This window comes from Podarcis filfolensis (genome assembly GCF_964270895.1).
Source record: "Podarcis filfolensis genome assembly, chromosome: 12".
Lineage (NCBI taxonomy): Eukaryota > Metazoa > Chordata > Lepidosauria > Squamata > Lacertidae > Podarcis > Podarcis filfolensis.
The window spans coordinates 34,061,350-34,629,637 of NC_139614.1; the positions used below are offsets into that span (position 1 = coordinate 34,061,350).

The following is a 568,288-nucleotide window of genomic DNA, read 5'->3' on the forward strand; positions in this document are numbered from 1 at the left end:
GTTAGATATTTGGCAGCAAATTGCAGACATTGTCAAACATAATACAAAATAGCACAATTAGGTTAATGGTACTGATAAGTACCCAAGACAAATTTCTGCAAGGAAAATGATGTGCTCTGGATATTATAAAACAGAGCCACAGACTACAGTGCCAGTTACATGATCATGAGACTGGGGTGCGGGTTACAAACCTCTAATAACGAACTGGAACAACTTGGTTTCAGCAGCATTTTACTGCTACTAAAGCACATGCTAGATCTTCCTAGACACATGACTCCTGCATAATAGTACATTTGTGTGCATTTGTAACCTTCAGTAATATGCCTTCTCTCCTGCAGTCCAAGAATTTCTAGCCATCTCCAACTGTTCTTTTTGGAGAAAATAACTGCAAGCCAAGAGCAGCTGAGACTATTAGCATAACACATGCTTCTAATAGTTATTTTGTATTTGCCAGAGTACAGCAACACTGATTTTTTTAAAAAATCTGCAAGTTACCATCTCACCTTTTCAAACAGTTCTGGCCTTTTGAAAAAATACTATTTGTAGTACAGTCCCTGGTCAACGAAAGGCTCCTTTTAATAGCACTTATTTCTACAGAATAGCTGCACAGATCGGCAAGGTTTTGCATTTGAGAAGATGCACATTTCTGCCTCTTCTGGTGGACTAAAGCAAGGACTGAGGAGAGGTTAATAGTGAATCAGGTTGCATTATAGCAATAGATGTCTGAATATTTTTGCTAGGGCAAAGTAGCCCATTTATTGAAAGGAAAAACAAGAAGATTGTTTACTCCCAAATTCATTAGAATATGCCTGAAGTGTGTGCGTTTTAAAATAAAAATTCTGTGCAACATCAGTGACACTTGGACCAAGGAATTTACGTGAAGAGCTCCATGCATGTGACGCTGCCTCTAACACTGAAGTGAACAGAGAAGCCTTGAAACACAGGAACATCAGGTGGAAGTGGGAGGAGATGAGAATATCAATGGGCACAATGTATCACTCTGAAGGCCACACAACACCTTTCCTTAACATTCTGAAAAACAGGGTAGCCTTAAGTATGACTTAAGTACAGTGGTACCTCGGGTTACATACGCTTCAGGTTACAGATTCCGCTAACCCAGAAATAGTACCTCGGGTTAAGAACTTTGCTTCAGGATGACAATAGAAATCGTGGTCCGGCAGCACAGCAGCAGGAGGCCCCGTTAGCTAAAGTGGTGCTTCAGGTTAAGAACAGTTCAGGTTAAGAACGGACCTCTGGAACGAATTAAGTACTTAACCCAAGGTACCACTGTATAATATACCATTACTCAATAGCCATAGAGTTACTCTATGACATTAAAAAATAACGAATAAATGTGACCAAATTGGGTAGGCAAGGAGGCAAAAATCACTAGTTCACTATTTGGGTAGATTTTTATTAAGCCCTGCTAGAGAATAAATAATGGACTATACTACTTGAATAACAGATGTTTTCATGCATGTAACACATACAATAGTGCTGGCTTATGTTTTTTGTTAGGACATGTTGAGAAGAGGTATTTGGCAATAATAACATGAACAGTTTCAAAAATCGCAGCACAAATTCTCTCTGCTGTTAAGGCTTTTTTATATTTCTTTTATACAATATCAAATATTATTATTATTATTATTCTATTCTTCTTAAATCTTGCTTTGACTTTCAGTGTGCCAAATATGTAAATTCTGGGAACAATACAACTGCCAATAAATAGCATTAATCATTTATAATTAGCCATTTTAAAAACAAAAAATACCCCACATCATTTTTTTTGCTGTTTGTGCAATGCCATGTAGATGAGTCTTAAGATTTCTAGAAGAGAGCAGCAGAAATTTAACTCATCTATACATATTCAGTGCAAATGCCAATCTAGTCCCAAAGTTGTGATACTGCAGTGTATGCCAAAACCCACCCAACAGCTGCCTTGAATAAGCCCTGAGAACTGGGTAAAAGCTACCATGCTCTTGCACAGCTCTCATCCATCCTTTTAAGTGGGGTGCATGTATGGAAATTTCCCGATGGGTTGTGCCCTAAGGCAGAATGATCCAAATAAAACATATGGCCAAACAAATGTGTAAACGGGTGAATACTATGATGATGTTTAAGACCAATTTCATCTAATATGCAGATACTGCACTACTATACCATTTCCCAGGTTATTTTTGGGCTGAACAAGGAGGCTTCTGGGTGAGAACTCACAATAACTGTACTACAATGGCCAAAGAGGAACTAGTTGGTATAATAGAAATCAATCCAATTGTTAAAAAAATTAAATAGTCTAATCAACACTGAAAAGTGTTTATTTACAGTTTCTCGGTGACACCAGTGTATAGCCACGCAATCAAAAGTATAGTTTGCTTGTGTGTTTTTTTAAATAAAGGCAGCTGCCTACCCAACCCTCATTCAAAATGTTGGATATTTATAAGTACATGGTCTTTTCTTAGCATCAATTTAACGAAGGGGATCGATCTGTGGTCCAGAGTAGTTCTATGTATGGCCATTTAGTCTGCAAACAGCGCTTGACTGGAGTATCATCAGTTTGTAACATTGGGTCTTCAAAGCCCATAATCACTGCTGTGCCTTCGACGTACATGACCTGTGAAAATGTAATTATCTTATTTAATCTCCTGTTCCAAAGAAATACCATGTTATTTTAAAGACCAAAACCAAGCCATTCTATTTTTAAAAGATCACTTCGAGAGCAAAGGTTCAAATCAATTTAAATCTTCTGCACCTTATTAAGAAGATGAAATGAAACACTCATAGAACTCTTATGTTTTTGTGCCGTACTACACGTTCACTATTAACCAGAAGCATACATGAAGAAAGGATATAAGAGGGACTCTAGAACCAGCTTGGTCTTTAGTTTGTTAGTCTCTTCTGGGGGGACGGAACATGGGGCCTTGAGGACAGGCTGTAGGGAAGGAAGAGACACCTAAACTCTTAGCCCTTGCGTCTGACTGAGCTTGCTCTGCTGCCAACATGCAGAGGCAGCATGTGGAATTCTCCACCTCCATTAATTTTGGAACGAGCAGGTGGGGAGTCTTTAAAAAAAACAAAACCAACACAGTTGTGCACATCTCAGGGATCCACCTAAATCTGCAGAAATCTCCCTGGGCCTGTTTTTTCACTCAGTGCGCCCACACAGGGAACACTACATAGTTTACAATATAAGATGGGGTGGGAACCATATCTCTAGGCACCTAAACTGAAATGGGAGAGAAAACCCTACAGCGATGGGCACAAAACAGATTATTCCATAAAATAAAAGCTAGTTCCGTAATAATTTATGTTTTAAATAAAGCAAAGCTGGAAAATTGTTTTAGTGATTAGTGCAACAACTGCCTAGTACTCTCCCCCAACTCTTTTCTTGACATTTTGAAGCACAGTTATTAAAAATTTCATGATAATTCTAAATTCGCTTATTTGGTGGAGAGAACTGGTGACAAAACGCTGACATTTCCAAATGCCTCCGTAATCATTTGCATTTCCGTAGTTTTCTATTTGTTCTTTTTTTTCTAAGAACATGTGTCACCAGCCAAATGGTAAGTGGTGGTTTTATCACACTGTGGACTGTCCACTTAGAAATAGGCTGAACCCAACTTATTTCCATGGGATATCTGCTATAACATGCAGCTGCCTAATTAGGTGTATGAGATGTCACTGCTGCCATACCTTTTCATTGTAATTAGATTGCTTCAATCCATTGTAGTGGTATACAGTGAATGATTCTTGAACCTTGGACTCCTAAGAGAACACACAAGACAGTTACTTTCAAGTCATAGGTTAATATCATTGAAGGTATTTGTTCCCTTTCTCCACTTTGAATGAAACAAGAAACTATAGTTAATGGGAGAGTTCCTGGTTTCTTTGCTGGCTTATGAAGGGAGGACTGAAGCAGCTGCATGAAGAGGCTGCATGCATGGATATATGGATCATTCCTAGCTTTACTTATTAAGCCAAGATACGATCATCCAAATGCAGCCATAATGTATATTAACTACAGAAAGGTGAATGCATCACTGACCCCCATTTGTTTAAAAATGCCCTATTGCAAGAATAGAAAGAAGGGGTTACATTACCTGTTCAGGGAAAAATTCTTGAAGAAAGGGACCTAGTAATATGATTCCTAGTCCTTCTGGATCTAATTTCGTTTTCATGAGATTTACACTAAGATAAGATGAACAACACAAAAATATCAGTGTGGTGCATTCATATTCTGGCATGACTAAGCTCTATGGTTCTACAACACTTTTAAATGCCAAAAACAATCAGGCTGTTGTATTTAGAATCCTAATAGCAATTGCAAAAGAATGGCATCTGGTTGCCAAATAAAAGAGTTATTTTTAAACCAAAGTAATCTTATTTAAAATCAATGTAGCAACAACAATTGACACACTACGCCTTATTAGGTAAAGCTTTCAGAAAAAGTACACTGTCTTAATTCCTTGGATTTTGTAGCAGCAGAAGAGAGTGAAGATAAGTCTTGAGCATTAACACACACATCGTCTTTCTAACTGTCCTGAGAAGACCCACCCTTGTTTTATCTATTTGACAGGCCACGATGAACAGAATTCAGCATGTAGAGATGGGGGATTTGTAGCCCTCTAGATGTTGCTAGACTACAGCTCCTGTCATCACTAACAACTGACCATTATGGCTGAGGCCAGTGAGAGCCCAACAGCACAGAGGGCTGCAAGTTCCCCATCCCTGCACTAAAATAGACTGAGGAACGAACGCTGTATTCACATAGTACATTTTACATTTATCTTTGATACAATGTTACATTCATGCTGAGAAGGAAATAACCAAGCATTTCTCCATTCATGTGAATGAAAATCTCTCTCTCTAAAACTAGTCTTGAATTTGTATGTAAGCACCTTGCTCCTTACAAGTACAGCTGATACGTATTGAATTAGTTGTGTGCGCTGTAGCAAAAAACAACAACCATTTAGGTGGAATTTCATCCTGGCAAAGGTTTTCTAAACAGTGTTCTAAAACAGCTGCCAATTTGCGCTTACTATTCAGGATCTGATACAAGGTCCAAAGCCTTCATTACATCTTCTAGAAGACTGTCTGGTATAAAACCATTATCTGAAAAAATAAGGAAATGTCATTAGCATGAACTAGCAGGTGTCCAAGAATTAAAAATATTTATATGGGCTGATTAATACTGCCTCTTCTGAAATGGGAAGTAATGTGCATCTCTCTAAATATAGATATGAAAAAGCAGACTTTGAAAATGCAATTTCTAATGATTTTCAGGGCATTGTAACTTGCAGTTGCAATTTTAACCAAGCATAGCAATGCATTTACTTTTAGAATGAGAGAACTGCATTCCTGCAAGAGAGCATATCAAACAATGCAAAGTTTCATTTAATGAGCCAAGCTATACCAGTGCCAAACACCATAAGAAATGAGAAAGCGTGAATATAACTCATGCAATTTATATTCTCTGTGGAGTAAAAGGGATAACTGATAGTATCTGAATGCTTTTAAAGCATTATTTTTACTGTCATTTCAAAACATATTGTGAACTTGTCAGAGAGTGCTTTTTTCTATCATCATGTCACAATGCATACTCTTCTATTGGTCACTAAGAGCAAGAATTTCTCTATTTTATGCCTACTTTAAATCATCCGATGGTCCTAATTTGGCACCTTAACATTTAAGAGTGAACTCATTTGCATTTGGTTACAAGTAAGCATACATAGGATCATACTACATATCTTACCTTCAGGGTCATACGTTTGAAAGACTCGTCTGGCTTGTTCTGAGGGAGCTTCAGGAGCAACGAGAGCTAAATCCTTAAGAGAGAATTCCACAAGATTAAATACATCACTGGAAAAATGATGAAAAGCAGTAAACACAAACAATGAAATGCAGAATGTCATCTTCATAAATGAAACATCTAGGAAAGTGAGGCATATGTTTGTTTGTTTGTTTGTTTGTTTGTTTGTTTTAGTACTAATAGAAATTGGTAATTAATAATCAACCCTAGTGAACAGTAGGACCAAGCCATAGTAGTAGTAAAAGATGTTGCAGTAAGTGAAAGGCCAAAATGGTTCACTTCAGACACAACAGCAAACAATAGTTAAGAAAGCTCTATTACAGTTTTAAATCATGTCCTAGTTGATAAATATAGTGACAAACAAAAATCACAAATCATAATTTGAAATAACTTTGCAGAAACATTGCTTGGCACAGTATCAATCGACCAACCATAATTGTGGCTGTTTCTCTACCATCAGGGCTGAATGCATGTACAGACTAGTGTGCTGAGTGGATAAGCAGTTCTAAAGCATGGCTTGCCATCTAGATCAGGGGTCAGCAAACTTTCAGCAGGGGGCCAGTCCACTGTCCCTCAGACCTTGTGGGGGGCCGGACTCTATCTATCTATCTATCTATCTATCTATCTATCTATCTATCTATCTATCTACGAATTCCTATGCCCCACAAATAACTCAGAGATGCATTTTAAATAAAAGCACACATTCTACTCATGTAGAAACACCAGGCAGGCCCCACAAATAACCCAGAGATGCATTTTAAATAAAAGGACACATTCTACTCATGTAAAAACACGCTGATTCCCGGACTGTCCGCGGGCCAGATTTAGAAGGCGATTGGGCCGCATCCAGCCCCCGGGCCTTAGTTTGCCTACCCATGATCTAGATTGTTATTAGTGCAAACTATGGTGTGACACTGAGTTACTGTATGTTTTCAGCACCAGAAACAGTGCATAAAGGGACTTCCTGGATTATACAAAACAATAAAGAAAGCAATGATTACATATATCACAAAGCAGTGCACACACCCACACATAAACAGTACTGCTATTTCAATTTTAGGCCTAGGGTCACTCAAATTAGAGTGCTTTGGATTTTTTTCAATCAAACAGTTCTCATGAGTTGAATGGTTAGCTGCTCCTTTTCTCCCAATTCCTTCCCCTTCCCCCTCCTTTTCTCTATTCCCACTGCCAAATTTCAGTAGTTGCTATAAGCATTACGATGGGCAAAGAGGGAAAGTATAATTATTTCTTCCCAATCCTAAACTGATAATTGAGATAGAGAAAGAAGCAGCAAAGGTCTGGGGATGGTAGCTACTCCAAGAAAACACTGGGGCAGGTCTAGGAAAGAAGTAGACCTGGCAGTGATCCTTGCTCTGTCAAAAGCAACAGCCTCAGTGATTTATGGGGTAAGCGGGTAGCTCAACAAAAAGGCTCTACCACACTTCCTTGTCTTATTATGGAGGCTGTTGCTGCAGATACAAGTGGAGCAGGCTGCTTCTGCAATCCTGTCTTATGCATGCTTAGTCTGCACCAAACCTGCTCCACACCCCAATCAAAAAGTACAGCTTTAGTTTTTGCAACATTTGTATTTTGTAAAAAGCAAGCAATTCATTCACTTTGGGCAGCAACACTTATTTAAAAAACAAAATATCCCAAAAATGAACTTCATCTGCCAAGCATTTACAACTTCTGCCAAACACAAGCACCCAGACCTTGCAAAACTGTTGTCTAACAACATCCCAACCCCCAAATCTTCCATAGAAGGAAATCCTGTCAGTAGTTTACCAAGCATTGTTCAAGTACACCATGTCCTAAAGGCAAAGAGGTTCATGTTTTACCCTTTGGACTTTGTAATATTCCTGCCCAAAACCATTTTGGTGTATTTTTAAATGCTATTCTGATAACACAAATTTATTTGAGAATCTCATGTTTACCCTTGGAGGCAAACACACACCGTTAGTACACTGTGAAAAAATCTCAGCCGCTTTTGTTCTCAAAAATCAAAAACAGCACATACAATCTCTGTAATAACTGCAGAGCTGATAAACATCATTTAAAAAAATACATCACTTTTTTTTTAAACTTTCTAAATACCATGGCTCTAAAAACAGTACATAGCTGTGGACAGACACTGTCATTAAACTAGCTAAAAGACAAGACATATTGAGCTTAAATACCCTAAGAAGGAACAATATGGGCATAGCACAGAGGTTTTTAACCTTTTGGGGTTCACCTCTCCCTTGACCAACTACATTCTTTCTGTGGCACACTGTGGGGCTCAGCAGCCCAGTTATGCTACCCCTTGCCTGCAGAGCAGCCTCTCACACTTTTTCAAATAGCCTCCTCTCCTTGGGAGTCCTCCAGGCAGCAGCTGCTGCCCGCCCCAAAGAGAGGTGCATTCACCTTATAGCCAGTGCTGCTGCAACAAACGGCTGTGCAAGCCTTTGGGAAGCAGAGACATGAGAGGGCATCAGAGGAAAGAGGGACAGAGGCCAGTGTTGCCTGCAGCACCCCTGACCATCATTCAAGGCACCCCAGGGTGCCACAGCACACTGGTTGTAAACCACTGGACTACCAGACTGCTTAAAATTCTTAAGATCCAGAACCATTTAGGACCAATGTCTGTCAGCTGCTCACTCTACCCTCACCACAGAGTCTTCCACCTACATCCTAAATTTGAATTAGGCAGGGATGGTAGAACAATTGTGACAGCAACATAGAATCATAGAATTGCAGAGCTGGAAGGAACCATGAGGGTCATCTAGTCCAACCCCTTTTGCCCAGTGTGGGGCTCATACCTACAACCCTGAAATTAAGAGTCTCATGCTCTACCGACTGAGCTGTACAGAGGTACAAGATACTGCACAAGTTGTAAGACTTTCCAAATCCAGCAGAGCTAATGCTATACCAGAGTCATCATGAGGCTGAAAAATTATATTTAAATTACAGCTTGCCTTCCAATAAAACTTAAGGCATGAAGATCACATCCACTGATTTTGCTTTAAGCAGGTCCTATTCCCAACAGGCAGGCTCCTAAACCATTTGACGCAATTTTAAAGCAGCAAATATTTTCGCAAATTATAGCATGTTTTCATTTTGTAAGAATTACTATTTCTTGTTTACTGGATTTTTTGGAGGACACAGCAACACAGCATTAATTTTATTATCAATTTGCTAAGTTCTTATTCTTCTTCTGTTGGCTTAAAGTAGGTTACAAATTTAAAACAACAATAACATGTAAAGATATTATGTCAGTAAATGCATACTTTTGCATTATAAAAGTTACCTCGTAACAGTATTTAACAATTACATTATGCTACACTCAAGGCACAGTAGCTCAAATTGGTTATACATGTATAATATATACTTCTTCAAATACACTAGTGACTTAAGACATCTTGACTATTAATTTAAAACTCATGCATTTATTTATGGGCTTAGCTCATGGTCATAAGATATCAGTGTTAGTGGTTTGCTAGATTGTCCTTGATTCAGCAAAGGTGAGACGTGTGAGGGTCATCATTCTTAACTGGGACTTATGCATGAAAAAGGATGCTGGATACATTCTGGGCAATATCCAAGTTGCTCAATCCCATAGTAGACCATGGAAATTAATATTACTTAAGTCCATTGATTTCATTGGATTGGACTCTGTTTACACCAAGTTTCAGAACAAAATCAAGGTATTTTTATTTGAAAGTATTTTGCCTGATGTGTAAACAGGGCTTCCAAAATTCATGACTTCCTCCTCCCAAAGTAGCACTGATCTAATCTAGTGCTAAAAAACAAGAGAAAGATTCAACAATTCTGGATGTATTGGTGGGTCTTGGCAGTAAGATTTAAAGAGTCTTTAGAATGGTCTTACACATCCTTCTTGTCAGGAACTGCTGTCTTAAGGAAAAATCAAAAGCATTCATATGTGTCTATACAAAGATCTTCATCTCCACACAAAGGAGACAATTAAGAGATTGCAAAACAAGCTTATCACAGCTTCAAAGAGGAGTATGAAATGGATTTGCAAGGGTATTAATTGCACTTGTAAAGAATGAAACTGAATGCTGTATCCAAGGTTATATGCAGTGTAGGTGGGCAGGCAGCAGCTGTCACATGCATTACTGTTTGTGCAATAATCAAACAGCTAACAGAAGACAAACTGATTTTAGTAAAGCTTTGTCATCCATGTAATTGTATCAGTGCCGACATTACTATTAGACGTATGTTAAGGTATTTAAACCTCAGCTGGAAAGCACGCAGCAGGCAACACAAATCCAAATTAAAGTCCAAAGACTAATGCTTCATTCACACTCAGGAGTACGGTGGGATCTGAACAGCTTTGTCAAGTATTTGCTACCAGTTGCTGCATCTTGTGCTGCATTAGAGGCTATACTGGACACCAACCAAGTTAATTTTTGAGATGGGTGGCAGAGCTACAGTGTGCACATGAAAAGAACACATAGTTCTTTGGATCCTAACCATATATACAGTAATGAATCTACAGAGACCAGAGAAGGACACAACCACCTCCATTTTCAAGTGGTAGAGTCTCAAAAAAAGAGTGTGTATCACAAGCCTTTTCTCTTTCTATAGATTGACCCTTATTTAAATAAGCTAAAAAATACAGGCTGGTCATAGATATGAAGTGGTATTCAGTAATTAGTTAATATACAATGCATTGCAATGTAATTCAAGAACTATGGGATATATGCCTAAACACCACAAATAAAACCCATTTTAGAACTGTGCTTTTGTTGGTTTTTTTTGCTCTTCAGTTAAAATGCTTCCAGGCACTGAATTATGTTAAAATAGAATGTGCCAATTTGTGTGTTTTTTTTTCCTGGGAGTGCCTTATGTCTCTTCTATGAAGTTGCATTTCTTACAAAAGAGAATTGGATTCTGCATAACTGATTTCAGCACATTTTTTTTTGCTAACTAACCTTGTCAGCATAGACTTTAAATATGGTAGTCCGAAAGATCACTGTTCATGGCTGAACGTAGACCATTAAAAGGTAATTGTATATACCTCTAGGTGGTAGAACAAATTATTTCCTTTAGGGTAGGGGAGGGGTCTATCAGCTTTTCTTCAAGATTTTAGCAGCAAAGTGTAAAATCACAGAAAAATGTTTTTTATGTTATGTAGGTATAGAACACTAAAGTGCTGAAATACAAATATTCAAAAAGTATGAGAAATCATGTTTTATAACTAAAGATATACTAATCTTTCTTCATATTACAGTCTCTTTAAAATTACAGGGTCAAGCAATGTAATCATTATCATCAAACACTGAAGTTAACCATTAGAATGTTTCTGTGCTGCCTTTGTTTTACCTCCAATTTTAACATGATATTACAGATTACTGCAACAAAGTACTATGAGCCAATAACAATGTACTTAGATCTTATTTAGTGTTGTCTGAAAACAACATGCCCATTATCAGCTTTGACTAAAAAATGTGCAACATCTCCAGTGCTAAAAAAATAATTAAAGTTTCTCTGGTCCTCTTGCAAGTTTGGGAGCACTCTGAGACAAGCGCACACACATCCTTCTTAGTCAGGCATAGGCAAACTCAGGCCCTCCAGAAGTTTGGGACTACAATTCCCATCATCCCTGAACACTGGTCCTGTTAGCTAGGGATGATGGGAATTGTAGTCCCAAACATCTGGAGGGTCGGAGTTTGCCTATGTCTGTTCTTAGTATTAATAAATATTCCAACTATTATCTTGAATTCCCTAGCTTCCACCTCCCCAAATACCCCTGTTCTTGGATGCTTTCCTACATAGTCATTTTTGAAAAATCCACACAGATCCTGCAGTTTCACACTTATCCAGAAGTTAGCTGTAACACAGAATTCATGCTGAATAACTCATCTAAGTCCAGAAAGCAGGAGGAAAATGTCATCCTTTCCATTCACCAAAGATCAGTGGAATGCAGCTGCAGCACACCCCATCCCTTGTTTTGATGAAGTTTCAGGATCAGTCAGAGAAAAATGTATTACTTCCACACTTGGTAAGACATAGATTGCAATGCTCAATACATAGCTTTGCACAAATAGCCATGTATGGTAATAGTTTTAGCCAAGCAGAAGGGTCTTTGGGACTTGATTTCTAACTACTCAGAAAAACTCAAGAAGATCCTGAAGATGAGTTGTTTTCAACCATAATACTGACTGAGTAGTTTGCTTAAGACAATCTCAGAAATCCAGTATGTTTTCATGTAACAGGTATGCCAATAAATTATTTTAAACCTTCGGTGCTGTGTAAGAAGAGTATACTGTAGAAAATATTTGAACTGTAGACTTAAAATAAGATGTATTTGACCTAGGGTGATGAAATGAAACAAAAGAAAGGAATCCTACCTTGGCAAAAAAGACTGTGAGATGAGTTTCACTGCCAAGTATCCAAATAGGGAATTTTGGGGACTTCAAATAGGAGCCAACCTAAAATGAAAAGGAAAAATATGTAGCAAGTCCATAACCTAACACCATACAACATTTTGTCCTTAAATACAGCAGTGTACGCTGGGCTAACAGTACTCTGCAACAGAATAGCTCTGCACCCCAAGAAAATAAAAAACAGACATGGTTTGGCGAATTAAACCATCTATGGCCTTTTAAACTGTGTGTGGGGTATTGTTATTGTTCGTTACTGTTGAATGTCTTTTTGTATTTTAAACTGCCCTGTGATCCTCCAATGAGGGGTGGTATAGGAATTTAACAAATAATAATGCTGCTGCTTATTTTCTATTCCAAAATCCAGGTCAGGTTTCCCCATATGTATGAAGGAGCTTGGTATGAAAGGACTAAAAGAGGAGACAGTTACAAAAACTGGTGAAAGCTAGCTATGTACAGTATTCATCACTGTGACTCCTGATTGTGTTTGGATCCTGCTTTGCCAGACAAAACTGCACGTTGCAAGGTTCACTCTACCATTCTAATAGCCATCATCATGAACACCACCATCTTGATTAATAATAACAACCAACACGAAACTGAACACTTTAAAAAAAATAAGTAAAACCAGAACTGGCCACTGTCAGAACAGGATGCTGGATTAGATGGGCCACTGACTGGATTCAGCAGACGACTCATATGTTCTTAATTATCAGGATGAATTCTGTATTATAATGAATGCTGTACTTGCATGGTAACCGCAAATACATGTGCAAAAACTAAATTTAGGGTTCCAAAGTTTTATTGGTTTTTTATGCATGAAATAAGAAAGTTTCAGAACTGAACAAGTGCATGAGTGATCCTCAGAGGGACAAATCAGTGTGGATGCTTCAGTAATGTATCAAATATATTGGGTGTAATTCCTGCACCTGCAGGATTCCTATAGCTCTGTTTTCCCATCTTCCCCTGCTTACAAGGGCCCATTAAGAGTGAATGGTATGCTCAGAGCAAACTATTAATGGTTTGAAACAAAATTTATACTGAGGCAAGAGGGAAAGCTGGTGCAAATGGATTTCTTAACTACGTAAATAACTTTTCATAGGCAAGGGGAGGTGAGAAAACAGGCATTCATTGATCCTATGATAATTCTTAGGTGGACTAGATTGTGCCTTTTAGATTCTTGTGACAGGAGAGGGAAGCGAAAGACAGACATAACTTGTAACTCTGAATAAGCTAAGTTTCTTCATTTCTTACTCATTAGCAAGACAGATGACTTTGCTGTTGCTAAAAAAAGGTGAGTCAAAAAAAGTTTTTAAACTTGAGATTTGAAAAATTTAGATGACATATGCTTCATCTGTGATTTCTCTTCAACAGTTAAAGGCTGAAGTTGAAATACCAAGTTTTCAAAGAAATTTCTTTCTGGAGTTAACACCAGCCATGCTTTTACCTAAGGAGCGATATCCAATTAAGTCATACTGAGACAAATACCTACAGAAATAAATTGACTTCAATTATTTCAATGGGTCTACTCTTAAGTCTGAATAACACAGCATATCACCCAATGACTATAAACTATCTTACCTTACAGTATCTTAGAGATTCCATAAGTGTCAAAAAACCAACAGTTGCTTGTTTATGTATTCCAAGTAGTTCTGAAGAGAAATAGAACTCTGTATTAGACTGCAAAATTTGAGTCATGCTACAGTTTCCTTCTTAAAACATGCCATGAAACTTTGGCCTACAATCATGTAACAGAGCACATAAAAACTAGGCAGAGAAATAAGGGTGCAATCCTATTACTAAAATCCTCTGACTGAATAGACCTTGGAAGTGACAAAACTACTGAATGACTCATGGAGAGCAAATCATGTTGATGGAATGAGATATCCACCCCCAGAATGATGGTGGAAGGCTAGAGACAGAGGCCAAAGCATGGTGGTGGCATTCTTGGCCCAAGCCCCATTACAAATTTTCAAGAGTAACTTATCATGGAAATCAAGTCATAACAACAGAACAAAAAACTGATAAACACATACAATATAATAATTCTTTCTCTCTTTTGTTTACAAGAAGCTTTTTGTTTTAAACAAAGCAAATGATGCCAAATATATGATAAACTCTTAAAAGCAAACAATGCTAAGAACTAGAACATCCTTCTCAATGGGCTTTTTCTTTCCATTGCCAACTTGTCCTCTGTGCAGAAAATTTTGAAGAAAATTGGCTTGTAAAAAGGCCACTCTAAGAAAAACTGAAAACACAGTTGGTGGACTACAAATTTATCTGAACTCAAGAGCATACTGTTAACATATCAGCAAACTCTGCCCCAAACCTGCCTGCTTAACTTGAGGCAAACTCCTCCTCTCCCCCAGTCCTTTTTGCATTCTGTAAGGGAGAGTTACAAAACATCTCAAGAAAGGTGCACACATGTTGCCTGGACCAGTGGTTCCCCAAACCTCCCCCTCCCACTATGAACCACTTGAAAATCAGTACTTTTGTTTATTATTATTATTATTTCTTTAATTGATTAATTAATCAAAATTGAGTGGGCTACTTTTTATGAAATAACAAATAAAATATAACCACCAAACTGAGTTATTCTAGTTCTTAATCTGTCAAAGGAATTAATAAGGAATACCTCAGAGAAATTTGTGTGTGGTTAAGATATAAGAATATTCTTTGAACAGGGAATAGGGAATGGAAATTGGCTATAGATCTGGGGAAATTACTCATTATCTCAAAATGGGGGTGGGGGATAAGAACAATAGAAAAGAAGAGGAAGTACCAACATTTAGTGTGTTGGCAGAAGAAATTGAGATGTTTTTGAGTAAAGAACTGAATGATGTTGAGGAATGAATGTGAACTCTTAAAGTTATTTTCTTAGAAAATAAAAAGGAGAGTAAACATGTACCTGGAATGCTCTCAGGGATATAATTTTAGAGACGGGTCAAACAGAAGCAGAAAAACAAGTTGGCAAGGAAAGGGTTAAGAATCACCCAAGAGTACTTTTTGTTTGTTTGTTTGTTTAAAAGAGTGGCCTTTGGGGCTTCATTGCAGACATTTGTGGGTAACATACAATTTGATTTTTAGCCACTTTTGCCCAAGGAATACATTAGTACCCAATCAGGTAAGTACTACAGACCCCATTTTTCAAAAGCCAAGCCATAAAAAAGGATATCTCTATGGTAGTTTTTGTTATGTGAATGATGCCATGAAACTCTGGGTGGGTTGCACAGACCTCCTGGGGTCTGCAGACCACCAGTTGGGAACCACTGCATTACTGTATTGTATCTAGGCTGTATCTGAACATTACAGAAAAAAGTCAGGATTATCAGCAACCGATTTTCTTCATTTTAATCTTGAAATTCTGGAAAGACGAAACAAACTACAGCTTCAAGTTTCCTCATCCTTTTTCAGTGATTCATTTATAACCAAATGGCTATATATGGCAATATACTAGGGACAAACACTCTGTGGGCAAACAGATCAGATTGGGTGGGGTGGGGGGAGTGACATGGGGATTAAATTAGTGAACATTTTACATGTATTTATTTTTCATTCTACTAGGAGCATAGTTCTAGATTCAAGGAAGAATTCTATCAAGTTTCTTATAAGCACATTGCCAAAGAGCTTGATTACATGAAACCACTACCAGCCTTCCTATTTCAAGATATAAATGCTTATTAAATGGGAGACAAAGGCACTGCATAGCTATCCCACAGTAAATACCTTGTGCAATGTCTTTCATAGCAACTAGATGATTTTGGAGAAGTTTACCCACATTCTAAACTCCTATTTTTCTTCCTTAGGACCTACTGCCATCTTGTGGTAAACTAAAGAGTACAAGTTTCCTTGTGCTGTACAGACGCTTCAGGTTACAGACGCCACTAACCCAGAAATAGTACCTCGGATTAAGAACTTTGCTTCAAGATGAGAACAGACATTGCGCGGCGGCGGCGGGGCGGCGGCAGGAGGCCCCAATAGCTAAAGTGGTACCTCAGGTTAAGAACAGTTTCAGGTTAAGAACAGACACCCAGAACGAATTAAGTTCTTAACCCAAGGTACCACTGTACACAGTACTGGCAATTAGCTAACATGGGCTAATGCGAACTCCTGACACCCCAGACTCCTTGAATAAATTTATTAAAGCCCAGAACTCAAATCTCACAGAACTTAGTGGGGAGGCAGTTTACCAAAAAAACAAATGACTAGAATTTTGCAGTCAAGTAGTATTTTAAAGTGGACTAACATGTCAATATTCATAAATAGACAAAAAGAAACACAAGCATTCGTATAAAGCCATAGCTTTAGTTTGTAAGAACTATATACAATTCAAATGCAAAACATTTAGTATATCTCTTGATGCTGCATCACAGCAAAGTCGTATCAAGTACAAACTTACTCATTCCTGAGCATTCCCTGTCTCCATCCCAGACGTTAGATACTGCATGCCCCGTCAACAGGAGGTTAATTAAGCTTTGGCTTAATATGAAGAAAACAAGCTTTTAGATTTGCAATTTGCATTCACATTTTCCTAAACAAATTAATTTTGATGGCACTACAACTTTTTTCTTGAGAAGCACATAGGGAGATAAAGCAAGCTACAACATGCACTTAACTTTTTTCAGAAGGTCTAGGTTCAATTTCAGTTCATCTGGTATAAAATCATACCTCTAACACAATGGGTGCTAACAATATGAGATGCTTCCAGATGAAATGATAAAAAACCACTGTCCCACATATTCACCATCAATTCCTTTGTAATTAATAATGGCTAAAACTGTGTTTCTAAAGTATGATTTGTTCAGAAAACAGGCAGTACTTTCCTTAAGGAAAGTATAGGACTAATCAGAGCTTACCTTCCATGACCATACACTGGATCTATTAATGGCTCAGTTGAATCTTCAATTTCATTTTTTATGTTTTCAATGCCCTAGAAAACAGGAACGCTTTCTGGTATATTTACTGGCATAGTGGCCACATCTTCCTGCTAAGAAATATTTTTTTTCTTTTAACAAATAACCAACCCTTAACATTTTGTCAACAAACCTAAATATTAGTATCAGGAAAAACTGAAGGGTTAGTTTGCCCTTCATTTTGACTAACTTGTTCCAACAAGATAAATGAATTGCCATTCAGGCTGTCACTGAACAAGCAAAGGATTAAACTGGGCATAGGACAGAGGGGTGCATGCAAGTCTTGGCCCCAGTGCTCCTAAGAGAAGCCAGCTGCTGTTTAAATCTTCGTAAAATGACCCCAAAAGTCTGAATGAGTTAAAAACCACACACACCATATTTTTCCGGGTACAGTATAAGACGCCCCCATGTATAAGACGCCCCCTATTTTTTTCAACCCAAAATTAAGAAATTAAGTTGTTTAGCTTTTTGGGGGGGATGGGGAAAGTCACTTCCGCCAATCGCTCACCCGCCTACCCACCACTGCCAATCGCTTGCCACAGCCACTGCCGATCGCACACCTCACCGCAGCCGCCAATTGTCTGCCCGCTCGCTGCTACCAACAGCCCACCTGCCCGCTTGCTGCAGCCGCCAATGGCCTGCCCGCCTCACCACGGCTGCCAATTGCTTGCCCAACTGCCACAGCCACAACCAATCGGCAGCAGGCCTTGCTGCAGCCACCAATCACCCGCCCAGTCGCCGCTGCCAATCTCCTGCTTGCTGCTGCCATTAATCGCACGTCCCCCCCTTTGCATTCACTATGCCAATTTTTTTTTAAAGTGAGACACTGCTGTCATAGACCCTGTGAGGTTGGGAGAGTGGGGTAGTGATTCTTCATTCTTTTGCTTAGTGTATGTGCAAAGTTTTTGTGTCAGCGTTGCGACGATAGTTTCTTAATTTTTCTGTTTTTCCCCCCACATGTTCTTGATTTAATTGCTTAGAAGCAGCTCCCACAACTCAAAAACCTGATAAGCCAGGGTTCCTACTTGCAGGGAGATTTCACAGTACATTCAGTCAAACAAGCTTAAAAATGCCCTTCAAACCTATGCACTGATCAAAACAAAGATCTAAAAAGCAGCTGGCTTGGGGACACCCCCCCACCCCAGATTAACAAGTGCCTATACAAAGCTCAAGGTTCTCCCACAGTGTAAAATTAACAGTTTACAGTATTAAAACATCTAATTATAGATTATGAAACCAAAATGGGAAGATCAGGCCAAACAACAGGAGGTTAATAAATACGCCTGCCTCATGCAGGCACACACATGGTACTGAAGGTGATGGGATGGAGGAAACAAACCCCTTTAATCCCCTTCCTTCCTTCCTTTTTTTTTTTTTTGGTTAGTTTAAGAAAACAAACATTTTTAAAAATAGAAACAAACCTTTGTCAGTATCACAGAATACAGAAAAAGCAACACTCCAAATTTGTTTGTCCAGACTGAATACTGATTCCAAACTGCTTCTTTGAAATCAGGAAAGCTTGTGAATGACTGCTTGCTGAAGATTAAAAAGAAAAGTCCATTAGACATGGTACTGGGCTTTGACAGAGTTCAATTTTGTATTTGTTAGCTGACTAGCAACATAACGTAAGGTGCAACTGAATGCTTAAGGCATGCAATAGTATCTGTGACCAATACATTTGCAACACAATTAGCAGCAACTGTCTTAATGGAGAAAAAATAATGGTTATAGCATGTACACAGTACAAGTAGTGTCAATATGGCAGCACGCGTCACAATTTTAGAAGCCTGGTTTTGATTTTTCACCTGAAAAGTTCTCATACGACAGTGAAAATTGGCAGATGTTAGATTTAGGTCATCACAACTTTAATGACTACTTAAAATTTTGTTCTTGTTGATAAGACACAATGGGCAGATAGTGGCATTTGCCCTTATAAACAAATATTCTCAAATAGCAAATGCCTAATTAAGCTAATAGCCCCATATTGAACTCAGTTCAGAAAGCTGTAAGTACAGATGACTGCATGCCTAATGCTGTGCTTACACAATGTTCCCTTCCATCACAAACCCCACACATTCAATTGGTGGTGTAAGTTCAGGTGCCCTTTCTTCACTCCTCCCTGGAGTCGAATTGTGCAGAGAGAATTCACTTAGATACCTCTCACAGCACAGGCCCATTGACATGTCCTCAAAGTGTGAATCACTGATTGGTGGGGATATGGGTCTGTCCATCTTTCATTCCCAACTTAGCTTTTGAGCATCTGGGAAGTGTAACCTGAGTTCACGTTAAGATAGATACTGCTGAATTGTGGTGACTGAGTAAGAAACTGGATTGCTTAAAACCATGCAGTATTTTCTAAATACATGTGGCTCTCAGGACAATTTTGTATTCAGGCCACTTGAAATGTTCAACCATGACTCTTCTAAGCTAATGCTGAAATTTTAAAATAAACGCCTGAATTAAAGCAGCAACAAAATCAAGTTAAAATTACAGATTTGGATAGTCACAGTTGTTTTGATCTTAAAGCAATAGCTTTCTTGAGCCTAATTATCTTTTAAACCTTGATGTTCAACTGCATTAAGTATGAGGCTTACACCTGAAAGAAGTTTTGTTTACTGGGGAACTACAAGATAGTGTATTTTAAGTGTTCCAACATGTTACTTACTGAATTAATGAATGAAATCGCTCAAAGCCAAGCTCTTCGACAGCCAAGGCAGCTATACACAAGAGACACTTTTCAGCACTACACATGGCAAAAAGTGACACAAGAAACACACAGCAAGCTAGAATACTTCCAAGTCTTTCATAATTTAACCCCAGCCCCCACCCTCTTTTGGACCAATTTCCACTTGTATAGTTACATGGCGCAAGCCAATTTAATGTAACCCAGTTAGGTCTCCACAATACAAGTACAAACAATTTAGCAATATTGAGTCTAGACTAGCAAACCATTAGTTCCAATAGCCTTGAAAACTTTCAAGTTTTGCATAAATTATGACAACCACGGCAGGAAGGTCACCAAGTGCAAGCAAAATGAACACACAATTCTGCTATTTGAGTAAATTTTCCACAAGAGCAAGCAAGTAGTTATACAGATAACTTCAGAGCAGAACCGGTGTTAAGACAGCTGTATTTTCATTCCATTTCTCTCAACACATTTTGCTTCAGATTAGAAAAATATATTTTAAGCAATGCTCTTTTTAAAGATAACTATCCCCTATTATTCTACTCAAGTACGTGTTAAGTAACCCAACAGTAGGAAAAAATACAGCATTTAGTGCCTTCCTAGGTTCAGACTTTATACCACCTTTCCCTCATCCTCTGTAATTAAATTAGAAGTGGGGTTTTTCCTTTACCCAACTGATGCCTTCCCAGTTCACTAATGTGTTACCAAGTATTAGTGAAATGGGTTCAGCATAACATCATACCTGCATGGGAACCACATATATGTTGCTTTGAGTGACGTGAGGCAGAATATAATATACAGTGGAACCTCAGGTTGCGGACGTAATCTGTGACAGAGGCACGTCCACAACCCGCAGCGTTCGCATCCTGAAGTGCCGCGTCTGCACAGGCACGATTTGGCGCTTCTGCACATGCGTGAAGCATGATTTAGCGCATGTGCAAGTGGCAAAACCTGGAAGTAACCCATTCTGGTACTTCCGGGTTTCCTGTGGTCCGCAACCCAAAAACACATAACCTGAAGTGGCCGTAACATGAGGTATGACTGTAATATAAAACTCAGCATCTAGGAAAACTAATGCAAAAACTAATGTTATCTGTATCACTGTTAATATGGAGTCCTAAGGAAAAGGTGATAGTGGCAGCTTCTGCAATTCTTATTACATGACAAGAATGACAAGCCCTCAAAATCAGACTAGCAGGATTCATCTTCCACGGAAGAAAACTTTGAAATGTACTAATTAACAATAGTGTCACTTTGGGAAGTGAAGAACACTGAAATTGTTACATACAACTTTAGTAACAAATGCCTATTCTGGGACATTCACCAGGCCTTACTGCAGTGGTTCCCAAACTTTCCCTTCCTCATGGAACACTTGAACGTTGCAGAGAATCTTGGCAGACCATTTAATTATTTTTCTGCCTGCTGTAGCAATTCATAATCTGCTGTGCTTAATGCTCTGATTTTAATTGTACTTTTACAGACATGCTGTAGACCACCTGAATGAAGCTCAGGGACCACCAGTGGTCTGTAGATCACTGTTTGGGAACCCCTGCCTCAGTGAAAAGTGTTCTAAAAGTAATTACTGCACCAATTAATTATTGCACCAATCACATCCAATAAAACCAATTAAATTATGAACACCACAACCTGAGGGACTTATGATATAAAGGTATTTCTGAACCTGTGAATTAGCACTATTACAGTCAATGAATGGCAAACAAATCATAGTTGTGCACAACATAAAGCAGATGAAACAAGTAGACTTTGCATTGGCAATCTGTGGACCAGTTACTGTTGCCAATTTCACTGACCCTGCTGAACTGAATGGAATGGTAAGAACAGTATGTCAAGAGATGGACTATGATTAGAGGAACACAAGTATTGTTGAGAGAAAAAGTCCTGTATAAAACAGGAAGGTTTGAATTAAGTTGCCTGATTCACTATTTAAGGAAGTATAAAATGGGAAATGGGAAGCTTTAATATAAAGTATCTGTACAAAAAACATGATTTACTAAAGTTCCAAGGGGTTGTTTTTTTGCAGCAAACAACACACTCCATAAAATGTATTAGGGCTCTATGGTTACTAGAAAAAGAATCTGTTATAGTTTAGTTTCATGAGAAGTGTGTAGACAAACAAGGGAAAGTTGCTGACTTTTCAGCTAACAGTTTTTTCCCATATCTGTTCTTTGGGGGATGAGGAAGAAACCAAAAGTCCTAAAAATTTATATAAAGATATTGCCCTGGGTCATAGTTTTTCAGCCACAGAAGACTCCAGTATGTATGCAGAGAAGCATGTGAATGGGAAGGTAAAAACTGCCAGTTTTCCCTTCCAGCAGCATCCCTTGTGCCCTTTGGGAGGCTGCCACCAGAAGGGGGAGCTGAAAAGGCCTTATGAGGAACACTTTTTGTGGTACTTTGCATATATTCCTAAATATACATGCTTTTCTTCCTACAATAAGTTGTAGCTTCAAAATTGGTATGCACTGAGGAAAATGAAATTTGAGTAAAAGTCAAATACGAAAAACATGCCTGACGGGCAAAATGCAGGCAGGTGATCTGGTGTTAGTGTAGAGAGGAAAGAGAGGAAGCAGAAAGTTACAGGTGTTTATTTTCCTTACAAACTAGCAGAAGGTATTCTGTATAGCAAGTTTCAATATTACATCCCATTTTATGAACTCAAGGCCAATTTCTACACTGCATTTTACAGTCGCTTTGTGCAACCAGGAACTCAAGTCAAATCCCTCCCTCGAATTTAATTCACTGTATGACAGGGACAGCAGTGTGAAAAAGAATACCAGGCTAAACCTTAAAAATGACAATCATCTTAAAAATACTATTCATACCTTTACAGTGTGTGTGTGTGTGTGTGTGTGAGTAAGAGTGGATGTTGAATGTTTGTCTATACATACAGGGCTCCACAACCTAAAGGGGAAGTGGGGCCACACTCTGGCCCCAACCCCAAAGCTGCATGCCTCCTCATCCCTGCCTTTCATGCAGGGCATCTGAAGGGAGCTACAATCACAACGGGGCATTATGTTTTCTTATTACTCCAGTTTTGTAAGACTATTGAATAAATGCTGGTTATTCAGTACTAGATATTACTTGTATCCTTATTCCAATAGGTCTTTTCTGTCCTATCCTGCCCTTTGCAGTCCCTGTGTGCCCGCCAAATAACTCCAGAGGGTTGGGAGACCCTCCAGAGCAGATGTGGATGTCCCATCACACCTACTGGTGAGACACTGGAACTTTCCTAAGATTTGAAGTGGGTTTCCATTACCTAAAGTCAAGACTGAGTACCGTCTGCTAGTGTTCTGACATAGTAAGCTGCGGCTTATCAAAACGGGAAGACAAAGCTTCCAAAGTGGAAAAGCAGCATGTGAGCAGAGTGGGAGGCAAAACTCATTCACATAATGCTAAGCTATGGTGTAGCATCACATATCTGAAAAAAGAAGGAGGTACATAGAGGCATACAGGACAATGTCCTGGCAACTGCTACTACTTAAAGGTCTAAAACTGATAAATGATGATATTATCAATCACTTCATAGTCACTTTCAGCAGCAGGCAAGCCAAAATGCATCCAAAAGAGACTTTTGGTTTTGGGTTTGGCTACCAAATGGTGGTATTCAGTACAATCCAAAGTACGGTGATGAGTCATAGTGAATAGAAATAATTTGGGACTGCCAGACAGCCTACTAGGTGGCAGAAGCAGCTTGCCATGACCACGGTACATGTTGGCAGTAGCGGTGACAACCTGCAAAGCCTCGTGGTGGCACCACAATCAGTGGCAACTTGCAAGACCTTGTAGTGGCAACGGGAGGGGGCAGCTGTAGCAGCGGCAGCCTGCAAGGCCTTGCGGTGGTGGCACAAACTGTGGTGGCTTGTGAAGCCTTGCAGCAGTGAGAGTAAGTGACTGCAGTAGCAGCGGCAGACTGTGAGGACTTGTGGCAGCGATGGGAGGCAGGGGCAGTAAGTGGTGGTGGCCTGCAAGAATGGGAGGTGGCAGCAGTAGCAAAAGTCCCTGTTGCGATGCGTTTTGACTTGCCTGCTGATGAAACTGAGTGTGTGATGATTGATAATATTGTCATTCATCTGCTTTAGACCTCTTTAGTAGTATCAGTTACTTGGACATTGTCCTGTTTGCCTATGTATAGTTCCATCCTTATTTCAGACATTGCGGATGATTCCAATGTTTAACTAGTGATGACACTGCAGTGTTTAGCTGATGATATTGTGAGGTTTAGCTGGTGATAACATTGCAGTGTTTAACTGGTGAGTTATTGCAATGTTGAAAACCAGTTATTGCCTAGCCCTTACACACATTTTGATTCACAATATATTGGTAGCTCAAATATTATGAAACAATGATCAAACTGGTTTTGGACGATATGTTGATGTATCACCCAGCCCTACTGTAAGGAGCAAGGGTAAGTCCCACTATGTGAGCAGATGCCCACCTGTGCAATGTGAGATGTCACCAAAAGTTCCCTATATTGAATAAGTGTGGGTTTGCTTGTTGGTTTTAAAAGCCAGACTCTTCGCATGTACTTAGAACCTGATAATGGATACTGAATACTTGTGTTACCGATATTTATTAAATATGTGCCCATTCTGTTGCAATTAAATCAGGAAAGAACAGAAAAGTACAAATCACGAGCTGCTGAAACTAAGCTGGTAAATGTCACACAATTATGCAAAAGTAGATACCAGTGATAGGAATGTGGTGTTCTCTTTTACTAAAAGGTACCCATAATAGCACTTTTCAGAATGTCATAGAATTATAGTGGTAGCATTCTCTTTTTTAAAGTAGCTTTTTAAATAAGAATATTTCAAAATGCAATGACGTGATGATAAAGTGTATTTATGTGAGGGGGGAGGTTCAATTTCTCCTTTTATTTTTATGACCCACATATGAATAAATTTACTTACTTAAGAGAAAATGTTTTGACAAGAATATCAGAACACTAATCACATGCAAGAGTCTTTAAATTATTTCTTGTCATAGCAACTCTCCTCTACTGACTGCCCATTGTGAATGACCTAATGATATCATATTAAATTGACTGCAGGTGGACCACACAAGGGTAGTAAGATAAATTTAACAGTGAAAAGTCATTTCCAAATCACTCACACTGGTCCTTCTCAATTAAATATATATTTAATAGAACTGACAATTGATCAGTCGATCAATCTTATGCTTAATAAATATTAAACTGATGAAAATTTGCATATGAATACTTCTGAAATTCTTAAGTTATGCACATGTCACATGAAGCAGATAGAGGAATGCCTCTTCAATATTATGCCTCACACCTACAGCATTTCTAAATTATTGTATCAGAAAAATATTGCTATACAGTCTGCTGCCTGATTCATTAGGGGCACCATTTTATTAAGTCAAAATGTGTTTATATAATCCAAATATTATAAACCTAATATTCAATAGCTAAGGGTTGCCTAGCACCATAAAATGGGATGCAACACTAGGCTTGAGTGTTTGTCAATGTCCTTAGATCGGGGTGGCTAACCTGTGACTCCTCAGATGTTGTTGAACTACAACTCCCCTCAGTCTGAGCCAACATGGCCAATTATCAGGAATGATGGGAATCAAGTTCAGTGACTTCAGGAGAGGGGATGCTGCACAGGTTAGCCTGCCCTGCCTTAGATCAATGGCACTTAAATGAGTCTGTATTGAGCTTAATTTTTGAAACTGAAGAGCAACTAGTGCCAGGATAAGAGATTTGGTATACAATAAAAAGCATTCTTAAAAACAAAATAAAGCTTGTTAACAAAACCAAAGCAGTGTTCAGAATCATATTACACAAGGCATATCTTACAAGGCTGGTCCTCTTGGTGGCTTGACTCAGCAGAACTCTCAGAAATACTAGCAGTTTCTTCAGCATTCCTTCCTCTTCGCCATGTTACCAAACAGTATGATTCTGAATTATCAGAGGAAGCCAGTTCCAAAATATCACTTAAGGTATGACAGAGGAGATTCTTCTGCTCTTCCTCTGAAATATTCAAAGTCAGAACAAACACAAATTTTGACAGTGAACTTGCATGAAAAACATCTGGCAATGTTCATACTATTCAGGGTTTTCCTTAAACCCTGGCAGCTTTAAGGAGGGCTAGGAGAAGGATTGGAACTGGTGGTTTCCAGGTCAAATCTATATCTTGCAGCTACCTAGACACCTAATCTACCAGTCCAATTTTTCTACTTAATTCAGCAGGGACAGAAGGATAAGAGTACGAAAATGGAACAAGGGAGGCATGATGCGGAGCAGAAAAGATCTGTTGACAATTCATGTTATGATCACAATACAAATGAGTTCAACCTTAAGAACCAGTTTTTCTTTGCATTTATAATTTGACAACTTTGGCAGTTCACTGTTTTTTCTAGGGGGGAAACTAAACATACACACAATTAATTTCTACTGAGCCTTAGAAAATCAAGGGTAATGGGCAAAGGTTCTTTATTCATCAGAGTTCCAAGTGCCTCCACTTATCCCAATTGAATACAATGATCAATGAGGATAAGTCCACCTTCTCCAGTCCTAAGATAAGAGAAACAAGTTCAGCAGAAACAGTAAGGCAAACTGTGTAGTAAGAATAAAGAATATACAGTGACATTTCTGCCACTTGCCTAATTTACATGACAATTCCATTTGAAGGATTTGGACTTTCTTGAGCCCCACTTAAATTCTGTAATGCTGAATTCTATATCCTCTATTTCAAAATCATCAGCAAATAATGCATTTGTACACTAATTGTAACATCAAATTACTGCAGAAGCATATTGCTAATAGCTCGTGAATAATAGTGAACTATAATTTAGCTTAGCACTGTGTAATTTGCTGGCAAGTACTATATCAAAACCCTCTTGTGGAGGTAGGTTTATGGTTACCTTGACATTGTCTCCAGGTAGATTTCTCACAAGTAAAAAGCTTCTTCAGAAGGAATGCCTTATATTAAAGATAACATTGACATATCAGATATGTATGATTTGTTCTTCAGTGGTGCAAAGTGTTCCATTTTCAATATCAGTTTAACTTCTTTTAAAAGAAATAAAATACATTCCTAGTTACAGAAGGCCTTTTTCCCTATGCAAATGTACAGTTTACTTTTTTGCTCACTATCACTAAATTATTTACATAGCTACGGGATTAGAAATTGCTTAACTATAACAGCATGATAAATTTTCTCATGCAATTATATCATTCTCTCAAATCTTACAAATGTTTGAAGCATTTGATGGCCAATTTAGAGGACTAGATATCTGCCCCTACCTAAAACATAAAATGAACTTTATCAAGAGTTAAGTGCTGCAGGAACTCACAGAACAGGTTAGTTCTCAGATCTATATCTGCAACTGATTTAAGTAGGCATGTTGATTTTATGTATTATATTAATGCTGCAGACAACAGTGGCTCAAAACAGCAGCACTGGTAGTGCTCAAGCTGTACTACTTCAACAGAGAATAATCACCTAAAGTAAACCCAACCAATATATATTTGTCATAGTGTTTACTTCAGGTTTTCACATAAGCCAAAGGACAGAAGGCAAAAATAGGTATGTTTCAAATTTACATAGTTTCCACAAGCTTCTATAGTATTACCTGAATGGGCGCAATCACAGCGCAAGGGCCTCCTTCAAATTGTTCTAATGCAGTTGATTCTGATTCACTAAATACAAACCCTAATAGGAGGAACCAAAATAATGGGTTAGTTGTTTCCAAAGAAAAATGTCCATTAATAGAACAGTCTTTCATACTTATTCCTTATCAGAGTCAAACTACTGAGTTTTACTTTCAATATTCTGTCTCTGCCTAATAAAACTCAAACAACCCTGCTCAGTTCTTTTAACGGTATCATTCATTGTACTGATGTTTTCAAGAAGCTGCATCAACCCCAGCCTAATTTTCGGAGTGGTAGTAGGTAATTATCATTTCCTAGTGTTTATATCCTTACTTATCCTACCTTCTGTTAGAAATGTGCAAATGTTATTCAGTCTGGCTTGGCAAAGGCCATCAAATCCTCATTCCAATACAAGTGCTGCAGTGACAGGCATACCTTTATTGTATCTATCTATCTATCTATCTATCTATCTATCTATCTATCTATCATCTATCATCTATATACATACACACACACACACACACACACATATACATATATTCATATATGTATCACTACATTTCTTCTTAAACCAGAACCTAAGCAGGTTCCAACATTGTAAAAGAAATCTTTTTCTTAATGTTTTAAGAAAAAGTCCTGGGGACAAAGTATAAATAAATGACTGGGGGTGGGGGAGTGGAAACCTACATGGTAATGTCCATATACTGGTGGGCGGGTGAGAGGGCACAGTCATGGTCTCATCAAATGACTACCTTCAACTGGGTTCAACAAATAATAAATTCCATCTGAACACAGATATCCTAACTCCCCAATGGTACATTCCAGCCACACACAAAAACTGTGCTCTGCAGTTTTGCTCAATTTTGTATTGAACTCCATGCACTTTCTAGGTCATATTCAATCTAGAGCAGTGTATTGCTTTGACACAAACGAGGTATTGGAGTGAACAGAGTGTACAAATATGTCGCTTTTGCTTAGCTTTTCCAGTAGCTAAATGGAACCATGAAACAAACCAAAAACAATGGATACAAGTTTCATCTGCCATTTCAATATAAGGGGTGAAGGGGGTATTTTTACAAGACACAAACATTTACAAGGATACTGTAGGAAATGGTAAACAAGTACAGTCCATCCCTGAAGCAGGTCAACATAAAAAGCAAGACTTGCATGTAATTCCAAGGACTCTGTGAACTTTTTAAAAAGCGTATTTAGGGGGAATATTTTGAATGTGAGTACTGAAGATTATAGTCACAAAACAATGTTAGAACAAACTTGCATTGAGCTCAGCAGCAGCTCTAAAATTGTTATATGATAGGACAGCAAAACAAGGCCAGGTTTTCTGACTTGACAATAACTGAAGCTTATATTAACACAAAGGCACTGTAAAGCTTGAAAGCTTCTATTCCAGTCCCAGCGAGTTGCTGGGGTGAAAGAGGGTGGGAAAAAGCTGCAACAGAACCAAAACCAGAAAAATCCAACTTAGAGGAGAAGGAAGTGAAGAATAAAATATATTAACCAAGTCAATAGAACAGATGGCAGCAGTCATCTATTTAACAGACACTGCAGCGTATACTGTATTTGTGACAGAGGTGTTTATCCTGTCTTACCAGAAATCTTCTAGCAGGTCACACAACTTTCTCATATATCACAAAACAATTTTTCCATCCTGTGCAAACACAGAAATTGCAGCTGACTATACCCCCAGTCACTCAAGTTCACACACTGTCTACATGAGTGAGTACACGAGAATGTGATTTATTATGTACAAAAAAGGACCAGGGTGGTGATCGAAATGTTTTTTATCCAACCTTTGCAAAAACAAAATTCTTCTTCAAATTAATTACTTAGCTGGGATTTCTTCAACTTACGTTTCTTTCTTATTGATCCTTCAATTATAGGCACAAATATTTTAAATTATAACAAAACAAGCTTGCACTTCTGACCAAATTATTTCAGTACAGCCAGTAATTACTAATTTAATAGCCTGAAATACTGCCAGTCAAAGTGAACCTTTTTTAAAAAAGAAGAAGAAAAGAGAAGGCCAAGACAACTTTATGATTCATCCCTTTTTTTTGGTCAACACATTTCAGAGATTTAGGATTGTTCATCCATGAGATTTCCTGTCCACTGTTGCCAGTATTTTTCTGAAGGCAACATGGAGCCCTAACATAACCCTAATCTGCTCATGAAAACAAATTCATTGATTAGCTCCTTAAAACAGACAACTGCCAGAACATACTACTTGCCCTTCCCTTTCTTATCAACATATCCAGCTGCCAGGTCGCTCAATCAAACAGACTTTAATATAAAAGCACTGACAGCAGCAGCCAAACTACAGAACCTAAGATAATAGCTTAACAATAACAAGTAACATAGTTACAAGCACATATAAGCTCCAAAATGTTAACTGAGCATGCACACACACAGAGAAATGCAATCAATGCAATACCCATTTATAACACTCCTCTCTATGTAAAACAGGAAAATAAATTTAAAAAGCTTTCGTGTGCATGCACACTTCTTCAGATATCTGGTATCAGAAGAAGTATGCATGCACACAAAAGCTTATACCTAGAAGAAACTTAGTTGCTCTCTAAGGTGCTACTGGACATTTTTTTAAAAAAAAAAAATTATTTCGACTGCTTCAGACCAACACGGCTGCCTACCTGAATGTAAAACAGGAAATAAAAGGAAAATAGCCGTTCCCAAGAGGGGACAACATAATGCGTGATTATTGTTTCAGCAGCCAACACACAAAGGAGAACAGTTGTAGAAAAATAAAGGACAAATCACATTGGTCTAGAATGCATATCACATTAAACCATAGTTTAAACAGGCTGTAGTGCTACTGCACACTGCTCAAAGTTCCCGTGGTGTTCTTCTCCTGCTCCTATTGCTCCACAGACAAAACAAGCCAGAGTCTGGCCTGTTATCTGAACCCAGGCTCATTGCTTGTTTCTTTCAAACCAACCATGAACAGAAATCAAGGTTTGTTCTTGGTTTATCCCTCGTGGTGTGGCTTGAGAAGAACAAACCACAAGCCCAGGTTTGAACAATATGACAAGCCAAATTTTGGCTTGTTTTGTTTGTGGTGCAGCAGGAAGATTGAAGGGGGACCACCTTAGGAACCTATCAGCAGCATATACCACCTCACTGCTCATTCACATTGAACCACAATCTATTTTTAATGTGATGTATGAAGTAGGCCACTGGAAGCAAAGAGGAGCATTTCTATAACACCAACACATTTTGAACATGGTCATAACCACAAATGCATATTTTATTGATGATGAAACATCAACTGTGGCCAGAACTGAACTGAGGAGAGCAATTAGCAGCAGCATTCTGCTGCAAGAAGCCAAACTTCCAACTAATCGTTCTTGTTCTCTTCCCTCAGTTACCTTTTATTGCAAAACAAATTATTTCATTAGAGTGGTTTGCCATGCATCTGAGATTCAAGTTGATGGAAATGATGGAATGGGCTAAGACAAGCTTCCTCAACCTCGACCCTCCAGATGTTTTAAGACTACAATTCCCATCATCCCTGGCCACTGGTCCTGCTAGCTAGGGGTCATGGGAGTTGTAGGCCAAAAACATCTGGAGGGCTGAGGGTGAGGAAGCCTGGGCTAAGATATTGTCAACCCAGAAACAATAACTTTAGGGGGTGCTTTTTTTTGTAGATCTACCAAGGAGTTAGTTACCTGGGTACAACATTTGGAATGGTGGAGACGATGTATACTGCAAAGACAAGAGTAACTACACATGTTACTGACCAATTAATTCATTTAACATGTTTACATTTCCATTTAACTTATCAGTGCTACATGAGCATATACTGGCTAGGTCGCACCAGTAGCTATTTTAAATGGGGTATAGGGCTGAATCATCTTGTGTTGTCCACAAAATTTAGCAATTTCCAATTACAGGGTGGCACTTCTAAAAAGACATTATAAAATATTGTCAAATGAAAAATACGGAGAAATTAAAATGAGGACCATATTAACTTTCTAGAAAGATTACATGGATGATTCCTAAATGCTGTTTGTTAGAGGGAGCTTTCGGTGCCATGCCCAAACACAGTAATTATTATTGGATAAATATTTGCGCTTCATTGTTTCTATTGCCAGTGCTGTAATAGGCAATTCAAAGCTTTTATTAACCTCTTGGGAATCAGTAGTATGGACACAATCCATAATTTTTTTCTACCAAGATCACAGCACATCAACTTTTAGGTTACAAAAAAAAATCTCCCAAAGCAAAACAGAAAAAACAGAATAACTTGTAAGGTTTTTATATTGATTATTCATGGACAAGCTGTTGATAGCAGTGTTTGCTATCAATGCAATCAATGCTGCATCATTATATGCATAGAGTAAGCCAAGTCAAGCTTAGAGGAAATGTTGAAACCTTTTTTTACATATTCCACAGCAATCTAGACTATAAATGTGAAATTTTACTAAAAGGATATCACATCCCAAGTCCATGCAGTACTTAGAAGAAAGCCTTGCTAACAAATCAAAAAGTATTTCAGATTCTTGGGCAAGAGCACCAATTTTCCAGCTCTGTGAAACCAGACCAAAAGCATAACATGCAGTACAACATGGCAGAAATTTATCAGAACTACTAATGGTTAGAATGACCATCTTAAAGAAACCCAGGACCCTTAACTTATACACATGACGGAATAGCACCAATGTTACCCAACCATGTAGGATAGTTATTACAAACAGCAATAAAACTGTGCTGAACATAGTAGCACTGTTTACAACACGGAGCTGGGAGAAAATTACTAGTTTGTCCTTGACCACAGGCAAAGGAGCAGCAGATGTATCTTGTCACCTACTGGGTTTAGAGCTGGGTGACATCAGCTTTTCAACATCATGGTGTATCGCCAGCCAAACATCGCAGTTTGGCGATATACCATGATGTTGAAAAAACAAGATGCATTGGCTTCTACCCACGAGACACCAGGTGAAACTGCCCCAGCTTTCACCTTGAGAGCTGAGGCAGTTTCACCCAGGCTCGCAGGCTAGGACAATGCAGTTTGTTTGTGCCGCTCAGCTGAGGGGAGGTTCCCCCCCCAGCTGAGACAGCCCCGGTGCTCTCACCACTCATGTGCCTCATGTACAAAGCATTGGGGCTCCTGTGAATGCCCGCTGTGGGGAGTGGCAAGCGAGCTCCCCTCAGCTGACCAGTTTCACAGAGCCCCCACCACGCTTGCAGAAGCCAATGCCGGGTTGGGGGTTCTTTTAACTGCTCAGCTGAGGCAAGGGCAGTTGCACACTCCTCAGTTGAGCAGTTTAAAGATGCAGAGGGAGGAACAAGCTGTACTGGTGCCTCACCAATACAGCTTGTTTCTCCCCCTCTATCGTATGAGGGCAGAGTGGGATGGCTGTTTCACTCAGATATAGGAACTCTTGACTCTCTCCAGCGGACGCTGCTAGCAGAGGGACTCAGGAGCAAAGGCGGTTTCAACAGCGATATACCGCTGAAACCGACATCACGGTCTGCTCCTCGTACCGGTCCTGGGCGATATATCACCCAGGCCTAACTGAGTGGCAAATACACCCTTTCCCAACAGTAAATATACCGAAGACTTTTACAGACAAAGAGAAAGGGTTTGCCAACCTTATGGTGCAAAAGATATCCCCAGCTCATACATAGATAGGGTGGGGGTGGGGAGGCAAATGACACATCTTAACAGCTATCATGATGACTGTGCCACCACTATATTTGGGTCCCTTCCTGCCCATTTCAAAACAGGGGAATAACAGGCAAAGGAAGATGTATCAAGGGGAGAGAATATAACTCGGCTCACTAGTTACAGTGCGAAAAAAGGGGGGGATACAGAAGAGCAAGAAGGGTGGAGATCCCTTATTCTCCCAAGTCACAAACCACCCACCTCTCTGCCATGATGCAGTTCAAGGCTGCGCCAGCTGGGAGCGCTTGTCATGCCAGACACTACCGACGGCATCACGCTTCCCACCAGCGCCTGACGAGGAAAGGGGGAGAAGGAAAGAGCACAGGGGTCCAAAGGCAAGGAGGAGGAGGGTGTGTGAAAGGGGAATGTGAAAGTGAATGAAGGCGCGAAGAGGGAAGGAGGGAGGATGGCGGGGGGGGGGGGAGGAGGAGGCCGGGACGTACCTTGTGCCCACCGGCAGAAGATGGTGTCGGCGAGGCCCTGCGTGCCGGGCTTCTTGCCCCACACCAGGTGGACGACCTCCTGCCCCAAGTCAGCCATGGCGGCGGCTCCCGGCGGCGGCGGAAAGGCGGCAGCGGCGGCGGCACAGGCGACGGAGGGGCGGCGGCCAACCTGCGTTCGCTGAACATGGGCAGGAGGCGGAGGAAGCGGCGGCGAAGCGGGCTCCTCACGAGGCGGCGGCTGCCGGGCCTGAAGGGGGAGAAGCGAGGGATGCTGAGAAAGGGGGACAGGGGCAGACGGAGGCCCAGCGCCGCCCGTTGAGGCGCTTCTCCCTCGACAGAGGGCCGCGCCTCCCTACCCCGGCTTCCCCTCAGAGGCCACGCCTGAGGAGGCCGCGCTTCCCCGCGAGGGGCCGCCTGGACCGACTCCCCCGTCGGGCGTCGCGGATGGTTATACTGACCGGCCTTTCTGCTCTTCCTCCTTCACTGCTGCGCGCGCGCGCCCGCCTGCCTCACCCGCTCCCTTCCTCAGGGCTCAGTAGTAATACTGAATGGCGGGGTTGGGCACTACCGGCAACCCCCATTGGAGCAGCTCCTTGACAAGCAAGCACCTCGTCGAATGGGAGGCGTCGAAGCGGGGCTCACTTTCTCCCCCGCCCATCCTGACTCGGGGAGTTAACAACACGGTCAGAAGCGGGGCGGGGAAGGGAAGGGAAGGGATGCACACAAACACGCTCGGCCGCACGCCAATCAACAACAGGACTGGCTGTGATTCGACTGAGCTGCGCGACAGGCATGTAGGCGGGCCAATCCACGGCGGGCGGGCGGGCGGGCGGGCGGAGCTGGAGGAAGGGCGAGATGCTCATTCATAGGGTGGGTACAAAGAAGGGTTCGTTTCAAAGTGGGAGAGTCCCGCCCGGCTCTCGCTTCCTGTATGAATGCTCTGTGCGCGAGTGTCTAGGTAAAAATGGGAAGAGTCGTCGTGCACGCGGGTTAGATTTCTATTTTTTTAGTTTTGGAGGTTTTAAAATATTGCAGAATAGAATTTAGAAAAGGAGGATGAAGAGCATATTAAGTCAACACAACCCATAATATACCAATTACGAAACAAAATTTTAAAAAATTCCTTCCAGTAGCACCTTAGAGACCAACTAAATTTGTTATTGGTATAAGCTTTCGTGTGCATGCACGAAAAAAGCTCGTTCAGTGCATGCACACGAAAGCTCGTACCAATAACAAACTTAGTTGGTCTCTAAGGTGCTACTGGAAGGAATTTTTAAATTTTGTTTCGACTATGGCAGACCAACACGGCTACCTACCTGTAACTATACCAGTTACGATCCAATAATGTAAAGAAAGAAAAAGCAATTGGGTGCACAAGTTCAATGCCGGTAGATCAGCTTTGGGGCCAAGTTCCCCACAGGAAGTTCTGAGCAAAGGAGTTTTTGACAGGTGGGTGGTACATAATGCATACCCTCCAACATTTCTTAGGTGAAAATAGGGACATCCTATTTATCATCATCAAGAGCAATTTTTATTATTTATCCATCTGACTGGGTTGCCCTGGCCACTTTTGGTTGCTTCTAACCTATATGAAAACATAATAAAACATTAAAAATTAAAAAGCGTCCCTATACAGGGCTGCCTTCAGATGTCTTCTAAAAGTTGCATACAGTCATACCTCAGGTTGCGAACGTGATCCATGCGGGAAGCATGTTCACAATTCGCAGCTTGAAGTGCTGCGCATGCGTGTGACGCGATTCAGTACTTCTGTGCATGCGTGTGATGTCATTTTGTGTTTCTGCGCATGCGTGAGCGCCGAAACCCAGAAATAACCCGTTCCAGTACTTCCGGGTTCGGCACGGTCCACTACTCGAAAACACGCAACCCGCGGCGTTCATAACCTGAGGTATGACTGTAGTTACTTAGCTCCTTGCCTCGGGTGTGGGGGTGGGTCGCATGATAGTCTAAATTGCTGTAAGTGAGCCATCAGGAGTCTCATTGTGCATTTCTCAGCATCTAATCCAGTTCAGCCCTAAGAATGAGGCCTTTCTTGAGCTTATGTAACATCCCTTTTTCTGCTTGATCGCCATTTGAGCACCAAAGTACTTGAAAGGGTATCACATGTGTGTGTGTTTGTAAAATAGTAGCGGAAAAGTGCCAGCAGTAGAAAACTGGGCCTGATGGAAAGAAAGAGAAATAGGAAACAATTTCCAGTGGGGTAACCATTTTCATCTGTAGCAACAAAAACACAGTTTGTGGCCCTTTTAAAAGACTAGCAAATTTATAATGGGAGAAGCTGTTATGAACTGGAGCCCACTTCATCAGATATATGACATGTTATCCAAGGTAGAGCAGTATACTTTTGACAGCAGAGGATTCTTAGCACTGACGTTGGAGGAAAATGAAATGCATAATAATAATACAGACTCTGATGATTATACGAAAAATCAAATCAATAGAGAGACCATTCACAAAGCAGCATTGAAGACAACACAAACATCCTGGTGTTGGCAACCTAATTAATACCTGCAGAGGTTGGGGGGGGGGGCTGTTCTTTTATCTCAGTTCAGGTCACAGGTGAAAAAACTGAACTTCTTGAGAAGTATAATTCAGCAGTTCCACACTGGAATTTCTCTTCAGTCATCGATAGTTCAAGTGTGACTACTGTAAGCTCAGTGGACCATATTTTCCCATTTATTGATAACTCAAGATATAGATACTGCTATTTCTTTTCTCAGCTGCCCTGAGGGGAATCATAGATAGAAATGATGAAAATTCACAAACTGTAGTAGACTACACACACGTAAATGGAGATGATGGAAAGTTCTACCAACGCAATTCATTCTTTCCCTTTAAAAAAAAAATCTGGCATGGAATTGGACAGGGGTAGGGAACCTCTGCCCGTCTAGGCCTCCTCATTTGGCCCACAAGACTATTACCCCCACCTGCCCCACACCTGATGGCGTATGTGGCATCAGGTGTGGGGCAGGTAGAGGTATATCTGATCCCTGCAAAAAAGCAGAATTAGCTTGTGGCAAATACTTGCACTTCTGTGCAACCTGCCTATGTTGTGGTAATGGATCAGACCCCATATTTGATACTCCTATTAATAATTTCCCTCAACCTAATGTAGCCCAGCTGAGCCTATTGCATGGGGAATGAAGGCATCATGTTTTCTATGAGATTCCCTCATCATGAGAGGCAACACAGGCCATATTCACACACTGATCTTCTGATTCCCTCACCTTCTATCTTAAAACAGCATGACTTTGTCTCCCATCATAAACCATAACACTTTTAAGCTTATTGTAAAGCCCTAAAACCTTGAATGGACTACATCTATTGCAAGCAATAAGCCACACTTACAACAAATCCATAAACTACATGTGTTTAAAAAATGCTAATTGCTCCCAATTAGGCAGGAAGGTTTGTTTTCACGGAGACAGCAATCTGCATCAGAATCTTTAACTGACAACTTTTAGCATGCCCAGTTGCACACCAGACATGTTTCCATGTCCAAAAGATTGAACGAATGTTATTCTAATAGTGGAATTTATTATTTTTCTTTTATGCATCCAGACATCCTGTAGAAAAACCATCCTGCTATAATTTACTGTAAGTTTGTTTTCCACTTGTAATTGTGGTAGTTAGCAATTAAGTTTAGGAATGGATTGTGGATTTATATTCTTCAAAGGAAAATTTAGTATAAATATTCCTTCTTTGGGGCATCTTGCCAGTCTTCTCTTGGAATGACTCACAACTAGCAACCAGGTAATTATGGATTAAGAATGCATAATTCGATACAGTGTCCCCTTACTTGCCCAACTCCACCGCCACAATCTAAAAAGCCCCACAGGCTGTAACTTTTTCCCATAGGGTAGTTGTTCTCCCCAATGATCATTCTGGTTGGCCTTTTCTGACAATATAGCTTCAAGAATGAGGACTGCTTGAGGTATGTGAGAGTAGCAACAGTGTTTTCCACTTAGTGCTTGGAACAGGGCCAACCCTACAACACCCTTCCATGAGGCAAGATGAGGGGACTGCCTCAGGCAGCAGAATCCACAGGGGCAGCAGATCCCAGTGTAGATCTTTATTCCCCCTGTGTTCCTGATGTTGATCTTCGCTTACCCCTTTTCCCTGATTGAGAGGGGGTGCCATAATGTCTCAAGCCATCCCTGGCTTGGAACTAGCCAGTGTCCTTTTTAAAAGCCCTTTAATTTTCAAAGCAATACTGCTTATCTAACACCAGGTGTCAATGCTGCTCTTCCAACTATCGGAGTTCCTGTGTAGGACCTATTTCATGAATATTCTCTGCACTTCCTCTGGCCTTTGATTTTGGTTTGGGTCCATTAGCTGCTGCTTTATATCAGTCAATATCTTATATGGCTGGTGCATCAAATACTCTACTGCATTTGCTCACGGTAGCTCTTCACTGCAGTCTTGCAGAACCCGGATAAGATTTTAAAATCAAGATTAACTCCGAGTTAATTAAATTGAAGCCACTTGAAGGAGAAGTGGGTTTCTACCTAGAATAGCTTGTCCTTAAAATGATGGCTTCTGTTTTCTCAAGTTTTGCTTCCTTTTTTGAAATAAGGGACACAGTCTATAAATTGCTGGCATAGCTCACTAGACTTTGAGTAACTCACTATCAGCGTAATCTATTTCAGAAGCTTACTGCTGAATCACCACTGTGAGTTCCTTAGAGGTAGTATTGGGGTAGCAGCTAGATTGTTGGACTAGCACCTGAGATTGTTGTTGTTTAGTCGTTTAGTCGTGTCCGACTCTTCGTGACCCCATGGACCAGAGCACGCCAGGCACTTCTGTCTTCCACTGCCTCCCACAGTTTGGTCAAACTCGGGCTGGTAGCTTCGAGAACACTGTCCAACCATCTCGTCCTCTGTCGTCCCCTTCTCCTTGTGCCCTTCATCTTTCCCAACATCAGGATCTTTTCCAGGGAGTCTTCTCTTCTCATGAGGTGGCCAAAGTATTGGAGCCTCAGCTTCACGATCTGTCCTTCCAGTGAGCACTCAGGGCTGATTTCCTTCAGAATGGAGAGGTTTGATCTTCTTGCAGTCCATGGGACTCTCAAGAGTCTCCTCCAGCACCATAATTCAAAAGCATCAATTCTTCGGTGATCAGCCTTCTTTATGGTCCAGCTCTCACTTCCATATATCACTACTGGGATACTATGGTTCTATAGGACATGAGATACTATGGTTCAAATCTCTTCTCAGCCATGAAGCATACTTGAGTGACCTTGGACCAGTCACTTACACTCAGCCTACCCTACGTCTCAGGGTGGTTGTAAGGATAAAATGGAAGAGGAAGAGAAGTATGTATGCCACCTTAAGCTCCTTGAAGGAGAGGTGGGATATAACTACAATCAATCAATCAATCAATCAGTAACATTGTATAAAAGCTACATAAACATCAGGTAGGACTTTCTGACAATTAGAGTCTGTTTGACAGTGGAACAGGCTCCCACAACAGGTGGAGGACTCTCCTTCCTTGGAGGTTGGATGGCCACCTATCATGTATGATCTGGTTGAGATTCCTGCCTTGCAGGGGGTTGGACTAGATGACCCAATGCAGTTGCTTCCAACCCTACAATTCTATATTTCTATGATTTGCATTTAATAATGACTTGCTCAGCCTGAGGTTCACATTCCCTCCTTGGCATATTTCTGGTTGTAGGCATGACCTATGGAAGAAGCAAGGCCTTCTTCTTGCTTAATACTTTGAACGCTTCCAGGTTGTATATATGCACAAATAAACCTATATCATAAAGACACCATGGTATCTGCTGTCTCTCATTCCGAAGGAAACACAAACTCTGGAATCTCTCACTGCTCAGTGACTGGGCTGGCATGCAACAATATGTACATAAGCAGGGGTTCTTGTAAACAGACGGTGGTGGCTTCGTGGAGGGATGCAGAGGGCCCAATCCATATATATAGTACACCAAGCCCAGGGTATTCTCTTGACAGCCCTGCTAGTTGTGAACATGTGTTTATTATTTGATTCAGCTCGAAAGTAGTTTCATGGTTGAGCCACCCTGATATTAATGGTTTGCAAACAGATTTAAAACAGCAACAACTTGCAGGCAATCTTAAATATGGATGTTGAGACAATAATGGGGGGGGGGGAGAGGAATATAATAAGCTTTCATAAAGCTTTTTTTTCTTTCATGTAGATAGCTTGTATACGGCAAGTCGAGTTCAGTATAGACAAAGAGGAAATAATTAATCTGGGAGCAAGAGACCAGCCCAGGAAATGTGTGCCAAATGGAGCAATCAGCCCATATATTGGCTAGGGAGAGCAGCGGGGAATTTATTGTGGAAAGATCTCAAGACCGATCAGGTCAGTGCATAGCTTCAGTGACAACCGAGGGTGAGCAATTTACTAGGTTGAATAACGGACCCACGCAGAATGCAAAAGCAAAAGAAATGGAACTTTGGTTAGAATGCAGAGGAATAACAGTCAGAAGTGTGTCCTGAGCTGTCCAAGGCTTTGTGCAGATATCCACAATTTTAGCTGGGAGCTAGAAATGCACTACCTAATATTTTGTGCCCAGAAATAAGAATCCTGCATTTACCCCCTCTACCATTCCCCATCGCATAACAAGAAAGGAAATTGCATTTGAAAATGATAAAAGGGAAGAGAAATTATCATGGGTGGGGAAGTAAGGTTTGTGCTGTCTTCAGCTTACTTTTGAAGTGGCTAAGAGGTGCTTGTGAGTCTCACCTCATTCATCCTACAAATATTACTCAGTTGTTTGCACTCCGCAGACTTCCCAGGTTCCCATGCTTCCTGCAAACTGCATTATGTCCTTGACAAACCAATTCCTGTAAATGCCGAAAGCGCGATTCTGCCTACCAGGTGCCTGGGTTGGGCATTGATTGTAAAACAACAACAACAACAACCCTTCACCCATTTAGAAGAAATAATTGCAGAAAGAGGTAAGGAGTAAATGGAAGATCTTCCCTTAAAAACAAAATCAGCCAGTGCACTGATCTCAGGCAATAGGTAGTCACCCTCCCCGGATTCCCACAATTTGATTAAAAGACAGGAGAAGATACGAAGCAAAAGTAAGTCTTCCCATAGAAGTTCTGCAGATCAGGAAGCTCAGGCATCTTGGGGAGCTAGAGAGCTATGGAGTAATGTTAAAATGGGAAGGGGAGGGGGGAAAGCACCACACACAGTGATTAAGTAAATTCAGTCCTGTTGTTGTTGTTTAGTCGTTTAGTCGTGTCTGACTCTTCGTGACCCCATGGACCAGAGCACGCCAGGCACTCCTGTCTTCCATTGCTTCCCGCAGTTTGGTCAAACTCCTGCTGGTAGCTTCGAGAACAATGTCCAACCCTCTCGTCCTCTGTCGTCCCCTTCTCCTTGTGCCCTCCATCTTTCCCAACATCAGGGTCTTTTCCAGGGAGTCTTCTCTTCTCATGAGGTGGCCAAAGTACTGTAGCCTCAGCTTCAGGATCTGTCCTTCCAGTGAGCACTCAGGGCTGATTTCCTTAAGAATGGATAGGTTTGATCCCACACCCACCAAAATCCCCGATAATGTATAAAGTATCTTGTGAAAGATCTCACATTTTTCCTGTAATCTTGGCAGCCTCCCCCTTTCTTGTCTGATGGCTTGTCTCACCTTGTGTCATGGTGATGGCTCAGCCATCACGTGTCTCTGTTCTTGGGTGGCATCTTTCTAAGCCCAGCTCCTGAGGAAGCTTGTTTGACTTCATATTTACTAACTTCAGGAATTATAGGGAGAACCCAGGAATTTTAAGGGATCCTTGCCCCCTGCAAACCCATAACACTATGAATAGCTGGGAGGACAGGAAGATGCAAAGAGCTAACCCATACACCATTCTTAATTATAGTAAGTTTATGACCTACTGGGGATATAAAACATCCTATTGATTTCTCCTGCAGCTTGTATTAGTGGTAATCATCTTTTATCTAGAGGGAATGGAAAGTAAAATGATTTATAGTTCTGTTTCTATGGAAGCTCCTGATTCTAATTGCCAACAGGCTTTTTTTTAAAATTGCTCTTACGCTAAATTCTGACAATGTATTTTAGCCCAGAGGCACATTTTGATGTTTGTACTCATTCTGAACTAGGCATTAAAATGCTGTCAGTGGATGGATATGCACCACAGATTGAAAACTACTTGATCTAGCACAATACTCATAATTTAGTAGGATCATGCAATCCTGTGTGCTGTTTCCTTGGAGGAAGTCCCATTGAACTCAGCATTGCTCGTTTCTGACTGCTGAGGTTCAGCTTGCAAAACACAGCGTGCTTTAGCAAAAGACCTTCAGCCGGCTGAAATTCAATCATTAGCTTCCAATCAGGAACATTCTCAAAGAAGTGCTGCCATTTAAGCTTCCAGCATGAAACTCAACAAGAAAAAATATCCAGCCTCATTTCCTGAATTGTTCCATAGTCATTCTGACACAATCAAACAGTAAAACTTGAAAGCTTTGTTATTACCTCATCCACTTGCTAGAGACAGGAGGGTCTGTCAATTGCCCTGGCAATGCAGCAGATGATGTCATTGCTCTAGCTTGGCGGGTGGTGGGATCCTAGAACTTCCCTCTTCTTCATTCTTCTATTACGTCAATGCACACAAGGGTGAGGAATAAGAGAAACATAGTTTCCTTAATGATGGGTATTCACCCACCTACCTTTTCATCAGCAGTGGATGAAGTCGTGGGGCAGATGCATTTACCTGGCCTCTTGGCAGGTGAGTCGCCGCTGGTTACTGAGAGGGGCAAGGTGGGTATGGTGCAAACGCACCAGCAGAACCAATCCAGTATTCCTGCCTATGCGTTTGCAGCATGCTGCCTTCTCTGCTGCCTCACCCTTCCCTTCCCTTGTAAGCAGTAGTGACTCATCTGCTGGGAGGTTAGGTAAGTGTCTCTCAGCCACCCCACTGTCCACTACTGCTTCTCATTATTCATTGTGGTGGGCATATCTGGTGTTATACAAGTGATAGTTACATTCTAATTCTATACCTCTGTGACAACAGGATGCTGGATTTGATGTGCCACTGGCCTGATTCAGCAGGATCTTTTTATCTTCTTAAATGTTTTTTTTTAAAAGGGGGGGGGGAGAGAGAGAAATAAAGAAATGCAGTCGTACCTTGGTTTTCGAACAGCTTAGTTCCCAAATGTTTTGGCTCCTGAACGTCGCAAACCTGGTAGTGACTGTTCCGGTTTGCAAACAATTTTTGGAAGCCAAACGTCCGACGGGGCTTCCGCAGCTTCTGATTGCCTGCAGGAGCTTCCTGCAGCCAATCAGAAGCCGCGATTTGGTTTTCAAACATTTTGGAAGTCAAACAGACTTCTGGAACGGATTCCGTTCAACTTCCAAGGTAAGACTGTCGTGACCCGCAGTGGAAAATCAGAAATATACGTTCTCACAAGTAACAGAGAAATATAAAACTTTTAAGTTGCCAAGTATGTCAAGAATTGTTGTGTGCAATCCTGACCTCATAGAATCAATTGGAACGTTGCCATTGATTTTGGTGGGAGGGAAAGCACTGTGTGTTCTGCCTCATCAGCATAATGACTGTGACAAAATCCATATTTATTTACATAGCCAATAACCGATAGTCAGTGGCAACAGGAAACAGTTTTGAAAGATACAAACTTATTAATGTTGCCAGGAAGTGAGAATCAACTGGTGCATGTTTCGTTTGTTCATTTATCTTCAGCTCTTTAAAAGAATCAAGTCATGTATGATATGGTTTACTTAACAAATACTGCATGAGCATTGTTAGAATTTGCTGACAAAACCCCCAGGTTATGCAACATGTGTGTAAGAACAAGCACATGCCTGCTTTCTCTAACCTCTGGATACTGTCAGATTCTAGCTTCCATCAGTCCAGGACCAACATAGTCAGTGGTCAGAGACGATGGGAGACAGCAGATCAGCACTGCTGCCTACATTTTGGACTGTCCTTGGCAATGGAAGCTGTCACTGTGAGTTTCTGCACTTCAGAATTTGCCAGTGCACCAGCACAAAACAGTGCTGACCCCAGCACAATAAGTGTACATTTGTCCTCTTGCGCTGATCTCACTGAAGAGCTGGTTCACACATGCAGCTGAATTTCTTACCCAGGAATGACCAGAATTTCAAGCCTGGATTCACATGGAGAAAGTAGGGTGTGGCACAAATCTTTCCCAGCTTTACTCAGCAATTGAAGCTAGGATCTTTTAAAAAATGCCATGCAGGTGCTGTACCCCTGAGAGCATGGGCCTCCCTTAATGTCACTGCCTGTATTTATTAGAATATATGCAATCAAAATGGAATAACGTGAAGCTGTCATAGGTGATCATGTAGCTGATTGGGATATTTGGTCTTGGAGGACTTTCAGCAAAGTGGGAGCAGATTGACAAAAGCTTTGTAGGTCAATATATAACTACTATGTACCCCAAGTTAACTTGCTTTTGGCCAAAGTATGTAACAGCAATGGTTTTGCCAGCTGTATCTATAATATATGCCATACAGAGGTTGCACGAGTGCAGTGGAACTTAGGAACATAGGAACCTGCCGTATGCTTAGTCAGATCATTGGTCCATTGAGCTCAGCATTGTCCAACATTGACAGGCAGCAAACCTCCAGAATTTGAGGCAGGGATTTCCCAGCCCTACCTGGGAAGTTTCATTACAACCCAAATGGTACATAAATCTTGTGAAATAAAAATAACTGAGTTGTGGCCATTCCCTTAGCAAGTGTGGTTACCCTCCAAAATTATGGGAGTGCCCAAGAGGTTGCTGCTGTGATTGTGTAGCATTGGAAGAGTTTGTTCATTACATTGCCTCAAAAGGAGTCGGGCCCAATCCTGGATTCTTTGCAGGAGCTTAGTGGTAGATTTTATTTATTTATTTTCTTGAATTTCTGTCCTGCCTTTCTTCTGTGGTGGAGCCCAAGGTGACACACACACACACACACACGGTTCCCAGTCACTGAAGAGACACAGATCTGCTTAGTTGCAGCAAGGTGGCCACCTCTTTTACCTTCACACCCTGAGATTTCTGAACCCAGCCTCTGCAATGCATTGTCAGGTGCAGTAGTGACCTTGAGCACTCCCATTGTTTTAAAAACGGTAATTTGGAAATGGGCTTTTGTTCGCTTAAGAATCATTCCATCACATGTTTCTGCCCACAAGAGGGCACTGTAGTTCTTAACATAGTGTGAGCATCAGAGCTGTTTAATTTGCTAAACCCGAGCAAGATTCTATGTGGAACAAGGGAACAAATAAGAATTTAAGTACCAGTGTGAGATGCTAGCTTACGCTAGTTGAACATGGTGATGTGCCAGAATTTGTCCTCTAATTTCTCAAAAGTTTTCTTCTGCAGCGAAAGAGGGTTCCATTATTCTGCTCCTTGCTTGGGGCTAGGCATGTATAAAAGCACAGTTTCCTATTCCTCCCTGAATTCAGTGCATATGGCCCTGTTTCTGTTCGACTGCAGGTCATCTTCTGCCACAAACTATGCTATTCATTTTGCTGTCCACCATGGGGAAATCATGTAACTTATTTAATTAATCACTGTCATTATGTTATTCCATCCCATTCATTTCAATGCAAAGGAAACACAACATAAATTTTTTTTGGGGGGGAGAGACACATAATCATTACATATCATTTACAAACTGAAAGCAACAGCAGTAACAAATATTGATTTCTGGATTCATTTGCTTTCTGGACATGGGATGAATAAGAAAACATAGGCAATTTCTGCTCCCATTTTCATTAAAATTATCCATACCCAGCGCACTTTAAAAATTCATATCATTTGGGGTGGGGTGAGCTTACCTTATCATTGTGAGGTGGCTGTAGCTCATGTGCACATTCCTTTCAATTAAGCATCTCTGCAGCCTCCTTAGCTGCCTCAACTTCCTGACCTGAAAAAGCTCCATGGGAGAAGTTAACTATTGACATCATCCCATGAGCTTTAACTGAAGCATGAGAATCAAAGGAGGTCCCTTATTGAGCCCCTACTGTGCAGTCACTGATTTTGTTTTTAATGAAAGTCCTAGTTTTTATCTTTCAAAAAACAAAACCAAAAAAACCCTCTCTCACTGATTTATTTAAAGAGGGGCATCCCAACCTTCCTGTTCTTACAGAAAGCCAAGGTAAGGGTGTCACTGAGGCTTTTTTAAGGAAACATCAGCATCCAGGGAGGCTGCACAGTGCAGAGCACTGGAGAGTCGATTTGCAGAATAAAGGAAAGGGCACCCACAAAGAGCCTTTGGCCACCTTGAAAGTAAGGTGAGCAGAACAGTAACCCTGAACCTTGTCCGTGAGAATTTCCCTGAAATGTTCTTTCCTCTTTCACCATTTTTGAATGTAATTTCCCATAAATTTACAGTGTGTGTGTGTGTGTGTGTGTGTGTGTGTGTGTGTGTGAGAGAGAGAGAGAGAGAGAGAGAGAGAGAGAGAGAGAGAGAGAGAAGGAGAAATATTCAGCACAGCATTTCTGGCTTTGAAAGACCTGGCTTTGAAAGTTTCAAACACTCAGCAGCTCAGCTATGCTTTTCCACAGCATCCCTGACTTTGAAAGAAGAGTCTTGCCAGGATTGAAAGTTTAGAATTCAAAAGCTTATATCTTATTAAAGATGACAAACCACAGAGCCCAATTTTAGTGTCTAGTGGACATGCCCAAATAAGTGCCGATTGAAAAGTCGCTGGTTGTGTTGGGATAAAGAACAATAACAATTGGGGTCCCTAGAAGCCAATGCAAGAGCAATTAGAAAATATAAAAATGGCATGGTATTATGCTCAATAAATATGTATAAACCATAAACTACAGAAATAAAAAATGAATAATACAAATCAGAAGATGACACACCAGTAGAAAAAAAAAATCATTTTGACTGCTCAGTCTTCTTCAATTTAGTCTGTTTCCTCAGTAGTCCTTCTCCTCAGTTTCCTCTCTCAGTAGGAGAGAGTGATAACCTTAAACTCTGGAAGAGGCATTCCAGTTCTTGTGCTTTTCTGGCAAATAAAGCTCGTCTCCCCCATGCAGCTGCTTTTACCTTGACAAATTATTTAACTGTAAGTACAACTTATTATTATATATCCAACACAGTATCTATCTATCTATCATCTATCTATCTATCTATCTATCTATCTATCTATCTATCTATCATCTATCTATCTATCTATCTATCTATCTATCTATCATCTATCTGTTGCACTTTCCCAATATGAACCATCCAATATTTCACTCAACTTCTGCACATAAACTTCTCCCAGAAAAAAAAAGACGGAATAAACACAACTTTCTGAAAACCTAATTTATAATGGCTATGATAATGCCTTCGAAGGTGATTAATTATCAGCAGATGTTACAGGTATGAAATTAACTCAAACTTGACATTGAATCCATTAGGACTTACAGAATTTAAAGGGAACATTCAATGAACTTCATGCTTATTGAATGTGGGTCTTGCCCTTTGAAATGAGACATCAAGAGACCACAAGGCTGTTTACAACACAAAATACAAAATACATAATACTGTATAACAGAAGTTGTTGGTTTTTGTTTTTTTAAAGACAACACCCCCACCATACTTTAAAAGGCCATAGACTGGTTAACATCTGAAGATACAGTGGTACCTTGGATTAAGAACTTAATTCATTCTGGAGGTCCATTCTTAACCTGAAACTGTTTTTAACCTGAGGTACCACTTTAGCTAATGGGGCCTCCAGCTGCCTCCGCCGCACAATTTCTGTTCTCATCCTGAGGTAAAGTTCTTAACCCGAGGTACTATTTCTGGGTTAGCAGAATCTGTAACCTGAAGTGTCTGTTACCTGAGGTACTATTGTATGTTACAAAGGTACCAAGCGAGCCTCCTTTGGGAAAGCATTTCACAAACAGTGAGCCACCACATATGAATCTGCTCTATGACAACAAAAGCATACAATTCTGCTGGAGTATGTTGATGTTCTAAAAAAATATGTAGCTAATGGGGCCTCCGTGGAATTAGTGTGAATCTTACTCTTGCGCTTGCTAATATTCATTCTTCAAGTTCTGCTGCTCTGCTCCATTTGTAAAACTACTGAGGACAAATATCCTACCATCCTTAGGATGAATAAGAATGGTAGGGAACTTACAGTTTAGGAAACCTATACTGAATAGTTTTACTAACTGTCAATCTATTAATGTAATATGTGGTATTTTGTATCCTTGCTTATTAATCTCTGTGGGACAAACTAGTAGAGCTTCAAGAACTCATATAGTGAGTATATGAGTAAGATCCGCAGTAATACCACGACAAAAGCAGCTGCGTGGGAAAAAACACCCCTTTATTTGCCAGAAAAGCACAGGAAGAACCAGCAGTTGAATGTTACTACTCTCTCCAAGGACAATGGAAAAAAACAGACTGAATTCAAAAAGACTGAGCTGACCAAACAGATTTTTGTCTACCAGGGTCCTGTCTTCTGATTTATATCATTTGTGTTTTTCTTTCTGCATTTGCATTGATGTAGTTTATAAATATTGAGTATAATGCTGTGCCATTTTTTATTTTCTGGGTCTCATAATTGTTTTTGCACTGGCTGTGTTGGGCTTACTGTGGAAACCGGGTTACGCGATAGGCAATATTGGAAAAAAACAAAAACTTGGGAGTTAGTGGCAATTAATACATATTCCGTTGTTTTTCTTGGGCTTTTGTTTCCTTTAAACCTATAATCTGTGAACTAGAAGGACCTCACCTAGTGTGGCCACAAATAAATTGGTGAGCCACAAGTGGGAGCTGCAATAAAATGTTGCAGAATGAAGTGCTGCTGCTCCAGGATTCCACTTCATTCCATGTCCCCACCCTGACTGGTTTTATTTCTCCCTCACCTCCAAGAGCTTAGTCCTCATCGAGCTATTTTGGGGGTTCACATCCCTCATCCCCTCCTTTTTAAAATCCTGTCCACCTTGAGGTTTCCCCAGGCTTCCGATACCTTCATCATGTCCAGTTTTGGCTTCATACAGGGCTAGTACCAGATTCCAGGGGCCCCTCAGCACAGTGCCATTGATGCCCCCTATCTCTAACACACACACACACACACACACGCACACACACACACACACACACACACACACTGCAGACCTCAGCCTCACCTCAGCAGGGAGTGGTGCCACAGCCAGTTTGGGTCAATGAAGGTTCACTCTGAGCCCCTGGGACACTAGGCCCGTATCTGACCTGGCCGGCTGCTGGCACCAGGCCTGGCTACATACACAATGGCACTCACAGACTGAACCTCATAAACAGAAGGAATGATGCCAGAATTCAGCTTGTGAAAGCCACCTGGGACTGTAACCTGCAATCCATCCGCTGCGATACATTTTAATCTTATGAACGTTTCAGTGACTCAAATGCTTTCTGATCTTTCAAGGACCAGTTGATCCAATAAAAGATACGGCGGCACCAATTCCACTTCGAAAAGGAGATTGGTTTGAGGACAGCCGAGAGAAATTTCATCCTAATATATATATTTTTCCCTCGAGAAAATTGTCGGCAAGTGAGATATAAGGTATATAGCAAAAGGGCCGGTATGCGCCACCCCGTGCTCCCAACTGCCAGAAGAGCTCTGCAAGTCTGTTATTATGACGATACAAAAGGAAGAGAGTGAATAGGTGATGCAGAGACATTATGGCAAAGCTTGTCCTGAGATGTCCTAGCCATTCTTTGGAGACTTGATGAGAAAGAGCCTGACATTCACATACTCCATTGGGTGACAGGAAATAGCTGGAGCTGAAATGCATTCTATTGAATAGCATGAGGCTCAATGGCAGTGAAGTGTATAGCAGCAGATATTGTTATTTTGACCTAAGGAGTCATACTATTCCGCCTTGAGTATAAAATAGAGAGGATGGGTCTGAACTGCAAACTCCTCTTCCTCTCTGAAATTAGAGGCAAGGAAGAATTCTTAACAGTGTATTAGCATACTCTGAACATAGATTTTAATGCTACTTCCCTGTAAACTCCAATTAAGATCTGGGCTGGGGGTGGGGAAACCTCCACATCTATCCTGTCTCTTCTAGCACAAAAATGTTCTTGCTAATACTGAGCATTGGTAGTGAGCGTCAACAGGAGTAGAACCCAAATGGGGCCACTGAGAAGAGGAGCCACCATGCTTGGATGATACCTGAGCATTCCAGAATGAGAGAGAGAGAGAGAGAGAGAGAGAGAGAGAGAGGGGACAAACATTCAGGGGGGCAGCCCTCTCCCCAGCAGCCCAACAGGGGTTGAGCATGCTCGTCACAGAACACTGACAATTAGTTGGAAAAGAAGACCAGGAGTTAGCCAGTGTGGTGTAGTGGTTAAGAGCAGTGGACTCGTAATCTGGTGAACTGAGTTCGTGTCTCCGCTCCTCCACATGCAGCTGCTGGGTGACCTTGGGCTAGTCACACTTCTCTGAAGTCTCTCAGCCCCACTCACCTCACAGAGTGTTTGTTGTGGGGGAGGAAGGGAAAAGGAGATTGTTAGCCGCTTTGAGACTCCTTCGGGTAGTGATAAAGCGGGATATCAAATCCAAACTCTTCTTCTTCTTCTTAGTGGGGAAATAGGATATTCTGCTTGGGGAGAAGGACTGGTTGGAATCCTAAACAGGAGGAGGAAGGGATGTCAGAGAATTCCAATGAAATGGGAGTGGAAATTGTCAATGTTTGCTTATTCATCCCATGTCTTGGATGAAAATCAATCCAGGGAATACGATCTGTATTCGCTGTGGCTGCTGCTTTCAGTCTGCAAATGATATGTAACTGATTACGTCTCTCTCTCCCCCCCTGCATTTGCATTTAATTTCCTTCGCATTCAAATGAATGGGGCGGAATAACATAATAGCAATGCATTCCATAATTAATTACATAAACTTTGTAAACTATGCCATTTTGCCACAGATTGAACAGTGTCCGTTTTTTGTTTTTTTTGGTGGCAGATGAGCGCCAGCAAAATGGAAGCAGTGGTACATGCAATGAACACAGAGTGGAAAGGAAAACTATGGCTCCTTACAACCCTTAGGATGGAGTACAGGATACGCTGCAATATTTTATTGCGGTTTTCATTTGTGCCATTCTAACAGTCCAATCCCAAAGATGGATTCATATGCCAAAGTGACTGACCAGGTCAAATACTTTGCATACAGAAGATTCTAAACTCAACCCTTGGCATCTCCAGCTAAAAGACAGTGATGGAAGAGACTTCTGCCTGAGACTCAGAAGGCAACTGCCAGCATATTATACTACTACTACTACTACTAATTTATTACTTAAAAGATGCCCATCCGACTGCGTTGCCCCAGCCACTCTGGGTGGCTTCCAGCAAAATATAAAAACGAGAACAAAACACCAGACTTTGAAAACTTCCCAATACAAGGCTGCCTTCAGATGTCTTCTAAAAGTCAGATAGTTGTTTATTTCCTTGACATCTGATGGGAGGGTTTTCCACAGGATGGGCGCCACCACCGAGAAGGCCCTCTGTCTGGTTCCTTGTAACTTCACTTCTCGCCAGAAGGCCCTCGGAGCTGAACCTCAGTGTCCGGGCTGAATGACGGGGGTGGAGACACTCCTTCAGGTCTACAGGGCCAAGGCCATTGTATACCATGCTGCTTGTTTTTAGGTCATGCTGTGATGAAATTTGGACACTGTGCATGATAAGCAGTTCCAGAGCAGCTCAGAAATAGCACTTAGACATTCTTTACCGACATATTACATGGTTACGTTCTACCTCCAGGGCCGGAGTCAGTATGCATTTGTAAACCCATTCCTGGGAATCACAAGCAGAGAGAGTGCTGTTGCACTGAGCTGCTTCTTGTGGGCTGTCTGTAGGCATCTGGTTGGCCACTGTGAGAACAAGCTCCTCAAATAGATAGGCTCTGGCCTGATCCTGCAGGACTCTTGCTACATTATTAGCTTAGATTAGAGTTATCCAATGTGGTGTCCTTCAGATATCTGTGCTCCCACCTTTCTAGCTGGCTGGGGCTAATGGGAATTGCCATCCACAGCATTGAGAGGGTACCACATTAGTACCTGACCCTGATTGAAAAAAGTAAATTTCTTTCATCATATCAATTAGCCTTGGTCCATATCCAAGAAGCTACAGTATAATGTTTGGGGCAGGATGCTAAACCTCTTTCATTTTAGATGTGATCAAAACAGTTTAACTTTCAAATTTATTGTTTGGGTAAGTTATCCCACTCCCACCCCATGCTTATACTTCTATATTTAATTTTATTCAGAAGTAAACAGTAGTTATAAAACATTATCGTCTCACTTGGGAACTAAGAAAACCAACAAAGCACAGAGCAAAGGCATTTAAATCACAACCCAGACACTCCATCATTGTCCAACTTTACATCCATTTAAAAGGGCATTATGTGCCATTTTCACCCTATAAACAAAGAAAGGATAAAAGATAAGAATTTATTGTTGCTAATAAAGAAAAGAGACAGTGGGGTGGAAAAAAGGGGTTGAAATAATTTAACAACTTTTTGCAGTTCAGCAGATATCACAAACATGGAACACCCCAAACTGTCCATTATACATTTTAATTCACAGCATAATATCTCTTCACTTTATATAGAAAGTCAAAACAATGTCATTAATTACGCTGTGATTTTTAGGATTTGCCTAAAATGCAAATCTTGAGTTTGCTAGAATGGTTTCTGTTTATATAGAAACAAGGGTAGCATGTGTTGCTGTTGTTTTAAAGAAACCCCTAAACTTTAAGAAACACAGCATATGTTTCTTGAATTTCAATCAAACTTGAAAGTTTCAAATGGCTTTTAGTTCATGACTTTTTCCTGCCATTTCTTGCTGTACGTGACAATAAAAACAACAATCACATAGGTGAGGATGGAGGAGGAATTCAATTCAGTTATCATTTAAAGGCAAACCCACCTAATCTGTACTTCCCCAAACAATATGAGAACCAAAACACAGTTGTCCTGTGAAATATCATACTTCTCCGAATTTTGCAATGCAGTTCTCCAGCCTATGTGTACAAAAATAAAAATACTGGGGGCAAAGTTTCCATTAAAAGAACATTATTAGTGAAAACAATATACAACAATGTAATTTTTTTTAGGAGAAATAGCTTTGCAAATATGTGTATGTTAGGCAAAATTGCATACGAACATGTATTTATTAGATGATATTTGCATGAAAATGTGTGAATCTTCATGGATACTATTTTTATAGTCACAACTTGATATGGAAATGTAGATTTGAAAACGAGGAACAGAAAGTTCACCCATCTAGACACAAAGGTTAAGATAGCCTTCCCCAACATGGTGCCCTCCAGATGTTTAGGACTACAACTCCCATCACATATTGGCTGAGGTTGATGGAAGTTGTAGTCCAGAACATCTGGTTGCTGAAAGTTAGGTTACAAAAAATAGGTTACTTGCCAAGGAAGTATGGGAATTGTAACTGTGTGAGGGGGATAGGCGTCTCCTGAGAACTTTTCAACACCCTTGACAAACTACAGCTCCCAGAATTCCTTGGGGAAAGCCATGCTTGTTTAAAGTGGCATGGTACTGCTTTAAATGGATGGTGCTGATGTGAACAAAGTGCCAATTCAATTTAAAACAAATAGCAGAACAGCAACACCTCAGAAATAAAAGGGTTTGTGGTATGGAGCAGCCACATGTGCCATCTTTTGTCCTCAAGAAACTGACCCCGAAAAGAAGTTTTTCGCTGCTTGGTGAGAGGGGTGCAAAACTCTACGCAGAGAGTTTCTGGTTTAGTTCCCTTCTGATGAAACCTGTCATTGATAAAAGAGAGTTCAAGCTTCACTAAACCAATTAAAATGTTTTTTGGCCTCAGGAGGTAAATAAAAACACATGATAGAACTAAAGCAGAGTGGAGAGTGGTAATCAGTACAGTAGTTCGGTATTGAACAATATTGAACACTGTAACAATAACACATAATAAATCACTTTGAAAGCTGCATTCGATATATTTTTTCCAAGGACGAACGAAGTATACTCGCGAGGATTGAAAGGAGGCCCTCTGTTGGCTTCATGATTTGTATTAGGAAGAAATGGCAATTTCTTTTTAAAAGGAAAACTTTCCCCTCTTGCACTGTACAACGTTCCTGCTATAGCAAGGGGAAGTGGGTAGATTGAGTTAAAAGCTTGTGCTTGACGTAGTACCTTTGAGCAACTGCACACATTACATGCCTAGGAGAACACCAAAACACTGTGATTGTGATAAACACATGAATTTATGAGCAGATACTTAAGGGATGTGTGACCAAACCTCTTGGCTGCAATTGTAGCTCCTTTGCTCTTGCCTTTGTGGCATAAGCAATCAAACGAGGAAGCTTCTAATTCAAGGATGATCCCCCTTGTGCTGGAGAAGGTGTTTGGAATATATATTTTTTCAAGCGTGGTGGGAATGCAGAATAGTAAATGTGGTTTGGTCTTAGTATTTGACACAATTTCATCAATAATGGGTCAACTCCTGTTGCTTGACCCTTCCCTTTCACTGTTATCACTGGAAAGTGACCTTAATTCCAAGAGGTAAGCATAAAAATATTGTCTTATTTTTGCTGGTGGCTCATATGGTCATTGCTCAACAAAGCAAATGATGTACAGCGCTACCTAAAGAGCCATGGTTCAATAATGTTTAGGATATAGCCCTGTCTGAACATCTTACACAACACAGATTAGTGGGGAGAGGTGAAGCACAGAAAGAACAGCTTGAGGAGATGTGGTTTTTATTTTTATTTTCCTTTATTAACAAGCACTCAGAATTCTCAGGCCCATGCAATACCCAAGTCCCACTTTGCAGGGGCTATGCTGATGCGTAATAGTCACACAAAACTAGTAATGATTCTGCTAAGATAATGTAATAAATTTGCTGTGCTCTGGTCTGACTTTGTGCTAAGTATTCTATAACCTGTATCTGTAACTAAATTCAACTGTGTATGGTTTCTTGAAGTTCTTTCATTTTGTTGTCTTGAAATCAATACAAAATTATTAAAGGGTAGGGAATGGCTTACTCTTTTTATGCAGAGAGCTGCATCGCTCTGTTGTAACACCTCCGAGCGCCACATGCTGGGGTGGGCCTGGGCAAAAGGTAGGTGTGGCCATACACAGTCTTAGGCATGTGTGTAGACACCGTCAGTTTATCCTGATTTGCTTACTTAAAGCTTACATGGTGGTTAGACTAAGTTCAGTCTTCGTTGCGCATAGTCAAGCAGTGGCGTAGCGTGGGTTGTCAGCACCCGGGGCAAGGCAAGTAATTTGCGCCCCCTAACCCGTGGATTTGCGCCCCCTAACCCTAACCCCCAGATGTTGCGCCTGGTGCGGCCGGCCCCCCCTGCACCCCCCACGCTACGCCACTGTAGTCAAGATTTGTTTGTGTGCTGGTTTTATGACAATGAACATTCATCCTGGATTGTTTACATGTCTTCCCATGAATTGCTCATTCATGCCACACTTTTCAGTACATTGCCCCACCACCTTCCTAACTTCAAAATGTGAGTGTGTTTAAGTGAATTTGTTGCGCTAGGGCAACAGAATACTTTAATCCAGCATTTCCCAATCTGATGGTCCTAATCTACAAGTGGGCTGCGAAGCCTGTACAGGTAGGTTGCAGACTTTAGAAATGAACTCAAAATAGCCTGTGATCAGATGAAGCAAAACTGAATAATTTTGTAAGTACTATAAATATTTCAACAATTCCACATTAGATAAACTTTTGCTTGGGTGCATCAAGTAATGGTTATAAAATAAGCAAACACAGTTGAAATGTGCTAAATCGATGGCTGTATTTATGGTACCTAAGGCCGAAATTCATGTGGGAATAAATTGATGGGTCACCATGCCAAATAAATTTTAACTTTTGGGTTGCCATACCCAATAGGTTGGGAACCACGGCTTTAATCCACTTTAACTGCAGAAACCTAAATCTCCAGTGTGCGCTTATTCCTTCCTGCAAAGTAGTGACAGTCTGGAGACATCCCATGATGATTTGAAGAGCAGAAAGGGTAATTTCCCCACCCAGCTCAACACTGTGATGTGCTGCCTGGTGCTGCCTTTGTTTTGTTTGTGGGGTCAAAAGAAAATGTGCCAGGCCACAACTTGTGGCTTGCCACACTATGCGCCAATTAACCATTTCATCCTTACTGGGAAACTATAGTTACCAGCTTTGGAACAAGTCATGATCTTAAGTCAACTTTAAACCATAAGCAGCAGTGAAAAAGAATTAGGAGAATTGCCTGAGAATTCCCAGTTCCACACACTCAGATCACAAATACCTTAGTGCCAGAGAGCAGAAACCACAGGGAAATTAGGGGGCGAGGAGGATGTAGCATGAGAACAAATCTTCATGGATTTAATATTATAGTAAAACTTGTTCAGGTTACTCTCTCAGAGATTTGGGAGTATGCAGGTCAGCTAAACTGTTATATAGCTTGCTCTTGAGCTGGACTTTGGATTGTGTGGAAAACTCCTATGGGAAATATGCTTGATTTGGTTTTAACTCCCAGAGGACAACAGTCTTCATCATGAGAAGAATCACAAGGCTCTATTAGCCTTTGCTGCTCAGCGCAAAAGCCCCAACACAACGTTTTCTCACCTTCCTAGAGGACTGTCAGAGGTCAAATGCAGGGAGTCCAATCTGGCGAGGTGTTGTGTGATGCTGTTTGCCACAGCACCTTCATTTGGGGAGATGATTCTGAGTAGCACGTTCTGTTTCTGCTTTGCCAGTCTTGCAACTCCATTGGAAATAAATAATTACACTGACACTTGAGGGGAAAATAACTTGAAAATGACCCACTGTTTGTTGCTGAGAGAAGCTTTTCACACCATAGTACATGAGGAACTGGAATTCATTCTGATTATAGGCCAAGAAAGGCTTGGTTGGTGTAAAAGACCCTCAACCAAGGGGTTTCATGTCTCCCTGAGAAAGAGTATGGGCAGTTTTAACTCTACCATTAGGCAGATTGGGGTGATCACCTCAGACAGCTACTTTTGGGTGTCACGAAAGGGCAACAAATGATTAAGGTATTATTGCTGCATTGAGAGCCAGTGTGGTGTAGGGGTTAAGAGCTGTAGTCACCTAATCTGGGGAACCGGGTTCGTGTCTCCGCTCCTCCACATGCAGCTGCTGGGTGACCTTGGGCCAGTCACACTTCTTTGAAGTCTCTCAGCCCCACTTACCTCACAGAGTGTTTGTTGTGGGGGAGGAAGGGAAAGGAGATTGTTAGCCGCTTTGAGACTCCTGAAGGGGAGTGAAAGGCGGGATATCAAATCCAAACTCTTCTTCTTCTTCTTCTTCTTCTTCTTCACTGCCACACAACTTTAGATGATATGATGTTGCATCCAATGCTAGTCCTACTCTGAGGAGACACATTGAAATTAATGAACCAAAGTTAGTCACATCCATCAGCTTCTAAAGGTCTACTTTGAGTAGAGCTAGCATTGGATGCAACTCATTAGTATTCTTTTATATGCCGCTTAAAGCTAAAATAGGAGTCAAAGTGATTTACAAGTATGAAACATATACAAACATCACTAAGCACCGCGACGGTAGGGAGGAGCCATTTGCTGCTCTGTTTTAGCGATAGGCAGTCTCGGGCCATCCCTGGAGATGTCTGGACTTCTTCTGCCAACCAAGTTTGTGGGCATAACCAAGCTGCAGAATTAAACTTTGTCTAAGGTAATTCCCCCTTCCCAGAAGATCCCTGGCAATCTGTGGTCGTGAGAATGGGGTGCTGACTGGGAATCTTTAGTGGAGATTAGACACTATTAAGTTCCCATAATTCTTTGGTGAAAGCCATGACAGTCAAGGTAGCGTAAAAGTCAATCTATGTTATTGCAGGGATAAGGGATTGGTTGCCGGAATGCTGCTCCCATCATCCTCCACCATTGGATACTGTGGAGTCCCACAGTATCTGGAGGACCACAGGTTTTCCATGCCTGTGTTATAGTATAGATAGGTCTTGAGCATGTTTTTGTGTTTGTGTGCTTTAACTAAAGATGCTACTGCTTAATTTGACCTCTAAATATAATATAATTTAATTTAATGTAAAACAAATCATCTCTATTTTGTCAGTGATCTCCAAACCCCAGCTGGCCATAAGTTCACTTTTGAGAACTTTTCATCCCATCACCAGTATCAACAGCCCAGAACCAAAATAAAACCTACCTGTAAGACTTTACAAAATCATCATCATCATCAGACAGGTTGCAAAAGAATGAAATGTTGAAGTACCTACTCAAGGATAAATTTGCTGTTTTTTTCTGTTTTTGTTTTCAAAGCACATTGTGGTAGAAGCTTTGGATGGCAGAAATGTAAAACATCCAATACTTAATATTATCTGCTTTATGCATGATGTGAATGGCTGTGCAACGCAGCTTTACTATTCCCAATTAATTGTGGAAAAATACTGCTTCCATTAGTAGCACAGTAAAAGGTAGCCCAGCACTAATGATAATAAATTGCAGCATTTTTAACAGAAATGGAACAGTTTTTTAAATTGCTTTTTGCCTTGCAGTATGAGTGTGGTTGAAAAATAATTTAACCCTCCATTCCTTTTTTGTGTGTCTTTATTTTACATGATGCCATTATACCTAGCCCATACAATGTCAGGTTAATAATAATGATATTGTAATATTAATGCAAGTAGGGGGGGGGAACTATACGTTTTGATGAATAATGGCCCTGTGTTTTTGGATCCCCTTGCCAAGTCATATTAAAATGACAAATAATTGCAATTGCTTTGCAGAGGAATGAAACAGGCTCTGTAGTCAAAAAGCGCATTAGGGACCAGGGGTGTCCATTTGTTATCCTTTGTCAGGAAAACATGGTCCTTAATGAAAGGGAATGAAGGGACACTGATTGAGGACAGTGACACTAAGCTTCTTTCTCAGCAAGAGCCCTGACGTGGGTATTAAGAAGCAGATTGAAAGGTTAAGGCACAACTTTGGAAACTCGAGAATCTGAAATAATACACCTCTTGTCGCTTGCCAAAACTGCCATTGAAAAAACAAAATAAAACCACAAGTTTGGGTGCCCTGATCACCAGAGGTCACAACGGACCAGAAAGCAGATGGCAGGTGCTGCAGAGAAATGCCCCTTGAAAAACAGAAACAAAATAGGGGTTGTTGTTTTTGTTTTTTAAGAAGCCTTGTTTCCATTTCCCTGCCGGTCTTCCTAAGTGCTTTTCCTCCCTTCGACTCATTCTCTCCCTCGCCACTGTTCCTGCAGCTAACAGCCTCAGCTGGGGCATTTTCCTGAGTATTAATGAGTATACTGGAGAGAGTCGATGGTCTGAGGTCCACTCCAGCCTTACGGAACGGAATCAGTCATTTGAAGAGCAGATCTTCAGCCGGTGCTGATTGCCGGTTGGTTGACTGGAGTCGACAGACACATGCCAATTTCTCAGCCCCCCAGGTGCTGGCTGGCCCCGCTGCTCCCCTCAGCCACTGCAGCTGAGCTCTCATTTGCTTTCACCTGGCAATAAGGACTCAGATCCTGGCTGCCCCGGGCAGTGACAAAGCTCCTCTCTTTCAAAGCTTTGCTTTTCCCTCTGCAGGGAACCCCAGCCCTATCTGAAACCAAAACGCCATGACCTGTGCAAAAGAGCTTTTTAAAAATGGCAGCAGATTCTGGGAGCACCTGGAAAAGATGGTGGGTCTCTATCTCCCTCTCTTCTCTAGTGTGACCTCTCTCTCCGGTGCCACCTGAGACCATAACTGCACATCTACCTGACTTTGTAACCCCTCCATTTCCCAGAGAGTCAGCAGATGGGCAATGTGCTCTGCCATCTCTGCTTCTCATAGATATATCAGCATGGGAAGTTGCCATATACCAGCTCGGCCTTTTTTTTTAACTGCTAGCTCACCGAAGTCTGCTCTGAACAGCGGGATCTCAGGCCATCACCTGCTACTGAACCCTTTTAACTGAATATGCCAGGGATTGAATGTGGGACTTTCTGCCGCTGGGGTAGGGTATCTTAGTCCTGGGGCTCCAAATCCAGCCCTCCGGGCTTCTCTGCCTGGCTCTCCTCAGGCCACACTCCTCACCGACCTTGCTTCATTTTCATTTCCCACAATGCCATGGGCCAATCCTACGTAAAGGAATTATGGGAAATGATCATGGTGGCTGTCTCCGCAGCCCATCTGGCAGTCTTCAGAAGTTTTGGACTACTATTCCCATCATCCCCAAGTAGCACAACCATGTTGGCTGGAGCAGATTGAAGTTGTAGTCCAAAACACCTGGAAGGCACCATGTTGGAGAAGGCTGATGTAGGGAATTGTAATGGATTGGGAAAACTGCTGCTTTAGTTAATATCTTAGTGAGACTTAAATCCCACGTCCCTCCACACAAACCTTCTGCTGAGGTTTTCTTGACAATGACAAGAGGGACAAATTGTTCATAGATCTTATGTGGCATCTCAGATACAGTATATTTTCAGTTCTGTAATTTTCATGTGCGGTGCTTGGACTGGTAGGAGGAAGAGACAGAATGCCAATATATTGGTGAATAATGGGCTTATTTTTCTTGTTCACAGTCTGATCTTTCTGGACTTTCATCCTCAGAACTCCTCATTCTCGTGAGACTGTAGTAGGTGACCCAGTGATGTGGACTGGAGTCTGTCTAAATGTGAAGGAATTCAGTGGGGGGGGGGAAATGTAACATTTAAAAGATAAGGGGGGTTCTTGAAAAACACTACTGTCTTGTGTAACCCATGATTATATGTTAATGAATATGTGTCGCATTTACGCTGTTTTCCAGTTGGGCAAAAACTCTGAACTGAAGGAAGACTTTGTATATGTGAAAATGAACATACAAAGACCCCAGCAGGATCAGGCTCATGACCCCTCTTGTCCAGCATCCTGTTCTCACAGTGGCTACTCAAATGCCTATGGGAAATACCCAAGCAGGACCTGAGTGCATGATTTCTAGCAACTGGCATTCTTATCTCCAGCTTTGGAGGTATAAAGGTAAAGAGACCCCTGACAATTAGGTCCAGTCGTGGCCGACTCTGGGGTTGCGGCGCTCATCTTGCTTTATTGGCCGAGGGAGCAGGCATACAGCTTCCAGGTCATGTGGCCAGCATGACTAAGCCACTTCTGGAGAACCATTTACCTTCCCGCCAGAGCGGTACCTATTTATCTACCTGCACTTTGACATGCTTTCGAACTGCTAGGTTGGCAGGAGCAAGGAACGAGCAATGGGAGCTCACCCTGTTGCGGGGATTCGAACTGCCGACCTTCTGATCAGCAAGTCCTAGGCTCTGTGGTTTAACCCACAGCGCCACCCGTGTCCCTTTCTTTGGAGGTATATCACATAGCCATTGTGGCTTTGGACCCCAGCCATGGCTAAGAGTGAGGAACAGTAGTCAGACACCAACAGGGCAGCTTCAAGGGGAGCTGGGCTCCCACATGATTGAGGACATCATAAAAGCAGCAGGTGACAGATTAGAAGCAAGCCTAATTTATTTATTTTTTAAATGTAAACCCCAAAGGCACCACAGCACTCTTTGAGGGTTTATCTACAGCAAATTTACACAGCTATCTCGGGCATTTTGAGCAGTAGCAAGTTTTCATTACACACACATCAGGTGATAATCTAGCAAGTCGTGGAATCGTCAAATTGTTGAGTTGGAAAGGGTCCCGGGGTCAACTAGTCCAGCCCCCTGCAATGCCAGAATCTCCACTTTGTTCCCTTCCCGGCAATTCTTTTACACAAAACAGATACAGAGACTGCAATGTGAAGAGTTTCACTTTGCCATCTGTCTCTACTTTTCCCTTCTTCTTTCCCCCTCCCCCCCTTCTCTTTCCTTTCTGCCCTTTCCTCTGCCTTAATTTAATAGGAAAACCAGTCACACAAGATGCCAGGCAGACAAATGTACTGAAGCCCTGTTAACATTTAATCTCTTTTTAGATAGATGCAAATATTGCTGTCAATGGTATCGGAGCCGGGTCCAGCAATCATTCAAGAAGCCTGCTCATCCATTTTCCAAGCCCGTACTCATTACAATCAGTCACTGAAAATTGCGATCCAGAATATTCGTTCTTGACGAAAACAATGGAATTAAGCCACCCAGCTTCAGAGAATTGCTTTCATATTCAAGCAGCACTACAGACATACAGACACCTCGCTGATGATTTTACTGCCCTGAAGAAAATATATTGCTCCTGCCAGAAACCAGTCTTTTGGTGCTTTGTCACTTACGAGTGATGATAAAATTCCAACAGAGAGACTTCTTTTTAATCTTACAGGTCATCGTTTGTACTCTGGACAGTCTTCCCTTTTGTCCTCATTTAGTCTAGATAAGGAGGAAATTCTTTTTAGTTGCCTCCAAACTTTGAAACCACACTCAAAAATCAAAGCCAGGTTTTGGGTGGAGCACACTTTAACAAAAGTCCTACCCACCCACCCACTTTTTTGCATGGGTAATCTTTTACATAATAGTTAGGACATTGCACTACCAGGTACACTTCTGATTGCTAGATAGAGCCATATAGTACTTGAAGTGAAATCTAATCCATGCAATACCTTGAGAAATACTATCTGCAGAATAATTATAGGCTCGTTCACACATTACACAGAACACAGGTACGAAAGAGTGGTTTGTGCTGGTGTTGTATGGATAGCTGTATGAGATTACATCTCAGCTCTTTGCATACACAGATTCTTCACTCCCTGAACACAACATGTGAATGCTTTTATCATTATCTAGTTTGGCTCACCATCAGTCAGGTATTGTGAAATTCTTACAGAAATCGCTCTCCTTTGTCTAATCTAGGAACACGGAGTTGCCAGAAGAAAATGACTACAATTGCTGCTGAATAAAACCACAATTTCCTCACAAATATCAAAGGAAAGGACTGTTGCAAAGAAGTAAACTTGAAGGGGTTATCGGCAGACGCACCAGTTTTAAGGTGCCCAGTCAGTATTGACCTTTCTGCTGCACAAACTGTATAATAATAATTTCCCAGGCCTTTCTCTCTTAGATACACTGCTAAAATATCCAAACTTTGCTAGCGTTTCCAATGCTTTTCTCATGCTCTTGGATGACTGCAACTCCCATCACCCCTAACTATTGGCTGTGTTGGCTGGAGTTGATGGGAGTTGGAGTCCAACAGCATGTGGAGGGCATCACCCTGGCCGCCCGTCCTCTAGCAACACACTAGGAAACAATCTAGGCTGGGGATATGCACAGGAAGAGGCGGGCCTTGTGCAGATGGGGACTGTCAGGTTTGAGGGGGTCCTGGCCAGTGTCCCTCTAGTGGCCCTCCTTCTCAGACAGTAATTCCTGGTGTGTTTATATGGCTGCAATGACAGTGCTGAACACTGAATGGGGTTTGTATGTGTGCATCTAACGACATTTACACTTCCCACAATGCCTCAGGAAGACACTAGGACCATGTCACCTGACTCTGCATGTCACCTGACTCAGGTGCTGGGCTTGGGGGAGGTGGTGGAACAGGAGGCCTGGGGACAGGCATTAACTGTGGGCAATACCAGGTGCTAAGCTGCTGGCAGCTGCCCAAGGATGCTAGGTAAGAACACTGCTACTGGCTCAAAGAACGTAAACAATTAATTTTAAAATAATCACAGTTGAGGCACAGAGCCTCTAACAGCAGTCAATAATATTATCAATAAACAAAAACAACAGGAGCCGTCCTTCCCATGCTGCCCCTTGAAGGCAGGGCCCCCCTCCTACAACTACAGCCATACCTCAGAAGTCGAACGCCTTGCAAGACGAACGTCTTGGCTCCCGAACGCCGCAAACATTTTTTGGAACTCGAACATCCATTGTGACTCCTGTGGCTTCCGATTAGCTGCAGGAACTTCCTGCAGCCAATCGGAAGCTGTGCCTTGGTTCCCGAACGTTTTGGAAGTCGAACGGACTTCCGGAACGGATTCCGTTCAGCTTCCGAGGTACGACTGTATTAACTCTTTGCTTTCCCAATACTGCTGGGTGCGCTTTACCACAACAGCTAACAACACCAGTAATGGAACATATCAGAAATTCAGTCTAAAAGCTAGACTGCATAAAACAGCAAGGTGAAACCCAATTTACAAACATAGCTGCACACATCTAACAATGCTGATGAACCCCAATTGATATCAATTGATACCAATAAAACTACCAGCAGAAGAGCTGCTGTATGATAGTGGCTTAAGAGACTGAACTCTGAATCAGGAAGTCCATGGTTCCAGTGTTGCCTCTGCTATAAGCCCACAAGGTTTAGACAAGTGGGCTTTGCAGGGGGTTGGACTAGGGTCCCCTCCAACTCTATGATTCTATTTCTCTCAGCCTCAGTCCCCCCACTATCCACAATATGGGGGCTAATAATGCTTACAAGGTGGTCGTAAGGATTACAGCTTAGACAAGGTATTATTTTATTTTTAGATCAAAAAACAGAGCAAAGTGTCACAGGCAAAGATCCTCCTGAAGGAAAAGGTCTCTGCCAGCTAGCGAAACTTCCTAAGGGAAAGGAGCAAGATGAGCTTCCTTTGGAACCCATGTCTAATCCCGACATGCAACAGGAACACTTATGCATATACCCCTTGCAAGGCGCCATCGAAATTCTTTTACGCATCCCGATGAACCACTTTGGATCGCCCTAGCTGCAAAAATCATCCCTAGCCAAAAGAAGCAGCAGTATGGCAGTGAAGCTTTGTACAAAACCCACCAGCTGTTCTGATTCAGTATGACTAAGGTGCACAATAGTCCTTTGATTCATATAATTGTCTGCCAGTGTGACCCCTATTTCAGTGTCATTTCAATAGAAAATGCAGTTACTGAGCAATGGGGGAAAGACTTAGCGACATCGTCACACTCATGAATAAGATGTCAGATTCTAAAGCGAGAGGCATTTAAAGGGAAGGATGATGCAAAGATGAGAAAAGGACTGTCGCATTGCTTAGCTCACAAGTGGGCAGAAGGCAGATCGGTATTTACTAGTAGATAGATCTCTGGGTGATTTGCAATAGATCAGCAAATATTTCTGACTCTTATTTCAGTTATTACAGAAATTTCTGTTTATTTCTGTTATTACAGAAATAACAAATTGACCTGTTTTCACTGAAATTAGACTCTGGAAATGAAGACAACCAGGAGCAAACTTTTCTGTGAATGCCCTGTGAGCATTTTCCACCCCATCCTGTATGCGGCGCTGTTTCTGTTCCATTGCAGCTCATTTTCTGCTAAAGATGACATTATTTGTCTCCTGTGTTTTGGTGAAATTATATAACACGTGTCATTTAGATAATTCTTTGTCACCTTTTAGCTTTAAGTGAGAATATCAAAAGACAAACTGCTTTGAGGTTTCCCCCCTGATAATCAAGCGGTGTAAAAATTTTATGAAATAATAAAAAAAAAAATCCCAAATACAATATTCTGCTATTTATAAATATATTTTTTTAAACAACAACAACGTTACTACCCAGCACCAATAATAATTATTATATTTTCCTGGGAATGCAGATGAAACAACCGTTTGTCAATGGTTCAAACGATTGCATATTTCCTTGGTGTTTATGTAGCCTATAACCTATGACACCTGCACTGCAATTCCATACATGTCTACTCAGAAGTAAGTCACATTGAGTTCAATGGGGCTTACATCCATGCAAGCTTAAATAGGATTGCAAGCTGTGTCTTTTCACCCCATTTCCTTATTCTGTGTGAAGATGTGTGGAAGCAAAGCAGAAAAGTGCCACAACACCATGAATTAATATTAATCCAGTTTAGAACTGTAATGTCTTGAGAAGGGGGAAGGGGAGATTATTCAAACCTCTGGGCTATATATAAAAGCTAATTATAATCTATAATGGTGTGCTGTCTTTGATCACTAGCAACACATCTGTTTGCTGTTAATTTACTTTTGCATCTCAGTTCCCAGTGTAGGAATAACTAAATTAAAACTTAATCCAAGGATGCATGGAGGTGAAAAATCTTTATTAGTCACAATACTATAGGTGTGTGTGTGTGTGTGAGAGAGAGAGAGAGAGATTTGCTTCTAACCTATAGTTCTGAGCCTCTATGTATTGACAAATGAATATGAGACATTTATTGGCTCTGTGGGACTCGCACGAAGGGCTTTGATTGGCTGGAACTCCTGCTTTGTTTGAAGGTTATGTGAAGACTTTGTCATTCACCGTCAGCAGGCTGACAAGCTCTGTCCTCTGAAAGGTTTGTCTGGGTTCTAGCAGACAAACACAAGACACACGGCATGTGATGTTCAATTATTTTGTCCCGTCACTCTCACTCATTAAAAGGCCTGCATGACCCACAGCTTTTGTCACTGGTCACTCAGGGTCACAGGATTGGCAAGAGTTTAATAATCAATAAATACTATGCGATTGCACGAATTGGAACATAGATCTCTGCAGTTCTGCCTCAAAACTAGGGCTTGCAAGATTCTGCAAATATGGAACAAAGGATAGGGTGTATTATTTAGTAAGGCATCCATTTCAGTTTCTCTCATTTTCCCAGTCTGGGGTTCAGTTTGCCCCATTTCTGTATCAGCTTGCAATTTTGTTTAAAAAGTCCTCATGAAAAATTGCAGCATTTTAGGGCACATTTGCAGTTTTACCTAATACACACACTTCTGTAAAATGTTAAAAGGCACGAAAAGCCATTGGTTGATAAGGGGGTAGGGAGGAATATGAAATCCTGGCCCTTCTATGAACAAATGCAGAAGATTACCTGATTTACGAGCATTTATAAAATTTCAAGGTGCCCAAGGCAGAAGACTCTGCAGGTAACAATGAGTATATATTTGATTATGGGCTTAGGGGGAGAGACACACAGAGAGAGAATGGTCCATCAAGTCTCAATCATTCTTTTAGAAACTGTCCTGAAAATAGACATTTTCCATTACTGGTAAATAGAGCTTGCACTGTGGAAAAAATAAGATTGCAATTCCTGGATGCAACAGGAAGTGACCCCTCTTCTAAATTCAAGTTTAAGGATAGTGTAGGGATTGCAAACATGGTACCCTCCTGGTTTTGGGAGGGTACAGCTCCTACCCACTCCACCCACTGTTGGACATGCTGTCTGGGGCTGAAGGGAGTTGTAGGCCAACAATATCCAGAGGGGAGCACATTGGCTATCACTTAGAATCATAGAAGGAACCACAAGGGTCATCTAGTCCAACCCTCTGCAATGCAGGAATCTTTTGCCCAGTGTGGGGCTCATACACACAGTTCTGAGATTAAGAGTCTTGTGCTCTACTGACTAAGCTATCTGAGCTGTATCTCTGATATCTCTGAGCTATATCTCTGATATAGTGGCATGTCCATAGCTTGGCATTCCATCCCAGTTGCAGCTTGCTTTTGCGCAGAGCTCAAACTTCGGCGTCTGTGGTGAGAGGTATACTTCATGGTTCTGCTTTTGAATGTTTGCCTTTTTCAGTTTTAAAAATGTCCAGTTTCAAGACTTGCTCAGTAATCAGCTTGCTTTTAACTATGCCTGCACCATGTTTCTGCACCAAGAAGTACCAATGATCTAGAACTATTTTAAACATTTGGGGCGCTAAACTGTTTTAGGGCTTATCCACACTTAATTTGCCATTTGCCCTGATTGAGCTTTAAAGAAATGTACATGTGTCCTCTCCACCCAAAAACTTTCTTTTTAAAAGGATCAATGTGTCTTTGAATTTGTAAGGTCACTTCCAGGTGACCAGTTTATTGAACATTCATCCTGATTTGTTACAGGGAGGTTAGATGCTGTTTCATCAAAGCAGGTATAAATCTCACATTTTCCCATGCATTTTCCCATGACTTTCTTTATAGAATCACCATATTTTTCTGTGTATAACACGCCCCTGTGTATAAGACACCCCTCTTTTTGGGGACTAAAAATTGAGAAAATGGGGGGAGATCGTCCCGTGTATAAGACAAGGCCAAATTTTTAGCATAACTTTTAAATAAAAAACCCTAGTCTTATACACAGAAAAATACGGTACTTTTGGGCGGGGGGGGGGGAGCTGGTTGTTCTACAAAAGCTCCAACGCAACTTCGATTGAATTTGCCAGTATTGGACCGAATCCTACCTGAACGTAGCAGAAGTAGTCTGGAAGTGTCCTAAGTTCTGAATTTCAGCTTTCCAGCTGCAGTGGGGAAAATATTGACAATTCCCAAATGTTCAGTTTTCATACTTTTTTATTTTTTTTTGGGGGGGGAGGGATCTTGGTTTTTAATAATATCCTGGCCGAGGCTGATGGGAGTTGTAGTCCACAACATCTGGAAGGCACCAGGTTGGCAAAGACTGCCATATGCCATCCTCCTATGAAAGCTGAAAGAATGTGGAATAAAAGAACTTAGCATAAGACACCCATGCAGTTAAGTGAATAGCAATCACCCGGCTGATGCTACCAGTTCAGACAATAATCCAATTTACACTGTGTAAATTGAGAAAGGAGTGCAAACACAAACTATGGAGAAGGAAATGGGTGTTTGTATGGGTGGCCCAGCCCTTAAAAGGTAAAGGTAAAGGACCCCTGACAGTTGAGTCCAGTCGCAAACGACTCTGGGGTTGCGGCGCTTATCTCGCTTTATTGGCTGAGGGAGCCAATGTTTGTCCACAGACAGTTTTTCCGGGTCATGTGGCCAGCATGACTAAGCCGCTTCTGGCGAAACCAGAGCAGTGCACGGAAATGTCGTTTTCCTTCCCACCGGAGCGGTCCCTATTTATCTACTTGCACTTTGAAGTGCTAGGTTGGCAGGAGCAGGGACCGAGCAACGGGAGCTCACCCCATCCCAGGGATTCAAACCGTCAACCTTCCGATCAGCAAGCCTAGGCTCAGTGGTTTAGACTACAGTGCCACCCACGTCCCATGGCCCAGCCCTTACTTCCAAATAAATATGTTAACAGTTAATTGAATTGAGCGTTTGATATATATACCTTGTCTTTACACAAAAGAATCATTTTGTGTGTCTAGGATTTGGCATGCCAGTTTTGTTCCCTAATAAACCCACATTCTCAGGAAAGAGATTAGGATCTGGACAAAGGCTGTTGGCATCACAGATGCCAGGCAAATGTCATTTTCCAGCTACATTTGAAAACCCAGTGCTCTGAAACTTCCCCCTGAGTGGAATTAATTTGCCAGAAAAAAATTAATTCACAGAGTTCAGCTCATGCAGTGGCCTAAAAAGAAAACAACTTCAGAGTTCTGCTATGGCTCATCATACTTGATGAAGGTAATGAAGGCAAAAGAAAGAAAGAAAGAAAGAAAGGGAGGGAGAGAAGGAAGGAAGGAGGGAAGGAGACAAAGTTAATAATTTTGCATATGTTGGGAGAATCATAGAATTGTAGAAGGGATCCTCAGGGTCATCTAGTCCAACCCACTTTAATACAGGAATCATAACTAATTGTAGATAGTAAGTTTCCTGTGCCTCCATTAATTGTCCATATGACATTCTTTTCTTAATCACTGCCTTCCCACCCATTTCTCTCCCCGAGTCTGGATTTTCTCATACATTCTCCTTTTCGAGGTATCCATGGACACAAAGGTGCCAACTCCCTGCAGCCCTAGGTGCCTGAGCACCCAAAAATTCCCCATGAAGGGGCTGGGCACCCACATATATCAGTGCCAGGACCATGCAAACTGCATGACACCCACGGCCAAGGGCACCCATGGTTGTGGGGCCAAGATGGCACTCCTGTGTGGGCATGAGAATATTTGGATTGAGGGAGGGGAATGTTTTATTTTAATAAAAAGGAACAAAAGATATCGTTGATTTTTAACAACATGAACGGCATGGGCATTAGGGAAGTTTTCTAGAAGGATTGTGAGATCTCTCCCACCCCAAACACTGGTAAGGAGGGAGGAGAAACCTGATATTGTTTGCATTTTAATGAAAAGCTACCTAATTCACATTTCTCAGCTCCATGGTAGGAGGCAATACAGTCATACCTTGGGTTGAAGTAGCTTCGGGTTAAGCATTTTCGGGTTATGCTCTGTGGCGACCCGGAAGTAACATAGCCCGTTACTTCTTGGTTTTGCCGCTCGTGCATGTGCATGCGCTCAAAATGACATCACATGCATGCGCGGAAGCGGTGAATCGCGACCCGCGCATGCACAGACGCGCAGGCGCGGGTTGCGTTCGCTTCAGGATGCGAATGGGGCTCCGGAACGGATCCCGTTCACATCCAGAGGCACCATTGTAATGGTTGCTCGAAACCACAGGTGGGGAAAGTGGAATTGAGTTCCAATCCTGCTTGCAGATTTCCCACAGGCATCCGTCTGGCCACTGTGAGAACAGGATGCTGGACTAGATGGGCCATTGGCCTGATCAAGCAGGCTGCTATCTTCTTCTGAACAAAACACAACTATTCTCTGAAATCTGCACTTCTCCAGTATCCCTTCCTTTTTCTTTCTTTCTTTTTTTTTTTTTTGCATTTCTCCACTTTTTTCCTCTCCAACCAGTTCTCAAAAAAACAAATGATTGGTACAGATTGCACATTTTGGGGAAAGTATGCATAAAAATTAATGTGTATTAGTGAAAATAACATTTAAAATGCATTATTTTAGAGGAAATTGCTTGCAAAAATGTCCACCGTGGTCAAAAGTGCATTCAAAAATATGTTTATTAGAATAAATTCATACTTAAAGTACTGGTGAATTTTTGTGAGGATTTTTTTACATAAAAAAAGAATTCACAAATTACTGCAAAAATGCGAAAAACTGGATTTATGATAGGAAAAGAGACAGAGAACATAGATTGGCAAATCCATCCATAGCTGCCAACTCTCTGGGGCCCTGGGTGCCCTAGCACCCGCAAAATTCCCCATGAAGGGGCCGGGCACCCACAAATTTCAGTGCCAGGGCCATGGACGCTGCATGGCACCCATGGCCAAGGGCACCCATGGTCTTGGGGCCAAGTTGGCACTCCTGACTCCATTCATCATTAACTGCTGGCCACCCTCCAAAACTCTTGCCACTTCTGCACAGACCTGTGTACAGTTTGGCATTGGTCTTCCACGGCTGCCCGCATGACATTGCTGAAGATTTATCTTGCTTTGCTAAAATGAGTCATTGGATTTATCTCTTTCAGTATCATAGGTCTTCATTCAGTCAAATAAACCATATTTTGATTACCACCCTGGAAAGATATAAATGCTAAATACTGTTTAACTTTATTTTACGAGATGGAAATATATATATTTTTTCCTTTTCTAGTGACCTTTTATTGTCTAGCGAATAAAAAAATAATTTACCAGGCAGAAATAACAGCCAGAGGAAGAGGCGATTTATGAGCATGCCAACTCCACTAAAACCAAAGGATAAACATAATGGTCTCAGAACAAAAATAGTGGATTATCTATTTCGGTAGAAAAACTCGGGGGTGGAAAACCTACATTGGCTCCCAAAATCAGAGGCTACCTCATTTCATTACTCTATAGGGGAAAGAGCATTCACCACTTCTCTCTGTATTTAAAACTCTTGCCTGCTAACCAGGAAAAAAATAACTGGATTAGTATGAATATACAGTACTTTAAACAACTGTATTGTAACTGTTCATGAAATGGGAGAGGAAGTGGAATCAGCAGCTACTTTGGGTCCTAGCATGTCACTAAAGATTGCTTTTGTAAGTTCAACTTTTTGCTTTGCTGAAGTATAAAAAGGCTTTTTGGAGGCTCAGATGAAACCCCCCCCCCCCATTCATTGAAAGAATGGGTTGTGGGTGTTGTGGGGGCAGAGGCTAGACTTACCCCTTCCCACCATGTGTTATGCCAGCATGTGAAAAGTATCTACAGACATAATATCAAAGTATTCACGCAGGACAGGACTGGGGAGCTCTCTAAATGGACAACAGTGGTACCTCGGGTTACATACGCTTCAGGTTACAGACGCTTCAGGTTACAGACTCCGCTAACCCAGAAATAGCATCTCGGGTTAAGAATTTTGCTTCAGGATGAGAACAGAAATTGTGCTCCGGCGGCGTGGCAGCAGCAGGAGGCCCCATTAGCTAAAGTGGTGCTTCAGGTTAAGAACAGTTTCAGGATAAGAACGGACCTCTGGAATGAATTAAGTACTTAACCCGAGGTACCACTGTACAACTCCCATAATCCCTAACAGTTGACCCTGCTGGCTAGAGATGATGGGAATTGCAGTTCAACAACATCTGGAGGGCCGAAGGTTCCCCAGCCCTTACATAGAGTTTCCATTCCTGCTCAGATGGAGGAACTGTTTATGTGTAGTGACCTTTCCACATGCTATCTGAATGTGCACATAGTGGATGGGCATGGCTACCAAATACATTGGCGGAGGGGGACGGGACACACAGCCAGCCCACAAGACTACACAACACTGCTAATGCAGTTCTTTCAAGATAGCATGATCTGAAATCTCCTTCTTGGAACTTACTGCTACAGAGTGGTGAACAGCATGCATTTTTCAGCAAAAAGGCCACATTGGGAGGTAGAAGTTCAAACTGCAGTAGCAGCAAAGGGTGCAAGCCCATCTACTGTGGACCGATCTTCACATCTTTGGCCAGACGGATCACCTAACGGTAGCTCCTCCATACCATATGGATTTTAGTTAGCCTTTATTCAGTCTGCAATTACGCTCAGTAGTAGGATATAGGTGCTGCAAGCTGTGATTTGGCGTCTAGCGCATTCATTCAAGCCGTGAAGTTTATGAATGCAAATGAGCTGAAGTCTTCTAACAGTTGTTCCTACTGGAGGTCACTTCTCTCAGGAAGAGAAGCGTGTGGCAACATTGTGAAGCGGCCCATAAATGGTGGAAAGAATGGATCAGAGCAGTTTCAGAGTGGTTCAGATAGATTATAACAATGATGATGCCTCTTTGACTTGGGCATAACCTGTAATAATAATAATAATAATAATAATAATAATAATAATAATAATAAATCTATATCCCACCCATCTGGCTGGGTTTTCCCAGCCACTCTGGGCAACATATAAACCACAACCAAACATCAAACATTAAAAAATAAGATATCCTATACAAGCAACAAACAAACCAATAAATCAATATAAAAAACCAATAACGATGATAATAACAATAATAAGTTTACAGCTATACCCAAATTAAAGTAACCACCAAGCCCAACTAAACATTTAACCAACACCAACCCGACAAAAATGAAACAGACGAGCCAAAATTAGAACCATTTAAAACATTTTAAAACATTTTAGCCAGTTGCCCCGGCCCAAGAGTTGTTCCAGCCCTGTTCCTCTGGTCTCCCAAGAGCCTCTTTTAGCTGTTCAGGGTGAGTGTGGCCAGGTGGGAATTGGCCTTGTAGCAGGGATCAGGTCTTCCTTCCAGCACTCAGGCAGCATCCTGTGGAGTCTTCCTTTTTGGTCAGAAAACATCTATATTAACTTTGCTTTGGAAAAATCATTCATATTTCTGGATGCTCATGCGCTTTTAAGTTATATCCCTGTGGTGCGGGGACTAACTGTTCGACAGGAAAATCATGCAAAGAGACTTACGATTCAAGGCTGGAAGGATAATGCCCACCATCCACAGTCTGAAGACCTTCCTGCACTTGAACGTATATGTTATCATCATCGATGTTTGCACGGAAGAGCTCCGTCGGCAGCATGGCCCAGGGAAATATTCCGGAGGCTGTTGAAGTTGCTCATCTCGACGCGAGTCTCTTTTCAAGTGCGCGCTGAAAATTCCAGTATAAATATTTATAAGTGTATGAATGCCTGATAGAATGTAGAGTTTAATTACATTCCATTATTTATAAGAAGCCATTTATTAATTTATTTAAAATGTACGTTTTAAATACAGCGCCCTGACGCTCAGCCCGTTTCAGATTTCACCGGCCATTCGACAGGGAACTTGAAAGGAAAGGAGCGTCGCTGGGATATTTAAGCGCTCGGCACAAATATTGTTTAATGAACGTGCGGAGATTTACCTAACGGCCTCTTTTTTGCAGCCTTGGTTCTAGATCGGGAGGGCGGGAGAGCGCCTTCCTTCCAAAGGGAGCTTTAGAGGGAAAGCAGTGGAAGGAAGCCAAAATCAAGCAGATCCAGGTGTGCAAATCTTTTGGATTGCTGATCGATTGCTCACAAGCTTTTCCCTGCCCTGTGATCACCCCAGAAGAATTACAGCCCAGACTTAGGCTGCATACACACCATACATTTAAAGCACATTCTACACCCAAATAATTCTGGGAGCTGTGGTTTGTTAAGTGTAGCTCCGTATGGGGTAAGCCATAGTTCCCAGGATTCTTGGAGGGATGTGTGTGTTATGTACTGAAGTTCTCACCCTGGGCCAGCAGGGGGATACTGTAGATAGTTATGCAAATAAGGGATCGAAAGTGATGTTCAGTGATTGGATAGTTTTAGAAAGTTGTTACAGTAACGTTGTACTGGAGCTCTATATAAGCAGGCTGACTGAACCCTTCAGTTCAGTTCAGTTCTGGCCTGTGAATAAACAAGAGCTGTTTGAAGAATTGCTGTGTTGTCTGATATGTTCACCCACAACTTAACAGTGTGTGTTTTAAATGTGTATGACACAGCCCTATTTATCTTAGTCCCCATCCACACCATACATTTAAAGTAGTATCATACCACTTTAAGCAGTCATGACATTCCCCCAAGAATTCTGGGAGATGTAGTTTGTTCAGGGTGCCAAGAGTTGTTAGGAGATCCCCCAATTCCACACCCAGAGCAATAATTCTCAGAGTGGTGTACCAACCACTCCCTCGTCACAGGGAATCCCTAATGGAATTTCAACACATTTTATTCTCCTGGAAACCCTTGCAAATTGGGACTCTTCTGCTGTTTGGGAGATAATTCCAAGAGTACTGATTGTACTGCATATGCAGATCAGTGCTAGAAGAAACATTTCCTTGACCTGCAGTCTAGAGAATACTTTTTCGTAGAGACAGAACAAAACTGCTGCCTTGGATTTGCAGCCATTGAATGTTGCTAGAAGTCTGCCGGTTTGCCAATGCAGTACAGACCTTATCACCAGCTGGGTGGCTGGTTAGCTATCAGAGTCCTTTCTTATTGATCTGCCTGAAATCTTTTCTCACTTTGCAGATGTGAGTGGCTTGAAGGAACGCTACCTGAAATGTTTAAGTTCCACATTCCTGAAGCCAGCTCTTAAGCTGAAGGTGGTTAGGCATCTCTAAGGTACTATCAGTCGGCCTGGTCATAAATCACCGAGCCTTGTTGTTTACTACTCTGACTGATCTCCAGAACTAGGATCAATGCAGCTCATTCCTCAGATCTGAAACAAGCACATATAAGAGAAGATGTCAGGAAAGACCGTTTTAAAAAGAAGGTCACGCCTAACCACGTCTCAGGCCTTAGAAATATTTCTTACAGCCCCCTTGGGGAAGATCACATTGTGTTGCTTGGAGAGCGACATTGTGCCAGCTGAGAAGACAAGAAGTCCAATCGTTTTGTGTTGCTGTTGTTATTTTAATGGCTCCTGTAGCACAAGGGTGAGGAAGTTTCTGCTGAGAGCCACATTCCCTTGGGGGCAATCTGTTGGAGGATGCAAGTCAGCAGTGGGCGGGGCCAGAACGAAGGTGGATGGGCCACTCCCTTTCACTTTCCATTTTTCCCCTTTGTCTCTTTCTCATTCTCCGTCTCTCCTGCCCCCTCTCTCCTTCCTCCTCCAAACCTGGTGGGCTGCTGAGAGAGGGGTAGATCACCAGTTGCAGAAAACCATGGGAGGGGAGAGTGCTCTTATGCAGGGAATTGTGTAATTCCCTGTCACTATTTCATTTCTCCACCCATTCTGGTTCCCCCTCTCTCATCCTTCTTTCCCTTTGGTCTCCCACACCCTAGTGTAAATTTACCAGGATTCAGCAAACCTTTTCAGCAGGGGGGTGGTCCACTGTCCCTCAGACCTTGTGGGGGGCCGGACTATATTTTGAAAAAGAAAATAAAAGATGAACGAATTCCTATGCCCCACAAATAACCCAGAGATGCATTTTAAATAAAAGTACATATTCTACTCATGTAAAAACATGCTGATTCCTGGACTGTCCGTGGGGCGGATTTAGAAGGCAATTGGGCCAGATCCAGTCCCCAGGCCTTAGTCTGCCTACCCATGATTTAGGCAGAGGTTATCCACCCCATCCATATTGCAAGACTCAGCCATGATTTCCCCTCCTTTGCACACTCACTTTGTATATAAATGGCTTGTGGGCTGGATTGAGACACTCCCCCTGAAGGTAACTGTACAGATGCACATGCTGAGATTTGTGTGACCTGCATATAGACGGTGTGTTTGTGTGTGTGAAGTGTTTTCTCTGATTTTGAGGGGTGAGAATGGCCCAAATGCTAAGCATTATATTTGATTCCAAATGAAGTCCAGATGGTATCCAAATACAGATGAAAACCTGCTTCTTGATGTCAGGAACCATAATGCAAAATGAGTAGCAAATAAACAACATTCCAAAACCCATAGCAGGTTTGATGGGTGCCCTTAAATCCCACTGCAGGACAGATAATAAGAGTGGTGGTTTGGTCCTTTCCCATCACAATATGAGAGAATGTATCTAGGGATCCAGAAGCACATGTTTGAAATCCTATACTTAGATGCCTTCCGGTTTTTTGTAGTACAAAACGTAGGCCCTCCCTCCTTGTATCAATAAGGATAATGAACCATTTTGAAAGGCAAAAGGGTTATAACTGTGGAAGCAAACACTACCTCTCTAGTGTGCATACCCAATGATGGTCGCCCGTCCCCGTCCCCCCCATCTCTTTAACAAAAGCTTCCAGGCAAGCAAAATTCCCACCAACTAATGCTGATTGCAGTCCTCTTTGAGAAGAAATAATGGAAAGGAATCAGCTGATGAAGGAAATGAATGGTGTCCAATTACAGCAAATGGTGATAAATAGAAACACATTGGAGTTGCTTACTCTCACACTAATGCAAACTGGTCGGTCTAATGCATATTTGTTTGTTTCTTTCTTTGTTTGTTTGTGCTCTCTCTCTCTCTCTAAATAGGGCAACTTGTTGTTCCAAATCCAATGTTAAAAATGATCAATTGGGAGGAGTACATCTGTCTGATCAGCAAGCAGATAGCAACGCTCAGTGGTGGTAAGGAGACAAATGCCAGCTCAGCTTAAACTGCTACCAATCTCTGCTTCTTCGCAAGCAGTGGCGTAGCGTGGGTTGTCAGCACCCGGGGCAAGTAATTTGCGCCCCCTAACCCGTGGATTTTAGCAGGGGGCAGAGAGCTGCGAGTGCGAGCGTGCCCCCCCAGATGTTGTGCCCGGTGCGGCCGGCCCCCCCTGCACCCCCACGCTACGCCACTGTTCGCAAGCTCTGTTTTGGGTGTTTATTTTACTCGCATGACTCTTAATTCTCACAAGGAAAGCAGGGGGGCACCCTCTCTGGCCCCCTTCACCGCATCAGTGTCCCATAAGTTGAAAAGTGGACGGCCTCCGCAGCAGGGAGACTCCCCTCCTCATGGATGTAGTGTGAATGGCCTGTCTCTTAAGGGACATGTCTGCTCTGTAATTCAAAGTGCCTGTGTGAGTGTCTGGTTGGAGGATGGGTGGCAGCTAACAGATTGAGGTTGAATCGTGACAAGACAGAAGTACTGTTTTGGGGGGACAGGAGGCAGGCAGGTATGGAGGACTTCCTGGTCCTGAATGGGGTAATTGTGCCCCTGAAGGACCAGATGCGCAGCCTGGGAGTCATTTTGGACTTGCAGCTGTCCATGGAGGCACAGGTCAATTCTGTGTCCAGGGCAGCTGTTTACCAGCTCCATCTGGTACGCAGGCTGAGACCCTATCTGCCTGCAGACTGTCTCGCCAGAGTGGTGCATGCTGTGCATGTGGGGCTACCTTTGAAGGTAACCCAAAAGCTACAACTAATCCAGAATGTGGCAGCTAGACTGGTGACTGGGAGTGGCCGCCGAGACCCTATAACACTGTTCCTGAAAGACCTACATTTGCTCCGAGTATGTTTCCAATCACAATTCAAAGTGTTGGTGCTGACCTTTAAAGCCCTAAACGGCCTCAGCCCAGTATACCTGAAGGAGCGTCTCCAACCCCATCACTCAGCCTGGACACTGAGGTCCAGCTCCAAGGGCCTTCTGGAGGTTCCCGCACTGTGAGAAGTAAAGTTACAGGGAACCAAGCAGAGGGCCTTCTCAATAGTGGCACCCACCCTGTGGAACGCCCTCCCACCAGATGTCAAAGAGAACAACAACTACCAGACTTTTAAGAGACATCTGAAGGCAGCCCTGTTTAGGGAAGCTTTTAATGTTTGACAGACTACTGTATTTTAATATTTTGTTGGAAGCCACCCAGAGTGGCTGGGGAAACCCAGCCAGATAGGTGGGTTATAAATAATAATAATAATAATAATAATAATAATAATAATAATAATAATGTCCTCTCCCATCTCTGGGTGTATGTACCTCCATAGCTTAGGGGGAATGAGTTCAACCCCTCGTCTTGCTTGGGTAGCAAGTCCAAGCTGCTAGGTTGAGTTGCTGTCCTGTTGACATAAACACAGCCTTTGACATTCTCCTGACTCCTGCAACTTCCTGGCATTAGGGCAGACCTAGTAGCCAGTAGTTTTCATGATTCTGTCCTGCTTTCAATGTTTCTTTTATTAAATAATGTTTTTTTCTGTTGCTGCACACCACTCTGATATGTAAATACCTTTATGTAAAGTGTGCAAATACTTCTATAAATAAATAAACAGAAGCCTCTGTGAGAGGCCAAATACTCATTTGGGAGAGAGGGGATCTCCTTTCTCGTCCACTTCCCTTCCTGCTCGTAATGCTGTTAATTGCACAGATTAATATCAGTTAATGCCTATGCCATAGTTTTAATGAAACTGAACAAAAAGCAAATAGATTCTCACGTGTATTTCCATTGTCTATACGGTAAACATTCTATGAGGGACAAACAATCTCATTGCCCATGTCTGCATTAGCTCTGTTGCAGCTGTGCAAGCATCTGTGGCTACACATGAAGGCGGCTGATGTCACTGCAGGAATGGATAACGCGACAATATCTGCTCTTCCCCGGTGGCGACAGGCAGCCTTTCCTTAGCATTTAAGTTTCCGGAGAGACGCCTCGTTATTTCAAATTGATGGAGAAGGAAAGGAATCTGAAAAGACACCAGATGAAGGTGGATTCTAGTGTTGTATTGGGGGGGGGAGCAGCTCAAGAACAAAACAGCTGGATTCTCCAGGTTGGAAGTATCCATATTTCTGCCTGTTCTTATACTGCGCTGCCTCATAATGAGTCACATCATGGGTCCATCTAGTTCCATATTCTCAACACTGATTGGTAGCACTTTCAGGTAAGGGGCATTGAACTTGGCACCTTCTGCATGAAAAGCAAGTGCTCTACAAAGGAGCTTTTACCCTCCCGCTCAATGGATGCCAAACCTTCAGGTGGTAGTTGTTGTTTTAGTTGGGTGAGTACAGTGAGCACAGTATCACCTCGTTCTCCCACAGGGAAGTGTTTCTATGACTGTTGTGAGCATCGTAAAAAGGTAAAAAGGGGTAAAGGACCCCTGGACGGTTAAGTCCAGTCAAAGGCGACTGTGGGGTTGCGGCGCTCATCTCAGCTTTCAGGCCGAGGGAGCTGGCGTTTGTACACAAACAGCTTTCTGGGTCGTGTGGCCAGCATGACTAAACCGCTTCTGGCACAACAGGATACTGTGATGGAAACCAGAGCACATGGAAATGCCATTTACCTCCCCGCCGCAGCGGCACCTATTTATCTACTTGCACCGCCATGCTTTCGAACTGCTAGCAAGTGTGGAAAATTAAGCTTCTTAAATGAGAAATGATACTTCTCAAAAATAACTTCCGATGTGAACAGGTTATATCCCACTAAGAAAAATATCTGACTGCATTATCTAAATGAAACACAGCTGGTTTTGCCCCATACCTGCAGTGTGGGGTAGGTAAGGATGAAGCCCAGTGAGTTTTGCAGGAACTGCCGGTCTGGTTTGACAAAGGGGGAAAGGGTCACCTGACATCATTGTGACATCAGGTGATTGACAGGACAATGACCCACCCACTCACCTCTCACACTTGGTATGTTGCAGGGTGGGAGAGATAAAGAGCCAGGTTGCTGAATGGATGCAGTTCCCCACTCCTGTGATAAGTAGACACCAGTCAGCATGGCTGTATTAAACTAGAAAAGAACAGCTTTGGACATTATTGCAGGAGTGCTGTCAGCTGATTGGGGCATCGTTCTTTCATTCTGCCAGCAGTGCTTCCTGTAACACCTAAAGGAAAATCCGAACTATTATTTATTCATCATAAACCCACTTTAATAACTAAATTATTAACCCAATTTATTTATAGACCAGCCTTCATTACAGGGTAATCCCAGGATGGTTTCCAATAAGTGTCTTAAACACAACAAAACACATGACTGCATAATGAAATGAAATGTTTAAGTGGGACAGTTACCAGCCCTCCACTCTTGCCCATCTCAGGCACTGTGTTGGTCTATAAAGGGAGTTGAGGGTCACCTAGAGGGGGGGAAGGCCTTAAGTGCTTCCCGCTTCCTGGTGCCACCCTCCCCTGTATTTGGAGCCTGGCGGGCCATGCGTGGAAGCTCTCAGACAATACTGTGCCACAGGCCTCTTGCTCTCTGTGAACTGCTTGCCACCTGTTTCCAATTCAAACTGCTGGTTTTGACCTATAAAGCCTTAAATAGCCCAGGGCCTCAGTACCTCTAGGGCTCTGTCTCTCCCCATATGAACCGACCTGGACTCTGAGATGGTCATCTGGGGTCCTTCTTTGAGTGCCCCCCTCCAGAGGACAGTGGTGGCTCACCAAGCATCGTCATTACATTCCCTATCAGAATAGGCTTTGTTTATGTTCCCAGGACGTCGATTGTATGAAGCATATCCTACTGCATTGTGGGCAATATGAGCAAGCAAGGGATCAACTGATCAAACCCTTACAGGCAAATTTGCCGGGAAAATCTGAAGCCTCCCATATTAAATATCTTTTGGAAGACAGGTCAAATGATATTACACTGGCCATGGCAAAGTTTCTTTTGGAGGTTATAAGAAACAAAGACCATTATGCCCTAGATAAAACAAAAAGATTGCCTTGGTTTCTTTCATCTGTCTGTCTGGTTATTTTAACTGTATCTAGTTTTGAAGCTGTTTTGTGGGTCTTTGGACCGCAATAAAGTTTTGATTTGATATTTTCAGGTGCCAGGCAAACAAAATTCCTTTTTAACCATGCTTTTAACTATCTACAGCTTTTTCCTGTGGGTGGGATGTTTTAATGTAGGGGTTTTTTAAAATGCAAGTTTTATTATGTTTGTTTTGGGGAGTTTTACTTAACATATTGTAAATCGCTTTGAACTGACATGGCAAGAAAGCACCTAATAAATTTAATAAGTAATAATAATAATAATAATAATAATAATAATAATAATAATAATATACATCAGTCTCAGGTTGCTCAGGGCTTTGTAAGTAAAAACATAAAATTGTGGCTGGCAACATATAGGCAGCCAGCCAGCACAGATCCCATAGAACAAATGTTAAATGGATGCATGCAGGAGCACCTCTCAGCAGCATTCTGCACCAGCTACAATTTCCAAACCAACTTCAAGGGAAGCCCCACGTAGACTGTATTACAGTAGTCAAGACATGAGGTTACCAGGGCATGAAGCACTGTGGCAAAGCTATTATGGTCCAGAATCAGGGCATATTCAACATCTGCGATCTGTGCCTTTCCTCCATGCTAAAAAGTTTTGCAAGCTGATTGCAGAAGCCACACATGCATTTCAGCGAAGGCACTTCAAATAATGTTTAAAGCCAAACATCTCTCTGTTTTTTAATCCAATCTGTCTCAGGTTGTCTCAACATACAATAGTGTCCAGAAAGTCATACAGGTGGATTGCAACAAGACCAAAAGGTGTGGGTTTGTGAATGTTTTGGAGAGGATTTTCTCCTTCCTAGTGCACAGCAAAAGTTTGCATTCAATTAGTTTGAGAGTATTTGCTTCTCAAAGCTAAAGTGTTCTGTTTTGCTGAGCTGGGTCATCAGTGGAGGAGCGTAACATCCATCTTGCGGCCTACTTGAGTCAGGTCTTTTAATTAATGACTTGGGAATCTGCTTTATCTTTTAAAAAGATAAAATCTAATTGTGGTTCAAATTAGACTGTCTAATGAACGTGACCACAAAGCAATCGATCAAAAGATATAGGGGGAACAGCGGTGACTACATTAAATAAGCCTCTTGTTTGTTTTGCATAAGTATCTAAGAGGATCATCACTAGGTATATTGATGCTTTCTTTAGTGGAATTTCAGCCAATTATATTCGTGTGCCTCCAAGACTTTTAAGCACACATTTAAAGAATTGCAAGAGCCAAATAAATGCATTGTTCACACACCTTTTTATATGTAGTGTAGGGAGAAAAATACTGAAGGCATGAACCAGCCAAAGTCAGGGCTTCTAAGAACTAAAGATGTCAAAGGGAGTGTTGATCACATTCTGAAGTCTGCCCTGTGGAAATCAGTGGGACTCAAAAATGCTCTGTGGTTCTAGGCATTTGTTTTTTCCTCAGAAAGTTGCCTCAGTTTCATTAAGAGCATAAATACCCCCTCACTCATACACACTTGAGGACTCATGTGGCAGCATTTACTCAAACACCCTCTGTCTGATTTTCCTTTTCATGATACAGTCCCCAAAACTTTAGCTTCCAAGGCCAAAGCAGACCAGATGTTGCTGTGCTTATGACCAGTTTTCTGGTTTCCCACAGGCCTCTGGTTGGTCACTGAGAGAAGAGGATATTGAATTCGATGGGCAATTGGCCTGATCCATATGTCTTATGTGAATGCATTTGTATATTTTTATTTCAAAACAAAACAGTAACTAGCTGTGATGGGAGGCATCAATGCAGATTGGGACTGCAGTACGGGGGGGAAAGGAATTAAGCCTTTTGGCTGTTCTGTTTTCCCAATCGACCCTCCCTCCCATAACCCCCTCAAGCTGCTATTTGCCCCAGGTAGAAAACTGCTGTGAGCACAAATTGCTGCTTCCCTTCTGGGCAAACAGCAGCTCAGTGATAGAGGGCGGCATTTTTCTGTCAGGAAAACTAAGAGAGAAAGGGTGAAGCCCCTTTGCATCCACTGCAGTACCATAGCAGCTATTCATTCTCTCTCTCTCTCTCTCTCTCTCTCTCTCTCTCTCTCTCTCTCTCTCTCTGTGTGTGTGTGTGTGTGTGTGTAAAATTAAAGGTAGGGAAATGCAGTCCTGCATTTCACTTCTCATCTAGTTCAACATTTCCTTGGTGGGCCTTAATGCACTTTCAGCTGTTTGTTTCTAGAATTGTTTAGTTTTATGCATGGTCCTGGCCCCAACCCCCAGCCAAGTTAAGCCTTTACTGACAAAGAAGCGCTTACAGGAGCACAGCTTCAATAGTGCTCTGGATACACACACATACAAGCTTTAGCCTCTAGGCCATGGGTAGGCAAACTAAGGCCCGGGGGCCGGATCTGGCCCAATCACCTTCTAAATCCGGCCCGCGGACGGCCAGGGAATCAACATGTTTTTACATGAGTAGAATGTGTGCTTTTATTTAAAATGCATTTGTGGGGCATAGGAATTTGTTCATTCTTTCCCCCCAAATATAGTCTGTCCCCCCACAAGGTCTGAGGGACAGTGGACAGGTCCCCTGCTGAAAAAGTTTGCTGACCTCTAGGCAGCTGTCCCCAGATTTGTGCCCTGAGGAGCAGTTGCAGCAACAGAGTTAACCACACACCCCAAGCTTATTACATTCATCTGATGGCGCACACATGTGCAACCTGAGGGTCTGCCCATGCAGAAGCTGTTGCTGCTCCTCCTTCTTCCAGGAGACAGCAGGGTCTACTGGCTCATCCCTTGCCTGAAGAGTCTCTTCCTCCTCAGCCATCTCCTGTGCACTTCCATCCATCTTGGGCTGCCCTGCCCCTTCCTCCTCTTGCTGTCCTGACTCCTGCCTTGCAGGTGTCACTAAACCCCATAGATCACTGGTCCACTCTCCTGCGTCGCTCTCCTGGCCCCCTGCCTCCTCACTCTTCAGAGCCCTCCCTCACATTCATGACCAGGGTCAGCAAACTTTTTCAGCAGGAGGCTGGTCCACTGTCCCTCAGACCTTGGTGGGGGGGTGGACTATATTTTGAAAAAAGATATGAGCGAATTCCTATGCCCCACAAATAACCCAGAGATGCATTTTAAATAAAAGGACACATTCTACTCATGTAAAGACATGCTGATTCCCGGACCGTCTGCGGGCCAGATTCAGAAGGTGATTGGGCCGGATCCGGCCCCCAGGCATTAGTTTGCCTACCCATGTTCATCATGATGATTTAAAAATAGCCTAATGGGAAGGAAAGTGGTGCTCTCTACTAGGCTGGGAATGAACTGTTTTATAGCATTTGTGCAAAGGGTGGACAAACCACGCAAAATCCCAAAAGTTCACAAAGCAGAAGTCGCCAAAGAAGCTGCGCCTTGTAGCTTTAAGGGAAGGCTGCATTCAACAGCTGCAATATTCAACAATGCAGACTATGGCACAAAGCTGTAAACGGTCCTGAAAAGGAATTTGCCAGTCTCAATTCCTAATGGCCGAGAAAGGAATTAACATCCCCAAACATGGCCCCCTTTCCCTTTAATGAGCAGGAGAGAATATGGGAATATGAGTGGATGTCAGAACGACAGACGGAGGCCAGGAATAACAGGCATTAGCAGACCAGGAAAGCAGAGATTTTGCTTTTCAGTAGTGTCAATCTGTAAAATATGAGATCTCAGAATAAAAGCATTGAATCAGCATAACAAGAAACAAAAGGGGAGGTGCTGTATGCGTCTGCGGGAGGGGGCACAGAGCAGAACAGCAGAAGCAGAAAAATGAATAAGTGCAATACATTGACAAATGGAGCTCACAGGAAGAAGAAATGCAGCTGTCACACTCAGGTTTGTTTCAGAAACTGAGGAAAATGACACTCATTTGTGCAAGTTGTCTGTTTCCTGGAAGGGGAAAAAAGACTGCAATGAGCTTGGTACTCTGCTTTCAAAATATCTTTTATTGGCATGCATAATAGGGCTCACCCTTTTCTCAACACTTTGTGGGGTGTTGATGGTGGTTCTGCATGCATTCCCTTGCAACAAACTGGTGAGAGAGGTCGGTGTCATTAGCCCCACATCGTAGATGGGAAGCCTGGAGAGGATTTGCCTAAGGCCACTGACTTGAGCCCATAATCCCGGAACCTCATAGAAACTAGACCACGCTCATAGCCACTGGGCTACTGAGAATGTCCATCTTCTTTGGACGCAAACCACCAGAGTCAAGTATAAGCAAGGAAGTTTTCCAGTTTGAGGGGGCCTTTGGCAAAATGCATTAGGTGGGCCCCCTCCTACATCAGTGGGTTCTCATGGGCTTACCTGGTGGTGACAAGAAGAAAAAGTGTTATGAATCAGTGGCAAGTGGCTAGAAGCCACCATTTAAATTTCCCATAATGCCCCTGGCAAAGTTGTGTCAGGGACATTGAGGGAAAATTAATGTGGTGGCTCCCACATTAAAAAGAGGGGCTCAAGGCAGGTGTCTGAGGATGCCACACATAGGAGCTAACTCCTAGGAGCCAATGTCCCTTCGGCCCCCATAAAATATTTGAGGGGGCTGGGTCCCCACAAAATTGATGGGCATTGCCATTCAAATAGTGTGTGTGTGCTGCGTCTTATGATTGATTATGCAGGGTGGGGCTTACCTGCCCCTCCCCCAATATTTTATTCAAGTTGGCACCCCTAATGCCACGTACTGGCACCTGAGTAGGAGGGAGGAGGGGGAAAAGCTTGGTTTGCCCCTGAATAATTCACACCAGTTACAGGATACCACTGTAATTTGCTTGCCACCCCCACTGCCTTCCAACCCAGCTGGCAGAGGCAGATTTAGGGGAGCCTGACTCGTTTGCCTGCAGTGGGTGTCAAGCCAAGACGGGCATTCTGCAGGGGGTGCTGCGACAGTGACAGACATGGAAGGTGGGAGGCAGGGGGCCACCAGATTTTGCCGTCCCACAGTGCACCTTCGAAATTTCAAAGCCCAAAGTCTGCCACTGTGGCTGGCATGAGTGGCAGGGCTGTGGATGTGGCGATAGCCCTGCTGCTCTCTTTATTTTTTTTTTTTAAGTAATATTTATTAAGAGTTTCAAGAATACAAAAAAAGAATACAAAAAAAAGAAAGAAAGAAAAAATGCATAAAAACCAATACAACAACACAACAACAAAAGAAAAAAAAGAATGCAAATCCCATATTACATATCTTTATCTTTCATTTACTTGTTTCTTTGACCTCCTCACACCTCCCTTTTTGTGTTCTAGCTTAATTAGTTGTTTCAGCAAATTCTTTCCATCTTTCTCGATTTTTATTAAATAATTTATCTTAACAATCTAACCTATTAATTAACTCAGCAGATCCTTTCCATCTTTCACCATATTCTGTTACTCAATTTGCCTTAATTTATTTAACCTTATCTTATCGTAAAATACCTTAGAACTTAAAACTTAATACTTATTTATACATAACTCCTTATATCATTTCTACTAAAGCCAGATAGTTTCATCCCAACATTTTCCCTAATATTCATTAATTTTACACTAATTCCCAAAATAAAATTTTTTCTTTATAAACTTTCTTCCAATTTTCATCCAATGTCCCTTCTTCCTGGTCTCGGGTTAAGTCAGTCCTTACTGTCCATTCCATCTAGTCCATCAACCTGGTAGTCTGATGTCCGAGGCTCTTAGATCTCTTCCATGCCCCTTCTGCAGATCTTCTTCTTCTTGTTTATACTTGCACTTTCCTTGTCTTTTGTTGGTCTCTTTCTTAATTTCTTTCCTTTCTCATTGAGGAGTAGGTCTCTGGGGGATTCCAGCCCATAATTATCTCCATCTCCCCTCATCAGACCAGCCCCTTCCCCACAGTCCCACTCCCCGCAGTCATCAGTATAATCCAAAAAATATTTAACAGCATATTTCAAAGTCCTTCCGAAGTTAAGAGCCTCCTCAGCTCCAGGCTCCCCTGGCCCACTCCAAATTCAATCTTCAAAAACTGTGGCTTATGCTCCTGCAGGGCCTTGGATCTCTCCATTTGTATTACTTGAGGTGCAACCGCAACCTCCTCCATTATCATCTGCCCTTGCACTTGCCCAATCGAACCAGTTTCCTGAGTTGGTCCCTGTATGATTTCTGGGTCAGGATTCCCTGTTTGTCCGCATTTACTGACTACAACAGTCATCAAATCCATCTTCTCATTCATCAAATTCACCTTCTCATGCAACTGCTCCAACAAAGCATTTGTCTTGCAAAGAGCAAGCACCAAAACTTCCTCCCAACACATTTTTATTCAAGGTCAAAAGACTGGTCCCACGATCTTAATCTCACAGCTGTAAAGTCCCCAAGTAGACTGCAGCAACAATTTAGCAAGCTCCCTCTAGAGGAGACAATTTCTATTTGTGTCCATCTTTTTTAAGCATATCCAACAAAGGAAAGTTACTTTCATTTTTCAAATATTTTGTTTCTTTAGAATGCAAAAGGCAACATTGGAATCAGTTTGTTTCTCTTTTTTAGCTATCTGTCAAAATGTTCCATTCACAGTCAATGAACGTCTCCAACAATTTCTGCCTCTGACACCCCGTTCCCAGGTTTGAGACGGTGGAAACTTGTCTCTCTTTACTCCCTCTCTTTCTCCTGCTTCCAAGGGGGTTTTAGTGGTTATAAATGAAGGAAATTTCGACCTTTACGAACGACTTTCCAGGCTATTAGCTTACAAGGTTTTTGCTTCAATCTATTTACAAAAAGCGGAAGGCGGACTTCCTGTTTTGAACCTTCCCGCTTTGGTGCCGAATTAGGGTGTTTCTTGATCCAATTTTCCGTTTCTACTCACGGGTACTTGTTTAGAATCCAATTGTCCACAGGAAAAAGTCAGCGCTCTCCGGCAATGGCTGTGCGGCTTCCCTCCGTGAAAGTAGCAGTCAGTTCGCAGCACCACGCCACTCACCCCTTCGCTCTGGAGCCCCCAAAATGGGGTTCCCCGCGAGTAGGGGGGCGCTCCTGGTGCCCTGCCGAACCCCACGTTCCCAGGCTTCCCCCACCTGGGATTTCTAGCGGGTCCCCACCTTCGCCGCGGCGGGAAGACCCAGTTTCCACGGAGCCAGTTCCTCCGGTCGGAGGAACTCTGCCATTCGCCGATGGCGCTAACCCGGAAGTCCACCTGCTGCTCTCTTTAAACCCGTTGTTGCCCATCCAGGGTTTGGACTGCAGTGTGAGAACCCATTAATCTGGTGACAGGCCTAATTAAAACCATCACAGAGAGCCTTTGGCAAATCTCTTCTATCAACCTAACTTACTTTCCAAGACTAAACAAAGATGTGCTGGTTGTGATACGATATGTGTCATTCGTAATTGCATCTCACCGTGTGTGTGTGTGTGTGTGTGTGTGTGATAAATTAATAGGAGGCTTGGGGTGATTTTCACAGGGATCACAGTACATGGGGGGATTTAACCCTTTCCTTCCCTGCCATGGTTCTCTATGCTCCGCCAAATGCCTCCCTCCACCTTTCGGCAAAGCTACTGTAGAAGGAAAGTTTCTATTTGGCACTAATGGAAGCTTTCATTGCCTCAGTGGCTAGTAGGAAATAGGAAGGGGAGTGATTTTCACTGGACCTGTGGGAAGGGGAAGAGTTAAACTGCCCCTCCCCACGTGTTGTGGTTCCAATGAAAATGATCCCCCGTTTGCCTATAATTACGGTAATTTAAATTTGAAAGGAAGCAGGCATAGTTGCTAATGAGAAACTTAACTTTATGTCTCATTTGCCCCAGACCAGCTGATAGTCAGACAGATTTGGGTCACAACACTTCTCATCCTCCATACTACACTGAGCATGTTGGGGGAATAGAAAATTGTGATATATATGTTTCTTTTTGCTTTATTTATATTTATATTTATATTTATATTTATATTTATATTTATATTTATATTTATATATTTGGGGCAGCTCCGGAATGTGTTTGCCTTCCTGCTATTCATGTATTACACAGCTCTGTGATTCACAACTGTTTCCTGGTTGTTTTGTATTCATTTCATGAAAATAATTGTTGAATTTTTTAAAATTTATTTTTAACCCAACGCCACTATGGCTCTGGAACAAATGATCAATGTCAAACAAATCACTTTGCTGACAAGAAAAGAGATATGGGGCAATATGAGCCTTTCAAATAGTTCAGTCAGGGGGATGTGAAGGATAAGATTAGGATCTAAAAGAGATTTGATCGCCATCATCTCAACAACAGGATGTTGACAGCTAGAATAAATAACTTCTCAGGAGCAACTTGTTAAAGTGGGTTTAAAAAAGGGACGTGTAATGATGTGGCCCACTCCAATACCTCCTCCCAATCAGATTATATTTTATTACTCAGCCGAACTGTACGGCATGATTCAGTTTGCGGTTAACTAAAGGAGGTCGCACGGCATAAGAAACTCATATCTCCTAGCAGCATCTTGGCAGAAATTGCAGAGGGAAGAGAAAGTGGCTGATGTCAGGCAAACACCAGAAGCTGCCTGATAGCTGCCAGGCTATTTGTCCACTGAGGCCCGATTTGTCTGCTCTGACTGCTGCTGGATTTTCAGTGTCTCCAATCTCCTCACCCACCCCACTACCTGGAGGGATTGGTCTACCTCTGACCTGTGCCAATTTCATGTGTGCCCTGATCCACGTCAATTTCACTTATGTTGATTTATAAATCCCTTCTGCCTCGTTTTGGCACCGAACAGCTTTTTTAAATATTTAAAAAATCCATACGAAAATGTATATTCAAATGTGCAAACACATATTTAAATAATATTTTATCTCACTGTCTGCATTTTATCTTAAAATATGTATTTTTCAACATTTTTGGGTTTGGGATTATTATTTTTATAGCTGTATTGAAAATTTGGAGATGTCAAAATCCACAGTGTAATTACGTTCTGTTATATGTATTGGTCCAGTGTGGTGTAGTGGTTAAGAGAGGTAGACTCATAATCTGGTGAACTGGGTTCAATTCCCTGCTCCTCCACATGCAGCTGCTGGGTGACCTTGGGCCAGTCACACTTCTCTGAAGTCTCTCAGCCCCACTCACCTCACAGAGTGTTTGTTGTGGGGGAGGAAGGGAAAGGAGATTGTTAGCCGCTTTGAGACTCCTTAGGGTAGTGATAAAGCGGGATATCAAATCCAAACTCTTCTTCTTCTTCCAGGAGACACAAATTAGGACAATTTAGTTAAAAACATGAACCAAACAAAATTCTCTTCCTTTGCTACACGGTCCCTTTGCACCCCAGGACTCCAGGGATTGAACCTGGAGCCTTCTGCATAAGAAGTATGTGCCCTACCATTGTGCAATAGTCTCTCTCCTTAAATTAAATAAATTTTTTAAATGAAGAGATGAAAGGGCCCTTTTAACACCCTTTCTAGAAAACAGCATTATCTTTGAAATTTAGCTAAGACACCTAATATCTTTGGTGCTATCCTTCATGGGCCTATTTTCATATGCCTGGCAATTAGTTTGCCACTGGGAATCTGAACTCCACAGAGGCCGTGTTAGCCACTTGTGCAAATGCTTTGGGACAATTTTATTCATGCCAAGGGGAATGTGCCATTCTGGGGTGGCATTAGGCTTATCTCACCTGGCTCAACTGGAATGTACATTCTTGAGTAAAGGACAATGCTTTATTGTCAGTGTGGTGTGGTAGTTAAGAGCGGTAGACTCGTAATCTGGTGAACCGGGTTCGCGTCTCCGCTTCTCCACATGCAGCTGCTGGGTGACCTTGGGCTAGTCACACTTCTCTGAAGTCTCTCAGCCCCACTCACCTCACAGAGTGTTTGCTGTTGGGGAGGAAGGGAAAAGAGAATGTTAGCCGCTCTGAGACTCCTTCGGGTAGTGATAAAATGGGGTATCAAATCCAAACTCTTCTTCTCTTCTTCTTCCTTCTTGAAGGTTCTCTACAGGCATCTTGTTGGCCACTGTGAGAACAGGATACTGGACTTCCGGAGGAGGAAATGGCAGATTGGCTGTCTTCCTGTTGGTTCTCCACTGATGGAAGATAATTGTGTGGTGACTGGTGGTAGTCAGAAAGAAGGTCTGGCTATCAAATCACTCTGGCTCATCTTTAAAGGTAAAGGTAAAGGTACCCCTGCCCGTACGGGCCAGTCGTGTCCGACTCTGGGGTTGCGCGCCCCTCTCGCTTAAGAGGCCGGGGGCCAGCGCTGTCTGAAGACACTTCCAGGTCACGTGGCCAGCGTGACAAGCTGCATCTGGCGAGCCAGCGCAACACACGGAAACGCCGTTTACCTTCCCGCTAGTAAGCGGTCCCTATTTATCTACTTGCACCTAGGGGTGCTTTCGAACTGCTAGGTTGGCAGGTGCTGGGACCGAGCAACGGGAGCGCACCCCGCCGCGGGGATTCGAACCGCCGACCTGACGATCGGCAAGTCCTACCCACAGCGGTGGCTCATCTTTAGGTTCTTACAAATTCTGGACTAGAGATGGACCTTTGGTCTGAACCAACAGGGCTCTCCTGTTGGTTGACACTTGTCTAGCCATCTCAGATTTTGAGTTTGCAGCGTTGCCTAGGTGGGGGGGGGCAGGGAAAGAACTTCTGTAATCCTGCCTTTTTTCCAAGTTGGCACTGTGTCCCAGCCAATTCAGAAGAGACCGCACAGTCCAGCAGCATTCAGAAAATAGCAATTAGACGGTCACCTAAAATGAATGAGTAACCGGTTCCCCAGCGGGAGTCATACACTGCTGTAATTATGAAGGAGACAGTAGGTGCACCAGGAGGCAACAGTGAGAAAAATAAATTAAAATTAGACCAGTTCACAATTGCTCTGTTCTCAGCAGACCAGCTTAGTGTGCCTGATTGGGATTTTAAGCAGCACGCTCTGAATTCCAGTGTTTTCTTCTTCTTTTAATAATTATTATTATTATTATTATTATTATTATTATTATTATTATTTTCTTTTTCCCCAAGGGGCAGCTCATGCTTCATCTTGGCTTTCCCTGAATGCATTATTCCTCCCAATAAGTGTTGACAGGTCTAGCCCTGTAACCATCTGCCTTGTGAAGTAATGAGACCAAATGAAATGGAGCCTGAGAAGAAATGGGGGGGGGGGGAATTAACATTCTTTCCTTAATCTATTAATAACTGAAAAGCGTTGATTTTGGTGACAGCCTGATACTTGATCGTGAAGCATATTGGTTAATTAGGAGAATCATAATGAAGGTTAGATGAAAATGTGTACATCCCTCCAGAAATATACATTTAAAAAAATAATAATGAAAGAAAATAAGCACAGTATGATTTATTCTCACAGGCGGGGGAAAAAAACCCTCTTCAACAGGAATGTATGAAAAATACTAATAAAAGAAAGCAAAATTTGTTTTTCAACGCATTTGTTGTTTTTTTACTGAGGAAAACACATCTGTACGGCTAAAATGAGGCTGCAGCTTAAAGTCTCTCACAAACGGAAGGATTCGCAAGCTCCCCTCAACAGTCTGAGGTGTTGCTTGGTGACAATGTCTTGCATAACAGGAGCCTGGCCATGAAAACATCTGAATTGCTTTTACTGTACTTTCCTTTTGGTGGTGATATGGTGTGAGGAAAATTCAGTGCCTCTCCCACATAGATCTATGACTGGCAGTACACTGCTCATTTTAAGGAATCTTTTTTTTTTTCTTCCCAAAGCCCAAGGTGGAGCTACTTAAGATAAAGCAAGCCGTCACAGCAGAAGATGCAGACTCATTGCTGGCAGTTGGAGTGCAGCAACATCTGGAGGGCCGCAAGTTTGAGGCCTCTCCAAGCCTTCATCTACCTTAACCTCACCCTCCCCTTCACCTTTGCTTCTGCTTTTACTGAGTCAACCTGCAATGCTATACCCACTCACCTGGGAGAAAGGATTGCGTTGTTAGTGACTTCTTTTGATCTCACAGTTTTGAGACTTGATCATTGCTTGATGCCATTTCCAGAGAGGGACCTGGACCTGAATTCCTGCCTCTGTCTGTGAACTCCCCTACCCACTGACCAGGATCCTTTTGATAGACAAATTTCAAGTCTCCTGAGAGCTACTTTTGTGATGGCTAAATTAATTAGCGAGCTCAACATTTAATTGTCAGATGTTTATCCTTCCTCTTACCAGTGCGTGGCATTTCCTGGCATCTGTCATAACTCATCGCTGTCACCAAGGAGACATTAATTTCACATATAGATGACCCATATTTAAGGAGGGAAGAGAAATTCAATGCAGTTCACATTTAAAGGCGAACCTACCCAACCTAATTTGCATCTTCCCAAACAGCACCCAGGCAGAAACGCTGCCATCCTTTGAAATTCACACGTCTCTGGATTCTTCTCCAACCAAGGATGGTACAGAAATGCACACATTAGGGTAAAAAGTGCATAAAAATGCGTGTCTTCATGAAAATAACAAAAGTGCATTTTCTTCAGGGAAGCCAAGCCTTAGGAAGAACGATTGAGGGACATGGGCATGTTTAGCCTGGATAAGTGGAGACTGAGTGGAGATAGGATAGCCGACTTCAAATATCTCAAGGGCTGTCACATGGACGAAGGGAGCAAGCTTGCTTTCTCCTGTTCTAGAGGGTAGAACTCAAACCAGTGGCTTCAAGTTACAAAAAAAGAGATTCTGATGTTACACCAGGAAGAACTTTCTGTCAGTAAGTCTTCTTTGACACTGGAACAGACTCCCTCAGGAGGCTGTGGACTTTTCTTCATCGGGGGTTTTTAAAGCAGAGGTTGGAGGGCCATCTGTCATGGATGCTTTAATTGAGATTCCTGCATTGCAGGGGGTTGGACTAGATGACCCTCAAGGTCCCTCCCAAATCTACAATTCTATGAGGCAATACAAAACCAGTTGTGTCCTCGCTGCTGGGGATTTCAGGTCTTCACTATGTATTTGGGCAAAAGCTTAGTGAAGGACATATATTACACAAGCTGTGAATGCATTGCATCAGATCAGAAATGAGTCCTGGGCCGCTTTTGATCCACAAGGTGGTGCCACTGTGATAAGCATTCCAGAGCAGAGCGAATGCAAGAGAAGGAGGAGGTTAAATGGCAGTATACTAATTACTAATGTTCAGGATCTGATAAATTATATATTCCTGTTTCAAAACAGTATTTCTGTGTTGTTAGTTTCTAATTGCTTGGGGGAAAGCTTTTCCTGCTGGATTCTGTTGGAAAACGACCCTTATCGTATATAGATTCCTATATACAGCACACACACCACAAAATCCTGAAGTAAAATTATTTGAAAAAAATTAAAAAATTTTTTTTAAATTGTCCAGTAGTACCCTAGAGAACAACTAAGTTAAGGTGCTACTGGACAATTTTTTATTTTTATTTTCGACCAACACGGATATCTACCTGAATCTAAAATTATTTGATTACAGTTACAGGCAGGTAGCCATGTTGGTCTGCCGTAGTTGAAACAAAATTTAAAAAATCCTTCCAGTAGCACCTTAGAGACCAACTAAGTTTGTTATTGGTATGAGCTTTTGTGTGCATGCACACTTCTTCAGATACATTGAAGCAGAAGTCACCAGACCCTTATATATAGTGAGAGGGTGGGGAGGGGTATTACTCAGAAGGGTGGTGGGAATGGGTGATTGGCTGATAGGCGTGGTAAACCTGTTGATGACTGTTAACGACTGCAATTGGTCTTACAGGAAAAAGCAAGGGGTGAGATGGCAAAAAAAAGCTTTATCATGTATAATGAGATAAGAATCCAATGTCTCTATTCAGACCAGGTCTCTCCATGGTTTTAAGTTTGGTAATAGGTTGCAATTTAGCAACTTCTCTTTCCAGTCTATTTCTGAAATTCTTTTGTAATAAGACAGCTACTTTGAGATCTTGTATAGAATGTCTTGGGAGATTGAAGTGTTCTCCTACTGGTTTCTCTGTCTTGTGATTCCTAATGTCAGGTTTATGTCCATTTATCCTTTGGCGTAGGGTTTGGCCTGTTTGTCCAATATAGAGAGCTGAAGGGCACTGTTGGCATTTGATGGCATACACGATGTTAGAAGATGAGCAATTAAATAGTCCTGAGATGGTATGTTTGATGTTGTTGGGGCCAGTAATGGTGTTGTCCGGGTGTATGTGGCAGGAAAGTTGGCATCTGGGTTTATTGCAGGCTCTGATACCAGTGTCCATGTTAAGTCTGGTGCAATGATGGGCGCGTGGCAGCGAGTGATCAAAAGTGCATAAGGGCCCATCAGTGGGATAGTGGGGGAGAGAGCATGGTGAGCCCCAAGGAAGGAAGGGGCCGAGAGCCGAGAGAGTGGCCTGAGAGGGGGCTGGACTTCCATTGAGGTCATGTCCCAATTTGCCTTACCAGGATGCTGGAGGTATGGCATGGCCACCTATGAGAAACTTCCTGGGAAGCCCATGGTGGAAGCCAGGGATGGGGAACCCATGGTCCTGCAGATGGACTCCAACTCCCATCAGCCTCAGTCAGTATAGCCAGTGGTCAGGAATGAGGGGAGCTGGAGTTCAGCATTACCTGGGGGTCCCCAACCCTGCCTTAAGCAATTGACTCATGGAGGAAAGGCAGGATGTAAACAGAACAAATAAAGTGTTCCATCTTCCTGGCATCGGTTTACACTTTCAGAGTTTGTCAATGTTGGTTTCCGTAGGCCCAGTCAAGGTTGAAGGGGTGAAGAGGGAAGCAGAAGGCAAACGCCTTCAGGGACGGAGGCTGCTTATTAGAACCAGAGTTTTAAGGAGCCTGAAATTTCCCCTTGGCAGGTGCAGGAATCACCTCTATCCTTTGCCTGTGCTGAGTTCCTTCACTTTTGTAATTAAAGCTTCATTTGAGGAGCCCCTGCTGTTTCCTTCTTCTCCCAGAAATGCTGACAGAGGCTTCTTAGGCAAACCATGACAATATTTCTAACACCTCTGCATTTGGTTTGGGTTGGTTTTTTTTAAGCAAGTGCCAACAAATAACAGCATCTACCTTTGCAGTTAAATTGCAACTCTGAAGAAAAAGGGGAAAGCAGGGAGTTCTTGGGCAGCCTTTTCTCTGTTTTGAAGGCTGCTTCAAAGTACAGTGGTACCTCGGGTTACAGACGCTTCAGGATACAGACTCCGCTAACCCAGAAATAGTACCTCGGGTTAAGAACTTTGCTTCAGGATGAGAACAGAAATCACGCGGCGGCAGTGCGGCAGCAGCAGGAGGCCCCATTAGCTAAAGTGGTACCTCAGGCTAAGAACAGTTTCTGGTTAAGAATGGACCTCCAGAACAAATTAAGTTCTTAACCCGAGGTACCACTGTACAGACTTTATAATGCAGGGAGTGGGGAACCTGTGGCCCCCAGAAACTGCTGAACTATGAACTCCTGTGGCCAAGGATGGTGGGAAATTGTAGTTCAGCAACTTCTGGATTGGCCAAAGGTCCCCCACACCTGACTTAAGGAGAGCAGCATCTCAATCCAGCCACCAACTATTTGTTTGCAGGCACAACTCAAAGTTCTGGCATTAACAATCCATCCTGGTGGTGCCCTCTAGACATTATTGAACTCCAACTCCCATCAGTCCCAGCCAGCATGACCAATAGGCAAGGATTGTGGGAGTTGTGGTCCAGCAACATCAGGTGCACACTTGGCTGGGAAAGGCTGTCTTAAGGATTGATACCCCCCCACACAGCATTTCTGCCCGCTGTCTAAGGTCCTATAGGAAGATGGAAGAGCAGCTGGGAGGAACAATGACAGGGCTCTCTCAGATTACGGAACACCTTCATACAAACATTAGAAGAACCTGCTAGATCAGACCAACGATCCATCTATTCCAGCATCCTGCTCACACAGTGGCCACCCAGATGCCTGCGGAAAGCCCTTGCACCACAAGAACACTCTCCTTCCATTACTGCCTCTGACTGTGGAGGCAGAGCATAGCCAACATGGCTAGCAGCCTTTGACAGCCTTATTCTCCATGAATTTGTCCAGTCCTCTTTTAAAGCCACCCAAGTTGGTGGCCATCACTGTTTCCTGTGGGAGTGAGTTCCATAGTCCTCTTCCGGCCCCACAACATGTGGTTGGCCCCATCTCTCCTGTCGTCTCCTTGTTGCCACTCATTAAACATCTTCCTTACTCATGGCAGGTTTTTATACGATGAGGCAGACAATGTTTTCATGAGCATTAGTTTCTTTAAACACCTGGCCCTGTCTCTTTTTGGGAAGAGGGCCAGACAGAGAGGTCTAGGGGGCCACATTTGACCTCTGGGTCTAAGGGTCCTTCTGGAATTGTAATGTTATAAATTATGTAAGATGCCTGGGGTGACATTTTTATGCTAGAATGGCAGAGTAGACATGTTTTACAAAATAAATAAAGATTTTTTTTAAATCTTATTTGGTTCTCAGTCGTGAAGAAAACAAATTGATTACATGGCTCTATTCAGAAGAAGAAGAAAGAAATTCCCCCACCTGCACTATATATTTAATGCAGCATTCCCTGGGAAGAAGGGTGGATTGTTAAACCAGAATGCATGAAGCCATCTCCCTTCTTCCCTGCTCATAGTGACATCCTTGGCCTCTTGGAGAACATAATTCTGTGGTGGAGCACCAGCTCTGAATGCAGAAGGGCCCAGGGCCAATCATCCCCAGGTAGGGCTGGGAAAGGCCTCGGTCTGAAGCCCTGGAGAGCTGCTGCCAATCAGAATAGACATTACTGAGCCAAATGGGCCAATGGGCTGGCTCAGTATAAGGCAGGCCTCTATGTTCCTACACACCCAGAATATGATCTTTTGGACTGAAGGGAAGGCAGACTGCTAGACATTGCCATGCCCTGCCTTTTAACTTAATCGCTCAGCACAAAGTGCTGACTGCAGGACAATTCTTCTCTTCTTACAGTAGAAATGATAGCGCTCCTGGTACCTATATCCCTAAATGGGAAGTTATGAGCTTTCGTGCCCGAGGGTCAGCAAATGCTGTGGGGTCAATTCCTGCATTTCTGATTTATGGTCCCTGCCGAGAGGGGTGCCTCCATAAAAATGGCTATTTATGCCCAGGCTCCTTGCATTTCACTCATGAATTATATAGGGCAATCCTAAGACTGGCACTTAAACTAAATGTATATCATAGTTATGATGTGAATTACATTTTAATTCTCCACTCTTGGTTTCTCCAAAATAATTCCAGAGGGCATGCAGAATGGTCACGTGGGTTTTAGTGCTCCCAATAGAATGTCAAAGAACAGGGTGTGGAGCCCATGTCTCCTCCGCAAGGGGCCTAGCTGTGTAGCAACGTATTGCTTTAGGTTTTATTAAATTAGAATGCTTTATCCAATTAGCACTGATCATGAAGGGGCCTCCTCATGCCATCGCTGTGGGAGAAGCAACCCACCACATGTGCAAATGCGGAACGGCATTTTGGCTTTATTTAAATGAAAAGCTGACTCGGGGGGCTGCAGTTTGGAGTGGCGGCAAGGAGAGCAGCTTAACCCTTTCCCTTGGTACCTTTTCAGTGCTTTAAAGCTTCCCCCCCTTTTATCTAGAATGATTTAGGGGATAAAGACAGTTTGGGGCAGCATTCTGAAAAGGAACACGGCTGATAGGGGAAGGGATGAGCAATTTGTCCCCCCCCTGAAATTTTTCCATTCAAAATTGAAACTTCCATAGTTATATTGTATTTTTATTTTGAGGGGAAACACACATTTCTTTGGCTTTGTAAAATGCATTTCATGGTCCCTGTACTACGCAACACCTTGCCTCTGAAATATATGCTAGTAACCATCGGTTGTTTCAGATCCTTTTGCCAGGCTTTCCTGGACACATAAGATCAGACCCTGCATATGTGTCTGAATGCTCCAAATTCATGTGTTTATTTGTTTTCATATCTTTTTATACCACTGTTTTGATGTTTCATTTTTGTTTTAATGATACTGTTTGTTGTTGTTTTTACATTGTACACCATTTAGAGACGTTAAAAATATTAAGCAGTTCTTTTTAAATGAAAGAAACTCGACTTTTTAAAAAAATGTTGCACATTGCGTAGCTGCAGACACAGCTGCATGACATTATATGAATTCATTATATGAAACCAGTGAAATAAAAACGCACCACCCCCCATATCGTGCTGCGTATTCAAGAGAAGTTTAAATTGACTTAAGAAAAGGGTGGACAAAGGCTACAAGTATTATTACAGTGTTCAGTGTTTAGTTGAAAGAGAGTGAAGACCACAAATCGTTCAGAAACAAGTCATGGCAGAAATAAGTCATACCAGAAACGTAAGTGATGAAGGGATACTATTTAGTTGCAAATGAACTCTTTGTCCACTATCCTTGCAACAGGAATGGAATGTTATATCGCCAGTGCTTGGCTACTAAAGCTATTATATCTTTGTATACAACTTTGTCCATAGTCTCAGGGTAAATTGACAACTCAGATTCAATGGTATTAGTTGTGTAAACCTCCTCAATGAGATCTCTTGGAATACTCTTTGCCAGAATGTATTCATCACTGGGCAGTTCCACCCCATGTGGCAAAAAGTACCTTCCATATTGTATGCCCTCCGACAGGTGTGAGGTTAGATATTATTTATTTGATGTTGTTTTACTCACTGTCAAATGTGTTCAGTATGGTCTCTCGAATATGGGCAAAGACTGTCTTTGACAGTGGTTTTTACCACATCAGCCTCCACTGAGTATCATACTTGATTTTTTACAGGTATGTCATCTTCCTACATGGTTTTCAAACCCATTAAGGAGCTGTTGGTTTCAGACAGTAACATTCTATATGATGTAAAACTCATGCTTTTTAAGGATCTCTCTCCCCCTTTTCAGAAGTACTCTCAAAATACATGAGATTTTAAAAGGCCTCTCCAGAGCGAGCAATTCTTGAACTCAGTGCCCAAATTGCTATTGCTTGGAACCAGGCCAAATAAATCTCCAATTTATATACATACATGCATAATTTTCATAGCTGTCAACTTACAGATTTGAAAATAAGGGACCAGCAGCCTTGAAAATAAGGGACCAGCAGCCAAAATAAGGGACCTGCAGCCTCACCTGTTCCAGGCACTCCAGTCTTCCTGTCCTCCTGCAGTCTGGTCAAACTCATGCTGGTAGCTTCGAGAACACTGTCCAACCAACTTTGTAACCAGAGGTTCAACTGAATAGAATCTGAATCACATGCACCACAAGGCCTATGCAGCCTCAACTTAAGATGGCTCCCCGGCCTGGCTTTGCACTGCAAAGTTTGCAGCAGCACGTGCAAAAAAACGGCGTCCAGCATTCTAAAACCCCCTCAGCTTGCATTAACTAGCCACACACAAGGCATGCAAACTCCACCCCCCCAGTCGTTCTTAGACTTCTTATTGGGTGAGCAACACAGCCAAGCAACACAGTTGGAGCCTCCCTCCTCCCTGGCCGGCAGGGAGGGAGGGAGAGGAGCTGCTTCCTTTGAAATTTAAGGGACATCATTTAAGGGACATTTAAGGGACATCCATCAATAAGGGACAGCAGCGGGACATGGCGCTGGAATAAGGGACTGTCCCTTCAAATAAGGGACACTTGACAGCTATGATAATTTTATTTGTATGCTGCCTTTCCATAGTTCAAACCACGCTCAGTAACATGAAAAAATACATAATGGCAACATAACAAAACTAGCCATAAACAATAAATAAAACATCAAAACATATACAACCAAATTGAACAATTTCCACACAAATCATAAGATAAAATAGGAATACAAAAAATATATCAATAACAGCAACACCCCCTGCCCCACATAACCCCCTAAACAATATCCCAGCAGCCTCAGCTTTTGTAGCTGGAGTCAGTCAGGGCCCTGCCCTCCCAGGCCTGGTGGGAAAGGCCAGGAATGCAGGGAGCAGGTCTTCCAGGTCTCACAGCCAAGATGGCTTCATTGGAGAGAGGGGAGGTGCCACCTGCTTTGAATTTAGCCACCAACTGCACCTGAGTTAGAGGAACTCCTTTTTCAAATACTGTAGATCAATAGGTCCATACAAACCCTCATTTGCCCATCCTTTATATTATTTGAAGTTATTCTCTTCTTGAGTGGGTGATACAGGAAGGGTAGTGATGGGGATTGTTTTGGTGATAAAGCTCTAGCCAACTTCTTCCATATTAGGACAGTAGTTTCATTAAAAAGAAAAAAAGGACTACCGACCTCTTTTAGACATTGCAGAGATATTTTCATAAAAGCAGGTGCTCTGTAATAATTGTGAGTGTGCTGTAGTTCAATAGTCATATAATCAATCTCTTTATTTAATAATAATAATAATAATAATAATAATAATAATAATAATAATTTATTTATACCCCGCGCATCTGGCTGGGTTTCCCCAGTGACTCTGGGTGGCTTCCAACAAAATATTAAAATACAGTAGTCTGTCAAATGTTAAAAGCTTGCCTAAACAGGGCTGTATGAGTTGTTTATTTATTTATTTTATTTAAACCATTTTTATACCGCTTAATATATATTTTAAAATCTCCAAGCATTGTACAAAAAACAACAGCAAAAAACTAGAGCAAAAATGACAAGCTTGTGACAAGTTCTGTTCCGGTTATACAAAGGAAAGTAGTGTTGGTGTTTCTTGCCATTTTGGTATTTCACCACATGATCAGAATATATGTACAAAATCTGCTTGAGCTTTCTTGCATCTCCAAGAGTTCATATTCACTTAATAAATTTTGCCTCATTTATATGCCACTGGTATACAAAACTGAAAACATTTTCTTTAAGGTTAACACTTATCAGCAAAGATGATATTGTTTTGAGCAACCAAGACCACACATCTTGTTCCATAGAAAAATTATCGCTTGCCAAATCTCTCTCTCTCTCCCCCCCCCCATTCCTTTTCAAAGTTGGTTGTAATTGACTTAATGTAGTCTCTGATGGTAGTAGATAAATTTTTCTTCCTTTTTTTTTAGTTTCAGTTAATCAGAAGAGTTTCAAAATGCTATCCATGTGGCAGTCCATATTTCAATCTTAATTGCTCAGCAATGTGACTTATTTGAAACTATTGGCGAAATGGGGGTTGCACTGAGTTGCACTAGTTGTATTACTGCTTGTTCCATAGAATCATAGAATTGCAGAGTTGGAAGGGACCCCAAGGGATGGAGAGAGAGGGAGGGAGAGAAAGAGCTATATTTGGAGCCTGTTTTTTATTATATTGGCACCACACTTTCAAAATTGATTTAGTTGATGATAAGCAATTAGAGTCCATACTATATGCTTTTGATTTAAATCACAGTAGCTCCCATAATTGTTTCTAGCACAATCCTCACTCCACTTTAATTAAAAGCTCACAATTGCTGCTCATAGTACCTTGCAATATCAGGAATTCCAGGACCTCCTTTACTAGTCATTTTTTAATGAAGGTTTTCATTAGCGGTTCCATGTGGCTTGCTTGCCCATATAAATTTCATAATTTTCTACTGGGGGTCTTTTCCCCCAGTGTGGTAGGAGCTTTTGCTGTGGACTGTCATAGCTAGGTATGCTGGGCATCCTATCAAGGCTCAATGTCTATGGATGCTCACTATATCTTGCTCAGTTTATTGGGCTGGGTATATTGAGCATCCGTTGAGCACCTTTTGCAGGAAGTCTGGAGGTGATGTAGTTTGTGTACTCCCCAGCAGGGGCTGAGCTCTCACATCCACCAGTGTGGCAGTCCATCCATCCATTCCCCAGAGAGAGTTAACATTTTCAAACCCACCTAAGAAAATTAACTCTTGTTGTTTGCCTGCTTTCACACGGTGCAAAAAGGAGGCTTTCTTTAGCAGCCCTGACTGTTAATTGGGGCCTGGTTTCGTGCTATTGGAAAGTACTTGTTTGCAGAGATGAGGACAAAGGGAAGGGAAGTAGAAACTAGGGAACTGTTGCTTGAAACAAGAGTGGTCCTTTTAATTAATAATAATGATTTTAAAAAGACAGGCTGCAGGCAGTCTTGCAAATGGCCATTCAAAGAGCATCAAGAGTTCACTCCATATTGCTCTTAATTACCATGCCATATGCTCTCGCTCTCTCTGAGTTTTCCCAGAATTAACACTGTCTTGTTGGGCAATTTCAAATCTGCTGTTGTTTCACACTACCTCAGTTTCTGAGTGGTGTGAGATTCTAGGGGGTTCCTGGCAGCTTACCCCAGGTTCCTGTTTCCTTTTGGAAATGAGGCACAATGGAGACTGTGGTGTCTTTATGATAAATGGTTTATTTACACAACATGAGCCTACGATGGAGGGGTTCACAGCATTAGCACCCGAAAAGGGGTCTTGTTTCTCCCATAGCCATGGCCTTGGAGATTTCAAACATTGCTCAGACTCTCCCTCCCTCATGCCGCTTTGCTTCTAGCTCACATCACTGCCACTTTCTGCTCTATAACTCTGGCTTTTTCTGCTGAGGGAGGGACTCCACCCATTTGTGCCTTGCACTAAGCCCTTTAATCCCCCATCACCTCACCAGGAAGCTAGTTTAGCTATTCCCAGATTTAGAAGGCTTGATTAGCTTTTAACACTTGCTGGATCCAGGGATTAGAAGGGTCTGGCATACATCTTAACACCCCAAACTCATAACAAGATGTAGTTTCTTCAGCACTGGAGCATTGCTGCCAATGGAGGTGATGAAATGTGTGTGTGTGGAGGGGGGTTCAAGCTAAACTTGTTCAAAAAATCTGATGGATATTTTCACACAACTTACTGTACTTCAGCATAAGATAAATATTTCTGCTTCTTAGGTCCTGCACAGCAAACCTGATTCTGAAAATGGAACATTTTCATGCACAAACGCAAATGTGCTGGAAGGCAATCAATTTTCTCGGCAAACTTTTGACCAGCTATTTATCTCCTTTGTGGGGTACCAGCCTGCCCTGCCAATTCACAGCATGTATACTGTACACCATGCACTTTCTTCACTGTCATAGATGCTTCTCTACTTTCTTTTTGCAGACAAAAATTAAATCATGAGAGTTAGCCATCGTTCTGAGGGCCAAACTCCACATGCAGCAGGGAGATCAAGAACTGGGAATCCAGTGGGTTGGAGGCACACTTGCCCTTCCATTTGCAGAAAGGATCAAGATCCAGCAGAAGCTGCCAGTGGGGGAAGAGGGGAGATATTTTGTGCAGATTCCCCATTCTCCCTCCCCTCCTGGAATAGGTTTTTGGGGGATTTATGGGTAAGGGAGAATGTACACAATTCACCTCTCTCCTTCCTCCAGCAGGAGAGTACTGCAGCCTGGATTCAATCCATATCCCCCTCCCCTTTTTTTTTTTTTTTTTTTAAAGCCAAAATGCGGAAACATGTTGGACTATGGTCCTGGTGCAGGTGGAGGGGGCTTAAGCCCCTTCCTCGCCAGTGGAAATCCCCTCCCCCCCTGTAGAGGAGGGGGAAGCATGTCAATTGCCTGTATGTTTTCCCTTCTGTGTTTCAAAGCAGCTGGGAAGGATGGGGAATCAAAGCAGGGGAAAGCAGAACTCTCCTCCCCGTAACATCATGGACCACATGGAAATCTCCCCCTTCATAGGTGGGTTATGGGAGAGACATTCCCTACAGGCAGTAGGGATGGGCAAAGGCATAATTTCCCATTCTGCCCTTCATCCATTGCACGCAGTGCTGTTTTTGTTGTGCTGCAGTTCGTCTTCTTCCAAAAGCAACATTATTCATTTCACTTTCTTCTGTGATGAAATTATGTAACTTAAGTAAATTATTTTGCCCTTATGTTATTCCACCCCATTTACTTCAATGCAACAGGAATACGATGCAAATGTGGGGGAATGTAATCAATTACCTATCATTGCAGACCGAAGGCATGAACAGTGAATACCAGTCATATTCATTGGATTGAATTCCATTCTGGACATAGGACAAATAAGCAAACATTGCCAATTTTCACTCTTATTTTCATTGAAATTGTTGGGCATCTCTAACTGGCAGATCCCCTTTTTCCAAAGAGAATTATGATAGCTTGCCACAGGTTCAGATGAACCTCCTAGCCAGACCTCCAGGATTTCTGCCCCTTTGGGAGGATTTCCAAACCCAACTGATGAGGACCCCTCACTAAAAATATTAAACCATAAAATATACTCCCCCCCCAAAGCCCAGTGTGCACAGAACTTAACAACTCCTTATGAAATAGCTTTAGCTCAGGAAGTTAGCAGAACAACTGTGCTGTCTAGCATGTGGGAGAGGATTTTAGTGAAAAAATCTGGACAGATTTCTTTCAGCTCAATTAAGCCAAATATCAAAGTATACTGAATTTTATTTTGGAAAGGCAGGGGAAGAGGGAGGGAGGCAAAGGGAACACAAAATAAATTGTGCACATAGTGAAACACAAATAAACTGAAAAATCCAGTCTAACTTAGCTAGTTACAGTTAACCTGCTTGCACAGAATATTGGGGTTTCAGAACATGTGCAGAGTTGCACACAGAAAAGATGGCTTGTGAGATTGGAAAGGCATCTTTGATTCCCCATTTGGATGGTTTCAAGAAGACAAAAGCCTCTCAATTCTATAGGACCCTGACACCAGTAAAAATCACCCTCTTAATGGAGATAGCATTTTGGACCAATTCTGAGAGCAGCTCCATCTCTGATGTAAGTGGTCTAGGTAGCCAATAAGAATTTATTTAGAGGTTGTTTCTACCCAGGGAACACTGCAGGGAAGTGCCCTCATTTCTGCTTAGGTCACAGCCCACAAATACAATTGTGTTCTGTAGCGCTGTTGCAGAAAAACCTTTCTAGAAAAAAAGATGGAAGCCTATAACAAACCCTATATTATGATGTGTAGACCACATTTGTCATTGCTATGGAACTTCTGAATAAGCATGTATCTGACGTGTATTAGAGTTGTAAGGAAGTCCGCTACTCATCTCAGAGCTACAATTAGCAGAAAGGTTTAGCAATCAATCCCTCTTCACAGGGAACTCTGGGAACTGCAGCTCCGTGAGGGGAATAGGGTCTCCTCACAGCTCTCAGCACTCTTAACAAACTGCTTCCTAGAATTCTTCGGGGGGAAGCACGACTCTTAAAGTGACATAATAGTGCTTCAACTGTCTGGGGTGGATGTGGTTGAGAATCATGCTATTTTCCTGAATATTCCTGCATGTGACTGAATCCCACCCGAAAATAGTGACACCCCCCCCCCACCTTGGCCCCCAACCTGCCCAACCTGCTGCTGATCCCATCAGACCACTTTAAAATATTATGTTTCATAACAGACTTGTGAGGAAATGGAGCTTACTTCTCTATAGCTATCCCCAGGAATGATAAATGTGCACCAGAGACAATGAACAAAGGACAAACAGTATCGGTCTTTTTGCAAACCAACATAATTGAGCTCTACAGGGCTGGTGGTATTTCACTGAAAGATGTTGGTGTCCAAATTGGTGGGAGAGAACAAATGAGCAGAGGAAAAGACAGTGGCAGCGGCAGAACCCCCCCCCCCTTCTTCAGTCCCCCCCCATGGGGCTACCAGGTTTGTTCTTGTCTTCTATCCTCCTAAGAAACATATGGAAAGACTGGGAGAAATCAGGGCACTCTTGGTAAACAAGAAAAGGGGCCCCCATATTTTTTAAAATTGGAAATTGCAGAAAAGAGTCCTTCATTTCATTGACAGCCTGATTTTGTTTTCTGCTATGCTTCTGCAGTATGAGAGCAAGGGAACGGAATAAGATAGTTTCTACCATCCAGGGATTTGGAACCTGCAGTCCTCTAGATATTGTTTGACTAAGCCTACAGTCACCCCATAGGAGCTGCAGTCCAATAACATCTGAGGGCCACCGGCTCCACCAGCCCAGCACTGCACCATGGGTTCCACGTTTGACGTTTGCTCCTGCTCTGGAAAACTGTGAAATGTTTATTTGGCAGCAGGCAGGACACGGGTGGCGCTGTGGGTTAAACCACAGAGCCTAGGACTTACCGATCAGAAGGTCGGCGGTTCGAATCCCCACGACAAGGTGAGCTCTCGTTGCTCAGTCCCTGCTCCTGCCCACCTAGCAGTTCGAAAGCACGTCAGAGTACAAGTAGATAAATAGGTACTACTCTGGTGGGAAGGTAAACAGCGTTTCCGTGCACTGCTCTGGTTCGCCAGAAGCAGCTTAGTTATGCTGGCCACATGACCCGGAAGCTGTACGCCGGCTTCCTCGGCCAATAAAGCGAGATGAGCACCGCAACCCCAGAGTCGGTCACGACTGGACCTAATGGTCAGGGGTCCCTTTACCTTTACCTATAGAGTACAGGAACAGGGACTTCAGAGGTGCTGGTGGTGTCATTTTATTTATCTATGTGGCAGTACTTAAGGACTGCTTTTCCAGTGGAACCCAGAAAAGCTGCAGCAGTGCTGGAAAACAGAGAAACCCAGAATTAGTAGGCAAGGAAGCTCCTTTACAGAGCAGGTTACTAAAGGAATTACATAATAGATCAGGGATGGGGAACCTATGGTCTTTCAGATGTTGCTGGACTTCTTAAACAGAGTTGATTTCTTACTAGCTATAGTTATGCAATCTGAATGTGCCTCCCTGAAACAGCAACAGTCTGGATGCACCTTGTGTTCTGTTTTGGGTATGTTTCCACCAGGTCAAGACCCCTTATCCAGATGCAGAATAAACTTTTTGTATACGCCACAGCTATTAATGCCTTGACCTCCCCCCGCTGCAAATCTGAAATGGTTAAAACATTAGGTTTTAACTTACGTTGCCTTGGGTTTACTTCTCACCCTGTTCCGAAATGTCAAACATTAACTGCAACTTCTCATGTATTCTGGAAGCAGTGCAGGGTGAGGTTAATTCCCAAGGTCAAAGCTTGGTGACTTTTCCCACCCTTTTAATTTTCCGTAGTCACGGCATCCTCATTTGAATGATCAGTTTCACCCAACAGCACTTTGCCTAGGAATTTCGAAAGAGTGGAGAGCATAAAGGAGTAATTAAAGCAGTCTGTTTCTCCAGCACGTTCTGTCTGTTTCTTCTTTTCATTATTAGATGTGATGACACATTTGCCTGTGTGGCTTCCTGCAGATGGCACAGAAATTTTGCGATCAACTGGTAAACCAACTGTCATCTCGGATCACAGCTTTTCATATTGTTTCCCCTGTGTAATGGGTCTTTCTTTAATGAAGGCGCCTGTAAATCACGCCCCCCCCCGCCCAGTTCTTCAAGTGATACTGTAACAGACGAATAAGCAAAGCTAGAAAAATCAAAGTTTATCACATTTAACCGGAAATATTCAGCACAACATGATACCCTGGGCTAGATGAGATGAGCAGAACGCTGTCTTTGGGGGAGAAAGCTCTCAGAGCAGGCAAGGGCCCAGGGCAGTCTCCAGACATTTTGAAGGTGACCAGCTGTCAGGAGCTGGAGTCAAGCGCAGGTCAGCAATAAAACAATAAAGCCTTCGATGGCAATGAAGTTAACTCTTTATTCAAAGAAACAAAACACTCGTCATTGTCCCACCACCAATCCCCTGGCTCTGAACCTTCTTCCCCCTATCCTCTACATCCAGCCAGTCCATTACATCACCCTCATTGTAGCAAGAGATTTGCACTGCCCACCCCAATTATCCCACAATGCGCCCCCTTCCACACAAACCAGAAGCAGTTGGTGGGACATGGTGGTAGCACATACCTGACCTCCTGTCACCAGTGTCGCTGCGGCTTACCAGGAGGGGTGAGATGGTGGGGAGATTAGCTGCACTGTAAGTAAGAACCCATCCTGTGTTCCTGCTGGCGTCCTTGCACCATGCTGACCTCGCGCCTCCACCTTCTCTCTCAGTGATGCCAGTGATGGGAGGTCAGGTAAGTGCAACTCTACTGACCATCACTGATACAAATACAGCCAAGCTGCAGTGAGAGTGACCATGCATCCTACTTTACAGAGGACAGTCCTCTGTATGAAAGGAGTCTTCTATTGGAAGGACTGTCCAGTCTGAATCCTGTTTACAGACAAAGAACTCTAAGTAGGGAGGGCAGCAGGGGCCTGGGAATGGCCTTCTGACAGCTCCTGTCCAGCAGACTCAGCAGGCATAAAGGTGTCTGGTCACAGTCTTCTCCACTATGGTGAGATGCATTATTTTCTATTCATAATTTCTAAATTTGCACCTATATGTACAGGAAGTGCAGACGTGAGCTAGCTCAAGCCTGATCCCCTCTTCTGCTCTCTTCCACCCTTCATGGCAGCAGTAACAGTGACCAGTGGTTAATCTACAAAGCCTTTGTCTCAAGCTTCTCCTTGAGAACTGGAACATGGAAGCTGCCTTAGACGGAGTAAGATCATTGGTCCATCTTGCCCAGTATTGTCAACTCTGGCAGCAGCTTTTGGGGGGTTCAGGCAAAGTTCTCTCTCAGTCCAGCCTGGAGATGTCGGGGATTGAACTTGGGACGTTCTGCTCACAAGGCAGATGCTCTACCACCGAGCTGTGACCCCTCACTGACTATGTACATAATTATGTAAGAGAAGCAAATTCCATCCATTCCTGATCAATGTCTGACCAGTCAGACATTTTCCTTGTTATTCCAAGAACAGAGTGGAGCTTGGCAAACTTGTTAAAGCAAGTGATTCATGCTGTGATATAATTCTCCTCCACTCCCCCACCTCTACAAATGATCCAGGGATAGACTCCGCGTTTGACAAATGTGTTTGATATTTAAAATGGCGCTCCCTCCACCCAAGCTGTGTTTCTGCCTTTTGTTTGCCAACTATTCTCCTCAGAAAACTGCACTTTGCAAATGATCGCCTAACACCAGCGACTCTGTTCAAGTCCATTAGCTTTCCTTGTGGCAAGGAGTGTCACCGGTCTGTTGCGTTTGATCCCTCACTATTTAAATGTTTGTTAAAACACAGGGTGTGATAGGCCTCAGTAAGAGTTGCCAGGATCTCCCTGTAATAGCTTGAATCCCTGGCATTCTTGGGAATGAGAATCAGTATACAGAATAAGCTTAATAATATATAGTGTGGATCTACCCTCAGGGATGTGGGTGGCATGGTAGTCTAAACCACCGAGCCTCTTGGGCTTGCCGATTGTAAGATCGGCAGTTCAAATCTGTGTGACAGGGTGAGCTCCTGTTTCTTTGTACCAGCTCCTGCCAACCTAATAATAATAATAAAAATAATAATTTATTATTTATACCCCGCACATCTGACTGGGCTTCCCCAGCCACTCTGGATGGCTTCCAACAAAATATTAAAATACAGTAATGCATCAAACATTAAAAGCTTCCCTAAACAGTTCCCTAGCAGTTCGAAAGCACACCAGTGCAAGTAGATAAATAGGTATCACTGTGGCAGGAAGGAAAATGGTGTTTCCATGTACTCTTGCATTCGTCACTGTGTTCCATTGCTCCAGAAGCGATTCAGTCATGCTGGCCACATGACCTGGAAAGCTGTCTGCAGACAAACACTGGCTCCCTTGGCCTGAAAGCAGAGATGAGCACAGCACCCCATACTCAGATTCAACTGGACTTAACTATCCAAGGGTCCTTTACCGACTTTTACCTTGCACTCGTGGTTTATAATGTTAAGGAAGGGTTAAGGAATAATTTTCATAACGTAGATGGCATACCCTCCAACATTTCTCCAATGGAAAAAGGAACATCCTAAGGAAAAGCGGGACATTCTGGGATCAAATCAGAAACAGGGACAACTTCTCCAAATCATAGAATCATAGAATCATAGAATCATAGAGTTGGAAGAGACCACAAGGGCCATCGAGTCCAACCCCCTGCCAAGCAGGAAACACCATCAGAGCACTCCTGACATATGGTTGTCAAGCCTCTGCTTAAAGACCTCCAAAGAAGGAGACTCCACCATACTCCTTGGCAGCAAATTCCACTGTCGAACAGCTCTTACTGTCAGGAAGTTCTTCCTAATGTTTAGGTGGAATCTTCTTTCTTGTAGTTTGGATCCATTGCTCCGTGTCCGCTTCTCTGGAGCAGCAGAAAACAACCTTTCTCCCTCCTCTATGTGACATCCTTTTATATATTTGAACATGGCTATCATATCACCCCTTAACCTCCTCTTCTCCAGGCTAAACATGCCCAGCTCCCTTAGCCGTTCCTCATAAGGCATCGTTTCCAGGCCTTTGACCATTTTGGTTGCCCTCCTCTGGACACGTTCCAGTTTGTCAATGTCCTTCTTGAACTGTGGTGCCCAGAACTGGACACAGTACTCCAGGTGAGGTCTGACCAGAGCAGAATACAGTGGCACTATTACTTCCCTTGATCTAGATGCTATACTCCTATTGATGCAGCCCAGAATTGCATTGGCTTTTTTAGCTGCCGCGTCACACTGTTGGCTCATGTCAAGTTTGTGGTCAACCAAGACTCCTAAATCAAGGACATCCCTGGAAAATAGGGACGCTTGGAGAGTCTGAGATGGACACATTATGTTTTGCCTGTAATGTTAATAATTCGTTATTAAAAATTGACACCAGAGGATGCTGCAAAGCAACCAGGAACTGGCAATTGGGAAACTGTGTTGTTATGGACCAAACATGGTAAGGAAGGTTTTTAATTTACCATCATGCCCTGTGACATTTTAGAACGATATATCTAATATCATTCTAATAATGTTTAAAAGGTGTGAAAGTGTGTATTGGGGTGTGAGGAATTAAAATCTGCTATTATTGTTTTAGCTTGGTAAGTCCATGTTTAATGAAGAAGCACATAACCTGCTTTTGGAAAACTAAAGATTTTTAATTTTACCTTCTGAAAATGTCAGGTAATGCTTAATAACAGCAAGAATAATAATATAATGTAACTGCAAGTACTTGACAATCATTTTTAATGATTTCTGTGCAATTTTGCACACATTTTACTTGCAAAGCAAAATTAAATTATATTAATTTAACCAAATCTTATTTTGAATTCCCAAGTCATGTTACAACTTTTTAGCACCCCTCAATTTTGCAATTTGAAAGCTGAAGAATTCAACATGCTCTACTGCTGAAGTAAGAAGATGTGATACACACATACCTTAGTCCACGATGGCAAAGCAGAGCAAGATTAAACTGGGGGGTGGGGTGGAAATGTTGCAAAAATTAAATATCCACCCCATAATCTGACACAGTTCTCTTGTTTCTTTAATACGCTGAAATAAACAGTTTGCTCCAAAATCAAATATGTTTCCTTGGGGTCTTTTTAAATAGCTGAATGTAAATTGCAATTGGAACTGACTATTAAAGATCTTGGTGGAGTAGGTTAAACATCTGCTCAATTTATTACAATTTTATTTGTACTTTAGCTGTAACTGGTGCAATTAAGCCAATCAGAGCAAGCAAATCAAATCTAATTTGCTCTCTAATGGAGTAAAAAGGAATGAATAAACACAGTTCTACTAGATCCAAATGATTAAATATGTCTCTGAGGGTCTTCCCTCCTCCCTTCATCTCAGTCTACAAAAATCAGGGCGCTTGTGCTATAATTAACCACTTAGGAGTGAGGCAAACTAGTCTGAACAGAGATTCATTTTTCATAGGTTTTCACAAGGAAGCTAAGCATAGTGCTGGGGATTTAATGAATTGGGTTCTTGTCGGAAAACGGATAAGTTTACGCTTCTTGTAAAATCATTTGCTTGCTATCCAAATTTGTTATGCGACTGGGAAGAAAACGAGGATTGTGTTAATATAGAGTCCATTTTTTAAAAAGGGGAATTGTGACGATTTTGGTTTGTTTGTTTTCATAACCGAACAATGAAATAACTGGCAACACAATCCTAGGTCCCTCTGCTGAGTTCAGTGGGGAGAACTTAGTGGACACACATAGGGCAGTGCTGTAAATCTGGTTCTTTTATAACTACTTCTTTTAGACTATGAATTGGGAACCTGGGGTCTTCCAGATGTTGGACTCCCAAAATCCCTGCTGGCTAGAGCTGATGAGAGAGAAAGTCCAAAAACCATCTGGAAGGTACCAGGGCTGCCAACCCTATTTAAGACCGCCACATGGTGAACGGAAATGAGAAACAAACTTGGAATGGTAAAGGGACTGAGTTATAATTCCTCATTCATTACATTTTGCTCTGAGAAAGCGCTTCACTATTTCTACTTTCCCACATCCCTGTAAGAAAAATAAAATCGGACATTGCGTAAGTGCGTTTATTAGTTTGGCTCTCAGGGAGAAGTCTAGGCTCAACCTTTCTCTCTGAGATGATCGCTATGTGCGGAAATTATTTTTTATATGGTTGTTGTATGTTCAGGTTATTTATGTCTTCATTTAAATGGTTTGCATTCCACCGACAGCTGGCTCAGCCATTTGGTAGAGTGGGGCAGCTGCCTCGGGTAGCTGATTTAGGGGGTCCTGAAAGGACAGAAAGCTAATAGCTATTTAATTTAATATTATTATTGTTGTAATGTTTACTTCTAAGGAGAGGTGAGTCTGGAATTTTCTGACTCAGGTACCAATATTACATTGCCAGCCTTGGATACAACACTCCTTGATCTAGAGAAAGAGGCATTATGTACTGCTGTGCATCTGGCATGGATCTTGGCATGGGCAAAAATGTCAATTTCGATTTCTCATTTTTCCAATACAGTCATATCTTGGTTTTCGAATGCCTTGCAACTCGAACGTTTTGGCTCCCGAACGCCGCAAACCTGAAAGTGAGTGTTCCAGTTTGCGAATGATCTTTGGAACTGAATGTCCGACACGACTTCCGTGGCTTCCGATTGGCTGTAGGAACTTCCTGCAGCCAATTGGAAGCAGCGCTTTGGTTTCTAAACATTTTGAAAGTCGAACGGACTTCCGGAATGGATTCTGTTAGACTTCTGAGGCCTGACTGTATAAAGTTTGGTTCTCCACAGTTTCACATCAGTTTGTGTGTGTGTGTGTGTGTGTGCGCGCGCACGCGCTTTAAATCCTTATGAAAATTTACCAGCATTTTAGTGCAAATTTCTGCAAATATACACAATTTTGTAGGCAATTTATTTTTGCTAACATATGCATTTATATATGCACACTTTACCATAGTATATGGCCTTTTTTTTTTTTAACACATCACTTGATTGGAGGATTGCATTGCAAAACTGAGAGAATTTTGAATTTGAAGGGTGGTTGTGTTTCAGAAACTGTGAAGTAGGTAAGCTCGCTTTTAAATAAGAACTGAATCCCATTTCTCCATCATCTCTACTGGGACCTGACCTGATGGGATCCTGATGGGATCTCATCTTCAGAACCAGTATTTTCATTCCACCCAGAGCTGGCTCAACCATTAGGTGGCTCAACCACTATTTTTTATTTTTTTTTTAAAGCAGTGATATACCTGAAAGTCTTTTGAAACCATGAATGTGCTAAGAGCCACTCAATCAACTTAACTCCCACAGATGGCTAAAAGTCAGTAACTTCCAGGAAAGCAGACACACATCCCCTGCCCCACAGAAGTGGTAAAGGTAAAGGGACCCCTGAACATTAGGTCCGGTCGTGACCGACTCTGGGGTTGCGGTGCTCATCTCCCTTTATTGGCTGAGGGAGCCGGCGTACAGCTTCTGGGTCATGTGGCCAGCATGACTAAGCCGCTTCTGGCAAACCAGAGCAGTGATGGAAACGCTGTTTACCTTCCTGCCGGAGCAGTACCTATTTATCTACTGGCACTTTGACGTGCTTTCGAACTGCTAGGTGGGCAGGAGCAGGGACCGAGCAACAGGAGCTCACCCCGTCGCGGGGATTCAAACCGCTGACCTTCTGATCGGCAAGTCCTAGGCTCTGTAGGTTAGCCCACAGTGCTACCCACGTCCCACCTAAGTGGTACAGCCCCACAAAAGGGCAACCACTTGATCGTGTTGCTTGTGTGAACTGGCTTCAATAGATTTCAAACCTATGTGTAGTATGTAAGATGCAGGGTGATTCTGTGTCTCTTGAAAGCCACATGCTCATAAATGTGAATTTAGAGTGCCATATGAATTCTCTTTCTTCGTTAGCTTAATTATTCATCGTGACTTCAAATTAGTTTGCAACTTTGAAAAATAAACATCTCGCCTTTGCCTTGGCAAGTTGTCCAAGTATATTGCTCAACTCCCCACTCTAATGCAGCAGAAGATTAAAAAGGTGAAGAAAAACTGTAGGCAAAAATGCTGAAGTTAAATTTCTACTCAGGCCCTGAAGGGTAGACTATATGCCTACAGATTTCTTTTTCTTCAGCGTGATTCAGCCTCTAACAAATGCTTCAGCTTTGCATTGACATTTATCATTTAGTTGCAGTGCCACAATCTATAATCCCTTTGGAGCTACTCTTCACAGCCTTCTTAAGAAAATATTTCCTGGAAGCCAAGAGGGAACTGACACTCTTTTTTGTTAAGATGAAAACCAGGTCACAAAAGGAAGTAAGGAAGAGATCAGAGCTGGTATCAAACCACTGCTCTTTAAGAATTAGAATACTGGAAGAGGCAATACGTACTGGTATGAAGATTTTAAATAAGAACCAAATGGCAAGGTGTATATTCTCACTATTTCAAGGAAACAGGTTGTGTGTTTGGTCACAGGCTGCAGGGTGTTTATCCCATAATGAAATTGGGTTTTGGTTTGCTTTGAAGGCAACAAGCACGAAGGCGGGGCTTATATCTTTACCTGCCCATCGTGGTCGGAATGGAAATGAACCCTTCCTAGCAAGCTGGAGACTCCCCCCCCCCAGATTCCTAGCACTGTGGGTGGGTGTCTAATCGCCACTCCATTCTAAGGGTGTGGGTGTGTGGGTGTGGGTGTGTGTAGAGATAAGTCTGTCCTTACCATGAACTGCTTTCACAGTGAGAATTGGCCTATAACGAAATAATTAAAAAAGTTTAAAATAACTTTTGCTTTAAAAAAAACCCTAGAAGCTTTCTTATTAGGAATTACAAGTACTGACATCCCAAAGGAACAGAAAAGACTTTTTTATGTATGGAACAACAGCCGCCTGGATGTTACTAGCCCAGAGATGGAAAGAAGACGAGGTCCCTACTGGAGAGGAATGGCAAACCAAGCTGATGGACTAGGCCGAAATGGCAAAACTGACTGGAAAACTCAGAAAGCAAAAGGACAAATACTTTATCAAAGAATGGGAAATATTTACAAGTTATTTAAGAGACCACTGTAAGCAGATGGAAACATTGGCAGGATTTTAATTTCGCTTGTAGTGTAGTAATTACCATGGATAATATGGATTGTTATATAATAGAATTTGGAAGAATATGCAGTTTTAAATGTTTAATATGGGACCCCATGGAGGGGGTGGGGGGAGGTCCTGAGATTCGGAGTAATCTCTGTTTATGGATATATATTTGGTGCTTTTTTTACATATAACTTTGTATTTGTAAAATCAAATAAAAATGATTTTTTTAAAAAAAGAGAGAGAGAGAATTGGCCTTCCTCACTCCTGTAAATAGTTAAGAAAAAGCAAGATACATACCTGCACACTTCTAATTTGGTTCTCATGTTCGATTTCTCCCTCGCATGCTACTCTTTTCTGCAACCTGAAGGCAGACAGTGCATAATTCTGTATGTTGGGAAGGTTATACAGTTTTGAAGGGCAGTTTTAAGTGTATCAGAGTATTAGAAAACTCATGCTGGATCAGTTCATCAAGCCCAGCTTCCTGTTACAACACTGAGCATGTTATGTACTGAAGTTCTCACCCTAGGCCAGCAGGGGGATACTGTAGATAGTTTTCACTCAGGTCCGCATATGCAAATAAGGGATTGAAAGTGACATTCAGTGATTGGATAGTTACAGAAAATGGTTACTGCTGCGTTCTTGTGGAGCTCTGTATAAGCAGGCTGGCTGAACCCTTCAGTTCAGTACTGTTCTGGCCTGTGAATAAACAAGAGCTGTTTGAAGAATCACTGTGTTGTCTGATATGTTCACTCACAACTTAACAGAGCAGCCAGACACTTGTACGATGGTGCTAATACCCTGTGTCAGGTGTGTTGTTAAATCACATGGAAGTAATGATCACAGTGCTATCAAGCTCAACATGCATGCATGTGAAAAGCTGGCTAAAATGTTCAATACACTCATATTTTATTGCGAAAGAGGAAACTTTAAAAAAATGAGGAGATTGGTTAAAGGGAATAGTCAGGTGGCTCTGATCTTTTCTGGGTGTCTTGCAGCCGTTTAAAAATCACGTTAAGAGATGCTCAGTGAGAACGTATACTAAAGAATAGCAAAGTTGGGGAGTGGGGCACACACTCATAGATGCAATTGAATGCCAACATGGTTAAAGAGCAGAACCAATAAAGCTACAGAAGGCAAGAAGGGTTCTTTTTATAAAAGTAAAAGTCTTGCCCAAATGAGGAAAATAAAAAGGAACATGAACTTCAGGAAAACAAATGAAAGTTGATAGAAAGGCGAGAGAGAGCGAATAAGAAAAAGAATGGAGAATGTACTGTAAACATTAAAGCAGACAATAATTAAAATACATCTGAAAAATGAAACCAAATCAGACAAGGCAGTGTTGTGACCATTAGATGACAAGAGTGTGAAGGGATTGCTGAAAGAGGATAGGGAGACAGCAGAAAAGCTGAATCAATTATTTGGATTTGTCTTCACTGTGGAGGAGGTTGAATAAGATATTCACACCACTTATTTTCCGGGAGGGTGTCTGAAGAACTGTCATCTGCCTGTCCACTGTTGGAAACAGGGTCCTGCCCTAAACGGACCTCTGGCTCGATCCAGGATAGCTGATCTTATGTTTGAGGTTTCTGTGACTGAACACTGTGACTGAACACTATCACCTAAGTGGCGGTTTTTTAAATGTTACAGCATGGGCAAATTTGTGCTCCATATGGCTTATGTAAAAGAGATGTTCTGCTTTTAGTAACACATTGTTTATTTCATTTGCTCAGCACCCACTGCTACATGCTCCTTAAAACAATCTGTTGCATTTCACGACTGATGAAGCTCTGTACATTTATGCTTCTTAAAAAAAATAAATTAAAAAGGAAAAAAACAACCCAAAGCAACAACAACAATGAAACAAGCTACAAAACCTGCCATCAGCTTCAACATATTTTTACCTTGGGTTAGTAACACCCTACGCTGTTTTTCATTTTTGTGTGTTACTCTCTCCTTCTACCATTCAAAACGTCATGGTTCCCTCTGAATGAATGAACAGTCTGACTTGCTGAGCAGGCTCTCAAATGGGATCCTCATAACAGAGGGTGCTGGTTGCGCGTGGGACCCAAGAGCTCACCTGATAGGGTTAAAATGGGGGGGGAAGGAGCAAGAAGTCCTGGCCATTCCCCTGGGATCACACCAGGCGATTTTAGCCAATAGCCAGTGGGTGGCGTGATCCCAGGGGCTTTAAAAACAGCAGTGTGATGCAAGGAGGGGCACTTGCTTCGCACTGTTGAACACCCGCCCACCCTCCCTAGTTTAAGTAGAGTCGCTTTGGTTTGGGTCGCCTGTTTTGGAACAGGGGCTGGGTAGGAATTTTTCCATTTGGCAGATTGGCTTTAGCCATTTGGTTTTCGCCTACCCCTTAGCAAATCGTCACAACTTGTAAGGTGGTGGTTAGGCATTGGCTCAGTTGGATTGTGGGGAGGGGAGGTGCGGCCATCACCTGCCCCTCCAGGAACTGGGTATTCCGTTAAAGGAATCTGGGAGTCCTGGATCTCGTCCGAAGTCCGCTTGAGGGGCTAGGGCCATGCCAGGACCACAGGAACCCCAGGGTGAGCTTAGGTGGGTCCTCATCGACCTAGCTCCCTTGTTTGGTTTACCCCATTTGACGATCACCCTGAGAGGTGGAGCCAGTTATAGTGGGGAGTCAATGCCTAAGCCAATACTGCTCACATGATTGTATTTCAATAAAGTTGTGGCCAAAAATGTTGCCCAAAAACTTAAACTAATATAAGTGTCCGTGTGTATTTATTTTGGGGGTGGGTCTTGGGGCCTCGAGATGCAACTCTCTTTTCTAGCTTTACCTGTAAAGTTGCAAATAATTAATGCTGTATTCATTTCAATGAGATTTCGGTCTAATTTGCTTTGCTTTGGGTCTGGGCCAACATCTGCAATAAATGGGATTGTATGGATAGCACTGGGAGTTGCATCTTGACCAGTTTGGGGATAGTTGTGGCTGCCCATCCTCTCATTGAATTTTCAGCATCTGTAGATGTTCCTCAATGTCACTTTGTTCAACACTCCCTCTGTGTATTCTGAAAAAATATACATTAGCAGATCAAGGATATGATCAAAGGCAATGGGAAGTGCCAACACAGGAAGGTCTGCAAACTTTCCTTCATCTTAGTTGGAGAACCATTTATGCTGACCAGTCGATGAGCAAAGCCACTCCTCTCTCTCTTCTAATGGAAGACTATAAGGACATTCCTCCCGCCTTGCTGGGAACAGTCATTCTGTCACTCAGAACATTTGGAGCGCCAAGTGATGGATTTGTCTCTTCTTCGCAAGGCAGTTGATTCACTTGGGAGTCTTTAGTGATGGATTGGCTTTTTCCAGGGCAGCAGCTGCTCCAGAGATACTGTACAAATTAGGAACAATCTCTGCTCCATCTTAAAACGTGTGGGTTGGGAGGTCTGGTGGCCAGAAGCAGTTCAAAGGGACGGCATCTGCATCATGGTCACAAACAAACCAGGTCAGCATTTCAAATGAGAATTTGAAGGGTGGTTGTGTTTCAGAAAGTGTGAAGTAGGCAAGCTCCTCCAAATCCAAAATCCAGAGAGCAGAATGGCAGAGCAAAAGCTATAAAGCCCCCAGCGAAAAGTAGTTGTAGGTAAAGACAGGATAGCTTGGTGTTGCATTAAAAAAAAAATTGTCACATAATGAGTACTGAAAGAATTTGCCTGGAAGGTGCAGGGGCATGGTTTTCTTTTTCTCAGATAATTCTAAGCTTCTTTCATTTATGACAGTGTCTTTCAGATTGCCAAGGGAGGGAGGAGATTTAGGCAGCTGTTGAAAGGTGGGGACATTCCGCCTCCACAACTGCCTCATAGGAACAAGCCCTACTGAAAAGAGTTGCTGGGCTCATTAGGCCTGGCTCCCTTGAGCAGGCCCTGTTTCTTTTAATAAAGAGTTAACTTTACTTACTCCATGTGATTTATGGCTAACTGGATCCCTGACAGATTGTGGAGACCGAAGGTCCCCACCTTCCCACAGCTGCCTAAATCTCATCCTCCCTTAGGTCCTTCCCAAGCAATCTGAGGCTCTGCTGACTCGTCTATCTCTGCTTCTCCCTCTTCATACCTCTTCTGGTCCTTGGAGACTGGGGGGGGGGGAGCTTGTCACAGAAGGAAGGCTTCAGCTTCTGATCCTGGACTTCTCTCTGCCAGAGACTCTTCCCACTCACTAAAGCCTGTTACCTCTTCAGCTTCCAACATCTCCTTCTCTCAGGCTTCTCCCTCTGCCCACTCACTATCATCGCACCACCGATCCCCGGGCTCTGAGCCTTCTTCCCTTGGGGGTTCCCCCTGCTGGAGCCTCCCACCACCCCTCTGTGTCCAGCCAGCCCGCTGACAGCTTCTGGGGTTCTGGACACTCCCTGTGGCCCTCTCAGCCTCTCTGTCTGTTCTGCAGATCTCCCTCAACCCCAACTCTTTTCCTAGATTGCACACACCCAACTCTAGAATCACCACTCTTCCCCTGTTTCCCTCCAGCAATTGTTATTCAGAGGAATGCTGCCTCTAATAGTTGAGGAGGTAATATATAGCCACTATGAGTCGTAGTTATTGAGAGCCTTATCCTCGTGAATTTCTCTCTCTTCTCCCCAAACACACTCACTCTCTTACACACACACACACACACACACACACACACACACACTGGCTGCCCATCCCTATGGAGAGGCAAGTCCCTCTCTCCACCATGCCCAGTAAATTGGTTCTCCATTTAGCGTTTATTTTATTCTTCATTCGGGTCCTAAGCCACCCTCCATCCAACCAGGATCCCAGGGCAGTTTACAACATACTAATTAAAAGCACCACCACTAAAATGCTTTGAACAAGAGGAAACAATAAAATGCCAACCAGAATTTACAAAATCAATACGCAAGTATAAATACAGCAGCAGTTAATAAATGAACTAGGACCTTGAGCAATCAATTTCCTCCAAACGCCTCAGGTTGTTGTTGTTGTTTTGCATTACATCAGAAGCTCTGCAATTTAGGCTCCATCTGCATTTTCAGAGGAAGGAGTTCCACTGGTGGAATTACCACCACAGGGAAGGTCCTGTTCTTGCCCCCCCCCCCCCGCATAATGAGCTAGACCTACTGATGGATCAGCGAGAAGAACAACCCCCCCATCCATCTCAAGGATCCAGTTATGCTATTCAAGCTGTGTAGTACACACAGCAATACTTTAAACTGGTTTTGATTCTTACCTGTGATGTGTTCTTTACTTACAGATATGAATTCTTCCCCCCGTTTTATTATCATCTGCCACACTATATCCCTGTACCAGGGACGCGGGTGGTGCTGTGGTTTAAACCAGTTCTAAAGCACCCCAGTGCAAGTAGATAAATAGGTACCGCTGTGGTGGGAAAGTAAATATCAGGGACTCTGCTGAGGAGGGCTGCACTGAGGAGGAATGATGAGAGCCTCCCCCTGCTCGTGATCCAGATCCTGAATCTTCTCAGGAGCAGGAGGACCGTATAGATTTAGAACAGTGGTTTGCAGAGGGGCATAGTTCAGAAGGCAGAAGTTGGGAAATCCCAGATAGGGAACTGCTAGAAGAAGAAACACTGGGAGAGAGAGAGGGTTAACAGATTCACAGTCTTTGGACAGCATTGACCCCCTCCCTTCTCCAAAGTCATGGAGAGCTCAGAAAGTGGCAGAACAGAAAGCACAGAGGGTATAAACTCAGATTACAAGAGGGAGGAGTGACGTAGATTAATAGGGACCGAAAGGGGTGGACTCCTTAATCGGGAGCACCGCCATTCTATGAGATGTGTTCTTTGTTCTCTCTCTGTGATTATTAAAGTTTCTAACTGGTAAGAAGACACATTTTGCTTTGTTCTGCTTATCTACTGCCATGGCAGAGGTGGGAGGAAGCCGATTCCCTGAAACCTGACAGTAAACGCCGTTTCTGTGTGCTCTGGTTCCCGTCACGGTGTCCCGTTGCGCCAGAAGCAGTTTGGTCATGCTGGCTACATGACCCAGAAAAACTGTCTGCGGACAAATGCCGGCTTCCTTGCCCTGAAATAATAATAATAATAATAATAATAATAATAATAATAATAATAATAATTTTTTATTTATATCCCACCCTCCCCAGCTGAAGCCGGGCTCAGGGCGGCTAACAACAATAAAATAAGCACCGCAACCCCATAGTCGAGTTGCCCCTTTCACATCAGATTCCTGCATTGCAGGGGGTTGGACTAGATGATCCTTGGAGGGGTCCTTCCAGCTCTACAATTCTATGATTCTATGAACTGCTGTGTGGAATGTGCTGGCAGAGCATCAGAGACACCACAGCTCACCAGAGCAGATGTCCATAGATGTTGGACCACTCACAACGGGTAAAACCAGAATTCTAAGTCTCATTTTCAAATACCAGCTATAGTGGCACAATTCATTTTACATGTCCAATCCTCATGAAATGTTGGTGGATTTGATGAAATGAAACCCAAAGGTAGTTCAACAAAGGGATCCTTTGAACTATTAGATCTGCGCTACTTTTGCTTTTTTAAAAAACTGAAATTGACATGACTCACCCTGTGCCAGTTTAAAAAAGTCGAATCCACTCCATTAGTTCTTCCATGCTCTGGAGATGGCAGCATGACTTTCGCTAATATTTAATAGTTTTTTTGTTTATGCTCTTTCATCAAAGAGCTACCAAGTAACCATTGACAACCGGGATTTCATACATCCTGTCATGCTTGAATGTGTAGGCTCAGGAAGAGAGATTGTCCGGGCAGGAATATCTCTAGCTTGTCTAATTAATTCATCGGTATGAATAGCAAAGTGCTTCCTGCTTTCCAAACCTGTGGACAATGCAACCAAGATTTAAAGGAGGTAAGCTCTGTGTGTGGATATAAGAAGTGGCAATTATTCTTTACAGCAGGAACAGGGAACCCGACATTGTTCAACTTCAACTCCCATCAACCCTGACCAGCACTGTCAATAGTCAGGATAGAAGAGATTTGTAGTCCAAGAACATATAAAGCACCAAGTTTGTCATGCCCCAACTATTTCTTAGCCCAAAGGAGGGGCTTGCTTTCTTCTATACAGTGGTACCTCGGGTTACATACGCTTCAGGTTACATACGCTTTAGGTTACAGACTCCACTAACCCAGAAATAGTGCTTCAGGTTAAGAACTTTGCTTCAGGATGAGAACAGAAATCATGCTCCGGCGGTGCAGCGGCAGTGGGAGGCCCCATTAGCTAAAGCGGTGCTTCAGGTTAAGAACAGTTTCAGGTTAAGTACGGACCTCTGGAACGAATTAAGTACTTAACCCGAGGTACCACTGTACTGCACAGATATATATTGGAAGTCACTGTTTGTGAGCCAAGATCACCAAAACCAGACAAACAGAATGGTACAGGGATAAAAAAGGTAAAGGACCCCTGGATGGTTAAGTCCAGTCAAAGGTGACTATGGGGTTGCGGCGCTCATCTTGATTTTCAGGCCAAGGGTGGCCAAGGGAGTCGGCGTTTGTCCACAGACAGCTTTCCGGGTCATGTGGCCAGCATGACTAAACTGCTTCTGGTGCAATGGAACACCATGATGGAAGCCAGAGTGCATGGAAACGCCATTTACCTTCCTGCCACAGCCGTACCTATTTATCTATTAGCACTGGTGTGCTTTCAAACTGCTAGGTTGGCAGGAGTAGGGACCGAGCAATGGGAGTTCATCCCGTCACGGGGATTCGAACTGCCAAGCTTACGATTGGCAAGCCAAAGAGGCTCTCTGGGTAGGGCTTGGAGAGACTCCTGCCTGAGGCCCTGGAGAGCTACTGCCAGTCCGTGTAGGCAATATTGAGCAAGATGGATACTCCATGGGTGGATACTGTGTTCTTAATTCCCTGCTCAAGGGTCATTGCAGAAGGAGCAGCACTGGCAAAGTACATCCTTTACATTAACTAAGTCCAATCACCCATCTCTCAAAGACACAGTCCTAGGGAAGCCTTCTGCAAAAGTTGCCCGGGAGCCATTGCTGATCAGAACAGATTCTCTGAGTTGAGTGAACCAATGGTCTGGCTCCATATAAAGCAGCTTCCCATATTATGCCATTCCTTATAAAATAATCATCTCTGAAAGTGGTGTTGCTTTGAGTGTTAAAAGGCTCTCTGAAGAATTAGTTTGAACAGCTGTGTGAGGCGCATGGATCCAAAATGTTCCCGGAGGGTAAACTAGTGACTCTTTCTCAAATGCCAAAAAGTAGCAAACAACACCCTTTACAGAGCTGGGGTGGCTGATCATCTGGCTATCCCAGCTGTGAAGCTGCTGTTTTGATTTTCTTTTTGTATAGAAAAAAGAAAAGAGAGAGAGAGATGTTTAATAGGAAACATTTTCTTATTGAAGATGCAGCCAAATGAATGGCAGCTAGAAATTTCTCGTGCAGATGTTAAAAGTAGCAGTGAGAAATTCATAGAATTTTGGCCGCGATTCTGAAATCACTCCTTTTAATTAACTTCAGAGAGTAGCAGCGGAACAGATGAAAAGGAAGGAAGGGAATTATTGCAGCTCTCGGTGCTTTCCTTTTTTAAGTGTAATCTCTTTATTACAGCTCTAATTGCTTGGATAAAATGTTGAAAATCAAGAGAACGATGAGCCCTATGTTTCAGTTTCCTGTTGCAATGCAACGCTGTACAAAAATGGGGGGGGTGGATACTCACTGGATTAAGTCTATTTGTACCTATGAATTGCCAAGACAGCATGGAACCACAGAAGCTAAGTCAGTTGGTACAGCATGAGACTCTTAATTTCAGAGTTTCAGTTTTGAGCCCCATGTTGGACAAAAGAGCCTTCATTGCAGGGAGTTCAACTAGATGACTCTCAGTGTCCCTTCCAACTGTACATTTCTATGATTCTATTAATGTGTTTGTTGTACTTCAGAATTGGAGAGACTAGGGCCCAGGGACAACTTCAGCATGCTGTAATTACTTTGGACTTCAGATTATGTTAGGGGAACCATTTTCTGCTTCCAGTTTCCATCTATGTGTGAATGTTGTTTGTTTACAAAAAAATAAAAATAAACTTCAGTTCAAAATACTGGTGCCATTTTGACTTTTCTCTTTAAAAAAAAAGGCACTTCTGGAGCATCCCAAATGATCACCCTCTAGACCAGGGTTTCTCAACCTGTGGGTCCCGAGATGTTGTTGGACTACAACTCCCATCATTCCTAGCCAGCATGACCAGCGGTCAGGGATGATGGGAGTTGTAGTCCAACAACATCTGGGGACCCACAGGTTGAGAACTGCTGCTCTAGACTATGCTTTTTCTTGGACTATGCAGCTGCCCATGATCATCAAAGCCAAATCTTTGATGAGATTTGAGTAAATGTAGGAAAGTAGATCATTCACTCTAGTTTTTATGTCTTTCTTCCCTGTCGTTTAGCCAGACCAAAAGTCGCAGAGTCAACTAGACTAACAGCATAAGGCAAATTTATGTGAGGAGGCATTTTGAGGGCATTTTGGTCTTTCAATCTTCATTCCAAAATCTTCACAAGATGGTTCAGAAAGAGAAATCACCCTGAGTCTCCTTTCCCTGATAGCTTGTCTTAAACTCTCCCATGATAGCCTACTTTAAAGAACCATGTTCCAGACCTGGTTGAAATCTGATCTGGAATAATGTTTACTGTGAAAAGAGTCACTTGCGCAAACTTGCATAGGACGGTCCACTGCTTCATTATTTGCAGCTGCAGAGCAGGAATCAAATAGCATGACGCAGTGTCATGCAAATGAAAAACAAGTCATTAGTTACTTAAAAGTATCTTGCTTTGGAGATATAATGAATGCTCACAGTTATAATTGACACATTGATGTTGGCTAGCACCATTTCTGTTGTTGTCTCTGATAATAGGATTCTTCATGAAAAAGCCACTGTTGCAGTATTTAGTACTACAGACATTTATGTGCGTTCATGTACATAATGTTAGCGTGCCCTTTGAAGCATTGTAGACTTCTGACCCCAGAAGGTTATTGCCAACTAATTCTCCAGGTATTACTAGTCTTGGATGCAACTGTTGGAGACGGGAAACATAAATGCCTAGGCTAGGGTGATAAACTAGAAACTAAATACACTGCAAGGGAAAGAACACATTTTGAACAAGCATCAACCTATCAATGTGTAACATGCTTAGTACATTTCATTTCATTTCATAGGCAAAGCCTTTTCTTGTCAATCATAGAATCCACATCCTTCCAATATCAGTCACATCTGATCCTTTTTCCAATGACCAGGAGGTAGAGTACTGTGTATTTAATTAATGAACCAATGTATAAAATTGTCCATCGGTCTAAGTAAAGTGTAGGTGGATTCCCACGAGGCAAGACACAGTGATAAAAGCAAGAACCTTTACTGAACGAACAGAACTGGGCAACAAGGGCAAAGCAACTGTTTATATACATTTCTGAAGGCTTGGGCCACTCCCAACATGAGCGGCTGTCTAAACTTCCAAGCTGCGAATCATAACTCAGAGTTTAAGGGCCAATGGCAGAGGCCCAAATCCTGAAATGTTCTGTGATTGAATATGATGTATCGAATCAGAACACAGGCGCTCATAATCCTTAGTCCAGACTCAAGCTCAGGCAAACACAGACCACTGAATACATAACACTAAGCCAGGACAACCCAACTTTTCACACCTAGTGGGTCACAAGAGTACTTTGACATGGGACTCTTGGGCCTCATTCTGCTTTATTGCGCGGGGGCCAAAATTTTACACACACACACCAGGCTTTGGAAAGGAGGCAGAAGGACTCCTGTGTCAGAGCCCTCATGCCTCCTCCCAAAGCCTGGCGCCTTGTTACTTGGCTTTGGGAAGATGCGGGGCATCAAATGTTGCTGAGGGCCACCAAAAAAGGCCTTGACACATGCCATGCACAGAAACGAAAGCAGAGTGAAATTATTTAGCACATATTTATACAGGTGACTCAACAGCCTGCTGTTTCCTCCCCACTTCCCATTTTTCTGGCACTGACAAAACTCTGCATAGTTGTTAGAAAAAGCCAGTTCTGTGGGTTTCAATCCACCCCCTAAGCTCAACATTTGTGTTGGGTAAAGAGGCCTAGAAATTAGGAACCCACCCAGCAAAAATGCTCAGCTGTCCCCACAGCTCATGCAACAGGAAGCCAATTTTCTCATCACTGTAAACAAACAGACCAGCTCAGAGTTTTTCAGCTGTTTTAATGCCATGTCCCCCGACCACCACAGGATATATTTCTAAAATTTGAAAGTGCTTTTCTCTTCATGGAATAGTCCGCTTGTTTTCATTTTATTATTTTCTTCCATCTTACTGTGCTTTTTATTTCTCTCTGTGTGTCTCTCTTTATCTCACACACACAACACTCCAGCAATAGGATTTGAAGTCTGAGATGTACCAAATATTTTTTTTCTTACCAGAGACAATGTTCACAAACTATTACATGGGAAAGGCTGAGATTACCTTGAAAGAGACAACGCACAAAACTCAGCAGCATGCAGGGAACTTCACAAAGCATACATTCATTATGGACACCGCTTAGAGAGTTTAGTGATTATGTGGTCTAGAAATATTTCTAAAAAGAAGCAAAATACCAGAGCCTTGTCGTTGCCTGCCCCCCAACTCTAAAATCCATGCAGACACTAATGATTGTGAGACTTCCTTCCAGCTGAACACACATGGGATTGTACTGACAGGCAAAGAATGCAAGCTATAATAGGCTGTAATCTTAAGGGTGTGTATGTGTAAAAACACAAAGTTGTTTCCAGTGCTGCTTTTCTAGAAAAAGAGGTGCTGGAACTCACCATGAGCTCTTCCCTTGTTCTCTTCTAATGTCAATGGCGTGCACCTGAGACATGTCAGCAGGGCCGTCTTTACCCGGGGGTGCAAGGGGTGCGGGGCACCAGGGCACCAAATTCTGGGGGGCGCTGGGCGCCTGCTGCTGAAGCCACCTAAGCTCTTAACTATCTACCTGTTATGAAATAATAAATAATTCTGATCAAGCTGACATTCAAAGCCGGCTGCCAGTGCTACTTCCACCCTGGCCGCTTTCTCCTCCCCGGAGTCCCGCCTTGCATGGAGAGGCGTTGCTCTCTCGCCCACAGTTGGCGTGGCTGCTGTGTCCCTCTTCTTCTCCTGGGGGGCTTTTAAAAGCGCCTGTATGTGAAGCCGCGCTCCTTTGCAAAAAGCAAACACACACCTCTCGTGTGTACATACTTAAGTATGTAAGAGGCTTGTTTATAATTATATTTTGGGAATGATTTGTTTTCTTGTGTAGCTGCATTTTTTTGACTTTCTGGATGTCCCATGATCATATCATGTAGTTATGTTCTGTGTTATAAATCAAGCACTGCTAGGAGTTGTTTGTTTTCATTTTCCAAAGCGTTTCTTATCAATAATAATAATATAAAAATTAGTATGGCACAAGCAAATTGTTATTCTGAAAGAGTGGCCCAGAAAAGGAAGTTGGAGAGCCACTGTCTCCTACAGCATCAGGGAGAGAGAGAGACTGGATCTCCCTCTCTTATGTCAGAGCTCCATCTGTGGCACTGGAGGTACAGATCTGATCTGATCCAATCTCCATGCCCCCCAGGATACATTTGTGGAAGGCTACTTGTCTATGCTTCTAATTGGTTTTGGAAATGAATATTCTCCAGTCCGTCTCTTTTTTATTAATATTTAAAAAGAAAACCTTCCAGCTTCAGAGCAGCAGTCTCCTTTTTTCTGATATGATGCAGTGTTAGAGATGGTACAAATGCTTGCAGAGCCAGAGAGAACTGTTAAAAAATGTCCGTGATTCATGCGCATGGAACGCTCGCTACATGAAGCACATCTATATCCCACTGCCAAATGTATTAGGAGCATTGGGGAAGGGGCGGGGGGAATCAATTAATGGTTTGTGATTAAATGTGGAACAAAGGATCACATTTTTGGTAATTAACACAAAGTAATATTAACATTAATAATGTCTGCAGGCGTTTGAACCTCCGTTGTCACCCACTCAGTTTGGAACCATTTCATCTATGAGAAGAAGAAAAAAACTTGTGCCATTTGAGTTAACAATCTCTTCCCATATTCCCACGGCAGGCTTAACTTTCAATTTGTCATCCGGTAACATTCGCAGATCATCTGTTTGTCAATCCTTTAATTTTTCTCTCCAAAGTAAGAAAATGTAGTGCTTCTGGAACAGCTTAGAGTCAAGCTACACACATTGTGTAGCATCAGATGGTGGACTGAGGTGGAAAAATCCTGCACCATATCACTTCAAACTACAAGGCTGGAGCATAATTTCAAGTGACCCACCTGCACCCTTCATGTAGCAACCTAGCTCATCTGGCAGAGAGATGCATTTAATTCCCCCACCCCCGTCTCTCCAGTGAGTTACAGTGGCACCTCAGGTTAAGTACTTAATTTGTTCCGGAGGTCCATACTTAACCTGAAACTGTTCTTAACCTGAAGCACCACTTTAGCTAATGGGGCCTCCCGCTGCCGACGCACCACTGCTGCACGATTTCTGTTCCCATCCTGAAGCAAAGTTCTTAACCTGAGGTACTATTTCTGGGTTAGAGGAGTCTGTAACCTGAAGCGTATGTATCCTGAAGCATATGTTACCCAAGGTACCACTGTACTTAGCTACACAAAGGGAGCTTCTCACATGGGGGAGCATTTATATTGGGGTGACTTCTCACCTGAGTGGTATGATCCTGATTTCTATCACCTTTTTCTACTACCTCATTCAGTATAACGGGGGTGGGGATATTTTTTCACCCCAGAGACCGCATTGTCTCACAGGCAGCCATCTGAGGTCCACATGCCAGTAGTTTGGTCAGAGGTTAAAGGGGGTGAAACAACAGGTGTGTGGCTCTTACCTCTGTGCAGTAGACTATGATTCCACCAGAAACACCATTGGGGAGGATGCTCTGACCCATCAACCCCCATCTGGGCAACCAAACAAACTCCCCCTCCAGGTCCCCTTTAATGAGGTACCCATTTCTTGTAGGGGAGAAGGGCGGACCCTGAGACCCCCCTTCCCTTTTGCCAAGGCTAATGATCCAGCGCAATGCCTTATCTGCCAACAAAGTTGTGATGATTGCTATGAGACAGGCTCCCTTACATTTGGACAGCGCCAAAGTCTATTGCATGGCAGTGGGGAATCCAGCTCTGACCAAGCTGGCTGGCTCCGGCATGGCTATTTTCTTATATATAGAAAATAGGTGGACCTGAGTGAAGACTCTGGGTTCCAGGTCCGGCTACACCCCCTTGGCTGCCTGTGGTTGGCCAATTCAAATGAGCAGACTTCATCCTGCATGGCTGTGGGAGGAGCCATTGACGTCCTCCAACGGTTGTGCAGGGCAGGACATTGGTCCGCAGCCTGAGCTGAAGTCACGCCAGGCTGCAAATTGCCGCTTCTGGACTTTGGGTGCGGTAAGCGGCCATTTTCAATAAAAATTAGCAGGAGTCATATCTGAATGAATGATCCTGAGGGGAAAGATTGCAGAGATATTCACTCAGTTTTTCTGCCTCTAACAGAATTAGTAACTCTTGCCATACAAAACTTTTCTGAGCGTGGGAGAGTGTGAATCTTTCCAGCTCTTAGAAATGAATGTTTTTGGCACAGATCACTATAATGAAATCTTCCGAAAAATTCAACTTCCCACAGCTTATGACTGAACTCAGATCTCATTTTCATAGAATATACAGGCAAACGTAACATAGGGGAATCTGTCCATGTGAAAATTTCACACATATACTGGACACAAATGGTAGCCCTTTTTTAAAAAACAACACCCTCACCCACAAAATAGAATAAGATTCCCAAACAATAAATGGACCTCAAAATGTCTTTGCTTTTTTTCTCAATGTCCAATGAGATTAAGGGCCATCCTGTACATTCAGATATATCTGTGGCCAGCACAGTCCAAAAATAATAACATTAATTTAAAATCCTAATCAGTGAAAGATCTCAAATAATGGCTTGCAACCTGCACTGTAATTAGGCTACAAGCAGAGCATTCTTGCAAATAATATAGTACATACTAAAACTGAATGGCTCTAGAATGTTAATTGTGCTCTCTCCTATGTTACAAAGAAAGAGCTAATGTCAGGGATCTGAAACAAATAGTACTTAACCTTCTGAGCCCCAGATGAAAAGGGAGATGGATGTTTGCTTTTGATTGTCCTGGTCTTTTCATGAGCTGAATCAATAAGTACCCCTTTATAGCTTTGAGTCATGATTCTAATTAGTCAGCCTCTTGGGCCCAGTTTACAAAGTAAAATCTAAGTCCAACGTGCGTTTGGAAATTTCAACAAGTAATCTGAACCCATGCCAGCTCAATAAAATAATTAAAATGCCATCAGCCTGTTAACATGCTTTCCACTCTGCCAACACACACACACACACACTCGCACACACATCTACACAAACATACATACATATATATATATATACTCTCAAATGTCAAACTGCACTTGAAATTATGAGGGGGGAAATGTATTTTGAAGTTCTTCTGGCTGAGAGAAATTGTCAGATTTGAAATACAGATGGAGACTCATGGGAAGGCTTGCGAACAGTTCTGCAGGCATGAGATTGTTATTCTTCTGGAGTCACGATGTCACAAACCTACCTCTAAGGCAGGGATGAGGAACCTGTGGCCTTGACAGATGCTGACAGACTCCAACTCCCATCAGCGCCGGTCAGTGAGACCAATGGGTGGGAACACTGGGGGCTGGAGTCCAAAAACATCAGGAGGGCCGCAGGCTCCCCATCTCTTATCGTGGCCATGCCAGCTGCGGCTGGTGGGGATCATAATCCAAAATGACTGGTGAGCACCAGATTGGCAAAGGTTGCTCTGTGTATCCTAGGACAGTGGAGCAGGGGTGGCTGAAATATCATTTGCAGAGTCAGGCATTTCAGTTGAGGACAGCTGAAGGAACGGACAGTCACTGGAGCAAAACAGCACCCTCAGAGGGAAGGGGAGGAAGGGCCACTAAACCCATATGTGCATATGTTCAATCAAAAATAAAATAAATACAAGAGTGTTCAATTTTTTTATTCCAGTTTTCACTGTTGGCTTCCAAAGGGCCATTTTGCCTCAGGAGAAGGGAAAAGAAGCAGTCTGATGAGCCGTCATGATCCAGCCCCACAACGGCCCCCACAGTGGCTTCTGAGGGATCATCTTTCCCTCAGAGGAGGGAAGAAGAAAGAAATAACCTGGTGAGTTGGTGCCATCCAGCTCTCAGGGGTGTTTTTTCTCTCCTCCAAGGGCCACCAGAGAACCATCTTGCTATGAGGAGAACAAACAAAAGAGCGAGCAAATCAACTATCACAGACTGTTAAACCTTTAATACCTTTGGCAATTAGGAATGATTCCCCTTCAAAATGAGATTCATCACCCCCCCACACACACCATGTAAACATATACATAAAATATCAGCAATCTTTCCTAGTCCCTTTCCAGAGTTCTCAAAGAGCTGCATCATTTTATTTTGGCCAGAACTGCAGTTTGGTCATTGCTGTATCAATCAATATATGCAGATAAATATGAGTGACCCAGTTTGATGTACTAGCAGCTAAACTTAAGAAAAGATTTTGTGGACAAAGGTTGTGCGGGGGGTGGGAAGATATTTGGAATATCCAGGTCATTTCCCCCCTCCTCCCCTCCTTCTACACCACCATCTTCCTCTGATACCAAGCTGCTATTATTGTGGTTTTATGTGCTTATCCATTTATCTCTCAGATTGTGAAGGCATAGCACTTTATTGTAATATAAAATGCCTAACAATACAGAATCATTAAATAGACCATCTATCTATACTGAGAGAGACAAGAATAGTCTACCTGTGGATTTTACTCAAATGCAAAATTTGCGTAAGCCTGGAATAAGAATTATAGTCCCTATAAAATCTTGTCATTCAGCTCTATAAAGTTTTGATTAGAATAGACTTAAGCCCAGGCATAACTTGAGCACACAAATGCACAGATTATCTGGACTAAAAAGTGTGACCATGCTCAAATTTTAAATTGTGCATTGCGTACACAAGATACCCTGTGGCACCTGTCTATAGGACTGCAACTGGAAATGCATCTTAAAGGTGTTCTTATTTGCGGGGGGAGAAGTAGCATCCCTGGTGCTATGCAGGGACTCTGTGTGCATTTTCGTCCTGTGAACCCTGACCCCCTTCTCAGATAACCACCTGAGAGACCACAGCAAACTTCTGTTCAGTGTTGCACCAGCACATCACACAAACACTTCAAGGGTTCAAGGTCAATAGCGACTGCTGTCCTACTACAAGCTTTTCAATCTTCTGCTTGGGAATTCACCTATTAAGCTTCCCTAGCCCATAAATTGTCCTTGTTGTTAGGATGCCAGACAAGCACCCAGGAGTCAACCTGCAACGAGGGCAATCCAAATTGCAAACCGGGGGGGGGAGGGGGCAGGAATTAAGCAAAAGGAGGCTCTTGATGCTATAATTCTGCATCATGCCCCCATCCCCCCATTCCAAAACCCTGATTGGATCTGGAGAAGCTTCGGTGCTTGGTGTTTTGAAATAATTATAGAGACCTGGTGTGTAAATGTCAAAATGAATGAAATTTAGCAGAAAATGTAGGAGAAATGGCCAGATCTCCCTATTAGCCCTTGCTGTACATCTCACAAGACAGCTGATTCCCAGCTCCGTATGGGTTCCAGCATCCAGTGATTTATTGGGTAATTCAGCATTTGCCAGTATGTCTTGTGCTAATTAAATGCATCGCACTCCATTCAGAAATGTCACAATTGATTTGTCTTCTGCAAGCACTGACTTTATTTCAATCTTCTAAAAAAGATTTTATGAGCCCCAGATAACTTATCCTGGCACATTCATCTCCCCGGGGCAGCTTCTGTGTGTGAGGCCAGGATGAGACAAAACCAAACAGCCAATGCAGACGTCTTTTTGGACAGCTTGTTTATCCGTTAGATGTTGCACACCCAGGCCGATATATACCATATATGCATTGCAACTTTTTAATGTTTTTATAAATATATAATAACCCTTAAAAACTGTCAAACAGGACAGAAGCTAACGCACGCTATCAACGGATTTTATTGGCTGATGGAGTTGGCAAACAGGGCAGCTTGCAATCTGTACAAAATGTGTTTTATTTATTAACTGTGTTAGGATTTAATCTGGCTGTTAATTAAACAATACAAATTCCGACGCTGGCAGAAATCCACTGGGAAGCTTCCCATTCCAAGACCTGTTGCAAGAATATTGTTTGACCTGTGCGAGAACATTGTTTGAAGAACCATCTGTGCTAATATGAATCTGTCCATGATTTAAGATTGCCATCAGAGGACCGGCTTGTTGGTGTCCCTTTAAGATTCTGTCAGGCTATTGGCAGGAGGAGGGAGAGGCCTGAGACTGCAGTGCTTCTCTATTTGCTGGGCTGAGAGACCAGCTCTATCAAGCTCCTCCCTCAACTTCCATCATTAGCCACTCCCTCAGGCCAGTAGTGGTTGGTGGAGCAGGGCAGATGGGGCGGCGATGATCATCTGCCTTCTGAGCATCAATCTACGGCTGGTTCCTGAAGGGTGGGGAGAAGTAGGGAGTCAGGCATGGTGCTGGCATGGCCAGAGAGTCAGATTAGCTCTGCTGCCGCCCTTGCACTGCGCTTCCTGTCTCTCTCAGGAAATGGGACTCATACTCAGTGTTTGGAAGTCAGGTGAGCAACACAGCCCTGTCTGCAGCACCCCATCAACTGCTACTGCATCAGGTTACTGGAGAGGGAAAGCTGTGGGATTTCAGGGCATCTCCATCAAATTCAATCCATCGCCATCTGCTCTGCTAAAAGACGAGCAGCTTTTGGCTCCACCTCTTGCTGAAATCTTTCCATTTCAGCTGCCGATTGCCAAGATATAATGTCTGAATGTGCTTCCCCCATCTCCCCTCCCAATTCCTTTTCCTTTTATGTCATTTCTTTATTGTAAGCCTAAGGACAGGGACTCTTATATCACTGGCATTTGTAACCACTCTGGGAGCTTTTTTTTCTTTTTTTTTTACAGAAGGGTGGGACAAAATGTTTTTAATGAATGCCTTTATAAGATCAGTAAGATTGGCAGGCTCTGGGGACAGGGCCTTCTCAGTAATAGGTCCTAATTTACAGAATTCTCTCTCAAGGGATGTGGGGTTGGTTCCCTCTTTTGCAATATTTAAACAGGCTTTAAAAACCTAACCATTTCACATGGCTTTTAATTGATGTGTGATTGTGATATTTCTTTTTTTAAAAAAGAAATAATAAGAAATAAAGTACTCCCTTGAGTGCTATGCAGCTCCCATTCACTTCAATTGAGTTTGAACAGGGGGTTCTGCTCCATAAGAATAGCAAACCTCAAAATCCAACGGCCAAGCACATTCAGCATTTTGTTTGTTCTGTTTGTTAGTGAAATAGCCCGTAGGTTCAGAAACAGGGTGTCATTTTAGATTTTAAGGTAGAGGGAGACACCACAAGACATCATTCAAGGTTGCATTGCAACCCTCCCCCAGAAATAATTTTTAAAATCCCAAATTTTAAGACCGTTTGTTGTGGTTATTTTTTATGACATAACTACAGCAGCATTGGGTTGGATTCAGATTAGTAGTTTCACTTAGTTCCCTGTGAAATCAATGGGTGTTAAGCTAGTCATGGTTACTTTTTCAATGGGACCTAAGTGCAATTAAATTATTATGGATCCAGTCCATTTCAACACAGGACAAACAATCACACACACACACACACACACACTGCTCTTTAATAAACTAGAATAAAAGAAATGCATCAGGATTTGTCTTTGCTTACCTGGTAGAGAAGGGAAGGCCCATGCAATTGCTTATAAGAAAGGTCACTCGGGGTCAAAATGCACATGGCAATGGAGATTTGGGATCAGACCTCACAACATCTTTTACTTAACTGAGTTCAGTGGAGCTTACACCCAGGGAAGTATACTCCTAAATTGCTGAAACTGCTCTCTCTGTCCCCACCCCCAATGAATGGGGTGGTGGATGTGAGTGTGAGGTGGTGATGATACGGGCATCTTAAACTTATGCACATGGAAAAGGATCTCTGGATTGAAGGTGTAGATTCATACTGAAGATTCAAAATTTGGTGTGGATGAGATATACAATCATGCTTTCTAAAAATTTGTGGCATGGAAATGACAACCGAAGCATGCTTGTTTGATCCATAGGAAATTTCGATTTTTCTTTGGTCTCTGATTGTGAAAATAATTGTGTCCCCATTGGGTAGCATGCTCCATAACATTTCCATAGAAAGACCATGAAGTCGCTGTATGTTTCATCAAGCAGAATGTGCTAGTGAGTGTGTTTCAGTGAGGGTATATACATTTGCAGCAAAGCTCATGGTCAGTTCTAAAGCAGAGGCTGGTTTACTGTTAAATGTTGCTTTTAGCATGGTTTAGCTTATGCAAAAGACATGTAAGGTCACTGGCAGTGACAGAGGACAAGGCAAGTGGTTCAGCAGGAATAAACCCCGCAGGTTGTTTTCAGTCCACAGAACAACAACAAATCCTGCTCTTGCAAACTGGACTGGTAGAAATCCATTGCTGTTGCTTTGGTGAGGGTATTGGGAGAGAGAACCAAGCTTGTCTTTAATAGCAGCCTTAGGAAACAAAAGCAATATTTGTACAATTCATTTAGGCTTGAGAGATCCTGATTTCCACCACCATGAGCTACGTGCAAAAGACATACACTTAAGACCCTTTTAGATGCCACAGTTGGTAGCCCATGAAGGGGGAACGGGGACAAGAGCACTGGTTCCATTTAAATCACCCTCCAATTTGTGGAAGGCGATCATCTGAAATGGGCAGGGACTTCTGTATGTGTGCATTCTTGTTCTCTCTTGTATAATGGACTCAGCGATGCTGAGATGAGCAAAGGAGAGGCTCAGTGGTACCTTGGACAGCGATCTTTTAGACAGCCCCGTGCAGAGCTCAGACTGGATCCACCAAAGGAGTGGTGCTCATATGATGTCTCGGCAGTAGCCAGCCTCAGAATGAGCCTTAAATAGAAGCTGCAGTGCTACCTCGTTTGCCCTTGCCTTCATCGAGAAGAACCTCTTCATCTAAAGGGCCTACTTGAGCAATTGTTGACTCTAATGGACCAGAGCAGACTGTGATTCCATTAACATTTCTGGAGTCCTTTGAGTCAGAGGAGGGTAACAAAATGTCCTTGGGCTGGAGCCTCCTCTAACACAAGTGGTTATGGTTCATTATGTACTTCCGGGGCTGGCTCCAAGAGTAATTCTCTCCCCCACTCCAAATCCCCAGCTTCATCCTCTAAAGAGGAGACAGATTCAGTGTGATGACAGTTTCCATTGATGCATTTCCACTCTTTTTGTTTTTTTGCATATCTGTAACTAAGCCTCCTAGAAGGTGACTATCATTTTGAAGGCTCTGAAGCATCAGAGTTGTGTCACTGCATTTTCCCTTTCCATTCAGTCGGTAGCCCTCTTGTTCACTTCCCCTGACCGGCATATCTAAAATTTTGCACTACAGAAGTCAGAGAAGGAGGTGGGCTATAAGCTGGAGGAACCACCTGAAGTTTCACCTTGTTCCTCAGGCCATAAAATGCTGTAGAACATGAGGCACTTAATCTCAGGGTTGTGGGTTCCAACTTCATATTGGGCAAAAGATTCTTGCATTGCAGGGGATTGGACTAGGATCAGGGTTTCTCAAAGTTGGGTCTCCAGCTGTTTTGGGGCTGCAACTCCCATCATCCCTAGCTAGTAGGATCAGTGGTCAGGGATGATGAGCTCGATCACCCTCGTGGTCCCTTCCAACTCTACGATTCTATGATTCTGCCTGTAGGTACATTTTCTGGGTGAAGACCTGCTATTCTTTTATTCAACTGGTTAAAAAGGTAAAGGGATCCCTGACCATTAGGTCCAGTCATGGCCGACTCTGGGGTTGCGGTGCTCATCTCGCTTTATTGGCCGAGGGAGCCGGCGTACAGCTTCCGGGTCATGTGGCCAGCATGACTAAGCCACTTCTGGCGAACCAGAGCAGCGCACAGAAACGCCGTTTACCTTCCCGCCAGAGCAGTACCTATTTATCTACTTGCACTTTGAGGTGCTTTTGAACTGCTAAGTTGGCAGGAGCTGGGACCGAGCAACGGGAGCTCACCCCATCATGGGGATTCAAACTGCTGACCTTCTGATCGGCAAGTCCTAGGCTCTGTGGTTTAACCCACAGCACCACCCGCGTCCCAGCATTCAACTGGTTAGCATAGCATTAATGCAGAATAAATACTCTTAGCCAATTACTTGCTTTTCTAAAGTTCTGGAGCTTTTCCTACCAGCTGTCATTTTGAGTAAGCCTGTGCTGGGCAGGAAAAAGGAGGTGGCACTTATAAGCTTCAAGCCTATTGCCTTTGATAAAGGCCACGAAATCTATGGAACTATAGAAGTTCAAACAGATAAGCCTTTGTGTGTGCCAGATTCCCCTTAAAGCACGAGGAATATTAATAGCAATAGCCTCTTGCCTATGCATGAAGCTGCTAGCAAGGATCTCATTAAAGAAGCAGCTCACGTGACTACTTTGGTTGTTCCAACACTGTCCTCCAGATACGGCACCAATTTTATTCTTGCCAGGGAACTGTTGCCTTTAACTGCTTCATGACACAAGCAGAAAATCAAGAGGAAGAGCTTTGCCATTGCTGTGTCACAATGATACTGAGGTTATGTACCAAAAGCTGTCCTCCAATTTCTTCCCCTGTGAAAAAAACTTCAATTTTTCTACCTCATTCTCAGGGTGCTTCAGAATTTCTTTAGGATTTTGATAGGTGTGGAGTTTTGAACTTACCTAACATCAAAAGGGGGCTAAGGCTGGTGGGTGGGTGGGATTTTCTTTACACAAAACATCTTCATGTGGTGTCATGTAGCCTGTGTGGTGTAGTGGTTAAGAGTGGTGGCCTCGTAATCTGAGGAACCGGGTTCAATTCCCCACTCCTCCACATGCAGCTGCTGGGTGACCTTGGGCCAGTCACACTTCTCTGAAGTCTCTCAGCCCCACTCACCTCACAGACTGTTTGTTGTGGGGGAGGAAGGGAAAGGAGAATGTTAGCCGCTTTGACTCCTTCGGGTAGTGATAAAGCGGGATATCAAATCCAAACTCCTCCTCCTCCCCCTCCCCCTCCCCCTCCCCTTCTTCTTCTTCTTCTTCATTTTGCAGCCCACACTGCCTGATCTAGATTTGATTGCTAGGGCAAATGGGCAGAGCAACTCAAAATCATGAGTAGCCACCTGCAATCTTTTAAGAGGCTTCTTGTGTTTTATTCTCAAATATATCTTTGTATTATACTGCACCACTTTATTTTGTAAGCCACCTAGGCACAAGCTGCATAAAGCAATGGACAAGTAGAAGTAATAAGGAAGAATACTGAAATGCCACCACCCTTAATCTGCCTCTCTCGTAATACAGCCATGTCTCATCCAAAGAATGAGGCTGAATGCTTGGAGATTCAGGAAAGAGAAATGGACGTACTTTGCACCACATACAGTTAAAACTATGGAATTCATAATCAGAGTATAAAGGGGTGGCCACCAACTCAGATCGCTTTAAATGGGGATTAGACCCATGAACGGAGAATAAAGCTATCAGTGGCTTCTAGCTGTGCTGGCTGTTTATTACCTCCAATACTGGAGGCAGCATGTCTTTGTATTTCAGCATAGACAGTAGAGTGCTGTTATCACACTCATGTCCTGCTTGGGGGCTACCTGAAGCATCTTGTTGACCACTGTGCAAAACAGGACACTGGGCTGAGTAGGCCTCTTCTTGTGTTCTCTGTGTCCAATGGGGAGGAATGGATCAACATGAGAAGGAAGTGTGAACCAGGAAGTCCTCCTCCCCATGGTATAGCCTGGTACAAACTGGGAGGCCACACACCTGCTCTTACAAAGAGAAATTGAATTGGGAGCTCCCAAGATAGTGTACTGAATAAATCCGCTTTTATTATGTCAAAAACAGAGACCCCTGGTCCATTGGTCCATGTAGCTCAGTACTGTCTACACTGATCATCAGAGGATCTTTGAGGCTTCAGACATGCAACATACTGGAGATGCTGGGGAGTGAACATGGGACCTATTTATCTCTGAGCTATGGGCCTCTCCTGCCTGCCCACCACCAAAGATTTATGGGTAAATTCATTATGTAGAGGTATCAAGTCCTGTCACTGTTATCTGTTCCTATGAAATGATGCTTCTTGCCATGAGAGAGGTTTGGGTTCTCCCCTCATTGTCAGCACTTGCCTGGCAGAAGTAGGAATGAGAATTAACCCCTCCAGCCTGCCCAGCTGGGGGAAAAGAGTCAGAATTCCTTGGCAGGCAAGACACTTGTTTTCCCCCTGTTTCTCTTGCAGGGAGTGCTGTGGCAAACAGGATGAATGGAAAATATTGTGGGAGGTTACTCAGAAATCCCCACCCACCCACCAATTTCAACAGGAAATGCAGAGGCGTGAATCAGAATATGGAGAAAGAGGAAGAATGAGCTAACAGGCCACATGCAATGAGAAGGGGGGGGGAGCTCTGGAGCTGAGAAGGAGAAACACACACACATCTGAACGAAAGAGAAAGGGAATAAAAATGAAACATATCTGGGGTAAAATGAAGATTCAGTAAGGCTGAGATCTGATCACACTTTTCCTGTACTGTACAGTGGTACCTTGGGATGCAAACGGGATCCGTTCCGGAGCCCTGTTCACATCCAGAAGAAAACGTAACTAGCGATGGCACGTCTGCGCACACGCACGTCGCTTTTCACCACTTCTGCACATGCACGTGACGTCATTTTGAGCGTCTGCGCATGCGTGAGCGGTGAAACCCAGAAGTAATGCGCTCCGTTACTTCTGGGTTGCCGCGGAGCACAACTCGAATGCGCTCAACATGAAGCATATTCAACCCGAGGTATGACTGTACTATGGAATGTAAATTCCATAGTACAGTGGGACTTACTTATGAGTTGCACAGAGGTTGCATTTAATGGCTGCAGCCCTAAACATACTTACTAGGGCGAAAGCTTTGTTGAACTCAGTGAAACATTGTTCTCAATAAACATGCAGTGGACTGCACTGTGCCAAGCCTAAGGCTGGAATTCTGCATACAGTTATGCATCTGAATAAGCAGGAAGCAGAATCCGAGTCCAATGACATAATCCAGTCAAGCAAAATCACATGAGGGTGCAAAGCAGGTTCAGTAAGGAGTGTGGGCTGGGGAAGGTGTTTGGCCAGATAGAGAGGTTTGGGGATGAGGTTTCTCATGTAAAATGTGCCCTGTGTACCTCAGCTGTTGAGGGGAGTTGAGGGAGAGTTGAGGGGAGTGTGGGGCAGGAGCTGAATTTGGCAGTTGTGGTGGTGCAGAGCTGGGAAGTCTGTGGCGGACTTCAGCAAAGGCCTGTGAGGACTGTCCACCTGCACTTCAAGAAATTGTGCCTGGCCTGACAGAAGCGAGCAGCAGTAAATCACATTGAACTCTTTATTAGCAAAAACAGTGTCTGCACAGGAATATCATGTCGAATGAGTATACCAGTTGATGTCTGACAGGTCTTGCCCCCATGAAGCAGTTGTTGACACTAAAGAGTCCCGCCTCCCCACAGCTGCCTAGGTCCAAGCAATCTGAGACTGTACCTCCTTGAAGGCACTTCTCCTCTGCCCTCTTCATGCCTTTCCTGGTTCTGGGAGACAAGTGAGGACAGGAGCTCATCGCAGCAGGAGGCAGAGACACCCGTAACTCTTCACCAACCAGACTCTTCTCTTCCTCTTGTCCTCCCTCCTCTCTAGCTTCAGTGTCTGCCCCTGATTCTGGACTGCTGTCTGCCACAGACTCCTCCCTGTTCACTAAGCCCTGTTACCTCTTCAGCTTCTGACACCTCCTCCCAGTCTTCTTCTCCCCCAGACCACTCATCACTGTCCCACCACCAATCCCTGGGCTCTGAGCCTTCTTCACTTGGTAGTTCCCCAGTTGGTGCCTTCCACCATTCTTGTGTGTCCAATCAGTCCATCACACAATCCTACCATTGGACAGAGTGAGGCAACCATCTGAGGTGGTGGGTGCTTGGCGTTGAGGATCAACAGCAAGGTGTCGGAGGACAGAGCAGTGTATGCCATGTGGGCCACAACATGCCCTAACTTTCCTTATCCTTGTCCTACTTTTGCCCTACACTACACTGGCTCATTTGATGAGATGGGAGATGAAGGATTATAGTTGTAAACACAGGGAAGAAAAGTTAGAGCAAAATGTGCATTCACCACTAGGAATACTTGTTTGGTCTGTAATCCACACTTCCACTCATCCCACTGCTTTCCTCCAGGAACACTGCTGAATCAGAACAAACATCAATCAGGGTTTCTATGGATTTTCATTTGTTCCGATTCAGCAGTAAAGAGCAAGTTTTCCCGGAGCAAACGATAAGCCCTGTACCTAGGAGGCACAGGACAAGTGGAAGTGTGGATGAGCCTTTAGTAAACTAACCTGATTCACGTTTTAATACAAAGATGGGAATGCACTTGTCCTTTGCTTTTCGTATTTCTCTGCCTTTTGCAGTGCAATTCCCACCTTTATTTGTCATATAAATGTGTAGGGTAAAATGCCCCACAAAATGTGTATTTTAATGAAAAGGCATGTGTATTCTAAATGTTGACACAGATTTATTTCATGTCAGAATGGTAAAACTCCATGTAAAAGCATTTGGAAAGCAGCGATGGAGGCCATATATAACTTTTGTTAAAATATATTTTTATAGAAGGATGCATAACAGTAAGGCACTGCAATAACAGCAATTCATGATGTTCCCCTTTTAAAATTAGGTATTTATTATCAGAGAAACCTACCAGGAGGATGCCAATATGATTTCCCAATGTGTCATGCTATTATGCCTTTCTGTAGTAGGATCCGGTTATAATGGAATGTGAATTGTGTTATCTAAACTGGGGGAGAACGTAGCAGAATGAGGAGGAAACAGGCTGATCTGTGTATCTCCCCTCACTGTACACTTTGAAAACCCTTCAAATGTGGTATTTCCAGGATGAAAAGCCCTGTATGTTAAAACATACCAGCAGTTGGAAACAGTCCACATCTTTGCTTGCTGAGCCTTCTTTCCTTACCTCTCCCAGCCCAAACTTACTCTCAGCAGTGATTGCCCAGCATGCAGAAGACATTTGCATGCAGTCGAGGGAGGGAGGGAGGGAGAGAGAGAAAGCAATTGAGGTGGGGTAGGGAATTGTCTCCGAAGACAATCAAGAGAGAAAAATCATTTCTTCATTCTCATTGAAAGTCTACCCCCTCGGTAAGGTCAGGGGATGACTGATAGACCTGTATGACAGTCAGGACACGGGCTAGCAGTCAGATTGCCTCTCTTGGGAAGTTCACACAATCAGTCCTGCGTCCTTTACACAGCCCTAATGAGCTTAGCATGAAACTCGCTGAACCCAAGCATGCAGCAGTTTCACAATTAGGAGCTGGAAATGTCGAAGTCTCATACATATTGTCACACTTTAATTTTCAGAATTCGGAGCATCGCCTTCATTCTCATTTTTGGCTGCCCAAGGACTCCTTTCTTTTAGGCTGGGGGGGTGGGCAGGGGGGGGAAGAAGATGATTAACTGACAGGCAACATGTCAAAAAAGGCCCCTAATCATGATTAATTAATTTGGTGTTGCATAATTTCTTAAACACACGATGCATTAATTTAGCCTAATTATGGATCTAACGCAAAAAGTCCCCAGATGGCAGCTATAATTGAGCATTAATTAATTTGCTTGCTATACTTGCGGTTCACAAAATCTCGCGGAAAAGAAGTGCTGTGGTGAAACTTGAAAACACCCACCAAAACACCCTCTCTGTCAACGACAACAAAAGCCACAATTAAAAAAAGGAGAAACAGAAAGAACGGAAAGCCTTCTTGCAATAAACGTTGGGATTATCCACTCTTGTCTCATAAAGGTAAAACAATTTAAAAACACACCCACAACTCTAAATGGAAGCATTGCTATAACTCTGAAGTGGCCATCTTCCTTCAGCTGCCAGAGTTCTGGGAATGTATATATATTTTCCTGTTTATAATAAAAACATTCAAGTAGAAGACAGAATTTACAAATCTCCTTAGGGCTCCCTCCAGATGACCTTTCTATTGCACATTCGCAATGAATTGCGCTCATGATGCTGTTGGAGCAGTCACACACAATCTCATTTTCATTACCACTTGTGCCTGCAAAAGTTTTGGGGCGGACACACTACTTCATTGCCAATCAGTGCATATCCTGCAACAACTGAATGAAATCCCATTAATTTTTATACCACAATTGTTCTGGTTTGTGTTTGTTTCGCTTTTGTTGCGCTTTAGCTCCTCCACACAGCAGTATTAGAGGAAGCACTTCAGAACAGAATAAACCCACTTTGGGTGTGTGTGTTTTTAAAATACCATGTTGCAGAAAAACACCTGCAATAAAACACCAGTCTGGAGGGACTGAGTCAGTTGCTCCATCTAGCTCAATACTGTCTACAAGGATTAGCAGAGGATTTTGGGGGTTTCAGACAGTGATCTCACCCCGCCTTATCAGAAGAGGCTGGGGATTGGTGGGCCCAGAGGTAAAGGTGGGTGGAACAACAGATCTGACTCTTAGCTTTGTATAGTAATCTACATCCCAGTAAAAGGGACGCGGGTGGCACTGTGGGCTAAACCACAGAGCCTAGGACTTGCTGATCAGAAGGTCAGAAGGTCAGCTGTTCGAATCCCCGCAATGGGGTGAGCTCCCATTGCTCGGTCCCTGCTCCTCCCAACCTAGCAGTTCGAAAGCATGTCAAAGTGCAAGTAGATAAATAGGTACCGCTCCGGCTGGAAGGTAAACGGTTTTTCCGTGCGCTGCTCTGGTTCACCAGAAGCGGCTTAGTCATGCTGGCCACATGACCCGGAAGCTGTACGCTGGCTCCCTCGGCCAATAAAGCGAGATGAGCACCACAACCCCAGAGTCGGCCATAACTGGACCTAATGGTCAGGGGTCCCTTTACCTTTACCTTTACTACATCCCAGTCATGCAAACTTCAGAGGTTTCTACACACATGTCTCTTCCTCCAGCCAAGCAAGAGGCATGAACCTAGTTCAAGGATACATCCCAGCCAGGCAGAAGCATTCAAGGAGGGCATACAGCTGGGGAGGTAAAGGGTGTGGTCTGGGGGAAGGTTAGAGTGGTTTGGGAGACAGCCTGGCCTAGGGCAGTGGTCTTCAACTGACCCAAACCCACCTCTGACTCCCATTCTGCAGCATGGGACCCACTTTTTATTTTTTATTCATATTCAATAGTGAAAATAATACATGTTATTTAATCCTAAAATGGCAATTCACAGAGCAAAATACCGAGTGTCACCTCAGGATTACTACTAATTGAAAACTAGTCCTGCAATGTGGCAGGTTAAAAACATGTGGTGGCTAGAAATAACTATTTTATAGGGGGGAAATGGGTCATGTCTTTTTCCTGTCACATTGCAGTACCTGTGGGATTTGACAAAATGAACATCTCACCAGAGGAATGTGCCCTAGTCCACACACACACACACTTGTAGTGCTGCTTTGGTTTGGTCAACCTAAGCTGGAATCCAAGATGGTTGCAACAGCTTTGCTGCAACCCACCTGGCTTGACCTAATGAGAGTCTTGAGGGCCAGAGACAGAAAGACAGACAGACAGACAGACAGACAGACAGACAGCGCTGTAGGGGTGTATTTGTCCCCTGGGCCTGAGGTTCCCCACTCCTGATTTGGGCCAAGAATGTCATGTTCACAATCCAGTTCAAATGAGGGAAGTGGGGAAGGATACTATTCTATCCCGGGCTTACAGGCGTTTGTGGAAGCTCACGTGCAGGAGCTTCTTCAACAACAAAAGGGAGCCATGATGTAGCAAATCAGCCTCCGAAATGATTCATTTAATTGCCCTCTCACTAGTCACTTGCACGGGTAGGAGCAAAGGCCCCAGATCAGTCAGCCATCGCAATGATTCATGTGGAGAGATGGCCATTTGTGTGTGCAAGTGACAGTGGAAACAAGCACAACAAATGGCACACGTTGAGTGACATTTCATTGCGCAGCAGGGCTCGCTGCTGGGAAACAAAGAGAAGAGAAAGGAGAGCTTATGCTACTCAAATGAAAGGCAGGCCCCTGCCGGTTTAGCCCAAAGAAGGGTGTCAAAGGCAGACAGTCAGGCATTTGCTCATCTCTCAGGTACCTCTCTCAGTCAGCCCTGTAGCGTGTAGTATCAAGGCCCAGTGCATCAGCAGGCTCCCAAGCTGTTGCTCAAGTGTATTTGCAGACATGGAGGCTGATGCAATTACACCGGTGCATCTGTGCTGTGCATTTATTTATTTAGTTAGTCATTAAATAACTTTTATCCCACTCTTTAACACTCCCCCTCCCCAAAAGGCTTCCTGAATGGCATTGCAGATCAGTAAAAACAAGACAGTTAAATGGATGAACATGTGATTGATATGAAAGCGCTACCTGTGGCCTTTGATCTGGAGTGGCTCATTCACATAAGGACACCATCACTTTGATACCACAGTCATTAACAAATGAGCATGCCTGTGTGAATCAGTGCTCAGCACAAGCCTATCCTGAGTCATCAAAAGCTCAAAAAGGAATATTGCCAAACTGGAAAAAGTGCAGGAAAGGTTAACCAAATTATCAACCCCTGTGTTTGCAACTTTTTAATGCAGGGGGGAAATGGAGACCAAGACTGTATAAAATCATGTGTGGTTTGGGGAGAGACATTTCCCTCCTTACAATAGTAGAACTCAAGGTCATCCCACAAAGTTGAATGATGGGCGATTCGGGACAGACACAAAGAAAGCACATCTTCACATAGCACCTGTTTTAAAATGCTGTACCAGGTTTGCAGGCATGGGGCGTTGTGATGGGCAGTGATGATGCTCGGTCCTTTCTCAGAACCCAGGCGCGGTGAGGCAGGGAAATGGAGACAGGCAGCCCTCTGGCTACTGTCGATGGGAGCTGAGCTTGGCTGCCATTTAAAAGCTGCACTTATGCACTGACACCACTAAAACACATTGGGCCCAGGGCCTGGCAGCGAGTGTGAGGCTGGGTCAGACTGGTAAGGGGCCCTTTGAGCCCTGGGGCCTCAACCAGGGCCCAAACCTGCCAGCTGCTGTGTTGATGAGAATAAAATGCTGAGCTTTGTATTAAGCCCTACAGGCTTCATATGGGATACTGTTGTCAAACCACAAGAGATGTAAAAGAACATGCCAAATCTTGAATAAAAGAAGCACAGTGAGCTGCTTGCTTGCTTGCTTGCTTGCTTGCTTGCCATTCATTCCTCTAATTCCCAAGGAGAAAGTCTTGTGAAATAATGTACCCTGAAGCCCACTTAGTGGACAGCCTCTAATTTGAGCCACTGCAGGGCTCCATTAGGTGGGCGTCCATTAGGAGGACTAACAAACCTCGCATCCCCTTGCCCTTTTGGCTGGCGTTATTTCATTATGGCAAACCAATCAAGCGGCTGTTTCCATCCTGAAAGATTAGCATCACTTTGCTTACATCCATCAGACGTAAGCAGGTGATTCTGCAGCAAGTGACTTAATTATGTAATGGTTTCACCTGTCTATCTGTTCGGCCGCCTGCTTCTGGCATCTTCAGCTGGGGAGATGCTTCTATGCTCCGCATCTGAACTCTTAACACTATCAACCCTATGAAAGAAGCACAGGAGGCTAAATAATTTATATTGAGCCAAACAACTCAGATTTATGACAACTTTAGCATGACTTGGGCTGTGTACACACTATACCTTTAAAGGTAAAAAGGTAAAAGCACATTTGATGCACGTTTTCCCCCCTTGATTAATTCTGGGCACCATACTTGGTTAAGTTGGTTGCAAAGAATTATAAGTCTGTGAGGCAAAACAGAGTCCAGAATCCACAATTTCTAGGCTAGCAGTTTGCCTCTGTTATAGATCCATACACGATGCTTTCACAGGGTCCCGAAATACTCAAATCATCTGTGGGGAACTGTGGGAAGATTAATGTTGTGTGATCACAGCGCTTACCACCACAGAAGGTGGCTGGGGGGCTGCCTCTGAAAGTTCAGTATTGCTGCCACATATGCTCACATTTAACCAGATACTTAGCTACTTGCTTGATACAAATGCCTTGAAAGCTACTGTGTGCACTTGCTTGAATGTATGCATCACTTTTCAGAAAATGAATTGCTGAAAAGGCAGAGAGGGAGTGGGGAGGAACTGTGCTCATTCAGCTGACTGATATAATTTGTACAAAACTATATAAAAACAGAGCCTGTCTTGTCTACTGGGGATGAGACTGCTGAAATGTATCTGTTAAAAATTCATGTCTACTCATGTCAGGATTCCTCTCAAGAAAGGAAAGTTAATAATAAGGAATGAACAAAAAGCACAGGCTTGTGTTGCAGTGTCATAGTAACAAACCTTTGAGCAATGCCTGCATCTCTGAAGGTTGTGCGGAAGGTAAATAAATATACAAAGCTTATTTCCCTCTTGTGCTGGCACTGTGGAAACCATCCTATTAAATGGGACCCAGTTGGTTTGAACAGTTTGTTTTCCAAGGAGGAAGGCTCACCCTTCTGTCCAAGCCTCTCATTCAGTACTACTGAGAATCAAATTATCTAGCAAGATCAACATATCAAAGACAGATAGCATGTTCAGACATGGAGATTATTGCATTAGTTTTCCTGGTTATAAAGCTAGCACTACTGTTCCGGTGCTTTAATATTCCTTTCACACTGCATTACCTGTTGCGTTGTGGGACTCTGTTGTTGTTGTTGTTGTTTTGGTCAATATACTGCCAGCCGCACTAAATTTAATTCATACCAGTGGGCATGGTGTGACACAACAGCAAATATCATTGGTCATCTTCACCCCCTTTAGGTGCAAGCATTCTCCTGTTCCTCCACTGCATGGATAGCTCAGTTTGTTAGAACATGGTGCTGATAACACCAAGGTTGCAGGTTCGATTCCCATACGGGACAGCTGCATATTCTTGCATTGTAAGGGATTGAACTAGATGATGCTCAGCGTCCCAACTCTACAGTTCTATGATTCGATGATGATTCACCCATAAAAACGGCCAGGAAAATCTCTATGCTAGAATACCACCCAAATCTCATCATATGGCATGATCCATGAAAACCGTGGGGAAATTATAGTACAAAACTCCCACGAATCTCTAGGTTAACAGGCTTGCATTTTTCTTTTCTTTTCGGGACATGATTAACATGGATATGGGCACTAAGCTTCTACTAGATTCCACTAGATTTCCAGAAGCGGCTTTTACATTGGGTGAAATATAATATAAAACACAGAAATTATCTGGTAAGGTACAGTCTGAATGAAGCCAGAAGCCACCCATGTATGTGATTTATTATTATTATTATTATTATTATTATTATTATTATTATTATTATTGCAGCAGCAGCAGCACTTAGGAGACTGCCATATAGCAGGTTTGGACTATTTTTCCATCCAGCCCAGTGTTATATACTCTGACTGGCAGCAGCTTCTGATTCTTCTCAATGGAGATGCCAGGGGTCTTCTGGCAGAGGTGTGGAGCAGGCTGTGAGTGTCCCACCCCTGATCTACAGTCCCTTTGCTAGGAATTAAAGCTTTGCAGCATCACATCAGGGATGCGTTGTACCCTGATATATAGGTGTGCTCTAAGTCAGTGTTTCTCAACCTTGGGTCCCCAGATGTTGTTGGACTACAACTCCCACCATCCCTGAACTCTGGCCTTGCTAGCTAGGGATGATGGGAGTTGTAGGCCAAAAACATCTGGGGACCCAAGGTTGAGAAAGGCTGCTCTAAGTATTCTTATGATCTTTTCTAATTATGATCTTTTCTAATTATAATTCTCCAAGGTGGCTATTCTCTATCCCCTTTGGAGTGAGCTCCATTGGAAACAAATACATTTGGAACTGAGCAGCAAGAATGTGATGAAGTAAGACTTGCCTCCTGTCCCTCCCAAGAGCTGCAAGGGGTTTCCTAACAACTCTCAGCACCCTTAAGAAACTACAGTTCCCAGAATTGGGGGAAGCTGTTAAAGTGCTATAAGAGAGCCAGTGTGGTGTAGTGGTTAAGAGTGGTAGTCTCGTAATCTGGGGAACCGGGTTCGCGTCCCCGCTCCTCCACATGCAGCTGCTGGGTGACCTTGGGCCAGTCACACTTCTCGGAAGTCTCTCAGCCTCACTCACCTCACAGAGTGTTTGTTGTGGGGGAGGAAGGGAAAGGAGAATGTTAGCCGCTTTGAGACTCCTTCAGGTAGTGATAAAGCGGGATATCAAATCCAAACTCCTCCTCCTCCTCCCCTTTATGTGAGGTGGGGGGCAACACCACTGTATATCTTCAAGATTGACCCAAGGCATTCTGGGTAGAGTCGCCATTACTTGCCTGTGCACATTCTCCTTGCACTACTGACCTCATGACTCTGAGGTACATATGTTATATATATGCATCGTTGTTGTTGTTTAGTTGTTTAGTCGTGTCCGACTCTTTGTGACCCCATGGACCAGAGCACGCCAGGCACTCCTGTCTTCCACTGCCTCCCGCAGTTTGGTCAAACTCATGCTGGTAGCTTCGAGAACACTGTCCAACCATCTCATCCTCTGTCATCCCCTTCTGCTTGTTCCCTCCATCTTTCCCAACATCAGGGTCTTTTCCAGGGAGTCTTCTCTTCTCATGAGGTGGCCAAAGTACTGGAGCCTCAGCTTCACGATCTGTCCTTCCAGTAAGCACTCAGGGCTGATTTCCTTAAGAATCGTTAGGTTTGATCTTTTTGCAGTCCATGGGACTCTCAAGAGTCTCCTCCGGCATCATAATTCAAAAGCATCAATTCTTCGGCAATCAGCCTTCTTTATGGTCCAGCTCTCACTTCCATACATCACTACTGGGAAAACCATAGCTTTTACTATGTGGACCTTTGTTGGCAATACGCATAACTATACGCATAGTTAGATTGATACTAGTTTTCTGATCCTGAGAACGTTTGTCTTCTGGTCCCAGCCTTTCAGCAAGAGCCATTCAAGGAAAGCATCATCTGTCTCCAGCACGACCCATAAATCCAACTGTAAACATTAGAGCTGCCTTTTCCATTCCTGGCCTTTTGACACACCCAACTTCCGAAATCTGTTCAGTATTCATTTGATACCTTTTCCCCAAAGGCACGGCCATCGTCTTCAAGCAAAGTTGCCATCCGAAATCCTTTTCGGAAATCAAATATAGATGGTGACATTTAACTTAAGCAATTAATCATTATTAATTGCTTTGGTATTCACAGGAACAATAATAATTAGCTCATCTGAATGTAAGGCATCCCTTCACTGAAGATAGGACAGACTTGATGATGAAGCAAGTTGAACCTGCTAGATCAAGAACTACATTTGCATTGGGTTTTGTTTTTTTTAAGTCATGGCTAACTCCATGTTCAAGTTGAAATGCAATTCAAATATAAAAAATTTAAATCGAAGAGTTCCATTTTTGAAAAATACATTTTATAATTTTGTCATGTTATTTGGGCAAAAGCAGCTATTTCTTGTTTGGCTTTAAATCCGTTTAAATATGAATAAGTGACACATTATGAATATAGACAATGTTTAATTCTATTTAGTCACTATTACGGCTTGTGGACCTTCTTGGCTCAGCTTAGGTGAATAACCCACTTTAACCAGAAATCCTATTTTTGTGTGGTTCTGCCCCTATTGCTTGCCATGTGAGCACAGGGTTGTAGCCACCAAAGTCCTACTCATGGTAGATCAATTGAAATTAAAGGGCCTAAACGCTGCCATGACCATTAATTTCAATGGGTCTAAGCTGAGTAGTATCAATATACCCATAAGGAGAAATAACTTTTAGCACTGCTTCATTCTCTAATCTCTCCTTCATATGCTATGCCCCTTGAAGTGATGATGCCAATGACAAATAACAGAGCATTATTATTACAGTATTATTATTATTATTATTATTATTATTATTATTATTATTATATATTATATATTATATATTATAATATTTATTATTTATACCCCACCCAACTGGCTGGGTGGCTTCCAACACACATAAAAACACAATAACATCAAACATTTAAAACTTCCCAATACATGGCTGTCATGTTATAGTTATGTTGTAGCGTTATTTATCTTCTTGACATCTGATGGGAGGGTGTTCCACAGGGAGCAATACGCAGTAGATCCACTGAAATCCATGCAGTTTGTCATGACTAATTTAAGACCACTGAAGCCAATGATTACTTTGAACATGACTAGGTAATAACCTGGGAAGACGATGTTAATCACTAATAGTAGTTGCTTGCGTATTGTCAGGCGTACTCTTGTTCAGGGTTCCAGTCAGCTGTGCCCTCTGCCATGTTACCATAAGTCACAAGGGCCGAAAACAGGCTCTCTACTCCCCCTGTATTCCCACTCCACATTCTGTTTTTCCTTTCCAATTCACATTCAACCACCTGTGGCAACTTAGCATGGCCAGTCTTCCTTAGGCTCTCATTGGGGGTTTGCTCTCTCGAACACACATGATACGTGAGAATCAGGCCATTGGCTCGCCTAGTCCAGCATAGTGTTCTCAAAGTGGCCACCCAGAGGTCTTTTAATAGCCTGCAAACAGGACCTGAGTGCAAGAGCACTCGCTCCTGCTGCAGTTTCCTGCAAGCTGGTATTCAGAAGCATACTGCTTCCAACAGAGACAGCACGGTTAGCAGCCACCTCTTCTTTGTCCGTAGTGTTCCTTTCCATTCCAGTCCTGCTGGTTTGCCAACTGAGTTAACTGTTTGGCAGTGATTATGATGAATTTATTGGAGGGGGGGGAGTCAATAAAAAGTTGCAAGGTTGCCTGTTGGATACCTTTCCTGCACCAATTCCCCTCCTCCTCCTCCGCCACTGCCCATGCTGTTTCTTGTTTCTTCCCTCCCTGCTCCCAGTTATACATAAATCAGAATAGAGAGATATGGGGATCTTCTTTTGAGCCCATGGAGATGAACAGCTGCAAAGAAGACACACAGATAAGAGAAACCCCCAGTAAGAAGGGAGAATAAAAACTGGGAGGGAGAAGATATGGGAAATATTGGTTTTTGAAATATAAACACATATTATTCAGGGGAGAAAAGTATAACTGGTTTTCTTCCTTTTACCGTAATTCTTGGACTCCTGTGTTGGTTCATTCCCATGAATTTGAATTAGGCATTTACCTTTTGCAGCACATTTTATTCCTTCTGGACTTATGGGTTGCGATCATAACCTAATGAAACTCAGGTAACAAATACTAATGAACTACGAGTTAAAAGCGAATGTTTTCTGGGAGATAATAAAGCTATTTGGGGTATCAATTTATATTCCCATTTCTGATTTATTTATAAGTAAGAGTGGAAATGCTTCTACTTCACCTGGCCTGTGGGAAAAAAATCTCTGATTTTGTACTGCATATCTAGTCACAGCTCAGACAGAGAGTTTGGGGTGATGATACTGTGCAAATGCATTTTCTCTGTCATATTTCAAAGCATAGGTTTGCAAACACTCTCTTTCCAGTCTGGGAAGTTTAAATTGAAATAGCCTTCATCTGCCCTCACCTGGGATAAAAATAGTTCTCTCTTTCACACAGACACACACACACACACACACACACACACAGAGAGAGAGAGAGAGAGAGAGAGAGAGAGAGAGAGAGAGAGAGAGATGTGAGCAGGTTTTTTTTAAAATCCAGGCATCCAGCTGACAAAATGGTCCTGGTTGCCAAAGAGGTCATAAAGCATGTTACTTCTCCTCCCATATAAGCTGCTGTATGTGGGAGCTGGCCACTTCTTCATCTTACACCTTGCTGCTTAGGGAGAGAGGAGAGAGTGACAAAGCAGAAACCCCAGCAAGGACTGACACTCTCCTGCTGTTGTTCATGCAACTTAGCATGTGCAAGGAACATGGGGGAAGCTACCGTATTTTTCGCTCCAGAGGGCGTACCGGACCATAGGGCGCACCTAGTTTTTAGTGGGGGAAATAAAGTAAAAATATTATTCCCCCCAGCCACGGGGCTGCGGCGGGGGAAGCACGAGCTTCCCCCGACCCCAGCCCCCAAAACAGGTCCAGGAGCGGCAGCAAGATTGCGCGCAACCTCGCCGCCGCTCCCAGAGCTTGTGGGGCTGGGGACGCGGGAGTTGGCGTTGCACTCCCCGGGCTTCAGGCTGCTATCTGCAAGCCTTCAGAGCCTGGCGGGAACTCCCGCCACACTCAGAAGGCTTGCAGATAGCTGCCTGAAGCCTGGAGAGCAAGAGGGGTCGGTGCGCACCGACCCCTCTTGCTCTCCAGGCTTCAGCGAAAGCCTGCATTCGCTCCATAGGACGCACACACATTTCCCCTTCATTTTTGGAGGGGGAAAAGTGCGTCCTATAGAGCGAAAAATACAGTATGCATGTCAGTAGTGATGTATGGAAGTGAGAGCTGGACCATAAAGAAGGTTGATCGCCGAAGAATTGATGCTTTTGAATTCTGGTGCTGGAGGAGACTCTTGAGAGTCCCATGGACTGCAAAAAGATCAAACCTATGCATTCTGAAGGAAATCAGCCCTGAGTGCTCACTGGAAGGACAGATCCTGAAGCTGAGGCTCCAATACTTTGGCCACCTCATGAAAAGAGAAACTCCCTAATGTTGGGAAAGATGGAGGGCACAAGGAGAAGGGGATGACAAAGGACGAGATGGTTGGACAGTGTTCTCGAAGCTACCAGCATGAGTTTGACCAAACTGTGGGAGGCAGTGGAAGACAGGAGTGCCTGGCATGCTCTGGTCCATGGGGTCACAAAGAGTCAGACACAACTAAACGACTAAACAACAACAATGCATGTCAGAACTGAGCCCAATTGGACCCACCCTGTCTAGGGATAGGAAAATATGTAAATTTTGCTTTCTCTCCAGCTCTTGTTTTTTTCCAATCCTAAATTCAGTCCTATACATTTTCACATCAGTCTGTGAAGGAAAACTTCATCAAAATCCATCAACCCTTTACTGTGAATTTCTCATTGGACATATGTTTTTCTACGCAATTTTGCTCATATACACATTTTGGCAAATTTATGTATGTTATTTTCACTAATGCATGGATATATGCACACATTCCACTAGTATATGCCCTTTTGTACACATTATTTGACTGGATAATTGCATTCAAAATTTGGAGAACTGCAAATTTCAAAGAATGGCTGTTTATACACACACACACACACACACTATTGTTTGGAAAGTGCAAATTAGGAAGGGTTGTCTCTAAATATAAACTGAATTGAGTTGCTTGCCCCACGTCCCTAACTATGTGTTTTCAACAGAGGTTGTAAAAAGGACTCTACGTACATACAAACTATATAGGCTTTGTATGTGGAGTCTAGAACCTCATAAAAAACAAAATCCCTAAATATGCAGGCAAGCCTACTGTCACACAGTTGTACTTCAACAGAGTCTGTTGTCAAGCTCTTTTGAACATGTGTAAGTTGGGGGCAGGGCCAATCCCTTAGCATGTTGGTGCTATCAGGTCTCTGCTATTTCCTCTTTCCAATCTAGCTCCTGGAAACTCTATCTGGTTCCTAATTTCTAAACAAATAATCAGACCATTGATACATTTATTCAGGTCCAAAATAAATTACCCGTGTCATTTTGCTATTTTGAAAGTACAGCTGGAATTCCACAACCGGCACCCAAGAGCAGAAGAATCTCACGTGATTCTGTAACAAGCAGAAACAGCTTCAAGAACATCCTAGCAACATTGTAAAATGTACTGCTAGGGAAATAATAAAAGTCTAAATTTAACCTTAAAAAAGGACATTCAAAGCCTTTAAAAATTGATTATGGAGTGACACTGAAAAATGATTCCAAGCTTGCAACTTGGGGGGGGGGGGAGGAAGTGAAGAAATTTAGAACTGGAATATTAGAGGGCAAAAAGAGGGGAAGGAAAATTAGGCTGCAACCACGCCTACTCAAGATGCAGAAGCCCCATTGAATTCAATGGGGCTTACTCTAGTGTAAGCGGGGTTGGGATTGCTATGCAGCTCTTTTTCCTGAAATATTTTTTCCTTGTTTGTTCTCCCTATTCTTTGAGAATGCCAGTGAGTATATGGATACAGGTCATTTGAGCTATATATTGTACTTGGGTTATCAGAAACCCTTTCATAATGGAGGAGATAGCTTTAATAATGAATGCACCAGCAACTGATTTAAAGGGGGAGAGTTGCTAGGAAGAAAAAGCGCACAATTCAGTGGTAACTTTACTTCTCCCTCTGTGTTCTTGTGCACCTCCCATTCCTTAATATGGCCCAGTTGACTGTACTTGGATTTGTAGTAGTCAATAAATGTGATATGCAGCAAAATGGACAGAAAACAATGCAAACAGTACAATAAAACACTGTCAGTTCTGTGCATTATGTGCAATTCTGATCAGTGCTTTAAAAGTTTTTTAAACAAAGCAAGGCCCATGCTGATGAAATGCATACTGACCAGCACAGGCCAGCATGCATAATGATCAAATGAAATGCTTTCATAAAGTAAATGTAAAAGACTGGGACATTTCCTCTTAAAATGGCATTCTTGGATGGGATTGGGACAGATCTAGAGATGACAGTATTCAGTCCCAGAAATTTATAAGCATAACAACAACAACAACAATTTATTATTTCTACCCTGCTCATATGACTGGGTTTCCCCAGCCACTCTGGGCGGCTTCCAACAAAAGATTAAAAATACATTAAAACATCAGTCATTAAAAATTTCCGTAAACAGGGCTGCTTTCAGATGTCTTCTAAATGTAATATAGTTGTTTATTTCTTTGACATCTGGTGGGAGGGTGTTCCACAGGGCAGGCGCCACTGGTTCCCTGTAACTTCATTTGTAGATAGTGATCAATCCTATCTTCAAAGACAAGAGCTAGGGGACATCTGCTGGCAATACTGGATCCAGGGGCAGAGGAAGGGGGTGCGGTGGATGCAGGTTGCCCCAGGTGTCACCACTGAGGGGGTGTGTGACAAAATGCCAGGCGGCACTCACTGTAGGGCCTGCAGTGTGCCAGAGCCACACGTCTCTCCTGGGAGATACGCTGTGGCTTAGGCTGTCTCCTGGGAGATACACAGTGGCTTAGGCATGTGCAGGCTCCGCTCTGCCCAAATGGTCCGCCTGCTGCCTCCCCCCTCAGCTGTAGGGCAGCTGAGTGGGAGGAGGCAGGTAGACTCCGGAGGCCCTGCAGTGTCCCCTGCTCCTCTGGGTGGCTCGCCCCGCCCCTATGGGCAGCTCGCCCTCCCCTGGGCGCACCTTCCCAGGCACATGAGCGGCTTCTTCCGCTGCTGGCTGGATCTTCAGATACCAGCAAAAAAAATTTGTATGTGAGGAGGAAACAAGCTACTTGGAGGCGACCCATGTAAATTCAGAGAGTCTTTGGGAGGCTGGATACGTAACATAGGCAAAGGTCCAACCTATATACACATTGTAACATTCCTCATTGCATACCTTTTGGAATGTGGACCAAAAACAAATTCCTTTTTTTCTGCAATACCTAGGATGCTCCGCCAAAGAAGTTTGCAATGGTTGGTTGTGGCTTGGGAAACTTATGGCCCTTCAGATATTGTTGGACTCCCATCAGTCCCTGCCAGCATGATCAATGATTGTGGGTGATGGGAGTTGTAGTCCAACAATATTTGGTGGTCCACCGATTAGTCGTCCTGGTTTAAATGACTGATCTGACATTGTAGAAGAGGTCATAAAAATGTTACAATATTATGTGATATTAATTAAAAGACTAACATTATTGGGGATTTTTTTAAAAAAGAAAACAAGTAGGTGAGTTTGAAGAAGACAGGTCCTTCAGTAGTCAATGACCTAATAAGTAGCTTGTAGTCAAATTGTCACAGCATTTCCATTTGCTGAAAGAGAGGACGGAACACCTGGCAATGCTATTATTGCACTATGGAGGTTCGTACATTTCTTCTGAAGCATCCATTACTGGCCATTATTGGATATATAAGACTGGGCTAGGTGGGCCTTTGATGTGACACACTATGGCAGTTCATTTGTTCACATCAATGTTACGTGCAATTGCTGCAGCAAAGTGCTAAACACTGACCTGCCACTGGTCATACTGTAGCTGCTCTCTAGATAAATAGAGTTAAGTCTCTAGGGCTGTTAATCTGACACTTTTCATGAAAACTAAATTCGCACCATAAAGAAGCAAAAAGGGAAAATGCACAGCCTGGTTTAATAAAATGATGTTGAGTTGTACAGACCTGTAATAAACCAATAAAACTGGGGAAGTGGCTCTATTTTCAGAGCCGTTGAAAAGACGTTTTCGGAGCAGCGCACTAAACAAAACTAATTTATTCTGGTAGTGTTTCCAGATGGACTAAGGCATTCTGAAAGGAACCCCATTTAAATTTAGTGGTAAGCTTACAGAGGCTTTGTGTAATTGGAAAACAATGGTAGTAGCATGGCTTTTGCAAAGAATGGCACCGGTACAGAAATATATATATATATATAAATGTATTTCTATGGCACCGGTATCAAAATAAAGTTGTTGTTTTTCCGCTTTCTCTATGCAATAATTGCATTTTTGTATCATTTACATCCCTAATAAGACACTACAATCACTATTACATGCGGGTTTCTCTTGCTAGATCAGTAAAATTAGAAGAGACAGGCACCACTTTAAGGCACTTGGGACAATTTACTTTGACATAATAGGGCCTTTCTGGGGGACTAAGGAGAGAAGTAGAAGTCTTACAATGCATTCCCATTTTAGTATGGTTAGATGGACCTGCTGCTTTTCATATTACTGATTACAGAGGGGTTTTTTAACTTGCTATAAACAGATCGCCACATTATCCTGGTTCTCGTTTTATCCTCCAAATTGTTCTCTTCCCTCTGTTATTCACCCAAGGTCATACATTTAAAGCACATGGCTTCCCCCAAAGAAGAGCCAGTGTGGTGTAGTGGTTAAGAGTGGTGGCCTCGTAATCTGGTGAACCGGGTTCGATTCCCTGCTCCTCCACATGCAGCTGCTGGGTGACCTTGGGCTAGTCACACTTCTCTGAAGTCTCTCAGCCTCACTCACCTCACAGAGTGTTTGTTGTGGGGGAGGAAGGGAAAAGGAGATTGTAGCCGCTTTGAGAAACCTTAGGGTAGTGATAAAGCAGGATATCAAATCCAAACTCTTCTCTTCTTCTTCAAAGAGTCCTGGAATCTGTAGGTTGTCAACAGTGCTCAGAATTTTAGCTCTGCGAGGGTTTCAACTACAGTTCCCAGAATTCTTCGAAGGGAGCAACAGCTGTTAAAATGTGGCATGGATGTGCTATAAATGTATGATGTGGGTGTGACCAAAGTATAACCCAGTTCATTACAAGGTTGTATCTGTTGTGAATTCTGCCTTTCAAGAGCTGATATACACCTTTGGCACCTGCATTTATTCATAGCGATCATGGTGTGTTATACTCACTGATTAATAGTGAAGCATTGTAAATGGGCATACTATCACCGAGCCGTGATTTTGTCTCACTGGAGTAGTTCAAAAGCAGCTGCCAGATGGAACATAATATTACATACCGCTGCAATATACAGAATGTCTGGTTTTGGACATCATATGTGATTTAAATCATCAGAGGCACAATCTAGAAGCGTTTCCTGTTGTGCTGCCATCCCCGTTCCCACTCATCTTTCCCGTGTCGGCATACACAACCAAGTTCTGGGATACAAACATATCCGAAACTTTATTAAGGCAGTTAAACCACAGAGCCTAGGACTTGCCGTTCAGAAGGTTGGCAGTTTGAATCCCTGCAACGGGGTGAGCTCCCATTGCTCAGTCCCTGCTCCTGCCAACCTAGCAGTTCGAAAGCACATCCAAGTGCAAGTAGATAAATAGGTACCACTCCGTCAGGAAGGTAAAAGGCGTTTCCATGTACTGCTCTGGTTCGCCAGAAGCGGCTTAGTCATGCTGGCCACATGACCCGGAAGCTGTACGCCAGCTCCTTTGGCCAATAAAATGAGATGAGTGCCGCAACCCCAGAGTTGGCCACGACTGGACCTAATGGTCAGGGGTCCCTTTATCTTTACCTATGTGCCCATATGGCCCAGTTTGGCCATACTGATGTCACACCAATGCCAGACATTTATTGCATTTCAACCATCATGGTTTCCCACCTGCAAACAATCCTGGGAACTGTAGTTTGTTAAGGGTGCTGAGAGTTGTTTTGGTACTCCCCACCCCCCCCCCAGAAAAGGTCATTTATGTATGCAACAACTGTGGCCCGTGTTTTTGTTAGCCCCCAAATGGAAATCAAGTGAGGTCCCAACCAAAGAAGATTGGCAGACTTAACGTATAGAATAAGAGAACAAGAAGAACATACGTTTAAAGAAGATTGGAAAATGTTGATTGAATACAGTGGTACCTCAGGTTAAGTACTTAATTCGTTCCGGAGGTCCGTTCTTAACCTGAAACTGTTCTTATCCTGAAGCACCACTTTAGCTAATGGGGCCTCCTGCTGCCGCTGTGCCGCCGGAGCACGATTTCTGTTCTCATCCTGAAGCAAAGTTCTTAACCCGAGGTAATATTTCTGGGTTAACGGAGTCTGTAACCTGAAGCGTCTGTAACCCGAGGTACCACTGTAATGGAAAATGGATTGGTATAGTTTTTGTGAAATATGCAGGGATATAAGATATGTAAAATGAACCATGGAAAGAGACGAAGGGAAGTCACTGATATCTTAAGTATGTAAAATGTTTATTTGAAATTGTAAAACAGAAAATTTAATAAAAGTTGTATTATTATTTTTTAAAGAGAGGGTTGTTTGGGTACCCCACACAGAGCTCCAGCTCCCAGGGAGAAACATGATTGTTAAGGTGTTTTAAATGTATTGTGTGGATGTGACTACCAAAAACAGTATGTGACTACCAGCAGATGTATGCTTCTGAATACCAGCTGCTGGAAACAACAGGGTGGGAGAGTGCTGTTGAGCTCAGGTCCTGCTTTGGGACTTGCCATGGTACCTGGCTGGCCACTAGGAAAACAGGATGCTGGACTATAGATGTTGTCCTGTTCCAGCAGGGTCTTATGTTCTTATGGTCACCTTTCGGATTGCCTGTACCTGGCTCACTCCTTAGTGCCTGCTAACAGCTATAAAATGAGTCTAAAAGCAACAGCACTGGTTGGGGTTGGTTTTTTTTTCATCGTCTGATAGCTACCTTTCATAGTACATTATGCACAAACTTTGTTCCAAACTGTTAGCTCTGGGCCCTTGGGGCAATCTGCATACTTCTCTAGTCTTCTCTACGCTGCCAGCTTCCTTGTGCAGGCCAAACCGCCTTCTTTGTAACTCAAGTTTGCCTGACTGAGCTAATCTAAACATAAGAGCAGCAAGGTGCAGATTTCATCCTTAAAATGTAATAGATTTTATTTATCCAAGATCAACAAATAGCATCACAATGCAAAGTCTAAATTTCTTTGTTGCCCAGGGGAGCCCAAGAGGCAATAAATCAAAGCAACACAGCAGCCAAATGGGTGATTGTTTTCAATTAAAAGAAAATAGACCTTGCCTTTCCTTGTCAGGATACACACTTAAGAACATACTAAATAATCAAGCTAGAACGTCTGCTCTCGGGAACAGTTGTTTTGTTTTAATGGAAAACCCTCGATGAATAAAAAAGTAGAAGGATGAAGCTCCCTACACATAGCAACTTCTGTTTCTGTTCTGAAATTTATTAGCACTAAAGGTGACAGTGTCAACAATTTTGAGTTTACAATATGCATTACCAAAATGGAAGGCACATAATGCTGCTTAATCCTAGGCAGGTTTACTCAGAAGTAAGGCACAATTATTAAACTGGCTTTCTTTTTTCTTTAATAAAAATGACTTTTTTTAAAAGAGTAGAAGTCAATTAATTCAAGAGGACTTACTCGCAAGTAAATGTGCATGGAACTACAGCCTATATACACACTTGAGAAGCAAATAAATGAAAAAAAAAAGGCCCCCTATTCTGCAGATGCTCTTGAGGGCCTTGCCAATTTTGAGGGTAGTTTTTCAATAAAATTTTTGCCCAAGATGACTATTTTAATTTTCTTTGGATAAGCTTCATGTAAATATTGGAGGGAAAGTATTAAAATCCCACCTCCATTTCTGTGATACTCATTTGGTTTCATGAGTTGCCAGAGTACAATAATATCTACTAGCAATGATAAAGTCCTTTATATTATATTTAAGCAAATGTTTAATGGTTGGGAATAATATGGGCTGTTTAAGTGATGTGATTTTTAAAATAATTTAAACTATATTCAATATACACAGAGGCAAGCAGCATTAGATCCCTTTGTAGCACAAGTCCAGGAGTTCCTTATATCTATGCTGCTGCAAGCATATGTGATATTAAGCACATGATAAACAGCAGCCAAGAGGGTCTGGATCAGGGGTCAGCAACCTTTTTCAGCAGGGGGCTGGTCCACTGTCACTCAGACCTTGTGGGGGGCCAGACTATATTTTGGGGGGGGGGTGAACGAATTCCTATGCCCCACGAATAACCCAGAAATGCATTTTAAATAAAAGGACACATTCTACTCATGTAAAAACACACTGAATCCTTGAATCCTGGACCGTCTGCGGGCTGGACTGAGAAGGCAATTGGGCCGGATCCAGCCCTGGGCCTTAGGTTGCCTACCCCTGGTCTGGATCAAGACCACAATATGCAAGGAAGAGGGTTTGATTCCTTCTTCCTGCACCATAGTCGGAAGAAGAAGAAGAAGAAGAAGAAGAAGAAGAAGAAGAAGAAGAAGAAGAAGAAGAAAAACAAACAAACCCCTTTCTTCCAAACTGCTATATTCTCCCCAGGAAAGAAGCTTCTATTGTTGTAAATTATACACCTACAGTCAGGAAAACATTTGCTACATTTTCTCAATAGGTGATCAAATATAGTTAACCAATGCTGAGTATTCATTTACCACAGTGTTCACATAACCATTTGACAAGCTGGTTGTCTGCGTTGTTCAGCCAAGTAGTGAGCAGTACTTTCCTTTTTTAAACAATCCCATTGCTTCTCTTGATTTCTTACTAGGTGCAAAAGTGTAATAAGAGATTCCTCATGGTTGGACAATACTTCCCCCATTTGACCATGTAAACTGGTAACATTCCCACTAGGCAATGATCATTTGTTTAATATAGTCATGGGCACCCTAGAATTCTTCCTTGAAAGTCATCGCTGACCTACATTATCTACACAGAATTGTTTCATCAGAATAATTCGTCCAGGCAATATGAGTAGATACTGATGGGGCTTCTCTGTTGATCTTATTAATAACTCTCCTGGAGTGGGTTGCTTTTGGTTGAGGGCATGCCACTGTATTATTATTATTATTAATTGAATTTATATACTGCTCTACACCCACAGGTCTCACGGTAGTTCACAGAATAAAATCAAAATAGAAAACCACAAAATACACAATCAAAATAAAAACAACAACCCAATAACCACCCCCTACTAGAAATAGAAATATAATACATATCAAAGCTAACAAACTTCAGCCTGAAAAGTGAAGGCTCAAAGTTCTCTCGCCCCACCGCAGCTCTTCCCATCTTGCTCCTCCCCCCCCCCCCCCGCGACCTTGCTGTGCTAATGAAGTATTAACAGGCTTGTCTCTCTGGATCAAGTCAGATAAGGACAAAGTACAATATTATAAAAGGCCTCACACGAGGACCCTGTCACAGTTAAAATTCAATTTAGTACAGTATAGTCTTAGGACACCAGCTTGAGAAATTTCAGTTTCAACTGATCTAAATCGTTTCAGATCCATCTGTCTACCTTCTGACAATACATTATATTAACATACATGCTATGAAAGCACCTGCAATAGCTTCATATGCTTAATTTATGTTCCACACCTGCCACGCAACAGCATCTTGAGCACATTGCAGGTTTTGGCCATGCAACCTCATCAAACTGGATTAAGGTGAACATGATGCCACAGGAAATGTTCTTTATGTAAAGTGTGAAACCATTTTTATCATGGCTGTTTTCTAAATCTTTTGGTTTTCCTTTGCTTTGCTTCTAGATGCACAATGCACTTAAAGCTCTAAAACTGTTGTTGGTGTTTGGTTATATAAAATGCCACCGAGTTTACAAGGCACTGATTAACGTAGCACTTATTGTTTTGTTCTCATTAAAGATTGCCTTTTGCCCTGACATTGTGCAGATCAGGCCGCCTGTTAAGATGGCATACCTAAGGATCATGGGTGTAGGCAGGATTTTTGTTAGGGGGTGCAACCTTTTGTTAGGGGGGCAGCACCTCATATTTGTATTGTATTGATTATGTGGGGGGCAGCTTCCCCCCTGCCCCCCCAGCTATGCCCATGCCTAGAATGCTCTCTTCTGCAGAATGTCATGTTCAGTTGTGCATATGAGCCCCACGTTGTACATATCAGGATTCCAAGCTAATTGGGAGCAATAATGTGGGATGGAGCTTTGGGGGGGCTTCAACGGGAGGGGAGAATTGTGCCAAATGGGCTTGGATCCTGTTATGTACTGAGTTGAATAGGATCCAAAATGCAGCAGTCTGATTGGTCCTAGAACAATGCAGCAGTATGATTGGTGCGCAGGAGCCACCCAATCCAGCTCCAGGTGGAAGTGAATCCACAACCTGATTGGCCTACAGGAGAATCCCGGAATTAGCCAATCACGTGCAGCCCATTGTGTAAATAATGTATATAAAGCAGATATTTTGGGGGAACTTCCATTCCTCCTCACCACTATGAGCTGAATAAAGAGCATGAAATCCACTCCGAGTATATTTCAGACCCTAAAACAGGTTAACAAGCAGCTTCGATTCGAATTGGGGAAAAGAGCAAGCCGGCTGCCTTTTGCGCCCGTGACGTGTCCACAGACTAATTCTTTGTTGACCGTCACAGCACCTGCCGCATATGGCGAGGGAGAGTGTAGCTTCCTTCTTGTCCGCATGGCGAGAGGGTGCACGGAGCTATTCCCCTGCTGCGGGCTCCCTCAGTAAACGCGCATAAGATCGGGTGGTTTGCAAGGCAACCAAGCCCCTTCCCTGCGGGTTTAACCGGGGTTTCCCCGAGGCCGCCATGGCGTTTCCCTTCCTACGGGCGCGCCGCTTTCTGACAGGTCCTGAGGCGAGCAGAAGGGAACTTGAGCTTTAGGCGGGAACCGCCTCCCCGGGCAGGCTCCGGCCTGGGGCCTCGGCTGCCGCCCTGGTTGGCCCAGGAGAAGGGCGGAGTTCAGGAGGCGGAGCGACGAGACGAGCAGGGCCCTCTTGCTCCGGAGTGAAGTCCACTTCCTTGCGGGGAGGGGAGCTGCGAGGGCGACGGCAGCAGCAGCAGCAGCAGCAGAGAGTGACCTGGGACGGTGGGTGAGCCTGGGGAAAAAGGAGTGAAGGATAAGTTTCTTTAGGGGCCTTGCGAGACCCACCCGCGCTAGCAAGGCGGGAAGTTTAGGGCGCCGCTTTTGTCAGTCTCGCCTGCTTTGTTTGGTAGGGACTCGGCTCTCTCCCCGCCCAGGGTTTAATAAAAGGGCGCGAAACCCGGCTGAAGGGTCCCCGGCCCGCTGCTCGATTCTCTTTGTCAGGCAACTAGTCCCCTCGGATATATTTGCGGGGTTGAGGCCTTTCGTTGCCACCAGCTTAGTGGCGGTGAGCGCAGGGATCTCTTCGTGGCTTTTTCCTCATCGTGGTGGACTTTGGGTCGTACTTTCCCCCTCCTTTTTAAAACCTAATCTGGAATTGCAGACCCTAGTTCTGTAATCAGTCACCACTAAGATTGTTGTTAGTTTGTTATGAACCTGCAATCGTCATAAACTGCTGTTAAGATATTGTAAGAATCTGGATTACTGTATCAAAGTGCTGTGTGTATGTTCCTCAAAAGCACTAATTAGAATTTATGCTGTAACCCACTGTAACAGGATTGGAGTGTGTGTGTGTGTGTGTGTAAGTGTAAACTCTTTTATCATTTTACCAGTTCTGCCCCCCAAAAGTAATTAAAGCATGCAACTGATGAAAATGTAGTGAACGAAATGTGGGTGACTATAAGTGATTATTTGCCAAGTGGTCCCTGCTTCTGCCAACCTAGCAGTTCGAAAGCACGTCAAAGTGCAAGTAGATAAATAGGTACCACTCTGGCAGGAAGGTAAACGGCGTTTCCGTGCGCTGCTCTGGTTCGCCAGAAGCGGCTTAGTCCTGCTGGCCACATGACCCAGAAGCTGTACGCCGGCTCCCTCGGCCAATAAAGTGAGATGAATGCCGCAACCCCAGAGTCGGCCACGACTGGACCTAATGGTCAGGGGTCCCTTTACCTTTACCTAATTCACAGTGGAGTAAGAAAGTAAGTGGTATTGTCGTGCCCAAGTGGTGGAGGCAGACCCAGCTCCAGGTTTTTGTCCCTACCTACTTATTTCCACTGTACTTCCCTTGCTCCCCGTGGCTGTCCTCAATCTTTCTTCATGGACCATCTTGCATGCTTTCTCTTGCATGCCACCCACTTGTTGTGGTTCTCTTCCTCCACCTTTCTCTCAGTCCTTTTATGCTCCTCTGCCTCAGCTATTCCCCCAGTTGTGTTGCCTGCCAGTGGCATTTGGAAGCCACTGGGGCTGCTGCAGCCACCCCACTTTCTTGCCAACTGAGGCTCCTGGGTTCCCTGCCAGGGCAGATCTGCTGCTTCACAGCCCCTGCAGGTGATGTCGGGAGCCAGTGCTGAGACCCACAGCAGCCTTTCATTGTCCCCATTATCTGTTCAGGCTTTGGGATTGTCCAGAGCAGCAGACTACTTACTGGACATGATGAGTTAGGGTAGTTCTTGCAGTTGAACATAGCTGGGATTTGACAAACTAGCTGTCACTGACTATAGCCCCATGGTTTGCCTGGAATAGATGACTGCCTTTCTGTCCTGGAAAGCGATGACGTTGGTAGGATAGGCAGGGTTTTCGCAGAATGCAAGATCTGGTAGCTGAATTATGGACACACTCTGAGTCACATGAAGATGAATGGTAGTGTAATGAACAAAGCTGCTTGCTATTATTAATGATTTTGTAAGTACTCGTATGTCAACAACAGGTTTTGCGTCAGGACCAAATGCTTCTGTTCTAGCTAGCACTTCTTCAGTTTCAGCCACCATGAGAGTCGGAGGTGCAGATAAATGGAAAAGCTACAACCTTGACTCCTTGATTGAATGCTGCCCTTGTGGATAACATTGGAAAACAGGTGCCCTGACTAGACTAGATATCTACCATTGTCATCTTTTTGTATATAGATAACGTGGCCCATAAAATCGATATCCTATGACATAAGATTAAGAGCTGTTCTGATGTCATGCTGTCTTTCCTGGGAGTGCTTTGGGAAGAATTTCTCTTAGAATAATGTTATGGAAAGCATTATGTTGGAATTGGAAAACCAGTAGTATTATCATCATTTTAATGTTTCCCATGAGTATTCCACGCAAGTTATTCCAAAAATGTTTGTCTGTAAAGGCCCCGAGAGCTCCAGAATTCGAGGGAAGTTTGAACCAGTTGATTGCTGTGCCTTTTGTCTAGAATAGGAGGGAAGCAACAATGAGAGCTGAAGGACAGAAGCAAAACATATTGGGTTTGTTGGACAGTCTGTAATTAAAATATACTGGGCACAAATGTGTGCCTGAAGAAAATTAATAATAATAATGCTAAAGTGTTTAATGTTGTCATAGATTCTAAAACTAATGCTGAAGGGCCTCTTAACAATATCTGCTGACCCCAGCCAGTAAGTTGGCAGGGTGGTGGTATGCAGCCCAACAGGAGCTGGCCCTGATGTTGTCTGTGCCTCCCTCCCTCCCTCTCTTCCTCCTCACAGTGCAGGGCAGATGGTGTCTTTGCAAAATTGATTCCATGCTCTCACCTGATTCTCGGCCTGAGGAGCAATAACAGAGGTGGCTGTGGAAGGTGCAGTGAGCAAAATGATTCTTGTCACTCCTCAGAGAAGGAAGAGATGTGGTTGTGGCAAGGGACTCCCATCAGAGGGGGACAGAGGCAACAGTGTTTGGAGGAATGTTTCATTGTTTCAGTTGTCTCTACAGGAATGCACAGAGCATGGGAAGCGAGCAAGAAGAACTTGCATTCCTGAAACCTGGTGGGATGATAGTCATGAATGGAATGTAGAAACGGAGAGGTACAACATGTTCCAAACGAACAGATCAAACAGGAACAGGCAGTTCTTTTTCTTTCACCTTGATTCTCCCTACAGCTTTTGTGATCATTTTCGATTTTCTGCCCTAAGCTGCTGTCTGATCACTGCTTTCAAGAGATTAAGTCTGCAATCCTCAACAAGCCCCACTGAACACAGTGTGGGACTTACTTCTGAGTAAACAAACAAGATTGCACTATGTGGCTATGCTTCAGGGATGGTGGAAGCAAAACCTGTGATACGGACTTTTGTGTTTTCCTGTCAAGTGGTGTTGTATTAAACAGGCTATATAAATGTCAATTGTTATTATTAATCTCTTTCCTACATTAGAATATTGAATGGACATACTGTTTTCCGTAGTGACACCATTGTCACAATCACTTCTGCTGTTTTAATTAGAGGTGGCAACAGTGGCAGTCAGATGTTTAATTACATTTTGTAAAGGTGACCAGAATTAACTCATAAAATTAGCGGCTAATGCAGTGCACACAAAGTTGACTGCTTCTGACCATAGTTAGGAAGAAGAAAATAGTGGTCGCAAAGTCCATTAGAGAAGAAAAATCCAGGATGAGTGCTGTGCCAGAGAGGAAAATGGAATAAGAAGCCATTTGAAGGAACTGAATCAATTTGTTTCATTATCTGATTCAGTGCAGATCTTCTGGCTGGCTCTTAATTTTTTCAAATGACTCCATGTTTGGAAACCTAACATGCTGTCCCAAATAGTATTACCTACAGGAATTAAATATTAAACCACAAGCAAATAATTCATTGTTTGTTCGAATTGTACTATCTCAGTCCGGCCAAAAATTCAGAGAAAAGTTTCTAACTTGTCTTAGGAGGAAATAAATTTGTGCCATCTTGATTTCTATAGCCAAATATATTTTCACTCTGAGTGTTACCATTTCTTTGCTACTTCTGGTTCATTTGGTTGTTAAATTGATGTAGTCCTGCTAAAGGGAACCTTCAAGTATTCCGGCTAAATCAGATCTGGGATTCATTGTCTCTCTTCCCAGTCAAAAGGAACTCTACAGGTGTTTGAGAGAGTGAAATGTTTCAGTTTATGACAAAGCGTGAAATGTGATATATCTCTTCGCAGCTGGTGTGCTTTCTGCCATTCCACTGCAATCCTACAAAAACTTGGGAGGATTGTAGGATTGAGTTCCCTTGAACTCAGTGGGATTTACATTTGAGTAGATATGTTTAGCCTACTTTCTGCTGAACATTACTCCAGAATTGCATAGCTTTAATCAACTTAAATCAAGCCAAACATAATCTAACAAATAGGATGCAGAAGAAGGAATTTCAGTTGTAGCTTAGTCTATCTGCTGAAAATACCCTCTTGTCTACAATTATTAGAGTTGCAGGAGCCCTGTCTTTGGCATCTGGACATCCTACCAATATCCCCCTTGTTTTTGCAGTCCCAGCAAAATATGGAGTTATTTAATTTACTATAAGGGAGATGAGAACATAGGAAGCTGCATATAATGAGGCAGACCATTGTTCCAACTAGCTCAATGCCGTCAACCCTGATTTCCAATGGCTCTCCAGGTTTTCAGATCAGAATCTTTCCCAGCCCTACCTGGAGATGCAAAAAATTGAACCAGGCACTTTTTGCAGGTGCTGCACCATTTGGTTTCAGCCTTTCCTCTGCTTAGAACGACTTTGGATTTAGGGAAACTCTCTGATAAGGTTATGTCTCTGTGGCTCAGAATAAATAGAAACAGCAAGCCATGTTGTTGTTTTTGCAACCTTTGTAGTAGTTGTTGTTTTGCAACCTTTATAGAAATCTCTGGAAAGAATTGCTTGATCCAGTAATCATTTTGTATCCTAGAAGGATATGTGTACTTTATGTTTTCCCCAAACTTTCTTTCTGATACAAATAAGTTTATTACAGAAACTGTAGCAAAATTCCTGTTGAGAGCAAGAAAGATGCAAGCTACAGCTGCATCCAAATAAATGTAACAACTTCGTCTTTCCCATCAATAGATTTTTTGATCCTGTATCTCATTTGTGCATGTTAACAGTTGCAGAAGTTTTATTTGGAGGTCTGTTGGCTGGTTCAATAAATGTGTTGACAGGTTGACTTTACCCCATTTCGGGGGCTCCATTTGGGTTTGTTTAATGTGAGGAGCAGCTTGCTCATTCACATGCTGCTCAAAAGTTCCTACTTTGCCCCTTCCCTTCTCCTGGCTGTGCTGTGGCAGGAGCAACAAGCCACAAACTGTGACTTGTTGATGTCATCCAAATGCAGCTTGTGGTTTGTTTGGGGGGAGCCTGGGTTTGGGCATCATGACAAGGTTTGTAGTTTGGTCATGGTGCGGTTCTGGCAGGAGTAGGAAAGGGGGAAGCAGGGAGTTCTGAGAAGGCCTGCAAATTTGGATTGGCTTGAAGGAGAGACAGAGAAACTAGAACTATGGGAGTACAGGCATCCCCCTACTTATGCGGAGGTTACTTTCTGAACCTCTGTGAGCATAAGTGAAATCTCGTAAAGTAGAGAGCACTCCGCTTTAATAGGGATGGTGTGCGGGGAGAAGAGAGAGAGAGAGAAAGAAACTCACTTGCTGCTGGGGCTGCTGTCTGGAAGTTTCTCAGGGCCACTGCTCAGCCTGTCCCAAGTCTTCCCTCGCTTAGGCCACTCCCTGGCATGCCTTGCCTCACTGCAGAGCAGCCCAGTATACCTTCCCTTGCTCACTTCCAAGCAGCAGCCCCAAGCACAATAACACCTGTCTGTCATCTGTCTGTCTGTCTGTCTAATGATGACCTGCTTAAACATGGTTGCACACAAGTGGAATGTGTATAAGTGCGGGGGTGCTGCTGCTGGAAAACATAGTGGCATTAAGTAAGGAGCTCTAATTGACAGCACCATCCTATATATGCCTGCACAGAAGAGAATCTCACTGAATTCAGTGGGGCTTACTCCCAGGCAAGTAGCTATAGGGTTGCAGTCCTAATATTACAAGGGACACAGTCTCTGTTCCCCACCCTCGCCCCCTACCTGAGCAAGTTGGCCTTTTTTTTTTTAAAAAAAAGGTATATTTTGGGTTTTATTAAAACAGGTTTCTGGATGAATACTTACCTCTTCTACTGCATGCTTTCTTTCTTTTCTTTTTTTAAAAAAATGGTGTGGGTGTGTAGACTTAAGCAATACTTCCTCTATCCCTTACATTGTTTTAAAAAGATTTTATTTGACAGTGAATGTCCCACTTCACCTCAGCAGTGGGGAGCATGTGTTTTGTTGGCTTGCCTCTAAAACAGCAAATAGTCTTACTGATGGGAGGAAAAAACGTATTATCCCTCAGCAACACTCTCCCACCATTAGGATGAAACCATAATCATGCAATTGCTCCAGAATTTTGCTAGTGGGGTTGTACTTCTGCTGCTTAAGCTGCTGCCCATGGTACTTTAAAAAAATGTAATGTTTCCATGAGCTCGCAGGTCCTTGTTTTGTTTGAACTTAAAGTATTTTAAAATGAAGCAATTTTAAAACGAAGCAATTTCTCGCAATATGGCTTTTCCATTCCACAGTTTGCATTTCACTGCTTTTTACACCGTTCCTAACATACTGATATGTACAGTAAAGTTCCACTGTGAAATTTCTTCAAGCCATTTCAGTTTTTTTGCAGGTCTTATTAATTGTCAGTGACAGAGCGCCATGCCTGCCATTAAAGTATTTACTGGTGTCTCTAAGAAATAACAGTTCTAAAGCAAGATACAATACTTTGCATAGACATGCTTTTTGCACGACTATGTAAATAACTCTGTGAAAGTACGGGGGGGGGGGGATTGAGGACAACTCATGTTTCCCAAAGAGCAAGCTGCAATTATCTCTCCACCCTATAGAAGGCAACAAATAGCTACTGGGACATGCCTGTACTGAGCATTTTGGGTCATAGCAATCTGGATTTAGCATTGTTGTTCTGCATTGCATTTACAACAAAATGCATTTTTAATATGCCACTATAGAGAGCCTGGACTAACAGCATTAAAATGCGCTTGCCAAGCTGAAATGACTGCAGAGACTGTGTGCGATTATTATAGTACAGCAATAAGAGATTACTATAGGAAATTAACCTAGGGAGTGTACTCCTTACAAAAGCATTATAATGCCTCGGTGCTGATATTCACACTACTCCACTGGCACAAACCTTATTTGGTAGAGAGATGTTTGCGCTGCTATAATAATTTGAGGAACCATTCTAATCTCATTGGAAATTAATACCCCTGTTTGAAAATAAAAAGTACTGTCACCTAAGTGTTTTGCCTGTGGGCATGGTTCTGGATTATGTTTATAATTGATTGTTAAACTATGGTGACTGATCAATTGTTTGTGGTGTGCTTTCAGGTCGATTCTGTCTGTGGGGTTTTCTAGATCAGAGTGTTAACTTGCCAAATTAGTCTTGTCTGATGAATCTAGCAAAGAATACCAGCTGCTCTTGTTCCTTTGCTGCTAACTATGTAGGGTCTACATATTTAGAGCAGCTTCGTGGGAATAGAAAGGAATATAGCTTTAATTTCAAAATATTTTAGTAGCCTCCTATGCGGTGGCTGGAACATAAGAAAATGTGATCTGCAAAGAACTATCTAGCCAGAAGAGAAGTGTTAGAAACTCAGATATAGAAGCAAATGGCTCCTTAAAACAAGGCTGCAGTCTCCAAAACAGAATATGCAATTGTCGTTTTGAGGCAAGACAGCTCTAAACTTTAATTTTTCAAATGATGGACTGGCTGTGGTTGATTATCAGTTAAATGTCCGGCTAGTTCAGATGACAACCTTGAGCTTGGTTAAGAAGTTTGAGAACTGAAGGAAGAAAAGTCACTTTATCCAGGGACTGTCCTCATATATATTAGCCTATTCCAACCTCCTTTTCTTAATGGTGACACAAATATTCTTCACAACCGTGAGCAGGGCAGTGGGATGGGATAAGCGAATACAAGCTACAGCCATTCACTGTTATGTTGTTCACTGCTCCTGCTGAGACTGCACAGAGAATGCATTTTGGTTCCTGAAATCCCTTCTGATTGTGCAGATAAAATATAGCTGATAGAAATCTACAGGTTGTGGTGCTAGTGTGAGGAAACAGTCAAGATCCAGTGTTCCCCAGGCATGCACCTCCAGGTGGTGGTGATGTCAGGTGACATCTTAGTGTCCAGGCATCTTCACGTGGTTGCAAGTGGCCGATAGCCAGGTGCAAAATGTGCCTGACGCCTGGCTAATTTCAAACACTGTAGAAGAGTGGTCTGCAGTGCAACCAAGTTTTAAAAAACACTGGAATGGACTGATCTATGACAGGTTGGTCAGAACAAATGGATCATTCTTTGGGGGCAGTAGTTTGGATTATATGTCCTTTTGTTCCCTTCCAAATCTGTGGTTCTACATTTTTCTCCAGTAACGTACACAATCAAGCTTTGTGCCAAGAAGAAGTTGGATGTGCTTGCATCAGTATTCTTAAGTTACCTTACATACAATTTCTCATGTTCAAGTATGACTCTCTTGACAAAAAAGGAACGTGAGTATTGGCTTAGGGTCAGGTTTTTCTGATCCCTTATCTGCTGTGTACATGTTTAATTATAGGAAAAATCCTTAGGAAGCTCAATGGAATTTTGGGTCAAGTCAGAACTACAGAATGTAGTTGGGGTGTGTGTGGAGGTTTCACACTTGGGCTGATTCATATGTTATGTTCAGCTACTGATATTTGCATATGACAGTATGTGCAAGTAAACAACCCACAAAGATGGTGTAACATTTGAGAAACGGTGCATATGTAATGATGCAAAGCAGGATGAGATCCAGTGGCAGAAATCAGTGCTCAAGGCAAATTGTGCAAGTTCTTGCACATAGGTTATGCTGTTTACTCAAGACATACAAGCGCCCACCAGTTGCTAGAAGTACCATGAGTCTCCCAAACCGAAATAGTGGGGCAGCTGTTGGCTTCATTGTTACGGAAAACTAGATGAAAAACACACACACCTCGGTGGTTAAAATGTTTTTGTGCAGTGTAGTTTTATCAGAGATGAAAAGGAGCCATGCAGAATAAGTTATGTTGAGCTCAGCATATTGTTTAAATCTAATTAACTCCCCAGTTGGTGTTTGTTTAAAAATGAGAACATCTCTTTTAAGTGACGAAAGCCACTCCATGCTATGCAATCACATTAACCTTTCTTTCCTTCTTTGCCTTGACTGTAAGCATGGGTAGGATCACTGAATTTTCACCAGAACTATAGCCTGCTCTAACAGAATGTTAGCTCCCATCAAAAGTAGTCAATTAATAGCCAGGGCAGACAGCTCAAATTTAATCAGAATGTACAGGAGATGTATTTTGCTCTTAATGCTTTGCACTAGAGAAATCCCCTTGGAAATCTTGTTGATTGTAAGCACTGTTTGTGACCTAACTTCTGTCTGCTCCTGGACCCAGGAATCTGCGCTAGCAAAGCAATATTTCTTTACCTTCAATAAACAAATCAGTACTTTGACCCACATACTGCAAGGGAGACAGAAGCTTAAATCCCTTGAGAAAGGGTTGAAGGAGTGTGCATGTTTAGCAACAGAAGGGCTGATTAATAGTAGCCATCTTCAAATATTTGTTTCTGTTGCTCCAGAGGATAGGGCCTAAACAAGTGTGTTCAAATTACAAGAAAGGAAATTTCCACCAGGCATTAGGAAGAACTTTCTGGTGGCGTTTGCTGTTCAGCAATGAACAGATTGTCTCCGAAGAAGGTGATAGACTCTACTTTGTTAGACATTTTAAAGCAGAGGTTGGAAGGCTACCCATATGAGGAATGGTGTAGCAACAGATTCCCTTCCTTGACAGTGATTTGGACTAGAGCACCTTTTGAGACGGGACGCGGGTGGCGCTGTGGGTTAAACCACAGAGTCTAGGGCTTGCTGATCAGAAGGTCAGCAGTTCGAATCCCCGTTGCCCAGTCCTGCCAACCTAACAGTTCAAAAGCACGTCAGAGTGCAAGTAGATAAATAGGTACTGCTCCAGCAGGAAGGTAAACGGCGTTTCTGTGCGCTGCTCTGGTTCGCCAGAAGCAGCTTAGTCATGCTGGCCACATGACCCAGAAGCTGTACGCTGGCTCCCTCGACCAATAAAGCGAGATGAGTGCCGCAACCCCAGAGTTGACCACGACTGAACCTAATGATCAGGGGTCCCTTTACCTTTACCTCTTGAGAGCCCTTCCAATTAAGACTCCAATCCCTTTTTCATTCTATCCTCCAGTGATATTTTTCTTTAGAAGAGGACAGGCACATCTGCCTTTTCATTCCCAAGAAAAGCATTTTCCCCCCTTACATAAGCCATGCAGTATTGTAGGATTCTATGCAAGAGAAAAATGCAACGGCAAATCGGCAGGTGTTCTTTCTGCATGAGGTGAGGTTTCGCAGAAAACAGCTGAACCATCCACTGACTGCTGGGTGACATGGACTCCATTTGCTTATTTGCTGGTGCTTGATATTTATAGTGGTACACTGTGGGTAGGTCATCCTATGGCGCTATGGAAGGGTGCCAATTTGATGCTTTGCTTTTCCGCAGCCCTAAAAATGAGCCTGCTGGAGAAACGAGCCTCTTGGGCTCTTTGCCCTCTTGACTCCAGCTTATCTGTTGCATTCTCAGAGGGAAGGGGAACCACAGACTATCTGCTTGGAGGGCTTTTTACCAGTAACAAACCAATGTTTATGGTATTATGCGCTAAAAGGCAGACAGGAAAGGCTTCTGTTTAATCAATAATGTATGCTCCAGTTAGTCTTATCCTCTGGACATCATTAAACATGTATTTTGTTTCATAACTGATGATTTTGGCTGACTGGAGTTTATAACTAGATATCCTCAAGCCTTTGCATCTACCATCAGGCAGATCTGAATTGAGCTAGGCAGTCAGCTATGTTTAGTGTTAATGTGGAAAGTAAACTTAAAAATAAGTGAGAGTTGGGAGTTAATTATAAATAGTAGAAGTGGAGGGTATGCAAGAGCAGACCTCATGCCTCTGAACACAGTCAGACAGCAGCAGTAAGGCTTGATGTCTAAATGTTGTAGCCTACTATGGAGGAGCTTTACTAGTAAGCTTAAAAACTTTGCATATTAAAAATCAAATTAAACCACACTACATTTTGTTTAAATGGTAAGGAAATGTAGTTTCAAGGTTTACTTAATAATGTTAATTGGCAATAAAGGTAAAGGGTAAAGGGACCCCTGACCATTAGGTCCAGTTGTGCCCAACTCTGGGGTTGTGGCGCTCATCTCGCTTTATTGGCCGAGGGAGCCGGCGTACAGTTTCTGGGTCATGTGGCCAGCATGACTAAGCCGCTTCTGGTGAACCAGAGCAGCGCACGGAAACGCCGTTTACCTTCCCGCTGGTGCGGTACCTATTTATCTACTTGCACTTTGACGTGCTTTCGAACTGCTAGGTTGGCAGGAGCTGGGACCAAGCAACAGGAGCTCACCCCGTCGCGGGGATTTGAACCGCCGACCTTCTGATCGGCAAGTCCTGGGCTCTGTGGTTTAACCCACAGCACCACCCGCGTCTCTAATTGGCAATAGAGTAGTATCAATTAACAAATGCTCTCCATTAAACAGATCTACCATAAGGTCTCACCAGCTTGGAAAGATGCACACTGGTTTCCTTGGCATACAGCGTTGATACTTAGGCTTGCAGTCTGACTCTGATTATTTAGGAATAAGTTGCATGGCACTTGGTGGGCTCTACTTACAACTAAACATGTGGGATCAGGCTCTTAGTGATAAATGATATTTGGTAGACAAAGTGAAAGAACCAGGCAATTACCAACTTTTTTTGGCTTGTGGCTGAGAAAGCCAATGACATTAACAGTTATTATTATAATTATTTAAGCCCTTGACTTTTTAGAACTCTGGAATAAATTGCAGTAATGTTTTCCTTTAAATCCATTATTAATTCTGCGATATGTTTCATTTCTAATGAAAAGAAGATCCACCTTTGGTGTTAAGGAAGCCTTGATACTCATCTGTCAGAAAGGTTTGTGCAAGTTCAACAAATCTGCATACAGACATTTGTTTTGCATAATTTATGGTGCTTCCATGATACACACTAGTATCCATAACTCAGTTGTGTCCTAAAAGCAACAGCATCTGTCTTGGAAAAGTCTCCTGCACTGAAGGCTCTCTGTAAGTTCATACTCTCCTTGATTATTCATATCTAATTTTTTTTTCCTGAGTTGCACAGATTTTCTTCCTCATCCTTGATGACAGCTTGCCTAACACAATGGCATATTGATGTATTTTTCCCCCTTCACTTAGAAATGCAAGGTCTCTAATGCTCTGGCATCCTTTTCTGTATTCCCAGTCTCTTTTCTTGCGGTTGCATTCCCACTTGGGTAGTCCTGCTGTTGCAAGGCCAACTACTTAGGCTTTACTGAATCTTTAAGGACTTGTGGTTCACTTGATTGTACGATAGCAGTTCAGTGTGAGCCTCCCATAGGGCTTTGAATCGAAGCAAGAAAAATGTAACTAAAATTCTGGAGAAAAGCCAGTATTTCATCCTCAAGATTTCTACCCCCCCCCCCCCCGGTCAGCACTATACACTGGTTGTTTTCATGCTCTAGCAAGAGCGAAGATGTTAAGATTGCTTCGTATTTTTCTCCTCTCCCTTGTACCACAGAAACAGCCAGCGAGTACTTTCAGTATCAGGACAGAGATATAGGCAATAATTTAAAAGGAATTTTCGCCTCACTTAGATTCACTTATTTTATCAGCTATTCTCTGTACCGATGTCTTGCTTGTGCTTCACTATCCCCAAAGTACCCCAAAGCCTGACAAACTATTCTGAAACTGTGTTTGGGACTATAAAGCTACAGACTTGGAGGTGGGTGGGGAGAGGAAGTCCATATATACAGACTTAGTAATGTCTGAACTGACTGCAAAACAAAAAGGCTCATCATCCAGTTTTGGTGACAAGTCCTTCCATAAAGCCTTGAGTTTTGCTTTGACTCATCAGTGTGCATTAGTTTGTACACTGATAAAAAGATTTGGCCAGCATTATAACTACATGACATAGATTTGATGACTCTTTTAATAATATTTAGTAAGAATCTTCAGATGGAAGGACAAGCTATGCCAGCCAATCTTGATTTTCTTCTAAGGTATCCTTGTTCGAAGGATTTTCATAGACAATGAGGGTACAGTGGTACCTCAGGTTAAGTAGTTAATTCGTTCCGGAGGTCCGTTCTTAACCTGAAACTGTTCTTAACCTGAAGCACCACTTTAGCTAATGGGGCCTCCTGCTGCTGCCACACCGCCAGAGCACGATTTCTGTTCTCATCCTGAAGCAAAGTTCCTAACCCGAGGTACTATTTCTGGGTTAGCGGAGTCTGCAACCTGAAGTGTATGTAACCTGAAGCGTATGTAACCTGAGGTACCACTGTACATACAACATCTCTGTTCTCTGTTCATAGAGTCCTTTCTATAGGTCAGTTACATTTGGTGTGAGACACTGCTGTCATAGACATGCAGTGAAAATGGCAAACCCATACCAACACCAGAAATATAAGACAAACTAGGGGACACTCAAATACCTTGGCTGACCCATCACCAACAGCACACCTTCTTAAATAACCCAACAGTAAAAGCAGCAGCAACTACTACGCCTCTGAGCACCTTTGAAAAACTTCTCCTGACATCAGAGGGACACAGCAAGGGGATGATATCCACAATATACAAAATATTACTCTAAGACCTTACAGAATCCCTCACCACAATCAGGTTACGAAATAAAGCCTATCCAATGGTCTAAACTGTGGTCTAAACCACCCTTCTCAGCCAAAAGAAGGGGACTCACACTGAAACTAGTTTAGTCTGCTCTTTGATGCATGGAGCAAAATTGGTGTAAGGGTCTTTAACATCTTTCTGTCTATTTTCCTAGAATACACCTTTTTAAAGATGCCTTCGCTGAAGGGCAAAGTCCAGACTGTTTTGGGCCTTGTTGAGCCTAGCCAGCTTGGCTACACGATGACCCACGAGCACTTGACAATGGATTACACCTGCTGTTACTACCCACCTCCTTCAGGCCAAGAAGCACTCTCTGAAACATCCATTGAGATGAAGAACTTGTTTTGGCTGAAACAGAATCCCTACAGCCACAAAGAGAACCTCCTCCTGCATCAAGAAACAAGTGCTGTGAAGGAAGAACTGCTGCAATTCAAAGCTGCAGGTGGTGGGACCATAGTGGAAAATACAACCACAGGGATAAGGAGAGACATGAAGACCCTAAAGCAGCTTGCGAAAGAAACCGGTGTCCATATTATTGCTGGTGCTGGCTTTTATGTGGGTGCCACTCATTCTCCTGAAACACAAGCGATGTCTGTGGAGCAGGTGGGTCTCAAAACGTACTGAAAGTTGGGTGCTCTTATTGGCAACCTCTGAATACCTCAATATATGTTGTTTGCCTTTAACATAATTAAAATAGGAGGCCTTGAAACTGGGAATTAAGTGTGTGTGTGTGTGTGCATAATACACTGGGTTGGATACAGAGGAAGTCACCTCTGTGGTGGAAGAGCTTTTCCTGACAAGGCAAGATCCTCCCATGAGAAAATGAACTGAAAACCAGTGGGTTTGCTGCTGTTATCACAGTGCATCCTGCAATCTCATGCACAGTATCTTAGGATGCATGTGTGAGCTAAGTTTCTGTTGCCCACACCCTTTGGTCATGGTTTGCCATTTTTCAATGCCATCCTTGGTGAGGTGTGTCTATTGACTTTCAGGAGAAATATAAAAACATTCCCGCTCACTCAGGCATTTGAAGGCCGAAAGATACTGACCATGGCAACCTTGAAATTAGGAACAACATTGTTTTACTTAAGTTTTGATACTATGCAGCACAGAGAGCTTTAACTAAAAGAATGTTTATTTTCTACAGCTGACAGAGGTTATAGTTAATGAAATTCTCAATGGAGCTGATGGAACCAACATAAAGTGTGGGGTCATAGGAGAAGTTGGCTGCTCATGGCCTCTGACAGAAAGTGAAAACAAAGTACTACAAGCAACGGCACATGCTCAGTCACAGCTTGGCTGCCCTGTCATCATCCACCCTGGCAGGAATAGTGATTCACCTTTCCAGATCATTCGAATTTTGCAGGAAGCTGGAGCTGATACCTCAAAAACCGTCATGTCTCACATGGACAGGTAAATGGGCCACTCTGGTGTTGGATTGTTTGTAAACATTTCTGCTTCTAGACCAGGGGTTGTCAACCTGGTTCCTCCTGCCCACTAGTGGGTGTTTCGGGATTCTAGGTGGGCGGTAGGGGGTTCTATGGCACAAGCTGAATCCTCTTTCCATCGAGCACTGGTGGGTGATAAGGAAATTTTACCATCAAGAGAGATGCATTCGTGGGTGGTGGGTATAAAAAGGTTGACTTACCCCTGTTCTGGACAGTGGAACTTTTAAGAAACCCACAGCAGGTTGAACCTAATCAAGTTTTATCAGTGTTCTGATACTTCATTACAGCAAGCATTGTAACAGTTCCAGCATTTGCAGTACTCAAAATATGGCAATTGCAGGGAATACTTTAATGCAGATACATACCATACTGCCAGAGTGAAACTCTAGTGAAGTTGGTGACAATCCTCAAAGTGGCATGTATGTGCAAAACTGCTTAGTCCTGCTGACATCTACAAATCTTTAATTCCAAAATGCCGGCAGTCTAAATGGTTTGCAGATCTCAGTGCTCGTTAGAATAAGAGTGTCTGTTCATGTTGGGGAGTCGCTCCTTGAGCACCTAAATAAATCATCACATTTTCAAAGTCTACTTTGCGTTTATCAAGACCCATTTATGTCAGAGAAACGTTCAGCACCATAACTAAGATATTGTGCTGAGATACAACACTTATAACAGTGTTTGAACTGCAGTGGTACCTCGGGTTAAGTACTTAATTCGTTCCAGAGGTCCATTCTTAACCTGAAACTGTTCTTAACCTGAAGCACCACTTTAGCTAATGGGGCCTTCTGCTGCTGCCGCGCCGCCAGAGCACGATTTCTGTTCCCATCCTGAAGCAAAGTTCTTAACCCGAGGTACTATTTCTGGGTTAGTGGCGTCTGTAACCTGAAGCGTACCTAACCTGAAGTGTATGTAACCCGAGGTACCACTGTATATGAAGTTGCACAACCCCCTTCAAAACTTATTAGAACATCAATGTCACATCACTGTCACTTCTCCAACTTCATTGGGTAATCCCTGTCTGGCTCTTAAACCTCTTTAGATGCTGCCCCCCCCCCAGCTTTGCACACTCCCAACACTTACTGCTAACTCCCCACATTCACAGGCGTACATTCAGTGACGCTCCTCCCTTTGGACTCCTGTGTTGTCCTTTCTCTCTTTAGTGCAAATAGAGGTTCTTCAAATGGGGTATTCTGCTAAGTTTTTATCAGAGCAGACCTGTTTATTTAATGGTACTAACTTAATGTCCATTAATATAACTATAAAGGTAAAGGTACCCCTGCCCATACCGGCCAGCCGTGTCCGACTCTAGGGTTGTGCGCCCATCTCACGTAAGAGGCCGGGGGCCAGCGCTGTCCGGAGACACTTCCGGGTCACGTGGCCAGCGTGACGAAGCTGCTCTGGCGAGCCAGCACCAGCGCAGCACATGGAAACGCCGTTTACCTTCCCGCTATAAAGCGGTACCTATTTATCTACTTGCACTTAGGAGTGCTTTCGAACTGCTAGATGGGCAGGAGCTGGGACCGAAAGACGGGAGCTTACCCCGCCGTGGGGATTCGAACCGCCGACCATGCGATCGGCAAGCCCTAGGCGCTGAGGTTTAGCCACAGTGCCACCCGCGTCCCCAATATAACTATAGTTTTAGGTAAATGCCACCTATCGTTTGAATTGGTTGCATTTTGTCAGCTAGCTGGTATAAAGTGGTACACCAAGACCCTCTGCACTTTTCAGATAGTTAGCAAATAGAAGCTTGAGAACTGCGGGTATAGACGGTGCTGAGCTTTTCGCACCAAAGGTTTGATTCTGTGTAAGAAGAGCTTCCCATGTTCGTAACTGGTAGCTGGTTCAACCTGCTGCATAAAAGCCATCTGCCTTCCCCTCCAGTATGTGGCAACAATTGGCATGGGCACATTGGAGAACTATGTATCTGCAGATCAGATAGCTTTAAATAGCCTGGCTCTTTTCCCTGAGTTATCTGTTGCTTTCTCCAGACTATGTTGCAAAAAAACCCCAAACTGCAACAATTCCACACGTCCTTAAATAGCTACATCGCATCGGTTGAATCCTCTCCTGCTACAACTGCAAGATGTTACTGCTACCTCTGTAAACAAAAGTCACAGAACGTCCATGGAGAGCAAAGTAGTGGATGCTTCACGCCTTCAGTTAAAAAAACATGATCTGTGCTGCTAAGCCACATTTATATGACCTTGTGTGGTTGATGATTAGTTGGCAGATGACCATGTATTGATTAGCATTGCTGAAGGCTGGAAGCTATTTGTAGTCATATGACTTATTATTGAATTGTTGTGAGTGCTCTATAGCACACTATGTAAAATGATTTTCACTGATCATACATGTATAATTTAAATGTGCTTTACGTGAAACACAATGTATGTTACTACCTACATTTCCACTCATGCTTAGGCATTTATGAGAAAACGGAAGCCTAAATGATTTTTTTTAAAAAAAATAGAACACAAACTCTCTTCCAGATTGCAACTACTTTCTTGTCTGATTGCCTAGAATTAATTCTTGATTGCTTCAGGTAACCATGCTGGTTGCTGTTGACAGGAATAATTTAAATAAATCCCCAACTCTTTTAATATATATTCACACCTATACCTAGAAAAGCATATTCCTATGAACGTGATTTTAAAATTATAATAATACAAAATATTGCCACGGTACTACAGCGTATAAGTACATTGACATAGCAATTTTGGCTTCTAGTGTTGAGCTGTAATTGAAAGCCATACTACTTGCACAGTACTTTGAAAGTCCATTGGATAAGAATCTCTGGTCCTATGTAAACTGTGATTATTATTATTTTTAAACAAGATTTTTATTATTAATTACAGTTGGCAATAATGAGTGTCCTGCTGGTGCCAGTTGTGTTTGAACAAGAGCTTTCTCTCACTCGTTCCATCTGTTCCTTCTACTTAATCCTGCTGTTAAGTCACAATATTGAATTTGTGACATCAGTCATTTCCATAGCGACAGACTATGATGCAACCGAATTAACTGTTAATGGCTTTGTGGCATTAAGCAGAAGGAGCACCAAGGTAATGTAGGTGAGAATGATTCTTTTGAGTTTCACCCATACAGTATTTTTGGGTAGTCAGGCAAGAGAAGGAGAAAGGGTAGAAGAATGCAAATAGTTTGACAACACCCCACATCCAACACTTCATGGGAGGGCAAAGGGCAAACCCTCCTTGTTTCTGCTCTGTCCGTTGCCAACATTTATGCCAAATGTACACAGTAAGTTATTGGCAATATATATACAGTGGTACCTTGGGTTACATACGCTTCAGGTTACATACGCTTCAGGTTACAGACTCCGCTAACCCAGAAATAGTACCTCGGGTTAAGAACTTTGCTTCAGGATGAGAACAGAAATCGTGCTCCGGCAGTGCGGCGGCGGCAGGAGGCCCCATTAGCTAAAGTGGTGCTTCAGGTTAAGAACAGTTTCAGGTTAAGAACAGATCTCCGGAACGAATTAAGTACTTAACCCGACGTACCACTGTGTGTGTGTGTGTGTGTGTATACTTCTTGACATCACCTCATATCTTATCAGAAATTAAAGTTTCTGTTGGAAGTGACACTTAAAAATAACCTAAAGGTTTCATTAACCAGAAGGACAGGAGACAAAATATTACTACCATATGTTAGAAATGTACCCCCCATTTTTCAAAGGGAGTTTCCTTAGGTGGAGAAACCTCTTTCTGACTTCTTGGTATAGATGTATCAGAAGAATTTTAAGATATATTTCAGACAGGGAAACTGAAGGAAAATGCAAATGAGGCAATATCTGTCCTTGGTGATCTGTGGTAGTCCTCCTTTATTAATTGGTGGACAACTTTGTTCACAAATAATTAAAGAAAAGCATGAGTTGAAATACATAATTATTTCTTAAACATGTATAAATATAAAATATTAATTGTATGGCTTTTCCCCAATGAAATATAAATTGCTTTGTTTCTAGGTTTGTTAGGAGGTATCTGCTTATTTTATGGAGATATTGATTGCTTTTACCACCTTAGGCTAAAAATAAATTTATTAGCAACTTCCTCCCCAAGGTTGCCCAGGAATTCTAAGGGGGAGGTTTCAAAACGTGCAGTTTTGAAAGATTCAGTCCTCCTTCTTGATTCAAAATGGCATCCAGCTGGATTCAAATATTGACTAAAATCTGCTCCTTGATTATGCAAAATTTGGGTTTGATGTATTAAGAGCTGTCCAAATGCACAGTGAACAAACAACTTTACACAATATATATAGTAGAGGATTTTGGGTGTGTTATTCCTGAATGAAAAATCATTAAAGGCGGTTTATAGGTTGCTATTTTTAACCTAGAAATATTGTGTGGCATTCAGCTAAGCTTTACTCAGAGCAGACACACTGTGATTGCATAAGAAGAGATTGCTGGATCAGGCCGGTGACCCATTTAGTCCACTATCCTGTTCTGACAGTGGCCAACCAAATTAATGGACCTAACTTAGTCCTGTAGATTAATTTTAACTTAGTTGAATACTACTGATAGACTCTGCTTCTTGTTTGAGAGACTGCACATTTTGTCTCTCTCCATTTTTGTTTTTAAACATACTGACATAGAATTACACAACAAAGTCTATCCCTTCCAATAGTTCACAAAATGAAAAGATAAAATGTAATTTAATACAGTCCACTGTTTTGATGGTTATAAGGATAAATATGTTGTATCTTGAAATGTTTTCAAATTTCAAGGCTTGGTGACCAATTAAACAAGGTTGTAATTCTACCTGAGACCTATTGGTCATGTATATGAATCCTTAAAAAAAAGTTTTATCAGCAAAATGTCATGGTGGTGACAAGACTGGAAATACTCTGAACCAACACAAAATAGGAATATGGGGAGAAAGTTCAAGAAATTAATTTTATTTTAAGAAGTGTTCACAATTTCTTTGCTAATTGACTTTACACCATAAATGTTGCTGAAGAGTAAAAAATAAGTAAGAAATCAAACTATGATGACTAGCTAGTCTGTTGAAACCCATATGTGTCAAAAAAAATAATATTTGTAAGCATATCTGGCGTCAGAAACTCTGCAGTTATGTAATGTAGGCTGCAATTCTATTTACCTGGGAGTAAATCCCATTGAACTCAACAGGACTTACATCAGAGCAGACATACAGGGTGAGTCCTTTAAAAGAGGCCCAGTGGATATAGAGTACACATGTTCCACGGGGCCTCTTTTAAATACTCAACCTGTATATGCTGGATTGTGCTGTGAAGCTGACTTCTAATGAATGAATCCGTTATGAAGGAATATTTGCTGTGTTTGAAGGCTATTGCCAAATGAGGTTAAATTATTCAAGTCAGCTATGAGAGAGAATTGCATTGAGCAAGTTTATAGTGTATACTGTGATTTGTACAGGACTATATTTGATGAGAAGAAACTGTTGGAGTTTGCTGAGCTTGGATGCTACTTAGAGTACGACCTCTTTGGAACAGAATTCATTTTGTACCAAATGAATCCTGATATCGATATGCCAAGTGACAATGAAAGAATTTTAAGGTACGTATTGCAATGTACAGACATGGAAACTTCTGCTGGAGATAACAATGTTGTTAGTGTCCAGGTTTTGAAAGTACCACAAACTGAGCCTGTGTGTAACTTGTACTAGCATGGCATTTCAACGTGCCTGCCTTCCTTGGATAGGTATTCTACTTAGCTTAACGTCTTAAATCATAAAGGTCCAGGGCAGACATAACACTCAGTCACTAAGCATGGTTAAGAAATAAGAAGTGGAGAGAGCCTGTCCTGAGATCTTTCACCATAGGCCAAACCAGGTGTTACAGCAGCACAATATTTATGTTCTGTAATTTCAATATCCTGTAGCAGTGATAGAGCCATTTAAATATCCACCCAGTGCTTTACCAGCAGCATTGGCTCCCAGTGGAGTACAGGGTCAGATTTAAGGTGCTGGTTTTGACCTTTAAAGCCCTTCACGGCCTAGGACCCTCATACCTACGGGACCGCCTCTCCTGGTATGCCCCACGGCATAAGGCCCCATTAATGCCCCATTAAGGTCCATATAGATAGATAGATAATACTTTATTCGGCTATAAGCCCACAAGGTAAAACCAATCAATAAATAAAAGAGTGTTTTATATTCTAAAATATCGACTAAAATATTTCAACGCATAATCTCCTTCATGTTACATACAATCTCTAGATGTACCATATTGTGGCCTTGAATATAAAGATGGTGGATAGAGTTTACTAGATTTTTAATAGTCATGCAGCATTCCATGAAGTCTTTTATATGAAAGAACTGAATTCAGGAATCTGGCAACCTGTAATGTTCTATAAGAGTCAATGTCCTGGAGTAGATAGGCTAGATGTAATTCAGGTGGTTTAGCAACAGTTTCCAAAATGATTGAACTCAGAATCCTTGATCGGGGAACAATATATAAAGGACAATTAAACAAGATATGATAAAGGGATTCTATTGATTTGTTGTCACATGCGCATAAAACAGAGGTTTTACCGTTAGAAAATCTATTGCTCAGCACATTTGAGGGGAACACATTAAATCTGGCTCTAACAAAAGCGAATCTATGCGACGCAACCGATAAGGTAGACAGATATCGAGGTATCTGGGACATAAATGTAATGCCCTGATTTATCGGGGAACATGTACCTCCACCTGTAGTAAGATTTTGTTGCAAATCAACCTCCTCCAATCTTTGTTTGATGATAAGGTCCATATATAGCAACACCCTAGAGGTCCCGGGCCCTAAGGAAGTTAGATTAGCCTCAACCAGAGCCAGGGCCTTCTCAACACTGGCTCCGGCCTGGTGGAATGCTCTGTCTCTTGAGACCAGGGCCCTGCGGGACCTGATCTCTTTCTGCAGGGCCTGTAAGACAGAGTTGTTCCACCTGGCCTTTGGCTTAGAATCAGTTTGATTCCCTCCCCCTCTTTCTTTTTCCTTTCTCCTCCTATGAAGAGATTGCACCCTAATGTTTTAATGTTGTATCTTAATCTTTTAAATTGTATTTTAATCAACTTGTTTTTATTATTGGTTGTTAGCCCTGAGCCCGGTCTTGGCTGGGGAGGGCGGGGTATAAATAAAAAAATATTATTATTATTTATTATTAAAGCACAGCTGTGGCATAAAAGGGGAATTCAAACTTCTGATACCAAAGTCCAGCCCCAACAGGAGACAATATATGGGGAGAAAGCATCTATAGGGGAAGGGTTCAGCCAGAAGATATACCCTGTTTGATAAGAAATTGGCACAACCAGCATTGTAACAGAGGTTGTGACTCTCTTAAGCTTCCATTTTGACTTCATGGTTTAGGGTTAATGCCAGGCATAGGCAAACTTGGTCCTCCAGATGTTTTTTGGACTACAACTCCCATCATCCCTGACCACTGGTCCTGTTAGCTAGGGATGATGGGAGTTGTAGTCCCAAAACATCTGGAGGGTCGAGTTTGCCTATGCCTAGTTAACGCTAACCAAGATCTTCCTTAACTATAGTTAGCAAATCAGCTTCAAAACTTGCTTATGATGAGTGAGCTTTCATCATGGTTAAGGTGACCACAGTCACAATCCTGAGTCCTGCTTAAGGCTGTACATGGAAGTGCAGGCAGGATGAGTGCAGAAGCAGAGGGAATGTGCAGTCCTGCAGCCCCCTCCTGGTCTGCTAACCAGGGTTAGAAAATGGGATTCGTACATCTGCAGTAGACCTTCTTAATGTAGCAAGTCTGTTCCTCTCCCCTATGCTTACCTATCAATACTAAATTCACAATGTTACAAACAGCAAAGCGAATCAAGAACCGATTGGACAAGAACAAACGTTTCCACAGAAGTTTCAACACAAAAGAAATGCTGGCACTCTGGCTGTTGACACACATTACTTAACTATTTGGTTGTCAGTACAAACCAGCGTCTTCTTTTTAGCTCTTAGGTGTATGGGGACGCTGCAAAAAAAGCATGATTGCGCATCACAGAATAACAACACGTTGCTTAAAACCCTGCCGCTCTCATTAGAAAATAAGTTAAGCTAGGTAAAACTGAGCTTTGTTTCAGTTACTCCGTCAACCTGCCCTGTACCGAGTTAAATTAACACACTGTGAAGTTGCTCCTAAAACCTCTGCTTCTTGACTAATCTGGAGCCAATTTTGTGATGAATGAAAGTGCTCCTTGGACAGATATGACTGGAAGTTATGCAGGTAGAAAGGCTATTATTATCAGTAATGCTTTTGCTATTGATTGTGGCAACAGTTCACAATACACCTCACCATGACAATTCCCTCATAATTCCTTCCCGAAACTGGCATTGAACAAAAGTAGCAGTAGGTTTTTATAGGGAGACAAGATTGCCTTTCACCCAGAACGATTTGCGCATTTATGCTAGAGATGCCATTAAACTTCTTTTTGTGCATTCAGTTTATTGTTGGTGAGCATGCCAGGAAAACTGGCAGGCTACTATTAATTCATAGTCAGCTCATGTTTGACTTGTATTCATCATAGTCATACAAATCAAGCTGACCTCTGTGTCTGGTTGTATAAACACGGGAGAGGGAAAGGTATTTTTCAGACTTCACTCATGTTCAGTTCCACTAATGCTGAATAAAAGATTTGTAAATATCCAGATTTGCATGTGCATCTTTAAATATGTCCCTTGAGACAACATAGGATTGTATAGAGATTTTTTTTTGGGGGGGGGGAGTGTCTTACGATAACTTCTCAGCATTTTATTATTGGAAATTATTACTGAAATATTCAAAAGTATAGTTGTGTTATGGTGACTTTTGAGAGCAATTATGTGGAAAGAATGTTGTTTTCTTTTAAAATCATTGCTGGCTTGCTTATTTATTAATCTGTCAATTCCAAGGATGTTTGAGGTGGGTGAAGTGATTATGCTCTTGTAATACTGCATTCATAATAATATATTGCTGCTTATTAGCTCAGATATGGCTGCAGCGATCATGTAAAGCTCAGCCTCACTGATAATAGTCAGCAACATAGGCAACTCTTAATGCTTGTGATCAGATAATCTTGATTCATTCCAGTATGATTACAGTGTTCATAATAACGAATAACTGAGTATCCCAAAACCACCCATGTCCAACTACAGAATTCTGCTCTCTGGACTGTGCTGACCCATCAGTATTTCTGAATTACACCTGTTTTGCTAGTAGAACATTCAAAGCACAGTGCTAATAAGAGATCCAGCTCTGTCATCTCATATACAGGATTTCAGGAAGCAAACTTTCTCATGTGAATAAGCCCTTGGCTGACTAGGTCTTGTTGCTTCATCACACCTGTATTTTGTCATAGGTTTATGTAGTCAGATCTAAGACAGAATACTCTTGGATGCCTATTCTTTATAGATTTCATGCATTGAGAGTGTGCAGAGTTCTGTTTGCTGGTATCTTGGGCATGGAATCGCCAAACCTCAGCCTTCATTCACAGGCATTGTAGGATTTTCGGGAGGTGGGTGGTGGCTGTCTGTGTTGCATTGCATTTCATCTTCAGTTTTCCTAGCTGTTAGACAACTTCCCTCCCCATTCAGCTGCCAGCCCTCAAATGCATACTTCTCCTTTTGTCTAGATGTTTCCCAGCCAAACTGATTTTTCACTTCCCTCACAGAAGCTGCATTATTTGAAAGCATTCTATAACTTGGATAAATATTCCATTATGTCATAACAACTCTGCCAATAGCTGGTGCCTAGGCAGGCAATTACCAAAGTGCTGGGCGAGTATCATTTTCAGCCAATTTATAGGCATAGCAGCTGTGTTTGCATATCATGCTAAACTATAGTTTAGCACAACTAGCAGGGACAAGTCACAGCAAGCCTTGGGATTGTGCAGTCTCCCTGTTCCTCCTCCCATGGAACCAGGACGAGGAGTTCAGAAGCTACTACTTCCACTTCTGATTATCTACAGCTTGCCATGTCATCTGCCATGTCCCTTGGACCCCAGACCTGTAGCCCATCTTAAACTGTGGTAAGTTTCAGACAAGCCACTTTCAGTAATATTGTGTTGAAGCCTGCTTATTTGAAACTGATCACAATTGTTGGTTCAAATGATATGACAAACAGCAGATAAGCAAAAACAGAACCAAACTGTTCCTCCTCAGGAAGGAGGGAAATGTTAGTTTATTGCATTTCTTTTAAAGCACACAAGAATAGGTCATTTAATTTAAAATAGTGTGAGTCTCTACCTGATAATTATTTCTGCATTACTATCAGATTAATATGAACTATACATTGACAGATGTGTATTGTCTGTATTTTGCAGGGTTCGGATGTTGATTGATGAAGGCTATGAAGACAGAGTTTTGCTTGCTCATGACGTGCACACAAAAAATAGGTTGAAGAAATATGGGGGTCATGGATATTCTCACATACTTGAAAACATAGTACCAAAAATGTTAATCAGAGGCATATCGCAAGAAAAGATTGATAAGCTATTGGTAGGAAATCCCAGACGATGGTTGACTTTTGAGTAGGGAGTTCAAAGTATTGCTAAGTATTTGCTTCTGTGAAACTGGAAATTTGAAACCTAAATTCTAAAGAAAACTAAAGTCCTACAAATCTGGCGTCTTAAGAGTAGGATAAGCCATAGTATACCTTCTGTTTGTGTCCAGGTCCCTTCAGATACAGGGAGTGGGGGCAGTTACACAGCTTCGCTAAAGGGCAATTTTTATCTGTAATAAGTATTTGCTTGGCAAGTATGGTAGAATTGTATAGCTCTGTTCCACATACTATTTCTAAAATCACCACAAAACTGCTGGGATGCCTTCATGCAGTGCTTTTAGGGGATATTCCCAACAGCCTTGAGAGCAGCGTCATGCTGTGGAAGGGCCTAGACTGATGGAGTAATTATGATAGCTTCTGCAGACTCATTCTGAAGTTGATTCTGAAGTAGATTCTATGATTCTAAGTTGGGCCCAAGCACCATTGCTGGAACATTTACGCATAATCCTAGCTGGGATCCTGTAAACCCCAGCTGCATGCCTAAGGCACATCTGCACAGGTACAGGAAATTCCCTGTTTTTTATTTTCAACTTCACTCTGATGTGTCAGGTGACACTTGAAAATAGGAGTGGGGAACCTGTTACCCTCCAGATGCTGGACTGCAATGCCCATCATTCCTGACCACTGGCTAGATGCTAACTGGGATCGCTGGGAGTGGAGTCCTAATAATATAAGGATGGGTAACAGATTCCATTTGCTCTTTATTTAATGATTAGTTTTTACAAAATAATGTTCAAAATTTAAAAATGTTCACAATGTATAAACATATTGAGAATATCTTTAAATAGCATTTTAAGGGCTGGATTGCAAAACCATATCAGGGTGAATAAAAGCATTTAAAAGCCTCCAATACACACTAGCCTCAATTGAACGCACTTCAGTCTCATTGAAAATCAGCAGCCACAGGCGCACAAAATGAGGTGTCCTTGCTTTGATTTCAACAGGCTTAAACATGCTCATTTCTGCATCAGCTATTGGTCCATGGAGTCAGGTGATCCAAACTTTTGTTTTACTTCTAACCCGCCCCCCCAACATTTATGATGTATTTTATAAACAAAGCAGTTGAGCAAGATTTCACTTTTAGAAATGCTTGTGTCACAAATTATTGTGGAGACAATGCCCAAAATCAAAATATGTAATAACCATAACGAACTAATGTAACAAAGCTTATAATTTACAAATCAGTTTGTCAAGATATGATTTAAAAGAGAAGTTTGCCTTTTATTGTTTCTGTGGTTCTAACCAAAGAAAAATGCTGATTTTGCTAAAAAAAAGTGTTATATCTGTTTAAAATGACAGTCTGGTGATCTAACGTCGTTTATTATATTTCCAAGCGTGCACAGCATTTGATACCCTGTGGCTATAAATTTCTTGCATTATTTCATATTGGCTGTGCATGTCTAGTTATAGGCCACATTTGAGTGAACTGCATAGAAAAAGGGATTGCACATGTGTAGTGGAAACATTATTCTGCATTTCCAAAAAAAGCAGCACTCTCTACTGCATCCAGAGTTGCAATGGAAGCTTCTCTCCAGGGGCGTGGGAATAGCCCCTCTGCATAGGTGAATCTGCTCCTTCATGACTTTTGTCTCGCTTGAAACACGCTATTTGACAATGGGGAAAATCTCCAATGCTTTGCGGTCAATTGATGTATACCAAGTGTACTCTCCATCAAATCAATTGTGAAATCAGTAGATGAAGTCAGATGTATTTTTCATCAAAGCAGAAACATTCAGTTCATATATGCTTACATTAAAATGAAATAAAAATTACTGCATCAACTCACAAACAATCATTAGGATAATTTAATCAGAATCGGCTAATCTAGTGAAAAGTACTCTTATTTTGAGAGAAGAATATGTGCTGTTGGATACATATTTTGCTATATATAAATAGCATGATGGAGCATCATGAATCTGAATGCCTTCCAAAGAGGGAGAAGAGAATGGAATAATGACATAATTCCAAAGTTCCTTTTGGAGAATAGATCTACCTTTTTAATATCTGATTTACAAACATTTAAAAAATAAGACTGCATTATGAAATAAGGGAATGATATTTTGGGAACTTGAACATACTTTCAAATGGAAGTTGAGCTTTCATGATTTCTCTTAATGGGCTTGTGCTGTTATTTCTCTTTATAAGCAAAATATTAAAATAAGTTCATTTACGCAAGCTCCATATTTGCAACGTGTTGATCCTACAACCATTATACCCAGAGTTAACTGCAACTGGGTTTGGGTGGAAATTACTTTCATGTAAATGCATTTAGGAGTGAATACAACAAGCAATTAGGAAAGCATTTCAAAGGTGGACTTGAACAGTCCAATTTAGAGTTCCCCCTATAATTTCTGCTTTCAATTGTTTAGTGGTTTTTTTAAAAAAAACACCTGTCAGATGCATTAATTGTGTCAAATGGTTTTTCATGGAAGTGCAACTGAAAAGTCTCTTGAACCTCTTGACATAACAAAAATAGGTTTAAAGTAAACAATGGTTTTTTTGTTTCACATTTGAGAACATCTCCTTTTGCATAATTTATTACCTTCTAATAATATACATATATTAAACAATCCTATTATTTATTCTGCAATCTGGCACTCTGAAGGCCTGTGTATTGGACTAATGGTAAGACGTAGCCCATCCTTTTAGTTTGGCACTCTTACAGTGCAATCCTGCATGCCTACTCAGAAGCAAGTCCCATGCAGTAGTATCTTGGGTAGGTGGGCATAAGGGCTGCATCTTAATATATCCTCATTACTTCCTTTGCAATCATTACAGTGATGCTTTGTCATACTGTATATAAAATCTTAAAGCATTTATGTCAAAAGAAATAGAAACTAGAAGTTTTCATCCAGTATTGTTTCTTGAACACACATTTCAGTTGGACTTTAAATAATCCATTAAGAACAGCTGTCTTAAAATTGTCTATATACTAACAGGTGCAGGAGAGAGCAAGTGTCACTGGTAAAAAGGGTGTAATGAGTTGAATTGGCTCCTTTTCTACATGTGTTTAGGAAGGCAAATCAGTTTAATCAGGCTGCTGTTTTCTATGTTTTATATTTTATAGTGATTTACCGCACATCTTTGATCTTCTGGGGGGGGGGGAGTGATATTTAAATAATGATAAATACTGTTGCTTTAACACTAGCGGACCTGTATATTCCAGCACTTAGCTATGGGTTCTGTTGGTGGCTTTTGGCATATCATATACTCCACCTTCTAATTCCATAGCTATTAATTTATAGGCTTGTTACAGAAATAAGATGATTGAAAGGCATTCTGCCCATGAACACCACCATCCTAAATGTAATTGATGGTCTCTCGAACTGTAGGACTTTTCTGATGCTGCAGTGGAACAGTTTATTTCCATAAACCATCCTAAGCACATGCTGGGACAGCTTGCTCTACAACTAGGGTGTAAAAATGGTTTACTCATCTGATAAATAGCCAGGCACCAACAATCATATCTCTCACATTCTAACATGATGAAGGCTGCAATCCCATGCATGCATACTTGAGCTTGCTTCTGAGATGACATGCATAGAAGATTATGCTCAAGGCCCACTTTCCGTATATGCACACATACACATGTACCTGCACGAAATGTTTAACTTTATGTGTGCAAATATACCAAACCCTACAGACAGGACTGCACTGGATCATTGGCAGTGTGACTGGCACCCTGCTGCCCGTGTGAGAAGCTATATAAACAGTTGTACCTGTTTGTATTTACCTTACATGCTGCGTGTGTTAGCACCATAAAGGAGACGTTCCAATCCAGCAGTAACTAAGTGTGGATGGAGCCCAAGAAATGTAGGTAGGATCAGGCTCAAGCGTCATCAAGTTCTGAAGGGCAAAGCAAATGGGCTGCATTTGGCAACATGTTGGGACAACACTTGCTCCCCCAGCATCGAGTATCCACTTTTACGGTTTTTCCTTATAGGCCAATGGTTATTCGTGCCTGTGAAAAAAATGTTGCACCTGGAGACACTGCCGATAGTGGGCATATGACACTGGAAATAGGGTATGGTCTCCCCAAAAAGATGACCCACATGGTGGGAAGAAGTCTTTGTAACACTTGATTCGGTTTTTAAAGCAAAGGTAAAACACCAGATCATATACCTAATGGAAACTGCATGACAGAACTGGACTCTTCTATGGTTTTCTCTCTTTTGCACATTGATTCAGAGCACTGCAAGTGCTTCCATGTGCATGTGGCCCCTTTGCTTGTGCAGAGACTGCCCATTCACTTCAGTGGAGGCAGCAGAATTATTTGCATAAAGGAGTTTATACACAGATTTGCTCCCTCTCTTGAGATGAATGGGTCAACCCTTGTGGGTGATGCAACTCCTTCTGCATATGTTGGAGCTACAAAATGTGTGTAAGAAATCAATGGACTGGAGCAACAGAGAAAAATGGAAAACGAGACACAACTGTGCTACAATCATTTTCAACCCCTGACTTGCATCTATATACAGTTAAATTAGAGCTAAGGCTTGTAGCAGGTTAATTTTCTATTTCTAGGTAGTTAAGGGCATATAAGGACAAGGCAAATAATTCCTTCGGAGGGAATAAGCAAAAATTCAATTACATCTTCTTTTTATTGTAAAATCATTCCTCACCACATACTATGAGTTGGATCCACACGCATCATAGTTAGCAGGTAAGTCACAAGTACCAAAGCTGATGGATGGATAAAAGCAGCAAGATCATAGCACACCAAAAGTATCATATATGCCGAAGAAATAATTCAGTGCTTTAAAGATTTTTTTTTCCTCTATAAAAGTTGTGATCTATATAGGACTTCATTCACATGGACACTAACAACAAGGAGTATTTTGCTTTGGCGATTTTGGATCACACATCTGTTTAACTTGCTCTATATTTTTTTAAAACACACACTCTGGGTTGTACAGATGTGAGTCAGGTAGCATTTTGCCCCACGTTAATGAGGTGTCCCTCGGCCAGTATCCTCTGGGGTTCTTGATTCGTCGATTTTGTGTTTTTTGCCACATGAATCCATCACTTAGAAGAATGTGATTTCGTGTTTCACTTAATTATCAGTCAGCATAAATTATAAATCCAGAAAATGTGCTGTATTTGTTGTTGTTTCCTCCATGTGCTTTCCCTCCATCTAATTTTATGTAGACTTCATCTCCAGGCTCCAAATGTAGAACGACGCTGTTACTGGCGTAGTCGTAGTTTTGGTCTGCATCCTGAGCAATCGCACTAGCTCGCACCTAAATGAAACAAAACATAATGAGAATATGTGGTTTGCAATTATAATACTCGTCAGTTCTCTGGAACGGAAGTAAACAGGTGGCTTGCTCCAATGCTCTTCTTGGTAGAAAAAGGTTTTGCCTTTACCACTGTGGCTACTGACATATTACAGACTAGCAGAAGAGTCAGCCATAGCAAAATATTTTAACTTACGCCACCCAACATCAGCTTGTTTGACTGAATAATACAAGACTACCGTCTATCAACATACGCCTGTAACCTTTCGCAAAATCACTTCTAATAACTAGAAACACTATTTTATGTATTTGTTTCCCATATGCATAGCCAGGGCTGGATTTAGGTTTGATGAGGCCAAAGCTACTGAAGGTAATGGGGCCCTTTATATGTCCAGCTGTCCTTTGTCAACAAATTGTCGCTGCTTTTTTGTGTTGAATATATGCTATATAGTAATTTATGGACCTAATAGGTATCTAAAGCCATTTGGACATAACAAAAGGCTAGCAGGCAGGGCCCATTATTTCCATCATAGGAGCCTACACAACACAAAACACTGTTGCTGTATGTAGGTTTTATTTTATTTGCTTTTTATCTTATATTTTGGAAATGTACTTCCAGGTTGTTGTTTTTTTTACATTTTTTTTTTGGGGGGGGGCAAGAGAGTGGGGTCCTAAGCTGTAGCTTGTTTAGTTCATACGTAAATCTGGCACTGTACATAGCCCATGCTCTTGGTTGCTCAGGGCAGTATAGGTGAGGATTATTCTTCTCATGTTAGGATGAGAAACAGACAGGCCCAAGGTCAACCCAAGAATTGTAATGCTAAGAGGTGTTCAGAACCAGTACAACACTAGTCTCTTCACCAGATCAGTGCTCTAGACTTAAGCCAAAATATACAGAATTGTGAAACAAGCAGCGATAGTTCAGTTGGTTAGAGCATGATGCTGAGTTCTGTGAGCCTGGTGTGCTTTGCACCTTATTTTCCTTGAACTGTGCCTCCTACTATGCATGACAAATTGCTTCTGACACGAAGGGGAATTTTTCAAAGCAGCTTGTGAACATATGAAATGAAACAGGAATAAGCTAGCATTCCACTGGGCCAGCACAATCCCACCTAATGAGCCTAAGCAGAGGGAGGGGGTTGGGGGAGGCCAAGAGAAGCCAGCCACAGTCTCGATCTCATGTCAGATTCAACAGGTATGCATCTGTCTAACATTGCACTTGACTCCTGTTGGCTTGGTTCGTGATCAGAATCAGGCCCATTGTAGGAGAAAAGGATATGAGATTATCATAGAGATGTCAAGATGGGTAAGTATATAATAAAACCACCCCTTGATGCCTTTGAATCAATGAACTTTACATCATGTTGAAGGCAGAGTTTAAACTGATGTACGAAGAAGATGCAACACAGGAGCAGGAGCAAGCTACAAAATCAACTACCTCCACATTCATTGAATATATGCAGTTTGAAAGCCATTCAGCAAATTTAACTAATGCAGGGAACATGTACATCACACCAGCTTTTCTGATTTGAGATTATATTTTAAAATCCTGAATTCTTAATTATGCAGTGTCTACAAGCTTAGAGTTGTAAGTGTCTTGGAGTTTTAAAGAATGCCATATTGAATTTTATATAATTAACAAACCTGGCCACAATCCTAAGCCCACTGAAGTAGAACTGCACATAGACCAGTTTAACAGAATCGTTCAGAAAACTTAAGAGTTTGGTTTCAGTAGCAAAATATTTAACTATTTATTTGTATGCGATTTATGTTAGTATAACACATCATCTGCCTTGTTGCCTGTTCTTATTCCACCACAGATATACATGACTGCTGATGATTTAGTGCTTTTGCAAACCTGAATTAAATAATGCATAACTTGGCATGCAATCTCCTGGATATATTTTTTTAAAATCTTTTTGGACTTGAAAAATGTACAGTAAGTAAAAAAATAATAAATACACAGATGCCTTTCAAAAGTATAAATGACAGGTTTTCAAATTAAATTTTCATGTGATATGATCCCACATTAATTCAGAAATGTTAACAATGGATAAGACTTTTCACCATGCTAGATCTCATAAGGTATTAGGAAGCTTAGAAATCACAGAAGCAGGAAAAACCTCCTCTTGTGCATCATATAGCAAGGTTCGGAAAGGCTTAAAAGATTTGTAATTGCTTAACAAATGTTCTAATTTAAGCTGATATACTGTATAATATCCTAGGCAATTCTACTTTGGATTCGTACCTTCAGAAATATGACACATATTGAAGTGATCTGCCTTGGCTACTCATAAAGCAAAAACTATCAAATTGTGTATTTCCTAAGGGTTAACGGGTGCCTGGGAGAAGCAGGTGACTTCAGACATTAATCCCAGAAATATTCATCCCTAGGAATTACCCTGTTTTGAGATCATTACTGATATTACAAATAGTAAAGAGGAAAAATGGATGATTGGTTTTGTTTGAATTATTATCACAGAGTTTTAAGTTCAACCAATGTCTGCATGTTATTCAATCAGACTGCTTAAATTATCGTGCAAATTCCATTCATGCACTATTTAAATGCTGCACGTTGAATTTATGTAGCATTTTATGTTACAGTCTGATGAATCCTCCCCACTCCCCCACAAAAAAGCACGAGCTCTATTTTGCTATTGGCTCTAGCATTAAACGTGCTTCATATATCACTATGAACACTATGTAAAGGCAGTGGGCACTCTCCACAGCAATGGACATTGTCTGCACTAAAAGAATTGAAAGATTTATTGATTGAACTCCTAAAAATACTTTGCAGATTGCAGTCATTTTGTGTGCAGCTACAATGCCTTGTGACTTAACCTTGATCCCATACAATGTGTGTGCTACCTTTGCAAGACTCTGCCTCTTTTGTTGTTGTTTGGCAACCAATGTAATTTCTTTTTAAAGCCTATAAGGACAATCTTAGAAAAAACCCTATGTGTATTGCAGCACACGTTAAAGGGGCCTCAAAATTAAAAACAATTAATGTGTGTGTTACATAAGTTTCACAATGGCTCGCCTCACTGAGTTATACAAGTATACAGGGACATTAAAACTGCAAACAAACCAATTATGTTATAGCTTCAGCACTTCTATATTTAAGCTAACTGTTAAGGAAGGCAATGTGTTACATGGGAGTCCTTGAGATATTCAATAAATGTTGCTCTTGAATGATTCCACCCCCAACCCTGCGAGTCATATTCACTCTCGGTACTCATGCTTTCCTACATTACCATGCTGAATCTATTAACACCCTGCTCTCTTTTTGGCCAGTCCCACCAATATTTTGTATTGAAAGCTCTATTGTCCAAGTTCATTAGCTGCCAGCTTCATCAGATCAGTCCCCCAAACTAAAGCGACTCACTAATTTGAAAAAAATGTCTTAAGAATTTCTTATGGCTGAATAAATATAAACTGAGTTGCATGATCAATATTTGTCTATTCTGTTTGTATAGTGACTAAATTAAGCAATTTATAAATGTCTGGAATTATGTACTTAGTCTATCTTCAGGCTTATTTTAATATTTATGATCATAAAAATATGCCATGCACTCTACTGTGTTCTGTTTTTATTTCTATCATGTGTTAATAATGCTTTTTAATAACCAAAATTAAAAAGTTTTTTTCCCCCCTTAACCAGATGGTTGTACGTGTGAGACATGGCAATTTGCTGTGCTGTATTTAATGTTTAACAATGTGGTCTCATCTCTAAAAGCAATATTTATGGCAGGTGTTTGCTAATTTGATTAATTTCTACTGATGTCCCCATAATTTCATTTTTACAGTGCTTTTGAGAAACCATAAACAAAAGGTTAAGTGGCGTATCAGATTAATATAGCAGCCTTTGATGCTTCCATCTGTGATCTGCTGTTTAACACAAAGCTGAAGTGACTGAAAGAGCTCTCATCTGGTTACGGTACACTGGTATTCCCCAGTACCAGTGTTCAGCAATTTCAGCTTCATTATTCTGCCTTTCAGGAAAAAAATCTCTTCAGTCTCAGGCACTTTCTACAAACACGCAGTATCATATTTCAGCTTTTTTGGAACCTTGGTTAGAATACTGTGAAATCATGTTCACTGTGCTACCTACAATTAAGGCTATATAAAGTAATGAATGAAAATAAAATATTAAAAGTGAACCCCTAATAGTCTGGTGAGTCGCTGTAAACATGAAAACAATGACCAGCAAGCCCTTTGGGGAGAAACGGCGTAATCTATGCTTACTGGACAGCATTTAGCACCCTACTGATATAAAATAACTATTTAGAAGTAAATGTAAAATTCATACTTTCTGATAAAGGTTTGAAAAGCTACCTTATTTCTAAACTTACGACATGTGATATAGTTTGATCAAACTCCTTTTTTGGTTTTCCCTTTTTTAGGATTAAATGTTTATTGATTGTGCATACATCTGTAATGTTTATTATACTTTATTTTCACCCATAAACAATCTATTGGACTTCTGCATCAACAAAGCCCTTCTAGGCTCATGTTCTGACTCATTTTATCTTACCCTGTGCCATTATCAATCTTGCTTACAAAGACAATAATTAATGCAAGTGTTTTGTGTGTGGTATGTATGTCAGATCTCTGGGGGCCACTTTAAAGCCAAAGGAAGCAGGCAGTTGTGCCACCATTTTGACTACTTAAAATGGATTATCTATGCCTTTCACTTTATAGAAATGTGTGATCTTTTAATGTTTGGCCTAGTGAAGCCTTGAAGTGTGGCTGGGAAGGGGTGCCAAATTTGGAAGCAAAGATGACGTTGTTTTACAAGCTTTCCTCTTAACAGAGGTTGGAAAGTTCCTTCCCCTATGCGACCCTGAGCATGTGTAAGCCACACTGAGCACCGCAGGACTTGTTGCTGAGTAAATAAAAAACATATATTGATAGGGTTGTAATGCCGGGGGTTATGTTTAGTGCAGTGCCAGCGGCGTCATGAATCTTGGAACTTATGCTTGTCATTCTAGCATTTACCCTCCCCGTCTTTCCATCTGTAAATGCTGAGTTTGTATATATAAAAAAAGTTTTGGTGTTTGTTTTTTTTTTTAAAAAACCGCTGGCCACTCTCCAGGTTATTATGCCTAAAGCCACGAATCTGGGGCGGGAAGTTCCCATTCCCTTGAGCCCAGTCCCTTCCCAGCCCCGGCCATTTTCTTCCTTTCTCCAGGAAGCGTGGGTGGGTCCCCCAGAGAGATCCTTTCCAACCTGCTCCGTCGTCGGAGCAGATGGAGAGCCTCCCCTGTCTCGAAATGGCTCCTTCTTCCACTGCTCAGGAGCTTCTCCTCACCCCCGGGAAGCCGCCCCTCCACAATCCCCACCCTCTTCTCCTTCCGGCCCGCCTGGCGACTCCGGCGCCACCAGGAAGGCGCGCAGCAAAAGGCCCGCGCTTTTCCCTCGCCCTCCGGCGACGCGCGAAAGGAAGGAAGGAAGGGCGAGGGACAGAGGGGAAGCATTTCTCGACGGGACTGCTTTTCATACCAGTTTTTTTTTATTTCCATTTAAAGCACACACACGCAAAAAAACCCACAAACGTAAAAACTACGCCTGCGCGCCGTGCGCTCTTTACTTTCTTTCTCCTCGCTTTTTGCAACCTGGCCAACAAAATCCCCGAGGTGAGTTGTTCTGCCCTTAATGACTGAGCGCGGCCGGATTCGCGCCGCGTCCACTGAGTCCTTATAAACCCATTTTGTTGTTGTCGTGGCCTCGCTCATTTGTGACTCTGAGAAGGCGGCTGGGGGGGCAGGGAGAGGAGGAGGAGGAGGAGCGTTTATTAAGAGACCCAATTAAACGAGGCGGGGGGAGGGGGGTCCTCTCTCTTGCCTCAGAAACGACCACCGTGGGGGCCCGCACAAGCGGGCTGGGTTTCCACTAGACGCCGCCTTCACACCTCGGGAAGGGAGAGGAGGCGGGTGCCCCAGTGGGGACGCGCCCGCCCCAGATTCCTATTCCCGGATTCCCCCCCCCCGGGGGGGGGCTCCTCTTTCGCACGAGTCCGTTTCCCTCTCTCCCAGGACTCCTTTCCCTCTCCCCGGCATGAATTGATTGACCCGGCGCCCGCCTGCTTTTTGCGACTCACGGTCCGCTGAGCCCCATCAATTAGGCACTTTCACTCTCTGTACTTAATGGGAGGCGGGGCGGAGGGCAATGCGCGCTTTTGCTGCGAAAGGCGGCCAGCCCGCCCTTTTGCACCGGGCTCATCCTGCCAACATTTCTGCCCCGAGGCACCAGCGACTGACTGAACCGCCCCTTCCAACGCGTCCACTTAGGCTCGGGTGCCAGACTGCAGCTCCCATCATCCCTGGCCATTGGCCCTGCCAACTGAGGCTGATGGGAGTTGGAGTTTCACGTCGATGGGGGTTGCAAGCCCCCCATCCTGGGGTTGCCACCAGCCGCAGCTCTTTCATGAGGACGCGCGTCCGACGTCCCGTGGAGCCTCCGCTGTTTTCCCTCGCGGAGGAGGGGAGAAAGGAAAGGCGTCCACGTGGATTTGTCTTATGGATGAGCACAGCTTCCTCCCTAATTTAGCCTTTCCTCATATGGGGAGGGAAAAGCCCTTCCTTGCCATTTATCCAGCCGCAGGGGCTGGGAGAAGGGAGCAGCTCGCGCAACTTGAGTCGCCTCGGGAAGCAGCGACGCTTACTCAATACTTTGCATATACGGAGCTGACGGGCTGCCTCGGGTGTAACGGCAGCAGGACGCTGCAGCCGATCCCTGTGGCTTTTCCTTGCCATTGCTAGACTTTGCTGCCTCCTGGGAGCCTCCCGCAGCTCCTCCTTCCTCTGAGCGGGCAGGCCGAGCCCCGGGACCTTTTTAACGACCCCGGGGTTGTCTGTCCGTCGCACCCCCCTCTTCCTCACCACGTTCAGGTTCAGCCGTTCAGCACGCGAACAAGGAAGAGTGTCTAGTATATATAAACGCAGAGTCCCATCTCTTCACCACTCACAGCTCCTAAAAGTCTCCAAGCTAGTTTGACAAAAGAGATCTCTTAACATTAGGAATTAAGCGCTGGGCACCTTCCCAAATCTCACCATCTCCCCGGCTTTGAGGCTGCCTCTCTTCTACTCACTACCACTTCCAGGCGGCGCTCCTCTGAATTCCTTTGGGGTCGGGGCTGGCAAACTCCCCCCGGCAGAAATTCAACAGGTGCAGCTTTGGCACAAACGCGCTCTTCTCGCCTTTGCCTCACCTGTTGAATTTCCACCTGGCTGGCCAACCAGGAGAATCGTGCCAGGCAATACCAACGCGGGCAAACAAAAACAGATGGCAAGCCTGACCTCTTTGGCCTCGATCCGAGCTGCTGCTGCTGCTGCACCCCTAAAGCGGACTCCCCTCCCCGCGGCTTTCTCCGTCCCTCCCTCTCTTTCTCCCCGCCAGGCCCCACCTGGTTGTTCTTGCACAGATCTGCCCACATGCTGGTGCCGTCGCCGCCGCGCATGAGCACGTGGTAGGTGAAGAAGTAGATGCCGGGGATGGAGCAGGTGAACTTGCCCGTGGTGGGGTCGTAGTGGTTGCCCAGGTTGGTGACGACGTCGTCGAACTTGAGCACCTCGTAGCCCTCGTGCTGCCGCTTGAGGCCCGCGTAGAAGGCGATCTTGGGCACGGTGCTGTAGGTGGCGGCGCTGATGGCCCCGGCCGCGTTCAGGCCCGGCGCCCCGGGCGGGCCCGGCAGGCCCTGGCGCCCGGGCTCTCCCTTTTCGCCCGGCGGGCCTACGGGCCCCGGCGGGCCGGGTTCCCCCGGCGGCCCCCTGGGCCCGGCCTTGCCCGGGCGGCCGGCCTCTCCCTTGGGGCCCTGGATGAAGGTGGGCAGCGACTGCATGAGGCCTCGGTCCGGGGTGGCGGCCGTGCTGGGCGCCTTGGTGCCGCCGTAGGGGTCGCACACCATGCGGCAGGTGCCCAGCATCTCGTAGTGCGCCGACGTGCCCGCCGAGCTGACCAGCACCGGGATGAGGATGACCAGCAGCAGCACCATGACCACCCCCAGCGCTCCGGCCGCGATCAGCCGCCGCCTGCTGCCCACCAGGCGGCTCAGCGCAGGGCGATCCTCTTGCCTGCTTTTGGACAAAATCTTGATGGCGGGACGGGAACCTCCTCGAGCCGAAATCCTCGCGGGGCACCTTCCCCGCGTCCCAGGGGGCTGCTCGCCCTCGTGCTCCTCCTCGCGGCCGGGAGGGCTCCTTCGCCCGATCCCCCAGGCCGAGTCCCGAGAGCCTCGCTCCACGTCGGGGGCACCTGTGGCTGCCGCCGCCGCCGCCGCCGCTGCTCCCCTCGAGAGGAGCCGCGCACACTTTTATGCTGCTGCTGGCGATCGACTTTTTTCCCCCGCCTGTGCCAGCTCGAATCAAGTTCCCTTCTTCTGCTCCTCCCGATCGCCTCTCTCGCTGCCTTCCCGCGGGTTTTTTTTCTTCCCCCCTTCACCTCTCCCCCTCTTCTTTTTCCAACCCCTTCTTTCCGTCACTCATTCATTCTGTCTCTTCAGCAGTCAGCTACACCAGCTCGGCGAGGGGAGCGGGATCGGAGATTCCTGGGGAAATCCTGCTCGCTCCACAGCCGAATGGAGAGAGAGAGGGGGGCGCTCCCCGTCGTCCGCCTTGGCCGTCTTCCTCGCTGGAGCTGCCGGGGTCCGCGAGCCGCTCGGTGCCGCTGCCGGGAGCTGCCCACAGGCTCGTCGGAGCGCGCGCAGCCACGACGAGAGGAGGCTGGCAGAGGCGCCGCCGGGGTAATTTATAAGCGCCCGAAAGCGCAGGGGAAAGGGGAGCTGCCTTGGCATCTCATCCCAGCATCTGCTCGGCTCATCCCACTCGCCCAGAGTTTGGCATCTCTCTGACAAGTGTGGGGAAATGTTTTCCTCCCCTCTCTCCCTCCACAACCCCCCTCCCCGTCTTACTTTTTTTTTTTTTAATTCTCGCTGAGCGGAGAAATTGTGATCATTTCCCTTGCTGAGCCCTGAGTGATGACAGTTCCCCCACCCCGTTTTCTTTCCTTTTTTTTTTTTTTTGCTGGAGCAGATCAAGGAGGGGGAACAAGAGAGATCTACTTAGCACCTTTTGGATAACCTTCAGATCACTGATCCAGAATGTAAAGGTCACCCACACTTCTTGTTGGATAGTTCCCCCAGCGGTCTCTGTCTGTCATGTGAAATATCACTTTTAATACAAGGGCAGTGTATTACAGTTCACCCAGCAAAAAGCCATTTGGAAACAGCATCCACTCCAACCACTGTCATGCACAGAGTTGGATGTGTTTCCCGGTTTAAATCTGCATCTACCTAAAACACATGGAAAAATACCCTCTGTCTCTGTTTCTCTGGAAATTAAATGCGGAACTATGGTAGTATGTAGGATACAAAGGACTTTCCCCTGCTCTTTGACCAGACACTGTAGCATTATTATTATTATTATTAGTCATCTGTTAACAATATTTCCTTAGGCAACACTGTAAATATCTTTATAATAGTGCTCCTTTAAATATATCAGGCTAACAGACCTCCAGCAAAGGTGATATACATCAAAGACAAGAAGTTTCTGTGCCAACTCTGAGCACGTTTTCCCAAAGAGAGGTAGTGTTTGCTCAACTGACTTCTCGTTTCTTAAACTGCCTTCCATCTCTCGTTCCCGTCCTCCCCACTGGAGATGGGGTGAATGTCATTCTCTGGCAAGGTGACTAAGCCACCAGCTTTCCATAATTTGAACTGGTAGTTCTCTGCAACAGATATCAAGCTAGTACCATTTCCCTTCCAAGCACAAGGCAGAACAGGGCTGCCTTAAACAAATAGGCCAAATTGATTCCTAAATCATACTTCTGCATTCAGGAGCAATTGGACGTCAATCAAATGCAGGTGACATTTGCCTGTCAATACAGGGATGATGGCTGAACGAGTGTGACTTATTACGGCGGGGCAAGAATCTGAAATGAGTAAAAACAGCAAATAAGCAAATAACACAATCCCCGGTGAGTGTTGATCAGAAAGCTGTGATCTTGTCTGGGGCTTGCATAGCACGAATCTCTTCTTTATAATACTGCCCCCCGCCCCCCGTGGACTCCCGTTCTTTTTCTTCTGTTCCGTAACACAATAAGGTCAAAGAAGCAGCCAGTGGGGAAACAAAGATCCATCGATTCTTCCTTTTAAGTAGAAATGTCAGCGGCTCCTTGCACTCTTCCCTAAGAGAATCAAAAAGCAAAGAGTGTGTGGCCACACCATGCCACAGATGGACCAGCCCAGCTCCTTATCTCCACAGCGTGCTGCTGATAAAAGCCTCAGCTTTTGGCATTTGTAAATATTCCCAACGCCGCCCCTTTTTCTGATTTTTGTCAGAGCTCAACCTTTAATAAAGTTGTTATCTCGCAAAGACACAATCCAGTTGCCAGATCCCTTTGCTTCAAGCTCCCAGGCCATCCTGTGAAAGGCTTTCTTCTTCTTCTTTTTAACGGGCGTCTGTCTTGTTTATGCTACATCAACTTCTCCCCAAAGGAAGGTTTTCTTTGTAAAGAGAGAAAAAGATGGAAAAGTCAGAAGTGCAACCAGTTTTTTGTATTCCTTGCATCAACATTAAGTTTTCAGAGCATCATATTTAGCTATAAAGAGTATGCACAATCTATCATTAAATATTATTGCATTCATATCCTACCTTTCCTTCAAGGAGCTCAAGGGGGTGAACATGCCCCCCCCCTACAGCTTATCCTCACAACAACCCTGTGTAGGTAGGGCGGAGAAGCAGTGGCTGAATGGGGATTGCACTAGTCCAGCACTCTGACCACTACACCACACTGCTACTGACAAAATCATTCCTCATATGTTGCCAAAACATAAGAGGGAAGTGTCAGCAGGCTGAGAGAACCTCCAAGTTGCAGAAGTACCAAAAAAAAGAAAAGGGGGAAAAAAGAATAGGGAATAAAATCTAAGGGGCAAGGTGGGGGGAAACAGCATGTTCAATGATGATTGGATATTTACTGACTTTTAAAGATGAAAAAAAATGCAGAAGAGAAAGGCAAATAAGGCGTGGCTTCCTGACTGTTGGAACATTGGAGAGCACTCTGCACTGCAATGTTTTGTTGGATGGCTGGGTACCCCAAATGGGGCTATTTTGAGAAACAGGGATGATGATTAGAATATAGCTCAGTTGGTAGAGCATGAGACTCGTAGAGTCATGGGTTCAAGCCCCACGTTGGACAAAAGATTCCAGTATTGCAGGGAGTTGAACTAATTCTATGATTCTGTGCTATTTGTACGGTGTGATTAGAATATCCACATGCTGGCTGAATCCCAAGGTTTGCAGAAGTAGAAACAATTTTTTTTTAAGGGCAGCCCCCAGCCCACCCCCATCAAAATGTGGACTAAGCATGATCAGTAGATACATGAGATGCCCGGGGGGGGGGGGGAGAGAGAGAAAAGGCAAATGATGGGGGAGGGAAATGGAACGGAGTATTCCAGGAAAGGGCACAGATGACTAGCTGCAATTTTGAATAGGAGCACTAGTCTGCACTGAAACTTTCGTTGCAGATCTCATTTGCCTTTTTTCAATTTCAAGATCTGTGTTTACGTTGAAATGGCTCCAAATATATGTCCACGTTATTCGTGCCAGGGTCAGGGATGGCTCTACAATTAGGCAGCTGCGTCAGGCAACAGATGTTGTGGAGTCAGGAGCAGCAGTTCCTTGCCAGGAGATAGAGCTGTATGTTCCACAGCAGGCACCCCCAAACTCAGCCCTCCAGATGTTTTGGGACTACAACTCCCATCATCCCTAGCTAACAGGTCAGGGATGATGGGAATTGTAGTCCCAAAACATGGAGGGCTGAGTTTGGGGATGCCTGTTCCACAGGGATTGCCTCAGCTAGCCTGGTGCAGAGGAAGGTGCTGTCCCACTGCCAGTGCTGAACTAAAATCCAGTAGTCAGCCCAGTTGGTTTTTATTTGTGGGGTGGAGAGAATCTTGTCCACTTCAGGAAACAAAGTCTCTTTGGCCATCTCTGTTCAAGGAGCCTGAACAGTTGAAGGTGTGCATACATGCACACACACACACACACACACACACACACACACTGATCCATTGCACTAATCTAAGTTCAGAGTGCAGCAGCTGTAGGCAAACAAGCCATCCCGCTGTGCTACCCTCATGTTAATCCTGTTTTATGTATTTAGTTGATTAAGACAAATGGAAAAATTCTAGGCTCTAATTCAACATGCTTGTAAAGAATGTGGCCCTCAAGGATAGGGAAATGTTTCTCATACTTCCATTGCTAAGATATACAGTGCTACCTCAGGTTAAGTACTTAATTCATTCCAGAGGTCTGTTCTTAACCTGAAACTGTTCTTAACCTGAAGCACCACTTTAGCTAATAGGGCCTCTTGCTGCTGCTGCGCCGCCGGAGCACAATTTCTGTTCTCATCCTGAAGCAAAGTTCTTAACCCGAGGTACTATTTCTGGGTTAGCGGAGTCTGTAACCTGAAGCGTATGTAATCCAAGGTACCACTGTACAATGTTAGAGAAGTGTGGTTGCAAGATGAATTGGACTATGCCTGAGCATCTAAGAGCAGCTTTTTCTCCTGCAAGTGAGCACAGTCTCTTCCCACTTTCAAGGGGTTTTTGATGATCAGGCAGATATTTCACCATTTCAAATGCTGATTCTGCAGTTCTCAGTCCATCCTCTCCTCCAAGCTTCACACACGATGTCCATGTCTTCATACACACTTCAGATATTATGCTCACTTCAGATAGTGCTGCTCATACCTTTGTGCAACCAAATATTCATTTGGTGTCATGATAAAAGCATAATTTATTGTTGAAAAGTTGCAGGAACGGCCTCTAAACCACCAACAGGAAGCAAGTTGACCTGAAGAAACAAGTACTCACTTTTGGAAGATTTAGCATGGAATGCATACTGCACCCTCGGGTATAATTTGGGGTTTACTGGGTTTAATAAACGTGTTTGAGAGCCACTTTTCACATGATAAACCACTCAGCACATAAAGATGAATCAGTCATGTGCAAAGTTAGTATTCTCCTCTTACTGCAGCTAGTATTCTCTTACTGCTTCATTCAAAATAATAATATCTGAATAGGTGTGGCAAAAAATGGATGCCATCAGAACAACAAACTTGATGTCATTGCTTTGCCATGGAGTATATTTGATGGCTACAGGCATTCATAAAATTGTTCTGCTACAGGTACTAAATACATACTTCCATTCTAAATTCAGAGTCCTCTTTGAAGTGCACATGTGGCACTCTTTGCAACTCCCTCTTGCTTTTTCCTCTAATCTCATCTCTACAGTCACCTTTGATATCCATAATCTTTGATAAAAGGCTTCATTTATTAAGAAGTATTTGACACAGTGGGGGGTTTTTTTGCATCCTTTTCAAAGGCCTTTTGCCTTTTAAACTTTGGATATGCTAAAAGAGCTCAGCATGTGTAATCCAAGTTTCTTTGCAGAGCTTGCTGGAAAGTGGTTGGAGGGAAATGATCACAAACCATTGTTTTAGAAATACTTTTGCTCTTATAAATAGCATTATTTCCCTCCTCTGTCTTCCCCTTCCACTACTGTCCTCGTGACTCCGTTCTCTCTCTCCACTGCCACGTTGATCTTCCAACCAGTTGTACATATCTACAATTCTAGTCTTTTTTCAGTTCTTTCCCTTTAAAGTTTGCCCTTGTTACAGCTATCACTAAAATAAAAACAATGTATGATCCCTTGTGCTTATCCGACCAGCTCTCTCTTTTTTGGCCAAAGGTTTTTTGTTTGTTTGTTTTAAGAATGCACCTCCCATTTATTCAGAGTGAGGACAGTTTCACATTTGTACTTTTGAGACCCTTGTGTGATTTGTATCCAGTTTTAAATGTTGTTAATATAGAGTAGATAGAGAGAGAGGGATTCAAATGTATTTTTAATCTTTTGTTGAAAGCCTCCCAGAGTGGCTGGGGAGACCCAGCCAGATGGGTGGGGTAGGAAAAATAATAATAATAATAATAATAATAATAATAATAATAATAACACAATATATATTCTAGCTCGTGGGTCATATCTCTGCAGTCTTCTTCTCACGGTGTTGCCTCCCTCCAGGGGAAAAAAGCCCACTGGACACAACTCGTGGATTGGATCCAGAATTGGCCATACTTTGAATAGACCCAATGGGGCTTGTGATGTTCCATATTGCATCCACAGGGGGGTGTATAGGGAAGCAGCAGACATGCACAATCCTATTCATGATTTTTGAGGTATGTTCCATTGAGCTGAATGGGTCTTACTCCCAGATAAGCGTCCATAGGATTACCACCCATTCAAATGCCACCCATTAAAAAAAAAAAAAAAACACGAGTACCATAGAAACATTTATACTTGGGACCTGCACATATTGCTACACACACACACACAAAACTAGGTTTAAGCAGTCAGGAGGTAAAGAGCACATACTTAATGAGCCAAGTTAAGGGAATGGAAAATTATTCTATAAACAAGAGATAAATAATCTAGATAGCCTACAAAGAGATTAGAACAATGTGGGGTACTACAGCATGTTAAATAACTGCAGAAAGCCTACCCTTTACAGAATCAAAAAATTACAATAATAAATCCAAGATAAATGTGATAATAACAAAGAATAAAAAATACAGCAAAATAAAAGACGAATAGAGAGCCGACGCAAATAATAGGGTGTGCCATAAATTATTTTTTGTTTCATTTGTTTTCATTATTAAAACATTGTTAGTTTCATTATTCATTTGTTTACATTACTTTTGCTTCAACCGGTGGTGGCTAACCCTGTTCAGCCTCTGAGGGTCCCGTTGAGGGTTGGCCCTGGTTCCAAGGGTCACAGGCCAACCTGCGAGCATCTCACACATCCACATGCACAGCACATTCATGCACTCAGCTCGGGAGGACAGGCCAGGAGGCTGAACAGTCACACATACACATATGCCACAGACAGACAAGCACTCACTCATCATTTGTGCTCCCCATGGAAGGACTGGCGTTGCAGGGTCTCCTCATGCCCCACTCTGCCCAGAGGAGCAAAAGCACAGCACCTAAGCTTTCGCTTGAATTTGCCTTCGTCATTCGTTTTTTTCCATCATTGCCTGTTTCTTTTGCAAATTTTTGTGCGTTCACCTGTGGGAGCTATAACAGCAGAGCTGCTTTCAGCAGTCAGCACCTGGCGGCTGCCATTTTGTTTTCCTAGAATGCCTTGGCTATTGCATTGTTCTGAGGAATTCTGGGGTGGCGGTGAAATGGCAGTCATAGTCCCTTCCCTTACAAAGCCATGAAAGAGGGTGGGGAAATTTTATACCCCCAATGACCACATTCTCTCCTGTGCAAATGTCCAAGGTCAAATACCATTGGTGGGCAGACCCAAGGGCAAAATTGGCTGGAGCAATGCATATCAGTGTTGTCTTCGTACAGCAGTTTTGTTTTGACATGGACATTCTCTTCTCTGTACTTCATTAAGGGAAGCAAAAGACGTTATCCGAGTTTAAGAACACGTTCCAGACCGGCAAAAACACCTGAAGAGGGTGTGAGGCCAAGTGAGTGAGCGGTGTTGCTGATGGGAAGGTGTGGCCTGTGGAGAATCCTGAGGACCAGATAGACCCTAGATGTGGCCCCCAGGCCTGAATTTGCCCTGCACGGCTCTGGAAGGGCACAACATCTAGAGCATTCTGGGAAAGTAAAATGGCAACTGTAAAGCGATAGCTGCTGAAATTGACAGCTGTTTCCAAAAAGGAAAAAAGAGAGAAGAAAAAGTCCCCTCCCCAATATACAATATTCTAAACAGGATAATGGAAAAACATGAATTAATACTCATTTGTTACTCATGACATTCATTTTCTGTCAAATCCACACCCATAATAAATAAGAAGCACAGCCAGTGAAGCAACAAGAGACTGGAACAATAAAATAGTCAAACAGCTGCAATCTTCATTATTGTTCTCCCCAACACCCTAAATATGTATATCCCACAATGCTGTTCTTTTTATAAGTGACCTCTTCTGAAAAACATCACACACATTTTAAAAAAATTTAAATTCTTCTTTCAATTTACCGTAATCAAAAACTGCAGGCGTAATTTTTCAAATTGTTTTTGTTTGTTGTAAAGATAGCTAGATAGATTTTTTTAAAAAATAAATAACTTCCCCTAACCTCCAAGCCTACATTCAATCATCTTTCTTGGGACTGGGATTGATCTTGCAATGCAGTGATTCTCTGTTTGGATTCTTCACTGTTTGGAGCAACACAATAGGACAGATATGTTCTTTACCTGAGGCCTAAGGATGTTAACCTGACGAATGGGAACATATTGCTTGCTTGCCTTTCCTTTTCCTTTCTCCCTTAGGAGGTAAACAGTAAATATTAAGGGGTCTGAAGACAAATGCTTCTTACGAGATACTGAAATTAAACAGAACCCCTAAAATCTATGAATAAACCGTGGCATAAATCACACGGGCCTTTTATTAAAAGCTATGGCACTTGTTAAAGTGAGTCCTGGGAAGCGGTTGGCCATGAAGGAAGAATGCGGGGGCCTTTGAAATGGAGATTTGGATACTGGTGCCTTTAAGCAGAGATGATGGGGACTCAGAAGTAGCAGGAGGGATAAGGCCCTCTATTGTGTCATCTGCAGTTCTAGACTCCCATGCTATTACTCCTCCCTACCTGCAACCTTACACATGAAATATGGTGATCCTTTATATTCATCAGGAATTTGATGGATGTGCAATAAGAATGGATAGCTGGGAGTGGAGAACTCAAAATTAAAATCCTAAGAGTGGTGAATTGCCAGGAGATTTATTGTTATTTTCCCCCTTGTCAGCCTCTCAATATATTATTCTCTTTGTTCCCTGCTTATTAATTCCTGAGTTGCTAATGGTGTAATTTACTTTGCAAATTGCAATCATTTTAATTATTCATTTGTAGGGCTAAAAAAGAGAGGGTGGGGGTGATAATAAAGCAGGGAGTGTTTCAAGCCAGGGAATCCTCTTTCAAGATACAGAACAGGCCACTAAGCTGCTGAGGATTGGATCCCTATAAGTGCCAAGGGTATTTTGAACTTTTGCAAAGTTCTTTCTGTTAGGTTGTGGGTGAACATATCAGACGACACAGCGATTCTTCAAACAGCTCTTGTTTATTCACAGGCCAGAACAGAACTGAACTGAAGGGTTCAGCCAGCCTGCTTATATAGAGCTCCACTACAACGCAACAGTAACCACTTTCTGTAACTATCCAATCGCTGAACGTCACTTTCAATCCCTTATTTGCATATGTGGACCTGAGTGAAAACTATCTACAGTATCCCCCTGCTGGCCCAGGGTGAGAACTTCAGTACATAACACTTCGAAAGAACCCTTTTCCTGGACTTACACTCTTGATGCTAAGCATCAGTACTAGTGTAGTTTTCTTTGCTCATGCAGGGGTGATATGCCCAGCCTCTCTGGAGAATTTATTCTGGTGCAGCATGCAAGACTGGACTGGATTAAGGATAGTCTTCCATCACCATTGTTACTGTTGTTGCTGCTTTTCTAATAAATGTGTGTACTTATGGAGCCAAAAAATAAAATAAAAATTTAACATCAAGAGTGCAAAACACAACAAATCCAGTTAATAACACTACATTTAAAACTACTGAACAATTAAAACTATAAAATGGCAGTATCAGACTGAAACAGGCAGAAAAGCAGCAAACCACTAAATGCAAAAAACCCAAAACATTTTGAATGGATGGGTTTTCAAAAATTGTTCTGGGTGGGTTTGCATTCCTCCTAAAGCAGAGGTAGAAAACTTCTCCAGCCTGGGGCCTCTTTATCTTCCCAGCAATCTCCCGGGGGTGGGAGGGGCCAGAGGCAAAAGTGGGCAGAGCGATAATATATATTTTGTTTTTGTACAGTGGGCTAGTTTCCCACACACACTCAGACACCCCTTTATAGTCTCCATTCAGGGGAACAAGAGGCTTTAGCAGAGTTCAAGGGCAAATTCCAGCCAGGCAAAAACCCCCGAGGATGCTTAGCAAGGCTGGTGAAGGGTTCGGCCTAGAGAAAGAGGGGGTGGCTGCAGAGGGAGTGTGGCCTGGAGAGAATTCCAAGGGCCAGATAGAGAGGGCTGGAGGGCCGCATTTGGGCCTCAGGCCTGCAGTTCCCCACCCCTGCCCTAAAAAATCACTCTGGCCTGTACCTAAGAGTGGATGCCAGACCAAGACCAGCTTCTGCAGAAGGAAGAAGCCTCCGTCAAAGAAGATAAAGAAGATTGGCAAAATTAACTATTGAACTATGCAGGACAAATTAGCAATTTGAAGCTCAGGAAAGAAAGAGACTTTGAGTTTATTAAAAAAAGGGCAATGTTTAATGCATACTTTTTAAGCTTTGTGTATAGGTTTCTACATTAGTATAACTTTTTAAAGTCACTTGTAATAGGATGAAGAAGGTTTTAAAATTGGATTGTTAAAAATATAAGGCGTTATAGACGTGCTTCAACAAATCTAAAATAATGAAACCAAGAAGGTGGGTGGAGGGAAGTCAAGCAAAAAGTAATGGTTTAAAAACATGTTTATGGTTTTTTCTTTTTTTGTTTTGTTTTGTTATTATAAAATCAATAAATTACTTATTTAAAAAACCACTCTGGCAATGCTGGTTGGTCCAGTTTTGTCAGTGGAGGCCAAGTGGCAATAAGCAGCTTCCACTGGTAAGGTGTCAAGTGCAACCCCTCCATACCCTCCAACATTTCTCTGAAGAAAATAGGGTCACAGTTATCCATATGCAGGTAACGTCCAGATGAGCTTACTGGGATGTGCTACATGCAAAGCGTGTGCCTTTAAAGACCAGCTGGAAACACCACTTTAATTCAAAAGTTGCAGCTACTGAGGGTATGTGAATGGCATAGCCAAAAGTTGCTTTCACTAGATTCATTAAGTGCACGAGGTGGTTCCTTTGAACACCCAAGGTCCGTATAGTTAAAGCTATGGTTTTCCCAGTAGTGATGTATGGAAGTGAGAGTTGGACCATAAAGAAGGCTGATCGCCGAAGAATTGATGCTTTTGAATTATGGTGCCGGAGGAGACTCTTGCAAGAAGATCAAACCTCTCCATTCGGAAGGAAATCAACCCTGAGTGCTCACTGGAAGGACAGATCGTGAAGCTGAGGCTCCAATACTTTGGCCACTTCATGAGAAGAGAAGACTCCCTGGAAAAGACCCTGATGTTGGGAAAGATGGAGGGCACAAGGAGAATGGGACGACAGAGGACCAGGTGGTTGGACAGTGTTATCAACATGAGTTTGACCAAACTGCGGGAGGCAGTGGAGGACAGAAGTGCCTGGCGTGCTCTGGTCCATGGGGTCACGAAGAGTCGGACACGACTAAATGACTAAACAACAACAATATGCATCAGGCAAGCAATGATCATCCAATAAGTTACAGTCTTAATATTAGTACATTTTCCATACACTCAGACCCCAGGAACTGAGGGCTGCTACATCAAACAATACGTTGTTTTGAATTCATGCCTAATAAAGAGAAAACATATTTTTGTTGCTGCTGTACTAACTTATTTATTAGATTTCTATCTCCATCTTTCTTTCAAGGAGCGCAGGTTGGCTACATGGTTCTCTCCCCTCCTCCTTACAACAACTCTGAAAGATGGGTGGTGAGACTGAGAGATAGTGATGGACCCGAGGGTGCAGGTCATGGCTGGGTGGGGATTTGACCCCCAGTCTCCCAGGCCCCACACTATCTCTTTAACCACTTTGCCAGACTAGCTCCTAATTCTTCTAGTAGTAATAGTAACCGTAGCAATAACAAAACTGAATTAGCTCCAGTTGTGCCCAATAGGGAATGCCATTCAGCTACCTCTACAAACTGACAGAGTGGCTCCATGAGTCATATATTGTAATACACTTTGCCACATCCACATTTTACGTATTTAAGGGTCCGCCATGTGCGAAGAGGCCCTGGGGAGATCCTTTGACGTAGGCCTTGAAGGGGGATCTTACCTTCACTGAGAAAGTAGCAATGGCTCCTTAGATGGCTGGTGTCTCCCTCTCCTTCCCTGCCTCCCTCTCATCCCCTTTTACAGTTGCTAGTTTCAGGAAAGTTCAGCTGGTGCCGAAGCCAAAACTTCTTTGAGTTTTCCTTTCCAAGTGAGTATGTTTGGAGACCTCCACGTGGGAATCGTAGGAGGCAGAACAGAGAGCAAAAACTCGGGAGCCGATCGTTCTGAATGGGACAGATGGCAACTCTAGCCAAAAATAGCTTTTTCAAGAAGTGGAACACATGGTAAGTTGCATTAATTTTAATAATTGCTTTTTTATGCCTTGATTTTTTTTTAAGCTGGCAAGGACCTCTCTACCCAAGATAATTAGTATACTTCTCAGTTAGTGCTTTGCTGTTATTTTTTTCCTTCAAACTCTACGGTTACTGAAAGCTGCCCACTTATGTCAGGAATGCTGTGCAACTGTCGGATATGCATCAGAGCAAGGCTGGTGGGTTGGTGCAAGGCGCCTCCTGAGGAATAGCTCTGCTTCCTTTATCAGGAAAGTGCCCGCGAGATCCTGACAAAAAGGGATCTTTTGTTTTGTTACTAACATGAACAATTTTTGTGGGGGGTAAAGGTAAAGGTAAAGGGACCCCTGACCATTAGGTCCATTCGTGACCGACTCTGGGGTTGCGGCGCTCATCTCGCTTTATTGGCCGAGGGAGCCGGCGTACAGCTTCCGGGTCATGTGGCCAGCATGACTAAGCCGCTTCTGGCGAACCAGAGCAGCGCACCGAAACGCCGTTTACCTTCCCACCGGAGCGGTACCTATTTATCTACTTGCACTTTGACGTGCTTTCGAACTGCTAGGTTGGCAGAAGCAGGGACCGAGCAATGGGAGCTCATGCCGTCGCGGGGATTCAAACCACCAACCTTCTGAATGGCAAGGCCTAGGCTCTGTGGTTTAACCCACAGCGCCACCCGCATCCCTATAAATGTTTTTAATAGCATTCTGTATTATCTGATTTTCAAAGATAGGTGGTGGGTAGTCCAACCTGCCAAGTTTGAGCACATTTTTGGATACAAGGACATTTTTAAGCTTCTGCAGCCATCATATAAGGCACATCGCTCTGTTGCAGACTAATCAGTGATCCAGGGATCTGATTCCTTAGTAATCTCGCCTTGCAAAATTGATGACTTTGAAAATGTGCATGAAATCCACCCTTTGCTGCAAAACACTTGGGGGGAAAAGCCTAGTCAGGTTCCTAGTAACAGCTGAAAGAGGGGCACCCTATTTTCCCCAGGTTACGGGACTAAAATGCCACCAATGGGAGACAAGGGTGAGTATTTGCCTTTTTGTCCAAACCTGTAGGTGCGGTTTGTACTGTTACCCAAGATGGATGCCTCAGTGAGTTGAGACATGAGAAATCAGAAACACCACCAGAATAGAAAAAACATGCTTCAGGGGTGAAAGAGAGAAAAGTTGATTCAGTTCCTTCCTTCTGCTGTAAGTCAAAGATGTTACTTTTGACAGGATGGCCAGTGAGCCGTGATTTATAACATTTTCATAGCATTTGTCCTGCTTTATTAGGTTTATTAGAAATACGGTGTGCATGCTGAGGTTGGGAATTCAATGAGATGGGAAGCCTCGGAAAGAGAGAGGGGAAGAGCCTAACCCTCTACATTTCCCGGAAGAAGAAAACACCACTATGAGGCCACATTCACACCATACATTTAAAGCACTATGATACCACTTTAAACCATCATGGCTTCCCTCAAACAATTCTGGGAGCTGTAGTTTGTCAAATGCTGCTGAATTGTTAGGAGGCCCCTATTCTCTTCACAGAGCTTCAATTCCCACAGTGCTTAACAGCCAATCCTTCTTCCCATGGAATTCTGGGAATTGTATGCCCTGGGCCTGGAGTTGGCTTCACCTGCTGAGTAGCAGCCAGAAGGAGCAGGAGGCAAAGTGACTCCACCTGCTGCTGATCAGCCTTCTTGCTCCTGATGAGAACCAGCTGGCTCCAGCTTTCTTAAGCAGGCTTTCAGTCAGTTGCTGGAAACAACATTTGTTGTTCCTGGCCAGTCCTTGCTGCTTCTTGCTTCTCATGACCTTGAACCCTTGGCTTTCTTGACCCCTGGATCATCTGACTACGTGAATTGAGATACTCCTGACCTCAGGACTGGACTGAATGTTGCCTACGGACTCTGCCTCCAGGCAGAGACTCGGCTGGTTGGCTGGCTACTCCCTCCACTGAGCTCTGGTCAGTTAGTAAAGTATTTCTATTATTTTATTTGATCTGCCCCCTCCTCTCCTTGGCTACACTTACGCACCACTTTAAAAAGTCTCAGAACAACTTATAATTATAAAAGTGTACAGGATAGAAAATTTACAACACAGCAAACAGATAAAAGAACATTGATTGATTAAAAGTATTCCTCTTGGTGCATATTAAGTGGCTCCTTGCATGGGGGGGGGAGGTGCAGAATAGTAGGGATGCGGGTGGCGCTGTGGTCTAAACCACTGAGCCTCTTGGGCTTGCTGATCAGAAGGTTGGCGGTTCGAATCTCTGCAACAGAGTGAGCTCCCGTTGCTCTGTCCCAGCTCCTGCGAACCTAGCAGTTTGAAAGCATGCCAGTGCAAGTAGATAAATAGATACCGCTGCGGCGGGAAGGCAAACAGCGTTTCTGTGCGCTTTGGCACTCATCATGGTCCTCTGTGTGCCAGTAGCAGTTTAGTCATGCTGGCCACATGACCTGGAAAGCTGTCTGGACAAACGCCGGCTCCCTCGGCCTGAAAGCGAGATGAGCGCCACAACCCCATAGTCGCCTTTGACTGGACTTAACCGTTTAGGGGTCCTGTACCTTTTAGGTGTAGAATGCAATCCACGCATCCATTATAAATGCTGCATTGTTATTTATGTAAGCTGGGGTGTAATGATCCTGCAAACAAGTTCTTAGTTTAATAAAAAGCATGTGACCTTATCCCAACGAAAGATAAGTGGATAACCAATTTCTACTTAGCTTTTGGCATGTGCATGACCTCGGAGGACAATGAGGGAAAGTCTTCTGTCAGACAATATATCCCAGAAAAGACCCTTAGAGATGGTGTTGGATCAATTAATTCAAATGGGATGAAGTCTCCTGTGGAAAATGGGCCATCTCTCACAGGGTAATTAAAATAGAAATGTTATACTATAATTAACCTCTCAGATTTCGCATAAGCTCTTTTTATGAGGTAAAATATTTCTTTTTTGGTTCTTTAAATTCTGGAGCCCTGTTGAATATAGAAAGGACAGATCCCATCTAGTTGTAAAGTTGTTATACACAGGCTGTGAACCTGGGAGGAAGAGCTGTTGGTCAGTCACAAAAATAATAGTCAATAGTAGGAAGAAACATTTCTTAAAAGCTTTTAATTATAGACTGCTTTCATGTGTGTAGGATTTTTGCATCCGCACTCACAAAGACCAGGGGCTTCAAAAAGCAAATGGCCTCTGAGGCGGGTTGGTGAGGGCTTGCCCATCACTAATTGGCATATCATTGGATGAGAAGATGGGGGTTGAAGTGAAAGTTCGTCTGTCAGGAAAAGGTCTCAAGTTCAGCATCTCTAGGTAGGCCTGTGAGAGAGTATTGTCCGAAACTCTGGAGAGAGCTGCTGCCAGTCAGTGCAGACATTGCTGGACTAAATGGCTCGACGGTTTGACTCATTATCAAGCAGCTTCTTAGATTTGTATGCATTTTCTAGTCAAAGTCACTGTAGAACCTGGATGACTTTGGATGGTTTAAATTATTTCAATCTGTCTGCACATACGGTCCTCACAGCCCCCGGAAGTTTCAGTCGTTAAGGTGTAGCAGCCCAGTAATTCTATGGCCCCTTAACCTTGTGTTTGAAGGGCCTTCCTACTCGTTCTGAGCAGGATCCTGTCCCAGAGCCCTGCCTTGACAGCACCACTGCCTACCATGGATGAACGGGCTGAGAAAAGAAAGTTGTAATGCTTCTTCTCGGACTGGTGTCAGCCAGCAAGTGCCACAGCTCCCCGACCCCCATCGCTCACCCTTGCTCGTTGCCTCAATTGCCAAAGTTTCAGCGTAAACCCACAGTTAGGTGTCCGGAAAGTGGCTTTGTCTTCAGAATTGCTGAGGCGATAGTCTCCCCTAATCCTGCTGCGATTGCAAGGGTGTGGGTGTGTCCTAATGAAGATGCATGGCACCTATTATCCCGTTAGTGTTAATGGAAGGGAGAGACACCGATTAGCAGAAGAATGAACACCAGCCTATTATGCACAGTTAACATTAACCTGCTTGTGGAATGCTGAGGTATTTTTCTACAGAGTTTAAAGGCCTCTCCCTCACCGAGAGCTATTGATGCTCTCCAGGATGATGGACTCAGTAGTGTGACCCTCGAGTCACTTGCAAAGAAATGGCTCTTCACATTATTATTATTATTATTATTATTATTATTATTATTATTATTATTCATTATTAATATGGATTTATTGGACCAAAGCATTTACAGTGGTACCTCAGGTTACAGACGCTTCAGGTTGCAGACTCCGCTAACCCAGAAATAATACCTCAGGTTAAGAACTTTGCTTCAGGATGAAATCGTGTGGCGGCGGCAGCGGGAGGCCCCATTAGCTAAAGTGGTACCTCAGGTTAAAAACAGTTTCAGGTTAAGAATGGACCTCCAGAACGAATTAAGTTCTTAACCTGAGGTATCACTGTATTTGAATACACTTATCCCTCCTTTTGATTCAAGATCCCAGAGGTCTCTGTTGGGGCCATGCCTGAAAGCTGCAGCTATAGTTCCTTGCGGTGCTCTGGCTATAGGCTCCACTTCCTGTTCAGTAAAGGTTGAACCACCATACTCTTGATAATGTGTCTGTTCTGGTTGACAGTTAACCTTTGCAAAATCTTCACTGCAAGATGTCCACTGATTTAATGCCGCCGCCGCCTTGTCAGGCAGAGATTCTATACATTGAATATTCAATCTCACGTCTGTTGCAAACGAAACTTTTCCTCTGGGAAAGAGCTATACAGGCCATGTTTGGGAGTTTGGAGTATGAACTTCCTCCTCAGCTAATTATGAGCAAAGTGCATAATTAAGGACTCGGCTACATTAGTAAAGAAAAATAGTTTTAAATGTGTTATAACACCAGATAGCGCTGTAGAGTTCCGTCTTTCACCTGTGTGATTTTCCCATTACGACGTTTACAACGCGTTTTCCTGAAATCTTTTGTTTGATGTGTCTAGATGTCAGCTTGAACACCCACAGTAGTTGTGTCACAACCACCCTAAGATGGCTGAAATATACCTGCTGGTGGAAGATTAGGTTCCACATAAGGTGTTAGGGGTGCCACCAGCAAATCTAGGGAAAGGGCATCCTGTGTTGCTGCCACTGCCTGGGGTTGCCATATGTCCGGGAAATCCTGGACATGTCCTCTTTTGGGAGGCCAACATGCCCATCTGGGGGGATTTTTACATTTTAAAGGAAATGTTCAGGTTTGAGGGGTTTTTTTGGGGTGGTGGCTCAGGCTCAGGTGAGGGCAGCTTGGGCCTGTGTGCCTTTCCCCCCAGCTTGGTCTGTCCTCTTTTTTTTGCTCTTCAAGACATGGCAACCCTACCACTGCCAGGTAAATTTTGAGGGAAACGGGAGGGACAAAATGAAAGAGGAGCCTGTGCGGGGAATGGGCCTGCATAGCATCTTCATTATCATCCAGCAGCACACCTGGACTATGAACTTGCTTCTTTAGGAGGGGTGTGTGCCTCCAGCCAAAATGCAATTGACCAAGCATCCAGACTTGGGGAACTACCCACCCACCACAGGGTCTTGCCAGGATTATCACTCAGTTTCTTACACTGTGCACAGGTACAAGCTCTCTGTTGTACACGTGTTTGCATGAAAAAGCCTAACTTGTTGATTTGCACAGCCCAGCTATTTGTGTACACAGGTAGCTAGGTGGTACACTATTGCATTTGAACAACTGTACAAATGTACAACTAAACCATTTGTGTACAGAGGTGCACAGATTGTACACTGAGGCAATAATGCTTCTGAATACCAGTAGCCAAAAACCACTGGAGAGGTTGTACTTGAGTCCTGCTTTCTGGCTTCCAACAGGATGCCAAATTGGATGGGCCACTGGCCTGATCCTGCAGGCTGCTCTTATGTTTTTCAGGATTCACAAATGGCCCCATGGGATCATACTACAAACACATTTCCTATATTCCCCCACTGCTGATCTTCACCATTTCACAACTGAACACAACAAACCCTAAACTTGCTAGATAAGTTTATAACATGCATATGCTGCAGTCCTTGTTGACTAATGACATCAAAAGAATTTTTTTAGCATTGCCTGACAGCATTTAAGTGCTTTGTTTTACAGGACCATATATATATGTATAAAATTGACATGCATGATATTTAATACTAGTTGTTGTTCAACGTTTTCTTCTAGGATTAGCCAATAAAAAAATAATAGTCAATATAATTATGCACGCAAATGATGTAGCTGGATGTTCTTCAGCATCAGGCCTTCAATATCTGACAGCATATCAAAATAACTCTTGAATGGTGCGCCTGCCATCCACTTGAAAGGCTCGGTTGATTAATTGTCACACCAGGAGGGGTGTTGATGCATGGCGCTGTCAGCCACACAGAGCTTAATTTGAGCAAGGCTCAGCCCAGAAACTTTTTTCTTAAATGCCAATGGAGAATGCGAAGCACGGTGAAAGAGGGCGATGCATTCCTGAGCATGTGCAAAGTGCTCTTCCCCCTCCTACCACCAGTCAGCCTGCACTCCTGTTCCAAATCGGAGGGCAGGGCAGGGCAGCCTGCATTAGTGGAATGAAAGCTATTTGGCTCAGGATTTCTGAGGGATTCAATTTTAGTTAGGAGGGCATGGTGAGTTACCGTATTTTTCGCTCCATAAAACGCACCTAGTTTTTAGAGGGGGAATGCAAGGAAAAAAATATTATTTAAAGGGAGCACTGAGCAGAGCCTGTATGCATCCCAGGTTCTGCTCAGCGCTCCCTTTTACGAGCTGTGTGGAGTGTGGAGCACTTGCAGGCTTTTCCCTGAGGAGGGAGAAGGGCAGCTTGTCACTGATGGGCTGCCCTTCTCCCTCCTCGGGGAAAAGCCTGCAAGTGCTCCACACACACGCTCCACGCGCTCTTTAAAGGGAGTGCTGAGCAGAGCCTCCCGCCTGCATTCACTCCATAAGACGCACACGCATTTCCCCTTACTATTTAGGTGGGGAAAAGTGCGTCTTATAGAGCGAAAAATATGGTATATCGTTCAGTGGCCCAACACCCGCTTTTCATGCAGATGATCCCAGCATCCCCAGTTAAAGCAAAGGTTTCAGGTAGGTGGGGAAGGCCCCTCACCTGATCCTCCTGAAAGCTTCTGCAGCCAGCCTGAGCAGCCAGCCAAGAGCTGGATGGACCAAGGGTCTGGTTCAGTAGTACAAGGCATCCAAGCAGGCCTACTCCTCAGCTAGGGATGCTTCAAGAATAAGCTTATGATGAACCCCTAATCTGCACCTTCTGGGTGCATGTGCAGATTGGAAGGCAGTTGTACTTTGGTTCTGCACTTTCTCTGAATTCTATGATGCTGTTTGTGGCTCCGAAACGGATGAAATCATGTTTGCTAATGTATATTTCAGGATGATGTGTCTTTATAAATGTGTATTTTGAGAGAAGTAAGTTTAGAAAGGCACATTTTCTGAGAGTCATCCAAAATACATATTTATATACACATTTTGGTGCGGATTAAAAAGGAATGGGATAGAACAAATTCACCTCTGAATACATGCAAAGGTGATACAGACAGGAAACGGACTGATCTGTCCAACCCTCTCTTCGTTTTAGAAATTAAGCCCTGTAGCTGCATCTATAGGATATCTAAACATTAATCTAGATTTGAATAAAAGAGCAGGAATTCCTAAATGCCTTCATAAAGGGCAAGCAGTGTTGTAGAGATGTTGCACTCCTGTATTCTGCTCTTCTTTGCATTTGCAATTCAACCATCTTGTCTTCTGGCATTTGAATTGTTGCCTACAGACTATAAATGAGCTAATAATAATAACACAGCAATAATAATAAAAATAATGTTGTTTGCTGCATAGAGAGTAACCAAGTGACTTACATTTTAAGAGCATAGAGTATATAATAAAATCAGGAAAACAGAACAATGAATTATAATAAAAGTCATAGACAATGAAGATTATTACAAATTATTACTTTCCTTTCAGCCTAAGGTCCCAGGGTGTGTTACAGCAACTAAAACACAACATTAACATTAAAACACAATTATTGCACAATATTAAAAACAGTTTAAGACTACTTAGAATAACTTAATCCATCCAAAAAAAAACCCAACACAACTTCAGCATCAAAGACATCAGCAATAGAAAGCAAAAACATCTTAACTCGATACCTACATTAACATTCATCACTTAATGATGGCTCTCATTAAATAGTTTCCTGTGTTAGGCAGGGCACTTGAGTTTCATCATGCTCCATGCAGGATCTGTGAATCACCCCTGCAAGGTGAATGCACCTTGATGTTGAAGCTGATGAGTTGTGGAGATGTATTTGTGAACAGTTTGGGATCTGATTGAAACAAACAAATAGCCACCTGATGTTCAAACCACTTAGAAGGGATGGGGAACTTGTAGCTTTCCAGTCGTTGTTGGACTGCAACTTCCATCAACTTCAGCCTGCCTGGCCCATGCTCAGGAGTGATGGGAGTTGTTGTGCGGCAACATTTGGAGGGCTGCAAGCTCCTCTGCCCCTGACATATATGGTATACTACCCTGGGTCAAGATCCAAGGGAGCTAGGCGAGAGAACAATGTGTTCATCCGAGGAGGAGTAACAAGCAGTAACAAGATGATTAGGCTAGGGGAAGCCAATATGGTGCTCTCCAGATGTTTTAGATAACTACTCCCACCATTCCTGAGAATTGGCCACGTTGGCTGGGACTGATGGGAGTTGTTGTCCAAAACATCAGGAAGGCACCAGCTTGGCGAAGGCTGACATAGAACAGTTTCCACACGGCCTGGATTCCTGATGGCCACCTTGCAGCTGTCTGAGCCTGTGAGCCAGGTCTTGGCTTCTTCTCTGTAGGTGACTTAGAAACTGACTACAAACCTTTGATTTCCACAGTGTTTCGTTCACTGCCAAAGCACGGCTCTGGTTCTTTTAAGGGCTTGATCGTATTTTTAGCACTTCCTTCAGCAATTGTTGCATGGCTGCCTCTGAATTATTTGGAATCTTAATTGGTGGAGCAGATGCAAGAGCAAGGATAGGAAAGAGGGGGGGAAAGAGAAAGAAATCCCTGCTGAATTTTCAAGGACGTGCTTGTCAGGTCTTTGGGAGACATTTATGCTCTAAGGTAACACTCTGGAAATGTTTTTTTTTCTTGTATGCTACGAGCAATGGAATGAATTTTTCCCCCCAGTGCTGCACCTTAGTTATTTTGCTTTCTGTTCCAGCTAGCAATATCATACCCAGGGCATATAAAGGATAAATATTGCATTTTGGATATCTCCCCAGCCTGCCATTCCATTCTAATGATATAACAGATAGACCCACTGACAACTGAGTTTCTGCCCTGGCCCGACAGTTGTAAATGTCCCAATTTCAAGTAAAAAAGATTTGATTTTTGTGTCCGGACTCAGAATAGATTAGCCTTGGGTTCACACACTACACAATAAGCAGCTGCAGTTCCGTAAATGAGCAGAACATGAATGAAACACAACACTTTAGATGGCGAAAGAGTAACACTGGAGGTTCGTTGGGGAGAATGTAGGAGAAGATAACCTCTACCAGTTGCCAGAAACAGCGGGAGAGGAGCATGGCCACCGTGAGAACAGAATCATAGAACCAACTGTAGGGTTAGAAGGGACCTTGTGGATCATCTAGCCCAGTGATGGCCAAACCTGGCCCTCCAGCTGTTTTGGGACTACAGTTCCCATCATCCCTGACCACTGGTCCTGTTAGCTAGGGATGATGGGATTTGTAGTCCCAAAACAGCTGGAGGGCCAAGTTTGGCCATCACTGATCTAGCCCAATCCCCTGCTATGCAGGAATATGCAACTGTCCCATCTCATGCTCGAATCTGCATCCTTGCCATTATCAGCACCACGCTGTAACCAACCGAGCTATTTAGGATGCGGGGCTCGATGGATTGGCTTCATCCAGCAGCTTCTTAGTTTCTTAACCTCTCCCCTTTCTACCAAGCACGCTTTATGATATGTTATGGACATATGGAGGCACCCTACTTGTAGCTTAAGTGGCTTGCAGAACAGTTTTCCTGCCTCAATTTCCCACCCTTAAAAAAATGTGTATGACTGGCAAGCGCCCAAATGGAGTATCTCGACTGCAGTTCACTAAGACACAGGTGCATCCCCATGGCCCTATTTTTATCACTGAAATGTTAGAAGATATGCAGAAACGATTTAATGAGCAGCTTACACTTTTGAGAAATCCCAGTTTTAAAATTATATGGACCTGAAAGGAGGAAAACTTGTTTCAAAAATGCGTTTAATGACTGGTGACTGGGTGTTTACAAATGGGACCTGCAAGATCTTGACTGTGAGTGTCATGTAGGGCTTTATTCACGCTTACCTTTCTCTGCTCCGACACGAGTGTTGAAGCCTGGAGCTCTGCCCGGAAAGAGTCGGGCAAAAGCTAAGTGTGGCTAAGTCCATAGGGGTTGGAGTGCTGCCTTAGGAACCTGGGAGACATGAGTTCAAATCCCTGCTGAGCCATGAAGCTCGCTGGGGTGACCCTTGGCCAGTCACTGTGTCTCAGCCTAGCCTACCTTGCAGGGTTCTTTAGAGCAGGCACCCCCAAACTCGGCCCTCCAGCTGTTTTGGGACTACAGCTCCCATCATCCCTAGCTAACAGGACCAGCGATCAGGGATGCTGGGAGTTGTAGTCCCAAAACAGCTGGAGGGCTGAGTTTGGGGGTGCCTGCTTTAGAGGGTAAAATTGGGGAGGGAAGAAAAACTCTGTAGGACACCTTGAGCTCCTTGGAGGAAAGCTGAGATAGAAATTATTATTTTGGGGGGAAACACCCTTGCAGCATGGAGTGCTCCTGTTCATTGTGCCAGCCAGTTGCCCATGCCCTCCTCTCCAATAGTCCATTCCATCCCCACTCCCAGTTGGTTTCCAGTCATTGGTTGTTTGGAGCTTCCCTCCCATACCTTAGGCTTTTTTTCCTCCCCACTAAAAAATTGTTGTACTTCTGCAGCTCTTCATGTTTCCACAAGGCTGCTAATGCATCCCTTTTGTGTGACATTAGCCCCAGAAGTTGTTGGGACTCCCTATCACCCTGACAGTGGGATGTCGAATGTGTTTTAAAGGTACAGGGCGTATGCAGCCTTTGTTAAAGGTCCAGGTCTGGTGTTTTGGACTCAGAATCACAGAAGCTTGTTTTAAATGAGCCCAAGAAGTTGTCACAGCTTCTGTCACATATTTAATGCAAAACCAAAATGTAGTCTGGGCTGATACCGCCCCCCCTCATGCCAAAAGATCTGAAAAGGTTTGCAACAGGTTGCAAAGATCTTGAATTTAAGAGGGAGAAAACACAGGTTTTGGCACTAGAGCACAATTTATGACTGCACATTTTTTGTTTAGCTGTTAGACTCCTACCAGATGGAAACTTTACTTGTCGTTTTTATGTAGTGCCACCATATTTTATTTTTTTATTTTAAAAAAGTGGTCGGGAGACATTATTTCAGATATAGATGTCAGCTGCTTAATCACCTCCCAACTATGATTTCAAGGTCTGGATGTGGAGCAGGCTTTATGTAGATAAAAATATTTCCTTCGGTAAAATCCACACACTAATTTAGAACAATCCTTCAATCCAAGTTTCTTTTTTTACAGAGGAGATTAAATTCTATTTAGGTTCCTCTCTTGTTTGCTACATTAAAAGACAATTAAAGATTGGCAGAAAGTTTTTTCTTCAAATGGGAAAAGTTTCTTTTTTAAAAAAACATCTAGCAGCTGGTAGCCCTCCTCAGCGATAACGCTTCCCCATTTCCCACCCAAATTTACAGGGAAAGGGGGGGGGGTGTTTAAGGAAAGCATTGTGACACACCAATAAGAAAGGAGAAAAGCTGATTAAAATTTATCACGTCTTACGCAGAAAGTGCCATGTTTTAAATGAGGTTCCCTAGTAGGGCTAAAAAGATGAAGCTTGGGGTTGTTGCCAATGCTTGATACACTCAGAGTAGACCTACTGAAATCAATGGTCAGGACTTTGATTCATTCAGTGGGTCCGAGTAGAATTTGGTTGGATACAATTCTTAGCCCCTTTTTTGCTGGTGGTGCAGGTCATTTCCTTCCATTTTGGGAACTGGGGGCATTGGATGAGCGGTTCCGAGACCTACAGATCCAGTTGTACGTGTGACTGAGTTTGTGTCGGTTCTTCTTGGTGCACCCAGAATTAGGAAGGCCACTTCCACGTCATCAATGGGGTGGGCAAAAGATTCGCATGGTTTGTTATTGAATGTTGCTGTTGATGATGTTAATATGAATTTAGGAAATTGATAATGGTTTCATTTTATTCATTGACTGTGCATCCGGGCTGTAAACTGTCATGGCAGTCCAAGAGAACTTGAAGACACCAAACTAGCTGAGCTCAACTGGCAACAGTTAATGTAGCAGTGACATCAGTAGTTTGGTGGTAGATGAGGCTTCCTTTTTATGCAGAAAGTTGCACAGACGTCACCATTTTAAATGATCTGTTGTGTGGCAATGCTGGAAAAGCGCTCTGCACAAGATAATTGAGAGCCTTTGCCAGTCAGAGAGGACTTTACTGGTCTAGATGGACCAATGGACTGACTCAAGATAAAGCAGCTTAATGGATCTCCTTATATTTTTACTAATGTAGCAGAGTCCACAGTAGGTAACATTATAAATGCGTTATAACATTGACACCAGATGGTGCTGTAGAGCTAAAATCGGAACTCTTGACATTTTCCATTGTTGTAGTAGTAGTAGTAGTAGTAGTAGTAGTAGTAGTAATAGTTTATTATTTATACCCCGCCCATCTGTCTGGGTTTCCCCAGCCACTCTGGGTGGCTTCCAACAAAATATTAAAATACAGTAGTCCGTCAAACATTAAAAGCTGGTAGCCCTCCTCAGTGATAACTGCCTTCAGGTGTCTTCTAAAAGTCTGGTAGTAATTGTTCTCTTTGACATCTGGTGGGAGGGCATTCCACAGGGCAGGTGCCACTACCAAGAAGGCCCTCTGCCTGGTTCCCTGTAACTTGGCTTCTTGCATCAAGGGAACTGCCAGAAGGCCCTCAGCGCTGAACCTCAGTGTCCGGGCTGAACGAAGGGGGTGGAAACAGGTTTTTTCAGAGCATTTTCAGAATGTTTTTTTTTAATATCTGTGTACATGCAGCCTGTGTTTGCCCACTCGAACATTATTTTTTAAAAATGCAATTAAGAAGATGTACCACATATAACTGAACCTACTTCCTCTAATACAAATGAAACATGCCACAAAATCCAGGAAAGGGGAGAAGAAAGCAACATATGGTACAAAAATGATTTTATTTGGAGTATTACATAAAATATGATTGAGACACGGTTTGGTGCTGCAATAAAGTGTAGCCAGCTGTGTGAATTAGTTAAGCGAAAAGTGCATTTCATACATGTTCTGAGAGTCAATAAAGTGGTTTACATTGGATCAAACGGCTATATGATTTAAGCAGACATTAGTAATTATAATGGATTACTTAGCCAATGCAGTTTACACTTTGTGAGTAGCTGTGGATATAAAAAGGTATTCCTTGTTTTTATTTTATAAAACATCCATTTCTGCTAGCAAAAAAGTATATAAAAGAATTGGACATGCAAAAAAAAAAAAAAAAGAATTAGAGGAATGGTGAATACAGGTGGCTTATTTGTTCTTGGCAGCTAAAGGCTTCCGGCTGATCTTCTTGGACTTGTCATTGTTCTTCTTGGGCGGTTCGGGGTTCGCCTGCATGTGTCTGCCATAAAGGCTATGGAGAAACAAGGAACACAAAGAACATGTTTAGTACCTTCCCTGAACTCAAGTCCAGCATATAAAACAATTATTACTGTCATCATCATCGTTAATTTAGTTATATCCAGCTTTTTCCTCTGATGGGACTCAAGGAGGCTTAGAAAACAAGAGCATCATTTTATTAAAAATCATCGGTCCTGACAACCACCTCATCCTCCATTTGTGATTGTGTTGGAGATGGCTCACTGGCAATGAGCCTATTCGTCACACATCATTGTTCCATATGTATGCTGTTGTCTTGCAATAATAATAATAATAATAATAATAATAATAATAATAATAATAATAATAAATGAAAAATACATCCCAAAAATAACAAGGCTTGTTTATCCATTAAACAAGGATCCAACTAGTCTGATCAAATATCTAGGCCTCAGCTGCCCCCAAGAATCACTACCCCACTGGGCATCATCATTTGGGCAGTGGTTCCTCCCAGGTTTCTTGCAGTCCTTCACAATGGAAGGCTGATGGGAAAGGTGTCACAGTTGACACTGGCAGAGAAATTAAAACAGAATAACTTGTGCAGGATGGGTGGGTGGTCAGAATGACCAATTCTGTGGACATGTGCTGGATGTTCATAATGTTCATCAACCACGAGGAATGTGACGACAAATTGCTGGAAACATAAATAATGCTTTGGAAGGATTTACTCCTGCTTGCTTGAACTTGGAAATGAGATTTCAAGGTCAGTTCTGTGCTCTGAACCCCCCCCCCACCTTCTAAGACCACGGTAGCCAAAGCGGTAGACTCGAGTTCCCACCATGCTTGACCATCAACCATGTTGGCTGGGGCTAATAGCAGTTGGAGTCCATCATCTGGAGGGGACCAGGCTGGCTACTCCTGTTCTAAAACGCCATCCTATTGTGTAACCATATGCCAGCAGTTTGTTTGTATTCAGTTCATGTTCTATTTGTTTTTGTTGTTAAAATTTGAGTGTGTGTGTGTGTGTGTATGCATATATATATATATATATAGAGAGAGAGAGAGAGAGAGAGAGAGAGTATATATATATATATATATTCTATCTAATTATATCTTCTTTTTTTTTAAAAAAAAAAACTATTTCTACATGCTATGACATTTCTACTACTTCCAAGCCAAAGCATAAGCGTTTTTACACAACAGTTTTGCAGGAAGAAGATCCAGGCTTCTTAATTCTTAACCTTGGAGACATTGACAAAAATTGGGTTGAATTGGCAAGATGGAATGTCGATGTAACAGAGAGTGAACTGGCTGCGTAACCAGAATACTCGAGGGCTTGATAAAGTGACACAGAGCAATGGTGTCAGAGTCTTCTCTGCCTGCTCACACATGATGGATTGTTGCAAGAGAGCTACCAACACATCAATGCCACATTAATACAGACCCCTGATTAAATGTTGACGAAGTATCCTACAATTAAGATTGCTGGCACTCACAGGAAAGCTAAATAGACTCTAAGGCTGAGAGGATTTACACTGAACACCAGAGAGCAATTAATGGATAATTTATGAGTAATTCCTACTTAAAGCAAAATTAAAAGCCTTCGAGACAAAACAGGATACAAATGTAAACTTTCTCTGTTGACAAAGAACCTTTTGGAAGATACTCTGTGTGTCAAGAAAGAAAAGAGATCCCCAAACTTTCTTGTTTTGAAAGGGGACTGCTCTGGCGGAAGTGATGGGACTAGCTCAAGAAAAACCCGGCACCTGTTGTATGCAAATATATTCTCAACCAAGCCTGACACTCAGCCTTCAGAATGAATTACTCTTTCTTCTTTCAAAAGCCAAACAGTCGCATTCTGGAAGGGCATTGGGGAAGGGCTGTAACTCAGTTGCGGAGCACATGAACTATGTTCAAAAAAATTCCATGCTCAATTCTTAGCATCTCCAAGTAGGTCTGGCAGAGACCTAAGTTTGAGAGTTGTTGCCAATCAGTGCAGACAAGGGCTGGGAAACCTGTGGCCCTCCAGATGTTGGGCCAAGGTTCTCGATCAGTTGGTCATGGACCAAGATGTAGGTGGTCTTGGAGGAAACTGGTTTTCTAGATCCATTTCAGTTAGGGTTTAGGCCTGATTTTGGCACAAAAACTGCTTTGATCACCCTGTATGATGGGAGAGAGACAGGGGAAACAGTTCCCTGTCAATTCTCCTCAACTTCTCAGCAGCTTTCAATACCATCAACCATGCTAATCCTTCTGGAGCAGCTGTCCGAGTTGGGGGTTCAATAAGGCTTATGCCCAGGTAAGTGGGGTTAGGACTGCAGTCTTAGTGCTTCAAAGAAACAGATGAACTCCAACCATCCGTTCTTCCCAACAAGTGCCATCATAAAGTAAACTAGTAATTATTATGATTATTTGCATTTATTTACCACTTGCTACATAAAATGTCTCAAAGCAACTTAGAATTGCATTCCAGGCTCTTTTCAGTGTATGCTGACAAAGAAAGACACACAGATGTAACCATGATAACGTGGAGGCAACAATAAAAATTATTCATTAAGTATTTGCAATAACAGGATGGTAAGATAAGAATCACAGAAATAAATCTGAGTAGCCAGCCACTTATAGTGCAGGGGACACAACTATCTAGGTTGGACTGCCTGACCCTTGAGTGTGTGTGCAAAGGCCAAGAGAACAAGCAGAGATTGAGGCATCCCTAATGATTCTATCCTCTGATTTACACAGATATGTATGTGTGCAAGTATCCGAATCTACACTGTGCAAAGAAACTCTGAATATTATGTATTTAAAATGTAAAAATAAAATAAAATACACTGAATCCTAACATGTTTCCATTTGTCCTTCCTGTTAACGCTTCATGTTCACACATTAGCTGTTGATTATATAAGGCCAAGTTAAAAAACTAGCCTGCAAATTACTCTCCCCACAACGGTCAGTTTAAATGGGATGCTCCATGCAAATCTCCGCAGAGCAATAATGAGATCATAGCATAAAACCAAGATTTCATGTCCTTCAGACGTCTGTAATTATGCTGTGTGGTAACTAAAAAGTTGTTGGTGCTATAATCGTAACTGATAAATGGCACAGCCTCTCTAAACAACGGCACAGCCAGAACCGCTACACTGTGTGCAGATTCCTCATTAAGGAAAAGGGCAAATAGTTTTCTAGAGGATTTAATGTCAGTCTGAAAATACTTTTTTTTAAAAAAACAACAACAACCCAAAACCCTCCATAATAAGATTTTCTGGGTTTTTCTTTGCTATAGAGTCTGGTTATAAATACACTCTCTGCAACAGCACACAAGTGTATATAATATGCAAATCTATAAACGAAACAAAAAAAGGTATCTGAAGAAACACCGTGCAGTCTCTACCCTGCCCCACTGAGGGTAACAAATGAGAACGCTCTGGCTGCTACAGCAAAACTAACAATAAGGGAGAAAGATGCTCATTAAACTTCATCATTCTGTCCACTTTAATGATGCCTTTACTTAATAAAAATTCCCTGAGCAGTTGCAGGGATATTAGGCAAGGTCTTTGGTTATGTATCAGGGGCCTAAGCTGTCACTAGCAAGCCTGCAGTTCAGGAGGGGCATTCCCAAGAGGAAGGAGCAAATACAGCCTCCTTTGTAATAAATGCAAAGAGAATCAATAACTGCAGCTTGGTACATTACTTAAGCATTTAAGAAAATAGGTGATCTGTCTAAATTAAAGTGCGAAGTGCTAAATGCTGCAATTTAAAGCATAAATCAAGAGGCCTGAAAACCTCAGACACTGAAGCTATAAATCCTTTTATTAAGGCTTATAACTTTAACAAGGGCTATTAAAGGGGCTGGAAAATGTGGAAATATTTTGAAAGTAATTCCACTCCCAGTTAGGTTCCTTTGCTAAGCACTGAAAATGTCAATAGGCCAAGGCTATGCTTTTTAAAATGGTTGGGCTGAAAGGGAAACAGAAGAAACTCAACTACAAATAGATACGATGCTCTTGGGGGAAACACTCTACATGTTTGTGCATGAGTAAGTTTCAGCTGATTTTGGATGGAACAGTCTATTATTATTAATGATTATTATCATCCCCATCACAAAACTGGCTGATGAAGCCTTAAGTTATGAAAATATGGCAATGCAAGATGCCACCTTAGAAATAGGAGGTTTATGCCTCTCTGGGAAAATGCATTGATTTCTCACTGCATGGTTAAGCCACATACTCAGTCCTGGAGAAAGTGCCGTTTTTTAGATGCTTTAGCAGTATGCCTGAGCGAAATAACTCGCACAGCAGAATGAAAATATTCCTCCAGATTTCAGAATTGAGACATCGCTCTCCTCTAGCCTGCCTCGGACTTATTTCATCACGTTGGCATGATGCCACAATATTTTGGTCTATTCTGGAATAACACACCTATATTTCCATCATTTGGTCTCTTACAAAAACCAAGCATGTATTTCAAAATGGGCAGGAGGGGGACAGTGTTACTGACATGCTGTGCCAGACAGTTACAACTCTGCCTTGAGACTTTTGTGTTTAACAGGGAAAAGCTCAGGAGGGGAAGGGAGGGTCATATATGGTAGGGTTGCCATATTTAAAAAAGTGAAAATCCGGACACAAAAGTTGAGGGTTTTGTTTTGTTTTTTTTGCAAAGCTGTTGAAGTTTCTGAGCTATTTTTAAGGAAAACCACCAAAAACAACACTGCCGACACGGGTTGCCATATGTCCGGATTTTCCTGGACATTTTAGCGATTTCCACCCGGACACTGCTTCCGACTGCGGTATTCCAGCTTTGTCTGGGAAATCCCGAACGGCTATAGTCTTTTGGCCCAGAAGATTCCGAATTACCTCTAGATGGCCCTATTATACCCACTGGTATCACTCAGCTAAAAGAGCATCATGTGCTCTATTGTGTGGACGAAAACCAGTCACCTGATTTCATTGTGAAATCAGGCGACAGCAAAAGTCCAGAGTACGGCCCCAAGCAACATACTGCTCCTTCAGAGGAAGTGTAACCCCATCAAGAGCAGGCAACCTCCTATCCATCCAGTCTGGGGAACCGCCCACCAACAGTGCTTCAGTCTTATCTGGATTGAGCTTCAGTTTATTAGCTCTCATCTAGTCCATTACTGAGACAAGATAATGGTCCAGCACATCCACTGCCCCACCTGCAGAAGTAAAGGAGAAGGAGAGCTGTGTGTCATCAGCATATAGCTGAAAACATACTCCCAAACTCCAGATGACCCCACTCAGTAGTTTCATGTAGATGCTAAACAGCATGAGGGATAAAATAAAACCATGAGGAACCTCACATTGAAGGCTCCACACGGCCAAAGAGAACTCCTCCAACATCACCCTGTGGAAATGACTACCCAAGTAGGACCAGAACCACCGCAAAGTGGTGCCACCTACCCCAACTCTGACAGCTGTTCCAGAAGACTACCATGGTTGATGATATCGAAAGCCGCTGAGAGGTCAAGGGAAATTAACAGGAGCACATTTCCTCTGCCACTCTACATCTGTCATTATACAAGGGGACCAAAAGCAGTTTCTGTGCCAAAACCAGGCCCAAAGCCTGACTGAATTCCTGACTGGATCTAGAAAAATCAGCTTTCTTCAAGACTGCCTGGATATGGTCCGTGCTTTTCTTATGTTATTGCAGGCTCTCTCTCTGTTTCTCTTAAAAATGGACAGGATACCATCAAAAGTTGGAAAGCTCCCAATAGTATGGCTGGACACTATGCAAGGGAGAGTGCCAGCTGCAGATATAGCACCAATTTGAAAGAGAAGGATTCTAGTTTTGCATTATGTTTGGTGGGATTAGTGCTGCTCTCGTCCCCTCATTGCCATGGCCCACATTACATGAGAGTAGAAAGCCTAAAGTGTGGGATACAAAGTCATCTTTACAGGCCTGAAAATGCATAACAAGGGTGATTAGCTATAGGCTCCAATCCCATGGTAATTCCCAGACCCAATTTTAAATTCACATGATGATGTTGTTTGTTTGTTGTTGTTTTACATCTCACAAAACAAAACTTGCAAAAGCACAAGATTACCACCGAGGCCTTGTGGAGAAGAGTCTGCTAATTAGCAGCTGCTCCCATTATCTGTTGCTACAGAGTGTCAGGGTTGTACATATGTGTATTCCGCATGACTGTGTCTTAACAGTACAGGTTGCAAAGGGGGGGTCCTTTCTCCACTTACTCATCAGTGCTTTCAAAGCAAAGCAAGCCACCATCAATTAAGGAATGATACAGACATTATGAAGGCCCTCAGCAATTTTTCATAACCTATCACCATGGAGGTAAGACTGATTGAGAGTTTATTCGGCTGTGACTCTCACTCTGTGCCAGCCAATCTTTATAGTAAAACTGCAGTGAAAATGTCACTTGCTGTAATGAACACAGATCATAAGTTAAGCCTCTCGGATATTTCTCCATTAGTTCTCATTAGATTCCCCCCCCCCCCCCCTGCGTTTGTTACATTTTTCAGAAGGAGGGGGAATAACGATGGAACATAATCGGCTCATTGTTACTTAAGATGATTGTGTTAAAATTGTAACTGAGCAAAAAGCAAACAGAGACAGTGCCAGAGGTGTTAGCGTTGTTCACATTCTGATATTTAGCTTTCCAGATTGTCTTAGGTCTCTATGGGCTACACTTGAAACCTAATGAGAAGATAATGAACTGGAACACATCAAAATTAGGAGGAATAATCAAATCATTGGGTGTACCAAGGTGATCCTTCCGGAAGCTTTTATGTATCTCAGTGTGTTCATGGAGCATACTCAAGACTCTTGTAGTGCCAGCCCACCCTATATTTCGCTAGCACAATTCAAAGTGTTGGTGCTGACCTGTAAAGCACTAAACAACCTTGGCCCTGTATCTGAAGGAGCATCTCCACTCCCATCTTTCAGCCCAGACACTGAGATCCAGCTCTGAGGGCCTTCTGGTGGCTCCCTCATTGCACGGTTACAGGGAACCAGGCAGAGGGCCTTCTCGGAAGTCGCACCTGCCCTGTCAAGGAGATATATAACTATACAAGGGTGGCGCTGTGGTCTAAACCACTAAGCCTCTTGGGCTTGCTAATCGGAAGGTCAGCGGTTTGAATCCCCGCTATGGGATGAGCTCCTGTTGCTCTGTCCCAGCTCCTGCCTACCTAGCAGTTTGAAAGCATGCCAGTGCAATTAGATAAATAGGTACCGCTGTGGCGGGAAGGTAAACAGCGTTTCTGTGCGCTCTGGCACTCATCATGGTCCTCTGTGCACCAGTAGCAGTTTAGTCATGCTAGCCACATGACCTGGAAAGCTGTCTGTGGACAAACGCCAGCTCCCTCAGCCTGAGAGCGAGATGAGCACTGCAACCCCATAGTCGCCTTTGATTGGACTTAACCGTCCAGGGGTCCTTACCTTTTACCTTTTTATAACTATACACCTTTTAGAAGACCTCTGAAGGCAGCCCAGTACAGGGAATATTTAATGTTTGATGTTTCACTGTGGTTTTGTAATTTGTTGAAAGCTGCCCAGAGTGGCTGGGGCAACCCAGTGAGATAGGCAGCATAATAATCATAATCTATTACTTATATGCCACCCATCTGATGATGAGGCTCCCAAACTGTGTGTAAGTGCTGTGGTTCACCAGGGTCAGGGATGAAAATGGGATGCTTGTACAGTGGTACCTTGGGTTACATACGCTTCAGGTTACATACACTTCAGGTTACAGACTCCCCTAACCCAGAAATAGTACCTCAGGTTAAGAACTTTGCTTCAGGATGAGAACTGAAATCATGCTCCGGCGGCACAGTGGCAGCAGGAGGCCCCATTAGCTAAAGTGGTGCTTCAGGTTAAGAACAGTTTCAGGTTAAGAACGGACCTCCGGAACGAATTAAGTACTTAACCCGAGGTACCACTGTATAAGAAACCCTGTGGCATGGATTTGCCTTTCCCCAAGACTGTTTCCTCTATCCCAGGCCTATGTGATAAAGAGTTAAGTTGGGAGTGAAGGGATCTGCCATGCATGTAACACAGGTGTGAGGCTCTCAAACAGTGTCAGTAGCAGTGTTTGGATGTCGTGGTAAGCCACAGTTAATGGTTTAGCACACACATGCCCAATGTTCTCACTTGGTTCCTTCCTGCTCCCAGAGTTCCCAGATTCAGACAGGAGGGGGCATTATGAACCTGGGCACTTGTACCAAAGCCAATGTCTGACAGGAGGAGGGAGGGGAGCCTGGCCCCAGCACTCATTCATAAACCGTGCTTTATGAAGTCTCAAGTGTTCATCCCAGCTGGGTCAGTGGTACGCTCTTCTTACCTGGCTATTTTATTTGTTCATTTATACTGTCACTGAAAAGTATTACTATCCAATTCCCTTGGCTGAATGCTTGAGAACCACTTGCTGTGGTTTACTGTTGGTAACCCTGAAAGCTTTGGTACATAAAAGAGTTTTATATCTGTTCTTCTAATGCAGGGATATTGATTAATCATGCAAGTTGAATATGTGTTGCAGCTTCAGGTAGAAGGAATGTTTCTGCTTATGATATATATATATGTGTGTGTGCACAGAAATACCAAATGTTTCTCATATGTCTGCCAACACATTTAACTAATCCTACAAAAAGAGAGAGAGACAGAGAGACCCTTGATGTGTTCATCTTCTGATTGATGATCATAGAGAGTAGAGACCCAAGCATGAAATCTTAATGCAAAGACATTTCAAACTGCAGCCAAATCACCAGGGAAAGACAGTCAAACAACTTAATTCTGCAAAGTTTGTGACAACGTTATCGACTTAAGAATTGGTCCTGGTTTTTCCTACTTTAACTGTCTGCCGATGCTCAAATATTTACTACTGTGCAACAGCTCACACTGACACCCCGCAACATCAATTCCTGTTTTATCTTAACTTGAATTAAAACATGAATGCTCACAGGCTGTATTTTTTAAGCAAGGTACATGCAGTATATTTTCCTTCCCCCCAGGGGGGTTTAGCACCAAACACACCTGCTGCTATGATATAAAATCATTTTATATTGAATGTCCACTAGGCTACAAAATTGCCACGTAAAGTTTTTATATTTTTAAAAACGCTGTCTTCAAGCTTGAAGAAAAAGCAGTGAAAGGGGCTGGAATCACAGGTATGCTTATTTGGAATCAAGTTCCAATGAAATCCATAAGACTTATTTCCATTTAACTTTGCTTCAGATCAGGGCCCAGCAAGGACAAATTCCCAACGCATAGAAAAAATTGAATATATATTTCTGATACATTGAGCTGTTGATGCCTTTGATTATTTGGCTGCATCTACTTCAAATTCTGTATTTAATTAAAACTGGTACAGACAGTTCCTGCATCATTAGAGTTTGAGAATAGCAGATGCAAAATAGGCAAGGTGATATCATTTATTGGACCAACCTCAAGTAGCTCTTATGATCAGGTATATAAGTGAAGATTAGTATACAATTTATGTAACTAGCAGCAACACATTTCCCCAATATGCATTCTTTTCAACTGGGAATGAACACCTTATCTGAGTAACTGAATATGTAAAAACCCCAATCTAATCACGTCTTGTAAGTTGCAGTGGCTTTGATAGCACCAGGGACTCATTCAGCCACTTCCATGCAAATGCACCTATGTGGCCCTTGCAGAATTCTCATCTCCACTGAAGACACTCATCCCTATCACAAAAGGTAGCTAAGCAGCCACCCCTTTTAAAAATGTGATAATTTTGGCTGTGGAAATATATACCAAAAATAATAATCCCCCAAGACAAATCAAAACAACTTCCAGATTTCAAAGTGCACCAGATATTTCCACTTGGCTTACAAATGCTAGAACTCAGGAAGAGGTATTATTGATTGGTAATGAGCTTCCACTGAGATTGAATTAGCTGATAAGTGACTTGATGTTCATTACTGTCATCCCCAACGATAGGTTCAGATAATGGCATTGGCAGCTGCTGCTGTTTGCTGGCGTGAGGTCCAAGGCAGACATTGAACTGGAGCTTAGAAGGCAAAAGGAACCTCACCTCTTTTTGAGTAATCCCTTTTCGATCTCGGGCAGTGAGCAGCGCTCATGCACTGCAGACGGAAGGGCCCTTGGCTTCTCCAAAAGGGACATGGTAGCAGGAGACCTCTCTCTCTACTAGGGGCACCAAAGAGCTGTTGCCAGTCAGAGTCTGCAATATTGAGCCAGATGGACCTGGTCCAAGCCCACTTCTTCTGTTCCTATGCTGAGGCATTTCCTTTCCTTTCTGCGGTTCTTTATTACAGTAATATATGAAGCAGAGATGTTTAAAAATGTCTAAAAGGCACCCCTGCCTTCAGCTGCTCACTATGGAGAAAAGGATCAGCCAGCACAGTCAGACCCTCCGTTGTGAGACTGCATCTCTCATCATGCCTAGACACTGGCCACGCTGGCTGGGCCTGATGCGAACTGGAGTCCAACAATGTCCAGAAGCCACAAGCTTCCCACCCCTGCTTTAGCATGTCCACAAAGGTGCACTGGGTTGGACAAAGTTAAGCAGCAGGTGGAAACCAGTCCCAGGTGTCAGCTGCAGTCATTGCTGCTGCCCTTCCGCCTGCCTGCCAAAGGAAAAAGTGGAGCTGCAGAAACCAGGGCTGGGTTATTTGGAGGTTCATGCTTATGCGCTACAATCAGTGCATAAGCCCTTAAGACGCCACACTAGAGCTCTTGCACTGTTTGGAAGCATTGCTATCCGACTGCATATACATATAAAGCGACAATTTGATTAAAGGCCCACAAATGGTGGGTGCTCCCTCTCTCTAAATTACTATTCAGACTGCTTTCAGCATTTAAACAAGGCTGAATCATATATACATATATACAGATACTCCTTTTGACTATCAATAAAACCTGCTGTCATCTGATATCTCTCAATAGCACTCACAGCTAAGGGTGGTCATGTGCAGCACAATATCCCCATGTGCTATAACCTTATGCCATAATCTTAGGTTTGGGGAATTCTGTGTCCCGTGATGCACAACTATCTGAACTGAAGGAGATGCATCCGGACAGTGTCAGCTGAACACATAAAATACGGTGACTCAGTGAAAAGGATAATAAGATATCATCTCATTGAATAGAAAAAAGGAGGATATTAGATAGCCTTAAGAATGATGGATAGGCTTCAACTAGAGGGAAAATTTCAGCTAGATGCATGGCGATCTGAAACAGATCTGAAAAATGTTTACAGCCTTCAGATGAAAGTCTGATACTGTATTGTGGCAAATGCATTCATTAAATCGCTTGGGCCACACAAAAGCAGGAGCCATTTCAACCTGTGCCACTTACACACACACACACACACAGAGAGAGAGAGAGAGAGAGAGAGAGAGAGCGCAATGTGAACACAAAATACCGGTAAGTGGTAACCCAAAAGGCAAGTTTTCACTAAAATAAAACGTCAGTGGAACATGCCGAGGACCACACAAGGATTAATTGTCCCTTTACTAACTTTCAAAACTCAGCCTAACTATCAAAGTAGCTGCAGAAGACAGTTTGGAAGCTTCAGCTGGGGCAGAGATGCAGCAAGGGTGTGTGCAGAGCTAAATGGCAACATGAGAACGGGCCTTCTCTGCAGTGGCTCCCCATCTGTGGAATGCTCTCCCGAGGGAAGTTTGCCTGGTCCCTTCATTACACACCTTTAGGCGCCCGGCAAAAACATTCATTTTAAACCAGGCCTTTGGTTGACCTGTTTGATATCCTATACCCTTTTAAAATATGGCTCCTCTCTCTCTCTCTCTCTCTCTCTCTCTCTCTCTCTCTCTCTCTCTCTCTCTCTCTCTCTTCTGTTATTGGGTTGTTGTTTTTATTCTGATTATATATGTTGTGCGCTTTTTTGTGAACTGCCCTGAGACCTCTGGGTATAGGGAGGTGTATAAACTCAATCAATCAATCATTAATAATAATTGCTTGACAAGAATGAGGTGGGTGCTTGCTCCCGTATGCAACTGAGTGTGCAATGACCATACTACCCACTGGCTTTGGAGGATTACCAAACGTCAATGCGGTCCTCAGGTTGCATGTGATTGCTTATTATGGCATTGTGTTCGCATCCTGCTCTTCTGCACATTAGGGGTAAAAATAACCAACAAAAATTAATATGTGAACTAGAGGGCCAAATTCACCCCCCCACCTTATTTTTCCATAAGACTGCATCTACAACTGCATGAAGGAAGAAATGAGGATTGTGAACCAGGCAATGCTAGGAGTCAAGTAGCAGCCTGTTCTGTGATCGCAGCCATCTGTTGAAGTAACAAGAATCACAATTGCTCTCTTAGTGGGTTACACACACACACACACACACACACACACACACACACACACACTGGTCAGTGTATTTTAATTAACTGAGTAGCATGAATGGTATTGAGACTATAGATGAGGTTTGGGGGAATGTAGCATTGTTCAGACTACTTACATTTAAAACAATTAAAAACTACAACCAATGATGAGCTAAAAACCAGATAAAGGCACATGTTAACATTCCACATGTCTGGATAGGCTTGACTAAGTGACTTGGAAGGGTCAGCTCTTAACGGTCTAGGCGTTGTAATTGTTTTGCTCTGTAACTGAGACATTCTATTGTGCTTATAACTGTTGTTGGTATTTATTGTTTGCAAGCCACTTTTCGAATTCATACAAATTGAAAGCAATTCAAACAACGAAGCAGAGCACTCAACCTCTCCAATCAGTGTTGTGCTTGTGCGTACAGTCATGTAGAAATAGGTGTGTGAAATAGGTGTGCATGTGTGAGCTGTTCTCTGACCCTCACTACACTCTGAATCTGATGAATCAAGTTTAGGCCCTCTTAAGTGATGGAGAAAGAACTAAAAAGAGCTTTGATATTACGTGGGAAGTCAAGTCTGAGGGGATGAAAGAAAGCCTGATTTTAGGGTCAAATAAATAAGGGCCAGGCAGAAGTCAGATCTTCTGGCAGATCTCTGCATGATTTACAGTAGATCACCAACAGTCGTATACCCAACTGTTTCACAATAGCAACAACTCCCCCCACCCCGCCAAAAAACAGGCTGCTGAAACAACCACAAAAACTTGGAGAGACCCTTTAATGGATTTTTGTGTGAAAGGATTATGAGCTCATTTTTGATACTGAAAACAATTGCCCAGTTTGAAATGAACTCAGAGGTGCCCTTCCCCTTAATTCTAAATGTATGCTCACCTGCCGTTCTAAGCTATTATATTGTACCTGCCTCCAATTGATGGACTTCAGAGTACAGTGGTACCTCGGATTAAGAACTTAATTCATTCTGGAGGTCCGTTCTTAACCCGAAACTGTTCTTAACCTGAGGTACCACTTTAGCTAATGGGGCCTCCTGCTGCCGCCACGCTGCCGCTGCGCGATTTCTGTTCTCATCCTGAAGCAAAGTTCTTAACCTGAGGTACTATTTCTGTGTTAGTGGAGTCTGTAACCTGAAGTGTCTGTAACCAGAGGTACCACTGTACTTTGAAAAAAACAACAAAGGATTGTATTCAACCAAATTTTACTCAGAGCAGATGTATCAAAATTCATGAACATGACTAAGTTAAGTCCATTAATTTCAGTGATTCTATTCTGAGCAAAATTTGGTTGACCACCACCCAGAGTATGAGCGATGAGCTTGACGTATGTTTACCCTCTTTATAAAGGAGGACGTTCATAGCGCTCGTAGTGTTATACGGTCCGCGGTTCCATAAAATAAAAAAGGGAAATAATGGTTTACAATCTTTCTCAGAAAAGCCTTAAAATAGAATAGCAGTTTCCTTACCACAAGCACACGCACACACAAGATATAATGCCGCCAACATCCACCAAGCAATATTACCCATAGGTTAAGAGCATTTATCCTTAGCTTTATAAAATTGCTTTAATGGTACTTAATATAGAAAACAAATAAGGACTACAGCTAGGTGCAGTGGGGGGGGGAGGAGAGTATGGTTTTACGCATTCATATTTCTTTTACGTTATTTATATGTCCCTGAAAGTAAGGTATTTTACATAACACTAATGTAAAATCTGAAATAGTGGGAAAGCGTTCAGACAATAATATGTGGGGTAATATTACACACACACACACACACACACACAGAGAGAGAGAGAGAGAGAGAGAGAGAGAGAGAGAGAGAGAGAGAGATATGTAAGCTATGAAACAACAGTAAGGCTGCAATCTTAATGTTTGCTTATGTACAAGTAAGCCACATTGAACACAAGGAGACTTATTTCTGAGTGACGGTAAAAGATTTACAGTGAACTGGCCTCACCAACAGAACTGAGTATTTTCTCCACACTACTGATGCCAAGGCTTAGCAACCTAACCCTGTCCTACACATTTTTACCTAGGAATAAATCCTACCAGAGGTGCCAACTTCCGATGGAGAATGGGGGAGGCCAACACTGTGTGACGTTGGGAGGAGCCAGGGGGCAGAGCCAACTGTGGCTGCAGCTTCAATGGTTGGCGGCTCCTCCTCCTGCCACTGCTACCTGCCAAGGGCAGCTTTCCTGCTTCTTCCCCTCCACAGCATCAGGAGGAGGAGCTGGCCATTGAAGCTGTGCCACGGTCAGGTCCCCACTCAGCCTCCTCTGCCCCCTTTGAACATTGGACGGCCCCCACAGGGCTCGGCCCCTAGGAGATGGCGCCCCTGAATGCCACTAGTTCTGTGGGACGTAGGCTGTGTTCACACGGTACTTTTAAAGAACATTTGAAGCGTGTTCTTTCCCTCAAATAATTATGGGCCCTGAAGTTTGCCCCTCACAGAGTTGCAGCAGTCCTTAACAAACTACAGTACCCAGAATTCTTTGAGGGGAAAAGATGAGCTTTAAAGGGATACTGAGTACACTGAGTACATCAGCATGCTCTTCAATCTAGACTAACAGAGGGCAAACAAACAACCATGTCCTACATACAGCCCAATCTGATGAAAGTTTACTCGGAGCTCCCCTTGCCCCCATGAGATCCAGCTGTCATGCTGAGAATATTTTGGTGTTTTTTTTTTTTATAAATTTTTTATTGGTTTTTCAACACATATTAAAAGACAATACAACACAATACATAAACAAACAAACAAACATATAAACACGTATAATTTCTTGATCTTTCTTTCTTAAAACCTTCTTTCAGCGACTTCCCCATACCTCCCCTTTCTGCATCCCTGTTTTAAATCATTCCAGCAACCCCTAATTTCAATTTCTTATAGCACATTCTTTAACTCTTTTTTTTTCATATCCAATTGTTTGTCACTGCAATTCTATTTTACATTACCCAAGACATTTTAACATTCATTAATTTTACAACAATTCTTAAGATAAACTTTAAATTTCTTCCAATCTTCTTCCACCGTCTCTTTCCCTTGGTCACGGATTCTGCCAGTCATCTCTGCCAGTCCCATGTAGTTGATCACCTTGGTCTGCCATTCTTCCAGTGTGGGTAGCTCTTGTGTCTTCCAATACTTTGCTAAGAGTACTCTTGCTGCTGTTGTAGCATACATAAAAAACGTCCTATCTTTCCTTGACACCAATTGGCCTACCATGCCCAGGAGGAAGGCTTCTGGTTTCTTCGCGAAAGTGCATTTAAGCACCTTTTTCATTTCATTATAAATCATTTCCCAGAAGACCTTGATCCTAGGGCACGTCCACCAAAGGTGGTAAAAGGTACCTTCAGTTTCCTTACATTTCCAACATTTGTTATTGGGCGTATGGTAAATTTTTGCCAGCTTGACTGGGGTCATGTACCACCTATATATCATTTTCATAATGTTCTCTCTTAAGGCATTACATGCCGTGAACTTTATACCGGTGGTCCATAACTGTTCCCAGTCAGCAAACATAATGTTATGACCAATGTCTTGTGCCCATTTAATCATAGCTGACTTAACCGTCTCATCCTGTGTATTCCATTTCAACAGCAAGTTATACATTCTTGACAGATTCTTAGTATTGGGTTCCAATAGCTCTGTTTCTAATTTTGACCTCTCCACCTGGAAGCCAATTTTCCTGTTCTGTTTAAAGACTTCATTTAAACCCTGTCCTGTTTAAACCCTTCATTTAAAGACTTGCATTAGATATTGGATTGCACCGTTGACATCACTTGGAAAAGATACAGTCAGGCCCCCACTCATCTTGGTGGAGAATTTCTGGGCTTCTCTGAATAGGAGGATATGTAGCTGTAGCAAAACTTGAATGGTTTGATAGTCAAACATTTAACACAGGCTGATGCAGTGTATAAGTTATTTTTACTACCATAAGCAACTGAAAGTTTTATGTTATCAAAAAGAAATTGGGGTGGGGGGGGGAGAGAAACACCTGTAAATGCTCATTCTTCAAGTCTGCATTTGATACTTTCTATGAGCAGATAAATTTTCAGTGTCACCGTTCCTGAGTTTTGCTGCTATTTTTATTTCCAACTTGACAGAATATTCAAAGCTGACAAATGTGGTAGAACAGACAAAATTATTAAAAGCTTCAATTTACAGCAAACAGTTGACAGTTTGCTTTTGCAGCTCATAAAGCAAAAACCTTGGAGATGTAAATACACAGGTATTTTCATGGTAAGGTAGAGGCAGCATGCCTCAGAGAGGTCTTGAGACGGTGTTCACGAAGCATTTCAAATGAAAAGAACACCTCAAAACATACACAGTGGTACCTCTGGATGCGAACGGGATCCGTTCCGGAGCCCCGTTTGCATCCTGAAGCGAACGCAACCCACGTCTGTGCGTCGCAATTTGCCGCTTCCGCACATGCGTGTGATGTCATTTTGAGCGTCTGCGCATGCGCAAGCAACGAAACCCGGAAGTAACACGTTCTGTTACTTCCGGGTTGCCGCGGAGTGCAACCCGAAAATGCTCAACCCGAAGCTACTTCAACCCAAGGTATGACTGTACACTCTTTCTAGCATACCTTGTAACTAAGGTTAAATAAAAATGGCTACCTAATCTGTCATTCCCATTCAGAGCTATATGACTTGGGGTAGCCAGTTCAGAGGTGTGGAGTTTGCTGATTTTATTTTTTCTGTGGGAGCTGAGGGCCCAAACCATTCTGTTGCATTTGCTTCTGGGAAGGGGAGCTTGTCAGAAATGGCAGCAACTCCTGCCCCAAACCCTAGAGAGCCACTGCCGGTCAGTATAGATCAGGGGTGCTCAAGCCTCCCACCCCCAGGTCCCTTTGGAGAAGGCTAAACATTACTGAGGCCCACCAGCCATGAGACAGAGATGCAAGGGCAAAGCCAGTCAGAAAACAGGTGAGGCCGGTGATTGGCATAACCAGCTGGCAATCAGCAACATCACTTTCTGTTGATTTCTCACCCCACTTTGGAGGTTGCCAAATTCTTTGCTACGGCGATTTCTTTGTGCTCCAGAGTTCCATAGTTCGACTTTCCTCAGGTTAAATACAGACATTGATTCTGGAGGTATCATGGCTCAACCTCCCAAATTTAAGCAGAATTTGCCAATCCAGGGGCTCTAAGCCTTCTATTTAGTCAGACCAAGTGGAGAAGGCATTCGGTTTTATATATTTCCATCACCCCTCCTTTCTGCTTCTTTTACATTCACTTATTCCTCTTATAACAAGCTCTCTTTCTTCCCCTCCCTTCTCTGATTATTCTAATTGTTATTTCTATTAGCACTGCTAGTAGCTCTGGAACTGCTGGAGCCAGCACCTGCCCAGCCCAAAGGCTACTGACTGCATGACTGGAGAGAGGGGACAAGGACAGGACTGTGGTCCCCAGCCTAGAGTTTGAGAAACCCTGATGTGGGCAGTACTGAGTTAGATGGGCCAGTGGTTCTTATGGTATAAAGGCAGCTTCCTACAGTATAAACCGAGCCCCTGCTGTCAAAGGTGGCAGATTTTTAAGAGTTAAAAAAGAAGTCGCTGCTCTGATAAGCACCACTCCTCCCAAAAGGAAATGCAGGAAGTCAGATTCGTTGAGATTAATCATTTGCACAGGATTATACCGTATTCGCCCAAATATAAACTGCAGCCGAATATAAGCCACACCTTTAAAATTCAAGGGGGGAAAAGAAAAAAAGACAATACCTGAATATAAGCTGCTCCCTTAAAATTCCGCAGGCACTCACATCCGTATGTGTGTTTCAGCAGCAATATCGTAAAAGCCAATTCTGGTAAGGTCACGAATTTAAGCTGCACTTTAACTTTTCACAGTCGGAATTTGGAGGGGGGGGAAGTGTGGCTTATATTCAAGCCAATACGGTAAAGCCTGCTCTAGACCGAGTAGAACTATTGTTCCAGCTAGGCCAGTACTGCTTACACTGACTGGCAGCAGTTCTCCAGGGCCTTTCCCAGCCAAATCTGTAGGGAATGACCCAGGGACCTTTTGCGTTCAAAGCAGATGATATACCACTGAGCTTCCGCCCTTCTCCTCCTTCTGCACAGGTCTTTAGAAACTCCATACCTCACACAGTTGGTGGACTTTGGGATCTCAAATTTCAGTGGCACCCTCTGCAACATCAAAATTCAGCACCCCCTCGCTTCTCATTCTACCTCATAGTTGTGCCCCCCCCCCAAAAAAACCCTGGTTGCTCGCCCCTCAATTTGCCCCCGCCCCTCACTCTGAGTGTTTTGATGTTATCCAAGTACTGGAACCATTTTGTTCAACAGTGTTCACAACATTCTCAGAAATGCGATTCTCAAAATTCTTGGAATATGCTCATATTCAACTAACAAGGTGCTTTTAAGCAATTAACTGCTAATTCCACAGTGTGCTCTATAAAAATAGGAAGCAGCTAAATGTGAAGTGCTTGGCACTGATGTACCCCGCTAACATTGCATCCCTGGTTGCTGGTGCTATCCAGCACCAGGCATGTTGCTAAATCCTCTGAGCGAAAGGGAGGGAGAAGCTGGTGATGTATTTATATATGATATGATATGGGATGGGGGGTTTAAATCAACCATCAGGCATTTATAACTGATCAGCAAAAAGGATGGAAGGAAACACAAGAGAGGGACACAGGGCAAAATACAGATTGACAGACAAAGTTCTCCTGCAAGGAAGTGAAAGGAAGCAGACGGTGAAGATTTTCATGCTAGAAGCAGTTTTGCTCATCTACAAAGACTAAACTACAATTCCTAACAAACAAGGTAATAAATTGGTTGGTATTTTAAACTTGTCAAGAAAATAATTCAGCTAGACCTTTTGCGGATTGACCATAATTCACATTTATTTGCAGCTTTGAAGCAAAGGACAAGGTATTGGGATAATAAAGGTGGCGCTGAAACACAAGTGAACAATCAAACAAAAATTACAAAAAAGGAAGTAGTGATTTGCATACGTTTATATTGGAGAGATGGCTGAGAACCTCAAGTTTCACTGATTGCCGCAATAATTCTGAAGGCAAACCAGATTCTGCCAGGTTCTCACTAAATTCTTTCAGCTTCCACACCCTTAGTCTTTAAGCCTGACAGGGGGAACCTGCGGTCCTTGAGATAGTGCTTAACTACAACTCCCATCAGCCCCAGAAAGCATGGCCAATGGCCAGGGAATTGTGGGAGTTTTAGTTTAGCAACATCTGGAGGCCCACACCTGCTTCAAGTGAAACTTATTTACTACGGCAGCCTTTCTCAATCTTGGGTCCCCAGATGTTGTTGGAACTAGAAACTCAATCACTCCAGACAGCTGGTCCTGCTAGCTGGGGATGATGGTAGCTGTGGTCCAAAAACATCTGGGGACCTAAGGTTGAGAAAGGCTGCACTAGGGGCTCTGATGTGTAATATAAACTGGGGTTATAAACAAGGGCTGCTATGCCTGGATCTGCTGAATTGTTACTATTCATTTTTTACTGTCTGTTTTGGTTTTGTATTTTAACCTACTTTATGAGCAGCTTTGTGGCGCATGTGCTCAAAAAGCAGATTACACATCTTTTAAATAAATACAAACACCCCACCAGTTTTTATTTTATTCAAATGGTCAACTGTGTAGCTTATTCTGCGTTGTATCGATTGCAGCACAGCTTGGTGGCAGAATACATGCTTTGCATGCAAAAGGTCCCAGGGTCAAATCCTTTTGTCTCCAGGTAGGACTGGGAAGGAATCTTGCCTGAAACCCTGGAAAGCCACTGCCAGTCAGAGTTGACTGTAGCAAGGTGGATGGACTTGTTCCTAAAAGGGTGTTTTGAGGGCCACCTCCTCTCACACTGAATCCCCCTATGCTCCCAGAAAAATCCACTTGAGGGTTATGAAACTTTCCAGAATAGAACAGAATACAGGGGCTTCAGAGGAAAAATCAATGTAACTCAGGGTGGTGTCATCTTACAGAAATGCCTTTCTGATCATGTAAGTCGCATTTGGGATTCAACCCTGTATTTTGACTACTGAAATTCGGAATTCTGTTTTGCCTTGGGCACCAGGCTGTTTTGGGTCCTTTCTGGCAGCAAGGACTGTTCTGAATCAGGCAGCAGCGAAAAACTGCAGTTCGGTTTTAAATGTTTCTTCTGATCTATAAGAAACAGTACCAGTGAGTAAGATATATATGCATGCGTTGTGTGTGTTTTAATAAAAGCTTGGTTTCCACACAGAGGAAAGATATGTACATTTTTAGAGAGCTTCAACTCTGAACTGAATCGCCTCTCAGTCCTCAAGAGACTTTTCTGTCAGTATAACAAGCTCGAAAACAAAATATGAACGACAAGTGCAGATAGTTAGCTGATTGAGAACACAGAGTGAAAAGTAACCATATTAATCTCTTTCTTCCCAGAGATTGTGCAACTTCCAGGCAGAAATATCGATCCTGACCTAGTCTACACAGCAGCATGGATTTATAATCAGTGTTCCAAATATAAGTTGGAGAAATTTGTTCCAAAATGACAGCTTTTATCTCTTTTCCTCTAAATTTATCTTAGTTGGGTTCCTAATGAAAGGTCATCGTTGTTAAAGAATTTTTCCTTGGTGAGCAGGAGGGTGTACAAGGTTGTTACAACATCAACAAGCCTGAAACTGACATCGGAAATATTGTCTGGTCACTTCTTGCTACAGCACATGGGACTCATTCCAAAGGGATTGGATGTGCAGCAGCAAAATACAACAACCAAGAATCTTGTGGTATCATAAAGACGGAAAAATTATGATGGCATTAACTATGGGGTGGGGACTACAAGTCTGCTTCATCAGATACATGACACGTAACCCAGTTACAGGAATATATAAGATTGTGGTTGTGGGGGGTGAGACTGTGAATGGTAAGGTCAGAGGGAAATGAAATGCAGAAAGCAGTGTGATAATTATGATATTAAACAGTTGCCAATGCTGCTCCTTGGCCTGGTTATGAGAAAGGAGACAGGCAGGTGAGGGCTAGCTGAGGGAAGATGGAATTTCCTTATTTCATTATTATTTCTTTGTTAAATTTATATTCCACCTTCCCTCCCAAAGGAGCACAGGTTGGTGGGGACCAGACTGCAGTACCTGCTAGCAAGTAGGAGCTCTGTGCAATTGGGACACCTGCAAAATCAGGTACCCCAATTCTGCAATGTCTCTGCTTCTGAGCAGGTGATCTCATGTTGGACTTCCTACACAACTGCACACAGAACATGTTTAGTAAAAGGGGGGGGGAATTATCAGGGGGTGGGGACGCAGACTAAGAACATCAACTCACTCCTTTATCTACACACTTATGCCCTGAATGTCAGTAACATCTGAACAGGGCTTCTGTCACTCCTTGTAGTTTAAGCTTCCCAACTGCATATTAGTTCTTAATTAAAATCCTCCCACATATGTATTTTTTTTTGTTTTTGTAAAAAGGCAGCACCTATTTGCTCCAAAGTCATTCAGACAACTTCTTTTGTTTCTCCTCCTTCTAGAAATGGGAGCTGGCAAATGTTCTACGAGACACTGATAATGCCACTGGGATTCCTCCCCACCCCCCACTCAGGAATCAGCTGAAAATTTACACGATTTCCATTACAATGATAAAGTGGCCAGGATAATATATTGGATCAAGAAACATGAACTGAGCAGTTCATCTAGGCAGTAGCCAGTTATGAATATTTTTAATAAATATGCAAAGATGATATTCTGTCACATAAAATAGCTAGTCAGTGGTAAACCTGCGCTGCATTCTTGCCCATAACGTTCCAATTCCCAGAATTAAATAATCATGTCTATGAATATAAAGAAAACTTTTGCTCTTCAATATCTGCATTTTGCATTAGCTCTATGATTCATTTTGATTACCACTATATTTTATCCATGAATATCTATTTATTTATACATGCTACAGATTTATTTGTAATACCCATTTCTGTGTGTGTGGTTTGTTTTTTTTTAAATCACTGTTGTATTCTATAATGCCAAAATGCATTGCCTATTGATATCTCAATTCCCACTTATTCCCAGGACAGAGTAAAATGGAAGGGAATTACTGGATTGCTCAGGAGGTATAGCAAGAGAAAAGAACCACCAGGACAATGAAGAAATCTAAATAAATAGCTGTATGAATACCGACTGAACAGGAAAACCAGCGAGTATTCACATTCCAGGCCTGGCCTCTGCAGTACATATAGAATGGGTTCGAGCTAAATAGTGATCCTGGAAGTCTCAACATTACAAAATGTGCAGCAATAATAACTATCGGGCCACAAAGCCCCTCCTCTCCCCACCCCAGGGGCACTTCCTACCATTTCTGAATGTGGAGCAACCATGAAAACATAAAACCCCACAAAATTCTTAAGCATTTTTCTGGCTTTGTTATCGCAAATAGCAGAGGAGAGATTAAGATGGTTTCTGGAATATACTATTGCTCCTGTAACTGAAGGCTGTTCCAAACAACAAACAAACAAAAAAGGATTCCCTCCTCATAGGAAAACAACATGCCAGGGAAAATACCAGACAAGAACCTTATGCTCCAGTGTCTGGTTGTCTAAGCGCAGGAAATTTGCTTGCCAACAATTTCACTGTGGGAAGTGTACCCACTGGAGGGAGAGGTGGCAGGAAGTTCTTGAAGCATCAATGCAGGGGTTGCAGTCACAGTGGAAGCCCCGTTTGGACGGTCTGGATGCCTGTGAAGAATTTCCATTGCTCCCAGGAAGCCTGGGAAATGGGAGTTCCCAATGACTCTTGCTCAATCCATTGTGCTAGGAGGCCTTGGGAAGGGAATTGCCCAGGCTCCCTAGCAGCCATGAATGCTCTGTCTTGACCTTTGAAAAAAGAGACCTCTGCTGCTGGTGCATTCTCTCCCTGGTGCTGCATGCTCCCCTTTTACACAAAGTTATATTGATGGAGGACTGGTAGTAGGGAGTGCTGGTTGGCATGAACACTGCTGGCATCAGGATGTAGTAATTACAGTGGTACCTCGGGTTAAGTACTTAATTCGTTCTGGAGGTCTGTGCTTAACCTGAAATTGTTCTTAACCTGAAACACCACTTTAGCTAATGTGGCCTCCTGCTGCTGCCACGCCGCTGGAGCACGATTTCTGTTCTCATCCTGAAGCAAAGTTCTTAACCCGAGGTAGTATTTCTGGGTTAGCAGAATCTGTAACCTGAAGCGTATGTAACCCGAGGTACCACTGTACAAGCTGGGGCTAAACTTCAGGAGCAGCACGCTCAGCTCAGAATAGGCTGGGTAGTGGGGTACTTTTGAAACGGCCACTGCAAGCCCTCAGTTACAGTGTGAGGCACCATCACTAGTTCTTTTATTTTACAGTTTTATCCTAGCAATTCCGCAGGGCAAAGCTTTCTGGCTGAGCGGCATCTAAATCCAAAGCCAACACTGTAGCAGTACCAAACCCGCCTGTCCACAGTTTGTATTTATTAAACCTTTACCCCACCACATACCAACAGGGCAATTCAGCTCACATTGGGCTGGAGGAAAACATTCCTGCTAAATCTCCTGATTTTCAGTTTGCATCAGAAAATGTTCTGATGCCCTAGAGAGTGATGTGATTCAGCATGCTTATTTTACTTGTATTTAGTCAACAAAGCTAAAAACTTTGAAAATGCCAAGCTTGCAATTCACTGTTAATAATAAAATTAGGAAACAAATAAGCTTCAATGGAAAAATAAAGGATGGGGTGGGGAATCTTCTGAAATTCTGCCCTGATTCAGAAACCAATTTAGCAAGATCCATCTCTAAGAGGTAGACTACTATGATGCAAATCCTGGTGGAACTCAAGATACACAAATGGAGCGTTATGTAAGTAGGACTTCCCTTGCACACATAGAATCATAGAATCATAGAATCATAGAGTTGGAAGAGACCACAAGGGCCATCGAGTCCAACCCCCTGCCAAGCAGGAAACACCATCAGAGCACTCCTGACATATGGTTGTCAAGCCTCTGCTTAAACACCTCCAAAGGAGACTCCACCACACTCCTTGGCAGCAAATTCCACTGTCGAACAGCTCTTACTGTCAGGAAGTTCTTCCTAATGTTTAGGTGGAATCTTCTTTCTTGTAGTTTGGATCCATTGCTCCGTGTCCGCTTCTCTGGAGCAGCAGAAAACAACCTTTCTCCCTCCTCTATGTGACATCCTTTTATATATTTGAACATGGCTATCATATCACCCCTTAACCTCCTCTTCTCCAGGCTAAACATGCCCAGCTCCCTTAGCCGTTCCTCATAAGGCATCGTTTCCAGGCCTTTGACCATTTTGGTTGCCCTCCTCTGGACACGTTCCAGTTTGTCAGTGTCCTTCTTGAACTGTGGTGCCCAGAACTGGACACAGTACTCCAGGTGAGGTCTGACCAGAGCAGAATACGGTGGCACTATTACTTCCCTTGATCTAGATGCTATACTCCTATTGATGCAGCCCAGAATTGCATTGGCTTTTTTAGCTGCCGCGTCACACTGTTGGCTCATGTCAAGTTTGTGGTCAACCAAGACTCCTAGATCCTTTTCACATGTACTGCTCTCAAGCCAGGTGTCACCCATCTTGTATTTGTGCCTCTCATTTTTTTTGCCCAAGTGCAATACTTTACATTTCTCCCTGTTAAAATTCATCTTGTTTGTTTTGGCCCAGTTCTCTAATCTGTCAAGGTCGTTTTGAAGTGTGATCCACACAGTTAAGCGCTGAGCAATTGGCTGCCTAGATCAGAGGTTCCCAAACTGTGGTCCGCAAGCTTCATTCACATGGTTCATGTTGTGTCCACAGATCTGTGGCTGATTGCAGAAGATGGCATATCCATCGTACTAAAAATGCATATTGATTTTTAATTGTATATACATTGCTTCTTTTAAATTTCCTATGTTGTTTTTTTATTGGATTGCAGCTTGCATACATTCTAACTGTAATACAATAAAATACAGTATGTATGAAATAAAAGAAGAAATAAGAATACAAATAAAAATCATACAGCACCTAGCACAGCGTGTTAGAATTGCTACAACAGTCAGAAATACCACCCACCCATTAAGCCACCTACCCATACCTGCAGCAATTTTTTAAGAGGTCTGTGGGGTGAAAAGGTTTGGGAGCCACTGGCCACACAGAATATTCCCACACGACACCTCTAGGAACTTCAAGTGCCATTGGACTCTGCCTGCACACCGGATTGGATTTCACAGAACTTGCCAAACAAACTTGTTTTGCTACTGTGAACATTTTCAAGAATGTATAAATAAAGCCTCCAATGGCAACAGTAAATACAATATATGACTGCCTGAAACACAGTCCTAAACGATCCTTTACAGACCACTTTGTTCCTCTATTAAGATGCGACTTGTTTCTTTGATTTATCTGATAATAAATTTTTGATGACTAGGTAAGTCCCATAAAATTGCTCTGGAGCAGACTCCATTGATTAGTAAGTCTGAGGAATTGAAACTGTCAGGAATTCATGTGTTAAGGGCAAAATTACTGCCAAACATGTATTAGATCATCCATAAAACACAAGAGGTTCATTTGGCAATATTATTTTGCATCCGTTTGTTCAATCCAGTTTCTATTCATGCTCATCACTGTTAAGCTTTGCATACCTTCCCCCTGCTTAAAACCAACATTAAGCTTAATCCCGTTCTAGGATTGTAAGGAAACGCTGTAATGAAAACGACATTCAGAAGTTAGTTAGAAATCAAGTCAGGGTTGGTGGTGGGGGTCGGGGAGAGGGTTATTTTTAGACCATGAAGTTCTCTGCCGAAAACCGAATCATGTCAAGTTTCTTTGCCGAAGATAAATTACAGCATGTGCTTGCAATCCAACGGGTTACATGGAGAGCTCTGCTTATTCAAGATCCCTTTCTGCCTCCTACATTGCTGCCCAACAAGCTGTTCCTGAAATCCAGCAGAATTCCTGGAGTGAGCCTCTAAATGTAGCAGCAGGAGGGTGAAAAGAGCAAGATAATAATGATAATTATAATAAAAATAATGCATGCACAAAAGCACTTGCAGATAATTAAAGAGTTCAGCCTGGGGCTGAAGAAACTCTAGAAGTATGTGAAGCAGATCCACAATCATTAAAATACCCATGCACAATCAGAATTCAGTGTTCTGAGATTTTCTGCTTTCACTTAACATAACAAGTTTCTAGATCTTATGAGGAACCAGTGTTACATGCATTCCAACATGCACGGTGACATTCCTGCAAAGATATCCATCTGGCTTCCCTGTTCCCCAAAGTAAAATTTTGTTGCAGAAGCCAAAGAAAAAACAGCTGAATTTCAGGGTAACATTTCTGCCACTGTTATTTCTCAGCGCTATGCCTTTGACCTTAAAAAGTACCCTGAAATGGGAATACATCACCTAAAATAAAAAATAAGGACCATGCTGAACTGTGACTTGTCCAAATTACACTGAAATCATTTCCACTTAAGCTTTTCGCTGGATAAAAAAGTTGATAAAATCTCTCCATAAAGCAAAAGCCAGTTCTACAGCTACCCGACAGCCCTCAACAGCAGAGTAAAAAACAGCCAAGGATAACACAAAAGCCTTAAACAATATCAGCTTGAAATAAGAAACTGGAGCTCCATAAAATACCAGCATGTAATAAAACAAGATATTACTGTGTTGAGAATAGAAACCGTAGCCCGTTCTCTTTTATTATAAAAATGCTGCTTTTTAATTTATGTCCCAAATAAAAAACAGCAACGTACATAGTAACTCATCCTGCCTAGTTGTAAATAACCTAACCGGAATGAACAGCCAAAGCATTTTTGAAGTTATAAAGGGTTAAGACTTTTCCTCCATACTTAGGGTTGCTCTTACTGAACAACAGAGGAATGTGATTGGTCTCCAAAGCAAGGATGTGGACCCAATTTGGCCTGGTGTGCATCCCAATTTGGCCCATGCAGCCTTCCCCCCCCCACACCCAGCTGCCCCACATGCAGCATCATATTGTCATGCCAGATGAGGGGCAGGTGGAGACACAGCTGCCAATGCACAACCGAGAGCCTTCAAATGTGCACTGGCAAGATGGGCTTGCATGTTGCCACTGCCAATCAGCTGATTGGTGGCAAGAGCAAGCCAGCTAGAACTGGCTACACTATGCAGTTCCCCACGGGGCACTTTTTAGCACAACCAACCCTTGCAGAAAGCAGACCTTGAAGTTCACACGGATCAGCTGATCTGCTTGGCTGGGCTTGGATTTTCCTATCTAGTGTAGTCTGCTGTGTGAGAAATGAAGAATGGCTCACTTGATGCCATTGTGACATCAGGTGACTGGCAGGTGGGCAGAGTCCACTCATCTGTCAAAATGGCCCACCAAGGGGGGTGGGTCCCCAGGATGCTCTAACCGCCCCACCCCTGCTCTAAGGTTTTGTATTTTACACCATTAACTCTTCTGCCTTGGTTTGCTTCTGGCCACACAATACTTTTTCCTCATTGATCTGAATTCACCAAGAATTTCCCGTAGTATATTACCACTAAGACAGCCTTCGCCAATGGCTGTCTGGCTGGGGCTAAGGGCAGTTGCAGTCCAGCAACCATCTGTAGGGCACCAGGTTGGAAAACGCTGCACCAAGGAACTGATAACTGAATATAATGTTGTGGATATTAAAGAAAAGTCTGTATTTTGATTGTGTGTGTATGTATATATGTGTGTGTTTCATTATTGCTGGAAGTTGCATTTTAATCTGTTACTGTACACAGTCTTGTGTGAGTTTTTCTTATGAAGGAAGCCTTTTTAAACAAAGGAGTTAAACAAGCACTCAATATGTTCCAATGAATACAAATCCTACAAGAACTGACTGAGTGCTCATTTTATTTATACTCCAATTAGTTACACTTTTCTTGCTTGAGTTAAGCTCTTGAGAAACCAGTGCAAACATAGTTAAAGGATAAATCTAAGGCAAACTTTGGGACCTTTTTCTAAATCAGAATTGTGATCCTCATTACTGACAGTACACTAGGGCTGAAACTTTGTTATGGACTTGAGACCTGAGCGGCAATAATGTTTAGGATTATAATGGAAGCAGAGGTGCCTATCCGTTATAAAGATCCATTCTGAAGTTTCCATTGTATTATAGCTATTCTATTAGCATTCTATTGTTGAATTGCACAGGTAAGTATTGGCAGTAGGGCTGTTGGCTCCCAGGAACACACAGTGCTAATGTGTATTACCCATATAATCTAGCAGACCTACACGAGTAGAGCATTTAAAATGTTCTAATAGCACTGAGTCCCAGAAACACAGCTATTTCTAGCAAACATATATGCTAGAATGAGACTATGTGAGACTAGGCACCTAACAGTGTCCTACACTCTTGGGTTGCTGCCATGATAACTTCCTGAATGTAAACATATAGATTGAGATTTACTCTGATTGACAAGGTATCATGTCAAGGGATCTTTTAACTCCATTTGACAGTTCCCATGGGGAGAGGAAGTTAATTCTAGAATGGTAATAAATTGGAAGTATTTTCTAAGAATCCTGCTGAAATCAGATGACAAGGTCATACAAACAGCACATTTCAAAGCAAGTGTTAAGACGAATCCATTTGGTGTAACAGCTGTTTAAAAACAACAACCCTCTGCCAAATATTTAAGTAAAGGAAATACTTTAGCTGAGATGAAATCATCAGGTAGCAACTAAAAAAAAAGTATCACAAATGAGAACACTAAAACAATTTGCTTTTTAGAAAAAAGAATGAACCATGGAGAAATGATCTGAAGGACATGATTAATGCTTTGAATATACTTGGAAAACTGCCGCCTGTTTCTAAGTGCTATCAGCGAAGCCCACCCCCTTCGCTCATTGTGGTTTAACCACATCATCAAGTCACTAATTATGTTACACTAATTCTGTATGATATTTCCAGACTGCAATTCTTCATAGGAGTTTCATTTGCTGTTTTGTTCTAAACATTTGTGCCCGTGTGTAGTTGCTGAGTATATTATAGCCAATAAATCATACCATCCATCATGTCTTTGTCACTATTCTAGACATACAAGATCCTTAGAGGATACACATAACAAAAAAAGGTCACTTTGAAAAGTTGCATAGGGGCACAACCACTCCCCACCCCCATGTAGATATTGCCTTTTAGATAAAGTTGCTGTCATTATGCTTTATATGCTTTGATGCTTCTCTGTAGGGAAACAAACTGTTTAACATGCATAAAGGAACACCCCCACAAAGATAACAAAGAGAGCTATTATTTTGGGAAGCTCTCTGTGGTAAAGTCCTAGGTTCAATCCTTAGCATCTCCAGGGAGGGCTAGGAGAGATCCCTATATGGAAGGCTGAAGAACCTCTAACATTCAGTGTAGTCAATGCTGAGCTAATTGGACCAAAGGTATAATGGTATAATGCAACTTCCTATGTCTGTAAACATGCAAAGAATCCCAAATACCTCCTGGGAGCAACATGGAAGCAAATGTGGATACAGGTAACGATTTACGAAGTAATAACTTGCCACGATGTACACAGAACCACACTGTAATTCGACAGTACCAAATACCTTGCCAGTTGGGGAGGGCAGTTTTACCACACCCTAGCTTCCCAGGATTCCTGAACAGGTTTATGTGCAGTGAGGTTTCTCCTCACTTTATAAAAAACCTGCTTACTGTATGGGTGGTTATCATGGGACTTTGGTACCCAGGAGATTTTGATGCCCCACCCCCAAATGCATGTACAAGAGCCAGCCATACCAGCAACTGAGTCCTGCTGGAAGCTGTAACTGCACCCGAGAGGAGCAAGCTCACAAGGAATGCCAGCTTGGAGGCATGGCACACAGAGCTCTATTCACTCCTGACCCCTCTACAGCTTCCACCCAAGGCAGCTGCTTCCCTTTGCTGACAATCCTGTCAGTAGCTGCTAGCATAATGCATACTGCACCTTGGTTAGGCTGCCGAACAAAAGAAATACTTCATGTGACTATTGCAAACTCACCAACATGTTGGTACGCAGGCACTGCTAGGACACTACCAGAATACTATGGTCAAAATAAATGTATCAGTGTGTAGGTAGGCTTAAACGTTTTTTACAGCAATCAATTTCAATTCTTGAGCATATGGCCACTTCATCAGATGCATGTTGTTAATTAACAAATGTTGAGTGTGCACTAAACCTTTAAAACGTGTTTGAAGCACGTTTCTCCCTACCCCTCAAAGAATTCTGGGCACTGTAGTTTGCTATGGGTTGCTGGGAATTGTAACTCTGTGAGGGGTGAACTACAATGCCCAGAATGTAGCATGCCAGAATGCCTGGGAAAGAATGTGCCTTGAATGAACTTTAAAGGCATAGAGTGTGTGCAGCCAAAAATAAATTTGTTGTACTGCTATACAATGCCCCTCATGTGCACACCTTTATTAGAGCAAGCAAGATAACCAGGTATTTGTGTACAGTGTTGAGATTAAAAGCTGCCTTCTCACTCAGACAAAAAGAAACCTTCCAGCCTGCCCTTCCCCTCCAGGTGCTGCCACTGGTTGTAAGCAGGGAACTTCAGCAGGAACAAGCATGGCTTGCAAGGCCATCTTTCAAACCTACACCCCATCCAAGACATTTGCCCACCTAAGGATCTATCACACTCTATGTGTAATTACATCCTTCTGTCTGATAAAATGATTGCGCTGCTGAAAAATTACTGGATTCCCATCTCTTTCAGTGTAGCCAGGCATTTCGTTATGGTTTCATCATAACTCCTAACATATGGCAGTTGCAATTTGACATATATCCTCTAATCCATGGGTGGGTAATTCATTCAGCACTGAAGACCTTATTGAAAATGCATCATAAGCCAGAAGGTGGAAGCTCGGTTCAATAATTTATGCACCTATAATTCCCTCTGCATAAAACCTTCTTGGCCATGGCGCTTCCGACCCCAGAGCTGTTGCAAAGCTGAGATGCACCTTGTACTTTTGTAGTGTCTGGGCAAATAACCACCAGTTTATGACAGAGAGCATCCTATGTAAGGACCTTCAAATGTTGTTGGAATACAACTCCCATCAGCTCCAGATAATGGTCAAGGATGATGGGAGCTGTAGTCCAATGGCGTCTGGAAAGCACCACATTGCCAACACCCCCATCAAGTAAACAACAGCCACCTAGCTTAGTGGTTCTACCCTACCTAAGCAGCCCCCTCCTGCTGCCACCAGAGGTGTTTCTAAGGAACTGCTTTGCCCTGAAGGAAGGAGAGAAGAAGAAGCAGTTCCTTCAGTGACCAAGAGTTTCTTTTGTCTTTCCTGTTTTATTATATAACTTTTATTGATGCCATTTTTTTAAAAAAAAAATATTACTGAAATTGCTTTGTGAAGTCCACCTGAGAAAGCAGCATACAGTTAGCTACCTTGATGTAAATAAATAAAGTACCTTAAGACACTTTCTTCTGAGCTAATACACAGCATAGGTGCTCTCTAGGCACTCCAGGCTACCAAGTTTGTGAACAGGAACAGATGCTCCACCAGAATCCTCCCCTTTATGTGCCTCAGCTGTGCATTCCAACACACAAGCCAAGGTGCAGGCAAATGGTACGGACTGGGCAGAAGCGATAAAGTGTGGCATAGTCCCTGCTGCTATTCATTCTGGGGAGGAAAGGCTTAATAGGAGCACCTCCATCTTCAATTTGGTTCAGGTGGGTTGAGTCATTGAGGTAACTGACCCTGATAAGATCACAGGGGCTTTGTGCCACAACTCCATTAAAAAGAAAGAGAGAAAGAGAAAAGCTATTGAAGACAAACGGAAGCACAATACTCACTATTTGTATGTCTCTGAGCGAATATATTCAAACACATGAGAAATGCCCAGCTGGAACTGATCCGCAATAGGGGTGACCCAGGGATTGTTCTCCGCTTTGAAGACTTGCTTTTGACCGGTCAAATCCAAGTTACCTGAAAGGATCGAACAGGCATTTACTCTTCTTGGATAATTTAAATAACTCCAGCATTTAAAGAACCATGAGCGAGAGAATCAACCAAGGTGTGATGTGATTCTAAACACATTTACCTGTAAACAAAAAGTCCTAATGAGTTGAAGTCAACTTCTTTCCGAGAAAGTCTGAATAAGACTCTATTTGTGCAATCAAATCCAATTTCTTTTAACTCAGAAGTACATCCTACTGAGTTGACACCAGTGGGGCTTACTCCAAATTATCCTGCATCCATAAGTGTTGGGAACCTCCAGCCCATGGACCTAATCAGATGCAGAAGGAGTTTTAATTTGGCCCATGAGGCCATTTTCCTTGAGCCACGCCCACAAGTCATATGTGTGTAAAGACACAGCTGCAAAGGAACAGCCAGGAACCTTAAAATGCACTCCAGGTTGTTCCTTTTAAATCTGGCACCAGATACAAACCCTACAGGGATTGTTTCCACTCAGGAGCTCCCAATGATCTCCAATCAGCTCAGCAGTGACTTCAAGCCACAACTAGATTGGCTGGGATCTTGGTTTTTATGCCTAAGAGCAGGCATAGGCAAACTTGGCCCTCCAGATGCTTTGGGACTACAACTCCCATCATCCCTAGCTAACAGGACCAGTGGTCAGGGATGATGGGAGTTTGCCTATGCCTAAGAGCCACATTCCCTCATGGACAATCTTCCTTTGGTGGGAGGGGCCACAGGCAAAAGTTGGGAAGAGTATCAGATGCGACTCTGAACATTGTACGGGAGACTTCGTTCTTGTCAGGAAGCTTCTACACACATCCCTCTCTTCCTCTTCCATCCAGACCAGCAAGTTTGAAAACACATTCCAGCTAGGCAAAAGGCACACAGCATGGCTGTGAGGGTTGCGGTCTGGGAAGGGGTGTGTATGGCCTGGAAGGGAGGCTTGGGGAGCTGCCTTTGGGGCTTGGTTACCTGCCCTATTTTCCAGATTATCGTGGGGAAACAAAAGTAATTAGCAAAAAAAAAAAAAAAAAGTGCTATCAAATAAAGCTCCGAGTCTTTAAAATGCCAGGGTGAACTATTGTTGTGAGCAAAAATGTCACAAAGCTCTTTCCCTGCTAATGTGAATTTGGGCATGGCTGAGAGACGAGTCTAGGTTCTGCGGAATTGTGCCATATGTGAGATTTTATAAGGTAAGTAAGGGCTGTGGATAATATGTAGAGAGAAGGGGGGGCTGGGCCTCTGTTGCCCTCTTGTATTGTATACTGGCAAAGCTATCAGAACAACCTCACTTCCCTAGTGCTGGATCGACAAGTGGCAGCAATACATGAAGCTCAGGCATTATACGGGGAAGCGTGTGGTGGCTGAGCTAAGCAGCACTAGAGGGATGGGCTGCTTGAGAGCAGGTGTCCCCCAAAGTTGCTGTGGTTCGCCCTGGTCACACAGTGTGCATTTTCCATGCTCTGTGCAGCACATGAAGAAGAAAAAGAAGAGTTTGGATTTGATATCCCACCTTATCACTACCCTAAGGAGCCTCAAAGCGGCTAACATTTTCCTTTCCCTTCCTCCCCCACAACAAACACTCTGGGGCTGAGAGACTTCAGAGAAGTGTGACTAGCCCAAGGTCACCCAGCAGCTGAATGTGGAGGAGTGGGGACGCGAACCCGGTCCACCAGATTACGAGACTACCGCTCTTAACCACTGCACCACATGACCCTTAATGTAGCCCAGGAGGAGAAAGTGGGCGAGCCTAATGACCTTGGTACACGTGCAAAGGAGAAAGATGGATGCTCGTCTCAGACGGGCCCTCTGAACCATTTGTCATTCCTCTTCTGTCAACTGTCTGAAAGCCTGTTCTCCTCTCGCGTAATAACATGCAGGCACCAGCACTCCACCCTTCTGCCAGCCAGGCAGCAACTGCCCTAAGCACTTCATGCTTGAGTGCGCCTGGCTTGCAGCCTCGCACCCCGCCTCCTTTATTAGAGGCCTCAGCCGCGCTCCTGCTCTAACAAGGATCAGGCAGTAGGATTAAGCACTGTGACAAAGAGGAACCTAATAAGCGAGAGGCCGGGGTGTCTAAATCTATGCTGGAGAGCTCAAACAACAGATTCGCACAGTTCAACGTGCCGCTTTAAAGGCAGAGGCTGCCGTGGAAGCAAGCCTGCGCCGTGATTAGCAGTAACCCCCTGACCAATGCTGCTATGAAGATCATATTTTACTTCGAGGCTTATTCGGCAATTGCAAATTGGATTTGCCATGTTATTACCTGGAAGAAAAAAAACCACAACACCTACAGGCACTTGTCTCTAAAGCCCCCAACAGTAAGCACTCACTTATGCTTATAATTCTGCAAGCCTTGCCACTGGGAGAAGGGAACGATCAGCCCGCCGCCACTCATGCGAATTGCAAAAATCTGGCACAATGCTCAGAGTGTAGGTAGTCGGATCCAAAAATCTCATTCAGAGGAGTGCAGAGCAGAACGCTCCAATCTTGAAATGGTTGAGAGGCTTACTGCCAGGACTAAATCACACATAGATTTAACTTTGGCTTTCTCACCCCTCAAGCATAATATTTCCAACAGAGTTACCAAGTACTAAAATAAAATCATTTAAATTGGACATTTGAGAGGGGGGGGGGATCATGCACTAGGAGGTTGGGGACCAGCTTTTGTGGAGAAGGGTAGGGCTTCTAGCCTTGCCATTACGGGCAAATGAGGCAGTGCCAAGAGAGGGCAGCTAAATGCTAGTTCCTTAACTTCAGCCTATCTTATCAAGGGGATGAGGGGCACCCTTTAGATTTTCTTCCTCAGGCATCAAAATATTGAGTAACCCCCCCCCCCCCCGGAAGTAGGAATGGAAGGAGAGGAAGTTATTTAACTGAATGAAATATGCATCTTTTTCAGGATACATAATCATCCCTAGATACCATCCCAACACAAAACCGACTATTACATTGATAGAGGTATGGCAGAACAATGTAGGTCTTGCACGAAGTGTGGGGCTGTGTTAGGACCTTGACAGCATTGTATTTGGGTACCTTTGCTCCCTGAACAAAGCGCAAACATGGTTTGCGGCCATCCAAAATGCTTGTTGTGGGCAAATGTTGAATAGATGCCTATTGCTGTAAACCTTTCAAATGTGGGTTGGCCAATGCAAGGAAAATTCAGATGACCCCATCTGGATGCAGAGAAGGAAGAAGGAAAAGCACAAGCATCTTGTGACCTGGCCACAAGGAAGTCAAGATAAGTTTTGGAAAGGAATGTTTAGCTCCACGCACACAAACGTGCATTAAATACTTTCTCGAACAAATGTTTTCATTGCTGGATCTCAAAAGCTGAGTAAGTGGAGACCTTCATTAAGCAACATTCATCTCCAAAATGACTTCAAATCAATCTCATAATTGTAGAAAATGCTTGAAAACCTTGAGAAAATCTGCCGGGAGGAAATGCTCATTCTAGCATTAACTAATTAACACTGGAGTCAGAAGAATAAGAGATAGAGGTCAGCAATGTGTTAGAATTTACATCCTGCAAAACTCAAATTTACATGCCAAAGTCACTGGAAATGAATGACTCTGCAATGACCCTCTGATTCACCAAGGAAAAAACTGAGTATCTCATCTTGCTTCAAGAGAGATTTGCACTATTTGGAACATATGTTTAAGTAATTAAAAGGGTAACAGGGTTTAACTAAAAGCATCATTACTCAGCAGGAAGCGCTTTTTATTCCATCTCCACCTATCTGTCCCTTTTTCTTTAGCGGTAAGGATAACGTCAGTGGAGACCTGACTTGGCCCTTGAGTAAGTTCTACTGAGCAAATTCAAACTCCTCAGCTTAGTAAGCAGGGATGCAAGCAAGCCTTTCTCCTTTGCTCCTACCTGATAGTGGGACCAAAAGCTAAAAGAAAGCAGAAATTAGGAGAGTGGAAGAGTGGAAAGGGAGGGGGGAGAGCAGGCCGAGAGAAGAAGCAGATGGACTAACAGAACTTCAACAAAAAGTATGTTGAATTGGGAAATGGGAAAGAACGAAACCTTACTCAGGGGGTTTGTGTTTCATGTATGAGAGCCTGAAGAACGAAGGCCGAGTGTTAGGCTGCTGGCTATACTGAGTTGTAAACTTCAACTAAGCAGCTCAAGGAAGTTAGGAAATTGTTTTGACACTGTGACTGTGGAATGCTGATCCAAAAATGGCGATACAGGACTCCCCTCACGGCATTAGCATCTTGCCAGGCGGGCCCTGAGTTAAGGGACTGTCCTGGCATTCTGAAGACATACTATTTTAAACTCATAACACGTGGTTTGAAGGTTTTATATTCCAGGAAACCAGAGTTTTTCAGATCAGACAAAAATCAGGAACTGTGCTTAATTAAATATTTCCAGGCTGCATGCACAAAAGGTTTATTTGAATCTGGCCATCAGATTTTATCTACATACTCTCCCCTCTTTCTGTTGTCCACCTTCCATTCCATGCCACTGCCCTTAAAAGATCCTCAAGCATTATCATAGATTTCTTTTGCAGGCGTTATCTGAAGGGTAATCTCATATACCTGCATTGATCCCAAGATCATTTTCCAAGGCCCTTCTCCAGGTGCCTGTGTGGTGTGAATGCCTGTTAAGGGGAGGCCTTTTCAGTCATGGCATACTGGCTGTGAAATACCCTCCTCAAGGAGGCCCACTTGGCACCCACATTGTGGTCTTTCCAGCATTAAGTGAAAAGCTTTCTTCCTTCCCCAAGCTTTTTGCATTACAGTACTTTTTAGACCCTGGGCACAATGCTTTAACCTGTGTTTGATTTTACATTCATATTGGATTTTAATTTTTTTTATGAGGTAAAGAATAAATTGTACACCATCAAGAGAACTTGTCATTGACGAGCAAGATAAAAATACTGCAAATCAGTAAGTGAAACCAAGGCTAAAGTTTAAGTGTCCTTTTCTATTTCCGCTCAGAGGACACGCTCTCTTTCTGATACTCTAAAGAAAGAAATTAATTTTATTTTCTTATTTGGATATAAATACCTCCGAATCCAACTTTATTAAAGGCTAAGTAAGGGATAAACCCTCTGAACAGAACGTACAGTTAGGCTATATGTAAAAGCACGCCTGCCACGATTTTCTTCAGCTTTGCTCTACACTTTCAGGATTACATTTTTATTACTTTGAGGCCACGTGATTTGCTTCCAAAAGAGAAAGTCGACTTGGCCTCAGGACCCAATCCACTGGGGAAGTATTCTTTTGTAAGCCCTTCTGGAGTGACTGGAAGCTGCACAAGAGCAGGCAGCCTCTGCTTCAAGGGGGACTGAGGCGGAGGAGGAGTTCACTGTGAATTCTGCTCAGTTCAAAATTTATTTGTGTAGAAACAAGCATGCAAGCAACCCCGTCCACCAAATAAACCATGACTACTTTGGTACAGCTGAGCTGAAATGCCTCTCAGGAGACATTTTTTTCCTCAGAAAACATTCAAGTTTTTTTTTTTTTTTTGACCCCTAAAAATACTGCCATTTCCCCTCCCAGAATGAGCTAGGGCCAGGGGTATTATTAATTACCACTACTGCTTATTACATTTGTCAGTCCCTCTATACAAAAGGGAGGGGGGAGCCTGAAGTCAATTCACAAGACAGAAAAAGAAAATATAAAAAGCTGAACAATAGAAAATACATAGAACGCTCGTTCAACAACTCATTAGTAATCTGATTTTGCAATTAAATCTGCTGCTTTGTTTTGGCTTTCCCCCTCCTCTACCTTCTAAAATGCAACTCCAGTCGTTGAGAAATCAAGAGTATATATGGCAAGAAATTTAGTGTTCCCTGTCACTTTATGTGACTGGTTGCAACTCTGTTGTTGAGGTGAATCATGATGTGTCTTACAGTGCAGCACATAACATTTTAAATTGAGGGGGGAAAGGCAACACCTACTAAAATTTTATCTATGGATAGTGCTGCTTACCACAATCTCATGAACTGCATTTTGAGGAACAGTGTCAAAGACAGACACCCAAGGAACTAGAGATGTGAAGGTTGGGAGAGAGGGGAATAGAAAAACTGGGAGGGGTGGGCCCAGTTATTCCTATTTTTCTGGAACAACCCCCCCCCCCCAGTTTTAAGACTTATAGCATTTCCCTTTGGTTTAATATGCTGAGAGTAACTCATTCACAGCCCTAGAGTATAGCACAAAATGATGTAGACTATCCTTAGTTCTCCTAGTGGTGCATCAATAAAACTGTGAGCACATTTGCTAAGCTAAGCAGGGTCCCGTATGGTTTCAAATTGGATGGGGGACCCTGTGTGGGAGATTCCTGAATTGCAAAGAGGTTGGATTCAATGACTGCCGAGGTCCCTTCCAACTCTACAATTCTATGCTGAATTAATAGTTTGAAAAAGCCATACTGTAAACAAACAAATGATGTTGACATGTTGCTTTATATATAACACATTAAATACAATACCAAATGCCACTATTGCCAGGTGTGACAATATTAAGTTTAGTTGTGGCAGGAATCTTTGCCTCCCATGCTCAGAAATGTTCCTTAAGTATTTGCTGGGTTTGCTAGTTTGTGCTTAGCAGGGGCTAGGGGGAAATGCAATGAACATGTTTTAAAGATGTTAATGGCCAAGTTTGGTTACCAAAATGAAGGGCTGTGTTCAAGTAGGCTTTCAGGCATCCTTACAGCAGCAATGCCCAAGTCTTACCTAGCTCAGGAGGCAGCACTGTAAGGCGGTTGCCCTGGATATGAAGTTCTTTAAGCTGAGTGAGTTCACCAATTTCTTTAGGGAGGGATATCAGGTCATTATCCCTAAGGCTAAGCTTTAAGGAAAAAAGAGAGAGAGAGTGAGTGGTTGAGTGGGAGAGACACAGACAGGCACACAGTGTTGTCAGAACAATTCTCAGTTGAAAGGAAGCAGATGTTTATGTCAAAATCAGCCATAAATAAATATTTTATACTGCGAAGTCCTTTCTTTCTTTCTTTCTGACACTTCACCCCGCCCTAAACATTCAATTCCTCCAATTTAGTTACAAGTGTCTGCTGATTAACAATAGGCAACGCCAAGAATAAGAGGCCCGTTTCTTCAAAGCCCCTACCGCTCCCCTGCAAATTGACTTGATTCTACTCTTACAAGGGCCGCAAAAGCGAATTGATTTTTTTCCAAGAATTTAGATAAATTACTTACTATCTGCAACTTTGTGAGCTTCCCAATATCTGGTGGCAGGATTTCAAAATCGTTGTCACTTAGATAGAGTGCACGCAGGGTGGCTGCAAATTAAACAGCAATATATAAACAGGGTGGCATACAACCCAAACCATTTGAGGCCTGATCAATAAAAAAGTGTCAGCTTTGATTAATAACCCTGACTTGGTGAAAAGCCTTTGACATACCCAAGGCTCACTATAATAACAAGCAGGTCAAACTTAGATTTACTGGCTTATTGTACTGTTGGGTCCGCTCAGGAAAACATCTATATCCAAAAGGACTGACACAATTAACAATTCCTGTAACATTAGGCTCTGGCAGGCCACGGCACACCGTTTCAATAGGAGTCTGCCAGGACAGAAGCCATCACAGCTTATTAACTTCCAATTCCTAGTCATTATAGAAATTTGCATCTACAACCCGCCCTCAGAAGCTCCCGATAGGCTTCACCCTCTGCCTCTCTTAGATGTCTGCAGAAAATAGCTGAGAAGTCATTTTAGATCAGGCTGGAGTACAGCAAATACAAGAATTTATTTTGTACAGATCTGGAACCTCAGAAGCTGCCTTATACCAACATAAACCATTGGGTCCTCCAAGCTCAGGACTGCCTATACTGACTCGAAGCTACTTTCCTGGTTTTCAGATAGAGAATCATTTCCCGGTCCTAGCAGGAGAAGTCAATGATTGTACCTGAGACCTTCTGCACAGAAAGCAGATACCTGGACCAGTGAGCTTTGGCTATTCCTGCTTTATTCCTTTCAAGAAATGATAGCAAACTTGGGGGAAATGGGGATGGGGGTAAAAGGATAAATTAGTTTCATTTTAGTTAATTACCTTTTCATGGCTCCCAGATGGCTTAGAACACACCACACCCATCCCAACACAGAAGGAAAATCAGCCATTTCACCATGGAAAGATGCTTCTGATGGAGATACAACTTCCAAAGCTGGACCAAAATTGCATCGCTCAGACTACTCAGTTGTAGATCAAACATGTACGCCACAGAGGCCATTAATGTCTAGTGTCAGGGGTGGGGAACCTTTTCAACCTGATGGGCCAAATCTTTATCTCCCCACTGTGGGCTAATGTTAATCGGGGGGGGGGTAGTTGGCCCCATGGAGCGGGTATGGGGTGAGCTCCCTGCACAGCAGCTGATGCCGATGTTTAATCCTGCTTTCTGCCAATCTAGATGTGCCTCTACCTGTCCCACAGCTGGTGTCACATATGATGTGAAGATGACCGTGGTTCGGGGAAAATGGCCCGGTGGGTCAAATTTGGCCCAGGGGGCCAGAGATTGCCTACCCCATAGGAGCCAACTTCTAGGGGCCGAGGGGACTGGTCCCCCTAAAGTTGATGAGCATTGTCATTCAAATGGTGTGTGAGATGCATCATGTGATCGATTATGCAGGCTGAGCCTTGAATGCCCCCCAATATTTTATTCATGCTGGCACCTCTGCCAACCTCTGCTCCAGTGTGGCACCATGTCAGAGTCTCATGAGAGGGATTAAAACAGGGACAGACAACAGGTTGCCATCCGGAAGCTGTTCAACTACAACTCCCATCAACCCTGACTTTTGACCGTGTTGGCTGGGTTTGATGGGAGTTGGAGCCCAACAACATCTGGAGGGCTACCCCTGGATTAAAAAGAAAGGGTGGCTCACTTATTTGCAGCAGGCATCATGCCAGGTTGAAAAGTGGGGGGAATTAACTGGCCTAGCTGGTCTAGGACAGGCACCAGCGGCCACAAAGACCTATATTTGCCAAAGGCGCTGCACGCTGAACCCAGGGCTGATAAATAATTGTTCATGGAAAACAGATTATAACGTGGTGGCTTGCATTTCTTCTCTCGCTTGGTGACCTTCTTAACTGTCCCAGGCGGGTGCTGCATTTGCTGAAGTTTTAGCTCAGTACGAAATGGAATAAAATTCAAGAAAATATGACCAAGGCGGTAGCTCATACAACACTCCTAGCCGTCCACTTACTCCCACCGAGATCAGGTGACTGTAGATCAAAAGGTACAGATTGCCAAGCTATGCAGAAATATTCAAGGCGGCTCATAGAAGGAGGCATATATCTCTAATATTCTTTTTTTAGAGTTCAGCCTCCCTCAAATAAATTTTACCTGCAGAAAGCAAAGGAACTTTTCAGGATGATTTAACACATTTAAAAAAATATTAAAAATGGTTTCTTACTTAGATAGAAGAAGTTTCCGGGAAGCGAATTTTCGTTTAAGTTATTGTAAGTCAAATCAAGAACCTCCAGAGCTGGCAAGGAGCCAAATCCTCGTGGCAAGGAGTTAAGCCTGTTCATCCTAATGTTAAGAGAAGGATGTGTAAGGTATTATTTGGGATATGAAAGCATACATGTTATTTTATTTAGTACATGCAGGCAACTGCTCATTTACATGTGTTCAAGGAACACCCGACTGCACACACGCGCATCACTGCAAACCCAGAAGTGGCATAAAAAGGGGCAAAAGCAGCCACAAAAAAAGCGCAAAAATGCTGCAGAAACAGCGCTGAGCAATCCCACAAGCCTTTGCAAGTGCAATCCCAGGAGCTCTTGCACCGACCTTTGAGGCCTGTTGAGAGTTGGAGTTTAAGCAAGGAGGTTGGGAGGATGTTTGCAGGCTTTTTCAGCGGGATTCTCAATATATGCGATTTCACTTAAACGTGCAGTGCCTTGGAACATAACTCCCGCATAAATGAGGAGTTGCCTGTATTGCTTGTTTCTCTCTGTTAAGCCATTTTAGACCACATTCTCTCTTGTACATTTGCTTTGGATGCTGCATAAGGTGACACACCAACAAACACATAATCTAAAAGCCCATAAAAAAGGGGAAAAAACCCACCAATAACACAAAGAAACAAAAACAGCCACATTAAAAACTCACAATGGCTAAGGAAATGTCCTTTAAAAAGAGAAAGGGTGTTTCCAGACTGTTGCTATTTTGGGTGGGATTCAATCACATGCTGGGAAATTCAGGTTGTGCAATTACAGTTGATTGGAAGATCTTGTGCAACAGATCTGCTTCTCCAAAACATTCTAGCCAGGCAAACCCACCAGAGAGGTGAAGAAGGGACACTGAGAGATGAAGTCTGGAGAAAGGGCTGGGTTGAAAGCCCTGGAGGGCCACATTTGGCCCATGCCTGTCTTATGGAGCATCCAAGCAACTGATCAGGACGGATACGCACCCCAGGTTCAAGTGCTTCAGCTTCTGAAGGCTGCTAATCTGAATTGGCAGCTCCTCGATCTGATTGTTGAAAAAGTTGAGCACTTCTAAATTCCGGAGGTCTGCAATGTTTGCAGGCACAGCTGTAAAGAGAAGCAGAAGTCCCTCAAAAAACCAACAACAACATGAAACATGCCACCCTTCTTTTTATGGACCAGAAATACTTTCTGTAACAAGGTTCAGAAAATTCATGCATGACAACTTATCTAATATTCATTGGCAGACATCTATTAAAAAGGCTGGTTACAAGGTGATGGGGACAGATAACAAGGGTTGGCTGTTAGTGACCTGCTTTTCCAAAGACACCTTGCAGACCATTGGGCAAGAGAATGACTGGATTAAATAGCACCTTTGCTTCACCTAGAAATAATCACTCTTACGAATGGGATCCAACTGGAACCCTTCCAGTAACAGAAGGGGTCTTGATCCAGCAGGTGCCTTCACTGATGGGAGAGGGTGGGAGGTGATTTTTGCCAAGTCCTCCCTCCCTGTGCAGCCCACCCCCATGCCATCTTCCACCCTGATGTGAAGTATCCCCAAACTCCAAGGAACACACTTTTGGAGGGTGTTGGGGATCAAAATCCCTCCCACAGACACAAGGGCATCCATTAGATCATACCCCATGTTTGCATGTAACTAAATACGCACATATCTGCAACCTGGCAGAAGGAATGTTAAGTGATGCAGTGGAGGGAAGGGACCGGCAGAGGTCAGAAGAAAAACATTATTTATTAATTTTTTAAAAATAAAATTTATGAAGCTACTAATTGTTCAAAATATTGAAACCCCAACGTCCTGACCACTGTAAGTCTTAGCTAGTTGCACCCTGTGCCACCTTCATGCATTGCATGGCAATCAAGCAAGCTTGCTGAAGTTACACCTGTGTCTCAGAGGGTCATAACACATGCAAGGGTGCTCTGTCAGGCTGGGGGGTCCCTGGTGCAGGTACTCCAAGATACATGCGCTGTGCATAGCTTGCTGCTTTTTGTGCAGGTAACAATTTTCCTAGAAAGTTGTGCCCTGGATTCTTCATAATAACATAAGAAGAGTCTTTGGATCAAGCCAATGGCCCATCACAATCGCCTATGGGAAGCCTTGAACAAAGGAGCACCCTCCCTGCTTGTGATTCCACAAAACTGGTCTAGAGTAGAAGCAGAATATAACTATCATGGCTAGTAGCCATTGATGGTCTTAACCGCCACGAATTTGCCAAATTCCTCTTCCACGGTCCTCCAAGTCGGTGGCCATCACTACTTCACCACCACGCAGTGTCCACACATTCTCAAGCAAGAATTAGAAACCCCATTTTCCTTCTTTGAATGAAGGATGGAAAATCTTGGAACATTCTGAATACCATTTTGTCCCTTCTTACCAGTGAAGATTAAAGGATGTGGGTGGCGCTGTGGGTTAAACCACAGAGCCTAGGGCTTGCCGATCAGAAGGTCGGCAGTTCGAATCCCCTCAACGGGGTGAGCTCCCATTGCTCGGTCCCTGCTCCTGCCAACCTAGCAGTTTGAAAGCACATCAAAGTGCAAGTAGATAAATAGGTATCACTCCGGTGGGAAGGTAAATGGCGTTTCCGTGTGCTGCTCTGGTTTGCCAGAAGTGGCTTAGTCATGCTGGCCACATGACCCGGAAGCTGTACGTCGGCTCCCTCGGCCAATAAAGTGAGATGAGCGCCGCAACCCCAGAGTCGGCCACGACTGGAGTCCCTGGTCAGGGGTCCCTTTACCTTTACCAGTGAAGATATGTTTACCATCCAACTGCTGCCTGTGTCAATTGCAAAGCCATATTCCATACACCATTAACAATTGTCATTGATGGGCAGGCAAACTGGAAGGAAAATGATGTAAATCTGCAGACTGAGCGTGGGTATTCTTGCATCAAAAACACAGTCTCAAAAGACACCTGGATTCCCACAGGGAACAACAACAAGCGCACATCTATATGCTATAAATTGATCATATGGATGCCCTAAATAACATTTTTATTTGGCTCCATCATGAACAAAATTGAAGCAAAAATGCATTCCAAATAAAATAGCCCATTTGGATTGCTGTTTAAATAACCTATTATCCGAAGTAGACATTCATTTAAAATTCAGTTAAATTGTAACAATTAAAGCTCAACTTTAAATAATGAACTGTTCAGCCAGGCCATTTTTTGATATGCGTCCCAAGAGGTAAGTGCTGTGATCAATACACACACACACACACACACACACACACACACACAAAAGGTTACATCAGATTAGCAACAGATCAATGTGTTGATACTACCTAGAAATATGAAAAAAATACAGTTGCATGATATGAATACTATTACTCAGATAAAGATTAAGACTCTATATGGGTTTAATTTTCATGTTGAGCTATTAAGGCGAAATCTAAGCAAGCAAATAATGTTTACATGTTTTGGGAGATTGTATCCATTCAAGCTTTCCACTGTATTATCACCTGAGGACACAATTTCAACATGATCCATATTCCAGTTAAACTGAATTCCTAAAATTTATGCCCATTCAGACACAAAGAAGTCTATAGAAATAATTGGTTTGCATCCTTGTGTTTCAGATTATCTGGATAATGGATCTGGATGTCTAACAGCAATGTAGGTAGCAGATTGAACAACATATACATCCAAATAATTTGCAAAACTATCATCTAGGGAATATCTCATAGCATAGGCATCTCTCCCCATCCCATTAAACCCAATGAAACAAATATTTACATGGTAGAGTATGAGTCCTTCATTTCCTAGGTTTTTCTTATCATTACTTCCTTCAAAATAAAAAATTAAAAAATGGTCCAGTAGCACCTTAGAGACCAATTAAGTTTGTTCTAGGTACAGCATAAGCTTTCGTTTGCATCCACACCTCTTCAAATACACTGAAGAATACAGTGTATTCTTCAGATACACTGGTTTCTGTGTATCTGAAGAAGTGTGCATGCACACAAAAGTTTATACCTAGAACAAACTGGACTATTTTTAAATTTTTTATTTCGACTGCGTCAGACCAACACGGCTACCTGCCTGAATCTAGATTACTTCCTTCAGTGTGTATGGAGGTCCTGGGCTGCCCAGGTGACAAGACACATACCCCCCGGCCTTGCTGATATGGCCCAAATGAAAACAAAGCAATATGTTTGGCACCAGCTTGGCTGCCGGAGCTGCCGGAAGGAGGCATACAAGGCACCATCCAACTGTCTTAGGGACTCCATTCCGGATTTGTGTAGGGTTTGCACCTTAGACTTTTTTTTTCTCCCGAAGATATCCCCCGCAAGGCAGCAGAGGCCTGCACCCCAGGGTGGTCACTTCGATGCTGCTAATGCAGCAGCCTGACTTCACCCCTGAAGGCACACTCTATTGTCTCTTGAGACAGATGACAACACCTTCATTCAATACTGAAACAATTTTGAAACATCCCCCATAGTTATATAGAAGAGTTTGGATTTGATATCCCGCTTTATCACTACCCTAAGGAGTCTCAAAGCGGCTAACATTCTCCTTTCCCTTCCTTCCCCACAACAAACACTCTGTGAGGTGAGTGGGGCTGAGAGACTTCAAAGAAGTGTGACTAGCCCAAGGTCACCCAGCAGCTGCATGTGGAGGAGCGGGGACGCGAACCAGGTTCTCCAGATTACGAGTCTATCGCTCTTAACCACTACACCATACTGGCTCTCCATATACAGTCATACCTCGGGTTACAGATGCTTCAGGTTGCGCGTTTTCGAGTTATGGACATGCCGAAACCTGGAAGTACCGGAACGGGTTACTTCCAGGTTTCGGCACTTGTGCAGAAACAATAAATCGTGCTTTGCGCACACGCAGAAGCACTGAATCGCAACCCGCATGTGCGCAGACACGGCGCTGCGGGTTGCAAACGTGCCTCCCACACGGAGCACGTTCACAACCTGAGCGTCCACTGTATCGGGATGGTGAATCTGCAGCCCACCTCATGGTGGTTAAATACAATTTCCATCCATTGGATATGCCGATTGCACAGGGTTCTAGATTGTACAGAAGCCCAAGTGACTACAGCAGGCTGCCCCCCCTAGCAGTTACCCCTCTGACTAGTAGAGAGAAGTGTATGTCCACGTAGGTGGACCAACCCTCAGGGAAAGGCTGGTTGAACAGGGTGCACTATGAACACAGGAAAAGCAAGCAAAAGGATTTGAGCAAAGTATCCCCCCAGCAACCCCACATCCCCAAACTGCACACAGGCAGACACGATGCAGCTCCCTAATGCAATTAAACCCTGTTCTGTGGGTACCGGCCCTTTTGACAGGATGAGAGATTATTTTACTCTCCTCACTAAATCAGTGCAATTTAAGAGGACAAATGATGCTAAATGTGAATTAAAGCTAACTTATGCAGACTCCGTGTGCACTCTGTGCTGAATGGAACGTTCCTCCTTAAGTCACTTGGTGCAAGTGACAACATTTTATGACAAAGTCTTTCAAATAAAGGCTGCATCTTCTGGAAAATAACTGAAGATCTGAAGGCATCCTGGATTAGAGCTGCAGCAGGGGTATTCAACACCTTCAGCTGTCGCTGGAATACAGCTCCCACTAGCCCCAGCTGGCATGGCCTATGGCCAGTGATGATGGGAGACAATGAGTTTTTTTTTACCATTTATTTCTTTACTGTTTTGATACATACCACCTGTCCTTATCTCAAGCATATGAAGCTGTGTCCTAGATATCGTTTTGTCACCACCCCCTCAACCACCTGTGAAATCTACTAGCCTTCCCATCATTAGTTAATTAATTAATTAATAAACAAATCAGAAATGAAAATGTCACCTGAGGCTCTGCTTCAAATCCCTTGACCTTAGGAGGCAAGACTGGTGTCAATTATAGGCAGGGCCTTTTATGTTGTGGCACCTACCCTATGGAATGCCTTTCTGAGCAGGGTTTGTTAAGTCCTCATCACTCTATTGCAGTGGTTCTCAAACTTCTTTTTCTCTCAGCCACACTTTTAGAATAAAAATTTGCTCACGCCACACCGAATTTTCCCCCCAATGAGAAATAAGTTAGAAAACAAAAAGAAACAATTCCTAGCAGTGCTTGATTTTGAACATAGTTGAACACAGCTACTTTATAATATGATCGTGGGACATCCAGAAATTATAAAACAATGCAGCTACATAAGAACATGATTATTCCCAAAATATAATATTGATTGTCCTTGAATCTTCCTGCTACACTTGCCATGCTCTCCTATACACTCTTTTGAGAATCACATTCCTTCAGGCGGTTGGTGACAACATGGCTTTTGTTACTGATGCAGTTTTTGGTAGTTTATGCTATTTTTGTGCTGCTGGGATTTGTTAAATGGGTTGGACAGTGTTCATTTTTAAAACCAGAGTATATACTAGAATTTAGGGATTATGTTTGTTTTGTTTAACTTTTATTACTATTTCTCAACCACCTTGATTCTTTTAGGAGAATCTACTTTTTAAAAAATACATACATACTAGTTGTACCCATCAACTCTTTTTAACCCAAACATATCCTGCCATTCTTTGATCTTGGAACTCAGAGTGATGTGCAAAGGGTTCCCAGGTGGTCTCTCATCCCAGCCAGTTGGCCAGGGTATAAATAATAAAAACATCATCATCCATGCATTGACCAGACCAAGATCTGATTGGTTTCAACAAGATTTCTGCATCATCCTGGGACCAGTTCAAGGGGGGGCGGGAGTTATGGTTTGAGCAACAAGAAGGCAATGTGTGCAGATTAACCTGGAATGTCAAAATGAAATTCATATTAAACCTTTTCCCAATGTTCAGTTTACATAGCAATGTGCTCCCCCCCCGACAAGATTATATATTTTCTAAATCCCTTCAGCATGCGGCCTGACTAAAAGATGGTTATTGATTTTACTCTAAGCTTCAGAAAAAAAGGACATTTTTTAGTTTAACGAATGAAAGATGGCTTGACACAGGTATTGTACAAAGATAGTGCCAGCCTCTATTTTCATATAATTGAGAATGGGTTTGATTGAAATTTCAGCCGTCTAAATCTAAGCATTTAACTTGGGAGGATTCACATGAGGGGAAATGGATTAAAGCTGTAAGCCTTCATATTAAACAAGCATTTTTATTTATTTTTTAAGTTTGGAAGTCCTATGGCTTTTGTTTGCCTGAAGATGTTTAGATTAATTTTGATTGTGTTCAAACTAATGTATGCCCTGCAAGACAGCTCTCAACATCCCATTCAGGACTGATCTCATCCAGACGCTCCTAGCTGAAGCAAAGACCATTGCATCATATATTCCAGCTACAGTCCTGGCCTGCCCAGGATTGCTGTAACATAGGAAGCCTTCTTATACAAGTTCAGACCATTTAGCCTAGAAAGGCTGCAGCTCTGCAGAGCCTTAGGCTAAAGTGTTTTTATTCACCCCATAACTGATCATTTCAACTGGCAATGCCAGGGACTTAACTTGGAACAATGCAAAGCAATATCCCTTAACGTGCATATTGCTTTACTGTGGCTCCAGGGTTAACACAGGCAGAGTTTGCCCATTGTTATTTCTAATTCTGGACAGCAAACTGAAACGTATAAAGGTTTTCAATACCTCCAAGTTAAACATAGCTGCAAAGGGCAGGCATGAGACTGCCGTTTAAAATCCGAGCTGCTTACAAACAAATCTTCAGCTGACTTTTACTTAAGTAACCGCTTCTATTTATTTATAGTATTGATATCCTGAATTCCCAGCACAAGGTGGCTTCTTAAAAAAAAAAAATCATCAAAAAGTAAATATACCATAAAAATCACACACCAAAAATCAATAGATGAACAACCCCAGAAGCAAAGGCAGCACTCCTTAAGAAAATATTCATTCCAGTCAAATGAAATGTAGCTTTAAAACGAGAGAGAGAAGCTTTCTCCCTCAACAGGATGCCATCATGGAAGGGATGAGGCAAATGTCCCTAGAGAGGAAATTCCAAAGTTTGAGTGTGGCCACTGAAAATGATTCTCTTGTGTTCTCTCTACCCACAATCTCTTTCAAGTATGTGTTTCTAAATTCTGAAAGGGGAAATTGTATAGATCAGGGATGGGGAACCTGCAGCCTTCCAGATGTTGTTGGACTGCAACTCCCATCCTCCCTGATCATTGGCCATGCTGGCTGGGGCTGATGTGAGTCCAGTAACAGCCACAGGTTCCCCTGTTTCGCTCAAATGCCTGGATCCACTTCTTCCTTCTGAATCACAGGTTCCCCACCTGTGACATTAATGCAAAGCAACCAGACAACTGTGGAACAGACTGCACAACTGGCCAACAAGTACTTGCTCTTAACATCTGAAGATAGAGAGCAGAATGAAGCCAGCAAAATCCTAGAACAGGTGTGGTTATAGAATTAGGGTCTATCAAAGATGGAACTGCAAGTTGCCTTATAACTCACAAAAAAGCATTCAATAATAAACTCCTGCATACTGTCACAAGTTTCACAAAGTGGCTTTTAAAGAAATAATAATAATCTCAATAGTGACCTCCACTGGACAAGTCACACAATGCTTCTGTCTTTTAAAATAAAAATCACTTCATGAGCAGCACTTCTTAAAAAAAGAGAGAAACAAGAATAACCAACCTTCTGAAAATGTCATGTGCATCAACACCAGCAATTTTTCACATAAATTAGGTCCAAAAAGTGACCTCTCAAAAGTATTTGCAATCAGGTTGAAAGTAATATGCTAGGTAGTTTATGACAACCCTGAACTCCCACAAGTTGCAAACTAAAGAGTCATTCCTAACAAGAAACAGATAGAGTGGTAATAACGAAGAAACAGATATATTTATTAGTGAATTATCTGGTGAGAAGAGAAGAAAGGGAAGTGGCAGAGGCCTTCTGCATACCTCCAGAAACCAGGATGACCCATTCCTAGGCCAATTGAAAGCTGGAGCAGATTATGATTGAGTAACTTGAAAACTGCTGAACTTTGACAAAAGATATTGGTGGTCATTATTGGATAGAAGACAGTTTAAGAGAAGGAAAATAGAACCTTGATGGTCCAGAATTCTAATGGAGAAAGCTGCAGAGATGTGAGCCTCCAAGGAAGCAAAACAAAACATGTATGTGGCTCAGCCAGTGGGTGAACATGTGGCCCTCCAGATGTTGCTGAGCTACAGCTCTCATCACCCCTGGCCACTGAGTCTGATGGGAGCTAGAGGCCAACATCCGAAGAGTAGCAGGTTCCCCACCACTGTGCTAAGCAGTGATCTTCAGAAAACTCTTTCCAGCAACTAGAAGAGCAAGGAAAAGTGGGAAGTGATTGAAAAGTGCTACAACTACCAATGTCCTTGGCCCTTCTAGAGTTCCCAATAATAAGAGCTCTCCCACTATGGATCCCAGTGGTCTTCAGAGACCCAAGGGGTTCACTTTCCTTTGGAAAAAACCTGGTGAGATCTCCACTCAGATTAGTTTAGAGCCCTTCACATCCTCTGAGATCTGTTTATTTAATCTGCCTTGTTTCCCCAACAATCCCTACAATCATCAAGTGTGTAAATAGTCTCTCCTTTCCCTCAGTTGCCCCTTGCCCTCTTGGCTCGCTACTAGGGTGTCTAGCCCCAGAACTTCTGCCTTTTTCTTCCTCCTATTGTGACAAGACTTGCTCTGAGCCTAGATCTTCGCTCTATTCTTCTTCTGGTACATCTCCATCCTTGCTCCCTCCCTGCTTGGAATCCCCTCTAAATGGGCCACCCACTATGTGTTTATCCACCAGCTGAGTCAAGAGTCTCTCTTCAAGGCCACTCTGCCAGCCTTTCCTAGTCTGCTTGGCTTACCTCTGCAGATAACTGTTGGACTGAGCAGGGAGCTGCTGCAGTAGTCATTCCTGACCACACTTGATGCAAGCGTGGTGCAATGGATAGCATGTCAGACCAGGACTGAATCCCTTAGCCAAGATTTGCACCTTGGTATAGCTTACTCTCAACTGAAACCTATCTTGCAGGATGTTGTTATGAAAAAATTGAGGGGGGAGAACCATTTATGCAATTTTGAGGAGGGATATAAATGTAATAAATGAAAAATTTTAAATGAACCATAATCGTCAGTAGTAATATCTAAAGGGCCTCCAAAACCTTGTTGAGATGTCTCCAGACTTTGGGAACCCAGTGGACCCGTACATGTCTACTCAGAGGTAAGCAGGACTTGCTCCCAGGCAAAATGTAGAACATTCCCCCTCTTTGTATTACCCTCTCAACAAAAATATATGAGCTTACTTGCTTTGCTTGGTAAGTTTGTTACCTGTTGCTTCAGGCTCTCATTCATAACCTTTTCATGGTGCCCACCTTGGATTGGATCCAATCCATCCTATCTAGGCAAGAGTTAATTTTCTCTCTTTTTTCTGAAAGGACTATTATTAGTCAAGTAGAAACTAGTTGCAACAATTCCTCAAATTTCATGGTTGATTGCCACAGATATCCAGAAAGATATATAATTCAATGTGCAACAGCTCCTAAAATCTCCAGAAAAGCCTTACAGTATGGCAGATAAGGAAGCCAAGGTTTAAGGAAACCGAACCTTATTTGAAGAATTTGCATTTAAAATCTATAGCGACCCCCCTTTGCTGCTGCCTCCTTCTCTTTTTGTCTTAATGGCTTGAAATCATGCATATTTTTCCAATGACAGATGCATGCAAGCACATTCTCCTTTGCTGATCTGTGGATGAGGCAGACACTGGTGTGCCTACACGTGGCAGATTTATTGATAGAAAGATGAAAAGCACGCTAAGAAAAATGTATAAAAAATGGAGATGTGAAAGCAAAAGAACGAAAGCAGGACATCATGACTTACTGTAATGATATAGGGCTGCCCGTTTTTGGCAGGGTGACGGATGAAACACTGAATTGTATCCAACTAAGTTAGAGTAGACCTATTTGAAATGCATGTCCCTATGTTAGGCAGGCCCACTGATTTCAGTGGGTCTACTCCAAGTGTAACTTGCATTGGATACAACTTACTAACTGGAAAATACTGGACACCATTCATGCATATTTATTGCCTTAGAAAATGGACATATTTACTCTAAACAACAGAACAGCAAAGCAGGCACACTCATTTATATGCCAGAAAACCAGTAAGAGATGCTAATATGACCTTAGTGGGGCATATCAAGTGTCATCGGCACTGTTTTCTCCAAGTCATTTTGAGGACTATCTACTCAGACAATTAATTGTATCTTTTTAAGGGATTAGGTCAAGAGTGTCCAAAGTGACAAATAATAAAAGTGAGATTCAGTCTTTTAGGAGAGGTTGGTAGGGAATAGGCATTTATTTTTATTTATTCAACCTCTACCCCAACCTCCAGCAATTTGCTTGGTGCCTTACAAGGGGTAGAAGTTTCCAAACTACAATTTAAAATTAAATACAAATACATTTTTTTTTAAAAAAAACTGCATTAAAAATTGTATTAGCACTACTTTAGTTCACTGCCTACTGCATTATTAAGACCTATTTCAGCAGTACTTTCATAGTAATTCTTAACATGATTTGCTTTAGCCTGAATTGTTTTATGCTGATTATATTTTTTGTTTAAAAAACCCCTTTATTTGTAAATTTTCATTATACAATATAATTTACATTGCAAATATTGATCTATATGTTAAAAATAAATAACGTAGATGTAAAATAGGGTACAAAGTACCTTTTAAAATTTAATACAATTTCTTAAACAAATAAGTGGATTTTTTTAAAAAATGATGACTAATTTCTTATTCTTCCTTCTAACAAAGTGACCCTGCTTGCTCTCCATTCATAGAAGAATTATTTGAGCCTATAAATACATACCATTTATTCCTTGTTTTGAAAATTCCTAGTTCTTCCTTCATATATGGAGTAACTGAACTCCAACCTCTGATAACTCTAAATCTCTCTCTTTAAATATAGCTGCTAACTTAACAATATTTAGTTGTTCCCAGAGTTTCCCCCCAAAAAGATGTATCTTATGAGTTTTCTGAGAGCTTCCCTAGGATGTGCATACAAGATTCTGACCAGCTGTTATAATATATAGGAGTAGAGTTTTATGGTATAGGACCATTCCAAGTAAGGGTGGGTTTACAGATCAAGAAAACTCAATCAATTTCGGGGGGAGAGGAAGCCATCCCATAGAGAAACGTTTCCACAAATTTTCTAAAAGAGGGTAGAAGTGGCAAATGAGGCATGGTGGGCCTCATGCTGGGATGCGACTAATGAGAAAGCTCTATCCCTTATCAATGCTACAGGGAGTTCCAATAAGAGCTCTCAGAAAGCTCTTAAAATGAAGGAGGCCACCCCCCGGCTGCGCCATAGTTTAAACCTCATGTGGCCACACCCCCTGGCTGCCCGATTGGTCGGCGGAAGGTGTGTGTGTGACGCGGCTGGGAGTCTTGGGGACGTGGGCGGCATCCCTCTGCCCCCAATCTGGGTCACTGGGGGTCCCAGATGCCAGTCTGCAACACCGCCTCCCCAGGGAAGTGGAGCAGACCTCTCAGAAGGTCTTAAAACACAATGTTATGGCAGGGGTGGAGATTACCTTTCAGCCCAAGGGCCATATTTCCTTTCAGGGGCCAGTAGTTAGCAGGGTCAGAGGCAAAAGCAGGTAGATTTACATCTAATGTTTGCTTCGGGGGCAGGCTAGTTTGATGCACACACACCAACCCTCTCCATCCTCCATCCAGACAAGCTGCTGTCCTGGTGACAACCAGCAACCCTCTCACCCAGACCCACATTTAAAGGGGGGGGCACACTATGCATTGACCATAACACTTCATATGTTGGCCCTTCATATATTTGGCCCAGATTTTTGACCAGGGACTTGGCAGCTGGTTCTAGAAGGACAAGAAGCACCACTTGACCGTACGGCAGCCCTCTCAAAAAATGAACCACAGCCACCGGCCTTGCAATCTAAGGAATCAGAAGACAAGTTCATTTGTGCTTAGGCAAGAAATAAAATATTTAGGAATAGAAATGTACTTACTTGTCAGCTTGTTGTGACTGAGGACCAGCTGTGTGATATGGGACAGAGTGACTGTAAAGGAAGAGAGACAATAAAAGTATAAACAGGGCAAAATTGCATTGGGGAAGAAGAGAGACAAACTTCAACAGGAATGCATCTGAATGGTAGAAAATAAATACCCACATACCTTCCTAGTAAGGTATAGCCTAACAGGTTACAAAAGATGGCCCTTTGGACTAGAGATTACATTAAAACAGAACTAGACTGGCAACTCGACAAAATTATTACGAAGGGGAAGATTACCACACTGTCACAATTCATATCCTACAGGAAACTTATTCTCTTGGTAACTGACAATTTCTTTGTGATTAATTGCTGTAACTAAACATAGCGTAATGACAGGCAGTTTTGAGAGTTAAGGGGGGGAAATGTCACTGAATATATTTGACAGCAAAACCCTTAAAGAAAGGACTGTGCTAAACTATGTCACCAGATCCACAAGATGGCATCCTAGCTTCATTTTCAGTGCTTTAGAAAGTAGCAGATGATTTCAGAAGATTCCTTATGCTGCCACCGTAAGACTCACGAAAACAAAGAAGACAGAAAAAAATAGAAAGTTGACATTATTACAGATCTTGAAAGGGGTTTGAAGTTTATGTCAACTTGTCATTATTTGAAAATAACTTCTTTACCTAGGCAGCTGAAAATATTACCTGGTAATTTATGTACAGGGCCAGTGAAGAATGGCTAAGTGTAACTTCTAAGAGTGCTAGCCAAGGCATATGTATTCAGACATGCAAAGCCCAGTGAACTCAATAGGACTTAAACTCAAGTAAGTGCGCACAGGATTGCAGGCAAGCAGCACGATCCTAACCATGTCTACTTAGAAGTAAGCCCTAGTGAATTCAGTGGGGCTTACTCCTAGATTAATGCACCATCACATTCAAGAAGGTAGCTTACAACATGAAACTGAGTTTAAAGAAAGATAAGGCTTAAATGCCAAGACAATGGAGAGTAGAAAAGAATCTAGGTGCTCAAGAATCTAGGGCAGGCAGAAAAAAATAACATATGATCGTAAGATTATTCTGGATCATGAGGCCAAAGGCCCACGGGGTCCAGCATCCTGTTCTCACAGTGGCCAACCAGATGCCTGTGGGGAAACACACAAGCAGGAACTGAGCACAACAACACTGTAAACACACTTGTGATTTTCAGCAACTGGTTTTCAGGGGTGTACCAAAAGCAGCGGCAGAACGTAACCATTGTGCACCCAATGGGACTTACTTCCAAGTAGACATGTATAGGATTGCAGTCAGATACTTCAGCCCATTTAATTTTCGAGGGAGAAATGACACTTTATACAACACACTTTTACTCGCCAACACCTGCCTTCCTGAGGACAAATAGTTTTTGCCAGGGGTCCACAAATGTTGGGTTTGGCATTGCAGTCAAGACTTCTATTTTTGGTTGCCACCAATTTCATTCTCAAACCCCCTGTGCATAGTGAATCTGAGCAAAAGACAGGGTCTTCTCTCATTTGTGTGGGATACTGAGGAAATAAACAGTAGGTGCTTCTCCCACTGCTTGAAAGGGCCCTCTTAGTACAAGGTGGAATTGTTTTGTGACTCCGATTTCTTAACCTGCTTGAGAACTGCAGTGGAAATTCATGTCAGTTGCCACGCTCACCAGAGGGCAAGGGGCACTTGTCCCTGACTGTACACCCTGTGTGTTCAGGTACACGGCCTTTTTTTAAAAAAAGAACCCCTCTTTTGGCATATAGATGGGACATTTCCAATGACAAATGTTCATTTTCTCCTGGCCGAAAGAGTTAACGCTTTCCCCATGTGGCCTAGACATTAGCAAGTACTACTGCCTAATTAACCAAATGCCACAATGGGAGCCGAAGTGTAGCATCTGCCTAATAAGCTGCCTAGCTACAAACCAATAAATAACTTAAATATCTTTGACATTATTAAGCAATATGATAATTTCTGATGGGATAATTTAATGTTTCAGACAAAGGGAACTCTTGAGACAGGTGTTGCTACTTATCTAATGTCACATCATGAAAAAGAAACCTGTTACAGCATATCTGAATTATTTACGAGATAATTAGCATAGACTGAGCACCAGCCTGTCTCCGAAGATTCAGGGGAGAGGTCGCTAAGACACAAAAGAGAGACTTCCGTTGCTCCAGATTTCTTTACTGCCAGCAAAACCATTACTAATTTATGTTCGCTTCAGAGAACGTATCATACAATAAGATTAAGGAAAGGTCTCAGCCGATATGATCTTTCTTAGTGTCTTTTTAATCCATGGCGCCAGAAGAAGAGTTTTCCAAAATATGAAGTTATTTGCATCCAGAAATTGACACGTTCTTGCCCTCAGAACGACCCTTTACAGTTTGTGCAAAAGCTTTTAAATAAACCCCAGCTTCTTACTTCCTGATGATCTTACAATGGTTGCTTCAGAAATTAGCAGCAGATAAGCAAATGGGTGTTCAACTCATGAAAAACTAGAAAGCCTGAAGTTGTGGATTCTGTAATTTAATTTATCCTCCAATCCTTCAGATCTCACAATTTTGTAAAGTCACCTAAATGCTCTTTAAGTATTCAGGCTCTCACTGTATTTATTTTCTTACATTTCTGTCCCATTGAGCCTAAGTTGGCGTCTATGTACCACCAAGGCATTAACCAGACACAGATTGGCTTAGCTTCAGAAACGTTGGGAATTCAAATGCCAGTTTAGACCATAACCCAATATATTGGGTATCTACAGACTCTTGAGCTATTTTCTTAAGTGACATAAATAATAAATTTTTGTTCTAGGAATTTCTTATTAAAAAACCCCACTGTGAATATACCGTATTTTTCGCTCTACAAGACGCACCAGACCATAAGACACACCTAGTTTTTGGAGGAGGAAAACAAGAAAAAAAATATTCTGAATCTCAGAAGCCAGAACAACAAGAGGGATCGATGTGCAGCGAAAGCAGCAATCCCTCTTGCTGTTCTGGCTTCTGGGATAGCTGTGCAGCCTGCATTCGCTCCATAAGACGCACACACATTCCCCCTTACTTTTTAGGAGGGAAAAAGTGAGTCTTATAGAGCAAAAAATACAGTAATTAATGCTGGATGTAACATGGGAAGTAACAGTTCTAAATGTATATACAAGTCCATGGAGTATTATTTGGTTTGAACAGTACGGCAGACATGTGAGCCAGCGTTTCACCACTGCTCTAGGCCATACAGAGTATTTATCTGGGCAAACTTATGTGTGAATCAGACCTCCACACATTACATTTAATATACAGCTATCAGGAAATCTTCAGATGGTAACACCCCAAAAGCGTTTCTGGGCTCTGATTTCAGTTTTGTCAACTGAGAGGACTTCAGAAATGTCTTTCTCTCCAAAGATATATGGTGATATATGGCTCTTACACTAATGCGCCCTTCAGCTTTTTCTGTGGTTGTGACATGTGTTCAGACCCAAGAATATAGAAGCAACCTTATGCTTGGAAGTGCAAGAAAGCCATGATAGGGGCAAGCAGGGAGAAGAGAAATACTTACACAAGCCAGATATGTCCAGCATGCTAGAGATCCCTCGATCACACATGTCCACCTCCAATATGTTCTTCTCCCTACTCTCCTCCACAATTTTTTTCAGTGATTTGGACATGGTTAAGCTGGAACCAGAACAGAGACACAAAGTGGAACAGGAATGAATGACAGATATGGGAAAGTGATATAAGACAGTAAGAGGCAGGTATATTTTACTGCCCCAAATAAGTCAATACAGTAGCCCATCTGAGAGAGAGAAATGCTGCTCACACAAGCATTCTAACCACACAGAGTAGCCTTCCCCAACCCGGTGCTGTCCAGAAGTTATTGGGACAGCAACGCTCAACCAGGCAAAGTGTACTGTTTATACCAACTGTCAAGCCCGTAAACTACGCACAGCTTATATCAAGGTGGAAATTGTTTTAAAAACTTACATGCCAACTATTTATCAAAAGAAAATCCTGCCAGCTAATAAAAAAGGGACAACAGAAACACAAAACCATGCATAGTTCAATGGAATCATAAATCAAACTATCTGCATAAAAACTCAGACCAGAGACAGTGACAAAGCAGCTGTCAGAACTCAAAAACATCAGAACACCAGCAAGAGGAAATATCCAGTCAAAAATATTCAGTAAACAACCATGTCTTCATTAGCTGTCTAAAAGTGGGAAGGCCTGGCACTTGGATGGGTGTCACTACAGAAGAAGTACTACCAAGGGCCAAGGGCGCCTCATCCTGTTGAGAGCCTGGTTGACCAAGTTAATGGCTCATCTAGCCCAGCATCTTGTTCTCAAAGTGGCCACCCAGAAAATGATGAGAGCAGGCAGATAGGCTCATACAGCAGGTGGCAGTCTTCAACCTATGCAGGTCCCAAGCTATTTAGGGCTTTAAAGATGAACACCAGCACCTTGAGTTGAGCTCAGAAACTAACTGGCAGCTAACACAGATCACACAAAACTGGTGGGGTAGATTCAAAACACTCTACACCCATCAGCATCCTAGCTACCTCAACGATAGGCCTTCCTATCATTTCCCTGCCACTGACAGGTGGAACAGTCACGGGGGAAAGGCTCTCATAAAACCTTGAATGACTGGGCTCAGAAGAAAGAAGTTCTAGCAATTGCCTCTTAACTCTGCAAAGAATGAGGCAGTCAGTTTACTCACACATGAAGCTGGAAATAGGAACAAGTCGTCTCCATACATGCACAAGCATTTGCTTAGGGAAGTGTACACTCAGTGATGCGCACAGCTCAGCTACCGTGTGTGCAGGGGCAGACTGGTAATACGGTGCCCTGGGCAAGGACAAAAATTTGGCACTTCCCTAAATATTGGATTTTCACAATAATTCCTTTTGGTCCAGTTACTTTTTGTTAATGGATCTTGTTAACAGGTCCCCATCTAAACATAGGTATTATCAGTGCTTTTTTCTAAAAACATGTTTAGGGGTACTCTCATTTTGACTCTAGAAAATCACCATTTTATCGTTCAAATCGAGAAAAGTAAATACAGTAAATGGACAAAAGTACAAAGATTCACAAAATGTTTAGCGGTATGCGTCCCCATGTCCCCCCAGAAAAAAAGCACTGGGTATTATTATTACAGTGGTACCTGGGGTTAAGAACTTAATTCTTCTGGAGGTGTGTTCTTAACCGGAAACTGTTCTTAACTTGAGGTACCACTTTAGCTAATGGGGCCTCCTGCTGCTGCCACGCCGCTGCATGATTTCTGTTCTCATCCTGAAGCAAAGCTCTTAACTCGAGGTACTATTTCTGGGTTAGCAGAGTCTGTAACCTGAAGCATCTGTAACCCGAGGTACCACTGTATTGCTATTTTGTACCACCCTAAACCCAGCACTGGTGTGCGCAGCTGCACTCATGGGACAGTTCCATGCAAATCACCGCACAAAAGTAAACAACTCAACTATTCGTGTACACTTTGGGTGTTATCACCTCCAGCGTTTCAGAGCAGAGATGGGGAACCCATCACCCTTGACCACTGGCCATGCTAGCTGGGATCTGGCCCACAGATCCCAACCCCTGTTGAAGAACCAAGAACCTCGGGGTTCTTATTTTTGCTTTCCAGAAATGCAGGAAGCTTCACTGGCGGGCTGCTGCCCGTCCACCAGAGCCTCGACCCCGCTTTGCAGAAGGGGAAAGAGCTACGCCGCCTCGGGAGGAGGAGAAGGAGAAGGGGCGAGTCCTTCCTGGGTCCAGGAGGCTGTCAGTTCACACGACCAGGGAAAGGAAGGGGACCAAGGGGCTCCGACTCGCCGCCCAAGTCCGAAAGCAGGGCAGGCCCCGCTGGAGCTCTCGGGTTTGGGGGGGTGGCGATGCAGAAACTCACCGACGGGACGGGACCGGGGCGCTGCTGGCTGCTCAACTCCGGCCGGCCGGGCTCCCCGCTTCACGGCACACGCCCTGCTCTGAGGCGCCGCCTCCGTCCCGCCCGCCCGTCGGCTCCCGAGGCGAGTGCCTCCCTTCTCAGTGCGCAGGCGCCCGGCGGGGAGGGCGAGGGAAGCCCGGCGCGCGCCGCTCCAAGTAAGGCGAAGCGCTCCGGGGAGCAGCGGCTCCGCCCGACACTCGGAATGCGCAGCCGGCGGCTGCCCAACCCGAGAAGCAGCTCCGCCTTAGCCCGGCCGCCATTGGATGGGAGGACCCAGGAGCGAGCCAATAGACGGCGGGCCCGAGGCTATGGAGGCGCACGGGCGGTGGCATTGGAGGAAGTAGTAGGGAACTTTCGCAGGAGGCGCTCGGAGTGTGTTCTTCCTTCCCCGCTTTTCTTTTTGCGTTCGGGCAGCCGGATGCTGAAGCGCATCTTTTGCACCGAGACCTTTTCTGCTTGGAATGTGCGGGGAGGAAGAACGCGCAGGCCAATGGGGGTGGAAAGAGAAATCAAAGGAAAACACTTAAGGCGGAGCTCTGGAAATGAAGGACGCGGGAAGATCCCAGGGGCATCAGAGGAGAAGGGGCATCAGAGCTGACCTGACATCCTGTTCGCGCAGTGGCCAAGCAGGTGCCCGTGGGGCGCAGGTGGTCAGGCAGGTCGTGGGCGCAGCAGAGCGCTCCCCACTTCTGCCCCCCCCTCAGCAATTGGTATTAAGAGGCGTCCAGCCACAGCGGGCGCTGCGACTGTCCAGGGGTTTGGCTGCACCCCTGAAGGCGCACTCTCCCGTTGTCTCCCGAGACAAACGGATGTCAACAACTGCCTCCAGCTTTGGAGGTAGCATGGTCATCGCGACTACTGGCCACTGATAGCCTTAACCTCCACAGATTTAATTTCTCTTTAAAGCTGCCCAAGTTGGTGGTCATCAGCACATCTTGCAGCTGAAATTTTTTTTTGTCTATGTGATGTGAAGTCATTGCTTTTGTCCATCTTGGATCTTCCCAGTGTTCGCTTCATAGGGTGACCCAAGTGTCTAGAAGTTTGACAGGAAAAAAAGTTTATTTTCTCCATAATGTATGGAGAAAATACACTACACTTCTGCCATGCCCCTCACTCATCTCCCCCACTCCCCAAAATGCCTTAAGGCTTTAAAAGCACCAAACATCAAAAGCTTTCCTCACAGGAGAGTGGCTCCATTTTGGGTGCCCTTTTCTGAATCTTTTCCAACTCCGCAATTTCCCTTTTGAGGTGTGGCAACCAGAACAGTAAATGGTATCCCAAGTGCGGTCACGCCATAGATTTGTGTAATGACATTATGGTACTGGCAGTTTTACAGTATTTTCAATCTCTTTTCCCATGATTAATTTAGGCCACTGCTGAAATAAATTGGCAAATTTCTCACTTCTAGCTGTCTGTACGGACATTACTGAAGCAGAAGGAAACCAGTCAACTCCACAATGACTGCTTACAATCATGGTTCTGCAGTTATGGCACTCTCGTGAGAGAGGAACATAGGTTTACTTATATTCACCCTTCCTATAAACATCCTCAAACCATCAGTATAACCAAACAAGTGAGGACATAGCATAAGCATACCCAGCATGACAGATGCTTAATTAAATAAAACCACCACTTAGTAAAAAAAATAAAAATGGAAAGGAGGCTGTTGTTGTTTAGTCGTTTAGTCGTGTCCGACTCTTCGTGACCCCATGGACCAGAGCACGCCAGGCACTCCTGTCTTCCACTGCCTCCCGCAGTTTGGTCAGACTCATGTTTGTAGCTTTGAGAACACTATCCAACCATCTCGTCCTCTGTCGTTCCCTTCTCCTTGTGCCCTCCATCTTTCCCAACATCAGGGTCTTTTCTAGGGAGTCTTCTCTTCTCATGAGGTGGCCAAAGTATTGGAGCCTCAGCTTCACGATCTGTCCTTCCAGTGAGCCCTCAGGGCTGATTTCCTTAAGAATGGATACGTTTGATCTTCTTGCAGTCCATGGGACTCTCAAGAGTCTCCTCCAGCACCATAATTCAAAAGCATCAATTCTTCAGCGATCAGTCTTCTTTATGGTCCAGCTTTCACTTCCATACATCACTAGGAAAGGAGGCTACTGATACCCAATCCCAGCACATGTATCCCAGTGAGAGTTTGTTTTAAGATCTCATTGCAGGGCCCTCTTGCTTGGCTTTGCATAGCATATCTGTCAGGCTGGAAATAGCACAAAATGCCCCTTGGATTTTGGAATGGGCAGCTCATCCCCACCCCCACAAATGACTTTACTCAGCAAGCTTTACTGCCTAGGGTCAAAAACCACATTTGAGAGGTATGCGCACCAGTTCCACTCAATTTATCTAGTTATTAAATGTATTAATCGCCTTTCTGTTACAACCCACTCAAGGCCATTTACAGGCTTTGGCCAGGTTCCAATGAGTGTAAGTGCAACTTGTTTCCATGTGCCGAAGGAGCTTTTGCTTGTTTTCCTCAACATGGGAAACCACTTTTGAAACTGGGGAAACATTTCAGAGCTTTTAAAATTTGATACACATGGGACTTTGCTGTTCAAAATGGGGGGGGGAGGTTAAAACAAATCCTACAGTACATGTTCAGATGCACCTAAAGTAATGTCTTGGGTCCTAGCCAATGAAGTTAAATAACTGACATACTAAAACCCCAGTATCAATAAAATCAGAAGACAGTAACACAGCACAGAAGCTACCATCATTTAAAGAGAGAAGAGGCTTTTAATGTTGTGCTGCTGCCTTTTTAGAGTCATAGAATCCTAGTGTTGCAAGGGACCTTGAAAGTTACCTACTTCAGCCTTCTTCAACCTTGGGTTCCTCACTGTTGTTGGACATCAGCTAAGCTGGTTGTGGGGTGATGGAGCCTGTAGACCAGCAATATTTAGGGACCCAAGGTGGCTGCACAATTATTATTATTAATAATAATTGTATTTGATCCGAAATACTGTGGTTATAAATATAATCAACCATTCTTATTTTGGAAAGTGTGCAAATGTCCCAAATGAGTGATATGAATTTTAGACAAATTCACGTATCTTAGAATTGAGCATGATTTTCTGTATCCGGCAGGAACGCTAGTTGATGTCTCCCGCTCCACCAATAGTTCAAGAGTTATTTTTGCAATGCTCCAGTCTTACCATTGTCTATATAGAAGAGTGATTTTGGAGAATAGTTTGCTTAGGGGCACTCAGCTCTCATTTGGTGTCATTTTCAGTGTTTTGTGCCCAATAGCAAACAGGTACAGTGATACCATGAGTTACAAACACCTCAGGTTACAAATGCTTCAGGTTACAAACTCCGCTAACCTGGAAGAGTTACCTCGAGTTTAGAACTTTGCCCCAGGATGAGAACGGAAATCGTGTGCTGGCAGCGCAGCAGCAGCAAGAGGCCCCATTAGTGAAAGCACGCCTCTAGTTAAGAACAGTTTCAGGTTGAGAACGGACCTCCGGAACAAATTAAGTTCGTAACTAGAGGTACCACTGTATTCTTACAAGCAATCACAAAGAGCTCAAAATCATTTGAATTTTAAAAATACATAACAACTGCATTGACCAAAATAATTTTATTGTATTTATGGAGACAATTATATTCTTTGAAGTCTCTTCAATACAGAGAAGTGCTGAATAATTGTATTTTTTCCACAGAAGCATTATTTCAGCTGCTCCAAGTTAGCCTAAATCCTGACGGTAGAGTTACATACTCTGAATGGAATTTTATAAACACTTCATGTGATGCAGCTGTAAATGGAGCAATGTTGGTGTCCTGAGAAGAAAAGGGGAAAAATAAAAATAATAATAATACTGATTACAGAACCTTTTCACAGAAAGCACATTCCTATAAGAATGCTACACAGGATGGTTCCAGGCTGTCTTTATTTTGACAGAGGATTAAATCACATACCAGCAAATTCAGATTGTGCAATTAAAAGTTTATTTGGAATTCCTCCCCTGCTAAAGTAGACTTCTTGCAATAAGGAAAGTGATGAGGAAACGTGCTTGGAAGTGTGGGATAACAATTGCTTTATGGAACATAATATAACTTCCCCCAAACAAATCAGAATGAATAAATAGCTGACATTGTCTAACCGCCTCACAAACTTCGTGGAAACAGATCAGGATGAATGTTCAACAAACAAGTTGTCTGGAACCGACCCTGGTTTAAGGGCCCCTCCAGACATCCTTTTTATTGTGAATTTGTGATGATATTGGGGCGATTATACATGATGCTGCTTTCAATATTGCTTGCAGCTGCAAAAGTTTTGGGGTAGATATTCTGCTTACTTTCCAATCAATGCAGATCCCTAGACTTCCTGCTGAAACGTCCCTGTACCTTTTTATACCGCAAATGTTCTAATTTAGTTTTTTTGTCTTGCTTTCGTTGCACTATAATGCAAGAGTGCCCTGGACCCAGATGGCAACAGTGTGACAGCATTGGAAAAGCATCACAAAACAACTAATGAAGCAGGATGCAGTGTGGATGTTTGACAAAACATATCTTAGGTTGCGTCAAGCATTGCTTACAGGGACTGTGTACACACCCGTACCTTTAAAGCACATTTTCACCACCCAGGAATCCTGAGAACTGTAGCTTGCTTAGAGTGCTGGGAAGTGTAGTTCTATGAGGGAGAAACTACAGTTCCCAAGATTGTATGTGTGTGTGCACGCACACTTTAAATATGATTTAAAGGTATCGTGTGTACAGACAGAGCAGGGTGCATTTCCATTGCTTCTGGTGGTGGCAGGGTATTCTGAGCAGCCTGTGGATGAATATCTTAAACGTCAGCCAGGCTTGCATGCCAGCAGCCAACCCTTCCTAGTACTCAGGTCCCAAGCCATGTAGGGCTTTTAAAGGTTATAATTTTGAATAAACTGAATAAACACTCTGAATTTTTCCTAGAAACAAATTGACAGCCAGAGGGGTTCATGTAAAAGTGACAAGATGTATTCCCCACAACAGCTGTGTTTTGTACCAACTGCAATATGACTCAATTGTCTTCAAAGGCAACCCAACACAGAGTGTGGTATAGTCCAATTTAGTTTTCACAAGGCTGTGTATAACTGAGCTGCCTTCAGGTGAGGAATCTCATAATTTCATCCAGCACTGCTTTCTCTGCATTACAACATGGAAGGGGTGAGAGTTTGTGAACCGAGATATTAGATCTCATTTTGGAAACGCTCAGAGGAAGAAACTAAAATAAAAAGAACACTTTAGCACAAACTCCACTAGATGTCACTACAGTCTCTCTGTTGGAATGACCATGTATGTTACACAACCCACAACAGAGCTGGAGCCCACACTGGCAAACGTCGCATAGTACAAAATTAAAACATACCATTCCACAATATGGTCCCATAGATGCATGGCTACTGTCCGGTCCATTATAAAGTTTCAGATAGTTGCTGCTACAGTCACCAGGATCATCAATGCTGATGAAAGCAAAATGGACGGTAACAGCCCTTCCTTGGGGGGCTTTAATTGTCCACTCGCAGTCTGTCTGATTCTGATAAGAAGCTGGGTACCCAGGGCTGGCAAATGAACCAGTCTCACCATATAAAGTACCACCACATCCTACAAACAGAAAGTTAGTGCTAAATAATTTGTTGTACTGTGCATTCTCAACAACATTCTCAGCAATAGACATAAGGGAGGAAGTATCAATGGTTATGCCACATTTTTTAAACTAACTTCATTGGGCTTAAACTGGATGAGGAAGATTGCATGTGGGTTGTTTTTTTTTCTTAAATCCCAACTGGCCTGGATTTGTAGGAATACAATTGCAAAACAAAACATAACACACCAATTTTTAGGTTACAGTATTTCTTGTCATTGCTTGTGAATTCCCAGGCAGCAGCCATGGCCAGGAACATGTTTTACCAGCTTAGGCTTGTTGGCCAGTTACAAACCTTTTGGAGAAGGAGGCTCACCTGAACATTGTAATGTATGGAACATCCAGATTGGGTTGTTGTAATCCAGAATGCGGCAGCTAGACTGGTGACTGCAAGTGGCCACCAAGACCACATAACTCCGGTCCTGAAAGACCTACATTGGCTCCCAGTACGTTTTGGGGCACAATTCAAAGTGTTGGTGCTGACCTTTAAAGCCCTAAATGGCTTCAGCCCAGTATACCTGAAGGAGTGTCTCCATTCCCATCGTTCTGCCTGGACACTGCGGTCCAGCGCCGAGGGCCTTCTGGTGGTTCCCTCACTGCTAGAAGTGCAGTTACAGGGAACCAGGCAGAGGGCCTTCTTGGTAGTGGCACCCACCCTGTGGAACACCCTCCCACCAGATGTCAAAGAAATAAACTATCTGACTTTTAGAAGACATCTGAAGGCAGCCCTGTTTAGGGAAGTTTTTAATGTTTGATCTTTTACTGTGTTTTTAATATCCTGTTGGAAGCTGCCCAGAGTGGCTGGGGAAACCCAGCCAGATGGGTGGGGTATAAATAATAAATTATCATCACTTCTACACTGTACAGTGATTCACCTTTGAAGGTGATCTGGCAATTTCAACTAGTTCAAAGTGTTATCGATATTTAATCTCAGGAGTTGGCTGAAAGGGGCATATAATGGGATTGTTAAAACAGCTGCTCTTGCTCTAAATTTGTTTGCAAACACAATTCAAAGTGATGGTTTTAAACCTTCAACTGGCAGGACACCGAGGAAGGAGAACTGGATCCCAGCGAGGAGTGTAGCCACGATTGGATGAGACCTCTCCTGCTGATGTATGGCAGGGATGGGGAACATCTGCAGTTCTCCAGGTGTTGCTGGACTCCAACTCCCATCAGTCCCAGCCAGAATGGCCAATAGTCAGGGTTGGTGGGAGTTGTATGCCAACACCTTGAAGACCAAACTTTCCCCATCCCTTCCATACATCAACAGAAGAGGCCTTATTCCGAGATTGCTCACTGATACAAGTTGGATTTGTGGGGAAAAGGATAATTGTAAACTATATGCTGATCTCCGCCAGCAATTTCTAGATCAACTCTGTATCCCCAAATGGAAACCAGAGTTGGAGGTCATACATTTTCTATTACTGGGAAGTGATCAGGAGCTCACCAAGTTAGTGGCTAAATATCTCTATTTGGTTTTTTGTTGTCAAAACACACTGCAGACATCTGATCTCCCTGGAGACCTAGAGATGTGACAATAGATTGCTCTGCCTCCTTTCTTTTAGCAAATGTTTTGTGCCACTGGGGAAGTGGTAATTCTGTATTGATTTGTTTTGGATGTTTGTATGTGATACCAATAAAAGGTTTGATGATGATGATGATGATGATAAGGAGGAGTGAGTGGTTCCCTTTCCTTGAAACTATTTCTGCAGCAAAGGCTCCTAAACCGATCCAGTCCTTCCATTCAGGAATGGTCAAAGGTTTCTTATTTCAGCACATATTTATTTGGAAGGTGAATCTGATACAGTTCTAGATGACTGGAAATCCATGTTTAATAGTGTACTCAGTGGGCGTCATTATAATCTCTTCAATGTAGTTTAAATTAAGTCTTAACGTTTTAAAAAATAATTTGTAAGATACCCTGAGAGCCTTGAAAGTCCAAATAGCAGGTTATAAGTGGAAACAAACAAACAAATATAGAATGAAAACCATTGCTAGTACCAGTTGGTGATGAAGTCCAAGTGATTTCATAACCTTCACTGGAAGCTAGGATGTCACTTTTGAAACGGAGATACACAGCATGATTTTTGGCAAATACAGGATTGGGTAGGGTGTTTCCACAGTACTTGCCAAGCAGTGGAGAGTTTGCATCACTACCATTTCTGACCTTTAGAAGAATATACAAAGCCATTGTTAATGAAATGTTATCAGTGATGAATAACTAAAATCTTTGCAACTGATACAGGTAACTTGATGGAAACAGTCTCTGTCATGACACTAGCAGGTATCTTCAATCTTTTCTTTTTTTAAAGAAAAGGGTGATTCCTACAAGTGCTTTGTCACAAAGCTGACCTCATGATCAGCATGGTATCTGAGTCAGACCCAGGACATGGCAACAGAGGCAGACTTGTCACATGGAATATAGTAGCAGAGTCCTCTTGGAAGTTTTTACAGGAGTTAGGAGGTGCCATGTGACCCATTCTGGTCTATCGTCTAACCTAGGATTAGACTAGCTGCTACTTGAAAAGGAAATTGCAGACATAGGGGGTACTCTGGTTTAAGGAAAGGGGCCCCATGAAGCAGACCATGTGAAGCAGGTAACTGTCATACCTCTAAGAAATCATGGCATCCATTGTGTTGTAGGTTAAAGGAATTGAAAAAGAGAGAGATGGTGTGATTTAGTGGGGACCGCAGAATAATAGTACAATCCAAGTTGTGAGGGTAAGGATCAGGCCAGCCCGGGCTTTTCAGATAGCCAAATGATTGGTTGTATTCTCTGTTGCAGCCTAGCAGGAGACAAATATATAAATATAAATACAATATCTTCACACCTTTAGATTTTCACTCCCCACACTAATAATTTTTGGTGCCTATAAAAAGCAGGGTGAAAGCTTTACCTGAAGTCAGGTAAGAGAAGCTAAGTCCATTATTAACCACATAGGCTTCTGATCTGAAAATTACAATAGCAGTCTGCCCATAAGAATAAAACACAGGAATCGCAAGATTTTCGGAACCACAAAATCGGTGGACATGATCAGCATGTTCTGGATTGCCCTGAAATGTAATAAGCAAGAAGTCAAAGCTTGGGGGGGGGGGGGACGACAAGGAAAAAAAGAGCATATGGAAATGAAGGAGACTTTCCTAACAGATTGTGACATATTGTGGCTTGTGACATTTTGCACAGCTATTGCAAGATATAGTACCATGTGAACACAGGCATCTGGTTGCCAGTGCTTGTGACATTCTTGGCATTAAAGGCAACCCAATCCTCCTCACTGATTCCTTCTCGCTTAGTAACTTTGTTGTTTAGTCGTTTAGTTGTGTCTGGCTCTTTGTGACCCCATGGACCAGAGCATGCCAGGCACTCCTGTCCTCCACCGCCTCCCGCAGTTTGGTCAAACTCATGTTAGTAGCTTCGAGAACACTGTCCAAACATCTTGTCCCCTGTCGTCCCCTTCTCCTTGTGCTCTCCATCTTTCCCAACATCAGGGTCTTTTCCAGGGAGTCTTCTCTTCTCATGAGGTGGCCATCTGCATATCTGAGGTTGTTGATATTTCTTCTGGCAATCTTAATTCTGGCTCTTAGTAACTACTCTTATTAACTACTCATTGGTAAAGCAACTGCTTCCTTTCAGGCCTTCCTTCCTTCCTGCTGCTTCTCCAGGTTCAGCCTGTATTGGAATGAGTTAGAATGTGCTAGTGCTGACTTATTGGCTTCATATTGGCTGCATGTAAAACCTATACTTGGAATGGCTTTGTTTGTCATGAATAATAAAGCTTACATTTCATTTACCCTTTCAAAAAACAGTCTTACTTGGGGGGGGGGGGGATGCCCGACACCAGGATTTCAATCCCTCAACCCTCAGACTTCAATCGAAACCACATGGCATTAATTTCATGAATGCAATTTACATCCATAGGTTTTTGTTTTTTGTTTTGTTATGCAGATAGTAGCTGCGATAGCTGCTTAAGGGCAGCGGATGGTAGAGAGCACTTCAGGGCAGAGAGCATTTCATGTTTTATGTCCCTGCCATGGTCCTAACAACATCAACCTTCCAAAGCTACTACTTGCATTTCAATGAAGGCAAGGAAAGAAAGAGCTAAAAGTACCCCCTGACCCAATTTTTGAGGTGGTACCAGGGTTACTATTAACATAGCAATATATATATATATATATATATATATATATATATATATATATATATGCACATAAGTTCCACTCATGCAATTAGCATTGGGTCTTGTTTGGCCTTCAGTATCAGACAATGCAGAGATTTGGGCAAGGGGAATTGAAAGCAGGGAAATCTCATGGACCTTTGACACCCAGACTGGGGATCCCCACCTTCATCCTTAGCACACAAGGATCCTAGCAGCAGGCCTGGCTGACTTACCAGTGGTGAGTCTTGGAACTCGAGATAATTCTGAGAGCAGTCCTGGCTGGACTGGAGGTGGAATTCTTGCACCACTATTTTCACATGTTGCTCAGGAGGAGCATCAATAACCCATCTGCAGTACGTAAAGGGAGGATATGCTTCTGGAAAGTAGGGCGATGTCGCTGTTTGGCTGGTTGAAGTTGCATTAAACACACCTCCGCACAGTCCTGTTAAAAGCAACAGCAACACAGATTAGACAAGCTTGCTGGGTTATAAGCACTCTTTCATGGAGGAACAAGGCTATCAGTGGCTACTAGGAATGGTGGATATGTATAACTTCCAGCATCCAAGACAGGATGCCTCTGAATACCAGTAGCTTCAATTCTCACAAGGGGAGGGTGGTGTTGTGCTCCAGTCCTGCTTGCAAGTTTCCAATAAGAATCTGGCTGGCCCCTGTGGGAACTGCTTAAGGGGTTTATTTTGCAATAAAATGGCATATGAATTTGGTTAAATGAATAAACACAGAACAAGGATGCTGGACTAGATGGGGCATTGCACTGATCCAGCAAAGATCTTTTTGTGTACTTCAACTCAGAATCACAAGCTGTTGACCTAAAGAGATATTTATTTGAAAGCAACAAGACATTGAGGTACAGATGTTCAATGCCAAGAGACAAAATGTGCAGATTCAAAATAGATCAATTATATCATGATGGGTTTTAAAATATTATATTTCTATGACATTGGAGTTGCTTTTCTCTTTAAAATACTTGAAGCAATGTGCAAGTTCATGTTTTCTAAATCAGTGGTCTAACAGTGCTAACCAAGCCCCACCTTCTAACCCCTCTGATCTCCCCAAATCCTCTCCACCCAGACAGATACATTTCAGTCACCATCTCTTCCATCAAGTCTTATCTTCTCCAGGAAGCTGGATTCTCTCTATAATTGGTTTCCTAATTTGATAACACTGAGCTATATAATTGCTGATTTTTAAAGTTTTGAAATCCTCCCTGGAGTTGTGCAAGACAAAGGAATGGCTTATTTCACGGGATCTTCTGGGAAGAAAATGAAAATTATACTCACTGTCCACAGTAGTGTAGGTAACATTGAAACCCGCTCTTTCTACATACATGTCAGTGACAAACTTAATGGTCAAGAAGTTGTCAGTAGAAAGAAAAGGAGCTGGAACTCTGGAGCCACAAAACTTGCCAACAACTGTAGCATTTTCATTACTACCATCGAACAGCTAAAAGACAAAACAGAAACATAACTCCTCTATAGCATGATATGTGCGTGAGCTGAACAATTAAAAGCTATGGGAATGATTGGTGGAAGGAGTTCAAGTGTTCAGTTTGGTGACTGATGTCCCATAGGGTGTCTTACAAATGCAAGAACTACTACAATTGATCGCTCAGCTGGTTAGAGTGCGGTGCTGATAACACGAAGGTCACAGGTTCGATCTACATATAGGGCAGCTGCATATTCCTGCATCACAGGGTATTGAACTAGATTATCGTAGACCACAATTCTAGGGTTCTATGAATTGTTGTTGTTGTTGTTAATTCAAATCAAAATACCGTATTTTTCGCTCCATAGGATGCACTTTTTCCCTCTTAAAAATTAAGGGGGAAAGTCTGTGCGTCCTATGGAGCGAATGCAGGGGGAAGGCAGGCAGGAAAAGCCCCCAAGAGCCGCACACAAGCTTCACGCGGCTCTTGTGGGCTGTTCCCCAGAAGGGAGAAGGGACTGACGCGGCCAGTCAGTCCCTTCTCCCTCCTCGTAGAAAAGCCCACAGGAGCCATGCGCTCCTTAAAGGGTGCGCAGCTCCTGTGGGCTTTTGCGGGAGGTGGGGGAATTGCCATAGCTGCACGCAGCCTCTCCAGCCGAGAGAGGCTGCGCAAGGCTAAAGAGGAAGCCAAGGCAGCGAGCGGGATGGATTGCGCTCACTGCCTTGGCTTCTTTAGCCACGCTTCTTTAGCCACGCTGGAGATGTTTAGCTCCCGGCTGGAGAGGATGGATCTTGCTCGCTGTCTTGGCTTCTTTGCTCTTTGGGGCTGGGGGGAAACCCGGGCTTCCCCCGCAGCCCCGAGAAGCCCCCTTTGGGGCTGGGGGGGGAATAATATTTTTTTTTTTATTTCCCCCTCTAAAAACTAGGTGCGTCTTGTGGTCCAGTGCGTCCTATAGAGTGAAAAATACGGTAATGGTCAGGTTAAGTTGTAACCTTTTATCCAGATGCTCTGTCCTTGCATTACCCCTTCCCTCTTCTCTTTTTGGTGCACTGCAATTGAATAATCATTCAGCTAACTAACCATAGTTTCCTGTTACAGCCAAGGCAGGAAACCATGGATATAAGGTTTGGCACAAAGCAGGATTGGAGCCCAGAGTTTTGTGTTTGTTTAGGAGGCTATTCCTTGTAACCATTCTTGGACAGTTTGGACATAATGGGAAATTATGGTTATGTAGCCCAGAAAGCCTTCAATCATAGCATGCCAAGATAGGAGGAGAAATGGAGCAGAACGAGAATCATGCAGACAGACAAAGACTCATATCTTAAGAAACCAAGATATGCAAGTCCAAATGGAATCAATATCTCATTTTGATTTCATGTAAAGAAGGAAGTCATTTTCAACTAAACATTTAGATACATGATCACTATCTTATTGAACTTGAATTAACCTTTGCTTTTCTTTTTCTTTGCAAACCTTCAGGACATGTCTGTTTAGAGTCATAGAAAACTATTTATTATATTTCCTTTACCCCTGCTGTAAGGTAGACTTTGAAGGAAAAGAAATAAGGGAACAAAAGTTATTTTCTAGCCTATGGTCAAAACACAGCATAGAGAGTGCCTTGCATTTCTTGATTAGCACACACTGATCTTACCTGGACATAGTCATAGCGGCAGTTTTGAACAGACAATTCTGTTTCCAGTTGAAAAGTGTTAAAGGTGACATTGATCAGCTTGTTTATGGGGGCAGCTATAACCCACACACATTCAAGATCTTTGTCATATTTGCCATCCATGTCGGAGTCTGGCGAGCCAAAGCTGTCACTTGAATTTGTCAGATAACCACCGCAGCCTTGCTGAGGGCCTGTTAAAAAGAGAGATCTGTCATCTACTGCATGTTTCATAGCAGTATTTTAAAGGATGTTCTGTATTTTTTGATCATATCACTTTTCCTATTTCTGTCTTGATGCTTACTGTCAACCATGGGCTTTTGGGAGCTGAATTGCATCGTTTTAATGCTTTGCACAGCTTTTTTTGTTTTTGTTTTGTTAAACTAAGCCATTTTCACACAATATGTTCAATATGTGGACAGCTGAATCTCACACGCTGCCATTGCTTCCGGACTCCATACACAAACTATTCATACTATTCACTGAATGCGAGAAGACTGAAGCAAAATTTCCCTTAAACTCTTCCCTCATTATATTCAATGTAATGTGTGAAAGTGGGGGTGGATATGTCAGGAGGTGGCTCCTATGCTACCAACAGGACTGATTATTTGATAAGAGGCAAAGAATGCCTCAGCTGCATAAAGAAAGAGCACAGCTGGCTGCCCTTTCCAGGACAGTCCCAAACCGAGAGGGAGAGAAAGCAGAGAGAAGCAATAGCTTTGGCGAGAGGGGAGCCAGAAAAGTAGAGGAGAGAGAAGGAAAGCAGGAGATTGGACAGATATATTTATTTTACATTTATATGCCACTTGCTTGTAACAAAACCTCATAGTGGTTTACAAAAAGACAGAGGGAGGGTGGAAGAAAGAGGGACAAAATGGGGACCAGTTTGAAGTGGGGAGCTTTGCCCCAGAGGGCAAGGGACAGAAATAGCAGGAGTTGGTAAGGAAAGGGTGCAGACCAGGCAAAAACTCCTAGTGGCAGATTTAAGGGAGTCGAGAAGGGAGTCTATCAGACGGGGTGCTAAAGGAAGGCTGCGGGAGTGCAACAAGGAGTACTTGCCTTGAGAAATAAAGTGCACAAACCGAAGGGTTCAGTGATTGCCCGTCGATGATAAAAGAATAAATAAAAAGTAAGTAAAAGCAACATACATCTTATCATGTCACAGGTTGTTTTTGAAAAAAACAGTAGGTGGAGCTGTGTCTTTGTCTTCAGCCCACAAGGACTAATATTCCTAGATTCTATTAAAGTCTTTGGGATGTTAAAAAAAAGAAGCACTTACATTTGTATGCAAACACCTAATTGCTCAGTCAATAGAGCATGAGACTTGATCTCAGTGCCATGGGTTCAAGCCCCATTTCTGCTTTAATTTGAAGCTTTTTAAAAAAGACAACTGTGAAAATTTGCATTTAATTATTCCATATCAGAATCTGTATTTAAATACATTTTGCATCACAAAACAAACATTTAAATGCATATTTGAGATCAATGTGTGCATTTCAATCTAAAATGCATTTTGGTACTTTTTAAATTTGAGAATAGTATCACAAAACTTGGAGGACTATGGCGGCGGTGCAAATTCAGTTGGGTTTGCTTAAAACTGTGGAGTGAAGAAAATTATACTACATCCCTAAACGCCCCTGATCCCAGATGCTTTTTCATTATACACACCTGGAGGACCAACAAGCTCCTCCCACCCCCACTTTGGTTGATTCGGATAAAGGCCTTACTGTGGATTTTGAAATTTTTATAAAATGGAATAATTGAAAGAGTGCGTAGAGCTCCTTCTGAGCCCCAATCTGTGCAAACTGGAGCAGCAATATTACCTTGTGTCTTTTGCACATAATGTTTCTGCTAATGTAACCCACTGCAAAAATGTGCCTTTCTTGTGACAATCTCTCACTGCTGACTTGGCTTGAACTGATGGAAGGAGGTTTGAAGCCAAATATTGAGCAGTGTGATTTTTGCTTAAATGTAGTGCTTGTATGCTGTGACAGCAGTATTAGTGCAACAATATTTCTGGCTCAAATGAGATAATTGCAAAAGAAGCAATAGCAGCAGCAGCGAAATTGATAGAATTACAGACACAACATCGGTTGGAATGGCACCAGCAATCATGAAGGGATGAAATATGAGAGAGTCACATCTAAGGCAGAGGTTTTCTCTCCATTCAAAGCATGAATGATAGTCAATCCATTCAGCTCCGCTGGAGATAACTGTAAATACTTGCACTTAATTATAAACAGATCTCTGGTACGGAACTAAGCCAACATGTCGAGCCATATGTAGAATATCACTTCTCAATAGGCTCATGCTTTGTTACATTCACTTTGCCCCTCATCACCGCAACATTAAAAAGGTTCCAGAATAACACAACAAAACCCAGAATGAAAAACATCCAAACTAAAAAAAAAAAAAACAGAGGTAGAGAAATCAGACAAATCTGAATCTTGGGTAGCCCAGTTAACTGAGACCTCCAACCAACTAGTGAACTTCAGCCTGTATACTTGGGCTATGTACTTGTTTAGGCTGATTCCCAAGCCAAATTGAGAGGGATCTGGGCATTGGCTGGGCAGCCCAGAGCAATTCTGGCCTGTCAGAAGGTGGGGCATCAGGTAGGGAGGGAAGGGGTGACTAAAAGAAAGCACTACTGGGCCTTCAAAGGAGAAGGTAGGGGTGGGTGGGTGTGCTCAATTTCTCCTCCTTCCGACTCCCTGAAGCAACACCACACAGGATTAAATCTCCCTGCTTACTATGAATAAGCAGGAAGTTTTCATCCTGTGCAGTGCTGGTTACTACTGCTTCTCAATGTTCCCTTCCAAGTGTCAGAGACCAGGCTGAGGAGTACAGCTCTGAGGAGGAATGGTGGAATGCTGCTCCTGACCAGGATCCTGAAACTATCCAGGAGCAGTGGAGGAGTATAGATTTGGAACAGTGGTTTGCAGAGGGACATAGATTTGAAAACAAAAGTTGGGAAGAACTGGGGGGGGGTGAACAGCAAAGTGAAGAAGAACAGGAAGAGAGAGGGCTAACAGACTCTCTCTTGCTGGAAAGTATTCAGCCTATCTGTCCAAGGTCACGTAGAGCAGAAAAGGTGGCAACACAAAACACAAGGTGGTTGCAAGATCAGGTTGCAAGATGGAAGTGACATGGGGGGAAGTGGGTGGAATCCTTCACTGGGAACACTTTCCTCCCCAAAATGGATGTTTTATTCTTTTGCTGTGATCATTAAAGACTCTTTGGTAAGGGACTCCTTTTGCTTTGTCCTGCTTATCTACGGCCAAAGGGGGGGGGGGGGGAGGAAGCCAAGTCCCAGGAGCCTGACAGCAAGCCACTGCCTTCCTACGTTTCCCCCTTCTTTGGTTTGGATTTTCACAGCCCTTCTCTTTCTCAGTGTATGCCTGGTAAGAGAAAATCTGGATTGAAGAAGGGGAAAGTATGGGAGTGCAGTGATCTGGAGGAGAATTCATATGGACAATGGATAGTAAATGGAGGTACAGAAGCTTACCATCCACATTAAATGACAGTATTGATGAGACCCTACTGATGCAGTATCCCTAATAAAAAGAAGTTGTTTTGATTAAATTGCATGATGGTGTTTCTTCTCAATTTTTTCTAATTAATTCATATAGCTTCTTTTCATGTCAACAAAATGCTCATCAATAATAATAATAATAATAATCCAGAAAAGATGAAGTAGAGATAACCTTATTTTGGATGACATTTGTGCAAAAATCGTAAGTAACCATTGATGAAAAGGGGCAGGATTTTGAAGGAAGGAAATCAGGAATGTTTAGATTGTTCCAAATGAGTTTACCATTTGTGTTCACCTCCTTCCAAGATTTAATTAAGGCTACCCACAACATTAAGCAGAACACAGTAATCACATTAGCCAGTCTCACTTCACTAACACAGCCAGGGTGGTGTACACCTGCTAAACATTAATGAAGAATTGCGTTTCACATTTGCACTCTGGATGCTGCACTAATACAACACCTCTTGGCCTTTCTGTTCTGGCAGATGACATGGAGTTCCTTTCACAAGATTAATTTCCCATGAGCTTTCTGGCTTTACTTGATTTAGATCTGCCTTCATCACCAAAGTGCCCTGCTGATGTTCAGGACTGCCACACCCATCAGCCACAGTCAATGCAGTTCTGCTGGTTGGAGCTGATGGGCATTGTAGTCTGACGCATCTGGAGGGCACCAGGTTGGTGAAGCCTGATCTAGATTTAAGCAGAGTTCTTTAACCTACCTTTGAGGAGAGAATCCAGAATCCAACCTTCCTCCACGAGGAAGCAGCACTTTAATTTCACAATGACCTTGTAATATAGAGAAGGTAGCACTCCAGATATACTCCTTATCGCTATATTCCTTTTAGATCAGTGTTTCTTAACCTGTGGGTCCCCAGATGTTGTTGGACTATAACTCCCATCATTCCTAACCAGCATGACCAGTGGTCAGGGATGATGGGAGTTGTAGCCCAACAACACCTGGGGACCCACAGGTTGAGAACCGCTGTTTTAGATGGTATCAAATGAAAAACAGCTGCCAGCTGTGGTGTGCGCATGTGTACAATGGCTGAGTGTTAAGGATATTTCTGCTACGTCACAAATGCTTTATGACAAAGTGACAAAAAGTTAAGGGAGTTACTGCCTCCACCCACCCCACCCCACCCTGCAAAACCCCAATGAATTACCAAAAGAAGAACAGGTAGGTACCGTATTTTTCGCTCTATAAGACGCACCAGACCACAAGATGCACCTAGTTTTTGGAGGAGAAAAACAAGGAAAAAAATATTCTGAATCTCAGAAGCCAGAACAGCAAGAGGGTATCACTGCGCAGTGAAAGCAGTAATCCCTCTTGCTGTTCTGGCTTCTGGGATAGCTGCGCAGCCTGCATTCGCTCCATAAGACGCACACACATTTCCCCTTACTTTTTAGGAGGGAAAGAGTGAGTCTTATAAAGCAAAAAATACGGTAGCTATTTTCAGTCTATCACTGATCTATTCAGCTGTCATAGGAAGGCTGAATTAAAGTCTGTATAATTAACATTAAAGGTAAAGGGACCCCTGACCATTAGGTCCAGTCGTGGCCGACTCTGGGGTTGTGGCACTCATCTCGCTTTATTGGCCAAGGGAGCCGGCGTACAGCTTCCGAGTCATGGCGAACCAGAGCAGCACACGGAAACGATGTTTACCTTCCCGCCGGAGCAGTACCTATTTATCTACTTGCACTTTGACGTGCTTTCGAACTGCTAGGTTGGCAGGAGCAGGGACCGAGCAACGGGAGCTCACCCCGTCGCGGAGATTCGAACCGCCGACCTTCTGATCGGCAAGCCCTAGGCTCTGTGGTTTAACCCACAGCGCCACCCATGTCCCTTAATTAACATTAGAATAACCAATTATAACGTTTTTATAGCCTGAAGCTTGAAATGAGGTGGACACGTGCTGAGTTCTCAGGTGGGCTTGACCACTCCTGTCAGGGATACCACCTCTGAGTGCTTCTCCATGCAACAAAAGGCTTCCCTGCAAGGTTGAGAAACCTGCACATTAAGGAGAAATGTTCTGGCCCAACCCCCTCTTGTGTGTGTGTGTATGTGTGTGTGTGATCTACCCCCATAGGAAAACATTCATAAACAATCATCTGGTGCCAGTGGCGTAGCGTGGGGGGTGCAGGGGGGCCCGGCTGCACCGGGCGCAACATCTGGGGTTAGGGCAAATCCATGGGTTAGGGGGCGCAAATCCACGGGTTAGGGGGCGCAAATCCACGAGTTAGGGGGCGCAAATTACTTGCCTTGCCCCGGGTGCTGACAACCCACGCTACGCCACTGTCTGGTGCTCCCCTGCCCCCAGTGTGGGACAGTTCACCCTGTGAGCTCAGGATCCTACCACCTCATTCTGCTGCACATGAAGGTAAGGCTGGGCAGAATTACTAAATAATATTAAACCTTTATACTTTACCCTCACTATGAGTATAAAAAAGGGTACTTCAGGTCTACTAAGGTGCTAAAGCATTCACGGATATGCCAGTCTAGGTTTGCACAAATGAAGCAACTAAAGAAAAGAAAACCTAGCAAATATTTCCTATATATAACTCATGCTATTTCATAGCAGCTGGCTTGCATTGAAGGTGCTGGAGAATTCCCTTTTACCTAGTGTCTCTCTGAACGATGCTCTCCATCCATTGGCTGTTCCAGAGGAATCAGTCCTGAACAGCAGGAGCAAGTTGTTTGCGGAGCTCTTGATAGAAGGTGGGAGGGCCACACCGCAGAACGTGCCCAGGAGCGGAGCGTATATGTTCAGGCCATCATACACAGTAACAGAATCCTTGTGGCAAGATGAGGATGCTTCAAGGTGGAAGCTGTTGAACCTGTCAAGGGCATTTTTACTAATAAGTGGGATTGTTTCAGTCCTGTTTTCTTAAAATGCATTTGGGGATAAAAAATAGTGGCAACAGATATCAGTCTCCATTGGTGTGGCCAACATCATCAGCCCCAACCAGCGTAGTCAATGGACTAGTATTTTAATTCTTTACAGAAATTTATACACTCTCAGCTCATTAAAAACAATCATGGCAGCATGCAAGAAAAATATGATTAAAGTATCATAAAACACAGAACAAATGAAGAACACTGAAATATATCTACTCTTCAAAAACATTTGGTGAAACAAAAATGTTTCCAGAGGGTGACTAAATATCGGATCCTAAGTGCCTATCTGATTTCAATAGGAAGAGCATTCCACTTTGCTGGAAAGAATTATGGCAGAATCTGTCAAACTGGGTTTCTCTCGGTTCCTCATTTTTCCAATCTTAAATTCAGTCTACATAATACACAGACACAGAAAAAGAATGTACGTGTTTTCCTGTATATTTATCCTATTAAATACATTTGGACCTAAAATATGCATTTTCTTCAAGCCATGTTCCCTACAGTACTGTATTTTTGCATGTTCCTTTCACTTAAATACAAAGATTGTGCACTTTTCGCTAATATTCAATTTTTGCACACACTTTTGGGTTGGTGCTGTGCATCGCAGAAACTCAGGGAAGTGCAAATTTCGAAGGTTCACTGAGTTTTGGTTTGCATATTGGTCTGGGATGTGCAAATTAGGTGGATGCACATTAAAATGCAAACCAAAATAAATTTCTTATCCATTCTTGTCCACAGCACCTGAAGAGTACCATGTTGTCTACCCACGTCTATTCAAACACTGTGGCATTCTGACTTTTCTTGGGTGTTGTTTTTTTATGGGAAAGGTTCTGGACTGAAGAAAAAGCACTTAACGGTAGAACTACAATCACAATCCAATGTAAGGTTATTCAGAAATAAGTCCCACTGAACTCAATGGCACTGACTTACAAATAAAGTTGCATAAAATTGCGGTCCTACATATACTTGGAAACAAATCACACTGGGTGCAGCTAGGCTATTTTGAAAGTAAACTTCCATGGGATTGGCTGCATACTTTTAAAGCACATTTCTCTCCTCAAATACTTCTGGGAACTGTAGCTTGTTAAGGGTTGTTCTGTGAGAGGTGAACTACAGTGCCCAGAATTATTTGAGGGAAAGAATGTACTTTGAATATGCTTTAAAGATATAGTGTGTGCACAGTCCTAGGTACTATGGCACTAACAATTCCCATGCTTGCTGTCACTATAGCAGTTTAAAACCAAACCTAACCAAACCAAACCAAACCAAACCTAGAAACCATGATTTTTTCATCATAAACTGAAAACTGCTCTTGGCATACATACTTGAGTGCCACTATCTTGTTGCTTCTGACAGTGATGTAGTACGAACAGTTCATGTTGTGATGGTACTCAGTAAATGAATGGGTAGGGCTCCTGACTGTACCTCGAGAGCTGTTGAATACGCCGCCACAAGCTGCAGTGAAAGGCAAAAGATTATCATTACTGCCGAAGAACCTCTTTGCCATACATACTTTGGGTCTAGGGTTTCACTAAAATGCAGTAAGCGCTGGTCTATTTTGTTGATACCTGATCAAATATCCCTTTCATTTGCTCCTTCAGAGTTGGAGTCCAACAATATCTGGAGGGCAACATGGAGGTATACATTCTAGTATATATATATAATTTGTTATATGGTTAAAAACCAGCGTACTCCATTTAATACAATAAATACTAGTATGGATAAAGTAAAGTAAAGTAAAATGGTAAGTACAACAGAAGATGCAGATAAAACACAACAATTCATAAAAGTTACATTTTTAAAAAGAAAAGAACCAGCAGAAAGTGAGCACTTAGCCTGGAGGTTGAAGGCCTACCCAAACAACAATGCCATAGGGTAGGTGGCAAAATGCTTTCACTGGATCTCCTGAGACAGAGTTCCACAGAGCGGCTGCCCCAGTTCAAAAGAGGCCCTCTCCTGATGACCACAGAGGTTCATATGTGAGGAGACCGTTGGTTTTTTTAATTATTTGAGCCACACTTATGGTTGTTTCCTGTGTCCCTGATTACTTCACTGGTGCACGGGAAACGCTTTGCAATGCATTAAATCCTTCAGTTGGATTCAGTAGGAGATCTCAACTTTTTGGAGGTGGAGTGTGAGTGAGTGGATTTGTAACTGCTGCATGGCTCCCTCAGAGTGAAAGTCAATGCCCGCTTTAAGATCTACTGAAGAATTTGCAGCGGCAGAAGCCACAGTACATTCTTATTTTTATTCTCCATAATGGATGCCATTGGGAGTCTGAGAGGTGGCTCAGTCTTTGTCCTCTGGTTCACAGCTCTCTGCAAAACCATCTGTGACCACCATTGTGCTCTGTTTTATAGTCTTCCATTTGGCAGTCAACCACTCTGGGCTCTCTCTTGACAAATCGCCCAAGCCCACTGCTGTCCAAGCTTCTAAAGGACTAGTCATCACAGCAACCACTAGCATTGCAAAGCAAATTCTTTAACAGGCAATGAATGCCTAGGCTCCCATTCCTCATTTTCAGCTACGGTAGGGTGGCGTCTATCGAGCGCTGCCCTTTGGACTGTTGACAAATAAGAGACAAAAGCACAAGAGGTTTTAAAAAAGCAGTGCTTATGGTACGCAAGAAGAGAAAAGCTTCTCTCTTCTTCCCCCTTTTGTCTTTTGTGAAGGATGAAGCTAGAACGAAACAGAATGTTCATGGCTAGAATGTGTTTTGCATGGGCCAAAAAGCCAATAAAAAGCTACTAGTCATACTTCACAAATGTCAGGAGTCAAAGGTCAGGTGGCAGCAGCCAATTTGAGTGAGTTATGAAGGCCTCTTTCACAAGTAAATTAACATTGTCATCCTTCAGTGGTATTCCGTCTGGCCAGTAGCTCTCAGGATGACTCATTTCAAACAATGATACTTGATTTCATGCTGTGAGGCAAATAGCTATTTCTCAAGGCTATGGCAAGGAGGGAAGATACTACCTGGTACAAAAAAATGAGGTTCACATACTTGTTATCAGCCCAACGTTTGATTAAGTCTTAAATTTTTTTCCCCATTGTCAAGGTCTGTGAGGTAGCTGGGGCCTAGCTATTTTCTTTGACTCAGAAGCCACTCTCACATCCAAAGGAAGAGGGTTTAGTTTCTTCCCTGCCTAGAACATTTTATACTGGACTAGACACTTCCAATAGCTCAATCCCATGGGCATTGGATAGTTTGTCTTTGAGGATATTGCACTATGTGATCTTTGCAAAGTAAATTCATATGTAATAGAACTAATGTGTTCTTAGGAGCTTCTTTATGAGACCCAAATGAGATTAATGTACAGGAAGTTTTTAAAAAGAGCAAACAAGAACAATGCTTTATAGGATGCATAAAATTTACTAAAAAATGTATTCCCTGGAAATGTGATGATGATGATAAAAAAATTACAAGAACTCACTAAAAAATGACTACAGATTTATGCTGAATGTGTGCACATGGATTTCTCCATTCCGGATTCCACCATTTCGGTGGCAAAGGAAAAGCAGAGGAGAAATTGTTTTGCAAACTGCTTGCTAGAATCCCATTCTGGCACTGAACCTTGAATCATGCAAATGTAAAAACACGGCATTGCATTCAGGGTCATTTTGCTTCATTGCCAGTGGGATATACACAATGAAAAGAGATGGCCTTGAACTGTTTATATGGCATTGGGCTAATCCTGAGTGTTTTATGACAATTATTTCTGAAAACAGGAGGAGTGCTTTGTGTGTGATATATGTCACAGTTAACTCTGAAACTAAGGATCAAATCCTAAGCTTACTTACCTGTAGCTAAGCCACTGTGATCACAGAAGGGGATGCTTCGCAAGAAGCGTTCATAGGCTGATATCCAATTAATGGGCTGCATCAGTGCAAGGATTTCTGTTTGAGCAGTGGAACTTCTCCCTCTCTTCCTCTCGAGTGTCCCCTAAATCTGTTCCAGGGGTTACCCTAGCCTTATGGAGCAGATTTGTGGGAAGACCACAGGGCATTCACATGAGGAAAAGGGAGAAGTTTTATTGGGCAAGTGCATATTCTTGCACAGTCTGATGGGATGCATTAGTTGGATAGCATCCTTAGACTACAGATGCCCATATGGGTTACATGGATTACCCCTTGGCCCCTAGATCAAACTGTTCTCTAAGCAGTGGTTCTGAAAATGGGTGAGGTTTTTCATTGGTTGGTGTCTTGTTTGTTTTTACAAATTTGGAGGAACCCAGAAAGTCAAGGGATAGTTAGGTCTTCTTCCAGGGCATCATTTCGTTGCCTGATGCATAGAAACACATGTTGTTCCCACTAACAATGTGTGGCTACTCACGAATTGCAGCATAAGTGGCCAGAAATCCGACGCCAACAATATGAGAATCTGTGTAGAAATTCAACAGTGTGGATCCAACGATGCTGATAGGATGAGGGATTTCATTGCCGCAAAACGTTTCTTCGGGGTAAGGACCGGCTCTGTCCCCTCTGAAGACCTTCACTCCATCATAAGCACAATCTCCTAAGGCATTATGAGCTGCACGGCATAAAAATTTAGAACGGTTCATCAATATTTTGTGGAACTGTTTACCCACCCTCTAAGTACTTTTTAAAGCCAATTTACCCCATCATAGAAACCAGACTAGGACACTACTTGTGGAGCAGGAGCGGGAAAACTTTATCAGCCTAATGGGAAATCTTCAGGGGGGCACAAGCCAATGGTGGGTGGAGGCAGAGGAAAAAGTGAATGGGGTCAGAGGCAAAGACAGGTAGATCTTCTCCTTCATTTAATTTAAGGAAGAGAAAATCAAACACAGTATCAGAGGAGAATTATATATATATATATAGAGAGAGAGAGAGAGAGAGAGTGTCCCATATATATTTCAAATTTCCTTTCTTTCAAAACTGATCTCTTTTTCAAACTGCTTGGTTACAGGTTATTTTTTATATACGAAGAAACCCTAAAGTGGATCATGCTATAACTGATAGGTGACATTCTTGCCTGCTGCAGGACTGCAGTTTTGTTTCTTGTTTTGTAGTAAACAAGAAGCTAGCCAAAAAGTAATAATCTGGAGTGGCACAAGCCGGCACAATGGTACAGTTGTTTCTGATTTCCAAAATACAAGCACATGCCAAGATGAGTGAATCATCTCTTAGGAATCATCTCCCACTCCTTGTGTGCTCGATTTCAACTAAATATTTGTGATACAGTGTGTTCTGTATCCTTCTGGTTAGAGTGAGCCGAGAACACTTTTGAGCTATAATACATCCTTGCAAACACAGATAACGAACGAAACCGTTTGTTTAGAGACAGCTGGTCTTGGAGGCCTCATAAAAGATAAATAGGAACACTAATCTTCTAAGTGACTCCTTTACTGTTCCTGTAATGCTTTACGGAAGTAACTACTTGCTGCTGAATTTTTTCTTACTTTATGAATGCTTCTGAAATCCTCTTCATCTAGAATTGTACCCCAGTTTTCATTTTCCACACTGCCTTAAACAAGGTACCATATTTTTCACTCTATAAGATGCACCAGACCATAAGACACACCTAGTTTTTGGAGGAGGAAAACAATAAAAAAAAAATCCTGAATTTCAGAAGCCAGAACAACAAGAGGGATCACTGCATAGTGGAAGCAGCAATCCCTCTTGCTGTTCTGGCTTCTGGGATAGCTGCGCAGCCTGCATTCGCTCCATAAGACGGACACACATTTCCCCTTACTTTTTAGGAGGGAAAAAGTGAGTCTTATAGAGCAAAAAAATACGGTATATGTGAGTAGGGAAGTCTGATACATCAGTGTGGCAACTCCAGATCTGCCTACTCAATGTGAGGGCCAAGGACAGACATCTGGCTGTGGGCTGTGCTGTGCTGCTGGGAAAGCACTGCAGCAAGTGCCCAAGATTTCCAGGAGCTGATACCTGCTCAGAATATGCCTTTAGACACATTCATTCTTCCAGAGGGAACGTTTTCACAATTTGGTAAATACCGAGGCAAAGGATTAACATTTCTGTCACTTACACTGTAAACCGAACGTTTGGAAACGTAGGATGACAATGGACTGTGGTTCCACATCTATGATATAATTGCAATTCATGTTGTTGTCGTATTGATGGGGAAAATTAGGAGAGGCTATTCGACCTGATGGCGCAGTGAAGTTTGCTCCACACCCTGCATGTAAACAAAGAAACACAGTCTGCTGCCATTGAAAAAGTTCAAAATCAATTATCTCCATGTGATTTCTGGGTATAAAGACAGAATGGTAAGGACATGTAAAATACTTTCCACTTTTTGCAGCCTATAAAGTGTCTCGGTGCATGCTCTGGAAAGGTATTAAAGTCAAACAAAAAATTAAAATATGTCAGTTTAGTTTTATTATTTATCCTCTACCCATCCAAATGAATGCTTAAGTTGATTTAAAAGCAATTAACGGTTATTGCTAGTATTTTTTTTAAAAAATAGAACCAAGGCATTTGTGTCATGTTTCTCATTCCAATACATCTAAGATCCTAGTTCCCACTTCAAACCTCAGGTGGGGTCTCATGTGTCTGTATATTCCTCTACAGCAAAATAAGATAATTCCTGCATATAGACAACCAGCAAATGAGAAAGTGTGCAAAACCGGAACTGTTCTCCTTGAGACATTTAGTTGTCTGTGTGTAAATAATATTTTCTATAAAAGAGGATTTACTCTTGTGAGCCTTCACTTGCAATGTGATGTGGCGTAGCTACAACTGAACTTATATCTCCACCCCACACATACCCTGGGATATGGGTCCATTGTGCCATCAGTTTGCATCAGTGTATCAAGCCTATCAGATTTGGTTAGTATCCCAGTACACTGCCATAAATGGAGCTTCTGTGGAGAAAGGGAGGTCCTTTACAGTATTCCTATCCTCTGCATTTGTGATGCCACTGTACTGACACAGTTTGAATTAACCTCCCAATAAACAGTGCCAACAATATAGAGGCCTACATCCTACTCAGTTTCCAGTCCAGGTATGCAAGCACCTAAGCTACACCTCCAATATAGATGACACTTCAGATGTAGATAATCACAGCAATCCTCGGATTTAGAATTATTTACCGCATTTTACTTCTTTAAGACCAGAATGCATCTACCTCTTCCAGGAAGGCTAAATATTGTGCTGCTGAATAGAAAACTCTCCAAGGACTTATTTTAGCATATTTGTAATTTTGCTTTCTATTCTGTGCCTGGCATTTTATAGTATAATACAGTTATTAGTAATTTTATCGCTATGGCTCTCTATTTTGTTTTGCTTGGATTTATTTTATATGTTTTATGAAATTTCTTTTTTCTAATACTAATACTTTATTTTATATATTTTATGAAGTTTCTTTTTTCTAATACTGACCATTGACCATAATAAAGAGGTTGATTGATATTGATTGATTTACTTACTGCTTATAAAAGATGCAGAAAAGCCATGTCCTGGGATGTCCTGTGACTGAAACACTACTGTCATCACATTTCCTGGTGCAACAATAGGTCCGGGAGCTGAATTTCCACACCCAACAGCTAATACTGCATCTTCCTGTTCATTATCACGTCCTCTCAGCACCTGGGGGAAAGGGTTACTCTTTTCTGAACATCTAAATAAGGCTTCGTGTGCATTTTCATTTTACACCAGCTCCAAACAGTTTATGGCAATCCTGGTTTTACCGTACAGGCCAGCAAAACAGTAGGATGTTAGACTCATACAGAAAGACAATGGGCATATAATAAAAACACCCATTCTCAGTTGTCACAAGACCCAAACCCTGACTGTAGCTCCAGGTTTCAAAATGTGAATGGTGGTGGTGGTGGTGGGGAAACAACTAGGAGGAAATCTTATAGACAGAACATTTCGCTTCAGCTCTTCAATGGCAGTGTTAAGTCTCAAAGCTCAGTGTACAGTACTCGCTGGTACAGTATTTCCTTACTTTACCTGCTAGTGTCAGTTGCAGGCTGTTAATATATTTTAGGAAAGAAAAATACAGTAATTTATATGCAGTGTTTTTTTTCCTTAAAATGTTTAGGGGATACTCTTGTTTTCCTACTCATATTGAAATACTGCCCCTCAACAAGGCCAAACATTTAGGTTCACAAAATGTTTAGGGGTATGTGTACCCCTGCATCCCCCCAGAAAAAAGCACTGTTTATATGTACAGTGCATAACTGAGGAAGAAAGACCTGAAATCATCTATCAGTGTTCAAATGCAGCCTCAAACTGAGACCAGGGAGGTGGTGGAATTAATGGTGTGCTTAGCATTAATTCACTCTTGAATCTAACCCTATTTGGGTGAGCTTTTCATTCTGGGAGAAACCCTATTAAAATCCATTAAGGTCAACAAGTTCAAACTGTGCTGAGCACGGTTATTAATACACAGGTATTGCTGGTGGAGACACCTGGAGAACCTGGCCTCATGTTCCCAAAGGCCTAGTACAGCTCTTGTGTGTTTGCAACAGCTTCCCTTTTCAAAAGGAAAGGCATTAAATCGCTTTCTTTCATGGCACATTGAATGCTTCACCCAAATAGCCACAGTGGGCAAATCCTTTTTGATTTCTGCATCCCCCAGCAAGGAACTCTTGTGCACAAAAGCATATTTCAATTAACATTTTCAAATTCTATCCCATTCAGTAGGCTGAAATGTGATCTCTAAATCGGCCAAGGTATATTCCCATTGCTTCTATAAATATATGCCATCTTGGCCCTCTTTGAGCAGTAACCCAGCCGCTTATGTCTTCCTACACGATGATAAATTATGCCTGCCCTTTATGAACAAGTGGGAGTTGTGTGCTTTTGCACAGTCTGGGAACAACAACACACAACATCTGCCAAATTCTTTAGAAAACTATTAGGCTCTAAGGAATGCCAAACATCCCCTTCTCTTCAAGTGTCTTCCAGTGAAGCAGATCTTTAACAGCCAAGGAAGTATACATTATTCTTTTGTTATTCCTGAACATTTTCAGGTATTTGATGAAAGCAACATTAAAGAAACAGGTTTTCTGATACAGAGTGCATATCAATTTATGTAAAAGCAGGCACAGATTGGGGTGTTTTTCTGTCATTATTTTTCGTATAAAATGCGAACAACTTGGCCTTGTTTTCCAAAAAGACCAATTCTAAGCACCCTGGGAGGGCTGCCAAGGGGCCACTGGATGTTGTGGACCTACCTGTCCACCTCTGGAGTGGGACATCTGTGGGCAGACAGGAAAATTCACCACAGAAGCCTCCTCAGCATGGAAGTGGGATGCTTTACAGAGTCAGTACTTCTACTTACCTGCAGCTCAATCCTTAGACCTGCTTCACCAGCCTAAAACTGCTTGGCTAGTGAACTATACTTAAACTTACCATAGTCCATAATATTGACAAAACATATTTACTTACCTTCACATAACTGCTCTGACACTGCCCGTAGCTATCTGGAATCTGGAAATTCTCACTGAAGGTTATCTCCAAATGTTTGCTTTCATGGGTAATTATTGCCCACGAGCACCTAATGTTACTAGGAAAGTCCTGGGGCCAGTGGGGAGAATGGATGGTGCCATTTTCAGAATGAAGGGTGCCCCCACATCCTGCAAAAATGACAGAGGGTTATAGAATGAGTCAAAAATGCATGCATGCATCTGGATGGAAGATCACATTGCACAATCTTTTCCTGGTGAAAAGGTATGGATTCATGGTCAGATGGCAGTGGCTTCTTCTGCTGACTGTTGGAGGTAGGACCATCACTCAGTGGCAGAGTGCATGCTTTTCATACAGTAAGTCTGAGGTTCAGTCCCTGGCATCTTCAGGTGGAGCTTTCTGAAACCTCGGAGAGCTGCTGCCATTTAATGCGGAATACAAAACTAGATGAACCAATGGTCCAAGGCAGCTCTCTACTTTCTCAACCATTTGTAACCAAAAACAGTCATGTATGGCTTATGAAGCACACTCCGAAAAGTGTATTATTAATAAGTCCCTATATCAGAGTACAGTGGTACCTCGGGTTAAGTACTTAATTCGTTCCAGGGGTCCGTTCTTAACCTGAAACTGTTCTTAACCTGAAGCACCACTTTAGCTAATGGGGCCTCCTGCTGCACGATTTCTGTTCTCATCCTGAAGCAAAGTTCTTAACCCGAAGTACTATTTCTGGGTTAGTGGAGTCTGTAACCTGAAGCGTATGTAACCTGAGGTACCACTGTATCTTTCTTGACTGTGTGCAGCGGTCTACTAAAAGGCAATTCACAAAGAGTTTGCATGTATCAACTGCTTTCACTCAGCTCTCCCTGTTTCTGTGCCAAGATCTCAACACTAGCTTAAGGAGCATTTACCACACTGATGCAGATCATGAAAATGGGCCCTAAGACAATCAGGTGGAAGATGGAGCTATTTTTTGCATGGTATACATGCATTTTATCTCTATCAAACTTCATTAAAATTGTTCTTCATTCCAGCAATGGAGACATTTCTCTGTCCACTGCCATATCCAGAGATGGAGGGGGGTGGGGAGTCCTACTTCACAACAGTCAATGCTATGCATTAGAAGGAAGGAATTTATAATGGTTTCCTGCTTACCTAAAGAGTCTGCAGTCCATGTTGCATAGAAACCATCTCCCTGCACTGAGTGGTCGGAATTGAAGTTTATTAATAACTGATTGGAGCCTGACTGAATGGTGCCTGGTGATGAAGTTCCACAGTATCGTCCAATGACAGGAGAACTCGGAGATCCACCATTCAGAATGGTGACCGAGTCCCATCTACAGGTCCTATGATTTTCAATTTCAAAGTCCACAAAAGTAAGCTGTGGGCGAGCAATACGAGATGACCATGAACATAGAATAGTATTTGCAAAAATGCATCAGAAACAGAGCTATCTCTCTTTTTTTTTTTAAAAATATTTTTATTTTTCCATATAAACACAATACAACAAACATAAACATACAAAAACAAAAACAAAACAAAAAACATGTATCATTTCATATCCTAATTTCATATCCTATCTTCCCCGACTTCCTCATGCCTCCCCTTTCTGTATTCCAAATTCTTATCGATTGTTCAGCAAATCTTCCCTTATTTTAATTTAAATTTAGACTATTCTTCCTTATTTTCCTTGTCTTAACCATTGCTAATAGTAACCATTTACTTTCCAGTCCAACATCATTCTAACTTTCATTAACTTTGTGATATTTCTTTAAATAGTCCTTGAATTTTTTCCATTCTTCTTGCGCTGCTTCTCTTCCCTGGTTTCGGATTCTGCTCGTCATTTCTGCCAAGCCCATATAGTCTATCACCTTCATCTGCCATTCTTCCAGTGTGGGTAGTTCTTGCGTCTTCCAGTACTTCGCAATGAGTATTCTAGCTGCTGTTGTAGCATACATAAAGAAAGTTATATCCGTCTTTAACACCCCTTGGCCGACAGTACCCAAGAGAAAGGCCTCTGGTTTCTTGGGGAAAGTATATTTAAATACCTTTTTAAGTTCATTATAGATCATTTCCCAGAATGCCTTAATCTTCGGGCAGGTCCACCAAAGATGAAAAAATGTACCTTCAGTTTCTTTACATTTCCAACATTTGTTGTCAGGCACATGGTAAATCTTTGCAAGCTTGACTGGGGTTATGTACCACCTATATATCATTTTCATAATGTTTTCTCTTAAGGCATTACATGCCGTAAATTTTATCCCGGTGGTCCACAACTTTTCCCAATCAGCAAACAAAATATTATGACCAATGTCCTGAGCCCATTTAATCATGACCGATTTAACCGTTTCATCTTGTGTATTCCATTTCAGCAGCAAATTGTACATTTTGGACAAATTCTTGGTACTGGGTTCTAACAGTTCTGTCTCCAATTTTGATTTTTCCACCTGGAAGCCAATTTTACTGTCCAGTTTAAACGCTTCATTTATTTGATGGTAGTGGAACCAGTCTCTCACCTTCCCTTTTAATTTCTCAAAACTCTGCAATCTCAATTTGTCCCCTTCCTTTTCCAAAATTTCCCAGTATCTTGGCCACTTGGACTCCATATTTAACTTTTTAACTGCCTTAGCTTCCATTGGCGACAGCCACCTTGGAGTTTTATTTTCCAGCAAGTCTTTATATCTGTCCCAGACATTTAGTAGTGCTTTTCTGACAATATGATTTTTAAAACTTTTATGTGCTTTAACCTTGTCATACCACAAATATGCATGCCACCCAAAAATGTTATTAAAACCTTCCAAATCCAAAATGTCTGTGTTTTCAAGAAGTAGCCATTCTTTCAGCCAGCAGAAAGCTGCCGCTTCGTAGTAAAGTTTAAAGTCTGGCAGGGCAAACCCCCCTCTTTCCTTTGAATCCGTTAGTATCTTAAATTTAATTCTGGGCTTTTTGCCCTGCCAGACAAATTTAGATATGTCTTTTTGCCACCTCTTGAAACAATCCATTTTATCAATTATTTGCAATGCTTGGAACAAAAACAACATTCTTGGCAATACATTCATCTTTATAGCTGCAATACGGCCTAACAAGGAAAGCTTCAAGTTGGACCAAATCTCCAAATCTTTTTTCACTTCTCTCCAAGTTTTTTCATAATTATCTTTAAACAAATTCACATTTTTAGCTGTCATATTTATACCCAAATATTTCACTTTTTTAACCACAGTCAACCCTGTCTCATTCTGGAACCTTTCCTTTTCTATCTGTGTCAAATTTTTCTCCAAAACCTTTGTCTTAGACTTATTCAATTTAAATCCTGCCATTTGACCAAACTCTTGAATTATTTCCAAAACTCTTTTCGTGCTAGCTTCTGGCTCTTGCAATGTAAGTACTAAGTCATCTGCAAATGCTCTCAGTTTATATTGTTTAGCTCCGACCTGAATCCCTTTAACCAACTGGTCCCTCCTAATCATATTAAGCAAAACCTCCAGGACCGATATAAAAAGTAATGGGGAGATAGGGCACCCCTGGCGTGTCCCTTTTTCAATCTTGAACTCTTCTGTAACCACATTATTTACAATTAGTTTGGCTTTCTGTTCAGAGTATATTGCACCTATACCATTTTCAAACCCTTGGCCTACCCCCATCCCCCGGAGGTTCTTCAACATAAAACTCCAAGAAATGTTGTCAAAGGCTTTCTCGGCATCCACAAATATCAAAACAGCTTTAGTGTTTATGTTCACTTCCAGCTTTTCCAAAATGTCAATTATATTCCTTACATTGTTCGACAAGTGCCTTTTTGGGAGAAAGCCCGCTTGGTCCCCGTGAATCTCCTCCATCAAAACTCTCTTCAGTCTTTTTGCCAAAATATCAGCAAAGATTTTGTAATCCACATTCAATAACGAGATGGGTCGGTAGTTTTTAAGTTGGGTCTTTTCAGTCTCTGTCTTTGGTATAAGTGTAATGTAGGCCTCTCTCCACGTATCGGGTGCCCTTTTCCCCTCCATAATCTCATTGCAGACTTCCTTCAAAGGTTGTATCAACCCTTCCTTCAAAACTTTGTAGTATTTGGAAGTCAGTCCATCCGGTCCAGGGGATTTGCCCAGCGTCATGCCTTGAATGGCATCTTCTATTTCTTGTGCTGATATCTCCTGGTTCAATATTATCTTACTTTCATGCGAAACCTTTTTCAGCCCATTTTCCTCGAGGAACTGTTGTATGTCCATTTCTTTTTGCGGCCCTTGTGTGTAAAGTTGTCTAAAGTAGTTCTGAAAACAATTCCTAATTTCCGCTGGATTACTTATGTTTTTTCCTTCCACTTCTATATTTGTTACCGTGTTGAGTTTTTGTCTCTTCTTTATTTGCCAAGCCAGTAACTTGCCACATTTATCAGCAGATTCAAAAGTCTTTTGTCTCATTTGTTTAATTTTCCACTCTAATTCTTGATTCATCAGTTCCATATATTGTGTTTGATGAAATTTGATTTCTCTTAGAATCTCTTGGGATTTTGGCTTCGATCTTAATTGTTTTCCCCCTTCTTTTATCTTTTCCAAAATTCTCTCCTTTTTCTCATTTTGCTTTCTCTTCTTTAAAGTATTTTGCTGAATCAAAAACCCTCTCATCACGGCTTTGCTTGCGTCCCATACTATTCTTTTTTCTACTTCAGACCTTAAGTTGATTTCAAAATAGTCTTTCAAGGTTTTTTGGGCCTTCTTGCAGATCTCCTCGTCTCTAAATAAGGTGTCATTCATTCTCCATCTGAAGGAACCAGTTGTTGTTTGCCTCATCACCATCTTTACAGCATTATGGTCGGAGAAAGTTTTTGGGCAGATTTCTACTTTTTTTATATTCGGAGCCATACTGCTAGTCACCCAGATTTGGTCAATCCTTGTCCATGTCATTTTGGCTTCAGAAAAGAAGGTTCCCTCTCTTTCTAATGGGTGTTTTGTTCTCCAAATATCAATCAAGTCCATATTGTCAGTCATTTCAAAAAAAGTCTTTGGTAGTCTTCCATCTTTTGTTATTACCTGTCTTTGTGCCTTGTCCATATTTGTTGAAACCACTCCATTCATATCTCCCATCAAAATTAAGTTGTAATCCATATGGTCCATCAAAATTTCATGCAACTTCTTAAAAAATTCAGCTTTCCCTTCGTTTGGTGCATAGATTCCCACTATCAAATACTTCTCTCCTTGAGATTGAATTTCAATTGCCAAATATCTTCCTTGATCATCTTTAAAGATTTGTTTCGGTTGCAATTTTTCTTTTGCATAGATCACCACTCCTCTCTTTTTTACTCTGTCTGAAGATATAAATTCCTGTCCCAGTCTTTTATTTATTAATAATTTTCTGTGTGCTCTTGTCACGTGGGTCTCTTGTAGGCAAATCAAGTCCAATTGGTCTTTCTTTAAGGCATGAAATATACTTTTTCTCTTCCTGGGAATATTTAAGCCATTACAATTCCAGGTTAGAAGTTGCAGAGCCATGATGGGATTATTTACTCCTTCCTCCTACAGCTCCCTGTTTTTGTTCCTCGTCTGTCGGTGGTACCGTGTTCGTGTCCAGTGATGGATGCCCTTGTCCTGGAAATGTCTCTTTCTGTAGGTCTTCTTCGTGTTCTCCCAAGAACTTGTCTTTATCACTTACAGTCTTTATTCTTCTCTTCTTTCCCTTATATTTAAAAGACAAGCCTTGGGGAAATTCCCACCTGAATGGTATGTAGTTCTTCTTCAGCAGTGTCACCAGGTCCTTATAATGTCCTCTTGCGTCCAAGATACTCTTAGGGATGTCTTTAAAGATCTCAATAAAAAAGTCTTCAATTCGAAGGGCTGTTTGGTAGTGCAGGTTCAATATTTTATCTCGCTCCTCCTTTGATCTTAAGGTAATAAGACAATCTCTGGGTCGATTTCTCTTCTGTCTTATTCCCAATCTAAATGCACTTTCTATCTTAAAATCTTCTTTCTTCAGCTCCTGCTTCCAAAAATCAGAAAATTCTTTTGTCAAATCATCCACCAAGTTCTCTCCTTCCTTTTCCGGCACAAGTCTGATCCTCAGGTTCCTCTCCTTGCGTTGCATATCCTGCATAGAGAGTGCCAGTTCATATTCATCCAATTTCTTGTAAACTAGTGGAAATTTTTCCTCCGCAGCAGTTGCAATTTCCTTAGCTTCCTCGGCTATCTTTCGTGTTATAGATGAATCTTCCAATAATTTCCCAATTGCTTCTGCATTTGAGTTCACTTTATTCCCTAGGTCAGTTATACTTTTAGTATTTAGGTCAATTTTCCCAGAGATTTCTTCAATTTTTTTATTTGTTTCAGCAACTTGTACTTTAGTTTCAGCAACTTGCAATTTAGTCTCCGCACCTTGCTTTTTTAGTTCCTCCAAAGAGTCATTTATCTTCTCCAATACCTTAGCAAATGATTCTTCTGTAGACATTGCTTTCACTTTTGGCTTTGCAGCCACTATAGTTCCAGAGGCTCCTGTTACAGAAGCCCTTCTTTGCATGTAAGTGTCAATTTTGTATTGTCTGCCAGATCTCAAGGTTGTTTCTTGTAACTCCCCTTTCTCTTTACCATCTGCCATAACAAAGTCTTTTAGTCAAGGTCATTCCCAGACTTTGAAACTCACAAACAAAGTTCTCAAATTTTAAACTCCACTTGTTGCTGAAACAATTTGTAGGTCCTCTAGGGGGCGTAGAGTCAGTTCTATGCTTCTCAAAGTAATCCCACACTCTTCAAAAAAGAAGGAATAAAAGTTTCCTAGTCCCTTTCAATTTTTCTTTCCTTTTTCAAGGGGATCCCAGTCAATAGTGTCCTGTAAGTAACTTTGTAATACCACAGAAACAGTGTGTCAAATTGGAAGTAACCAAAGTCAATTTGAGATATTTTTTAGCTTCTTATAGCAACAGTCCTTAGCCGGTTCCTTTTCTCCGGCAGTCCGATCCCAGGTTAAAGAGCAGCGATACTTAATCCAATTCTTTTATATTGGCAGGGAAACACTTTTAAAATCTTCTTCCCCCCCCTCCTGCCTTCGGGGGGGGGGAGTTCTTTGCTTTGGTGGTGGATTTCTTAAATCCCGCAAGTTTCCTCTCAAGCAGTTACAGCTAGAGTGCCTTTCGCTTTGATCTTGCTACAGAACGGAAAGCAGACTTCCTTTTTAGTACTTATCCGTCTCGGTACCCAATTTCTTAATTTTAGAGTCCAATTTCTACTTTAGCAGTCAATCCTACTCACGGATAGTTGTTCTTTTAATCCAATTTCCCGGGAAGAAGTCAGCGCTCTCCGCTAATGGCGACGCGGCTTCGCTTCGCAGGCTGGGTGAAGACGACTCTCAGCACCGCTCCAAGACCCCTCCGCTCCTCCGGAGCCTTTAAAAAGGCTATTTCGCAGCGTCGGGGGGGCGCAAAGGTGCCCGCCGAGTCTCCAGTTCACAGGCAACGCGCCTGTGATTTTTAGGGGTCCCCGCTTCGCCGTAGCTGACAGGACCCGAACCCACGAAGCAGATCTCTCCCGGAGCTCGGGTTGAGATCCGCCATTAAGCGCCGGCGCTAACCGGAAGTCTCAGAAACAGAGCTATCTCAGTCTGCTAAAAGCTCTAATACAAATAGCTTAATATGAAAAAATAATCTATTTGTCCTCATTTTTACTCCAGCATAACAGACATCATAATGTGCTCAGTTCACTTACTTGTCTTACTTTCATTTTTATTTAGGAGGAAGTGCTAAATAGAACCAAGCCAAACACAACCCACCAACCTTTTATTGTAGCTTCCAAGGTGTTTAACAGCCTCCTGTTTTTCTAATCCCAGGCAAACGAAAAAAAAAAAAAAAAGAGAAATTTACTAAGCTGCAGGTATTTGCTGGTGAGATGAATCCTGCTTAGTGCAGGGGAACCCAGCATTTTTGGTGAACGCATCGGGAAACACATTGTTGTGCACACCAAAATGTACCCATTTGGTGATGCTCAGCACTGCCCCTCCCCCCAAAACAGGTAAAACACCTACACTCCCCTCAAACAAGCAAAACAGACAAAAAAAGAACACACACACAAACACTGCAAAAAACGAGCAACGGTTCATTTAAAAAATATACAACAAAAATTAGAAGGGGCAGAGGGTCTTGGAAGAAGTCGAGTGGGTGGTCTGAGGCATGATGACACTCATACTCTCAATTAGAGTACTTCATGTAAAAGTTACCTTGTTCTTATGGATAAAATGCACCCATTTATTTTATAATAAGCTGATGAGAAAGGCAATACTCACATTGATGGTATGTCCCTCTGGTGCTACCAAGAGCCAGGAGCAATGGCTAGAACTATTGTAAGGTGCTGGGTAGTTAGGGCTTGAGATAATTCCACTTTCACCTTCCATTACACCACCACAGGCTGAAATAAAATTTGAGATATTTGAAGAAGCTTTGTTCATTGACTCATAGAAAATGCAGACATGCCAGTTCCTAGGTAGTTTCATTGGGTGGTGTGGGGGGAACACACCTCACTTGCATTGCTTGCATTCACATATAACAGGAAGCCATTGTTTGTTTTAACCATATCTTTTAACAAGCCACAAGCCATTTCACAGATGAGCAAACATGGTTTGTCCCTTTCCCCTAAACCTTGATTTGTTTTCCAGCAGCTCTTGCCTTGTGCATTTGTACAGCGACAAACATTTGGGATGGGATGTCCAAACAAACCATGGTTAAGCAAGACTATTGAGTTCACATCATGGATTATTAACAGAAAACAGGTGTTTGCTTTGCACCTTCAGTACAATCTGTTAGAATCACCATACACAGTAAAAGTAACATGAAACTTACCCAGAGATCCATAGTGGATGAAGAATCCCTTGTCTGTATTTTGATCATTGCTCAAAAATTGTATCCAGGTCTGAGGAGCTGCTATTAGCAGTGGATGCTGAGGTGGGCTGTGGCCACATAGTCGGTATAAGAGCTCTCCATCAGAATCCCCTAAATAGAAACATGGTGCTATGAAATATCTAAAGCCAGCTAAACACGACTCCCTTCAAAACAAGCAAATATACCAAGTTGTTGCAGTACCTTGGCTTCTTGAACCAATGTCCCTATTATTAATTGACAACCACGGTTTATTCACAGTTTAAGAATGTATGCACGACTGCACCATTTGGCCCTCTCTGGCTAGGGAAAACTGATATTTTGTTATAGTCTGATGAATAAAATGAAATACAAAATAAGAGAGGGTAAAAGGAGGCATTCCAAGGGCAGCTTGGGATTAACTGGACCCATAGCTGTCAACGTTTCCCCTTTTTAAAGGGAAATTCCCTTACTCCGAATAAGATTCCTCGCAAGAAAAGGGAAAAGTTGACAGCTATGACTGGACCTAATGCACTTCCATCCCTACAACACGTACCTTGAGGGGGGAGGGAATAGGAACAAAGCAGAATAAAGGAATAACAACAGGGAAAACTCAAAATCCCACCACGATCAGCTTTCACCCTGCTGACAGGAGCCCAGTAGAGCTTTGGATTTGACTGTTCATTCACCACAACTATTCTCCTGCTGCCCGTCATGAAATTCTACTCAATATTGATCCAGAGTAGATTTCAATGTATAGTTAGCAGAGTAACAACTTAAGCACATTGCAGGAGTCCCAAAAAATAGACCAGCAGAGCTTTACTGCTACTGAAGGCAAATGAGCATAATGGTCACAAATCCAATATACTCGGGATTGGCACTGTCCATAAGAAATCCAGTTGCAGCAGACTTGACTTAAACTTACAATAACTTATAATAAGTCTAAACCTTAACACTAGGCATACTATGTACAGAACACCACACCAGAAGGAAGAGAGATGGAAACAGAAAGTGTAACCCAGGCTCCTTCTGACCCTACTTTTACAGTCAGCATGACCTTGACAGAAGAGGTAAGAAAACCAGTTTAAGCCAGCTGTGCTCAGCTTCTGTGAAGGTATAGAGCAAACATCACGAACCTTCTGTTTGTTTCTTTCACACAGAGAAGCTTTCAGAAGCTTTCAGAACCCTCTTGAATTAATTAGAATAGGAAAGATCTCTACATATCAGATCAATACTTTCTGCCCTAAGAAATGCAAACTGACACCTGCTGCCCACTAGAATTGCTTTCTTATTTATTTACTGGTTACAGGCAGCTGTAACTTACCTCTCCGGATTTCTAAGTAGTCGTTCTGGCAATTGATGTGTTGCTCCAAGTAGAAATCTCCAAAGAGAAGGTAAAGAGTTGTGATGGATGGCTGCGGATTTTGGATGACCCACTCACAGTTCAGGTTGTTTGCATAATTGCTGGTGCCATCATAACCAGGAGAAGTGAGATTCCCACCACCTGAACTGAGCAGATGGCTGCCACACACTGGGAAAAAACAACACCATTTGGAACAGCAAGGCAACATTTCATTATTTACCTATTTATTACATTCACAGCCCACCTTTCTTCCAAGGAGGTCAAGGTGGTGTACATGATTCTGTCCTTCCCAACTTTTTCTCACAACAATCGTATGAGATGAGTTAAATGGAGAGATAATGACTGGCCGAAGATCATCTTCCACATTCCACTGTTGATATTGGAACTAGTCTACCACTGAAAAAGTCTATGTCACAGAAGTAATGGCTTGGCCACCACAGGTAGCCAATGTGGTACCCTTCAGATGTTGCTGGATCCAACCCCCATCAGCACCAACCTGTAAGGTCAGAGGTCAACACTGATGGGAATTGTAGTCTGGCAACATATCGCAGATGTTGCACTGGCTACCACAGTATTAGAGATAGGGCTGGTCCAAGACATTTCACTGCTTGAGGCTGAAAAGCAAATGAATCTTCACTGCAAAGTACATAATATCCAAGGCTGGTTGTGTTATTTCGGTATCTGAGGCAGAAAATCCCATGAGTACCTGTCCTTGAGAATAAAAATGTAGTAATAATAAGTTAAATAACTAGAATTTTCCACCTTTTCATGACATTCAAAACCAGGGACCCAAAGCGGCCGCTTCACTTTTTCTAACAATAGGGCAGGCCCTGATTAGACAACTCATTGGGCAGGTCAAAAATTAGACAGAATCTTTCCTTTACTCCTCACCTCCAGTTCTCCTACTTCAAGTTAAAGATGCAAGCAGAGAACTGTAAAACTGTAACTTCATATAAGTCAGTTTAAAGAGAAGTACCATGTTATAAGAAAGCTGCTAAACAGACTTTATATTAATTCTTTTTGTCAGTGTTAAGTTGCAAATACAAAACAACCCCCCCACACATGTTCTATTACCTGCTTCTTCATCAGAAGCATATGTAATTCTGAAGCTTGCCTCAAAACCATTGTGACTTTTGACCATGACGACGGTTATCTTGTTTCCAGAGGATTTCACCTGAGTCCCTGGAGCCACCAAACCGCACAGCGTGGAGAGTCGAGGTGCATTTTCACCAAAGCCATTGTGAACCTACTTGCCAAATAGAGAATAACATTAACAAGCATACCTGTAAGAGGTATAGGTTGGTTGCTCGAGAGCAATCAGGCAATATGCTTCAATAGTCTGTTTTTAAGCTTTCTTATTGGTGATAAAAACCTTTGGAATGCAGAGCGCCACTCTCCCATGGCTGGCTCATTCACTGGCAGAATCTGAGAGTGGGCGGTCCTTAAACTTTCCCCAGCAGAGTAGTTTCTTGACACCCAGTCTGCACCTCCCCTCTCTGCGCGGAAGCCTACTGCGCAAGGAAGGCATGGGTAACGGAGGACCTCTCTCCTCCCCGCTTTGCTCAGGCAAGGTGTCCTGGCGCCGCCTCGCCTCCTCTGAGCCCTGCATCTCTTCTCCACTAAAGGCGTGGCTACTCTCCTCCGCTGAGGAGGTGCTACTTCCCACTATCTCTGGGGGCTCTCTGTAATCCATCCGGTCTTTCCCCTCTCGCCCCTGAGCCGATGGCAGTTCCCTGACAATACCTTTAGAAAAGGCTTTCTTCTAAGTGTAGCATGACCATCAACATGCCTCAAACCCCGATTGACAGTCTTGAACAAATCTGCTTTGAAACATGAAGGGGGGAGTCAGAAGCTGCCTTACACCGAGTCAGCCTATTGGTCCATCCGGCTCAGTATTGTCTTGACAAGGAGTGGCAGAGGCTTTTAGAAGACAGGGGTCTTTCCCAGGTCCACCTGGAGATGCTCAGGTCTGAACTGGGGACTTTGTATATACAAGACATGTGCATTGCCACAGAGTCCCTTTCCAAGCTCTTCAGTCAAGATTGCCAAATTATTGCAGTCAAGACATCACAGGGAGGAGGAGGTTGCACTCAGGACCAGATATTCCACCTCTTCTTCTGCTGCTGCTGCAGCCTGCCTAGCTGCCTTCCTTGTGCCCAAACCTTTGTATGACGTGGGACTTCAACACTGCACCAGTGGGCAAGCATGCCAGTCATAGCAAAACGGATCATAGCAACCTGTTGCAAAGCAAGGAATTCCTGCCGTGGAGGTATTAGGGATATCAGGGAGTAGATTAGGTTTGGTAAGCCCAACTTCCCTGTGTTTTAAATGCATCTGTATTATTTGCACTGGAAATTGGTCTATTTGGATAAAGGGGGGAATTGCCACATCAACCTCAGCCTGTCCTCAGTCAGCCCCCACCTTCCTGCTTTCCTACTTACAGCCAATCAGGGGGCAGCACTGCCAGCTAGTTGGCCTCTCTCTGTGCTGTGCTTTACAGAACTCAGCAGGGAGGAGGAAGATGGGGACAAAAACAGTTGCCTTTGCCTGTCATTGGCTCTAGCGCCACCTAATGTTGCTCTTCCTGCCCTCTGCCCTATCAGTCCCAATGAGAACCAGCCACCACTAGTCATTCCTAAAAAGCTAGGTGTGTTTTAATTTCCATTGTTCTGTTTTTGTAGTCAATTTAACTTTGCTATGCCGTTTCCATATTCCACAGTAGTACAAATAACCCTTTCCCCCACACTTACAGCCACATAATTCGAGCTACAGTTCTGGTAGAGTCCAAAAGCCATGTCGTGAATGGTAAGGGTGACCCGGCGTCCCAATGGCACCATGATTCTCCATTCGCATTTTAATTTGTGCAGGGCAGAATTTGGATAGTTGGGGGATGTAAATGTCCCAACAGTGCCACGGAGATCACCTCCACACTCTGGAACGACACAAATAATAGGCAGTCTGAACTGATGTTTTCTGGGAGAGCAAAATAAAATGTATAGTGATTCTGAGGAAAGGTCAAACAAAAGGAAACACTCAGGTGTCTGCAATGGTTGCCTTGTTTACCATATTTCGTCTTGATTCATAATTAAGGCAGAAACTAAAATCAGAATATCTTACACTGTACCTTCGACTTGAAAAAAGATCTGCCAATAGCAGCTGGACTAGAAGAAGACAAACCCAATGGCATGCAATAAGCAATAGTCAAAAGGCAACATATGAAATGGAAACCACACTGTTTTTGCAGCTCACCTTCAACACTAGCAGAAAAATGTAGTCTGAAGCCTGGAGCATTGATGGATCCATCAGAGGCAAACTTGATGTAAGCCAAGTTGCTGGAGGTGTCCAATGCACTGGGTATACTAGCACCACAGTATTTACCTAATAAATCCCCTAGGTAGATAGAGAGAGGAACAGAGAAAGAGAAAGAGAAGTTAATAAAGAGGGTGAGCATCTGATCTGAGGGTCTCAGGTTTGATCGCTTGCATTTCCAGGCATGGCTGGGAGAGACCCCTGCCCGAAGTGTTGGAGAAACACTGTCAGTCAGTGTAGACTGTACAGAGCTGGATAGACCAGTGGTCTGACTCACTGTAAGACAGCTTCCTGTGTTCCAGTCACTGTATTTATTTATATTTACTTGCATTCTGCTTGTATTTTGTGTATATTAGGCAAAACTGCATACTAAAATATGTGCATTAGGAGAAATTTGCACTAAAATGCTTTCCTTCACCACCATCATCTGAGACCCATCTTCATGTGCCTCCTTCCATGAGAGGTCCAGAGGCCTCTAACATTCCTCAGAAAATACAGACACTCTAGCCTCTGCAGTGCGGGATGCAGGTGGCGCTGTGGGTTAAACCACAGAGCCTAGGGCTTGCCGATCAGAAGGTCGGCGGTTCGAATCCCCACAACGGGGTGAACTCCCATTGCTCGGTCCGTGCTCCTGCCAACCTAGCAGTTCAAAAGCACCTCAAAGTGCAAGTAGATAAATAGGTACCGCTCCAGCGGAAAGGTAAACGGTGTTTCCGTGCGCTGCTCTGGTTCGCCAGAAGCGGCTTAGTCATGCTGGCCACATGACCCGGAAGCTGTATGCCGGCTCCCTCGGCCAGTAAAGTGAGATGAGCACCGCAACCCCAGAGTCGGTCACGACTGAACCTAATGGTCAGGGGTCCCTTTAGCCTCTGCAGTGGCTCCCCATTTGTGAAATGCTCTCCCCAGGGAGGCTTGCCTGGCACCTTCATTTAGGTGCCAGGTGAAAACGCTCCACTTCAACCAGGCCTTTGGCTGATTAACATTTTATGTCATTTTATATGTGTTTGTGGGAGGCAGGGGGTTATTGGTTTGTTTTTGGTTTATTGTGTATTTTGTGTTTTTAGTTTGTGTTTTTATGCTGTGAACCGCCCTGAGATCTTCAGTACAGTGGTACCTTGGGTTACATCCGCTTCAGGTTACAGACTCCGCTAACCCAGAAATAGTGCTTCAGGTTAAGAACTTTGCTTCAGGATAAGAACAGAAATCATGCTCCGGCGGCACGGCAGGAGCAGGAGGCCCCATTAGCTAAAGTAGTGCTTCAGGTTAAGAACAGTTTCAGGTAAAGAACAGACCTCCGGAATGAATTAAGTACGTAACCAGAGGTACCACTGTACTATTACTACTACTACTACTAATGCCATTTCTTATTAGGACTTTTCAAGCAAACAAACAAACAAACAACTGATGTGAAAGTATAGAGGACCAAACATAAGACTGAAAAAGCCAAAAATTTAGAAACACCGAAATTGACAGATTTGATCAGCCTTAGTAGTGACTGGTAGGTTCTGGGGTGGGGTGGGGTGAGGGACAGCACAGAGAGGATTCCAAAATTCTGCCCCAGTTGCCTGCTCACAAAGACAGCCATGCCCTACTCAGAATTGTAATGACTTCAGCAGAAAATCATATCAGACTGTTAGTTCCCCTCACATGCAAGGAATAAAGAGTGACGACAAGAGTTTCACAGACCTGACGCATACTGTTCTCGAATTTCCAGGTAGTCATATCCACACTCAGATGAGTTCTGTATATCTAGTGCTTCAAAGCGAATGGTGAGAAAATGACCCACAGGTCCACGGAGAAACCATTCACACAGCAAATTGTCTGGATAGTGGAGATCAGGGAATCCGACACTTTCAATGACTCCGTTTTGTCCCATCAGTGTTCCACCACAAACAGCTGCAAAGAAACAGAGTCTGATCACTGAAATGGTCATACGTATTCTAGTCTTTCATTTAAGGATTTTGGATCAGTAAAAATGCTGGGTATTATTATTTTTTTCATTTTACCTCTTGAATACTTGACATTGAATCCAGCGTGTGGGTCTATACTGTCTGAACGAAATCTCATATATAAGGTAGAACCAGATGACCTTTGAATGCCTGGTAAAGAATTCCCACAAAGCTTGGCGATTACTGGTGAATTGGCATCGGCACCATCTCGCAATTCAAGGTAACTTAATGTGCAGCTGAGAGAAGGCAACAGATACATTTAAACTGGTGAAAATTGCTTTGCAACATTTCAGGAAGTATCTGAAACATGGAACTAACATCCTTCAGTGAATGACATGGTAGCTCAATTCTGAGCAGGGCAGGAAAAACAGAGACAGACACCCTAACAATCAATAATACCTAGGGTCACCTGAGATATAAATCAATTACAGAGCAAGAAATATCTAAATAGGTCACAGCATTATGGAGAGTTTGCTCTGCAGTACTTTCTCCTCCTGTCTGAAGCATGATTTAAAAAATGGCTTTTGAGGACTGTGTTAAAAAACTGAATTTAGAATGCTTAGTTCTGATTCATTAAGTGCCAATTATGAATGCAATTAGCTCAATCAAGCATTTTTGAATTCTTTTAATTAAAAACCACTGTAGGAAGAGTAATTGGGACTATCTTCAGACACATATGGCTATGAAATCGACCATATCATAAGGATGATTTTTTTTTCCTCATATAAATTCAGTGGGAATGCTTTTAGGGCATATAATTGTCCCTGAGTATCAGCAGATGGAGAAAGGAAGGAAGGAAGGAAGAACTCGGAGCATGAAGTGACTGTAGGGAAATGTAAGACGAAGAAGTAAATTTCTACCCAAATTTTTTCCCCTTAATGAAATATACAAGGCAAACAAAACTGAGAATATAAAGATTCTTAGAAACCTCTCCTCCAGAAGGTTCTTCACATTTATTTTAAAGTTAGCAGTACATTCTAAATGGGGGTAAAAATGCCATATCCTTCAAAAGACACCGAATTTATAGCAATTAAAACATGCCTGTGAAACAACTGACACAGTCGCGCTTCCACTGATACAATGAATGTAGGTTAGTGGTGGGGAACCTGTTCTTGGACTCCCATCTCCTATCTGTCCCAGCCAGTATGGCCAATGGTCCAGGATGATGGGAGCTGCAGCTCAGAAATATCTGGAGCATCACACGCTCTCAAGCTCTGATATAGCCCTTAAAGAAGAACATAATGCTCAGCTAAAGCAAAGCTAGCGCTTGCTCCTTCCTTAGGTTGCTAGTTGCCTCCCTACATGTCTTTCTACCTTTGTAGCAGGTTTCAGGAGATCCCACCCTGGCTGTCAGACATCCTGGCTCCTCCCAGTGACCCTATGGCCTCACCCAGCTCACCCAGGCTTCTCCCTTCTCCAATAGCTATGATTCAATTTTGAGACAGAAGAAAGTGTTTATTGGGATGAGAGCTCTTCCCCATCATGGATCACTGGAATATCCCACCATTTTTAATGGGGAGACATTTGGCAAGCAGAGAAACAGACTGAATGTTCTGGAGGAGGGTCCTTGCTAGCCTGCAGCTGCAGAAAGGCCTCCCCCCTGCAAAGCCAGCGGTACCACTTTGCTTTACTGTAGCGTAGTGTCTTTAGATTTAGAAGAGAAATAAAAGCAAGAACCCCATTACATTAACCCCCAACCCTCCATGATAGCTTCAGAAAATTTAAAGAAAGCTAATACAACAATGTGCTCCTACTTGGGTGAAGACTGGATATCAAAGTGATCTTCAAACTGCAGCTCCACTGCAGCCCCAAAGGGAGCAATGATTGTCCACACACAATCGGCATGTGGTGGGTAGTTGCCAGGACGGCCAGGTGAAGAGACAAATCCCGAGGGGTTGGACTGGCTGATATAGAAGTTCCCTCCACAAGCTGGAAACAGAAGATGAGGAGGAGCTGGTTGAATACTATAAGGAATGTGTATAATAATGTGTTCTATTATAAACACACTAAAATGGATCATCTATGAGACCCACCTTAATTTTCTGGTATCACAAGGACAATACACAATACTTTCTTCTGTTGTTGTTTTTCTATGTGTGTGTGGAAGTTTTGACATGGAATCGTTTATAGCTTTGGTTTTATCAGTTCTACCCTTCCTTTCAAAATTAACACACAGATGCTCTCTTCATGAGTTATCCTCATGGAGGGGACTTCATGCAATGATCACGGCATGGGGCCATTCCACTGTCCCTGTCCCCTGGATACACATGCATTGGCAATGATAAATGCAGAGAGAAAGACCTGCCTGAGAGCAACTGCTTGTGCATAGGTTTCTATGCAGTTGTGACACCTGCATGGTTGGGAGTCTCAGCTGCGTGGAAGTTCACATCCATGCAGATGTTCATGCCTGGCTTCCTCCCTGCAGATATCTACACCAACACACTGACGTCCAGAGGGCCAGTGACATGCCTAATGCCTAGGGGCAAGACCAGCGGCATGGCCCTGCTTTCTAGTCAGCTCATGATGCCCCTTAAACTGGGCAATATGTAAAGGAGGCAAGTTTCTCCTCATATGCCATAGAGACTTTGTAGCTGTTTCCCTACAGGCATTCATAAAAAACCAACTGAGAAATATGCCAGTGTGGTCCTTCACCAGAAGTATCAGAAAAGGTAATGTGCAAATGAGGTCCAGGGATGTATTTTGACCAAGCTGGTGCTCCTCCACTCAAGCAAGGACCCCAGCACTGAAGCCATGCTGAATTTTTGGAGTATACCAACAGCTATCAACCGTGATGACTAAATGGGCTCTCCAAGTTTGGAGGCACTATGTCACAGACTACCAGAGAGCCATTAGTTTCCTGCCTTGCTTGTAGGCTTCCCTGAGGCATCTGGTTGGCCATTATGGTAAGCAGGATGGTGGTCCAGATGGAGGTATAGTCTGAGCCAGTTGGGCACTTCTTAACCATTTAATGTTCCTGTCAATCATGGATCCTGACATCATCTGAGAACCACTGATTTAGAGTATGATGAATGTTTCGGTAGCCCCTGTTTGTATTTAGTGCCAATACTCACCAAGACCCTTTGCCTCGTACTTCAGTTTGAAACCTTGCCCTCCATTACTGCTATCAGAAAGGAAGTGGACAAATAGCTGGTTGTCTGTGGTGTACATTGTAGAAAGGGAATTGCTACCACAAAAGCGTCCATTCCTGCTGCTAGGTCCTAACGGTGGGGCAGAAATATCTGGTCCATTCCTAAGCTAAAAAAAACCAAACATTAAATGTGCAAGATGATTTATTTCGTTTTCATGACAGATCTATGAGAACAAGCTATTACTTCCCATTTTAAAGATGTGGAATTGAAATGGACAGATACACAGTAATGTGCCAAAGGCTACTCAATTAATCCAGGGAAGAATTGGGATTTTAACTCAGCTGCTTCAGGCCTAAGGCCTTTTAACATGTCAGAAAGTCGATAAACCCACTATAGGTTTTGTGTCTCAACCCATAAAATGAAAAAGGGAAATGCTACTGTTTATGATGGGAACTCAGGGCTAACAAGGACTCAGTAAGAAGTAAGCAAGCTGGTTACTTCCCTTTAGCATCCCTTTAGCACATGAACTTCTGCCTGTGTAACAGAGTTTCCTCTTCCTCCTTTTCTATGTGTCCCCTAATCTGTTCTGGGGTTGAGGAAAACCTGGAACAGATTGGAGGGGTTCATGTGGGGAAGAAAGAGGAAGGCCTTTGCTCTAACGGGATGACTTTATTGGATAGAACCACAACACTATAAACTGATGCTCAGAAACAAAAGAGTAACTGGCTGAGCTATTTCAATATTGCTTTCCTATTGTCCTCACCTCAACATAATCTCCACGACTGCAGGCAGCATCTTCATTTATCACCTGGAAGAGCTCCTCAGAATGGATGCCAATGATGAAGCCAACAGTAACCATAACATGCCAAGAACAATTAAGGTTAGGAGGATAGGTTTGCGGATAGTTGGGTGAAGTGACCACACCACTGTCTGTGTACAAATAACCACCACAACCTAAGTTAAAGGAATAAGACTCTGTTAAGGAAAGGACTGTTTAATTTTTTTAAATTTCATTTCATTCCCATCCTGTCCAAATCTCTGAAATCTCAGATTTATCAGTTTGGTGCTTCTAGCTCTTATAGAATCATCCTCACAAAAGCAGTGCATATTTTGAGCCAGGGCCAAACTCTTAACATACATGTTTTCAGGCTCAGTTAATTAATTTGTAGGAGATCTTCTACAAGATCTTTGCCCACAGATTATGCCAGTCGTTTTAATTACAGAGGCAGGGAACGGGATCCAGCTGGCAGGACAGATCCAGAATCGAACCTTTCTCTATGGACCACCTTGACAGGTGAGTGTGGCTGCCCACCTGTCAGTCACCTGATGTCATACATTGACACCTGCGGTTTTCAAAGATAGAATTGGGATGTGCACTCTTGGTGAACTCCCAATGCTTCCTTTGCAGCTCTGACCTTAACTCAATTTGAGGTTGCAAAAAAAATAATCATTTGCACTTGTGGCTTGAATTCACCCTGGGGCTACAGCTGTAAAGGAAGAATTCAGAGCACTTTAGAAATGTGCGTCAAATTCCTGCTTTCTGGCTGTGGTTCAGCACTTTTTGAATTTGGCACCTTTTCCTGTTGCTTCATGCTTACTTGAAGTTAAGTCCCATTGTGGCCAATGAGGCTCTTACTTCCAGGTAGCATGTATAGGATTGCTGCTGTTGTGCCTTTCCCACAATCAAATATGTCACTAATATATCTTGCAATACAAAAATTTGAGAACAAAGTCTCTCCAGTGCCAGATATGATGTGTAACATGTGGCACTCGGTGCTTCAGCAAAGGTTTGTTTCATGATTCACTGGCTACTTGCAACCAAACCTATCTCTCCCACTCCAGTTTGCTGCTGAAATGCCAAACCTACAATAACTGTGGTGCTATTTCCTTGACAGGGGAAGCGACAACTTCTTCTGAAGCAACTGTAAATGTTTGGAAATGTATGAAGAACTAGACATCTCCTCTTGTATCATTTTAAGATTCTGTAATTTGATTATTCTGTTTCTCCAGGACAGAGGTACATTAAAAAATAATCATCTTGCAGCAGTCTAATCCTGTTATCATATACATCTGGGTCCTTTCCCTTTCTTTTCTTTCTTTCTTTCTTTCTTTCTTTCTTTCTTTCTTTCTTTCTTTCTTTGCATTTGTAGGGACTTACAATTTTTTTAAACTACGTAAAAACAGTTGCACCGTTTTGTGGAATGCAATTCACCTCCCCCTTTTTTTAAAAGAACCCACAGCAGTACAAAAGCAGCTTGCAAATCTTACCATAACAGAGAAATGTTTTCTTACTCTGCATTTCCGGGCAGATATCCAGGCAGATATCAACAACAATAATTGTGCAGTGGTTTTGAAGTTACACATGAAAATGGGGTGAATTTAAGATTACATCTCAAAAAACATGCACCCGTGGGATTCACAACATTTATGTTTGTGTGCAGAGGATTGTTGCTGAACAGGACAGGCAACAGTACAAAAAATAAAGAGATTCTATAATCAGTTCCTTCCAGTCTGTCCACCCCCCCCCTTAAATCTGCAAAGGCACCCAAAGAACAGTTTTAAATGACGACTTACTTTTGTGGTAAGAAGCATTAAACCCAGCACCGGTAATACTTGCATCTGAAGTGAAGCGGATGTACAAAGCATTCCCAGTGGATCTTATTGGTCCAGGAACTTCACGACCACATAGAGTGGCCAGGACTGGTGCAAGGCTGTTGTCTCCTATGAAAAGAATGTTTTATTTGGAGAGGCAATGTTAGAGTTGGAAGTTCTCCATTCACCATTTCATTGGTAGCCAGAAGATGGACTGGTTTGCATGCAACACTAAGCCAAACCATGTCAGTGGGAGTCCATGAGTGTGTGGGTACTCACAGTAAAAACCATGGGCAACTTTTTCCTCACTATGCTTTCCTGCTGCAGTGCTAATCAGAACTAAACCATGGTTTGGGCTTAGTGTTGCGTCAGAACCTAGGGTCATGGCTTGTCTCTCTGTTCAGACTTTGTGGCAGGTGCATGGTGGCCTTTGGAAATACTTCTGTGTGGCATTTTAAAATGCAGTCGTATGGAGCTGCAACAATAGCCTCCTGGCAGCATCACCACGACTACTTAATGGAAGAAGGAAGGGGTGGTGGTGAAGTGGTGCCGAGGTTGAGGCTATGTGAGTGCACCAGCAGAGCCAATCTAGCACTCCTGGTGCTGCACCCATATGGCCCTGGGCCTTGCCTTCTCCTCACCCTCCTCCTAGTAAGCAGAACTGACACTGCTGCTAGGAGGCTACTGCTGCAGCTCTGCTCCACTGGATAGCCCTATCTGTTGGCAGAAATCTGTGAGAGTCACTTACTAGAGGGATGAGCCCCAGTTCACCATGAGTCTAACACAATAGGGGAGGCGGAAGACATGTAGACACGGGAAGCTGGCAAGCATGAGAATTGCAAACTGCATAAACCAGGATTTCCAGTTGCAGTCCACAACTATGGAAAGGTGCCAGTGTTTCTCACCATCTCTCAGGACAAGTTTATCGTAGTTGCATGAGCGATGAGACTCAATATCCAAGGATAGGATGTTGATCTCCACTGTTGAGTCTGGCGCTCTGATAACCCATGTACAACTGGCAAAATTTCTGTAGTTTGAAGGCCAGTCCGGTGAAAACAAAAATGAAGGCGTTTCACTGGTTCTTGAGAAACCTCCACAGGCTCCTGTCACGAAAGAGAAAATCATGGGTAAAAATAAATTAATTTTTCATCCTGTTTAGTGACAACACTATTTGTTTCTCTTCCGTGTTGGTTTCTATGTACTGTAGCCCTCTAGTTTGCTAGATTACAGCTCCTATCCTCCCTGATCGTTGACCATGTTGGCTGGGACTGAAGGGAATTGGGATCCACAGGTGCCCTATCCCTGTGTATATGTGTGTACAACATGTGCATGCATGCATTGGGCCCACCTAATGTCTTCTTGATACAAAAGCAGGGCCTCCCCTGATTATTTTAATATGTGGGCAGGGAACGGGCCTCTGTTGCTCCCCAACAACTGGCCTTGCATTCTGACACTGAGGTTCAGTGTAGCCTTTTATCCTCCATGAATTTGTCTAATCCGCTTTTAAAGGAATCTAAGGCAGTGACCACCATTGAATCTTGTTGCAAATATAATGTAACTGAGCTGTCTCATCTACCTGACAATTAATGCAATCCCTCTTACTGCTAAAACCACCTTGTATTGAACAAAAGGTTTGCTATACAATAGGTAGCTAATCTTCAAGACAAATGCCGCAGGTGGAAAAGTTCGTGGGGTTGTGATTTTCTAGGATAAGAGAAGAGGTCTATGGGCTTAACTGTGTTGCAGAGTCAAGCCTGTCCTCCTGCCTCTCTGTCCTGTGCTGTGCTATCACCTGCTCCTTGATTCTGTATAGAAAAGCCAAGGCAACACTAAGCTGGCATGTGTACTGGCACGCACACTAGAAAGGTATGCTCTCAAATGTTTCACTTGGCTTAAAAGCATGCCTGAAAAAAGGTTGACTACCACTGGATGATAGCATTCCATCACACACACTGGCAAACATACGCTTTCATTATCTGCCTTTCTCTCAGTCGCTGAATGAAAAGGTTAGCCACATGGACAGGAGACCAACCTATAGGAATGGCATGTCCCACAGCTGTAGGTGCTTCCACCACATTCCAGTCCAAAAGGAAGCCCTTTCCATTTACAGAAAAATCAGAGGTGAACTGGAGAGTAACAGAGCTTCCAGAGGTGGTGAAAGAAAATGGGGCTACACCACAGTACGTTCCTATGAGACGAGAGTGCGTGTTGGGCCCATCATATACCTGCAACAGTGAGAATAAAGATTAGTAACACTGTTGGGTTTTTTTAGATGCAGTCAACATTTCTCAGGCTACACTTTTCTGAGCAAATTTCTGACAGTTCTCCTCACCCCCTTAAGGAAAAAGAAGGCCACTTTTCAGAATTCCCCCCAAATACTCCCCACTTTTTGTGGCGGCAAAGACTTCCTGTTTGCTTCTGCCAGAAAGGTCCTCCTTGTGGGTCTCCCCCAGGCATCTGGTTGGCCACTGTAAGAACTGGACTAGATAGGCCTTTGGCCTGATCCAGCAGGGATCTTCTTATGCTCTTATGGTGGGAGGATTGAAGTGGTTGCATGTGCGGCCAAAAGACTGTTTCATGCCTCAGCTCATTTTAAGTTAGATATAATCATCTGACAGCTCCTTTTGCTTTGTGACTTATTTGTACCAGAGTTTACCAAAATAAAAAAGTTTGCAAGTTCAAGCCCACCTTCAGCTTGTCAAAGTAGCAGCTATATGTATCTTCAATATCCATCTGTGTGATCTGACCATGGACCACTTGTGTTGTGTTGCCAGTTATTGTCCACTGATAGTTGGAGTAGTGAGGGTAATTTCTAGGCCACAGTGGAGATGCAATTTGTCCACTGCTTCCCACCACAGTATTTCCAAACACTGAAAAATGAGAGGTGGCTATTATTATTTTTATTGTTGCTATTATTATTGTTATTAATGTTCTGTTGAATGATTTTGCTATGTAGGTAAAAGAGGGGAGATTTTATTTGAGACCGTCTCCACCCCCAAATACTGCCTCCAATTTCCCCTTAAGTTTCATTTCCCCTTGCAAGGCTTTGTTATTTTAACTTAAACGAAATGTAAGCATGTGGGTACCATCATGGACAATGTGTTGGGGCTGCACAGCTCACCTGACCTCCCTCTAGGAGAGCTACTGCTGAATGGCAGGATGGAGAAGGGGATGACGGCAGGTGATGGTGAGGTTGGCACAGTGCAGAAGGGCAATCCTGCCAGCATGTTTGCACTGTACCAACCTTGCTGCTAATCTCCTTCCCAGTATGCAGCAGCGACTCAGCTGGAGGGAAGTCAGGTGAGTGGTGAAGTCCCACTACGCTGTCCACTCCTACCTGAGTGAAGAGGGACCCTGAGCTGTAGCAGGGTGTCCTGATACAAAAGAGGACATGGCTTGTGCACATTTAATAGCTGTATGGAAAGGGGGATTTCAGCAGGTGTAGTCTTATAATAATATAATAATAATTTATTATTTATACCCCGCCCATCTGGCTGGGCCTCCCCAGCCACTCTGGGCGGCTTCCATAGAAACCAAAAATACAGTAAAATATCACACATTAAAAACTTCCCTGAACAGGGCTGCCTTAAGATGTCTTCTGAATGTCAGGTAGTTGTTTATCGCTTTGACATCTGCTGGAAGGGCGTTCCACAGGGCGGGCGCCACTACCGAGAAGGCCCTCTGCCTGGTTCCCTGTAGCTTTGCTTCTCACAATGAGGGAACCGCCAGAAGGCCCTCGGCGCTGGACCTCAGCGTCCGGGCAGAACGATGGGGGTGGAGACGCTCCTTCAGGTATACTGGACCGAGGCCGTTTAGGGCTTTAAAGGTCAGCACCAACACTTTGAATTGTGCTCGGAAATGTACTGGGAGCCAATGTAGGTCTTTCAAGACCAGTGTTATATGGTCTCGGCGGCCGCCCCCAGTCACCAGTCTGGCTGCCGCATTCTGGATTAGTTGTAGTTTCCGAGTCACCTTCAAAGGTAGCCCCACGTAGAGTGCATTGCAGTAGTCCAAGCGGGAGATAACCAGAGCATGCATTACTCTGGCGAGACAGTCCACAGGCAGATAGGGTCTCAGCCTACGTACCAGATGGAGCTGGTAAACAGCTGCCCTGGACACAGATTTGACCTGTGCCTCCATGGACAGCTGTGAGTCCAAAATGACTCCCAGGCTGCGCACCTGGTCCTTCAGGGGCACAGTTACCCCATTCAGGACCAGGGAATCCTCCACACCTGCCCGCCTCCTGTCCCCCAAAAACAGTACTTCTGTCTTGTCAGGATTCAACCTCAATCTGTTAGCCGCCATCCATCCTCCAACCACCTCCAGACACTCACACAGGACCTTCATCGCCTTCACTGGTTCTGATTTAAAAGAGAGGTAGAGCTGGGTATCATCCGCATACTGATGAACACCCAGCCCAAACCTCCTGATGATCTCTCCCAGCGGCTGCATGTAAATGTTGAAAAGCATGGGGGAGAGGACAGAACCCTGAGGCACCCCACAAGTGAGAGCCCAGGGGTCTGAACACTCATCCCCCACCACCACTTTCTGAACACGGCCCAGGAGGAAGGAGCGGAACCACTGTATGACAGTGTCCCCAGCTCCCAGCCCCTCAAGACTGTCCAGAAGGATGTTATGGTCGATGGTATCAAACGCCGCTGAGAGATCCAGCAGAACTAGGAAACAGCTCTCACCTTTGTCCCTAGCCTGCCGGAGATCATCAACCAGTGCGACCAAGGCAGTTTCAGTCCCATCATGAGGCCTGAATCCCGACTGGAAGGGATCCAAATGGTCTTGTTTTTAGAGTTGAGTCAGTGTACTAGTAATCCACCATTTTTTGCTTTCTGAATTTTGTATGGTATTTTCCCCCTTCCACGTTGCCAGTGCATACCTGCCACCTCTACCACAGACACCAAGGGTCTCTGATTAAGAATGTACCCAATGGCAAATCACATGCTCTTATTTGATGTAACTTTTACATTGCCTCTTCATATTTTATGGATTTTTGAATTTACATGTGCCCCGGGGATTTATTTATCTTCAGTACATATATGACGTTGGAAAAGACCCTGATGTTGGGAAAGATGGAGGGCACAAGGAGAAGGGGACGACAGAGGACGAGATGGTTGGACAGTGTTCTTGAAGCTACCAGCATGAGTTTGACCAAACTGCGGGAGGCAGTGGAAGACAGGAGTGCCTGGCGTGCTCTGGTCCATGGGGTAACGAGAGTCGGACATGACTAAACAACAACAACTTATATCCCACCCACAACAGGTGTGTCTGTGTGTGAACTAAGCTATCACAAAGTTAAGGAAGTTACATGATGCTACATATTGTTGGTTGGCACTCTCCAGAAGTGAAAACACAGTAATATTATCAAGGTGTATGTCTACACATATCTTTCTTTCCTTGCTTGCAAATGATCTGTAAAGTGATTGCTTCGGTTTGAGTTCAGTATTTACTTACTGTGAGCAAATGTGGCCTGGAAGCCCCTTCCATCACCTGAGGCATCTGAGACAAATATAACCCACAGGCCGTGCCCAGTGATAGACGTATAATTCTCCAGCACAGAGTCGCCACAGAATCGTCCCACCAGATGGCCACTGGCATTGGCTTCTCTAATTTCTAGGTAGTCCTTGTTGCAGTCGTCACTTGCTTCCATCTGAAAATCTCTGTTTTCAACAGCAATGTGGGCACATTAATTGACATAACAGTGCATGGGATAAAATATAAAATACAAAGGGAAATGAATGTACTGCATCAAGCAATTATCTCTCAGTGATTCCACACTTTTCCTCTTACAAGGGTCAGTAAAATGCTAATGGTATTTAAGAACTCCAAAATATTCTGTATAAAATGGGATCCAGTCCATTTGCAGTGTAATGCATATGGGAAAAGTTATCAGTGAACCTCATCACATTATTACAAATTGCGGCTATCCTGTTATACTGTCTACTTCTGTATCCTATTCTTTCTGTGGGTGGTATACAACTTAGTTTTACTAAGTGTAGACCCACTGAAATTAATAAACTTAACTTAGTCATGGTTGTCAGTTTTACTGGGTCTACTCTGAGTTAGTTGAATACCACCCATGGTATCCTTTCACCCTATGCACTATAATGCAGGGTTTAAGGCATCAGTTTACCACGCTACACATCTGGAATGACATGCTCTTCAACTGAGATGAACCAGCTTGCTTGACACACTGGCATTAGTAAGTCAGTTAACACATGTTGGCTTGTGGATCATGTGGTGTAATGGGTCAGTGCATATGAATGTTAACCAGCAGGTTGGTGATTCGAGCCCAACCTGGGATGGCTGTGGGCAGGTTTCCTGCATTGCAAGGGGTTGAACTAGATTGCTCTCGAAGTCCCATCCAATTCTATGATTCTATAATTCTAATCTATACAAATGCATTATTCAGAATTCTTTCAATTTTAAGGAAATGCATCATTTGGGGGGTTTTTTTGGGGGGGAGGTTCGGTGTTTATTTTGCTTTTTAACTGCATGAAACCCAAAGGAAGAGCTCCTTGCCATTTTAAAGGTTCTGGATGTATTTTTAGTTTTAGTTTTTGTCCATGGTTGTGTATGCATTCCTTGCAGAATGCATGACTGTGAAAGCACATGAGATGGGTTCTGGCTTAATTGCTAAATGAAAGATGCTGATCCGCAATTTTGTCTTAAATCATACGTTTGCCCCTATACAGAAGTTGTTCTTTCTCATCCAAGGGTTTGTAGAGAATAGTTGATGTTTCTGAGCAGGGATTATATAGGATTCTGCACATACTTATAGACCCTATTTCCTTAAGACATATTGGCCAAGTCTTCTTGTGAGCGAGGGGGGGGGGATTAAAAATTGGATCCTCTGCATCTCAAAGTTTCACCAGCAACAACTTGGCTGACTTATTCATTCTTGACCAAATTGGCTTTGTCATATGTGTACATGAGGAACTAATCTGAACCCTGCATGCTAGGTAAACTGTATTTTTCCTGTATCAAAATTGTATTCTGTATTTTGAAGGTCAGCCATGAATAGAAAATCAAAACCAGAGTTTTCTATGGTTAACATGCACAAAATATCACTACTCAGATTTCCTTCCAGTTTAAGTGGGCCCATATGTCTTCAGGGCACTATGAAATGGAACCAAAAGCCCATCTGGACGCACTTCAAACTCATTTAGAGCTATTCCTTGGAACATGCTAGAGAAGCAATTTTGCAAGACCAATATTCAAAAAATAAATAGCTTTTCCCAAATAAAAAGATACAAAACTGATAACAGACACAGCAGATAATAACTGACATCTTAAAGATGGTTCAAAGACCTCCCACTATTTCATGATTTTCCTTTCAGTTATGAAGAACTGGGAAGGAACTGCTGACACCCACACCCACATGTGTGTGTGTGTGACAGAATGCTATGGGTGCTGGCCTTATTGGCACATTTGTGTGTGCATGCCATTAGATTTAATTGCTTAGTGCACTGCCATGGATGTACTTGGTTTTTTGCCTAGAAGGAGTGTGCACATAGGATTTCATGAATTCCTCAAGGAGATAAGGATGAACTGCACCTGCTTCATTCTGCATTGTACATTCATTTCTTACAACTGTGCAAGAGACTCTGGACTAGCGGGAAAGTATTTGGGAATGAAATACCAGTCCAGTTTGGTCAATCATAGACATGTACTATAATAGCTGCTTGATTAGTCTGGGATATATATATATGTGGGTGGGTGGGTGTTTGTTTTGCAAGAGGCCCCACAGACGCAAAAGAAGGAGGATATCTAATAATCTCTCCTTGTTTATGCTATACCAGAGGAGTGGCATTTACAGCATAGAATGCAATTGTTTCAACATCTACCATGATATGCTCTAGATAATGCACGGCGGAAGAAACAGACGGCAGGCCCTTTATGTCCACTACTGTGTTCTTTTTCCAAGTTGTTGTGGGCACCGCTACACTTTTACATGCTGGTAATTACATTTCCTACTAAACACAGTGTTTCCTTCCTGGAGCTCCATTAAAAGGCTGAACAATAACCCTTTGGAAATTCAATTTACGTGAAAGACAGCTGGAGCCGGTTGCCAGGGGAGACCAGAATGTTCCAGACACATTCAATATTTGGCGGGTAAGGCTCAGGGAAGTTGGGGCTATTGAAGCCTCCTCTCTCCATATGGAAGGTACCTCCACAAGCTGCAAAGGAGAGAGGGAGAAATAAGCTGCAAGAAAAAGGAGAAAGATACTGCAAGCAGATTAGAGGTTTTGATAGCCACGAAAACGTGGGAATTCCCTTTTGTGTAGCTTCTTGAGAAAAGCAAATATCTCCATCTCGGATTTATGACTCAGAACAGGAAATCCTAGTTATAGGAAGCTTCTCTGGTGGATCAATTTCTCTACTTTTGCACATTGTGGGGCTGAAAGTTTTCCATGGTTCTCATATGGCACTTTTGCATTAAATGAAAGGTGCAGGCTAGAATATGGTTTAAAAAATGTTACACTGCACACTCCTGCCTAGCAGGTGGCATCGAACCCCATAAATCACTGGTTTACCCTCTCCTGGTCCCTGCCTCTGCCACACACTCTTTGGAGCCCTGCCAGTCCGACAACAGGTGATACCAAGCACTCAATCCCACCCATAGTTCACTCACCTAGAGCAGCTCTGTGCTGACTCTTGGTTATCAGCCAATAATCACTCCATCATCTTCTTCAGCCTTGGATTCCCAGGTGCTGGTGGACTACAGCTCCAATCATCCATTGGCTAAGTTGGGTAGAGATGATAGAAGCTGTAGTCCAATAACATATGGGGACCTAGGGTTGAAGAACATGGCTGCACAAGACCCAATGTCCACTTGCTTATTGACTGGGCAACCTGTCACAGACCCTAGCATTCCTACTGGGTTTTCACTGACTGGCTTTACTGGTTCTTCCAACCAGCTTCCTTTCCTATCTCCAGCCTTGCTCTTTCCTTCTTTAATGAGATCATTGCTCAAAGCGACTGTCTCATATTTAAGAGTTCCTGATGCCAAGGAATGTGGCGCAAAGCTTTAAAATTGTTACCCCTTCTAGGAGTATTCAGAGACAGGCTTACCAGATGTTGATGCAGCAACAATGGCATGGAAACCTTTGGCAGTATTTGCATCATTGGAGATGAAATTGACAGACAAAGCACTGCCAAAAGAAGTGACAGGATGTGGAATGGTGGTGCCACAGTAGCGCCCTGAAAAGACCAACATAAGATAAATTAAATGTTTGATAGACCTTTTGGGAGCAAGGGGTTCTGTTTCATCCATTAATCATGGGCCTGTAATCAGTCCTCATTTCTTTACTTTTGCTGTTTAAAGAAGTTTACTATATTGCTCTTCAATGGAGCTTCTGGGATAGCTTCCAAAATGAAGATACAGGTGCCAAGGGCCTTACTACCTGTTATATTTATGACATAGGAAGTCCTCACATTGGGGGGGGGGTAAATTCAGTGCCAGGTGCAGAAGAGGGGTAAAGGTAAAGGGACCCCTGACCATTTGGTCCAGTCGTGACCGACTCTGGGGTTGCATGACTAAGCCGCTTCTGGCGAACTAGAGTAGCTCACGGAAATGCCGTTTATCTTCCCGCCGGAGTGGTACCTATTTATCTACTTGCACTTTGTGCTTTTGAACTGCTAGGTTGGCAGGAGCAAGGACTGAGCAACGGGAGCTCATCCTGTCGTGGGGATTCGAACCACCAACCTTCTGATTGGCAAGTTAAACCACAGAGCCACCCACGTCCCATGCAGAAGAGGGGGGCACTGCACAAATCCACCCCACACCTGGTATTAAATGTCACCTATCCTTCCATCCATTCCCAACTTTAAAGGTCACAATTTTGTCTGCAAACAAGTGAATTTGCTAAAACAAGAACAATAATGATGATGCAAAATAATAATAATAATAATAATAATAATAATAATAATAATAATTCAACAAAATAAGTAAATGCTAACATACCCTGCAGAGGTGCATCATAATTATCCCCTTCCTGAATTTCTACGTAATCAGTGCTGCAATTATGCCGTCTGTCTTCAGTTTCAAAGTCAGTAAATGACAGTGTGACATGATTGACTGTTGGGAGAAAGATATGTAAGGGAAAGTTTTGCATTTCACAAAAGGAGGAACTGAGTTAATGTTCACACTGAAGGCTGGCTATTTATTTATTTGATTTGATTTTTTTCTCACCAGGATAGAACCACTTAATCATATTGAGATGCTTCAGACATGCATGAACAAGGAGCCTCAGGCTCACACACTCCTTCTTCCCACTGTTCTAATGCACAGCGATCTCCCTTCTCCTTTCCTGGTCGGCACATGTATTCACAATTCTATCTGCAAATGAATGCTAGTTTCAAAGAACTGTGGGCTCTTGTGTGCCAGCACAAGACTTGCATTTGCCCTGTTGTAATTTGAGCTTTATAGCGTTCAGCAGAACCTTGAAACCTTATAGTTGGGGCACTTAGGGACAGAATGGCGAAATTGTATGTTATCTCATTAATTTTGCCCCAGATCCTAAGATTTTTCACATTAATTCCCACTCAGAAAAAGATTTAAGTGTCCCTTGGTCATGCCCATCTACCAGGATGCAGGACTTCCTGCAAAGAAGAAAAGAAGGAATTTTGCATTGTTATCACAGATGAGGGGAGGATGTTAGTCATTCAGCCTGCTTTCCCAAAAGAGAGGGATGTGTCTCTGTTGTTAACTTACATGGTTCCTGAGCTAGGATAATCCAACTGCAATTCTGATTGTTTGGGTACTTGGCCGGGTACAGAGGAGAGGAAATGGCAGCACCAACTGAATCAACTTCCAAGACACTTCCACATTCTTTGGAATAAAAGATACAAATGAACATTAGTTAAGGTGTGTATAAAACTGGGCCCGGAAGGACAATGAAATTAGACCTTCCTTTAAAATCTTGCATGCACAGATGCTGACAATATGTGGTGAGGCTGCTTTCTGGATCTCCCCAAATCACTTCCCATAATGGTCAAATATCCACTTCTGGGGTTTTTTAAAATAACAATATGAAGCTGCCATTTATTGAGTCAGACAGTTGATGCATCAATGTTGGGCAGAAGATAGTTTGCAATCTACTGACTTAGATTTCTAGGTACATCAGCAACTGTTTCTCACTCTTAATAGTTTGACAAAAGGTTGCTTTCCTCTGAATTAGATTGCTGAGCTAAATAAAGCTTTCAGGGGAGCTAGGATATTGCAACTGGGTTGTTGGCAACAATGTTTTTTCTTTTCTTTTAACTTACTGGGTTTTTCCTTGAAAGGTTAAGAAAGGGAGATACAGGCTGGCATTTAGATAGCAATTGTATCATGTTGCATGCATGCATGATGAGAACTGTAACACAATAAACACCCAGTCTGGAAATAACCCTAGCTAGGGCAAGAATTAAAATATATTCATGACAGTGAGAAACTTGCCTTCAGTGAATTGAGCCCTAAAGCCTCTGAGATGGACAGTGCTGTCAGAGCGAAACCGTACAAATATGGTATTTTGGGTGGACAGGATAGGAGAAGGTCGCTGCTGCCCACAAACTTTCCGAAGAAGTGGAGCTTCAGCATTGGAACCATCAAATACCTATAGAGCAGAGAAGTATATATGATTAAGGTTAAGAACCTCAGAACAGCATTGCTTATCTAGCAAGGCGAAAATACACACTATGAGAATGTTGTAACCATAGTCTGGGCAGCAAATAAAGATAGGCAGTTACATCCAAATAGTACATGTACTGTACTAATACCAGGTTTCAGATGTGATATTTGAAATTATTCATGTGTAGGAACCTGAGACAGAAGACCTGATTTGTTTGTGGGGAGATTATACAATGTAGTATCAAGCAAGTGTTATCCTACACTTAATTTTCCTTATTGCAAAATGTCTCTTGGGGAAGAGGGTTTGTTTCATAGGAACTCCAAATCAGCCTTCAAGGTGCATCCTGAATTTGTCAGGATGTGATTGACTCCCATGCCAAAATAGTGGCAGTCTGGAAGCTGCCAGAATTATTGCTGAAAATGATGCTTTACCAGGGGTTGTAGCTGATATGTGTTGCTATTTAGCATTTTTAGCATGGTTGAAAACTTCTAAGGGCATAGTACAGGTATAAACTGAATTCAGTTGGCTCTCTTTATTTTATTTTGTATTGTATTTATTTATTTGTTAAATTTGTGTTTCATAACTCTTCCCCCCACCAGCTGTTCACATCAGTGTGGCTTCATTAGTGTCAGATTAGTTTCTGTTTGTGTACACACCAGTGGTCATGGATAGAGCACGGAAGGCTTTGCCCTATGCAAAGGTTTTCACACCTTGTCAAGATATCAATTAGGAATAGCTTAAGGATTCCAGGGGAAATTTATAAATGATCTTAAAGACCACTGTAAACAGTTAAAATCATTAGTGGGGTTGGAATATCACTTGTAGTTTAATAGTGTTTTTGGATATGATGGAGATGTAAAAGATGCAGGAGGAAATGATTAATAATAGGACCCACAAAGGGGAGGATGGAGGTCTAGGAGATTCCTTGGAATCTTGTTTTTATGGTTTATGTTCGATATGTGATTGTAACATTTTAATCTGAAAAACCAAACAAATAAATAAAAATAAAAGGGGGGAGGAGAGGAATAGCTTAAGGATTCCAACTGGTGTGAAGCTGGTTTGAAAAAACAATGCCCCAAACAGTAGTGTTTTATAACAAACTGCAAGATGCATATGCATTTTATAGAATGATGTGCACACACAGATTAAAAACCCAGCAGTGGAATTGCAGTGAGTACACAGTAAGCAGCAGTGTGATCCCAGCTGAGCTGAGTTACCCCTCTGGCAATTGTCACTAAACAGGGAAAGTCAGTGGAGAATTACATCTTATTTTGTGGAATAAACCTTTTTTTCCCAGAATGAGCTTTATGTGGTGTGTAAGATTTTGCCACATCCTGGAACGCCACTGAAAACTGAGTTTCTTCAAGAGGCATGATAAATTGCAAATCTCGTCATGTGTGGAGCTGGTGGGTAAAAGTCACAATGGGGTGAGTCAGGCCCCTTCGCTATCAGCAAACTGTGGCTGTCAAAATGTCATAATTTTGCAGAGCTCATTCTCTTGTCTCTTCATTATTATTATTATTATTTGCAGGGATAGAGGCAGAAGAATGAGGGAATCTGGAAGTTGGGCGTAATGCACTTTTCTACAGCGACCAGATTTCCTTGCTTCCCCGAAAAGTGCCTCTTGTTCTTGAGCTCATGCCCTAATCATCTCCAAATGCTGGAAAGCCTGACCAAAGATGCCGCTTCAGATTGGCTGGCTACAAAACACATGAGTGAAATTGGTACATTCAGTTTGGTGATTTTTATAACTGTGCTTTCCTGGAAACAACAAACAGTGTAATTTACCACAAATACTCCACCCATATGCATTTTGCAAAAGCATCGTTGGGTAGTCAGAAACATGGGTACATTATTAAGTCAGAAAAGGTCTCTCTCTCTCTCTCTCTGTGTGTGTGTGTGTGTGTGTGTGCATACACACACATGCAGTGTGGAGAGACTGGAAGGAAAGGATAGCTACTATTGCTTAGTTTTGGGGTGGGGTCTCCTCTCTTCCCAGTCTAGCAGTGAGGTGGTATTTTGTGTGCCATCTCTTGTTCTTCTGAGAGAATGGCAGCTGACCATTGGTTGTGAGGCTGATGAGAGTTGGGGTTCCACAACATCTGGAGGGCAACAGGCTAGCTACCCTGAGCAAGAAATGAGGATGAAAAGGGAAAGGGTTGTCCCACATGAATCCAGAAAGCAAATCATATTATTACTATAAAAGAAACAGGGTGGAAACCTACCTGGAACATCTCTTCCTATAACACAGGAATATAAGCAACCTTCTTATTTGCTTGTATTTTAAATTCCTGATGTCTTGAAATATTGCTTATAGCTTTCCAGGTTAGCCTGGACTCTATGTTCTCTTAGCTTATATTGCTAAGTTGAAACACAACTCAAAACTAATCGGTTCCAGTTGTTGGAAGAGAATGACTCATAGCTTACTGGTATTGCAGACCACAGAGCAAATCTCAGTTTGCTCGGTACTTTTTGTGGTTGCTAGAACCTAAAACATTATAATTTTTTTCAAGAAGTCTGCCAACATGTACAGTAGCTTCAGAAATGACCCTTAAAAAAACAGCAACTTTGATTTTGCTCATCAAGTGAAGTGAAGGACCAGGACCATGATATGATACAATACTGCCTTTCCATCATGCACATGACTGACATGGCTGTTTTTGTACATTAGTACCAAGATAGAAAGTGCTACTCTTGCAAGACCATCTGGGTGAACTACTGCATGTACTCATACAAGTGGCTCCACTGACATCCTGGGCACCACCCATGTGAATAAGTATCAGAGGAATTAGCACAGCACAATGATGACATTTCTCTTTAAAATTTCTCCCCAAGCTGTTATTTACACTAACAGCAGCTTTGCTCCTCGGCAAATAGCAGCTGGTGGGGTGAGGACAAGTTTCACTGAGACATGGGAAAGTGCTTTTCTTATTCCTTAAAAAATAATCATCTCTCAGTACTCACTGCAACATAGTCATAGTTACATGAACGATGAGATTCTATTTCAAAGTCTGTGAAGTTCAGCAGAACACGATGGCCCCCATCGACTCGAATGACCCAAGAGCAGTCACTGCTATTGCTGTAAGGCTGAGGATAGTTGGGAGAATGGATTTCACCGCTTGGAGCTTGGAAAACTCCTCCGCAACCTAGAAGTGAAGGTAACGGATGCTCATTTGAGAAACCTGCATATTTTACCAAGAGTTCAAATGACTATCTGCGCTACATGTCGTACGTATCGGCAAAGCCATTAACTCCAGAAATAAATGCTAACCTGTTTATTAGGCTGAAATTGAAACAACAGTCCTAGCTTCATTAACGGGACTCCACTAATGGGCACTTTGGTGGGCATCAAAGGCAATGAAAGTTTGCCCATTGTGCTGGCTGGCTGGCAAGAGGGTAGGAGTGGGATTCTGCATGGCCTCAGTTTCTCTGGGTTACGCGATGTGCAGCAGCCTCAGGACACAGCACAGGCACTTAGACAGGGAAGTGTCTCTCCACTGCCTGGACAACTAGGTGTCCCTCCCAGTGCTGGTCTGGGGTATTCTGCTGTCTGAGGTGAACAACGAGTTGGCGCTCCCTCCTGCTTCCTTGTACAGAAGCCAGTGAGAAAGGCAATTGACTCTTACTTCTTCATGGCCAACCGGACAGCACCCTCTACTGCAAAACCCTGCCAGGAGCTCTGGATTGGCCGCACCCCTTCTTTCCCCTGGTAAACAACAGTGATCCACCTGCCAGGAAGCTGGGGCAGCACCTCTGCTCCACCCAGTGAGTCACTTCTGCGCCTGCCTTTTGTATGGAAGGCCACACAAAAACCAGAGGTGGTTTTTTTAATACATAGTCCTCTCTCCAATGTCTCTCCACAAAAAGAGGAGACATTATCGTAATCTGTGGGCACGTTTCAGCCAAGACGTGAAGCAGGGCTGGTGAGTGTTGCATTTCAGCAGTATAACAGCCACAGTGGTCAAAATAAGCCACCCTGAATTATCAATTTTATGTTGCCCCATCCTACGTTGAGCAAGGCACTTGACCAGATGACTCCCAAGGTCCCTTCTAACTCCGTGATTCTGTGAATTTAGGGGTCCAACTCAAAGCAATTCTTTCAGTTAAAAATAAGCTGAAATGCTGTGCTTTGAGCTCAATCCTTGTGCATCCCATCATTCTCCAGGGCAACTGCTTATTGTCATTTTAACACGTCTCTAATTACAATGATCATGGGTAAAACTTTGGGGGGGGGGGGAGAAGCACAGGAAGAATGAGCTATGGCGCCACACTTGTACTAAGTATTGGTGTAGCGTGCTAGGAGAATTTGGAGTTTGACATAACTCTGGGGTGTTGTCTTCCACACTGCCTCTTCGGCTGCTCACAGGCCTTACATTTAAAGTACATTTTAAGGAAGTGTTGAAAACAAATAAAATAAATAAATAAAGTTAAAGCACATGACCCCCCGCCTAAAGAATCCTGGGAACTGTAGTTCGCGCACACACACATTCATTCATTCATTCATTCTCACCTCCAGGTATCTCTTGCCAAGTGGCATTGAAGCCCCTTCCATTCACATGTCTGTCTGCCTTGAATCGGACCGAAACTGCATTTCCAGTGCTAGAGACATGTAGGGGATTTTGTAGCGATCTGGGGGCGCACAGCTGGGCCAACCTGGGAGAAGATAAGTCAGGCCCACCATAGATCTAGAAAGAGAATAGAAACAGCAAAAGCAAGGCTTGCTTTTTAAAGAGGAAGCAACAACTATCAAAAGCAACTAGCGTCCCATAAAGAAAGTAGATTTAACATTTCATATGAATAATAAAAATTGGAAGTCAAAATAAATGTACGGAGCTGAATGAGGCTGAATGACATTCCGCTGCCAATTTCAACCTCCCTGGGCATCCATCATTTGTGCAGAGCTCCTGTGTTCTCCTACATGTGATGTGAAGCCGATCCAGATATATAGCCAAACCTCAATCCTGTACCGACTTACCTGAGAGTAAGTCACATTCAATTCAACACTGAGGCGTGCCCTGACAGTCTCCCACCTCCAGTCCCACTTTTGATGCCCATGAATAGGCTTTAGAAGATTTCCCCCACAAAGATGTGGAAAGGCAAGGGCCACAAAAAGTGTGTATCAGGGTACACTCATCCTCTAGGCCTTGGGGTGATGCTGGTTCACCCTACATGGCAGGTCAGTTATGAAGAAACTTGTCAGGTTAGCTGCTTTAATATTTCTGTAACATTTCGGTAGGAACAGTTAAATGCCGTGGATTAATGTATAATGCATCACCTGCTAAAGGTCTCAGATTAACATATTTTCCGAGCTAAGCAAAGATTTTAAGCTCTCCAAGGCCTTTTAACAACTTTTAACATTTTGTAATATAACTTGACATCCCTATTTATGCCTGCTTTATTACTGCTGGTCCATGTTTTAGTGGTAGCTGGCCAGGTTTCAGCTCTTTTTTGCTTTTTTAATATGAGCTACATGGCTTTTATTGTCTCGTTTTATTTGGGATCTCTATGTCGTGTCTGTTTTTGCACTATTCTATGTTACTTTCATAAAAAGCTAATTGTTGTATGTCGCCTAGAGAGCTCATGCTATGAGACGCTGGACAAGTGCAAATAAGAAATAAATCATTCCAACTGCAATATTTTGAACTAAATATTTTTGGGCTTTGATTCTAGGAGTTGCCTGGATTTTTTTACATTTATAGCCCCATCCTTGATGGGCTTCCTAATTGTGTCAAGCCCCTACCCATCATCAGAATCTCACGCTTTGGGGCTGTTCTTCAGATAGTCATGGGCAACATGTGGTAGTCTGAGGAAGGAGCTGCAACATTGGGAGTGGGCTAAAAGTGTGGCCCTGATCCAAAGTGATAATGGCAATGCTCTACATGCATTGGGAAAGAAAGGTTTCCAGATATTGGGGGAGCTTCTAAGTGTGTTCAGTGGGACCATATAGAAGTCCCCATTGGATCTTTGTGTTCAACATTTGTGGTGTTTTCATGTGTTCTCTATACACCTTTAACCTTTGTGAGTTCAGGCAAATGCTCCAAGGGAGCACCACACACTTAAAGTACATTCAACACACATTTAAAGCATATGACTTTCCCAATAGAATATTGGGAAGTGTAGTGTATTAATGGTGCTGGGAACTGTAGTTCTGCAAGGGGAGAAGCTTTTGTTCCCAGGATCATTTAAGGGAAGTTGTGCGCTTTAAATGCACTTTGCATGTGCTTTAAGTTTATGGTGTGCGTCTGCCCATTGTTAATCAAACTATCCTCTAGCATAGGAGTAGCCAAAGTGGTACCCTCCAGATACTACTGAACTTCATCTCCCATTGTCCTTGACCACTAGCCATGCCAGCTGAGGCTGATGGGAGCTGCAGTCCCACCATATCTGGAAGGCACTATGTTGAGTACTCCTGCCCTAACTGCTATAATTTATGGGTGTTTGTGATCATAAATACAGTACAAAGAGAGTATGGTGATGACAACTGTCTCTTACTTAGGATTATACTCACACAGAAAATCAGGCTAAACCCAACTCAGCATTCTCATTTTCATTATTTAATAAACCTTAATACCCCTGAGGATTGATATTGTGGTAATAATTTGAGAACTGCTGCAAACACCTCTCCGTTGTACATTTAGTCAGCTGCATATTTAAACCCTCAAAGGGATTTTCTTTCCAACTCCTAAGCCAAGGTTCATGAACAGATGTTTTGCAAAGAGAATCAGTCCCATCAATCCTAGATATATATCCACAATATTCCTTTTGATTCATTCTATTTGAATGTAACTGTCATAACGAGATGCGCTCCACCCTGCCATGCCTTTCCTATATGAATTATAGAAAATAACAGTCCCGTGTTTTCCCAAGGAAAATACTCAGTGGAAAGAACAGGACAGCCCCTCCAATTCCATTGCTTTGAATAATGGAGAATGTAAAATAATAAGCCTTCACTGAACCATGATATTTCACACACCCCACAAAATGTATACAGATAATTGAGTGTATCTTACTTTAGTTTAGTGGCTCAAAGGTCAGAATATATGCTTTCATTTGAAAGAGTGGCAGCATTTTGGCTTCTCGACTAGAGAAAGGGCATGTGATTCGAACTTATAATCACTCCTCTGTCCTATCGGTTCTTGAAACATGATGTGGATATTACAGAAATGAATGGAACTGCTGTTAAAAGGAGATCTTTATTAAATAGTTGGCCTTCAGTCTGGAGATGGCAATGGGGGTGCGGGGGCAGAGCCAACATGCTCGTCTCAGCTCCACCCCGTCCCAGTATGGAATTTCCATATTTCTATAAAGCCTATTATATAAGGCACCTCCCATGTTCTGCATTATCATCACAGCCAATCAGGGCATGGTGGGCAGCGTTATACAATGGGTGAAGGAAGGGCTTGTTATTATGCCGAGCTTTCTTGATCACCTTAGAAGGTTCTGGAGAAAGCGAGCCTGGACACCTGAATCCTTTGTGTGTACAGATCATCAAATGCCTGCATACCCTCCAACATTCCTCAGCTGAAAATCGGGACGTGTGTCACGCTGACACACAAGTCAGCTGGCTTGCACGGAAGCACGGCACCAAAAGATGTGTGTTGCTGCTTGAGTCTACCTGCCAGCTGCTTGCTCCCTTCCTCCACCTGTGTCACACCTTAGGCTACCATGACAGTGGTGGTGGTGGCTTGGGTGAAAGCAGAGAGGGGCCGGCAAGAGTGTTGCATGTATCTGCCACCTCCACTTCAGTGGGGAACTGCTTCCCCTGCTCGTGAGGTTCCTACTTCAGAAGGGCTCCAATGCATACACAAGTCCTGGCTCATCCTCCAACCCGAGCTCAGTGGCAGAAGGGCTGGAGGGGGAAAATGAGACATTCCAGGATCTAATCAGAAGTTGGGATGGCTTCTGTAATTCCAGGGATGTCCTGGGAAAATAGGGACACTTGAAGGGTACAGTATGTGTCTGTACCTCTTTTAAGCTGCTTCTACTAGTAGTAATGATAATGACAATAACAAATCAGAGGAAAATCAAGATGGGAGGCTGCATACATAGCATGTATTTAAATCACATGACTTCCCCCAAAGAATCCTGGGAGTTGTGGTCCACCCCTCATAAAGCTGTAATTCCAGCAACCTTAACAAACTACAGTTCCCAGCATTCTTTGGGGGAAAGTCATGCACTTTAAATCAATGATGTGTATACTGCCAAAGATCATGGCATGCTGAAGCTTAGCGTCCTGGGCCTCCCTCAAATTTCTAGCAGGGATCCTATGAGTATCTTACATGCTCAGGAGACATGTCTTTTCACATACACAAGGAAGAGTTGCCAATTGTGTTCTGTTTCGGCACAGTGAATCTAACATACACTGCCCTGAGAAATAGAACTAAGCCTCCAGACTTCTTCCTTCCCTTGGACTAAGAGAAAACTTGCTGCGCACCTGCTTTAAGTGCCCTGCCATGAAGCTGTATATAGCCATGTTAAAAAACTTGTTATGCTACCGGCACCATTCCAGAGCCTGAATCAGTAGCCAAGTTCCAACAGATAACACACTGGTTTCTAGTGACTCCCTGCCCAGTTACAACACTTCAATCCCATCCCAAACCCTTACTGGAAAGTCCACCAGCCTTCAAGAACAGTTTTTAATTGGCCCAAGAGGCTACAGAAGGAAGGGGGGAAATGTGAAAGCCCTCTTGCATGAGTGGAACTCCATTTGCAACACTCTGGACCCAAGCCTCCATCCACAATGCCCTACTTGGTCTCAGTCCTAATATCTTAAAAGCAGGATGGATAACCAGTTGTCGTTAGGACTTGCAGCTTCCATAAAGCCCAGTCAGAATGGCCAATGACCAAAGGTGATAGGAGTTGTGTATGAATGCCATTTAGAGAGCCACATATTCCCAGTTCCTTAAAAGCAGCTGAACTGCTTGAAAATCAAAGGGGGAAAAGAGGGGGAAATGGATTTGTGGGTAGACCCTACAGGAAGGGTGCCATGCATTTGTATTTTTCTTATCATGGGCAAACAGCAGTGAGGGCAATTTTTATCTGGAAAACTGAAGAAAGAGAAAGGCTAAACTTCCCCTTTCCACACCCTGCTTCCAATCTGGATTCCCCCACCCCTACATGGCTGCTATTTCAAAAGAAAAGTTTTAAAAGATTGAGCAGGAGCTGTGCATCTGAGTCATCGCCTCTCGCTTGGTCCTTAATTGGTTCAATGCCCTTTCGCATCAACCACTAGTTTCACAATTGCCTTTTGTACAGTTTCAAAAAATGCGAAGGCTATTTCAAAAGCCAAGCGATTGAGGAGTGGCTTCTCCCCCCGACCGCCCGCTTTTTGCTGCAGATGCCAATTCGTCAGATGCTTTCACAAAGTCTGGAGCAGAGACAAGCCAGACTGTTTCCATGACAGAAAAGAAATATTTCATTTATTTTTTTAAAAAAAGTTTGGTTTTGGCTATAAAGGGGGTGAAAAACCTCCAATTGTTACCACATGAATCCCACATGAGGGGAAAAAGCTGCAGGAAGCTTAGAAGAATATTGGGGTGTGGTCCATGCAGAAGAGCCATATGCTGGAATAATGTTCACGAGTCGGAACACCCCTATGGAGGGGGGGGGAATAGCTCTCTTCCAACACATCACACAGAGGGTGCAGCACAGATCAATAAAGCCCATGGTTTTTTCTGGCTTTTGCCATTTGCTTCTGCTCTGCTAGTTCTGTTTATTGTGACAATCAAGCCGGCATTCCAAAGTTATGAGCAACAGAGAGAGGCCATTTCATATGGCCGGCCATCCTCGTGGCGCAGATTTCAATGGGTAAAACTGGCTCCCGCTGAGATCTGACTGTTCTCCCCGAGAGAGAACAGAGAGGTTCAGGCAGAAGGAAATATGCAGCTTTATCCTGCTTTGCAGGACTGAGAGGGAGGTTGAGAGGGAGGGAGAAGAATACAGTGTGCAGAGGGCGGGTGAGGTGGAGCAGGAAAGGATGGCGCAAAGTTCTTTCACATCTAAACTGCAATGCCAACTTGGTGCTGCTGCTCTGAAGGACTGAGAAACGGTCAGCAAGTTGAAAGTTCTGCCGAGCAATCATAACATGGTGATTATGACAGATGCGGGTGATTGCAAAGTGTCGCTGGGGGAGAACCAGTTCCATGCAAAGAGTGGGAGGGGTCTGGTCTTACTCTGGAAATTGCATAGTTCCAGTGCTATCATCTCTTCCTGTTATGTACTAAGCTTGGATCCTGGAACAATAGGCAGGTAAGATCCTAGAATGCAACAACTGATTGGCTTGCAGTAGCAGCCCAATCAGGCTCCAGGAGGAAGTTAATCACCCTATTAGGCTGGTAGGATCGTAGAATGCAACAAATGATTGGCCTGCAGTAGCAGCCCAATCAGGCTCCATGAGGGAAGCAGAATCAGCCAATCAGACAGGACTCATTGTGTAAATAATGCATATAAAAGCCTGAGGTTTTGGGGAAAATCCAATCACTGTTTTACACGCTGCAATAAAGAGCATGAAATCACTGCAGGACTCCGAGTATATTTCACTTCCCTTAGTCTCCTCCTCTCCAGGCTAAGCAGACCTATCACCCATTTCTCATAGGACTTGTTCTCTAGAGTTCTTCCTCTTGGGCATCCTCCTCTGAACATGCTCCAGTTTGTCAATGTCATTCTAAAGACGAGGCACCCAGGAACGGACACATGACTCCATGGAGCTGTTCTCTTCCGTTGCACATCGTCAGCTCATCTCTCACCCTTTGAGTCTTCTGAAGCCTCCTATCTTCAAAGCACCCTCATCAGTGACTCCTCCTACTATCACAATCCTCATATCAAATTTCTCTGCTCTTTCATCTCCAGGCTCATTAAATAGGTCACCTCAATCTTCCTCTTTTAATCTACTTTAGCCTACTTTTGTCATCTTCTGATTTACTATTTTGCTTGCCAAAAATCATAGCTAGTAGGCAGAAACTTTTACTCCCTCTATTCCCCACAGATCTCGCTAGTACAACACCAGAACTAGCTATTATTATTTATTATTATTATTATTATTATTATTATTATTATTATTATTATTATTAAATTCAACTTGGAAGTTCTTCCATTTTAAAACTAGCACTGGTACTTTTTTCTGCAGGCATGCAGTGGTCAAATACCAGATGTCAGCTTACGGTTTTTCCACTTCTGGATCAACCTAGGAATGGTTGCGAAGTATGATCTTCATTTATGTCCCTTGCCTGACTGAAGCATAATGATAGCTTGCTTAGACGTAAGATGGCACCATGAGACCTGCAGGGACAGAAAAGGAGACCAGACAGAAGGAGGGAGACAGTGGTCACAGCAGCAGGATGGACCTTGAAAGCTGGAGGCAGAGGAAATGGAAACAATTGAAGCTCAAGGGGGGAAAGAGCAGGAAGGAGAGTGGGTTGGCCAAACTCTAGGAGGCCTCCAAGGTTAATTCATTGTTCCAAGCAGAAACACCTCGAGGCTGGCTATGTCACCAGTATTTAAACGTTCAAAACAGTCCCTCAAAATAGGTTGAAATGCTTTTCAAAAAAGAGAGCTCTGAATTGAAACCACTATAGCCAACAGTAAAACAGTTTGTGTTTTTTCCATTATTCTGTGAAAAGTTTCCAAAAACAGTAGTTTCACTGTACTGTGATCACGATGTCCTAGCACACTTCTGTAAGACAACAGCACACACAGAGAGAAAGGGCTTTGCAGGGAGGGTGAGATGGGGAAGAAGAGAAATTCATACAGTAACTCCTGATAGTTAATTAAAACTCCCTGTTTCCTCTTAGTTAGGGATATCTTTCAGATTGATCAGCTTTCATGAATCATTTTAGGAACATGTGACTTCTAATCTGAGGGGTGGCAAGAAGATAATATGAACTCTCTTGATAAAAGAGGTAGTCTTTATCAATGGATCTGAAAACTCTGTGGTACATCATGCAAAAACCAAAACCAGCTTCTCAGGTGTGCTTGCACCTCAGGTTCAGGTGTCAAATAGAGGGGGCTGGTAACTGGGACATATCCATATTGTCAGAACTATGTTTCAGATTCTTTTTCATTCATGAAACTCTAGTCAGTAAAAAGACCTGGTTCCGATTCGTCGTCCCTCCCGCCCTAATAAAAGCCACCTACCTCTAAAACATCATAGTTGCAACTTGAATGGTATTCAACGTCAAATTCCACTATGGTGAGTTGAATGCTACTACCCGGGGCTGTGTGAATATACCAGTGACATTCCCTATTGTTAGGGTACTTGTTTGGATATCCTGGGCTATGGAAAGATCCAGATGTCCCAGAAAGCTCTGCGCCACACCCTGGAAAAAAAGTAGGCAGCACAGTTAGGTTTCAGTTTTTGTCAAATGTACATATTGATTTCCACTAAAAAAATGTTCCAAAGTGATTTGCATCCAGGGTAAAAATACAGTAACAAAATAAGCAAGTTAACAATATAGTCAGAAAACAATTATCATAAAAGAGTTTATCATCTCCATCATACATAACTACCCCACCCAACTTAAGATGAACACCAAATCAGGACAAACATTCCATCATTGGTGGTGTGCAGATGTCCAGGTTAACCCCATTCAGAGCAGGATGCATTCCATTCATCCAGGCAGAGGAACCACCCACTGACAGTGTCTCAGTCTTATCTAGATTGAGCTTCACTTTGTTGGTCCTTATTCAGTCCATTACTTAGACCCAGGCGCCGATCCAGCACATCCACGGCCACAGCTGCTTGAGCTGTAAAGAAGTAGCATTGCGTGTTATCAGCATACTGATGGCAGTGCACTCCAAACTCTGGCTGACCCCCATCAGTGGTTTGATCATGGGGGATAAAACTGAACCCTGCATATTCCCACATGAGACTCTCCAACTGGAGCCAACAATCCAAGTAGCAGCAGAACCATGAAAAATAGCTCTACTCTGGGCTCACCCACACTTCAGTTTGCCCCACAGCTTTCCCCTGGGAAAGCCTATGTTTTAGTGCTGACTTGGAAAAAATGGCAACTGGGTATTCCTCAGGTTGCTATTGGTTCCAATTTAGCACTAAAGAACAGGTTTCCTGGGGGAAAGCAGTGTGGCAAAGGCAAAACCATGTCTAGAAAACACCAGACAAGCAGCAAACGGCTCAGACCCATGCTTTGTGTGGATGAGCCCTCAAGAACCCCATGCTCAGTGGTACTGAGAGATGCTGAGAGATAAAGGAGAATCAACAGGGACTCATTCCACCAATCTCTCTCCCAACAGAAGATATCATACAGGGTGACCAAGGCAGTCTCAGCATCAAAACTGGGCCCGAAGCCCAGTTGAAATGGATCTGAAAAATCACAACTGAAGTGGATCTAGTTAAGGATAGTAGGGAAATAACCATCCAAGTGCAAAAACATTTATGCTAATAATATGCTTAAAAGGTATGCTTGGACTAACATCAGGAGAAGGATGAAGAGGAGATGAAAGAAGAATGAAATGGCTACATCAGGAAGTAATGGGCATATGTTTGCAATAGGAGCGGGAAACCTACTTTTTTAAAAAAGAAGAAGAAGAAAGAAATTGCATTAAATTTAAATAATTTGGACCGATTTGTATTAATTTGGAAAACCAATAAAAATAATATTAAAAAGGTATGCATGCCCAATTCACATGTAATTAAAAGTATCAAGTCCAGTTTTCAGACTAAAGCTAGAGTGAACACTTTCTACCTTGACCTGTCTACGTTTGCCACAGACTTCCTGTATGTTGCAGGAAGTTGTGGGTAAATTCTAGAGTGCAGAATTCAGTTCATGTTGGCCACCAAGAAGTATGTCAGGTCTCTCCACCGTGTGTATTGAGAATGCAGCCTAAAACACACCCAATGCTCTCCTCGGGCTGCATATTGCAGGAGAAGGGGAGTAGTGGTTTACATTTCATTTTCATTATTTATTTAAATGTTTCTAACCTGCTTTTCTGTTCATAGGTCTCCAAATTAGGTATTTTTTTAAAAAAACAACAACAACCCACCCACACAGAGACACACAATTAAGATAAAGACTAGCAGTGCAATACAGCAGGAAGTCAATAATATATGCAAGATTCAGGAACCAAATAAAATCAGTCAAAGCAAATAACCCAGTGAAATAAAACAATTGCCATGGCCTGTAGGGGTGGGGGACACGTAAACTTTAGGGGGGAGTGGCATTCCACCATTGAGAAGGCCCTGCTCCAATGCATAATCTCCCTCTGAACGAAAGCAGCTACCCTTAAGGTTATCAAGGAGATTCTGATAGGATCTTGACCACTTTGAGATGCTGACTAATTTCTGTACAAACTGGGATTCTGTTTCTTCTATATTTTCCAAAGCTGCCCATCCAAGTTAGCTGGAATCTGTGGGTTTCTTCTCAAATAATTTAGCTGGCCAGAAGAGGGACGCATTCTGGGGCCAAAATGGAAGAAGTTCCAAGTGTTGATTTGCTGTAAAAACATGCAAAAGCCTTTCCCTACACACACATTGTCACATCGTTTCCTACTATACATTTCACCGTGAGTCATTAGAAATGCAGAAATAAATGCCAGACTCCTTTGCAGCTGGTTTTCTCATAAAGGGGGGTGGGTGGGCAGGATTTGAGATGAATCATTTCCTTTATTTCACTGTATTCGTTGCACATATAGTCTCTAGGGAGGCAAGGGTCTAAAATCGTCAATTCAATCTTTTACTACCACCCTCTTATCGAGGCAGAGATGCATACGGATTGGTCGAGGCCTATGCTCCACCAAACAACATATGGCCCATCCCGATTAGAAAAAAAGGCATAAATTAGCAACAAAGGGCAGGAAAGACAAGGCCAAGGGAAGCCACTAATAGGCGTTCCCCGGAGGATGTGGCTTCTACTCAGCTTGTAGCAGGCGGGGATGGGGAGGACCAGCTGTTAGTTCCCCTGAGGTCCTGGAGCCAATTTCTACTTTTCAGCAGATGTTATTTTCACGCTCTGCACATCCGTTCTTCAAAAAAAGATGCATTTTTTAAAAATAACTCAAGTTTCAAATTCTACTTAACACTTTTCTTAAAAAAAAAATGTTGGTGGGGGAACAAAATTTATTAAGGAGCTGGATTGGGTTTGTAGTCCTGACCCTGACCCTGATGATCAGAGGACCATTGAACTCAAGGCCAGCAGGAGTCAACAGAACCAGATGCCACAACATCTAGGCCTGTAGAACCACTCAACAGGCACAAGTCAGAACCTTCACAGACACCATAGCTTTAACTATACAGACCTTTGTCGGCAAGGTGATGTCTCTGCTTTTTAAGATGCTGTCTAGGTTTGTCATTGCTTTTCTTACAAGAAGCAGGCGTCTTTTAATTTCATGACTGCTGTCACCATCTGCAGTGATCATGGAACCCAGGAAAGTAAACTCTCTCACTGCCTCCATTTCTTCCCCTTCTATTTGCCAGGAGGTGATGGGACCAGTGGCCATGATCTTAGTTTTTTTGATGTTGAGCTTCAGACCATATTTTGTGCTCTCCTCTTTCACCCTCATTAAAAGGTTCTTTAATTCCTCCTCACTATCTGCCATTGTCTAAGCCTTTTTTAAAGCCATCCAAGCTGGTGGCCATTACTGCCTCTTGCAGGAGCCAATTCCATCATTTAACTATGCACTGCATGGAGAAGTACTTCCCTTTACCTGTCTTGAATCTTCCAACATTCAGCTTCAGTGGGTGGCCCTGTGTGGATGTAGCTGCAACCCTGGTGTGGTGTTCCTACAAACACAGGGCTGGAGAATGTGTGGCCTCCAGACATGGCTGGACAACAACACCCATCATCCCTGGGTACTGAGCATACTGCCTGGGGCTGCTGGGAACTGGAGTTCAACAACATATGATGGGGAGGACCCCAGGTTTCCCCATCTCTGCTACAACACTAAGATGTTTCTATCATGCTATTTTATTGCAGTTTTCTACTGGTGCAGTAGGGGCTACCTCCACTTTTCTCCACGTTTATTTGAAGACGCTCCATAGGCTATTTCAGCTTCTGCTAAAAAATAATAATAAATCAACATGGATCTTAAAACCCATCTTACAAATTTATGGTACATGTCATTTTTGTGAGCATAGACATATTCAAACATGGTTGAGTTTCACTCCTGAGGCGTGTAGTAGCCTAAGTTTGGCAAGGAGTGAAACTGACCTATAAAAGCTTATGCTATAAATGTGCTGGACTTCAAGGTGCCACAGGGCCCCTTGTTCTGAATATTGCAACAGAACTCACCCTCTGGAATTTGTCTAAATATAAGCATGCAAAGCCGTCTTCACCAGCCTGCCTGCCAATTCCAGCTCAGCAGAGTTAAAACGGATCAACAGGAGGAACATTCACAGTAGAAAAACCAAATAAAACGGCCCTTGGACACTGATGAATTTTTCCCAGCAAACAGAGCCTTCTCATGTGGTTTAATTCCTAGGGGGAACTGCAGTGCTACACTGGCAGCAATTTACTGCATATCTGGGGCTGAAAGAACTGGGAATGTTTCAACTTAAACAGACATTTATGACTCAACTTCTCCTACTGATCCCTTCCTGTTAGCCACAAATACATGTTTTTACTGAAAACTCAAAATAGGCTAGGCCAATGCAAAACTCCTGATGTCCAAAACTTAGCTCGCAGGCTTTCTAGTTCAGCAACTCCTGTGCCAAACACTTGGATTTGTACATGGGTTAGTCTTCCTGATAAATTACGTTCATGTCTAAGTTAATGAAAATTCTTCAATATGTTGTTATTTGTTATTGGCCTTTATTGGGGTAAGTTTAAACAATAAGATAATAAAATCATACAAAGTAATCCAAATACCATATTTTTCTGTATATAACATGCCCCTGTGTACAAAATTACCCCTATTTTTTGGGACTCAAAACTGAGGAAATGCCTAGAGTTGTTGAGCTTTTTTGGCGGGGGTGGATTGCTGACAATCTTCCTAGTATCTATGTAGATTTATTTTACTGGGTGCTCTAATAAACGTCATGAGCAGACCGGAGTGAAGCCTGCTCACTAACGGCCCACTTGGCTGACCCCGCCTCCACCAATGCTGCCAATTGGATAATTTAAATTGAGGTTTGGTGGGAACCTCTGATGGCTGTGGCATTAGAGAGGCAGGCCAGCACAATCACAATGCTCGGGGGTGTTCCGCACAGTCCCGCAAAGGGCACCCACAGTCAGAGGAGTGAACATTCATTGTTGAGTAACTAATCCTGCACCTAGGTGAATTGTTAATGTGACCCTTAAACAAAACAGTACGCTAGATCAGGATGGAGCAGACTTTTTCATTTCAAGGGCCATATTTACATCTGATAAGCCTTCCAGGGGCCACATACCAGTGGTGATTGGCCAGAGCCAACAGCGGGCTGAACTACAAATGTGACTTTTACCTCTGTACAGTAGGCTAGTTTCTACACATACCTCTGTCCTCTTCCCCAACAAGCAAGAGGCCTTATCAGAGCTCAAGGATACTTTCCAGCCAGGCCAAAACACTCAAGGAGGATGCAAAGCCAGGCTGGTGAGTAGTGTGTCTTGGGAGGGTGTGTGGCCTGAGGTTAGTCCAGAAAATCAGAAAACAGAACTGGAGGGTTGAATTTGGCCCCAGGTCTGAGGTTTCCCATTCTTGCCCTAGAGCTTTTATGCCTGGAATCTCATCCTCACCCAGTTTTTACCTTTGGCATAGTCTCCTCTACCAATACCCTGTAACCATCCCAGACAGTTAACCTCCTAATTTGGTCCTGAATGCACACCTCCACTTAACACATATTTCAGGACTGACTTATAAATTTCACCTTTGCAACTTGGTAGTCACTAGGGGGAAATGCTTCCATGCAGCTAGAACTCTTTTTTGCAGCAGCTACTGTCAATCGCTGGGTGTGGCTAGACTGTGTGTTTAGATTCCGTGCTGGTGCCAGTGAAAGTTAGTACAGGAAGCAACTGCACAACTCAGGAGAAACACTGGGTTGCCGTTTGCATACTTTATCTCTGCAATGTGTAATCCTGACCACAAAGCAACGGTTTTTCAATGACTACCAGCTTCTATGTGGAATCTGCTGATTGTGAAATTACATCTGAAATGACTTGACCCACACATCTCAGATTCATGTGCAGATCATAATTTTGCCACCCAACATTCTTCAGGTGTTGCAGCACAGTACTCGGCAGTTTAAAGTTAACAAAATATGTTTTTAAATACATATTTTGAATGGTTTTTTTAAAATAGAAAAATCAGAAACAGAACAGGGTTATGGATTAACATGAACAAACCAATGAGGAGGATTATAAACCAATACCAGAAAGATACGCCCATATCTAGCTACCACATTACCAAGACAATGAGGCTTCATTGAGACTTGATGAGCAGTTGCCCTTTTACTTCAATCCAGGTTCACTTCTATGCAAGCAAACTCCTTGCTTTCTTTCTCCTCTTACCTGCTTCCTGGTTCTCTTTCATCTCTATAACATCAGGCCACATTCCTTTGTGAGTTGGTGGGGAGGGGCAGAGTGGGGCTAATGTATCAGCATGAGCACTGGGTGGACTCTGTCTGCTATTGTTAAGAATGGAAATATTTCATCTGGTTATTTCTGCAAAACAACCCAAACCCACAGCTCTGCATTTTCTGGGATCTGTTAATAGGCAGGCTTGTCATGACTATAGCTCATGTGACCTATATGTGTCCATGTTCCTCTCCGGTAGGTGCCCACAACACTTCCTCTGGCTGCAGAAATGTCCTACTATTCTAACCCTCAGATATCAAAGATAGGAAACTGAAGCCAGATGCTAGCCTAATCATAGTAAGACACAGTGACTAGATTTCCTTTCGGGGAGGAAATGATAAAAACACTCAATATTATTATTATTTTTTAAAATGATAAAAACATTTTCTTTACTTATCTGCAAAATCAGGAGGTTTGAAAGATGTCCAGTAGAAATGCAACATGCTTTATTATTATTATTTGCTTGAATCCAAATAAGGAATAGCTGAATGAGAATTTTCAAATGCTTATTGGACACCAAAATAAGTGTTTGTTAAGAATGGATTCCTAATACAGGAGCATTTCTCCCTTAAATCAGCTTGATGCTTTTTCTTGTCTTTTTTGGGGGGGCGGGGAGCAGAGGGAGACGTATGATTTTGTCGCTGTTAAAAATAGAAGGGAATTTACAAAAAAAATTGCAATGAAGCAGGAACTGGTGTTTCAAAAGATACAAACAGAGACACGAAACTGTAACAAAAAACCTGAAAGCATACATCTCCCAGTGAACTTTCTTACATTCCAGGAGTTGTATTGCACAGCAAAAGAAAAATCAAAGGTCCCAAAGCAAAGGAACATTTGGATCTGAAATGTTTTGGTAGTCCTTGTACAGACAAACAAACAGCTGCACTTAGGATATGACTCCAGAGAATTAATTACATGCACCAATTTGGTCACAGCTACTTGTAAAGCATTTTGGGAAACCATATATATTTTGGGGAGGGGGAAAAAAACCATGAGAAAAAAGAGGGAGAGATCTGGTTTCTTTATTTTATATAGCTGACAAAGGTCTCAGAGTTCCCTCAGAAAGTACATATGGTGACCCAAGTCATAGTTGCTTGGAAACGATACAACAAATAAGAAGCATGCAGTCTGGTGGTGACCACATCTTCCTTGGGCTGGCTTCCTTATAACTTCAGATTGAGTGGAAAATAGTGATTTAGAAAGACCATGGGCTATCACAATAAACCACCACTGGAATAAGAATGCTTCAAGATGAATTTGCATACGTTTCATGGTTGTGGTTCTTAGCTATGTGGACCTGCATTGATTCCTCTTTGTTAACTTACTTGCGGCTGTAGTATATCAGCACATCTTCCTGTTTCTTCCCTTACTCTCAGACCAGTGCTGCCCCAAGACATTTTGCTACATAAGCCACAACAGCAAATGTTTCCTCCGAGACAACATGCCAAGTTGTTTCAGCACCTGAGGCAGATAATCCCACAAGCACCTCCTCCCTGACATGACAATAAATATACGACGACAACAAGTTAAGCCAACTATCAAGTTCCTGCCTTTGGAGGCAGCAGTGATGCAGAGACATTCAGTTTGCCAATTTGCTACAGCAGGTGTGAGGAACTCCTATCTTCCCTGGCCACGATTGCTGGGGCTGATGGGAGTTGTAGTTCAGCAGCTTCTGGAAGACCTTAAAGCTCTCCACATCTGTGCTGCAGCCATGTGTACATTGAGAAGAGAGTTGAAAATGTGTTCACAGCCCTGTGACTTTCTATTTGATATATGCCTCTCTTGTTCCAAACTCACCTATGGTTACCGCAGGAACTTAAAAATGAGAGCAAGCTAAATCACATGGAGGTCATTTATGAAACCATTATGGCAAAGGCTAAAATTAAATACATACTGCAGGTTAGAAAAGGCATGGACAGATTCAAAAGAATACCAAGAGGTGGGCAAACCAGAACCAAGCCAAAAGATTGAATTTTTTTAAAAAAAATTTTTTTGAAAGGGCAAGATGACTTTCTTTGAAATTTTGTTGAAATATACTCAGAGTCGCAAAGTGATTTCATGCTCTTTATTCAGCTCATAGTGGTGAGGAGGAATGAATGAAAGTCCCCTCAAAGCATCTGCTTTATATACATTATTTACACAATGGGCTGCACATGATTGGCTAATTTCCGGAATTCTACTGTAAGCCAATCAGGTTGTGGATTCACTTCTATCTGGAGCATGATTGGGTGGTTCCTGCCAACCAATCATACTGCTGCATTGTTCTAGGACCAATCAGACTGCTGCATTCTGAATCCTATTGTTCTAGGACCAATCAGACTGCTGCCTTTTGGATCCTATTGTTCTAGGACCAATCAGACTGCTGCAGTTTGGATCCTATTCAACTCAGTACATAACATTTGTTCTGCATCTTTCACATCAAGGAAAGAAGGCCAGGCAAGGCTCTCTCTCCAGCTTCTCACTGGAATGCCTTGGGAGCAATGCCACTTCATGCTGCATCATGTCTCTTCCAAGGCATTCCGGGAAGTGCAACAATTCCAGTGAAAATTCTCCACCTCCTCACAAGAAAGCAGAAGAAAATCAGCCCCCATTTTTACACAGGGAAAATGTTTTTTTGGAAACCAAGCAGGGGATTTTTGCCTACCCCTGGTTAAAACGGCAGAATCAAGGAGGCTAGGCAAGGCGACTCGCTCTAAAAGAAAGTCAAAGCCTTGCCCGATTTAAAAACACAAACACAATGCAAACTAAAAAAAAAACCTGAACATTAAGTAAGGGAAGAAGGCATTTGAAGAGCAATCTCTCTTCCTTTCACCCTTGCACCCCCTTGTGCTTACTGGAGGCAGCCAAGAATAGCAGCAAACTGCAGGGTGGGCTAAGAAAACAGAGTGGGAGTCCCAATTGGTATTGGCACTGCATGTGAAAAGTAAGGGGGGGAAGGACCCCAAGGAGCGCTAAGTAGAGTGTTCTAAGTGGAGCATTAGCACATTATTACATTCTTGATTTCAATTGCATGGAGAGCTTACTGGGGGTGGTGGTGGAATCTCTAGTGCCTTTACAGGACATCACAAAATCAGTTCCAGAACAATTTAAAAGGACTTGCATAATTTTTTGAGCAAACAGTAAACACAGGGCAAGTTGAAGATCAGGCAGTTGATTGCCTGGGATTTTCTGTCCTTTCCAATAAGCCTGTTACAGTGCCACAGAATGTGAAAGATTGTGGGTGGCCAGATAACAAGGGGAAAGCTGCAGCTAAGATTAAATAATTTAGGGGATTTCCACCCCCTCTGAATAATAAGGTACACTGCTCGCCAACAACTAGAGACTATTTAGAAGTTCGGGAAAAGAAAAGATAAGTTAATGCTGCAGCCCCTCAAAGGAGGGTGATGTCATCTGTCTCCACAGGGGGAAGAAAAAGGCCCTTTCCCCCTCTTCCTTTGTCTGGCTCTAGGATGACATCACCTCGCAGTCCTGAGATCTTACTCCTGTTGTTCAGTAATACTTCCCCTGCTGGGTTTCAGCTGAAGAGCTGTCTTCCTATTCACAAGTCACTCTTTTCTCAGCAATGCTGCTGACCCTCGCTCCCCTGCCTCAATCCCGCCCCCCTCAGTTCCTCCTTCCTGCCACTTCAGATTCTGAACTCCTCAAAATTTCCAGCCAAAGAGAAAGTCCTTTGGGATATACCAAAGGATTTCAGTCTGTCAGCCTGTGCTGCAGAGGAACCTCCCCTTCAAAGACAGAGTAGGAATCCATACAACTGCACAACCCAAAACAGGGGGCCTCAGTGGCAGATCCCAGCCGCTTTGCAGGGCTGTCAAAAACTGAATTGTGTGAACTGATTAGGCAGACAAGGCGACTGTGGCTATTTAATTATTTTCCCAGCCCCCTCTCCGAATTGATGGACAATGCCATAGGTTTTCATCCCCCTGCAGTGGTATGCTGTTGTTAAATAGGTCAAACAACAAAGCCAAACTTACGTACAGCCATGTTTCCTCAAATGCAAGAGAAGAAGAAAGGCAAACAAAATTTGCATCAACATGGCTATTAATGCATTGCATGCTGGCTTGGTCAACAGAGTTCATGGCATCTCCTGGTGCACAGGGACATTGGGGCACTAATGGTCCTGCAATCAACAGTGTGGTATACCAGGTGTGAGGTATTCTGAACAGAAAGTGTGACAGAATTTCCTGGTACACATACACTCAAATTATCAGCCTCTTCTAACAAATATTTCTAGAATTTTGAGCAGTGCTGTTGGGGTGTGTGTGTGTGTGTGTGTTAAAAAATGAGGTACTGGTACTCATGTCTTGATAAAAGTGCTGTTGGTGATGACACAAAAACGGCTCCCACAGGCAGCAAAACAAAACAAAAAACCAGAGGTGACAATACTTGATGCTAGTCAATACCACCACAGAAAAAAGGACGGATTCTGAGATAGCACTTGAGGAACAAATTTTGTGTGAAACGAAATGAGAGAAATTTTGTTGACTTACCATTTATATGCCATAACATCTGAAATCCTGTAGATTCGCCTATTTTATCAGAGAAAAACACCACATGAAGGCTGGAGCCTGTTGTGCCTCCAGCTGGGACATCAGTATTGCCGCAGAATGTGCCTATCAGGCTGGATTGGGCATTGGGTCCATCATAAAGCTGAAATCAAGCATAAGGAAATGAAATGGAAACAGATCACCGACTTGATACCAGTTTTTTGAAGCGGACATTTAAAAGGAATAGTAATCTATTGCGTGTCTCAGGTATTATCCAGATGTGTTGCAACAAATATGGCTGATTTTTTTTATAAAAAAAAAACACTAATCCAGTAGTTTGTCAGGGGCTGAAATGCAGGTGGTTTTCTGATCCCTTGACACCCTGGCCACCTCTGGGTGCTCTATTATTCTGTAGTGCAATAAGTAACACATGAGATCTATTGGTTAATTATCTGTTTAGGGAAGAAGTACCTACAGTGTTTGGTCTCCTGGAAAAAAACATTAAGAAGTGCCTTGTCAGATAATATCAAAGTGCCATCTAGCTCAACTTTGGGCTTCTAATAATCAAATGCCTTTGGAAAGCTCACAACACAAATGCTTTACTCCTATAGGGAAATCTCTCCCACAAATAAGAATACACTGCTTTAAGTATGGGGGGCGGAGTGTAAGAAAACCAACAAGGTTGTGTTGTTGTTTCTTAAATGGAAAGTTCAATGTACCCTGACTTCTATTTTAAGCATATAATTTTACAGCATTAGTTACTGGCACAATGAGAAGCAGGAATTTAACTCTGTATTAGTAAATATTTGTACTTGAAGTCTGGAGAAGCATTCACCTTCTATTGTGATTGTGCCCTACAGTGGTACTCTTTTGATTTTCTGACTCATGGTTCCTGTCATTCTAAGACAGTCCAGCAAAGACTTGCCATAGAAATGATGTTTGAATACTCCCATTGCTAAGACATTGGCATGCTCTTTTTCAGAATTTCAATAGAAACTTCTATGGCGGGGGGGGGGGATGTCTATCTTGGAGCATCTACTTTTCAAATAGTCCCCTCCCTGCATGACAAATCACTCCTCCCCTTCCTTTTTGTGACACCCCGCCCCCCCACGTATGGCTGAGCCCTCAGGTAGGTATGGGAAAGAAAATCAATTTTGTTCACATTTAATGAACTACCAAATCAAACTTTTCAAACTTGCATGCAAACCAAAGCACAATTATGCTTCAAGGTTTGCACGTCTCCAAGTTTTGCAATGTAGTTCCTCAATCAAACAACGTGCACAGAAACACATACATTAGGAGGAAGTATGCATAAAACTGCATATATCTGTGAAAATAACATATAAAATGCAGCATATTGGGGGAAGGTGCTTGCAAAACGATGTATGTTAGTCACAGCTACATACAGAAATGTTTTTATGAGGAGAAATTAGCACTAAAAATGCTGGTGAATTTTCATGAGGATTTTTAAAAACACACACAGAGAGAGAGAGAGAGAGAGAGAGAGAGAGAGAGAGAATGAGATGGGGGGAGAGAGGGAGAAATTGCTGCAGAAATGTACAGAACCGAATTTAGGATTGGAGAAATGAGGGAAGCTGAAACTAACAATTAGAGTATGGAGCAGAAATTCAGGATCAAAGTTTGCAAGATGAGCCGGGCTGGCTTGACACATATTGAAGCAAGTGAAATAATATGCATTGCCGTCTAAAACCATTTGAAGTAAATGAAGGTAGAAAAGGCATTTGCCATTGTTGTTGGAGAATAGACGGGAGGGACAGTGCTACTCAGTTAGTTCTCTCAGTGACTCTCGGTAACGTCAACCATGGTGTCTTTCTGGACCACTTCTCCAAATTGAGATTAGGAGAAAAGGTTTTTAAGTGGATCCAAATACAATAAAATTCAGAAAACCAGTACAAAATCTTCCTTGATAAAATAATAATAAATTAAACAACAGATAAAACAAGCAAGCCACCCCAAGACTGCTATGATATAGCCAAGGCCAATGGTACTAAACAAAACCGCCTATTGAACCCTCTTGTTTGCTCCTTCTGGGGGGGAAAGTGTCAGTCAGGGTATTTTGCACCAATATATTGTGTTGTTGTTGTTATGTATTAAGATTTCTTAACCACCCTTCACCATGAGGGAAGGTTGCAACAATTTAAAAATGCAATATAAAAATCAGTTAAAATCAGTTTAGCTGGGATAGCTCAGTCAGTAGGGCATGAGCCTCTTAATCTCAGGGTTGTGGGTTTGACCCCACGTTGGGCAAAAGATTCCTGTACTAGAGTTGGACTAGATGATTCTTGTGGTGGTTTTAGATCTATGATTCTAAAACAATTTACAGTTGAGAAACACAGTGGGTGTGTGGAGGGAGGGGGGGAGGGAGTGTCAACTACACAGGAAATATGCCATAACATTTATGAAGGGAGAGAATTCTACAGTCTAGGGGCTGCTTCAAAAAAATGCCCTCTCTTGGGCTGCCACCCCCAAACTTCTGAGGGCACTAGAACTACCAAGATGGCCATCCCTGCTGAGTTTAACAAGCAACAGAAAGGAAGGAAGTGGTATTTCAAATGTTTGGAGTCTAATTTGTTCAGAGCTTTAAACACTAATGTGAACACCTTCCATTGGCCGCAGAAATGAACTGCCAAGTTGGTAAACAGAATGCAAAGACAACAGAAGTTAGCTGTGGTAAAAAAATCCTTGCGGAGGTGGTGAACACCCCCCTCGTAATTCTTTCCTAAACTTGATCTCAGACAGCAGAAACTTCGTACTTCTACGCAGTTTCTATCAAAACAAACCAGCCATTTTCAAATAAATAATGGTTGCCATAGAAACCACTTCATGTCGTACTGCTTCCAATTTGGTTCTCAGAGCGGGACAGTTATTCACAGGAAATTCAAATGAAAACGGCGAGACAGCTGTTAACTGTTCGAGAGTGAGGCAAGAGCTAGGGTTACAGGCATTTGTGAAGCGGTCCCGCTTTCTAAAGGAAAAGAACAGCTGTGCATTTTCGTGAAGAATTTTGAACATCTCAGGCATAATTCAAGTCCTCGGTAAAGCACAGCCAAGAGCCAACTCAACTGAATTTAGTACTGCCATAGAGATATTTGTATCTTAAGTCATTTCTATATCTTGCCTTGAGGTCTTCAAATGGGCCTTTTTATTTATGGCTTCCATCAGGGGTCGCCAACCTTTTTAAGCCCATGGGCACATTTAGAATTCCGAGTGAGTGCTGTGGGCTCCATACACACTTTATTTTCCCAAGGGATTTGGGTAAATAGAATCCAGTATAATTAATCCGAGCCTTGAAAAGTATGCAGAGCTGAAAGAGGAAGTGGGGAAGAGTCTCTTTTCCACATTCTTTCTTCAGCTCTGTGGTCTCCTCAAGAGAGAAAAAGAGAACCACACCCAACACCTCATGACCATGGGGGCAGTGAGTAGGGAGATGGGGGTCTCAGAGGCTTCATGAGTGAGTGCCAGGGGAAGACCTGAAGGACACATGGGCATCATGATAGTGACTGCTGGCTTACATCTTAAGAGCAGGAAGAAGCAAGGCTATATTATTATTATTATTATTATTATTATTATTATTATTATTATTATTATTATTATTCTGCCCTTCTTTCCACAAGAACCCAGGATGGCAAACACACAAATGATAAAACATCTAAAAACAATTCCAATACAGAAACAGCCTGGGAAAGATCTCTACTTAAAAGGCTTGAAAGCTATTATTATAGTTATATTTTAACACACGGTTATCACATAGTTGCATTTGTATCCACCTCCCTTTTCCCGAAAAGACCTTGAACCCAGAGTTTTGCATTAAAAAACCCCATAATAAATGGCACATCTGACACTTGCATTTTTGTGTGCTATTATATGTTATTTTCATTAATATATGTACTTTCCCAAACACTTTATCCAAGTATATGCATTTTGGTCCTTGAATGGAGAATAATTGTACTGCAAAATTTGGAGAAGGGTGAATTTTGAGGAATGGCTGTATTTGGGCATATTTGGCCTTGCTCCACATGGCAGCTCACCGAACAGGCACTCCAGGGGTTAGCAAAAAGCAGTAAAAAGTCCAGCTGCTGCCTTACACCCATACAGAAATATATCCTTGTCTTGGGAAATGCTCAGCTAGAGGAAATGAATATAATGGCTCAATGCCCGACAGAGACTTCGGTACAGATGGGCAACCCCAACTGGAGAATGTGAGAGCATAAAGAGGAAGCAGTTGATTAAAAAGCACACCATGACTGAGTCACCATCCTTCTCATCTTCTAGCTATTGCTAAATGACTTACACCAGGGCTGGGGAATCTGCGGCCCTCCAGATGTTGCTGGAGGGTGTGCTTCATAACTGAACAAAACACACAAGGACATCTAAGCAGAGAGGAGGCCCATTAAGTTCAGGGACTGAAATTATCTAGCTGCACCACTGGCAACAGCATCAGCTATTCCTCTGGCCTGCCATTTGAAATTTTCAGATTTAGCCTTCCTCTTTGTTTCTTCAGCAGCCTCCAGCAGAGTCTACTTCTCAGACCGACTTAGTTTTCATTTCATAAATATCTTAGGAATATTCACGATCAGCTGGCATTCTTTAGCTCTCTGAGAGGGGTGAATAACAAAGCTATTAAATTCTGCTAATCCTTAGCAAATATAACAGAGCTGATATTGATCTGCTAGGCAGGCTAAAGGTCAGTATGCACCCAAGCCAAGGATGTTGTTTTGAGAACTGCACTGGCACAACCCTGTGCCCATTCAAAACCATCCTGCAGGAAATACCACAGATTGCCTTCTCATAGTTTCAGAAGGAAAGCTGCATTTTTTAGCAGTGAAGTTTTCCCCCTTCAAAGTGAAAAGGAATTTGTGAATAATTCGCTCATTCCAATCACTTGACCTTTCCAAGTTTTGCTTCACATCACTTTGGTTTTAAAACATGCTTTATATCTTAAAGAGAATGAATCGTATCTAGAGTCTCCCATTTCCCACAGATATTTCTGGAAATTTCATAAACGGAAGAGGACCACAGTAGCTATCTCCTGCTTGTGATTCCCATGACTGCTAATCAGATGCACAAGATATCTGATCCTTGAGATACCACGTAACCATCATGACCAGTAGAGATGCAGTGGCGACGGTTGGGGAAATGGATTCAATTCCCATTCAAAAATGAAATTATGCTGCGGGGGGTGGGTGTGTGGGTGAGTGGGTGGGTGGGTGTGTACTTTTCTGAATTTTGCAGTGCTGGTCTCCTAAGTACAAAAATGCATATACTGATATAAAGTGTGCATAAACATGGATATATTTGTAACAATAATATACAACAGGGCATTATCCTAGAGGGAAATACTTCGCAATAATGCGTACAAACCTGTGTATATTAGGGGAAATTTGAACTAAAATGTTGATGAATATTTATGAGGACTTTTGTAAACTGGTGTGGGAATACAGAATACTGAACGTAAGACTGGAACAATGAGAAAATGAAACTGGCAGATTTGCTCATTCCTAAAGGCCAATAGGATTGGTAGTCTTATACTTCAGGAATTGATCCAATCCCCCTTTAAAGTCATCTGAGTCAGCAGCCATCACTGTATCTTGTGGGAGCAAATCCCACAGTTCAACTGGATTAGGCGGCGATAAAAAGTGGCTGAGCCACAGTTTACAAACATGCTAGGATTCCAAGTGTATTAGAGAGGTTGATGCAGGCTTCCTTTTTAAAAAAAAAAAAAAAAATTTATTAACTGGCCAATCACATCAAATTAAATCACATCACATAATTCCAAATTACAAAGCCAAATTTTTAAATTTTGTTGGGGGAACCCATACTTCAAGATCCAAAGGGGGATTCAAATCATCTTCTTATTACTGCGTTAATGTCCAAATCAGTCCCATTCCACATCATATCTTGTTCATATAATTTCTATTTTTCCTTTACGATCTCTTCTGTTAGTCTCCTTAAGTCGATAAGCAAAATAATAATCCTGTGTGGATTTCCCGTTCCTCCACTAAGTCCAGATGGTTTCCATATATCTCCTTCGTAGATAGCATCGCTCTTTCCATCATGAATTTGGCATTTGTCGCTCTTAAGTCCCACCGAGAAGTTGATCCACGATATGTAAACAACTCTATTTCTCTCTTTCTCCTCCCAGACCCAAGAGCTCCAACAATGCCTCCCAAAATGGCGACGGCATTTTTAACTGCGTCATTCCAAAACTCTTAGCTTTCCAGCTTCGTCTTGAAACATTGCTTTGGTTCGAAAGTTTCTCTCCACACAGCCTTAAATCCACAGCTTAAGTCCTTAGTTTCTGACTCATTAGGGGAGGGGATTCTTGTTAAATCACATAAGAAAAAGGAAGGCAGGTTTTTCCCCCCTCCCCCCTCAGTCATTTGTCATACCGTATCTTGATGTATCTTCTCATATTTTATTCTTGTCTTGTTATCAGAGATCTCTTCTGTCAGCAGTCTTTACTCCCCTTTTTCCTTGAAGCATGTGCAATTTATCTCGTCCAAAATGTTTCTTTTGAAGATGCTTGCAACTAGCGGCGCGAATCAGGGACGGCGTCCAGGAGTGCCGGAATCCCACAGGAGGGCTTTGTGCCTAGTGCCCCCACCCCCACAAATTCGGGGTAGTATAGGGCACAGCAGGCAAGGGCCGTCCCCCCCACAATCCTGGGGGGGGGGGTTAAGGAGGCTAATTACCCCCATCATAGCCTCCAAATTACCTCGTGTGAGTCGGAGAGATGTTATTGTCAGCCATCTTCCGATGCGCCACCTAGTGGCCCCCGATGCAGGCTTCCTTTATGGTTCCTCCAGGGACAGATGTATGCTGGTGATACATCTGAGAACCCCCATCTCTCTCTCTCTGCTGGCTCTCATTGACTACCAGACAGCTTTTTAACAGTGGAAGGGACTCTATCAGAAAGTGGTGGGCTTTCCTTAACTGGAGGTTTTTAAACAGGATTTGGACGGCCATCTGTCGGGGATTTTTTAGCTGTGTTTGCTCCACTGCAATGGATTGGACTAGATGGCTTTTGGGGGACCCTTCCACCTTGGCAGTTCTATGGTTCTAAGTGAGACTACGGCACATCAAACCAAGAATACCAAACCTATGAGCATTCCCATGATTCTACTGAGTATTCCATCTGAATTAACTGCAGGCTTATTATACCCAACTAGCATTTTGCTACATGCAATAGCTAGTATAGCTTGGTTGGTAGAGCATGGTCATGGATTTGAGCCCCACGTTGGGCCGAAGATCCCTGCATTGCAGAGGGTTGGACAACTCTACTATTCTATGATTCTGCAAGCCATTGAAGCATGAAGCCTCTTATTTCTAAGGCTCACAATACACCAGGACATTTGTTAAAAAATGCACACAACCAAAACCAAAATGGGAGCAACTGAATTAGCTACGCTGATACTTCACAGTTGCCCCGTTGTACGTTTTAATCACGTTGCCCTGAAAAGGCAGGGTGTGGCAGCTGAAGAAAAACTGCAACTAAAAATAAGCTATTAGTCATTCACTGTGAGACTTGCATGTCTCAGAGTAAAACCACCCTCATGGAGGCATTTTGAAGCATTTGGAGCTCTTAGTCATCTGAGGTTTGCTGTAATTAGAGACCATCTTTCTCTTGCATCCTTTACATTACTATGGCGGTTTTAAGTTCTGCTTTCAGATTGCCAGGTAGAAAATTTCTTAACCATGTCAGGATCAGATGCATAAGCATTGGTCTCCTTGGTTTCAGAGCAGGGCTTGCCAACATTTTGAGGTCCATGGACACAAATGGGGTTGGATGAATATGCCACATTCAGTTTCTCTCAGCTTCTCATTGTGCCAATTTGATATTCAGTTTTCCACATTTCCACATCAGTTTGTGATTGAGGAGAAAACACACATACCATAATTCTCATTCAAGTTTCTTCTTCTACACACATTCTTCTCTGCAATTTTACCTAATACTGTGGACGCTCAGGTTGCGAATGTGATCTGTGTGGGAAGCACGTTCGCAACCCGCAGCACCATGTCTGAGCACGCACAGGTTGCGTTTCGGTGTTTCTGTGCATGCGCAAAGCACGATTTAGTGCTTCTGTGCATGTGCAAGCACCGAAACTCGGAAGTAACCCATTCCGGTACTTTCAGGTTTGGCGCGGTACGCAACCTGAAGCGTCTGTAACCCGAGGTATGACTGCATACACATTTTTGCACAGCATTTCCCCCTAATATGTGTTTTTGTGTATTATTTTTATGGATATATGCATTTACACAACACTTCACCCTAGCATGTGCATTTTTGTACACGTTACAAAAATGCAAAGATCACCAGTGTTGAAGCAATGATTCTTCAACATCAACTTCATTGGACTGGTCATGTTGTTCAGATGCCTGATTATCGTCTTCCAAAGCAATTACTCTATTCAGAACTTAAAAATGGAAAGCGTAATGCAACAAAAGAGGTTTAAAGACTGTCTCAAGGCAACTCTTTTAAAAATGTAATATAAACACCGACAACTGGGAAACACTGGCCTGCAAGCTCTCCAATTGGAGAAGAGCCTTTCTCAAAGGTGTCATGGGCTCTGAAGACGCTCAAACTCAGGACAAAAGGGAGAAACATACTAAGAGGAAGGCATGCTTAGCAAACCCTCACAGTGATCAACTCCCGTCCGGAAACCTTTGTCCCCACTGTGGAAGGACGTGTGGATCCAGAATTGGCCTCCACAATCACTTATAGACTCACTGTTAAAACGGTGTTTATGGAAGACAATCTTACTTGGCTATGAGTGATCACCAAAGAAGAAGACAACTTGGCTGGATAATTGCATTGCAAAATTTGGAGAAGTGCAAATTTGAAAGTGGGGGCTGTACTCTGGTTCTTGTTGTGTTTCAGAAAATGCGAATACGGCAAGTTAACATTTAAATAAAAAGTGAACTGAATGTCTCCCCATCCCTATTTGCAAACTAGGGAACTGCCATGGGCCACACACGCCATGACCAAGCACACACCACAGCCCATTCTATTAGCTACAACAGAATGATTCTTTCAAGCCTAGAAGGAGCCTATGAGGAGACCCCACTGAGTGCCACGGAAGGCCTCTGAAGGTGCCTGGGTGCCCCCGGGTGCCACATTGGCAACCCATGTTTTAGAGGAACCAATGCCTTGGAGACTTACCTCAAGCTTTAAATCACTTACTATATCTGTATAAAGTTGAAAACAACAACAAAGATCTACTGGTGGTAATATTTGCTTTGAGTGTCACTGAAGTATTAAGATATTTTCTAAATGTACATAAAGTAGAGGAGCAGAAATGCATGCATCAGTGGCAGCCCGAGAAAAAATAGGGCTGGGGAGGGTGACAGAAGAAGCAAAGGGCATTTCTGCAGATGAAAGTGATGGTTGGTTGGTGAGGGACCCTGTGTGAGAGGCAGGGAAGGGAAGATTTCTCAAGATTGGGCAGCTGGGAGAAGAAAGGGAAGCTCCCAGGTGAGATTTGGGAGGGTCTACCCCTTCTGTGTGAGACAAGGGTTAAGATCTACCTCTGAAAGAGGGCTTTGTTTTTCTATCTTTCTTTTTATTCAAATTAGTTTTTTTGTTGTTGTCCTGTATGCTTTAAAAAGGGCCGTGGGTGGCGCTGTGGGTTAAACCACAGAGCCTAGGACTTGCCGATCAGAAGGTCGGCGGTTCGAATCTCCTTGACGGAGTGAGCTCCCGTTGCTCGGTCCCTGCTCCTGCCAACCTAGCAGTTCGAAAGCACATCAAAGTGCAAGTAGATAAATGGGTCCCACTCTGGCGGAAAGGTGAACGGCGTTTCCGTGCACTGCTCTGGTTTGCCAGAAGCGGCTTAGTCATGCTGGCCACATGACCCGGAAGCTGTACGCCAGCTCCCTTGGCCAATAAAGCGAGATGAGCGCCGCAACCCCAGAGTCGGCCACGACTGGACTTAATGATCAGGGGTCCCTTTACCTTTACCTATTCTTTAAAAATTCAATACAAAATAAAAATGAGGCAAAGGGCATTTCTGGAAGGGTGTGCAGTTTTACAAATTATCCATGTTAAAAAGTCATGCATTTCAAGCACAGTGTGAATCAGCATTTAGTTTAGTAAGCTTCTTTCAAGCTCAAATATCTTCCCCTTTGATAACTCAAACAAATAGAGTTCCTTCTCGATTTGCCCTTGTTCCTTTTTTTGATAGATCCTCTTTCAACACCATATGCAAAACAGGAAATATTTTCTTCATACCTTTAAATGGTCACGCCCACAGTTTTCTCCTCCTTCTGTGCTAAAGTCTGAGAAGCTGTAGTTGAGTGTATTGCCAGTTGTAGTTTGGATGGTCCAGGTGCAAAGTGAATCCGGAGGATACTTATTAGGGTAGTTCAAACTCTCTAAGATGCCTTGGCTACGGTTGGCAATGACCACACCCTGGCAAACTTGTGAAAAACATTTGAAAAAAAAGGTTATACTTTCTAAAGTTTTCTGTTCTATATTTTCAAAGCATCAACCAACACTCATACCTTGGAAGTTGAACAGAATTCCTTCCAGAAGTCCGTTCGACTTCCAAAATGTTTGGAAACCAAAGCACAGCTTCTGGTTGACTGCAGGAAGCTCCTGCAGCCAATCGAAAGCCGCAGAAGCCCCGCTGGATATATTTCTGGATATTTGGCTTCCAGAAGAAGTTCAAAAACCGGAACACTCACTTCTGGGTTTAGATCATTCAGGAGCCAAAACGTGCGAGTAACAAGGCGTTCAAAAACCAAGGTACAACTGTAATGTCTATAACTAACAATGAGAGATATTTTGTAGAGGAGAATCCCACCTATTCATCATCTCTTATGTAATATCCCCCAACACTCTTTCCAAAAATCCCAGTGGCCTTATAAACATGTATTTGAAGAAAGAAAGAAAGAAAGAAAGAAAGAAAGAAAGAAAGAAAGAAAGAAAGAAAGAAAGCTAGCTATCTTAAAACATCTGCTATGTCCATCCCAGACAATATATTATATACAGTTTATCATCATTGTCTCATAGGACAAATTTCTGGTTTAAGCAAATCTTTATAACAAGCTGGATCACAGCAGCAGTACTACCAACATGCTGATTTCTTTTTTATTCATGATTTTTATGGGGGGGGGGGAAGGGAAAGATGGGATGGGGGAAAGGAAAAAAAATAGAGAAGGAACAAAATGGGGTACAGTGTATCTTATATAGAAAGAGTGGGGAACCTCTGACCTGCAGGCCAAGCCACTAGGGTTTTAAATTTGGTCTGAAGTTCAGCTTCATGGTCATGTTTCTTGGTCTTGTCATTACATACTTGAATAAATGGAAATGAGGAAGGAACTTTATAACTTGGATCAGCAAAGGTATGCGCACAGAGATAGCCGGAACTGGTTGCCACATTCATGTTACGGAAATCAAATTGTTAGTACTTACTCTGCTTATAACGAGCAAAGAAACCTCCGCCTCTCAAAGTGGCATCTGTCCTTAGTTTTACATACAAACTGTCCCCAGTAGAGTGGAGGGTGGGTGGTATCTGGTCATCACAAAATTTGCCCAGCATCTTAGCATTGGTACTGTTGCCATCATAGACCTATATAGTTATAGGGCAATAGAAACACAGAAGTAAAAACAGTATTAGCTGACTGCTAAATTGATCATAGATCATATTTAGCATAGGGTAGATGTGCAGTGCAGTGGGAATTAATCTCGTATTTCCTCCAGAATGTATGCAAATGAGCACATGTTGAACATACTGCAATCCTATTGTACAATCCATGGGGTACGGCTAACTGAAGTCACACAAGGCTAGACAGACACATATTTGATTCACGATACCATGAGATGTCTGCTGTGGGATGTTTCTGTTTTGGCATAAATAAATTTAAAAAATTAAAAATTATCCAGTAGCATGCACATGAAAGCTTATACCCAGAACAAATTTAGTTGGTCTCTAAGGTGCTACTGGACAATTTTTTTTATTTTTTTATTTATTTCAACTGCGTCAGACCAACAAGGCTGCCTACCTGAATCTGTTTTGGCAATTATTTCATCCTGGTGCTGTAATTTATTTATTTGGCTGTATTTATGTGCCACTTTTCCTGATGCGATATCCGAATAGCCAGGATAACACCATGATGAAAAGTAAAAACAAGAAAGCGGGTGCAAAAGTAGCTGCAGAGAAACCATGGCTGCATTTGCATGTCATGCTACAGTAAGTGAAATCATGGCTTACTGGAACCATGCAGACATTCAGCTGTCAGCCACTTTGCTCTGCCCTGGTTTTTTTAAATCCCATGCCATGTGCATAGCTGTCAACTTTTCCTTTTCTTGCGAGGAATCCTATTCTGAATAAGGGAATTTCCCTTAAAAAAAGGGAAACGTTGACAGCTATGGCCATGTGGAGATGAGGTTTGGCTTAGTGTGTGATCTGAACCTGGTCTCAAAGTTAAGCTCTCTCCTCGCTCAACATGAAACACAGCCATAGTTTCTTCTTGGTTGCAGTTTGTGGCTAGCAAGGAGACACTTTAACCAAGCGTTCCCGTGGTTGGAAGCAAAGTGGTTGCAGGCTCTTCTCTGGGAGCCCAGAGTTTGACTTACGAAGTCATGCAAACCAGGCCAGTGGCTACACACAGGTACTGGAAAGGTGTATGAAAGAATGGAAGGGACTTTTGGTTAGACCACCGTGACATGGCAGTTTTCATCAGAATCAAACCTTATAAAACTTCAGCATGACCCTGCACCTAAGCACTATTAGGATAATGCTGACTGTTCAAATATTTGCCAGACTCATATGCGCTTTCAGGAATAACAGAAGTGGCTGGAATGTCCAGCATTTGGATGCTGATTGTTGTTGTTTTTTTGGGGGGGGGCATTCACCAGGGGGGTAAAAAGATATTCTAATACTCTGATTATTAAGGAAAATATTCAGGTCATTTATATAACAATTTGAATATGGACAGACAATGGAGTTCTTGTTAGGGAACTCGCTGCCTTTGTTCTTATAATTCATTAAAGCATTTTGCTAACAGCCTGATGTGCAAGACACATTCCCGCTCAGGCTGAAAAATGTTCATCTTTATAGAAGACAGCTCTCTGTGGAAGCGAAATTTAAGTGGCAGAACGCATTCTAGAATTTCTTAAAGTGATGGCACACTTTATGAAGGAACATCGACTGAAGTCCCTGCCTATCCTTTGCCATCGCATGGAGAAAATCACTGACTACTGACCTCCAAACTTGGTCCTAGCTCTAGGGAAGGGACAGTGTAGAAGGGAAAAGATCGGTCATGGGGTGGGGGAGTTATAACAGTAGCAGTTTGCTCCCAAACCCATAAGAGAGGGAAGCTACCCTGTTCCCCCACTTCATGATAGTGGTCCCAACACTGGAATCAGCAGCTAAGGGGAAAGCCAAGTCTGAGGACCTCCAGATGCTGTTGGACCAACTCCCATCAGCCCCACTGGTATAATGAATGGTTGAGGATGATGGGACTTGGACAACATCTGAAGGGCCATGGGCCATGGGCTCCCCATTCTTGCTTTAGCCACATTTATAGTCTCATTCTTGGGGCTAAAAGGAGCAACTGGAACTTGGATAGCAACCAGAAGGACTCTCTTTTCTTTTTTCTTTTCTTTTCTTTTCTTTCTTACTTTGCACTCTTCTTTCCTAGAACAGTTGAGACCAACCACAGTGACTGACTGCATATAGAGTAAAAGTGCCCAATATGGCCAAGAATGAAAAGTCCTCGATTAGGAAGAAGTTTGGATTGCAAATTGCAACTCCAGGGCTGTGTCCCCTGAGACTAAGTAATGGGAAAATGAGGGGTGGAAATGACATCCATACATAGCTATGGGCAACAGCTCCTTCCACCATGGTGGAACCTTCCCCCAGGCACTGAGTGGCTTGGAATATTTTTGTAAAGAAAAAAGGCTGGTTATTAGTGGAGAATTGTTCTATTGGTGTTGAAGGTCTCTTTTAACATTTCTTTCCTATCTCTAGAACAGTCCCTAGTACTCCCATCAGCCCCAGCCAGCATGGCCAATGGTTACTGGTGATGGGAGATGGAGTCCAACAAATTTGTTTTTTTTTTTAAGTAATATTTATTAGGTTTTAAAAGATGGAGTCCAACAAATTTGGAGGGCTGAAAGCTGAGGAAAGCTGCTCCAGAGCAAGCCACACAGTGCCATGATTTGTACTGACCATCCTTGGGGATCAACCTTAATAATCAACCTTATTGGGGGGAAATAAGCCATTGTACATACAGCAACATAGTCATATTGACAACTTGAATGAGACTCTAGGTGGAACTGATCAAACTGGAGTTCAAAAGGGCTTCCATGACTTGACTTGAGGAGCCAGTAGCATTCTGAATTGTGGTAGTAAGGTAATGGATAGTTGGGAGACGTAAAGATTCCAGAAGAAGTTGCAAGGGTTCCACCACAACCTGAAAACAAGTACAAAGAAAACACAGCTCAGCCACGTTGACCAACCTCTGTTAAGGTCCAAAGTGCATGCCCAGTAAGAGAGAAATCCTTAACATTTCGCATCCACATTGGAGGAAAGTGGTGTATGTCATGCAACATTTTCTACTCAGGGAACTGGTAGTTTGAAAATCAGTGGCTCTGGATGATACCAAGAATGTGACTGAAGGTTAAGTGGCAGGAGGGCAAGAGGCCAAAGTATCATCACTGAGGAAGGAAAGCTGGGCTGTAGTCCTGTCCCTAGTAATAGTAGTAATCAGTAATTTCACTTCCATCAAGAAGAGACCATAAATTTTCCCAAGGGATTGTAGAATTGCAGAATTGTAGAATCATAGAATTGTTTAGTGAATTTATACCCTGCCCCTTCTCCCAAAGGAGCCCAGTTTGGTGAGGCAGTGTCCCTTTCATCCTAATGGACCAGCAGTTTCATGGCCCCTTCTTGCCACTAGTTATTTACTTAATTGACAGTATTTCCATCAGATGCATCAAGGGGGCTTAGGATGCAATAAAATCAATCTATGAATATCTATAAAACCAAATTAAGGATGCCAATATAACAGCATTCAATACTGCAATTGATAGCAATTGACAGATTTACACATTTATAAAATGTATGCAGTACTCTGCTTTTTCTTTGGAAAAGCCCAGATGGCTTATGGAAAGGTCACACCATTAATGTAAGAAAATATAGTATGAAACATTCTAAATATTAAAACCCAAAACTATTTCTGCCTGCCTACATTTCCCCCAGCATCTTTAGCAGAGGCATAACTGGACCCTGGTGGGCCTCCTTTGGGAGGGAGTTCCACCATTATGGCGTCACCACTGAAGAGGCCCTGTTTGCTGTCCTCAGCAGGTAAATGGACCCAATTATAGTCTCACCCACAGATCCCAATAAGAAAGGCTGAAGAGCTTTATTTGGGAAGGATTTGCCAACAAGATAGAGAAACAAATATCTTTCTCCCTATCTGACAGTAATAGACACCACTTTCTTTATCTCACGTTCTGATTTTACCTGTTGATGTTCCATCCCAATAAGCTGAGAATCCAGTGCTTGTATGCAAAAAATCACTTTCAAACTTTATCCACAGTTTGTTACTCTGGGAGATTGTCACTGGAGGCAACGTTGAGCCGCAGTATTTCCCAAGCAATGGCGATGTTTCGTAACCTCCATCTCTGCAATCAAGAGGAACCGCACAATGATGGTTAAAAGGAAACCCTGCTGCATGTTCAAGCACCAAAAGAGGTTCAGTTGGTGGGAATGTTGGGCAGGGGTTTTCCTGGGTCACCTCCCCAATGATGGAATTCAAGCTCACTGCCACTGCCCTGTCTCCTTATGCAGCAGCAATGCAGCTGGAGGGAGGTGAGGTGAGCAGCACAGCCCCACAACTCTGCAGCCCCCCGGTGTCTCTTTGTTAAAAGGATCAGGTAGCAGTGATGGAAAGATGATATCCCTGAGACCCACTGCCAATCACAGTAGACAGTACTGGGGTCAATGGACAATCAGCCTGACCAGGTAGAAGACAGCTCCTTACGTCGCAATGGATATTTAGTGTATGGTGTTCAGGGATACCGGCTGGAAGAGGGAGCATCTTAGGTATATTACAAGGTGAAGTGGATTCATGAACCTGTAAGATATTACTATGAAGATCTCAGAAACTTGCCTGAGTTCTACGTAATCACTTGAACACCTGGCCCCTTCCTCCAAAGAGAAGTTGGTGAAGTGCAAAGCAATCTGTTTGTTGTTCCCCACGTGGATCCTGTAGATGCATGTCATTCGGTTGGGATAGTGGCCAGGATAGTTTGGAGATGTTAACTCACCGGTCGCCTCCGTGTATTCATGTGAACAGACTTGAAAGCAAATGGAACGAGACAGGCAGGCAACGTTTAAAAGACATTGGGAATCTTGGTCTCATTGAAAAGATCTTCATAGGATACAAAGAGTTGGAAGCAACCCCTGTTACTAACCACCACCTCCCCCCAAAATTATTTTTGCTTGTTCTTTGCTACCGCTTTAAGCTAAAATGCATCTATCAAGACCGAAGATTCAAAGATTTTATCTAGACAAAAAAAAAGTTTTTATTGATAAAAATAGTAATATTCAAGGGATGGTAAGGACTTCATCCTCAGCTCAAACCAAGTTCCTTTCTGCTGTTTTCTTTTCTGCTTTTTCTGGAAGACCAAATCAGGACAGGTTCACATAGCTAGCGAGAGATAACGGCAGGGGCAAAAATGACCCAGGCACATGGTTCACAGAACACTAGATGTCAGAGCATCCTTCTCTGACCTGTGGCCCTTCCCCAACTTCTCTTGACTCCAGCTCCCATCAGCCCCAGCCAGCCCATCCAACAGTCAGGTGTGATGGGAGGTGGAGATCAAAAACACATAAGCTGCCCTGCAGCCCCTGATCCATCTTGCTGACCTCAGGTGTTGCATGGAGGTAGGTTTGGGACAAATAAGCTTCAAACAGCAATCCAGTTGGCTAGTGTGCTTAACAGCTGGCAGTCCCTCATAGGGAGGAATGCAGCATTCAAGCCTGGTTGTAACTAGCCCATGATTAATTGAGGCTTGCCTTCTCCCAACAGGGCCACAGCTAGTGACTGATGATAATGTCAGGGAAGAGGAGATCTTACTTAGTCCTTGGATTTTGAGTGAGCAAAGGCTGGCGATGAATGTCAAGCTGGGAAATGCTGTGCTAGAGAGAAAGCCTAGGCCCTGATTCAAGCATTAAAATATATCCATCTTGTGCAGACGGAGCCCCAGTTGGAGGTTTCCCATTGCAAAGTAGGTGGGCAGTTCCTATTACAATGTCTTTTGTGAAAATATGTGCCATCCTTCTAGTAACATGTGCATATAGTTAAGGGAAAATGTACTTCTCTCTCTCTCTCTTCTCTTCTTGAAGAAACCAATTAACTCTAAATTTAAATATTATCTCTTCTGTGCAGTTCTTCCACAGTAAATGAGGATGGATCTTGAAACCTAAGCAGCGATGGTGTGGTTGCCTAATGCCTCGTGCGCTTATTTTGTTTAGAGCTGCACAGTGTTCAGAGGAGATTAAAGACAGATGAATATAAAACTAAAACATCCTGCTTGGCTAATGTCCTTCCATGTAAATTTGTCCAACACTATTAGAGTAACTCTTCCTTTTTCATTTCCCAACTGGAACAGAGGTACCCTATTCAGTAACACAGCATCCAGCTCCTAGATTAAATGCTATCCATGTGAATTATAAATAGTGCAGGCACAAAGTTTTGGGTTGGTGATCTTTGTCAATAACAGGAAATCGCCTGATGTCTTGGTGCTTTTATTAACCATTAGGAGAAACTTTGTGCTTCCGTCCATTTTCAGTATATGAATTCCAGCTTGCCCAGGGGAGAGTAAAATAGTACTGAGTAGCTGTGCACAACTTTCTCTGCCAGGGTGTGAAGATGGCTAGACCCATCTGGTTCTGATCCCTGCCAGTCCAAGCCAGTCCAAAGCTGGGTCTCATGGAAAGGGCAATAAAAGCTGCTGGAAGCTGAGCTGTGTAAACAGCCAGTGGAAGATTAAAACACCATTTTGTTGTCTCTTTCTTATGCATCATTGCGCAACCCAGAAAATTAAAGCTGGGACATTTCCCTCTCCTGTTCCTCCAGAAACACAATTCAGATCCATTATTTGCCAAGATTCTAATTTTAAAAGCTAGATGAAGGGTCTTGCATTGGGCATGATTTTTCTTTTAATTTGATCTCTCCCTGTCAAAAGAGTTTTGCTACTTTCCCCGAGAGTCCTTTTATCCTAATATTTTCAACCTCCATCTCACCCTGCACCCCCCTACAGAACATACTCTAACTTCTTCTATTATTATTATTATTTGCAGACAATGGAAGAAAATCTCGGCACTTGAAATCCTGCTTGTACTGGCACAGAGTAACATAATTAACTGACTTAATTTTACCAACTCGGAGAAAAGAAGGAGTCCAAACAAAGACCCTTTGTGGGTAAGTTCAAAAGCAAGCCCGTTTAGAAACATTCAGCCACGGACATTTCAAATTGAATCTTTATCCCTCTGCAGCTTGGAGTGAATGCATTTGCCAGGCATGACATTCCTTGCCAGCCTTTGCTCACTCAAAATCCAAGGACTAAGTAAGATCTCCTCTTCCCTGACAGTCACTAGCTGCGGCCCTGTTGGGAGAAGGCAAGCCTCAATTAATCATGGGCTAGTTACAAACAGAGGGACGCGGGTGGCGCTGTGGGTTAAACCACAGAGCCTAGGGCTTGCCGATCAGAAGGTCGGCGGTTTGAATCCCCGCAACAGGGTGAGCTCCCGTTGCTCAGTCCCTGCTCCTGCCAACCTAGCAGTTCGAAAGCATGTCAAAGTGCAAGTAGATAAATAGGAACCGCTCCAGCGGGAAGGTAAACAGCATTTCCGTGCGCTGCTCTGGTTCGCCAGAAGCGGCTTAGTCATGCTGGCCACATGACCCGGAAGATGTACGCCGGCTCCCTCAGCCAGTAAAGCGAGATGAGCGCCGCAACCCCAGAGTCGGTCACGACTGGACCTAATGGTCAGGGGTCCCTTTACTTTTACTAGTTACAGCCAGGCTTGAAAGCTGCATTCCTCCCTATGTGGGACTGCCAGCTGTTAAGCACACTAGCCAACTGGATTGCTGTTTGAAGCTTATTTGTCCCAAACCTACCTCCACGCAACACCTGAGGTCAGCAAGATGGATCAGGGGCTGCAGGGCAGCTTATGCGGCAAACACATCCCCACCCACCCCAGCATCTGCTTCCGGAGGAGCCAGCCTCAGGGAACCTAACAAGAACACTGGTCCTGGACACAGTGATTGTCAAAGCGTACCTGTAGATGAATTCAACGAAACATAATTAACCGAGAACCCTTCAGAGGCAATATTGCGGTTTGTCACAAAAGATAACATCAACGTGTTGCCACTGCTGGTCATAGATGGTGGGACCGACCTCCCACAGTACCTGAGACAAAGCAATTATAAATAGCATATAACTGACCTGTTAGATCAACCCCCTTTTGAGACCTGTTTTCAAATCCCTACTTGGCCATAAAGCTCACTGGGTGACCTCGGACCAGTCACCAACTCTCTGCCTAACCTACCTCACAGGGTTGTTGTGGGGATTCGGGGAGGGGAAGAACCATGAAGAAATGTATGTCACCACCATACATTTTAAAATGCTCAGTTAATATTCTAGCCTTCAAAGTAATAAGGAGCAGAAAAAATGGACTGTTCTGTTTTACCATACCTTAAAGAGGATGGCTGGCAAAGTTGTGACAAAGAAAGGACAGGGTATTGATTAAAGTTAGATAGTGGATGATGATGGTGGTGGTGGTGATGATGATGGTAAAATTCATACTCTGCTCATCTGTGTTGTACCAGCCACTCTGAAGGGTTTAAAAGGTTGTAAAACAGCTTGATGTGATAGCAGGCTACGTCAAGTACACTTACAATGCAATCGTATACCTGACTACCCACAAGTTGCACTGAATTCTATAGGATTTATTCCTCCATATTAGCATGTGTGGCAGGTGCTGGGAACCTTTGGCCCTCCAGAAGTTACTGAACCGCAACTCCCATCAGCCTTAGCAAACACTGTCAACAGCAAAGGGATGATGGGAGCAACATCTGGAGAGCCGAAAGCTCCCCACACCTGCTGTATCAGATTGCAGATTTTATATATGCATACCGCCCCAGCGTTGTCATAGTGCTGTTGTCATAGATTTCAAGGTAATCTCTGTTGCAGTTGTAATCAAATTCCAAGTAGAAATACGAAAAGGTCAGACGGATCAAGTAACCAGGCTGAACTAAGATGGTCCATGCACATCTGACACCATGAGGGTAGATCGTTGGGTAGCCAGGACTTGAGATGATTCCGTTTGGCTCTGTGAGAGTCCCTCCACATGCTATACCACAGAGGAAAACAGGGTATAAATCAAGGCATCACAAGGCAGCTATGGAGTCAGTTAATAAATCCTTAAAGCAGTTTGATTATAATATACTTTTTTGTTAAAAACTTTCTAACTTTATATAAAAGCGTTTGCATTGTGCATTTAAGCCCTTTGTAAGGACTGTACTTTCTCCAGAAAAAGTAGATTTAATTATACAATTTAATTGCTTTTCATTACATCAGTCCAGGTAATTTGGTGACAATGGCGGGGAGTCAAAAGGAGAGAGAGTGGGGGAAGGGAGGCAACATTTACCTGCATCCAAAGACTTGTATTCAGCTAGGAAGCCAAGGTTTTCAGCAGACAAAGCTCTGAATTTGATATATAGATTGTTACGCATAGATTGAATTACTGAAGGCACAGTTTCACCACAGTATTTCCCCAAGGAAGGAGCATTCACATTGTTTCCATCTCTGACCTGCAAGGGGGCAAATGTGCAGAACTCGTGAAATAGCTGCCACATTAAGCATACATAGGAAACAGGCTTGTACAGTCAGGCCATGTGGCCAGGGCAGCTGTCTAACAGCTCCATCTGGTATGCAGGCTGAGACCCTACCTGCCCACGGACTGTCTCGCCAGAGTGGGGCATGCTCTAGTTATCTCTCGCTTGGACTACTGCAATTCGCTCTACGTCGGATTACCTTTGAAGGTGACCTGGAAACTACAACTAATCCAGAATGTGGCAGCTAGACTTATGACTAGGAGTGGCCACTGAGACCATATAACACCGGTCCTGAAAGACCTACATTGGCTCCCAGTACGTTTCCAAGCACAATTCAAAGTGTTGGTGCTGACCTTTAAAGCCCTAAACAAAGCATAGGCAAACTTGGCCCTCCAGATGTTTTGGAACTACAATTCGCATCATCCCTGACCACTGGTCCTGTTAGCTAGGGATGATGGGAGCTGTAGTCCCAAAATATCTGGAGGGCCAAGTTTGCCTATGCCTGCCCTAAACAGCCTCAGCCCAGTATACCTGAGGGAGTGTCTCCACCCCCATCTTTCTGCCAGGACACTGAGGTCCAGTGCTGAGGGCCTTCTGGTGGTTCCCTCACTGCAAGGTTACAGGGAACCAGGCAGAGGGCCTTCTCGGTGGTGGCACCCACCCCGTGGAACGCCCTCCCATCAGTTGTCAAGGAAATAAACAACTATCTGTCTTTTAGAAGACATCTGAAGGGAGCTGCCCAGAGTGGCTGGGGAAACCCAGCTGGATGGGCGGGGTATAAATAATAAATTAATCATCATCATCATCATCATCATCATCATCATCATCATCATCTACACACTGATTGGCAGTGGCTTTCCAGGGTTTCACTCAAAGATTTCAGGGATTGAAACAAGGACCTCCTGCATGCAAAATTGCTCTCTACCTGTGGGCGATGGTCCTTCAGCTACTATAAAGGTAAAGGTAAAGGGGCCCCTGACTATTAGGTCCAGTCATGGACGACTCTGGGGTTGCGGTGCTCATCTCACTTTACTAGCCGAGGGAGCCGGCGTACAGCTTCCGGGTCATGTGGCCAGCATGACTAAGCAGCTTCTGGAGAACCAGAGCAGCGCATGGAAACACCGTTTACCTTCCTGCCGGAGTGGTATCTATTTCTACTTGCACTTTGACATGCTTTTGAACTGCTAGGTTGGCAGGAGCAGGGACTGAGCAACGGGAGCTCACCCCGTCACGGGGATTCGAACCGCCAACCTTCTGATCAGCAAGCCCTAGGCTCTGTGGTTTAACCCACAGTGCCACCCGCGTCCTACTGTAGTGCTACTGTAGTGGACTGTTATTCTTTTCACACTTAAAGGTGATGACCCTACCTAATCCATGTTTTCCAAAACAATAACAGAACCAAAATGCGGCTCTCCTTCTCTGAAATTTGCAGTGCACTTCTCCATCCAAGTAACATGTGCAAAAATGCATGTGCTGGAGTACAGTGCCCATAATTAATGAAAACAACAAACCAAAAAAATCATTACATTACGGGGAGGTGTTTTGCAATGTGTATAGTAAGCCAAATTGCACAGAAATGTGTGTATTTCTGGAGAAATTCACTAATGAATTTTCATTAGGACTTTCAAAACAATTGCAAACAGATGTGGAAACATGGAGAGCTGTATTTAAGATTGGAAAATAAAAATAAAAACAGAAAATGGACAGATTCACCCAACTTTAAAGTACTCTATTCCGTCTCTCTTTCACTCCTGCCTCCCTCATTTGAACCCTAAATATGTTTCCTCAGAATAAAAGTCCCATCAGTTTCACAGGGACTGGCACTTAGTACACTTAGAATTGTCTTTTGGTAAAACTGAGCTCCATAAACCAAGATTTATATTTGGGTTTCTTTCTTTTTTAAAAAAGACACTTCACCTCAACATAATCCAAGTCACAAATGCTGATGTTACGGAGCCGAAAGTCAGTGAAGTTCAGAATCACTCGATGGCCTTCTGGCTGAGAGATGATCCACTCGCAGATCTTGTAATGAGACAATGGCCTGGTATAATAGGGTGATCTGATGACACCTTCACCGGACAAAGCTCCTCCACAGGCTGCCAATAGAAATGGACCATTAGTAATTCTACTGATAATACTAGGAAGCAGTTTCAAATCAGGGTGGATAAACATCAATGGGTGTTTTTAAAAAATAAAAAATAAAAATCGGATTTTTTAAAATTTAAATCACATTTTTAAAATAAAATGCTTTTGGGGGAAAACTCTTTCTAAAGATAGTTTTCTATTTAAGTTACATTACAGTCCAAAGGCTATTCATCAGGAAATAAGGATTTGTTTTAATTTTTTCAGTCTAAAAAAACTCAGTCTAAGTTTTTTTAAAAAAAGAATTTGTTTAACCACATCAGTTAACAAACATGGATACATATGCTATAATGTTATTGTTTTAGTTAAATAAATGGTTTAAATTGTTATTAAAGAAATGATTATTTTTCTTCTTCCAGTAAAGTACACCAGAAAAGTTGTCCAAATATAAACAGTTAACTTATCAAACCTAACAATAATTCCATAATTATCTGTCTATGCATTTCTAATAGTATACTCAAATCAGTAATTTTTTATATAACTGTAAAAACTACTCTGAAAATTTATTATCCCAAAAATGAAACCTTCACCTGGTTGTAAATATTAAGATTATACCAGCAAGGATGAGTCTTTCTGTAAAAATAAATAAATGATTTAAATCAAATCCACCCTGTTTCAAACCAAACAAAACTACTGATCCAAATTCAATATTGTACACACTGAATGGCAGTGGCTCCCCAGGGTTTCAGAGAGAAAACTCTACCTAGACATGCTAAAGATCAAACCTGAGTCCTACCGCATGTTCCATCACCTACCTGGGATACTTATAGCTACTATAAGTCCATAGTGTGCTCCATCATGATGACATGTGAGAACCTGGTAATGTCTTCTCTTTCCCCTATCAACTTTATTTAAAAGTAATTGAAACCTAGGATGCTGCCTTATACTGAGTCAGACCATTGGTCCATAAAGCTCAATATGACCTACCTGGCTGGCAGTGGAGCTCCAGGATATCAGGGAGAAGTCATTCCCAGTCCTACTTGGAGATGCAAGTAATTGGACCTAGGCCAGCGGTTCTCAACCTGTGGGTCCCCAGATGTTGTTGGACTACAACTCCCATCATCCCTGAGCTCTGGCCTTGCTAGCTAGGGATGATGGGAGTTGTAGTCCAACAACATCTGGGGACCCACAGGTTGAGAACCGCTGACCTAGGCCCTTTTGCGTGCAAAAGCATATGCCCTACCACTGAGCTACAACTCTTTACCACATCTCAGGTTGTCCATGGAATTTCACTTTAGAATTGATTAATAAATCTTTAGAGAGATTGACTAATGAAACCTGAATTCGCTCCATCAGAGTTTTTCTCATGTCTAGTCCTATAAACACCAACAGACACCAGTGAGTTCTATGGGAGAAAATACATAACGGCCCACCCATAGGGCGGTGTTGCACAGGTAAGGGATAATAATTTGCTCAGTTGATTTGCTCCTGGGTTCAAGTGAGGACTCACGGCATTTATGAACCATTTCCCTTACCAACATCATAAACAGCCCTGAAGCTAGATCTTTGTACTGAGGTATCGGACTTGAACTTGACCCAGAGGTTGCTGCCATGGGAAGTGATAGCTGAAGGAAGTGTATTGTTGCCACAGAACTTGTTGATTAAGGGGTCCATCTCAGTGTCACCATCCCGGACCTAGACCACAAAAGAAAATGAAACCACTGAAAAGGTAAGCATCAACCAGAACCATGTTTTCAAGGGAATGGCTGGGTGTGCCCCAGACCAATTCAAATTCCAGTTCAAGAAACAACAGCATTCAAACACACCTGCTGCTTACCAAACTGGTGTCTCCCATATTGGCTGCTGAAGAAGGTAGAAAGGTGATTTTAATCTTTACATATAAGCTGTTAAAGATCTGGCAACCTCTCCTCTTAGTCCCTCTGAATCATTCACAAATCTCTAGTGGCTAGAGGAACCATTCACAAGTTAGATGGTGTTATTTCAGATATGCCTGCACCAGTGCCAGATTTACGTGTAAGCTAAACAAGCTATAGCTTAGGGCCCCACTCTCGTGGGGGCCCCAAAAAAATTAAAGGAAAAAAACACCTGGATGTACATTTCCAAAATATAAGATAAAAAAACCCAAATAAAATAAAACCTACACACAGCAACAGTGTTTTGTGTTGTGTAGCTCCTATGATGTAAGTAATGGGCCCCGCCTGCCAGCCTGCGCCCTAAAATATCACTGGTTCGCTCATTTCTGTATCAATTACTTTGATAAAATACATATTTTGTTATGTGCAAATAGCTTTAGATACCTGTTAGGTCCATATAGCATATATTCAACACAAAAAAGTGACAATTTGTTGTTGACAAAGGACAGCTGGACATATAAAGGGCCCCATTACCTTAAGTAGCTTAGGGCCTTATCAAACCTAAATCCAGCCCTGGCCTGACCCTGGCACACACTTCATGAAAGCCTTAATGAAAGAAATGATGAGAACGGAGGGGAAATACCAGAACACACCAATAACACAGGGCCTCATCTGCCACTAGTGCTAAACTAGCCGTGATGGCAGCCATGGGATTGGCAATTGTGTGTAAGCTTTTTAAAATGTAAATCTATTGGGAAGGGATCCAGAGCACACAACTACTACTGGGAGAGGTGGGGAGGGGGAGGTGTTACAGGAGCTTTAATGTTTCACCCCCCACTGTGGTGCTGATCCAGACTGGACATACACCACTTGCGTTGTGGGAATGGGGAAAGCTTCCGCTTGCTCCAACTGCACATAGATCCAGTTTGAGACAACAGCATGGGGCAAAGAGTTCAAGCCCCTGCCCCCTGCTCCATGTCAAAATCCTGTATCACAGAACAAGCCTGCAATCTATTAAAAAAAAGAATCACACATTTGTGTGTGCCCCATTTGTACTAATGGACCAGCCTCCACTGGAAATGTGCTAAACCTTTGTCTTGAGTAGAATGCAACCTGAAAACAGTGGAAGGATAAACCACCTTAATCTCAGTTCACAGCTGTTAATAGATTTCTGATTTATTTTAAACATGCTGGTATAATGTGACCCATAAAGTCCTGTATAGCCAGGGACTGACATACCTGTATAATTTTAATCCTTAGGCTATATCAGATTGACCTTTCTGCATGAAATATCCTGCTGTCACAGTAAGATGTCTGAGCAGTACCATCTTCTTAGTGATCCCAGGCACTAAGGGCTGTTCTCGTGTGTTTTCAATTAGAAATATGCCGTGTCACATTTCTGAAACATCTGTGTGTCTCCATTATACTGAGCTGCAATTAGACACAGCTTTCTGGAGTGCATTTAAGTGTGTCCGTGACAATTAAACTGAAAGAAGAAGCCACTTCTTCTTAGCTGGCGTACACCATATAGAGTGGCATGTACACACAATGTACAATATAATCCATACTACATGCATTTGTGCCTGGGATTCCCCTCTAAATAGGGAGGTATATATAAAAAGTGTCATACAAATAACTTGCTGTTGATAGCTCTGGCTGAAAAAAAAAGCACCTGTTATATTTGGTCTTTGTCTAGCATTTATTCTGATTTGTTTGCGGGAAGGTTATAGGATAACAAGCACTCATCTCGATCTCATTTGTGGGGTGTTTCTATGTCTTTCCATTAATCATTTGTTTGTGCCAAACGTTTCAGTGCATTTCTGCATCACTTTCCTAACAGCAAAAAGTCTGGGTTTCTTTTTAAAGTGGATTTGCTGCGCTGGGGGCGGCAGAGCATTACATCTACTTTAATTGCAGAAACCTAAATTGACAATACACACTTGAGCCTCTCTTGAAAAACAGTGGCAGTCTGGAGGTACCCTACATGACCTGCATAATAGCCTTTCAATGAACTTTCATGGAAAGGAAAGCAGCAGCAAGAAACACCTCCCCACCTCTTGTTAGGATGCTTTAGAGCAGTTCCAGTATTGGGTTGTTAGCCATTTTTTATAGTGTTCTGTGCTTCCATTCCTCAGCTGAGTGGATGTGCAAGGAATCAGGGTGCCAGGAGTTGCCAAAGAAATGCAGACACATCAGAACAAAGCTACACTTCCTGCATTTGATCGCCAAATAACAAGGTAAATGCTTTGCTGAATTAACACAAAGTGATTGGGCCTGGCAGAAACAGTTTTGTTCCTCTTGTTGCAGTGGATTTCACTGCCGTTTTGCCAGCAATTAGGGGAGGGAATTATGAGCCCAAACAAACAGAAGCTGTCTGTTTTCATTACACACCAGGCTTCCCCCTGATTTGGAAATTAATTACACTTCGTTCCAACCAATGTCAAAGGAAGGAAGGAAGGAAGGAGCAATGTTATTACAGCAACAAGCCAAAGCTGTAGATAACAGTTCAGTTTATATTAAAGATAGTCCACAGGAACCCTTTCTCGTTTTTCCACCCTCAAAAGGCAAGTTTCAAGCTATATAAAGACAAATGAGTCAGCTGAGCCCCAGATGATGGCTGAGACCCAAAGAGCCTGAAGTGAGGGGTTTACAGTAGCATGGGGAAATTTTTGACTGCTGTTTTTGAACAGCTGACCTGATGCCACATAGAAACTAGATGTGGAAACCCCTTCTAGATTTTTTTTACTGGAATTTAAAGTCTTTATTTTATTTTAAAGACCACCTCAACTCTTTTGGATATACTTTAGAATAACAGAGTATATTAATAAACTAATTCATATTCAGGAAAAAGCTCAAGTTAATCAGACACATAAAAAGTGCTTGGGCTCCCGGATTTGAAATTATATTATCATGCAGCTTGCTTAGGATGGATTAAAGACTGGGACATGCTAAGAAATATGGAGATTCTAGACTTGGAAGGATGGAACAATCGCTACGGTTGGCACGCCTACCTAGTTTATGATAAGGTGGCTGTAAATAAGGACTTCCTGAAGCATATAATCAGGAAGTCATTATACAAGGTTTAGGCGAATTACCGATGGCTCTTAGAACCAAAGATACCCTAGTGGGTATCTCCCTTAGAAGCTGTAGCCATGAAAAAGAAAAATACGGAAAAGGATTGGCCAACATATGAACAGCTATTAGTTAAAGAGCAAGGTGATGCAAGATTAAAACCCTATGAAGAAATTAAGAATTACTGTAATAGTTGGCTGCAATATTACCAAGTAGCGCACGATTTTAAAGAAGATGAAAAAATTGGATTTGAACAGAAAACATCAAAATTACAAAGCGAACTCCTACAACCAAAGAGACTAATATCGAGAATGTTTAGTTTACTCCTGGAATGGGAACTGAAAGATAAAATAATAAAAGAAACAATGATAAAATGGTCACAAGCTCTAAGCTAGACAATTCACCTAGCTAGATGGAGAACCGATATAAATCTTACGGCTTGCAATTTGATAAAAGAAAATATAATGAAGATGTTTTACCGCTGGTATCTCACTCCAGTAAAATTAGCAAGGATTTATAAAAAAACACACACAATCAAATCTCTGCTGGAAATGTAAATCAGAGGTAGGGACTATGTACCATATGTGGTGGGGGTATAAGGTGGTCAAACAATTTTGGACATCAGTATATGAAGAGCTTAAAAAGATATTGAAGAGTTCAATTTCTAAAAAGCCGAAAGCATATTTGCTGGGCTTAATAACTAGTGACATCCCCAAGGACAAAAGGAATGTATTTCTTTACGCAACAGCAGTGGCCAGATTATTGGTGGCTAAAAATTGGAAAAAAGAAAAAAAACACCACAAATATCAGAACGGAGAGCTAAAATCTGTGAATTTGCTGAGATGGCAAAATTAACAGCAACAATTAGGGGTTGCTCAAATAAAAAAAATCAACGAAGAGTGGGAGTGTGAAAAGGAATATATAGAAAGATTAGGATTTAGAGCTTAGATTTAATATGCAATAGGTAAACCACGGAAGGAAACAAGACGTACTATAATATATATGGAATAATAAATATAAACTTTGGTTAACACAATGAGGAATAATATTGTGTAAAGAAGATCACACATGAGTGAAGGGAAGTAACGGGTATGGGGGGAGGGAGGTATTGGGGTGCATCTGGAAAACTATCAAGGATATAGGTTAAAATGATGGAGTCTAAAGAAGGAGAATAATATTAATGAAGAGCAAAACAAGGGATTTTGTGAAAAACCTGGCACAATTGAAAACATATGAGATATGCTCTTGACTGTATTTGGGTTATTATGATTGTAAAACCTTCTGAGGTTAAGACTGTATAAAATTAATAATAATAATAAAAATATATATTTAAAAAGTGCTTGGGCATGTGTATAAAATAATACTGCATGTCATTTTAGCCATCTACACACACACACACACACACACACCACTTTAATCAGTAAAGTACCAGTGAATAGAATTTAAGTTAGCTAAGGTGATTACATCTAGAACCAAACACCATTTCCCTATAAAGCAGTTGCTAAATTCGGGGTTAGCTGTAGCCTTAACTCAGGTGTGGGGAAACTTTGGCCCTCTTCAGATGTTGCTTGACTACAACTCCCATCATCCCTGACCATTGCCCATGCTTTCTGGGACCGATGGGAGTTGTAGTCATCAACATCTGGAGATGTTTCTCACATCTGTTTTAATTGATGTGAGATCATTTCCATAGTTAAGATTTCCCAGATCTTGTCTTATCTTCCCTTTGATAGTTGGAGGCTTTTAATTCTCCTCCCCCCATTTTCTTGCAATTCTTAGTTTCAAGAGAAGTTTCTGTGGAGGGAGAAGTTTCTCCTCCTTGAGGGAGGAGAAACAAATCGACAGCCCCATAGATTTAGGGAACAAATTAAATAATTATTTGAATCTGGCCAATATATATTTTGGACCCAATATTACTGTTGTCTGTTTTAGCACCTGAGAACCATGCACCTTTTATACAGCTTCTGTCCTGCTGGGTCAGGCCAAAGGCCCAACTAATCTAGCATCCTGTTATCACAGTGAGCACCCAAATGCCTGGATGCAATCATCACTCCCCCCACTTGTGATTCCCAGCAACTGGCGTTCAGAGGTAGAATCATAGAATCATAGAGTTGGAAGAGACCACAAGGGCCATCGAGTCCAACCCCCTGCCAAGCAGGAAACACCATCAGAGCACTCCTGACATATGGTTGTCAAGCCTCTGCTTAAAGACCTCCAAAGAAGGAGAGCATAGTCATCATGGCACTCCATTCTGTGCTGGGAGAAGCTACTCCTGGTGCAATTCTGCCTTCTATGCACCTCTTAAAGGCACAGGGCCCTTTGCAGAATACGGCTCTGGCAAAACAAACTCACTGAGCAATGCTTATCCTTATCTTGTATTTGGCACACTGCAACTTGAGCGCTCAATCATACGGAGATGATAAAGAGTCAGTCTTATCATAGTTATGTTGCTGTGCTGATCTACCTTTGGCTTTTTTTGATTGCTCATAACTTGTTGTCATCTGTGGCTTTTGGACCCTAATGAAGTTGAATGTCTATTTCCTTGCATATCCTAAGCTAGAAACTCTTCTCCACCATTTTTTTTGGTGCAGAGACATTCTAGAGATGCTTGAATAGATCTCCTATCACTTTCAATTTCTTTTTTAAAGTATCATGAGCCCCTTCAAAATATATCAGGACCACTGACCAGAGGGAGAAGGGGTTGCCCAGAAGGTTGCCGGCTAGTAACTCCTAAGGTTACTGGCCGGCAAAGGGTCTTGGAAAAGACCCTGATGTTGGGAAAGACTGTGGGCACAAGGAGAAGGGGATGACAGAGGCTGAGATGGCTGGACAGTGTTCTCGAAGCTACCAGCATGAGTCTGACCAAACTGCGGGAGGCAGTGGAAGACAGGAGTGCCTGGCGTGCTCTGGTCCATGGGGTCACGAAGAGTTGGACACGACTAAATGACTAAACAACAACAACAACAACTCCTAAGGTACCCATGGAAAGTCTTCCTTAATGGTGCAGATAGGGTTGATTTCAATCAGGAAAATGTTGCAGGGAAAAAGGGATAAACCACCTCTCCTCCAGATTGCCACAGTCTCATCCAAACCAAGATAATCCCCACCACGATTGTTTTTTAAATAGATATAGATGTGAAAAGATGGGGAATCCCATCACATCTTTAACAAATGTCTCATCTCATTTGGCCCATCCTCCTCCTCCTCCTTTCAAAGCCAACCTTCCAACTCTACAATTTGATGAGTCTATCAAAGTCACCTCAACGTAGTTCCAGTTGCAGCTGGGATGACTGTCCAGCTCCAGGTGTGTAAAATTGAGGATCATTTTTTCACCGGGTGGTTGTCGGATGATGTAGATACATTGCCTGTTGTTAAGGTAATTATTGGGCCAGTAGGGGGACATGAGAACCCCACTGCTGCCTGTATAGTTTCCACCACAGTTCGGATCCGCTGCATTGATGAAAAAGAAAATAAACAACAACAACAACAACAACAACAACAAAAAAATAATAATAATAATAATAATAATAATAATAATAATAATAATAATAATTTATTATGTATACCCCACCCATCTGGCTGAGTTTCCCCAGCCACTCAAAACAGCATCTGTTTGCCCTGTGAAGAGCTGCAACTGTAGACCCGGTATGCAAAAACACACTTACCGGTTGATGTTGTATATGTGATATGGAAGCCTCTGTCACTATTAGAACCATCGGAATGGAAATGAACCAAGCCATATGGGCCAGTGGTTTGAAGAGGAGGTGGCAACACAGAGCTGCAGTATCTTCCAAGGAGGGGATCTTGAGGGAGGAGGCCATCTCGAATCTAAATAAAAGCACCAATCCACATACTCATATCATGTCACACACACATGGACTTTATGGGGTGGACTTAATCCAATTTACAGTAGCCCCAATGAAACATGGTTAATTTAAGTCCCATTGATTTCTTGGTTCTGCTCTAAAAGCACGACTATGGCCACATTCGTGCCATGCATTTAAAGCACTATGATATGACTTTAAACAGTCATGGTTTTCCCCCAAAGAATTCTGGGAGCTGTCAGTATAGCATCTACAGTCGTACCTTGGAAGTCGAATGGAATCCATGAAGTCCGTTTGACTTTCAAAATGTTTGAAAACCAAAGCACAGCTTCTGATTGGCTACAGGAAGCTCCTGCAGCCAATCAGAAGCCGCGGAAGCTCTGCTGGACATTCGGCTTCCAAAAATAGTTCGCAAACTGGAACACTCACTTCTGGGTTTGGGAGCCAAAACGTTCAAGAACTAAGCTGTTCGAAAACCAAGGTACAACTTTATTTGAAGTTGACATTTATTTAAGCTGCTTATCTGGACGGCTGGAGTCTTTATGCAGGTGTTTGTGACAAAATAATGGTTCAAATTGTATTATACTGGCCTATCAAGGGAGAATTATCTCTCCCCACATATGGCAAAGTTTCTAATTTTTAAGTGTTTTAGGCTGCCGTTTTATTTACACTTATCTGGAAGTAAATCCCATGGACCTCTGTGGGACTTACTTCTGAGTAGAAATGCATAGGACTGCACCAGTAATCTTCCATCCAAAGCAGCATGTGTTATGAATAACATTTCTCTTCTAACAGATTTTACCTCCAGGTAGTCCTGGCTGCAATTATCATGGTGCTCAAGACTCAGTGTGCCAAAAGCAAATGTGATGAGGAGGCTGGGATTGGTCGAGATGATCCAGTAGCAATCCTTGTTGGGAGGGTAGTTACCAGGATAGCCAGGTGAATTAATCGAGCCATAAGTACCAGTCAGCTCACCGCCGCACGCTAAGAGGGAGACAGAAAAACGGGGGGTTCTTATTTACATTTTCACCACAGGGAGAAAAGCCACTTGTCCTACTTTGAAACAGACAGCCCTCCATTTGTGAGATGGCAGTGCTCTCTTTGAACGTGCCCTCTGTTTGAAGGGCTGTCTGGTTCAAGGCAAAGTACCAGAAGGGTATCGACAGCAGGACCCTGGATGCTGTCCCTTGATTAACAGCAGTCACACAGGTCACCATCTTCCTCTCTCTGGGGAGTTGAATCACATTTCTATTCATCTCACCAGAGTGGGGAAGACAGTGACCAAGTGACCTGTGTCACTAAATTTGCTAATTGTTGGTAAATTTGCATCTAGAAATGGAAATTAGCACAGGCACTCTTTTCTCTGCACATTTGTGTCCTCATATGTCCTCTTTTTTTGGTGGAATGTAGTGGCGTATTTCCTCTTTCTTCAGCGATGAATATGTGGCCACTCTAACCACAAGTCATGTGCCCTGAAAACCAGACATCTCAAGACTTCTTGCACCAACCTGAGATGGCATTGTAGCTAGCAGAATAAGCTCTGGGGCATATGATTTTTGAGGGTGCCTGAAATCCTTAGTAAGCACTCAAATACCCTGGGAAGTGAAATGTCCCAGGGTCATAGACACCCAGAGTACTCTCAGTGACATCACTAGGTTGTGGGGTTTTTTTTGTTTTTAAAGAAAACACCTATGCACTGCTGCCCATTCCAATATAAACCAAGTGACATCACCCTTCACTTCATATTCCGCTTATAGGCATAGAGTAACACATGTGTTAATCATATATGACAGACACAAGGCTTCCATGTTATTTCCAAACAGGGAATGCATAATATGTGACGTTTTCCTAAAGCAGCAGAATTAGAAGCTATGCATTTTGCTTGGAATTAGTAAACTGTTCAGCTGTGAACATAACTAGCTTTTTTTAAAAAAACTATTTTAAAACAAATGTTTTCAAAATGTGGACTGCTGTCTTCAGCTCTGCTTCATTCAGGGCTCATGCACACAGGAGTTTAATGCAGATTTGAAGCTGCATGTGTCTTAATCCCCATCCCACCCCCAGAATTGTCCAAATGCCATGCTTCTTATCTAACTGGCAGCCTGTACTTCCCCAGCATTAAATTTGGAGTTTCCCAATTCAGGGATAACCTGATAAAGGAAGTAAATCCAATATAAAGCTACATGTTACCGAACTCTGGATTGCAAGGAAGTGCATTGTGTGTTGGTACATTAAAAAACCTGTCTTAAAAAAAACACAACTTTTTAATTTTAAATATATATGTCTACGGGCACAGCTAAATAAATAGCTGAACACATGCCCACAACAGACTTTAGGTTTCCAGAAGTCATAGAGTGGGGAAGTACTAATTGAGGGGAGGGAAGAACAGCACTCAGCACATGCAACTCATCAAGCAACGCTCAGTAATGTGGTAGGGAAACTTCAAGGCAGATTCCAGAGACATACAATTGAAAGGGCTCACATGTGGGCAATGGCACACATGGGAAAACTGACTCCCATCTGCATTAATGCCCTAGTGTTGCGGGCACAGTCTTACTCGTTTTCAGGCACCACCATCTTACCCGGCTGCCGGGACTCCCAATGAACTGTAAACCCTCGTGCATTCATCATGTGGTCAGAGTGGAGCCAGAAATACAAAGAGTTATGGCTGCTGAAAAGCTCTTCTGGGGGAGAAGACCCACAATATTTCCCCAGCAAGTTTGCTGAAGCCGATTCTCCATCGTGAATCTGGAGAAAGCCTGACCTGCAGCTGATACTCTCCTCCAGCTGGAAGACTGGAAATGTGATCCGCAGGATCTAGCAGGAAAGAACAGAGAGATTCATTTAATTCGCTTGTTTTTTTCTATCCGTGGACTATGAGAGCCTCGGCTGAAGGATGATTAGATATTGTTTATACAGTTACACTGTGCAGATTAGATAGCACACCTGTCCACACAGTCATAGGTTTGCCAGAACATCTGGAGCTGCTCTGTATAATTTCCTGACAAACCCCAGAGCAGGCAGAAGGATTAGCTATTGCTAAAGGTCAAAGGAAGAGATAAAGAGGTGGATATACACAGAAGTTGACCAGGGAATCTAATACCAGACGCTCCAAACTATTTTGGTAACCTGATAGCTATTCTGGATTTCATATTATCCCATTTCAACCGGGACACTGAATTCCTCCCAGAAGCTTGGGAGTCCCCAGACTGATCATTCCCCACTCCCACCCCTGCTTTGAATTTCCCAAAGACAGGACTGGTCAGGTCTCAGGCTTGCAGAATCTACATTGATTTATACTAGAACTCCAGGAGACATGAATCAGACCCAGGTGAAAAAGAAAGACCCTCAGAATAAAGCCAAGAAATAACAGAACAGAACTGAGATGCCATCTTCACAAACATCTGCTTCTGGTTCCCCCACTGCCCAGTTTTCTTCATAATTTGGGGTGTGGTAGTCATTTTGTTGCTGCCATTGTTAAACAACAGAGTCAGAATTCCTTGCCGATCTACTTCCACCCAAAGATCTACCTTCTGGACTCCCTTGCCCTAAGTTTTTTTTTTGTTTTTTTTTTTTGTTTGCTGTTATGCCCTTTCACCCCCAGGTTGTGCAGCTCTTACCTTGTCGTTTGTAGTCCGAACCACCCAAGCGCAGCTGACCGGCTGATTATATTGCTCAGTGTGATTAAGGTAGCTGAATGAGCCTGACAGGCCTGAAAGTGACCCACCACACGCTGCAGTTATGGAAAAGAGTAAGTAAGTTAATATCAGAAGTTCCTTGAAGGAAATGAGAAATACCTAGCAGGATACCTAAAAGATCATCTCATCTCTTACCCAACTAGTCACTGCCCTCTGCAGGAGAAGACCTCCTGTAGATATCAGGTCCCTTCTGTACAATGAAGAAATAGGGTCTTTGGTGTGGTGGCACCTGACCTTTGGAATTCCCTCCACTTACATACCAGACAGGTGACATATCTATTGTCTCTTTGGTGCCTGTTGAAGAGCTTCCTTTCTCAACAAGCTCTCTTCAACAGATCAAAATACAGTATTTGGCCCCCATCTGCACTTCTGAGCACAATTCAAAGTGTTGGTTCTGACCTTTAAAGCCCTAAACAGCCTTGGTCCAGTATACCTGAAGGAGCGTCTCCACCCCCATCACTCAGCCCGGACACTGAGGTCCAGCTCCGAGGGCCTTCTGCAGGTTCCCTCACTGTGAGAAGTAAAGTTACAGGGAAGCAGGCAGAGGGCCTTCTTGGTAGTGGCACCCGCCCTGTGGAACACCCTCCCATCAGATGTCAAGGAAATAAACAACTACCTGACTTTTAGAAGACATTTGATGTTTTATCGTGTTTTTAGTATTCTGTTGAGAGCTGCCCAGAGTGGCTGGGAAAACCCAGCCAGATTGGTGGGGTATGTATGTATGTATGTATGTATGTATGTATAAATAATAATAATAATAATAATAATAATAATAATAATAATAATTATTATTATTATTATTATTATTATTATTACAACATTTAAAGCAGTATTATACCATTTTCAACAGTCATGGCTTCCACAAAAGAATCCTGGGAGCTGAAGTTCTTGAAGGGTGCTGAGAGTTTTTAGGAGATGCTTATTCCCTTCACAGAACTACAATTCCCAGAGTTTCCTGGGAAGAGATATTGATTGTTAAACCACTGTGAGAGTTGTAGCTCAGTGAAAAGAACAAGGATCACCTAGCAGTTCTCAGCACCCTTGTGGTCAAGCAGGGATGCAGAGATACACTGTACAGTCTGAAAGCTGCTCAGAACAAGAAGCCAGGTTCAGGTAAGCAGCTTTAAGGACTAGTTGGAATTCTGTTTCCCATTGATCGCTGCTAAGTTGACAGCTGCAATGCCACCCTCTGACCACCTGCAGTGGGTGGAGCTATAGCGCATCAAAGAACAGGCAACAGCTTTCTTCTTCAGACAAACTGCCACAATGGCACAGATCACAAGGCACCCACATCCCGCTGCTAGAACCTGCCGTTTAGGATCTCTGAGTGCTTTATGACGTTCATTTATGGTGCACTTACCTTGTTGGGGTGTCTGGCATTGAGGTCCAGTCCAACTGCTTGTACATTCACAAGAGTAGCCATTCACCGCATCGGTGCAACTTCCTCCGTGCTGGCAAGGATTGCTGGAGCACTCGTCAATGTTTTCTGTACAGTTGACACCCGTCCAGCCAGGATGACACTCACAGTTGTAGCCAGAGACTGTGGTCTGCAGACATAAAACCAAACAAAAGAGAAACCAAACACATATGAGTCTACTACTACCATAACCATATGAGTCTACTACTACCACCGTATGCTTTTAACATAGCAATGAACACTTACAAGACACACTCCATTTAGACAAGGGTTTTGGGTTTGGCAGATAGTGCTCAGTGCAACACATCCACTGGGGCCGTAGCCACTCCCAGTGTATCCAGACGGGCAGATACAACTAGGCAAAAGGCCTGCAAAATAGAAGAAGAGGCAAAATAATCAAAGCTATGAATGTCATCATAATTTGATATTAATCATGTTGAACATCCCTGTTTCAAAGGGCTGCTTTATCAGCAGCAAAATCTTCAAACGATCCATTGTAGTTGGTTTTTTTTAAGTTGTGACTTACAAATAATTTAAGATGCAGCCCTCTGATTTAAGTCAGTTTACTTAAACTAGCCTGGTTTGAAACTCATACACTCAAGAGAAATGGCAATGCCTATAACCAACAATTTAAGCAACAGAGTAAAATAAAAGCCCTATTTTTTAAACAACAACAACAACCTTGATGTATTTTCTGGCTGTTTAGTCAAGCAAAAGCTGTTATCAGGATTAAGCCCGTAGTAATGTTTGGGGGAAATCCATTTCAATTATTAGGCTAAATATAATGGCTTGTTTACTCAATCCTTTTTTACAGGGATTAGCCCGAGTTAAAAATCTGATTCAGTTACAAAGCATTGAAATTCCTGATGTGCCGGATTAGAGTGTCTGTGCTTGTTATTTTGCTGTAGTATTGGGGGAGTTCAGAGGGCATCATAGCCCTGCCCCCTACATGTTGGTGAAGCCCCCAGTGCCCAGCATCCGTGCCAGGGAGAGGAGGAAGGAGTCAGAAGATTGAAGTGGGGAGCTGACAGGCACTCAGCTCCCCATAGTGATTGGTCCCTTAACCTGAGAGGGGTCTCCTCTCATCCAACAGTGTGCTCATGAACAATGCATTATGGATAGAGATTTGCATAAAATGTACATGTATTAGTAGTAGCATCAGCATCAGCAGTATTTAAATTTCTACCCCATCCTTCCAAAAGAACTCAAGGCAGTAAATACCAAAGTGGTGAAACAATACTATAAAAAAAATAGAATAAAAACATATTTAAGAACAATTAAAAACTTCCAAAATATTTAAAGGCATCAAGCACGTCATTATATTAGGCATTGTTTTAGATATCATCCTCATGTATAAATGATAATAAAGTTAGCTCTAGGACAGAATACTGAGAAGGCACATAGTTCTCCCCACTCTGGGGAGACGAATTGTAGTTCTGTTTAAATTATACCCATTATTTCTCAGTTTTAAATAGAAATACCATTTGTCTCACCAGAGCCAGGAGTTCAAAGCTGCAAGGTTTGTTTCACCCTCTTGCCTTTTATCTTCACAACAAGCCTAGGAAGCAGGTTCAGCAGAAGCAGAATGGGTGTGAGAGAGAGAGCACATACACACCATACTTTTAAAGCACAGGGTTTCCCCAAAAGAATCCCGGGACCTGTAGTTTTACCCCTCGCAGAGGTATAATTCACAGGACCCTTAACAAACTACAGTTCCCACAATTATTTTGGGGAAAACTAACGCTTTAAACTGCCTCAGCCCAGTATACCTGAAGGAGCGTCTCCACTCCCATCATTCTGCCCAGACACTGAGGTCCAGCGCTGAGGGCCTTCTGGAGGTTACCTCACTGCGAGAAGTGAGTTTACATGGAACCAGGCAGAGGGCCTTCTTGGTGGTGGCACCCGCCCTGTGGAATGCCCTCCCTCAGATGTCAAGGAAATAAACAACTATCTGACTTCCAGAAGACATCTGAAGGCAGCCCTGTTTAGGGGAGTTTTTAATGGCTGATGGTTTATTGTGTTTTTAATATTCTGTTGACAGCTGCCCAGAGTGGCTGGGGAAACCCAGCCTGATGGGTGGGGTATAAGTAAATTAATTAATTTATTATTATTATTATTATTATTATTATTATTATTATTATTATTATTATGTGGATGTGACCAGTGACAGGCCCAAGACCACCCAATGCACTTCATGAGGATGGTGGTGATTTAGCAACAGCATTACCTGATATACTGGTACATGCAGCGAGTGGATGACAACCTCCGTTGTTCACTGAGCAAATATTAACCTGGGTGCACACTTTCCCATCTCCTTCATAGCCTGGTTTGAATAAAACAGCAATTTTATCAAGTTGCAGTGTCATATGATAGCAAACATGTGTTTATACTGTCAAGCCGTTGAAAAGATGACAAAGAACAGTGACAAATGAAGCCAGAGGCAAATTTTTCCCCAGTTTCATCATCCAAGGAAGGCTTGTTCGGGTCTCCTTGACATTAGCACAAAGCCTGTCTATTTTAATATAGCTTATAAATCAGCAGGAAGTTGGGAGATCCAAGTCTCATGAGCTGGACGCTATCATCAGCCGTTGCACTTGGTTCTGCAGCAACTCCCCTAGATCTCTGCCATGTGATGAGTTCCTGTAACAGCCCCAGATGCAATGGGGCTGGAGTGGTTGGTGGAAGCCAGATGTAAGCTGGCATCCCTGTGGAGCCAGGCTCCATTAAACTTTCCCAGAAACAAATCAAAGGGGGGGGATGATAGGCTTCCTTCCCACGGAGTGCCATTTTCAGTTTCTATTCCTCATTTTTTCCTGTCTTAAGTTTGGTTCTCTACATTTCCTCCTCAGTTGGCAATTTTTAAAAAAATTAAATGTCCCCCTCAAAATCCACCAGCATTTTAGTGCTAATTTATCCTAAAACACATGTGTTTGTAAGGAATTTTTGCCTAAAAGACACATTTTTGCAAAGCGATTTCCCTTAATAGAATGCATTTTGTATGTTACTTTTCACTGACGTATGTGTGTTTATGCACACTCTACTGCAATATATGCCTTTTTGTACACATTGTTTGGCTGGAAAACTCAGGAGAACATATCAAGGGGACAGAGAACGTTGTGCTTTGTAGATCTGGAAAAAGCAGGGGGGGTGGACACCCCCCCACACACAACACGAGCTTAGCAGGTAAGAGGGAACTGGAAATGGCAACAGCAGAGTACATGTTTCATAGTGTCATGAAACTCCAGGGTACAAAAAGAACCTTAATAGCCACTTCACCTATCCTTGCTAGATCCTCTAGCAAGGCACGATCATCCGCATTACAGTGTGTGTCACAGGCAGAAAGCAAACATGATGTGCCTTCATACCATTTCCTGGACCGTATGCAAGCAGAATCAAAGTGCTTCACATTTGTTGGATAAGCCAATGCATTTTTTCTCAGCAGTCCAACTGAATGCAATGGGAATTGCAGCCTAAAATGCTCTCAGGAGACTCAGAGAAGTCTACTGCTTTCAAGTAAGGAAGGAAACCCACAGAGTTTCCTACCCAACCTGAACAGGGATAAAAGTCCTTTACAGTCTCAAAAACTGTGATCAGTTTTGCTCTGCATCACAATGGAATTTGCTTTTTTTTGATAAAATCCCTATAAAACCTTGCAGTCTCATAATAAATGACATAATTACAACCAGGTGAAGAAAACTATCGAACCTTTCCATTCATAATGTATTTGTCTTTCTGCAGGTAGCTGAAAGAGGGCAGGTTCCCAAAGATCAGGTTTGACCAATTTGCCAGATATTATTGAGTAGGTACAGCAGCATCAAGGTCTACAAAACAGCAAAGCTGAAACCGATTGAGCAATACAGAAGACCTCTATTGTTTACCTGGCGGGCAATAGCCACAATGGAAGGAGCCCATGGTGTTGATGCACTGAACAATTGGGGCAGTTGAACAGCCTCCATTATCTATCTCACATTCGTTAATATCTTGGCAGGTGTAGCCGTTTCCTTGCCAACCTATGGAAACAGAAAACTGCATGATACAACTGGCCACTGTGATGGAGCAGATGGGCCTCTGGCCTGATGCAGCAGGACTCTTTTTATTTCCTTACTCACCTGATGGACAAGGACCGCAGGAGTAAGAGCCTGGCTTGTTTTGGCACTGCACAGGAGGATCCAGAGAGCAGGGCGGTTTAGGGAGGCTACACTCATCGATGTCTGCAGTGCAGGCAGGACTCCCTGGCGGTGCCATCCAGCCAGCATCACAGATGCAGCTGTACTTGGGCTGCCAAGTTAAAACAGGGCCATCATGAACATGCCAGTGCAAATGCCACAAGAGGAACTGCTCCTAATAAACCTTTTGCACTATTGCTAATTTCAAGCCAAGCTTGCAGCCGCGTGGTGATTTGCCTTTACAGAGCCCCATTTCAATTATGGTCTGTGTTCTTTCCCCAAGCTTGCTCTCCTCTACTAGCAGCAGAGGCTTAATGTGCTCCAGTAAAAGGGAACCTGTAATTTAATCATAATAAGCCAGAGAATGACCAGTAATCATGAAATCAGCCTAAATATAATTAAATTCAGAGAGCACAACCTGCTAGTGTATCATAAGACTGATACAAACATAACCATCTGCAAATAAACTTGGCTGCTCTGTCTTTGGAATACTGTGGGTTGTTATGCTTTGGGGGAAATTCACAAAGGTTATTCATTCACTGACGAAATGCATTTAAAGCTAGTATAGTCTGAACCAGAGCAATTCAAACTCCAAAACAAGGGCCAAGGGTGCCAGCAGGATTTTCTGGCCCCAGTACTCTGTGGATGTGGCTTTCCAACCCACTTGAAAAAAGGCCACAGATTTGCATCAAATTTGCATGTTTTGCATTATATGCTGATTTGTGTACTCTCTTACAGGTGCACTAAAGAACCCAATAGTAAATCAATGGCCACACACATAATAAAATGCCTGGCAGGCAGAATGTAAACAGCTAAAGTTTTTGCCATAATTGCATTTCCATACAGTGGTACCTCGGGTTACGAACTTAATTCATTCTGGAGGTCTGTTCTTAACCTGAAACTGTTCTTAACCTGAGGTACCAGTTTAGCTAATGGGGCCTCCCGCTGCCGCCGCGCCGCTCCCACGTGATTTCTGTTCTCATCCTGAAGCAAAGTTCTTAACCCGAGGTACTATTTCTGAGTTAGCCAAGTCTGTAACCTGAAGCGCCTGTAACCTGAAGCGTCTATAACCTGCAGTACCACTGTACTAGAAAAGGCTTAACCTACTGAATTTTTGCCTCCCACATAGCTGCTAAAAGCACAAGGATGCTGCTTTTACACAATGCTTACATGAAACCAAAGCTTAAGTTTCACCCCTAAACCCACTTACCTGGGAGTAAGCTCCATTAAACACAAAAGACTTACTTCTGAGTAGACATACATGCCACTGAAACTGCAGTTTAACTATAGAGTGACTTCTTAGTGGTCCTTGGCTCCTGCCCATGCTGAAGTCTTTTTGTAATGTTTTCACATTTTGCATTTGCTATTTAGGGATGGGGGCAGTTCTTTAACTCTCACTTGTACTTATTATGTAGTAATATGTGCGGAAAATTGCCTTTGGAGATTGCGTGATCTCAAAAAAAAACCCACCCTAGGAAAGATGCATCCTGGTTGCTAGGGAAAAGGAAGGACAAACTGCAGATTCCAAGGACTAGAAAACAAAACAGAAAAGTGCACTAAAGGGGAACAGAAAGCAACAGTATTTTAGGACCCCAGGAATTCCTGTTGCCTGATGTCCAAACACCTGTCAAAGCTCTAACTCAGTGGATAAAAAAGTGGGAGCAGCCAGGCTTGTTCATCTCACAGAAATTGTTCAGGAGGCTACATAACTTTCTTTCTAGGAGGGCTAGATCGGCTCTCTTTGCTTACCTGACCAGGTTGCTCCCTGTTTCCATCAACACAGAGCCCATGCCCACAGACAGCTGGAGATCTCCCTTGGCAGTCATCAAATTTTGACACGCAGTGAGGTCCATAAGTTTCTGGTGTACAGGTGCAGCTTTCAGAGGAAGAATGAAATAACATTGTAACACCCTTCCATGTGTCTAAAGTCTGTCCTTAATCTGTCAAACATTAACCGGTTTCATGCTATGAGTTATGATGTCTTAATTTCTACACTTTTATCTGATCTGCAGCATCTCCTGCAAGTTCCAAAGACCTAAGGAGCCCATTCCACAGTAACAGAGCAGGGCATTCAGTGTGACAGCCTCTCTTCTGGGGAAGAGCTTTCCTGTTGAGATATGACAGGTGCCCTCTGGAAACAAATGAAGACGTTCCAACAGGTGATCCCAACAAGATCAATGGGCCTCTACCATGGGTGCCTTTTTTAAAAAAAATAAAAAATACATCTGCTAATTTTTGTGTTGATTTAGAATAGGTTTTAGCTGTTTTATGGTACATTGCCTTGAGATGTGTGTGTAGAGTGCAAGAATTAACAGTAAGAATGTCATGCTTTTTTAAAGTGTCCTGAAAGATGAAGAAATTTATGAGTCATCAGAGTATTTTACGTGATTTCCTTGATTCGCATCAAAGTTTTTCCTGTACTTTGTAACATCTAGTTAACTTGGCTAGTGTTTGGATCTAGAGCCTGCCTTGCTTCTATTAACCTGAAGCCATTCCTTCCATTTCCAGTGTTTCAACTGTAAGTGGTATTCCTTTTGTAGCCAGAAAAAGCAACACACACACACACATTAGACGGAGCTATCAGCAGGTTTGGGGTGACTCCAAAGTCTGCAGAAGCACACAAATTCTATAGGGGGAAAGACCTAAGGGGAGAAGCTCCTCAAAATAGTCCAATGAGGACTGAGCATACTCAATGCCTACAGAATGCTGAAGGTGGGGATGAAAAACTGAGAGGGGTAGATAGAAAAGAATGGCTGGAATCCTGAACAGCAGCAATCCTCAATGCAACATTTGGTTGCAGGTCCCACATGTCATACAGAGAAAAAATTAAAGAGGGGGGTGAGCTATATTGAGAAACATCATGCAACTCTGCTTGGTTGCTAAACAACAACACCACCTGTCTCCTTCTTGGTTAGTCGACTTTAACAATAACAACAGAATTAACCCTTAAGTTACACAGAGAATGATCTCTGCTGTTGCACTCCCAACAAACTGCAAACAGGCAAAACACTGTGCCAAATTGAATAAGAGTAAAACAGCTGTAATCTCCTCCCTGGTCTGGGAGCCAGTACCATCACATGTTTGCACTAAGACATGATTTGGCTTAGCGTTCCATGCAAACAAGGTCACTATATAAAGCAAATGAAGCTTTTTAACTATACATTCACAGTTACATTTCATTGTACATGTAACTGTATATGCACAGATCCCCGTTTCACTGGTAGCCAGAAGTCCAGATTATTAACTTTTCAGAGTGTTCCACGTTCCATTAGCTGGTTGACTTGATACATTAAAAGCAAGCAAAGCTAGGTTACTGAGCGCAGCCTCCAGTGAAGTGGTACTGATTAACTCAGATTTCAAAGCTTTAATGCTTGACTACCCCCTTCCCAACTGTAATAAAGCAATGGCTTGTCTTTTAACAGATTGTTGATTTCAGACAGTGGGACTTATTTCCTGGAAAAACGTGTTTAGAATCAGAGCGCTAGACTCTGTAAGCACAAAGCATCTTCCAGCCTTCCCCCAATCTGGGGAAGATAAAACCCGGTTTAGAAGAAAAAGAACATTTGGTTGGCACTTCACAAAAGTGACCACAAGTCTCAGTGATTAGTCACGCAGACTTCAAAACACCAAGTCCTGCACCGATAGAACTCCCTGAGGTGGTATAAAATGATATTATATTTTATCTATTTGAATAAGATATTAATTTATTACTACCGTCATGCTGTCCAGATCAAAGCTTTAGAAGCCCGAATGTTCAAAAAGACCAGTTCCATAACAATCTCAACAGAGCAATGAATGAAGGAATTGTTGGTCACTGTTTTCCATTTCTGGTCATTAGTTTTTTCTGAAACATTGCTTTGAATTGAAATGAAATGTGACCCTGTTAAGAAAATGCCAGATAGAAAGCAAGAATAACATTTTCTTAACTAGGACGGTGAGCTCTTTGATATCATCCCTATGGTACTTTTTGGTGGACAAAACATTTTAAGAGTGTCTCCACCCCCATCATTCTGCCCAGACACTGAAGTCCAGCACCGAGGGCCTTTTGGCGGTTCCCTCACTGTGAGAAGCGAAGTTACAGGGAAGCAGGCAGAGGGCCTTCTCGGTAGTAGTGCCTGCCCTGTGGAACACCCTCCCACCAGATGTCAAGGAAAAAACAACTACCAGACTTTCAGAAGACATCTGAAGGCAGCTCTGTTTAGGGAAGCTTTTAATTTCTGAAGGACTATTGCATTTTAATATTTTGTTGGAAGCTTCCCAGAGTGGCTGGGGAAACCCAGCCAGATGGGCGGGGTATAAATAATAAATTATGATGATGATGATGTTGATGATGGTGATCTTATTTATTTTCAAATAGGGCATTTCATGTGTTGAATCTGATGAAAGGCTGTACTCCAGATGAACAAATGAAGCTGACATACTAGGTAAAATGTAAAGGTAAAGGACCTCTGGATGGTTAAGTGCTGTTGCAGGGGGAAATGGGATGTTCCAGTTTTTCTGGGACACTTGGAAGTCATTCGGGTTGGTAGCCATCAATTCTTGCTGCGGAACCAAATTCCAGGATTTAACTATGTGCTATGTGAAGTGCTTTCCTTCTCTACCCACCCACCTTCTCCGTCTCACACACGGTGGAAAAGGAGGCAATTCTCAGAGGGTCTGATTGGCAAGCAAGAGAGAACTCACAGTGTCCAGAGTGAGATAGGTGACACTTCAGGAAGGTTCTTGTTTTTAATCTTATGCATGCACAGACAAAGAAGTGGACTAAAGAATAATCAAATCAAAATCAAATCAAGAGTTGCCCTGAACTAATTTGTGTAAAAGCTTGCAAGCTTTCCAAAGCACAAGGAATGCCAAGCAAATATTTGCAGAAGAAGGCATTTTGTGTGTGTGTGTGTGTGTGTGTGTGTGTGTGTGTGTTGTTATTCCAAAACCAAAATGCTTTGCAGAGAACTCTGGCATGCGGTCCCATTACACTGAGAAAGCTTCGTCAGGAAATTATGGGTGTTTTTACCAGCTAGCCATTTTTTAAGGAGCAGGACCTTAAAACAAGTCCAGGCTAGGAGGGCTGCATGAAATGTCAGCATGGGAAGGGCCAGAGGTAAAAGGAGGTGGAGCAATGAACTTAAAATGTGAACAGTAGGCTAGTTTTACACACACACATGTATACACACACACACACACACACACACCCTCCCTATCCTACTCCAGGCAAGCAATATGTATAATCAGAGTTCAAATATATATTCCAGCCAGGAAAAAAACTGTAGTATATTTGCTCTCTTGGCTTACCATACTGGGAACTGCTGAATCAGCTCTCAGGCAGTGTGTAGTTTAGGTTTAGTTCTTCATCGCAAGCAACAACCTGCTGCATGGTTTGTTCCCTCCATAAACTGTTTTATATTGAAAAGAGTTGTTATGAATTCCCTGAGTGGCCTCTTCTTTGTGATACTTTTTTAAACCACTCAAGGACAGGACTGACTGCAGCTACGAAAGCTGCTGCTGCTAAAGGCTGTTGATATCTCTTCCCATTAATCACTGGTCCTTTCCACACTTTTACTGTGCATTTCTTGCTCATTTTCTTAACCACAATAGTCTGCTTTTGTTGTTTTAGAAGTGGATTTGTTGCGACAGACCATTGTTTAATCTGCTTTTGTTGCGCAAGCCTAGATTTCCAGTATCCACTTAATTCCTTCTGCAAATTGTGATGATGTAGAGGCACTCTTTATTGTTGTATCTTGCATGTTCGTAGCACTCAACAAAACTATAATGGGCATCCTCCTAAGGACATTAGCAGGAGTTACTTACCTGTAACTACCTGGGGTATTTACACATGTTGCCCCATTCTGGCAGCCTAGAGGTGTCCCAGCATAAATCTGACATTCATTAACATCGGCAGAACAGAATGGCCCCTGAAAACAGAGCGAAATCGAGCTTATTTCCTGAGTAAAACAGACACACAATGGGGTCCGCAGAGCCAATGTGATGATATAAAATTTCAAAAGATTGTAACGCAGCATCTGGTTGGCTTGCGGCAATACTGCCCTTCACAAACACTAAAACAAAACTCAGTTGTTCAGATCTCCCCTGCTTGTCCATGGAAATATAGCATGCTTTTATTTAATTTAAAGCATGGGGCCATTATAGTAGAAGCATGGAGCTTCTCCTTGGGGAGTGAAATCATGCACCATTAGCCCTCCAGCTCCTGATGCCAAATATGCAAAGGAGCACATGCTCTGCTCAAGGGGTTAATCTTTAGAAATCCATTTGTGTGCTGTCATAAACACAATACATCCTACTAATACAAGAGGTTCAGTTAAGCATCCACACTTGCCTCCCCCCCCTTCCTCTGCATGAATAAAATTTTAATTTTGGAACTTGGGAGACACATGAATAAGATGATCAATGTTTAAATGAAAACCATTTCCACCTATGGTACATTCCTCATCTGATAGCAACACAGCACAGAAAAAATGAAAAGGATCTCTCTCTCTCTCTCTCTCTCTCTCTCTCTCTCTCTCTGTGTGTGTGTGTGTGTGTGTTATTATTTCTAATGGATTTCTCCTGTCTTTGCTTTCTTTGCTTTCCTCTCTTTTCTTTTGTTGTTCTTTTCTTTTCCTTTCTTTTTTCTGATATTTCTGACTTCATTTTTTCTAGGTATTATTTTGTTGTATTGTAAAACTTTAATAAAAATTTCTGCAAAAAGAAATAAAAAGAAATAAATATTAAAAGCTATTGGACTGAGTCACACATTAATGCTTCAGTAGGATTGTGTTATTGCAAATTTTAATGATGGGTGTTTATATTTTGATTTTGTGTAAGTGGTTTGTTTTTATTATTTTTTTACTTTGTAAATGGCTTATTCATCCAGCAAGGCTCTTCCTCTTGTGTACTAAGCTGCTTAGCTAAAACATTGGCTCAGCTAACTTAGCATAGTGGTACCTCGGGTTAAGAACTTAATTCATTCTGGAGGTCCGTTCTTAACCTGAAACTGTTCTTAACCTGAAACACCACTTTAGCTAAAGGGGTCTCCAACTGCTGCCGTGCCGCCGGAGCACAATTTCTGTTCTCATCCTGAAGCAAAGTTCTTAACCTGAGGTACTGTTTCTGGGTTAGCTGAGTCTGTAACCTGAAGCGTCTGTAACCCGAGGTAGCACTGTACACTGACTGACACTGGTTTTCCAGGGGTTTAGATGGAGGACATTCCCAGCCCTTACCTGGAGATGCTAGGGATTGAATGTGGGGCCTTCTGCAGATGCCCTATCACTGAACTACAGCCCTTCCCCTAATCGATAACACCATGTTTATATCCCTACATGTTTCTGTGAGCAATGCATTGATTGGGTCCTTTGCAGATGATGGCAGTAGCAGTGATTGAACTTTACATATTGCATCAATAGGAAGTTGTTGAGCGACTACCTTACCTGCCAGTTGTTGGGGCAAAGACAGAAGAAGGCATCTAGCAAATCAATGCAGGTTCCAGAATTCTGGCAGGGATTGCTGCTACAGGCTTTTCTCAGGATGGTCTGGCACAAAACAAGGGCAAAAATAAACCCAGTCAGTTAGTGTTTATGACTTCATTGGCACAGTCTTTCTTAAATAACCTTCATAGTGTGTAGAGGACTTGGCTCTGTTTAGGTGCTCGCAAACAGCCAATTCAGAGAATAAACTTAATGGGTGCATAACAAAAGCTCTCCTTTTGCTTTGTCAATAGAAAACCTACAGTATTTCTCAGAAATAAGCATTAAAGTTTATTTACGAGGGCTGCCTGCTGACCCCAGCTGAACCCTGGATGCCTACATGAATTGGGCTGATTTGGGTCAACCAAGGATTCAGTCACAGGGTTGAGCCAGCCCTGGAACACCTGGTATCAGATCAGATCTACTCGGAGTGATCCAGGACTTTCAAAAGGGAGGCAGGAGGGTAGCAAGCAGAGGGGAGAAGGAGGTCCACACAACTATCCTGGATTGTGCCCTGCATCGGATTAGGGTATGCACACAGCCCTGATATCTTCATTCCATCAACACCACTTCACCTTTTGGGTTGTTGTTTTTTTAAAGATACATTCATGCGTAGCCCAGGATTGAGCACGATTTATCTTCTTGCCGCACTACTAAGATTTCTGACTACAGAACACTTTGGTTTCTTCCATCAAAGTACTCACCTGCTCAAGGCTTTGAAGTCTGCCTTCGGTATTCACAATCTACAACAGAAATATAAAGACAAACATTTGGGAATAATAGCTAGACATTCCTGGAATAATAGCTAGGCATTATAATCAAGCATAATGGGCAGGCTAAGAAGAAAGGGTGGAATTTCAAAGAGAATATATTTTCAGTACTGTTGTGTTCTCTGCACAAGCCGTGAAGACGGTCCCTGGGCAGGGCTCTCCAGATCTGGTTTCATTGGATGAGATTCATGGCACCTTCATAGCATCTGCTTTATTTGCAAAACAGCCCATAATCCTACAAGACAGCAGACCCATTGTCCCACATCAGAACCCCGGAGAGATCTTGTACCCTCAAGGTGCCAAGAGTAGGCTCACAGATCTTTCTCTTCCAAAAAGCTTTTCACACCCACCCACACCCCTCTTCTCCAAGCTCTGATGAAGAATCATCACCTTCCAAGCACTCAGGAAAATGTCAGGCAAAAACATTCCTCTTTACCCAGGCCTATGTCTATTTAATAATCTATGGCCTGTGAAAGTGTATTGTGGGGGGGCTGCTATTATTATGACTGTTTTATTATTAGGCTGTCTGTCTGTATGCTTTTTACTATGCTTTTATAATGTTTTTCTTGTTGATGTTTTGTGTTTCTTTCCTTTTTTAGAAATTTTGATTGGAAATTTTATTCACAACATAACATAAACCCCCACCCCCCAATACAAAAATCCACCCTCATTAAACGTGAACATAATATACAATAAGCATAACATACAACAATACAAACAACCAAATAAAAGACTTCCTTTATTTTGTATCTGGCCTCCTTATTTACTTCTTATAAGCTGTTTCCTTTATGAATAATTATTAAGATTTTTCTAATTATAACTTAAATATCCACAAAGTCTCCTGCAGACATTAATCGAAACAAGTCCAGGTGTGTATTTTAGGGCACTGTTTTGTGAAGTATTCTCTGCATTTTTCCCATGCTTTTTGAAAATCTTGCCTCTGTTAATCTAGCCAATTAAATATACTCTAACAGTTTGTCTTGCCATTCCTTTTTTGATGTTTTGTGTTTCTAATGTTGTATACCGCCCTGAGATCTTTCCATAAAGGGCGGTATATAAATTGAATAAATAAGACTATAAGAAGCAGGAAATTATCAAACTAAATAGAAATTATTGTCAAATTAAAAAGAAAATACTTCCAAACTTCCAAACATACTTCCAGTAATGTGATATGAAGTAGCTGACATTAAAGCTTAAAAGAACATTCTCCTTCAGTTTACAAAACATGGTTTCATTTTTGTTAGTCAGTAGCAATCGTGAACTCCCGTTCCTTGATTCCCAAGACTGTTACACTCCATGGTTCTTTGTCTTGTAACCTAAATCAGTGATTAGTGAAAGAAACATATTTGACTTAGTCATTTCTGAGTCTATTTCATGAAGTTATGTAGAACTCTGTAAAAAAGACCAAGAAACTCTTATATTTGCTTCTGAATAAATTCTTAGTCCATGAAATGTTTTCTGAAGACCTACAGCCAAAGCCACTTACATCAAGAATGAATTGACCATTGAATGTTTTCAAAAACAAGCCTAAAGAGATTAAAATGCTCTAATTCAGAATTTTATGTTTCTGCTCCCGCTATCTATATAGAGATACAGTTTTGTATATTGAATACAGAGCATTTTAAAAAAAGAAAAACATGATACAGAACTGTGCTTGTGTGATCTTCTGAACTCGAAGCAAAAACTCCAGACCACAGGATTGTGGGTTAAGCATTAAAGTACACATTTTATGTTTTCATATTTATGAAGGTATATATATATATTTACATAGCATTTTCCAAAAAACAATACAAGTTAAGTTAACTAAAGATCCCGAAGCTGCCAAAGCAATTCAAAAATTTGCTTAAAATAGAAAACAAAATGAAATATACTTAGATAACTACAGATCAATATCAATGCTGCAAATGAAACTAATGATTAATCCAAAAATAGTAAGATGGGGGCCAATCCCTCTGGTCTATTTACAGAAGTTGGACAGACTGGAAGCTGAATCCTATTTTAACAGTGGTGATGGCAACGTACTCCAACCACAACAGGCTCACTTGAGGGGTGCAGGCACTGGCAGAGGAAGAGGGGAGCAGGGGAAGTGCACCGCCTCCAGCAGCACAAGCCCGGTGGTGTGCCATCGTGGCTGCCTCCCCACCCACGCTGGGCGCCACCCCCCAGGATGCGTACCACGCCCCTGCAGGTGCCACGCCCCCAGGACACACGCCACACCCCTGCAGGCAGCGCACCATGCCTCCAGGATGCACGCCATGCTCCCCAGGACGCACACCAGCATGAAGCTCTTCCACTGGGTGCAGGACAGACCACATGGCGCGCACAGCCCAACCCACTGAATGTGGGCAGACACCATTGCCTACTTTGCTTGAGAGCCAAACTTGCTTACATCCATGGTGATTGGCTGGTTTCCAACCTCCACTTCCCTGTCCGCCTTGCTTGGACTCTGAGAAAGGTATCCTTCTTAGAGCCAGACATTTGGGGTGAGGTAGCACAGAAAATGTAGTTTGCCAGGGCAACTAAAAAGTCTTTTCTTCAAAAGCATAGTTGAAAAAAATAAATAAAAATAAAGTTGATTCTTTATATCTAAGTTTTAACATAATCTTTCTAGCCATGGCAGCAAATCACAGAGGTGGTACTAATACTTCTCCCACCACTCTGTTCAAAATGCCCAGCTCAGACAGGTGCCTGTTTTCGACCAAGAAATGGTAGCAAAACCATCGGTTCTGCTGCCATCACAACAGTGAAGAATATAGGTGGTGGTCAACTAAGTCTTAGGGTAGACCTATTTAAATTAATGAAGATAACTTAGGCTCATGTTCATTAATTTCAGAGGGTCTCTTCTAAGTAAAACTTAGCTGAAAACTACCTTACACTTCTTCTTTTTTAAGAAAAAAGGAAGAGGGGGGTCAGAAGAGAAGGAGAAGGAGCAGCAATGAAAGAGGGAAGCTGGGGTGCAACTGCCATAGAGGTATTGGTGGGAAATATTTTTTTTGGGGGGGGGTCCAGCAGCATAGAGGCATCAGCAGCACTCTCCTGATGATTGCCTGACGTCTAGCACCAGCCCTGAATGGACAAGGAAGCATCAGTTTACAGCAATGACTCAGCACAATACTGAAGATGATTCTTTCTTCACTTATTGCGTCATTATCTTAATCATTATGCTTTGCCTTTGACGCTTCATGAACAGGGCTGACCGAAGAGATTTTCCTGCCTGTGCCTCTCTTTCCCCTACTAGGGCTGCCACTTTAATAATCTTGTTGCACCAGTCAGACACCTAGTTCCAAAATTTACTGTTTGCGCAGTCCCCTCTGAAGGAGATCAATTCATCCTGCTGCATTGCAGAAACCACCTCCCCGTGTGTATTTTTTTTAAAAAAGGCACAAGACAGTAGAAATTGAACAGCTGCAGTGGTCCTTAATTTCAACAGGAAAAAGTTAAGTAACTTTCTCCCATTAAAATCAGCAGGATTTACAATAGCTTTAGTGCAGAATTATGCACCACCTGAACAAAGCATGTCATGGGATTTTACATTTGGATCTGCACTGTCAACTTCCATCTGTCTAGCTAAAACTTGTGATTTGCCTGGAAAGCAAGCAAATTTCAGTGCTGGGTGTACGATTAATAATGATATAAGAAACGGGGGTTTTATTTTAAAATTCAACCAGCTCTGGTAACTCTTTGCTAGAAGTTCTTGCACACATTATGTGCTGTTTTTAACAAAAGCAACACTCCAAACTAGGCTTGCATGAGTGATTGTGGCAGTAGGTTGGTAAAAAGCATGGAGCGGGAGAAAAAAAAAATCCATAGAAATAGGATTTGGCCCAATACCCAGTGAAATCAGCATATGTCTCTTTATAGAACAAACAAATACAATGATTTTTGAAAATAGGTACTGTGAGCACTGTCTATGTGGTTTAAAGTGCAGAATTCTCAACTAGGATATGAAACTTTATTACAGTTATATCCCACCATTTCCTCCAAGAATTTTGAGACAGTATAGATGGCTTCCTCACTGCCCCATTTCATCCTCACAGTAATCCTGTAAGGTAAGTTGGGCTGAAAAATAGGAATGAGCCCAAGGTTGTGCAATGAACTTCATGGCTGAGTGGAAATTTGGAAAGGTCATTTCCTGACATTCCAACTACTACATCACTCTTATGGCAAAAGACTGACTTTTTTTCTTCACATGGTGAAGAGCTGAAAATATCTTTGTGTATAACTTTATAGAAAATAAGACTCACCTTAGAATGAAGCTGTGTGATCTGACTGGAAATATTTTGAGGGATACCAGCGATTCTTTTCAGTTCCAGAATCTCATCTTTATTCTTTCTGATCTAAATTTTAAAAGAAATTGACAGTGCTTTAAAGTGCAGGGAATGAACTCAGTTTTCAGAGATGTTGTGAGAAATCCACAAGGGAGATAAATACAGAACACTGTTGGATGCTGGAGGGAGGCCTACAAGGCACCATCCAACTGCCTTAGGGACTCCACTCCAGATTTGTGTACGGTTTACTCCTTAGCCTTTTCTTCTCCCAAAGATATCCTGCAAGGCAGTGGAGGTTTAAGACCAGAGTTTTCCTTCTCCTAGATGGGCTACTGCCCCAGGTTGACAAGCCCCAGCTGCCCCTCACTTCCCTCTACAGAACATGCTTAAACCGCCTTCTTGACTGTTAGACCCACTATTGGTCTCGCCTGCCCAACCCACCCAACCTGCATCTTCACATGCAGGGGACATCCATAACTCCCTGAGGGTTTGAGACCCTTTGGCTACCCTCACCTGGTTCAGCTGGCAAGTTGAAACCATTTCCCAGGGTGTGGCCACTGTCACATGCTTCTAGGAGCCACAGGTGAGAGCTGAGTGCAGGGTAGGGACCAAAGGTAGACAAACTACCGCAGAAGGAGCATGATGTGTCCCCCACCAGAAGTACTACCCCTCCACTAACACCCTATACACCCCATAGAAGCAGTGTATAAATTTTGGCATATAAAAAGTAAATACATACATTACTTTCTGCTTGGTTGCTCACCTGCCCTTCCCCTTTTACACCGCTTGGGGGTGGGGGCAAGTAAGGGAATAAGAGCAACAATGAGGTCGAGGGGTTCTCACAAAATGGGGGTGAAAGGGCAATGACACCAATTCTAGCTTTGCACATCAATTATACACATACAAAAGCCCACCCTGGGATCAAAAGGTCTTACAAGGCCACAGTATATTTCAGCTGTTGTTGCCACATGCTAACTCTGACATCACTTCTATTATAAGATGTTGTTATTATAAAGTTCATTTAGATAAGGCATAAATTATATACTATAAAAGCTTATCTTTTAATTTTTATATAAACTCTCGATTTATGGCCCTGTAATCAGCCACAATCATCTCCAGCAGCTATTAAGTGAAGTAAAAAAATAAATAAATAAAATTCTTTAGACAAATGGGAGAAGATCAGAATAAGATAGAAGCAGGAGTAGATGCTGGATTTGTGGGCTTGAATGCTTTGAAGAGCTCTGAACCCACTTAGTTTGGAAGAAGCCACGTGACTATAGCACTTGATTTGTCCTGGTACCGTTGGTTTTATGAAAAGGGGGAAACCAAGGATACCATGAAGAGAGGCTGACATGAGCTAAAGAACTCCAGAAGCACTCGTGGCCTGGACTGTCCCCATAGCAACGAAAAGACCTCATATCACTTTTGCTGTATTTTTCTGTTTCTTTTTTGTCTTTTTTGTGTTTATGAAATGGTGAATAAATATCATTTTAAAAAAAGAAAAGAAAAGACCTCATATCACAACTGTGTTTTCCACATGGCCCAATTACTTTTGCAGAAAGGCATGCACCGTGTGGGATAGTCGAGTCCAGAGCTGGATTGATTGAAGCGGTCTAACTCACAACAGACGGAAGTGTTCCATCAACATTGTCAACACAACAGTGAAAGAAAATTGCACTATCTGCCAATTAGCTACCGAAACCAAATTCAAAGTATAAAGTACTATACAGCTTGGAACCAGGATACCCCAAAGATTGGCTCACCCCTTAGATACTTAATCACTGTGCTGATAGCTCAGTGGGTTAGATCGTGGTGCTGATAATGCCAGGGTTGCAGGTTTGATCCCTGCATGGGATGGCTGCATATCCCTGCATTGCAAGGGGTAGGACTAGATGATCTTCAGGATCCCTTCCAACTCTATGATTCTGTGATAACGTCTTATTGGGAGGTCTGTTCCATATGAAATAGGAATCAGGCACTTTGGAATTCCCTCCCGTTCCGTATCTGACAGGTACCACCTCTGTTGTCATTTTGGTGACTATCCAATACCTTCCTTTTTCAACAAGCCATTTAAATGGATGCAATCTGCGGTACAGACTTTTATCCCAGTGTCTATCAGTATTAGCTCTGAAATTGTTGTAATATATCCTTTTATTGTTGGTGCTTTGATTGCTATTCATTTGGGATGTTTTATGGGAAGTGATTCATAAATTAAGTTAATGAAATAAACAAATACAGTTGATGCCTGAAATTATGGTGGCGCTAGGCACCACTGTATACTCAAATCATTTGCCTGACCTCCCCTCCCCTTCCAAATTATTGCCTGTAAGCTCCTCGGGACAGGGACCTATCTTGTGAAGCTCTATGTGCCCTGATGGCTCTGTGTAACTCCATACTGATTGACTATAACTCTTTGCATCCAAAAGCCATTTGAAGGACACCAATGAACCAAATAAAACCACACAAAAGATTACCTGGATCAAAGTCTCCACAAGGTCTTCTTCGTTAACTTTTATTCTGCCCTGCGATCCGGTTCTGAATTCAATATTTTTGGCAGAGCCAGTATGGAACACTAAATTGCCCCTTTCAGAGGACAAGCGAGGCCTGGTGCATTGAAAAGGAAGAATATTGCACGTGGTGTTAAATTTGCCAGAGATATAATGAAGCTGATTGATCTATGCTCTGTCTGAGCAAGCCAGGTTGCAGGTTAACACCCCAAGAATGATACTTACTGATCCTGATTGATGCCCCTTTTGGCTCTCTTTTTCTCAGTAGATTCAGATCCATAGTTGAATCCAGAAATAATCAGGAATGTCACCAAAGCCCACCGAAGAGAGCCTGGACTCAACATTCCTCCCCGCAAGTCTTCCTGGACTGTGCAGTGGGTTAAAGTGAAATCTGTACTATCTTCAAGGATTAACCCAGTGTCAGGTGTACTTTGCCCTGACAGGACTCTGTGCATATTCACAGAGATGCTTAGTCAGCTATTTCCCCCTTCTGACCCATCCATAACTTAGTTAAGAGAGAAAAGGGAGATTTCATTTGCCAGGAGTGACAATATGCCAGGTGAGTAGGTTTGAAAGAGCAGTTCCTGGGACATGTCAGCAGGTACTTCTTACTGGGCAATGATTCTCCCTGGACTGGTAATCTTGGTGTGTGCATCTTGATGGTGCCATGTAACTGTATTTTGGTTTGACCCGCCTTGAACCCTTTCCATAGCTCCAGCGATAATGGAAACACGGCTGGAGATTCAGCCATGTTCACAATATAAAATCGCAATATAAAAAACAGAAAATACATTATAAATACAGTGGTACCTCGGGTTAAGTACTTAATTCGTTCTGGAGGTCCGTTCTTAACCTGAAACTGTACTTAACCTGAAGCACCACTTTAGCTAATGGGGACTCCTGCTGCCACTGCTGCACGATTTCTGTTCTCATCCTGAAGCAAAGTTCTTAACCCGAGGTAATATTTCTGGGTTAGCGGAGTCTGTAACCTGAAGCGTATGTAACCCGAGGAACCACTGTAAAAAAGAAATCAAAGGCTACCCAATGATCCCCACCTTCCACAACACATTTTAAAAGGGCATCAATCAGCCAAAGACCTAAGAGGAACATTTTTGCCTGGCGCCTAAAGGTGTATACCTCCCTGAGGAGGGCATTCCACAAATGGGGAGCCACTGCAGAAAAGGCCCATTCTCATGTTGCCACCCTCCGGACCTCTCGTGGAGGAGGCACATGAAGAAGGGACTCAGAAGATGATCTCAGGACCAGGTAGGTTCATATGGGGATAGGTGATCCTTGAGGTATTACAGTCCTGAGATGTTTAAGACTTTATGGGTCAAAACCAGCACTTTGATTTGGGCATGGAGATATCCCCACCACAGTAGATGACTCTTCTTACTCAGTTTGTTCATGTTGGCTCAGCCTCTCCTACACTGAGCCCTCCCCCCCTTTAAACTCACAATGATCCCACTTGCAATGATAAGTAATAGCAACTGCCCATAATTCCAAGATGTTGTGATGGTGCATTTGATCCTGTCTGAGAACATTTCCATCTCTTTTAGATATTTCCCGTTGTTCTTTTTCTACAAAATTATTAACTAGTAAACACTGTTCATTCACAGAAGTGGGTATGTCTGCCAAAACCACAGCTTTTAAGGGTGAAACAAAGGTCACCAATTGGTGCCACCAATCCTTTATCTGTGTATCTGCACGCCCTTATTATCTGTCCTGTTTGCCATTTCTATGCATATTAGACTCTGAATTCTGTGACTAAATCACTGTTTGTCTACGAATGTGCCCAGGAGAGTATGCTACACCTTGCCAGAGACAGAAGAGGCTATCTTTATTGATTCAGGACTTATAAACCCAGAAACCACAAGAGCACTTAAGAGGTTTCATATATCGGGGCAGCAAGATATATTGAACAACTAATGGGTTTTGATTTTAAACAAACTTACACAGGAAATTGAGCTGAATTTGATATTGAGAGTCTCCTGCAGGGTGGAAAAAATATTACATTAGGATAAGTATAGTGAAACGGTGGAAAGCAGAAAAGGAAAGTATATCTGACCATAATTAATTGCCAAATAATTCAGTTTTTAAAAATTATACATGGAGACACAGTGCAATTCAAGCCTTTAGCCAAATCTGTTAGATGAAGGCTTAGTTCTAATTTAGAAACAAACTAAGATGAATTAGAGGAATAAAAGGTGACAGGATAAAAGTACATAAAATTATGCCTGGTACAAAGAAAGTGAAACACTTTTCACCCTCTCTCACAACACTAGAACTGTGGTTTTATAAAATGTTTTTATAGTGGTACTAGGTAATTGCAGCTGGTTATGACTTTTCTTACAAAATAGTTTGTTTATTTAAAGCATTGACACCTCAACATTCTGCTTAAGTGCAGAAACGTCCAGATGGCTTGACATAAAAATGTGAATTGTTCCTTAACAGAATGTAGAAATTTATTTGTCACTAACAAATGTAGGTTATAGTGCCTGCAAATTAAAACATAGTATTAATTTTGAGTAACGCTCTGTATTTCCACAACTGTCTTACGACAGTCACGTAAACTAAGAGAGGCTTATTCTTCCAACAAACCTTTTGTAAGGGATGTTAAACATTTGCAGTTACCCATAAAGTTCATTTAGATAAGGCATAAATTATATACTATAAAAGCTTATCTTTAAATTTTTATATAAACTCTTGATTTATGGCCCTGTAATTAGCCACAATCATCTCCAGCAGCTATTGTTGTTGTTTAGTCATTTAGTCGTGTCCGACTCTTTGTGACCCCATGGACCAGTGCATGCCAGGCACTCCTGTCTTCCACTGCCTCCCGCAATTTGGTCAGAGCACTCAGGGCTGATTTCCTTCAGAATGGAGAGGTTTGATCTTCTTGCAGTCCATGGGACTCTCAAGAGTCTCCTCCAGCACCATAATTCAAAAGTGTCCATTCTTCGGCGATCAGCCTTCTTTATGGTCCAGCTCTCACTTCCATACATCACTACTGGGAAAACCATAGCTTTAACTATACGGACCTTTGTTGGCAAGGTGAGGTCTCTGCTTTTAAAGATGCTATTAAGTGCAGTAAAAATTGGTTATTTGACTACATATGTCCCGCTGTGCAGTCCTCTACTCAGAAGTACATCAATTGGACTTTCTTCTGATTTGACATGTATAACATGCACTGTATCCAGTTCCTTCACTTGGAATGGACCTTAAACTTCTGTGGCCAACGTCTCTCTGTTTTGGAACTCCTGATGTCTAATACCCAATGCACATGACCTCTACAGGACCTGATCCATAAAAAATAGAAATCCAGCGTGTACTACAATTAGGCCCACAACGTTTCTTGATATTGGTTTTACCAACTGTCCAGCAGTAAAATTTGCAACACTGAAAAGTGGCTCTCTTCAGAGTGTTCCCATTTAGAGAACAGCTTGTCTTGCTTTGCCTTCTCACGGCTGCTTGGCAAAGGACATGTTTGCCTAGTTTGGAGTAATTTTTCTCCGCTTTTTATCCATGCCCAGTGACCTGCAGAGAAACTAGACTCAAGTGGCTCAAGTCCTAAATGCTACGCTCTGAAGCATCCCTTGTTTGCAAGTGGAAAAGTGAAGTAATCCTCTCTCGAGCTTGCTTGTCAACCAATCATTCCTGCACCTCACTTCCATACTCTCTTGTCTTATGCTCAGGAGCAGAAAAATCTTCTGACTAATCTGATGTCATCCTTCTGAAAGCTAGTCGCAGGTGCAAGAACATCCTGGTCAATAATGATGTTGTTTCAGCAATCTTTGGAGACCTATTATATTAATGATGATAAAACAATTAGAAGAGTTTATGACTCCACATCAGAGCTGCTTCTCCAGGATCCAGAAGAAAGGAGGCCCAATAAATCCATCCTTAATAGCCAGAGAGGCTATGAATTGTGATTATGGACCACTTCATGGATTTTAAAAGTTACTGCAGAGTGGCCAGTCATCTATAGCTACAGTTATTCTTCCAATTGGCCACATAAGGTTCCGCACTCAGAGAATGAGCTCATTCTTAGTATATAACAGCGCTCCCCAAACAGCTGCCCCCCAGATGTTTTGGACTACAACTCCCATCAAGCTGTGGAAAAACATAAAAGTTAACTGCTCTGGGTAGACAATCACTTTACATAATTCTTACATTTGTACACTACTTCTTTAGCAATTAATTTCATGCCACATTTGCCACAACAACACTCCTTGAAGGAACCTCTAGGGGAGCCGAGCTGAAACTCTATTGCCACAGGCCCATCAGATTCTCGGTTGTGAAATGGGTAAGAAGAGGTTGACCAAGCAGCAGTGCCACAAAAGGCCAAGGTTTTCATTCAAGCAACCATGAGGGTCCAGGAATATTAGGGGCAAGCTATTTGGATGCTTTTCAAGGCTAATCCTACACAGAGCAGACCCACTGAAGTTAATGGGTATGATTAACTTAGGTTCAATACTTTCAATGGGCTTACTCTGAGTAGGACTTGCACGGAATACCACCTGTTGTCTGTGCAGCACATGACCCTCCACCTCCCCTCCTGTGCCGCCCTATGTTAAGATGTGGACTGGGAATGTGCTTGGAGAACAGAGCCAAAGAAGGCAGTCAAGGCAAGTCAAAAAACGTCCCTGAGCATCAGGAGAAAGAAAGAAAGTGTTCTGCAAGTGAAGGCAGAGTGTTCAGAAGAAGTCTTCTTCATTGCATTTGCTGGCAAAAGGCTCATTTCTCCTCCCCCTGCCCCATCACAGATCCAAAACATAGTCTAGCTATCCTATATATTTCTTCCTTTTCAAACTTGGCTGTGGGAGAGCATATTGAAAGTAACAGATCTCTGGGTTGTTGTTTTTTGGCTTGGAGGCAGGAAGAGAGAAGGGGTTGTTTTGCAAACATTCATTTCTCCCTTCACCCTTGTCCAGAAAGGAAGAAAGGTGTGTTCTGGATATCTAGGGTGTTTTTTGGAGCATTTTGCAAGAAAAGGCAGAACTCCAGGTTTCTTCCGTTGCTTTTGCTTGCAAAACTACCATTTCTTCCTCTCCCACTCTCCATCATTTCTGCAGTCCTTGTGTAAAGATTTTAATAAGTGGAAAGCACACCTGTCTGTCAACCCTGTGACATCATAATGATGCCATGTGACTCTCAGGTGGGTTGTCTTTCTCACCTGTCAGAGTTGGCCCATGAGAAGCAAAAAAAGGCTTCCCAGCTCTACATCAATGCAGCTGTGCTGGTGAGCTGTAGTATCAGGGCACATAGGCCACAATAAGTGCCCAAGAATGACTAGGACCAATGCTCTCCCTGGGAGCAGTTTATCTTATTATCCATTGAAGTTCTCATTAATCAGATTGAGGGTGGAACATGCTTTTTTGTGTTTAAGTAGTCTATTCCGGGGGGAAAGGCCATGTTTTATTCTTACATTCTATCATAATGTAACCTCTATTTTACAACTGCAGAAAATTAAGGGTTCTTGCATGCTTCCCTGCAAGTGAGATGTTCACACCCTTGCAAACAATATACCTGGAATTGATTGCACAAATCCACATTTGTATTTGATGAAATCTGGGATTCCAGGTTTATTTCTGTCAAGTGTTTTGCTGCTTATATCCCCAGACTAACTAATGCAGTGAAAGCACACCTAAATACACCTTAAAATAATCTAGGAACATATAAATGAGGCTACTTTACCTGAATATTCTCTGCTGTCTGTAACACTGAGCCAGTTCCTTCTATATAGTGACCATACCACTTTAAAAATCAATTTAGGACAAGATATTAAGATTCCTGTGAGATTTCCAGTATTGATTGTGTGCAGGGGTTAAAAGGGCAGTGCTCACAACAGCCTAATGAAAGAATCTGCACAAAACATTATTATTGAATGCAGATGATCTGGGGGATTGGAAAATTAGCCAGTATGAATTTTAAAAATAGAAGACCATACAATGCAATCAATCCAAATAGGGTATATATTCCCAGTTGCCCAGCTTGTACTCAGAGCCAGGAATTTCCTGCAGTTTTTGCTTCGTTTCCTCCCTTTCAGTTTTCTTTAAAAAAAAAACAGTTTTATGGGCAATTGCTAAAATGAAAAATACAGTGCGCACTCGACTCTTCCGCGCTTGTGTGATTCATGCTTCTTCGGAATGGCAGCCATGCCCTGCTGAAATCAGTGGCTTAATGTCCACAGATTCTTCATCAGATGTACTAAATCCATTTCCTATTATATGTACAGAAAGCAGGGCCACTTCATAAGTTTGGGCTCACTGATATTCAGACAGAACCATTAGTAAAAGACATATGGTTTTATTTCAAAAAAGACCCATAGCAATGAACTCAACCAGATGTTGTTTTTAATCAGTACTTTCAACTTAATGTTGAGCATGTTTATTTCAAAAGGACACACACACACACACAAATGCCTACACTTAACAATGAGAGTCCAGCAATTTTTTTTAATGATGCTATGCTTTTTCTAGATTCAATGAGGTTTTTTTGTGTAAACAGAAGTCTCTTGCAGGCTGTCATTTAATGTTAATTATAGAACAAGGATCTAAGAAATGGGCTTGATTTCCTTGATAACCATTCTGGAAGAACTAGCTGAGGAAAGACGCAGTTTTAGAAAGCGCATTTTAGATCTCTTGCCCATACAGCAAAAGCATATAACAATAGAAAACATGTAAAAAGGTGCATGCTGGGGAGAGGAAGGTAAATGTTTGCACTGGGTTGAGGAGGGGTGGAATCTGTACAGTGAGTAGCTAGCAAACTGTTTCATCAATGCTACTTGGAGTGCGAAATGCTTAGTGTATGTACTGAAGGCTGTGGTCAGCTAGGAACTCCAGCAAAGACCACAATGCATGACACATGGAATTCCACAAGAGTTTAAATTACTGTCCTAGACAGCAATTGACTTTGCAAATAAAACAAACAGATATGGGGAGAGGGGACAAGGTTGCAACTCCTGGGAACACTGTAGTGCAGCCTATCCCAGAGCAAAGTGGTGCTTGCTGCAAGTATTGATCAGCTGATTGGAAATCCTCATCTTTCAATTCCAATGGCACAAAGAAACCAGGGTCTGCAGCTGCTACTACTGGTTGGCAGCGATTGCCAACCTCGCTTTCCTTGCCAGTCCAGTTTGATTTGGGCAAAGGTAAATGCTGCTCCTGGTGTCATGGTGAAGCCAGATGACTGACAGAGGGACATCATCTCTCCCAATCACTGTTGTAAGATCAACGCAGGAGGGTGGAGAGCCACTGTACAAAACCAGTTTTAGTGTCTCCAGAAATTATCCTATGCTTCGATGTTTATATATATATACATACACAGTGGTACCTCAGGTTAAGTACTTAATTCGTTCCGGAGGTCTGTTCTTAACCTGAAATTGTTCTTAACCTGAAGCACCACTTTAGCTAATGGGGCCTCCTCCTGCTGCTGCGCCGCCGGAGCACAATTTCTGTTCTCATCCTGAAGCAAAGTTCTTAACCTGAAGCACTATTTCTGGGTTAGCGGAGTCTGCAACCTGAAATGTATGCAACCTGTAGCGTATGTAACCTGAGGTACCACTGTGTGTGTATGTGTGTGTGTGTGTATAAATATATATGTTTGTGGAATAAACATGTGCGTTTCCAGGGGGATATAACATGCCACACCTGAAATGCCACTATTGGAAACAGGATACTGGACTGTGCAGCAATTGATGTGATTCAACAATACACTTGTGATTTATATTTTTCTCCATGAGGCACTTCCTGTTTTGCCTCTCAGATTGCAGCTGCCATCACTGAGGAAGCTGGCATTTGGAATCCTTCCGATATTCAACTAGAGATAGTTGGACATAGTTGACATTCATGATATTGAACAAGCTGAGAAGCAGTGGCAGTTTAATGAGGACTAGATACATCACTCTACATAATGCATCGTTGTCTTGAAGAAACCATATGAAGTGCATGAACAAATGATTTCGCCAGCAACTCATAGCATGCCTTTGCTCTTATGAGGGATAGCCACGTTTCTTTGAAAGCCATTCAGCATTGTCCTTTGTGAGCACTGTTTCGGGCTGGATGTTCCCACAGGCTAGTCAATTCTTTTTTATTAGATCAGGAAGAATGCAGTTAGGAAAAATATGTTCCAGAATAGTCTGGTTTGTTGGCTAGCTTTTTTAAAAAGAAAAAGAAAAAATACAAAGAAAATATTGTATTCTAATATGAGAATAATATTCACCAACACTTCTTTTCTGAGAGGCTTACCCTTTTATGAAGCACGTAGATCCTCTGCAATAGGGTGGAACAATGTCTAGAAGAACAGCGTAACGCAGTAATAACTTTCCTGGCAGGAAGTACTGACTCAGGGCTTCCATCACATAATCTTGGAGGTCTTCTTTCAGCATTTGCAAAGAGAAGTCATTGTCCGCTTTCCAGTTCTCCCACTGTTTCGAGCTTGAAAAGAACGTCCTCCTTCTGTGGGTGTTGTCTGCCATCATTGTCATAACCAGAGTCTGGCTCTTTCATAGGCTCTGGGGAGCTGTGTTCTGCCAAGTCTCTAGGGCCTTTGGACACCTCTGAATCCGCTGGCTCTGAGCTTAGGAAATCTTGTCAATACCAACAAAAATGTGCAAGCAATTAAAGAAATTTTCTCTATTCTGGGCTTAAGAGAAACACACTAGTTCTTTGGCTGTCATTGCAGGGTTACTCCAAATGATATATTATGTGATTTGATTTATTTATTTGTAAAGAGGACTTTAAAAAATATTTTAGTAATTTTCCAAAAAATAAAAAATAAAATAAACCCAACAACAGTACATCTTCATAATCAAACAAGAAAAAAGTAAAAAGTTGGCTTCCCCTTGCTCCTTCCCTGGTTCCATGGTTTATCATCATACCACATGTCCATTTTAAATTGAAAAATCATTGAAATTACTTATTGTCCATTCATAATGTCATTACAAGTATTTCTAAAATCCTGCTAATGTATTAACCTTAACATTGCTTCTGTATATATTCAATAAAGTCCTTCCAAATCTTTTTTAAATTAATTGTCAGCAGGCTTTGCAAAGAGGTCTTTTGATTATGACATTACTCATGCAAATTGGAGACAAGAAAATTCTTGATATGTAAATCCATAGTTTTCCAGTGTTCGTATAAATTCACCTCTGGCAATACATTTTTTAAAAATCAAAACACGAATTGCACTATGGCACGTTAAATGCCCAGGTTGTGCTATATGTATAATACATATTCTGCTGATAAACTGTTATGCTTGCTGAGTCACTTGGAGTCAGCAATTCTCATCAAGAGATTTAGTTCAGCCTTCTGTTTTTCCTTTCTGTCCCGATTACATCCCTAACCTTTATGGCCTGTGGGAAAAATGCTCGGTGAGAGCAGGATGCTGAAGGAGATAGGCCTTTGGTCTGATCCAACAGGGTCATTCTTATCTGCTTAAGAGAAAGTGAAAGGATAACATCTCTGCAGCATCTTCTTCACATTACTGGGTCAGGATTTAATGCTGAATTTTATATGAAAGCCAATATGTCCTTCCCTATAAACACAAGTTGCAGAATATATATATAAAAAATCAATAGCATAAAATGTCCTAAAATTTTCTGGTGGCAATTGTGAATCTAGAATTATAGAGGCTGCTTCACCAGCCTCCACTGACCACTAAAATCCACCATGAGAAGCTTTTGAGTCTGGAATTTGAGTTATGTACCTTATCCTTATATCCTGTCATCTTGGGAGTAGCATCTATGGTTGAAAGTCAAATATAATTGCATGACTGTTGGATTTAGGAAGGACTACATCAGGGTGGTTAACAGCTTTCATCAAACCTGGCCTTTGGTCATGCTGGCTGGTGCTGATGAGAGTCAAACAACATCTGGGAGACAACAGGGTAGTCGCTCTTGGACTGGAACACCACCAAGCATCTTTCCAGTGCAGATCTTCTGTTATTTTCTATGTCAATTCTGTCCCCAGGAAACAGCATTTTCCAGCCTGAAAATACCTTTTTGTTATTTTTCGATTGATTCCCTCCCACCCCTCCAGCTTGCCAGCAAATTAGAAAAGAAGTGTAATTCCACCATGCCTGGCAGAAGATGTTTCAAAGCCTTTGACATTTTCTAAAAGTAAATATTTGGGTAGCTTTACAAATCTGCAAAACAATTTGTTTAAAGGGTAGATATAAAGCAAGAATGTTTGGATCAAATTCGCCATTGGGCTAATATGCCTTCTACATTTGACATCTGAACAGTGTGACAGTGCATTTATCCCTCATTATTTTTATTTTTTTTAATTGCCAAACAATGACAAAAATGTTCAACATTTCTAGAGTCAGGAGCCCCAGGCAATGAAAGCATGTGAGCACTATCTCAGCAACACACAAGAGCTGAGGGAGTCTAAAGAAATACCATAGCCTTGAAACTTGAGTGCTTGCAGCTTCACTCAGAAACGCATGGCCAAGGAAGATTAGAAGTGCGTTTGCATATTTCCAGATAATGTCACCCACCCAAACTAGACTCTTCTCAGGCTGCAGAGGGTTGGAGAGGCTACACAAAATGCTTTGCTTACCAAACAATATTTCTGCATGTAAGCAAAGAGATGCTATAATTTAAATAGGCACCATTCAAAATTCTACATTTCAGCACTAAAGCATTGATGGCAGGAAATGCTATTTAAAAAAACACCCTCTCCTTTACTAGATATATTTATTACCATGTATATAAAACCTCAAACGCTGATGATATAATTGATAAATAAACGTTACATTTTTTAAAAGTGTCAACAAAATGTTTTTTTCCACAGAATATTCGTAAAAGTATCTAAAGTTCCATTCATATGTTCCATTCACTTGGAACTAACTCCTAGTGGAATTTGTAGCACTTAATTATAAGTAACATATGCAGAGAATGCTGCTGTACAGCTAATTAACTAGCTAATGATTTACAGAGCGATCCCTATGAAAGATTGGATAAGAAGAGCTGGTGTGAGGCAGAATTGCCTATCTGATGACAGAGAGGAGGTCTGCCAGCAAGGCGCATACCTGCTCCAAAGGTCCTGCCAGTGCGAAGATATGAAACAGGGTGTTTCATCTAATCAAGAATGACTTGGGATTCAACCCCCCTTGCTCCCCTGACATGCCCATGGATCAGGCCCCTAAGCTATGCCAGCCTGGAGCTGGAATAGACATTTCCCCTTCCACAGGTGTGAATAGGGAAAGGAATATTAAAACAACAACAACAAAGCAGCTGGGAGCAGGGAAGAGAAAGCAATCCCTGGTTTAGAGGGACCTGGCAGGTCTCTGGATGAGATGATGGGCCTCTCCCACACACAATATTAGGTTTGTCCTGCCCTAATATAATGGACAAAATCAGGACTATGGACTTATAGGTGTCCAGTATTAGCTGAAATTTTACTCATGAGGTTTAGTTTCCAACTGTGGCCAGTTCTGTCGTTGGTTGGTTTTTGATCTGCATAACCTGGAGCGTGTAACTTTAACACTTCAGTGTTCACTCCTTGCCTTCTAGATGTTGGACAATGTACCATTTCATCTCTGCTTTCTCTTGCTTAGGTTATTAAATATTAAACACATAGCTGGCTACCTATTACACCAGTTCCTAAAGATCTTCACTGGTTGCCTGTGTGCTTCAGGGGCAATTCAAGGGGCTTATGCTGACATACAAAGCCCTGAATGGCTTGGGCCCCAAATATAGAAAGGAACGCCTCTCCCCATAGAGAGCTCCATTGCCCTGTGCATGGAATGGCCTTCTCTGTAGTGGGTCTCAGGTTATGGAACGTCCTCCCTTCCAAGGTGCATCTGGCCTCTTCAATGTATAGATTTTAACATCAGGTCAAAGCACACCTGTGGAAGTGGGACAAGTGTGGATGACCCCCAAAGTATGACATGCGTTCCTTGCATTGAGCTGTATGTAAGCTGCCCCAATCGAGCTGAAGACGGAAACAAAATGGCAATCATTATTGTGCAGTTACAAAAAAAGAGAAAGAATATTTATGGAAGAGAGCTTCTTTGGACTTGGGGTGTATTTCATTCTAAAATATATCAACCTGTATGGATTATTTTTATACATGATTGTGGACAGAAGGACGGAGAGTGCTGGATCCCTGCTAGCTCTTCTAGGGCCCAGAGGAGCTTGGTGGGGGGGCCTTTTGTTATCGGAGGGGGTTTATAATAATTTTCATATAATATACAGCTGGGAAGCACGTCCCACAATACAGCAATATATACAGACCTATATGGACACCAGCTAATTAAAAGACATCAGAGAGAATTTGTTGACTTGCCATTTATAAACTTTACTTTTGGAACAAAGCCCGGTGCCTTTAATGAGAACTTGATGAACAAAGGAGAGATAAGAGGACTGAATACCAAATAATTGGACAGAGAATAAAATGATTTAAAAAACTGCCTCTTGTGGGTTAACAACATGAAAATTTTGCTACAGAAGATGCAAGTCACAAAAACAACAGCTGATTAGACTGAGAATAAGGATGGATAATATTAGCTTTGAATTTGAAAAATACCCAAAATGCAGAGACATGAATAAGGATGATCATCTCCAGACACCTGGAACATGGGAAGTCCCAAAAAAAAATCTAGAATTGGAATATATAATTGGTGTATTGTTATTATTGCAATTTGGATTGATTTGATTTAATTCATCATTAATTGGAAGATTGTTATTGAAAATGAATAAATTCTTTAACAACAATAACAGAGCTATATGTAAGCTGCCCTGAACTGCATAGTGAAGGGTGAGAGAAATGCCTATAAAGAAATAATATTGGGGGTGACTGTGGCAAAGGTGAAAGTAGTACCCATGGCACGGTCTCTTACTCAGAGAAAGGGAAATTCATGGCCTCGCTGAAAAACAACAACCCAAAACAAAACAAAACCCACCCAACCTTATTCAGAGAAGTGTTGCTTGAGGTCATGGGGGAGTCAATGGCGCTCTGCACTTTGTTATTAACAGTCGTCATGACTACATGTGACAGGCGGTGTTATCTCAGCTGCAGGCACTGTGACAACGTCATCAAGTACGAAAAGCAAAAGAAAGATATGCTTTTAATAATAACAATAATCCAGAAACAATTTTTAATAGACGAATAAGCATTGGTAAGAAGAGATCCGTCACATATGTGTGAGCTTTTTGAGCGAGAAACAGCATTAAACCCCATTCTGTTCTTCTCATTCATTTCTAGATTCCATGATGGAGACAGTCATCATGTAGCAGATGAGAATCAGAAATGTAATGGAGGGGAAATGGGAGCAGGAAGCACAGCACAGGACTTTTTTCAGAGCAGGAGCAGCTATGTCATCTGCCGTAGCATGGGGTAAGTGATGAGGCCTCTGGCTTTCAAGCTTTCAAGGTCCACTATTGTCTGCAGCAGATTAGCACACCAGAAGTCATAAAACGAAGGGAACCCAGCAGGCAGAGGTCAATGATGAGGGATGATACAATAGTCTATTACAGGCACAGGCAAACTCAACCCTCCAGATGTTTTGGGACTACAACTCCCATCACCCCTAGCTAACAGGACCAGTGGTCAGGGATGGTGGGAACTGTAGTCTCTGGAGGGCCAAGTTTGCCCATGCCTGGTCTAATAACATCTGATGGGCACCAAACTGCCTACCCTGCTCCAGAGGATATTGACAAGGACTGGATTGGAGTCAACATGCAAATGCTTTTTTCCCTGCGTTTACATGCTAAATCATCATGTTTAATGGCAACAAACAGGTCTCGGGTGCTTATTATGGGATACAATGATTGGTAAGAGCAGTATCACAACTCAGTCAGAAACTGACACAATTGGGCCACAGCTGCCTTTGCTGGGACAGCCTTTCCTTTCCCTGAGATACCTGCAAAAGCACTTGCATCAACCCAACTTCACTCTGCAGCAATATTTTATACTGCAACCCTTTGTTTTGCCTATTAATCTGAGAGCTGACAAGTGTTAGGCTGGTAGTGCAATACACTTGGTTTGGTTTGGGACACTATTGTCGTTACCTAAAAAAACTCTAAAGAAGGCAAAATGACTTTAGAAGTTTTGATTCAATTACCTTGGAAGAATATCAAGAATATAGACAAAACTCCGGGTCGTGGGGTCAGAAACATCACCCTGTCAGCCAACTCTGTGGAGAAAAAGAGAACAGAGTCAAAGCTATAAGCAAATGTGACTTTTGTGCATACAGCTCTGAATTCAGACTGGATAATTGCTAGGCTTTCATTTCACACAAATACTAGACCTCAGTCAAGAGGTTAGGTGCAGTTTTTGTTCATTCACATGCACTATATATGATACAATTTTCATTCTTGTGCCTGCATCCACAAGCAAGCCTGCAGTTTATTCAGCTTTGTTTTGCCTTATGATTGAAAAGCTTGAAAACTGCCCAACTGCAGTTTTGGGTGATATTCAGTGGAAATCCTGCTCACTATAGACCCATTAGAATCAACAGACATCCTTTACTTAGAGACATTGCTTTCAATGGGTCTACTCCAAGAGAAACTTAGTTAAACATAACATTTTGTTTCATCATTAGGTCCAGTGAACAGGAGACCTCCCTTTCATAATAGGTGATGAACACAAATCCGACAGCCAGTAACCCAGCTGTGCTGAAGCTGGTTCACACTTCTGCTTTTATTTCCTCCCATCTGTTCTTTTTTAAAATTTATTAAATGCCATTAATTGTCATAGTATTGTACTTAGTTTAAAAAAATCTATAAAAAATATGCAATCATATATCCCTTTCTGAGAGCTGTATTTTATCTTCCAAAATGTGCATTATTTTTAAAGCCCTAAACGGCCTCGGTCCAGTATACCTGAAGGAGCGTCTCCACCCCCATCATTCTGCCCGGACGCTGAGGTCCAGCGCCGAGGGCCTTCTGGCGGTTCCCTCATTGCGAGAAGCAAAGCTACAGGGAACCAGGCAGAGGGCCTTCTCGGTAGTGGCGCCCGCCCTGTGGAACGCCCTCCCACGAGATGTCAAAGCGATAAACAACTACCTGACATTCAGAAGACATCTTAAGGCAGCCCTGTTCAGGGAAGTTTTTAACATGTGATATTTTAGTGTATTTTTGGTTTCTATGGAAGCCGCCCAGAGTGGCTGGGGAGGCCCAGCCAGATGGGCGGGGTATAAATAATAAATTATTATTATTATTATTATTATTATTATTATTATTATTATCATTATCATTATCATTATCATTATCATTATCATTATCATTACATCAATGCATGTTTTCCTCTCTTTCTAAACAGAAGGGAATTTGAAGCATGCACCTAATAAAGTGTTGACAAGGAGGGCTCATCAAAATCATAGCAAAAGACAATCTGTTGAACCTCTGTAATGATATTCCCCATATAAAGAAATCAGTTCAGCATTTTACATTACGGATAGGATGCTTTCATTCTTTGCTTCTGCGTTAAAATTCCATTGTGTTCACATTCCATTGCATGCCGCAGTACCACCTTAGCTTAAAAAAGTAACACTGCTAATGCCATGTGTTTGTCATAATGGTGGCCATTCTCTAATACACAGAGAATGTTCTTTGCAGATTTGCAGTTAAGTCATATCAAAGGCCAGCCACCATAGTGATGTCAGCAGGAATGTGCATAGCCCAGAATGTTATTAGCTAATCACTTTAACAGAACAGCAGGAACAGCTCCAAAATTATTCCAATGTGATTAACAGTGAGCTCACTACAAAAATGAGAAGAAAAAAAACACATTTCAAAACATTAACAGTTTCTAAATTTAAATGGCTAGAAGAAGCAAAAACTGCATTTTTAAGATAGTTACCAATGTTTAAACAGTGGTGCTTGGCCATCAACACAATTCTTTCAGGATGGGTGATATATGTTCACAGCAGGCCACAGGAGCCTAGTTGCAACATTCTGCAGCAGCTGCAATGTCTGTACCAGCTTCAAGGGCAGACTCACATAGAGTGGATTACAGTAATCAAGCCTCAAGGTTACCAGCACATGGGTCACTGTGGCTTGGTCAGATGCAATCCAGAACAGTGGTGTAGCAAGGCCAGATGGTACCCGGTGCGAAAAATTTCTTGTCCCCACCCCAACAGATTGAACTTATTAAAAGAAGGAAAAATAAGATACAGTTGCAAGTGTTATTTTCTAGTTTATTTACTTAACATTGTGAGCACAAGCACTTAAAACCTTTTTTCGTGATGGGAATTTCTGATGAATGATTTTTTTTACTTACCGTATTTTTCGCTCTATAGGGCGCACTGGACCATAGGGCACACCTAGTTTTTGGGGAAAAAATAAATAATTTTTTTTTCCCCAGTCCCAAAGAGCAAAGAAGCCAAGCCAGCCAGCGGGATGGATGTTAAGGTTAATTAATTGTCAGATGAAGTTATTAAACTCATTTTAAATAATTTTTTTTTTTAAGTGTTGTGAGTCCCCCCATTTTTTTATTTTAAAAACACATATTTTTGCCATTTCGTTACCCCGCCCCCCTCAGTGATGACACCTGGGGCGGCCCGCACCCTCTGTACCCCCCTTCCTATGCCACTGATCCAGAAGTAGAACATCCAATTTGCTTTCGTACTAAACCTGACCTGTCAAGTCAACACTGACTGGGATCAAAAACCCAAAAGATTTTGGCATCATCCTGACTCCTCACCTCAATTGTCTTGGGCCACAGCTGAGTGGTAGGGAAGTTGTGGATGTAAATGTTGTTAGCCACTTTGTGCACAACAACTGCAACAATTTCAGCAAGGCTGCCACTTGCTGGAATTCAAGCAGGGACAATTAGGAGAAAGTCAGCTTCAGAACAATGCCATCCCTTTCTCTTTTTAATGAGTCATTTAGTTAAGAATCATATCCTTCATAAAGTCAGTTGTGCTTATTCCTGCTCTTAAAATGAAACTGCTAGCCAACTATTCTGGTGAAGCTGTCACACTGGAAAACAGAACAGTCATGACTTTTTAAAATCTGCAGCCACTGAAAACTTCAAGCAAACTCTGCTTCCGTGCTGTTCCAATAAGCTGTACAAGGCCATGAGCCTCAGGGCTTTCAAGGTCGACGGGACACCAACAAGCAAAAACTACTGAAGTTTAACTATGAGCACCAGCCCTTATTTCCCTTGAAACCAAACATGTCTCTGTAGAAGGTTATTTCAGTTTAATCAATTAGCTCAAAGGGGTCAGTAAAGTCGCCCTTCAACACAGCTGTGTGCTGGGTGGCATCTGGAAGGAAGGCAGTGGAAATGAACAAAACAGCATAAAAGCAAAGCCCTGCTGAAACAAATCAAAGGCCGATCTAATCTAGCATTCAATTCTTGCAGTGGCCAGATGGATGCCTCTGGGGAGCAGAACATGAGGCCAACTGTGCTCTCCTGCTTGCGGTCCCCTCTAACTGGGTCTAAATGTAATAAAAACCTATTAAACAATGCAGAGTATTGCTGCAATAATCATAATAAGAACACACACAATCCCAGTTTGAGTAACTGTAACAATATCATTAAAGCTGCCCCAAGGCCCAGGAGAATAGAAATGTTTCAGTCTGGAATGCAAATGATAGCAAAGTTGGTGCCAGACAGGCCTCCCTGTAGAAAACATTGCAAAAACAGGGGGCCACTGCAGAGAAGGCCAGTATTTTGATGAGCACCCTCCATGCGTCCTTTGAGGTGGGACACAGGGAATGGTCGCAGCTGCGTATCAGGCTGTTGACATTTGCATATTGGGTTGCTGTTACACAGCCAGTAAAAAAAGTAGCCACTCTGCTTATAACTAAATGTTAAGCAAAGAAGAATTGTATTTGTGAGCTAGGAAGTAAAACCTTGCATCAAAGCTTACATTCAAGGAATCCCACATATCCTAGTTGTTTTGCAGAGATGCACCTCATATTTCACAGTAAACAGGATGTAAACCTCACAAGGAAGAAGCAACAGGTGATCTGATATAGAAGTTCCACTATAATAAACATTTCTAAAATCAGCATGTTTTGTTGTCTTCTCTAGCATTCCAGATGAGCAGCAAGAACAGTACTTTGTGCTTGTATACTAGTCACCTGTATGTTAATTTGCTCTGCTACAGGGATAGCTAGTACCTGAGATGACAGATCAGGTAAGTTAACACTGACACCTAGTGTGGGGCAATAAATCAGCTTCAACAGATGAGTTCTTAATTTATAAACAAATGCAATGCGATGTACAAGACCAATGCAATAGCTAGCTTATGGTACACTGGAGGGGATATTATCTTGTATGTGATTCCTGTATTCTGTCCAGATTTTAAAATACTTTTTGTCTGCAAACCAAATGCCCAGTTTGCACTATGTATAAAGATGTTTCAGGCCATTTCCCTAGATATGCTCTTAAAAATAATCACATGATTATTTTTATCACATGGAATATGCTGCTGCTTGTAATATCCATCATGTGGTGTTCTGATGGAAAGCATTACAGTGTGATCATTCTGTTCATCCAGCACTTTTAAGCACAGACCATGTCTAGCAAACCCCTAGATAGCAGTGAAACTGACTAAATCTGTGCAACCAGCTTTTGCATAATTTCAGCTGGAAGGGAGATTCAACAGAGAGAGAAAGGAAAGCAAAAGAAAACAATACTGAAAGGGGGACAAAAATGAAAAGATTATATTGCTTTATGAAAATACATATTTGTTTTTTTTAAAAAAAAATATTTATTACTTTTCCAACAATTTAAACACTACAACAACAAAAAATAAATAAACAGTACAATACAATACAAAAACACTACGTAACACTAACACATTAAACTAACAAAACAAAACAAAAACAGTTTAAAACACATCAAACAATTTCAATATCTTATCTTTCATTCACTTATTTCACCGACCTCCTCACGCCTCCCTTTTTTGTATTCCACTTCTGTTAATTGTTTCAGCAATTCCTTTCCATCTTCCTCTGTTTTCTATCCTATAATTATCTTAACATATTCTAACCTTATTTTTCCTTTAATACTCTAATAATCTATTTATACTTAATTCCTTATAACATTTCTACTAAAGCCATATAACTTCATTCCAACATTTTTCTAACATTCATTGATTTTACAGTATTTCTGTAAATAGTCTTTAAACTTTTTCCAGTCTTCTTCCACCGACTCTTCTCCCTGGTCTCGGATTCTGCCAGTCATTTCCGCCAGTTCCATATAGTCCATCAACTTCATCTGCCATTCTTCCCGGGTAGGTAAATCTTGTGTCTTCCAATACTTCACGATGAGTATTCTTGCTGCTGTTATTGCATACATAAAAAAAGTTCTATCCTTTGGCACCAATTGGCCGACCATGCCCAGGAGAAAGGCCTCTGGTTTCTTCAGGAAGGTATATTTAAATACCTTTTTCATTTCATTATAAATCATCTCCCAGAATGTCTTAATCCTTGGGCATGTCCACCAAAGGTGAAAGAATATACCTTCAGAATCATTACATTTCCAACATATGAAAATACATCTTTGAATATCAAAAGACCATGCAATTTTCACACATTAATGGATGCAATTATATCTTGCAAGCCCCATAAATATTTCTGTGGTCTGGTTGAAATGAGCCTCAGCAGAAGATTTTTACAAACCGGAGGGTGGGGGTGGGGACTCAGATATGCACATCTCTACTTCTGCTGTGGGACGTAGGTGGTGCTGTAGTGTAAACCACTGAGCCTTGGGCTTGCCGATCTGAAGGGTCAGTGGTTTGAATTCCCGCGATGGGATGAGATCCTGTTGCTCGGTCCCTGCTCCTGCCAACCTAGTAGTTCGAAAGCACACCCAAAAGTGCAAATAGATAAATAGGTACCGCTCCGGCAGGAAGGTAAATGGCATTTCCATGCACTGCTTCACCGGAAGCAGCTTAGTCATGCTGGCCACATGACCTGGAAAAACTGTCTGCGGACAAATGTCGGCTCCCTCAGCCAGTAAAGCGAGATGAGCGGTAGAGTCGTTCGTGAGTGGACTTAACTGTCAGGGGTCCTTTACCTTTTTTTAAAAAAAAACTTCTGCTGTATATAGACCCTGCAGTGTGAATCACTAACTTGCTCACCAGAAAAAGGGGACAGATGGTCAACTGTGCAGGAATGGGGTGATGGACTAGTTGCAGCATTTACCTGTGTCGACCTAAATTCACACTGAAGCTTCTTTTTGTTCGGTGAGGGAACCCATCCTCTCTCCTACACTCTAATGTGCATAAAACCTAGAATCTTTGGGTCTTGCAGAATGCTGTGCACTGGACTTTGCAAGCCCCCACAACCAGATGCTTATTAGCCCTTTACAAGCTGTGCTTTTGCCTGCATGTTCCTTACCTGCCAAACTTTGACAGTGGGGGTGGGGGAAGATAAGGGCCTGCCCCACCAGGCAGATCCAGTTCCCCACCCCTGACCAAGATGATGGGATTGTGCAGATTGTGGGACCAAGTATATATAGCGTTTTGCATAGGAAGCACCTTATTATCCATTTTAAAAACCAGTCTCTAGAGCAATAAATCCTAGTTTTCACAAAATAGTCATTGTAGCATACCTATAGTTTTGACTGTGCACAAAACGATTTTCTTTTTTACATATTTTTTTTAATAAAACTAAGCTGTAAAAAATGCTGTTACAGAAAAGTACAACACCCTACAAATCCAGAATACAATGAAATGCTTGTAGTGGTGTTTCTTTTTAAGCTTTCCATAGGGTTGGCCACAGCATAAACTGAAATATACACTCCTGCCAAACTGGCTCTTCCGTGCTCAATTGCAATGTATCTGGAAACGTGTGTTTCTAATGGGCTTTTAACATTAATACAGATGGTTTTGGCAGACCCTCCAAGTGTCCCTGTTTTCCAGGGACAGTCCTAGTTTTACAGAAGCTGTCCTGGTTTCTGATTTGATCCCAGAACATCTCACTTTTCCTCAGGATGTCCCTATTTTCATTGGAGAAATGTTGGAGGAAGGGTATGGTAGGACATTCCTATTTTCATTGGAGATCTGCCATACCTCTGACATCTGTTGTAAATAAAATTGTGGCCTTATTCAATCTAATCTAGGTGTGTTGTGTCCATCATTCATACCCACTCGGGTAAGGTGAGGATCAAAGTCTGGGCATGCAAAGCCTTTCTGGTGTTCATGTTCCCTTAAGTTCAATGAAACATGCCTCAAACATGTGCTTTGGCTCTTTTTAAAAGCATTTATAAGGATCATTCCCCCCCCCCCGAAGGAAAAAAAAGTAAACATTTATTTACAGTCATACATTGGGTTGAAGTAGCTTCGGGTTGAGCATTTTTGGGTTGCGCTCCGCGGCGACCCGGAAGTAACAGAATGCATTACTTCCGGCTTTTGCTGCTCACGCATGCGCAGACGCTCAAAATGACATCACACACATGCGCGGAAGCAGCAAATCGTGACCCGCGCTCACGCAGACGCGGGTTGCGTTCGCTTTAGGATGCAAACGGGACTCCGGAACAGATCGTGTTCGCATCCAGAGGTACCACTGTATTTCATAGAATCGTAGAAGGAAAGGGACCCTGAGAATCATCTAGTCCAACCCTCTGCAATGCAATGCAGCTGTCCCATACAAGGATCAAAGCTTCAACCTCTTGGCCTTATCAGCACTGCACTCCAACCAACTGACTTGTATCCTTTTTGATTTCTAGTTTTATTATATTTCTCTCTCTCTCTCTCTGCATCTCAATCTAACCCACCTCACAGAGTTGTTATGAGGTTAAAATGCAGAAGGGGGATAATTATGTACACTTCAGGGGAATATAGAGGTAATAAATAAATCAAGCTGAGTCTTTACATTACAATGTTGAAAAAAACCCAACTCATTAGGGTGTTGCCATAGCTAAGTGCAAATTCCCCTGGGCATTGCAAGTTTCCACATGGACCTGATGCTGACCAGCAACTTGTGAATGCATAATAAAGTATCACATACACACGATCATGCTTTGGAGGCATCTATTTGTGGTTGTCTTGTCACTGGATTTTCACATGTTACATTGGTCATTTGCCAGAAAACATTTTCTCTATAGTTTCCAATAGACATGACCATAAGTGTGACATTTGCCCATGAAACATTAGCTCTTTATGTACCTCGCTTCAGAATGGGGAACAAAAATTGATTCATACTTTTAGTGAAAATGCTTATCCAAGTTATAGGGGCTGCAAAACTGTTAGATGGGTCACAGCGTTTAAGACACGATAACAAGAAAATGTGTAAACTACAACACACATACACATTTGTCAGAAGCAATGTCTTTGGTCATCTAACCAGGATAGGCAAAGTTTGAGAACCTTTGCCGTGATCCCTACAGCTGAGAAAAAGCCCTGGTGTAGTTTGCTCCCAGCTGCAGAATTGCACCTCTAGAAGCAATTAAATTATCAAAGCACTGATGTCTTCAGTGCTGATGCAAACCACAGAGCTAAAACAAAAGATTTGTTCTACTCCCACCCAATTATTGGAAGCCACATTTCAGTCTCATTCTTTTTATAGCAATGGTTTTACTGAGTAACATTGTTTCTTAAAAGTTCTTTTTTCTTTTTCTGCCTAGCAGGAGAGGAAGGAAGTTAGTGGTGAAACTGTTTCGCTTCCTATGCTTTTTTAAAAAAGCAAAGAAAGAAAAAATAAAAGTATGACAACCAAGCGGTTTATGCAAGAGGAAAGGAAGAAAGAAACAAGATTACAGTCTAAAGGGGAGCCTTTTAACTGAAAACACAAGGTGGATACATCGCTTATGCTAGGCACCTTCCTCAAATCTGGCAAACTGTTAGGCATCATAAATCATTACTATCATCCAAGGGGAGTTTATCCTCCGCTTGCATTTGTGTCTGACAGATTATGCGCAAGATATACTTTCTGGGAGCACATGATATAAAACATCCCCCCTTCATATTTTCACTGATAAGTTGTGGTTTCTTTGAAATTAGGTTTAGAAGACCACATCCGTTTTTGTTCTTTATCTCCACGGACATCAGTTAACTTACATTCTGATTATTTTGGGGATGTTGCATAGAAGCAAGTGGACTAAAGGTTATACCCATCCTTGTATAGACTTATAGTTCATAGTGGAACTCGTCAACAGAGTCGTGACTTCAGAGCCCGCTTTAAATTTTTTGGCTGCAAATTAAACATCACAAATTAAACATCCTTAACGATTCAAGACATGGGAATACTTCCTGCATCAAGATGCATGAACTGCAAAAAGAGAAGTCTGGCACTGTAAATTTATTTTTCTCAATACATTCCAAACTTTGGTAATGGAAGTCTGCCCTTCTATCTGCACAATCTAATTAAAGCATGCACTTCTATCTATGTGCAATCTATCATCGCTTCTTTTAGAGGGGCCTCCACTCCCCTGCGGACTGCCTTTGAACTCTCCCCTTGCCCTGCCTGTTTTTCCTGCATCTGGTGTCTATTAATTTGGAGCATTTCTGTTATCCCAGCTGGCCTCTCTATTTGCACCTGCTCTTGTTCACCTGTCACAGTCATGAACAAATGCAGAATGTTGACATTGCCCAGAACCTGTTTGATTACGCATGCACAATAGGAGTTCTAATGCTGAAGATAAAATTACATAACTTGATCCATTGAATAGAAAGATCAGCAGCTAGCATGGTACACTGACCAATGATGCTAACATTTTCCCCTGAAGATGTGGCCAAATGCTTGTATTTTCAGGTGTTAGACAGACTTTTTCTTCCAGACAGCAGCTTATTGCAGAATTGATGATGCAAGCATGCAGATTTCTGGTTTTGATTCAATAATAATAATAATAATAGTTGTTGTTGTTTGTTATTTATACCCCACCCATCTGCTGTAACTTCACTTGTGCCTGCCACCAAGTATAACTGAGAAAATGCTATGATATCGTACTGGACACACACGACACACACACTACTTTGTTTGCTCTGTTAAGGGCTGCAGGGGTAGAAGTCTACACCTCTTGCTAATTGAAAGGCTTTGTGTAGGTGGGAGAATTACTGTCCCCTACTCCTGCTTGGCAATGCTGTTGGAATGATCTATTTTCAACACTTCAAAGACAGACATCACACTTTTGAGGGTGAAGAAGACAATCACATTAAAGGGGGGGAGATTAGACAAGGGAAGCCTGTGGGCTCTTCCCAGTAGTATGCCAAGGGTGTTACTGGAATCCATCAACAATACACTTTTTTTTTCACAGATTTATGTTTTGCATCATGCTGAGTGCCATGGACACGAGCAAGAGAAAGAGAAAAATAGGTTTCTGGTACGGTCAGTCCACATCAGAACCTGACATTAACAGTTGCCTATTTCTTCTAAGTATTTTTGTAGAAGGGAAAATTTGTAACCAAAGTTAGAAATTACTAGCATTGTGGGCTTACAGGAAACATCATAAAGAAGGAGGGGGGAAAACCCTTCCAACTGAACAAATGAGTAGCCGATTCTCCCCAAAGGGAAACTTTGAGAACACAGGACCAGAAATCATTTGCCTTCTCTTTGGCATTTGTGCATGATGTGATATACCAAAGACAAGCAAGATGGAATCTGCTTACTGACATGACAATATTGCAGGTGTGCTGTAAAGACAAAGGAAGCAGATGGGTTAAATCTCGCACGATTCTAACAAAAGTACCTCCTCATCACTTTCATTACCTACTCTCTTTTGACTGGGGAAAGTGGAGCAGTGATTGCATTTATCTAAATTCAAGGAAGTTTCCTTAGGAATGCAAGCTCTGGAATCATAGATGCTTTCAACTCAGAAGCCCACTTCAGTAAATGGGAATATTCCAGCTGATGTCATCATTCTGCAATTTAAGTTACAGCTAATACTTCCTTCTTGGGCTAGGCAAATCTGCACAAAACTAGGTGGTCCCATCTTGGAATGTTAATTTGTCCAACTCTTCATGAATCAAGCAAAGTTCCTCCCGAAATTGTTATCTGGTTTTGAGTGTGAAATGAGGTTCAGCACGGGTAGGACTATAGACCTATAAAATCTATGCATGACTTGGGGTAATTTACATTTTAGGCAATTTAAGATGGTCAGTGGAGACCATTGTTAACTGCCATTTAAAGCAGTCTCAGCTCATCCTCTGCTAAAGTGCCAATCAACCATTTTATTTATATACTCTCTTTCCAAAGTTAAAACCATGTTCAAGGATGCTTACAACATTAAAAAATTACATAGCTACAAACATAACAAAAATAGTCCTAAACAATAAATAAAAAGTAAAAAGGACACAACAAAATTGAACAATTTTCACACGAATATTAAGATATAAAAAAGAAGATATATATAAAAAATATTAAAAAATTCATATAAACAAAGTGGGGGTGGTGGAAGAGAAAACATGTGGAAGCTACTCCTGTGCCTAGGTAAAATCTTTAGTTCGGCCCCAAGTCTGGTGCCAGGCCTGGAAAAAGAGGCAACAGAGAGAAAAGGGGCACCCCACTCACTTTGAGCCCTGGACTCCTGCTATCTGTCCCTCCCAAAGGCACCAAAATGCCCTCTTCCCCACACCCCCAGTGTCTGGCACCAGTGCAGGAGTGGAGGGGGGGGAGACAGATAATGGGTACCCCACTCACTTCTGACTCTGGATTATGGATGGGGGGGGGGTGATATTTGATTCAGTCCTCATTTAAATGCAAACCTACATAATCCACCCTTTCCGAAACAATATAAGAACCAAAACACAGTGCTCCTTTAAAATTTGTACTTCTCTGAGTTTTGCAATCCAACTGAGCGACATGCACAAAAATGCATGGGCCAGGGTAGAGCGTGCATACAACCGCATATGAAAATAACATACAAAAATAACATTAGTGAAAAATAACAAAAAAAAGCATTATAATGTATGGAAATGCTTTTTTAAAAATGGATAAAGTGGACAAAATTGCATGCAATCCTTAGGAGAAATTTGCACTAAAATGTTGATAAATTTTCATGGGGATTTTCTAAATAGAAAATAATTATGATAAACTAATGTGGAAATCTGGAGACCTTCATTTAAAATTACAAAAGAGAAATGGAGAGAAGTAAAAACTGACAGATCTGAGCATTCCTGTTTTGGACCCAATCCACCACTGCTCCTGCCCACTGACAACCACTCCAACCATGTACACCAAGGTAAAGCAGTCCTTGGTAGAAGGAGGGGGAAAGTATCTCCTTCCCTTGACTTATAGGCTGGGTAAAAAGGGATAACAGAACAGCATTCATGTCCTGTACACAGAGCAGCTCCAGTGGCCCGCCTCTCACTGAGGGGCCTATAAGACTCCCTGCCTCCCTTTGTCTACCAAGCCAAACAGCCCCCAAATAGCCAGATCAGCATGTAGCCAGTTTGCTAGTCCTTTTGGCACGGAGAATTTGGCCTGGGCACTTGGCACCAGGAATTGGCCGAAAGCACTGCCGTCACTTAAGGTGGCAGCTGCTCTGGCTGGCTTGGAGCATCTCAGAGGAAGAGGCAGTCATTGCCAGATAAGCAATTCCATTACTGGGCTCTGCCTCATCCTCAGGAATAGCATCATAATTTCCAACCACCTAACAAAAACATTCTGCTGTTAGTTATGTTCTGCATAGGTGATGGAGGGTGGAGGGTCCGAAACACATTTCCTAGAAAATCTATTGGGCTGCTGCTTAACCACCCCCTTAAGTCAGATTTCTGTGAACCTTCCAAAATGTAATTAAACAGCAGTTGACTGCCAGTTCTCCTGAATGGGGCATATGGTTCTACCATTGCTCTGCACAACACCGTTAAAAATAAATTCCAGGCCTTCTAAAAGGGATGCACATCTTTAACTTTAGGTTAAAAAAAGAAAAGTACAGGGATAGGGAACCTATGGTCCTGCATATACTTTCTTTCTTGCTTGCTTGCTTATTTATTGCATTTATATCTCACCTTTCTTCCAAGGAGCTCAAGGTGACATACATGGTTCTTCCCTCCTCGTTTTATCCTCACAACAACCCTATGAGGTAGGTTCATCTGAGAGGCAGTGACTATCCCAAGGTACACACACACACATGAGCTTCATGGCTGATGGGATTTGAACCTGGGTCTCCCAGGTCCTAATCTGACACACTAACTACTGCACCACACTGTTGTTGGATTACAACCCCCACCATCCCTGACCAATGTGTCATAGCTCTGTCTCAAATCCCATTGCTGAACAATGGAGTGCAGAGCTGTGTGGGATGCGAGGCCAAACAAACATGCGAAGTCCATTCCATTCCAAGGGTTGGGCAAACAGTTGCCCATGTAATCCAACAATCCATGGGTCATGGAATCCAAACGGACATGAAGCCAAGGGTCCAAACAGGGAGTGGGAAGCAGCAAGGTAGAGCTGGGAATCACAGGCATTGTTTCCAGCGTCTGACTGCTACCAGAAGCCAGAAGGTTCTCATCTGTGCCTTCTCCTGATCAGCTGCAGGTAGAGTCACTCCACCTTCTCTACCTTCAAGCTGCTGTTTAGCAGGGGAAGCTGACTTCTGGCCCGTGACGCCATGGGCCATGCTGACTGGGACTTATGGGATCTGTAGCTCAACAAACTTCTGGGGAGCTTTCGAGGGCCCATCATTGCTATGGAAGGAAGCTTCTCTAATCCTTAAAAAATGGGGATGGAAGTCATGAAGAACAGGACCTGTCTCCTGCTAACTCAGCCCTCAGGGAGCTTCTTCAACAATTCAAGCTGCTCTCCACATCCATCTCCAGAGAACTAAATGAGGGCTGTTTTTCACCTACACATTTTTAATATATACCACAGCCTTTGCAAAGCATCTTTTCTGAATTGGTGGGGAACAGAGCTGGCTCACATCTGCAATTGTGGACTGCAACAATCTAGCAGCAGCTTAAGGTCATACTAGATGTTGCTCATGTCTACATGTAAGTTTCCTGGATATTTTATTTTAATGGAAAGGAATCTCAAGTGGCTGCAGTCAGGAGTGGAGGAGGAATTGGGGGGGGTCATTAACTATTTCCCCACTAGCTGCTTTTCCTATTATTTTTCTGCTCCTGAGGCTGTTTTTCATTTAAAAAAATACAATATATAACAGCAAAGTTGTTTTTCTTTTTTAAAAAAAACTAAAGTAACATGGTACAAATGTTACACATATCTAATCTGGCCTATAGCAATTGTCCCAAAACAGCTGAGGGCTACATTTTTTATTTTTTGTTTCACTGAAGAGAGCAGTGAAGCAGGTGTATGCCATAAGGGACCTAGTGAGCTGCAAACCTTAAATCATTTACATTGAGCTCCTATTGATTGTAATAGGATGATGCAAGTCATCTGGGGGTTGTAGCCATAGAAACCAAAGTGCTATTGGCCTAGGATAGAACAATGGAACTCGGTTCTTAGTCCCACAGATATGCAATGCAGCATCGCATTGCCTTGACCCTCTGTTGCTACAGCAGCAGCCTAAGGGCGGATATGAGCAGGAACGTCTTTTCCCAGGGGTGGGGAATACAGTGGCACCATCATAACAGGATTTGTGGCCAAAGGTCCAGTGGGCAGGAGGATCCCCAAAAGAAGTTGGGCTGGTTTAATGCTTTTCGAAGCAAATGAAGCAATGTACACAAACATCTAAAAATCTTCTCCCCATCTATACAATTTAATTAAATCTAGAGTCTAAAATCATCGAACTACCCCAGGTGGGTAACAACAGCGGTGGGAGCCAGAATGCGGCAGCTAGACCGGTGACTGGGAGTGGCTGCTGAGACCATATAACACCAGTCCTGAAAGTCCTACATTGGCTCCCTGTACATTTCTGAGCACAATTCAGAGTGTTGGTGTTGACCTTTAAAGCCCTAAATGGCCTCGGTCCAGTATACCTGAAGGAGCATCTCCACCCCCATTGTTCAGCCCAGACACTGAAGTCCAGCGCCAAGGGCCTTCTGGTGGTTCCCCCACTGCAAGAACTGAGGTTACAGGGGACCAGGCAGAGGGCCTTCTTGGTGGTGGCGCCCGCCCTGTGGAATGCCCTCCCACCAGATGTTAAGGAAATAGACAACTACCTGACTTTTAGAAGACATCTGAAGGCAGCCCTGTTTAGGGAAGTTTTTTTATGTCTGATGTTTTATTGCTTTTTCAATATTTTGTTGGAAGCCGCCCAGGGTGGCTGGGGAGACCCAGCCAGATGGGCGGGGTATAAATAAATTATTATTATTATTATTATTATTATTATTATTATTTAAGAAAAGGATGCTGCATTAGATGGGTCTTTGGCCTCATCCAGCAGGGCTCCTCTTGTGGAGAAACAGCACAAAGGGGAAATATTAGTTCATCCCCTTCCCCCTGTTTTGGTCTTCTGTTTCAAACTGCAGCCTTTAACATAGCTGCCTTTTTCTTAAAAAAAGAAAAAAAAGAAAAACGTTTTGGAAGGAATCACATAATTTAGTGTACTGTGTAATTCTAAACCAAGGCTCTCCAACTTTCTGGGACTTTGGGAGACTGCCACGGGCACCACCCTTCTCTTCCTGCTCCCCACAACTGCTCCCCACCCCTGAGAGAAAACGTGTCTGCACACACACACTTTGCTTTTTCATTGGGTCTGGATAAAAGTTAGACCCAGCAGAATTAAAAATGGATCCTCTTGAATTTGTATGGTTTTGCACTGTCAAATTAATGGGTTACGTTGGTAGATTGTGCAGTAAACACTGCAGACCCAGTGCTTGCCAGCAATGCAAACAACATTTATCCTAGACACAGATCCTTCTTGTTATTTTGCACAGGGTGAGAACAAAGCTACCAAGAAATCACAGAACACTTCTGTGACACAGAGGTAACCTATGACCAGATGGTATGTTTGAGGGGGTGCCTTGTAAACTTTATGAAGATCCATACCTTGGAGCTATAGTCTTGGAGGTCCCAAAAAGCACTGGAGCCCTGATTTGTACAGTTCAGAAAATGGAGATAGATGTCATCTATGATTTGATAGTGGTTTGGGGAGTCTGCGAAAAAAATGTTAAATTCATGAGGATCCTGGAAATTGTATCTTATCCCCTCACAGAACTACAGTTCTCAGCACCCCTAACAAACAGTTCACAGGATTCTTTTGGGGGGTTGGAGGAAGATGTGCTTTAAATGTATAGTGAGCACACAGCCTTAAATGGCACATATACACATGCACATGTACCTTTTCTCCCCTTCTCAAGGACACCATTTCTCCCCCTTCTCATTCTTTCTGACACTTCACTCCCCTTTCCTCCCAGCTCCTGTAGTGCCCTACTTTCTTGCCCCATCTCCTCCCAGTCACCCTGTTTTCTTCCCCCAAGTCCCTCAGACTGCTCTCCGCTTTCCCTTCCACTCCTTTCAGACTCTCTGTTTTATGTTTAGCTGCTCAAGTGCCAATCTGAGCCTTCGAGCACGAGTAAGAGCTGAAAGAGGAAGCGGGGAATGATATTGCTCTTCTCACTTCCTGCTTTAGTTCAAGGTCTTTTTTGGAGAGGAGGAAGTAACCAGTTAGGGTGGATGGGCTCAGAGGCTTCACAGGCACCATGTTGCCTGCAGGCCCAGTGCTGGAGCCCCTAGTTTTGAATTCATTCTAAAACACATTACTAATTGTAATGAATTATGTCTGGACATTGTTGACTGGCCAGCACAGCATGGAGATGCAGATATATTCAGTGGCGAAGCTGCATGCTCCACTACTGGGGGCGGAGAGCAGGCGGTGGCGTGGTTCACCACCCGGGAGGGCATGACGCGCCATCCGCAGGGGCGTGGCGCATGCTCTGGGGGCATGATGTGTCACCTGTGGGGGCATGGCGCCCAGCATGCGGGGGGTGCACAGTGCATGTCCAGGGGGGCTGCCACGATGGCACCCTACCAGAATAGTGGTGCTGGGGGGGTCCGCTTCCTCTGCACCCCCATTCCACCACCAGTGGATGTATTTGAGGCAGCCCAAAGATCTTGATATCTGCAGATCATCTCTTGTCCTCCAATTATACAACATCTGGTGATCATATCTTTTCATGGTGAAGGATGTAACCTGGAGGCAGGGGCTGGTGCTGGGGAGGGGAAGCCCAACAACTGGACAGAGACTCACTCCTGGCACAACGAAACACAGTGACAGAAACCATAGCGCATGGAAATGCCATTTACCTTCCCATCACAGCAGTACCTATTTATCTACTTGCACTGGCGTGCTTTTGAACTACTAGCTGCGACAGAGTAATGGGAGCTCACCCCATCATACAGATTCAAACCGCTGACCTTCCGATCAGCAAGCCCAAGAGACTAAGTGGTTTAGACCACAGTGCCCACCACCCATGTCCCCAAGTCCTCCAATTACACAACATCTGGTGATCGTATCATTTCATGGTGAAGGGTATAGCCTGGGGGCAGGGGCTGGGGCTGGGGAGGGGAGCTAGCCTGGAACTGGATAGAGACTCACTCCTGGAGGGCCATATTTGGTTTCCCCTGCCAGGAAATGACATATTAATGTTGTGGTAGCTCAGCAGTGATAAATGCCTCCACCATGCCATTCAAATGCCCTCTATGAATACATAACATGATGCCACCTCTCTCATCTTCCAATGCAGTCTATTCCCCTGCCACAGCAGTTCATGCCATCAGGAAGTTCTGAATGTTTTGCTGAAAACTTGTATCTTGTAAGCTGAACGTGGGCCCTCCCCTCTGGAAAAGCCTTCCAGGCATATTGGACTCTAGCTCTCAGCCCCTAGCCAGCATGAACAATAGTCAAGGATGATGGGAGTTTTAAGTCCCAACATCTAGAAGGCCACATGGTCTGCATCCCTGGCTTAATGTAACTGTTTCCTGCATTTATCACTTAATGTTATTGCCTTATCCCTACATTGTCTTATTTCTCATGCCTCTTCCCTCCTGTTTATGTTTCTACCCCCTGTACCCACACATGTACACTGTCTAAATGTAAATCATTATGCGGTCCTTGGAGACACAGGGGCACTGTTACTTTACTTACATTACTTTGTAAAGCAGAATTTACATTGCTGATACGCCATAAATAACAAAAATAATAGCAGTTGTTGCTCGAGACAGATCAATATGAACATCTGCTGCACCACTGACAAAATACCCTGGGTCTGCCTCATCAAATTGGTGCACCAGCACAACTTGCAACATTTGCAGTGGTGATGAAACCCTTGCACTCTATCCTTCATATTTATTGCCCATTCATTGTGACTCATAATATTGAGCCACTGGACTCTTGAGCAAGTCTATGCTAGTCAACGGGGATTATGTGGCATAAGGGTTAAAACCTCCTATATGGCAGCAACTAAACTTCTTGCGTCAACTCTTTCCAGAGGTAGACTGGTCTGTGTTGGGTAAAATAAGGAAAGAATGGAGGTCAGCAGGCAGTTGGATAAGGTTCTTTCCATTCCATTTGTAGAGCTTACAAAAGTAAAGCTGAAAGACCAGAGGAACTGAGCACAAGAAACCAAACACAATCACTATGGAGATGGCACCAGTATGGTTTGTGTAGAATGAATCATCTGGAGGGTGCTTCCTTTCTGAATAAGAAAAAGAGTGAGAGAGTCATAGATGTAGACCAAAGAGAGAGAGATATAGTTTTGAACAGAGGAAAAAAACCCTAGTCATTTCCGTTGCTAAATCACCAGCTTACTTCTCAGAGATCTGTTATGTGTGTTTGGGGGAGTTACATGGCAACCGGGAAAAAAGTATTTGGTTCCATTTGCTAAATAAATTATTACCAAGAAAGGAAAAGAAATGTTGCTTACCAATAAGCACCAAAAGTTTGAATTAACTGAGGTGTATTTTTTCAAGATTGGCACCTTTGGTTTCTCCAAAACTTCACTGTGGGACAAATTAAACCCATAAATATGCACACACCAGTACTACTACCAGCAATTACATGGGCCTTCAGCTCCAAGAATGTTCCTGAAGAAACAGAGAAGAAGAAAAAACTTTTCTCCTACACTTGAAGGAAATAACTGCAAGACTAAAAACAGCTGACCAACACAGTGATCCAAAAATTTAAAAACACTTATTTCCCTTGTATTTATTTCAGACCCTCCAAATGTCCCTATTTTCCAGGGACGTCCCTGATTTAGAGAAGCTATCCCAATTTCTAACTTGATCCCAGAATGTCCTCCTTTTCCTTAGGATGTCCCTATTTTCACTGGAGAAATGTTGGAGGGTATGGAGTTATCCGACCCTCGAGCCATCTGAAGGCAATCCTGTATAGAGGTTTTTTTAAAAAAAATGTTTAATGCTTTATTCAGTTTTTATGTATGTTGGAAGCTGCCCAGAGTCGCTGGGGCAACCCAGCAAGATGTGTGGGATAGAAAGAGTAAAATTATCATTATGGAATGGGACTTTCCTATTTTCATTGGAGAAATGTTGGAGGGTATGTTATTTTTTTCCTATTTTTTTATTGATTTTCCAAATTTATAAACAAACAAACAAACAAACAAACAAAAATCCTAACTGTAATAATTCCACTTTTGTTAACATTATTGAATGACTTCCTCAAATCCCCCTGGCTGAATTTCAATGTATATCATTGTAACAGTTTTCCAAAACTAATATCTCATAAAATTTACTTAATCAAGTAACATCTTTCTTTCTTTTCATATTAACTTTAAACATATTGTTCTATAACAACACATATTTAAATCCTAAGCCGATCTGGTAATTGCAAGTATTTCTATTTAAATTATCTTAGGGTATGTTATTTGCTATATCTAAGCTGCCATATCTAAGCTGGAAGAACAGTGGACATCCACAGATTGGGTATGTTAAAAGAGTGGCAGAAATAAAGCAGACAGAAAAGAAACTGGTAGTACTTTACTGAGGGTGAACCGAACAAAACAGTGCAACAGGCCTACACAAGAGAGGGAATAGGCATGGCCACAAACCAAGTAGAGCTCGAGTTACCTCAGAAGGACCGAGCACATCTGCATGGTTGCCAGTGGCGTAGCGTGGGGGTGCAGGGGGGGCTGGCCGCACCGGGCGCAACATCTGGGGGTTAAGGTTAGGGGGCGCAAATCCACGGGTTAGGGGGCGCAAATCCACGGGTTAGGGGTGCAAATTACTTGCCTTGCCCCGGGTTCTGACAACCCACGCTACGCCACTGATGGTTGCTAGGCAACACACAACTGTCTGTTTCCTTGATTTGGGAAACATATACTGCAGAAATAGGGTTGGATCCTGGCCTAGTCATACTTAGATTAGTCTCACAGAAATCATGACTAACGTTAAGTCTGACTAACTCTGGCTACTAGTTTGTTTCTAACAGTTGCAAGATAGTTGGCTGTTGTAACAAACATACTGAATCACAGACATGAGCACTTACTAGTTCAGAGGATATTTGGCCTGAGAGGAGAGCCTGTTCATTAAGTGCTTGAACAGCCTTGCCCTCATCCTTTTTTTCTTTGCAGAGGTTCGTTGTAGGGATTTATTTTTCTTTTGCCTGTACCAGGAGTTTTGGGAGGCTCACAAAGGATTATAGCTCAAACTTGACGGCTTAACTAAAGAGCTCTCAAAGAACTGGACAGCTCGACAAAATACAGTCCTGGGTGCCAGTACAGCTAGGCCCAGCAATGTTTTCTTTTTGTGCGACCTCTGATCCCCACTGAATGAGAGAACAAAATGGACTTCTGTATGGGGCCTGCGCTACCAATACTCCTTCAATTCAGGCTCGTCAGCTTCGTTTTCTCGACTGCCTGACACAAATAAAGTTAGCCCAGAGGGCTAAAACAAATCTCTTTATTTAGTTGCAAAACAACCTTATTATACTCCTGTGTGTCCCATCTAGAATCAAAAGTTAGTCCTTCACATTGACAAAGCAATTCGGGGGGGGGGGGGGGCAACTCCAGACGAAACCGGAGCAATTCTCAGTGACGCAAGCCTCAAAAGTTTAAACTGGGCATCTGCTAATAAGTGGTGCCCTGCTATCGTCACGTCTAAAACCAGCACCATTTCTCTTCTGCCAAGGCCACAGTTTTTAGAACAATTGCCTTGCGGTGAGAGCCTCCATGGTGTAGAGGTAGCTTAGGGTGTTGGACTAAGACCTGGGAGACCAGGGTTCAAATCCGATGAAGCTCACAGAGTGACCTTTCGGCCAGTCACTCACTCTCAGCCTAACCTACCTCACAGGGTGATTGTGAGGATAACATGGAAAAGGGGAAAGGAAGCATGTATGCCACTGTCAGCAACTTGGAGGAAAGGTGGGATATAAATGTATATAAATGCAACAAATAAATAAATTCAGCACCGAAACAGGAGCATCTTGTTCATAGTTCCATGCAGAGTATCCTTCAAGATGTGCCTGCACTACCATTTCCATCATCCCAAACCGGCAATTAAAAAACAAAACAAAACCCTGCTTAGGACATTTGCAAAGCTAAGTAGGGTCTGGTATGGTTCCAAATTGGATGAGGGGCTGCGTGTTCACACCCCTGCATTCCAGGGGGTTGGACTAGATGACTCTCAGGGTCCCTTCCAAGTCTTTGAGGCTGATGGGAGTTGAACAACATCCAAAGGGCTAGAGCATGGGTAGGCAAACTAAGGCCCGGGGGCCGGATCTGACCCAATCGCCTTCTAAATCCGGCCGGTGGATGGTCCCGGAATCAGTGTGTTTTTACATGAGTAGAATGTGTCCTTTTATTTAAAATGCATCTCTGGGTTATTTGTGGGGCATAGGAATTCGTTTATTATTATTATTTTTCAAAATATAGTCTGGTCCTCCACAAGATCTGAGGGACAGTGGACCGGCCCCCTGCTGAAAAAGTTTGCTGACCCCTGGGCTAGAGGTTCCTCACTCCTGATCTATTGAATTACCAGTAGGATATGAAATTGCAAGGCTTAAGCCAGCCTTTGCCAACCTAGCACCCTTTAGATTAGGTGCAGGGCATGTTTGGCCCTCTGGATGTTGCTAAATGACAACTCCAAACAAGCATGGCCAAAGGCTAGGGGTGATGGGAGTTGTAGTTCAGCAGCATCAGGTGGCCCAAAGGTTCCCTGTTCCAGCTGTTTTGGACCATGACTCCCAAAAGCCCTAGCCGCCCCTATAGGAACACCATGAATGCATATAGCAACATTGCTCAAGTTTGTCTGAGAAATTGTTCAGGAACAAGTTGGCTAGGTTTGGGGAACAGAGTGAGCGAAAGCTGTGCACTGTGAAACAGTCAACCTTTGCATCAGCATTGCTTATGGATCAACATTCAGTATCAGCGGAAGCAATTAGGTAAATGCATTGGGTAGTGCATGGACTCTGGGGGTTTGCTAAATGTGTCACAAGCCCAAAAAGTTATTAAGCCATAATGAAAATGGTTATTTGGCCTTATAAGGTTATGAGCTGCCTCCGCTATCTCTTAAGTAGCTTCTGTCAAAGCGAAGGCATAGGTAGCTTTCAAGTGGGAGCCAAGTCAGTATTAAAGACAAGCAGAGAATTAGAGCAAACTGTTAGCTAGAAATTAATTACTGCATGTAATAATACAAATGGCCTCCTCACCCCACAATGAAAATCTTCCATGATGCCTATTAAAACTTGCCTTCTAAAGAGCTTGTTTTGCAGCCCTTTTCTTTTGAAGAGGGTACATGTCCTGAGTGCTTCGGGCTATTTCCCCTTACACTTATTTTGCTGAGGTATACACCAAAGGAACATTAAGAATTGGAAGGGACCATAACCCCCTGCAATGCAGGAATCTTTTGCCCAACATGGGGCTCTACTGGCTTGGTGAACTTCTGTACAGGGTGTGAGATAGTGTGCAACCAGGGGTGGGGATCCTTCAGCCAACAGCTCTAATTAGGCCCAGCATGGGTAGCAATTTGGACCGCAAGGGAATTTCCCTCAAATCATGCCCTGATATGGTGTCATATCAGGTGTGGGGCAGTTCAGAACACACCTCTAAAGAAAGAATTGCATTCTTAAAGTGGACTTCCCATTGTACCTTTGCAAATAAAGCTCATTGATGCTGCCAATCAGCTGATCCATTGCCCAGATCCAGTTCCCCGCTTCTGGCTGTGCACTGTGTAATGTGATTGGGGCATGTGCTTTCTAATTGCCACCGGATTCCCCTGGATTCCTGTGGGGGAGTGTAGCATAGGAAGAGTCACTTAGAAGAGAAGGTGAATTATAGCAGGCAGAGAATGGGTTGAGCACTTCCTTCCTGTCAAAAGCTGCTTCGGTGTTGAAAATTTCATAACACCATTGGGATTTCAACATGTTCATGGTCAGCTTGTATCTTGGTCTTCATAAGAGTTATGGAACAGTAGGGCAGGAATGTGAAGGTCGTCTCCACTGCTGCAATTGCTGTTGTTTTGTCCACACACAGGAATAAGGTTAATCTGTCTCGATAATGTAATACGTTGTTTACCTTCAGCTATTCATAAGCTGAAATTTCACAAATGCTATGAATTTGAACCGGAATTAGCAATGCATTATGAACAAATTCTACATGTGTAAGCAAATTGTCCTTTCTGTCCAATTCTCCCTGCTCTGACTCAATATACTGTATCCCATTGCCATTACTGGGATTGACATTTTGCAATAGCTCCCATGAGCAGCAATTTCAGCATTCATCCTTTTAGAGACAGTCACAAGCTACAAATTTAGTGGCCTGACCAGAGCTGATTCAGGCTGAATGTGACACATGGCAGCAGCATGCAGATGACCAGCTCATGTGCCAAATGTTTGCAAGCAGCTGGAATTTGACTGAGGTCATCAGAATAGACCAGTAATGGGGATCCTCTGGGCCTATTGAGGCCTGCTCATTTTTCTGTTGTATATGACTTCAGGTGTAGGGCAGGTGGGTGTGGCTTAAGCAAAATAGCCTGAAGTCTAACAGGCCTGATTAGGCTCCTGGGCCAGAAGGTCCCCACCGCTTTCCTTCCTCACAAGAAAAAAAGAAACCCCTACCAGTGTTTCTCAAACTTGGGTCTCCAGCTGTTGCTGGACTACAACTCCCATCATCCCTAGCTAGCAGCACCAGTGGTCAGGGATGATAGGAGCTGTAGTCCAACAACAGGAGGAGACTCAAGTTTGAGAAATACTGCACCATCCTGAGCTCCCTCGAAGGAGCATGGATTATAAGAGCAATAACGACACATGTAATAAGTTTAATATTTTTCATCTGCCTTTTTAAAAGTTTAAATTGTAGTTTGCAAAGAAAACAGGAGCCGTATCAGGGTGCTTTAAAGAGGATATAGAGGAGCACATGGGGCGGGGAACCACTTTTGTCAACTGCATAAATTATCAGTAAAGAATTCTGCATGAGACACTGGGCTTTTGTTTCCCACTGGCTAGCTATGGACGGTTATTATAATCTCAAGGGCCAAGTTTGTGTTGCTGTCCTTCAGCCAAGGATGTGGCATGTCAATACACCTCTTCACTGTGCTAAAATGCCCCTTGGCTGTAGAGATGAAGGCCAAACTGGGCAAATTCCTTGGCGACTATGCCCAGAAGTGGCACACCTCAGGCCTAGGGACCCAATGTTGGGCATTCCCCTCCCCCCGCCAGTCTCTCTAGACTGTCTCTCCAGACCACATGCTTCACTAGCCCTGCATCACATTCCCCACTGAGTGTTTTTGCCTGGCTAGAAGGTGCCCTTGAACTCTGATAATGCTTGGTTGGATAAGAGAGCATGAAGCTTACAGAACAAAAGCTCCTGCCATTTTTGCCTCTGGCTCCACTCGCCACTGCATGCAGCTCTCCAAAGATTTCCCAGATGGGAATGTGACCCTCTGCGTGAAAAGGGTTATACAGAATAGTTAGGTTCAGATACAGTATGTCAACTGATGGGAGGAGAAGCGGGAGAGAGCTATTGCTGTGCTTGCCCTGCTTCAGGCTTCTGCAACTGGTTTGCTGTTACAGAAAACAGGACACTGCCCTATGTGGACTTTTGGAAAGATCCATCAGAGATGTGCAGCAGAATCCACGTCAAAAATATGTATGTTTTCAGGAAAAAACATCTGTGGCTCCCTAGATGTTGCTGTGAAGAACTCCCATTGGCTAGGCTGGCTGGGAAAGTAGTCTTTCCTGCAGGTTTCAAAGCTCACGCCCACTCCCATCATCATCCCACTGGCTGGACTAGATAGGCACCCATCATCATCTGGGGGGGGGCACGATCCCCGCACCGATTTTTGCCATTAGCAGCTGGTTACTCAGAAGCAAGTCCCACCGAGTTCAGCGAAGTTTGCTCCAGGGAAAATAGGCTGCGTGGGTGCCGAGTCTGGCGCATAGCTTTAAAGGGAAGTTGCAAACTTAAACGTCCTTCCCTTTTCGGATGCGTCTCCGATCGTGCAGGAGAAGCATTGACCAGAAAATGCAGCCCAACTGCTGCGAAAGTTTTTTTGTTTTTGCTTTTTTTAATGAAAAGAGAGAGAGAGAGAAACCAGCTAAATAACGGCCCCGGCGCCTCAGATAGGGCCCCGGCTGGTGCCATGTGGAAAGGATTGATAATGACGCGCGCAGCCTCTTGTGTCTCTGCAAGCGCCTGTCCCGAGGAAACCTGGCTGGTTTTTGCTCGCGAGGGAGAGGCTCCTTCTCCTCGGGCTGCAGGCGCCTCGACACGCGGGGACTCCCCACAGCAAAGGGGAACTCCTTCGCCACCAGCCCAGCACGTCCCTCCCTCGGATTCGTTTTCCTCGCTTCTCAAAAACTCTGCGCAAGGAAAAGGGGACGCGACGGTTCCCCCATTAGCTTGGGCGTCCTGCTCACCCCGCCCCCACGGTATTCATCCTGCAGCCAGTTCCTTCCACTTTCCACAGGCTCCGATCTCCACGTCTCGCCTTCAACCTCCCCACATCTGTTTCTCGTTGAGATCCCTCCAACTTCTCCACCCCCCCCCCTTGTTGCGGTGTCTCCCCCCCCCCGCGTTCTCAGCCCCCGTCCTTTCCATCCTTTTTCTCTCTCCCCCCCCCTCCTTCCTTCTGCACCCTGCGCAGCCACAAATCAGGAGTTTGCAAGGCCAGGGGATGGGCACCTCCTCCCTCCTCCCCCCCCCCCTGTCGTGGCTTTTCTCCCCTATTAATCATCCCCCTCCCTCCCCTTGAGCAGGAAAAGCCTTTGCATCTGCTTTTCTTGCTTTTGCAATCAGATGGGCCGGGATTGTGGGGGAGCAGCCCCGCCCCGCCCGTCCCGGGGGACCCCGTCGGGCAGCGGTTGGCCGCCACGCGAGGCGGGGCTTGGCTTTTGTTGGACGGGGCGGGAGGGCGTGACTGGCGTATAAGAGGCGCGCGGCGCCCGCTCGGCCGCTCTTCCGCGCCTCTTCCTCCCGCTGCTTGACGGCGCTGCTCTCTCACGCTCTCTCCCCGGGATTGCCCACCTTCCTCTTCTGGGATTACAACCATGAGTACCACCAGCAGCAGCCGGAGTTCCTACCGCCGCATGTTCGGCGGGGCGGGCGGGCGGCCCAGCTCTTCGAGCAGCAGCCGCTACGTGACGTCGTCGAGCCGCTACTCGCTGGGCAGCGCCCGGCCCAGCAGCGTCCGCCTGGTGTCGTCTGCGCCCGGCGGCGGCGGGCTCTACGCCTCCAAGGCCGTGCGCCTGCGGAGCAGCCTGCCGCCGATGCGGATGCTGGGCGTCGATGGCGGCGTGGACTTCTCTCTGGCCGACGCCATCAACACGGAGTTCAAGGCCAACCGCACCAACGAGAAAGCCGAACTGCAGGAGCTCAACGACCGCTTCGCCAACTACATCGACAAGGTGCGCTTCCTGGAGCAGCAGAACAAGATCCTGCTGGCCGAGCTCGAGCAGCTCAAGGGCAAAGGCACGTCCCGCCTGGGCGACCTCTACGAGGAGGAGATGCGCGAGCTGCGCCGGCAGGTGGACCAGCTCACCAATGACAAGGCCCGCGTGGAGGTGGACCGCGACAACTTGGCCGAAGACATCATGCGCCTGCGGGAAAAGTAAGGCGCGGGTCCCCTGGACGACGGGGCGGCGGGGGGGGGGGTCAGGGGCGAGGGCTGGGCTGGGCGAGTAAACTACATTGGCCCCAATGGGACTTGGGGTTTGAGTAGCGGCTTGCCCTGGCAGACTTCCTGCTCTCCGAGTAGTGGTTCCGTCTGTGATGGCGCGCGCGCATCCTTTGCAAACAAAGGAAATGTGCTTCTCGTTTCAAAATGCCTGCAAATTTGTGCGAATTCAGCCAGCCAGATTGATTGATTTGTTGGTTGATTGGATGGTTAACACTTCCTCCTTCAGGTTACAGCCCTCGTTCTGTCTGTCTCCATCCATCCCTCTCCCCTTAGGAATGAAGTTGTCGCATCAGCGCTAAGCAAATATAAAAGTCTGAGCGTTCATTCATTCCTTTGATTCAGAAAGCTTGTGAATTCAGTCACGTGGGCTGATTCAGAATGATCACATTCACTTTGTGAATCGCATGAAGGACTCGTCATGTGAAAAAGTTCAGAAAACTTTTCCACAGCTGAGCCTGCGCTGGCTGGAGGCACTGGAGAGGCAGCTGGGCAAGCGCCTTTGTCTTAAGACTCTGCAGAGTGGTGGGTCCCGTTATTCACACTCAGCAGCACAAAGAACAAGGGATGAAGTTCCATTCTTGTTTTACTCTGATGCTTTAGCAGGGCGATTCCATTAAAGGGGAATTACTTGCAAATAAACATTGAGAGGTGGGGTTTACTCCCACGTAAGTGTGCATAGAATTGGGCTGCTAGCCCCACCCAGTTCAATAGACTTTACTTTGGCTTCAATTTGCATTTTTTTGCTAGAAGCAAGGCCCATTGCACTGGGTGGGAATTTCTTCTGAGTAAACTTGTAGAGGATTGTGGTGCTAGCCTGCAATTCCTCACAGACTTACTTCTGTGTAAAGTTGCATAGATTGGATTGCACTGTTACTCTACCCATTGTTGAATCAGTTTATGCTGGTACTTTCCAAAGTTGCATGGTTGCAAGTGCCTGGTAATTTTCCACGTTGGTATTAGAATTATAAGGTCTAGATCAGGGCTAAGTTTGAATTTATGGTTTGGGGAGCTGCTGCAAACCTCCAGTTTTAACAAAATGTGTTAGGCAAACAATCCACAATTGTAGGTCAGCTCTTCCTCCCACTCAGCTAGTTTAATAAGTGGGGTAGCCTCCCCCCCCCTTCCCCCTTTTTTTGCTGGTCTTATGTTTATTGTTGGATTTAACGCTGCTGCTTCTGCAAGAGTTCTGCTCCAAGTCTGGTCACACTGTAATGAAAACGGAGCCACACAAATGGAGGCATGGGGTGCTTTTGTGTGGAAGACCTCCCCCTCCCACACTCTTCCCCCTTTTGCTTCTCTTTCCCTCATGGGTGTGGCTGACTGTCCATCAAATCTGAACTTCACTTGGTCAGCTTTCTTCATTTCTTTGAATGGGTCCTTTAATTTTTCCAGACTTCAAGATGAGATGCTTCAGAGGGAAGAAGCTGAGAACAACCTGCAATCTTTCAGACAGGTTTGTAATTTCATACATCCCCCCACCCCCACCCCCTTTAAAGTTTTTAAGTGTTTGTTAAATTCTAGTGCTTAAACGCTTACAAGAAAAAAGCGGAACGGAAAGCCACCTGGTGGTTGAAAATGGATAATGGGAGTGTTCTGGTTCTTCGGTACAAATTCAAGTACCGTATTTTTCGCTCTATAACACGCACCTGACCATAACACGCACATCGTTTTTAGAGGAGGAAAACAAGGGAAAAAACATTCTGAATGAAACAGTGGATGTATCATTTTTGTGCTTCATGCTGTGGCCACAGACATGTGATCTGATGGTGAATTTGGGGTGACCCAATGCAAAAATCCTGAGAATTCCTGTGGATCCATGCTTTGTAACCACGTTTTTGCACCATTGCAGCCCCAGGCAACAGTGGGTGCGTGATTTTTTTGGTGCAGGCTGTAGCCATGGACATGCTATGTGATTTGATGGTGAATTTGGGGTGACCCAATGCAAAAATCCTGAGAATTCCTGTGGATCCATGCTTTGTAACCACGTTTTTGCACCATTGCAGCCCCAGGCAACAGTGGGTGCATGATTTTTCTGGTGCAGGCTGTAGCCATGGACATGCTATGTGATCTGATGGTGAATTTGGGGTGACCGAATGCAAAGATCCTGAGGATCCCTGTGGATCCATGCTTTGTAACCACATTTTTGCACCATTGCAGCCCCAGGCAACAGTGGGTGCGTGATTTTTTTGGTGCAGGCTGTAGCCATGGACATGCTATGTGATCTGATGGTGAATTTGGGGTGACCCAATGCAAAGATCCTGAGGATCCATGTGGATCTATGCTTTGTAACCACATTTTAAATGGGGAGCGAAGGAAAAACAAAGAAGGGACATGAGGTGGTGTGCAGAGAAGCAGCTGGCTAAGAATGCAGGAGAGGGATTTAACGGGAGGGAGAAAAGAAAGGCAAACGTTTCCCCCCACCCCAGCCATTTCTCTCTCTCTCTCTCTCTCTCTCTCTCTCCCCCTCCCTCCCACCCTCTCTCTCTCTCCCTCTCCCCCAGCAGCACCGGAGCACAGAGAGGAAATAGAAGGAACACAGTCTGCTTTCCTCTCTGCTTGCCTGGAGGGGAGGGGCTTTCCCTGCTCTTTGTTCCGTTTCAGCAAACACAGCAAGGAAACAGAGGCGGGTGGGCAGTAAGACCCTGAGGCAGAATGCAGGAAAGCAGTCAGATTTCCCTTCTCCGTGAAGCGCGATTTGATTTTTGCCTGATTTTTCGGCTCCAGGGACCACACATTCGCTCAATAACACGCACAGACATTTCCCCTTCCTTTTTAGGAGAAAAAATCTGCGTGTTATAGAGGGAAAAATACGGTAGTTCTTTTACTTCCCTTGTGTTTTGACTCATACGAAACAGTATTTCTGCATTTTTTAGCAGTATTGAAATGTTAAGATCATAAGAGCCCAGCTCAATCAAACCCAAAGGGCAGTCTAGACCAGCTTTCTGCTTTTGCACAGTGGCTAATGGGATTCCTCTGGGAAGCTGGCTACATTTGTTGCTCCCCAGCAACGCTGCCTCTGTTCCTGGAGTTTTCATCTAACCATGATGTCTAGTAACTATGAAGATCTATACTGGGGTAGCCACCATGATGTTGACCTAAACCAATTTCCCCCAACCATTGGCCATGTTGGCTGGGACTGATGGGAGTTGTAGTCTAACAACATCTAGATGGCACCAGTATTGGCTAACCTTGCTCTAGACACATTGTCATATAACAGCATTGTTGCATTCAGATGCTGAAGGTGAAAGGATAGCATATTGCCATGGGCCAAGTAGTAAGTTTGTGGCGGAGAAACTTTTTAACAAAACTTGCTGGTCATGCTTTCAGGCACTATGTTAACACCAGCTGTGTCCAGCTTTTTGAGCTGTGCTTGAATTTAGCAGAGGCACTTACAAGCACATAGCGCTCTTGCAGGGGCCAAGAATTGTTTCTGTTTTATCAACGTCTAGCCTGTTACCCAGAGAAGCTCTGTGGAATCGGTTTTTCAGATTGGTAAGGGTGAAAGGGAGCCATCTGTTCGCTTGGCTGAAAGGTATTAATGGTTTCTATGGGATTCACTATGGAATGCCGATGCAGGCATTAACAGCGACTGTGGTGGCAGCAGATTGAAATAATAGGAGCCTTTGTGTTCTGGGGGTGCTTATGGCAGGCTGCATTCTTGCTGGATGTGTAATGATGCAAGCATATTTAGAAACCCATAATTTAAAGCATTGGCCACTTCAGCTGGTCCAGTCTCTAACTGATTATTGAACAAGATTGTCCACTAATTATATTGCTGACATGAAGACCGACCTAAAGTCAACAAGGATGTTAATTTAGGACTGCATAATAATTAATACTTCAGGCATTCCTTCCCATCCCACTAGACTGGTTCACTGGACATTTGAAGTAAATAACATTTGGAGCCTTTCAAACCTTAGCCATTTTGCTTTGAAAAATGAAGCTTTTCTGCCTTAAGTTCTCTGTGTGCCAATTTTTAATACAATAACTAATTTTCAGACCTCTATTTCAAAGGAGAATGTCAGATGGAAACGGATCCTTTTAAGTAAAGCCATCTCCATAAGACAGTGAGAGTCTGAGCTTGGGCAAAATTCATGAAATAAGTTGCATTTTTCAATTAACTTAAAATAAAAATGTTTGCAACTTTGCTGACTATATCCCCCCCCCTTTTGATCCAGATTCTCAGTTTGTGGAACAAACATCTTTAGCCCATACTCCTATACGCAACCTTGTAGTAAGCCCATTGAATCCTGTGGGAATTACTTTAGAGTTGAAGCAGGATAGCGCATTTGGTTTGAGACTTTCAAGTAAAAGAAGAGGAAGGTGAAATTCGAGAGAGCTGGGTGCACAAGCATGAATGAGACATGTGGCTTGCAGAGTTGTCTTCTACAGTTACTGGTGTGGGCCCCCAGAGTGACCCTAAACTGAGTCTTGGTACTCTTTGGATATGTCTAGTACTGCAGAGAGCTTCAGTCTCTGTGTAGCTCAGAGCACCTTTGTGCGTGGCCTGATAGTTCCATTTGCATGGTTGTCTGCCTCTGGGTGTGGGGAATCCGAGAAGGGTGACTTATGGGATAACATAGCACATTGCTAGGACCACATCTGTCTTGTGGGTATTCTCCAAGACTTCCACTCAGGTAGAAAAATATTACCAAATACTGAGCCTTCTTGACTCATTCCCCTTGCTTTGCTGGGACTCTTGATCTATCCTACATGAGCCACGTGACTGGGGGGAGCTATAAATAAAGGGAACAATGCACAATGGTGTTGTGTCCTCTTTCCTCATGTGTTTGCAATGTTGATTGAGGATTATTTAGCCCAGACCCATAATGCAGATGCAACACTTAGGAGCTTATTCTGTTTTTACTTTTATCTCTGCCATACTGTAAACCTAAAGCACCCTGGCGATGTTCCAGCGTTCTTGAGCACGTGGAAGAATATGATAAGAGATGGTCATGCACAGATGATGTAATGAAGTGAACCTTTGGGTACAATATCTGATCTGGTAAAACACTTACCATGTAGGAAGCTGCATGCATTTTGCTGGCGAGATGCTACATGTGATACAACACCACTTAGGCATTTGAAAGAGAAAAAGCAGGATCTTGGAACAGAACTACTTAGGGTGGTGAAATCATTAAAATCCTTAACATTAGGCTAAGCATTAGCTTTTGGAAGCCCCTAGGCTGATTCCCCACTTCCACCTTCCTAGCTAACTCCAGGTATGCTTAGGACACCTTGTGGGAAGGAATAGAGAAACCAGTGTTGTAGAGAGGTAGAATGAAAGATACTTTGCTCACGCATTTAGGGGACATTTGACTTGGGTCATGGCTTGTCCTAGACAGAAGGGTCCTAGGTTACTGTCAATTGACAAGCTCTTTGGCAGCAGGCCCAAAACAACTCTGCTGGAGTTCACTGGGCTAGCTTCACTTGATATAAGAGCTTCACATACTCAGGCTGGTCTGCCTGTAAGAATTGCTTCCTCATTTTACTGTGCATGATTGACAGATGGAGGCCATGGAAGAACCAGCACACACATCCAAATAGCCTAACTGCCACAACTCTTTGCAGCAGTGAAGTTGCCAGATACCTTTACAAGTTTAATTTAGTATGGATCCCAAGTTTGATTGTGACCTCCCAAATATAGGGGTTTAAGGCTGTGAAATGTGTGTGTGTGTATGTATGGTGTCAAGCTTCCCTCCCCATAATTTAATGGCTCAGAATGAAATAGCAGCTCACAATGAGTGTTTTCAGCAAACAGTCTTTGAAGTCTGTAAAGTGAGACTTGAAAGAGATGAGGGTGTCCTGCTGGAAAGAGCTTAGGAAGGATAAGCTGCGTCCCCCTTGGTTGAAACATGGGGAAGGAAAATGCTAAATCCCTGAAGCTGGAAGGTGGGGGGCAAAGCTTGTATTCCTCTAGTATTCCATAAATGTCTCAGGGCATTCCTCTAAAATGGGTGAGGAACCAAGGGCCTCTCCAGCTGTTGTAGGATTCCTCAACTCCCATCAGCCCCAGCCAGCATAGCCAGTGTTCAGGCAATGATAGGAGTCATGGTCTTGCAACCTCTGAAGCGTCCAGGGCTCCCCACCCATGCCATTGTCTTCAGGCGTAAAACCTCAACTCAGCAATGCTTTGTTCCTAACTAGCATCTCTTGGCTAGTGACCTGCTTCACCACAATGCATCTCTATATGTATATATACAGTTGAGCTCTTAGCCTTCTGCACATGTTAACTTGAGTATGTAGAGCATAGTTACATAGAGTGGGACTCTGCTTTTACCTCTCCCTCCCCCAAATTGTGTCACCCGCCCCCAACAATTGCATGCTCCGCATGTAGAAAAAAGCCCAGTGTGCAAGGAGCTCCATGCAGTGTGCCAGGCATGTGGTGCTCCAGCTTGCAGAAGCACATGCGTTCTTCTACAGGCAGAGTGAACCATGTGGTTGTTGAAGGTGCAACACCAGAGCTAAAACTGGCTCTTCTCTGCAGTCTACATGAACATGCCCTCTAAGTTTCCTTCATAGTTCTTTGCTTTCTCCATAATTGTGTTCCACTGAGAGCCAGCACCTGTTGCTTATTGGACTCAAAGGAACTCCTTCCCCAATAGTTCAAGCCCAGACTGTCATCTCAAGTCAAGCTGCAAGAGTGCGCTCTAGTTATACTTGCATGTGGATATTTATTTATTTTTTAGTGCTAGCCACAACTGGGCTAATACTTTTGCTGCCTGAGCTTGTGTTGCTTTCCCAGACTCTCAAATAAAAATCTGCAATACCCCTGGCCAGCCAAGTTACTTTAGCATGGGGGTAGCCAATGTGGTACTCTCCAGATGGTACTGGACTGACAATTGGGCTGATGGGAGTTGGGAGTACAGCAACATCTGGAAGGGAGCACATTGACTACTCCTGCTTTAGCACCTGAGACTGAAAATCACACAAGAACATCTCCCCTTTCTAACAGTAAAATAAATAACAGTTTGCTTGACCACTTAAGACACTCCAAAAACATCTTCCAGCAATGGCAGTCTTTCACTCTTTGCCTAAAGGTGTTGTTTTTCAAAGTTTTGAGGGGAGAGTGGGCCACAAAAACTAGCCTGGCGCATCTAGAGTAATCTGCATTAGTTTTCAGTGGGCCGAGTGTGTTCATTTTTCAGCTATACTTGCAACAGGTGCCTTGAGAGGAGGATATGAATTCTTGCCATGGGCTCACACTTGTCTGGGATAAGCAGTGAGCTTTCAGGCATGAAATCTGATTTCTGAAATGGCATTGCTCAGTTCCTGTGTGAAATAACTGGCAGCTTTGCACAGTTGCAGAGAAAACAAAAGTAGGTTCTGAGATGAGCTCTAATCTCTTTTGCTTACTGCCAAGTACCCACAACACAGCATTATCTGGCTTTCTGTTGTGGCTGAGCCCTACTGTATTTTGCTGTCCTTCTCCAGCCCAGCTAATCCTTTGCCTGGAGTCTTAATTGACACCAACTATCTCTTTTGTGTAACAAACCTGCTGCCCTAAATGGAATGGAATGATAAAGTTTGTGGACTTTCATTGGTAGCTTGTTTCAGGTGCATTAATATTTCAATTAACTTTCCTGACATAATATCCTAAAGTTCCTAAAGTACTTGTATGCCTTTGATCCTGTTGCAATGAATTTAGTGTGTAAATAGGTTACTTTAACCACACAAAAACTTGCCACACCATTCATTTCATCTCAGACTGCATACAACTTCTATCTAAGCTAAACTTCTTTTTTTTCTGGTGGTCAAATGTGTTTAGTCTAAGTTGACATCGCCTAGATACAGTGATGCTGGCTTTCAAAAAAAAAATACTGGAAAATTTCTGATACTCCATATTGATCTGATTCTGCATGTTTCAAACTGGTATTCATAAGCCAAACTAAAAGTATGTCATACTAACTTTAAAGTTTTTTCAGTAGCCAAAAATAGTTGAACTGAAATACTGAATTAGAGTTAGGCAATTCAATAAAGTGCACTTGGTGTACTTAAAATATTATAATCAAAAATTTTATTGGAAATTACTGATAATGGAATGATTAAGACATGACATGACAATAGTATGTTTTTTAATTAAGAAAACAATTGAAGGTGCCAATAAGATTTATACCCCCCCCTCTTTTGACTGAAAGCTGTGCAGCCTTTCTGAAGATAGCTCTGTAGAAAAAGTGATTGCAGTTTCAGATTTGAGTAGACTTCGTTAATCATTAATTAACGTTATGAAACAATGGCTTTCTCAAAATGGAAAATTGTATGCAGAAAAAATATAGCTGTGGAGAGCTTTGGTCAGATTCTGTGCTGTAGACAATTTTCCATGGAGAAATGTCAAACCTCCACCTCAATTACTGAAGGAAGGAAGTGAAATTGAGCCGCTCCTTATTTAGACAATAGTTTGTTCATTGCACACATTTTTGCCCCATATTTCAACATTCTCCCAGTTAGCTTATGAACGTTTCTGACACCTTTCCCCCTGTTGTTCCTCCCTCAGGATGTTGACAATGCCTCCTTGAACCGCCTGGATCTTGAACGCAAAGTTGAATCTCTGCAAGAAGAGATTATCTTCTTGAAGAAGCTCCATGATGAGGTAATTTTTGAACTCCCATCAGCTTTCCAATGTGATTCCTTAGGGGGGAAATGAATTGCATTGGTAAAAACGTTCAATCTCTGGAATGTCATCCTTTTTTTCCCTTGAAGGAAATCCGTGAGCTTCAGGCCCAGATCCAGGAACAACATATCCAGATCGATGTGGATGTTGCCAAACCTGATCTCACTGCTGCCCTGCGCGATGTGCGTCAACAGTATGAAAGTGTTGCTGCTAAGAACCTCCAGGAAGCTGAAGAGTGGTACAAATCCAAAGTAAGCGAATGGCCTTTGGCTTCAATTAGAGGATTTCTTTAATAAAATAAAATACTTTAGTTCAGCAGTTCTACATTTTGTCATTTGGATGCAAAGTGCTAATCTTAGTTGTCTGAATGTGATGGTCATGGAACTATTAGGGATCTACTGTAGGCCTTGATACTACAGAAAGCACTGCCTCAAAATGGCGGTATACTGCAGATTTCTTTTAAAAATAAAATAAAACTTGTGTGTACATTAGAAGATTTATGTCCCATGCTTTCTGTCACAAAAAGGATTCTGAGAGGTGGCTTAATTATTTAATAAAATGAGACCATTAAAAGCAATCCATTAAAAATAAATCATAATTAGTAATGAGAGCATTTCACTCTCGTTTTAAGAGAGGGACACTTACAAGCTACACCCAGCTCAGGCTACGTAAGGTGTACACTCTTCTCTTCCCAACCTCCAGTGCCCCAAAGAGAATACCAGAAACAGTTAAGAAACAACTCATAGTCTCCAAGTAACACAACACACAACTTCAGAAACCGTGCCGGAACTGAACTGGGTGAACACATGAACTTGGCAAGTCTGCCCAGCGATGCAGTTTTAGCTTCTTATCATCAGCATTAGAATTCTTCTTATAATTCTTATTTATTGCCTACCCTTAACCAGCAGGTCCCAGGGTGGGTTACAACAATTCAAAATTCAGAATTAAAATCAGTTAAGACAGAATACAATTGCAGGAATAGGGTGGGCCATGAAAACACACACATTATATCACTGATTTTATTTATATTTTGGTTAAAAAAATGTTGCTTGGGTTTAGCCTCTTAGAGATTTTCTGTCAAATAAGTGTTATATGAATTTTCTTAATTTATATTTTGGATATTTTAAATTTAATACATATTTTCAATTTTTAAAATGAGGGTGGTTCCTGGTGTTCCTTGATAAGTGGCTCTTAATAACATGTAAAAGTTGAGAAAATGTAGGTGCAGCATTGAAAGTTCAGTGTTTCTAAGAATATACTGTATTTTTTCCGTGTATAAGATGCCCCCTGTTCTGGGGGACTCCAAATTAAGAAAACACCCCTGAGCTCTACCCGTGTATAAGACGAGCCCCAATTTTAAACCTAATTTTTTGGTTAAAAACCCGCTAGTCTTATACACGAAAAAATATGGAATTCCCCATAAAACTAGAATCCTGTGACAGGATTGTGTGTCTCTTTGTACCTTGATGTGTCTTGAAGGGATAGTTGCAGGCCAGTAACATTCTGGTTTGTTTTTTTTAAAAAAGTATTGTGTCCTGTTGCTAAGGAGCACCAGGCAAGCTGCAGATGGGTTTGGTTATGTTGTTAAAAGCAGTTGGAATTCTGTAGGGACTTCTCTGCATGGTAAACAAATGTCTCACAGACACATATGTCGGGAGGTCACGTGGCAATTGTGAAATGAGCCCATTAAAAAAGACAGGGTTATATCATGCAAGTCTTCATGACGCAGAGGCCTAGTCCACCCAAAGTGGCCTTTCCTCTAAGGTGCGAATCAGCTGAGGTCTGCTCCTCAATCATGCCCTTTGGTACCAGAGTTTAATTCTCCCAGTCCTTAATATGTGTCTTAGCTAAAAGGTGGGCTCTTGAAAAAGTTCATCTAGTTAACCTTGGTGTGGTTGTTAGTTTGCAGATCTGTCTGAAGCAGCCTCCCGGAACAATGATGCCCTGCGCCAGGCCAAACAAGAAGCGAATGAGTACCGCAGGCAAATTCAGAGTCTCACCTGTGAAGTGGATGCACTTAAAGGAACTGTAAGTGAAAGATGATGCTTGGAGGGGAAGACTTTGGCAGGTGGTGGTAGTTTAAGAAGAAAAGTATGTTTAGGTCTGCATTTCTCAGCTATTCTTTCGGAATAGCGCAACTTGAATATTACATGTTTGCAAAAGAGACCTTTCAAACAATAAAGTTGGCATATGCCCTAACAACAACAACAACAATTTATTATTTATACCCCACCCATTTGGCTGGGCTTCCTGATGTGGAAATGAGCCTGTGGTTCACCTCTGCCTCTGATCTCAAGCTGGTGATAAAACTAGGGCCAAGATCTCAGGCTACCCTAAAAATTCTTTCAATTGGAGACTCTAGGGATTGAATGTACAGCCTCGTTATGCATGTGATCTGCTTCTGAGCTGTTGTCTTTGCAAAATGTTCTGCACTGGTAAAATGAATCTAATCTTACGACTCTTGGGTCCATTCTGCACATTCTTGTAGCAAGTGAAGGAGCCTTCTGTCTTCCTTGTTTACACTTGGGAACATATAAATCTGCCTTAACACTGAGGCAGACAGTTGTATCTCACTCAGGATTGTCTACACCAGGGCTGGCAGACATGTGGTCTTCCAGATGTTTCTGGATTAAAAAATACGTTTTTACATATGTAAACTTGAATCAGCCCTGGGCAGCATTGCTTAATGGCCAGGGATGAATTGAGCCATTGGGTTTTGTTCCACTTTAATCCTACTGGAGTATAAACTCATTGAAATTAATAGACGTTATTAACTCGGGTCCACTTGCTTGGATACAACCTATTGATTTCACCATTTTACCCATGAACTGAATGCTGTCGCTTGAAGCCTCAGTGTATGCTTTTGTAAAATCTCTCCAGAACGAATCCCTGGAACGCCAGATGCGTGAGATGGAGGAGAACTTTAATCTTGAAGCTGCTAACTACCAAGACAACATTGCCCGACTCCAGGATGAGATCCAAAACATGAAGGAAGAAATGGCTCGCCATCTGCGCGAGTACCAAGACCTGCTGAATGTAAAGATGGCTCTTGATATTGAGATTGCCACTTACAGGAAACTGCTGGAGGGAGAAGAGAGCAGGTACTAGATTCATCTGGTGGACCCTCAGCAGGCATATCTGAAAACAGTCTCAGCCGCTGCATCTAAATATGACTTCTGTTTTCTTTTTTCAGAATCACAATGCCCATTCCGACTTTTGCTTCCCTGAACCTGAGAGGTAAGCAACTGCCATCTATATCTGGTAGCTGGACGTCCTTGGTGTATTAATATTTTTTATATAAATAGTACTAAGATTGAGTTTAACTTGGCAATAGAAGGTCTTGGTTTTGGCATCTGATGTATGTAAAGGGTCTGGACTTCCCTTGATGCACTCTTGAGTCCTTGTTGCAATGCCCACCTTGTATCAGATGTGTAAACTGGGTCTAGAATTGTTCAAGCGTCCTTCTCTGGGTCTGGGTGGTCCTGCCTTTTGCCAGTGGGTGGGTGTGGATGGTCCTGACTTACGGTTGACTTTGCCGTTTGCTTTTTCAAACATTGTTTTGTTGGTAATCTAAACAGAGCTTTCAAAAGGCCTGATATCTCATTGGTTTTCCATAGCAATATTACCCAAGCACTGATCAAAGATCAGCATTGCTGTGGTATCTTTCTAACATGAGTGAGAATTCTCTACAGAGTTCTAACTGTGCTATTCTTATCTACAGAAACAAACCTTGAGTCTATCCCAATAGACACCCACTCCAAGAGAACACTTCTTATCAAGACTGTTGAAACTAGAGATGGACAAGTGAGTGCTACAAGCAATTACAGTTGTGGGGCTGTATATATACATACGTATTTACATTTATGCTGTTAAACATATCTTCTAGGGGTGTGGAACATACTACTTTAGCATACTGGAATATATTATGGGGGTAACCTTTCCTCTCTTCTGGACTGGCTGTGTGTGTGCACACACAAAGACAGTCAAAATGGTCAACCTTTTATGCCCAGGATGCTTAATGAAAGTTGAGTGTCTACCTCCAAATTTGTGAAGGATCTAGATCCTGCGTTTGCCATTGTTTCATTGGAACGGTGGGAGGGATAGATACTGGTTGCAGGGCATGAAAACTTGGATGAAAGGGATTCAATTCTACAAGGATACTGGGTTAAGCCTAGAATTCCATCCAAAAGTCATCAAAAAGCCTATCTAGCTCTGGTTTCTGAGCCCTTAAGTCAGGCTGCTGTCTCTGTTCAAAACCTCCACAATGTGAATAATTTTTCCATTGAATGCTGTGCTTCAAATGCTGTGTGGTGTAGCAATTCCAAGGACTTCTCTGCATTTGTTGGCTGTCTTGGGCAGGTTTAAGCATGTGGTGACAGAAGGCCAGCTGTCTCTAAATTGCTGAGTTGCCTTGCTTTAAACTTCCCGCTCCACACACCCCCTTGGCTCCCAAGTAGATATCTTGAGCAGGTGGTGGGAAGCTGGGAAGACTTTCTGGTGTCCCTCCATATGCTTTGAGGTATCAGAGGGGAGGGCAAGGGGAGGTAGGCGCAGTGTTGCACCAGCCTGTTGAGTTGCACCTTCCCTTTGCTGCCTATACAATCTGTGGGCCATGTGGCAAGCCAGATAGTGGTGTTTGAACAAGATTCCTAGTCACTAGCTTCAAGTGGAAAGTATTTCAAGTGGCAGTTAAGCTTCCCTGTGAAAGGTTTAGGAGCTGAGATCAATTGACAATTAAATACCCTTCTAATGCTTTACGATACTTGTCTTAATAGGTTATCAATGAAACTTCTCACCATGATGAACTGGAGTGAAGAAAATAGCACATCTTCCTTGTGCCGAAATGAACCCTTACCAGCAAAACTAAAAAAAGAGAAACAGCTTTTCAAGTGCCTTTCTGCAGTTTTTTCCAAGAGCGCAAGGTGGTTATGCTAGAAGATATAGGTCTTAGATCATGCAAAACTGACTCTCTTGATGGGTTAGAAGAGCTTAAAAAAAAGGGAGTCTAGTTCAGATAGCACTATCTTGTGCTGCAATACTGTTGTTTTTTTAAGTTTCTGAATTGAATAAAACTGCTTTTTCAGCACAGTATGATGAGCAACCTCTCACTGCTTCAATAAACATTTGGGAAATTGCTTTCTCGTGTCTTCTTAATTTGCAGCAAGTTTTTAGCAACATAGATCTACTTTCATTGTAGCAGCAAGAAATGCTTCCAGGATTTTTTTTTAAATTGAAAGCACGCACGCACACATTTACATCTGCTCTTTGAAACTTGATGTCTGTCAGGATTAGCTCTTACACAGTAATTATACACTATTGAGGGGATAAATTTATTTTCCTTGGGGTATAAACACATGACTATTCCTTTTCCAGCACCCTCATTGTGATATTTGTTTTAATATAGGAAAAAGGTGTCTCTCATAGGAAGCTTCTTCATACCACATCAGACCACTGGTCAATTCAGGCTAGTATTGATGGGCAACTTGTGACATTGCTGATGTTTTTCAACTCTCATCAGCCCTGGAAACATTTGGAGAGTGGCAGGCTCCCCACCCCTACTCTACATGGACTGGCAATGGCTCTCTAGCATTTGAGACAGCTTGTCTGTCTTAGCACTATAAGGAGAGACATAGGATTGAAACAACCTCTGCAGCCTTTTGCATGCAAGCCATCTGCTCTGCAAGTGGACTATGCTCCCCCACTAGTTGCCCCTAGTGACCAAGACACACACTCCCTTCAGATCAGCTTTTATACTGGGCTGAACTAATAGTAAGGTATTCCTTCCCCAAAGCTGTGAAGTTCTTTTTTGCACTCACCTGAAGTCATTAAAAAAACCTGACCCTGTTGTGCTTCCCATAAGTTGATCTGAGCATCTTCTCTTGCCCCCAACCCTACCTGGCAGCAGTGACTTTGGAGATGCCTAATAAAGGTAGCTACAAGACTTTTGCACTCCTTGCGTTCGTTAGAAATGCAACAGCAGTGGTCCAAGAAACATTTATTATCTATCAGATTTTGGGTGTCCTGCAAGCTACTTTTTCCCACAGGTGCCTGAAACAATGCCATGGCATTCCAGAGCCTGTGAAGGCAAATAGGTCTTGCCGTTGCCACTGTTTCTGGTGAATTTTTGGGGAAGGGAAGAGGCACTGATGCTACTAGGGTCAATTTGGTTATAAGCCAGTGCTTGGGGCGGAAGTTTATGGCCTCACCAATTTTGACATCACTAGCTGCAATAGTAACCTTCATGGAATGTGCCTGATGGTACAAACCATCTGTTGAATGGAGCCTGTTCCACAATGTGGGTATGGGATGCATATTACTCTCTAGTCTTTTTTAACAATAGACTGCTTTTGTTGTTGCTCAGGTGCACTCATTTAGTCCTCATTGGTACGGGGTGAAAACCAGTAAGGCTCTTTCTCTTTGCAGCTCCCTGACCTGCCTTCCCATGTCTAGTAAACAGCGCGATTTGACTCAGGAATGTGAGAGTACCACAAATCACCATTTGTCTCATTGATTGGAGTAAACACAGAGCACATATTTATGTACATATATGTAGTGCCAGGCTTCCTATGTATCTTATTATGTACAGTTTCAAATTGATCAAACTTGCAGGCAACCATTCATGCCACTTTTGCTGTTTTTATGTACTAATTTAACGGGGACACGTGAATGGGTTTATTTTAGGAGCAGCTTGGGGTGATGCATATGGTTCTCCCTGCCTCATTTTCTCCTCACAACTCCTTTGAAGTTTTTTCCTACCACCAAGAGGTATATAAACTTCATGAATTAAAAAATATCAACAACCCTGTGAGGTAGGACTGGTCCAAAGCCATACATGGAGCTTCATGGCTGAGTGGGGTTTTGAACCCTGGTCTCCCAGCTCATAGTCCCAACACTCCTGCCATTATACCACATTGACCTCTGTGTGTGTGTCTTGCATGCCAGTATTCATGGCTGGTTTAGCTTCCATTCATTTGCTCTTGCAGCTGAGCGCTTGTTTTGCTCACATCTGCTTTGTCTGCATAGCACAAATTATTTCCCTGGTGGGCTTGTGGTGCCAGCATGACTGGCAGAGAACAAGGCTTAGGCCCTGTTCCCTCCCAGCAGACTTTGGCCCTGTAGGGACCACACAGCCAATTGCTAGTTCGTCTCACGCAAGTCAAGCCTCGGGTAGTGTTAGCAGAGTAAATTAATATAATCATTTGTTGGGTGATCATGTGGCTTACCCCAGCCTTTGAGAGCATGGGTGAGCAGGCCTTTAAAAATTATAAATACCCCTCTCTCTGTTTATTATGGAGCGAAAGCTTTTAATGATAGCTTGAGAACAGGTGGGCAGTTGATGCAATGCCTTTCCAGATTTTTTTTTCTTTAAGAACTGTGATTTAGAACAGTGTGAGACAAAAGGTTGTTGGGTCTTGCTGCTTAGTTATTATAACCATTACTTACTATAGGCATTTAGCATTATAAATCCATTTTATTTTTACTATGCCCTTAAAAAAAGATTCCAGATGTGCTTACAATGAAAATGAAGCTGCACTGAAATTATGTCTGTATCCCTGTTTTTTTTAAACAAACAAGCTAGACTGGATTGAATGTAGCTGGGAGAGCACACTCCCATCTTCTTTTTCTATTTTCCCGTTGTTGAAAATATCCCACCTAAGTGACTATATAAAAGATACCAGCCTCCAATTACTTTTTTACTAAGCATCTCTTATCGGGCAACCTTTTCTTATCTTCAAAGCCATTATTTCTGATTGAGCAGCATTAACATTAATGCCACACATTAATATTTCATTTGTATAAATTGATATGATATGAAAGGGGTAGGCGAGGAAAATATGGCATTTGAAGACCAATGCTCATATGGTGTCCACATGGAAATTATATTAACATTTAGGATGGTATTTATTCACTCCCTGTGAGCATGGCCTCTTGTTTCAAGCCTGGCTTTCAAAATTCCTAGTGCTGACTGTATTTTATCAGCCCTCCCAAATAGTCATCCTGTCTTTAGACACATACTAAATATATATCCATCCTGCCCGAGATTAAAAGCCAGCCCACCCTCAACGCTTGTGCTTCACTGAACTCTTGGGTCATTGATTGACAGGGTTGAAGGCGAATTCAACCCTCCAAAGGGCTTTTTTTGGCCTTTCCCTCCATGATTCACATCATGGCCCTGGCTCAGGAAAATCCTAGGCTAGCTCCAGTGACTTTCTAACCAAGTGGCAATAGCATTTTGGCAGCAAGAACGGATTGCAACGGAGACAAAATCCTTGCACTAATACAATTGCAAACCCATTGTTGCATAAAGCCCAATAAAGTTGTGGCCTGTTTCATCCTGCAAAGGTGTGTTGGTTGTGCTCATTCCTGCCGCCCTCCCAGGCTGCCACCTGTGACTGCCGCACAAACAACAGGATAGATGTGAACTGTGGCGGATGTCATGTGCACACCACTTCCCAAAGCAGTGGTTGGAGAGCAAACAGGAGTGTCTGCAAAGCCAAATCACATGCACACGCATCGCTGGAGAAAAGAAATGTGACAAAGCTGACAATGATGTGAATGATCTCGCAAGCACCTAGTGGCACTCTGCATTGTCAGTTGACCAGCACCTAGGTACACCAGCAGGGACCCCTCAAGAAAGCAGAGGACAAACAGGTTTTAAGTCCATCCGAAGAAAGAACTAGATGTGATTCTAGATCTATCGTTTTCAGGAGCAAGAAGAGAGCTACCCAGCAAATCCAGGTAAGAATGGAACAACACCTTGAACCCTGTTCTGAGCCTCCTGTTTTGTAGCCCACTTCAGAAATGCCTACTTCACAGGCTTTCCCAACCTGGTGCCCTCAGGTGTTTTGGACTGCAATGCCCATCAGCATGGCCAATGGCCAGGGATGACAGTAGCTGTAATCCAAATATGTCTGCAGGCCACCAGGTTGGGGTGGCTGATTTATTATTTAAAAACCAGGTGGAAACTCTTTTATTTCCTTGGGCTTTTCTTTATTATTTGTTGATGCGTCATTGCTTTTGCCTCACTTTGCTCTTGGATTGTTTAACCGATATTATACATTGGACAGTTAGCTTTATTGACTCTTTTTAAGGGGGGGGGCGTTGTTTGAATTTTTGCCTTGCGTGCAGCCTTGAGCTCACATTGAGGGAAAGAGCATGAAAAGTTTTAAATAAGTGTAAATAAGCACAAAGGCCACTAGGTGGCTGATAAGTCAAGACCGCTGAGGAGAGGCATCAGCCAGACAAAGCTATTGAAGGAAGAGAAATTAGATTCCACTCCGTTTTTCATCCTAGTTCCAGCCTGACTTCCACAGCCTACAGATGCAAGGACAATCAGAAAATAGAAATTGCCAACAATCCTGACAGTGACTCTGTATTAGTCCTGCCATGTTTTTAACTCATCTTCTTGTATGCTTTTCATTTTCTTTCTCCGGAGGAAGGGAGATGTGGTGATTGCAATCAAAAGAGCCACGGGGTGGCACTGTGCAAAGAAGTTTGGCTTGAACTTGGAGGAAGAAACACTGAATTGTTACTCCATGTAGGGTCTCGACTCTCTCTTATAATTCTGCAGCATATCCCCCACTCAGGCTAGGGTGTGGGGGGGTGCTATTATGCACAGGAGAAATAATGCAGGTTCAACTAGTGCCTGCATGTGCTGTGTTTTTGCCTGTGTCAATACGTGCAGCTGAAATGCAAACATGTCATTGATGCAATACTGGACCACCAGCCCATATTTCCACTTTATTAGTTGTTCTGCGATGCTTCTCCAGTTTTACTGCATTATTGCCATCCAGAGGGGCACTCTTGCACAACAAAAAGCTCCACTGTTAATAATTTTTCACTCTCTGTGAGCTGCGTGCTACAACTTCCCAGCATTGAGCATGCAGCCTCTTTCATTTGTGCCCATCAGGAGCACCTCCCAAACACTGTCGAGTCAAAGGTTATAGCTGGGGAAGGCAGCCTGCAACATCAGGCAAATTTTATGCTGGCATCAAGGAGGAAATATAGCAGGGGCAAATGGGGATGTGTGTTGTGGGGTGGGAGAAAGGAGAAGCAGAGAGAGAAAAAGGAATGGCAGTGAGAGGGGGGTTACTCTATTCCACCTTTGGCTCTGACCCTGTTCCTGCCCCCTGCACCCCCCAGGGGAATGCAGCCCACAGCAGCAAAAAAAAGTTGCCCATCTACCCTCAGGGTAGGAAAGTGCAAATATGAAGGGGGCGGCGGCAAGTGGTTGGCACGGCAGACTTCTTGCCTTTTTCTTGTGTTCTCCTGGTTGATAGGAAAGCCCTCTCTGAATTAGAGACAGTGTGGTGTAGAAATTAGTACAGGTGTGTTTATTGGTTGTGGGTGTACCCCAAATAGTGAGGCGATGAAACCAAGATGATTGGGAAAATGCTCAAAGCTTGAGAGGGAGGGGGGAGGGGGGACTTTTGATTGGCAGGTCTAGTTTTTAATCATGTGAATTATGTCCCCAGTGCACTCCAGTCACAGTGATTTGGGGAGGATGTGAGGAAGTAAATACATGGGTCCATTGTGTCATGAGACAAAGGTTATTGAGAGCAGAAGCAGGCAAGGCCTAGGCAGTGGCCTACACAAATCTTTCAAGCCTAACTGTTAGCAGTAAAATGCTGTGTCACTGTGACTCGTGACTCATCTTGGGTTCCCTATAAATGTAACCGGCCTTCAGAGTCTCTGCTCAGTTTGTCGTGTAGTGTGTGTATGTGTCTCAGCCAGTATGTTGTGTTGTTGCAGACAGAGTGACTTCAGGACTCCAGTTAATCAGTAACCAAGATCTGTGCCTCTGTGAAGAGTCAGCTAGCTATTATGAGCACTCTGTGTATGCTCTTTGACTATGCTGTTTATGACCAAGTTTATTTTCTTCAGTAAAGTTTTATTCTGCTTCTGAAGAAGACTCTGCTTTGATTAATTTACAGCTGCGCGACACATTGTTCTCCTGTTGGGCCAGTCTCTCTCAGTCCTACCCTATATTGCAGGATCGCCATGGGAGGGCAGGCGTATAGCCCCAAACTCCTTGGTGGGAAGGGGAAAGTAACAAAAAATACACATCAGAGGATATAGTATCTGGAGCATGCGCTCACCTTTTTGAGAGCTTTCTGCACAGCAAATCTGGGGGGAGGGGAGTTATTCCCTTGCCTCCTGTCCCACAAACCAACTTTCTCATTATTATTTTTCATCTTTCCGATGTGGCTGTTCCAAGCAATTGCTCCCATGCAATCCTAGCTTAACCAGCAGCAGAGAAACTAACATTTGCACTTCAGAATATTCGGCAATTATTTCATATCAACACGGCTAATAGCAAATTCCGTGGGGGTTTCTTAGATTTGCAAATGAGTGTATGAGGCCGTCAGTCAAATTGCACCTCATCAAATAAACATTTCCAGTAATTGAAATGATATGAAATGGCTTCTTTTGATGGCGGAAAATGCAAATATAATTTAGCAAAGCTACGAATCCACAGCCTCCCACTTCTGTGGATTTTCCATGGACGGAACTGTACATTTCTATGTACAGAGAAGCTAGTGGAATATTTCTCTCATCTGCAGCGTGCCTTTCCACAGGGAGGAAATGACTGTCCAACCCTATGCATTTGCGCTCATACAGGAGGCAGTGATGACCATCAAACTGGCTGGATTTAAAAAGGGATCAGACAAGTTCACGATGGGGGTTATGCTCTGCCTCAACGGACCAGGAAGGCAGTATGCTTCTGAATACTGGTTGCTGGGAACCATAGAATGGAGCAGTATGGCTATATGTCGGTTGCTTGTTGACAATTGGGGGTGGGGGTTAAATAATACTGCCTTCATGTACTGCTTATAAGTGGCCTAGAAACGTCTGCCTGGTCCCTGTTGGAAACCTTATAGGGACCTTCTTATAAAGCTTTGGTTTTAAACTGGTAGGTTGGGACACATTATCTGGGGGTAGCCTGATCTAAGTAGCTTCCACGTTGGATCAGTGCAAGGTCCTCTATAACGGGCTGTCCCTGAAGATGACTTGGAAACTTCTGTTGGTTCAAAAGTTAGCAGCAGATTCCCAACCGGAGTTTCCTTTAGCTCTCATGTAACAGCTGCCCTGGTTGTCATTTGAGATGTATATTCTAGGACCCACGTATTTCTGCGGTTGTAAGTTGTTTTAGGCTGTTTTTAGCACTGTGTTTCAATGTTGCAACCCATCCTGAGACCTTAGGGTGAAGGGTGGGTAAATAATAATAATAATAATAATAATAATAATAATAATGGTTGCAAAAGCAGCACTACCACCATACAGATATACTGCAAAAAAGAAGGAGGGATGTTTGGTTAAAAGTGGTTCCTGAGTCTGAAAAGGCTGGAGACTCCTGCTACACAACCTACTCCATAAATTAACAGCCTGTTTTGTGGGCAGATTGCAATCAAGATCAGCACAGCAACAAAGCTTTATTATTTATCAACTTGGATTTGATTTGTGCTGCAGTGTGTATGTGCATGTTTGTGGTTGAATGGGGGTCAAAAAAACCAAAGTCAAATGTCCTGGAAGTTCCCTGGATTATGCTTCACTTTCCCCCACTAGGTTTTCTTATTTTGATTTTTACAAAAAAGGCAGACTGCTACTGAACAGAGCAAACATTTTAAAGGAATCAAAGCAGATGCTCCTCTCATTCCTCCCCCCCCCTTCATTATTTCTAGGACCGAGAGCATTAATTAATTAAGCAATGCAAATGAGAATTTCCCAGCAAATTTTAATCAGAGCTGTCACCTGCAAAAACAGTCCTAGGTGCTGATGGCACGGTAAACAATTTATTTCCCTCACTTGATTCAGGATGTGCTTAGCAGAATTTTGACAAGGACTGTTAATATTCCCTCCCGCTGTTCCAACAGGGGAAACAATTTAATATTTTTCAGTGAGACAGTGGCCTAGTTTGCACAACTCAGTCCTCATACAAACAAGAAAAGAAGCTTGGAAGTCGCAGTGAATAGTTAACATGTGAGCCAGGAATTAGAGTTCATGGCTTCCAAGAAAGATCTGCAAGTCAACTTTAAATTATGGTTTCGCATTCTGGCTTGTTTACAAGTCACTAGCTACCATTATTGGTTTGCCCAGGATGGGAAGGCACGTTTGGTGTTCCCCCATAAGAGCACAATATCTTAAGAGAGTTCCCTCTTTGATGTCACATCTGAAGGTGAACTTACCTAATTCACACTGTGTGCACAAACTTCATCCAGCTAGTCCTTCCTGCTTCTGTCTTCTTTCCTCAACATTCTCTTCTGCCTATAAAGCAGAATTGGCCCCATCCACACCTTTTCACTGGGGCTTAAACCCAGGCAGCCGGGGTGGGTGAGGAGCCAAACTGCCTCACTGTCTGGCCAAGACTCATTGCACTGCTATTAACTGCAAGTTCCGGGCTTGTTTCCTTGCTTATGCAATGGGAAAAGTAAAGGCGGCAGCAAAAGGGCTGTGTGAGGCTGGATGGAGTTTCAACCATGCAAACTTGGCCAACATAAAAAAATTATTTAAGCTTATTCGTTCTTCAGTTAATCAAAGAAAAGCAGGAGGATTGACTAGTGGCCTGATTTACACATCCAAACAAATCCATGACTACAAAGCAATCTCATGCATGTCTACTCGGAAACCGATCCTGATGAGTCCAAAGGGGCTTACTTGTAGGTAAGCATGCATAGGATTGCAGCCTTAGGGAACACTGATTAAGAGGAGGTCCATAGCTCAGTAGCATTTGCTTTATATGCAGACGGTTCCAGGTTCAAGTCCTGGCATTTCCAAGTAGGGCAGCAAGAGACCCTTGTCTGATATCTTGGGGAGCTGCAGCCTGTCAGTGAAGGAAATATGGCCCCAGATGTGCCAATGGTCTGAGTCAGTGTAAAGCAGCTTCCTGTCTTCTTGAATGTCCAATGTCCACAATCTTGCCTGTGTTTCCCTACATGATGTGCCATTGTCATATGCCTACAACGCTCATCGTTGGTTTTGCTACTGGTTGCATGGTTATATGATGACTAAGTTGAAGAGAGGAAGCGCCACAAATGTTCAGAATCAGGGTGTATAAACCTTTCAATGGGCTGATGCTTCCAAACAGGTTTTCAAGAAACCCAGTGGCAGAGCCCACCCAACCATTAGCCTCACTGAGGCGGCAGGCTGGGGCAGCTGGAAGGGATGGCAGATCTGAAAAGAGGAATTCCACTTCTCCTTTGGCTGTGAATAGGAATGGCTGCCATTGCCACCAACCTAGTAACAGTCCCTCCGCTGCTGCCTGCTCCTGCCCAACCTCTTCCCCGCTGCCTTCAGCATGCTAGGGCTTCCCTGGGCCACCTCCAGTTGCCCCAGGCAGTGGAAGAGGAGAAAGCAGAGTATGCAGGGTATGTGTGTGTTGTGTGTGTCCCATTGTCTTGGGCTGGCCCTGCCCAGTGATTCCATCAATGTCCATGATTTGGGTTTCATTGCAATAAATGGAAGCTGTGCAAGAGCACCATAGCTAGAGCAGAAGAAATCCTAGGTGAGGTATGTTTCCCCCGTGCAATCCTATGCACATTTACTTGGAAGTAAGCCCATTTTAAAGGGATGTGGGTTAAACCACACAGCCTAGGACCTGCCGATCAGAAGGTCGGGGTTTGAATCCCCAAGACGGGGTGAGCTCCCGTTGCTCGGTCCCTGCTCCTGCCAACCTAGCAGTTCGAAAGCACATCAAAGTGCAAGTAGATAAATAGGTACCGCTCCGGTGGGAAGGTAAATGGCGTTTCTGTGCGCTGCTCTGGTTCGCCAGAAGCGGCTTAGTCATGCTGGCCACATGACCCGGAAGCTGTACGCTGGCTCCCTCGGCCAATAAAGCGAGATGAGCGCCACAACTCCAGAGTCGGCCACAACTGGACCTAATGGTCAGGGGTCCCTTTACCTTTTTAAGTCCATTTTGAAGCTTACTGTCTAGTAAGTGTGTTTAGGACTGAAGTCTTACTGATCTGGCTGAAGGCATGTGTATAATCTAGTGGAAGACATGGCTATAACAAGGCGTTGTTGTTTTTTTAATTTCCAAATAAAATTGCAAAAATATTCCAGTTCACATCTAGTTAGTGCAACATCCAATGAGTGCAACATCCACTGTATACACCATGACATGAAAGCAAACAGTCTTTGGCACTGAGGCACTTCATCAATACAGAGCATCGACGACATCATCTGGCTGACAATAAAACTTTACCTCAAAGTACAATAAAATTAAAAACAGAAGTATGACACAGCACTCCTCTCAATACATCACACAGAAAGAGAAGTTATCCATACATTAATACAGTCAGATGCTTAGCAACAGTTTCAAACAGACCATAATATCACATTTAGATTTTAAAGCATCAAATGCCTCCTGGCAACACTGGACCTTTCGATGGGGGAGATTTCCTAGAGCAGAAGACTATCCATGGCTACCAGCCATGATGGCTATGTTCTACCTCTGCTGGGAATCCTAGGTTTGAAGAGTGCCGTTGTGCTTGGGCCCTGCTGCTGTGCTTGGGCTTCCCATTGGCAGCTGGCTGGCCACTGTGAGAACAGGATGCTGGACTAGATGGGCCATTGGCCTGATCCAGCAGGCTCTTCTTATGTTCATACAGTATCATGAAAAAGGGAGGTCCCAATACAGTGAGAGTTGTAGGAGACAAGAAGCCACAAGTAGTTACTACAATTTTCAAGTATAAATATCCTGAAATGCAACGTTCGTCAATCTTGGCCAGCCTACAGCAACCCGGTGCTCTCTGGCTGTTTTAGACTTCAATCCCCATTCACTTTGGCATGTGATTGAATCTTTAGTACAAAATAGCCAGAGGGCACCAGGTTGGTGAAGCCTGATAGTATCACATGCCGAAAGGAAAGGATATCCAAATATTTACTGAGATACCTAGAATGGTCTTTTAAAGACAACCTTTCAACTATAACTGAAAGACGCCTGTTGTTGTTATCACAGGGTGAGAAAAGTCTGTATAAGGATTCCCTGTAAGGACCTTGTTCAGCAGTTGACCCTCTGTGGGATTCACAGCTCAATAGCTCAGTCGGAAGAGCATGAGACTCCTAATCTCGGGGTTGCAAGTTTGAGCCCCGTGTTGAGTAAAGTATTCCTGCATGGCAGGGGGTTGGATAAGATGACCTTTATGATCCCTTCCAACTCTGCAATTCTATGATTCTGTGGGAGATAAACACCCTGTGTCAGATGCGGACGACACATCTTGTCCCAACAACCCATTCTTTTCAGGCACCCTTCTGGGGGCCATATGCCAGTGTTGGTGGTGCCTGGGTACTCTGCCAGGTGGGCAGAGCAGCTCTTGTAAATTTTATCCTTGGACAGTAAGCTAGTTTTTTTCTACATTTCATTTGCCTGGACGATCTCATGGTTCAAGAACATATCCCAGTCAGGCAAGGACACTCAAGGAAGATGCAAAGCAGGGCCAGGGGGGGGGCTGCAGAGAATCCACAGGGCCAGAGAGAGAGGCTTGGGAGGCAGCATTCAGCCCCTGACATGGTGGATTGCAGGTATTAGGTATACACTGCCTGTTCCATTTCAAAGCTTAGGAGCTTTTATATTAGGAGTGCAAAACTTGTGTCCCAGCAATCTGAGGACAGCCTGTGACACCAACCTTTGTCTTACGGCCTGCCAGATGTCTGACACCAGCCAAACATTTACGGTCTCAGAGGAAAAAGTTGGGTTTATCAAGCCCCCAGTGGACTTCTATTCACAGCTAGGTTAGACTGCTTTCTGCTTGTTTTGCTGAAATTAAGCCCAACATAGAACTAGTCTCCATTTCTGAAATTGCTATGTCCATGTCCACGTGAAAAAGAACCCTCCCTCGTTTTCCTCACCTAGGGAAGACTCAATCCACAGAGTTATTTCAGAAGCCATGCTCCTTATTAGATGACAGAGCTCTACAAATGGCCTGGAAATGTTACTCTAGGGGCATATGATGGTTTTTTATTAGGTAACATTATGTACCTTATTCCCTCTTGACTCATATTGATAGAAGAAAATTTAATCAGGGCTTTTAAATAATTTAATTCTAATAGGTAGTCTGAAGAAATGAGCATTAAGAATTTAAACGTAGAAGCCCAGTGTGAAGCTCTTCTGTAAAACATGCATCAATTAGATACAGATGTAGCTTTTGAAAAATATACCTTGATTCACAGGTGCACAAGATGGAGCCTGGAACCACAGCAACCTTTCGTGACAGAAAACTGGTAAGTCAGAAATTGTCATGAGCTGATGGGGTCTGTGGATAGCTGCCCCATGTGGCGAGAACATGAAGTTCAGGTGACAGTTTCTCTGTGAAGCACCCTCAGACCTGAACTAACTCTACTTACTTAAACTAGATAGAAAGGAACATGAGACAGTGTCCTATTCCAGTTAGCCCTTTTGAGCAACAAGGTCTTCCTGAGCTCCTGGCTCACCTCAGAGTCCTGCCCACAGCCCCATCCTAACACATAGACCAACAATTAACAATCTAATTTTGTTTTACCTTCTAACTTGCCTCCCTCCATTATGTCATCTGTGTAGTCCATAATTTCCTCCCAGTAGGGCTAACTTCCAGAACTTAAGTCCAGTTGGAGGCAGCACCACCTTGGAGGTCAAACTGCAAGGAGGTAAGCCATAGGCAGGGGGGAGAATTTTGTGCTCCTCACACAGGCAAGGGGAATATTTCATGCTCCTCACCCACAAGTCCCACTTGCTCTTAAAATTGGAACACTACACTGTATGCCTGGAGAATGCCTGGCTTTCAACAGACAGATCTGCTGTCCACACACCTCTTCAGCTCAACTACGAAGTGGGTGTGGGTGTCTCTTTAAACGAAAAAGGGGGAAAGGGGAGGCGGAAATAAAATTGCTTGTATTTCCTTGTTGCACTTTGTTGTTTTGGACAGTCCCGCCCCCCAACTCCAGCTCTGATGCCACAAGTGAGAATAAAGGATAAATTAGCTGGCCTGTCACATCTTGTTCAGATGCTCGAGCAGGTATTCAAGCCCTTTCTCCGTGTTTAAAGAAATCATTATGACAAAATGTAAGAGAGCTGGATCACAGTCTTTTGGATACAACAATTAGGAGGTAAAACTGTTTGTGGGCTGCGGTGCTTCAGACTGCCAGCTGAAGATGTAACCACGTGTAATTGTTTGCAGATCAGCAAAATGGTGCAGTCATATTATAGCTGCAAGATACTAAGACAGACCGCTTCTTAGATGGCATAAACAAAAACAATAAATAGTTTTATGAATGTAACTGCCAGCTATCATCCTGAGATTTGGCTTTGTTCTCTCTCGTGGATATTCTGGGTTTTGTAAAAATTTTGTTTCCATATAAGAAAAAGGGCAGGTTACAGTAATCTAAAGTCACACACGCCACTATGGTAGGAAAAAAGGAAAAGACTGCCATCCTGAAGTGCAAAATACTTCTGAATTATAGTAGCACAATTTAATGCTCACAAGTTGACATTTGATCAAATCCAACATCAAACCGCAGCGGTGCATACAAATTCTCTTCTTAGCAATCATCACTCTGGAATGGAGACAAGAAAATACGCCAGTACTATTATTAATTTGTGAGCAAACCGTACCACATGTGCATCACAAGCTACAGTTGGCATTTATCTGCCTCTGGGTTAAAAAGGGTGAGGGGTTAAAGAGAAGTCCAAATGAATAAATCAGCTTGCATCACTTCACTGATGAATGAGCAGTCAGACAAGTCACTTCAGTTTTGTCTCAATTTAAAATCCCATATTGCTTCTCTGGCATTTGGTGATTAATCAAATATAATGTAATTTTGGCCACTCTCACTTTTTATTTTAAAGCAAGAAATGGCCCCCTTATAGGGCTGCCCTGCAATTTACACGGCAGGCTCAATCATTGCAAGAACATCCGGGCCAGGCTGGAATTTTCTGCCTAAAACATTTGAAGTGGGGAAACTTTAGCCCTCCAGATGTTGCTGGATTGCAGCTCCCATTGTACATGACCACTGGCCATGCTGGCTGGGGCTGATGGGAATTGTAGTCCAAGAACATCTGGAAGGACACAGGTTCCCCATCCCCGATGCGATGCATGGGACTCCCCTGGCTTAATGAAATGCCAGACATTCCCACAAAGAAACCTACCTTGGCCTAGTCAGTTAGACATTTGCCAAACTGCAGCTTGAGGATACCCCTTCCATGGAGCTGGAGAATCTGGCTGTATTCTTTGGGCATTGCATGGAAGCCAGGCTTGGGTAGCTGGTTGTCGTAGTAGTGGTGGCTGATAGGCGTGCCCTCGATGCTTTTTGAGAAAGGCCAGAAGCCATAGAGCTTCACGTTCTCGCACAGTTCCACAGCCGCACTGGTGATCATAAAGCCTGAAGACAACCGGTAGGCTTTGACGCCCTTAGTCCTCCAGAACTGGGCAAGATTTCTGAGATATCTGGGATAGAAAAATATGGCCTCCTGCTTTGCGCTGAACTCTTTCAGAGTTTGGTGCACTTTGAAAGAAGCTGCAGTGTTGCTCCTGAAGGAAAAGGCAGGGAGCAAAAGGAAAGCTTCACCATAGCTTGCAATGTTCTCCAGGAAGGTGAGTTTCTTTTCATTCAGTTTGTTATATCTGCAGAGACGAAAAGGCATGTGAAAAATTTTCATCAGTACAGATATTCTGGGTGCGACTGAGTGGGGTCAATTATTATATTTTATAAATCGCTCACCACTGGAAACAGAATGAGAATTAAATCCCACCTGTAAAAACAACAGGAGCAGTACCCTGTTCAGTCCTGTGAGACTCCAGCTGCTTTCACATGATATTTTGTTCCATTTTCCTGACGTTTCCTTAATTTTCATATTATATTTAAGCTTTTACACGATGCAAAAGCCGCTTCCAGAAATATCATGGAATATAGCGCAATTCCATATTATTTGCAAACTGTTCCCGCACCCCACCCCTGGAAGCAAATAACATAGAAAGGAAGACTAAATGTTGTTCTGTAAGGAGCCAATCGCCCCATTTCTGTTTATTTGCTATTTATTATCTAATCAACTTGATTTGTATGGCAAAACTAGCTGCTGTACTGAGTTATGGTGGTGGTGTTTGTGTGCAATGCTAAGCCAAACTATAGTTTAGCAGTATATAAATTTAATAAATATGGTAATAACAAACACAACAGCAAACAAGTGTAGTGGTGCACAGTAAGAAAAATGAGGCCACTTCACTTCTCTCACAGTCCTGCTGCTGCTCCACTACTAGGAAGTAAGCTATGGTTTGTCTTTTGTTATGGATCATGAGTGCCTGAGCTCATGGTTTCTTTCCTACAAAGTAACCACAAGCACTAAACCACAAGCTTGGAGTGAAACCACATGACTGGATTCATTCGTAACACTAAAGCAAACCTTGGCTTAGCTCCCAATGGTGTGGCAAGGGAGAAGTAGGTGTGGTTTTTTAAAAAACTGTGCACTAGCATGATTGCTTATTCATGTTAAACCATACATAGTTTGGCTTAGTGCCACATGTGAGCTAGGCCAGTACTTTGAACTACTTGGAGACTTTCTCTCTCTCTCAAGTGGTTTATATAGTTTCTATGCACACACACACATAAAAAAACTTGGTGAATGTGAAAGATAGCAGATTCTGGAAGCAGAACCTGACTGCCATTTAGATCTGGGATGGCAGAAGTCCTCTGCAAGTGATTATTTCAGAATCTTTGCAAAAGCAATATGTCCCACCTGCTGCAGCCTGCTGGAAAAGGGGGAAAGAGACAAAGGAGAGGCTGAAACAGAGGAGAGAAAATGGGGGTGGCAGAAAAAGAGAGAGTGAAGGTTCAGACTTAAGGATGGGCAAAAACCTGAAGTTTAGTTTCTCGTTTTTCTAGTCTTAAGTCCGGTTCTTCCTGTATTAACAACAGACCGTTGTTTCATGTCCTCATGAAAATTCAGTGTATCTTAGTGTGAATTTCTCCTAATATAAATATTTTTGTACATAGTTTAAGCCAATGAAAACATTCCCCCCCAATGTCATTTCCCCTAACAAAATGTTACTTTCACTAATATTTGCATTTCTATGCACACCCTCACCCTGGTAAAAATTACTTGGCTGGAGCACAGCATTGCAACATTTGGAGAAGTGTGAATTTCAAAAGACGGTAGTGTGTTGGATAATGTGAATTAGGTAGATTAGCCTTGAAATGGGAACTGAATCAAATTTTCCCCAACCCCTCGTTCTGCCCCTGCCCCACCATTAGCATGCAACCCCCCCCCCAATGGTCACCCCTGATTTAGATGGTGGCTATGATTTTTGTAAAACCGTCCTTGCTGCACAGCTGAGAATTTGTGGGAACAAAATCACAAATGGCTGCTTTATTCCTTTCACCAAAGCTCCAGCTCTTTCCAAAAGCACGAAAAGCTTAAGGGCTTTCAATCTGCATTAGGCTGCCAGTTAAAAGGGAGCTTGGGACTGCTAACGAAGCAATTGCAATTCAGTGGCTGTAGTGGTGACATGCCGATGCGTTTCTTTAATGGAGAATCAAGCAATTAAACACGAGTCACACAAAAAACATTGCAGTCATACTCACTTCTGTGCTATGATGCTCGGGTTGACTGTCACAAGGTTTGTCTTGTTGCCAACATCTTGACTGATGCTTCCCATTGTTGGGGGAAGGTTACACCTGAAGTTTTACAAGAGCCATTTAGGAGCCACTTCAAACATCCCATTGTTATAGCATCCAGACATCTCTTCGACATGTCACTTGAGTCTGTTCCCTACAGCTGCAGTCCTAGACACACGTAACTAGGAAGCAAGTGCTATTGTCTGCAATGGGACTTCAGCATGCATCTGCTGTAAATATTGCACACACAGGGCCAGTCCAGCCATGAGGCAAGGTAAGGAGACTGCCTCAGGTGGCAGGATCCACAGGGACAGCAGATCCTGATGTAGATATTTACACACACACAACAGTGGCAAGGAGAGACAGGGCAACAGGAGATCCCTCTTTCTGTGCATAGTAGCCATTCTCTTAACAAAAGCAAACCTAAGAGTTAAACTAGATGTGGCACTAAATGCAGATGCCACTGCCAGGTTTCATCATCATCATCATCGGGACATTTTTGTCTGAACCACAGCAAACGGGGAGGGGGTGTTGAATTTCTTCTCTCTCGCTACTATTAGCCTCAGCTCTCACAGACCCTAAGAGAACAGAAATGTCACCTAGGAACTGACCACAGATATGCTTGTGTAAGCTACTTCTATATTTCAGAGCACATTTCTGCTCTTCAAAGTGGCCAGAAATTTGTCCTTAAGTAGAAATCATGCACTTCTGATAACATGTCTGAGGCTTATGAAAACAGGCAAGAAAAACTGCAGAAATAAGGATGCCGGTGTCAGAGTGCCTGTGTCCCTGTGCAAGCTATTGCACGCATCACAGTTTAGAGCTTCTTACCTAAATACAAAGTCGGATTTATCAATTTCTGCTCCACAGCTGGAGTTCTTGAGGATCCCCCCATTTCCAACCACGGCACAGTTCTTGAATGGGTAATCCAGGGGCTGTGACTGAAAACAAAAACAACGGGTGCACTCTGTTCTTGCATAGCAGAAGCAAGAGTTCATAGGTCCTATGTCCACCACTGCTAATTCTAATAAGCTGCTATAAAAGTTATTTATTGACCATTGGTCTGAAAATGATGATGGAGCCTTCACAACCTGGGGACGCTGGAATCAGCCAGATATGCCTAGGAACACAGGAAGATCTCTTTATACCGGATCTGGCTGCTATTCCTTCTAACCCATTATTGTCTACATTGACAGTAGCTCTCCAGGGTTCCAGGCAGGGTTCTATCCCAACCCAACATGGGGATGCCATGGATTGATCCTGGGATCTTCTGCACGCAAAGCAGATGCTCTACCACTGAACTATGGTTTCTACCTGGGCCCTGAGAACATCAGCTGAGACCCTTCTTCTTCAAGGGGCCCCGCAATCTGAGATGCAGAGGGTGGCTCCAAAGGAGATGACCTCTTCTGTGGAATGTCCTTCACAGAGAGGCTCACCTTGGTGCCTTTGTTAACATTATTGAGGCACCAATCAAAAAATGTTTTAGAGCTCCAGGTCTTTTAAGTTCTACTCAGAATAGACCCATTGAAATTAATGGACCCAAGTTAGTCATGTTAATTAATCTCAGTGAATCTACTTTGAGCAGAACTAACTTTGAATACAACACACTGATTATACTTTTTAATTTCTATCTTAACTGGAGCGTTAGGGTGGTGGCTTTCAACTGTGTGGGGATCATTTCGTGGCTCTCTGTATCCTATGACATTTGCCTTAAACTGTGTTAATTTTTGCTTTGACGTGGTTGTTTCACTTTACATCTTTTTTGTGTTGCTCTCGACTGGGCTTCTTTGGGAATTTTGGTTCTGATTGGCCCATCACCCACAGAACTCTGGCTATTAGGTTACTGATAAATGAAGAAAAAAAGAGGAATATTCAATAGAGCAAAAGTATTGAGGGACAGCACCACAGAGGTTTCCTATAGATGCCTCACTTGATTGAGTATTCATCTTGATTTGCTTGCATGGAGGTTAAACTATGCCGACTTTATTGATTGTTTATTCTGATTTATTTGTGGAGAGCTTATATGGCACAGAGCATTCCTCCTGCTTTCATCCTGAGTTGCTTGTTGGGTACTAATGCATCTCACAATTAATCATTCATTCATCCCACCCTTTCCTGTGGATCTCCCCATCACTTTCCTAATCACAAAAGTTGTTTTTTAAGTGATTTGTTGCACTAAGGCAACAGATTGCTTTAATCCACTTTAATTACACAAACCTACATTTCTTGATATGTGCTTGAGTCCTTCTTGCAAAATACTGGGTCTGGAGGTACCCAGAGAATACCAAAGGACTGAAGGTGTGTGTGTCTTTTAGATTACATTTTTATGGCCATGAAACCATCTTATTACCTCAGGCAGCATTCTGAATATATCCTCTGTGATGTGAATGGTTTTCTTGTTGTCCACTTCATAACTCATGTTGCTTCCCAGCGGGGTGTTATTTTGAGAAGCGATAAAGTTGTGAGCAGCATCGCAGCACGAGGCAAGCTCTGACCTGCACAACAACAATAAATAAATGATCAGCATAATAAATGTTGTGGAGGAGGCAAAGAAACACAAAACAAAACCAGCTTTATTACTCGTGGCCCTTGGCAGCACCCAGTGCATCTGATTGTAATAGAGGAGGGAAGAGGAGGGATGCAAGACCACAAACAGCTCTGCTGAGAAGCCAGGCTCCTCGCTCCATCACCTGTCACCTGGCAGAAGCTGCCCCAGGAGACTCCAGTAAAGGAGGAAAGAAAAGGGGTGAGGAACCACCCCATCCATACAGCAAAGAGGCACAGTTTTTTCTTTGAATTTTTCCATGCCAGATAGTCATCAGAAGAACTTGGAACAAAGAACTTGCATCTGACTTTCCTTATTTCCTCCTTCCTTCCAATCCCCTTTCCTTTTGTGTCATATCCTTTTAGGCTCTAAGTCTGAGACCTTACTTTTTTCCATTTTAGCTGATCAACACTGAAAACTCAACTTCAAAGAGGCTCCCTTTAACTGATGGTCATCAGATTGTGAGGGGTCATTTACGCCTCCATTTGCTTTGGAAAACAGCAATCAGGTTTTCAATTGCTGTTCTGATTTAGTGCTAAACAGTGGGGAGGTTTTGCAGGGTGGAGGCAGCATCAGGGCAAAGGCAAAATTACTTGGACAGAAGTGTGGAAAACCCCTCAGTTAAATGAAGGCGCTCCTAACACTAGAGTATTTCCCCCTCTGCAGAAAAAGTTTGCATTCAAAGCACCCGGGAAGTGCTTTGAATACAAAACTACTTCCCTGGAAAGAAAGAAAAAAGTTTCATTTTTAAACTGAACATTTGTGTCCCCCACGCCCCAAGAAAGTGCTTGAATATGTAGGAAGTGCTTTGCATCCATGCTGCTTCCACCAGCTCTCTTGGCTGTCTGTTGTGCCAGCAATTTTATTTTTTAAAAATTTCATTCATGCTTTGACCAGCCCAGTCACTACCATGAAGAATATGGTGCAGAGCTGCCAATGTTAAGTCATGGCAGAAAAATATGAAATTGAACCCATGAAGTTGACCATTTCAATGCAGCTCTAAGCTGAATTCCTGCTTTCCAAAGGTATTCTGGAGTCTTCGCATGCAATCCAGAGAGAAGTTTAGGGCAGCACAGTTCACGTTTGGGCTTTCAAGATCTGAGCATCAACTGAAATGCCTTTGTGATGGATAATGTTCATTAGCAATGATGGTGCACACCTCTTCTTTATTGCCCCCAGCATAAAAGGGAATGCTTCAATATAATCGGAAACAGTCTAGCATGAAAGAAGATTTCAGAACTAATAAGAAAAGAATTGTTTCTAATTAATGTTATGGTTTAGCTAATGTGATAAAACACAGTCAGGCAGTGCGATATTAATGCGACGCAACGCTGTGCCACGGAGGGAATAACAGAAGAGCAGTTTGAAATTATTCATTTTTCTTTCTTGAGAGATCAATAAACACAATAAAACTTGATGACGTTCTGCAGTAGAGACATTCTCTTTTGGGGGGATCATATACAATGAGTAGAGGTCCCTTCAGTTAAATTCCCAGCAACTTAACCATCCTTGACATTGGACTTTGCATGAGTTTATTATTGTTTATAATGCTTTATGAAACAAATAAGTTGGCTTTTGTAATCATTAAAATGTCCAAAGTCAAGCAAAATAAAAGAACAGAACAGAAGAAACACTAAGGTTTAAAACAAACACAACTCATAAAACCAGCGACGGCAAAATTTTCATTAAAATACTCAGGCTGACAATGGCACCCTTATTAAACTGAAAGGTTTTCACTGCTGGCAAACTCACAGGTTGTGTGAGGCAGGCTGCATCAGACCAGTTCTGATGTTTACAGAAAAAAAATGGCATTATCTAATGAGCAAATACCTTTCTGTGTACCCTAGAGCTATTCCTGCTGTTTTTGTAGACTGAGACTGAGCTCATTCGTCTTATCTCTTTCTTGCAGCCAGATCCTATGGATCAGCTTCGCATGTTGCAGCACAAATCGCAATTTGCTCCATGGCAAATTGTAGTCCCAAAACATCTGGAGGGCCGAGTTTGCCTATGTCTGTTCCAACCTGTGTTCTGTGCATGCAGTGCTGTTTCCATTCCGCTGCAGCTCAGTTTCTGACAGAGGCAACATTATTCTACACCATTAATTTCAGTTGAAAGGATAATTCATTTCAATACAAAGGAAATGCAATGCAAATAGGGGAACGGGACACACCTACAATTACGTATCATTTGCAGACTGAAAACAGCAACAGTGAATACTGAGCATATTTGTTGGATTGATTTTCATTCTGGATATAGGACAAATAAGGCAAAATGGACAATTTCAGCTTCTGTTTCCATTGGGATTCTCTGAAATCTCTAAAGCAGCAAGTAAATATTTCTTTTGTTCTCCCAACACCACCATTCTGTACTTTACAACTGTTTCTACATTCCTGATACATTGGAGAGAGAAAGAAAGATCAAGCTAACCATGATTTTTTAAAAAAAATAATATGCAGTTTTGCATTTTATTTTTTAAAAACTCGCTTAAATCACAGCACCATCATGACTACAGTTGACTTCCGATTAGCCTGATGCTTAAGCACATTTACCTGGGAATGAGCATCGTTTTGCTGTAGGCATAATTTTAAAGTAACAATAACAAAATCATCTGTAACCATGGATGTGCCTAGCTGGCCAGCCCCCCAAGTAAAGAAGAAGAAAGGGAAGAAGAGGAGACCAGCACCAGTCCCAGGGGGCTCTGGCACATCCATGCCAGCCATAGTGATGTTGTGGGTCTGTTTGCCACAGCCATCATCACCTGCTGCTTTCTGGGCAGTCTTTTGGGTCCCCTATGTTGTGGCTCAAGGTCCAGCCTTCGCTGCCTCCCTGCTTCTGGGCTGAAGCACACAACTGAAATGTGTCCCGTTTGCAGCACAGAATGTATTCTGAAATAAAGCTCAAAATACAGGCAGTGAAAAGGAAGAACACATGTAACAATGCAGTATTTATCCCACTTATTTCAAGGAAAACTGCTGATTTCAGCAAAGACAACAAAGGATCTTGTGGCACCTTAAAGGTAAAGGGACCCCTGACCATTAGGTCCAGTCGTGGCTGACTCTGGGGTTGCAGCGCTCATCTCGCTTTACTGGCCGAGGGAGCCGGCGTACAGCTTCTGGGTCATGTGGCCAGCATGACTAAGCCGCTTCTGGCGAACCAGAGCAGTGCATGGAAACACCGTTTACCTTCCCGCCGGAGTGGTACCTATTTATCTACTTGCACTTTGACGTGCTTTCGAACTGCTAGGTTGGCAGGAGCAGGGACCGAGCAACAGGAGCTCACCCCATTGTGTGGCACCTTAAAGACTAACAAATTCATTATGGCATAAAGCTTGTGGCTTATGGCAACTTACGTCTTAATGAATTTGTCAGTCTTTAAAGTGTCAAAAGAAGACTCTCTGTTGTTGTTTTTTGCTGCAAGAGGCTAACACCCTCTGGAAATCATTTTACCAATTACAGCCCTCAGTATAAGCTTGTGGGACAATTAGAGTAATTCAGCTTTAGGGGAAGTTTGCTCACCAGCAGCTATATAAATGATAGCCATACAATCTTTTAAGAAAGAATTGGGGTTCCTTGCTTGTTGCACTTGCTCAGCAAGCTTGCCCAGGCAAATGGTCTCTCAAACATTTATTAATCCACTGCCGTTTAGAAGCTTGCTTCCAATGACATGCTATTCACGGCTCTGCTGCTGCATTCAATCGACTAAGAGGGTCTTTAGGCAGAAATTCAGGCTCATTAGATTCAAAATGATGGAGAACCATGGCTTTGGGAGTTACCTATAATCTAATGCTTTAAAAAAAATACAGCAGTAACCAGCAGTCATGGTCACTTCTAGATGGCCTGTTTACTGAGCATTCATCGTGATATCTTTGCAGGGAGATTAAATGACATTCACTATTTATTAAGCATTCATTTGAATTGGTTTGCAGGAAGGTTAGATGGCGATGCGGCAAAGCAAGGATTATCTCACATGTTCCAGTGCATTTTCCCATCCCTTTTCTTATCACGAAATCTTATCTTTCAGGGAAGCAGGTTTGTTGTGCAAGACTTTAACGACACAACCTGAATTTAACAGTATGTGATTGAATCTCACTTGAAAATACTGATGGTCTGCAAACACCCCAGGTTCCAGAACTCCCACATTATTGGATATTCCCACCAAATTGGATAGTTTGCATTCTGCACATGGTATAATGGCATTAGGGCATTTGAAACATCCATGATTATACTGACACCATTATAAATGTGCTCCATGTATTCCATTATGAGGGACCCGTTGTTCTGTCCCAGCTCCTGCCAACCTAGCAGTTCGAAAGCACACCAGTGCAAGTAGATAAATAGGTACCACTGTGGCGGGAAGGTAAACAGTGTTTCTATGCACTCTGGTTTCCGTCATGGTGTTCCATTGTGCCAGAAGCGGTTTATCCAAGCTGGCCACATGACCTGGAAAGCTGTCTGTGGACAAATGCCAGCTCCCTCGGCCTGAAAGTGAGATAAGCGCCACAACCCCATAGTCGCCTTTGACTGGACTTAACTGTCCAGGGGTTCTTAACCTTTAAGTTTTTTCTATTATGGGGGTGAGGATGGGGAGGTAAGGAACTTGAAGGGGGCTAATTAGAAGAAAAAATGCTAAAGGGGATAGTGCTAAGAAGTCCCTTCCCAGGGTTGTACTTTGCAATAAGTAATGAGGGGGGCTAATTTGCAATTGGGGGAAATTGAAATATTGACTCCTGAAGTTCAAAAAGGCTCATCCTTTACCGAAGAATCATAGCTCAGTAGTAGAGCACGAGCATGGTGGGCAGAAGATAAAAGGGTCCACCAGCAGACTCACTTTCCCAACTCCAGCTCGGCTTGGGAGAAAAGCATGCGGTTGCAAGCAGAGCAAGTGCTCAGTAGACCCTCACAAAATTTCCTTTCTCTAAAACCTGGACCCCCTTTCCCTATTTTGTGCATGACTGGACTAATGTGGGCTTAAGCAAATGGGTCTCCTTCCATCAGATGTAGATTGCGTCTATAATTATTATTATTATTACCAAATAAGAATATGGGGAGACTACAGAGAACTATATATTACATTTCTAAAGAAAAGTCACACAGCTGTCTGACCTAAGGAAGAGTGGCTTTGGGAGGTGCTGGTTTTGAGTGGAGACGTGTTAGGGAAAAGAGTACTTAACCCATGTCCTCTGTGCAGCTTCTGGAATTGATTCCTCCAAGACTACTCCCTGCCCTCCCCATACTGCAGACATTTGTAGGCAAATGCAAAGCTCCCTGTGGAACTGTTGGATGAGGTGGGAAGCAGCAGCTAAGTGGGGTTATAGTGGAGAAGTGGCTGGCAGGGAAAGGGATAAGCACTCCTCCCCAGGTTGATTCGCTGCTTAATATCACCCACACCCAAAGCTACCGTATTTTTCGCTCCAAAAGACAATAAGACACACCTAGTTTTTAGAGGAGGAAAACAAGGGAAAAAATATACTCTGAACTAAACAGTGGATGTATGATTTTTGTGGTTCATGCTGTGGCCACAGACATAATATGTGATTTGACAGTGAGTTTGGGGTAGCCCAATGCAAAAATCCTGAGGATCCATGTGCTTTTACCTCCCCCTCCCAGGCAGCCTCCTTTATCGCTAGCGTCCCTTATCTCCCTCCTGATCGTTTGCCTATCAGCTGCTCACTGGCTTCCTTTCAACACCCCCTTCCTTCTTTCTTAAAAAAAAAAAGCACAATCTGTTTTTCACCCCTGGGCAATTCAGCTCCAGGGACCACGCATTTGCTGCATAAGATGCACAGACATTTTCCCTTACTTTTTAGGAGGAAAAAAGTGTGTCTTATGGAGCGAAAAATGCGGTACTTTCCTTCTGCTGCTTTTGTTTGATGTGCATCAAGTTCTGCCCTCGACCTTTCCTTCCTGTTTCAACAGTTGCTTTAACTTAGAATCATAACGGCCCTGTATTTAGGGCAGAAACAGACACCAAAAATGTAGGTTAATTAGTATGTCGTGTGGTTCACTGAGCAGCCGGAGAGAACTGATTTGTGACTGTGCTCTGTGATTGACATTTTCCCCTGTTTCAAACTTTTGGTTTTAAATTATGTGTCAGGGAACATTTGCTGGTGATGGATGTGTCAAGCCCTCTCTGCGTGATCACCACTTCAAGCTGTTCATTAATTAAATATCGGTCTTCTTGCATGTTCAATACAGTGCCAATAATAGATGGGAATGTGTGACAGGCTTCAAGAAAGCAAGTCACTAACATGGTGATTATAGCAGTGTAAGCCCTTTACAACCTGTTAATATTTAGAAGGAAATGTGAATAGCTTTGATTTCTTCTACTTCCAAGTTTTATCTTCAGGTCTGTATTTATGAACTTGCTACAGATGTATCATGGCTGTCCTCCTTAGCCTGTTTAGATCCAATATAAACTCAGCCCATTATGTTCATAGTTTTTTTTCTGCTATGCATTGGAGTGCAGATCTCACACTGATGCAAATATCTGCATGCATTGATACCTCTTACCTAATGTAATGACACACTGCCAGAAAACACTGACAGAGCTGCTTGCTGGTGGCTTTACCTGTGCCTGGCAACAAGTATTGGTGATCAACATGCAAAGCCCAAGGTCTGTCCTTATCATACTCTGAGCAATGAGACAATGAGTAATATGAATTAACAAAAGCTGACTGGCATGCAGTTTGCTTATTTTTATTTCAATGTCTGTCATTTCTTTACTTCCTCCCAGCTGCCCAGTGGGCACGACACTTGCCCCACCCCTGGGCACCAGCAACCCACGCTATGCCACTTGCTTTCTCCCCTTTTCAACAGCACTTAAAGGACCAATTCACCCTGTTGCATGGAGTCAGTTTGCAAAGCCAGCCTCGGGCTTAGGGATGGCTCATCTGCACATGGTCTATATACCATGGATAGAGTGTTGGAAGTACAACAGGAGAGATCATTCAGTTAGTAAACTAAGGGTTAATTCTGTCAACAGTCAGCCAACTGGTGTGTGTGTTGGTACCACCTAGATCAGACCACTTCAAGTAACTCATGCCTTGATTGGCTGTATAATTCGGACAGTTTCTCCCCTTGCATGTATTCCTGCTATGAACAATTCCTGACCTAAGAAAGACCAAACCCCTCTGTTTATATCTCCTTGTGTTATACATTGTTCTTTACTCAGTAAAGTTTTATCAATTTCTTTTCTGTCTGGACTTTGTCTGCATTATTCAAACAATTCCACTAACATGGGGGACCTCGGGCCACGTCACCTAAACCATATTTTACCAACTCTGCATTCTCAAGTGCTTTTGCTTGACCAAAAGTGTCTTTTAACTGTGAGAATGCCTCTGGCTTGCTTGCCTGGATGGAGAGAGATACACTTGTGCATAGGAGCCAGCTCCTAGGGGCCAAGGTCCCTTCCCCCCTTAATAAAATATTTGAGGGTCCCCACAAAGTTGATGGGCATTGCCGTTTAAATGGTGTGCGCATGCTATGTCTTGAGATCGATTATACAGGGCATGGCTGTCTTGAATCCCCCCAATATTTCACTCAAGTTGGTACCACTGTGTGGATGTGTGGAAACCTTTGACTTCTGCTTGGCTGGAACGTAGCCTACTGTAGAAAAGGTTGGAATCAGTTGCCTCACTGTGATGGCCTGGGTATCCGATTCAGAGGCTGAACCGGAGGAATCCCAGTCTGCACAGGAGTCCCCGCCTCCAGGGCCGGCTGAACTGGGGCAGGGCCTTGATTCTGAAGCGCCTGCACCTGTGCCGGATCCTCAGGAGCAGGCACCAGGTGAATCCACTCTAGCTCCGGAGGTGGTTGAGGACTCAGTGCCTACAGGTGAGTCTCCCCCTGGGTCCAGTAACCCTTCAGCCTCTCCTGAACTGCAGAGGCTCAGGGCAGAGAGGCGGAGGGAACTGGTTTCTCCCAGGAGGAGTGCTCGCCTTAAGGCCAGAAGAGGCGGGTCTCCTGGGGGCCGGGACCACCCCTGGCCTCAGAGAAGATAAAGGCCAGTCAGCCTGGTCCCAGGTTGCGGGAGCAACGTCGTTGAAGAGCTGTTTCGGCCAGCACCCAGTCCGGTTCCCCCAGAGTTCCTGTCCTTGCCCGGCTCCTCACTGTGGACCCCGCTTCGCCCGTGGAGGACTGTCTGCCGACCCTCAACTCAAGTCCTGGACCTCGCCCCACGGTAACCTCCCCCCTGGACCAGCACACTCACTCACTTTTGCTTCTGGCCACCCCCAGAGCTGGCATGTGGCCACCTCTATATAGTTGGTCCACAAGAGAATGCTCCCCACCTCTGGTCTATCTGCATAAAAGCCTGCAAGCGTCAGCCAAAAACCTACAGTTGACTTCCAGATGAAAGCCAGCCGCCTGCTGTGCGCATCATATTGCATGTGTGAAATTACGCTTGGTTGGAGCATCCTTGCACAATCTGAGGCAGCAAATGGCTTAGATTGCCATTTCCAAGTACAGTGGTATCTCGGGTTACATAAGCTTCAGGTTACATACGCTTCAGGTTACAGACTCCGCTAACCCAGAAATAGTACCTCAGGTTAAGTACTTTGCTTCAGGATGAGAATAGAAATTGTGCTCCAGCGGCGCAGCGGTAGTGGGAGGCCCCATTAGCTAAAGTGGTACCTCAGGTTAAAAACAGTTTCAGGTTAAGAACGGACCTCCAGAACGAATTAAGTACTTAACCTGAGGTACCACTGTATGATCTCCGCTGGCTCAGTGCTTATGTGCTGGGAAGCCGGAAGAAATGAGAAGAGTCTCAGTTATGCCACAGCTGTAAGGAGAGCAACTGAGCAGAATCCTGTGGGCATCTACTCAGAAGTGAGACCCATTCATTCAATAGGACTTACTCCCAGGTAAGCATGTAGAAGACTGCAACCCAAGAGTCACGATGAGCCTCCTCTAAGCAGCAGTTTCCTTTTCAAGACATTTCCATAGCGGAAACAGACTCCCCAAGAATGTTGGCACCCCAGATGGTTGGTTGATCTACTTCTCTAATGGGGGCACAGAGACACCAATCCACAACATGTGTGTCTTCACAATTACTGAGAAATTCAGGGGATGTAGTCGGTTCTATCAGGAGAAGCCTGTTTTCTCAGATGTATTAAAAGATCAGAACTCTTGCCAGCCTCTGATGTGTTGTCAAAGCAAGATCTCTGTGAAATTTTAATATCCTGTTTCTGAAAAGTGCAAAAAGGAGAAGATATCGGGCGGGGGTGGGGGGAGTTATATGAAAACAGGCACTTGTTAAAGAAACATTTCTCCCTCAGAACCACCGGCAACTCAGTTGGTTATGTATGCAGAAACAAAAAGTCACCCTGCCTCATTCTATTAGAGGAAAATCAGACCAAAAACAAAAGCCTTAGATTCTGCCTCATTTTCTTAATTATCTTCCAGTTGCAGAACCTATAGTTTGAGTTTATATTTAAAAGCACATTAAAAATAAGTAAATCTGTGGGTTGTTTTTGAAAAGCAGCTAATTGGTAACCTTCTACAAAGATAATGTCACCGCTGCTGCATGCGAGTTATAATGAAATAGTTTTTCAAACTGTTTATCGGGTACTGTTTAAAATTAGCTTCCATTGCTCATTGCCACACATCTGCATCAAGAGTTCGGAGGCATGACCCAAAGCCCATCAAACTCAGAGGTAACAGTCCCAGTAACTTCAGACTTCAGTGCAGCTTAGAGCATTAACCACATGGCGTTGCCTTCCCTAATCACCCTCGTAAGCTGGCGCCTCTGGCATGCCCAGTTCTCATTCAGCTGCTTTGCAGAGTTTCACCCACCCCAAAGTGTTAAGAACATAAGACCCTGCTGGATCAGGCCCGCGGCCCATCTAGTCCAGCATCCTGTTCTCTCAGTGGCCAACCAGATGTCTGTGGGAAACCAGCAAGCAAGACCCAAACACAATAAGAACACCCCTTGCTGTGGTTTCCAGCAACTGACATTAAGCAGCATTGAGGACTCTGACCATGGAAGCAGAACTGTTTAATTATTATTTCCTGAGGTTTAATTTTGCTGTTTACTATTAGATTCGGATGGATTGTTGAATGTTGCTTTGTTTGATATAAGTTGCTTATTTTAAAGTTATTGTGACTTTTATATTGGATAAGATTGATACTATTAATGTTTGATGTTTATGTTTTAATATGCTTTTTATTAGTTTTCTTACTTAACAAACAAACACACACAATAAATGTATGTTTTTGTTGTTATTATTTTATTATTTTGGTTAATTTATGATGTTCGATGTTTTATGATGTTTTTATGTCTTGGAAGCTGCCCAGAAGTGGCTTGGGCAACCCAGCCAGATGGGTGGAGTATAAATGAATTATTATTATTATTATTATTATTATTATTATTATTATTATTATTATTATTTCCTTGATCATTCTGGTCGCCCTTTTCTGAACCCCAAAGTCCTACTTCCTCTATAAAGATGGTTCTGTTCTTCTGCAAACAGTTAGCTCTGCTGATACTTTCCTACTGCACTGTACTGGGGTGTGCTTCTCTCCCCATCCCCTTGGCTACATAAGGACCACCACTCAGAGAACTAAGATGTTTGTTAGTGTGTATCAGATGTGTCCCAGCAATTCTATACAGGACCTCTGAGGTTTTCCACAGCAGTAATCTTCTCATCAGCAAAGAACATACTCTTTAAGGATTTGATAATTATGCTAGTTAACAGCTGTTAGAATAATAATTGCAAAACGTCAGAAGACTTCTCTTCTTAATCTCCTTGGACTCTGGTATCGGGAACGATGTCAAATTGCTTTAATGGAAAGCTTCGCCCACAAGGTTAAAGTGCAAAGGCATGGGTGGAAGACAGATAAATCTCCTACGGTTGCCCACAAATCTACGGAATCTGTGTCATTGTTGAAAGGCACATGTCACCCATTCTCTATACGTAAAGAATGAACACTGCTTTTGAACCCACTGAAATAGCTTGGGTTAATTCTGCTATGCATTTCTTTATATAGTGAAGGTATTTCGCTATTTAATTTATAACCTACCCTCTCTCCCAAAGCAGCCCAGGGCAGCAAAGTAGACAAAGCAGTATTTCTATTCATTCCTTCAGCTTTTGCACTGCTGAAAATTGCCCTAATATAGCATTCTATTCCCAAAGCAGCAAGAAGCAGACAACGGATGTAAAAAAAACCCCCACAATTTTGATTATCTCAGTGTATCACATTTTCATAGACAGCTCTCCTGCAGACAGTTTTGTAGAATTAAGGAAACAAACTTACCTGAATCTGGCATACTCTTGTGGCTTCTTCTTCCACGTACAGTTCTGTAGTTTCCCAACTATCTGCAAATAATAGTCTTCAGAATATCTGAAAAGATTAAAATAATGTGTTATCAAAAGCATACTTTTTTTTGCCCTTTAATACATGGTGTGGCATAGACCGCATCTGCACCATGCGTTTTTAGCATCCTTATAGCATTTTAATAGCCATGTCTTCCCCCAAAGAATCCTGGGAACTGTAGTTTGTAAAGGGTGTTGAGAATTGTTAGCAGCAACAATTCCCACAGAGGTTTAACCATCAGTCCCTCTTCTTAGGGAAACATAGATGAAAAGCTGCTTCTTGATCTCAGAAACAAATATGTAAATGTTGGTTAAAAACTGTTTGAATGGCGCAGTTCACCATCTTGATTCCAAGTGGCATCCAATTCCATCTAAGCATAGATGAAAACCTGCTCCTTGATCTCAGGAATAATAATGCAAAATTTGGATATATGGTATCTGAAGAGGTGTCCAGATGTGTAGAAATCAGACAGGCAAACCACTTTCCAAAATACACAGCAGAAGATGAGCAATGGTTTTGAATTAAGGCCGAGCAGGCAGGTAAAAGGTCAGCAAGTGATGTGAGCTCTTCAAGTTGGAAATTTCCAGCTGAGCAACATGGACATTGCTCCACAGATCTCCACAGTATAATGGAATTGCTTCTGAAGAAAAAACCTGGCAGCCCTACGTGAAACAGCCTCTCTGAAACACACATCTCTTCCCATTTGTGCCACAGATAATCTCCTTCTTGTTGAACCAAGTTTTTAAACATTTATGATGTTTGGAGAGACAGGCAAGCCTTGTGAAGCAACATTCTGCCCTGCGCTGCCTTGAATGTTCATTTATTTATTTCTTGGGCTCTTTCAACAGCTTCCCTTTTGTGTTCAAGGCTGTTCAATATTTTTGTTGCAAAAATGAATGTTTGTCTGCCGAGACGCATTCTAAGCAGAACATCACATTCAGATGCAATGAGCCTCAGTGGCAAAGGCCTCACAAAGATGCAAGCCATTGAAATGTTTCGCCCCTTGATAAAGCATCTTGCAAACAAGACTTCATACGACTTTGAGAAACAAATATTCTGTGTGTTTGCTGCCAGTGCTAATTCTCTTTGTGCCTTGAAAGTGCAGCCATATTGAGTTCAGTGACGTTTACTTCCAAGTGGGTACATACCCTCCAACATTTCTCCGATGAAAATAGGAATGTCCTATTCAATCATCATCACCATCAGCATCATCGTCTTATTATTTATACCCTGCCCATTTGACTTGGTTGCCCTATCCACTCTGGGTGGCTTTCAACATATACAAAAACAAAATTAATCATTAATTTTTTTAACAAGTTCCCTATACAGGGCTGCCTTCAGATGTCTTCTAAAGGTTGTAATCTACTTATCTCCTTGGCTTGGGAAGGTTGCATAACTCCATACTCTCCAACATTTTTCTGATGAAAATAACTTATTTTCATTGCACCCCTTCCAAAAATAGTGCAGGGTCCTGGTTTCCCAGCTCTAAAATAGGAGAAAAACATTGGTATACCTGGGGAGGTTCACACATCTTTCCTGATTCCAGCTCCCTGATTTCAGCAGCTTCCTTTGATTGGGATTAAGGGAAAGATCCATTTAAAAAGAAATGGGGGAAGGGACCAAGAAAAACTGGACTCCTGAATACATATACTGTAAGTTGTCTAAGTTGGACCTGTGTACATTTTTCAAAGTAAGGGTGTGTGCAGTCTTATGCCCCAACAAACACTGACTGGGGACTCAACGCTAGGAGACCACCAGGAATCACTCACTGCTGTAGCAACTCTACTGGCTAGCAATAAGTAGCATGGGGGATTTCAAGAGCAGAGTGAGACCCCTCAGATTCCACTCACAAGCACTCTGGCAATTATCATGTTAAAGTTCCCATCCTTGGCGACCCCTCCAAACGACCACTGTTCTCTGCCACAGCAGCTACACACCCAGGATGAAGCAAGTGATTCCTACCAACTGGAGCCAATAATGGAACACGTACAGCAGAACATCAGCCCCAGAGAACCATCATTGAGATGATGACAATTTCATGCACGAATCACTTCCTGTGAAACACCCTGAAGCAACAACAAAAACCTAAATAATAAACCATATTCATTCATTCATTCATTCATTCATTCATTCATTCATAGGCGAATACAGATAATATTTTCTTTTTTTAAAAAAATCTTCACTGATAGTTAAAAGGTAAAGGACCCCTGGAAGTTTAAGTCCAGTCAAAGGCGACTATGGGGTTGTGGTGCTCATCTCACTTTTCAGGCCGAGGGAGCCAGTGTTTGTCCACAGACAGCTTTCCGGGTAATGTGGCCAGCAGGACTAAATCACTTCTGGTGCAACGGAACACTGTGACGGAAAGCAGAGTGCATGGAAATGCTGTTTACCTTCCTGCCGCAGCAGTACCTATTTATCTACTTGCACTGGCGTGCTTTCAAACTGCTAGGTTGGCAGGAGCTGGGACAGAGCAACAGGAGCTCACTCCATTGTGGGGATTTGAACCACCAACCTTCTGATTGGCAAGCCCAAGAGGCTCAGTGGTTTAGAGATAAGGCTCGTTGGAAGGGATGGTCTTCAGTAGGGACTGAAGAGACCATGGCGATGGCACCTGCCTGATATATCACGAGAGGGAGTTCCGGCGGGTGGGTGCTGTCACATTCAAGGCCCAGTTCCTACATTACATGGAAAGGGTTTTCCTGATGAGATGGGATCTGCAGGAGTACAGTGATCGGCTGGGTATGTAAAGGGTGAGATCATCTGAGATGACAGGACAGGTGGCTGCTCTCTCTGCCTTGAAGGTCAGGCACCCTTACAGCACATATAAAGATAGCAGGTCATGCAGCCTTAAAGCCAAGAAGCGAGGAACTCTGCCGAATAGTTTTGTTTCTTCTTTTTGTAAAAGGGACACTTAGCAAAAGAGAGACCCAGAACAAACAGGATGAGCAGAACAGAATTGTTCTTAAAATAAACATTTCAATGTAATAGACATTGACACATTGTAGCTGATAGACACATCCAAAGAAGATTTCTTAGAACAACCCCCCCCCTCCAAGTCATTCCAACTTAGCTGATTTTACTAAGCAACCACTTACATAAAAAGTATGGTTATATTAGCTGCAGGCTGCAGTTCAACCAGGGAGAGACAGAGAGAGAATTAGTTGGCTGTGGGGAAAACCACTTGACAGTTCCATTCTTTGATGCTGAATATCATCGTATACCACAACATAATTTCACTTAGAAGATTGAGGCCTAAGGGGGAAATCTTGATAAATTAAGGGGAAAGACTATAAAGCTGATACAACAGATAGGACACTGTGAGTGTGTGTGACTTGGGGCAATTATGCTGTCGAGGGGAAACTCCTGCACGGTTCTAAAAGCAGACTTCTGCCTTAGGACATCAGCAAGTTGGAGATCACAAAATGAGAACAACTGTCAGATTCTGGAAGAGATGTTATTGGAGATGTTATTGGACTGGCAACATATTAAAAAGCCACAGAACCAATGTCTAGCTCTGAAGCACATCAAAGCACTCTGTTTAGACTCCAGCTCAATGGTCACATGAAGGACCTACTGAGAGAGAGAGAGAGAGAGAGAGAGAGAGAGAGAGAGAGAGAGAGACTATTATAATACATGTATGTTTGTGGACTGCTCCAGGGACTCCATGGGGGGCTGTAAGGCAGGGTATAAATAATTCTAATAAATAAGCAAATTTATTCACTGTGAGGGAATAGATCCTGAAGAATAAAACTCAGAAGATGGATTATACCATCTCATGCTCAAGTAGAACATGATATGGATAACAGAGATTAATCTAAAAAAGTTATTGAAGATTCTTGTTTAGTGTGGAAGTTGGACAGCTTCAGAATCCTTCCAACTATGTAGCATTGAGCCTGTAGAAGTACCTGGCATGGGCACACTGTCCATTATGTTAAGTGCAGGGATACACAGCGGTACCTTGGTTGTTGAGCTTAATTCTTTCCAGGAGTCCGTTCGACTCCCGGAACTGTTCGAAAACCAAGGCGTGGCTTCCGATTGGCTGCCGGAGCTTCCTACACTCAATCAGAAGCTGCGGAAACACCGTCAGATGTTCGGCTTCCAAAGAACGTTCGAAAACTGGAACACTTACTTCCGGGTTTTCAGTCTTCGGGAGCCAAAACATATGAGTACCAAGGCATTCGAGAACCAAGGTACAGTGGTACCTCTGGTTGCGAACGGGATCCATTCCGGAGGCCTGTTTGCAACATGAAAAGAGCGCAACCCGCAGCAGCGCGTCTGTGCATGCATGGGTTGCAATTCACCACTTCTGCGTGTGACGTCATTTTGCGCTTCTGCGCATGTGCGAGAGACAAAACCCATAAGTAACCCTTTCCGGTACTTCTGGGTCGCCGCGGGACGTAACCTGAAAGAACGTAACATGAAGCGGACTTAACATGAGGTATGACTGTACAACTGCATAGACTAGAGAGCAGACATTAGCTCAATGTTGGAGAACATAGTTTGTCTCTCATCCCTTGTTACTTTCCTTGGTCCCCCCCCCCCATTTACTCTCTGACTCTCTGTTTCCTCCTCCATTTCCTCCTCCATGCTCACTCACACATTCCCACTCCTTTCTCCATTCCAGCTCATCTCAGTCTCTCTTCTTCATTCTTCTTCCTTCTTCCTAGCTTCCAACTCATCCATACTCTCTCTGCTGCTGTCCTTTTTGATCCCACTTCTCTTCCGATATGTCAGTTGACCTGCTCCTGTTTCCCCTTCTCCTTCTCAGTGGCTGGGACCCACACCAAAGGCATCTCTTGAACCCACCTGTATCCTCCACCAGGCTGATTAATCAGTACCTTCTTCCCACTTCATCCCTTTCTGTCACCTTCCAGCTGGTTCACCCCAACGTCTCCTCACACATGATTTTATAGCAACATCAACTCTTGAAAGAAACTTAAGTTCAGAATGGCAACTGGAGCCCTTGAGCAACAAATCTCTCACCCTGAAGATGCTAACTGGAGAGGGAAGCATGATAAACCTTGACATTGTTCTGTTCCCTTAAGCTCTCAACACTTTCTATCCCAATCCCTCCAAGTCCCATTTATCCTGAGGTTTAGAAGTGATTATCAGCAGCTTTCCTGCTTCTGCACAGAGTCCTCGTCCTCGGCAATAGTCCTTGGTTGAGTCATCATCACTTCTGTGACACAAAAGTCGAATAAAAGGAATTAAGAGATCAAAGCTTCTTGCAACAACAGATGCAGCAGCACCCACTTAAAATTTACTTACTTTTACCCAACTTCTAATAATTAGTTTTTAATTAAAGATTTTCTTGTGCAACAAACAAACAAAATAAAACTAAACTTAAAAAGTACATATATAGTGTTTCCATTTTCCATTCATAGAATCTTTTCCACAGTTTGTTTGCTTTCAGTTTGAGACACTGTAGTCATATACTGTACATAGTGCAGTTGGGGGGAAAGAGAGAGGAGAGAGAGGGGGATAATGATATTTCATTCTATTGCATAGTGTTTGTGCAGGGTTTTTGTATCAGCATCACGTGGGTAGGTCCTTTATTTAAATATTTATTTATTTTTGAGGGCATTGCAAGAGATTGGAGGGTCCAGAGTTTGGTTGGTTGTATTCAGTTGGTTGCAGTGTAGTTTGGTTGTATGTGTGTGGGGTGAGTGTGTGCTGAGTCAAGTTAGCCATATTGATTCGTATGCTGTTGGGGGGGGGATAAGTCATAGTCTTCTTATGCTGTATATATAATGAAGGGGATCCACACCAGGGTGAAGGCATCCTCCATTGCTTGCCCCCATGCTAGTGAACCAACAAATTTTTCACCCAACTTTTGAGTCAACAGAGGTTTCCAAACTGGCTGTTTATCTGTAGCCAGTGGCAGGTGGTGGAGAAAACAGATCCTAATGTGAAATAAACAAGATACCTTTAAGTATTGTATTGCTTTAGAAGTTTTACTGTCAATCCACAAAGCCCCTCAAATTGGGCAGGACTGAGAGTTTCGCAAGGTTTTATTGAGGTTGTGTTAGAATCAGATATTAACTGCATGCTGCGCCACACAATGCCCATTCAATACCAGTTAAACAAAAAGGGGAAAAAGTCTTCAATCGCCTACCTTTCATTTTTGAACATGAAATAGCTCTGCTTGGTCTCTAAGTGCCTATTTGTTTCTCAAGGAGACTTCAGGGCCTTTATTGACAGCTTTTGCAGAAGGAGATAAGCATTTCAGTTTACAGCACTTTTTGAAACTTCTTCATTCTGTCTCCATTGATATATTTTTTTAAAAAAATAATTCATGTTTTGAACAGCCAGGGCAGTCATTTTTGTTTGTTATTTTTGTAATTATTTAAGACAGCTGTTTTTTCTTTCTTTCCTATAAGATGACAATCATTTATCCCATCAGTGCTCATGAGATTACAAGCATATTCAAAATGCAACCCAATACGAACTGGGTGTTTCAAGTGGAGTGTTTTGCTTCAAATGTGGGTAAATGGTACATCCAGGACCAACGTCTCCAGATGCAGCCTGCAGAAAACGGTGCACAAGTGTGAACAGCAGGCGACAATCTTATAGCGATAATGGAGGGAAATAGAAGGAACCCATGTAGCTAAATAACTTAAAGGTCATCAAAACTGATCAGCTAATCAGACATTTAAATCAATGGAAATTCCATTTACATTGGCAAGGATCTACTAGAAGGACACACAATGAATTCAGATAATGAGGAGATGTGTATGAACAAATATAAAATAAAGAGGCTTAGTGAAAAAGCCTATGCTTTGCATGGATAATTTCCCATGTTCAATCCCTGGAATTTCCAGCTGAAAAGAGCTCAATTAGCTGGGCTAGCAAAGACCTCTTTGCAGTACACTCCCCGCCAATAAGTCTAGACAGGGCTGTCTGATTAGTGGTCTAATTCAGTATATAGCAGTTTCTTACGGTCTTACATAATTCCAACAATTGATCTGGTGAAGGGATGGTGAGGTGACCTCTGGTGAACTCCAATCTCCATTTTGATTTTTGAGCCCCCAGTAGCCTACATAATGGGGGCAAAACACAGTATGTATCTTGCCTAATAGCTGTCAAAAGTAATATCCTCCATCAATTGGCCTAGTCTTGCCAGTCGGTGGCTGCTTTCCACAAAGGGAGAAGCCTAACCATGTCAGTGTTGGGCACTCCTGCATACACACATCTCTTTTCAGCAAGGCATTCATGACCTTGCATTGCCTTTCCCCAACTCTCCCTACAATAAAGCTGTGGCCAAAGTTTAGCATTTCCCATCTTGGCCAGCTGTTCTCTGGTTGTTGTCATTCATTTATCCATGCCATTTCATCCAAGAAGCTCAAGGTGGTGTACAACGGTCTCCCCTCCTCATTTTATTCTCAGAAAAACCCTATGAGGTAGGTTAGGCTGAGAGGCAGTGAGTGGTCCAAGGTGACTGACCCAAGGTCACCCAGTGAGCTGAGTGGAGATTCGGGCCCCAGTCTCCTAGTCTGGCTCTCTCATCTTTACATCACATTGGCTCTCCAATGGGCTTGGGTAAGCTGAGTGACTTGCTTGCAAATTCGGTTGCCTTAAGGAGCCACAGAAGCCTTCAGGGAGGAACTAAAGAAATAGCTCTGAGGGATGATGGGGAAAGGACACAGCTGCACACCACAATGTGGAGGGTGGAGATATCTCCTTCCCAACCAGCATATGTTACAAACCCATTAGGAAGCAGACTTCTCCTTAATGACCTTGGAATCTGCGGATAGCAGACAGTTCCTACATATATTGATGCCAGAGATTGAACCTGGGACCCCTGAATGCAAGGCAGATGCTCTGTCACTGAGCTACACCCTTTCCCCAATTCATGCCTTAAGCATGGGTCACCAACATGATGCCTGTGAGCACACATGTGCTATAATAGGCTTGACACCCACAGGCTCCCATCTGAACTAGTGTGAAAGAAGCTTTCCTTAACCAATGGAAAGTTTTTTTAAAGCCTAATTATGCTATGGGGAGACGCGGGTGGCGCTGTGAGTTAAACAACACTGCCTAGGGCTTACCGATCAGAAGGTCGGCGGTTCGAATCCCTGTGACGGGGTGAGCTCCCATTGCTCGGTCCCAGCTCCTGCCAACCTAGCAGTTCGAATGCACGTCAAAGTGCAAGTAGATAAATAGGTACCTCTGTGGTGGGAAGGTAAATGTGTTTCTGTGCGCTGCTCTGGTTTGCCAGAAGCGGCTTAGTCATGCTGGCCACATGACCCGGAAGCTGTACGCTGGCTCCCTTGGCCAATAAAGCGAGATGAGCGCCACAACCCCAGAGTCGTCTGCAACTGGACCTAATGGTCAGGGGTCCCTTTACCTTTATGCTATGGGGAGGGGTGGTTACAGAGAGCTGCAGCACAGAGGTGGTGTCCACAACAGTTTCTATGGTTTGCAAATGTACTCATGGGTTGGCTATCCTTGATCTTAAGGATATAGGCAGGAATTCCCCCACACCCCACCCTAGCAGCCAGGTATTGCACCAGCAAACTGCTCCACTGACTACTGCAGAGTTTGCCTGTTACCATAGCTGAGCTGGCGGAATCACAACTTTGCACTTCTCTCCTTGCTCTCCACTCCCTAGTGGTGGTCCAGAATTGCAGAACAGGTCCTTGCGAGGGGCTACTGCTCTGATGTGCTGTACTGTGTGCTCTTCCATCACATTGTGACTCGTCAGAGCAATCTGAATGCGAGAGCTGACCTAGAGGCATCTCATTCAACAGAGGCAAACTTTTAAACGTTATCTGCTGTTCAAAACACTTAAAAAAAGAAGAAGCCTAAATGAAGATAGTGTCTTGATGTTTTTTTTGTCCTAATGAAGGATTTTGGAATGCTTGAAGTCTAACGAGAAAAAAAGGGAATGCGGGGGGGGGGGAGAGACTTCTCAGGAGAAGCAGTAAATGAAATACCTCGCTGAAATAGGTATAGTCATTGTTGCTTGTTGAAACATGCAGCATAAAAATCAATACACAAAGAAAAGAACAAAACACTGAGGGTGTTTGCTAGAGGTTTGCTTTGTCCTTGTGCATTAACATTTGTGGACACATCATGTGAGAGGACATGGTGGGACAACCTTTTTCCCTTGGGGAAATCTGTCAGGGACCGTGTGCTGACACTGGGCAGGGCTGAATCCAGTGGCAGGCGGGGCCAGAGCAGAAACAAGGCAGGACCTCCTCTTTTGTTTTCTGCTTTCTTCCAGTCCCTCTTTTCACTGCCTGCTTTCCATTCTCATCTGGTGCTTCTTCCTTCCCACTCAACAGGCTGCTTGCAAAAGACTTTTTGAAATTAGACCACAGGTTGCTCATCTGTTTTACAGTGGAACCAGAAGTTCTGGGACTAAGAAAGGGAAGAAATTAGAAGTAATATGCTTGTTGGGCTAGAAAAACAACAACAAATAACACCATACATCCAAGAACTCTGGGGCGTGAAGTAGACAGGGACTTGAGGTTGAATCCAAAGTTAGTTCTTGATTAATTTCAGTGGGTTTGCTCTGAGTTGAACTTGGGCTGGTGGACTAATGGAAACTGTGTCAGCTCCAGCCTCAGAGCCTCTTCAAGCACCGAAAGGAAGAGGGATAAGATGTGAAGCATCAACCCTTGTACCTGACCAGCAGTATTATGCTCCTAGATTGCCAGGGTGCCATTGATAGGTGCTGGTGGGGTGGCTGGCAAAGTCATTTAAATAATGTAGTCCAGAGAGAAAAGAAATCCTGACAACACATTGCTGAGGAACACAAGAACAGCATCGAATTTGAAAAAGGAACAGAGAAGTTTTTTCTTTTCTCATTGAGGTCTTGTACATAGCAGGGAGACATTCAACCAAACCTACAGAGGAAATGCTCCCTCAGAATCACACTGCCAATAATGTCACATGCTACCTCAATGAATATCATTCCACTCTGCCTTGTTACTTAAACAACACCCACCCCAAACTTGGTTAACTGACATATTGATAGCAGAACTAACTGTTAAGTTAGCAGCACGATTCCTGCTGTTGCATTTCCAACAGAAATTAGGTGGCAGTAGCTACCAATTATCTTTCCCACAATTCCGCAGGGTGATACTATATTGAGGGCATTGTGGGGGGATTTTAATGGTGGCTAGACCCAACCTCCCAGTTGCCCAGGACAGGCATCAGCAGTGGGCCTTGGGAGGTGCCCCAAGATGTCAATTATATAAATACTGGGAACCTGGGATTCTACCTGTGCCTGTTTTATGTGTACTTCAGGCTCCAGTTCAAGTCCTTGACTCCAGCTTTTGTCACTGGCCTGAGGGACTCAGGTTTGGAGATTATGCATTCCAGGTCTAGATTCAGGTCTGGCCACTCTGTGCTTTGATCTGCAACCTCAGTCAGTCTTGTAACTCATTTCTTTACAATGCGACTCCACTCTAGCCCTGGTTTTGCAATGAGTATCTCACCCTTGGAACTACTGCCAACACACATCTGGGTATCCTGGGTTGTGTTTAGCAGCTGTATTTGGATGTAAACCAACTGAATTTAAGAACAGAAGCAGACCTCCCTACCTTTTTTTCTTGATAGATGAAGACCAATTGTTGTTCCACAACTCTTTGCATTTTGAGGCTTGCTCAGACTTCTGAATTCCAGTCTGATTGGGAGCTGTTCTGTTAACATAAAAGGGAAAATCAGTCTTTGAAAGAATAAAAATGGTCTTGGCAGCAGCTGCACAATGGATGGCTGTGAAGCAAAGATAAGCAGCAGCAGCTCCAGCTTGTGAGGGGAGAAAACTCAGGATGGCAAAGTCTGTTTCACTCTCATTCTGTGGTTTCTGTCCAGAAGTGGGCTGCTCTGAGTTGCCACCAGAAGCATATTTTATTATAAAGAGGTGAGTTTTGCTTGCATTGTTCTGTGTGTTATGTTGATTTTGATGTAAATCAGAAATGTGATATCTATCTATCTGTTTGTTTGTCTATCTATCTAACCACACACAGCTTCAACATAATTGCATTTTAAAAAGGCATGTCTATTTTAACAATAAACATTAATGGCTTTTACAAAGACACAAGATGCTCATTTCAAATATGAATGTGCATTTCAAATAGCATCATTATAGCTGTATTTGTTACCTTTATACCCAGCCTTTCTTCCATTATTGAACTCAAGGCCACCTTCTGTTTGTATCATGTTGAGACTGTGCTGCTTCACTTCTGCAGTGTTACTGCTGTGTGTGCTCTTAAGACAGGGATGGGGAACTTTCAGCCCTTCAGGTGGCCAGGGATGATGGGAGTTGTAGTCCAACAACATTCAGAGGACCAAAGGCTCCCACCCACTGCTTTAAACCTACTTTCTAGGCCTTGACTTCAGGCAACCACCTCAACATGGCAAGAAATGCTCCACACAGAAAATTTAATTTGCCTGCATTCTCTTCAGATATTAGGGCTGTGCACCAGATTCAGCCACAACCCAAAGCATGCAGTCCAAAATATCTGAAGGCCACCAAGTTGGCAAATGTTCTCCTAGACATCCCACCCATCCCCACCCCTGGCCCTACTCCCCTACTACTCTAAATCACCTCTGTTCATCTTATTCCCCTGAATAAGTTCATGGTTCTGTCAGGTGGGTGGAGATTTCAGGATCCGAATTCCTCTTCCCCTTCAACCTTGGTTCTGCCTTCATTCCCCTGGCAATGATGTCTCCAAATACATAGCTTTCATCTTCACAGTAGGAATGAATGACAGGCACACAACAATACAAGAGAAAATAAAGTGCCGCACTAAAAATAAAAGTGGTATTGAAAACTGGCTCCGAGATACACACACAACCATAAAAATCAAACACTGAGTTTATCTCTGAATGTATCTCTATTAAATAGCTTTAATGGGACAGTGCAAGCAGACCAAGTCAACATGCTAGAATGCAATTGCTTATGAACAGCAGTGGCGTAGCGTGGGTTGTCAGCACCCGGGGCAAGGCAAGTAATTTGCGCCCCCTAACCCGTGGATTTGCGCCCCCTAACCCATGGATTTGCCCTAACCCCAGATGTTGCGCCCGGTGCGGCCCGCCCCCCTGCACCCCCCACGCTACGCCACTGATGAACAGCATGAGTTCACAGCTATCCCAGCATGTTTCTTTAACCTTAGAGTGTCCTAAGAGTGGTGACAAGCTTTAAATAAAATCCATCATTACTTATAGTAGAAACGCAAACAGCCCAGTGTCACTCAGCTTAGTTCTGCTCCAGTCTCCAGGCCACCTATCATTTTGCTCTTGTTCTTCGGGTTTTTAAGATCCAGGAGCCATTCCTGACATTTTGTGCTTGGGAAACACACAACATGGATCTCGCTTTCAGTTTCCTTCTGAGTGCATGGGAGTGCAAATGACTGCCACCTCTAGGGGAAAAAATGAAAGCTAATAACATGAAAAACGAGCTCTGTGTGCTGCAGTTCCTCTGCGGTAGCCAATGATTCCCAAAAGCTGGGTAATATTATATTTCCTGGTCCAATGCTTTCTTACCCAATCACAATATAATCTCCAGTTTTCAAAGGTTGGGTGACTTTGACCTTTTCTGCATATTAGCATTCCCTTCTTTCTTAGCCTTGACTCTCATACTGCCTAAAACTCATTACTTCTAGTCGTCTTAGCTTCTGGATTTCAAGTGGGAAGTCAAAAACTGTGCCAGCTCACAATACATGCTCTTTATATTTGCACTCTTTCCCCTCTCCTTTCAAAAACTATTGGAAAGAACTGATAGATTCCCTGATTGCTGGCTACAATTCTCCTTCTGGACTCTACACTTGTCTCAAGTGCCTGGCACTATCTTCGCACACGGGCAGCTGGATCTTGGCATACGGACTGGATAGACACCCACATAGTTACCCCAACTATATGATCCTTCTTCCCCAAATCCAGGATTCACTTGCTATTACAGCTGGGGGGGGACGACGTGTTCTTTAGCCTGAGGGACGCATTCCCTTCTGTGTAACCATCCTGGGGCCACATGGCAATGGAGGGCAGGCCCAGAGGGGAAATGGATGGAAGAGTGGAAGTTATCATACCTTTGTATTTAGGCTAGTTTCTGCACATACAACTCTCTATCACCCATTCCAGACAAACAAGGGGCATTAACTAAAGTTCAAGGACTCGTTCCAGCCATGGGAAAACACTCAAGGTGGGTGAAAAGTAGAGCCAATGAGGGGTGTGGTCTGGGAAGAGGCCTGGGGGCCAGGTAGAAGAACTGGAGGGCTTCATTTGGCCACTGGCCTGAGGCTCCCCACCCCCATATTACAGTTTGGACACTCCCCAAAGTGACAAAATATGTATAAATTTTGAAAATACCCTACCATGTTCTTCTATTTCTAACACTGCTATTCATTCTTCATTCTCTCCCATTTTTATTAAGTCAGCTACTCTATGGCCATTATAAACCAATTGTTGTTCCCCAATAGGATACATGCTTTTAACTTCTTAAGTATTCTGCCACTAATTTTGTCAAATTAGATAATGAGACTGCATTGCTGTTTTAGGGTTCGTGACACTTTGATTAATAAGGTAATATGCAATCTAAATGCTCGGTGAAATGGACTGTAAAATCTTAAACGGCAGAAGTAACAAATTGTCTTCCGACATTAATCACGGCAACTGTGTAAGAGGCTGTCTGACACTCCCTTCCCACTCCCCCCCTTCCCCCAATGGAATTGTCACTAATGTTTTAGGCCAATGAAAGGTTACTGAAGCCAGACATCAGCAGCAGGCATCTCCTTCCCATGCCCCATGGCTGGCTCAAGACATTTTGCTGTCTGATGCAAAGATCAATATGGAACTCCTAGGAATGTAGGAAGCTTCTCAATATTGAGTCAGACCATTGAATTGAACCTAGGACTTTTGCATGTAAAGAACTCCACTCCTTCCACCACAGTCCATGTATAGAAGCCAACTGCATTGGCAGTTGAATCTGTCTTTGACATTGGCAATGGGGGAACATCTGAGGATGGCAGGCTAGTAGGCCTAGTGACACATTCAGATCTGCCTTCCAACATGTTGCTCCTACACACCCCACCCAACAACTACTGCCTGTGGTGGTTGCCTCATTCTTTGTAATAGTAGGGACAGCCCCAAGCAAGATCAAACCTTCAAACTAGTTAAGCCACTGGAATGGGAATTAATAAGTACATTTAGCATTCTGAATTCCAGTTTCTGCAGCAAATCCAGAAACATCTCAGGACATTTTAAACAAAGCCAAGCTGGTTTGGGTCAGCAGAAAGTGCTTCCCCACTCCTCCCCACAAGGCAAATAAAATTCATTTGGCACCTAAGGCAGAAAATCCCACAAGTATCTCTCCACATTCCCAGTCAGTCAAAATACAGTCACTACAATCAATTAAGTAACTAACAGTTTTGCTGCCAATTCATGGCACTCAAAATCAATGCCTGAGGCAGCTGTCTGATTCTGCTTAATGGCAGGGCTGGTCCTGTCAGTCCCATAAACTTGACAGCGTGGCATATTTGCCATAAGCAAAGGCTCCTGTGCATTAACCAAAGTTCAAGGATTCATTCCAGCCATGGGAAAAGAAGAGAATGACCCTTGGAAAATGCTGTGGTGATGATCATCAACAAGTCACTCTCCTCTAAGGCAGGGGTGGCCAACTAATAGCATGTGCCCAAAAGTCTGGGAAACAGCAATGCCATCAGGGCCAGACTCTGAGACAGAAGTCCAGGGCCCCACACAGCAGAAGCAGGAAGGCCCCTCAAATGCAACAGCGGCAGGGCTGGATGACCACATTTCAAAGGAAAATAATTATCCCCTAAAAGAGAGAGCCTTTGTAAGGCCATTAACTCAAGAATCTAAAATTACTGAACTATGCCATTGCTTGGTAATAAGGTGATGTCCACAGAGACTATAAAGCGAAGCAAGGAAGCCTCAGGGCTGTGATCTCCCTCCTCTTCAAGCACCAAGCTTATTTTCTTCTATAACTCAGGTGCAGAAAGATTACATGAGCAAGCTCAGTGAAAAGAGAGCCTAATCAAATCAGAACTCTGCCTGGAGGGGCAAGAACACTACTGAATGCCGAATTCAATTGATAGCTACTCTGGGTTCAGCAGCTGGCGAGGATGGGATGACGGCCTCTTCCCCAGAACCCCTCACTCATCCGCACAGAGCCTGCTCAAGGTGGGTAAAGCAAACTCTGCATAAGGGAACTTTGTCATTTCTAAAAATGAGACATCATACTGCATATACTGCAGCAGAGGACTCATTCACATTTCTGTTTGTCTTGAGATTTCATGTAATCAATTCTTTTTTAAAAAAAGCTTTCAACATAGAATGCAATAAAAGTCAAACTAATCTAAATAAAAATAAGACAACAAGAAAATAAAACAATACAAACCCCTATATCAAGGTTGCATCTTAACTCTTATTCCACACAAAGGAGGGTGAGCCCTCCCAGCTCTCACCTGCTGCTTGCCCTGGGAAAACCCTCAGAAAAACTGATGGACATTTGTTCCAATTTGGCAGTACAGTGGTACCTCAGGTTACAGATGCTTCAGCTTACAGACTCTTCAGGTTACAGACTCCGCTAACCCAGAAATAGTACCTTGGGTTAAGAACTTTGCTTCAGGATGAGAACAGAAATTGTGCTCCGGCGGCGCGGCAGCCCCATTAGCTAAAGTGGTACCTCAGGTTAAGAACAGTTTCAGGTTAAGAACGGACCTCCAGAATGAATTAAGTTCTTAACCCGAAGTACCACTGTATACAGTGGGTTTTCCCTCTCAAGAAAAAGGATGACCTCTCAAGCCTGTGCTTAGGAATCATGGGACAAGTGTGGATGAGCCCTAAGCTCTGCTCTGAAATAAACCCATGCCTGCCCATGCTCTGGTCTCCTTCTGTGGTTCGCAGGGGCCTTCTGGCCAGCCAGGAGCCAAAGCATGGATCTGCTGACTAAGAGTCAGGACCATGGATAGCTCACTGTGCATTCAGGATCAGGTCAGGCTACAGGCCTCACAGATTTGCTTGATGTGTCAGACGCCAACTGCAAATCTATGTGGTCCTGCTCAGCAAGGGGGGGGGGTGCCTCCAGCTCTGCTGGACTGGGCGAATTGCTTGAGCTTAAAGGGGTCGCACCTTATTCCAACGGTATGTGCTCCAGAAAAGCTGAGGTGCCTTTTGTCCTCCGATCCAGGGAGTACTTTCTGAACATGCAAGAGACAGGGTGGAAGATGTGGCCTATGCAACTAGATTAGGGGAAACAGGAGCAGAGAGGGAGCAGCTGTGGCATGGGAGCCTTAAGATCATGCAGAGTAACATACAGGGTTGTGCTGGGATGGAATTTGGCACAAAGAAGCCAACCCCCGAGCTCACCCACAACACAGCCTGAGGTGGAACACTGACTTGAGATAATTGATCACATTGACAAACTTAATTTCCATAATGGGGTCCACAGATTCTTCAATAGTATTTCTGCATTTGGAAGACAAGCATGGTCCCTGCTAAGTTCCACCTCTCCTGCGCTTGTCAGGGGTGTAGAGATGTCATTCAGGAAGAAAAGAGGAGTGGGGATTATTTTCTGCCCCTTTAGCAGAAGAGATGTATGACTGGCAGCAAGTGAAGCTGAACATACCCCCCGTCCACACCATATATTTTAAGTGCTATGATACCACTTTATACAATCATGGTTCCTGTCCCCAAAGAATTCTGGGAGCTGCAGACTGTGAAGGGTGCTGAGAGTTGTTAAGAGACCGCTGTGCCCCTCTGAGAATGACAATTCCTAGAGTTCCCTGTGAGGATTGGCTGTGAAACCACTCTGAGGTTGTAGCCCTGGGAGGGGAACGGGGTGGGTGGTGGGTCTCTTAACTCTCAGCCCTTTTTAAAAAAACTGCAGCTCCTAGAACTCTTTGGGAGAGCCATGACTGTTTAAAGTGGTATCATAGTGCTTTAGATGCAGCGTGTGAATGTGGCCATAATCACCTATTTATTCCTGTTAAAGGGACAGCTATAGAAGGGAGAGTTCAGAAGTCAACACCCCTGCAGGAGAAATGTGGGGATAGCTGGCCGATGCTTTCCGGCATATCAGTTCTGCCAGGTGCACCCCAGAAAGGCTATTTCATAATGTGTCTTAAAGACATAGTCTGGGAGGAAATAAGAATGTTAATGATGGCAGTCAATTTAGCACAGCTGCCAGGCTTGCTGAGCAATGTATATTGCAGTCCATTACTTATGTGCTAAGTAACTATTCCCATTCTTTGTAATAACTATTTTACCCTCAGGGGTACAACGTTCTGACAGAAGAAAGAACATAGAGGTCTCTGTAGCACGGTTAATAATTAATTACATTTGGTTAATTATTTCACAGCCTCTCCAAAAGGGTCTGTTGTTGTAGACAGGAGCCATGAAAAAAATAACAATCACATAAGCACACACCACCCCTGTTTCTTGTGTCCACGCACAAGCCAGGTCATTGCGTGAGCTGCTGTGATGTCACAGAATGTTTATAAGCACTCTAAGCTCTATAGGCAAAGTCTGTCATTGTGGAAGGTCAAATATCAGGGCAGGGGCTGTGTGGGAGGTGCAGTGTCAGTTTTGGAGAAAACCCTTCTTGCCTGGCCAAGTGCCTGGAGAGGTTGTGTGGTATAGAGGAGCTGTCGAGCAAGAAAGTAGAAACAAAATAATAAAATTGGGCAGAAGTGGGCATAGAGGATATGGAGGTATAGATAAACGGGGTGTAGAGGAATGAGATGAAGAGATAGTCAGGAGACAGGATGGAGAAGGGAAGAGACAGCTCACACAGGACCTAGAAATAGGAGTGGCAGCATGCTGCTGAGTAGACAACTGGTGGAAAGAATTTCACACGATCACTTTTCTGGAAGTGCAATAGCAGAGATATTTCTATTTGGATCTCAAGGGTTAATTCTGTTAATGTTAAAGTCAACTAGCCAAGAGGTGGGTGGGTGGAGGTATTGCTTAGCAACCAGAGTGGCATGCTCTTTAACAACAACAACAACAACAATTTTATTATTTATACGCCACCCATTTGGCTGGGTCACTGAGATGGCAAATGTCCTGAGAGTGTTTTCCTCTGTATATTTGGTTGAACAAAACAAGGACTGAACCCCTCTGTTCCTTTCTCTTCAAATTATGCACCATTTTCCTCAGTTTTCCTCAATAAAGTGTTACAAAGATTCTTTTTTCACTGAACTCCATCTGCATTACTTAAGCGACTTTGCTAACACTTCTACAATAATCAGCCATCATTTTTAGCCAAATAATTCCAGTGCATTATATCGATGTAATGTTTCATCCCTGGAAACAGGTGCTTTCCCATCTTTATTAGTCAGTTAATCTCTCTTGCCTGACTGCTGCTCCTACAACATGCACATTACAAACTTTAATGGAAACTGACAGGAGAGTCAAGAATGTTTGGAAAAAAACTGTAGGATGCACCACATCTGTTTGTGTGTCCTGCAGTTCAGCACCTGGCATCCTGGTAGGGAAAGGCTTACCAGGAAAGGCTTTTGTTGTTGCATTGCTACACCTGTGGTTGCTTTTTGTGTGCAAAGTATTTTCTTATCTTTGCTTCCACACAATTAAACACTAGATGTAAGCAAACAAAAGGAACTCTTTAAAAAGCTGTTGGGAAATTTATATAAGTGGATTGACAATTATTGCCCGTAAAGGTATCCCCAGTGTTCTACAGAAGTGCAGCAAATGTTGAACATTCAATCACAGAATGAAATAAATATTGTCAGTCCTTCACTGCTTTTGAACCCTAAAGTAATTTGAAATTACAGGAGTCACAGAAGGCCAAAGAGACAGGAAAACATTCTATTTTACTGTAAAAGAGTTTTGACAAAGAAAATGGATGTTCTGTGCCATGGCTTAAAAATAAAAAGAAAGAAATCACTGCTCGGCTTAACTTGGCAAATCCTTTATTAATTGTAATGGAATAAGACTTGGAAGGCCTCCGTTTATACCTTTAATCAGCATCAAAATCTAGGTGGGAAGGCTTATTTGATATTGGAAGTGCTGTAGAAGCAAGCGCTCTAGTAATAGAAAAATGTCAGTCGAATGCTGGGGGGAAATACTTGCAAAAGGCACAAATCAGCTGAGGAACTAGCTACATAAGAAGAATGAGTCTCTCTCCCGGGAGACTTAAAACCAATGCAGAGCAGCCTATAATGTCAGGTTGAGGAGAATCCTGTCACATATGGAATTGAACACCAGAGTGAAGTAACGGTTAGGGTATTGGATTAGGAGCTGAGAGACCTGGGTTCAAATCCCGACTCAGTCATGAAGCTCACTGTGACCTTGGACCAGCCACCATCTCTCAGCCTAACTCAACACCCAAGGTTGTTGGATAAAATGGGATGTGGGGGAGCCATCAACACCACCTTGAGCTCCTTGGAGGAAAAGCGGTGTATGTAAATATAGAGAGAAAGCCCCCAACCCACCCAAAACACAGGGGAAGAATAACCTGTAGACCTGCCTGAGAATCAGAATTTGTTGCTAGCATCAGAAAAGGGATTCAGATCTTCTGGGTGTGGAGTCTGAACCTGCTGCTGAACCCACCCAAAGGCAATAATTCCCCTTTAAAGCCCTGATCAAAATGTTAGTTGGCATAGTGTGAGCTCATCCATCAATGTTGTAATGCAAGGCTCCAAACCAGATAACCCAACCCTTACATTCTGTTTAGCCCTCAGTTAAGGGAGGAAGTTTGCATGACGGTCAGCTCCAAGCTCGATAGACTTAACATTGGTCAGTTCCCTGGCTGTATTGATCTTGCCTAGATTCTACTGTCCATGCACTGGTAACCTCCAGGCTGGATAACTGCAGTGTGTTCTATGTGGGGCTACCCTTGAGGTTGATCTGGATTCTGGAAGCTGCAACTGATGCAAACTGCAGCGACTCAACTGCTCATTACCTCCATTGCTGGAGAAATTGCACTGGCTGCCAATCGGCTACTAGGTTATGTTCAAAGCATTGGCTTTGGTGGCTAAAACCCTATATACAGCTTGGGACCAGTTTACCTGAAAGATTGTCTCACCCCTTATATACCCAAATGATCACAGTACTCTGAAGCATCTTCTCAAAAAGTCCATTCCAGGCAATACAGCATTTTGTTGTTATATGAACTACATGAATCTCAAGGCAATTTACAATCCTACAATAAAAGCTACTAGGTTTAAAAACAGTAGAACCAAACAATGGAAATAGAGACCCAAAAGAAACCTTACCAGTCCCATCCAGCTGGAAAAGATTGCCCACACAAGAATGTTTTCAATCTGAAATCTCTCTTCATGCAAAACTTTTTCATAATCTTCCTCTTAAACCTGAACTTAATGGCTATTTACAGTACAATCATATACATGTCTACTCAGAAGTAAGACTCTTGGTTAAATGGGATTGGGAGGCTGGTATAAAATTGAAGTCACAAACTGCTGGGATTCTAAAAGCAGGCGGAGGCTGGACCTGAGAACTCTCTAAAGGTCAAATTGTGTGAAACTGTTCATCTTACTCTTGTGACATTTCCATTTCTGCAAGTTTTCACACCAAATCCTAAAAACTATTTTTGTTTTTTATGCCGTGGGAGTTTAATGAGTGGGTTGAGACGACAAGAAACTTCTCAAGAAAAAAATTACTGTGGTCTCGTGGATCACGGCTAAAGTGTTTGAAAGAGAAACACCTGAGCTCAAGGATGGTGACTCACAGCAGAAAGGATTGAAGCAAAGCGAAGATGATGGATAAAGTAAGTAAGAAAGAATAAAGAAAACAAATGTGGGGGTAGAATATATTCAAAGCTGAAGATGGCTCCTCTGCTAACCTAAATGGGAAATAATTCTGATTTCATTTTTTCCTGGAAAGGAATCTGGTTTCCACCACCAGTTACAAATTTTGAAATGAACAAATGATTCCTTGTGCTGCTTCAGTTGAAAAATATCATTAACACTTTAAAATGCAATTTTAAAAGTAACTGATATAATACAGGTATAAGATAATCTACCACCAAGCTTTTCACAGCTGTTGGTGAAGCCAAAAAGCACGTTACAAGAACAATATTTTGCAAAAAAAAAAAGAAAATAAAAGAAAAAGTAAGGTCACCGTATGTTGAGCCCTGAGAGTTGGGATCTCGAAGTGAGAGCAGGACAATCAGGGACCAACCACAATATCAGGAACTCGTGGGTGTTTTCAAGATGATCGGCCCTTCTTGGAACACCGCTGGTCCAGATGTTCGCAGCTGCCTTTCTCACACTGGAACAGCGCAACTCTCCTTTCTTGGTCCAACCCAACACGGAGGCGAGAAAAGGCGTTTCAACAACAACAACAACAACACAGCTCAGCCTTTTTACCTGTTGGTGGCCAACGGAGGCTCCAGCTGGGCAGGTGCCGACGGCGCCCGGAGAGATCGCATCACCCTGGGGGTGCCCCCCGTCGTCGCCCTGACCTCCTTCTCCCAGCCCCTGGCAAGCAAGCGAGACAAACCCAAGTTGGCCAGCCGGGAGCATTAAGTGGCGCGAGGAAGAAGCCCAGTCCAGCCGCAGCAAAGACCTGGGCACCTTCGTGCACGCCCCCCCCCCGCAATAAACGCGCGCCCCCTGCCTTGGGGAAGCCTCCCTCGTGCAGGGAAGCTGGAGCTGGCCTCTCTCCCGACCCCCATCCCCGTGACTTCATCCCTGCCGCGTGGGATCCCGCCACCCCCAGCAGCCCCCCAGGCAAGATCCCTCCAGTACCTCGCGCCGCCGGAGCCATCGGCGGAGAGCCACCCGAGGCACAGGCAGAGGAGCAGGCTGCCCAGCAGAGCCGCCAGGGCAAGGACCGCCCGCATCGCCGCCGCCGTGGGGAGGAGAGCTGCCTGCCTGCCTGCCTGCCGCGGGATCCGGCCGCCGTCGCCGCTGCCCCCGCCCGCCCGCCTCCCACTGCAGCGAAGGCGACCCCGTCGGGCAGAGCAGGGGCGGCGGCGAGCGGCAGAGCAGGGTCGGGGCTCCTCGGCTGCTCTCGCCCCCCGCCCCTCGCTCGCTCCCGCCCCCCGACGCCGCTCTGGCTCCGCCCCCCTCCGGCTCCTGGCGGATCCGCTTCGCCTCCTGCGGGGTCTGGGGAGGCGAGCCGCCGCCGGAGGGGCCTCAGCTCATCCCAGCCCCTCGGCAGCCCTAGCTAGTCGCTCAAACTCTCGCTGGCTCGTGTCTCACAGAGGCAGGAGGAGAGATCCGGAGAGAAGGGATGGGGAAGTTGGGAGGTGGGGTCGGGGGGATCTGTGCCTTGGGAAGATCGGGGTGGGCGAGCTCTCCTAGCCACAAGACCCGGGTTCATTTGAAACAGCAAGAGCTGCCTCTGAGCATATGCTGAGAGTCAGCGGAGGGCCAAAGGTAGACGGGAACTCAGCTGATGAAGGAAGAGGCAGGGTGGAGATCAGGCTCGCAGCCCAGGCTTGCCGACCCTTCCCCTCGCTGTGGGCGGCTGCCGTGAGCAGTCGCGCCCACCCCTCTAAAGTTACCACTAGCAGAAGAAGTGGGGGAGGGATTGCTGCTTTAGATTTGCCTCTTCCTCCAGCCCCCCCCCCAGCAAATCGCAACCTAGGAGGATTTATGTTGGGGAAATGACAAGGTGGGGAATAGGAGCCAATCCTAGGGGCTGAGGTCCCTTCGCCCCAATAAAATAATTGGAACAACCCCCCCCCCCCGTTGATGGGCATTTCCATTCAGACCTGGGCTCCCCCAATATTTTATTCAAGTTGGCACCCTTGAGATAGGGAGAGCAGAGTCACAAACTCCTCTTTTAACCAGAGAAGGCACACCATTCTGCCCTGTCCAGTTAAACTCTGGGGACCTCCAGGGAAACCCTCAAGGTGAGGAGCCAGGGTGAGGGCTTTTCCCTGCTTGGCTTGAGAGCTTTGACTCTTTGCCCCACCCTCTTGCTTGCCATACATGCTACATTCAAGGGCTTGTGCCTGTGATTAATTTTTACTGGCTTTTAACGACTGTATTGTTGTGCTGTATTGTATTTTAATTGTACTTTGGCACAGAAAGAGGGGAAATCTTGGCGGCAGGGGGACGGACAGCCCCCATCAGTGCTTTCGATTTATACGATGACACATTCTTCTAAAGAGCATGAGGAAATCTCAGAAGGTGATTTAAATTACATGTGTGAAAACGTGCCTGATCATGCAAGAAATCTTGCAGGCTATATATATATATACAGTGTTGTGAGAGGTTCGGAACGAGAATCTGATAAACATTGTGAATGCGAACACCAATTGCAATTCCCAGAGTCCCTTAAGGGAAGCCATAAATGTCATAAGAAGAGGCTGATGTGCTGAAAAAACCTGGAGATGCCAGAATGTCCTGGGCCGCTTTTATGAGTGTCATCGAATTTTCTGCAATACAGTGATGGCACTAGGCAATAGATATTCATCAGGGTGATCCAATGAAAGGAACTATGTTTTATTCCTGCCCTTCAAAGGTGGGAGGTACAAGGTGGGAGAAGGATTTTGGTGCTCCAGTGAACATCTATTTTTGGCATCTCATAAATTAGGAGTCCACCAAGTACCTATTCAACTGGGGGGGGATCTAAGTCAGTCCCAGGCGTAACCTGCTGAAGTGGGCATTTTATTATGCCAGCGTATGAACTTAAAGAGTGGTAGAATAGTAGATGTCCTGGCTCCCAGCTGCTGAAAAAAACAAAAGCCTTGAAGAAGGATTTTTTCCCAAGGCCTTAATGTTTAGATCACTTTGGTACACATGCAAATCACTGGTTTCAGGCAATGCACATGGTTAATCCTAACTACAGCTGCAACAAAAGGCAAGTGCTTTTAACTGCCCAAACTTTGGATGTCGTTGCAACACCGTCACACACCTTTGGTGTAGGAATGAGGTGCACCCATCTTCTGCAATCTCTCACTATGCCTAGCTGGCATAGTGGATCCTCCTGGACCTAGGTGAAGGGGGAGGTGACTATGTCTTTTGAGAAGTGGCCAGGACTGGTGAAACATCACCTTCTGGGTATCTGATAATGCCAGGGTGGGTTGCACAACAAGCACCATGGGTGTGTCAGAGATGATGCTCTGACAACCCTAGAGAGGGAGGTGGGGTTCATCCATCATGGGGCTGGATGAGGCAAAAGAGCAGGTTGAGGGAGTAAACACACACACACACACCAAATTCCTGGGCTTTCAGTGTTGGCTGTGATGTGAGAAAGTGTTGCAGCAGTTTGTAAACACATCAAGCTGGAGAGATGTTCTTGGCTGGTGTCTGTTTGGATCCAAGGCTACAACTATAGGAGAAGCAAGACCCTCTTGCAGTATTAATGCTGCGAACCGCTCCATCATAGGCTCAGGTTGTACAGGGTGAGTCTTTTAAAAGAAGCCCTGTGGAACATGTGTGCTCTGTATCCACGGGGCCTCTTTTAAAGCACTCACCCTCTATATATATGTGTGTAAATAAACCATCTATCATAAAGACACCACAGTCTCAGCTGTGCCTTATTTCCAAAAGGAAACAGGAACCCTGGGTAAGCCACCAAGAACCCCCTAGAATCTCGCACCGCTGGGAGATTGGGGCAGCATGCAGCAATAGTATATTTCAGAACAAACTCTGGCATAATTTAGTCATGCAGACAGATCTGAGTGTCTGGAATGTTCAAGTTGGTTTACAGTAAATTTGAAATAGCTGCAGGGCATTCAACAAAGCAAAGCAGAAAGAAAAGGAAAAAGTCTATGGAGAGATTAAGTACATAAAATGAGTCCTGCTGAATCAGGACATTGTCTATCTAGTCTGGCATTTTGTTTCCAGCAGTGTGATCAACCAGCTGCTTCTGGGAAAATTACACGCAGGGCATGCAGTGAAGTCATTAGTCATGCCAGCTCTCCACTATTGTCCATTCCCAGCACCTGACATTCAGAGGCCTGCTATTTCGGAACATGGAGCTTGTGTGACAATTCAGCTATTGCAGATGCTGAATGGATTTCCAACAGGAGTCCACTTGTATGTGCCTTTCATAGCTGGGCAGCCTATCTCATGCATGCTTCCTACATAAGAAATATGAACAGGAGGCATGTGTAATGAAGTACAGAACAAGCTCATGTTGGCAGTCATCAAATTCCAATCAATTCAATGGAATCCCTGATATTTATTTATGTAACAAAATGTATATACCACTTGATTGCAATGAAATCTCAAAGCTGTTTGCAAGGTAGGTATGCCTAAGATGATGGTCTCCTCTCAGGTCCATTTCTATAGGCGTTACACAGCCAACTATCAACTGCTTAAGGAGAAATTCCATTTCCTTGGATACCTTCAATCAGAATCTCCCAATTATGTTAATATTTCGCTATTGTGCTGCTGTGCAGTGTCATAAAAACAACAGGTTTGAACAAAGCGAGAGGAAGCATGGTAAAAAGGCGGATCACCTGACCTGTTGTGAATTATGGAGGATGCTATTTTTAGAACCCTATTTTTAAAGTACATCCACTTTTCCAACTTCAACTGATTTGAAAGATGAAAGATCTCCGGGAGGACTGGCTCTGCCATAATGGGTAAGTGAGTCAGCAGGTGCACAGGAGTGGGGAGACAGAACTGCAGAGTTGGAAGGGACCACAAGGCTCATCTAGTCCAACCCACTGCAGTGCAGGAATCTTTTGTCCAATGTGGAGAAGGAGCCATAGCTCACGGGTAGAGCAAGCAGATGGTCCTAGTTCCAGTCCCTAGCATCTCTAGGTGGGACCCCGCTTGATAACCTGGAGAGCGACCACCAGTCAAGGTTGCCAGTACTGAGCTTGATTGATCAATACTATTAGGCAGCCTCTTCCTATGGCCCTAGGACAGAGGTGTGTGTGCCTCATGGCTTGCTATACATACTGTAAACAGAAAAATGTCTTGGTCCAGCCATGCACTGAAGACACTGGTAACCGGAGTGCAAGCTGCCATCTCATTAAGATCTATAGGAGTTTACCCATTGGTTTTAATAAGACCAGGACTGCATCTGAAGATGCATCTTGATGAAGCCTTCTGGTGAGCAAATGACTTCATTGAAGCTCTGCTGGCCTTCCAGCTGTTGTACTCTGCAGAGGGCAATATCTGGGCTGATGCAGACAAAGGGAAAGGGCCACATCTCAGTTCTCCAGGAGGACAGGCCTTAAATGCCAAAGATCCTTACTCAATCTCAGTCATCTCCAGCCTAGAGAAATCCCAACAACTATGTTGGGAAAGACCACTGCTCACAACCCAAAGAGCCACAACAGCAAACAGCACTGTGTTAGACATCCCCAGAATTTAGCTACCAGCATCTTGTCTGGATTTTTAAAAAAATTATCAATTGATTTCTATCCTGATTTTTGACCCAGAAGGATTCCTAGGTGGTTTACATTGGGTGGGGGATGTGGAAACACAGTACAGTAGAGCTTTTTTTTTTTTTTTGGGAAATGGTTTCTGAAAATATTATCAGTGGGTTGCTGAAATTTAAATCCTAAACTGGTAATTGGGAGCATATCTTGCCAGAGCATAAAGAGCTCCCAGTCTATTTACAAGAGCTGGTGCTTATCTGGGTCTCTTCCAGACTGTCACTATTTTGTGGAAGAGATTCGTCACATTCCAGACATTTAGCTTTGTTTAATTAAAATGGATTAAAGATTTCTGGTACAGCAAATTCAGTTTAAAAACAACAACCCACCAACATACCTTTGAGATTGTAAAATGAACTGAAATGTGTGGGATAAATTGACCGGAAGTCATATACTGTAATCTCCACACAAATAAATCAGGATGAATCTTCGGTGAAGACTGGGCATTGTATAATCTCTGTGCAAGCTTTGGCCAAGCAAAGTAGGCAAAATGTTCACTAGATAGGTCATCTGGAGGAACCTCAGGGAATCTGAAGGACTGCTTTTTCCCACGTCAACCTGCCAGCTGCTATAAATCTCAGTGTACTGGGATCACCCCCAGAAGCTCTCCTCCAGGGGATCCTGTCACTTGAGGAGACTCCTGAGGATGCCTTTCATTTGGAGAAAAGGGATTCTCCATCACCCCTGAGTACTGACTGTGTGCTCCTTGAAAAAAGCTGTAATCCAGAAAGACCCCATTGTTACACAGTACTGGGTGATGCTGTAGCTGCAGTTGCAAAATAGCCTTGGCTTTTACAATGGGCGAAGCATGTGTGTTCTCCATTTCAGTGTAGAGGATGGAATAAACCTCACTCCTGTTGTCAGTCATATGGACCCCCTTTTGCTTCTTTTCATCTCACAACAGCTAAATTGCTCAGCTTCTGAAGGCCTATTTGGGAAGCACTCAGTGAAGCGTGAGCTATCATCTAGCAGAGGAAACAAGAGAGACACCCGCATCCTATTGTGCCATTCTATTTCTCCACAGGCCATGGTCCAACGACCCAGTGGCGTAGCGTGGGGGGTGCAGGGGGGCCGGCCGCACCGGGCGCAACATCTGGGGGTTAGGGTTAGGGGGCGCAAATCCATGGGTTAGGGGGCGCAAATCCACGGGTTAGGGGTGCAAATTACTTGCCTTGCCCCGGGTTCTGACAACCCACGCTACGCCACTGCATGGACCATCAGTGATCTACTGCCTATGCAACTCCTATCCCTGAAGCTGTCACCTGCACATGTGCTGTCATCCACACATGTGAATGGCAATCTCAAATGTACACACAAGGTGACTGTGGCTTGGGTTTTGCTTTTGGATTGAAGCTGCTTTGAGGGGGAATGCATTGAACATGCACTGAAAACTGAAATGCATTGGAAAATCTCTCTCTCATTATTTCCCAAGGATAGCCCTGTGTCGTGAGTACTGTCATGGGTACACAGATTCAAAAGCCCAGCTGTGGGGGAATAAACAGTCTGAGTCTCAGGTTTTTCCTCCTTAGCCAGTATACTATTCCAAAAGCAGCAAGCACGGCAAGATCATCTCTCCAGGACCTGGAGTGTGAATTTGCTTCCCACACTTCTTCCCCCCATCCCTTTTTCCTTTCGAGTCATGTCTTTTACATTGTGAGCCTGAAGCCGGGGGGCGGAGGGGGGGAGAATGCTGTCTTTTCTGCTGCTGATCTTCTGTAAGCAGCCCTGGGTGTGCTTTAAATAGATAAATTTAAGTGCCTTTCTCAAATAAATAAGCAAAGAAGTAAGCAAACTTCTCTAGACGGATGAAGAATATTGTCACAACACACATACAGAGGTTGCACAGAAAAGGCACAGTGCTTGCCTAGCTACTCAAACTCGTGGCTTTTTCATGAAAACAAAACAAAAAACGAATTGTGTTTTAGAGGGGTTCTGGTTTGGAATCTGGTGGTGCATGGATCTTGCTTGGTCTAGAAGTACTCAGTCCCCAGAAGCAGACAAGCTGCATTGAACCAGCTCCCTGTCAGCCCTGCCCATCCTCATTCTGCCCCATCACACTTAACTGCCTAGAGGGGAGCTTTTAGAAGACAGCATCACACTCAGATCACACATGGAGGCATATGAAGGGATGGAGGAGAATTCTAAAGAGAAGGCAGCATGAAACGATCAAGCACAGCTCCACTCTACATCCCCAAAGGCTGGTCTCTCCATCACTGGATTTTTCTGTATACAGTATCCATGCACACACTCACACAACAAAGAAACGAAGAAACAAGTACAAATTTCATTATTTCCTGGCAATTCCAGACATCCTACATTAGCCTGGGTAGCGAAGGGTTTGTTTGTTTACTTGCTTGCTTTTGCGTATGAACATTTGCAGCACATCTTCCAAATCTGCTCGGCTGTTCCTACACACTCGCAGTACGACTTCTCAAGGAATCATTATGAAGCACACTGTGAATGCAAATTAAGCAGAGCACATCACACTCCAGCAGATCCTAACTGGCCAGTGGCATGATATTGAACTCCAGCCAGGGCAATTAGTTCTAATACTGCCATTAAGAGTACAAATTGACATGATCAAATCAGCTCTGAAACAACCCATTTCAAATTACAGCTCCCCAGTCCTCTTCAACGTGCCATTTTTTTCTATAGGAACTGGCTTTGCAGCCTAGACTGCAGAAGTGGAGCCCAGCTAAAAAAGAAACGGTAGTTTGTTTGTTTTATTTACCGTGTTTTTGCACTCCGCTTCAGACCAAGAGCTGCTTGCAGCACTCAGTAACCAGGCAGTCCCTGCTGAAAGGCCTATACCACTTTGCATACTGCTACTCGAAATTATCTATAAGCACTGAACAACTGAATTGCATAAATATGAGCATTCAGCATGCTAAAAACAATTCAGCAATCCAATAAAGGGATAATACAAAAGCTGGTTACACTTCAGGGGAAGCTCGGTTAAACGAGGCATTTTTAGCAAGCATCTAAAGGATAAAACAGAGGGAGCTTTCTTAATATGCATGGGAAGGGAGCTCCATAGCACTGATGCTGCTGCACTAAATGCTCTGCTCCTGTTGGCTAGAGAACAGACATAATATGACACTGTTAGAAGCACCTCCATTGATGAATGTAGTAGGATAAAATGATCCCTTGGGTAAACTGGTCCCAAGCTGTTTAGGGCTTTATAAACCAGCACCAACACCTTCCATTTGGCCCACTAGTATGTCAGCAGCCAGTGCAGATCCCTCAGCCAGGGTGTTATCTGCTGTCCACACCCATTAACAGACAGCTGCCATGTTCTATGCTAGCTGTAGCTTTCAGATCAACCTTAAGGTTGGTCTCACACAGAACACATTGGAGTAATCCCATCTCAAGGTAACCAGTGCTTGGACCACCAATGCCTGAACATGACACATAAAGGAAAAGGGACTGAGAGGGAGGGAAGGAAGGCTGGTAAAACAAATTCAGCCCAACACCTTTCCTCACTTCCCTTAGAGATCATCCAAGCTGCATGCCCCTCGCTTTACAGATTGCCCAGACCTGCACCCCACCCACTTACAAATCACTCAAAACCTTGATTACAGGTGTTGATTGCTGAAGCTGAGGACACCCAGTCCACTCACACATCATCTATAGCAGTGGTGGTGCCAGGGCAGGGGAATGAAGGGAACAAGGACCTCTTCCCACAAGTAGTTGCAACAGGGGATCTGACCTTCTCTCACAAGCAGCTGCACTGATCTGATCTTCTACTTTCCACCCTGCCCACCTCCGTCTACCTGCCTCCAGTTATCTCCTCCTCACCTCCTTGCTGGCCTCAGCAACTCATTCACTTGCCTGCCTGCTCAGTCAAACCATGCTCCTCCCCTTACAGTTCTGCCAAACTGTGGCCCAGGCAAGCTGCAGAGGAACAAGCAAGACAGGCTGAGACAGATCCGCAGGATCCATTCTGCTCTGCTGTCCTCCACCTCGGCTGCTGAGGTCAAAATATCAGGGTCAGTATGACATGTACAGTGGCAGCATTCTTGTTTGGGAGCTGTCCCAGCCTGTCTTGTCCTGTTAGTAGCCATGCAAACTGCAGCATGACAACAACCTTACAATTTTATTATATAGTAAGATATATGCATCCGATGAAACATTTGTTGTACCTTTTACCATTGCTGATTATTCTGTTTTCTTTTCTTGATGTTTATTTGTTAATTATGTCATTTGTTAGTCTAAAGTGCATTCCACATAAGGGGAGCTGTTCATTTTTACATGTAATTAAAAATGTCTACAATTAGACATTTGGAGATCATTTGGAGATAAACACATAGGCAATTTGCTGCTGGGAGTGTCCACCAGCCTAGCTGGTCTGTCTGTCTGTTCCAGGTATTTGCTAACACTTAGACATTACCGTAGTTCCTGGTGCCAGTAGCTTCACAGGAGGGCCATTACAAGCCACCCCTCTGTGCTGCAGTTTTCTGGCAGTTGCAGACCCCCAACTATGATTTATTGAAAGTGTGTGTTATCTAACTTGGAGCAGGCCACATGGTGAAAAGGAAGGATTGCAATGATTATTTGTTCTGAGCTGTGAATATGCAAGGTGATTTCAATAGATAAAACCCCCATGACAAAGGGAAGTATAAAGAGCCAGCCTTCTCAAAGACAAGCAGGGGGAAGCCTGGACCATTGTTAGACCACTGTTGCCACCCCTGTAGCTGGAAAGTTTCCCCAAATGTATAACCTCCCAGTTGCTGAAGATTTTGTGCCTTCAGTATCATGAAAAGTAGGTCCTAATTTCTGTTGCTCCAAGGATACCTGCTTTTTGGCAGGGCAGCTCGTATAAGATTGAAATTTGCAGTCTAATCCGATACATGTTTATTCAAAAATAAACCCCACTGAATTCAGTGGATTTATCCCCAATTTAATATGCATAGGATTCAATTCCAGCCTTGGGAATGCAGCGTAGAATAACACACTTATTCCACTTTCTTAACTTTGAAGTTGAAGAAATGTGAGGAAAACAGTAAGTGACAAGATGTTATTGGCTGCAACCCAGAGAAGATTAAATGTTTCCTACAGTGTAATCTTATATATGCCTTCTCAAACGTCACATGGAATTAAATAGAACAATGCAAGCCTAACCATGCCTACTCAGAAGTAAGTCCTACTGAATTCAGTTGGGTTTACTCCCAGGTAAGTGGGGTCAGTGCTACAGCCTTATGCCCAGCAGGGAGTGATACTATAATTGACCTGACCTCCTAACACCAGCATCACTGCCCCTTATTGAGCTGGGGCACAGCAGTGAGGTCTGGGTGGTGCAAATCCAGTGCTGCCGCTGGTGTGCCCACACTGCCCTCTCCCAACGTTGCCACCGCCCTGTCCTGCCTTTGCACTGTCCTAGTAAGCAGCAGTGATGCCAGGGCTGGGAGGTCAGGTCTGCTACCACAGCCTTCACCACCTGCTATTCCTGCTCCCAGGTAAGTGGGTATATGGTATAGCCTAGGCGGCAATCTTATTTCCACTTAGTTGGGACCAAGTCCTGTTAAACTCAAGGTGACTTGTTTCCAAGAAGACACATATGCAATTGCACTGCAAATCTCTTTGAAATCAATGGGCTTCAAACCCTGAGTTAATTGCTGAAATCCCACTGATTTTCAGAGGAAAATGCAACCCAAATCCATTTCTAAATACATTTACATAGAAGGCACTGCCAATTATTTGAATGGATTTTTTCCCTGCATATACTTAGGATCAAACCAGAGTTTTCGTGTTCAGATTGGTTTTTTCATACACCAGTCGTTTGGATTTATCAATTCTGACTCTGTAAACAAGAAGCGTCATACGTCTTCTCCAAATTGAATTTAATAAGGTACTCGCTCAAACCTAAGAGTTTATATTGTACCAAAACTTATACAAATACATCTGTGGGGCTTTTAGCATAAGCCCTAATTGCAGTCAGAAGATTTGGCTTGAGTTAATAAATCCTATTACGCACTATTCAGTAGTTTGCATCATTTCTGGAGCCTAATTGCCTGCGTCCCACCAGTTAGTCATATGGACAGCTCTGCTCATCTGAATTAATTAGACTCAGATGTTAACCTGCTGTGTAACGTATAACTTCCGATGTTTGACAATTGCTTCATGAATAAAAGTCCATCCCTGAGCCTCCTTGATGTATAAGGAAATGTGAAGTATATGAACCATTTCCTTTCATTTGTAGTAGCTTCTTCCAGAGTTCAGGGGGCTAATTTTAACAATTGTATGTACAGTGAGCAGATGGAACAAAGAGAAATAGATGCAGCACTAGTGGCCTTGGAGAGCATGTTTAATATGGCCCTAAACGGCCTCGGTCCAGTATACCTGAAGGAGCGTCTCCACCCCCATCATTCTGCCCGGACACTGAGGTCCAGCGCCGAGGGCCTTCTGGCGGTTCCCTCATTGCGAGAAGCAAAGCTACAGGGAACCAGGCAGAGGGCCTTCTCGGTAGTGGCGCCCGCCCTGTGGAACGCCCTTCCAGCAGATGTCAAAGCGATAAACAACTACCTGACATTCAGAAGACATCTTAAGGCAGCCCTGTTCAGGGAAGTTTTTAACGTGTGATATTTTATTGTATTTTTGGTTTTTATGGAAGCCGCCCAGAGTGGCTGGGGAGGCCCAGCCAGATGGGCGGGGTATAAATAATAAATTATTATTATTATTATTATTATTATTATTATTATTATTATGGGCAGGATGAGGCTCCTCAAGAAGAAATAAGTCATGGCAGGATCAGAGCCAGACAAACAGCATGTTCTTGAGATCTCCTGCAGGGTCGTGTCTTGTCATTTTGTCTGGGTGGTGCACATTCAAGGATGCCTCTGAGACAGGGAGATTTACTTTATTCAGGGCTAGAGTTGTCATCTTCTCAGCCTTTGGTCCACTGGCAGCAATATCCAACTAACACATCCCGTTAGTGCAAGGATTTCTGCTTGCGCCATGAGACATTCCTCCCTCTCCTCCCCTCCTCCCCATGCACATCCTCTGGCCTCCCCAAATTTGCTCTAGAGAGTTGGGGGAACCCCTAGAACAGATTTAGGGGCTACCTGGGGAAAGGAGACGGAGAGAACGTTCTGTTGCACAAGCAGAAATCCTTGCAAGCAGAAATCACAGCACTAAGTTTCTGAGATTCCTTTTCAGCATGGCAGACCCAATACATTCTGCTACTCAAGGCAGAGAGCAAGATGTCCTACCCCATCCCATAAACAGAAGCTGCCCAGATACCATCCTGCACAGAGGGGTCTGAAAGTTGCCCATTAACAGCACTTGGGCAGCAGACTGAGCAGGTACACAGCTCACCCGGTCCACCATTTTTTAAAGTAGCTTCAAAAAGTGTGGCATGTAAAAATTATTAGCAAGATCATAGCAATTATCCATACCTGTTCCAGGAGATTAGAATGATAGTCATTTTCTTCAAGAGTGATATTTGTTTTATTTATTTAAGGAGACAAGATTTGTACAAGATAATGTTAGGACACATATATCAGCTGTGGAATATTGTGGGTAAGAGTTATTTATTCTAGCTGGGGTTATAAGATATGGAAGATGTAACATGCTTTGTATCACCTTGTCTTGAATTTTCTGGTTTGTTCACCTTCTATACATGTAGTACAATCAGCTTTATCGGAAATTACTATAGTGGATGAGAAAATACTGCACAGACTGAGAACTCCTGTGCTATCAACACTCATCATGCATGCATGCCTGCAACTCAAACAAACAAGCTCTTATAGGAGTGTCAGAGAAAATGGACAGTATTTATAGGTACAGCAGATTCTGTTCTTTTGGCTTCCTCCAAGATGTATTGCCATCATTTAAGAGTTTTGTGCAGTTGTCAAGAAATGGAGCAGGAGGCACAGACATTTGTGGTGAAAGCCATGAGCATCGAAACTGTTAATCTGAAAAGGGGGAAGGGTGAGGTGCCTTGAGTCACTATAGGCATGAAGCTAATCGTGAAGAACTGATTTTACAAAAAGCGGGATGCATTAAGGACTGTTCTGTTACCTACTGCCCTGCTAATGGATTGCAGCCGTTTCTGATCTTTTTGAGTCATCTACATTTATCTGAGGGTGTATTCAAATGCACAAAAGGCTGCTTTAAATTCAGCCACGGGGAGTAGAATTATCCCTCTCTCTGGTCAAGCTCCTAAACCTGACATGAGAAAATCAGCACAGTTCGTCCCCCCCCCCCCCATTTATGCCTCTGTTAGCTGAAATTTCACCATATCTCAGCATGGTAAACAACATTGTTGTTAAGCAAGGATGAGGAACCCACAGCCCTTCAGATCTTGTTGGACTCCTGTTCCCATCAGCCTCAGACATAATGGACAATGGTCATGGATTATGGGAGCTGTAGTCCGGTACAGGGCAGAGTGCCAGATACTGAGGAGTGCATAGCAACAGAGGTGTATATGCCACATAATACATAATACCTGTATATGCCACATTGCACTCTCTAAGATAGCCTGCTGCTGTGCATGGAGGATGCTGTCCCACTGCCCACATTGAAGTAAGATTCAGCTGCCACTTCAGCCAGTTGTTGCAGTTTCACCTTTGCCTCAAGGAGCCAAATGTTTTGGGCCCAGCCCTAGACCAGCAACACTGGGAGGACCATCGCTCTTCAGTTGTTCCAGAAACACAAAATGGCCACAGCATCGTGAAGAAAAGCCCTTGCTCCCTGGCCTCTGTGAGGAGAGAGTCATTTGTCAACCTTGCATCCCCACATAAAATTTACAGGTCTTGTCAAGGCAAACAGTGCAAATGCAAGGTGAAGTTTGGAGAATCTGGCTGGTGAGATCCAAGAGAAGGACTATTCCTCACTGCCATGAACTGGCAGGACAATGGGGAAGAGGATCCCAGCAAGGGGTGCAGCCACGACTGGGACCCACCAGGCCAAGATGGGGATGGGAAAGGAGAGGTTGGGGTTGTGAAAGTACACAAGGATGGCAAGGGGATGGGAGTCAGTGTGCAGGGACCAGAAGAGCAGGACCCCTCATCAGAGCCAGAGAGGCCCCTGTCTCCACGAACAAGGCAAGCTCTGAGGCGTAGGGAGCAGCAGGAGGCGTGCTCTGGGAGGCTGAGGCAGGCAGGGGCCCACAGCCCAGGTGGGGCTCATTAGCTCGGGAAGAAGGGGTGATTCCTCAGCTGGAGTAGGCTCAGGACAGGTGAAGGTCACATGCCTCATCAAGCCCAGGTGCTGCAATCAAGATGCAAGGCATAAAAGGGAAGCAGTGCTGAGGCGCTTGGTCTGCTCAAGTACCCATGTTGAGGGAACTTGGCTTGGATGCTCCTGGACCTCTATGGGACTGTGCTTCAGGTTTGACTCTGAACTTGGCTTACTTGGATTGACCCTGGACTGTGTTTTCTGACTATGGACTTTGCTTACATGGATTGACCCCCAGACCGCTGGTCTTGACTGTTGAACTTTGGACTTGATGTACTGTATATGCCAGCGAGAATTGCTTCCAGGTGGGCCAGGGGTACAGGACGCTCATGGAATAAATACTACATGGCCATAATAAGCCCACCACTGTACTAGGGGTACTGATGAGGGGAATAAACATGGCCTGGTCTTTTTCCTGTTCCTTTAACAGGATTTGATATGTAGGAGACTTATTATTTTTAAATAGCTTGGAGGCAAATATACTATTCACCTGCTAATTGCAGCAAATTAAGGGGCAACTGGGAACTTCCCCTTCTGCGTGCAGCTGCCCTATGTGGTGAACCATTTGGCAGAGAAGGCTCTTAGGCTCCCGACTATTCCTGCCTACTCAGAAGGGGCTATAAAGAGAGGCAGTGTGGCGCAGTGGTTAGCATGTTAGACTAGGTCCTAAGAAACCAGGCTTCAAATCCCTACTCAGCCATGAAGCTCACTGGGTGACCTGAGGCCTGTCATTCATGCTCAGCCTAACCTACCTCACAGGGTAGTTGTGTGGATAACATGGGGAGCGAAAATTATGTATATGCAATAAAATGGATGGGTGGATGGCTTTGTGCTATGGACTGTGGCTTTGTCTGAGGAACATTGGTCTTCCTGGCTTTGTTGTGTCTTGATATGGTCTCTGGCTCTGGATCCTGCCTTAACACAAAGACCTGAATGAGCTGAGTTGCTTCAAAAGCAAACCATGTAGGCAGGAATATAGCCAAAGTGATAGTCTCCCGATTCCATTGGGCTACATTATTCCTGACCATTGACCATGCTGGTGGGAGTTGGAGTCCAATGGCATCGGTGAATGACGTCTTTCTTAATGTGCCTTGACTTCCCTTCAGTACCCCTGACCCCTGAGAAATTAGTGCACAGGGTCTTTTGGAAGAAATCCCTTCCAAAGATGACTATTACAGTCAAACCTTGGAACTCAAAGGGACGCGGGTGGCACTGTGGGTTAAACCACAGAGCCTAGGACTTGCCGATCAGACGTTTGGCAGTTCAAATCCCCACGATGGGGTGAGCGTCCGTTGCTCGGTCCCTGCTCCTGCCAACCTAGCAGTTTGAAAGCACGTCAAAGTGCAAGTAGATAAATAGGTACCACTCCGGCGGGAAGGTAAACGGCATTTCCGTGTGCTGCTCTGGTTCACCAGAAGTGGCTTGGTCATGCTGGCCACATGACCCGGAAGCTGTACGCCAGCTCCCTCGGCCAATAAAGCGAGATGAGTGCCGCAACCCCAGAGTCAGTCATGACTGGACCTAATGGTCAGGGGTCCCTTTACCTTTACCTATTTATACCCTGCCTATCTGTTCTGGGTAGCTTCCAGCACATATAAACATAATAAAACGTCAAACATTAAAAACTTCCTGAAACTCCTGAGGTGCTATTGTAACACTTCTAATAAAACAAAAGAAAGCTATCGTTTCATTGCCATTTTGCACATCATCCATCAGTAAGGTAAAGTAAACACTAGATGGCATGGTAACCGTTCCAAACCAACATGCAATGCGGATGCTTAATAAACCACTGAGGCAGATGGATCAAAATACTTCAGTTAGGAGGAACAAAACAGCCGCTGATGTCCTTCGATGGATCAGTCTATTTCTAGTCCATGTTTCTTCCCCAAATGTTCATTTCTGTTCTGACACATTTTCTGCAAATTTTCTTTTTTAAAAAAAAATTGTGTGAAAATTAACATTTAAATAGGCATTTCTTGTGTGTTTTATCATCATTATGCATATTGTACTACTTACTATTTGTTTTACAATATGTATTTGATTTAATGAAACAACAACTCACAAATGGCACAAGCTAGGGTCCTTGCATATTGATTGCTTTGTTAGATCACTTATTACAATTTATAAATGTGATACTATCAATATGCAAAAATACATACATATATATATATATATATATATATATATATATATATATATATATAAATCTACTTTCTCTTAAAATGTATTCATTGTGAAGTAAGTGTCATTGTGCATAGAATTGCTTCCTCAAAGCTCTGTCCCCTCCCCGTCAAATATATATATATATATATATATATATATAAACACAAGAATAATGCTAATAGACACTGAAATGCAAGTTTAACTTCAGCTACCAATAACGAAAGAACACGCAAGATGTGTACAGTATTGACAAACACAGATTAATTTTAGGAGAAACTCTAGAAAGAGTAAAGCAAAGCAACAACTATTTTAATTTTGTCTCCACTTTTTTAATTTCCTTGCCACCTTTTCCATTCTCTCCAAGTCATAGGCTGCTAGTGAAGCAGCTGTACTTGGAAACTTGAGCTGGGGCAGCCTGAGAGAGATCACAGAACTTTTCTTCCTGAAACAGAATTACATCATGCCTTAATCTAGGAAGACGGTTCCATTTGCGATTGGCATTAATATTGAATGTAGCCGGGCTTCTTTCTGACATTGGCAGATTGCTGCGGGCTTCGCTATTACCATTAAATGGTCCCAAATCTTCCTTCTGTCATCCTATAAATATTACCATTTCTCCTTACCTTCCTTTTCAGCTTGCTGCTGGCTTCCCAAAAGATGAATTCAGCACTCTGCTTTTGCAGCGTGATAATAATTTAAAGTAGAAGTGAGATTTTAATTAATGTCTTGCAATGGAATAGCCTGCTCAAGGGGCCTTAGATTCCCGGAGTTGAATTATCAGTTTCCTTCTTGAAATGCTGGGCATTGAGGTTCCTAATCTGCATTACAGGTGGATGGCTGACTTTAGCAGTTATTAAGAAATACATTTTTTTTTCAACAAAAGACATAGAAGGGCAATCTTTTGTAGGTCTCCGTTTGTTATTTTTCATGGATGGCACCTTCAAATGCCTCATCAACTTAAATTTAGGCTATGTACATTAGTGGCTTGAAATGCAGGAAGTTCGTTTCCCCTCACTGTGTTTCAAGTTGCATTCTTAAGTTACTGTACAGACCAGACAATGCATGGGGATGTCTTTACCCTATTCCCATTACCTGATTTGTTTCCTTGTGCTGAACCTCAGCCATTGAAGCTATGATCATAGCTGTCAACCGTCCCTTATTTGTCGGGAAAGTCCTTTATCCCAGCGCCGTGTCCCGCTGCTGTCCCTTATTGATGATGTCCCTTAAATTTCCCGGGTTTCAAAGGAAGCAGCTCCTCTCCCTCCCTGCCGGCCAGGGAGGAGGGAGGCTCCAACTGTGTTGCTTGGCTGCGTTGCTCACCCAATAAGGAGTCTAAGAATACCTGTGCCCAGAAAATCCCTTATTTTGGCTGCTGGTCCCTTATTTTCAAATCTGTAAGTTGACAGCTATGGCTATGATCTGCACATGTGCAAAGGCTGCCTGAACTGTGTACACCTCAGCTTGGTTGCAGCTTCCATTTTCTAATCGAATGGAAGCTGGTTTGAGGGAAAGTGCAGCAAACAGTAGTTTTTCCTCAGGATTGCGGCTAATGTCGTGTATTCCAGCCAACAGCGGGAGCATACAGGAGCCGGAGTAAGCCATAGTGTGTACTCAGCCTTAGGTAAATTGACATCCCAAACCTATGCATCTCTACTTAGAAGGAAGTTCCACTGAGTTCAGTGGGTAAATACATAGCAGGGATGGTCAACCTATGACTTTGGGCTACATCAGGCTTCCTCAAACTTGGCCCTCAATGTTTTTAAGACTACAATTCCCATCATCCCTGATCACTGGTCCTGCTAGCTAGGGATCATGGGAGTTGTAGGCCGAAAACATCTGGAGGGCCAAGTTTGAGGAAGCCTGGGCTTCATGCAGCCCTTGGCATAATTTAATGGGTGTTAATGCACGGATCTTGGAAGGACAGAAGCAGGACAGGAGGAGAAAAATGGAAGAAGCCAAAACAGATGACGCAATGGAAGGAAGAGGAAAAGCCTTCTTTAAGTGATTTGTTCAGACCTCTGGCAAAAGCAACCTAGGAGATGTGAGCAGAAAAGGGGGGGAGAGAGAGAGCACAAAAAATGATGGCATCCCACTTTTGGCTCTGGATCCTGGACAATGCTAGTTTTGGCTCTGCCCACCACTGGCATCATGCATTCCCCGCCCAAGAAATGTAGAGAACAAAATTTAAGAACAGAAAAAATGAGAAACCAAGAGAACCAAAATGGACAGCTCTGTCCATCCTTATTGTCAATGCAGTGGCGTAGCGTGGGGGGTGCAGGGGGGGCGGACCGCACCGGGCGCAACATCTGGGGTTAGGGCAAATCAATGGGTTAGGGGGCGCAAATCCACGGGTTAGGGGGCGCAAATCCACGGGTTAGGGGGCGTAAATTACTTGCCTTGCCCCGGGTGCTGACAACCCACGCTACGCCACTGTGTCAATGCTAAAGTGGCACAAGCCACACTCAATCGGGCTTCAGAAAACTTCCACTTTTGCAGAAGCTGAAAAAGATATTGTTTTGAAATGTAGCAGGGGGCACACAAAGGTGCTCAGTGAGTATTGAGCAGGTTCAGTGGTCACAAAATCTGTTGAGGGAAAGAAAGACAGAAATATTCAGGAAGAAAGCATGGCTGCTTGGCTGAAACACTGAAGACGGATACCCCATGCCATTGCAAATCCCACTTGTCAAGCATAAACATTATGGATAAACATATCTGCCATTTGTCTATCCCTTTTAAAAACAAAACAAAACAATGGCATGTGGACATACTCGCCATCATATTTTGTTATAGTGAATGTCCTACAGTAATTATGTACCGGGCCACTGACAGTACTGGCAGCCACAGACAGGCAAGAATGGGGAACTAGCCCAACACAATACACGAACAATTCTTAAAATTCTAAGGCCCCTCCAGACATCCTTTTTATTGTGCATTCACGATTATTTGTGCTCTCATTGTGGTACTGAGATGGTCACATGTGATCCTACTTTAATACTGTTTGCACCTGCAAAGGATTTGGGGTGGTCACGCTGCTTCTTTTCTGATCAGCGCATATTCCATAACTTCCTGCTGAAATTTCATGGCCTTTTATACCACAAATGCTCTGGCTTATTTTTGTCCTGTTTTTGTTGCACTGTAGAGCAATAATGTGGTAGCATTGGGAATGCATTGCAGAAGAAGCTGAAGCAGAGTAAGTCCACCACTAATGCCCTATTACTGGGTTAAGAACACGTGGCAGAATATAGAATACACTTGCAATAAAATACCTGGCTGGAGGGGCCCTAAGGAAGGTCAGCTCTGGCGTCGTCACATTTCCGCTAGTCATATTGACTGTGGAGATGGTGCTATTCTCTTCCCATAAATAGAGAAAACACCTCTTGCTGTGAGAGACGACATGTAGTGGCACGAGAATTGGTATTTTAGATGGATGTGTCAGAAGTCTTGTGGTGTGAAAATCAAGCATTGAAACAATCCTTCACATTGGACCATCCATTTTCAGAGCATGAGACTTACAGTAAAATGTTAGTGCCTCCATTAAACCCCCCTCCCCTTCCCCCCTCCTGTGACAAGAGCTGTCAGCTTAGCCTTTGCTGGGTGCTGTGATTCAGGTCTCAATTCCAAGGCAGTAAATGAAGTGCACACTGTTAAAATCCATTTCTCAGTACAAACTGCTGCCAGCTTTACAAGCTGTCTCTGCAATTAAGAATATGTAAGGCGATCCCCCGCAGAGAGGAGTACAGTAGCAATGAAGGGAATGAAGTCAGGTTGAATCCTAGGCCAGCAAATAATTTTCTCCTGGCAGGACTCAGTAGGAGACACAAGCAGATCATGAAGCTATAGCTGACTGGTGACAGTCTAGACCTGTTCCACTCCACTCCAAGCTCTCCAGAACTTTTTTTCAACTGGAACTTGCCAGATCTTAGTTCCGGCACCTCTTAGGGGGTACAATTGCCATTTTAAGAGAACAAGGGAGGCGTTTGTTCTGGTACTTCATTTTCTAGAAAAAATAGCACTGGACCTCTCAATGGCATATGTGAACATTTCCTTGCATTTTCAGTTGTCATTTCATATAAAGTAAATTTCTAATTCTTTTATGTATTGAGAAATAAGGGGAAATGTGCAGGCAGCATCCAATCTAATTGCTAACAAAGAAGGAATAAAGGCCAGCGCCGCCCCCCTACTATTACTAGGCAGGGTGATGTGACCACCACCATATGGAAAATGCTGGGTGGTGTGGAAGGGCAGTGGCAGCAGCCCCCAGGCATTTCTCCTAAGGCCCCTCTCTTCCCCTCTGTTGGAAGTCAAAGCTATGTGTGCTACACCACCTTTCCTGCGCTTCCTAAGTTAGCCTGTTGCCCAAGGGTTCATGGGAGATGCAGTGTTGAAGTCAGATTCAGCTGCCACTTCAGTCAGCATCTGTATGTGGATTGTGGAGGATGTCACATTGCTCTGTGCCTCAGGCAGCAAAATGTCTTGGGCTGGCCCTGGAAATCTGATTCCTGCATTCCAACCAATGGGCTTGATTTGAATAAGGGGTGCCAACTTGAATAAAATATTGAGGGTGGGGGGAGTAAGCCCTGCCCCACATAATAGATCACGAGATGTGGCGCACACACACCATTTGAATGGCAATGCCCATCAATTGGTGGGGGCTCAAATATTTTATGGGGGGCAAGGGGACGTCAGCCCCTAGGAATTTAATACTATACTGTGGTTTGGTGTTACGTGAGGGCACCTTGGGCTCATTTGCTTCCTCCTCTCTTGCCTTGTGGCTTGCCTGACTTTCTCTTTCACAGCAATTCAGAGTTTGTTGGACATCTGAAGTGGGCAAACCATGCATTGCACAAACCACAGTCTGCCTGCAAATCAAAACTAGGTCTTTGGATTTATATTTGAATGTTTGCCCAGTTTGGCTGTAATGAAAAACTATGGTTGGCTATGAAAGGGGATGTCGAGGAGAACACGGGCCAATATGGGAAAGGCAAGGGGAAGGAACATGAGCCTGAAATGTGAGCCTGACTTTATATTACAGTCTGCACCAGCTTGATAAGGGTTATTGGATAACTTGACACGTGTGTGTGTGTGTGTGTGTGTGTGTGTGTGTGTGTTCATCCATTTATAATGCAGCTCCATCCCACCCTCACCCCGCAGTGTGCCCTTGGACTCCAGCAACACACTTCTAGCTGTGGGCTTGCATTTTGCATAACTGTATAATTTACACCTAAATCTCTCTCTTAAACCAAGATTGTCATTATCACAACTGTCTAGGATGATTTCTAAAAGTCTTTGAACCCATTAACATCCCTGGCACAGCTCCCTATTAGGTCGTGTTTAGAGGATGTAAGATTGCAAAATAAATATTCTCTACCCCCACTCTTGTTTATGTGCTCAGACTTCGGGCATTTCATCCTACATTTTTTACTTCTTGCTACATACTTGCTCTTTGTAAACTGCTGTTGGGGGGGACTACGGTTCCCAGGATTCTCTGTGTTAAGCTACATGCTTGAAATGTGCTTCCCTGGCATATTTTCAGCACCGGCAAGTACTTACCACCCAGCTTTTGTTGGACTGTATAGTATGGATGTGGGACGCGAGTGGCACTGTGGGTTAAACCACAGAGCCTAGGACTTGCCGATCAGAAGGTTGGTGGTTCAGCTCCCATTGCTCGGTCCCTGCTCCTGCGCACCTAGCAGTTCGAAAGCACATCAAAGTGCAAGTAGATAAATAGGTACCACTCCGGCGGGAAGGTAAACGGCGTTTCCGTGCGCTGCTCTGGTTTGCCAGAAGCAGCTTAGTCATGCTAGCCACATGACCCGGAAGCTGTACGCCGGCTCCCTCGGCCAATAAAGCGAGATGAGCGCCGCAACCCCAGAGTCGGTCACAACTGGACCTTATGGTCAGGGGTCCCTTTACCTTTACATATGGTATGGATGTGTTCTCAGTAACATCATGAAGGAAGGCAATCTGCAGACATCTGCTTGAAACTTGCAGAAGACTTCCCCATTCTCATTCACATGAGCAGAAAGGAATAGGCACCATTTGGACTATGGGAGCTGCCAGATGGATATTTATTATGGGATTGGTGCTCCTCATGAATGCTCATTTTTGCAGTAACCGCATGGTGTTGTTGGCATCAAAACGCCCCATTAAATTTGAAATTTTCCTATTCTGGGAAAAGCCCAAATAACCAATATATTAATGATGTAAATTTTCCAAATGAAGTCCCTGTCTGGAAGCACCTTGCATTTAGCAAATATGCTTCTGGAACAACCCTACTTTTCAGTGACTGTCATGAGACTCTACGCTGCTGGCCAAAGACATTTTGCTGCCTAAAATGGAGCCCAAAATGTTCCTACCCACCACTACCAGAGGGAGCACTTGGCAATATTTTGCTGCACCATTCGGACACAAATTTTTGCCTCCATCTATTCCGCAGCGTTGTCTGAAGCAGGTTGCTCAATCCTGCTGAGACGCAGGACCAACCCATTTCATCTTCAGTCTAAGGAAGACATTTCTGCCCAGTTTTAATCAAGGGCAACAGGGGGTGGGGTATCAAATGTTTCAGAAACTCTGGTATACTGCCTTTTAGCAGTGCTTGTTAGAAACCCCTCCGTTCACTGCTTCTGTTCAGCAGACAGTATTAAGTTTCTGTAGTACACCATGTAACATTCTGCATGTCCTCAAAGGCATTTACAAATATCAAATGAGGGAGAAAGAAATAAGGACATCAGCACCGTCCAGTGTGAACTTACTACAGTTTTATCTCCCCTCACACAGGTACCGATACAATAAATCTATAAATATCTTCCCTGATTAAAAAGACAAATTTGTGTGTTTAATAGATTCATGTTCCACTTCTTCAAGAGGCTTTTTGAGGTGTGTATAAAGCATGAATCAAATGTTTAGAATAAAAGAAAAGTAAAAGAAAAAAGCAGGAGGTAAAAATAGCTAGCAGCAGAACATTAAAACAAGTAACTCTAAAATGCAGAGATGAAAACTCTTAAAAGTAGCAAATAGAACTCCAAGTAGCCTGAACAAATGAATACTTTTACTTGTTACCTCTTGGTACCTAAAACTCATGTAGGCAGTGCTTTTTTCTGGGAGGGGCACACAGGGGTACACATACCCCTAAACATTTTGTGAATCTTTGTACTTTTGTCCATTTACTGTATTTATTTTTCCCAATTTAAAAAATAAAATGGGGATTTTCTCGAGTCAAAATGAAAGTATCGCAAACATTTTTTTAGGAAAAAAGCACTGCATGTAGGGAACTGTTAGGTATATATGGACCCAGGGAGGGCATTTCAGAGCTGAGGTGCCACCACTGAGTAGGTATGATCCCTCATCCCCACTAAGCTCACCTCAGCTGGTGGGGCACCTCTAAAAGGGTCTCCCCAGATTCACTCAAAATTTTGGACCAATTAAGTCAAGGGTATGCAGTCCTTCAGACAGCCTGGTTGTAAACCATGCACAGGTATTGAACATTATGTGAAGACAAACACCTTCTCAGGTGCGTACAGCAATGTAAAAACAAGATTTGAAATGCAGAGGAGAGAAACAACCTCGCTGCATTTTAAGCCAATAATGTGTACTGTACACAGCTCTCGTCAGTTTACAGTTTATACAGAATCCATTTTCACTTGATGAAGAAACACGCTGGGATCGTGTTTGTGAAATATGGTTGGCAGGATAAAACAATCCAAAATGTACTTTGGCCTTTCCCCCTTGTTTCAGATTCTAGTTTAAACCAAATAAAAAAAGGGCCTTGAAAGAAGAGGGAAAACACAATGGAAATAGGATAATATTCCCTATGAAACTAAATGGGTTTCATTGTTAATTATGTTGCACTTGTGAGCAATTGTATTCATGTTTTTTTAAGTAAAATTTGCACAGAAAAGCAGGCTTGTTTCCTATGGTTATAACGTATCTCCTGTAAAAGAGCCTTTAGGGGAATTACTATAAAAGCCTGTTCAATGTTCTGAGGGCATATATCATATAGTGCCAATGGAACATTTGCAGTGGCTTCCAAAATCAAATATATTGAAGCAATATAACGCTTGCATTTTCTCTTTCTCCCAATTTGACTTTCTATTCCAGATTTAAACACACTAGTATACGTAGGACAGCAGTCAAGTTACGTCTATTTTAACTTCTTTGGGGTTCCCTGTTCTTTGACTGATAGAATAGCTATCCAGACCTCAGCGTCTATGAGTTCCCAGCAAACCAACTTGTGTTGACCTCCTCCAGCCAACAGTGTGTCCTTTTTCTTGTCCCTTGACACTACCCAAACTGACCCTTCACATTCTTCACAGAAGCTATTCCATAATCAGACCCCCTTCAGAAAATGCTACGTGGAATTTTATCATGTTCTTGACTTATCTTAATGGCTCACCCACTTAGCTTACCTCACTGTGTCATAGCTCATTCAGTAGAGCATGAGACTCTTTATCTCAGGGGTCATGCGTTTGGGCCTTATGTTGGGCGCAAAGATTCCTGCATTGCAGGGAGTTGGACTAGATGACACTTATGGTCCATTCCAACTCTACAATTTTGTGATCTGCACCAGTTGCACTTCTTTAGTTTCCTGTTTCCTAATTGCAATATAAGCTCCCTACACACACACACACACACACACACACACACACACACCAGTTCTAAAAAGAGATGGGAAAATAGTACAGAAAACATCACTTCAATGGTTTGTTAGTGATCATCTGGATTCCCTACAAACCTTGAGTGAACAAACAGTATCCATTACAGACAAAACAGCTGATGTGGAAGAATAAAATACTATTCATCCCAGTACACACATGGATAGAAAGCAAAACGCAACAGAAATATTGTGATTGTTCCGAGTCTGGGCCCTAAGTACACAGTGGCACCTGACTCAGAATACAGTTTCCCAGCATCAACTCCTTGAAGAGTTCCAAAATTTCTGCTCATTATAGAGCACAGATTGAGGATCACTAATGCAACGCCTATGGATGCTAGTGTACCCACCTACAGTGCCCATGAAAGCCTCCGTCAATAGCCCCTAAATACCCACAGATCCTGATTGCATTGGCTTGGTCTCTCCTACACTGAGCATGCCCCCTTAAACATGCCCATATTTCATTAGATGCCCACCCCACCCCTTCCCTTCCATTCTGAACAAAGGAGAGATGCAAATAGCTTCTCTCTATGAGCAAATGCAGGGACGCAGGTGGCACTGTGGGTTAAACCAGAGCCTAGGACTTGCCGATCGGAAGGTTGGCGGTTCGAATCCCTGTGACAGGGTGGGCTCCCGCTGCTTGGTCCCTGCTCCTGCCAACCTAGCAGTTCGAAAGCACGTCAAAGTGCAAGTAGATAAATAGGTACCACTCCGGCGGTAAGGTAAACAGCGTTTCCGTGCACTCCTCTGGTTCGCCAGAAGCAGCTTAGTCATGCTGGCCACATGACCCGGAAGCTGTACGCCGGCTCCCTCGGCCAATAAAACGAGTTGAGAGCCGCAACCCCAGAGTCGGCCACAACTGGACCTAATGGTCAGGGGTCCCTTTACCTTTACCTTTATGAGCAAATGCAGTGCTGGCTGATGGGGCCTTTACCCCATTGATGTGAGGAGCTGACGATAGCTATGCCCATGACATTTTATGCCCCTGCCTCTTTTCCTCTTCTTTTACATGGGACCTTCTGCTACACCTTCATGGCAACCATTTTGCATTATTACATACCTCATTAGCAGTCCTTTTGCATTATGCCACAATTCCTTGGTGGTCATTTTGAGACTGGTGCCTGTGACGCTTTCTCAAAATGTGCCCACACTGGCTCAAAATATTTGGCAACCCTTGTACCATGTGGCCATTTCTAGTTCTTCACCCTTGTCTACAAAATGCTTCCCAGAATGCCCCTCCTGTGCTTTTGTGTTGGTAAAAACTAAAACAAATTGGGAAAGATCCTTTGCTGCTTTAATGTGTAACAATTTGCTTTCATTAAAAACAACTTGTTTGTAGCCTCTCTTTATGCAGAGCAAATGCATTAGAATATGCATAACTACATCATACGTTAAGAGCTAGCAATGACAAGACATTAGCAAGATCTCTCAAATTCCGCACGAGCTCCTCTAAGAGGAAGTGCCAGGCTTTCCATTATTATATCTCCAATCCGCTCCGCCAATCTACTTTATTTTTGCCCTCAGCCTTAATGTGCAGAATGAATGAATGAATGCTAGGACAAAAGACAATCGCTGAAAATATTCCAAAAGAAGACTCTGAATTGTTATTCAAGGTCATGATGAGAGCTATTGTGCAATTTATTTCTGACTTGCCTAGTCCGGGATTAGGGATGGATGATTCTGTCAATGCAGGTTTCTCTGTTTTCCAGTCTTAAGTGCAATTTGTCACATTTCTGCATCAGTCTGCAATTTATCCATTTTTTTTTTTTAAAAAAAGGTCCCAACAGAAATTGGTCAGCATTTTAGTGCACACTGGTCCCGATGTCCTCATTTTTGTATGCAAGTTTGCCTAATATGCACATTTTTGCATATAATGCATTTAAATGCTATTTTCAACAATATGTGCATTTTTATGCCCACTGTCCCCTACGATGCATGCTTTTGTACATCCTTTTTTGATTGGAGAAATGCTTTGCAAAATTTAGGAAAGGGTGGGATTTCTTTCGGTTCACATATTGCTTTGGGAGGCATGCATTGGGTAGGTTTGTATTGAAGTGAGAACCAAACCTATTTCCTTATCCTTCCCGGCCTTCCATTTCCGTCTCATTAAGAGTTCCATCTCATGCAAAGTTGACCTGTACAGTGCAGGAAGTGGGCCTTTAGTGCTGCGGCACCTGCCCCTTGAAGCTCCCTCCTGTTACACATCAGTTGAGTTGCTTTTTGGTACCTACTGATGTCCTTCCTCTTTCAACAAACCTTTTAAGTGGATGTATTTTTCTTCTTCTTATCCCAATCTGTATCAGGATTAGGTTTGAAATTGTTTTTACTGATGAAATTGATTCAATTGGTTTTACATCTGAAATGCTTTTACATGTGCTTTATATTGTTGTGGTTTCTGTTGTTAAATGGCTTTGAGATATTCTATAGGAAGCATATGCTGAAACTGACTAACCATGAGGGAAGGGAGCAGTCCCCAGCAGTCCACTTTCTCACGCACAACCTGGTACCTGGCTCATCACTGAAGCTTCTGCTCTGAGAGAGTCTAGAGAGGAAAGGAAGAAAGGTCAAGCAGCTCAGCTTACTGATGAACTGATGCAGAGATGTGGGGTGGGGGTGAACTCCCTGTGCAGCACTGTACCTCATAGCCCTGCACTAGTCTTTCTAATGTCGTCTTGCAGAGATGCTGGCAATTAGTGGGATGGGGGAGATGAGCCTGCTCACCCCACGACACTGGGGCCTATCTTGGCAAGATAACAATGTCAACATGAAGTGCTTTTTAACCACAGAAGCTCAGTTATGTCAGTTCTTCTGGGAAGTGCTGGCATTTTATATCAATCCCTGAAGAATTACATTAGCTGCCTTTTTGCTCCTGAGACTAATTCAATCCAGTTAGGCTCAGGTAAAAATTAGCAAATAAAAAAATTGAGAGTGTTTCTCCATTTGTATAATCTACCAGAGTCTGCCACCTCTCTGTTCTACCACTTGAGACAGGGATGATGAACCTGTAGCCATTCAGATGTTGGACTCCAGATCCCATCTTCCTCAGCCAGCATGGTCAGGAAGGATGGAAGCTGTATTCCAACAACACCTAAAACAAAATTGACGGCAACAATTAGAATGCAATCTAACCAAAATCTCAAACAGGAATGGAAGTGTGTAGACGAATACATGGTTAAAAGATGCTCCAACAAAAATTTATTGATATCTATACATTGATCTCACAAAGTTAATATACAGTCATACCTCGGGATGAATACACTTTGGGTTAGGCAAATTCGGGTTGAGCTCTGCGGCAACCCGGAAGTAACGGAGCGCATTACTTCCGGGTTCCGCCGCGCGCGCATGTGCAGACCGTCAAAATGATGTCACGCACATGCGCAGAAGCACCGAAACGTGACCCACGCATGTGCAGACGCGGGTTACGTTCGCTTCAGGATGCTCCGGAACGGATCCCGTTCGCATCCCGAGGTACCACTGTAAACAGAAATACAAGAACATATGTTTAAATTATTAAGATATAAGAATACAACCACAATAATAAAGTTATAATATAAAAATTAGGAAGTCATGTACGGGTGGAGGGAAGACACAGGGTTACGACATAGGGAAAAGATAAAATGCAAGTAAGAAATGACTAAATGTTGATACATAATGAAAAGAAAAATGTGAATTTACAAGTATAATGTATATGTAATATTATGTAAAAATTTTACATATGTGTGTGTGTGTATAATTGATAACACCTGAAAGAACAATTATATGACCATCCATCCAGCCTTACTTCCTGCCACATTCCCCATGCCCGTGCTCTGCCACTCCAGCTTGAAAACAATAGCCAACACCTGTCAAGATCTTGGCCAATCTCCTGGCGAGACCTTGGAAAAACTTGGGCCCTCAGGAAGAACCTCTCACTCTGAAGACATAAAGGAACCTGCACCAGCCCAAAGCCACCTTGAAGAGCCCAAGTTCAGAGATGCCTCCCCTGTCCTGAGACCCACCTTGATTCCTGATTCTCTACCATTGCCCCCTCAGGCCTTGGGAGCAAAAGCATGGGTAGTCCTAATACTACTTAGTTTTGTTTGCTCATGACTTGGGGAGCATTTGATGATAATGTTGTGTGCTCGGTGGGCAGAAGATTAAAGGTGAAGAACTACTGGTCAGCAGATTCTGTCTGCATTCTCCTCTGTAACCTGCCATCTGCTACATCCTGTAGCCGGGAGCACTGCCTTCAGGACAGGCAAAATGCCATTATGTTGGAATGGCATGAGGAGAGATCAGCGAGAGAAAATTAAGGAGGTTAACTAGGTACAGCATTCCAAGCTGGGAACGTCACAGCAGCTGAGGCTTGGACGGCACTGCCTATTTTTAATAGGATGTGTCCTTAGACTTGGACTCCTCGTAGAGGATTGCATTTTGAGATGATTTCTGTAGGTGTGTGGGCCCAAGTGTTTCCTCCTTTGCGGAACTAATAAGCAGAAGTGGATGATTTCAAAGTCACACATATATGCCAGACCCACTGCCTGCAAAACATCCATGGGATGGTTGCCACTTAGCTGGATCACAGTAATGTTAGCACAGTGTCACCTAGTGTCACCATTTAACTGAAGTGGCTCCCAACTTGATTATAGAAGTATCAAACAAGCCATCAGAAATCTTATAACTGAAGCAGCAATCTCCTGCTCTATAGATCAGAACCTATATGGGAAAAGAACACCCATCATGACATCAGCACCCCTTCCAAGCTCTGCTGTGGGTTTCAGTAGAATCTGGATTCCAGCCATCCTGCTTTCCTGCTGGTGTAAACACCATGTGACCTCATCTATGTTCTCAGAAATGTAGTCTCTAGCTCCCTTCTCTAATCCCATCTGGGCTTCTTGAGTGGCCTCCCAACTGCCACACTGAAGTTCACAGATGCTGCTGCTGAAGGTAGGTGCTTGTGGTGGTTGCCCACCTAGCCTGTACTTTGAATCAGAAGGATCTCGAGATGCAAAGTCTTTCCTCCTCCTAGGTACAGTCTTCCACCTCTGAGGTTCAGCCACATCCTTTTGTTACCCCAAGTAGCAGTAGCCCCTAACCTGAGGACTGTATCCTAGGAGTTGCTATAAACCTATTCTTTGGGGTGGGAAAGGATTTAGCATCCTCTGTGGTATAGCACAGGTTCCTGCAGCTGATTTATCGGATTTCAACTTATTCTTTGGGACTCCAACAAGCAAAGGCATTATTGCCAGATGAAACATTGGAAGAACAACTTGAAGACTGAGTTGGATAGAAATCTTGCATATTACTGTAGAGGGATGCAACCTATGTGGAATATATTATCAAGTATGACTGGATGCATTCTAAGAAATGGGGGAACAGTCACTATATAAGTGTAGACTTGCCGATCAGAAGGCCGGTGGTTCAAATCCCCGTGACGGGGTGAGCTCCCGTTGCTCGGTCCCTGCTCCTGCCAACCTAGCAGTTTGAAAGCATGTCAAAGTGCAAGTAGATAAATAGGTACCGCTCTGGCAGGAAGGTAAACGGTATTTCCGTGCGCTGCTCTGGTTCGCCAGAAGCGGCTTAGTCATGCTGGCCACATGACCCGGAAGCTGTACGCCGGCTCCCTCGGTCAATAAAGCGAGATGAGCGCCGCAACCCCAGAGTTGATCACGACTGGACCTAATGGTCAGAGGTCCCTTTACCTTTAAGTGTAGAGAAACTGAGGCAGCAATGCTCTACTCAGTTCCTGAGAGCAAGCCCACTGAACCAAGACATGTATAGGATTATGCTGAGAAAGACTTGGACCTATGTTTAGTTACAAAACAGGAATGGGAGAGAGACAGACTTAGATACATACACAGCAAAATGACTGGTTGAAGACTAGTTTACAGCTCAAAACACATGAGAGAGCTTTATTTGAGGAAAGGAAGATAAATATTCATGGCCCATTAAGTGAAGACTGTATCAAACATGCAAAAGTTACTACTGGAGGAAGGGATCCTTCTCGAGAGCTCCTGAAATCTGTAGCACTGGAATGTGCTTGGTATTTAACACACGCAGCAGCACATTGCAGGATCGGACTCATGTGTAAGTCCCTAGGTAGTTAGTAAACAAATAAATGGTTATCAACAAGGTTTAGCAGCAAACCAGTCTTTCCAAGTTTGTGTGTGTGTTTAAAGGCTACACAAATATAAGATCTATTTGCTAAATAAGGTAATATCTGAATTTAAAGGGGAAGGATACTGGAGGAAGGATATAAGATGGATATGTGCCAAAAAGTGTGCTGTAATTTATTGCAGTTAGGATCTCAAGGTGAACTTGAGTGTGCAGTAATCCTGGTTATGGAAACATAATATTTGTATCCATGCAATGACTGCTATAACCTTCTGAAAAATTTCAGCTGCATAAACCAACCGGTGCCCTTTGGTCAATGCTTGGTAAAAGCAGACCTATCCAAAT

General features: G+C 43.0%; 7 protein-coding genes and 6 long non-coding RNA genes across 17 annotated transcripts; 4 read left to right on the forward strand and 9 right to left on the reverse strand.

Moving 5' to 3' along the window:
- Positions 1 to 1,393: 1,393 nt before the first annotated feature.
- On the reverse strand, positions 1,394 to 34,310 carry MINDY3 (MINDY lysine 48 deubiquitinase 3). The gene is made up of 16 exons (XM_083578806.1): positions 34,027 to 34,310; positions 33,569 to 33,815; positions 27,406 to 27,485; positions 26,695 to 26,752; positions 25,628 to 25,801; positions 19,771 to 19,822; positions 18,527 to 18,641; positions 17,049 to 17,122; positions 16,592 to 16,671; positions 13,774 to 13,844; positions 12,160 to 12,240; positions 5,750 to 5,822; positions 5,037 to 5,109; positions 4,098 to 4,185; positions 3,691 to 3,762; positions 1,394 to 2,611 (listed from the first exon to the last, which is right to left on the reverse strand). Exons 2-16 carry the CDS (start codon positions 33,663 to 33,665, stop codon positions 2,462 to 2,464), a joined length of 1,338 nt encoding a protein of 445 aa, XP_083434932.1. The 5' UTR covers positions 33,666 to 33,815; positions 34,027 to 34,310; the 3' UTR covers positions 1,394 to 2,461.
- Positions 14,289 to 16,585, reverse strand: LOC310745897. The gene is made up of 2 exons (XR_014540439.1): positions 16,270 to 16,585; positions 14,289 to 16,185 (listed from the first exon to the last, which is right to left on the reverse strand). It is a non-coding gene; the product is annotated as an uncharacterized lncRNA (long non-coding RNA).
- Positions 34,311 to 34,398: 88 nt separating the features above from the next.
- On the forward strand, positions 34,399 to 57,744 carry LOC310745886. Of its 2 annotated transcripts, XR_014540427.1 has the most exons (4): positions 34,399 to 34,526; positions 37,148 to 37,183; positions 40,357 to 40,527; positions 57,641 to 57,744. It is a non-coding gene; the product is annotated as an uncharacterized lncRNA (long non-coding RNA). The 2 variants fall into 2 exon arrangements; XR_014540428.1 differs by lacking the exon at positions 37,148 to 37,183.
- A 14,392-nt stretch (positions 57,745 to 72,136) lies between these two features.
- LOC310745327 lies at positions 72,137 to 74,764 on the reverse strand. Its single transcript, XR_014540082.1, has 3 exons — positions 74,606 to 74,764; positions 73,014 to 73,195; positions 72,137 to 72,379 (listed from the first exon to the last, which is right to left on the reverse strand). It is a non-coding gene; the product is annotated as an uncharacterized lncRNA (long non-coding RNA).
- Positions 74,765 to 78,513: 3,749 nt separating this feature from the next.
- On the reverse strand, positions 78,514 to 80,570 carry LOC310746434. Its single transcript, XR_014540711.1, has 3 exons — positions 80,249 to 80,570; positions 79,556 to 79,761; positions 78,514 to 78,627 (listed from the first exon to the last, which is right to left on the reverse strand). It is a non-coding gene; the product is annotated as an uncharacterized lncRNA (long non-coding RNA).
- An 84,259-nt stretch (positions 80,571 to 164,829) lies between these two features.
- Positions 164,830 to 190,719, forward strand: PTER (phosphotriesterase related). 3 transcript variants are annotated; one of them, XM_083578832.1, is made up of 6 exons: positions 164,843 to 164,972; positions 176,710 to 176,759; positions 178,662 to 179,110; positions 179,655 to 179,920; positions 185,363 to 185,503; positions 190,242 to 190,719. In XM_083578832.1, the coding sequence occupies exons 3-6, from the start codon at positions 178,679 to 178,681 to the stop codon at positions 190,450 to 190,452; spliced, it is 1,050 nt and encodes a 349-aa protein (XP_083434958.1). In that variant the 5' UTR covers positions 164,843 to 164,972; positions 176,710 to 176,759; positions 178,662 to 178,678; the 3' UTR covers positions 190,453 to 190,719. The 3 variants fall into 3 exon arrangements, with proteins under 3 accessions (XP_083434957.1, XP_083434959.1, XP_083434958.1); XM_083578831.1 differs by lacking the exon at positions 176,710 to 176,759 and having other exon boundaries at positions 164,830 to 164,976; XM_083578833.1 differs by lacking the exon at positions 176,710 to 176,759 and having other exon boundaries at positions 164,836 to 164,972.
- Positions 190,720 to 195,062: 4,343 nt separating this feature from the next.
- C1QL3 (complement C1q like 3) lies at positions 195,063 to 204,025 on the reverse strand. Its single transcript, XM_083578951.1, has 2 exons — positions 203,123 to 204,025; positions 195,063 to 195,720 (listed from the first exon to the last, which is right to left on the reverse strand). Exons 1-2 carry the CDS (start codon positions 203,708 to 203,710, stop codon positions 195,541 to 195,543), a joined length of 768 nt encoding a protein of 255 aa, XP_083435077.1. The 5' UTR covers positions 203,711 to 204,025; the 3' UTR covers positions 195,063 to 195,540.
- Positions 204,026 to 204,150: 125 nt separating this feature from the next.
- On the reverse strand, positions 204,151 to 211,240 carry LOC310745864. Its single transcript, XR_014540403.1, has 2 exons — positions 211,065 to 211,240; positions 204,151 to 206,218 (listed from the first exon to the last, which is right to left on the reverse strand). It is a non-coding gene; the product is annotated as an uncharacterized lncRNA (long non-coding RNA).
- A 17,996-nt stretch (positions 211,241 to 229,236) lies between these two features.
- Positions 229,237 to 290,412, reverse strand: RSU1 (Ras suppressor protein 1). Its single transcript, XM_083578895.1, has 9 exons — positions 290,146 to 290,412; positions 287,809 to 287,924; positions 284,261 to 284,311; positions 272,262 to 272,382; positions 271,260 to 271,378; positions 269,047 to 269,129; positions 268,567 to 268,681; positions 261,757 to 261,889; positions 229,237 to 229,707 (listed from the first exon to the last, which is right to left on the reverse strand). The coding sequence occupies exons 2-9, from the start codon at positions 287,915 to 287,917 to the stop codon at positions 229,605 to 229,607; spliced, it is 834 nt and encodes a 277-aa protein (XP_083435021.1). The 5' UTR covers positions 287,918 to 287,924; positions 290,146 to 290,412; the 3' UTR covers positions 229,237 to 229,604.
- A 3,330-nt stretch (positions 290,413 to 293,742) lies between these two features.
- CUBN (cubilin) lies at positions 293,743 to 431,011 on the reverse strand. Of its 2 annotated transcripts, XM_083578438.1 has the most exons (67): positions 430,867 to 431,011; positions 430,609 to 430,738; positions 428,111 to 428,203; positions 423,801 to 423,839; positions 423,061 to 423,162; positions 421,445 to 421,548; positions 417,389 to 417,515; positions 415,583 to 415,751; positions 415,352 to 415,483; positions 413,701 to 413,796; positions 411,720 to 411,841; positions 411,417 to 411,603; positions 409,979 to 410,091; positions 408,941 to 409,175; positions 407,161 to 407,342; positions 406,200 to 406,362; positions 405,794 to 405,984; positions 399,124 to 399,283; positions 397,424 to 397,602; positions 395,320 to 395,482; positions 394,806 to 395,022; positions 393,949 to 394,079; positions 390,776 to 390,962; positions 390,127 to 390,287; positions 388,893 to 389,074; positions 386,070 to 386,226; positions 384,885 to 385,072; positions 374,639 to 374,798; positions 363,781 to 363,962; positions 356,159 to 356,333; positions 354,613 to 354,794; positions 351,477 to 351,633; positions 350,751 to 350,867; positions 350,001 to 350,114; positions 349,109 to 349,237; positions 348,081 to 348,213; positions 345,488 to 345,693; positions 342,710 to 342,891; positions 342,054 to 342,246; positions 340,927 to 341,124; positions 340,004 to 340,150; positions 338,193 to 338,383; positions 337,412 to 337,595; positions 336,095 to 336,269; positions 334,398 to 334,576; positions 334,078 to 334,287; positions 332,332 to 332,472; positions 331,833 to 332,014; positions 330,157 to 330,328; positions 329,044 to 329,250; positions 327,705 to 327,854; positions 327,152 to 327,273; positions 320,054 to 320,279; positions 318,884 to 319,071; positions 316,915 to 317,074; positions 315,513 to 315,662; positions 313,833 to 314,030; positions 310,828 to 310,957; positions 309,224 to 309,441; positions 303,060 to 303,268; positions 301,263 to 301,425; positions 300,198 to 300,406; positions 298,705 to 298,861; positions 298,418 to 298,593; positions 297,809 to 297,974; positions 295,532 to 295,767; positions 293,743 to 293,961 (listed from the first exon to the last, which is right to left on the reverse strand). In XM_083578438.1, the coding sequence occupies exons 1-67, from the start codon at positions 430,983 to 430,985 to the stop codon at positions 293,854 to 293,856; spliced, it is 10,911 nt and encodes a 3,636-aa protein (XP_083434564.1). In that variant the 5' UTR covers positions 430,986 to 431,011; the 3' UTR covers positions 293,743 to 293,853. The 2 variants fall into 2 exon arrangements, with proteins under 2 accessions (XP_083434564.1, XP_083434565.1); XM_083578439.1 differs by lacking the exons at positions 407,161 to 407,342; positions 409,979 to 410,091; positions 411,417 to 411,603; ... (9 more) ...; positions 430,609 to 430,738; positions 430,867 to 431,011 and having other exon boundaries at positions 395,320 to 395,477; positions 397,419 to 397,602; positions 408,941 to 409,132.
- Positions 361,614 to 365,168, forward strand: LOC310745894. The gene is made up of 3 exons (XR_014540436.1): positions 361,614 to 361,754; positions 362,774 to 362,847; positions 365,061 to 365,168. It is a non-coding gene; the product is annotated as an uncharacterized lncRNA (long non-coding RNA).
- Positions 431,012 to 470,468: 39,457 nt separating the features above from the next.
- Positions 470,469 to 485,258, forward strand: VIM (vimentin). The gene is made up of 9 exons (XM_083579888.1): positions 470,469 to 471,442; positions 472,904 to 472,964; positions 480,006 to 480,101; positions 480,212 to 480,373; positions 482,025 to 482,150; positions 483,003 to 483,223; positions 483,316 to 483,359; positions 483,844 to 483,926; positions 484,898 to 485,258. Exons 1-9 carry the CDS (start codon positions 470,883 to 470,885, stop codon positions 484,934 to 484,936), a joined length of 1,392 nt encoding a protein of 463 aa, XP_083436014.1. The 5' UTR covers positions 470,469 to 470,882; the 3' UTR covers positions 484,937 to 485,258.
- A 9,867-nt stretch (positions 485,259 to 495,125) lies between these two features.
- ST8SIA6 (ST8 alpha-N-acetyl-neuraminide alpha-2,8-sialyltransferase 6) lies at positions 495,126 to 537,558 on the reverse strand. Its single transcript, XM_083579944.1, has 9 exons — positions 537,260 to 537,558; positions 536,879 to 536,989; positions 526,112 to 526,210; positions 515,502 to 515,588; positions 504,055 to 504,199; positions 502,536 to 502,645; positions 501,672 to 501,764; positions 499,243 to 499,717; positions 495,126 to 498,650 (listed from the first exon to the last, which is right to left on the reverse strand). The coding sequence occupies exons 1-8, from the start codon at positions 537,352 to 537,354 to the stop codon at positions 499,249 to 499,251; spliced, it is 1,209 nt and encodes a 402-aa protein (XP_083436070.1). The 5' UTR covers positions 537,355 to 537,558; the 3' UTR covers positions 495,126 to 498,650; positions 499,243 to 499,248.
- Between the last annotated feature and the right edge of the window lie 30,730 nt (positions 537,559 to 568,288).

Coding starts and splice junctions, on each gene's coding strand:
- MINDY3 (XM_083578806.1), bottom strand. CDS start 33,665: ATGGCTGACTTGGGGCAGGAGGTCGTCCACCTGGTGTGGGGCAAGAAG. Junction 12,241..13,773: donor AATCTCTAAGATACTGTAAG/GTAAGATAGTTT, acceptor TTTTCATTTTAG/GTTGGCTCCTATTTGAAGTC. Junction 4,186..5,036: donor CTTGTATCAGATCCTGAATA/GTAAGCGCAAAT, acceptor ATCTTATCTTAG/TGTAAATCTCATGAAAACGA.
- PTER (XM_083578831.1), top strand. CDS start 178,679: ATGCCTTCGCTGAAGGGCAAAGTCCAGACTGTTTTGGGCCTTGTTGAG. Junction 179,111..179,654: donor AAGCGATGTCTGTGGAGCAG/GTGGGTCTCAAA, acceptor TATTTTCTACAG/CTGACAGAGGTTATAGTTAA. Junction 185,504..190,241: donor GACAATGAAAGAATTTTAAG/GTACGTATTGCA, acceptor TGTATTTTGCAG/GGTTCGGATGTTGATTGATG.
- C1QL3 (XM_083578951.1), bottom strand. CDS start 203,710: ATGGTGCTGCTGCTGGTCATCCTCATCCCGGTGCTGGTCAGCTCGGCG. Junction 195,721..203,122: donor ATCTGTGCAAGAACAACCAG/GTGGGGCCTGGC, acceptor TGTTTCATTTAG/GTGCGAGCTAGTGCGATTGC.
- RSU1 (XM_083578895.1), bottom strand. CDS start 287,917: ATGTCCAAATCACTGAAAAAAATTGTGGAGGAGAGTAGGGAGAAGAAC. Junction 272,383..284,260: donor CAGTCACAACAAGCTGACAA/GTAAGTACATTT, acceptor TTCTCTTTACAG/CTGTGCCTGCAAACATTGCA. Junction 229,708..261,756: donor CGCTCAGAGACATACAAATA/GTGAGTATTGTG, acceptor GTTTCTCCATAG/CCTTTATGGCAGACACATGC.
- CUBN (XM_083578438.1), bottom strand. CDS start 430,985: ATGTTGAGTCCAGGCTCTCTTCGGTGGGCTTTGGTGACATTCCTGATT. Junction 407,343..408,940: donor TTGGGAGTCCCGGCAGCCGG/GTAAGATGGTGG, acceptor TCTCCCTCTTAG/CGTGCGGCGGTGAGCTGACT. Junction 303,269..309,223: donor ATCGTTCAGAGAGACACTAG/GTAAAAGGGAAT, acceptor TCTTTTTAACAG/GCCCTCAGCAAGGCTGCGGT.
- VIM (XM_083579888.1), top strand. CDS start 470,883: ATGAGTACCACCAGCAGCAGCCGGAGTTCCTACCGCCGCATGTTCGGC. Junction 472,965..480,005: donor ACCTGCAATCTTTCAGACAG/GTTTGTAATTTC, acceptor TTCCTCCCTCAG/GATGTTGACAATGCCTCCTT. Junction 480,102..480,211: donor TGAAGAAGCTCCATGATGAG/GTAATTTTTGAA, acceptor TTTCCCTTGAAG/GAAATCCGTGAGCTTCAGGC.
- ST8SIA6 (XM_083579944.1), bottom strand. CDS start 537,354: ATGCGGGCGGTCCTTGCCCTGGCGGCTCTGCTGGGCAGCCTGCTCCTC. Junction 504,200..515,501: donor CAAGAGTATGCCAGATTCAG/GTAAGTTTGTTT, acceptor GTTGTTGTGCAG/GTCAGAGCTTGCCTCGTGCT. Junction 501,765..502,535: donor AAATCCGACTTTGTATTTAG/GTAAGAAGCTCT, acceptor GTAAAACTTCAG/GTGTAACCTTCCCCCAACAA.